Source organism: Mytilus galloprovincialis, chromosome 5 (genome assembly GCF_965363235.1).
Source record: "Mytilus galloprovincialis chromosome 5, xbMytGall1.hap1.1, whole genome shotgun sequence".
NCBI classification, from domain to species: domain Eukaryota; kingdom Metazoa; phylum Mollusca; class Bivalvia; order Mytilida; family Mytilidae; genus Mytilus; species Mytilus galloprovincialis.
Window position 1 is genome coordinate 57,918,779 of NC_134842.1, and position 487,587 is coordinate 58,406,365.

Sequence of the window (487,587 nt, forward strand, 5' to 3'; positions counted from 1 at the left end):
TCTTTTGAAAATTGCAAAAAAAATCTAAAATAGTAGAATTTGTGTAATGTTGTAAATTTAGATATATGTATCCTTAATTTGCATGCAATTGTGATATGTGCTTTGATATTTATGTGCTTGCTGTTGTTTTTTTTTATCTTTAAATATATGCATAAGTTTATTTGCCTTATTATTGCGGGATAAACCGTTTGTGCCAAAAAAAATGTCCTGTAGTGCCACATCTTATTTTCTCCAATAATACGTATACACAACTAGGTTTAAGAACACAAAGTATTATTTGAGCCAAAATAATAAGTATATACGGCAGCCATTTCAAAGTTAAAAGTCTGTTCTAAATTTTCATTGTATATTAAGTGAAAGCAGTTTTTGGAGAAAAATAGCAAAAATCGAAATGAAAGCAAGTGACGACACAAATTGATTGTTCTAACAGCTAATTCTAAAAAAAAGTTAAAATAAACAGTAATGATACCACTATATAAAACGAAGTGTTCAATACAACAGTTTTTTTTGTATTTTTCTGAAATTATTTTAAGTTTTTTTCATCAACTACTAGACATAGCTTTCTGACAAACAAAGCAGTGATGTACAGTGACTGTTCATTTGTATACGCTTGTAGTATAGTTTTTTTTATTGTATAAAATTGAGAATGGAAATGGGGAATATGCCAAAGAGACAACAACCCGACCATAGAAAAAAAAAACAACAGCAGAAGGTCACCAACAGGTCTTCAATGTAGCGAGAAATTCCCGCACCCGGAGGCGTCCTTCAGCTGGCCCCTAAAGAAATATATGCTAGTTCAGTGATAATGAACGCCATACTAATTTCCAAATTGTACACAAGAAACTAAAATTAAAAATAATACAAGACTAATAAAGGCCAGAGGCTCCTGACTTGGGACAGGCGCAAAAATGCGGCGGGGTTAAACATGTTTGTGAGATCTCAACCCTATACCTCTAGCCAATGTAGAAAAGTAAACGCATAACAATACGCACATTAAAAATCAGTTCAAGAGAAGTCCGAGTCTGATGTCAGAAGATGTAACCAAAGAAAATAAACAAAATGACAATAGTACATAAATAACAACAGACTACTAGCAGTTAACTGACATGCCAGCTCCAGACTTCAATTAAACTGACTGAAAGATTATGATTTCATCATATGATCATGAGGCACAATCCTTCCCGTTAGGGGTTTAGTATCATACCATCATAACATATATGAGAAGATCATAACCCGTGTCATGCCAACAACTTGTTTTTGAATAAATGTGTTTAGTTCCGATGCAAAGACCCTATAAGTGAATCAATATTAACGCCAAAATATGCAATCTTTAATGACCTGACAACAGTATCGTAACTATATGCCTTCTTAATAAGTCTATTCAAAGGTTTTGTTAGTTTTTGAGGTGAATACTGATACCTTTGCGCTTTATAAAGAATATTTCCATAAAAAATTGGATGTGAAATACCTGAACGTATAAGAAGTCTGTATGTTGAGCTATATTTACGAATGATGTCCTTATACCGATGATAAACATTTAGTAAATGTTTTGACTAGTTTGTGATATCGAAAACCCTGGTGTAATAATTTTTCAGTAATACATAAATTTCTTTCGTTAAAATCTAAAACATTGTTACATACACGAGCGAATCGTACAAGTTGAGATATATAAACACCGTAAGATGCTGACAAGGGAACGTCACCATCTAAAAATGGATAATTAACGATAGGAAATGAAAAATCATCTCTTTTATCATACATTTTAGTATTCAGCTTTCTGTAAACACCACTTTATAAATGTCCACTCTTTCTGTATGGTACAATACTCCCATTGTTTCCCAAGTATTAACTAACGATATCCAATAAAATTAACGGTACTAATTTTCTTGCACCAGATGCGCATTTCGACAATCCATGTCTATTCAGTGATGCTCGTAGCCAAAATATTTGAAATCCAAAGCTTATATAAAAGATGAAGAGCTATAATCCAAAAGGTCCAAAAAGTATAGCCAAATCCGTGAAAGGAATCAGAGCTTTGCATGAGGGAGATACATTCCTTAATTTACAATAATTTCTATCATTTTGTAACAGCAAATTTTAATAACACAAACAATCCGTATTTTCATGCCAGTACCGAAGTACTGGCTACTGGGCTGGTGATACCCTCGGGGACTAATAGTCCACCAGCAGAGGCATCGATCCAGTGGTAGTAATAAAATTAACGGTACCAATTTTCTTGCACCAGATGCGCATTTCGACAATCCATGTCTCTTCAGTGATGCTCGTAGCCAAAATATTTGAAATCCAAAGCTTATATAAAAGATGAAGAGCTATAATCCAAAAGGTCCAAAAAGTATAACCAAATCCGTGAAAGGAATCAGAGCTTTGCATGAGGGAGATACATTCCTTAATTTATAATAATTTCTATCATTTTGTAACAGCAAATTTTAATATCACAAACAATCCGTATTTTCATGCCAGTACCGAAGTACTGGCTACTGGGCTGGTGATACCCTCGGGGACTAATAGTCCACCATCAGAGGCATCGACCCAGTGGTAGTAATAAAATTAACGATACCAATTTTCTTGCACCAGATGCGCATTTCGACAATCCATGTCTCTTCAGTGATGCTCGTAGCCAAAATATTTGAAATCCAAAGCTTATATAAAAGATGAAGAGCTATAATCCAAAAGGTCCAAAAAGTATAGCCAAATCCGTGAAAGGAATCAGAGCTTTGCATGAGGGAGATACATTCCTTAATTTATGATAATTTCTATCATTTTGTAACAGCAAATTTTAATAACACAAACAATCCGTATTTTCATGCCAGTACCGAAGTACTGGCTACTGGGCTGGTGATACCCTCGGGGACTCATAGTCCACCAGCAGAGGCATCGACCCAGTGGTAGTAATAAAATTAACGGTACCAATTTTCTTGCACCAGATGCGCATTTCGACAATCCATGTCTCTTCAGTGATGCTCGTAGCCAAAATATTTGAAATCCAAAGCTTATATAAAAGATGAAGAGCTATAATCCAAAAGGTCCAAAAAGTATAGCCAAATCCGTGAAAGGAATCAGGGCTTTGCATGAGGGAGATACATTCCTTAATTTATAATAATTTCTATCATTTTGTAACAGCAAATTTTAATAACACAAACAATCCGTATTTTCATGCCAGTACCGAAGTACTGGCTACTGGGCTGATGATACCCTCGGGGACTAATAGTCCACTAGCAGAGGCATCGACCCAGCGGTAGTAATAAAATTAACGGTACCAATTTGCTTACACCAATTGCGCATTTCGACAATCCATGTCTCTTCAGTGATGCTCGTAGCCAAAATATTTGAAATCCAAAGCTCATATAAAAGATATATATTTCTCAGGGTTAAAATATATCATTTTGATAAATATGCATATCTGTAATTTGGCGCATATACACTCCGCATATTGGCGTAATTGATACCTTATACAAATAAGATATGCTGCAAATTAATTCTATTATATACAGATCTTAAAAATAACAATTGGCAAAAAAGGATCTACTTAATTTTATTTATTAAGTCGAAATGTTAATCCTTACTGTCAGTTAGCTGTCAAATGGAGTTAAACAGTTTTCATCCCATCCAATTTCTTCATTTTAATCAAACAGAAAAAAAAATCATTACAAACAGAAATATGGTAATATTGTTTTGCATTTAACATGTTTAAATCGAAAGACCTAGCTCACCTGCACATGTTAAAACTACTGTTTGTTTTGACTAATACTTGATTTTAATTAGATACTATTTCTGGAATATCAATATATTCTAACCTATTTTGTCTGCAGATGAAAGGATGTAAATGCATTCACGGAATAAACGCAGACAGGATGAGGAACTTTGTTTACCATTAATGCTATCCTTGAACGGAACATAGCAAAGCATTCAAAATCGGTGACTGTAAACAATATCCGTGTCCAATCTTTTGTTTGACTTTGAACATTTACATGAACTACAACAACTAAATAGAAACACAAAAGTAATTTCATAGTTTATTTTAGTCAAGCAATATCTTTTTATTTCTCTCACATTGGAATAGAATGAATTTCATAACAGTGTCGTCGACCGTAAAATGTTTGTTAGCTATACTACTCAGAATTTAACTACTAGTATAACTTGTTTGTCAAAAGCTATGATTTTATGATCACTCAGTCTATCAGAGGCCTTTCAGTAGGGATTGAAATAATCACTTGTTACACATTTCGATAGATGAAATGAATCCTTCTTTTCACAAAGCTTTAAATGAATTTGTTTTAAATATTGATGATATCATCACTTACAACCGTGTCATTTTTAAGAATAATAATGTTCAGAGCTGATATCATTAAATGATAATAAAAAAATAGGTTTATTCATTGTAAAAAAAACTTTTAAGTTGATGGGGTTAATTCACAAACTATCTTGTTGATTAAGAGAACAAATACTTCTACGTTGTGATCATTTAAGAGTGGCCTACTATTTATTCAATGCATATACACGTGGGTTTTGTTTGTGAGTTCCGGATAATAAAAAAAATGATTTAATTTGTTTGTTTAATGCCATAAATCGATTCATTTATTCAGATATTTGTTAGTTTGCATAAGCTTCAAGTCCAACACAATTTCTAGCGAATTTTGTATTTTTCTTACAAAACTTATATTCTTGTGAAGTATTCTTTTGTTGAAGAATGAATATTGCACCTTTTTTTTGGGGGTGTCTCATTAACGTATAAGACAACCTTACTATCCCTTTATTCATATTTAAAACATACGAGATGGTATCAATACAAACTCATGACAGAAAATAACAAAACAATTTCAAGTTTCCTATATACACCAAATTATACATTTTACCAATACAATAACGTAAATGCAAATTTCACAAGGTTAAATCCAAATATATGTGTTACTTTCCAATAACTTGCGAGTACGACAACGACAGGGCAGGAAGTATATTTTATCTATATTATGTATTTACAAAACATTTGAAAGTGGATTATGCATTCGTTCTTAAATAAAATTAAAGACCAGATAAAAGTTAAAAGATGACATAATTCGACAACCGCAATTGTTAAATCGCTTTAACGTCCGAAAAAAATGATATTCAACACATACATTGTAACTTTTAAAGCCAATTAAGTAATTTTTCTTCTGAAAGAACATGCGATATCATATTAGGAAAATTGATTGTCAAAACATAACAGTTACACAAGTAAAGAACGTTTAAGTATCCAATATAAATCAAATCACAAAGGCAATTCCTGATTAGTATTTCGAATTGTTTTATTTGGGCGTTGAGAACCTTTGGTAACCTCACAGTTTATAAGTCTATAATAAGAACGTCGTGAGCAGTGGGCATTACAGACGAATGTTCACCTAATTTGTCCCAGTCAATGAATGGCCGTAGCTACACTGCTATGAATTTAATTCTATATTACCCTTTCCCCCAGAACACACAGTTGATAGCTTTTGCATTTAACAAACCAGCTTTTATCAATTCGATTGTTTACATATAACTGTGACATGAACACATTAACTTTGCATTCTTCTTGTAATGGGTTTGGGGCAACGTGAACATGTACAACCTACGCTGATTGGCTCAATATACTGAATATATGTATACTCTCCATTCATACATCCGGTTCTTCTCAGAACTTTTTTGTACGTGTAAATTTTTTGGCAGAGTTTAGGCTTGTGGGAAATTGAACATCGGTTATGCTTGCATTGATTGTCTGGCTTTCCACAACATTTACATGCACATTCAGCCTCTGTGATAACTCGGGGAATTCTATTTGGATCAATATTACGGACAAAGTACCAAGGACATGTTGATCCTATAGAGACAGGTTCAAATCCGACATTATTAGCAGAATACACTACACTGTTCCTTTTGATGTAATCTCTACAGTTTTTCACTTCACCAATAGGTTCATAGGTGATATTTGTCCTTGCTGTGAAAGTATTGTCTGGTACAATATGAGGTTGTATCCAAGTAGTTTCTGTAGATACATCTTCTATTGTTTTCATAAGATCTGGCAGTATGCAAGGTTCTCGACATTCTGAATGAGAAGCAGTATGGTAGCTTTGCAGGTGTGAAATAAAAACAAAAATCTATAAAAAAAAATTAAGAAAATTTTACTGTATATGGAAACAGATGATAAGCAGACGTCAATGATTCTTGAACCTAACAACATAACGATTGGAAATTCATTGATAGGTTGTATACTAATCACAGATTGGCAGTATTGTCTTTAAAAGTTGCCCATATAGTTTGCCTGGCTATTTATATGTCACTTCAATGAAATTTAGGAACGCCGACAATGACATATTTACTCTTTCTTTTCAGTCATAAAAGGGAAAATTAAGTGGAGTTTCAAAAAAGTATTAAATCTGAATGAAACAATGCTAATCCGCAAAGAGGAGTTCATTTGTCAGTGCAATAATTTCATGCCAAAACGAATTGTTGACTAACACTTTATGAATAATGATATTGCCAATTGAGGGATTTTTAATGACTCACATCAATCTCCTGTTGTTATGGACTGTAGATAGCTTTCGGTGAGTGACTCTTCCATATTTGATAGCTATCACAATAACGAAAGAATTCTTCTTTAGGGTGAATTTTTAATGAAGTCATTATAAGAGGAATTATGAAATTATGGAATAAGGTAAATAACACATGTTGAATAAAATCAAAATAAATGTGTATGTATCAAAACAAATGAACCTGCAAGACATTTGATAGAAATGTTTTCATTGTACGGTAATGAAACTTGTGATTGTTTATTAACGGCTCACATCTAATTTGAACGATTCATCCATATTTCAGGAACAAATGATAAGCAAGGTTTCTTGCTTTAAATTAAAACAACATTGTTACATGCATTCAAAGTTAAAAAGGAGAAGCATATCGGATCACTGTGGATTTAATAACTGCCTTTCAATCTGCGCTTGCGAGTTGACATAACTGCATCTCTATTTTTTACTTTTTATTTACAAATTGATTTATCGTATGTGCAGTTAAAACGATCTGAGCATTGTATGCAATAAAAAAAAGTATCTATGTGAGAAAAAGTAAAAAATAAACAAATTTGGAGCGGATGCAAACCAAACAAAAGGTACCAACGGGATATTTAAACTCATAATTCGAAAATAAACTGACATCGACTTTCATATTCTTGACTTGGTACATGCATTTTCTTATTTAGAAAATGATGGTTTTAACCTGATTTTATAGTGCTAAACCTCTCACTAGTACACATTGGTAGGTCACAATCGGGTGCAATTGAAAGGCATTGTAGTGTATCTATGATGAATTTATTTACAAGCACTGGGTTGATGCCACTGCTGTTGGAGGGTTTTTTTTTTATCCCATAGGGTAATACCAGCCACGTAGTCAGTACTTCTGTGTTGACATGAAGTATCATTGATTTGATCATAATTATAAATTAACTGTTTACAAAACTTAAAACTTTTAAAATACCAAGGCTTTTCCGCCTTAGTAATAGATGACCTTAGCTGTATCTGGCAAAACTTTTAAGAACATTTGGTCCTCACTGCTCTTCAACTTCAACTTCGTACTTTATTTGGCCTTTTTAATTTTTTTTTATTCGAGCGTCACTGATAGTCTCCTAAGTAATTTATAGAAGAAACGCGCGTCTGGTGCAAATGCAAAGTTTGAATCCTTGTATCTAGGACGAGTTTATTTACTACATTTGGAACTTTTTCGTTTTAATTTGTGCGCCGGATATTCCTTAGCGGTCTACCAACTCGTGATGGCGTCCGTACAATTTCCGATGGGATGACACTTGGAACTCTTGGTTTAATAGTTTCCTTGTACAAGTTGGGAGCAGCAACCCTCAAGCGGTCAATTTCTCTAAAATAGCAGCGGAAAAATCCAAGGAACTAAGAATAAAATTTGTGTTGCATTATGCACAAATTGTTAGGTACACGTTAAAAAAAGAGGGGCGAAAGATACCATAGGGACATTCAAACACATGGACAAAAAGTAAGCTGACAACGCCATAGCTAAATTGAAAAAAAAACAAGACACAAAGTTAAAAATAATAAATACTAAGCAACATGAACCCCGCAAAAAACTTGATCTCAGGTGCACCAGAAGGATAAGAAGATCCTGCTCCACGTTTGGAACCCACGGTGTTGCACATGTTATTACAAACCAAGCAAATAGTCTAATTCGGTAGGTCACATTTGTGGAAAGGGAACGGGATTGTAGTTTAGACATTAAGAACATATCCGATATCAACCGTGAAACGGATATTTCGTCACGGTCAACCAACTAGTGATGGCGTCCGTAAAATTTACGAAGGAACGATTTCAACTACACCATTTTGAACACTTGATTTAATAGCTTCCTTTTGAGCAATCCTCTGTCGAGGAAATCATGATAGGAAATACAAGGCCGGGAATATTGTATCAATTGGGAGATATATTCTCCGTATGCAGGCGCTGCTGGAATGCTGCTACATTGAAATTCCAAAGGAACATAGAACAGACCTATGAATGTCCAGGATTGCCTCTTCAGTGTCGTGGGGGGATATGCTGATTTTCCAAGTGAATTGTTAATACCTAATTCATTTATCAAGCAGTTTATGTAATGTGATTTACACACAAAAAAGATATTGTTTGGGGCTTTAGCTGCGGGGACAACAATATATTTGTCATGGAAGTAGGACAAGTGTTTTTCAACGTTTGAGTCTTTAAAGATTGATGTACCATGGGTATTGATTTACCTATTCAGTTTCTTAATTCTGATTTGTATCAACGACCTCACAGCCTTATTCATTCGGATAGAGTATCTTCCTCTTCTTTCTCGAGTTTAACCCATTGCCTGGCACAATCCTTGACTAAATCTATCAGTACTTGAAGTTGTGTTTCCAATTGATGGATTTAGGGACACGATATTTCGGGCCTTTTTACCATGATAACACATTTTGCAGGGAAATGTTATTGAAAATGTTGATGTCACCGGTAATAACATGGCCCGCTGGATTATATATGAATGGGGAACTAGCACAGGTGCAATCAGCAGGTTTAGACTTGAGGTCGTGAATATTGAGATCCTGCAAAACATGTCTGTAATTGAAAATTTTAGTTGCAATTGGTTTGGTAAAGGTAAACATATAAGAAATGATGCTGTTAAATGCATCATAATGTATATCTAGATAAAAAAAAATTCAAAAGAATAGGAAACAAATTTGCAAACGAAAAGAAAGTAAGCGACCAGAAATAAATGAAGGAAACAATCAGTATACTAGTTAGGAGAAAGTTACAAAGACGAAAGTGAAAAAATGCGGTATAGATGAATATAATATTGACAACGTAGGAAACGAATATCATAGAATGCCGAAAATACACATAATGTTGGCCGTTATCACCTTCCGTTATTTAAATAAAAGGTATCAAACAAATTCTGATCATGATTAAAAATTGGCCATACCTATCTAATGGAGTAATATAGGATCAAATAATTTTTAATGTTAAAAATTGAGAATGGAAATGGGGAATGTGTCAAAGAGACAACAACCGGCCGACCACAGAGCAGACAACAGCTTATTTTCCTTATTTTGAAAGAATTTTTTGTTTTATTTCTTACCTTTAAAGCTAAAAACTGATGCATTTTTCTGCTGTTTATTAAGAAATAAAAACTAATACGGCATCAAACCTTTATATACTGTTTTATAAGACAAACGAGAAAAAAAAGGTTTATCCTTTATTTAATCTGATATAAATTTATTTTTGCTCCTTTTTTATACTATTGGTCAATATTAACCATATTTCATTAATTAATTGTATACAAAACTAGTTAACAATGGGATTAAATACAAGCATTTAGTAATTTCAAATTTTTAAAGATCGCACGATAAACACTCTTTCAATTATGAAATATACATACTTATAAGTATTGTTTAATAATAAGGTACATTCATATTTTAAAGGAAGATTAGTGATGCCGGAACAAATTTGACTTTATATTGTTTAATATATATATATAACCTTTACGTGGATAGTAAAATATACATAGGAAATAACCATGATTTATAATAGTTTATAATACAGTTATTTCCTGATAAAACTATGATATGAATATCGTTTTATTTTTTTCATAGCTCATTGTTTCGGGTATTATTTGTTGTTTTGCCTCTTCTTCATTGAATATACAATAAACAATTGAGCAGGCTGGTGGTTATTTGTTGTTGCATGCGTGACCTATTCGAATTAAAAATTCATTATACATTTGACCAACTGATATTCAGGGCTCTGAAGTGTGTTCGTGTATTTATTTTTTAAACTAATAATATCTTTGTTTTATATTTGCATTAAAGACTCCGATTGTCTTAGAAAAAAAAACACCAAGTGAACATTTCAAAATAGTCACAACAATATGTTTATCAGTTGTTTATCCAAAAACTTTTGCTACATGATGTCTTAATCAAATATTTTGATATGAGAAATATCGTTTCAAGGTAGGCTAGTTCTGCATATATCATATTGTTTCGAATAGATTGTATGTTAAACTCAGAAAGTGAAAAAAGGGGGCATACTTCAACCCTTTGGGATCGGGGTGAACACTGAGACATCAAGTACTCCACTTTTTTCATTAATTTTGATTATAACAAAATACACACCAATAACCTTTCCTATTTTTTATACAAACAATAGACCAATTATGGTATAATTAATGTATTAGATTTCAAAAATATCTGATTGTAGTTACATCTTTAACAAATACTGACATCTTCAATGTAATTCAGTTTCAAATATCTATGATAAATATTCAACAACCAACCTTACCATTTTATCAATATGAAATCTAATTTGCTCGTCCTTATTTGACATACGCATGTGTCAATGTGTCTTGGAAAAGTGCCTTATTCAACTCGGCGCATCTCTAGCACTCTGTATCTAAAAGCGGAAAGTTGTTTTGAGTATATTAAATGTGCATACCATACTGTACTGCATTCTTGTTTATTATTAGTTTCATGTAATGAACACTGGTTTCACATGAAGTTTGTATTCATCTGTGTTTAGTAACTACATGAGGATTGTTCGCCTCCAAATCTATTGAAATTGAAGGGCTGGTGGATTCAACATGGAGTTTAAAATTTGTCCCCGTATGTTATTGGTTATTGAAAAAAAAATGTTTGTTTTATTAAACTACATGTAATAAAAAAAATTATACCACGAAAACGGGCCTAGAGAAAAATCATTCTATTGATTTATAGAATTTTTAGATTCGACAGATGCTCAACAGCTGTGGCAAATATTGCATGCATGTTCAGGGTGAGAACAAATTCATTGCAAATATTATAATATTAATATAATAATACGTAATTCCTGTAATAAAGACCGTTCAGGATGAAGATCGGGGAAATTTGGAGTGCCATAATGGAATTGGAAATAAGAGCTTTTGAACAGGGACAAAACACTTCCCTTGAAACAGACCACCTACGAACCCCTGAAATAGTTGTTGAAAGGGTTCATAAAATGCAGAGAACGTGGCGCTCTCTCTATACGAGGCATCATATTTAATGTTCACATTCTGACGGGATGTGGCTGAGTACTTGTTCACCCCTCCCCAGCAAATGGACGCCACACTTTGGCAAGGTTTTACTACCGATCGGAAGAAGACAAAGTAACCATACCTCTCTTCACCAGTCATTTTGGAAATTAATATCAATGGCTGGTACTAACTGTAAAATATAGCCTTACCGTAGCTCTTAACAGTATAAAATTAAAAAAAAATTAATATAAAAACTTAAAAAGTATAAAAAAAAAAGAATATCTTTTTATTGCAGGACTTTGCCAGAAATAGTTATGTATCAAACGTGAAAATAATTTTCGCACTTAATAAATAAGCCATACCATGCTTTTCATTGAGCAACTTTTGAGTTGTTGACATATACAAATTTACTTTATTCATAATATTATTATTATCATTTGTTTTCTCAATGCTCTTCAACTTCGTACTTCATTTTGTCATTTTTAACTCTTTTTTTTTTATTTGAGCGCTGATGAGTCTTTTGTAGACGAAACGGGCGTATGGCGCATGTACTAAATTTCAATCCTGGGTTGCGTTCAATATCGTAGCAGCTACGCAGTGCTACGTAGATTTTGACTATTGAACGCGTAGCTATAGACTAGTTGTTACATGAATATTACTACGTAGCTGCTACGATATTGAACCCAACCCAGGTATCTATGATGAGTTTATTATCAATATCGATAATAAAATCCATGTTCCTAATATCTAGTGTCACTGACACATTCGATGCCTACATTAACTATCGACTGTATGTAGTCAAAACTGCATATACACATTGTGTTTTATCAATAAATAAATAGAGTGGAAAAAGAATTTACTAGTTTAATTATTGAGTACACTTACGTCACACCGAGTGCAACTTAATTAAAAACGGCATCAAGAAATAATACTCAAAATGCAATTCAAACGTTTACTCTACACTTACACTTGTGAAACACAGTTCATTTTATAAAACATGTAAAAGTATAGAGGATCAATTTCTCAAATTCCTGCAAACAAAATTAAATAAAACTTGACCATGACATTAGTAAACGCTGATTGATGCTGATCTCCCATTGAACCCGGAGTATCAAGTGTCGCACGACAGGTAGCTTATTATCCTGCACTATATGTGGCGTCGATTTATTTTATTGAGAAAATTAAATTGACTTTCATTTTGACTGTCTGCCTATATTTCTGTTGAGATTGAGTTATTTCTCTTTTGTCCTGTCGATGAATGACTTTCAATTTGATTGCTTACCACATGCAGTTTTTAGTTTGATTAAGGGGGTAGGCCTGGTATATGGGAGACAACTCTTACACATGTATTTAAAGTCATTAATGAGCTTTAACATAGCAGTAAATTAAACAGTGATCAAGCATTTATGTTGTTTACATTTGGCTATGAGAATGATGCAGACAGATCCAGTAAGCTTGACTTTGACAACAAAATATTAAACTAAAGAACATCTTCTTTTAGTGACATGAATTAAAAGGTAAAAATTAATCTGAAACATCATGGCCATAAAAATAGTCTGAATGTAAAAAAAAAACCACCAATGAACTGAGTCTGAGGAGTTCTGGAGCAACTTTACTGAATAAAACCTTGTGGCATCATTTAGAATAAAATCTTGGAAGTTTTGGGAAATTTGATTTGATGAATTAAATAATGAAGTAAAATGATTTAAGTGCTAAGTCACTGATACAGAGTATGTACTTACTGTTTGTGTTTGTTCCCCTCCCCCCCCCCCCCAAATAATATAAAAGGCACAATTCTGGAAGATATGATCTGAACATCAATCCTAGTACAAGCATATGCTAATAGATAATCTACATTAACACAAAGATAGTACTTAGATAGTGACAGACTGTCAAAAAACAATGATCTCTGATAGCGTCTGCTATTAATGACAGGGGCATTTTGTAGTCTGGGGAGAGAAACCAATAAATAGTTGTGATAAAAAATTATGTCAACTTGTCCCAAGGATACTCGTCCCATACTGAATATTTCTGTATTTCCTTATAAAATTAATTAGAATTATTATTGGAACAGTACTCCTTTCACTATTACACATTAAAAGAATGCAGACAGTCTGTAGGAGTTTTTGTAAGGGAAAATTTCTACTTTGTTCGTGTGCCTTGTTGGCCAACTTGTTGAAAGAATTGTTTAAAATTTCAAACGGTCAAAAACGATAAAAATTTGTGATTACAAAGATTAATAACCAATAAATGTATAAACAACTTTTTGCAGGAATTAAACGACAAATTTTTTTCTAGCTAAATTCGAAAAAAAAATGTGTTATCTGAGCTGGCCAGACTTTCCGCCGTATCATTTTTTTTACATTCAGACTATTTCTATGACCATGATATTTCAGATTTATTTTAGAATATGTTTCTTCTATGCAATTTAACAGTCAGGGGTATTTCTAATGACAACATGTGCAGAAACATTGAATGATTTTTACGTACTTTTAGGGTACCACAAGACTGGTCATATTCAATATACCCTACACATAAAATGGAACAGTGAATCTCCTTAAGACTTTGGCAAATGAGTCATTGACCCCTACATTTTCAATGATATAGATATAAGAAAAAATTAAACGAGAGGAAAATTTTGGTGTTGCCAAGGCCTAAAATCACTTGTGAACTCTTTTTCTATATAGCTACATTAAAATCAGTATCAAACTTAACCCTACTAAAAAATTATAACCAAGCCAAGAACTCTAAAGGTCAACTTACTGTTTTCAATAATAGACATGACTTTGTACTAGCAATAATGACTACTTACTGGACATTAACAATCATTGATTGAATCCGAAGTACGATAGTAATGTTAGTGTATTTTGATACTATATATATTTTCATTTCACATTTGGCATCTCTTTAATTTAACCTAATGGTTTAGTGTAAAAGTTAAGATAAAGAGTCAAAAGATACCAAAGAGTCAAAAGATACCAAAGAGACAATACAAACTCATAAGTCTAAGAAAAACAGATATAAAATAGTATTGCCACAAAGAAAGCGATGATTTGGCAAACACTACACTGAAAAATTTAGAATACGCAACACGAACTTACACAAAAACTGTGGTTGATCTCATATGATCCGAAAGGTAATCAGAATGATCCTGATCAACTAGCAGTTACCGTCGGGTTCGTTTCCCATTGAATTAACAATTATTACTCCTGTTATAATGACTTGGGGGACAATATTCGATGATGAGGTATATAATATGCTACATGTATTCTTGTTTTTGAAATGTAGCTATATAGAAATAGAGTTCACAAGTTGAAAATTCGAAATAATCTCTCTTTGTCATAAACGTTTTTATTGGTTCTTAACCTATTAGACAACATACACGAAACAGACTGATCTGTATATATGGTGTCCTTTATTTTCATGTTAAATGGAATGAATACGATCAACCAAGGAGGTTAATCACCAAAAATGAAACTATTGACAAGGCGCAAGAATTGGAAGATATCGGAACAGATATTAATTATCTAGTATGCTTTGCTCGCGTCAATTCTTGTCACTTTTTCTCATTTTGCAACACAACCCTCTAGAAAGCCCTGACAAACCAAAAGTTGCAATTATCCCTTCCATTAACAACACCGATGCTTCGATCTGAAAAATGCCGGGAAAAAAATCATAGGATCTTTTATTCTATCTATTTCAGTACGTTTCTATGTGTGTTTGTATTTGTTTTTGTTGCACTTCGGTGTTCCTGTTTTTTCCTCTTATAGTTGACGTGTTTACCTTGGTTTTGGTTTGTAACCCGGATTTGTTTTCTTTCAATCGATTTATAACTTTTGAACACCGGTATACTCTTGTTGCCTACATTTATTAATCGGCTGAAATCAACGACGATGTCATATTTATATAATGACGATATTTTTTTTAAAATTTTCATGATTTAAGGTAATAAAGGAAATAAGTTTCACCCAATTATTACAAAATGTTGTTGCCATTAACGAATAAAAGAAATATTTCGTTATTTTATATCATGAACTGAAGACATGCCTTCAACATTTAGAATTTTTATCGATATCAATCTTTCATCCAAAATGATTAGAAATATGTCATATAAACAAAGATGCATCTCTTACTGCTTGGAAAAAAGTGTAACAACTGACGTTACATGATACAAATATCCCTAAACACAGCTGCAATATGTATGTATACATAGGTTTGAAAGTGAAAATCCGCGAATAGTGTGTTGGTGTTTAAGAACATTTAAATAATTCAATTCTATTACAGTTATTCAAGAGCAAAACGTTTTGATGTATTGGTTTTACCTTTCAATTAGTTTGCAAATACCAATCGACCCTTGGTTACCGCGTACACCTTTGGTCCATTTATATGCCGTCTTGTCGATGACTTCTAAAGTAACACCCATCAGCAACTGGGTATCTTCACAAGTACAAGGGCAGCAGTTATGTACATTTCACTGGCGACAAAAAATTAATTTTGTTTTGTAAATAGTTATTTTGTCTTTTTTTCAATTTTAATCTTTTGTATCATTTTCTTGTGTCTTGATTATGGTAATTTTATTAATAAGCTATAAAAAAAATGGCGATTGCTTTGGATGTATGATGGGATCAAAACATCCAGAGGAAAATAATAAAATGTTGTGCATACTCAAGAAAACCTCGGTATTATAGGAAAACACTTTTCTTTGTGACACACTCATGTAAAATACTATGATAATCTCTTAAGTCATCACTTTACCGCAAGACATATGCTACCTTATTCAAACACATTATTTACATCATTCATAGTTTTACCCAATACAATTTTTTTGGAAATCAATTTTTTAGGACTTTTGTGTGTTCCTGTAGTATTTCGGATTCCCTTCTCCACTAGAAGAAAGTGTGTAATTTTAAGACTATGTCCGTCAGAATGATTTCCGTTTAAAATTTTTAATATTAGACGTGACTTTAATGTCCAAGTTTTGTCTGGGTTTTAATGTATTTAAGAAAATAATATCATGGTGTAATGGAAAACAATGGGCCGGTAAGAGACAGAATGTCTTTTCTAAAAATAACGCGAAAAGACGAAGTTCAAAGAAAACTCTACATTAAAAAAAGAGGAAGGAACCGTTGTGAAATTTGGTACTCCGGCGTCAGAGGAGAGTTCATCAACACTAAGGACAGCCGTCAGATTACCCATGTAAATGTTAAATTTGTGTTAATTGAAAATTAAAAACATCTTCAACTTTGTAAAATTAAAACGATTATTAAATTAATTTTGATCATTGTTCTTTCATTAAAAAAAAAGAATATGAAATTTGTCCAAACACTTTCTCGTTTACGTTCACTTTCTTTTTTTACATATTTGTCGAAAAGTTAAATCCATATGAAATCTTTCTCGTGCGTGCCTACTTGTTGTACTGCGTGACCGTATCATTAAAGGTTTCTAATACAATAGCATTACCAAACATGTTGTAAATATTTACAGGTGAGTACACAATACGGAAGTATCTTGTACAAAAGCCATACAAAGTCAGCCCTTAAACAGAACAAGTAGAGCATTATTTTCGGAGATTTAATATTTTCAAGGTTGTCCAAAAGTCGGATAAATGTCACAATCTGACCTATTTATCGGCTCTATTAATTAAAACAAGAATGTAAATGACATAGAATACAAAGAAGATTCAAGCAAGACGGTCTTCCGTTCATTGAGCTTACAGCAGTACGATTTTTTTAAGGAACACGGAAGAGGAAACGTAATTCGTTGAGCTAGGTAAATAAAAAAAACACGTCACAATGTTTCTTAATAAGAAGGATAGCCAGTATAGATAGACGTTTATTGTTGGTATACACCTTACAATTTAGTACCTTTTAATCCTTGTTCTTGTCCAGTATATTCTGATTTAAATGATAATCGGAAATCAGTACTTCCGACTTGTAACAAATTCCTTGTTTGGTTTATCTGCTGGAAAAGTTTTCCTATATAAGTAATTAATTTCGTGATGATAGGGAACAACATTTTTTTTTATCAAGTGTGCTATCTTAAAAAAACCAGAATAGTCAGAAAATCCAGGATTTTGATATGATTAAAAGTTATGATGCAAGGGAATGTTTGACCATAGGTTACTCTGTGAAATACACGATCTGTTTTAGAAATTAAGTATTTTAGGAACTATTTTTAAGAAACAGCAATATCTGGAAAACTCTGATGAATTAGCTCACAACTTGCCTGAAAGTAATTTCATATTTTAACTGAATAAGGAACTTATTTTATCACTGATGATGCTATTGGATCATTTGTATACTAACATATCTTTTTCACTTTTGTTCATTTCTGTTATTTTAATTAAATCCTTTCTTGACAATTAAAGTAATCTTCAAAGTATGAAAATAGAAGGAGATAAGAAAAAAAAATACCAACACAACAAATCAGTTAAAGTTATTTTCTGTGTGTCTATGATACATGTAATGCTTTTTCTTCAAAATTTAGTTTGTCGGTGATGGGTTTGTGTAAACTTTTATACATTCGTCCTTTTCACCAATGCAGTGTTACGTGTATTGTAGTTTTTTGAGAGTTTTGTTAATTTCTGGATTTTAACCAATTCAGAGATGGCGTAATATGTTGGTCTGTAATATTTATTTCGGAATTTGGAGTGTGTTGTTGTCAGAATGCTTAAAACCCCAAAACACATTTTGTCTTTCATGCATTGACTCTGTTTATACAACAGTTAATTATCAAATAATATTATCGTTTATTATCAAGAAGTCTTTAGTATCATTCGGACATATGTTTCTCTAACCTGGCGGATTTCTTGCAGACGATTTCCCAAACAAAACCCACTCGCGTTTCGAAAACTATAGTTATAAAAAAGTTGTCGGCAAGAATATACATCATTACATGTCTTATTTGATAGCTTAGGATGTTTCCATAGGAGCGTAAAAAAAATTCAGATTACAAATCATTTTAATCTAAAAACCAAATATATTCTCTTGATATGTATCATGCATTGTGAATGCTTAAGCAAATAAATTGGAAAAATACAAACTATGAGTATTTTAATTATAAAGAAAAATATGATAATTCTTTCCAAACCAAATCCTAATTTTTAAAGAGAAAAGTGTATGTTCTAAATGTATGGATCGTCATTCTGATAAAGTACACACGATTTAATTCCCGTTATTCTCTTCAATGCTGGAGCATAAGAAAACATATAACAGTGGCTATAATTTTAAATGTATATATGTAAAAAAAGATATATCTGACATATAATATTAACACTTTCTTTATAGCAAACTTCTCATTTTGTCAAATTTAAGTATAACCCAACAAATGAATATTGTCGAACTACAGATTTAGTTTCCGCAATTGTTGTTCCTCTTCTTTAAACGTAAGTCATATGCATCATTGAACTATTCAAATGTTGAAAAGATAGGTAAAACTATAATACCATTATGTTTTACAAAAGAAATTTTAATCCATAGATTGACGAATCGGGAATTCTGAAAGAAAAAAAATAATAGTGTAATTTCTTTTGAAATTTAAAGTGACAATATGCTAGATACACATCATATTTGTATCTTTAAAAACTTTAGTTTAAGTTTAATGGTCCAATACATGAGTTTGACTTCCCTAAACATAGAAAGAGACAATGTAGGAAGATTGCGTTGTTTACTACGTGTCGAATTACATATTCTGTGTAACGACTTCACGACATAAAATAAAAATATAATTTTCGGTTCTGAAATAGATCGTTAAAAAAACAGTATTCAATTTGATACTATATAACTTTATATGTTTTTGTTTTTCCAAATTCAGGATGTCTTTTCAGTATTTGTAATTTTTTTTTAGTATATGCAAAACATTAAATGAATACTTTGTTGATCCCTTAGATACAGTTTATATTTTCAAAATATTTGATTTCACCAAGCTTTCACAATAATGTCGTTAAAAAGTAACCACGTTTGATTAAGAGTGTTCTTCAATATCTTCGATATTTTTTTTAAAAGGAAAGAATTTTGAAATAAGCTAGAAATAAAGTTTCTTCTATTGGGTTAAAGTATTACTTTAGTTTTGAAGTGCCAAATATTTTGGTCTCGTTAATCACTGAAGACCACTAAAGAGACAATCTTGTCAAAACGCTCATCTGGTAATGTAAAATTGGTACCGTTAATGTCACACATGACCATAAAAGAGGGAGGTTTGGCATGCCATAAAACCAGGTTCAACCCACCATTTTTTCTTTTAAAAATGTCCTGTACCAAGTCAGGAATATGGCCATTGTTATATTATAGTTCGTTTCTGTGTGTTACATTTTAACGTTGTGTTTCCGTTGTGTCGTTTGTTTTCTCTTATTTTTTAGTGTGAATTCACATTACTAAAAGACGTGTCACGGTACTTATCTATCCCAAATTCATGTATTTGGTGTTGATGTTATATTTGTTATTCTCATAGGATTTTGTCTAATGCTTAGTCCGTTTCTGTGTGTGTGTGTGTGTGTGTGTGTGTGTGTGTTACATTTTAATGTTATGTCGGTTTTCTTCTCTAATATTTAATCCGTTTCCCTCAGTTTTAGTTTGTTTCCCCGATTTTGTTTTTTGTCCATGGATTTATGAGTTTTGAACAGCGGTATACAACTGTTGTCCCTATTTAATATTAATGATTTTATATATCATATAATTTGATTTGCGTTTGCAAAGTGTCTTCAGGATTTCTTTTTCTTTTTCGTATGAACGTTCGATCTTCCTTGGAACTATATGAAAGCGGAGTATCAAACTTTGTATTTGAGTATTATGTGAATAAGTACCTCTATCAGACTGCCTGGTACTAGTATTAGTGGTAGAACATGTTGTCAAGTTGTTGTCTCATCAATATTTACCCCAACATCTCACTAAGTTGACTTAATAGTATATCAATTGAAGAAATATAACCTTTAATTTATACAATTTGTGAAACTTTTCAGATTAATTTACCCCGATTGATTTGATCAAAGCATCTTTAGTACTACTTCTTTCTGTTAACTCTTAAACAATGATAAAGGTTGCAGTCTGATGAAAAACCGTATATAATACTATTCTATAAACGATCTTTCTCGTGTGTTGTCAAGTCTTTTTTTTTTACTTAACTTCAAGTTATTATCTAATACGTTTTAACAATGTTCAGATAGTATTAGAATAAATTATATTGATGCAAATGAAAAGACTATGATACGTTATATGAATAAACGGAGTTTTAGGATAAAGCAATATGTCAATAAAGCGCTGTGGCTTTGTTTTTGTGCATGTACTGATTGTGTGTAATAGATAGATATATACTCCATATCCTTTTTTCCCTATTAATCTCATTTTCCAGAGTTCAGCCGAAAAGGTCCTACATAACAGGCAGCCAGTGAAGGATGATAAACGTCATTATAAAGTTCCATAAATCACCACCTCCTGAAAAAAAACACACAACTAAAAACAACACATCACAAAAAAATAACAACAAGAAGAAAAACACAAAAAGAAAAACAACAATAGAACCCAAAACATTTAGCTTTAACAAATGGCAACCCTTGAAGTGGTTCATTACTGAAAACAAACAGATGAAATGTTATCCAGTTGCACATGGCATCGTGTTTCCATGAATTGGTGCTTTGGCATTTGTTTACCTTTCAATTCATTACTTGTAAAGCAATTTTACTGAAAATACTAGTTGAACATACAAAATATTGATTAAAAAAAAATATTCATATTTCATGAATTTTCGACGATTTTAATCATTTTGTAATCGATAAGAATTCGACGGACACTTTTTAAAATCCGGAAGTTTGGATATCTAAACATGAATGAAGTGGAGTGGAACATGACACTAATTACAATCTTAGAAGTTTAAATATATGTTTTCCATCAGGTTTGGAACTTCATATATAACACATATATAAAGACTTGGAAGTAAGTATTATTTCATTGACAGACCAGAAAAAATCCACATATCAAGATAAATAACCAAAATAACCTGCAATTACTATAAAATAACAGAACCTGTTCAGAATTAATTAAATGGAATATATATACCTCAATGAGACAGCTAGCCATCCAACAACACAAACCTTTAATGGTATTTAGAAGTGAGTACATGCATATCTTAGTTACTGCATAGCTCAGATAAACACTTCACCCTTGAAAAAAGTCGGATACAGACAAATATAATTATGTTCGCCCAATACGAAAATTGTTTGGGACTTCATTCATCAGTGAATAAATATTTGAAAATTTATTAAGATAAAAACTGGACAATTTATATCTGACTATTTGGTATGGACTTTGGTTTGGTAATTGTTGAAGGCCGTACGGTGACATATAGTTGTAAATTTCTGTGTCATTTGGTCTCTTGTGGAGAGTTTTCTCATTGGCAATCATACCACATCTTTTTTATATTCATGTGTTTTTTTTTCAATTCATCAAATCATCTACACATACAAAACAAGAACTCGTTTTATGACTATAATTAAACTAAGACACATTAAAAGCAGTACCACCTGTCTTAATCAAGCATCATGTCCATCAAATTGCTTCAAGTTGTATAAAATTGGATTTATAACCTGCTAAAACGTCTGTGAGAATTATAGAAATATCTACAAGGAACGCATCGCATAAGCATCGCATGACTTGATTAAGAATCTAGACAAAAAAAAAATAATGTGTCAGGGAAATCAGGGATCTTATTTGTAAAAATTCGAATCAGCAACATCGAGATAACAACAAACAAAAAACAAAAATAGAATTATTCCTTTCAACATACTCTGTCGAAAGTAAAGCTTAATAAAAAAAATGATTTTTTTTTGTGTGCTAAATTCACCTCATCAATGAATTTTTGTGTGCTAAATTTGGTGAATCAAATCGAGAGACCCTTTAAATAGCATTAACAAATGTCTTAAGACCATTAAGAAAATGTCTCATCTTTTCGCATATACTATGAACAAAGGCAACAGTAGTATACCAGTGTTCAAAAGAACATTCCTGACTCGACACAGGACACCTTCAGAAAAACGGGCGGAATGAACCTTTTCCAACGGCCAGACAAACCTCCCGCACCATGAAAAGGTAAAAAGTATCGCTAAAATGACAACATCATTTCTGATTTCTGTGTTATTTTTGGTCTTTTGTGGAGAGTTGTCTCATTGACAATCATACCACATCTTCTTTTTTTATGTATCACGTGACAGAAACATACCACAAACACATTTCATCACAGAGAAACGCTAAATCAAATAATACATCAGACACCACATAATGCGAATCACGAGCATATTCCATCATGATAAAGACCACAGGATATAAACTAAACAGTGAAATGCTAACGTAGTTAATTTATAAAACTATTTATATATATTTTTTTTATTTTTCAAACTTATATTGGATTAAAGCCGTCTAGAAGAAAGTTGAGTAACATGGCGCTTTTTGTTCATCCAGGCAAAGAAGTTTGTTCAGTGGATAAAAATTGTTTCTTTGTTTGATTTTATAGGTTTTTTCATTTTTGTTTTTAAACGGACCAAAATACTTTCTCCACATTATTGAGATATTGTTACTTATACAAAATTAATTCATTTTCGACATATCAAAATCAATTAAGACAGAAAAAACATTGGGATCGTATGTTGTCGACAATGGCATCCTAAAGTTCTAAAGTTTTGAAGAATTATATACAAACTTATCTTATTTTCTAATATGTGCTGGCTTTGGGGACTTAAATAGTATTACATTTCTTTGTAGATGGTTTTAAAAGCATTTTTACAAAAGATCGATTTAAAAGAGAGGATGGCATTTTTGATATTGTACAAGAAAAACATAAAAATTTTGATGCATAAAGACAATTATTAGTATGTAAAATCTGATGTAAATTGCATTTTAAGAAAAAAAGACACGAACGCAACAAAGAGATAAAATTGAATTAGTACACATACACCAATGTTTCTTGAATGAATCAAAATGAAAACACTTTTCGGAAGAACGCTTAACCTAAACATTTTAAAGGGATTTACAAAGTACATGACAACTTTCTGTAGGGATAATTTTTATAAATCCTTAGAAAATTCGTCGTAGGGATGTATAACTACGTACAAACGTTATGAGCTTTATGAACATGAAAACTCTTCGTACAGAGTTTTGCTGTTGTCATTAAAATCACGTATTCTACCAGTCAAAATTGTCCATTTTCTCGTTCTTTGGAATAATTATATGTTTTTATTTAAAAAAGATGAATTAAATTCGAATTCCATTTATAGATACAAGAAACAAAGGCATTACATTTAACTTTATGTTCTTCAATCGTTTCTCGTTAAACTGGGAGATTATTGCAACTAAATTCCATCTTCAGAAGGAACATCATTTTATTTTCCGCTTTCTGATTTAATATTGCAACATATTTAATCTTTCCTTTCAAGTTTCCCATTGTATAGCTTGTATAAGTTTAATTCCGTTTGACCATTTAACATACAAGAAAGGCCACACCACAAAGCTCTTTTAAAAGGAAGTTGTTAAGTAATTAGACGTTCAATGAAGAGCACTAGCTCCTACATGCTGTTTTTTTTTAAAGACGATAATTATAAATAATTAGCCAAAATATCATATAGAAAATCCACCATAGTAAAAATATTTTTCGCTTGTATATAAGGAGGGTTCTAAACTATATCATTTATCAAAACAAGTCGAAACATCGAGCTATTAATATCTAAAGAATGAGTAGAACAAACAAGGTAACTGTCCTAATGTACAAAACAACGTGGATATTAATTTAAGTTTTTCAAATAGAATATTCACTATTTTCGTTTCTCTTTTCTGAATTGTTGAACCTCCTCATAGAACACATATTAATATCCAAATGTCAAGAACCCAAGTTGTAAATATTTTATTTTTTGCGATTGCGAAAATATATTTATTGATACATGTTCACAAGTCACTACAATAAACTAATTACTTACTTATTAACTTGCATTATCGTTTCAAGTCAAATTTTGCTGAAGCCGTTAGAAATCTAATGTTTATTTAAAAACAGTAAGAATTACCAAACACAATTTGTTAAGATGTTACTAAACTATTCAGTAGCAGAATTTAGAAGTTACAAATGGTTGACACAGAATATTGTTTAGTCGCAATTTGTGCACCAAAAATAAGTAATTATAATTGTTAATTTAAAAAAAGATACAAATGATAATGAGATTGACTTCAATAAAACATACGACCAAAAACAAGCGCACCACTGCTACACATTCTTTTAGAGTTATTTTGATGAATATATTCAAATTTCGATGCTGTTTTTATTTTCCAAAACTGTATTTTATCTCTTAGTAAGTGAAATTATAAGTTAATATATATTTTATGATTACTTTATACATCTGTTTCTATTGTTATACAAAAAGTATACCATTCTATATACCATAAATATGCACCAAGGTGTGATTGGAAGTACACTGTACATATCTTTACCAAAGAATGACTAGTATTATATACACACATGAAAGCAAACGTTTACATGAAGAGATAACTCAAATAAGGGAATCTTTAATGGCAGTAGAGTAAAATATACTTATATTAGAAAAAAAGTAATCTAATGTTAAAAAACCCAGGAATGTGGACGAATAAGTTAATAACACCTAGATTTTAAGGCAATTACAAATTTTAACATTAAAACCATAAAACAGTATTCAACAACTGGTTTAATTTGGTGGTCGTTGCTTTAAATAGAAGTACTATTCACTGGGCTTTCAACAGCAGTGAGGTTCAAAAGTAAACTTTAAAAAGTATCAGAAAAAATACCAAAATAAGAACAGAATAAAGACACAGCTGTTCATGTTACTTAAAATCGTCTACACTATACAAAATACTTCCGTATTATATCTTTATATTTTCTAGACAATCACGAGACTTCATATCATCAATTCAAAATGACAATGATCATTTGGACGTTTGTCATTCAAAGTTATGTTTAATACAACAATTTGATGTGTTCAAATCGCATTTAAATGAAAAACGTTCACGTGATAATATTAGATTCTAATTTGAGTGGGATAGGATATCAGAAGATGATGAAAACAAAACCACAATGACCAAGACAGCGAAAAGATAATTCTAATATATGCAATGCTGCTTTTGCTTAGTAAACAACAACATTCCAAATTCTCGATATATCTCTACATAGCGCAGATTCAGAGTTGTACATAATAATGACTGGTACAATATACCTCCCAAGTAAATCTAACGTTCAGAACAAAATTCAAATATCATGACTCTGGCAATTTGTAAATTCCAAAAAAAAAACCGATGACTTACATGGATTATTTCCTATCGAACAGTCTACCAAAATCAACACACACAACTAGGAAAGAGCGACAGAACACCAAAAAGCAAAAGGTCGAAATGGCCATGATTGTAAGATAATATTATGGTTTTTTTTTTCATTTTTCTTCTTCAGATACTACACTTACTATGTTTGTTTCAACTATCGTTCAACGTCGATTCAACTGAAGACCTTTCTTGTGGAAACAGGTCATTACAATCACTCAAACTTGAGTCAAAGGCAATTTTACCAGGACAAGTTCTTAGCTATAAAAACGGTCAGTTACCCATTATACAGAAAAAGTACCGAACCATGACTAAACAGACTTTGGCTATGGATTGTTCAATCCCTGGAGCATACAACCACATTTCCCAGAGAACCGCTTGTCCTTGGAGATTTGTTCTGAATATTGACGAACACAGAATTCCAAGAGAAATATACGAAGCCCAGTGTAGTACTGCGAGCTGTCTTGGGTCTACAATTAACGGTTGCAGACGTCAAAAGTGCGAGGAAATCAAACATTTTACGTGGGTAAAGCGAAATACCGGAAGTGATCCAACGGTTTTTACGAATATTCTCGAACCAATATCTGTCGGATGTACATGCGCTTGTAAAAGACGAATTCAATCTCCAGTCAGAAGCGATAGGACTATCATGTGTAGCTGATGTAAATACATGTCAATAATTGATGATCTTAAGTAAAGTGCGATTGTATAGGTCTCTAAAATATTACTTATTCTAGTCACATGTCATAGCATTACGTACATTTTGTCAACCGCAGTATTATGTCATGTAATTTATTGTTCAATTTGTTTAATAAATATGTTGATTTACTGTAATCATTATTCATTCTGCCATAATTTATCTAGATGTTTTTTCTCCGGTTTTCTTTTACCAAAGGACAAGTTTGAAACAAATTGACAAAGAATAAAATAGCACACAATATTCATAATATTCTTGCGATGTTTATTAAAAGTGTATTTTTCATTATTTTATTCTTTCCTTTTTCCCTTTATTTCTTAGTTTTTAGGGGCGAATAAAAAAGAGAGTTAAAATATGTTTTTGTTGTACTAAACATTGCACAACCAAATATTTGTCAAAATCTGCAGCTTTTTATTGTGGTCGATGAACAATAATTAGAAAAATCAAACGTGAAAATGTCAGTGGTTCTGGCAAAAGATTGTCAGTAGCAATCTAAAATTAATATATAAATAAAAATAGGAAATATTTTCCCCGTTTTAGCATGAGTTGTATGGTCATGCGGAAAAAAGCTAACAACATGAGATGGCTGAACCGAGTTTGATTGACTAGTAGTTCAAAATAGCATTTTTGTAAGACAAATTATCATTCTGAACTGTCTGATTGAGCCTTCAGGGTTATACTGTGGGACTAATTTTAGATAATATAACCCAAAGTTATTGCTGTAATAGAAATAACCAGAATTGAATAGATATTCGTTGAGCTGTCAAATCAAGATGAAATAACTGGACTCACAATCTTTGTTTGCATTTTTTGGTTTGGGAATAATCTATTCAGAAATATGTACCATTGATTTTGTGCTCTTCAGTTCAACTGTATAACAGTTACTTAAGTCATGACGCCAATGTTCAGTGGGTGTGCTTCTCTTTTCGAGTATATCCCACACCCAAAAACTTATGTACATTTATCACTAATTCTAATTCTAACAAAACTCTCATCTACAATCTCTTTGTAAAGGCTATGATCGTTTTACAGTATTTTACAGTAACCATTTGATTCTTCTATAATGGCAAAATAAAAAACTCAAACACATGAAACTAATGAATAAAAACTGTCATGGCCACACCATCTGTATTTATTAAATACACTTCTACAATATTTGACTAGTTTTAAACTACATGTTCGACATTTATTCTGGTTTCATTTCAAATATAAAAAGACTATAGAATTGTATGCTTCTTTTTATGTCACATGAAAAATCCGACATAAAAAGGGACTTTTGCAATGACTTGTGATTCTGATTTTTTAACTTCCAATGCCGATTAGATAGAAATATTTCACTGGTTATTGGAAGCCAATGATTATATTTTCCCCGTAATTCCGATGTCAAGGTAAATATCAAAACCCTGAAATCTTGACACAGAGCCATCTTTTAGTATTGATTGCATACCTATTATCAATATCCTATCTTAAATTGTTAAAAACGAAATAAAATGCTCCAAAAGGGAAATATTTCTGTGGTTCGCATGATAAATCAGATAATCAAGTTTATATGTATACATGCATAAAGATTTGGTAATTGAGTTTGAGCATTTTGTTCATAGCACGTTTGTAGATACTGATTTACTATGTCACAGATTTGCCAGTTATTACGAAACCCGTTTCAACGGTAGTCCATTTTGACAAATATCTGTAATTATTGTGTAAGCATTGTGTACAGAAACCCTTTACTGATGAAGTTATATTTTGATATAATATTGGGATACGTTTCAATACTTTGCATTATTTTGTTGTTTAGATTGTTTCGGATATTCATGTATTTTCATTGAAACACATGTATTTACAGCGAACAGAAAAAAACATATCCCCGTCAGTTCGTTGTGAGACAGGATAATTTAAAAGTGAGAGGTTAAGCTTTCTACACAAACCAGGTTCAATTCAAAGTTTTCTAAATAAGGAAACGACTGTTCCAAGTCGAAAACATGTCTGTTATTTTCCATTCGTTTGATGTGTTTGCCATTTGACAAAGAACTTTCCGTTTAAAATTTTCATGGGAGTTCGGTAACTTTTGTTATTTAACTTTTATGTAATGGAATAATTATGATCCATGGAGTTATCTTCTTACTAAGACAATTTTGTTTTGCTGTGTTTATGCAATGTAGTTCATATTATACTATTGTCAATATATTGAAATTGTATATTACTGTCATTTAAGTAACTACATTTGTGTTGTAAAACCAGGTCTTATCCCCCATTTTTTTCAAATAAGAAAATGTCAGAACCAAGTCAAGAATATGACAATTGTTATCCATTCGTTTGATGTGTTTGAGTTTTTGATGTTGCCATTTGATTAGAGCTTTTCTCAAAATTCGGTATTTTTGTGATTCTACTTTTTACCAAAGTTTACGAACAAAAAGTGTGTATTGAAGTTAAATTAATTTACAATAAATTATCAATGTTCATATTTTAACGCCATATAATATTTATATGGGTGGCTTTTTAAAATATTTGTTGTTGTTGTTTTAGTCAGTTTTTGTATCGCCTGTTGATTTTTTACAAAAAAAAAAATTCAGATTGCTAGGAACAAATTAAAAAATATTAACAGGTAAACAATTAAAGCATGGTCAACAAAAAAGATGTCGGACAAAGAACAGTACACGTACTATGAGAAACTTAAGTTTGATCCTAACAAAAACGTTAAGGAAAAGGTACTGATACATCTTTAATGTGAATGTTATGGTAAATAAATATACCACATGCTGACCTTCACAAATTATATGAAGAGTAAAATCCTACAAGTTCTAGTGGTATCCTGTTGAAGTTATAAGACAACTAGATGTGTATCCACCGGCAGGACTCAGCTGATTTAAAGAAAACTTCGAGTCAACATACGATTTTCAATAATACAGAAATCCAATAGAGTATTGTAGGTTATAAAAGTCTGCGTGATTATAATACATAGAAAAATAAATAGAAATAAATGTAAGTATCAACAGCAGAAACCTACGCATTATTAATAGATTAGTTGCAATTATCATGGACATTGCTAACCATAGACAATTCAAATCCGTATCGACTACATCCAACATGAGGAAAAACGTTATTGTTTTAAGGTAGAATTCGCCAATAAAGGTTTAGATGCTGTAAATATTAGCAATATTTTCCATCAGAAATCTGAACAAAAAACTTTTTCTCATTACTTCAAAATAAAGCTACACCATGTTATTTTTTATACTTACACTTATTGCATTCTTATTTCCTTTACCCCTTTTTTTTTTAAACATTTCTCACACTTACTTATTTTTTATCTTATTTAATTTCCTTTACTCTTTATTTTTAGACAGAAAGCTATTAGTCCAATTTTTAAATTGAAGCACTTCTGTTGATTGTCTTTTAACATTTTTTTCAAAATTTGTTTTTTATTTTTAATGAATAATTTTTAATTTTCATATGTTGAGTTTTTTTTACGGTTTCTATTCTGATTCTATTTTTGAATTTGTTGATATGTACTTGTATCATTGTTTTTATGCATTGTAAAGCGCCTACAATGAATGTTTATTTATATAAGCGCTATATAAGCACTGTAAATAATACAAAAATAATATTGCATCCAAGATTTTCAACCTCAAGAGAGTTTTAGAGGCCTTTATCCTCAAAGATGTAAAAAGTAATCCTCGGGATTGCTCATGTGCATCGTCACAATACAATTATAGTCCAGCTGGTCATGTTATAACTGGTGACCTTGGCATCGTTACCAATGAACAACTAAGAGAGTTGTTATTCAAGGGACCAACATATAGAAGTCCCAAGCCTATCAACTGGAAAAAGAATGTCAAGTTACTTATGGATGCAGTTGAGGACTATGTAAGGAAATGGAGCGCGAACCAGACCAACCAGAACTTGGCACTTGTTCCAACAGATAAAGCCTCTAAAATTATTGTCTTCATATATAAAAACTATTATTCGCAATTTTTCACAATGGAGCTTGAAATAAAAGAACTACTGGTAACTCAACATATTCCTAAACATCCTTTACAAAATAATCACAAATCTGTCCTTCTTTCTTTTGGTATCAACGTATAAAAAAAACGAAGAAAATTTACCATCATTGTACTGGATACCAAAACTACACAAAACTCTACATACAGAACGATACATAGCTGGGTCAGCAAAATGTTCGACTAAACATCTTTCTAAAGTACTGAATACTATTCTTTCTACAGTTAAAGATGGGCTTCAAAAATATTGTGATGAGATATATTCTACCAGTGGTGTTAACCAGATGTGGATTCTCAAATATTTGAAAGATCTACTGCTTTATCTTCGATCACAATCTTTGCAATTTTGCAGCAACATAAAGACTTTTGATTTTTCTACGCTTTACACTACTATTCCCATGCACAGTTGAAAGATCGACTTTACCATCTCATTAAACAGAGCTTTTTCTATAAAAATGGGATTCGTAGATACAAATTTCTTGTTTTGGGTTACAATATTTCATATTTACCACACTTAATCTACCAGAAAATATACTGAAGATGATATTATCAAAAATGCTGGACCTTTTGATCGACAACATATTTGTTGAGTTTGGAGGATTTATATTTCAACAGACAGTCGGTATTCCAATGGGTACTAATTGTGCACCCCTACTGGCCGATTTGTTCTTGTACTTGTATCAAGCAAAATTCATTCAGAACCTTCTAAAAGACAAAAAGAAAAAGCACCTTGCGAAAGTCTTTAATTTTACTTTCCGATATATTGATGATGTTCTATCATTGAATAGCCCATATTTCAGCCAATACTAGTACTTACATCTCATATATCCCAGTGGACTTGAAATTAAGGATACCACTGATACTAGAAGGACTGCTTCATACCTTGATCTTTTCCTTAATATTTAGACAGATGGACGACTTTACGCGAAAATCTATGATAAACGGGACGATTTCAACTTCACAATTATCAATTTCTCATTTCTCAGCAGTAACATATATCCTCTGCCCCTTCGTATGATGTTTTTATATCTCGTTAATATGTTTTTTTTCGTGCTTGTTCACACTAAACGGACTTCATATGCAGGAGTGTGCTCCTTAAGCATAAACTGCTCCAAAAAAGTTATGAGGAGAATAAATGACACTCCGTAAATTTTACGGACACCTTCACGAATTGGTTGATCCATACGATGTTTCTTTGTCAAGACTAACTAAGAACATTTTTGCAACGTTTGTCATTACGTCGTGTAATATTTCAATTACCGAACGTGACTTATTCCCGATTGTGACTGTTTTGCTGAGTGTGAATTCGCATTGCTATAAGACATGTCACGGTACTTTTCTATCCCAAATTTATGTGTTTAGTTTTGATGTTATATTTGTTATTCTCATCGGATATTGTCAAATGTCTTAATGTCTTTTCTGTTAAATTCGTGTGTTATTGTAAAGATAATTAATCGCCCCCTTCATTTATTAGATTCTAGTTTGGTTCAACGAAATTTATACTATATATTTAGATTACAGTTTGATTCAGAAGAAACTCTGACATAGCTTGATAATACAATTAATTATCTAATTACTACCACAATTAGATATAAATAAGTATTGTAATTTTCATTGTTATTAATGAATGTAATATCACTGTTTCAAATCTAGTCTTGAATCAAATCCTAATTCTATCTTATTTTTGGGAAATATTTTTAGAAATTTAAATGTGAAGTCACTTTGTGTGTGTTTTAGAATTTAAATGTGACGTCACTTTGTGCGTTGAGGCTTCGGCTAACTCGGGTGTGTATTTGTATGTGCTGGGTTAGGTTGTTTTATGTAATGTATCCGTTTTTATTCTGTAGTTAGTCACCACTTCAGTTTTATCATGTATATCTATTATATAGTCATTTTATAAAATCAACTGTTTGCAAAAGTATGAATTATTCTAAATAATAAGAATGTTTTTATCACAGGCAGAAAATATTTCATTTCTTTGTGTTTTACATTTTAATGTTGTGTGTTCTGTTGTGTCGTTAACGTGTTCTCCTCTTACATGTGATGCGTTTCCCTCAGTTTTTGTTTCTAACCCGAATTTGTTTTATACTCAATCGATTGATGAGTTTCCAACAGCGGTGTACTACTGTTGCCTTTATTTAAGAGCATACAATCGTCTAATAACAAAGCAATGAATAAGGTTGTTAAATTTGAAATATGCCTTTTTGTGCTTCTTTGTTACATACTAGTTGTTTGTTTTTATAGTGGTTAAGATTATAACACAATGTTGACTACTGTATCCTTATTTTCTACATTTTTACATTTTTACCTATTATGTCTGTTTGTTTTGTTCACGCATTGTTGTCAATATGATGGAGCTTAATGCAACTGTCATACATGTGAGATGTTTAGCTAGCTATTAAACCAGGTTCAATCCACCATTTTCTACATAAGAAAATGCCTGTACCAAGTCAGGAATATGACAGTTGTTATCCATTCGTTTGATGTGTTTGAGCTTTTTATTTTGCCTTTTGATTAGGGACTTTTCTCTATGAATTTCTGCTGAGTTCAGTATTTTTTGTGATATTACTTTTTACTCAACTGTGCACGGCAATCGAGTGTTTTGCAAAGCATACACAAATTCGATGATATCTTGTAAGTTTTATATAAATAAAACGAAACGATAGTGGAAGTAGGATTCATTTCAATTATTGATATCTTATCTGAAGAAAAATTCGAAGCCGTTTTGGAATATGGTAAATAAAATAACAATATTATATTATTTATCAGTCTTCCCAACGTCTGTGCCACTCTGATAAACTCTGATAAAAAAAACTGCTCATCTGCATTCATAATCTTCCATTGGCAGGTTATTTAATTGTCACAACCCGGAAAGTATTAAAGCTTTCCAATATTTTAATGCAGTTCAGCATGGTTTATATTTAGTTGCTTGCAAATTTTCATCCGTGAAATAACCAACTTACGCGTGCTGCTAACTTTAGAATTTAATTTTGATTAAATGCACCATGTCAGTTTAAGTCTCTTTTGATAAGTTTTGTTGAGGTTCCTCCTGGATTTCTTTCTCTTGAAAATAAAGTCCCCGTTGGAACGTAATATATAAGTATAAATGCACAAAAGGGCAATATAGAAGTATGGAATAAGCAAAGGGATCACAAAGAAAGATTTGTTATAATCATATCCATATTATTTGTAAAACAATTCAACTTTAAGACGAACATCGACTTTGATCTAGAAATATCGTCAAACCTTGGTTTTCGTCCAGACAGTGCAAATTATAGGCTAACCAACGTGGGATATCCGTGTTATAATGCGGAATGTAGAAAATAGTAGCCACGTAAGTTCAGAATGTTGTCGTTTGATGAGATGCGTCGTGTAATGATAATGCAACGCTCTCTGCGAGTTGTCGACCATTAGAAAAACTCTTTGGCGTTCCGTAGCAAATGTTGTGTATTGGAAATACATATTGAATGCGCTACGATAAAAAAAAAATAACCTATTCCATCTTATATCTCCATACAAGCCGACGTTTACAAAAACGCTTTCAAACTATTAAAAAATTAAGGTATAAAATAAAAATGAAACTGTTCTTGTCCATGGAATGCTTTCCTGGTTTTATCTTCATTGAGAACGTCAATACTTTAAACATTTAAAAGCCATGTGTGTATAAATACGTAGAGACCTACGTAGATGCGTTTTATGACCATAAAGATCTTAATAAATATAGCAAAATTCAACTAAGGTCAACTTTGACTGACAGGAATCTGATGTTAAACCTTCATAAATGTATTTTTAGGTTGCAACAATTATACATGTCGTTTCTTGCAATTTTGAAAGATTTCATTAAATTTAAAATACTTGTAATAAAATAACAATAATAAAATTATTTCACCGAAGTTCTAATATCGCAAATTCATTATTCAGATAAACAGGAACTGCAAGATTCACACGAAGAAAAAAGAGCGAGTGATGGTGCATCGATATAGTTATTGTCTGTTGCTATGCATGCATCACGCATCACCCGCCAAACTAATTAACAATGAGTTAAATTGTCGCAACCGGGAATAGGTCAAGAATGTTTACAGATGAGTCTACTGTAATATTAATGGTATCCAGAATACGAAAACATGCCGGTAGTGAGTTTTGACACTGATACAACCTATAGGACAATTAATCATGATGGTGACCGTAAAACTTCTGTAGTCGATCTTCTTTATAATTCTGTTCCAACAATTACATTATATCATGTGAGGAGCACATCGCTGTTAAAGAAATGAATAGCGTAAACATGCAAGAACGTGTGCGCTGCAGCAGAGGGAATGTTACTGCTGAGAAATGTAACGTTGAAAACAAAAAGTAGTTCCATGTATGTTTATACCAAGGGACAATACAACATATGAGGAACACCTTCTATTTTTGTTGATTTTTTTAATTTCATGTTCACTGGATATAATAACATTAAATGCTGGCCGAAAAAATATTTTAACTGGATGTCTTTCGATGTAAAAAAAAATAGAATACTTGTAAAATTTGCAATGATGTTTAAAATTCTCCAAAAATAGCGCTAGCAATGTTAGCCCTTTATACTTTTGGTAGATAAATCATTACATACAAACTCATGTAAATGTCATTCCTGTTTTGAATATTTTTATTCCTGTATTTTTTTTTTCTAAAGTTTCCCAATGATATCTCCATAAAAACCGTCTATTAAAAATTGTATACGACAGATAGTAAAATTTTCTAACATTTGTCAATATGAAAATATAAAGTTGTTTCAAATGAATATTTTTAGAACGTAAGAGAAATATCGAAAAAATATAAATGAATGACGAAGAACAAAGACGTAAACTTGTCTCTTCCGCTGTAAACTCTATCTGGTCAGTTTTTGTTAAATGTGTCATCTCATTTGTCACTTTCCTAATTGTGTCGTCACCTCAAACAATGTGGTAGGTCAGTAAGTTAAATTTGATTAGGAAGTGTTTGTTTAAAAAGTTTTAAAGATTTATAATTAAATAATTATCAAGTTAGACGGAAAAACAAAATCCTATTTGAAAAGTCAATTGTTATTACTGTGAACAGTATATAAAGACAATACTTAGGATTTAATTTCATATGTCTACACTACTATAAGAAAAATAAGTTTAAAAGTGTCAAAAATGCAGTCATTTACAAAGGTAACATTAAAATGTAACTCAATTAGCGGAACAAAATATACGATATATTGTCATCTATCATTACATTGCATATACATTTTAAAAATAATTCTAATGAAGAAAAAAAACGTAAGGTTTGTATGTAAAACAGACAAAAAATAAAATACAAAAAAATATAATTTCTTCTCATGAAAGAAAGTTTGAATCTAAATATGGAATGTAAAAACATATATGTATTGATTGTTTTCATTATTGATGTCAGGGGTATCTTCATAATAGGATCCATCAATATTTGCGTACGACAAAAAGTCATTTCTTTAGATTTTTCAAATGCAAAAAATATTTCATATCAATGTTTAAAGAATGTAAACAAAAATTTAAAAAACATGTAAAAAGGTAACATTGTTTTGTTACCTCAGATAATGTGCTAGATCATTTAGTAAGTTGTTATTAGAAAGTGTTGTTCGACAAATTATAATTATATGATAAACAATAAGAATTAATGTAAATTATTGCGATACCAGTTGACCGATGTTCAAGTCTCTTTAATCGATTAAGAGACAAATCAAGGTAACACACACTCAGTGAATCGCATAGAACACCTCATAATTGAAATTGTGTGCCTTTACAGGATAAGGTTTTCTAGCTATGCATGAAGTATTCGTAATACGAATCTATTCTCAGTCAAAATGTGTGTCTTCAAGATATTCCAGCCTTTTGGAACTTTACTATTTTGCCTATTCCAATCAAAAGAATAATAGATGTTGTTATTGCAAAACAGGTTGTTCATGTTATAAGTGTCTTTTCAAATAACAAGTTAACATAGGGGAAATCATGATTAACTTGGAATTAAAGGACGAATAATAAATGCATTTATTTTTTAGGCAAAACACATTTACATTTATGCAAAAATGTTAATAACTTGAGACACATTTATTAAAAGAAACGAATCACGCACATACAAAACCTAAGGCTCTTTTAAGTCAATGATTTTCGGAGTATTCCAATCATTGATATGGTTATATTTATAAATTAACTGTTCACAAAATTTTGAATTTTTGAAATACTAAGGTTTTTCTTCCTCCGGCATAGATTACCTTGGCTGTATTTGGCAAAACTTTTAGAAATTTTGGTCCTCAATGCTCTTCAACACCGTACTTTATTTAACCTTTTTAACTTTTTTGGATTAGAGCGTCACTGATGAGTCTTTTGTAGACGAAACATGCGTCTGGCGTATATACAAAATTTAGTCCTGGTATCTATGATGAGTTTATTTACTACCACTAGGTCGATGCCACTGCTGGTGGAGATTATTTGGCCAAACTTTTAGCGTCAGGCGTATAAAATTATAATCCTGGTACCTTTGATAACGATTAGGAATTTTGGTCCTCAATGCTCTTCAACTTCAAACTGATGAGTCTTTTGTAGACGAAACGCGCGCCTGGCGAATATACAAAATTTAGTCCTGATATCTATGATGAGTTTATCCACATAGTTCATAGCATGTTTCAATTCTCCAAAATATACATATATTTCCACCGGTTCGCATGAACGTTCAATTTAGAAATATTTTCATTTTCGTGAATATAACGATTTAATAAGTTGTGTCCGTTTATGTTTAAAATTTAAAAAAAATATTCAACGTTACAATGGAGGTTATCCGTAAAAGATATTTACAATTTGTACAATTATTACAATAGGTCTCTAAATTTTTCTACATGATTTTGCTATCTACTCGATGTAATCTTTGCTGCATATCAATAAAATTAATTTGGTATATTTTCCAAACCTCTCTAATTTAGCTGCATACAAATACGGATAATTCCGTTTTGAATTTTCATTGGAGTTCGGAATTTTGTTATTTTACTTTAATTGGAATGTTTCGGGAAGATAAACAGCCAGTATCAAAATGAATTTATGATGGTACTAAACCAGTAATTTGTTCACATAACAAACTTTTAAACCAATATTATGTAAATCTCCTATAACCTGCTGTAATCGTCGTTTGCTCTCTTAGGAGGGAAATCATGATATTATATGGATTTATTTCCTATTTCGATTTATTCTTATTATTTCATATACCGATGACGTATTTCTTACTTAATGTGAAAACCTTATTATATTTTGGTACAAGTTTACCTAAACATTTGAAAGCTAGTGTATACGTCTACTTTTTGACGTTTTTCAATATTTAGATAGTGCAACAAATTTTTAAACATGGTGCGTCCTTTGCCATGCTTAGTCCAGGCTTTAGATATTACTCATAGTTTTTATAAAGAACGACTTAACAGATTAGCACACGTATTACTCTGACATATCTAAAGGTGATAGCGGTTATGTTTAACTTAACATTTCAACTATTAAATACATTTAATGATAAGAGTAGACTCTCAGTGTGATGCTGTTGAAAACATTCTGAAGACTTTTCTGTTTGAGTCTTCAAATATAAATTCTACATTACATTACGTTACATTTTATTTCAGATTTTTATTTCCATTTTGATTGGAGTGGTCTGTTACCAACCAATTACCGCAAGACATTCTTGTCTATACCGGTCCCTCGATTATCTCTCTGCGGAAACAAAAGCTATCCTACCAGGTGAAGTTTTAAATTATCAACAAGGTCAGCTTGCCTTAATACCACAAAGGTATATAAATATCACAAGGGTTGACGAGATAAGTTGTATACCTATGAGTTCGTATGCACCAATTGCTCAGAGGTCATCGTGTCCATGGAAATTTGTAAAAAATATTGACAATAACAGAGATCCTAAAGAGATATACGAGGCTGTTTGCCGAACACGACAATGCATAGGAAGTATGATGAGTAACTGTGAGAAACAGTCTTGTGAAGAAATAAAACATTTCACATCAGTAAAAAGAAAAGCTGGAGAGAACACATTTATAAAGATTCTTGAACCAATATCTGTTGGTTGTACATGTGCCTGTGAATCCATGACTACTACTTTTCCAATCGAAAGAATGACAATGTGCACATAAGTATGCCAAGAAACAATTAGTCTGCTATTTTGTTAGGTCTGTGCATAAGATAGGAGTTCCTTTTAGCTAATTTCTCATGTCAGGATTTGAAGGTATTTTTGCTGCTAACACATGATAATTATTACAAATCGTCAATAAACTTTTACAAAGTTGTTACAAAAAGCAGTTTCGTTTATCGATTGGGTTATCAATAAACGCAGTACAATCATAGGTTTTTTAACCTCCATATTTTGATATATTTGTTATAACTATTTTTTCAAGGGAAATATGCTAAGTCTATGTATGAATATAATTTCGTGATTTAAAATATTTAGTTTTTCAATATCATATACGTTGACAACTGGTTTGTTTTTTTTTACTCAAAAATAAATCCTATTTTATGTATTTATCCTATTTTGATAACTATGTTGAGACTAGTCAGGTATATTTTACTAGTGTAATCTATGAATATTGTTTTTAATATGTAATGTTTTTTTTATTTTTCTATTTTATGAAAATGTATTAATAAAGTTATATTTTTTATGTTGTGTTTGTTTCGAATGAGTTTCACTGTTCCGTTCCGTTACATTTACGGTTAACATGGAAGTTATAATATCTGGTTACAAATATATTATTCGTAAAAAAAGAAATCAAATTCGATCAAATAAGTTTGAAATTAACTGATTATTTTTCAGTTGGTTTGATTGTTTGAAAAATGACATGATCTTTGGATACAGAATCACTTACTACTGATTCGTTCAAGTCTGTATCTTTTATGGCTATATGACCCCAGTTAATATGGGTTAAATACTCAGTCTGGTTCTAGGATTCAACGTACGTGTTTTACCAATAAAAAGAATATGAAAAAGAGTTGAGTGCTCTCAAAACTAGGTCAATTCCGTAACATATTCAAGTGGTTACAAAAAGTCATAAGCCTCGCTAGGAGTTGTCTTCTGTTCATCTTAAGTGCTGTTGTTTAATTTAGACTTGAATGCCAAATGCAGATCATTGATAGTATCTATGCTGTTGCTGTCTCCATGGTACCCTACATTGTCATTTATTCGTATATTAAGTAACGAGTATTATTTTAATGAAATAGATATAAAAATAGTGTCAGATATGTTCAAACTCCCGATTTCCACCGTAGAGATTAAACAAACCATTGCATTTCTTTCATTATAGAAAATTTAGTTGAACTGCTTAGATGCTTTTCTTGGCACTTTTGTTGTCAAATATTAAAAACGCTGATGAAATGCAAGTACATTAAATGTAATAAAGGTGAAAAGTGGAGATTTCATTAAATCATGTCGCTACAATTGACTTACTCTTTGTTGTATCTAGGTTTAATCCGAAAGTTTCATAAAAAACTTTTAACCTCAAAGGAAATAACATAAATGGTACCAAATATACTACTCAGATGCGCATTTCGACAATCAATGTAATGCTTGAGGCCAAATGTATCAAATACAAAACTAATACAAACGTCCAAAAAATCAAACAGGACAAAATGTTAAGTCAAAACTGGTAAAAGATGTGCTCGAGCACGAATTATTCCTATATCTGAAGTGATTTTCAAAATTATATTTATCTTGACATTTGAATAAAATAATAACAGTTTTTTTAATAGATGTATCGTTAAATGCCTAATTAATATTTGCCAATCAATCGAAAGCATAATATCAAGCTCCATCGAACACAAGTCTAAATAAATAGTTATAGTTTGATATCTAACAGAAATGACATTAGGCTACCGATAGCTACGAATTTGTACTACTGAAGGCAAAACATACATAACTCTTTGTGCAGCGACAGTTTTTTTGTGAGGAACTGATTTTAATATTGGACGTTATAGTCCACGAGGGTATCACCAGTCCATGCCAGCAGCATGCTTTTTGGTTCTGACATGGACATACGTATATCGTGATATTGAAACTTACTTTTTTAAATTTTGGAAATTCTTTTGAATTAAGGATTATATCATCCTAATGCAAAGTTCTTTTTCTTACCCGGTTTTGGTTTAACTTTTTTGTTCTTTTTTGTTTATGGCTATTCATATTTTTAAAAAGCTTTTCATTTTCAAGTATTTTGGCCTCCAGCATCACTGGAGAGACATTAATTGCCAAAATGCGCATCTAGTGCAGTTTACTGATACCGTTTATGTCATAACATTTCCAGGTTTAGCTTTTACTGTTACAAATGGAAGTTTTTAACGACCTTGACTGGCTATACAGCCCTTGCACGGTCGGTCTTTTACTGTAACCAATTCGATACACTTTTATTCAGACTGCGGCTCATTGACTTGATAGATTGATGTTTTGAAGAACAAAGAATAATTAGATTTTATTGTTGAACATCTGAGGGGTCCAGCTAAGGAAAAACTAGGATACGCGTTCTGCTTGAAAGAAGAAAGCTCAGAAGTTGTATTTGGCATCTTAAGAGAGGTAATTGAAAAAAGATCAACGATAGCAAATTTGCTGTCAGACTTTAAGCATTACAATGTATACATTTGTAGGCAAACAAATGGAAGTATCTCCAACAAGAATCACATACTTTGATCTGAGACTCTAAAGCCATTCGAGAGCCGTGGCTGAAACGAGAAATTACAAATAAAAGATCATAATGGTCAACCTTTAACGACATCAGAAAAAGAAACCCTCCTTGTAACAGCTTGAGAGGTATACATTGCTGTAAAATCTAAGAACACTAAGGTTGACCGTGATATGCAAGATATTCATATATTTGCTGCACATATAAATCGAGTTAACAGGAGGTCTCAAATAACAAATTTGAAATAAACATCATTTAAAGCCCCAGGGCACTAAACCAATACGATGTCACGAGTTCAACAAAATTGGATTTGTCGATCAGACAGAGAGACGGATAATATTGAAAAAGAGCAGACTACTGTCAGGAACAAGGAGGTCAGTGTGTTTTCTAATAGTATCGTCTATATAAGACGCTCAGATCAAAATTATTATAAAGCCAAACAAGTATAAAGTCGAAGCGCATTGAAGACCCAAAAATAAATAACAGAAAAAAAAACGGCTAATGTAATCTATGTCTGGGATAAGAAAATCCTTAGTATTTCGAATAATTCCTTCTTTTTGAAACAGTAAACTTATAAAAATTACCTCATGTCAGCAGCGAAGTGCTCATTACTGGACTGGTAATACACATGTACCTTCATGGACGAAGCGTCAACCAACAGTGGCATCGACCCAGTGGTATAAATAGTTATCAAAGGTACCAGCTATCAGATAAACGATATAAACGATGGTACATGTACGTGTAGTGTATCAGTCAAACTTAGGATGAGTGCATTGTATGACTTTAATCAGAGATTACCCGATATCAATAAAAGAACTAAAGAAAAACGAGGCAATGTTGATTTGGTTGAGGGTATTTAGATATTCAATAACAATGACATTACTGGATTTGCCCATATATTATGAGATATGGAAGTCTATCCCCGTAGATTATATTCTCGTTGCTCATATCGGCCAACACTTAAACTACAAGCCGATTGACCAATTATTGTTGAACCGTTAACGAGCAATAATAATTTCATTGTAGTAAACTCATTGCCAGAGAGTAAAAGGCACATTTTTGTTCAAATATATATTCTACAAATCACACAGACAACGACATAAGAATAAATCTTCGCATTAATATTGAAATTACCAGAGAAGTGAATGTTTTATCAAAACAGGACTCATATACAATGTATTAATTTCAAAACACTTTAGCTGATGAGAAAAAGATTGTTTATAAACAAGCCATGAAGACGACCACAAAAAGTCCTGCAAAGTTTCAGAGATTAATGCAACATATTTTCAATTATACACATTTGGTATTTCAGGTCCTTCTTATCTATCCGAACGATATGACTATATACTTGTCAATATAAGAAGAAACGTTTGAATAAAAACTTCGATGTTTCGTACCAATAAATACTGCCGATGCAAGCAAACTGTCGTACAAATATGATATTTCGCTTACAAAATCAGCAGTTAAAACAAATCAAAAAGTGGGCAAAAGGGTTAAACTAGTATCGATTTTTTTAACTTGGCATTATCCTTTATGCTTGTAGATCGTTGTGGAAATATAAATAAACAAGAACAATCTTTAAAAAAAGATATCCGACGTATTTAAATTTGAGTATATGTTTAAAACTATCATTTCGATAACATTCAGAAGCACAAAGATACCATTTAAATAACGTTTTCTCTGTTTGTGTTCAGTATTCTCGGTCCTCGTATCTTTCTGTTTACATTCAACAAAACCCTGTGGAAATCTCACATGCGTAGGTGCGTTCTAAAAGTCATGTACGTTCGTACAACAAAGTTTACATTAAAAATTATATAATTGTCCCGAATAAACAGCTGTCACGGATGCAAAGAGCTATTGGAGAAACAATTATTTTAATAAAAATATAAATCTTTGTAAGATCTAGTTCAAATATTTATAGTATTTCACTTGCTTTCCATCACGATATAATTAACGAGACGTTTTTTCAAACACAACCAAATCGCCCACCATGACAGCATTTTGTCCAATCACAGAAACGATTTTCGAGCATGCGTATTCTGTTGCCATAGTTAAGCGTCCTTGGGTTCAAAGGGCACAAACCGAAACTATACCGACTACGTCGGAAAAATCTTTTCATAACACTTGCGAACACATCGAGGGTATTCAGACATTTAGCGGAGACGTTAGTGGTCGGATCGAAGGTAATGATAGTGTTCGCAAGGGATAATCTATATTCCGTAAGGGAAACAACATTAAGAAACACATTGTCAACGGAATACTATTATACTTAACATATAAGGGGTATATAAGTGGAAAAACATACCACTTGAGTGCTGTCAATGTTCTTGTAAAAAAGAAACCATTTGAATTCACAGATGTACGTTGATGTTGCATTAAAAGCCTAAAAGTAATGATATTGAAAAGACACCAGGTACCGGGTACAAAGTAAATGTACGGGTTGTATTGATATTAGCAGATTTGAGAAGCCAGTTTTTTCATTTGAGTTGTTTTACATTTACATTTCGTGGCCTTGAATAGCTGACTATGCAGTGTGGGTTTCGCTCATTGTTGAAGACCGTACAGTGACCTATAAAAGATATTAATTTGAATGTTATTTAGTCTCTGTGATATGAACAATGCTACCGTTCCCTTTATTGGATCTATAGTTAATTTATATATCCTGGATCTGAGAGAAATATTTGCCTTTAGTTTATAAGATAACAACAGCCAATTTCCAATAAAAATATCGCCTATATACTGTAACTTGACCCTTAAATTATATATATGTCCCAACAATAGTTTTCCTGTTCAAATCGTTGTTTAATTAGGTTTTAAAAGGGTAATTGTAGGTCAGATATTTAACACTTGCTTATATTTACTTCCTGTTTGAGGTGTTTGCTATTAGATGGGTGCCGTAGCGTGTAGTTTGAAACGGATCTATTCTTTAAAACTCCTGCGAAAAATAAATCAAGTTGAATTGGTTTGTAGTTGTAATGATAAACAATAATTATCAAAAAAAACTTTGCCAAGACAAACTTTGAATAATAGCAACAAAGAGGACTTGTTGTGGCAACATCTTTCATGAGCCCTATGAGGTAATGCAGTAAGTTGTAAACAAGTGCGTACATTTTTTTCCGTATTGCGGGTTTTCTTTTGGGAAATTAATATTGTCTATATTAACATGGGGAAAAGGGCGGAATAAATTTAATCTAAAAACAAATAAATAATGTGTCATTACATGTTGTTTCGTGCATAAAACTAAAATTTTATAGAACAAATAAGCATGGTTTGGCTTAAAAATTTACTTGATGTATCAATTACTTTTTTTAAAGGATAAATTGGTACAATCGTAAATTGAAAGGGATCATGCCTTTTTAACACCCATTCAAAAATTCAAAAATATCATAAACATAATCGATTGATTTGTCATCATGTTTTAATTGTTTTTTTTTATTAAATGATAGTACATGATTCATTGCACAATCTTTGTGAAAATGTGGGATTAAAGATGTCACAAAATTATGACAGTAACTTTCATAAGCCCATAAAGCTGCGTTTGTGTTTCATAAAGTAGTCAGAAAAAAATACATACCACTGAGATTTATATCTCCCATGTAGCGATTTCCTTTAACCGAAATATATTTATATACATAGAAAAGAAAATTGTTTTCAGGTTTCGAAAGCTAATTTTTGCTGAATTACTAACCAACCTTTCGTTGGCGTCGGCGGTTCTAATGGTGAGTTTAATCCTTACCGAATGCACCAAAGACGGAAAACAATTTACGGCAATTTTGCAGGGTATCAGAATAATTGTAGTGTAAATAAACTCATCATAGATACCAGGACTAAATTTAGTATATACGCAAAACGCGCGTTTCGTCTACAAAAGACCCATCAGTGACGCTCGAATCCAAACAAGTTAAAAAGGCCAAATAAAGTACGAAGTTGAAGAGCATTGAGAACCAAAATTCCGAAAAGTTTTGCCAAATACAGCAAAGGTAATCTATGCCTGAGGAAGAAAAGCCTTTGTATTTCAAAAAATTTAAAAATTTGTAAACAGTAAATTTATGAATATAACCATATCAATGACAATTCATGTCAGCTGGTTTGTGTGCTCCCTCTCTCTTTATTGGTGCTGAAATAAAAGATCCAAAAGCGGAAAACATATTAAATATATTCTAATGAGCAAACAATAAAAGCTTTGTAGACAAAATATGAACTATCTGCAATTTGGTTAATCACAACAAAACGATATATAAATTAATTGTCACGAAAAATGCACATACTCCAAGTGTTAATTTTCAACAACAAGAAATGGAATCTGATCAATAACTTTTTTTCTATCGTAAAAATAACCAACTATCAGTTGCACTATATCTAGCATATGTTTTAATTATTTTATTTTATTAATCAAAAGTATTTGATAGGCGTATGTCAAACTTATGTATCATTTAAACATTTAAAAGATGTGATGTGGTGCCAATGACAACGCTTTTCACCAGAGGGCAAATGCAGAGAAGCTTGCAACAATATGTCAATGTACGGCCTTCAACAATGACGACCAAAACCTATACTTTTTAATGACATGACATCCAAACGTCAAAAAAACTCATATCAGAAATCTAACGGCCTTATTTATGTACAAACATTAAAATATATATATAATATACAGAAACTAACGCCAACGACTGAACTACATGTTCCTGACTTAAGACAGAAACACAAAATGAGCTAGGATTAAACATGTTTGCTGGCACCCAAAACCTCTCCTAACCTGGGATAGCACATATTATAAACATGTACTATTAGAGTATATAAAGATTAAATGATTTGAGCTAGTAGGAATACAAAAAAAATATTTATAGCGAACAGGATATCACAGTTAGTCTGATGGGTTTTTTTTAATAATTTTTTAAAATCATTTTGTTTAAATTTAACCTTAATAAGTAATTATTTTCCTACACTTTGTGTTGACAACCATGGCTGCAAATACAAGTAAAAAATCCCATCTTCAAACATGCGTCTTTGGCAACTATAGGTACACGTTAATAATATATATATTTCCAAGTAAAACAGCTAACGACTCTAAATATATACAATTTGGATTCCACATTTTTTTATATATATATGAAGGCAAGAAAAGATATATTAATATAGATGCCTCTGCACTTCAAGATCTAAAGTAAAGGTCAATAGCAAAAAAATGCAGGTAATGAATTTGTTTCCTTGGAGACAAATAATGTGTTGTCTTTTAACAGTCCTTTGATTTCTCTCCAATATATGTCATAAAGCTATAAGCAAAACAGTCGGGACGGTTTCTTTCATTTCAAATAAAAAAAAAAATTCAAGAGATGGAACAGGAATTTTTCAGCACAACAATACGGGAAAGGTTGTGTTTTTTCAAAGCCTTTCGGAACCACTGAAGAGTCAGCAAACAAAGAAGGGGAATGTAAAGGAGATAACAACTATTTTTTTTCAATATTCACAGACATCCTCAGTCTTAGATTAGGTCCGTATTGCTGAAAAGTATCATGTAAGTTGGTGCGTGACTTTTCGTTTTCTTTTTTTTCTGATCATGGATTGGTCTTCTTTCATAGACTGTTGTTGTTCGACTGTCCCTTGGTATCTCGATAACTACCATTTAATGAAATCATGTGTTCGTTCTTCTGATCATTGATTGGTCTGTTTTCCATAAACGGTTGTTGTTTAATTGTCCCTTGGTATGAAAAAATCGACGAACCTTTTTAATTCTGACTTGTTCCAGTAGCAAATGCAATGAATCCAGAATTGTGTTTCACTGAGAGAAAAAAATCAGTATCAAGTCAATCTTTCATTATTGATTTAGTTCAAATCTATTTTATTTTCTCAAAAAATAAAAGGTATTGGACACAAGTAAGTCATACTCATGATTGGTTACATTGTATAACATATCTCGTCGATTTCTCTTCATCTGTCCTAAAATTATTTGGTATCGCCTAATCTTGAGCTCAATGACTTTGTGTGGCTTATCACCGACAGAGATGACGCGTCGAAAATAGCTATTTCGATGAGAGTCAGTCTAACAATACCATACTTTTTGCTTAAAACCCTTCAAAACTGTTTTCCCGGGCCTATGTCATTATGTATATCTTTCAAATTTCCCGTCGTGTGACGAATTGTAAATGCACTTTTATTTAAGATTATAAAAGATCTCACATTTCCAGGAAGAAAACAGGATACAATGTAATGTACATGATAATTTAAGATGAAATGCACATACATGTAAAGTACACGAGGCAATAGTACTAATATATATATATATATAGATCGTGTGGACTGAGGAAAACTGATTCCGTGGTTAACCAAAATTTGCGTAAAATAGATATAGGAAGATGTGGTGTGAGTGCCAATGAGACAACTCTCTATCCAAATCTTAATTTATAAAAGTAAACCATTATAGGTCAATGTACGGTCTTCAACACGGAGCATCGGCTTACACCGAACAACAAGCTATAAGGGGCCCCAAAAATTACTAGTGTAAAACCATTCAAACGGGAAAACCAACGGTCTAGTCTATATAAAAACGAGAAACGAACACGTATAAATAACATAAACAAACGACAACTACTGTACATTAGCCTGTAATATTTGTAACATTTAAAGTCTTGGTTTGCTTGTGTTCACGGTAACTGATTTCTGTGTTAGTATAAATTGATCAAAATGAGTTATTTGATACATGTATCGTATTATTTTTTTAGAAGAACTACTCCTGTAATTGTATATGTTACATTTATAATCGTGTATAACAAAAAAAAAAAAAAAAAAAATTTTGAAACGTCACTTGCACTTTATTTGGAGAGCGGAAGCTATTTTTATGATGACTGCAATTTTCCTAGAACAAGGCCGCATGATTCGCATGTCTTACACTATCAACAGAAACGTGCTTCGCGTATCGATATAGCAAACAATCAAATTTCATTCTAAAATGCCACCAAAATAATTAACCATCTTTTGATAAGCTGTTCCTACAACCCCTATTATTTAAAACAGAATCTTCGAAATTTCCTCCGCAAAACAAAATAAAATGTTAACAAACACTAACCAGTATATGTTTTCCTTTATGTTCTTATAGCTCTTGGTCATATGCTAAGTAATATCTAGTATATTTGAGGATTAAAACAACAAAGCTATGTGAAAAAAACGAATGTCCAACGTTACATTTTTGAACAACTGTTTTATCTCTTATGTATAGTGATCCTATTTCTTATTCTCTGATCTTCCCGAAACTTGGCAGAAGCAACGAAGTGTGTCAGTTCTTGGTTAAATTAAAGCCGTTCTTTTGTCGTATTTCGTTTGACTCGGTGGCTGCATATTAAGCTGGAATAAGAAAAATGTCCAATGACGTTTTTCGTTGACTTAACAGCTGAAAGGTAGTTTTATAAGTAGACATAGATAAAAATGTCTAAAAAATGTGAGATAATTATAACACCTACAGAAAGAACAAACATTTGCCTCATTGTTCGTGAGTTCAAAAATTGTAGATTCTATAAAACCACCTCTACACAGTCGTTTTTCAAGCGGTAGCCATTTTGTCCAAGTTGATATTTCATTTGTCCAAGCAATTAATGCGGGTTTTTTACCTGATATTTCAATAAGTAATTTATAATTTACCAAAACAAAAGTTAGATACACGAAAAGAACATAAAGTTTAGATTCTTTTTTTATTAACTGCATGTTTGGATCTTACAGGAATAAAATGCTACGAAACATTACAAAACGGTAGCCATTTTGTCCAAACGTCGAAAAATGTCGAAAAATCCAAACAAACGCTTTTTTTTCGACGTTACATGTGCAAAATATGTTCCATTGTATATTCCTGATACTTAAAACGAATCGCGTGGTGAAATTTAAAAAGAAATTGCTGGTTGTCGAAAAATAAACCCACGGTGTATGTTGTGTATGAAACGGAGGTAACTGAAAGACTTATCGGAAACAGCGACAAAACAGTTTCATTGAATTAATGCAACCCCGTAATATACGGACGATTCAGGAGAAGATTAGTACATTTTAAAAGCAAGCAACTTCAAATGACTGGGAAAATAATTTTCAAGATCGGGTTATAATAATTTTATTTAATGGTTGTATTTCGACAAGTTATGTGTCGAGCAAATTTTTAATACAATTCAATTCAAATTAATCAAGGGTAAATATGTTTTTATTTACTTGCAGAGTGTCGGATATATTTGTATTAGGATTGAATCAAGATATGAAAAATTTACAATGACAGATGATATGCAACATGCAATTTTAGCAGCCTGCGATTAAAGTTTTGTTATAATTCATTTATTGAAAACCGTATAATTCTGTCCCATTTTTCCTTCCTTCAAGTTCATTACTTACAACAATACAACATTTTAAGGTGAATTAAGGGTAAAAATTATTTAATCGATTTCCACAACTTGAGGTAAATAAATTCATGGTAAATAGACATCACAAAATTAATAGAGACAGATTTAGAATCAACCAACTACATAAAAAAAGCAAATGAAACTTGCAAATTGAATAAATGTACGTCAAAAGTTTCAGAAAACTCTCTTTGACGTCGTGGTGGTGTAACGTCGTGTTGTAGAACATCGTGCGCAACGTTTTTAACGTTTAAGGGCATACGATACAGTTTTGATCCTGTATTTACAAGTTCGTGGAAATTTGCATATAGGCTATTTTTTACCTGATTAAATCAAATATGTAATAAAAAATATACCTTCATGTGCTACTTTTTGAGTAAAATGAGGTCGAAATTTTGTATATTTGCTCAAAATTCAGATTTGTGGCCATAATTTCTTTTTCGAAAGAAAGACATAACTTTTTTGTTATAAAAGATAAACACAAATTGTTTTTTGTTAAATAATCGGTTATTTCTGTATTTTATAAGTATTCTAAAAAATTATGCATTTTTTGTTCAGAAATAACTCATATTTATCAAATGTTCATGAATTGAGGAAAATACGTCATTTTTTGCTGCATGTTTATCAAAATTAAAAAAAATCCTCTATTTACAGTTTTATAAAATTTGGGTCACATAATCTCCCTGTAAAATGAAACAAATTGCTGTTTTGAAAAATAGGGGTCCATGAACTCGTTTTCAAATTAAATCAGTTTGAATGATAAAAATCAGTCGAAAAATATAGTTGCGCGCAAAAACACATTATAACTAGAACATCATCAAAATACTTGAGGTGAGTATCATGCAAAAGGCAACAAGGTTGAAATTTGCAATAAACACGGATAGGATGCATTCCTATTCTTGCAAGCGCTGTGCAGAGTCGGATAAAAAAAAATACAATTAAAAACCTTTTTTTTCACAACAAAGCAAATCACCTTGGCGGGTTGGGAAAAAAATTTAAAAAAATCATATTTTCCCAATATTATTAGTTTTCCAATTCGGCAAAATTTAGGGTCGGAGAATTCGTAAAACTAAAATAACATAACTATGGCCTGACGAAATTCGAAACGTAGTATTACATCGAGTTAATATTTATGAAAATGGTAATGGTTCATTTAAAATCAAGATATACAATACAATCCCCCGTTTAAAGGGATTATGATTGACAAACTACTTGACAATGTGGGTCTTCCTCTTCCTATATTCCATTATGAAAAGCCTTACACTTCATAACGCCATGTTTCTTTTCGGAAGAATAGTGATTTTATTATCATATTGGATACCATTTTTCAATGAGTACAAGACACAATAGCCATTTCAGGATGAAACTTACAGATTGGTTCAGCATGTTAAAATGTATCTACATGTATGAATACGGTCAGTTTATAAAATTTATAAAACAAAATTGTTTGATATATCCGGGTATATGGAACAACGAAGTATCCTGCTCGCCTTTTGTTAATAAGAAAAGGGTTATCAAAAGACAATAAAAATGAGAAATAGTATTTTGTTACACATTAAAGTTATATATATGTAATAAGGATTTTCTTCTATTTCTACATTCCTTGTCTGGATATTTCCCTTACTTCTTTACGTTATAAGTTCCAAAAGATCAGTAGTCTGGGTCCAGTATTTTCCAACAGTTCTGAATTATCTTACAAGTGATGGTGGTATCAGACAAAATAGTGTCTTACGTTTTTAGTACAGTTATAAAGGTAGACATTCTGTGGATTTAGACATTACTGATTTAAAGTGTAAGATGTAACACCTTTAATTATGAATATCTATAAAAAAAATTCTACTGTTGTTTTACCACAACTGAGTTCATGTAAATGATGGTATTCTATTTAAATTACAAGGTTGTTTAAGTGCTTTGAATAGTTTCGATACACTTAATGGATAAAATATTTAATGGAAACTACACTGAAATTTTCACACCCCTTAAATTGTTAAAAAAAATGAAGTCAATGTGTAATTTATGAAAAAAGATAATATAGTTACTTTATTCTTCATTTGGTATAAATTCATCATATTTATGTAACACCATCAGCGGGAAAAGGCCATTATATTCAATATTTGTAACTATATTTTGCTACGTTACAGATAGTGCAAAAACAAATTTGAAAGCTCTTACATCAATCTAAACCGAAGTTTTACATGTAATGAAACAGCTTAGAGCTAAGACTGATATATGGAGATAGTGTTTAGGAATTTTGGTCCCCAAAGCTCTTCAACTTCGTACTTTATTTGGCCTTTTTAACTTTTTTTTTTAATTCGAGCGTCACTGGTGAGTCTTTTGAAGACGAAACGCCCGTCAGGCGTAAATACAAAATTTAATCCTGGTATCAATGATGACTTTATTTTGAAAGTAAACAGTATTTGTCGGTTTTTATTGTTAATGGGTTCACAACTTGGCTCGTATATTTGCATTGTTCCTTTGCTCTACATCATTTCTATAAAAATGCATCTGTTCATCGAAACTAGTATGCAGAAACTGTATAAATATGTAGCTATGTGACAAATTGAAAGATAACAGATCATGATAATGGCCAATTAATCTTTGTTCGATGTGATCAGTGCAACAAAGTCAATGCTGATGTACCCATAATTCGGTACAGCCAGCTTAAATTGTCGTCCTTTTTGTTTTAATCTTCTGTATAAGGTCAAAGTTTCACCCAAACTCAACTAATGCAAACTGGCTTCCAATAGTGTTCTATTATAAATGACCATTATAATGAACTACTGACCATTCCGGAGCACCTTAGTCGATTTTGGTTTGGTTTGTGTTACTCAATCTACGGGTTTTTTATGTTGTGTTTTAGTCTGTTTTTCATTTCAATTAGTCGTTTTCTTTAAACACATGGTGATTTCTGTAATTTTACTAAAAATATTTCAAACGGTTACTTAATTAATTTGAAAATATGCATAGGGTTGCATGCCTTTGTATATTATCTGTAAAGGCGCTAGCTAGCGAAAGGCCAATTTTAGTTCGGGAAAAAAATTACTGTTTTTAATGGCAATAGTTTGATATTCGTTTGTACAATTGCAGGGTGCATACGGTGCCTAAATCCAGACTATTTACAATTTGTTATATCTACAACGTAGAATTGATTAAAAAAAAAAGTGATTTGTTTAATTTTTATGATATGAATGTTTCTCTTTTTTACAGGTTGTAGCTTTGATAACTTTATTTGTGACTATTTGTTCTCCATATCCAACACATGTGAGATTGAATTCCAACATACGAACATTGAATTCACTTACAAATGAAACAAAGGCAATAATGGCGGAGAACATGGATTACAGACAGGGACAATTACCTTTCATTCCAGATTCCTATAAACACATTACAGAAACAAATTATCCAATCACGTGTGACCCTAGTTACGTCCATATGGCGGAGAGGTCAACCTGTCCTTGGCGATTTCAGAAAAACGTTGACAATAACAGGATTCCAGTAGAAATAACAGAAGCTGTGTGTCGTGTCAGAAATACGAATGTTTGTGGTTCAACCACTACGGGATTACAAAACATAAGAAACGGCTGTGAAAAACAAGAATGCAGAGAGGTCAAATATTACACAAAAGTACTACGTCGTTATTCGGCAGACATAGACGAGTACAGAGAAGTATTTGAACCTATATCAGCAGGGTGTACATGTATGTGCAGTGAACTCAAACATATACCTGATACCGGCCGTAATTCAATGTGCCATTGAAACTGTACAATATTCAGCAAATTGTTGTTTGTTATCTTATTTTATGTGTTACATGATTAATTTATTTTTGTTCATTATGTTATAAATTCTGTTCATATTAGAGAGAGCGCATGTGTGTTTGTGTGTTTATTTCAATTTGAATGAAAGACATTACTATTGTTGTAGTCTTGGGGACTTAATCATTCAAGATTATGTTTCTATCTTGTTTTATGGAGATTGCACTTTGTTTGTTACTAGCTGTTTTCATGCTTTTATGGCAATAAAGATTATCAATGAAAAATGTGTATAAAAAAGGTGTACAGTTGAAGAATGATACACTCCAAAACATCTTTGACCATTTACGTTGAATGTAATGTCTTTTCCTTTAAAATGTTTGGTGAAGCAAATACCATAAAAACATTAAGACAACATTCATGTTGTCAATTTTATCAACAGAAATTTTGTAAAAAAGCTCCACTTTTACTTTTTCTTGTAAATAAAGGCAACAGTAGTATACCGCTGTTCAAACTCATAAATCCATGGACAAAAAACAAATCGGGGTAACAAACTAAAACTGAGGGAAACGCATAAATATAAGTAAAGAATTCTTGTTTGGTTATATCAAGTTTTTATTGGTAAAAAAAAGTCGCAATACCATAAGAACCGGCACCAAATGCAACAGAGAAATGTTTTTGGACACATAAACAGGGGTACTTGAAATTATTTTGGAATATGATAAACAAATGCTTTTCCGTCTTTTTCATTAGCAACGAGTAGTAATGACCGTTGTTGATCAATATGAAGTGAAAATGGTTTATTCAAGCCGTCTGAATTTGATAAGAAGGTGCAGCTATTTTTATACATTGATGACAAAACAACGACCTTATCAGAATCTTGACAAGATAAATAAATGTTTCCACTCGAATCTTTTGTTATTCCTATGGGTTTTCGAATTGTATCATGGCTAAATTTCCAGAGAAGGTTCCCTTTCATGTCATAAAATAACACCTCACTTGTATTCCAGTTCGTACATATAATTTTATTCTTTATTATTGTAAATCGAGTAATACGTTCTCCTGGAATATGAATGCGATTTAAAGTGTTTCCATCCAAATCAAGAACAATGAAACTGTCTTGATTTGGAATTCTAACGAATATTTTTTCCCCGTCACTTTCAACACCAAATCCATAGCCATTGATATTTATTGTCTTTTTTATTCTATCCTTATCAGTATCAACCAAATGAATCAAACACGCGTCAGGAAATGTGATTGCAACTAGGTCGTCTTTTATGAAACACACATCAGAAGGGCTGTCTACAAAACTGATTACAGTTCTTTTAAATGTTCCATCTTGGGAAAATAACAGTATGCGTTTGTTGCTTCTGTCAACAAATAAGAAATTTTCTTCAGGTAAAATCAAACAGCCATGTATCTTGCATTGGCCCATGGCATCCAAAATGTTTATGGTTTTGATAAAATTTGGTTTGTTCGGAAGCAGTACATTTATCTCAAGTTCTTTCCACGATTTTAGTTGTAAATTGGATGGGACTGCTTTAACCAATATCTTCCCAAAACAAACTACATTTTTTTCAACCGACCGGAGAGCTTCCTCAATCTCTACTTTCAAATTCATGTCTTTTAATTTATATTTACATTCTAAATCCTCAAATATACTGAATTCTTCATGGGTGATCTTTGCAATTTGTCTCAAGCCATTGTATGTTTGTAGATCTGTAGCAAACTTCATCATCTTTGTAAAATCATTTTGCAAATTATTTATTTTTGTCTTTTTATTTTTTAGTTCGTTCAACATTTTTTCCAATTTTGATTTAATTTTTAGAAGTTCTGAATCTAAATCATCTAAAACTTTTTTTTCAATTTTATCGAGATGATTGTTTACTGACTTCCTTGTGCGATCAATTTCCTCCAAACATTGTACTTTCTGCTTTTCAAGAGTGACCAGTCTTGAATCTAAATGAGAAGCTATCCTTACAACATTATCATTTAGGTTTTGTAGTTCATTTTTAACTTTATTAACTTCAGCAGAAGATTTTATACCTTCCATGACATCGTCAAGAGGACTCAAATCTCTGCATTCTTTATGCTCATCTTTAATGCATGTAAAACAACCAGCAGTATCATGGAAATGACAGAAAAAATCAAAATTTTTGTCATGTACATCACACCAATTGCTCGATTCTAGAATGAGTGCAGGTAGTTGCTTGTATTCTACAATGGATATGATCGTATGACGCTTTGAAGCTCTGTTTCTCTTATGATCCTTTTCACATTGTACACAAAGAAAGGTTTGGCATTCTACACACCATGATTCAGCAGAAATGGACGAATCCTCTTCAAGATGTAGGGTACAAAATTCTTTTGACATTTCCAATAAATACCTAAGATAAAATATAAAATTACATTTTAGAATCAACGATACTAGTATAGTTAATATAAAAAAAGAAGATGTGATAAACAGATTGCATTGCCAATGAGACAACTCTCCACAAGAGACCAAAATGACACAGAAATTACAAACTAAAGGACACCGTACGGTCTTCGGGGAGTGTTGGGATCCCACTAACATGTTAAACTCCGCCACATTATTTATGTATGTGCCTTTCCCAAGTCAGGAGCCTGTAATTCAGTGGTTGTCGTTTGTTTATGTGTTAAATATTTGTTTTTCGTTCATTTTTATATATATAAATAAGGCCGTTAGTTTTCTCGATTAAATTGTTTTACATTGTCATATCGGGGCCTTTTATAGCTGACTATGCGGTATGGGCTTTACTCATTTTTGAAGGCCGTACGGTGACCTATAGTTGTTGATGTCTGTGTCATTTTGGTCTCTTGTGGACAGTTATCTCATTGGCAATCATACCACATCTTCTTTTTTATATTCAAAAATGAGCAAAGCCCATACCGCATAGTCAGCTATAAAAGGCCCCGAAATGTCAATGTAAAACAATTCAAACAAGAAAACTAAAGGCCTTATTTATATACAAAAAATGAACGAAAAAACAAATATGTAACACATAAACAAACGACAACCTCTGAATTACATGCTCCTGACTTGGGACATGTACAAACATACAGAATATGGTGGGGTTAAACATGTTAGCCGGATTCCAACCCCTAACCTGGGACAGTGGTATAACAGTACAACATAAGAACGAACTAAAAAAATCAGTTGAAAAGGGCTTAACTCATCAAATGGATAACAATACAAGTGGACGTGGCCGGGTACTTGTACATTCCAACAACAAAAAGACAATATAGGTACAGATCTGAGAGTACTCTGAGTTAACAAACAGCTAGTTCAAAATCAATAACAACTAATAAAAAATTATGCATCTAAGACTTTTAAAATTATCAATCTGTACACATCCAACATCCAATGGATATAGTGTAAAAGACGTCACAAACAGTCAGAGAAACACATAACCTTGTGCAATTCCAAGATACAGGTATCGACAGATTGTAGATCAATGAATGCGTATATGTATATAACATACTAGTAATATTTAATTTGCTTTTAATTTACTGGTAACAAAATCAATATTTATACCAATAAAAACAATATTCAATGATCTTATTACAGTGTTGAATTGGTAACTTTTTAGAATAAGTTTACTTTAAGGATTGACTAGTTTACCAGGATTGTTTCTAAATTTCCGGGCACGGTTAATAACATTTCCGTAAAAATGAGGATCTTCTGTCCCGTTTGAAATAAGTTTTCTACAGGTACAATCAAACTTCAAAACCAAATCTATATATCTAAGGAAACATTTAGTAAAGGTTTTAAGTAATTTATTGTAACGAAATCCCTGGCTTAATAATTTACCAGTAAGCCTCGGTCACACCTTACCGGATAGCTCGAACGGGCGCCTAACGGATAACTTTTTTTCAATCCGTTCGTGTCCGTTAGACGTCCGTTCATATCCGTCGACGTCCGTTCTGTCTGTGTGAAAATTTTGAGCGTGTTCAAAATTTTGAACGGACGTCCAACGGATAAAATGTCCGTTGAACGTCCGTTTGGCGTCCGTTTTGTACGGTACTCGTCCGTTTCGTTTCCGTTTCGTATCCGTTACTTGTCCATTATACATCCGTTGGAGGTCTGGTAGACAAATTCACGAACGGACGTCTACCGGACGTTTAACGGATAAAACGGATGTCGAACGAATATGAAACGGACTTCTACCGGACGTATAGCGGATAAAACGGACGATGAACGGATCTAAAACGGATAAATGCCTATTTAAAATTTCGCGTCAGAAATAACAATAATTGAAAAGTCAGATTTCTTGCGTGTCATGAATTCTTATTTTTCATAATTGATCTTAAAGTTAGTGCATGTCTTCACTATCAAGCAGCTCTTATTCAGGCCAGACACTACCCTTTGGTGGCATTTTGAAGAACAAACCAAAACCAGTTACACAGAAATTTTTTGAATATTTATGCGATTTACATGTTTTATTATTGTCGCCTTTAAATTTTCTGTATATCTTGTTCATCCGTTTTATCCGGAACGCTTCCGTTTGGTGTCCGTTTTATGCAGTACTCGTCTGTTGGATGTACGTTCGACATCCGTTCTGTCCGGTACGTTTCCTTTTCTCGTACGTTGCATATCCGGTGTGTGTCCGTTATGCATTCGTTACTCGTCTGTTTCATTCGGTCAGCACATCAACGGACTCCCAACGGATTACAATTTTGTCAACGGACAACTTTGATTTTCATCCGTCAGTCATCCGTTCGTGCTATCCGGTAAGGTGTGACCGAGGCTTTACGTTCATTAAAATCAAAAACGTCACAACAGACACGGGTATAGTGAACGAGTTGTGAAATATAAACACCGTAAGATGATGCCAAGGGAACATCACCATCTAAAAATGAAAAATTATCAATAGGAAACGAAAAATCGTTCCTTGTGTCGTAAATTTTAGGGTGGAGTTTCCCGTTTTAAACCGAAATATAAAGAATTACGAAATGTGCCTAGATACAAATGAAAAATAATTTGTCAAGGAGGCAACCACCAAACAGTAAATATTAACAAAACGTAGCTTCTAGTAAGCCCATCGGTTGTGAAATGTTAAGGATATTGCAATAACTACAGCTATTTTTATGAGACTGTCAACAAAGTGAGAGGTTTAGCGCTATAAAACCAGGTTTAATCCACCATTTTCTTCATTTGAAAATGCCTGTACCAAGTAAGGAATATGACATGTGGTTATGGACTTTCCGATTGGATTTTCCTCTGAGTTCAGTATTTTTGTGATTTTACATTTTGCTAAGCATACTAATAAAATATCTCCAATTCAACTATTTTAAATCAGGTGGATTTCTGTTATGCGTTTCTAAAAGCATACTCTATTGTGGTGTAATGAATACATATAAACTAAGAAACTAAGAAAGATTTCAAAGGGTTAAATATCATTGTGTATATGGGCATCCGTCAAAAATATGAGTCATAACTTTGCCAGATATTATATTAAAATTATCTTCCTATCTAAAAATACATTTACATTTGATAACCGTACATTGATTTGGGGGCAAGATGACCTACATTTCATATATAAATATGCTGTTTAGTATCTTACAATACATGCAATATAAGGTTACAAGAGCGCAATTATTCGTAATGCATTTTCCATAGGGTACCACTGGTGTTCCGTATTTTTTTCTCGAAGACTACACAAAGTAGGGAAAAGCGGGTAGCAGTTCCTGTTACTAGAAATGCCAGTGTTGCATTACAACCAAAAAAATATATAGGGTCATGCGGCTCAAATTGACTTAGAATGCAGTTGAAAAAGATTGTCTATTTTTTCGCTTCATGAAAAAGACATTCCATTCTCAATTTTATATTTTTAATGGCTTCGACGTGCAGAAATGGAAGATATTTTCTATACTTCGTAACATGTGAATATGATTTTCTGCAATTTTTAAACCTAATTGGATAAGCTTTCGATTAAATGTAATTCCAATCCTGTATCATCCAATCAGAAGCCGTATATGATTCTATTCTGAGTACCATCTTTCGGTAAAATGTAAACAAATAATCGCGCTCTTGTATCCATATATGGTCGATTATTATACTAGAAAACTAGGAGCGTCGATACTACTGTTGGCGCTCGTGTTGGATGGAAGATGAATACAATATGATTTGGGGGTCAATTGACCTTTGACCTATACACTTGAAAATAATCAAATAAAATTAAGCCGTTAGTTTTTTCAATTGAACTGTTTCATATTTTCAAAGCGTTGCTCATAATCGTTGACATTCACTTCATTTTAAATTTGGTGGATACAAAATCATACTTCATTTCCTTATAATTACATTAGATGTATGTTTCATTATAATATTTTATTCTGATTGGCTCACTGAACATCACGTGTTATTCCTCAAGCAATTGCATCACCCAATAAAACTTATCATTCATGATAACACGTGGTCCCACAATAAAGTGCACAGGTGAATTAAATAAAAAAAATATACAATTCGTGTTTTCATGATCATAGTTTAAAAATGTGAATGCTTCTTTTTGTAACTTCATAGGGTTGTAAAGCGTTGACCGTGCGAACATTTTTAGATTGAAGCGCTTCTGCGCTTCATACAAAATGTACTTCCGTCAACGCTTTTACACCCCAATAAAGTTACAAAAAGAAGCATTCAATTCTTAAATGGTTACAAATGTATAAAAGGTATATAAAAAGTTCTCAACAGAAGGAATATTTAAGAATTGAATGCTCTTTTTTGTAAATTTATTGGGGTGTAAAAGCGTTGACCGAAGTACATTTTGTATAAAGCGCGGAAGCGCTTCATACTAAAATGTGCGCACGGTCAACGCTTTTACAACCCTATAAAGTTAATAAAAAAAAGCATTCAATACTTATAATTACATTTTTACCTATAGGATCATGAAAACGCACCTTTTATCAAGTTTTTATTTCATTTACCTGTGCACTTTATTGTGGGACCTCGTGTCATCATGAATGAAAAGTTGCATTGTGTAATGCAATTGATTAAGGAATATCACGAGATTGCAATTGCTAGTTAGCCAATCAGAATAACGAATAATGAAAAATACATCTAATGTAATTATTTAAGATTAAAAGAAATAGCTTCACGTTATGAGATTTTTGTGTTGTTCACTACCAAAGCTAAGAAGGGTTTAAGATTCAAAGTTCCAATTCAAAACTAAATATTCAACATTCAGAATTCTAAATTTAGGAATCCTGCATTAAGATGTATAAATGACGCGTCCACGCGCTTCCGAAACCGATAAAGATGGCACATAGATATTTTACCAAAATCACTGTAAAAAGTTTGTTAAGGTCATGAACCCTTTTAAAACAAGGCGGAGGTCCGTAACTTTCGAAGGACTGCTATCCGACAGTACACGAACTTAACTCGACCATTCACGACTCATAAATGACTCCATCACGACTCCAACCCGACCACGAATTGAATACTTATTCGATAATTCCGACCAATTCACGGTCTATACACGATCTTATCTCGACTAGCCAGACCATATCAACTATACTCGATCTCAGCCCAATCTCGGCCAGACTAGATCGACTTGATCGTATAGGGGTCGTAGGGATAGTCGGGCATTGGTCGGGTATGTAAAATTTTAGTATAAAAACATCTAAAAAAAATTGTATCACCCGCTGCAGCGGAGGAGGCATTAATAGTTATCCATGTCCGTCCGTTTATTAGGTTAGATTCAGTAGTTAACATAAGGTCTGAGTAAAATTATACATTTAAAATATCTACATGGAAATAAAGCAGTTGGATTGTTTGGCAAGGTGGTTAGAGCTCAGATAGACAGATAAATAGCTGTGAGGGAGCTTGCAAATAGCGTGAAGATTTACACAAAGGGGTAGACAGTAAAGGATGCCGAGAAATTCAGGTGATGCAGAGGCTGACAAGGCGACCACTGTGTGGGCGGTATACATTCTTATCACAAAATTACCGAACTCCAAGGAAAATTCAAAACGAAAAGTACCTAATCAAATGGCAAAATCAAAAGTATGGGAGACTTTCAGGAGCTGAATAAATAGGACCCTTATGGTTGTAAAAACTTCCTGAAAGTAAGATAGGACGCTGATTTGTTATGGGAGTTTTAATGCACTTTTCTTTAATAAGAGATTTGTCTCTGGATTAGTACTGATGTTAGATAGCAATATACATAAATATTACCATCCCCTTTCCCTTGCTTTCTTACAAATTAAGCGTACTGTTTGTGATATATGTGCATATGTAAGTAATCAGTATTTTCCATATATATATATATCTGATTCCCAGTAGTTGAATATGTCAAGATATTCTTTTTGTTGTATACATGGCAACGACCTGCTTGTTTTTACTATTAATATTGCAAAAAAGGGGGTAAAGATCTCACATATTTCCAAAAAAATTGACAAAATATAGAAAAAAAGTAAAATCACAAAAATACTGAACTTAGAGGAAAATCAATTCGGAAAGTCCATAATCGCATGGCAAAATCAAATAACAAATTATTATATATCTTTATAAAACAACATATATTTTCCCTGTTCGTAGTTTTTAAACTTATCAAATATGAAATGTAATGCACAGACTCCTTGGGGAGGAAACGAAAAAAGCCAAACATTTTTACGGTATTTTCGTACGCTTCGAACTATATAAATACTGTATTTGTCCTATTAGAATCGAAATAATTCCTTCGTGTCATGATCTATGCTCATTTTAACATGGGTAGGCATTATATTTGACCACATTTTACACCTCGCTAACGCTCAGTGTAAAATATCGACAAATATAATGCCTACCCATGTTAAAATGAGCATAGAGCATGACATGAAGGAATTATTTCTTAAATTTACATCGTGTTAATATTAAACCCAGTACCGCATGCAGCTGTGGCCACCCTGTTGAGGATAGTATACACTTTTTTTTAGAGTGTGCTTTTCACAACGAAGCAAGAGAAATACAGTTTTCAAAATTAGAAATTATATGCTATATCCATTAAGCTTCTATTAGCTGGTGACGGTGACCATTCTTTTCAGCAAAACAAAGATATTTTTGAGTCCGTACAATCTTATATCAGAATAACACAAAGATTTAAAACAATCAATTAACATTCTAAATTTCTACTTTACAACCCTTCACTCTAGTCCAGTTTTTTCATTATTATTCCTTATTATATTGTTTTTTTTTTTTCTAATTTTCGTTTGTAGTATGTATTTCATGCATTCCTGCTATGTTTTTTTCGTCATTACCTAATGTACTTTGTGATTATATTTATATTGGGAGAGGACGTCTCTAATGTTGTTATAGCTTGTGTCCAATCCCTTTTGCTACTTTTGCAAATAAAATATGTTTAAACTAAAAAAAAAAGCCATCCTCTTTAAACGGTAGACAGTATTTTTGTTCCAAACATTCATTCCCGCCGAATTGTATTTTTCTCAATAAAACGAAAAAATGTTGCCCAATGAACGTACCACTGTCGTACGACAGACACTCAATGTTGTGCGAGCATCGTACGAAATTTGGTTTTCGTTAGACAATCGTGCGACTGTATCACGTGTGTCTTGCGACCGTCGTGAGATTGTCGAACGACAATCGTGCGACGATTGTTTGATTATAATGGTTTATGTTGATACTCACGACAATGTGTTTATCGCACGAAAGTTGCACGACGGTTGTAAGACACTTTCACGACAGCCACAAGATAGTGACACGACAAAAAATCGTAGAGCAAAATACGTGCATGTCAAATTTTCGTCCCCAGACACACACCAACGCCACGATGCTCAAAATATCGTGCGACTGTCGTGCGATTGTCGTACGACGACCACATATGACCCGCGATTTGACCAAATTTCATGTCGTTGCGCTGCATAGATTTTTCGTGGATTTGTTGTGACCAGGGCTTAACGCGACAACAGACACGAGAATAACAAACTATACTAGTATACCATTAGAAGGGCCAAAGGAATACAACCGTCCAAAATGTGAAACCGAAACATCTGAATTCAGAAAAGAATAAGTTTTGCTGTCTGTATTACAGTTATTTGCAGCAAGTTCCTGTTCGTAAACCTCCGCAGTAAAATAAGAAAATCCTTGATTATCTAAATCAAAAATATCATCAAGATCAATTATAACGTCCTGCGTACAAAATTGTAATCAGTGTACCTATGATGAGTTTATAAGACGAAGCTGTACTGAGCGAAACCATAAACTATGAATCATGACTGTTAAACACGGTATCAAGTCTGTTAACAAACTTTTGAAGGGGTGTAATTGGTGCAATTAGATCAATTTCTATCAAAAATAAGACTGAAAGAACTCTTTATATTAATTATATTAAAACAATAACAACGTACACACAAGTTGGCGTATGAATATACAACGTCAGAGTGGGCGTGTCGCCATAAAAATTGACAACATTGAAAATAAAACTAATAATTTTAACCAATCAGAAGACAGTAAATACACCAAATTTATTTATTAAAAGATCTTCGATCGTTTGCACCCGCCCACAAAAAGATAACCTAAGTCTTGTCATCATTAGATTTTGCTGTTATACAAAACTTAATCTTCCGAAAAGTATTATCTAATTAAAGCATACATGTAGGATCGTGCATGTATAGCTGAAACTAAGTACTAGATACAATTTACAGTGTATATGCAGTTTATGTTGCTGGAAATATTTTTTTATTTTTTTTATTTTCATACGTTTGCCTGCATATGCACAGAGTAGTACTTTTTTTGGTATAAGGGGACGACCATTTGATATTCTGGGGGAGGGGGGGGGGAGGATTTTGAAAATAAATAACTCGGCCTTGATAATCACAAAAATAAATGGTTTGTTCTGTGGTGGTTTGAATAAAATAATAAAAGTATAAATATTATCTATTTATACTTGAAATGTCTGAAAATTGGTTTTATTTAACTTGAGGTATATTTTCTCAGGAACACTTACCTCACTTTTATTACAGGTCTAACTACATTGAGGCAAATGCGGTCAAATGCCTCATGTAGGAAATTGCAAAACCATATCAAATTGTGTTCACAGCGAGTGCCTTGCAAGAAGCAAGTTCTGTTCTCCCTCAGACGTAGCCCCTGTTTTTTCGGGACCATTTTTTATTATTTATTTGTCTTTTGTTCATTAGTTTAAACAATTTTTTTTATAGTGGATTGGGAAACAAGTTTTGCAACTTATATTAATCCCTTTCAACTTTGCGGGTGCGAGTGCTACCTTGTAGCGACATTAGCCTACTCTTTTTCGAAATCTACAAGGATGTCTTTTACGTGCAAGAGATATGGCTCTCTCTTAACACGGGTCAGCCATTTAACATTTATCGTCCCCTTACAACGGACTATCGTCGTTTCCTGAAGACTATACTCGCAAATGTGTTGAGGGAGGGCCGAAAATTCATTCCCTGAAATTTTCATCCCAGAACGGGAATCGAACGAGGAACCTTTGTGTTAGCAGTCCGATGCACTAACCACTACACCAAGTCTCTCGTCATTGATTGCCTTTCTGTATTCTGTTAGTGTTGCATTCCTTTTGTAATTTAGTAATTTTGTTCTTAACTTTATCATGAGTTTAAAAGAAGAAAAAAAAAAAACCAGAAGCCTCAGACTTAACTATGTCAATTACATTTTTGCTTTATCATGTATATTGGTCATTTGATGTTGTCCCTAGAAACTTAAGTCTTACACTGAATCTATACGTTTTACTTTGAGACCAAAGTAACGTCAAAAAATTATTAAAACAGAACTTTCAAAAAGAAAGGGTCTAGGGAACGCCCAGAAAGCATGATTTTGCATCATTTGTTCTATAGCTTCTTGGGCCTTCAGTAGCTCCAAAACCCTTCAAAAAACAATTTTTCCTCGCTCCGCTCGGCGAAACGTGTTTGCCAATACTGTTCGAAAAGGCTAAATACAACCCAACTTTCATACTGTACTGTGTATGTATGCAATACATGAATATGCAGTTGGGAATAAAGAAGATTCATTTCTGCTGAGGATGATGATTACTTCTGATAAAATGGTACATAATGACTTCACTATACATTTATTATTTATAGTAAACAAATCATTTAAAAGTTGTATGTTTTCGAATATTATAAATATAGAGGTGAAAATAAATAATCAGTCGCTTGCTTTAATGAAATGAAAAATCTTACTTCAATAGTGCGGAAAATAGATTACCTGTCCTCTTTGTTTACAAACATAAATAACTGATCCAAAACAAATCAAACGCCCCCCCCCCCCCCCCCGCCCCCCAGAATATCAAACGGTCGTCCCCTAAACACGGTCATATCCTTATTCGAGAGAATATCTGTTAACTTCGGGAACTTACCTTGTTACAACAGTTCTAGCTTGCTTGTTATCTAATATTCGTATCATCTATATATCCTCCTTGATTACATGTAACTGGTGATTAACGACCCAGACTGTTTTAAATACATATACATGTATCAATGTCCAAAACCCACGTGACCTAATATTAACACTGCAGTACACTTTAATACTGGCAAAACAAGTTGATAAAAGAAAGAATCTCGTGAACCCGAGATAGCTGTTGCTATTTTTTTTTAAATCATATTGACTGTGAAAAGAATAAGGTATAAATGATAATGTTAAAACGAGAGTGTACATAATTTTTCTTCGTGTTTAATATACAACGTCCTATTCCTAGTCATATACAATTTCCAGTTTCTACAAACTAAATTAAAATAATTTGCTGTATTTATAACTCCAGCACTCTGGATTATAATCTGTATGCATTTCTTTTACTTTTTATTTCTTCAGATTTGTTTCCTTCAGTTATTAGATCTTTCCGTGGAAAGACCTTTTGATTTTGTTCTGATTATTAGGTCTTTCCACCTTTCCGTGGAAAAACCTTTTGATTTTGTTCTGATTATTATTAAGTCTTTCCACTTTTCTGTTGAAAGACCTATTGTTTTTCTTCTGATAATTTTATTTTTTTCTTCTTCCGCCTAAATTTGTTCTTGCGATATATTATATATTTGTTTCGCAATATGTCGCTTAGATATGTGGTATATGATATCGAACAGTTTATGCGCCTTTAAAATTTACCCTGTGTTACCGAATACTTTTCTTTGTAGGAGTTATCTCCCCAAACACTGTTTTCCTTGTGTCCACTTCTCCTTCACAACCGTAAAAGATTACGAAAAATTTATTTAATAGAATTGCTTGTTATATCTTTCGCATGATTTGTTGTATTTTGACTGAAGAGATATGAACACTCCATATGAGAGTTATTTCCCCTTATGCATTTGATATAAATAAACCAGGACTAAATTTTGTATATACGCCAGACGCGCGTTTCGTCTACAAAAAGACTCATCAGTGACGCTCGAATACAAAAAAATAAAAAAGGCCAAATAAAGTACAAAGTTGAAGAGCAATGAGGACCAAAATTCCTAAAAGTTTTGTCAAATCCAGCTAAGGTAATCTATGCCTGAGGTAGAAAAGCCTTAGTATTTCAAAAATTCAAAAAATTGTAAACAGTTTATTTATAAATATAACCATATCAATGATAATTCATGTCGGCACAAAAAGTGCTGACTACTGGGCTGGTGATACCCTCGAGGAAATAAATCTCCACCAGCATTGGCACCGACCCAGTGGTTGTAAATAAACTCATCATAGATACCAGGACTAAATTTTGTATATACGCCAGACGCGCGTATAAGTGAGATGCATTTCTATCTTGTAAACCATAAGTAAAAGAGACCTAGGATCTTTTGATTTGAGGTCCTTGGTCCAAAAAAAAAAAAAAAAAATTAGGTCAAGGTCAAAGGTCAAGTTCTAAATTTTGACTTTTGCTTATTTTTGCATTTTCTCAAATACTTTGAAAGGTATATATAAAAATGCATTTACATTTGATAACCGTACATTGATTTGGGGGCAAGATGACCTACATTTCATATATAAATATGCTGTTTAGTATCTTACAATACATGCAATATAAGGTTACAAGAGCGCAATTATTCGTAATGCATTTTCCATAGGGTACCACTGGTGTTCCGTATTTTTTTCTCGAAGACTACACAAAGTAGGGAAAAGCGGGTAGCAGTTCCTGTTACTAGAAATGCCAGTGTTGCATTACAACCAAAAAAATATATAGGGTCATGCGGCTCAAATTGACTTAGAATGCAGTTGAAAAAGATTGTCTATTTTTTCGCTTCATGAAAAAGACATTCCATTCTCAATTTTATATTTTTAATGGCTTCGACGTGCAGAAATGGAAGATATTTTCTATACTTCGTAACATGTGAATATGATTTTCTGCAATTTTTAAACCTAATTGGATAAGCTTTCGATTAAATGTAATTCCAATCCTGTATCATCCAATCAGAAGCCGTATATGATTCTATTCTGAGTACCATCTTTCGGTAAAATGTAAACAAATAATCGCGCTCTTGTATCCATATATGGTCGATTATTATACTAGAAAACTAGGAGCGTCGATACTACTGTTGGCGCTCGTGTTGGATGGAAGATGAATACAATATGATTTGGGGGTCAATTGACCTTTGACCTATACACTTGAAAATGATCAAATAAAATTAAGCCGTTAGTTTTTTCAATTGAACTGTTTCATATTTTCAAAGCGTTGCTCATAATCGTTGACATTCACTTCATTTTAAATTTGGTGGATACAAAATCATACTTCATTTCCTTATAATTACATTAGATGTATGTTTCATTATAATATTTTATTCTGATTGGCTCACTGAACATCACGTGTTATTCCTCAAGCAATTGCATCACCCAATAAAACTTATCATTCATGATAACACGTGGTCCCACAATAAAGTGCACAGGTGAATTAAATAAAAAAAATATACAATTCGTGTTTTCATGATCATAGTTTAAAAATGTGAATGCTTCTTTTTGTAACTTCATAGGGTTGTAAAGCGTTGACCGTGCGAACATTTTTAGATTGAAGCGCTTCTGCGCTTCATACAAAATGTACTTCCGTCAACGCTTTTACACCCCAATAAAGTTACAAAAAGAAGCATTCAATTCTTAAATGGTTACAAATGTATAAAAGGTATATAAAAAGTTCTCAACAGAAGGAATATTTAAGAATTGAATGCTCTTTTTTGTAAATTTATTGGGGTGTAAAAGCGTTGACCGAAGTACATTTTGTATAAAGCGCGGAAGCGCTTCATACTAAAATGTGCGCACGGTCAACGCTTTTACAACCCTATAAAGTTAATAAAAAAAAGCATTCAATACTTATAATTACATTTTTACCTATAGGATCATGAAAACGCACCTTTTATCAAGTTTTTATTTCATTTACCTGTGCACTTTATTGTGGGACCTCGTGTCATCATGAATGAAAAGTTGCATTGTGTAATGCAATTGATTAAGGAATATCACGAGATTGCAATTGCTAGTTAGCCAATCAGAATAACGAATAATGAAAAATACATCTAATGTAATTATTTAAGATTAAAAGAAATAGCTTCACGTTATGAGATTTTTGTGTTGTTCACTACCAAAGCTAAGAAGGGTTTAAGATTCAAAGTTCCAATTCAAAACTAAATATTCAACATTCAGAATTCTAAATTTAGGAATCCTGCATTAAGATGTATAAATGACGCGTCCACGCGCTTCCGAAACCGATAAAGATGGCACATAGATATTTTACCAAAATCACTGTAAAAAGTTTGTTAAGGTCATGAACCCTTTTAAAACAAGGCGGAGGTCCGTAACTTTCGAAGGACTGCTATCCGACAGTACACGAACTTAACTCGACCATTCACGACTCATAAATGACTCCATCACGACTCCAACCCGACCACGAATTGAATACTTATTCGATAATTCCGACCAATTCACGGTCTATACACGATCTTATCTCGACTAGCCAGACCATATCAACTATACTCGATCTCAGCCCAATCTCGGCCAGACTAGATCGACTTGATCGTATAGGGGTCGTAGGGATAGTCGGGCATTGGTCGGGTATGTAAAATTTTAGTATAAAAACATCTAAAAAAAATTGTATCACCCGCTGCAGCGGAGGAGGCATTAATAGTTATCCATGTCCGTCCGTTTATTAGGTTAGATTCAGTAGTTAACATAAGGTCTGAGTAAAATTATACATTTAAAATATCTACATGGAAATAAAGCAGTTGGATTGTTTGGCAAGGTGGTTAGAGCTCAGATAGACAGATAAATAGCTGTGAGGGAGCTTGCAAATAGCGTGAAGATTTACACAAAGGGGTAGACAGTAAAGGATGCCGAGAAATTCAGGTGATGCAGAGGCTGACAAGGCGACCACTGTGTGGGCGGTATACATTCTTATCACAAAATTACCGAACTCCAAGGAAAATTCAAAACGAAAAGTACCTAATCAAATGGCAAAATCAAAAGTATGGGAGACTTTCAGGAGCTGAACAAATAGGACCCTTATGGTTGTAAAAACTTCCTGAAAGTAAGATAGGACGCTGATTTGTTATGGGAGTTTTAATGCACTTTTCTTTAATAAGAGATTTGTCTCTGGATTAGTAATGATGTTAGATAGCAATATACATAAATATTACCATCCCCTTTCCCTTGCTTTCTTACAAATTAAGCGTACTGTTTGTGATATATGTGCATATGTAAGTAATCAGTATTTTCCATATATATATATATCTGATTCCCAGTAGTTGAATATGTCAAGATATTCTTTTTGTTGTATACATGGCAACGACCTGCTTGTTTTTACTATTAATATTGCAAAAAAGGGGGTAAAGATCTCACATATTTCCAAAAAAATTGACAAAATATAGAAAAAAAGTAAAATCACAAAAATACTGAACTTAGAGGAAAATCAATTCGGAAAGTCCATAATCGCATGGCAAAATCAAATAACAAATTATTATATATCTTTATAAAACAACATATATTTTCCCTGTTCGTAGTTTTTAAACTTATCAAATATGAAATGTAATGCACAGACTCCTTGGGGAGGAAACGAAAAAAGCCAAACATTTTTACGGTATTTTCGTACGCTTCGAACTATATAAATACTGTATTTGTCCTATTAGAATCGAAATAATTCCTTCGTGTCATGATCTATGCTCATTTTAACATGGGTAGGCATTATATTTGACCACATTTTACACCTCGCTAACGCTCAGTGTAAAATATCGACAAATATAATGCCTACCCATGTTAAAATGAGCATAGAGCATGACATGAAGGAATTATTTCTTAAATTTACATCGTGTTAATATTAAACCCAGTACCGCATGCAGCTGTGGCCACCCTGTTGAGGATAGTATACACTTTTTTTTAGAGTGTGCTTTTCACAACGAAGCAAGAGAAATACAGTTTTCAAAATTAGAAAGATATGCTATATCCATTGAGCTTCTATTAGCTGGTGACGGTGACCATTCTTTTCAGCAAAACAAAGATATTTTTGAGTCCGTACAATCTTATATCAGAATAACACAAAGATTTAAAACAATCAATTAACATTCTAAATTTCTACTTTACAACCCTTCACTCTAGTCCAGTTTTTTCATTATTATTCCTTATTATATTGTATTTTTTTTTTCTAATTTTCGTTTGTAGTATGTATTTCATGCATTCCTGCTATGTTTTTTTCGTCATTACCTAATGTACTTTGTGATTATATTTATATTGGGAGAGGACGTCTCTAATGTTGTTATAGCTTGTGTCCAATCCCTTTTGCTACTTTTGCAAATAAAATATGTTTAAACTAAAAAAAAAGCCATCCTCTTTAAACGGTAGACAGTATTTTTGTTCCAAACATTCATTCCCGCCGAATTGTATTTTTCTCAATAAAACGAAAAAATGTTGCCCAATGAACGTACCACTGTCGTACGACAGACACTCAATGTTGTGCGAGCATCGTACGAAATTTGGTTTTCGTTAGACAATCGTGCGACTGTATCACGTGTGTCTTGCGACCGTCGTGAGATTGTCGAACGACAATCGTGCGACGATTGTTTGATTATAATGGTTTATGTTGATACTCACGACAATGTGTTTATCGCACGAAAGTTGCACGACGGTTGTAAGACACTTTCACGACAGCCACAAGATAGTGACACGACAAAAAATCGTAGAGCAAAATACGTGCATGTCAAATTTTCGTCCCCAGACACACACCAACGCCACGATGCTCAAAATATCGTGCGACTGTCGTGCGATTGTCGTACGACGACCACATATGACCCGCGATTTGACCAAATTTCATGTCGTTGCGCTGCATAGATTTTTCGTGGATTTGTTGTGACCAGGGCTTAACGCGACAACAGACACGAGAATAACAAACTATACTAGTATACCATTAGAAGGGCCAAAGGAATACAACCGTCCAAAATGTGAAACCGAAACATCTGAATTCAGAAAAGAATAAGTTTTGCTGTCTGTATTACAGTTATTTGCAGCAAGTTCCTGTTCGTAAACCTCCGCAGTAAAATAAGAAAATCCTTGATTATCTAAATCAAAAATATCATCAAGATCAATTATAACGTCCTGCGTACAAAATTGTAATCAGTGTACCTATGATGAGTTTATAAGACGAAGCTGTACTGAGCGAAACCATAAACTATGAATCATGACTGTTAAACACGGTATCAAGTCTGTTAACAAACTTTTGAAGGGGTGTAATTGGTGCAATTAGGAATAGTACCTAGAACCTGCCAAATCGAACATAGATGTTGGCAAGAAGACAATTCAAAGTTTCAATCATCTCATCACAGTTCCATTGTCTATTCGTAATATAGAAGTATACACGCGACTCTCAATATATAATAAAGACAATTGCTGGTTTGTTCATTTACAAATAATTTAATTTTGGATGTAACGCGTCTTCTGATTGGCTGACGTTATTTTGTTATGAGCCCATAGACATAGTTTAGTCATGTGACCGTGACGTCATCAACGTTTTTTTCATGATTTTCTACGTTTTAAAATGGAATAACCTTGCAGATATGACATATTATGTGGAGTACAGCTTTTCATATCTTCAAGACTTTATTGATAACACTTAGACACATAAACGTGTCACATGAAGTCAAAATATATAACAAATAAATTTATTTAAGGAATGAATGTAATATTTTTTCTGTCTATTCGAAATAACATAAAAAAAATGTGGTGCACACTGTTAAATAACCCGCTACGCGCGTTATTCAGTGTGCACCAAATTTTTTATGTTATTTCTTCATAGACAGAAAAAATATTACATTCATTCCTTAAATAAATTTATTTGTTATATATTTTGACTTCATGTGACACGTTTATGTGTCTAAGTGTTATCAATAAAGTCTTGAAGATATGAAAAGCTGTACTCCACATAATATGTCATATCTGCAAGGTTATTCAAATAAGATAAACATATCTTGTAAAACATAACAATTAAAACAGCATATTAAAATCATGATTCATCATGCATGATGTGCATATATGCCAACAAAATGCATGCATTTAATGAATGGCTATTATTTATTTTGAATTTATTGAACCATAAAACTAATTTTTGACTCTTCACATTGAATAATCCGCGAAGCGGATTATGTAAAATGTGTAGAGTCAAAAATTAGTTTTATGGTTCATTAAAATCAAAATAAATTATTGCCATTCATTATAAATACATTTCTATCAAAAATAAGACTGAAAGAACTCTTTATATTAATTATATTAAAACAATAACAACGTACACACAAGTTGGCGTATGAATATACAACGTCAGAGTGGGCGTGTCGCCATAAAAATTGACAACATTGAAAATAAAACTAATAATTTTAACCAATCAGAAGACAGTAAATACACCAAATTTATTTATTAAAAGATCTTCGATCGTTTGCACCCGCCCACAAAAAGATAACCTAAGTCTTGTCATCATTAGATTTTGCTGTTATACAAAACTTAATCTTCCGAAAAGTATTATCTAATTAAAGCATACATGTAGGATCGTGCATGTATAGCTGAAACTAAGTACTAGATACAATTTACAGTGTATATGCAGTTTATGTTGCTGGAAATATTTTTTTATTTTTTTTATTTTCATACGTTTGCCTGCATATGCACAGAGTAGTACTTTTTTTGGTATAAGGGGACGACCATTTGATATTCTGGGGGAGGGGGGGGGGAGGATTTTGAATAACTCGGCCTTGATAATCACAAAAATAAATGGTTTGTTCTGTGGTGGTTTGAATAAAATAATAAAAGTATAAATATTATCTATTTATACTTGAAATGTCTGAAAATTGGTTTTATTTAACTTGAGGTATATTTTCTCAGGAACACTTACCTCACTTTTATTACAGGTCTAACTACATTGAGGCAAATGCGGTCAAATGCCTCATGTAGGAAATTGCAAAACCATATCAAATTGTGTTCACAGCGAGTGCCTTGCAAGAAGCAAGTTCTGTTCTCCCTCAGACGTAGCCCCTGTTTTTTCGGGACCATTTTTTATTATTTATTTGTCTTTTGTTCATTAGTTTAAACAATTTTTTTTATAGTGGATTGGGAAACAAGTTTTGCAACTTATATTAATCCCTTTCAACTTTGCGGGTGCGAGTGCTACCTTGTAGCGACATTAGCCTACTCTTTTTCGAAATCTACAAGGATGTCTTTTACGTGCAAGAGATATGGCTCTCTCTTAACACGGGTCAGCCATTTAACATTTATCGTCCCCTTACAACGGACTATCGTCGTTTCCTGAAGACTATACTCGCAAATGTGTTGAGGGAGGGCCGAAAATTCATTCCCTGAAATTTTCATCCCAGAACGGGAATCGAACGAGGAACCTTTGTGTTAGCAGTCCGATGCACTAACCACTACACCAAGTCTCTCGTCATTGATTGCCTTTCTGTATTCTGTTAGTGTTGCATTCCTTTTGTAATTTAGTAATTTTGTTCTTAACTTTATCATGAGTTTAAAAGAAGAAAAAAAAAAACCAGAAGCCTCAGACTTAACTATGTCAATTACATTTTTGCTTTATCATGTATATTGATCATTTGATGTTGTCCCTAGAAACTTAAGTCTTACACTGAATCTATACGTTTTACTTTGAGACCAAAGTAATGTCAAAAAATTATTAAAACAGAACTTTCAAAAAGAAAGGGTCTAGGGAACGCCCAGAAAGCATGATTTTGCATCATTTGTTCTATAGCTTCTTGGGCCTTCAGTAGCTCCAAAACCCTTCAAAAAACAATTTTTCCTCGCTCCGCTCGGCGAAACGTGTTTGCCAATACTGTTCGAAAAGGCTAAATACAACCCAACTTTCATACTGTACTGTGTATGTATGCAATACATGAATATGCAGTTGGGAATAAAGAAGATTCATTTCTGCTGAGGATGATGATTACTTCTGATAAAATGGTACATAATGACTTCACTATACATTTATTATTTATAGTAAACAAATCATTTAAAAGTTGTATGTTTTCGAATATTATAAATATAGAGGTGAAAATAAATAATCAGTCGCTTGCTTTAATAAAATGAAAAATCTTACTTCAATAGTGCGGAAAATAGATTACCTGTCCTCTTTGTTTACAAACATAAATAACTGATCCAAAACAAATCAAACGCCCCCCCCCCCCCCCCCCCCGCCCCCCAGAATATCAAACGGTCGTCCCCTAAACACGGTCATATCCTTATTCGAGAGAATATCTGTTAACTTCGGGAACTTACCTTGTTACAACAGTTCTAGCTTGCTTGTTATCTAATATTCGTATCATCTATATATCCTCCTTGATTACATGTAACTGGTGATTAACGACCCAGACTGTTTTAAATACATATACATGTATCAATGTCCAAAACCCACGTGACCTAATATTAACACTGCAGTACACTTTAATACTGGCAAAACAAGTTGATAAAAGAAAGAATCTCGTGAACCCGAGATAGCTGTTGCTATTTTTTTTTTAAATCATATTGACTGTGAAAAGAATAAGGTATAAATGATAATGCTAAAACGAGAGTGTACATAATTTTTCTTCGTGTTTAATATACAACGTCCTATTCCTAGTCATATACAATTTCCAGTTTCTACAAACTAAATTAAAATAATTTGCTGTATTTATAACTCCAGCACTCTGGATTATAATCTGTATGCATTTCTTTTACTTTTTATTTCTTCAGATTTGTTTCCTTCAGTTATTAGATCTTTCCGTGGAAAGACCTTTTGATTTTGTTCTGATTATTAGGTCTTTCCACCTTTCCGTGGAAAAACCTTTTGATTTTGTTCTGATTATTATTAAGTCTTTCCACTTTTCTGTTGAAAGACCTATTGTTTTTCTTCTGATAATTTTATTTTTTTCTTCTTCCGCCTAAATTTGTTCTTGCGATATATTATATATTTGTTTCGCAATATGTCGCTTAGATATGTGGTATATGATATCGAACAGTTTATGCGCCTTTAAAATTTACCCTGTGTTACCGAATACTTTTCTTTGTAGGAGTTATCTCCCCAAACACTGTTTTCCTTGTGTCCACTTCTCCTTTACAACCGTAAAAGATTACGAAAAATTTATTTAATAGAATTGCTTGTTATATCTTTCGCATGATTTGTTGTATTTTGACTGAAGAGATATGAACACTCCATATGAGAGTTATTTCCCCTTATGCATTTGATATAAATAAACCAGGACTAAATTTTGTATATACGCCAGACGCGCGTTTCGTCTACAAAAAGACTCATCAGTGACGCTCGAATACAAAAAAATAAAAAAGGCCAAATAAAGTACAAAGTTGAAGAGCAATGAGGACCAAAATTCCTAAAAGTTTTGTCAAATCCAGCTAAGGTAATCTATGCCTGAGGTAGAAAAGCCTTAGTATTTCAAAAATTCAAAAAATTGTAAACAGTTTATTTATAAATATAACCATATCAATGATAATTCATGTCGGCACAAAAAGTGCTGACTACTGGGCTGGTGATACCCTCGAGGAAATAAATCTCCACTAGCATTGGCACCGACCCAGTGGTTGTAAATAAACTCATCATAGATACCAGGACTAAATTTTGTATATACGCCAGACGCGCGTATAAGTGAGATGCATTTCTATCTTGTAAATCATAAGTAAAAGAGACCTAGGATCTTTTGATTTGAGGTCCTTGGTCCAAAAAAAAAAAAAAAATTAGGTCAAGGTCAAAGGTCAAGTTCTAAATTTTGACTTTTGCTTATTTTTGCATTTTCTCAAATACTTTGAAAGGTATATATAAAAGAACAAGTGCAAAATGTTTGCTTTATTGTAATAAAGATATGTTTCATTTGGTCTGAATTAAACAATTCAATGGCATCTTATAGGAGTTACTGTTCCTGAAATGTTCAATTATAAGGTTAATTGATTATTACTTCAACATGGTTCATTTTAAAGCCATATGACCTTTAACAAAAGGTTGGGTGACATATGACCTTGACAAATGACAACCGGAAGAGACCTTGAATAAACCGGAAGTAGCCATTTTTGAAAAAATTCTAGTTGTGTCTTGGTCTTTTTAGTAACTCAATAATCTCGTAAAGGTAATAATGCGGTTCGTTGTTAAAATCGAGCGATGTCTTTATTTTCTATATAATGCGACTGTTTTCAACATTTCTGTGCCTTCCGACAAATACAATGGGTAAAGTGGTAAGCAGCTTTTTCACTCTAGTCCAAATAATTATGACGTCTGGCAAGGCTATTTTAATTTTTTTTTCTGGGACGCCTTCCTACAACGTCATAACGCCGAAGCCATTTTTTACGTCTGGAGTTTGAGAGCAAATTTTGGGGGGAACTTTGAAACCTAATTTTGACAAGAAATTTTTATTGCCGGTTAGAAATTTTTACGTAGTTACAAAGTCCTACCTTTTTTGTGCTTATTGATGTAAAATATTTCCAGAAATATCCAAAAGAAAGGATAAAACAAGATAAGATTCCATTTGAAGTGGGGGAATATTTATTTTGTTTGGCAAAGATTCCCCACAATTACCAACGGCACGTGATTTCCGGTGAATATAAAATTTAAAATCCGTTAAAATTTGACAGACCCGAATTTCCGGATAATGTAAATCGAACGTTCCGGAAATTCGGAGCCATAAAAACTGACCGGATTTTAAATTTTATATTCACCGGAAATCACGTGTCATTGGTAATTGTGGGAAATCTTTGCTAAACAAAATAAATATTCCCCCACTTCAAATGGAATCTTATCTTGTTTTATCCTTTCTTTTGGATATTTCTGGAAATATTTTACATCAATAAGCACAAAAAAGGTAGGACTTTGTAACAACGTTAAAATTTCTAACCAGCAATAAATATTTCTTGTCAAAATTAGGTTTCAAAGTTCCCCCCAAAATTTGCTCTCAAACTCCAGACGTAAAAAATGGCTTCGGCGTTATGACGTCGTAGGAAGGCGTCCCAGAAAAAAAATAAAATAGCCGTCCCAGACGTTATAATTATTTGGACTATTTTCACTCCTACGTCGTTCGTGTTAATTAGAGTCACACGAGCCGTGCAGATTAAATCATTTATCCTGCAATTGGGTGTTCTACTATCGAATACATCCCTCTGTATACTATACAGATATCGCTTAAAAGCTCCGCCCACTGCCAAACTGAGTATTGTATGAACCTGCGTGACCTCAGAATGTGTATTCATTGCAGTCGCATTCCAATGACGTATCAATTGCGAATTAACGATAACTTTTATCGTTCTGTTTGTTTTCAACCATTTCTTCAGAGCAATAGGAATCACACCAAATTTCTGATAACATACACACATGAACAGCAGTCTTTTCTACGATGACAACTATATCGATTTCAAAACTTGAATGTGTATGATTGTGGGACAAAAACAGCCATGTCAATTTCACCATGCATGTTTAGTGAATGTTGAGTCTGAAGCGTAGGACAACTCGTACACTCCTGTTTCAAATTGGGCAATGTTTTGTTATTTGTTTTTACTGTTGAAATTAGTTGTTATGTTAAAATAGATAATTATTCACCTTGAGCGATGTATTATTGTTGACCATTCGATCGAGATTCATTTTTGCGAACCCGTCTTCAAATCTGAATGTGTGATTACTGTATCGTATTACTACACAAGGGATTTCAAATCGAAAATAAATACAAAACATGTGTTTTTGTGTCTTTCAAAACACAAATAATATAGAGAATTAATTGCAGGATAAAGACAATAACTGTTTAGTGTCTTTAAATATCAGCTGTAATTGTACTCGGTTCGAAACAGGTGTAATAGCTCGCTAAAAGCTCGCATACACCTTGTTTCCTAACCTCGTAAAAATACAGCTGATATTTAAAGACACTAAACAGTTATTGTCTATATATACCGACTTGCTTGGTCAATAACTATAACTTATCATTATAATTTGGTTATCAATGCAATAAATGTCTCCTGTATGAATCATGACAGTATTGAAAATTAAAATTAATGTTTAATGTTTGGTTCAGGTTGGCTGTCATAATGAAACACAGTTTAATATACACAATGTAGAACCGCATGGGGGAAAAACAGAGAACTCCTTTTGTCAGAAAACACTGTCAAACATCCGTATACTATCCACACTGATCTGAGTCTACACTTAATTGTTTGATTGAATAAATACAGTTTTAACCCATAATATCGTCAATTTCGTTTTTGGCTCTTTACGTTCGACAACATTTCTTCTACTTTGAACTTCGACCATTTGACTTTGAAAAATCTTGTATCCAAGTTTACCCTAAAGAAAAAAAAGCTAAATGCTGTCATGAAAAAAGAAGTTTTGTCTCTATGACTTTATGAAAATGAATATACTTGATAAATAAAATTAATTTATAATTACAAATACTGGTCTATTAAAACAGTTTACAAATCAAGAAATATATTTATATTATACAAGTGTGGACACAGATGAGTGTGGATAGTATGTTTGGATGTTTGACAGTGTTTTATGATTTTCCTATATGTGTTATTAACTGTGTTGCACGATGATAACCAACCTGAGCATTAGGAGTGTTGTTTATTTTATATTTAGTTTAGTTTTTATGTTCAAGACCGGCATGGAAGAGACACTAATTGCATTAGTTACCAAATGATTATGATAGAATATGTTCCACATCTTTGATATTGGATACATTTTATAGCTAGGAGAGCAACACATAATGGGTTCAATTTTTCATGATTTTTTTAAATTGGGAGATGATATCTGAGAACATGATAAAAGGAGCATGTAATTCAGTGGTTGTCGTTTGTTTATGTGTTACATATTCGTTTTTTCTTTATTTTTTGTACATAAATAAGCCTGTTATTTTTCGCCTATGAATTGTTTTACATTGTCATTTCGAGACCTTTTATAGCTGACTATGCTGTATTAGCTTTGCTCATTGTTGAAGGTTGTGCGGTGACCTGTAATTGTTAATTTCTATGTCATTTTGGTCTGTTGTGGATAAGTGTCTCATTGGCAATCATATCACATCTTTTGTTATATGTATTTGCTAACTATTTGTATGGTTCTATTTATATATCTTTGTGATGGCTTGTCAGTATCATTAGTAAAACACTTTAAAATGTTGAATTAATCCTCAGATAAGAAGACATTTATTGGTTTTTAGTAATGACAATGCCTAACATGATGCTTGGGCCTGATGAGCTAGAAAGTAAGCTTCTGTGCTGTTTTCTATCAATTCTTTGATAATATCTCCCTCAAAGCTGGTGAAAGCAAAACAAATTTGGTCAATGGACAAATAATGTTTGGTTCAAACAAAAAATAAAATGATTTTATTTCCCTGTTACTTACATTGTACATAGAAATGATAATACTTTGAGACATCTTTGTACATGAGAGTTGTCTGTAAAATCTTTATTTCACAAAGAATGAATTGCATAACAATAAAGCGAGCTCAAAGCAAAGCCCTTTAATAATACACTTAGACAGAGAGCTCAAATCAGTGATATACTTTGTACTACAGGTCCTTCATGAACATCCATCAACCAGAACCATATCTCAATAACATGCCATACTACATGGTTGGATCGGAAGTCCTGAAAAAGACATGATTTTTTTTTTATCGTATTTAAAGTATATATGCATAGGTTAAAACTTTCAAATATTTGTGGTATAATCATTCAGTGTCTGGCAACTATCAATTGCTTCATGCACAAATTGATATAGGTTGAGCATGAGCATGCTCTGTTGGAAATAAAAACATACCTCCACCTAATTCTAGTAAACTGATTAAGAAACATTCAAAACTATAAAATGTTAAGACTTGTCAGTGTCTATATATAGCTATTCACCATCGCCACTGAATCAGTGATATATGTACACATATATACATGTAAGACTAAAATTAAAGTACATATATAAGACTAAAACTGACATTCGGTCTTTACCTTCATTCCCCAAGTCGTGTTCAAATCTGATTCATGATAAAATAAAATTCCAAAACTACAACCAATGAAATCAAAGGCGAATTAAGAGGCCCCCCCCCCTTGTCTGGAAAAAATGGTTGATTATTTAGAGAACAACTGGAGCATGACCGGAGTGGGCCCTCTCTTAGGCAGTCAGTGGTCCCCCACTTATGAAAATTTCTGGATTCGCCACTGGAAATATCCCTCTAATAGACTAGCGTTTAAATCCCAGTTTTTTTCTAATATGGTAGCTACATGTAGGTGGAACCTGAAACTAAAAAATTTGAAAAAAATATTTTAAATATTTCAAATGCATGTACATGTGATAATGTAAATTCTCCAAATTTCACTGTATTTTCCCTTTTGATGTTTGATTGTTGTACATGTTATATATCGACATGAGATTTGTTTATATAAATAATACTTATTTCCCTAAATTCAAATAAAATAGATGTGAGAAATTAAAGGAAACCATATGCAAATATTAAAAAAATTATTCCCATTTGTTCTGTTGATTGATAGTGGTACACATATGAAGAAATGATGAAATCACTTATATATAGTTCTGATCAAAAGTTTCATGATAAACAGGCATGGTAATTATAAATAAGTAGTAGGTTGTTTGAAGTTTGCAGCATATTCAACTTTGAACATCTTTTGCAGGTCTACAATCCATATAAAAATCTGTAAATATGTGGTATAATTTCCAATGAGACAGCTTTCCAGAGGTTAAAATAACAAAGTAATTATAGGCAACCATACAGCCTTAAAAAGTGAGAAAATCAAAGAGCTGAAAGCTCTGAGGAAAAATGATGCCACTGTCTCTAATATTGGGATATTTTTCATGCAAGTCTTGATTTTCACATACCCTAATTAGTTTAACAATGCAACATGTCTCGTAAGCATATAATTGATATTCGTATATGTGTTGGTGTGTGTGAAGTGAAGATGACAACTGGCTGGTTTTTTTTTAAGACAAATGAATAGGTCAAGACTACCTGAATTGTACAAATAAATACCGTAGAAAGGCTTGTATATTTCTCACTGGTACATAGTCCGAACCCCCTTCTCCCACCAAATTTTAGGTAAATAATCTTTTTGTTGCTGTTATCAAAGGTCTTATGAAACTCAGGTAATTTCAAAGAATTCTAGTCAAACCGACACCTGGTTAAATTGGCACCTAGACAAATCGGCATCCAGTATAGTCAAATCAGCACCTGGTTAAATCGACTCCTGATATAGTCAATTGTCACCCATGTTAAATATACATTTTTACCAGTATTTTAAGCAAAAAGAGTAAAAATAAGAAAGGGGTTGCAAGAATTTTTTTCAGTATTTAAGCAAAAAGAGTTAAATACCTAAGGAAGGGATTGTCCAAAAATATTAACTTTCACATTTTTGGGGGTTCATGTACATTTTGTATATATTTATTTTTCTCAACTAAATGTGTATTTTTAATCATATATATGAGGTATTGGATATTTTTTATGCATTTTTTTAACCAGTTGAGCATTTTACAGGATTGTTGGTTTAATGCTGTTTAAACTTTCCTGAAAAAAAAACCCACCTTGCTAATTATTTGGCATGAAAGTTTGATTTATTGAAAGGGACTCGTAGTTTTCCATTTTATTTTTCTAATTGTCTCATTGTTAAAACAACAGCTTGGGTAAGGGCTTCGTTGTTTACCTTTATACACAACAACATATTTACTATGTACTTGGTAAAAGTTATTAATTAATTGAATAGAAAATATTATAACAAATATTGTTGGATGTCGAATTGACTTCAAATAGGTGCCGATTTGACTAGGTGCCGATTTGACCTGTACATTTCAAATCCTCTGCGATCGTTTGCGATATTTTCTTGAGAAAACCTGTTTTCCATCATCAAACAGAAGTAGAAACTGCTTGAAAATGATTCTAGAACGCTTCATGATTGTTAAAATTATTTAATAAGTTTAATTCACTTAAAATTGCTGCCTAAGTCGGTATGAAACACCAAAACGGAATGAACAAAAACCGATTACGTTTTGTAGTTTACAAATTCTAAGCTGGTTTACGCGGTTGTCTTTTTTACTATGTTTGGATCGTTTCAATCTAGCAGATACCAGTTTATTTCAAATGCATTGAAAAGAAATGAGAAATTGTAATGAAAGGTTTAGTTTTTATATTTATCAGTTTTAATTTGATATTAAATAGAAATAACTTATTAATATGGATGAGTTAAAATTATTAGTTTGAAAAATGATGAGAGCGCCCTCTACAATATCAATAACAAAGATGGCGGAACGTACACAAACCACCTCGCCGCGAAATTGAACTTGTTCTCTTATTTCTTGCTTATTGTACTCTATAGTCCGTACCCCCTCTGGAATGTCCAATTTTGGAGAATAAAACTGCGGACTATGCAAGCCTTTCTATGGACAGGTCAACATTTTTGTTGTAAATAAAATAAAGTATGTAAACTGGTTCGCGTCCGACTACAACACTTTGTTCGAGTGTAGCGAAATAAAAGCAGATACCAGTTAGTTTGTAAAATAGTAAATATGAAACCGAGTGCGGTAGGCAGAGGCAATAATATTAATCGACTTCCAGTTGTTCTGGTCAATGGTATCGGAACAATGCCGCTGACGCGTCATTTTCCAAAAACAGTCTAGTCTTTAGACATCTTAAGCAAAGCTCCAGATAAGAATTCACAAATTGGGGTTTTTACCCACCATTTTCTTATGTAATTGGGTGATTAAGTTTTTTAATGCATTATCAATTCAAATTCACCTCTCAAGTTAATATCAAATTGGGTTTTTCACCACCAAGCTCCTTAATGTATTGGGTTTTTACATCAACACAATATTGAATATTTAGGCAATATCAACCCCAGATGTTTTCCCATCTTAAATATGTTTCTTTCTTTGTATACGTGCTAGCTATTTTATTTGGTTTATTCACTGAAGAGCAACTGTAGGTTTAATTTGTGTCCAGTTTCAAACTTCTGCTAGTTTTGTATTTTTTCACAACTTATATAAACTGTAAATAATGGATATGTGTTTTCACAGGCACTCATCTCAGAATTTTTTATCACTCATTAACCGTAAAATGAAAAAAATAGTATATAAACTCTATAACTATTCTTGAATGTTTTTGTTTTATTCAATTTACATAAATCTGGGTTAAGTGATCCCTTATTAGAACTTTTGGTTTCCGATGCTTCCCAACTACATATCATGATTTGGCCTTTCACTTTTTCCAACTGAGTTTGTTTTTGACGAAACCCCGTGTTTATCAGCAATGTTCTCGTTAAGTTATGCAAACACGCCCGTGCGTTAGATGGACGCTTCCTAAAATCACTGGCTGAGTCTTGTTATCATCATAACTTTCCCTCAGCTATTCAAAAGAAGCTGAAAACATGCTTCTATTCAATATTTTTACCGGACATTCACTTTCGTTCTAATTCAAAGTATGTTATGATAAATCCCGAGCAATTTGAAAAAATATGTCAAAATGACACACGCTAATTGGATAAACGCCGAGAAGATCGAAATGTTTATATTATAATATGTTATATTTTTGTGTTGTATTGTTTCATATATGTTATTATTAAACTGTAGTTGCTATAAATTGTGAATTTATAAATGCAGTACCGTGGGCTGGAGGCCTGTTTTTGTAAACTAAACTTGATTTGATGTTTGATTTGAAGATAAGAGTCCATTTAATCTGTGCAGTACATCTGAGGTAGTTAATGTGTAAGAAATAAATTACTTCTTGTAAAATGTAAATTGAATGCTCTTTTTAGTAATAATTGCACTCTCTGGTCCCGCGAGCCATTTCATGTGTGTCATCTAAAAATTAAGAACGAGAGGAGCGTAGACCAGAGCACTAACTCCCTCATTAGAAGTAATGTAATTTGGTTTGTTGATAAATAAAGTTACATAGCAGTTATCATTTGACCGTCTAACTCCGCCTCCTTGTTTTTCCGGGTGACGATGGAACCAATGACCATTATATTAAACATGATGTCCTAATAAAGAAAAAAATAAATGACTTGGAAAAAGGGGGAATTTACTTTTACACGAGCCAGTTGTAAATCTAACCCTTGAATGAAAAAATGATCCATTAACTTTAATTTATAGAGTCAAAATAAATATTCCAAAAATGTGTCACTTGATTTTCAGTCGTTTTGAGTTCTCTCACTTTTCAATAGGTTATACATGACTAAACACATAATTTTGATTGTAAGCCGAGGTATTTAGGTCTGAGGCCCTTGCAGTTTGTTGGTAGGCAGTGGACGATCTTTACTATTATTAGAATTTAAGTTTATTGTAATTTCCGTCGTTTTTTTCGTAGGAAGGAAATACTAATGATTGATATAAACGAGAGTGGTAGATACGAAATTTACAAATAAGGTTAAAAAATTACCATGTATCGTGTTTTTGAGTCATAACTATAAAGTCGTTTCCCTGGTAAATTTTGAATATCACATTCTTTTAATAAACATTGATTTTTCATTCACATTATGATTGCCTTTATCATATATTTGAGATTTTGACAAGACTCGGGTTACAAATAGAAACTTAAAATAATCAGACGGATTTGGCGTTCCATAATTTATTGTCAATCACCTCTTGCAATGTTATTAACATTCGTTCGTACATTTTACTCCCATAAATACTTGTAGAAGAATCAATGCATTAACCTAGTTTTTATTTTCTGAAAGTAGACTACATATATAATCAGCACTTATGACACGTCAGCTTTACTTTGGGATTTGTGGATGTAAACAAAGGTAGACCAAGGTAAGCATGGCACGGAAGAGGTTTAGAATCATTTAAATAGATATGTATTGCATGCAATACACTTGAATGTACTGGGAAGATTAGAATGCGTATGTGTCAAACTATTTCCATTGTTTGCTCACCTGGCCAGTATATTTAGTGTGAGTTGTTGTTGTATCTTGGTGCCAAAATTACGGAGTAGTCCTATAATATAAGACTATTTAATAAAAGTATAAATATTATTTAAATATACTTGCGAGTGACATGTCTGAAAATTAATTTTATTTAACTTGAGGTATATTGTCTCAGGAAACCTTACCTCACTTTTATTTTAACAGGGCCGTAACTACATTGAGCAAAATCAATGTAGGAAATTTCAAAACCAAAGGCTTGTCTCCATATCAAATTGTGTTCACGGCGAGTGCCTTGCAAGAAGCAAGTTCTTCTTTCCCTCGGACGTAGCCCTGATTTTTCAGGATCAATGTTTCTTATTTATTTGTCTTTTGTTCATTGATTGCCCTTCTGTATTATGTTAGTGTTGCATTCATTTTGTAATCTAGTAATTTTGTTATGAACTTATTTATGAGTTTAAAAAAAGAACAGCAGCCACAGACTAAACTATGTGAATTCCATTTTTGCTTTATCATATGCAAATTGGTCTTTTGATGTTGTCCCTAGAAACTTAAACTTGTCTTACACTGAATTTATACATTTTGCTTTGAGACAAAATATATTGTCAAAAATTATTAAAACAAAACTTGCATTTTCAGATTAAGAAAGGGTCTCCGGAACACCCAGAAAACATGATTTTGCATCATTTGTTCTATAGCTTCTTGGGCCTTCAGTGGCTCCAAAACCTTTCAAAAAACATTTTGCCTCGCTCCGCTCGGCGAATTATGTTTGCCAATACTTTTAAAAGAGGTTAGTACTATCAAACTTTAATGCTATGGATTAATTCTGATTAAATGGTACATAATGACTTCACTATACATGTATTATTTATAATAAACGAATCATTTCAACATTGCATGTTTACGAATATCATAAATGTAGTTGTGAAAATGAATAATCAGTCCCTTGCTTAAATGAAAATGAAAAATCTTGCTTCAATAGTGCAGAAAATGAATAATCTGTCCTCGTAGTTTACAAAAATAAATAACCGATCAAAAACAAATCCTCCTGCCCCCCCCCCCCCCCCCCCTGAATATCAAATGGTCGTCCCCTTTAAAGCATTCATTTTATTTCTTTGTCAAATTAAACAGAAAAACATCGCTGACATATTATTAACTTGCAAGTCAATAATTAAAGTCAGCGAACCCGTATTCCTTTCATCTATCCCCTTAGCTGAAAACCATTTGGTTGACCGATTCAATTCACACAAAAAAAGCATGCTTATATTTTACAAATTTGTCATCTAAAATAAGATTTATAACAGAACCGCGCTGAAGTACGTCCATTGTTCATTTTTCATTATTCAAAATTCAATAATGAATAATGAAATAGTTCACTACTCATTATTCAATGTTAAAAAATGAATAATGAATAATGAAATAGTTTATGTTTCATTATTCAACTTGAAGCGGTAAATAGTGAAATATATATATATATTTTTTAATATGACACTATAGCTATATACCGTATTTCTAAATTCGTCATGTTAGTGTTATCTTAAAAATATTCAAATTAATACAGAAAATAGAATAAAAAACTCTTTAGATTTATAAATTTATTTATTTAGTTTCGCGGGATAAACTAGTTGGTTTTCCTAACTACTTTTAACAGAAATTCCTTGGTTCAATGTATGAACGACCTGAATACAAAAACATATATCAAAATTGAAATACTCTACGTGGTATTTTTTTTTAAATTTTCACTAGACCTTTACAAAACGTAAAGCGTGAACATTAAGAATTAACTATAACAGACCACAATTAACCCAATTGCTATATGTATCTTCAACAATGGAAATTCTCCAAAGGGGTGGACTAGAATAGAAGTGATGACAAAAATATCAGCTCACCATTTGTACTGTTTACCGTTTATCTCGATCTTCTGTATTTCTTGGCCAAAACACAGAAAAGGCCTTAAAAATTGTTATTAAGGATGTACTTAGATGAGGTTAGGCGAAAATTAATAAATCAAGAATTTAAAATTGATACTATAAGCTGGTAGGGCATTCTTTCAGGATAAAAATAAGCTAACAATATTGATAGGTCATGGACCTCCTTTTCGAGATATTTGAGTTTGAAAATATGGAGCGAAAAGGCTGACTCGGACTTTTACCTTATATTTGCATTGGTATAATTATATTTGGGTCTCAAAATAAAAGAAAGAAAATCAAGAATCTTCTAAAATTTTGGTCAATGACCTTTCATGAGCTATGCAGTCGTATATGAGGGCCTCAGGGAAGATTAGTGATTGTAACTAACTGTGTTTACCCTCTTTAAATAAAGAATTTATTATTATTATTATTATTATTATGAAAGAAAAAAAAGGGTGTTATGGGGCAAAATATTTTACCTTGTATTGTATGGAAAAACACCAAGGAGGCCGAACATTTGACACAAATTTTAAAACCTAAAAAAGTACATCATTAAATTGCAAAAAACTCTAATAGGGAGTCGATGACGATTTCGGCTATGTTGACTTATTTGTAGATCTAATCTTGCTGATCCTTTTAGCTATTTATTTACCATAGTTTTCAAAATAAGAAGCATAACAGTAAAAATGAGTCAAAATCATTAAAGAACAATATAACAGTAACAGTTTACTGTAACTCCTATAAGGAGTAAACTGGCGATTGCAACCAGTACATTTGTTTGTAGATCTTGTCTTGTTTTTGAGAGTTTATGTTTCTGTCTGTTTATCTAAATGATTTATTTTTGACATATTAAGGCAAAAACACACTCCAAAAATGATAAAATAAAAAAATGCAATTACAGGACAATAAATTTAAAAAAAAAGGGTCACACACGATTTCATGATGAAACTTGTTTGTAAATCTAGTCTTGCTGATAATTTTTGTATTAAAGTTTCTCTTTTTGTTATTATTCTTTATAGTTGTTCTGACTTCAGATATAAGGCCAAAAAAAAATGATGTTTCTTTTTTTCAAATAAAGGACAAGAAGTCCTCTGACAGTTTTTATATTTTCAGCCATGTCAATCATATTGGTAGGCTAACAAGTTTTGAAATATATGTGCTAAAACTTCACGCAATAAGACTGCATCGAATGCAATGTGTTTAAATTGTTCTTTCGAAGAATATGAAGGAAAACATGTCTTTTCACTACAATGAACAAGACATATCTAGAAGTGCCCGTAAACTTACATAAACTTTAAAAAGACGCAAGATACCACGGGTTATTATCTACATGTATATCTCTTATTAAGGTCAAATGATTATAAATAAGACGTAGTGTGAAATATTTTTATTTTATATACGCATCGTTAACTATAGGAAGTTGTATATAGTGAGGTTTGACGGCAGGAAATAAATCTATAACCTTAAATATAAACGAATATCAATTGTTAGTGTAGCTGAGAAGAATAACTATACATGTACAATAATCCGTAAGTGCAATTATAATAATTGTAATTTTGAAAATCATGAAAGGAGCTTCGGTGGCCGAGTGGTCGAAGTAGAACTACTGTATCACTAGTACATGTACTAGCCTTTCAATACTAAGGTTGTGAGTTCGAAAAATAGCACAGTGCTGAAAGTGGCGATAAACACAAATCACTCACTCTTCTAATGTAATTCGTTTGGAATGATAATTGTCATTGGATGTTGACAAAAAATATTAAAGTTTAAATTCCACGGTTTACCTGTCCGAAATCAAGGAAACTTGTGTCATTATTTTTTTAATTCCCAATTGTTTTGGTATGTAATTTCTAAAAGATGAAACAAAAAAGTTACAAATTGGGTTTCAAAATCTTTTATTGTCATTATTTAAACCATTCAGAAACGTACGAAAAGTTTAAATGCATGTACGTTTAAACGTTACGCACAGTGTTCGTTTTAGTAATGGTAAATAAAAGTGTTTATATTTCACATCGATTTGATTTTGATTTTTGGTGTTTTAACGCCACTTTTAAGCACCGTATTTAGGCTATTTCGTGGCGGCAAGTTTTTATTGGTGGTAGCTGGAGTGCACGGAGAAAATCACCGACCTTCGATACGAAAACTGACAATCCTTGTGAATTATGATTGGAGTCGAGTGCACCCGCACGAGCGGGGTTCGAACTTACAACCTCAGTGTTGACTGGCTAGTTAACAGTAGTAACTACTGACACCACTCGGCCAACGAGGCCCCTATTTCATATCGAGACGTCACATTGTTCACATGCCAACTATATTAGACGATGTAACAGTTTCTCGGACATTTTCATGTATAATATATTTAAGCCAAACTATTTCTTAATATGGAATTGTTTCTATTATGTGAAATTCGAATGGAGATACCTGTACTGTTTTAAGATTGGCCTTTACAAAACTTAATTAACTTACGCTAAATTATATATATACTTTTTCGTCTAGCTACGAGCTTCTCGCTACTATACGCGTAGCTCGGTACATACACTCAATTTGCGACTGTAAATTGTACTAGTTTTTATATCTTCTGTTTTACTATTACATCTTACTTTTGTATTTCATTGGTTTAGCAATTTGAAAGGTGAAAATGGCAGGTTATTTCCCTGGACTCTCATTGGGAGAGACATTGGAACAGTTCTTAGACAGGATGGTTAGACCAGATACAAGATATCTAGTTAGTTGTAAGGAGGTTATAGACACAGTTGTTCGTCTGATACACAAACACCCAAGTTATAACATCAAAGAAGTAATTAAGGTATACTATAAATCAACATTTTAATAGGTTTATTTGAAACTTTCCACTTGCAGATATTTTAGTACACTTATACAAAATTTTATTTAATTCAAAATTATGCCGAATTGGCTAAAAATGCTATAAACATTTATGTTAAAATGATGCTTTTTCGAATATATCAGTAGAATATTATTTACAATATATAGAATTCGAATCTTCATTCACAACAAGCCGAGTTTATTTTTTCAGGAAACATTTCAAATCAAATCAAATAGATTTTAATTAGGCTTCTTGTCGGCAAACCAAATCCTTATTGTTCATTGAATTAACTCCTTCTACACAGAAATGTACATGTTTTATTGTTTATAGGGTGGATCACTTGGAAAAGGCACGGGGGTAAAGGCTCATTCAGATGTGGATCTATTGGTAGTGCTCAACGATTTTCGAAATGTTGATGATTTACGAAATAATATGCCGAAAATACTCTCCAGTTTTCGAGATTATTTGCTTGCTGCAGTAAATACAAAAACCGGAATTAGAATTCAGATAACAAAATCGCCGACTCCTTTCACCCTCCAATTTAAAGTATGTTGTGCTGAGGACAGAGATTGGTTTGAGGTAGACTTACTTCCGGTCATTGACGTCTTAGGTAAGTCTTTACTTCAAAACACGACACAAATCAAATCAAATCAAATCAAATATTTTATTATAGTCTCACCTCTCTACATGTACAATACAAACATGAATACAATATATACAACATGTTTTAATTAAAAGTACAAAACAATCTTAAAAACATTCGAGAGCCACTCTCAAAAGAGTTATGAGAGACTTTTACATAAAAAAAAAAAGGACAGCTCGATAAAAATACAAAACATTTTTATCTATATAAAACATTCTTCCTTTGAATTAAAATATCATGGCAGATTTTGGCAGAATAAAAGCACAAATTTTGATTTGTAAATAAAAATATAAATTTTTCATTATCATTTAAGTCTACAAAATCAATATTAAAAGAAACTGCTCTAGTAAAAAACCTCTTGTCTTGCCTGTGAATATAAAGGGCATTTGAGTAAAACATGTTTCTCATCTTCAATGAGTTTCTGTTGCATACATGAATCATTAAAACAAAATCTATTTTCACTTAAAACCCCTTCATATCTGCCTGTTTCAATTCTAATCGGCGCCACACCACATCGAAATTTAGCAAAGGCGCTTTTATATTTTCCTGGCATATGAACACTTAAATATAACTAACAGAATTAATGAGTTCTGTAAATATTTTTTTATAAATGTATGATTTGTTATTCCTTATACTTATTCTTCTAGGAGTGCCCTTTATGTTGTTCTGTGTGAATAAATAAACTCATCATAGATACCAGGAATAAAATTTAATATTTACGCCAGACGCGCGTTTCGTCTACAAAAGATTCATCAGTGACGCTCGAATCAAAAATGTTATAAAAGGCCAAATAAAGTACGAAGTTGAAGAGCATTGAGGACCAAAAATTTCTAAAAGTTTTGCCAAATACAGCTAAGGTAATCTATTCCTGAGGAAGAAAAGCCTTAGTTTTTCAAAAACTCAAAGTTTTGTTAACAATAAATTATAATGAACATATGAGAAACCGTTTTAAAAACATTGATTTTTCTACAAAGAGCATGCATTAATTTTGATGAACGTTGGTTTGTTTAAGGTGGTACACAGAACTGACTAAAATTTATTTTGCCGGTTGGATTTTCCAAAATTTTGTCATTGAGAAGTTTACTATTTTCTTGCAAATACTCAATAGAACACGATTAAAACGAAGCTTAACATTTCCTTGACAATATAACATGATTAAAACGTGCAGCTGATTTTTACAGAGGTATATCCCTGTTGTGTATGTTACATTAACAAGATTACCACGAACTAGTACCTTTATTATGCGGGATTCACACATTGCCGATTATTGCTCTCGTTTCAGATCAGACAGCAATAAGACACGAAAAGTGAAAAAGTCGGATTATTATCCTCAATTATATGGAATGTCCTATCATTGTCTGAACGCAGTCGTTTAAGTTCGTAACAGATTCCTACGGGCCGTGAATGGTCCTGATAGTTCGGCGAAGCACCCCGACATTTAGGTGCGTTCCGTAAGATTCGCGGAAAGTCAGCCGATTTTGTATCGTCGGATTACAAGCGTGACTTTGCCATGACAGGTTCTGCTGTATCGGATCAAAAGCCTCACATTGTTCTGTGTTTTCTGGACGGTGTCCTGTGGAACGGGAATAATCTGGAGAAATTTTTCGTTCCTTTTTTTTCTGCCGATTGAGTCCAGATTGCATCCAATCTTGTCGATTGCGAACCGTCTTTGCCGAAACCGTTCCGGAACAGTCCCGTTATTAATACGAAATACGTCAATGAGTCCCGACAATTAAATAATACAATACGACTGAGACCAGACAAAGACGTTTGCAATGCGATAGAGCGGACCGTGATAGGATTACGTTCAGACAGTACCTGATCATCCCGAGTATGCCGACAGTTTACGAACGGATAACTTCCGTCAGAGTCGGTTTACTGTCTGGTCACTGTCTAATCTCTGTCGGATTACATTCGGTAGAATCGGGACGCAGTTGTGACAGACTCGGTAAAACTTTACCATTCGAATGATACAAATCGGATTAGAAGCGAATTGAGAACGGGATTATCGGGACAAATTTGGTTGAAAAGGGTTGAATATCGTCGCTTCCTGATCAATATTTGATTGTTGTCGTGATTAAAAAATTAAAGTTTGAATTTCCATCCACGATTCACAGGATCTTGATCAGACTGACAAATTTAAATCGGGAATGGTCCTGTCAAGGACGGCAGTAAAAGTCGTGAATGTGTGACCCCAGCTTAACAAACTCATGTTTATGATCCACCTACGATAGTAGAGAGGCATTATGTTTTTTGGTCTGTGTATCCGTTCGTTCGTCCGTCCGTCCGTTTGTTCGTTCGTTCGTCCGTCCGTTTAACCGTCTGTCCCACTTCAGGTTAAAGTTTTTGGTCAAGGTAGTTTTTGATGAAGTTGAAGCCCAATCAACTTGAAACTTAGTACACATGTTCCCTATGATATGATCTTTGTAAATTTAATGCCAAATTATAGTTTTGACCCCAATTTCACGGAAAATTGTACACAGCAAATGATAGTGCAAGTTTCAAGTTAAAGTTTTTGGTCAAGGTAGTTTTGGTGAAGTTGAAGTCCAATCAACTTGAAACGTAGTATACGTGTTCCCTATGATATGATATTCCTAATTTCTATGCCAAATTATAGTTTTTACCCCAATTTTACGGTCCACTAAACATAGAAAATGATAGTGCGAGTGGGGCATCTGTGTACTACGGACATATTCTTGTTAACCTTTGTCTCTCTTATGTATCTACTGTTGTGGCATCTTAAATATATCATGTCGTATATCCGTGAGCTCAAATTAGAATCTATACATAAGCCAGCGATAAAAGTATTCAGGTATAGGATAAAAATCATAAAACATGTAAAACAACTTAATAGTTATCAAAGGTACCAGGATTATAATTTAATACGTCAGACGCGCGTTTTGTCTACACAAGACTCATCAGTGACGCTCAGATCAAAATATTTATAAACCGAAACAAGTACAAAGTTGAAGACCATTGGTGACCCAAAATTCAAAAATTTTGTGCCAAATACGGCTAAAATCATATATTCCTGGGATAGGAAAATCCTAAGGGTTATGAAAAATTCAAAGTTTTGTTACAGAAAATTTATAAAAATGACCAAAAATAATTGAGATTCATGTCAACACCAAAGTGCTGACTACTGGGTCGGTGATACCCACAGCAGTTACATTGACCCAGTGGTGTAAATAGTAATCAAAGGTACCAGGATTAATCTTATCCTAGACTGAAAATTTATCGAAAGTTTAGGAATCCGAAAAGTGATATGAAATTACAAAATAAGGTACTAGTAATAACTTTTAAGCATACGAAATTATGTGATCTATGAGCTACTGCATTTTTATTAACAACTACATATCTAAGTAAATACATCTGGATTTAGACTTGCAGCTTACAAATATGCAGGGGCCAACTGAGGCCTACCTGGGTTGCGGGATTTTCTCCATGCATTGAAGACCCATTGATTGCCTTCGGCTATTATCTGCTCTTTGGTCGTTTTTGTTGTCTCTTTGACATATTCCCCATTTCCAGTCTCAGTGTTATATGCATAAAGATATATATAAAATCAGATAAAATCTTCTTAGAGAAAACAAAATTATTAAGATATAGATGCATTGAGTGTAACAGTTTTCTTCTGAATAATATAGAGCAAATTTCACATTACATTTCATTGCATATAAGAAAATAACCATCACTGGAAGTTATTCCATCACCCAACCCCCTTATTCATCCTGTGTACAAGCTTTAGTAATCATGACATCTCCACTTTCCAAAATATTCTTTAATAACCCCAAATAAAAAAATAATGATGGTGCTTTGAAAACCCAAAGATATATGTTTATGACCAAGAAATTATTTTATTGCAATAAAATGTAGGATTGATTACCTACAACTGCTAAATTCTAGGAAATGTTTACGATCTATTTTCGTATGCAACCGGATGTGACGTACTATGATTTGGTGGTATTACACCTTCACATTAAAATGCCAGATTTTTATTGGCTAATATGAGGGAGACAATTTACTCTGTCCAATGACTGAGCGGGATATATCTTTTGGAGTGTCACCCATGCAATCAAAAATCGATAATTTAAAGCACAATCGTTTTCATATCAAATACTAGTAATTAATTACTATGCTCAAGTTGTACGTTTTGGCTCAGAACTTTTTCGTAGAATGTGAAAATAAAAAACCCTTCTTGCTTCACTGCTGTTAATTTTTCTAATATCTGTAAAGTTTTTATGTACGTTACGTCATGGTGAAATATTTTATATTCAACAGTGAAAGACAATAATAATAGGACATTCAGTCTAGCATCTGGTGCAAGAAAATTGGTACCGTTAATTTTATTACTACCACTGGGTCGATGCCTCTGCTGGTGGACTATTAGTCCCCGAGGGTATCACCAGCCCAGTAGCCAGTACTTCGGTACTGGCATGAAAATACGGATTGTTTGTGTTATTTAAATTTGCTGTTACAAAATATTAGAAATTATTTTAAATTAAGGAATGTATCTCCCTCATGCAAAGCTCTGATTCCTTTCATTGATTTGGCTTTACTTTATGGACCTTTTGGATTATTGCTCTTCATCTTTTATATAAGCTTTGGATTTCAAATAATTTGGCCACGAGCATCACTGAAGAGACATGTATTGTCGAAATGCGCATCTGGTGCAAGAAAATTGGTACCGTTAATTTTATTAATAAATTTAATAACAAGTTACAGTATTGTCTCGGGGTAAACATCTGCTTGATCACCCTCTCAGATATGTGTTATTTGTATAATGTAACTAGTCACAAGTCACATGTTTGAATTATCAGGCCTATGTATAGGTTTGATTCAAGAGTTTTTTAAATATTCCATTTTTAGTGACATTTTTATAGATTCCTTTTGATGATTATTTGTTTCTAATGGCTTCAAAACTGATTACAAACTATATTTCTAAGATAGTGACGTCAGAAAAGGTTTTCTATAATAATCCAAAATATATTAATTAAGAGGAGAAACACGATGGTATGCCTTGCTTTGCCTACTTATATGACAGATAGTTAATGTAGAGCCTTATTTCAAGGCAGCTACTAGTATACTCAAATATATTTTAGACAAATCCACTAGTATTTGCAATGATTCAGTAAAATAACATGGAGTATAAAAACAGTTAATGAACAACCTGTACAATCTAATTTGTATATCTTTTTTTCAGTCACATGTTTTTCTTTATAAAATCTGTTTCTTTAGGGGTGAAACCACCAAATCACAAATACCCACAAAATTGCAGCTAATTTTTATGTCCCTCACTGGATCGCGGAGTAAATTTAAGTTTTAATTCCTCATTCATTTTAACAATTCTATCATTAGTTAGTAAAAGTTACCTCAAAAGTTTTATTTACTGGAAGACAAAGATGTCAAATAGTGGTATTTATCACACTAAATTCTTTTTTTTTTGTATCATATTCAACTGTGTGTAGGTAGATGAGTTTGATAGTTGATCATTTTTTGGTGACGGTTCACACTATATTCTATCATGATTTGGATTTTTTGAAGAAATTTTGGTCGAGTTGTTCATGTTGTTGTAGCTGTTTTATTTCATTATACTAGAATTTTTGGAATTTTTGGTCTCTAATGCTCTTACACTTTTTTACTTATTTTGGTTTAAAACTTGTTTTGATCTGAGCGTCACTGGTGAGCCTTATATAGACGAAACGCGCGTCTAGCGTATCAAATTACAATCCTGGTACCTTTGATAACCAATTTCTCAAACTATTGAACTGATTAAGACAAAACTTGACAGTGATACTTGAAATAAACAGTATTACCATGGAAACAAATAACATTCAGTTTATTCAACGGAAATATCTTCTTTAGGTGTAGTACTTAACATCAGGTTACATACGAAAAAGATTCGAAAAAAATATTCCCATGAATTTGACAGTTGCAGGAAATTAATCCTGTGTTTCATTGCAGTAAATCAATACTAGGTCTTATATCTTGGTTAATTCACAGCACCATTATTTCTTTTCATTAAATAAATAAATAAATAAATAAATAATCTTTATTTCAAGAGGATGATCCCATTAGTTAAAACTAATCTTCCTGAGAGTCCTCAAAATAATAATAACATATTTATAAGTACATAGAGTATTATAAAGTTATATTATACACAATATACAATTGTATTTAAATAATAATGAAAAAGCATATTAATTTGCACAATTGATGAAAAATTTGTAACATTTTGTTTTAAAAGATACAAGTGTATTACTCATTTTTATTTCATTTGGTAAACTGTTCCATATTTGAGAACCTGAATATGTAAATGTTTTCTTTAAAAAAATTGTTTTTGATTTTGGAAGATTTAATAGTTTTTCATCAGCTGAACGTAAGTTATAATTTTGATTATCAGTAAAATGAAAATTTTCTTGTAAATAGTTAGGAACCATACCATTTAATGATTTAAATACAAGTATTGCCTTTTGGTATTGAATGCGTTTTTCCATATTTAACCAGTGTAAACTATTAAACAATAAACTGGATGATGTCATTATGTCAGCTTCTACTATAACCCTAGCAGATTTCTTTAATAACTTATTAAGTTTATTTATTCCACTTTCACAACAGCTTCCCCATATATTGCAACAATAATCAAATAATGGCAGAATATAAGCATTAAAATAGATAATACGTATATGCATAGGTAAATATTTTCTTATGGTTTGTAATAAATTGATTCTGTTTGAGATAGTACATGACATTTTATCTATCTGCTGATTCCAATTTAAGTTTTTGTCAATATATAAACCAAGAAGTTTTTCACAATCTACATTTTCTATTTGTTCATTTGAAATATTGATATCTAAACTGTTTCCAGTTGAACAAAGCCTTTGTTTTGAACCAATAAAATCATTTTGGGTTTGTACAGAATATTTTGGAAACTTGAGTTTACAAGGTTACTAAGGCTTGAACACAGGTGAAAAAGAGGTGAACATTGTTTAACTTCCAGTGTTGTTTATTTTCTTGTATGAAATGCAGTGTTATGAGATTTTTTTTCTTTTCTACAGTACTGGAAAGGATAATACTGCCAACTATTTCTTTATTTGAAACAAAGATAAATTCTGAAAATAAAACAAAGACTAATACGGGAAGATCAATGGTGTATTTTACCTTTTGTAATAAGCACATTTCGAGAACTCTAGTATAACATTGCAAAGAAGCCGAAACTTGTAAATGACTGGTAATTTTTCAATAACACGAAATACACTACACATGTATATAGAAGTGCGAAATATGGAGACAGACTATACATTACGTTACAATCAGATACGTCTTTGCATGTTTATACTAACAATTTGTACAACAAATAAACTTATCCTGCTTCGTCAACCTATTTGAATTTATTATTTCTAGATCCGTCAAATGTTCGTAGAAGTTTACAAATAGTATACGACAGGATGGAAGAAGAGTGTTATAACAGGGATTATTATGCTAAATGTGTCGCAAGGCAGCAAGTTGAATTTGTGAAGTTTGTTCCCGCTCGAGTTAAAGATCTTATTCGCTTAATCAAGTACTGGAATTACAACGAAGAAGTGAGTAGTTCGTTTTAAATTGAAACAATTAAAACCTCGTCTTTGAAGAAATTTGTTTCAAACTATTGAATATAGATGACACCTAATAAGAGGTACGAGTGAAGCTATAGTAAATTCTAGTCTGTATAGAATACAGAGGATTAAACAGAGGCGGGTTAAGATTCCGAAATATGCCCTGAAATAAGAAATTCTTTTGTTTGAGTTGTTTTCCTTAGGAGGGACAATTAAATTAATTGCTTTGCCAATGCAGAGCAAGCGGAAAGCAAAATCTTTTAATAAACTTTTGTTATTTCTGATCGAAAATTGTTCAAAGTCTCTATTTCACTTCGCTCCAATTTATTTAAGGTTATCTGGTCTGTCTAGTAAATTATTAACGTCCTTGCAGTCCTTGTTAATCGTCTATCATGCAACTATATTTCCGCTGGTTGTGCAATTGAATAACACCTTGTCATCGGAGTTGTTAGGGAAAGGCCAGAAATATCGATTACCGAGCCCGTCAACTGGATAAAGAATGAAGAAGTACATGCTACTTATGGATGCACTTGATAAATTTCCTTGACACTGACACAAATAAACGCCTTCAAAGTAGACTCTGAAAAATCTGGTGATGTTTAAAACTTTCCAATTGTTATCTTCCCATTTCTTAACCGTAACAAACCCTTGGTCCCATTGTATGACGTTTTCATATATCAATTGATACGTAACATTCATGCATGTTCACACTATACAAACCCCTTTGACATGGGTCTGCTCCTTTAAAAAAAAACCTGCTCAAACATTGATCTCAGGTAAATCAAATCAAATCAACACTATATATATTTTACGTTCGCCGTCACGAATTGATTTACCAATACGATATGTATAGAGCGATAGTATGGGATCCCATTTTAATAATATTAATCCAAATACGTTTGTTCTTTATATTTTGGCAATTTATGGATATCAGTCTGATTCTAATATTTTAGGTTGGTCTTTCATCGTTTTGTATTGAATTATTGGTGATACATATCTGGAAACAGAAGGGCAGTCCAAACAACTTTAAATTGCCACCTATGATTCAGGACGTTTCCGAATTGATTGCTTTTTTCGATGAGACAACAATCACGTTTGACAATTACTATAATCCTGATAACTATGTTACAAAAAATGGATTGTAAGTATGTTTGTGCTTTTCAAATTCTATTTAAACAAGATGAATATAGATTTCCTTTTGCAATAGTAGACTTTTTGCATATGGTAAAAACAAACCAGTTGTGCAATGGATTGTCATTAAACATTTTATATCCTTTTTTGTATCATCATTACAGAAATCTGTAACTTCATAAACCAAAACTTCTTCTTAACACAATTAGGTCAGGCTGCTAACAATATATAGGGCAAAATAAGTAAAAATGAACCGTTGTTAATCACATTCGAGTAGCTGCTCCTCCTTACCTAACTCGCTTGTCAACGGTAGTGTCAGAGGACCGATGATTCCGCGTTTCAAAGAAATCAATTAACCGAAGTAAAGAATTTGTTACTGTATAAATGCACTGTCAATACCAATACTGGTCTAAATACAGCGATGCAGATAGCACCGTAGATTAACCGTACTTAAGAGCAGTTTTGAAGGAGAAATGCGCACTACAGGGGTTTTAAGTTGGTAAATTCGATAAATTCGATCACTATTTTCACAAAGAGTTAGTATGTTTTAGTGTTTTGCTAGTTTAAATGTCCCAAAAAATATAAAAGTAAAATCACAAAAATACTGAACTCCGAGGAAAATTCAAAACGGAAAGTCCCTAATCAAATGATAAAACACATCAAATGAATGGACAACAACTGTCACATTCCTGACTTTGTACAGGCATTGTCAAATGTAGAAAATGGTGGATTGGACCTGGTTTTATAGCGCTAAACCTCTCACTTGTACTACAGTCGCATCAAATTCCATTATATTTACAACGATGCATGAACAAAACAGACATAATAGGTAAAATAGTCAAAATATGGGTACAAGACATAATAGGTGAAATAGTCAAAATATGGGTACAACAGTCACCACTGTGTCACAATCTCAAAACAAACTAATATTAAACAAAAAAGCACAAAAGGCATCTATCAATTTTAAAAACCACATTAATTGCTTTGCGTGTTTGACGTTAGAAAATGTAAACGTCATACAGGAAGAAATATAAAATAATTTTGTCGTTGAAAGTATTTTCAAAAAAATTATAATTTCACATGGGGAATGGTGGTAAACAGGGTTAAAAAAAATCGAAAAAAACTAATTTTAGAATAACACTTTGTGTTGTCCTGTACCTCCTTTTACACAATATTTATTTTCAAGTCTTTGACAAATTTCTTTGCAGTAATTCTTTTTTTCTTTTTGGACGCATTGTCTTGTCATATTCATATGATTCTATGACAGCAATCTGCCACATAAACCAAAATGAAAAAAATATTTTGCCTGAAGCGTCTGTTATGATTTTCTTGAGGTTCCAGTTTGGTGAGTTATTTAGAGATTGTCATTGTATCCTTTCAATTTTGTTGACAATTTTTAGATGTGTCTGGGGTTCTATACTATCGCTCCATACTCCATATGTGACCTAACAAGCGAAATGTATACTGGTTTTGTTGTTTTTGTCTGTATAAGCTATCGAACTTCGAGCTTTTGCTTTTCGTCATTAAGATGTAGTATTGCTTTGCGTTGAACCTCATTACCAATTGGTTTGCATATACGTCTATGTTCTAGGAAAAATTGGTAAAAAATGTTGGAAAATGGGCAAATCATTATAATTTGGTATTTTCAAACAGTCGTAGCAAAACAAGAAGTGCATCACCATATGACTTTATCATCACCAATAACTTTTTTACAGGAATATATCAAAAATCAGGTTACGAAAAAAGTTAAATTCTATAAATTTCTGGCTCCTGAGGTGTACATCCTTAAGAATTTCTCTGATTAATGTCGTTTCTTTATGATTTTGTAAAGTAGACAGTCATCAGCGAATAGTCAAACTGAATATTTAACTGTGTCTGAGAGAGCATCTATTATGATAAAGGAAGAGTAACGGTTCTTATACTGTGCATTGTTACTTCTTTTGATGTTTCCTTTCTTCTACCACTTTCATTTTTAGCTCACCTGGCCCGAAGGGCCAAGTGAGTTTTTCCCATCACTTTGCGTCCGGCGTCCGTCATCCGTCGTCGTCCTGCGTCCGTCGTCCGTCGTCGTCCTGCGTCGTTAACTTTTACAAAAATCTTCTCCTCTGAAACTACTTGGCCAAATTAAACCAAACTTGGCCACAATCATCATTGGGGTATCTAGTTTAAAAAATGTATCCGGTGACCCGGCCAACTAACCAAGATGGCCGCCACGTCTAAAAATCCAAAGCATTTAGAGCAAATCTGACATGGGTAAAATTGTTTATCAGGTCAAGATCTATCTGCCCTGAAATTTTCAGATGAATCGGACAACCTGTTGTCGGGTTGCTGCCCCTGAATTTGTAATTTTAAGGAAATTTTGCTGTTTTTGGTTATTATCTTGAACATTATTATAGATAGAGATAAACTGTAAACAGCAATAATGTTCAGCAAAGTAAGATTTACAAATAAGTCAATATGACCTAAAAAGTCAGTTGACCCCTTTAGGAGTTATTGCCCTTTATAGTCAATTTTTAACCCATGTTTCGTAAATCTTAGTAATCTTTTACAAAAATCTTCTTCTCTGAAACTACTTGGCCAAATTAAACCAAACTTGGCCACAATCATCATTGGGGTATCTAGTTTTAAATTGTGTCCGGTGACACGACCAACTAACCAAGATGGCCGCCACGTCTAAAAATAGAACATAGGGGTAAAATGCAGTTTTTGGCTTATTACTCAAAAACCAAAGCATTTAGAGCAAATCTGACGTGGGTAAAATTGTTTATCAGGTCAAGACCTATCTGCCCTGAAATTTTCAGATGAATCGGACAACCTGTTGTTGGGTTGCTGCCCCTGAATTGGTAATTTTAAGGAAATTTTGCTGTTTTTGGTTATTATCTTGAACATTATTATAGATAGACATAAACTGTAAACAGCAATAATGTTCAGCAAAGTAAGATTTACAAATAAGTCAACAAGACCGAAACGGTCAGTTGACCCCTTTAGGAGTTATTGCCCTTTATAGTCAATTTTTAACCCATGTTTCGTAAATCTTAGTAATCTTTTACAAAAATCTTCTTCTCTGAAACTACTTGGCCAAATTAATCCAAACTTGGCTACAATCATCTTTGGGGTATCTAGTTTAAAAAATGTGTCCGGTGACTCGGCCTACCAACCAAGATGGCTGCCACGTCTAAAAATAGAACAAAGGGGTAAAATGCAGTTTTTGGGTTATAACTCAAAAACCAAAGCATTTAGAGCAAATCTGACATGGTGTTAATTTTTAATCAGGTCAAGATCTATCTGCCCTGAAATTTACAGACCAATCGGACAACCCCTGAATTGGTAATTTTAAGGACATTTTGCTGTTTTTGGTTATTATCTTGAATATTATTATCATTGATTATAGATAGAGATAAACTGTAAACAGCAATAATGTACAGCAAAGTAAGACCTAAAAATAAGTCAACATGACCAAAATGGTCAATTGACCCCCTAAGGAGTTATTGCCCTTTATATAGTCATTTTTTAACAATTTTCACAAAATTACTAACATTTTCCACTGTAACTACTGGGCCAAGTTCATTATAGATAGAGATAATTTTAAGCAGCAAGAATGTTCAGTAAAGTATAAATAAATAAATTTAATATAAAGTATTGGTATTGAATTAATATTTAAGAAATATTTTAACCATACCATTTACTTTACAAGAATGAAGACTATGATTTCAGTGTCATGAGTTTTAGTTTATTGGACTTTGTTGTTTAAAAGTTTCTTTGTGGTAATAAGATATATCAAAAAGAAACTCTTCAATGAAAAGATAGAATATGTCCTTTTCCAGTCTGTCCTGAGGTAATGAATGTTTATAATGTTCACTGCATTACTTTGATACTTTGTTATTTGTTATATTATGAATACTTATGTAGTATTTGTTATTATTCACATACCCCTGTTGGGGTCTTTGAGAAATAAAAAACTTGAAACTTGAGGTAGAGTATATGTATATGGAAGAGTTTGCATAAGTTTAAAAATATAATGGGGACTCACAAACTGCTTAGTATTTTTAGCTCACCTGGCCCAAAGGGCCAAGTGAGCTTTTCTCATCACTTTGCGTCCGTCGTCGTCCGGCGTTAGCTTTTACAAAAATCTTCTCCTCTGAAACTACTGGGCCAAATCAAACCAAACTTGGCCACAATCATCATTGGGGTATCTAGTTTAAAAAATGTGTGGCGTGACCCGGTGAACCAACCAAGATGGCCGCCACGGCTAAAAATAGAACATAGGGGTAAAATGCAGTTTTTGGCTTATAACTCAAAAACCAAAGCATTTAGAGCAAATCTGACAGGAGTAAAAATGTTTATCAGGTCAAGATCTATCTGCCCTGAAATTTTCAGATGAATCGGTCAATCGGTTGTTGGGTTGCTGTCCCTGAATTGGTAATTTTGAGGAAATTTTGCTGTTTTTGGTTATTATCTTGGATATTATTATAGATAGAGATAAACTGTAAACAGCAATAATGTTCAGCAAAGTAAGATCTACAAATAAGTCAACATGACCAAAATGGTCAGTTGACCCGTTTAGGAGTTATTGCCCTTTATAGTCAATTTTTAACCATTTTTCGTTAATTAAAGTAATCTTTTACAAAAATCTTCTCCTCTGAAACTACTGGGCCAAATTAATCCAAACTTGGCCACAATTATCTTTGGGGTATCTAGTTTAAAAAATGTGTGGCGTGATCTGGTCAACCAACCAAGATGGCCGCCACCGCTAAAAATATGAAATAGGGGTAAAATGCAGTTTTTGGCTTATAACTCAAAAACCAAAGCATTTTGAGGAAATCTGACAGGGATAAAAATGTTTATCAGGTCAAGATCTATCTGCCCTGAAATTTTCAGATGAATCGGTTAATCGGTTGTTGGGTTGCTGCCCCTGAATTGGTAATTTTGAGGAAATTTTGCTGTTTTTGGTTATTATCTTGAATATTATTATAGATAGAGATAAATTGTAAACAGCAATAATGTTCAGCAAAGTAAGATCTACAAATAAGTCAACATGACCAAAATGGTCAGTTGACCCCTTTAGGAATTATTGCCCTTTATAGTCAATCTTTAACCATTTTTCATAAATCTAAGTAATCTTTTACAAAATCTCCACTGAAACTACTAGGCCACAATCATCTTTGGGGTATCTAGTTTGAAAAATGTGTCCGATGACCTGGCCATTCAACCAAGATGGCCGCCACGGCTAAAAATAGAACATAGGGGTAAAATGCAGTTTTTGGCTTATAACTATGAAACCAAAGCATCTAGAGCAAATCTGACAAGAAGTTAAATTGTTAATCAAGTCAATATCTATCTGCCCTGAATTTTTCAGATGAATTGGACAACTGGTTGTTGGGTTGCTGCCCTTCAATTGGTAATTTTTAAAGAAATTTTGCTGTTTTTGGTTGTCTTGAATACTATTATAGATAGAGATAAACTGTAAACAGCAATAATGTTCAGCAAAGTAAGATCTACAAATAAGTCAACATGACCAAAATGGTCAGTTGACCCGTTTAGGAGTTATTGCCCTTTATAGTCAATTTTTAACCATTTTTCGTTAATTAAAGTAATCTTTTACAAAAATCTTCTCCTCTGAAACTACTGGGCCAAATTAATCCAAACTTGGCCACAATTATCTTTGGGATATCTAGTTTAAAAAATGTGTGGCGTGATCTGGTCAACCAACCAAGATGGCCGCCACCGCTAAAAATATGAAATAGGGGTAAAATGCAGTTTTTGGCTTATAACTCAAAAACCAAAGCATTTTGAGGAAATCTGACGGGATAAAAATGTTTATCAGGTCAAGATCTATCTGCCCTGAAATTTTCAGATGAATCGGTTAATCGGTTGTTGGGTTGCTGCCCCTGAATTGGTAATTTTGAGGAAATTTTGCTGTTTTTGGTTATTATCTTGAATATTATTATAGATAGAGATAAATTGTAAACAGCAATAATGTTCAGCAAAGTAAGATCTACAAATAAGTCAACATGACCAAAATGGTCAGTTGACCCCTTTAGGAGTTATTGCCCTTTATAGTCAATCTTTAACCATTTTTCATAAATCTAAGTAATCTTTTACAAAATCTCCACTGAAACTACTAGGCCACAATCATCTTTGGGGTATCTAGTTTGAAAAATGTGTCCGATGACCTGGCCATTCAACCAAGATGGCCGCCACGGCTAAAAATAGAACATAGGGGTAAAATGCAGTTTTTGGCTTATAACTATGAAACCAAAGCATCTAGAGCAAATCTGACAAGAAGTTAAATTGTTAATCAAGTCAATATCTATCTGCCCTGAATTTTTCAGATGAATTGGACAACTGGTTGTTGGGTTGCTGCCCTTCAATTGGTAATTTTTAAAGGAATTTTGCTGTTTTTGGTTATCTTGAATACTATTATAGATAGCGATAAACTGTAAACAGCAATAATGTTCAGCAAAGTAAGATCTACAAATAAGTCAACATGACCTAAATGGTCAATTGACCCCTTAAGGAGTAATTGCCCTTTATAGTCAATTTTTAACAATTTTCATTAATTTGGTAAATTTATGTAAATTTTTACCAAATATAGTTCTCTGTTACTAATGGGCAAAGTTCATTATAGATATAATTGTAAGAAGCAAAATCGTTCAGTAAAGTAAGAACTTCAAACACATCACCATCACCAAAATACAATTTTGTCATGAATCCATTTGTGTCCTTTGTTTAATATGCACATAGACCAAGGTGAGCGACACAGGCTCTTTAGAGCCTCTAGTTTTTGTTAGGAACGTGTTCAATCAATCTAATTAAAAACCGATCTCTCATCGCTCCCGTTTTCTGATATGTGGCGTGGGAGCGACATATCACAAAACGGGAGCGATGAGAGATCGGTTTTTAATTAGATTGATTTTCAATGAGTTGTTTTGGTGGATCTCTAATTCTACATTCTTTCATTTTCTACAGTAGTTTGCTAACGGGTACTGTGTCGAAGGCTTTAAAAAAATCTATGATGACAATTTCAGTTGAAGACCAGCGTTATATGGTTTCATGGAGTCGTTTAATTTGTCTAGTATTTGTATGTTGCATGAGTAACCAGACCATGGTTTAATGATGTTAGTAATCTGTTAGTTCATTGCGCAGTTGCTTTAACAGTATAGAATTTGCAAATGAAACAAGACAAACAATAAAATATTTCTAAAGTTATTATATTTTTACGATGCTACGAACTCAAGTATTCATAGTTAATTTTTGCTTACTCAGAACCAATTTTAAATAGTAATAAATAATTAAGGTATGTAAAGTAAATGCGTTTTGCAAAATTCTCCGAACTGCAGAATATTCTGGAATTATGTGACCTTACAAACATAACTTTATAGATTAAAGAAGTATTTAAACTTTATAGATGAAAGAAGTACCTAAACTTTATAGATGAAAGAATTATCTAAACTTTATAGATGAAAGAAGTATCCATGTTGATCATATAATGTTAAACTTCATATACAGTCTAAACTTTAATATATGAAAGAATTATCTAAACTTTATAGATGAAAGAAGTATCTTTGTTATTGATATAATGTTAAAACTCCATATTCAGTCTGTGAAATCATGATATTGTGCAATAGGAAAATAACAACATAGGGACGATGTAGGATCATGGAAGTATTTATTACTGGATAACAAAACATATTCAGTCATATTTTAACTTTTTTAAAATAAAATAATGTAGGTAAAAGACAATATTTAAAGATTTGTAAGACTTTACATATAAACAAAGATAACCAGATATAAAAAAAAGTATGTTATATACAGCACAAACGATTGGTTATCTTTTCACTTGAGGTTGTAAATAGATAATTTCGTGGTTTGTCGTTGTTAACATAGATATTTATATACGGATCTAAAAAAATTAAGGGCTCATTTACCCTGATACGTATTAATCGAACTTAGAGGAAGTTATGTTTTGCTCATCTTCATTGGTGCTGTCAAAGTACCTTTAACGAATGACTGTTTGTTTTCAAATTTCCAAATTAAGTATTTAGAAATATGACTTAATCAAAGTGTGTGTATACATACGTATGAAATGGCGCTCTCTATAACTGATAAGGTAAATGCCATTAGGCGAAATAACCCTTCCGAAAAATGCAGTCTGTGTGCACATGGAGGGGAGACCCTAAACCCCTATAGATAATTATTTATCATTGTCTGTAACTGGTAAATGGGAAAAAAACAGTAAAAATTTGTTATACCATGGAATAATAATATTTCCGTGTATACATGTCGTTCATTTTGTCGTCTCTGGTGGACCATGGCAGTATAAAATTAATTTTTTTAGTAGAAACATATGATCAATAATGTTTTAAAAAATAAACAATAAAAATTTCAAACATACATTTACGTTCCTTTTAAATAAGAAAACTAACACCAATTAGGTTTTTTTTCTCTTTGATCAGAATACTGTTATAATTCTAATGTGCATAAACAATTATCATTTTATAGAATAATACTTTCAGAGGTGAATTAATTGTACTTTTTCGTGGTCTTTTGGAGATAAATAGATTCGTATTTTCTATAGTATTCTACATTTTATTCGTTCACGAAGAGTTGATCAGAATGCAAATCTGTGAAAATTAATGTGAATGGAACAATTGCCTTCCACACAAAATGTTATTTTTGAATAATTTTTGGATACAGTACAAACATTTTCACATTTCAATTTCAGGAAACCTCCTTACATTTTGGATCCAGCCAATCCATTTCATGACGCAGCACCCCACAAGAGAGTAAAAGGAGACTATAGTCGAATCCACGAGAGAGGTCGTTCGCTACGGGAAAGTGTGGGAGCACAGGCTCAAATGGGGTACGAAATAAATATCAACTCCGTATTATTAAAGATGCAAGCAAACTTATTTTATGGCATTTGAAAAGTGAAAGTTAAATGTTTGTTTTCCCTACTAATTTTGATACCGACTGCAAGCTAATCGCAGAAGACGAGACTTATCTGGAATACAAAATACTGATTTGTTTTATACTCACTTGCATGTCACTTTAGTATACCAATTTATATGGAAATGTATTACCATGCAAACTTGTTAGTTCGAGTAGTCATTGGTCCAGACCTTGGAACCATTTTTATACTTCTGTGGCCAGGATAAGTTCATGGAATTTTTAAAAGTGATGATCTGTAAACACTGTTTTCGAAAAACATGTAATGTCCTTAGATAAAGGCAACATTGGGATATAGCTGTTCGATAGTCATGAAACGAATTAGTGAAAACAAATCAAGATCTCAAACCACACCAAGGTAAACACATCACTTATCAGAGGAAAACAACGGAACAACAAAAACGCTAAATGCTACAAAACAAACGACAAAATACACGTACATAATCTACTGCTATATTCATGACTTGGTATAAGACATTTGAAGAAAAATATAGATCGTAACCTAAGTCTTTTTAGGGTTATGTTGGTTTTGTGGTAGCTACATGTGATATGTCAATCATATTTGGACTACAGATTAGTTGCAATAAGTATACGTCCATCACATTACTGTGGATTCGTTTATATTCGTTGGATACCCTTTTCGTGGATTTTGTGATAACAGGTGAACCACAAATTTAAAAAATTCATATCCATTTAGTTTGAAATAGTTTTAATATTTCAGCATTACAAATGTTTAAAATAGACTCATCATAGATGCAAGGATTAAAATTTTAAATTTCCGCCAAACACCAAACGAGCGTTTATTCTACTAAATACTCACCATTGACGCTCGAATCAAAAAAAATAAAATTATTGTATATTTGAATGATGCATAAGCAATGGGACCTTGGTCTGATTTAACATTTATGTCGGTCATCAGATCAATTCAAAACTTTGATCAAACACTCAATTAAGTGAGCGTGTGACTGTACATTATGGTCATTCTGCATCATTTGCCAAAAAAAAATGACTTTCAAGTTTTGAAATATGCTTATATACATGTTCCTAGCAGATGAGTGATAACGATTCTAAAGAAGATTTTGTCTAACTTAAAGTGCGTCTTGCATTAGAAACACTGAGCTTGAGTTAGATAATATGATTTGACTAGTCATGATGGTTTTGAATATTGACTATAATTATATGATTCTAAATTAAATGACAGGAGAACTTTTTATTTATTTCAGATCTCGTTTGTTTGGTGATGTTCAATATTCCTCTGGTAGTGATGAGTATGACCATATAAAAAGTAAAAGTGGTAAATTACTACAGCTTGCAAGAGACATTAAAGAAAAAGAATATGTAGGTGCAGTGTCAAATGTGAATTGTCCAGACCTTTCGCCCAGTTCAGACGAAGACGACGATAACTACTCTAGATCTATCAAAACTGCTACAACAGAAAAAAGGTCAGGTTTATGGACTGCTCTAGGTGTCGGAGCTGTACTTACTGGAGGACTTTTAGCCGGGTATGCTGTTAAGAAACTAACAACAAAAGCAGAAATAAATCCGATTCCGACTAACCATTTCAAACATCGGCTTACTGAATACTTTATAAAAATAAAAAAATATTTCATTTGAAAAAAATATCTACAATCAAACCTGTTGTCAGAAATTATTTAAGGGAGAGCAAAAAATAGAGTCTCTTAAGACAGGTGGTCTTTTAATACAGGTTCCATTTATATGAAATGTACTACAGAGGGATTTAAAATTGATGGTCTTTAGCATAGGTTTCAGGTAGTCTCTTATTAAAGCAGATTTGACTGTATATGATTGTTCGAAAAGGCTTCAGATCGTTTATCTTGGAAGTTATTTATGTTTGTAACGTCGCTGATAATAGACCTGTGCTCGTGACTCCAAAGGCTTAATACAAGGATTACAGAGCGACTGAGCAGGGTGTTAACTGACTTTAAATAACGCTTTTACTAACAATGAACACTACCTTTTCCTGGATCTTGATATCTCTCATCTTAAACTGGGAGCTTAAAAACCATAATTTATGATAAAAAGAGATGATTTTTCATTTCCTATTGTTAATCAAATATTTTAAGATGATAACGTTCCCTTGTTGTTTATAAATATGTTTATAAATCTCAACTTGTTCGAATCACTCGTGTTTTCAACAACAGTTATTTTATTTTAACGAAAGAAATCTCTGTATTACTGAAAATTATTACATCAGGGTTTTCTATATCATAAACTATTCAAAACATTTACCAAATGTTATCATCGGTACAAGGACATCATTCATAATTACAAATCAACATGCTATATGACATATTTATACGTTCAGATGTTTCACATCGAATCTTCAATAGTAATATACTTTACAAATCCCCAAAAATGTCGGCATTTACCCTAAAAGCTTGCCCAAACATTTCAACAAACTAATTGAGATGGGATATAGTTACGATACTGTTTTCAGGTCATTGTAGATATTTTGGCATTAACATTGATTTACTCATAGGGTCTTTGCATCAGAAATAAACACATGTATTCTAAAACTAGTTGTTGGCATGATACGGGTTATGTTCTTCTCGTATATTTTATGGTGGTTTGATAACCTGTTTGTTTTTTTATATGACGAGGACATAATCTTGTAATCAGTTTAATTGAGGTCTGGAGCTAGAATATCTGTGTAACTGCTAGTGGTCCTGTGTTTATTTGTGTGTCATTGTTATTTTGCTAAGTTTCTTAGTTTAAACATATCTATTTATAGTGGATTGGGAAACAAGTTTTGCAACTTATGTCAATCCCTTTCCAGGGACTTTTTTAATACTAAGTTTTATTGTGCGTATTGCTGTGTGTTTGTTTAATCTACATTGGCTAGAGGTATAGGGAGAGGGTTGATATCTTACTATACATGTTTAATCCCGCCGAATTTTTGCGCCTCTCGTAAGTCAGGAGCATTAGGTCTTTTTAAGTCTTGTAAGTTTTTGTTTATTTTAGTTGATTTAAATGTTTGGGCGTTTAGTATAACGTTCATTTTCACTGAACGTGTATACATTTTTGTTTAAGGGACGGCTGAAGTCCGCCTACCGATGCGGGTTTACTCGCTGTGTTGAGGACCCATTGGTGTTCTTATGCTGTTTTTTTACTCTTAGGTCGGGTTGTTGCCGCTTGAACACATTCCCCATTTCCATTCTCAACATAGGCGAAAAGGGAAAAATGATATAGCAACACTCTTTATTCAAATATTGTATTTGTGGAACAAATGGGATTATCTTGGCTTAAAAAAAACCAATAGAAAACGTGGATCTAACAATCGGAGAACAGTTAAAAGCCGAAGGCCACCAATGAGTCTTAAACGCAGTGAGAAAATCCGGCATCCAGAAGTGGGACTCAGCTGACCCCTAAAAAAATGTGTACTACGTCAATGAAAATTGACGTCATACTAAACTCCAAAACATATAAATAACTAAAATTTAAAAAAAAAAGCATACAAGACTAACAAAGGCCAGAGGCTCCTGACTTTGGACTGGCACAAAAATGCGACGAGGTTAAACATGTTTTGTGAGATCTCAACACTCCCCGTATACCTCTAGCCAATGTAGAATAAAGAAACACACAGCAATACGTACAGTAAAACTCAGTTTAAGAGAAGTCCGAGTCCGATGTCAGTATAAAAAAGAAACTAAACAAAATGACAATGATACATAGATAAGCAAAAGGACTACTTTGTTTGTTTTTATAGTGATTAAGATTATAACACAAGGTTAACTACTGTACACACATTTTTGATATTTTTATATATTATGTCTGTTTGTTTTGTTCATACATTTTTATCATTAAAATAGAATTGTATGTGACTGTCATACAAATGAGAGGTTCAGATATCTATAAACCCAGGCTTAATCCAACATTTTCTACATAAGAAAAATGGCTGTTCAAAGTTAGGAATATGACAGTTGTTATCTATTCGATTGAGCTTTTAATTTTGCCATTCGAATAGGGAATTTTCGTCGGAGTTCGGTATTTTTCTTATTTTCTTTTAGATATAACCCGAACTTGAACAAACAGGACGACCGCTTATTTTTTCTAACACATCATTCATAAAATGGCATTAGCTACGACATCAAAATAAAATATAATTTAGTTTGGTTCAATCAATAATAAAATAATAAATCGCTTTGAGTAGTCAATTTGGTTAAATTTAGTTAAAATAAGCAAAGAAACATATCTGATGAATAATTCATTGCAAGTGATTTGAACTCTATATTCGTTGGACCTTTTTAACACATTAGCTAGAGATTGATTATGCATGTTTTAGTCGTGTTCAGCTATTAAAATGAAAAGAATGTCAACAATGAAAGTAAAACAAAGGTGAACCATTTCGTTGACTGATTTAATCTTTAAAATAAATCTTTCTCAAAGAGGTAAAAAGATAATAAACTTAATGTTTACCCTATAACATGAAATCAAACAAATATAGAAAAGTCTAATTGCATGAGGTCGCTATATATATATTTATATGTATGTTTATGTATATATCAGGTTATGTGACCGTCGGCAGTCTTTGAGGGTCATCTGGGTAGTTCCTAAGATGGCAGATAGACAAAACTCTTGAAATTCTGATAAAGAACATGCGTTGTTAAAAGTTTTATTCAGACTTATTGTAAATTTAATATGTATGTTATAAATCAAATATGAGAATTAGATTCGGCAAACATGATTTTTATAGCTAATGCCCATTTAAAACAGTTAAAACTAATAGCATTTAATACATAATTGTGTATAAAGTTCACTTGATTGAAATAGTAACATTTCTAGCAGAGGTAATAAAGGTGAAAATAGACTGGAGGCAGCAAAGATTTAAGCTTAATGTCGGTGCCAAAGCGACATATATGTCGTTTGGGGGTTGACTGCCGAAGCGACACATATGTCGTTTGGGGGTTGACTGCCGATGCGACATATATGTCGTTTAATTGGTTTTAATAAAACAATCATATTTTATTTCTTTTTGTCTTTTATGCTTTTGATATTCTTATATAATATATACATTGTTGTTTTGAATTCATTATGACGTAATACGTTAAGTATATATGACGTCATAAATGCCAAAAGATCGTCTGTAATTTCCCCGACATAGCTATGGAAGACAGTGACGGTGACATAACAGACATAGTAACTTCGGGCGACGAAGATTCTGACGATGCTGATGTTGAAATGCCAGACAATGCTGCAAGACAGCCTAACCCTTGGTTTTCTGTGGTAGACAAAGAAACGTTTGAGCTAGACGTTAATCGTGATTTCGAGGAACGGATTGGGCCGTGTGGATTTGAAGCCAATTTTTCACCGGTGGATTACTTTGATAAATTTTTGAAAACAGAAGATGATGACTTGATTGATCGCATTGTAGATGAAACAAATAGGTACATTGTTGGTTTTATATGGTTTTAAATTATAACGTTCTTAATTTTCTTTGAATGTATATTTATTTGTTTCCGTAATATAATTGCGGTCTACAAATTAATTTTCAAAGTATTCTAATAATTAGTAAACTGTATTTTCTATTGATGACTAACGTTACTGTTTTGGTGCTCAAAAGTAATTTAGATGTAAATAACGCTCCAATAGATAGCAGAGACATTTTTTTACAATATTAATTATGTCCATTTTGAGATAACAGATAACAGCTACCTAGTAAATACATTTTTAATAAAACAACAATTAACAGCAGCTTTAAAAGCACTTAACACGTTAACATAAAAGTTCTTGCTACCCCCACCCCCTCATCCAACAAAAACACCAGTAATCCTGTATATCCAATAACATATAACTGGTTTTGTCAACAGGTATGTCAACCAGTGCCAAACTACAGAAAATCCAACAAGACATGCCAGATCAAACGAATGGTCACCAGTTAGCTATGCTGAGATGAGAGCCTTTATTGGTCTTGTTCTCGCGATGGGTATCGTAAAGAAAACCTCCATTGAGAGCTATCGGGAAGCGTCTGGTATCTCTGAAACCCCAAATTTCAGAGATGTGATGTCCAGAAATAGATTTCAGGCAATACTGAGATATCTGCATTGCAGCGACAATACAACAGCAGTTCCAAGAGGTCAGCCAGGATACGACCCCCTCTACAAGATAAATCCAGTTGTTGAATTCTTCAATGAAGTGTTCGAACTTAATTATAGGTAAATGTCAACTCAAATATAGAAATATACACAAACCATTACACGGTCATGTTTCCATGTTAAAAATAAACATAAATTTATTGCTGGAACTGAGACGAATTTTGTCCTAATCATATTTTCCACTGCATACTAACTGTCATTGATTTAACACTGGTACCTCTTGTTTCGGGAAAGATAAGAATAAAAAAAATCAATGTAATCAAAATTGTACTATCTGGTTATGTCGTTCATTATGAAATTCTAAAATCTTACATATTATTTTTTAATGTATTTTTTTTTAATTGAAACAAGACTTGTAAATAGATTTTACGGATTTTCAGACTATCTCAAAACATAGTTGTGGATGAGAGAACAGTTGGTTTCAAAGGGCGTCATGTTTTGAAACAATACATTTCAAACAAGAAGGCACACAGATGGGGAGCAAAGTTGTTCGTCTTAGCTGAATCCAGAACAGGTTATACCCATCAGATAAATGTGTACAAAGGGAAACGAAATACAGAACGCCATCCCAATGGACAAGGGTAAGTGAAAAAAAGGGGGTGGCAACTCTGGATTTTCAGGTTTAGCGAAAATGCCAAAATAATATCGGCGAGATAATTTTTATGAAAATACCTTATCGGAAAAGAACACGAAAAATATTACTTTAATTGACTCAAATTAACATGATTGTTTTTGTAAATCGATGGCGACTGTATTGCGAATGAATATGACAATCCATGAAAGTAGACCAAAATTTACGCGCATCTCCAGGTTTATACAGGGTATAACTTAATGACGCTGTTAATTAAGAAATGGCTACTCCCTATAATCAAGTAAGGCCGCATATAAGACACGCATATTTAACATTTTGACTTGATAAAAAGTTCTAATTCTTACCTATTTCTATCTAATCGGTTCATTTTGTTATTGTCTGTTTTCCTTTTATTTTTTTTTCGTCCTGATTATACATGAAATATTTGTGACTGGACAAACACTCAATCAATCAATCAATTTTTTTATAGATATAAATCGGTAATGGATTTAGTACGTCCTCATTTTGGCAAAAACCATCATGTAACTATGGATAATTGGTTTTCATCACCTAAACTGATGAACGACCTAAGGAACCGGGTAACGTATGCAACAGGAACTGTAATAGCAAGACGGAAGGGCTTACCTGCAAGTTTTAAAACAGCTCGGCTCCCCAAAGGAAGTGTTGTTGTTAAATCACAGAGAGATCTTTTGGCTATTCTGTACGTAGATCGGAGAAATGTGACTTTCCTGACAACAAGTGAAAATGCACGGTATTAAAGTTTTTTGTTTTCCAACCCAGCTTTGTCCGATAGGACAATCCCTATTGACAATACTTGACTTTTAAAATAAAAAGTTATTAAAATACAACGTTGTCAAAAAAATACTTACATTGTGGAATATATGAAATACTTTCTTACACAATGTCAAAATTAACTATACAATAAAATACAAGCTTGAAGTAACAGTCATGGCTAATAAAATTATAATATCACCAAAGTAAACATACAATAAAACAAGTCTTACTTAATATACTTTTCAGAACTGTGCGAAAAGTTAATAGTAAAGGTAGAGTTGTGTCTGCTCCAAGTGTTGTCCACAAATACAACCAGACCATGGGCGGTGTCGATCTTGGGGATCAGCTTTTGCTTAAATTTGAGCCACAATTTAAAGGTGTGAAACTCTGGAGAAAAATTCTCTTCAACTTTCTTACTACAGCTACAGGTATGTCTCATCTTAAACATTTGCAAGCTTTTTTAGTTGACAATTCAAAGCCTAACTTAAAGACTATGTGCTTATGTTCAGTTGCAAATATTTCATGCATTGCCTAGAACAAGTTGATATAAGTACCACGTATGATTTTTTTTACTCGTTTCCGTTATCATTTCTAATCTAATTACAAGTATGTAGCTTACTGTTTGGTGTGAGCTAATGCTCTTTGTTGAAGGCCGTACTTTGACCTATAATTGTTAACTTTTTATACACTGTGAATTGGATGGGGAGTTGTCTCTTTGGCACTTATACCACATCTTCTTATTTATATATATGTATATAATAGATTTGCACGGACTTAAACAAATAAACTTGCACTTAATATTTTTTCAGTAAATGCATATATATGCTACAGAAACTGTAATATTTCAAAATTCAACTTTTTACTCTTCCTGTCCATATGAATGAAACTCTCTGAAACATCGACCAACACAAAGTCTCACGCCACATACAGAACACCATGTTGATATACGGGATTTCCTGTACTTGTTATAACCTGAACACTTAACACATTTTCGCCTCTTGTCATCAGGAATAACATCAAGAAAATGCATCCTTATTGCATTTGCAAGAGGAATGTTGTCTGGTCTTCTCCCCCTCCTTCTGTTGCCTCCTCTAAAATCCCCGATCAAACCACGAACTACTGCGTTTTGAAATTTCACATGGTCTAATTTCCTCTGGACAAGAAAACAGTTTCTGTAGCATATATATGCATTTACTGAAAAAATATTAAGTGCAAGTTTATTTGTTTAAGTCCGTGCAAATCTATTATATACATATATTTAAATAAGAAGATGTGGTATAAGTGCCAAAGAGACAACTCTCCATCCAAGTCACAGTGTATAAAAAGTTAACAATTATAGGTCAAAGTACGGCCTTCAACACGGAGCATTAGCTCACACCAAACAGTAAGCTATATATTTGTAATTAGATAAGAAATGATAACGGGAACGAGTGAAAAAAATCATACGTGGTACTTATATCAACTTATCCTTGTTCTAGGCAATGCATGAAATATTTGCAACTGAACATAAGCACATAGTCTTTTAGTTAGGCTTTGAATTGACAACTAAAAAAGCTTGCAAATGTTTAAGATGAGACATACCTGTAGCTGTAGTAAGAAGGTTGAAGTGAATTTTTCTCCAGAGTTTCACACCTTTAAATTGTGTCTCAAATTTAAGCAAAAGCTGATCCCCAAGATCGACACCGCCCATGGTCTGGTTGTATTTGTGGACAACACTTGGAGCAGACACAACTCTACCTTTACTATTAACTTTTCGCACAGTTCTGAAAAGTATATTAAGTAAGACTTGTTTTATTGTATGTTTACTTTGGTGATATTATGATTTTATTAGCCATGACTGTTACTTCAAGCTTGTACTTTATTGTATAGTTAATTTTGACATTGTGTAAGACAGTATTTCATATATTCCACGATGTAAGTATTTTTTTGACAACGTTGTATTTTAATAACTTTTTATTTTAAAAGTCAAGTATTGTCAATAGGGATTGGCCTATCGGACAAAGCTGGGTTGAAAAACAAGAAACTTACCGTGCATTTTCACTTGTTGTCAGGAAAGTCACATTTCTCCGATCTACGTACAAAATAGCCAAAAGATCTCTCTGTGATTTAACAACAACACTTCCTTTGGGGAGCCGAGCTGTTTTAAAACTTGCAGGTAAGCCCTTCCGTCTTGCTATTACAGTTCCTGTTGCATACGTTACCCGGTTCCTTAGGTCGTTCATCAGTTTAGGTGATGAAAACCAATTATCCATAGTTACATGATGGTTTTTGCCAAAATGAGGACGTACTAAATCCATTACCGATTTATATCTATACAAAAAATTGATTGATTGATTGAGTGTTTGTCCAGTCACAAATATTGCATGTATAATCAGGACGAAAAAAATAAAAGGAAAACAGACAATAACAAAATGAACCGATTAGATAGAAATAGGTAAGAATTAGAACTTTTTATCAAGTCAAAATGTTAAATATGCGTGTCTTATATGCGGCCTTACTTGATTATAACGAGTAGCCATTTCTTAATTAACAGCGTCATTAAGTTATACCCTGTATAAACCTGGAGATGTGCGTAAATTTTGGTCTACTTTCATGGATTGTCATATTTATTCGCAATACAGTCGCCATCGATTTACAGAAACAATCATGTTAATTTGAGTCAATTAAAGTAATATTTTTCGTGTTCTTTTCCGATAAGGTATTTTCATAAAAATTATCTCGCCGATATTATTTTGGCATTTTCGCTAAACCTGAAAATCCAGAGTTACCACCCCCTTTTTTTTCACTTACCCTTGTCCATTGGGATGGCGTTCTGTATTTCGTTTCCCTTTGTACACATTTATCTGATGGGTATAACCTGTTCTGGATTCAGCTAAGACGAACAACTTTGCTCCCCATCTGTGTGCCTTCTTGTTTGAAATGTATTGTTTCAAAACATGACGCCCTTTGAAACCAACTGTTCTCTCATCCACAACTATGTTTTGAGATAGTCTGAAAATCCGTAAAATCTATTTACAACAAGTCTTGTCTCAATTAAAAAAAATACATTAAAAAATAATATGTAAGATTTTAGAATTTCATAATGAACGACATAACCAGATTGTACAATTTTGATTACATTGATTTTTTTTTACTCTTATCCTTCTCGAAACAAGAGGTACCAGTGTTAAATCAATGACAGTTAGTATGCAGTGGAAAATATGATTAGGACAAAATTCGTCTCAGTTCCAGCAATAAATTTATGGTTTTTTTTAACATGGAAAAATGACCGCGTAATGGCATATTTCTATATTTGAGTTGACATTTACCTATAATTAAGTTCGAACACTTTATTGAAGAATTCAACAACTGGATTTATCTTGTGGAGGGGGTCGAATCCTGGCTGACCTCTTGGAACTGCTGTTGTATTGTCGCTGCAATGCAAGAACTTTTAAATTAATATTGTGAAAAAATATCTCTGCTATCTTTTGGAGCGTTATTTACATCTAAATTACTTTTGAGCACCAAAACAGTAACGTTAGTCATTAATAGAAAATACAGTTTACTAATTATTAGAATACTTTGAAAATTGATTTGTAGACCGCAATTATATTACGGAAACAAATAAATATACATTCAAAGAAAATTAAGAACGTTACAATTTAAAACATATAAAACCAATAATGTACCTATTTGTTTCATCTACAATGCGATCAATCAAGTCATCATCTTCTGTTTTCAAAAATTTATCAAAGTAATCCACCGGTGAAAAATTGGCTTCAAATCCACACGGCCCAATCCGTTCCTCGAAATCACGATTAACGTCTAGCTCAAACGTTTCTTTGTCTACCACAGAAAACCAAGGGTTAGGCTGTCTTGCAGCATTGTCTGGCATTTCAACATCAGCATCGTCAGAATCTTCGTCGCCCGAAGTTACTATGTCTGTTATGTCACCGTCACTGTCTTCCATAGCTATGTCGGGAAAAGTACAGACGATCTTTTGACATTGATGACGTCATATATACTTAACGTATTACGTCATAATGAATTCAAAACAACAATGTATATATTATATAAGAATATCAAAAGCATAAAAGACAAAAAGAAATAAAATGATTGTTTTATTTAAACCAATTAAACGACATATATGTCGCATCGGCAGTCAACCCCCAAACGACATATTTGTCGCTTCGGCAGTCAACCCCCAAACTAGTCCGAGATTACTCTGACGTCCAACGGCTGCTTTGCCAGACAAGCTGGGGCCGTGGGACGTCAGAGCTCGTCCCATATCAAAAAGTGGATATTTGCCCACCCAAAATAGATGCGCTGCTTCGTCGCTTCTGGTGCCGACTGACGGCCTTGGAATTATATAAATCGGGCATCAATCTGTTCATTTTTCATTTATCTTTTCATTTATGTAAGTTTCACCTACCTGCCAACTTTTATTTTTCCATATTTTAACAGTTTTCACAGAGACCCATCGATTTCTGCATTTTGACTTAGAATAGTCAGCAAAAAATTACTTTGCTTCTTCAAGCACCAATAAAATGCAAAATGGGTTTTATTCAAAGTTTTGATTCTCTAAATTATTATTTCCTGTCGCTGTCATTTTCTATTTTATGGATAGTTATTCTACATTGAAACAAAAGAGCATGCACTGGTACGTTATATATTTAGTTATATATTCAAATATGATTGCACTTTTTAATATCTTTATCTAGATTTAATGTAAGCCTGTATTATTAAGTCAATGTCTATTTATAACAATTCAATTCAAATCTGTATTGTCATTACACCATATATTTATAGCATGTGACACAACATAACAAAATAAACAATATAATTAAAATCCATAGCCAGTAATACTCATATAATTTCATTTGTCTTAATCAGTGTTAACAGATCTTAACACTTGATTTTACACCTACAATGAAATTTGATTTTCTAAAAATCGTGTTATTATTTATGATAGGCCGTAATAAATTATTGCAATATAACACGTGACATCAGTACTAGGTAGGTACATAAACAGACATTGTTTTGTTCTCTCTAATATTATGGTGGCTATATTATTGAGGTTCTCGAAGAATAAGATAAAATACATTAACAAGAAGTACATTTGGAATAGTGTGATTGCTTGTTATTGATTTTGGAAAATAGTTACGTTCTTTTTATTAAAACACTTTGCTCATTTACACTGCACTAAGCAACGGAATAAAAAAACAAGGTAAGATTGTTTTCTGGAAAAAGGGTGGCTAATCATATTTTGATTTTTGCAAAATAAACTTTTTTTTCAATTTTAAAGAAGATTTATATGATCCAAAATTATTTGGGAAAGTAATGTGTATGTGCGTTGACATACATACATTCACGTCCGCTTTAAAAAAAAAAAGAAAAAAAAAGACTACATATATTACAGAAGCGGTGCAAATTAAGCCTTTTGTAAAAGGGGGGTCCCTGACAAGCCAACAATTGGAGTGATACTTGTAAAAGGTTTATATATTTATCAAATATGTAGCTCTATAAGGGGCCGCCGCCAGACGCGCGTTTCGTTTCCAAAAGACTCACCAGTGACGCTAGAATTCATAAATGATAAAAAGAAAGTACAAAGATGTAAAGCGTATGTTGTTGTTAGATCTTTTATAATGCCAGTTACATTTATTCCTAACCTTTTCTAGACGATAGACGATATGCGATTTAAATCTTGAATCCTATAGGCATATGTCTGTTGTTTGAGGTCAATTTTAGTATCCATCTTTATTTAGGGAGCTACCATTTGATTTTTATGGGGGGGCTAGGATGACAAATTTTGTCCTGCATGTTTTTTTAGCTTTAATCTCTGTCCTGCCTTTTTATTTTTCACTCTGTTCGGTCCTGCCTTTTTTTTTTTTTAGTTTATCCTGACTTTTTTTTACCTAAATTGTCGTCCTTTTTTTTTTTTGCAAGTGTCTCATCCTGCCTTTTTTTTTACTCAAAACTCCTGTCCTGCCTATTTTTTTCAAATTTCATCCTTTTTTAGTTTAACTTCAATGAGCAAAATTTAAAGTTCTCAGTACATATAATTGATTATACTTTACTTAGATTTGAAATAGATATTCTCATATTAGTTTCAAATGCAACGATTTAGAAATAAAACGTTAAACAAAATTGTGCATCCAAGTTGTATTAACTAATTTAAAACGTTATTTTATTATGGTATCATCTTTTTACATTTTAAGATTGGCTTCTGCTTCTACCATGACGTTTTTCAAAGGCATGCTTCCTGGAGAAACATTAGAGAAATTTTTAGACAGAGAAGTTCGGCCAGATACAAAGTTCCTTAGTGACTGTAGCCAAGTCATAGACACGGTTGTGCGATTAATACATCACAATCCAACATACCAAGTCAATCAAGTTATCAAAGTAAGTATTTAGTTTTCATTATCGTCGTTTTGCGAATAAAAAAAAATATATATGTAGGTAGCAGCATCAATTGCTGAAATGCCGGTCATATTAGGTGAAACATTGAGGGTAACAAATAATAACCCCCTGGTTCTCCCAAAGAAAAATATGCTAAACATGTAAACAGTTTGTACTATCGACCCTGCGAAGATTACAGATCCAAAAATCTTGATAAGGAATAGCATGCTTTTATGTTACTTTTAGTTGGCGATTTACTTATTGACAGCTTTCTTCTTAATCAACCGAGAAAATGATGACGATACAATGTTTGCGGGGGTATATATTTAGCAATACGAAATACTTTTGAAAAATTACCATTGAATTTAGATATTTCACATTATAATTTGATTTGGTCACTGGAGATCATCAGTGTCTCCTATAAAGCTGCATATATACCGAAGCTTCCTCCAGAAGAAACAATACTTTTTTTTCAATTCCGCCAAGGCATTTTCTAGAAAAATTCTCTCATATGGTTTTGGAATCAAATTATTTTTCAAATCACTGTGGGAAGGGGGACTCTCGGTCAGGTGTAAAGCGTATTTTTCGTTGTTCGTTTTTTTGCATTAAAGAGTTAAAGACGGGTTTAGTCAAAACGTTCGTAGAAGATTTATAGTTTTACTATATGTAAATATTTAGTGCTTTAATTTATTACCATGTGACTATGATTTCAGGGTGGATCTTTAGGCAAAGGAACAGCTGTACGTGAACATTCAGATGTAGACCTTTTAGTGGTGTTGAATACTTTTAGGGATGTGCAACATTTAGCAGAAAACATGGAACAGGTTCTTAGTAACTTCCGAGAATATTTAACAACAGCTGTGGCAAAGACTAGTAATATTGCAATATCAATGAAAGGTCAGACGCCATTCACCCTACAGTTTGACCTATGTTGTGGTAATGAGTGGTTTGATGTGGATTTACTGCCTATAGTTGATGTATGGAGTACATGTAAATATATTCTTTAATGAATCGTATATGTAAGAAAAAAGAAGGAGTAATTTGATATCTTTTAATCACATTAAGTGCACTTGACTTGACACCTTGGTTATGCAAATCGCGTTTGGGTCGATACAAAAAGCTGTTCAAACTTGTTTGTACCAAAAACAAAGTTACAAATTGTTGTGAAAATTTCTTATTTCCACCCTGATATTTCTCATTTCCTAGTCGACATTTCTCATTTTCTCCTTGACCTTCCAGTTCCGTTTTAATCATTTCAGTCCTCAAACTTTACATTTCTTTCTTCAAACAAAATATTTGTATGCCCCACCTACGATAGTAGAGGGGCATTATGTTTTCTGGTCTGTGCCTCCGTTCGTCTGTGCGTCCGTCCGTTCGCTTCAGGTTAAAGTTTTTGGTCAAGGTAGTTTTTGAAGAAGTTGAAGTCCAATCAACTTGAAACTTAGTACACATGTTCCCCATGATATGATCTTTCTAATTTTAATGCCAAATTATAGTTTTGACCCCAATTTCATGGTCCACTGAACATAGAAAATGATAGTGCGACGTTCAGATTAAAGTTTTTGGTGAAGGTAGTTTTTGATGAAGTTAAAGTTACATCAACTTGAAACTTAGTACACATGTTCCCTATGATATGATTTTTCTAATTTTGATTCCAAATTAAAGTTTTGACCCCAATTTCACGGTCCACTGAACATAGAAAATGATAGTGCGAGTGGGGCATCCGTGTACTATGGACACATTCTTGTTTTATTTCTAAGATGACATTTCTCACTTCCAAGTTGATTTTTAAACTTCAAACTTATTAAGAAAGACAATTCTCACTTCAATGTTTATTTTTCAACTTCAAACTTATTGGAAAACAGAATGAGACTTACTCACTACCGGTCTTTCAAGTGTCTGAATAAATAGTTATCATTTTTAATTTTTAAATAATGTACGTTATACCGATCAATTTTTGTGTTCTACTGACATTAAAAAATATTTACATTAAGATCAATAAACACCATCTGTTACTTATAGAAAAAAATCTCCTAGAAATGCAAAACTAGAGAGTCAAATGTACTTTATCGATCACCTGAAAAATCAAACACAGACTACATAGATAGCTCTTAACTGTAGCGTTGTTTTAAGTCTGATGAAAAACAAAAAGAACTGCAGAGGATCGCACTCAAAGAACAATATTAGCAAAGTTTTGACCTATAATAAGGGTTTAAATCTTAAAAAATATTGGAAATGTTTAAATAATTTATTATTAAAAATGACCATGTAAAATCTATTTCATGGCAACAATCATAGTTCTCTCCTTGTTCAAGTTTGGTAAACGGAAGTACTTTTTGTGTATGACGTCTTAAACAATATTTCTTACCTTTAGGATGCAGGATATTTTTTGAATTTTTGTCAGATTTTCGGAATCCTCTGGTTTTATCCATGTTTTAACATCAAAAAATTTTGCCCTCTAACCCCCGCTTTTGTTTTTATAATTTTATTACATACAGTTTAAAAAGCCATATTTCAAGGTCTTATGAAATCCTTGTTATTTTTTCATGGTTTTTTTTTTTAACAAAAAAGGTGCCAATGTTAAATGCAAGAAAAATCTAGAGAGAATTATTTCCCGCTAAATTTTCAAAAACTTATATCTCGAAAACAAGCACACGGACCTACCATTTTTTTCTGCTTTTTTAGTTTCTTTATTTATATACTATCAATTTATAACAGTCTTTTAAAAAGCTTGTTATTTTTAAACAGAGTAGCGAACATCCTTAAAATAAATTATATAGTTACGTACCACTTTTTCAAAGATACTTTTAACAATTTGCACGTTTTGATAGGGTATGATGCAGAAACGCCGAATGCATTTTGAATCTTGATGATGCCAAAATAAAAGTGATAAACTTTAGATCGGCTTTTCAAAATTGGATGCTTTCTGAATATTATTTTCCTCCTTTATTCAACATTACGTGCAACATTAAAATTGTAAATGAATACTTAGGCAAATAAAATGTATTCAACACTCGTTAATGGTTGTTATCCATTTCACTTGTAACTCAGTGATATTTCCATCTTCAGTATTCATCTTTTTTATTTTTGTTTTTGTTTTATGTTATTTAGGGTTTCTATGTCTAGCTGGTGGGGTCGGATCTACATATTCTACAATGGAAAGTAAACCTCATCTAAGAAAATACTATGCCAAATCTTTAGCTAAACTGCAAGTGGAATTTGTGAAACCAATTCCGGCCCGAGTCAAAGATTTGATACGTCTGTTAAAATATTGGAAATACACTGAACGGGTAAAAAATGTCTCGGTATTGGTTTATATACTGAATATCGAAAAATACAAAGTTATAATTTAATGTTTTAACCCAGCCACAAATATTGAAGAAGTTTATATAAAAAAGAGCAGATGCAAGATGGTGTATCGAATGTTTTATTTTATTTTATACTTAAATTACAAACCCGCTTTGGTAACAATCCTAGTATGTCCATGTTCCTCGTGTATTTATGAATAGCACGTTTAAAATACTATGCTCCGAATATGTCTTCTAAGCATATGAGGTTTGTTTAATGGTGTATAATAAATATAAGAAGATGTAGTATGAGTGCCAATGAGACCACTCTTTATCCAACTGGCAAGTCACCATTTGTGAAAGTGAACCTTAAAGGTCGAGGTACGAACTTTAACACGGAGTCTTGGCTCACACTGAACAGCAAGCTATAAAGGGCCCTAAAATGACTAGTGTAGACAGATAATCAATCTAGTGAAACAGGAAAACCATCGGTATAATCTATATAAAAAAGCAACTAATAATAAAAAGTTATACAACAACCACGGGTTTTCCGCCTAACAAAGAATGTCGAAGTTTAAACATTTTTATATGATTCAAAATCAAATAAAAAATGAAACATGTATGATAAGCATTAAGTTGCAGTTTATATTTCGTTTCAGGTGGATTTAACTTCATACTGCATTGAATTAATGGTTATATATGTCTGGAGAGAAAATGGAAAGCAAAATAACTTCACTATGAAGCAGATGATGACTAAAGTTGTTGACCTTCTTGCATCTTTCAACAACGTTCGGATTACGTTTAACGATCATTTTACTCCATCGTACTACATAAATCAGCTCAATAAGTAATTGCTTTTAATCATCATTGCGCTTCCAGAGAGCGTTTTGTTTTCATAAAACTCGTCAGTGAAGCTCGAGTGACAACAGTTTGCATGTAAATCAAATATGAGTCGTAATAACTGCATTGTACCCCTAGCCTATCATAAGAAAAGAGATAGAGCTGAACATTACGTTTTCATGATGGAAGGTAGTCTATAGTTTTCCAAAAGAAAATGGAAAAGACTATCGTAGAAAATCGGGTCAGGAAACGGAAATATATATTCAAAAAACACAAATATTCTAATATAACGTGCTTCTTTCGCTTTGTGAATAAACCCATGCTCTTAATCCAATAAAATTTGTTTGCACATGCGTATATTGTTGTAATTGACTACTGCAGAATAATGAATTTTATTAAATTGCCATGCTTTTAATAGTTTTTATTAATTTAAAACACTTCCAAACTCTTAAATGATGCACATGTTGTTACTAATTTATTTATTTTATTATGACTGTAATGTGTTGCATTTCGAAATTGACATATTTGACCTAGACACGACAACCGTTCATGCTGGCTGTTCAAAACTCCTCCCTCTGAATAAATCACAGTGCCAGCCGTTTGTTTCTTTACAAACAAAAAAAGGGAGGTTCATGGAAGGGCTTACACAAACGCTCTACCCCTATACACATTGGACATAGAAATTAACTTAATTGTCCTAAGCAGAATCGAAATGATTGATGCAAGCTATACTTTATTGTAGTTTTAACATGGCAAATGCATGGGTAGGCATTGTATTCGTGTTATTTTAGCCCTCACTATCGCTCGGGCAAAAATAATTACGAATATAATGCCTACCCATGTCAAAACTACAATAAAGTATAGCTTGCAGCAATTATTTCGAAATTATGTCATGCGGAGCGGGTATTCCTCTCGATCCGTCTCTGTTGGAAATTCATTATGTACTTTCGTTCATAAGAAATCGGTATTTTTCAATCGACTATGAAAATTAAAACTCCTAATGTTGCTATTGGACGAAAGTGCAACCACGCAATGCTATCAGTTATCTTCAATAAATGCAGTATTTTCAATCAATAATTTTAGAACACATGTAAATTAAGAAAAGTACCTTAACTTAATTGAATATTCAAACGTATGTTGATTTCGTACTAGGTACGTATCATGGCATGATTTATCATTTCGGAGGAAAAAAACAATGTAAAAAAAACCTTGACATCCTTTGCACGAGACAGAATATTTGCCATGAAATGATCTTTACCGTAGCGTCCGATAGAAAGCGTTTCACACTGTAATCTAAAAATTGTCTGATTGTCTTAAAATGTTTCTTTTAATAATTTTAACGTTCAAAATGATTAAAATGTTAATGTTATTCTTTTTTTTTTTTTAAATATATAATGTTATATGATATAAAAAAATCTTTTAATGTTATATGATATAAAAAAATATTTTAATGTTATATGATATCAAAAAAACAATCTTTTTCAGGAAGCCACCGTATGTTATGGATCCAGCTAATCCTTATCATGATGTTGCCTCAGACCCAAAATGGAGTTTCTCTACAATGTCTCGAGACTTTCATAGATTAGAGTCAGAAGGGCGACAGTTGCAACGAAAACTACAAGGATTACCGGAAGAAAGCAGCTGCGTAATATCATGAGAAAAACGAATCGAATTATCTTTTTAGTTATATAATGTTTACAACTAGCCTTAAAAAATAGAAATTGAAAGAAGATATTTAACCTTTTGCTGAATGTACACGTGTCTCTTTGTTGTTCTTTTATTAGTAAGCATTCAAGAAAATTCATTAAATGTTTTTTTTTGTATCTCTTTAGACGTCGATCCTTAGTCATGTTAGTCAATATGAATCATTTAAATATGCAAAGATGAATAGATTATCCCAAGCCTGATGATTTGGAATTCATTTTATTACTTATTATTAATAAACACTTTTCCTAATTGTAAGCTGTGCTTGCTGGAACCACATAATGAGTTATAGCTCGTTTCGCAAAACATGCTATTTAGTAATGTAATCTTACAGATAACCTTTTACAAAAAGATGCGTCCAAAATGTTTTTTTTCTGAATTCAACTTCACCGGGAACGCTCAAAATCAAAACATTGAAAACCAAGGGTTACAATCCGATCCTCTCTTCATATTTGATAGCCAAGTGTCAGGCTCCGATCCTCTCTTCATCTTCGTTTGTCAATGGTTACGATCCAATCCTCTCGTCATCTTCGCTAGCTAAGATTAACAATCCGATCTTATCTTCATCTTCGATTTCAAAAGATTAACGATCCCACCCTCTCGTCATCTCCGAAAGCCAAGGGTTACGGTCCGATCCTTTCTGCATCTTCTCTAACCATGGGGGATTTAACGAGGATAGCATCGTGTATTAACTCTTGGCTAAGCTAACGATAATGATAGTTATATACTTGAGGAGCTAATTGACCAAAAAGGACCTTAAAGAACATGAAGAAATAGTAGTAGCTTGCTGTTCGTTGTTAGTCAAGGCATTGTGTTGAAGACCGGCACTTTGAATTATAAGCCTGGTACCTTTGATAACTATTTGACCTATAATAGATTACTTTTACAAATTGTGAATTGGATGGTGAATTGTAGTGTTGGTACTCGCACAACATCTACGTATACCTTTAAAAGCAACTAAAACAAACTTTGTTCAATGTTTGGAAACTTTCTTTTTGGATGGTTCTAAATTTATCAATTTAATGTCAGATCTTTGACATTTTATGTTTAATTTAGGAACAATTTCTATGAAATAATGATTTCTTTATGCTTGCCATATTAGACAACACTGTCCAGTTTAGTGGTGAATATTGTTTAAACTGTCTTCGTTATTGCTTTTATTTGTCACGTCATTAGACTATATCCAAAAGCTACTTTAATTAAGTAAAAGGGAACCACACCGACTCGTTATGTTTGAACCCTGTCTTGAGTTAATTTGTCAAGATTATTCAGAAATAACATGATCGCCAGTTCCATGGCTAGCTTTCACATGAATAAGTGTCTTTAAGACTTACAAACATTGCTTTTAATTAAAGGTGTCCCAATTCAAAATCCCAATCTATTCAACCATTTTTTTTTTCTTTCAAAAGTTTACCGGTGACCTTCATAGGAACTAGATATATCCTGAATTTTACATGTATTACCTTTCTAAATGCCATATTCAATCCATGTGTAAAGTCTTGTAATGAAATACTGCTGTTCGAAAGACAACTACCAAACATGACCCTAGGTTTTCTGGAAATCGTGAAAAAGTATACTGCGGAGCGCAATTATTCTCAATGTTTGATGAGTAAGGTACATATTACAAACCTTTTTTGTTTGTTTGGTTTTGTTTCATTCTATTGGGAATAGAGATATTCAGATATCTTATACTTTCACTGTTGTTTGAACCAAAATCACAAATTCTACTTGAAAAAGTCAAAACGATCGATAATCTAAGTCGCCAATGATAAAACTCCCATTACATTTCAATACTATAAATAGTTTATTATCAATATAACTTCTTACATGTACATGTTATCAATACTCATAATCGTTATTTACATGTATTGATGGGACCAAATTATTATTATTTTCCTGAAAGTCAATATACACAACTTTTTAAAAATGTGACTCGTCAGCCTACCAACTGATTGTTGAAAAGGTAAGACAATATTATATAATCACTGTTCTAAAACAGGAAGTTAATTTATGCACACAAAGGTGACAAAGTGACGATATTGGCAACAGTCTCAAGCCGTTTTAGTTTATATTTCATATAAAATTTAAGCTTTCCGTATAATATTCAAGGCTATTGCTCACATCCACTTCATTTGAACATGTTGAACTTTGGTGGATAGTTGTTTCATTGGTATTTATAGAAAATCTCCTTACGTGTATGCTATGATACACATGAAATATCAAAACAGTTATTAAAATGCCTGAGAAACTAAGTTTTTTTATATTGCCTACAGCATAATACATAAATATAAGAAGATTTGGTACGAGTAACAATTAGACAACTCTCCATTCAAGTAACAATTTATAAAAGTAAACCATTATAGGTCAAGGTACGGCCTTCAACACGGAAACATGGCCCACAAAGAACAGCAACCTATACTGGGCCCCCAAACAATTACTAGTGTAAAACCATTCAAACGGGAAAGCCAACGGTTTAATCTATATAAAAACGAGAAACACTTATGAACCACATTAGCAGACGATAACCCCTAACAATCAGTCCTAACTTAGACAAGTGCAAACAAGTTTATTTTTATCTTGAATATAGCCAGCTATTGTACAAATGAGAATAAAATTGAGAATGGAATTGGGAATATCTCAAAGAGACAACAACCCGACCAAAGAGCAGACAACAGCCGAAGTCTACAACGCAGCGAGAAAATCTCACACCGGAGGTGATCCTCAGCTGACCGCTAAATAAAATTGTGTACTAGTTTAGTGAAAATGGTCGTCACACTTAACTCTACATGTTGTTACTATATCCTTTCCGAATAAGTCTGTTTAAAACATATTGTTCTTAGTTCATTTTTTCAAATTCTCTGGTCATCCCGTTTAGTTTATTTATACACAATGATACTTTTCTTTATGCAATCACAGATGGGTTTTTTCGATGGCATGCTTCCGGACGAATCATTGGAAAAGTTTCTTGAGAGAGAAGTTCGGTCAGATACAGATTTTCTTAGTGATTGCAACCAGGTCATTGACACAGTGGTTAAACTAATACATCGACATCAAAAATACAGTGTCAACCAAGTAATTAAAGTAAGAAATAATGCTGCAAGTTGGAAACTTCTGTGTAACTGTATGTAGAATCACTGCTCTTAAATTCGTTCCTTTTGTAGAAAAGTGTCATAATTTTTTTCTAATAAAAGTGAACATTCCTGATTAACGTATAGTTGAAAATAAAAAAAAGGCCCGATATGAATATAAACCCTGCTGTGTACCACGTCGAACGCAACGATTGTTAACCTTATTCAAAATATGAAAGTTTTTCTCTTACTTCAAAATGTAGCGTGCTGAACGGTGATTCATATACAAGTTTTACTCTATGCATCCCCTCATCCGCCCCGCCACCCGGACTCGGGGCGAAAACTACATTGTGTTCATTTAAACCAGCAAGGCGGCTCGTCATCTAGAAATTAAAAAAGGGTAGTGAATATGTATAAATACTGTTACTGTATTTGATTTCAGGGTGGTTCTATAGGCAAAGGAACAGCCATACGAGGACATACAGATGTAGACCTCTTCGTAGTGTTAAATAATTTTAAGAGTGTTGAACATTTAAAAGAAAACATGGAAAATGTTCTTCCTCACTTTCGGGATTATCTCAAACCAGCAGTTGAGAGAGAAGGCAGTAATATAGAAATTCGGATAATGGGTCAAACACCATTTACTTTGCAGTTTGATTTACGTTCCAGTGATGATTCGCCATGGTTCGATGTAGATTTGATTCCTATTGTGGATGTATGGAGTTCATGTAAATATTTAATGCACCTAGACAAATTTAAACAAAATGGCTTTTCAACTTTCCAATTTTGTTTCATCTTTCTAATAACTTGATAAGAATGGCGAAAAGTACCAGAGAAACATTCAAAATAAAAAAAAGAATGTGTGGTATGATTGCCAATGAGACAGCTTTCCACAACTAGGTCACAAAACGAGAAAACAAACGGCCTAGTTTATGTACAAAAAAGAACGAAAAACAAATATGTAACACATATAAACAACCGACAGCCACTGAATTGCATGCTCCTACTTGGGACAGTTACAAACATACAGAATAAGGCGGATTACACATGTTAGCGGGATCCCAACCCTCCCCTAATCTGGGACAGTGGTGTTACAGTTCAACATAAGAACGAACTATAAAAATCAGTTGAAAAAGGTTTAACTCATCGGATTAATACCAGTACAAGTGGACGTGGTCGGGTACTTGTACATCCCAACAACAAAAAGACACTAAGTACAGATCTGAGAGTACTCGCAGTTACTGACAGACTCAGAATTCAAACTCATTTGTCGATGACTAAAAACAAAAGACCAACAGACACGCAATAGTACACGAAATACAACATAGAAAACTAAAGCCTTAGCAACATAATGTCCAGCGACACTGTTTCCTTTTATGTGTTGTTAAAATCCATAAAAAAAACAATAATTTATTGATTATTTTTGCTTCCTATGTAGGGCTTCTGGGTTTCGCTGGTGGAGTACAATCAACATATTCTACAATGGAATTGAAACCTCACCTAAGAAAATACTATGCTAAGTCATTAGCTAAACTACAAATTGAATTTGTTAAGTCCATGCCACCGAAGGTTAAGGATTTAATATGTCTGCTGAAATATTGGAAATATACCGAAGAAGTGAGTTTACCAATTATGCCAACAGTCGAGTACAAAAAATAGCTCTGTCTGCTAACGTAATCTGGTATATTTTGGGCCAACAGAAATGTTTGTATACTAATAAGCTTGTTAATTATATATGCTCTATTCAGAAAGAAAATTGTAAAGTTTTGGCCTAAATAGCAGAATAGAGTATTTTGTTTTTTGTATTGGATAATAAATTTGATGTTATACAGCAATTCTCGTTTGTATAACTTTCAAAATAATGGCATTTTGATAATCAATGATTATAACGTTGTCTTGTAGGTTGAGTTAACATCTTATTGCATTGAACTACTTGTTATTCATATCTGGAGAGAAAATGGCAACCCAAATAACTTCACAATGAAGCAACTAATGATTAAAGTCGTTGCTTCACTTGTAACTTTTGGAGAATCGACAATTTCCTTCAGCGACCATTATACTCCTTCAGTTTACATACAGGAACTTGGCAAATGAGTGTATTTGGTGTAAATATCACTGTGGACAGAAACATAAAAAACAAAATGTGAGCGATTTAATTTCTATGAATGCTTTCATTTCAAGTATAAATTCAACATTTTAAAGAAATTTGGACGAGGCCGTGATCAAAAGCCGGAATGCATACTAGTAATTGGCGTATTAATTCAAATATATATGCCATGATATGGACGCAAGGTGCGGAACTAGTACTACAAGGTATAAAATAAGATAAAGGTTCCAAAGAGTACCAAATGTTTGATTACTAAAAAATGTACAATATGAGAAATCAAGTCCAAAGTTTTAAAAAGTGATATAAAGTCATAGTATTTAATTTGATGACGTGATACATTAACTTACTGTGCATGGAATAAGTCGGTATTTCATTTTGCTGCTAATTTGAACGAGTAAACAGTCCACTCTAAAAGATGTGCTAACACAATAATAGCAATCTATACCTTTATACCTTTATACCTTTATCTTCGGGTCGTTACATAAGCCAAAGGCTTCTACTGACCCCTCATATTGGATTGTCGTATATATGATTTCTCATCTCATAATATATTTATATATAATATATTACACTTATCAAAAAATACTTATTTAGGTGTGCGCAGCTGAAACACTAACACGAACATATGAATTTATATGGGTTCCAATTTTCGCCATTTAATGCAGACTTAAAATTGTTCAGAGTCTTTGCCGTCACTGTTAAATCCAACAGGTTATTCCACTGATCCACTACTCTAATTGAAAAAGTATTTAGTCTATGTGTGGTCTTACACTGTTTTTTAAAAAGTTTTAATGAGTGACCTCTAGTATTATTAGATGGTGCTAAAGTAAATATGGTCATCCAGTCGATGTCATCTATACCATGCAAAGCTTTGTAGACTTGTATCATATCGTTCCTATCCCTACGATATTCCAAGGTTGGCAAACCCAATGAACGTAGCCTGTCTTCATAATTAAGATGACAAATATTTTTTACCAGTTTTGTGGCCCTTCTTTGTACAGATTCCAGTTTGCGGATGTCTTTTTTAAGATACGGTGACCAGACACAAGTCGCATATTCTAGCAGCGGACGTACAGTACTATTGATTTATAAATAGTAAGAAACATATCTTGATCCATGTAATCAAAAGAATGATGAATAAGAGACAACACTCTCTGTGCTTTGTTATAAATATCACTTATATGTTTTTCAAAGGAGTAGGTCCGGTAAGACCCCTTTTTGGCTTCAAAAAATAGCAGTTTTACAAAATTGTTAAAATGTAAACTTTTAGTTATTTATTGTACAGTCGAATGCTTCTGCTACATAAATATGGGCTGTTTTTGACAATACAATGCACATATATCGGATACTAGCACCATTAAGTCATGCTTAATTACTGAAATCTTCACAATTCTACCATTTTAGTTAAATTTTAGACGGTTTTCGTGTGAAACGAAAGTGGCCGCATTCGTGTTCATCCTTAATATTAAAATATAAGTTGTATTGTATTATAATACATAACATATATAAAGATTGAGGATGAACACGGATGCGGCCACTTTCATTTTTGACAAAAACCATCTGAAAAGTGACATTTTTGGGCATATTTGGTAGATTATTCATATTTGAGCTTGAATCGGGTCGTTTTTAATGACTAAATCAGTTAAAAATTTTCAGATAAACTAATTGATTCAAATGAAATAGACACTTAAGTGTTTAAAAAGTGGTTAAAATCTATCGTCAGATGAACCTGAAATTTGAGGCCAAAATCGGTCCTTACTCCTTTCAAATTAGACTCGAACGTTACTCCCAGATCCTTTTCTTCATTCACTGTTGATAATGCAATAAAATTTCCGGATTCATCCAACATGGTATAACGATATTGCAGGTCATTGTCAGGATTAATATGCAATACTTTACATTTAGCAGCATTAAATTTTAATTTCCACATATCTGACCATTCACATAATCTATCCAAATTTTCCTGTAACTTACATCGCTCATAATGTGACGAGACTTTAGAATAAACTTTACAATCATCAGCAAAAACTTTCACTATACCCTCTACTACATCAGGAAGATCATTTATAAATGTTAAGAAAAGAACTGGTCCTAAAACACTACCCTGAGGTACAACGCTCACCACGTCTGACCATGTTGATGTTGTTATTTATACGAACACATTGCTTACGCCCAGATAGAAAACTCTTTATCCAATTCAAAATGCAGCCCTATATACCAAGTTTTTCAAGTTTCAAAAAGAAACGCTGATGTGGCACGGTATCAAACGCCTTGGAAAAATCAAGGAAAATCGAGTCCAGTGAAAAACCACTATCAATTAATCCTGACCACTCATCTAGAACCTCTAGGAGTTGAGTAACACATGATCTACCGGGACGGAAACCATATTGACTACTAGTAAAAAGATTGTTCGTGAGAATAAACTTCATAATATTGTCTCTAATAATGGATTCACATATCTTACATACCACTGATGTTAAGCTTACAGGTCTATAATTACCAGGTTTCAGTTTTTTCCCTTTCTTAAATATCGGTGATACTATAGCATTTTTCCAATCGTCTGGAACTGCGTGTCTAACTTCAAATAAAACTTTCGGATGAAGACCATCAGGTCCTGCAGATTTATCTGTCTTTAAATTATTAAGTTTCTTTAATACATCTTCCTGGCAAATTTCAATATCATTTAAAAAATTGTTCGACACTGAATTAGTATCATAATCTTTCAAGTCCTCTGTTTGAGTAAAGACACTAGTAAAAAACTGATTTAAAACTTCAACTTTGTCAGCAGTACTGGATGCTAAAGTACCATCTGGTTTCTCAAGCGTGCCTATTCCTGATCTAGTCTTGAGTTTACCGTTAATATAATTCCAAAACGACTTAACATTAGTCTTTGATTCTAAGGCCATTTTTTGTTCAAAGCTAAGTTTAGCATTTTTAACAGCATTTGTACATTCATTGCGATCCTTCACATATTTAACATATGACAAATTATTTCTTGAATATTTATATTTTTTCTATGATTTACGTTTCTTGACAATTGCAGACTTAGTAGCTCTATCCATCCACAAAGGTGGGCTTATAAAATTACGGTCAGTATTTTTCTTCGGAATAAATCTATCAATGTTATCGGACATAATAGAAGAGAAACATTTCCAGACATAATATAATTGTTAACAACATTGTGTCTGTTTTAAATATATTCTCCTTCTAATATGATGGATGGGTGAACTTCCACCGGCAACTTTAATATGGCCTATCTGGATAATGTTTTTCTGCTTTGTTTCGATCTGATAAGTTTAGTAATTTTAATTCAACAGAAATTTTTGAAAAACTAAGGAATTTCTTATCCCAGGAATAGCTTACCTTAGCCGTATTTGGCACAACTTTTTGAAATTTAGGATCCTCACAATGCTCGTCAACTTTGTACTGTTGTGCCTTTATAAATATTTTGATATGAGCGTCACTGATGGGTCTTGTGTAGACGAAACGCGCGTCTGGCGTACTAAATTATAATCCTGGTACCTTTTATAACTATATACTTATAGCGGAGAGTTGTCTCGTTGACAATTAAACCTCATCTTCTTGTTTTATATTCAATGTTAATTAAGAATTGAATGCCTCTTTTTGTAAATTTATTGGGGTGTAAAAGCGTTGACCGAAGTATATTTTGTATGAAGCGCTTCATTCTAAAAATGTGCGCACGGTCAACGCTTTTACAACCCTATAAAGTTACAAAAAGAAGCATTCAATACTTATAATTACATTTTTTAGCTATGATCAGGAAAACACGAATTTTATATATTTTTTTAATTAATTCACCTGTGCACTTTATTAACGGAATAACACGTGATGAGCAGTAAGCCAATCAGAATAAAGTATTACAATGAAACATACATCTAATGTAATTATTGTGATATGAATAAGAACCCTGCTTTGCAATTAATAGACCAACACACTGACCCAGATTTTTTTTTTCTAAATTTGCGAGTATACAATATGCACACATTAAGATGTAAACCGCAACAGAAATTACAAGTTTCAACGGCTATTAGTATGCTTGCTACCTTGAGACCACAAATGGTGTCTTGTAACATGAAAACCCCGAACTGTTTTCGTCATTTATGTTTGTAAATAAAATTATCAAGTTTTATTTTACTAAATCTGTTCCTTCGTAAACATGATTGCAATACTGTTTAAAGGTTTTATATATCTCTGAATACTTTTATTTTAACTTCAGTTCACATTTATACTTATTAATTCACAGGACTCCCCCATATGTTTTGGACCCATCTAATCCATATCATGACGTAGCATCTGATCCGAATATGTCTACAGATTGTTCCCGTATAGAATCAAAAGGTAAACAACTGCAGCGAAAACTTGAAGGATTGTCTGAATTTTCAGAATTATCAGAAGAAAGTGGTTGCGTTGTATCATAAAAAAAACTTTTTTGGAACTATTCATTACCTAATGATCATATGATTATGTCTGTTACTTTAAGAAAAATAATGTTAATTAAAATTCTGTCATGTTATTGAATTACTCATACCACTCTGTCACCAAGGCCCCTAAAAGAAGAAGAAGCGGCAAATGAGACAACAATCCACCAGAAACCAAGTGGCGTAGATGGTATCAGCTATAGGTACTCGCACGGCCTTCAACGTTTAGAAAGACCACATACCGCATAGCAAGCTATACAGGCCTTTGCATATGGCACGCCGTTTTTATATTTATTCAAATTTGAAGATATCTTATTTATTTAACAAGATATCTTATTAAGTATTAAGATATCTTTAATTTTTATAAGATATCTTATTTAATTTGAAAGTAAATAAGATATCTCTATCAGTTTATAAGATATCTCTATAAGTTAATAAGCTATCTCTATTAATTAATCAGATATCTTATAAAGTAGAACCTATATAAGATATCTTACTTCTTTATAAAGATATCTTTTAAATACATACCTTATAAGATATCTTATTAATTAATAGAGATATCTTATAAACTAATAGAGATATCTTATTAATTAATAGAGATATCTTATAAACTAATAGAGATATCTTATTAACGTATGGATATATCTTATTAAGTAAATAAGATATCTCTATTATTAACTATATAAAAGATATCTTATATAGTTAATAAGATATCTTATAAATTAATAGAGATATCTTATATTTTAAATAAGATCTAATATATTTAATAAGATATCTTTATAAACATTTTAATAAGATATCTTTATAAACATTTTAATAAGATATCTTATTTAATATATAAGATATCTTATTTAATAAATCAGATATCTGAATTAATATATAAGATATCTCATTTTGTTATTAAGATATCTCAATTAGTTTATAAGATATCTTATTTAACTAAATAAGATATCTCGAAATTGAATAAATATAATAACGTCGTGCCATATTTGCATCACAAAATGTAAAACAATTCTAATGAAAAACCAACCGCCTGATTTCTACACAAAACAGTAAAAAAAGACATAGTTGATTTACAGAAAAGATTTAATGTAATATGATATGGGGATAATGCGATGTAATGAATCTCTTTTTAACCTAGAAAATATCGATTTTTATCTCCAATGATATTCTGTACATAACAAACTTCCCAATAATATTCACCACTTTATTTGTAATTGTACATATCGATCCTAACATTTTGACATCGTTATGCGTTTACGACTTGGTGGACGTTTCAATATACAGGCACATCCTGCCGAAATTGGTTCTAACATAGATTTATTTTGATACGCGCCATCATTATTTATGACAGTTCGTAAAACATAAGTGTAAAATTTGATTTCTGTACATTGACATGTCTTTCCGAGTCGAAATTTTTTCAGACATTTTGCTTCAGTTATTTCCCTTGGAATTCTGTTTTCGTCTATATTCCGCACAAAAGTCCAAGGACATAACGCCCTTTGTGAATATCCCTGATAATTGAGTTGCACTCTACATTTAGATGGATATAAAGGTCTGCGTTTGATATTGACAAATGATTGGTTAATTGATTTCAATTCGCCGTTTGCATAACTCATAACAGCACCTGGTAGCATATACCGTGTTTCTTGTGTCAGAGTTTGGAACGATCTGGTTTTATTGCATTGCCCTCTGATAGTACTGCATACTGTGTGTACAAAAGAAGTAAAACATATACACCAATAACAAAGCTGAAATATAAAAAAAACATATGTACATTCCTTCTCACAATTTACATACAATCGGAATTAGAAAACATAACAGTTTACAAATCTATATAGAGCAGCCGTAGTATAACTAGCACTTTTATTTTATCGTATATGCATCAAATATGAAAAGAATTCAAAATTGAATTAGAGTTTCAATGGGTTGACAGTAAAAAAAAAACATAATCTACGTTTACAATTTATGATCATAAGTAATGTCTAATGATATATATATAACTAAATGTATTTATTATAAAATTGTGTTAAGAATTGGTGTCTCAATAATACTTTATTCATCATAACATCTTTAATGTCTATAAAATCCTCGAAGATTGACCGATATGACCGACTCAGTGCTATTCGATGTTCAATTTTTCAATTTTTTTCTCTCTCTCTGTTTTTTTTCGAAAAAGGTTGCGGAAATTATAAATTAAATGTTAGTGGTTTTTAATTTACATACTAGTATTTGGGCGATTTAAAAATCCAATTTATACTTATACTCTAAGTATTAAAAAAATTCACTTATACCATGTAAAAACTATGTAGGAATGTTAATAAAACATTCTTTTTCACAACATGTAATTTAAATGACAATTCAGAGTTAAATTATTAAACTATCACGTATATCAATTTTCGATTCCATATACTGTAAAAGCATGCAGAATTTCATTCATATCCGTCAGGTTGTCTATTCTTCATTCTTTCCTTATAATTTGTTGTTTTTAGTTATCATTTAACCTTTTAAAAAGTTCTCTTATATTATTTTTAATATACAATATAAAAAAGAAGATGCGGTATGATTGCAAATGAAACAACTCTCCATGCACAAGAGACCAAATGACACAGAAATTTTAAACTCTAGTTATAAATGTTTTTTTTAATGTACGGCCTTCAACAATGAGAAAAGCCCATACCGCATAGCCAGCTATAAAAAGCTCCGAAATGACAATGTAAATCAATTCAAACGAGAAAACTAACGGCCTAATCTATGTAATTGTTTTAATCAGATAACATTGTGCTGTATTGTCTACAGTATATAATTGTCGTTACGCGGTATAGCTCTCTCTCTTTAAAAAGGGAAATATATATAGTGATAGTATTAGCTCTTCCGTATACATTCCACAATACAAATAGAACAAAGTTTAAAATTTGTCCGTTGTCGCTTAATCTATTAAAGATACACATTATTTTACATGTGGGAAATTTGCATGAAGAAAGGTTCAACAATAAGAATATAGCACTGCAGCACTGTAGAAATAACTGAGAACGTATATGTAGATTTTTCACGGTTTACATGTGTCATTTCTTATTTTCAGTTGATAGAAATGTAACACAAAATCAATAATAAAATTGAGAATGGAAATGGGGAATGTGTCAAAGAGACAACAACCCGACCAAAATAAAAAAACACAACAGCAGAAGGTCACCAACAGGTCTTCAATGTAGCGAGAAATTCCCGCACCCGGAGGCGTCCTTCAGCTGGCCCCTAAACAAATATATACTAGTTCAGTGATAATGAACGCATACTAATTTCCAAATTGTACACAAGAAACTAAAATTTAAATAATACAAGACTAACAAAGGCCAGAGGCTCCTGACTTGGGACAGGCGCAAAAAATGCGGCGGGGTTAAACATGTTTGTGAGATCTCAACCCTCCCCCTATACCTCTAACCAGTGTAGAAAAGTAAAAGCATAACAATACGCACATTAAAATTCAGTTCAAGAGAAGTCCGAGTCTGATGTCAGAAGATGTAACCAAAGAAAATAAACAAAATGACAATAATACATAAATAACAACAGACTACTAGCAGTTAACTGACATGCCAGCTCCAGACTTCAATTAAACTGACTGAAAGATTATGATTTCATCATATGAACATCAGGCACAATCCTTCCCGTAAGGGGTTTAGTATCATACCATCATAACATATATAGTATGAGAAGAACATAACCCGTGTCATGCCAACAACTGTTTTTAGAATAAATGTGTTTAGTTCCGACGCAAAGACCTTATCAGTGACTCAATATTAACGCCAAAATATGCAATCTTTAATGACTTGACAACAGTATCGTAATTATATCCCTTCTTAATAAGTCTATTCAAAGGTTTTGTAAGTTTATGAGGTGAATACTGACACCTTTGTGCTTTATAAAGAATATTTCCATAAAAAATTGGATGTGAAATACCTGAACGTATAAAAAGTCTGCATGTTGAGCTATATTTACGAATGATGTCTTTATACCGATGATAAAATTTAGTAAATGTTTTGACTAGTTTGTGATATCGAAAACCCTGGTGTAATAATTTTTCAGTAATACATAAATTTCTCTCGTTAAAATCTAAAACATTGTTACATACACGAGCCTTTAACTGTTACAAACCTTGTAAGTATCCATGATTAAAACTGTATGTCAAATCTTCTAGATTCCATGTGCTTGAGATTCCGTCAGTACGGTTTATATATGACATTTTCACCAGTAAAAAAAGACAATTATAAAGGGTTATGTGATATGAATGTCGTCAGGAGAAAAGACAAAAAGAGAAGAATGAACATCCTCATTGCTGATATGTATAGAAACAATGAACATTCACTCAACAATAAAATCTCATTTCCTTGAGCTTTGACCACTATAATTGCATGCTATTGTCACTGATTGATTTTAAAATGCTGGTCATCCGGGATTGTTTCAAATAACCAGGGACAAATGACGTTGCAAAGGGGAAATTACACAAAAATAAATTTTGCTAAAAAGGAAAATACTTTTCGAGTCATATGAATGGCACAGCATGCCAACTTAGAGCAAGCACGGTTAAAATTCAGTTATGTAACCATAGAAATCCCAAAACTTTCTCTCAACTATTTTTCAATAAATTAAATGTTCCGTTGAAGTACTAATAATAACGGTAGCGATTCAAAATGTACAACCACGTAATGGCATATTAACAATATTCACCAAAATCGCTAAACTTTAAACAATTCAGTGGGAGGACATCATCTATATAGCGACCAATAAAGTGATACTGCCATCTTTTTATCATTTTATAAGAAGCCAGAATATTTTAAATAAAGGAACAAGTTGATAAGAAGAGAGGCACCTTTGGTTCCCATTGCAATGTCGAAGTTTTGATTGAAACACGAACTTGGAACGTACAAAGTATGGTGTCAATTAAGAAATCAGGCATCTTGATAATATCAGTTTCAGGGAATGTCTTGTTTGAATTAGAATGGGTTTTATTTCAAGTACGATGTGTACCTCCCTAAATCAAGATATTCTATTTGGTGTCTGTACGTTGGCCATTTTTTTTTATGAAACGAAGCAGGACCTATAGTTCAATTTGTATTTTAGTTTGGAATGGTAAATAATGGTGTTTTTTTGGGTTGAAAAGTAAAATGTGTTAGTTATAGACAAAACGAAAGGATAGAGACTTCCATTGTATATACCTAAACGGATCTTTGAAATATTGGATCCTACAAAAGTTGAGTATAGATGGCACTTTTGAATGTTTATATATAGGCATCGCATAGTTTTAAGAACCTGACAGTGTTCAATAAAACTTCGTTCAACACGGCATCTATGTGTATGTGTCACGGTGTGTGTTGTCGATGATACACTGATAGAAAAGACAAATTAATAATGAGAAATAGAATATTTCAATTTAACATAGACTCTGGAGGGCCCATATTCGCCATGGACACATTTTCGCCGCTTTGCTATTTATTCTGTAAAATATGTGTGCCAGTACCCAGTACTTGACTAAAAAGACGGAAATTAATAATTAATTTTATAATATACCAGGATTATGACGATGGTCATATCATACATTGCGGCGAAAATATGTCCCCATGGTACATGAACAACTTGATTTCCTCTTGAGTTTGCGTTCATTTTTAAAACAATTAACCAATGTTTTGAAGTAAATTTCTTTATCAAATCTTTTTTTTCAAATACTAGTTAAATTTCTGAAACCTAGTATAAAAAATTCCAAACATCCCTATGTCCGATGTAAGTGGCAATGAACTAATAATGCGGCGAATATGGGTCACTCACTCTATGTTATTGGAAAGGACCGTGACACTAAATACAGATAATAACTAACAAACACAGGGCCCTTTATAGCTGACAATGCGCCGGGTATGGGTTTTGTTCATTAAATTATTTATGGAATGCCGTTATACCGGGGGACTTTACTGAATCGTAGTTTACTTCTACCATTTCAGTGATATCTGGTGTAAATTGTCTCATTGACAATTATATCACGTCTTCAAATTTTTATGGTACATTTTTTTCCTCAACATGGTGAAATTTCGTAAATGGGCGTTTTTCAATAAAAACGTACTTTCTTGTCCCAGCCACTTTAAAAAAAAATGTGTTTGATCTTTGCAAGTAATTTTTTGTGCAGTCAGTACATTGAATTAGATATAACATTTTTAAGCAAAGAAACAGTTTATTTTTTAGAGGGATTGATAAGATATTGATTCCTGAATGGTCCAAAACAACCAAAATGGCATGTCCCTAGACCGCCTGTTCAACATTCATACTCTCAAATATCGTAAAAAAATGTAGAAATAAATATTAATTTTACTTAATATAAGTTCTTTAATAATTCAAAAGTATGTTTAGAGCCAACATATTTTAATAAACAGCTTTTAACATAGGATTTTTTTATTTTAGAAGGTGTGTCCCGAACACAATGTCCACTACGAAACGAAGTCATTAAAACTTGCTTATAAACAGTTTTATAAAATCAATGTAATTTTTTGTTTGCAAGAGATATAAACATTAGGGTCTTACAAAAGAAGTGATGCTTTTATAACGGCAATTAAACTGTTGGTAAAAAAAAATTGAGCACATCAAATGGACCAGAGTGATACCGTATTTTTGTAAATGTCCACTACGAAACGGGTCAAATCTTCTTCAGTAACCAGTTTTAAAATTATGAAAACAATATTAGTGTACAGCTTAATAACGCTTTGATGAATACAGTCAGTCTTGTTACTATTGCAATATTGGGGTTGTGAGAAAAAAATAAAACATGTGAATACGTCCTCTACGAAACGGTCCCCTACGAAACAAGTTTGGGAGAAAAACGTTTCGTAGTGGACACTACCACTACCAAGCAGTCTTTTTTACTCTTTTTTTAATTATATTCGTGCAAAGCAAATAACAAAGGTTAGTTTCATGTAAGTTTTATTCAGTTTTTATTAACATAGAATAGGGTTGATGTCAACTACGAAACTTTTTGTCCACTACGAAACGGTTTTGTCAACTACGAAACGCATCAAAATGTCCACTACGTAACATGAGTTGTACCTTCATATGTGAAGTGCTGTCTAATCTTTATCGATAAAAAATGGTTCTCCAATTCAGAAAAAAATGAGATTTTTCTAGTATATAAAGTAAACAAACTGGAATATCTATAGGAAACATTTAAAATTGCAAAAATATGTGTGTTTAGAAGCAGTTTCGTAGGGGACAAAAGTCCCGTACGGAACAGTACACAAATTATGAAAATAATATCACTGATTTTAAAGAGTATTTAAGATTGCACTTTTTGTTTACAAACAGGTCTACAATAGAGGTATTCAAAATAACTCTTGAAAATAAATTTTAGACTAGTTGATTTTCCATTTTTTTAGGTCTGAAAGGAACGCTTTTATTGAAAAACGCCCAAATAAGCCTGAATATCATGATAAACATGATGATGAACATTCGAAAGATATTTTTAAGTTTCTAACGTTGTAGCCAATTCCTTCATTTATGTCATTATTTGATGCGGACGTCGACTATAAATTAAAATTTGATTTATAATATCAACAGAGACATATTGTATGCCCAGATACAAAATTCTTAATTTAGGTTAGAACTAATTGTAAAAAGTAGTGTCATTTCCGAAATAAATCGTATCATATCCGATACAAGCCGACATTTAGACATTCAATGTAAACTTCCGGGTTTGTGCTCGTTCTGATTTTGGATGATTATTTTGGACCCTACAAAAGCTTAGTTGTGTAGGTACACATTTTGGAAAAAACTGTTGATATTCATATTTGTTTTAAGATTTTTTAAAGAAATAAATTTCATTTTTTTGGTGCAATGTAGAGACAGAAAGCAGTGTCTATTTATATTGCACCAGAATTTTTTTTTTAATTAATAGGAAATAGCAAAATCAATAAATTTTAAAAGCAAATGTAAATTAGGAAATATATGCATTATAGGGACAGTCCGACAGAAATATAATAGTCCCATTTCAGATCAATTTCAGATCATATCAAATCAAAAAAATATAATAAGGCATAAGCATGATGAGAGTTGCAATCTGCGGCTAGTAAATAGGGATTTTTTTAACATAAGGTGTATGGGCAAAATGATGGGAGCAACATTCATAGACAATCTGACTATAACCATGATAACAGCGCTAAATGAAAAAATGACATAAAAGTCTTTAGGGTAGGCTGTTATCAGTTTATTAAGACTTAAAAGTAGGATAGGACCATAGGTACATGTACATTGAGGAAGTCCAAATTATTATAAAGTCTTGGAAGTCTTTTTTTTTTTGCTTTAACGCCTTACTAACATGACAATGGAGTCACAACAACAAAGTAAAATACAATGTAGTCTTTCAAGAAGTCATAATTTTTTGGACTACATGTATTTACATTTAGGTATATAATACAGGGTACATGTAACTGTAACCACACATATATTTTTATTTGGCCTAACTCTAATATACATGTATTATATATATATATATTAAAATAAAATCAGATAAAATGTATTTAAACTTTTGAAGTTGGTAAAAAAGCATACAACATACATTGTACATGTATGTACAATACAAAATCTACAGAGCTTTTAAAATTGATCATTGTTGATGTTCTAAAAGTATAAACATAACAAATAACGCTAGACAAACCATGTTACAACTTGCATGTACATGTACATGAAAAACATAGAATTTGTCCTGTACATGTACATGAAAAACATAGAATTTGTCCTGTACATTTTTGTACATTAACAAATGTATATGATTTATATTTTTGACAAAACATTATGCTACTTTTTTTTATCATATACATCATGTACATGTACATGTATGTACATATTGTAGGCTAAGGCAATGCCAATGAACTGTGCGAATATGAAAGACTAAACTGCTAGTGGCAGTGTTTACATGTACAAAAAATGTACATGTAGGTCAACCTTGAAATGAAAGAAAAGAAAAAACAAAAATGGACAGTTCTCTGTTTACCCCGAGTGGTCAGCTTCTACCCAAAAATCAAGGAGCCAGATGATATATAGTACATTGTAGCATCAACTGGGTGAGTTAATACAGTACCTGTATATACATGTATATATGAAGATGTGGTATGATTGGCAATGAGACAACTTCTCACCAGAGACCAAAAGAAGTAAACAATATTATTCTGCTACATGTAAGTACTACATTTAACCATAGGCATATTGAAATGGTTTTTAATACTTTTTATGCCCCACCTACGATAGTAGAGGGGCATTATGTTTTCTGGTCTGTGCGTCCGTCCGTCCGTTTGTTCGCCCGTCTGTCCTGCTTCAGGTTAAAGTTTTTGGTCAAGGTAGTTTTTATACGCCCGGGACGGGACGTATTATGGTATACCGTTGTCCGTCCGTCCGTCCGTCTGTCCGTCCGTCCGTCCGTCGTCCACACTTCGGACAATAACTCAAAAACACCTACGCCAATTTCCATGAAACTTAAGTGAATTGTTTATATCTATTGACGTAAGCTCCCTTTCGTTTTTTTTTAATTTCAGATTTTAAGTTTTGCATTTATGGGGCTTTATTCATAAAAAAGGGGGGATTTTCAACATTTCGGACAATAACTCAAAAAGGCTTTCACCAATGTCCATGAAACTTTGGTGAATTGTTTATATCTATTGATGTAAGCTCCCTTTTGTTTTTTTTTTAATTTCAGATTTTAAGTTTTGGATTTATGGGGCTTTATTCATAAAAAAGGGGGATTTTTAACACTTCGGACAATAACTCAAAAAGGCTTTCACCAATGTCCATGAAACTTTAGTGAATTGTTTATATCTATTGATGTAAGCTCCCTTTCAAATTTTATAAATTTCAGATTTTAAGTTTTGGATTTATGGGGCTTTATTCATAAAAAAAAGGGTGATTTTTAACACTTCGGACAATAACTCAAAAAGTCTTTCACCAATGTCCATGAAACTTTGGTGAATTGTTTATATCTATTGATGTAAGCTCCCTTTCAATTTTTATAAATTTCAGATTTTACATTTCCGTGTTATGAATTTTTATGCTTAAAAAAGGGGGGATTTTTCCAATTTTGGGACAATAATAACACTTTCACAAAATTTTATGTATGGATGAAAAATTAAAGACAACAAACTTAGTTAAATTTGAGGTAGCCTTAATAGTGCCAATTTTTTTGTGCATTTTTATTTATTATTTGGGGGGGGGGGGGATTTGACAGGGCTCACACTATTTCTAGTTGATCATATAAATTCATTTAAAGCATAAAAGACAAGTTAAAAGAGCAACGGGCGTATCATGCGCTAAAGCGCAGCCCTTTATTGATGAAGTTGAAGTCCAATCGACTTCAAACTTAGTATACATGTTCCCTATGATATGATCTTTTTAATTTTAATGCCAAATTAGAGGGTTTACCCCAATTTCACGGTCCACTGAACATGGAAAATGATAGTGCAAGTGGGGCATTCGTGTACTGGGGACACATTCTTGTTTTTATTCTTGTTTATTATGCTCCAATAATGAATAAATGGATAAGTTGGTTAAATATAATATTAATTGAAATTTTAAAATGTAGTTTACCAAAAGAGCAAAGACTGGTTATCGTTGGTGAACAGCAAGTATGAAAAAAATCGAGACAGTGTGATATTCTGACTGTTGCCTTGCAACTTGCAAATAAAATATTTAGCAAATGAAAATCAAAACGAAGAGTGAGGATTTAATACAAAGCAGGGTACAATGTATATTCAAATATAGTTAACATCTGACTGTCTCTAATATATATGATATATTAACCATGTTGACATGCAGACATTTGAGAAGCAATTGGTCAAACATTTTTTTTTAGTTTATGTACAGTGTACATATATTCTGAGATACAGTAGTATTCATTTGGTATAATCAGCTCTTTTTTTTTTTTTTTAACATGTTTAATACTAAAATTAATACAGTTATTTGAATTTTCAAATATTTTACGTCATGCATCACTTACAAATGTACAAGACATCAATTGTTGAAATGCACATCTAATGCTGCAAAACTGGTAATAATGTTGAATGTTATTTGTGTAGTCAGGGGTGGTACTTAAACAAGTGATTTCAAAATCACTTCTTTGAGTCATTTTGGCTGTGAAATATTTAAAATTTTTGCACAGACTTTTCAAAATCACTGAAACAAGTAATTTGAGAAGTTAAAATTTAATCACTTCAATAAGTGTTTATAACATTTTTGGGATATTTTTCCCACAAGCTTGATTTTTTTATTGGTAAAAAGACCAGAATTCCATTGAGAAAACAACTATGTACATGCAGAAATTGTCATTTCCTTGATAAGCCTGCCAGTGTTTACAATTTATTTGAATATGCAAAAACTGGAATAATTTGTAGATCAGGACATAACCTTAAAATAAATCATTCTAATTCTAAAGAAAACCAATCAGGTCACCTAATACTGTTGACCTTTGTCTGATAGTAAGAGTAGTTAATGAATATTTGATAACAGAACAATTCCCAAGGGTACTTTTATAAGCTTTAGCGCACTAACTTACTGCCCAAGCGCACTGGTGAAATTGATATCAAAAGATAAAGGGATAATTGATTTATGTAGGAAAATTATAGAAAAGTTTGTGAAAATATGGAAAATCAATGAAATTAGCATTTGAAGATCAAAGAAAACACCAAAATCACTTAAATAGGTGATAACTGAATATAAAAAATCACTGAAATAGGTGATAATGAAATCACTTGTTTAAGTAGCACCCCTGACTTCAGATCAAATCTTTTGAAATCTAGCTAAATACATGAAATAATTTCAATTTTCTTTAACAATGTTTAAAGTAAGTCATTTTTTGATGTGTTTATATTTCTTTACATGTTTGATCATTTTTATTTTATACTTTTCAGAGATGTAATGCACTGATGTTCAAATATGACCTTTTCCAAGCATACTGCACTGTGGATGGTGTCATTCTCCACTGTTATTATTCTATTGCTGTGTCTCTTTTGGAATGATCCAGTATTGAAGACTAAACAGTATATCGTGCTACCACCAAGACCTTATTATTTGCCAAAAAAATCTGAAAACCTGAATACAAAATTAGAATCATCTGGTTCTTATAAACCCACAGAAGAGAAAGAAGACATAGCTAAAATACTAGATGTTGTTAAAAGTATGAAACACAAAAAGCCCCTGTTAGTTACACTGATCAACAATGCTTACCTCCCCTTTACCTACAGCTGGCTATGTAACACTAAAGACATGAATATTCATAAGCAGGTAGTCATTATTTACATAATATTATCACACTTTATTAAAAACACATGTTGAATGGAATATTTATTAAAACATCTATGATGACTTTGTAGACTTAGTAATCATAGAAATGATAACTTGACAAAAATTCGCCATTTTGATTGAATTATTATGAAGCACAGCATGGAATTGGTTGTAGTAAAAGTGTGTCAACTGTTATATAATATCATGTCTATTTAGTTTGATACGACTGCAATCTTCGGCGTCGTCAGCGTGGTCCGAAGACGTGTGGTTTCCAGATAATAACTTTAGTATAAGTAAATAGAAATCTATAAAATTTTTACACAATGTTTATAACCACAAAGGGAAGCTTGGGATTGATTTTGGGGGTTATGGTCCCTAAGGTTTAGGAATTAGGGGCCCAAAGGTGCCCAAAACAAGCATTATCTAGTGTCAGGACAATAAGTTGTGTATAAGTATTTCAATTGTTCTGAAATTATAATGTTTAATACCATAAGTAGAAGGTTGGGATATATTTTAAGGGTCATGGGGCAAACAGTCTACATGTAGGAAAAAAAGGGCAAAAAAGGGGCCAAAAACGCATTTTTGTAGTTTCAAGACAATAAATTGGAGTTATCTTTCTTTGTCCAGAATGGTTGTTGAATTACCTAAAACCAATGCTTTATGAAATCTACTTTGAAAATTGGAGTTATCTTTCCTTGTCCAGAAAAGTATTTGAATCAACTTAACTCAATGCTATATACAATATACAATGCAATATTCACTTTTATACTACCAACTGATAAATTAAAGCAATCTTTACCATTCAGTGATTACAAGCACTTTGATTGCCATTCTAGGGTTATGCCCCTTTACAAGTGGAAAAATTGAAGATTTTTTTAGTTTCTGTTCTCTTAACTAAAGTTGGTCTTAACTCAATTTAATGAAATGTGTATATGTTACAGGAAATTTGTGAAATCAGTGATTTTGTAAAATCACTGAAATTTCAGGGAATTTGTAAAACCACTGAACTGATTAGTGATTTTATAAAATCCCTGATTTTGACTAGTGATTTTACAAAATCCCTGAATAATTAAGATCTTTTTCACAGATTCACTGATTAAATTCAGGGAATTTGTAAAATACATTCATTCATTTTTTTTAAGAATTTCTGTGAAAAAAGACTACAACAGTAACACTTGAGTGTTCAACTTCAATATGACATAAGTTTGAAGTTAATCTAGTCTTTATTTTAATATTAAGTGAGCGGTTTTCATGCACAAAACAAGTCACATACTGTAGAACAATGGCTCAGGCACAAATGTCTTGAAATCAAGAGCATTTTGGAATATTTTGTCAATGAGCCACAGAAAGAAGACAAAACAAGCTCTTATCACTACCGTGTTTGAAAGAAAGTTACTGTTTATTATAGTTTTTCTGTATAATTACTGTAGAAAATAAAACCAATTATATCATTTTTTTTAAATCAAATATAAAAACTGAACAGTAGGTTGATTGCTGTCATTAGAGAAGAAAAACACATATGTAAGGTATAAGAAATTGAGTGGGTTAGGGAATGTGGTCCAGTGGCAAATATTACATGCATATCAGATCAAGAGCATCCTATTGCTGCATGAAAATTGATATATAAAAAGCAAATAAATGTTGTATTATTAATTTGCTGCCTACAAAATAACATTTATATTCACAAAATAATAATAAAAAAAAGACAACAGAAAATATTGGTAATAATACTTTGTTTTGTACTTGCATGTTTATGAATAGGTTAATCTAACCAAGCAAAAATAAACAAAGTTTTACCTGCTTTGGTCATTTATAAGACACATGTATTCTATCACAAAGTGGTATAACTTTGAATAAGTTTCTAAAATTTCTCAACTCTTAGTCTTTTAATCCAAATAAAGTAAATATTTTGTTGATAAATGAAGGTATGAAGTTCTTCAATGTGAAGATTTGAAAAAATTGTTAAAAAAAGATATTCATCAGATGAAGATGTTTTAAAAATATTATGTACATCACCGTGTATCATCAGTACACCGGATATAGGTACTAACCGAGGGGACACGATCGATTTTGACCTTACACTGTAACAACAATCTTTGTTTAGCTTTATCAATATTCAATGTATATTTCTCAATATTTGAAATTCCTGCTCCCAAATAATTTTCGCATCGATTTTTTCCTATTCATAAAACAACTTTGATGTTCTAATAAGAACAATTAACTTGTACATGCGCAAATAGTTGTGAATGTCAACACCAACTTTCAATTTCGATACAGTTGTTGAGACATTTACATGTTTTATCTGAAAGAAACCTAATACAGGGCAAAAGTAATAGTTACCAATCACAAACCTACCTGTGATAACTCATTCTTTAACACTTTTTATACGACCGCAAAAATTTTAATTTTTTGGTCGTATATTGCTATCCCGTTGGCGTCGTCGTCGTCGTCCGAATACTTTTAGTTTTCGCACTCTAACTTTAGTAAAAGTTAATAGAAATCAATGAAATTTTAACACAAGGTTTATGACCACAAATGGAAGGTTGGGATTGATTTTGGGAGTTTTTGTCCCAATATTTTAGGAATTAGGGGCCAAAAAGGGCCCAAATAAGCATTTTCTTGGTTTTCGCACTATAACTTAAGTTTACATGTAAGTGAATAGAAATCTATGAAATTTTGACACAAGGTTTATGACCACAAAAGGATGGTTGGGATTGGTTTTGGGAGTTTTGGTTTCAACAGTTCAGGAATTAAGGGCCAAAAAAGGGCCCAAATAAGCATTATTCTTGGTTTTCGCACAATTACTTTAGTATAAGTAAATAGAAATCAATGAAATTTAAACACAAGGTTTATGACCACAAAAGGAAGGTTGGGTTTGATTTTGGGAGTTTTGGTCCCAACAGTTTAGGAATAAGGGGCCCAAAGGGTCTAAAATTGAACTTCGTGTGATTTCATCAAAAATTGAATAATTGGGGTTCTTTGATATGCCGAATCTAACTATGTATGTATATTCTTAATTTTTGGTCCTGTTTTCAAATTGGTCTACATTAAGGTCCAAAGGGTCCAAAATTAAACTTAGTTTGATTTTAACAAAAATTGAATCTTTGGGGTTCTTTGATATGCTGAATTTAAAAATGTACTTAGATTTTTAATTATTGGCCTAGTTTTCAAGTTGGTCCAAATGGGGGTCCAAAATTAAACTTTGTTTGATTTCATCAAAAATTGAATAAATGGGTTCTTTGATATGCCAAATCTAACTGTGTATGTAGATTCTTAATTTTTGGTCCAGTTTTCAAATTGGTCTAGATTAAGGTCCAAAGGGTCCAAAATTAAACTAAGTTTGATTTTAACATAAATTAAATTCTTGGGCTTATTTGATATGCTTTATCTAAACATGTACTTTGATTTTTGATTATGGGCCCAGTTTTCAAGTTGGTCCAAATCAGGATTCCATATCAAGTATTGTGCAATAGCAAGAAATTTTCAATTGCACAGTATTGCACAATAGCAAGAAATATCTAATTGCACAATATTGTGCAATAGCAATTAATTTTCAATTGGAGTTATCTTTCTTTGTATAGAATAGTAGTTGATAATATATGTTGGAAATTTGCCAGACATGAATATGATGTCATTTTCTATTTTTATTTGCCAATAACTTTATGTAAATAACTTCATTGGAAATTTGCCAATATAAAATGTTGCTGATGAAGCTTTTTTTCCTTATCTTATCTAAAATGTTTTTAGATAATGTATGTTGGACATTTGCCAGACATGACTATGATGTCATTTTCTATTTTTATTTGCCAATAACTTTATGTAAATAACTTTATTGGAAATTTGCCAATATAAAATGTTGCTGATGAAGCTTTTTTTCCTTATCTTATCTAAAATGTTTTTAGATAATGTATGTTGGACATTTGCCAGACATGACTATGATGTCATTTTCTATTTTTATTTGCCAATAACTTTATGTAAATAACTTTATTGGAAATTTGCCAATATTAAATGTTGCTGATGAAGTTTTTTTTATTGTTTTATACAATAAACAATGTATATTCACTTTTACTTCCAACCAATCTTTACCATTCAGTGATAACAAGCACTTTATTTTACATTTTAATATTTTATGATGTATTTAAAAGAGTAGTTATTGTTGCAAACTCCATTAGAAATTTGAATTGATATCAGTTTTGGAAAAAGGGAAACGGGGATGTGAAAAAAAAAATGGGGGGGGGGTTAAATTTTTCTCATTTCAGATTTCATAAATAAAAAGAAAATTTCTTCAAACATTTTTTTAAGGGAATTAATATTCAACAGCATAGTGAATTGCTCAAAGGCAAAAAAAAAATTTTTAAGTTCATTAGACCACATTCATTCTGTGTCAGAAACCTATGCTGTGTCAACTATTTAATTTTAGATTTAAATAAGTTTGAAGAAGAAATCTTTAATTGATTTGTAAAATCTTGACATTTGTTTTGTGTAAAAAAAACCATGTAATGTCAAAAATTTGATCACAATCCAAATTCAGAGCTGTATCACGCTTGAATGTTTTGTCCATACTTGCCCAAACTGTTCAGGGTTCGACCTCTGCGGTCGTATAAAGCTGCGCCCTGCAGAGCACCTGGTTGGGTAATAAACGAGTATGAAAATAAAGTTTTTGTGTACGGTGTACAACAACTTAACTATGCACCGTACATAAGGATTTATGTGGTCAGTTGAACACCGTACACAACGCTTCTTTAGGGATAAAATATCAAAAAATAACATTTGTATGAAAGATTTCAATGCCAATTATTGAAACAGCTATACTTATTACACACACACATGGACCTTTTATTAGAAAAAGAGTTGCAATGGATATAGAATTATATGGGATGAGACGAGGGCCACCTTATTTGACAAGTATTTGCACATGCTTTTACAATGTTTTAGTACACATGTAATCCCTCTTGTTTTGTGAAAATAATAAGACATCTCTAATCATCAACCTACGACCAAATCATGTCATAAAACAGCAATTATGTTTAGATTGAAGTACACATTGATATTATGTGAACAAAACAAATATTTTTGTTACCGTGTAAGATCAAAATTGCTCACGACCACTTGATTAGTACCTATATCCGCTGTACGATGATACACGGTGTACATTGTATGTCTTGAAGACATGTACAGCATAGTTAAGAAAATTCACCTATCAATAGCTTATAGTGGTAGGGATGTCACCCAAACTTGTCTTGCAAAAATAAGCAAATTCAGAGTGGTCTAAATACCCATTTATATGCCTTTTAGTCATTATCATTATACACAAGTTCTAGGTCATAGTGTTTATTTTAAAAACAAATATGTTTCTAAATCATTAGTGATCATTCATTTGGTTTATCTTTATATTAAGAAAAACACATTTCTAATAGCATGTTATACTCTATTGTAATCAGGGATTTTACAAAATCCCTAGCTCTATTTTCAGTGATTTTGTTTTTCAGTGATTTTGTAAAATCCCTAACAATTTCAGGGATTTTACAAAACCACTGAAACTGTTAGTGATTTTACACAACCACTGATTAGTCCAGTGATTTTACAAAATCCCTGATTTTACAAATTCCCTGTAACATATATATTGCTTATTACCTCTAAACTCAGTTTAAGTTCAATTTTTGCCAGCTTCACTTTTACAGTTCTTGAGTTATGTCCCTTTATAACGTTATATGCAAGCGGGGGCATCATCTGTGTCCCTTTGAACACATTCTCCATTTATTTTTTTAGAAGTTACTATCAATATATATTAATTTTAACCATGTGACTTTATGACATTTTATATTTTAATATTTTATGATGTATTTAAATGAGTAGTTATTGTTGCAAAATCCATTAGAAACTTGAATTGAGATCATTTTTGGAATAAGGGAAAAGGGGGAGGTGAAAAAAAATGGGGGAGGGGGGGGGGGGTTTCAATTTGTCTTATTTCAGATTTTAGAAATTAAAAGGAAAATTTCATCAAATATTTTTTTTTGAGAGGATTAATATTCAACAGCATACTAGTGAATTGCTCAAAAGCAAAAAAAATAATTTTAAGTTCATTAGACCACATTCATTCTGTGTCAGAAACCTATGCTGTGTCAACTATTTAATCACAATCCAAATTCAGAGCTGTCTCCAGCTTGAATGTTGTGTCAATACTTGCCCCAACCTTCAGGGTTCAACCTCTGCAGTCGTATAAAGCTGTGCCTTGCAGAGCATCTGGTTTTTCATAGTTTAAAAGAGCATATCTAGACTAAAGGGGCAATCTATGGAAATCTTTCAACAAAATTTTTTTTAATATTGCATATATTGTAATATAAACAGATTATAGATGAGCTGTATGTTACAAGCAAGCTGTGTATTTTATAATTGATTATTCAATGACATGTGCTTTACATTTTAAGGAATGCATTGGAAAACTCTTTGAAAAATCAGTTGTGAATTTTATGGAATATTTAGAATGGACTGTTGCAGTTGTTTGTAGATTCAAATTCAATATATATTCACAATTTTATTTCACCATAAAATACTGGTTGATGTCATATTGTAATAACTGGCCAAACGGGTGTCTTTTACTTTGCTGCCACCACCTGTGTTTACAGGTACACAGGGAACCTCAATAGACTAGAATAACTAGTCTAAAACAAAACAGAGAATGGTTTAAACGCGGGTGTACTTTATATTACTAGACCAACAGGGTTAAAATACTTCTGACACATTAACTTTACTTTATATTTAACAAGAAACTCAAATAGCGAGAACAATAGGGGTAAAGAATATTCAAATACGTAATAGTCTGTGTATCTAAACGCACTTTCTATCGTGTAGTTTATAGAACAGCATTACACTGTAAAATAGAGGCTGCACCTCTATAACCTGGAATCGCATATAAACTAACACTCAAGAAGTGGAAACTTCCAGGACAGTACCATCAGACTATTCCACAAATGAATATTACAAAATGTATCTATCTGACAATCGAATAGTCTCTTGTCTCAGTCTAACAAGAAGATCTATTCTCTCATGAGACAGTCTAAGGACAACAACCAGAGACCAGTTGGACAACAATGGTGTATTATGTGTTTTCAGCAAGGAAAAGTAAGATAAATGTGAGCATAAAGATGTTTTATCAGTAAATTCACAGATTGTTCAGTAAACAATATTACACAGTTTCTATCTAAATTATTTGCTACAGTGTTCAATAAACTATTAAATATGCTATAACATTAACATATATTATATCTATGCTATCTTCTAATAAATTATATATTACAAATAACCTTAACTTGTTATATTTAATACTATGACTTCAGCCTCCTGGAGAAAGCACAGGAAGACAACTTCAATCGCTAAGATTGAGATTATTTAAGAGAAATCTAATTATTCTAGCTTCTTACAATTCCTAACCTAACAAATATTCAAGATTTACAAATATTCTCTCTGAATGCTGGAAAACTCAGCAAACAGGATACTTAACAAAATGTCCTTAACACAATGGGAGTGGGAATGGGGAAGGCATGTAACTTTAATCCTTTTACCTTAAAGAAACAGGTTAGCAAATAAAATCTAGCCTGAATAAATAGACCAGCTATTTATATGTACATGTACGTGTACAATTATATTAAATCCATTTTTGATTCTGATCTAAGTCTTAGAATACAAAGACTTATAATGAACAGAAAACGTCCAAAATGTTCTAAACTGCAGTAAAACTGCTTAAACTACATGAAAATCATGATAGAAATATGATAAACTTCAGCTATCAACTGACCGAAAATCTGGCAACATATCCGTAGGTCTGACAAAGTAGGAAGAGCCCCTGACAAACAGGTGCAAGTTTTATATACCCGACGAAGCTATCGGGGTAACGAACGGTTCTTAACGGGGAAACGAACGGGGAACTGTGAACGGGCCTGACAAGAACGAAAATAATCCCCGATTGCTAGAATTAAGTACATAAAAACGTAAACAACATGTTTACGGAACAGAAAAATCATCTTAGTATCATTTACAATCACAAACAATATCGTTTTAATACAATAATCCTGGAATAATCAATCTACAGCCGCTATAGTATTCATACACTGTTTTACGCTAGTGGTACATAAAGTTCACTGAGGTTACACACAGATCACCTCATTTGCATAATCAATACACAAAAATCATTGTGCCGGAAATGGCGACTGAAGTGAAAGTGAAAGTTTACTGCAAAAGTTATCTCGTTTATACAACAATAAAAATGGTTTTACACTTGGAAAACGGATTACATAGAACACTGAAAACATAATGAATTGAATTAAAAAGGTGAGAACCGGTGTCAAACTTTAAAATAGCCAAAAATTGAATCCTAGCCGATAACAGGTGCTTGAATGAAAATACACATGTTTTCCAAGGAATTTCGCTTGGCCAAGTCATTACATTGGCTCCCCACTTTAGTTTTCAGTGTCCTCACGAAAACACAAAACTATCGTGAATTATTATGCTCATATTATAATAAAAATATAATTTCAACAATAACAAACTTTAAACTTTAAAACTTCAACCTTGACTAGAATTATTTAACAATAGACAAGTTACTTGTAAGCAACAGCACTTACACACAGATACATTTCATTTAATCTCTAGAAGAGTAATTCGGCAAATTACAATAAAAATTACAAGATACAACTTGTAAAAATATAGCAACACATTAATGTGGCTATCAACATTCATCTAACAATATCAATATTAATTCAAAAATCTACCCATCTGAGGATTTTTTTTCATTTTCAGAATGTCTAATCCTACAAAACATTTCAAAAATTAACCAACAAACATAAATTTACTGACTACCATACTGGATTTGAGGTATAAGGTCATGGATTCCTTATACCTCATAAAAACTTGAAACATAACTATTAGCAATAAACATATTGCTAATAACAAGCAACACTATCTGTCACTTACAGACTAAATACACCAATGTCTAAATATTTAAAATACAAGCTAATTAGTGTTAGATTTTTGCTAGCACTAAAAATGGCAACTATTAATACTGGACAATCTCAGTAACAGTACCAAAACAATTACTTAAGTAATTGAAATTTAAAATACCTAAATATATAAATAACAATCAATACAATTAAATAAATATAATCTATCTTCAGGTCTTCTTCTGTAGGGGTCTTCGTACGCTGGACTTCTCTTTCCTGGACAAGGATACAGTTCTCCTGGGGACGATATTCTTCTTCAGAGGGGAACAGGGACGTCTATAGGTATCCACTGGAAAAATGGGTCAGCTGGATGTTTACATGTGGAGATAGTATCTGACTAATTCCAAGTAATCGGAGTATTAAAACAAGTTCTCATCATCAGATAAAGGTTGCAGGATAAAATCTAGTAGTAAATAGAAGATACTGACAATTTCAGAGGTGAATGGACGTAAATAGGATATTAAGTGTAGAAATATGATGTCATGTTAAACATGTTAAAGCTGCCAGCAGAACTAAAAGGCTAATCTGCAATGGAGGAGGTTCAGGCTCAGGCCTTGCCCTAGTTACTGATTCACTAAATGCTGGAATCTTAGCAACAGACATGGTATCTTTATGCTGATCTAGTGAAGATAACCATCGAACACTCAAGTTTGTGGAAGTTTCATACCTAGAGTTATCTTTGACATTCACCAAATGTATAACTTCAAATTCCATTAAACGTGCAGTACCAATAAGCGTGTTTCGATGTATGGTCACCTCCTTCATAAAAGGGTTTACCAGTGTAATTTTACTCATCACACGACCAGCAAGATCAACTAAACAGGTAGTAATTATTAGGGATGACTTCTCCATAAAATCAGCAGAAGGTTCTATCAAAAATTCTTGATGAGACAACCAACCGTCTAAATCTGTTTTCTCTATATATGCTGACAAGATAAGCTCACTGTATCCTGGTACAACTGTACTGTCAGCTGCTACAACCTTTCTAACTCTACTTAATTCACCAGCAAATTTAAATGGAATATACTGTTCATTCCAATATAAAATTTGATCAGCCAACCTTATTTCAGCAGGACCCTTTTTGCCCATTACAAGGATATCTAATCCTAGCAAAACGCTGTCCGCAATATGCGCTACCACTAGCTCCATATTAAAACTAAAATTTCCAAGTCTCACTCCAAAATCAGCTGTTCCCAACTCCCTGAGTGGGTTTCCATCAGCTCCAAAAAGCGAGTGCGACTGCACCAAAGGTGGCCTGACTTCTTCAGGTATTCTTAGATATAACTCTTCAGATATAACGGTTCTGGCCGCTCCAGTATCCACAGTAAAAATAGTGGTTACATTATTTATCATCCCATCTATATAAATTCCATTCTGTCTGGACTTCTTTTCAATCTTAAAAACTGGTTTATCTCTAGGTTCTTCTGTTCTGAATAACCTCTGCATTTCAGAATCTTCAAAAATTTCAGGAATATCAATATCTTCAAGGACTTGAGGCAAAATTATCTCCTCTTGGATCTCAAAACTTGGTTCAGCTGTATCAACAATCTCAGCTGTACTTTCTAACTCTATTGGTGGACCTAACTCCACTAAAATAAACTGTTTCTCCTCCAAAAAATCATTGGATATGGTATTAGGGGTATGGTCCAATACTTCAATATGGTCCATTTCAGGCTGGGTCTCTGCCATACAATTCTGAACTTTAATACTACGGATAAGGTCCAATACTTCAATATGGTCCATTTCAGGCTGGGTCTCTGCCATACAATTCTCAACTTTAATACTAGGGATATGGTCCAATACTTCAATATGGGCCATTTCAGGCTGGGTCTCTGCCATACATCTCTCAACTTTAATACTAGGGATATGGTCCAATACTTCAATATGGGCCATTTCAGGCTGGGTCTCTGCCATACATTTCTCAACTTGATGCGTCAATACATTATGATCATCAAACATTTTAATTTGGGGTTTCTTGAGTCCTTCATCATGATCATGTTCATTAACAAAAGAAATCTCACTTGATTCATTAACATCAACTAAATAAATATTCTGGCCATTTTTATGTTCATCATGGGTCTCCTCTCGGCACATAGAATTGACCGTCTTCAGTTTAAAGGGTCTGGATCATTCACAAAATCAGGGGCATTCGGATTCAAACGGGTATCAGGTCCAAAATTATTATTTCTTGGCCTTGGCTGGAAAGGAGCAGGTAAATTCTGGTTAAAAGACACTGGTCTGTCGTTTCCATTTTGGTTAGGGGCATCCCTAAATCTCCTGGGCAGGGGACATTGCCTGGCAAAATGACCAACTTGATCACAATTATAACATCTCTTGTCTTTCAGAGGCCTGGAATCAAATTGCCTCTGTACAAAATCTTGCTGCTGGATCTGACGAATGGGCTTTCGGTTAACCTGGTTGAAACCTTTGGAGAAATTAAAGTCTTCGTTAGGGTAGCGACAAGTTTCTTGGTAGTGTACAGTAAAATACACGGCTTCTTCTATGGAGCTGGGCTCTTTATTCAGTTCCACATGTATCCTGGCACTCTCATCTAGAAGCCCTAAAAGGAAAGTCCTTAGTAAGTCTTCTTGTCTGGTCCTTTTGTCTCTGTGGGGGTAACCTTTGTCGTAAAGCATTTTCAATTCTGCAGCAAAATTCTGTACTGACTCATCATTATGCTGCCGTCTACCATAGAACCTAGAAATATAAATTTTGGTTGTATCTATCTCTCCAAATCTATTTTCTAATTCTTTAACTAGTCTTCTGTAAGATTGGGTAACTTTGCTAGACAACTGGTCATAGACAAAGTCACCGGCTGTCCCCTGCAATCTAGGTAATAATTCGGCCAACTTTTCTTTCTTGGACCAGCTGAACAGGTGGGCAACAGCTTCAAACCTGTTAAACCAAACTTTCCACTTTTCTTTTCCTGTAAAAATGGGTAGTCTATTACTATTCTGTTGTTTACTTTTGGAGACCCTCGGACTCCTATCTTCATCACCGCTGAACTCGGAATCACTGTCGCTAGAACTACTACTAGATGAGCTAATATGGCGGTTTCGATTACTTCTTCCTGGGGACTTTATAGCTGATGGGAAAGAGGACCTGCCTCTGTGGCTCTTCCTCATCAGTGTCTTTACAGGGGGGTCAAGGGGACTATGTATACTGGATATAATAGTTTCAGTCATGTTTCTCATGACCTGTACGACTTCCGACATCATACTTCTCATGACGGTTGTAATGCCTTCAAGAAGCCCCATATTGTTGTTCTGTATAGCCTTGTCTGGACTATCAGGTGCACCATGCAAGGTAGGAGAGGGTGGCATTGTTCCTCTGTGAACAGTTGATGGGGACCTTAAATTCCTGGAAACTCTCTTTTTCATTCTGGTACTAGTACTAAGTGCAGGTACACTCTGGCTCTTATTGGGTCTTTTTATAACTGTGGCTTCTGCCTCATCATATTCATCAGAGGACTCAAATTCTTCACTATATTCAGTTGTGATCTCGGTATCATACGTGTCTTCACCACTGTGGTCTCTGGTTGATCTTGTTTTCACCATTTCTGTTTATTCGTATTACTATTTCTAGGTATGGGTTCGTATCACTGGATACTCGGGTAACTGTTGAGTATCCCACCGCTGCCACCAATGTAATAACTGGCCAAACGGGTGTCTTTTACTTTGCTGCCACCACCTGTGTTTACAGGTACACAGGGAACCTCAATAGACTAGAATAACTAGTCTAAAACAAAACAGAGAATGGTTTAAACGCGGGTGTACTTTATATTACTAGACCAACAGGGTTAAAATACTTCTGACACATTAACTTTACTTTATATTTAACAAGAAACTCAAATAGCGAGAACAATAGGGGTAAAGAATATTCAAATACGTAATAGTCTGTGTATCTAAACGCACTTTCTATCGTGTAGTTTATAGAACAGCATTACACTGTAAAATAGAGGCTGCACCTCTATAACCTGGAATCGCATATAAACTAACACTCAAGAAGTGGAAACTTCCAGGACAGTACCATCAGACTATTCCACAAATGAATATTACAAAATGTATCTATCTGACAATCGAATAGTCTCTTGTCTCAGTCTAACAAGAAGATCTATTCTCTCATGAGACAGTCTAAGGACAACAACCAGAGACCAGTTGGACAACAATGGCGTATTATGTGTTTTCAGCAAGGAAAAGTAAGATAAATGTGAGCATAAAGATGTTTTATCAGTAAATTCACAGATTGTTCAGTAAACAATATTACACAGTTTCTATCTAAATTATTTGCTACAGTGTTCAATAAACTATTAAATATGCTATAACATTAACATATATTATATCTATGCTATCTTCTAATAAATTATATATTACAAATAACCTTAACTTGTTATATTTAATACTATGACTTCAGCCTCCTGGAGAAAGCACAGGAAGACAACTTCAATCGCTAAGATTGAGATTATTTAAGAGAAATCTAATTATTCTAGCTTCTTACAATTCCTAACCTAACAAATATTCAAGATTTACAAATATTCTCTCTGAATGCTGGAAAACTCAGCAAACAGGATACTTAACAAAATGTCCTTAACACAATGGGAGTGGGAATGGGGAAGGCATGTAACTTTAATCCTTTTACCTTAAAGAAACAGGTTAGCAAATAAAATCTAGCCTGAATAAATAGACCAGCTATTTATATGTACATGTACGTGTACAATTATATTAAATCCATTTTTGATTCTGATCTAAGTCTTAGAATACAAAGACGTGTAATGAACAGAAAACGTCCAAAATGTTCTAAACTGCAGTAAAACTGCTTAAACTACATGAAAATCATGATAGAAATATGATAAACTTCAGCTATCAACTGACCGAAAATCTGGCAACATATCCGTAGGTCTGACAAAGTAGGAAGAGCCCCTGACAAACAGGTGCAAGTTTTATATACCCGACGAAGCTATCGGGGTAACGAACGGTTCTTAACGGGGAAACGAACGGGGAACTGTGAACGGGCCTGACAAGAACGAAAATAATCCCCGATTGCTAGAATTAAGTACATAAAAACGTAAACAACATGTTTACGGAACAGAAAAATCATCTTAGTATCATTTACAATCACAAACAATATCGTTTTAATACAATAATCCTGGAATAATCAATCTACAGCCGCTATAGTATTCATACACTGTTTTACGCTAGTGGTACATAAAGTTCACTGAGGTTACACACAGATCACCTCATTTGCATAATCAATACACAAAAATCATTGTGCCGGAAATGGCGACTGAAGTGAAAGTGAAAGTTTACTGCAAAAGTTATCTCGTTTATACAACAATAAAAATGGTTTTACACTTGGAAAACGGATTACATAGAACACTGAAAACATAATGAATTGAATTAAAAAGGTGAGAACCGGTGTCAAACTTTAAAATAGCCAAAAATTGAATCCTAGCCGATAACAGGTGCTTGAATGAAAATACACATGTTTTCCAAGGAATTTCGCTTGGCCAAGTCATTACAATATGACTGCCAATGATACACATATCAACCATAGTCCAACAGACTACAGGACTTGTCACGGCTTTAAATTAGAGCAAAACTCAAACTGTAAGGTGAACTACAAAAGGCCCTGACATGAACAAAAGGTGAAATAATCTTTCATTGGTTTGGTTTCATATTGATATTAAATGATTAAAGAACGATTCATTACATGTATGTCTAAAATCATTATCATTTTTGTTTCTCATCACCTCTATTTGGTCTTTCTTATATTATAAATTCTATGTAGAGATTTACAACTATTTAATTATAAGCTCTAGGATGACTTATTGATAACAAAATTATGATGTATTGTGAGTGAATTGTCTCTATGGACTTGTACATAGTACATTTTGTACTTGCAAATAAAACTACTCTGAAAAAAAAATGTTTCCATTTGAAGCTTTTCCATCTGAGTAAGTACTTCGCACTAGTTTTATTGGGATTTAAATTTTTACCTAATTTTTCATTGTTTTAGTTGCATACAGTACATGTATGAACATTTATGTTTTTCTGCTTCAATGTTTTCATTAATACATTTCAAGATACACATTTTTGCTTTCATAGAACTTATATATACAGTGTAACCTGCCTCATCCAACACCTGAGTATTCTGACACCCTGCTTAATCTGACATTTTTGTCTGGTCCCCTAGTGTGTCAGATAACACAGGTTATATAAACACTGTATGTAGATTAAATCAAGGATTTGTATTGTAAGACTCTCTTACCATACAAATCCTGGTTTAAATATACATGTATCAGCTTTACTTTATATTAATGTACCTTCTAGTTATTTTAACTGCAAAGCAAGAACTTGAAGTCTCTAGTCTTAGGAGCAACTGATATGAATTATAGCAATGTATTAAAGGCTGACTGTGTAGTTTATGAACATTTGTTATTACTTGATATTCTTAATCTTATTATCTCATAATGCTTTGGCTGTTTACATGTTTCATTTAAAGTTTTATTTGTTTACACTTTGCAATGATGAATTTTGACTCAGTAGATTACATTTTAACAAATTAAATGTTTGTATCCATTTAGTTCCATGAGACTTGTTTTAGGTCTAGATTACTAGAATTTCTTTTGCAATACCCAATTTTGCGAGGGTGATATTTTTTTTAAATTTTGTAGTGTTCTTTTCAAGTATCAATCTTTATAACAATCATGCAATTTTCAAGATGAGTGATTCACATGAAGAAAGCTCAATGATTTTTTCATTTTGAAATTTGTCTACTTTGCTGGGTGCATATGGTGAATTATATAATTGTTTTTTTTTTCAAACTATCAATGAAAATTGATGCAAAGACATGAAAGAAATGCATTACTTATTATGGAATAGACAACTTTCGAGTTTGATGCAATTCCGTCAAAAACTCTGGTTTTAGTGAACATCATTCGTGCGTTTGCGGGCATTGTCACTTCTGTTCCAATGTTGAGCGAGTGGTTTGAAAACTATATAGTGCTAAAATTATTACACGAATTAATCGGCAAATTAAATTCTCATAATTAACAATCAGCACTGCTGTCATAAGGGGGTTGTGCTTAAGTACTTACAAAGCAAACTTTATTTCTAGTTTATCCTGCACAATGACGATCACTTAGAGGCTTGATGAACGCTAATAGTGCAGGGATATAGGCGATCCCCTCTATCTGGTAAATGACGTCATAAAGGCGTGCATAATTGACGAGTTTTTTCCAGTGACGGATGAACTTGAAAGTGGTCGATTGTCTCCCTTCTATGAAATTTCAAAATGCATTCCATATAATCTTTAGATCTCTTTTACAAATGTCAATAATATGAATTTGTAGGTAATTTTGCATTCTGAACATGATATAGAAAATAATTTCCCTATTCACATGCATGATTTTTAGGTTGATTGATCCTTAATTTGTTTTATTTATGTGGTGGATTATTTTTGATTCTGACTATAAGTTTGACAGAAAATAACATATTTGAATTTAAAACTCTGGACATAAATATATACAGTATCCAGAATATTGAATATATGTATAAAGGTTTTATTTAGTTAGCACATTTTCTATCTATGTTAGATTTATTTTTTAATCTTTATTGAACCGTTACATATATCTTTCATAATTTTATTGACATGTAATGTGAGGAAGAGTAAATTTGTCTTGTATATTCATAAACTAATGCATAAAAAATCAACTGTCAACTTTTTATTTTGGTGATCTTTTTTAACTTCTTAAATGTATTTCAGGTTTTATTAATTACAACTGATAGTGAGTCCAAAGACCATCTGAATACATTATGGCCAGACGTCAAAGTGGTCGCTATTTCAGGGATGTCATCAAAAGGAGATCAAACCTATAGCCATGCTGGCTATGTAAGACTTATGATCAGACGAACACAAATATTGTTGAAAATGTTGCAGAATAATATAGAGATATTCTTGTTTGAAGTTGATTGTTTGTGGATAAAAAATCCTGTCCCAATATTAGCGAGCAACACAGGTTTTGACATTTTGGTAAACCCTGTTTCTAATAGACCTGGTATAGTGGCAGGCGGTTTTATATACATGTTTCCTACTCGTGCAACAAAATATCTGTGGAATGAACTGAATAATAAACTAACAAAATTAGAACAGAGGATAAGGAATTTACCACCTGGAAGAGGTATTTCTGAAGGTGAAAATGACCAAATATATCTATCAGATTTAGTCAAACGAAGAGTGGATGGTTTGAAATGTAAAACTTTGCCACTTACAGAATTTTCAGATGGTAAATGGTATTCATTTCCCAATAAAACAAGGACAGCATCAGATCCTTATGTAGTCAACAATAACTGGGTGAATGGTAACCAGAACAAAATTTCAAGAGCAAAAGCTTGGGGACATTGGTTTATCAGGAAAGATAACTCTTGTGATACAGAAAAAGTGAAAGAAATTGTTAAGCTTTGATGCAACTTTGATTTAAGTAGAATATATAGAAGGAAGTGTAATAATAGTTCAAATGACTTTTTTTAAAGAAAATTAAAAGAAATATATCATAGTTTTATACATATATATTTGTTTTATAGGCAGAATTTTTCAAATACTTCAAAATTAAAGATGAAAAGAAGTATTTTTTACAATCAAGAAATTCATCTAGTCATTTACTTAATTATGTGTTCATCAAAATATGTTTATCATTTTTTTTTTTTATATATTCTCTGTTTTTACTTTTTCAACAAGAAAATTTTTATCAGTATTATATTATATGGAAAGAATCTCAACAATCAATTTAATTGATTGTTGAGATTCTTTTCATTCTGAAAATAACACTTAAGTTTGATAAACACTTTAAAACACAATAGATGTACAATTACTACAATGTATTTAATTATGACTGTGATATTGAGAAATCTTAACAAAAAGCATTTTTAAAGCTACTTGTATGTTTTTACAAATGTATATGCGATTTTGTGGTGGACTTTTAACAAGAACATGTAAAAGTGTTGATATATATTATACAGGACATGTATATTCAGTACAATTTAGTTAATTATATCACATTCTTCTGTTTTTAAATGATTTTATTTTGTATATATATCTAAGAATTGAATGCTTCTTTTGGTAAATTTATTGGGGTGAAAAAGCCTTGACCGAAGCACATTTTGTATGAAGCGTGGATTGCTTCATTCTAAAAATGTGCACATAGTCACCACTTTTACAAGTTAAATTACAACCCAATAAAATTACTATAAGAAGTATTCAATACTTTTTTTTTTTTTACTATTTTATTTAAGGATCATGAAAACAGGATTTCTATCAAGTTTTTCTTTCTTTACCAGTACACTTTATCAAGGGAGCTTGTGTCATAATAAATACATTTCATTTTGAAATGAAGGTTAGTTTCAGAATTACAAGAGATTGCTGTTGGCAAATCAAAATGACAAATCATAATGAAACATACATGTACATGTAATGTAAATTATACTGAAATGTTGAAAAAAAGTAAGCGTAGATTCCAGTTTTGGTATTAAAACAGTTCTAGATGGTATATATCATATGCATGATTCATGAATATTTGAAACATTCCTAAGTGAATTGAAAATAATTATTGCTAGATAAAATTGTTTTTTTTAAAGCAACTATTATAAAGAACTGAACATATCCTGCTCACTATTAAACATACATGTAGTTATTTCCATCCATGATCTTATGAGGCCATGTTCTGACAATATTATATTTCTGGACAAATTGTTTATTAACTGAACTATTGAACTACTGAAATGGCATATGTTACTGCTAGTGTCATTTTTTTTCTTTTTGCAACATCAAGCTATAACATATTGGTAAAAATGCATTTTGACTGATTTTATTCATTAACTATAAAACAAGTACATAGACCTATCTTTAAAAATCACATTTAACACTATGATGTATGAATTAAAAATAAGGAGACATGAAGATCATTTGTATAAAATTTTTACTAACAAATCACTTATAGATTATTTTCAAAAATTTTATATATACAGGACATATTAATAGTGCAAAATGTACAATAACTTCTTGTTATATGGTTTGTTTGAGTGCAATTTGTTTACATATTCAGTTGGAATATTCGTTTATTTTAATTCTTTGATTAGTCATTCATTTTATTACATTGCCTTTAAAGCATATAAAATAGACACTGCAAGGAAAGATATCTTTTATCTTTGTATTTTTACTTTCATATTGATGCAACATTATTGCCTCGCAGAAGTGAAGTTACAGGATTTTTTTTTAAAACATGTGAAATTGTCAGTTTTTATTTGATTGGAAAATCACAATATTCAATGCCAACCAATGTAAAAATTATTAATCATTATAAAATGAATAAATTTATATAATTATTATATGATTAATATAATACTAATCAGCATTAAATGTGTCACATGGGCAATTCAGGAAAATAATTTTTACATCTTGTATGATTAAAAGTAATCAAAACTATTTACTGGCATGGCGATTGTGGTCACTATGTATTAAACTGTCATTCTGTTGACTCTGAACTTTTCTGATGACAGTTAAACCAGGAAGATCACAACATATCTGATATGATTTAAGGGGGTAGACCTTGGTTCAGGGAGATAACTCTTTAAATCAGTTTAACGTTTGTAAAAGTCAAGTTCATCAATGTATATTTTAAGCATTTACACGAAACAGATTGAAAATAATCTATGTAACCTAGAAGCTTAGAATATATTTTTGAAAATGGTTGACACAAACGTACTGATGATTTTAAGAGTTATTTCCCTTAACCTAGGTCTACCTCCTTAATATGATAAATAAAAACAACAACAATTTTTTATATGGTGAAAGTTTACAGTATTTTATTTGATTATTTTTCTGTTTTGTATTTCTCAGGGATCAGTTTAAATGTAGTGTTAAAAATGAATTTTAGTAAAGTGTCTTTTTATATAAATGTATATGTTTATGTGTGTTTTTCTTTTCTTTTAAGGACATGATCACATTTACTATTTATATTTTATAGTAATCAATGTCTTCTCTGAAACTATTGAAACAACTGAACAAATTTCTTCCAAACTAGGTCTGAATGATCCTTATGATATCTATTATCATGATTATAAAGTGTTTTTCTGCCAATCAGACACTCAGCCAAGAATTTTAATAGTTAGAAAGATTTGAATCTCTTAGACAGTTTGCATATATTGTGTGTATTGAACAGTGTTGCATGGCAGAGTTCCATTATAAAGTCCCATTTTCATTTTTCCAGTCGTGCATCTCCTCCTTCCTTTAGCTGATAGTTATTGTTTTTACTAAGTTGAATATCATATTCAAAACATTTAATGCTGACAGTATAACGAAACTGATGGTTTATTGTCTCACCTTCAATGATAGCTGCACAATGTTAACCATGGGTATGCTTATCTGGTGACACTTAAACTATTTGCATTAAGCTGAAATATTTCAAAAGGTAGAAAATATAGATAATTCATACCTTTTGTATAGATGCCTTTTGTTAGGCAGTTCCCTTTGTAACATGTCGATTGTTCTTGACCTCATTTTCAGTGACTACTAAAAAAATGTATAGATTATATTTGTCATATAAATTCACAATTTTAATGAGTGAAGGATACTTATATTTGGTATATAGGATAGTTGCAAGGTCTACATGTTTGGACGTTTATTATACAGAGTTGACCTTTACTTCATTTCATGGATGAGTGATCAAGGTTAAAAAGTTACGTAATTAGGTCCGTTTTACAGGCCGACTGTGTGAAGGCTGTATAGCAAGTCAAGGTATCAGATACTTTTAATAAAGGTCAACAACATTTGGTGTATGAAATGATAGTATTGAATGCCTACATGTCTGACTGGCAGGTTTCATCTAACATTGACCTCGATTTCGAGGTTTATTGGTTAAATTGAATGTTTAAGTTTTTGTGTTTTTGTGTTTTGGTTTGTTTCTCTACTACCAGAAGGAATAAGTCAATTGCATTTTGTTGTATGGGATAATTATTTGATGTACATTTTTGCCTGGCAGGTATGATCTAAAAAAAAAGTAAAATCGCAAAACTACTGAACTCTGAGAAAACTCAAAACAAAAAGTCTCTAATCAAATGGCAAAATCAAAAGCTCAAACGATTGGACAACAACTGTCATATTCCTGACTTGGTACAAGCATTTCATATGTAGAAAATGGTGGATTAAACCTGCTTTTGTAGCTAGCTTAGCCTCTCATTTGTATGATAGGTGCATCAAATTATAATAACAACGATGTGTGAACAAAACAAACAGACATAATGAATAAACATGTCAAAAATAAGGATACAGTAGTCAACAAGTGTGTTATAATCTCAATGATTTTAAAAACAAACAAATATGTAACAAAGAACACTTTGACCTAATTTGCATGGTATATTGGCCATTTTTATTAGCTCACCTTGCCCGAAGGGCCATGTGAGCTTTTTTTAACATCACTTGGCGTCCGTCGTCGTCGTCCTGCGTCTGTTAACTTTTACAAAAATCTTCTCCTCTGAAACTACTTGGCCAAATTAAACCAAACTTGGCCACAATCATTATTTGGGTATTTAGTTTAAAAATGTGTCCGGTGACCCGGCCAACCAACCAAGATGGCCACCATGGCTAAAAATAGAACATAGGGGTAAAATGCAGTTTTTGGCTTAATAACTCAAAAACCAAAGCATTTAGAGCAAATCTGACATGGGTTAAATTTGACTATCAGGTTAAGATCTATCTGCCCTGAAATTTTCAGATGAATCGGACAACCTGTTGTTGGGTTTGCTGCCCCTGAATTGGTAATTTTAAGGAAATTTTGCTGTTTTTAGTTATTATCTTGAATATCATTATAGATAAAGATAAACTGTTAACTGCGATAATGTACAGCAAAGTAAGACCTAAAATTAAGTCAACATGACTGAAATGGTCAATTGGCCCCCTTAGGAGTTATTGTCCTTTATAGTCAATTTTTAACAATTTTCATAAAATTTGTAAATTTTTACTAACATTTTCCACTGAAACTACTGAGCCAAGTTCATTATAGATAGAGATAATTGTAAGCAGCTAGAATGTTCAGTAAAGTAAGATGTACAAACACATCACCATCACCAAAACACAATTTTGTCATGAATTCATCTGCTTCCTTTGTTTAATATTCACATAGACAAAGATGAGCGACACAGGCTCTTTAGAGCCTCTAGTTATAAATTTTATGTTTGGTTTAATTCTCATAATCTATAAGCAATTAGTCAACTGTGGTGTATGAATATTTTTCTGGCAGTTAAGATCTGACCTTGACCTCATTTACATTGTTTACTGGTAATTGTTAACGTTTTGTAGTTTGGTCCTGACTGTTTTCAGGTTCCATATACAATAGATCAACTATATTTGTTGAATGGAATGATTGTAAGGTATACATATCTTCCTGGCAGGGTGATATGACCTTGACCTCATTTTCATGGCTCATTGGTCAATGTTAACTTTACATGATTAAGCCGGCCACTGTAGGAAATAGGTTATAACTATGTGTGGTGTATGAAACGATTATAAGGTGTACATGTCTATATATGACCTTGATCTCGTTGCCATGAATAAAGTGCTTGTGATACTTGCAGTTAGAATCTTTATCATAAAGACTCAATATAAAGTTTACCATGAGGAGTAAAGTGAATTTAAAGCCAAACTCAGATAAATATGATTTTCTTATATTCTTTTAGTAATGAGAGATGATGATTACTTGTCAAAGCAACAGTCAATTGTCATCTAAAACTTGTGATAAATACGTTACAGGCAAACTGGACACGAAGCTGTATGATCGAATGCACGCATCATCTGTCTGTACAATAGTTTCAAACATCTCGAATAATTGAACAGTTAAACCTGCGTGTTTGCAGCAATGAAAGCTTACTAAGACTCATAACGTGATCTTGTAATAATCTAAATAACATCAAAAAAGATAATATTCTTTTATTGAAACAGTCTGTCGACAAATCTGATTACAAATATATATTATGTAATAGGCATGGTTTTAATCGTGATATAAAATCTCCTCTTGTTATAAGTATTCATTTGTAATTCATTTTTACTGTAATACAGTTAGTTTTTTTTTTGCATCGCTTTCCTGCTAAAGGCACTATTTTAGAATACATAAGGGAAAATGTTGAGTCACTAAAATGTGTATCCCCTTTATGAACCTAGCTAGGAGGTAAGGGAGGTTTTGGTGTTTCTGTATATTTTTTCTCTTGTTTTCTTTTGTTTATAGACCTTCGTGCGAGTGTTCCAATTTAGAATGCAGCTCGATATATTACAATTTATATACTAAGTAAACTTTGTTCATGAGATGTTATATGTATCAAAAATCAATTAAATAAATTAATTAAAAAGATTTGTATCGTCAAATTCATTTTTTTTTCGATTTGAAATGAATTAAGAATTAGATGTCTAATTTTATGTAATAAAGTAAAATCTCAAATTAATCAAACTTCAATATTGTATGGTTAAATCTATTACACAAGGTAAAGACACATATACCCTACGATTGGGAATAGTTATTTTCAAAGGACTTCCAATAAAATATATGAAAAAAGAATAGTTTAAAATTCTTTTTTGTTGTTTCAAATTTCAATAGAAAACTGAAACGCACGTTAAAGATTTAAATCAGTATAATTATTTTTGTAAGTTTTGTTATTTTTCTTAATTATCTTGCAAGTTTTTTAACCAATGTTTGACATGAAATTACAGTAACATAATTTGTTTATAAGATTGCTCCTTAACTGCAAGTATATTTTCGTGAGTATATGTTTTCTTCCTTTTTTTACGACACTATAGCTTGCTTAACTTTCTTCTCTTTTTGGTAGATGAGTTCGTGTACAGCCGGCATGCTATTTAGTTTAGTCATTATGATATACAAATCTATATAAAATATACATCATGAGTGATTAGTAAGTTAGAAACTTTTTCAACCAAATGTGTGGAGACTCAGATGGTCACTTGGATTTCGCTGATCCTGCAAAAGAAAAGTGTCAGTTTGTCTGTGTTGGATACACAAATAAGCAGCCATGACGTGTAAATAAGGACCTTATTTACTGTCCCAATTCATTATTTTCAAGTTCTTATGTTTTCAAAATGACCCACTTCGTAGTATTTACCTATCATATTAATTATGAATCTAATTATTTTCATCCTGAATATGCATATAAAATACAAGCCACTGGGTGTTAACAAAACAACAATAAATCAATTTAATATTCTCGTCATTCTTTTATTTAGTGAATTATTTTAAAGAACGAAGCTATATCATAATATATTTTACGTTCGAAGGGAAATTTATATTAAGGTTTTCAAAACTGTTCTTAATTTAGTATCTAATTGAAAATCAGCGAGACCCTGACGGGTATTAATTTCCGTTATTTCCTCCTCTTGAAAGATTGAACTTGTTTCAATCATTCGAAAATTATAACCATCGAGCTTGGTTTCGCGGGAACCTAATGTACAGTTTTAAATCATGCAGTTCCAGAGAACAGCCTTTTGTTTAGTCGTACTGTGAAAACGAGACGCACAGAGACTGATCTCTTTGTGTTTCTCAGTCTTATCAGATAATGAACTTTATAAAACAGTATATAATGACTTATACTTATAATAAAAGTATGCAATTGGTTGTTTGCTTTATTGGGGTCTATTGCGTATACTTGTTAGGCCTTGCTTTGCATTATATTTTTGGTGATTTATACGAGGGGTGCTACATGTGGAGTAAGATCTGCTTATACTACCGGCATATTAGATCTCCCCCAGTTTTTTGTGGGGTTGTGTTGCTCAGTCCTTGGTTTTCTATGTTGAGTTTTGTGTAACGTTGTCTGTTTATCTGTGTTTTTTTTTATTGCAATGGCGTTGCCAGTTTGCTTTCGACTTAAGGGTTTGAATGTCGTTATGGTATCCTTCGCCTCTTTTTTACAGTCACTGATGACCAAGAGATTATCACCATCCTGATATTCAATAGTTTTGACACAAATGTAATTGATGCTGGAGTTTAATGGTTGTGAATGTAAAGTTCATGCCAAATACTATATATTATAACGTTCTTTAACATCCTAGCAAAGACGACTTTAACCAAACTTTATTTTAATTTTATTTGTTTCGATGCTCTTCACCTTTGTCATTAATTTGACCTTCCAACTATGTTGATGTGAGCCCCACTGGTTTGTCTTGTGTAGTCGAAATACGCGTCTTGCGTACTAAAATAGAAGGGTGATATGTTTGATAAAATTACAGGCATCTTTGTATTTACTTAGGAGTATTTTATTCCCAATATTTTTATTAGTTTTTACTGATATAGAATGAATTTTGGATAGCGGAAGACATTTAAGCATTGCTCTAAGTGTTATTTTTTTTAGGGGGGATGAGCGTTGACGGAAGCCAATTTGAAATGGAAGCGCTTGTGCTAAAGATTAAAGTACACACGATTAAGGCTTCCGCACCTGTCTAAAAGTTACAATTCAATGAAATAACCATGTCACGTAAATTTGCCATCAAATTATGATGTTAATTAATTAAATTCAGGCTTTCGATTTTGCGTCTGTCCTAAGTCAGGAGCCTCTGGCTTTTGTAAGTCTTGTATGATTTTTTAATTTTAGTTTCTTGGGTATAATTCGGAGTTTAGTATGACGTCCATTATCACTGAATTAGTATACATATTTTATAATGGGCCAGCTGAAGGACGCCTTCGGGTGCGGAAGTTTCTCGCTAAATTGAAGACCCATTAGTGGCCTTCGACTGTTGTCTGCTCTATGGTCGGGTTGTTGTCGCTTTGACACGTTCCCCATTTCCTTTATATTTAGTGACATCGTATCAAACAGTGAATATAACATGTATAAACGAAGTATGTGAACCGAACCGATTAGCACCTTGGAGGTAGCAATAACTTCAAACTGACATGAAGTACGCATTTTAAACAATAATTTATTCGAAAATAGTCGTATGGACACTCTTAAGCTCTCAAGAACTACCTAGACAAGACATGCCTGAAATCTTTACTGGTTCACTATTATAATCTGTAAGACAACACTGTGACAGTTCAAAGAATTTTAAATCACTTAGAACTTTGAGATATAACCGATTCGACAGTGGATTTTTGTAAAATTCTAACTAAGCGAATAAAATCTCTTAAAAGCACCCTGTTAACACCTAAAATGTTTGCATTAGATAATAAATGTACTTCAAATATAGTTAGATACTAATAAGTTATCTTTTGTAACTACTTCGTAGCTGTTGTTATTGTGCACAATGATGAATAATTTCAAAATGTCTCCCTTAAGGTAAGTTGATTTGGGAAGTTTGTTACTTTTAAACCATTTTGCTACAATAAATTAATTCTCACTTTTTGTCATTATTTTTTATTTTCCATGTTTTTAGACATTACGTGTAACTGAAAGAAAGAATTCTGATGGGAAAATACCAAAAATTACCATATTTATTATCATAGTAAAAAACAATCCCAACATATTTTAAATAAAATATTAACTAACTTAGACTGGAAGTACTCATATACATTTATATATATAGTAGTGTTTACATTTCGAGGCTAACAGAATCATGCTATTGACTCTCTCAGAAATAACTTTGAGCAAGAACTCCATGTTAGGGGTTGTTATTACAACTTTATTCAGTCATTTGAAATAAGATCAAAATCTTACCCTAAATGACAACTTGTTTATATCAGAAAAAAATGTCAAAGTGATGTCAGTAGAGCTGTAGTTTAGGAATTTTCAATTTGGAGCTTTCTTTCAACCTCCAAAAGTTGGTTGTCAAATTAAAAGTTCATTTTTGGTTTCGTATTGTCAGTCCAGTCGACTTCTAAGTAACAACTGACAGTAATACTCTTTCTCCTATTTGATTTAATTTATTTAGCGACATTAACCAATCTGAGAAGTTTTTACAGAAACGTAATGACCCGTTCATTTGGTCATGCTTACTAGGGATATTAAGGCGAAAACCTTTAATTTCATTCAACCATCGCAGCAAAGACATCTACCAATTCTAGTAACACTAACTTCCACAGAGAGAATTTAGGGGGTAGGGGGCAGAGTACCAGGGCACCCACATTTGTTGTGGGAAAAAAATTTGGTTGATTATATAAGGACGACTGTAGCGTAAGCGGGTCCTTAAGGAATTCGGTGTTCCCACTAGCTTATGAAAATTTCTGAATCCGCCACGGGATATACACAAGGAATCATAAGAGTTATAGGACGAATGGACTGTCACTCCATAACTGTCAACTATCATGGTCGAGCAATATAAAAGAAGTATAAAAATCGGTCGAGAAATTTATTAGAAAATGTTGATTATTCGAAAATGAGTTAGCTCCAAAGCATTACAACCCGAAAGAGTATAAGAAGGTCATCGCTATTCACATATATTAGATATTTTAAGGATTTGATGTTTACTTACACAATATTAAGGCAATAATATATAAAACGCTTTGAAAAAAAAAGAATTTGAATAAGTGGTTCCAAGTTAGAGGACGACACTGCTCAAACACGAAAATCCTTGTGTCTTCTGTACTGTATTTCTTTTATTAAGATAGGAGGAAGCCTTCGACTGACTACCATTAACAGAAATTGTTGATCATTTTCATCTGTTTATGTTCGATACAAATTCTGTTTAACAGAAATGTTTGCCACTTTTCCTTGCTTCTATAAGATAACAAAATAATTTAAAATATTCGATTAAGTGTGTTCATTTGTTTGCATTATTCCGTTGTTTTAATCAAGTAACCTTTTTATTTCCTTTGTCATTTGAAAGGAAAATCTATTTGAAATTGTTCAAATAATACCTAAGATTAAAAGGGTAAAGGAGGTCCCGAATAACTACCTATATGTAATCTACTGATCTGATAATCATTTTAAATGATAATCTATGATCAATATTTTAATAAAGTGTCAATCCACCTCCCTTTCTGTGTAAATTATGTTATGTTTTATTTACATTCAAAATTTACTTGGTATTATTAGCCACTGTTTGGTAGTTTCTTGATAAAACAGCACAGTTTGTTTAAATCAGTCTTTCATACAGGTGCTGAAATCAGTGTATGACACAGATTGAAATAGTTTTGAAAAAAATAAAAATTCATAATAGAACGAAAGATGAACCAAAGTCTTGAGTGGTTAGGTTTCAACAAATTGCGACTATTGAATGGATGACAACCTCAAGCAAAAGTCTGAAAAATAGCAAAAAATCCACAAACATTGCCATGAAACAGTTGCAAAACTTAACGTAATTGCAATCTTCCATTGAAGTAACAGGGATCTATATTGAAAACTGAATGAGTTTCCTCTTTCAAAACATTTGATAAAAAATGACTAAGTTCCCAAGTCTTGGGAAAATAGTATGTGGAGTTTACTTCACAAATTAGTCACCCGCTTTTTTTCTAACCCACCACTAATACCACTTGATCTTCGAATACCATATAACATATATATTTCAAATACACCTAACATAATTATACTCATCAAGCCTTCTGAAATTTACAAATCGAAAAATAAGAATACCATTTTCTTCAACTTTTGGTGGCATGTTTTTGCAAAATTAGTGTTGTGGAATCAAGGTGATAAACACCAATATTGATCTTTAAGACATTGGACGATGGATTTGGGGTTTTCATCTTTTTTTTATTTGTTTGTCGGGGCTTTGTATAGCAGACACAAGATGTAGAGTTTTCTCATCATTGTCAAAGGCCGTACAGTTGCATATACATGCTACAATTGACTGCATTTCAAGTGAACTATGGTGGATAGTTGTCTCATTGGCAATGATACCACATCATCGGCGGATGAACAAGGCAAAATAATGGGTTACGTATATCATTATAAATGCACACTTTTGTATGCACTATACTGTGACATCTTTATACTTAGTGCAGTTTTACAGTATAAAATGATCAGAAGATGTGAAATGAATGCCAATGAGACAACTATCCACTTAAGTTCAAATGAAGTGGATGCAAACAGTTATAAACATTATGTCCGTTAAATATTCTTGCATTCGGCCTGTGTTTTTGTAATTAATCTTGAGAGAAAAAAAAAACTACCGTCGGAGATTCTATTTTCTCTTCCCGATTTTCAACCAATATTCAGTGTCTAAATAACACATAAAGATTTAATGTAATTGATGATAGTTTCAAAAATACGTTTGTTATTTATTTAAACAACCCTTTGTAACTGGGGTCGTCAAAATAAAACAAATACATTTAACTTTATTGTTAGTCTTAAGTTTAAAGTCGTCATTTTATCCATCAAAATATTGATACACCTGTTTAGAAATACTATAAGCATTAGTATCATATTATCCAAAAATACTTTATAACTTAAATCATCCTTAATTCAATATTTCGTTCAAAATAATTTGATAGACGCAAATTTTAATGGTTTACACTGTTATCTGCGGATGAAGTAGATTTTTAGCTTCAAGTTGTAAGTTTTTAATTATTATCATTTTCTGGAGAATGGGGGTGGACTTGAAAAACTTATTTGACTCTTCTATAATTTCAGTACTCTGTTCTTCATTTCAAATGTAAACTTTGTCAATAAAACACATCAAACGAATGAACAACAACTGACTTGGTACAGGCATTTTCTTATGTAGTAAAAGCCTTGATCTTACTTCTGTGTGTATATGATAATGGCACTTGTTAAATATTTTCTTCTTGTCCAGTTTTCATGTGGAAATTTTTAAATGTAAATGCACCTTTTTGCATATAAAGTTTATGGGACGACTGAGATAATTTTATATACAATTTCTCATCATAATCGAATCATGTTTTATATGCCTGCAGAAAATATATCATACCATTCACTTTTTAATGGGAACTGTACAAATGTCACCTATGATAGTACTACACAGCCAAACAGACATCTTTCCTTTTAATAAGCATTAGTTTTACCATACCGGACGCGAGATGTCCTGGTTACTAGTAACATATTTCTACAGTAAATCGATAGATATATCCAATAAAAGATACTCTTACTAAACAATATTAAATGGTCAACAAAAAGGTCTATTTTTCTTTTAAAATAAAGCAATCTTATAATTTCAGGGACCACGATGGAAAATGCAACACAAAAATTTACCAGTCGTGAATATAGTGTACCAGTTCAAGCAGCCAATGAAATGGCAGAAAGACTAAGATTCGGGGTTATATGTCGTTATGACGAACAATCAAGCAAATATCTAATGGAATACAATCGTGAAAAGACAAAAACATTTGAATCATTAAAAAGGATTTCAGAGAAAACGATAGATTTTGACCTAGACAATTTTAGAAAAGAGAGAAAACGCTTGCTCAAACCCCCGCCTCCACCAGATATATTAGTTCCAAAGAAGATACTTCAGGCTGTCCCAGCCAATTGTGTTCTTGATTTTGGACCTGGAAATTCAATTCTATACTATGGTGGTGAACATTTTAAAAAAGGAGTTATTGCCAGAAATTCCGTAATAACAAATCCACGAAAAAGAAATTTAAACAGACCAAGACCCTTCACTGCCATTCCATTATCAATCAGACAACCAAACTCAGCTTTAAACAGATCTGGCCGGAATACGTCACTTGGGATTGTGGGTAATTCGGGCAGACTTTCCTCCCTTGATTTCGCATCACCTTCTGGTCGAAATCAATCCCAAATATTTCCTGTAGGATTACAAAGAACTGAATCTTTAATCGACAATAAAAATGAAATTGACGAAGAATCCTCACACATTGAATACAATCATAAATCTAGTCATAAATGGCAAATGCCTAACAGATCTTTCAGACAACTTAAGAAACTATATACCTACACAGAAGAACAAAAGCCAGATTTAACAGCTGAACGATTCAAAATGATGAAAAATCGAGAAAATGTCTACTTCAAATATTTAGATGATAAAGTTAAGGAGTTTCATGTTTAATATAATAATAAGTGAAAAAAGTGCTAATCATTTGAGTTGATTAATTAATGATGTTCCGGTGAAAATATTTGTAATTGTGACAATTGTTTTATCTGCCATTGTTTTCTTTCTGAATAAAACATCTTTGATTTTGAATAACTGTTTTGAAAAATTCATAAAAAGTTTTTATCATCATCACAATTATGTTTTTGTGTTTGTGAAATACTTGTACACCATACCTATTTACGTAAATTCTCACAAGAAGTTGAAAGTTGGTTCAGGAATTTATTAAGATTGTCTTCATTTATACAATAGGAAAACTAGTAACAAACATTCCCGCTCTCCCAAAGTTGAGCAACTTAATGTTATTGTTGGATAGTCACACATTGTCGTTGTCTTAACATTGTTGGTCTGGCTACCCAACGGAGACAATAATATGTCGAGTTGTTTCGTACAAAGTTGTATGTGCTAAAAACAAAAGAATTGAGGGAGTTTATGACAGAAACAGTGTCATGGTTATAATATATTAAAAACGATAAACTGTATAGATCTACAAGCATATATATATGGTCTACTGTGTTACAACCTTTGATTAACCAGACGAAGGGAGGTATTTTAAAAAGGATTGTTTCCTGTTAGAAATGGTTTGAATAGAAAGGATCGAATATCTTTTTATTCAAATACCATCATACTAGTATGCATGTAGTACATGTAGGCAGACCGGAAATACAACAATACTTTAGGGTCTTAGTTATGGAAGCGCATATGGTACACCCCTTGTAAAGTTATTTTGTTGCTAATAAGTCGGAATTATTAGTCAAGTTGTGTGTTATAAGCTGGAATCTTATCATCAAGTTGAAGTCAAGTTGTCGGAATGATGTAGAAAAACTGTTTTACAATGTCGACTTGCTGATATAAATATAATGGCATAGTAATAAGAAGCCGGCATGTTGAATTCAACTTGTTAATTGATTAAGTCGACAACTTGTTTATTTGATATTAAATCATCATGTTGAAGTCAACTTGTCGGAATGCTACAGAAAAAGTTTTAATTACAATGTCGACTTGCTAATATAAATGTAAATGACATAAAATAAGAAGTCGACTTGTTTATTAATAAAGTCAACTTGCTTATTTGATGTTAACTTTATTCGTTCTCACGGTCAGATTCCCACGGTCCGTATTTTACTTCCTGTGCTGACACATTAAAGATGGAGATCGACAGCAACAACATCAGCGGGAGCAGTGGAAACGAGTCATAAGTAAGTTTATATTTGTTTTCTTTGGAGACTTAGCGTTATATTTTAATATGAAGCAATACTGAACACAAAATGAAAAAGATCATAGGGAGAAAAAACGTTATTGTTTGAATGAAAGGGCATTGAAAAGTTACAGTTTAACGTGACCTGTGATAAGATCTAGAGTAAGACGTCTGCTATTATTAAAGATATATTCTACTTAAAGGGTTTCACCCCTCTCCCCACCATCCCATCACAAGTACACTACCCGTTCTGTACGACTGTCAATGAAAAATGGAAAAAAAAACTGAATGGTCCCTCCCTTTCGCCTTTCAGAGTCCTTTGTAGATCAATCTCCATGACTCATTTAATTCATAACAGCTAAGCAAAAAAAAATTAGTAATCTAAACAAATAATTTGATTCACAACTAGCAGGGTGGATCTTGTCATTTATAAGGGTTGGGTATGGGGATCCTAGCCCACGATAAAGGGGAGTTCCAACTATATGTCCCCATTCAATTGCATTGATCTTCCAAATAAATGTAAAAAAGGGTTCCAACCCCGGACCCCCTGGATTCGCCACTAATGCCAGGTAGAAAAGCATGATGCGAAACGAAATATGTGTTCACTTTATTTTGATATTGACCGATTAGAAGATTTTGCTATTCATTAAACATTTCAATTGAAGAAATATCGTCTATTTCAGCTGCTTGGTCACCTGCCCGTCTAATAAATGGTCAAAGACTATGGAATCAAGCAATATTTTAAAGGTAATGTTGAAAGTAAAACAAAGAAATATGTTGCTGACATCGAACATCAAATCAACACACTTTGGCTTAAAAACAAACAAAATTTGTCAAAACTTTCTTGTATAGTTTTTATAATGTTTTTCTTCATTTAGACTAATCAGCTCCATCTTCGTGGAAAGTATGAAAAAGGTTTGATACTGTATTCTGATTTATTTTTTGTAAAAACTGCACCTTAAACGGCCAAAAATTACAAAAAATAAAGGATTACCAAAATAGGAAAAATGAGCACACATTTACACGGCTCTAGCGAAAAATATAGTGAACCATGATATAAAGTTTTCTTCATATTTTGTCTAGCATGCGCAGTAAAAGCGAGACATGTAGGTACGGTTTTACAGGCGACGGTGAATATATGGCGTTAACATTGCAACCAAGTTTGCTGTTCATGTCTTTATCTCGTGAAGCATAACGAGTAAGGTTCTTATATTTAGGATGCAGATTTCCTACATATTGTTCTTGCCAGTCAGTCATGTGCAGGGGCGGATGCAGGAATTTTCGAAAGGGGGGGTGCTAACCCAGGGCAAAGGGGGGGGGGTGCAGGGGGGTGCAAAACATATGTCCCGATACAAATGCATTGATCGGCAAAAATAAAGGGGGGGTGCGCACCCCCGGAACACCCCCCCTGGATCCGCCACTGATGTGCCATTTATCTTTGACCTATTTTAAATGCTTGAATGACCCTGAAGAACTCTAATAGTCAATTTTGCAACCGAGTTTACTGCTTAAGTCCATATCTCAAGAAATAGAAGTCTAAGGTTGATAATATTTGGCATTAACGTCTCCAACTACAAGGGGATGATAGTCTGAAGTGTAATTTTAGCTTTGACTTAGGTTGATGATATTAGACAAGGAGGTTCCCCACTACCAGGGGATGTCATTTTGATACCTGTAATTTGATCTTGGCCTTGTTTTTATGGTTGATTGACTTTGACAATATGCGACCAAATTTTATAAATTAGTCAATGATTGATAAAGAACTAGATATCATGTTTAAGGAGGCATGATGTTACAACAAATTTAGCAAAAATTGAATTTTTCATAACAAATTTTATTCATTAGGTACACTATTCGTTGTTTCTTTAAGATATGGTACAAAAATCAACCAAACAAAATAAATTCGTTTAGGCATCAGATGACTTTTAAAATGTTTATTCGATTGCAATATGCTTGAAGAAGATATGTCCTCTTGTTTGAAAATGAAAACATTTTCAAATGTAAAAATATCATATGCTTATACCTGATACCTATAACGGGTAAATTTAAAAATGAAATATGTTATAAATATCGCCATGAAGATTTATTTTGGATTGTCAAAACTTACTGTGTATTTTTCCATTTCGTATTCCATTAAATGTGAAGGCGCAGCGCATTTCCTAGTAGTTTTATAGTAAGCTGATGACGTCACAGTGAACACCCTATTTAGATATCAAGCCAATCGGATTTTTCATTTTATCATTACATCATACGTGTAATTTCTATCTTTATGTTTCAGTTACTCTGTTGTCTCCTTTGTGTTGCTGATCATGACGTTACAGGAATACCTTACCCAGGCGATGATGCTTCTGTGCCTGAACTAGTCCAATACTATCATCAATTATGCTACACGTCCCTTCAAATATGTGGATTTCTCTTGTTTGTTCACGGAACATTCATGAGTTGTTCCATGTTAAAAAGACTTAAGAGAAGATTAAATATCAGACGGCGTAACAACCAGTCGCCATTACCTACAGTTGTAAGGACAATCCTGGCTTTACACCGTAATGGCCTGTCTAATGTTGGATACAGGTATATGTGGAGGACTCTGAACATAGGCTTTGGACTTTGCGTCACACAATCAAGAGCAAGGATTTGCTTAAGAACAATAGACCAACAGGGTGTACTTAACAGATCGCGTCGAGTTCTTCGAAGGAGAGTGTACTACAATAGAGGACCAAACTATCTGATTCATGTCGATGGTTACGATAAATTAAAACCCTACGGCATAGCTATACATGGGGCAATCGATGGATACTCTCGTAAACTTTTATGGTTGATAGCAAGTCCCTCCAACAATAACCCCAGATATGTCGGTTACTGGTATCTTAATTGGATCAAATAAAGAAAGATGCTTCCAAGGGTTGTTCGATCGGATGCAGGAACAGAAAACGTCATAATGAGGGATTTACAAAGATCGGTGCGACATAATCAAAACGATGAAATGTCGGGACAAAATTCTTTTCTCGTCGGCAGATCTGTTGCAAATCAAAGAATAGAAAGGCTTTGGGGTACACTAAAAACGAGTTTCACCCAGTTTTGGAGAAACCGTTTCCAGGATTTCCAAGACACTGGACTTCTTGATGTATCGTGTCCAGTACATAAAGAATGTTCGATTTTGTTTCCTCTCCGTTATCCAACATCAATTGGACATGTTTGCTGAGAACTGGAACTCAATAGAATAAGAAGACAACGTGCTGAAGTTCTAACACCAAGTGGTATTCCAAATATGTTATACTATCAGCCAGAGATCTTTGGTGGAAGAGACTGTTCATTTCCTTTACCATGTAACTTACAAACAATTGACAATCTCATAGAGGAATATACAGAGAACTTTCCAGAGCATGGCTGTAGCAATGAATTTATTAACATTGTCGAGTTGCTTACTGGAAACAGACGAGATCAGTTTCCCATCATCACATCATACGATGACGCAGAGCTATTGTTTCGGACATTGATTGCTGCCTTACCGAATTGAACATTTGCTATACATTTTTTATACAATAATGATTTTGCATAAACATTTTTTTAGAAATTAATTATATATATAATATAAGTAGGTTTGATATTTGGTTTTACCATACAAGAATTAAATCAAACAAAATTACTAGGAGTTACTATATACTGTTTCTTGGTCTAGATTTTTTGTTGTTGATTATGGTAAATATAAAAGAAAATACTCTCTACGCCTAGTGCAGCATGATACGATCACATTTATCAAGGGAACAAACAGTAGGGCAAGTGTTGACACAAAGCTCATGCCTGATTTGTAACGCCTGGTCTCGGCACAAAAAAGTTTGCCAATGGGATATGATATTCCTATGTTGATCGCATTCGTTTGAATGGTTTTGTTTCTACTTTCTTGTACTCAAGGATCTAGTTTAATGACAAACTTTTTGCGCCAATACTTTAGGATATGAAACAAAAGACTATTAAGAGGCTGTATCGCTCACATCAACCGTGGCTACATAAGCCAGCCCAATTTAGACCCCGATATAATAGGTATGTTCCCCGTTATTGCCCATCAAGTATGGATATAGCACTGCTTGAAAAGTGTTCATACAAAAACAAATGTTATCAAGTTTGGTCTCAGTAGTTTTGTTTAAGATCTTTGATCCCCCTGGCCCTCAGCTCAGGGTCCAATGTTAAACTATGTTGTTAGTAATTCCTGCAATCTTGGGTTATAGTCTTGAACCTACCAGACATAGTTTGCCTGTGCATTTTAAAAGATCATTGTGACCAAGTTTCATTGTAATTTGCACTTTACTTTTAGAAAATATCTTTCAATAAATTTCGCCATATGGTATATATAATCTCAACTACGTTCGTCACTGGCAATCAAGTTGGATTGTACCCTGTCCTGCCGAACACAATTTTGCTAGAAGGCCATCCAATGATAAGTTTTGCTTCAATTTGCTTAGTAGTTTCTAAGTAGAAGATCTTTCTATGCATTTCCAAATAAGATGCACTTACACTACGTTTTCCGCGGGCGGCCATCTACGATTGGAGACATACCTGACAGATATATTTATTGTAAGGATTTACTAGTAGTTTGTTTGCAATTAGTTCTATAAATTCTGTGTAAAAATGTGCTCCGTAGAGCGTAGCAAGTAACGACCGTATAAAGGGTACATTCGGATAAGTGTTGACACAAAGTAAATGTAGACATATTAAATTGCTAGACTCCATCCAATTCAATCGCCCCGAAAGGGCCAATCACATCTCTAGACCCGATTTGGGCCTCTTGTTTGTTGGAAACGATAAACAAAAAACTTAAAAAATTAAGTAAAACACAATGTATGAAATCTACAAAATAAAAATATAAATCTATAAAGTATACACATGTCGAACAACATTTTTCGTTTCATCAAGTTGAAGCATTTTCAGTCTAGATCCTTTTTGGTACTCTTCTTTTTCAAAACCGCCAACAAATTACATAATCCATTAAAATACCTTCATATGATTTCTGTTCCAAACATCTTCATCAAAATCGGACAAAAAAAAATTGATTTCCAATTTGTTCTTGGTTCACCCCTTTTGGCCTTGTGTTTCTCAAAAACGGTAAATTCAACATCAAATATTTAAAACTATCTCCTACAGGGTCCAATGTGAAATCGTTGTTCCCCTCGGAGGCCTTGGATCAAACCAAAACCGGCCGGAAACAATTTGCAAAGGGAACTAGGTTTTGTTCCAATTGGTTGTTTTGAGCAACTGTTTAACTATATTCCCGCTATGCCAGATCGTTTAAAAAGAATCAATACAAGAACCAATGTAAACAAGTTTGGTTCCAATTGACCTATAATTGTTAATGTTTGTGTCATTTTGGTCTTTTGTGGATAGTTGTCTCATTGGCAATCATACCACATCTTCTTTTTTATAAGTAAGTTCAGAGAAGATATTTGAATGCATTTCATACAAGTGTGGCAGTTAGTAGATAGATATAGGAAGATGTGGTGTGAGTGCCAATGAGACAACTCTCCATCCAAATAACAATTTAAAAATTAAACCATTATAGGTTAAAGTACGGCCTTCAACACGGAGCCTTGGCTCACACCGAACAACAAGCTATAAAGGGCCCCAAAATTACTAGTGTAAAACCATTCAAACGGGAAAACCAACGGTCTAATCTATATAAACAAAATTTATTATGTCATCATTATTTCCCTTGTTTAAAACTATAGATTTCATATTTCTTTATTTGATGATTTAGATGAAGCTTATTCGCTATATATTTGTTAAATAGCATAGCTTTTGCTATTTGAATTCATTGGTAAAGGATATCTATTTATATTGTAAAGTTTAATATTTGCACCGTCGCAAAACCTTTGAGAAACTTATATATTTTATAGAACTCGTTAACCGGATTTTAGGGACAAAAATGTCGGTTATTGATTGGGGATGTACGGCGACCGGGCGGGCGGCAATCAAATGTTGTCCGTGCATTAACTCATGAACCGTTCAACCAAAGCTTTTAAAATACTAATAACTAAATGAAGGTCAAGTTCAATAATGGCGAATTTGACTTTTACCGTTCAGGAGTTATGGTTCTTAAATGATGGAAAAATGGAGTTTCCAGTCGTGTCCGTGCATTAACTCATGAACAGTTCAACCAAAGCTTTTAAAATTTTAATATGTTGTTACTGACAACTAAATGAAGGTCAAGTTCAATAATGGCGATTTTGACTTTTACTGTTCAGGAGTTATGGTTCTTGAAAGATAGAATATTGAAGTTTCCAGTCGTGTCCATGCATTTACACATGAACTGTTCTACCAAATCTTCCCAAATTTTAATATGTTATTATTGATGACAAAATGAAGGTCAAGTTCAATAATGACGATTTTGACTTTTACCGTTTAGGAGTTATGGTTCTTGAAAGAATGTGAAATGGCATTTCCATTCAAGTGGTTGCATCTAAGCTTTTCAAATTTTAATATGTTGATACTGATGACAAAGTGGAGGTCAAATTTGATACTGACAATTTTCACTTTCACCGTCCATCAGTTATGGTTCTTGTGATATTGGCAGGACAAAAATAAATGATAATAAATCCGGTTTGCTGTCGTTGTGACAGCCAGCCTCTTGTTTTAGATTATTATCTTGAATTCATTCTCTAAGGATTGATATTCAGTCCAACCAAGGAAAGCCAAGCTCTCAAAACAGAATTTAGGTTAGTGCATTTGCTACATGCCTCCATAGTACATTAGTGCATTTGCTACATGCTTTCTAAGTACGAGTTTGAAGATATTGAATGCTCCATTTCTGATTACCTTTGGCATGTGATAATAAAAGTTGTACTTTGTTAATTAAATTATATATTGTTTTCAGTTTTTGGTTTTCATTCACTTAGATATATTTTAGCGCATCACATTTGGCATCAGTCATTTCTATTACATCAGTTTACAAACTAGAACTAGTATCTCAATTGTTTGTAAAACAATTGAAAGGTCTTTCCTGTTAAAGTGATGTTTTCGTAATGTACTTTGTACGACCTTTCGTTTGATATACGACAAGCATACCTTCTAAAACTTTTCGCTTATAACACTTAATGGTCTCATCCGCCTAATTTTTTTTAGATCGGAAGTATGATATATGTAACATAGAGTATATGAGCTTTCATTTTATATGCGACAACTCCATGTTCTAGAAAGTTTGATTTTTGCACTTAATAACCCTATTCAACTTATTTTTGGAGGTCGGGAATTTGATATTTCATATGTTCATATCATGACCTTTCATTTGATATACAACAACCCTATCTTAAAAGAAAATGTATTGTTTGCACTCAATAACCCCATTGGCCAAGTAATTTCAGAGGAAAAGATTCTTCAATGTTAAGGTCCTGTTATGTTTTGATATATTACATGTATGTTGTCAACAATTTTTGTTTAGAAAAGAACTTACTGGACTAACATTTTAAAGCAAGTGATCCAATGACCATTGTGACTAAGTTTCAGAAAAGATCTTTGAAGTATTTTTCCTTATTAAAGGTCCATTGTTAAACTAAGTTCCATGATGTATGATATGTACTGGAACGGACCTTGACCTGTCCAACACAATTTTCAAAGGGTACCATTTAAGAGTCGTTGAGACCAAGTATGGTTCTAATTGACCATTTAGTTCCAGAGGGAAACAATTGTGAAAGTTTTACCATAGGTTTAAATGTTAAACTCTGTTAACAGCTGTTGGTCATCTTGGAAAATATCTTTGAATGTTTCCTATAGGGTCGAATGTTTTAATGTTTCCCTCTTGCGGTAATCTTGGATGGTACCATAAACTGCTGACATAATTTAATCAAAGCACCGTAAGCGCTGTAGGCAGTTAACCAAAAACCAAGCCAAACATAATTATAAAAACTGTGGCAATGTTGCTTCAATTTTTTTAAAGATTTTTTTAAAATGAACAAACATTAGACAGTCATATATTGTACATTTATGTTCATTTAATGAATTAATCATTAAGGCAAATAATTCATATTTTGTCAAAGTTTTAAAAGCATCGCATATATCAAGTATATTTTTTTCAAGGTAATGAGTCTGCAGTGGTACAAGTTTGCAATGATTGTAGTTCTTCTAGTTGATAGTTAACGTTGGTATAAGTTGACTGTTAGTAGTTCAAGTTGCCTTTAGTAAGAGCTTGTAAAAGTATGAATGGACTTGCTTCCCTGGAAAGAAAACTGAGTTTGTGTTCAACAGTACAAAAGTTATGAGACACAAATCAGACAAATGTTTACTACTACAAGGATCAAAGGTGAGGTCTGACTAACCTGTCCATAGTAAATGTTAATGTCCCCCACCTTCACCCCAAGTTTATGATGTCTGAGTTTGGAATAAAATGGCAGGTAATTATAAAAACAGTTGGTCAAACATTCTTGGGCTTGAAAGATATGTTTTCTTTATAATGAGCCATATGAAAATGCAAATTTTTATAGGACCAGTAATAATTCAAATTATAATTAAGGGAAATTCTTTAAACCTACTAATTATTTTCCATCAATAAAATTTTACAATTATCAAAAAAAAAATATTGTTACATAATGCTGTTATGAAGTCTTTCAAACAAAACTTCAATAATTATTCATTCCTATGGTCACCGAAAATTGGGCAAGATCTAGTACACGTTGGTTAGGTCTATCAAAGTGACATAGATATAGGACGATATGGTGTGACTGCTAATGAGACAACGCTCCATCCAAATAACAATTTCAAAAAAGTAAATCAGTATAGGTCAATGTACGGCCTTCAACACGGATCCTTGGCTCACACCAAACAACAAGCTATAAAGGGCCCCAAAATTACTAGTGTTAAACCATTCAAACGGGAAAACCAACGGTCTAACCTATAAAAAAAACGAGAAACGAGAAACACGTATAAATTACATAAACAAACGGCAACTACTGTACATCAGATTCCTGACTTAGGACAGGTGCAAACATTTGCAGCGGGATTAAACGTTTTAATGGATCCAAACCTTCTCCCTTTTACAGAAACAATAGCATAACATCACAACATAGAAAGACATGCATATGTGACGCCTATGAGATTGACATTGTATGTCATTCAATCTTTTTGAAATGACAAACAGGAATGAATATGATTTAGTTTAGGAGTTGGTTTTTCAATCTTTTACAAGTTCTCAAAACACACACAAGAGGGGATGGGGTGACCCTAGGGACTGCCCTAATATTTCATTTAATGTTTTTGTATCTTGTCCCATACATGCATATATATGGTTTGGGGTGGGGATCTCAATCGTTATCAAGTTTTCAAACAGGAGGGGTGGGATGATCCTAGTATATTTCATTTGATTTGTTATGTTGTCCAATACATGGATATATATGGTTGAGGAAGTATTATTTGAAACATCAGTGACTAGCAGACTTATAATCCAGATGAAATAAAGTGGAAAATTTTGGATATAAATTTCTGTTTCTAAGTTATCAAACAGGAGTTTGTAGGGTGACCCTAAGGACTCTCCCTATATTTCATTTGATTAGTTCTCAATCATGAATATATATGGTTTAATTTAAAGGTGGGGATCTCGACTGTTTCGACTCGGGGGATTATAAACAACATAAGGAATCCTAATGTGCTCTACTTCCTATGTGCAACTTCAAAACTTTAGGGAAAATCGATCATTTAAGGTTTTTCTGGTCATATCTTTTGTAATCCAGAACGAAAAGTATGAAAAAACTATCCTTTAAGTTATAAATAGCAAAGTTACCAGCTAGATAAGAACAATGGCAAGTATTTCAGCATTTATTGGGTAGAACACAAATCCAGGGTGCTTGCATAAAGCAGCTTAACTGCATAAAAAGGTTACATTCCAAGGACCACCATGATCAATTTTGATCCTTATTGGCCAAATACTTTCAGCTATCTTAGATTGTGTTTCCCTTTTAAGTTCAAATGTTCAATTAAGATCTGTGGCATGTTGTTAACCATCTTGGATCGGACCCGAACCTTCTGGATACCCATTTTGACCATGTTTGGTTACAATTTGGCAAGTAGTTTCAAAGACTTTCCTTATGGTCCAATGTTTAACTATGTTCCATGCTGGCAGTAATCTTATAGATTGAACCTACCAGACACAATTTTTAAAGGACGCCATCCGTGAATACTTGTGATAGAGTTTGGTTCTAATTGGCATAGGAAGGAACAGATCTCACAATTCATGCCATACCAATATGCAACCACAAAAACTGTTTGAGGCCATATAAAATGAAGTCCACGATAAAGAGGAAGTGAATGTTTAATTGCTCTCTGATTGCACCCAGGGTATGGCATTAATACATAATGAATTGTCCATCAGGATTCAAAGATGGGTAGTTGCTGAGAAAAATGTGATTAATATTCGGTGAAGTCATCACTTTATTAATTCCACCCAAACTATGAATTTACCAAGTCAAACTGAACTGCTATCGTTAGCTAATAGCTGTTATTTACCAGTTCTTCATATTTTTGGCATTATTTTAGCTGTTCTTAGCATTCCATATAATACCAGTTTGAAAAAACTGTCTAATTTGACCATTTCTTAGCAGTCATGGTACCTTTTAAAGTGTTGTCAATTGGACAACAGTTATGACAGCAGTTCCATAGCAGTTAGATAGCTGATTGGATTTTAATCTTTGTTATAAAAATGCTTGGACCTGACTTGTGTTTTCAGCTTGAAAGTAAACCTTCATTTGAATGATCAAATGTGCATTTTTGGCTCCAAACTGTGTGTAAATTCTTGCTAGTGAAAAACTATTTTTGTCAATTATAAATTATAATTTAGGCTAAATGGAATGCATTCACAAACCCACAGTACAGTAAGTTGAAGTTACAGTTAATGCATGTGTATATTCTGACATAAATTTGTAGGGGAAAACAGAAATCACACAGACAGCCCAAAAAGGGGGGATACTGGTTTATTCAAATAGAATAGTTGATGTTGGCAGGAATGTAATAAACTAATATCATATACTTGCAGTGCAAGATGTTATTTGAAAATGAAGATACGACTATTTTAATATGATTTTGTTAAAAAACAAAAATACATCATATTCATTATTCAAGACTTGAAAAACGGGGAGGGAGTATTAGGTAAACATAGGCTGCAAATAGCCGATTGGTTATGGTTAATATTGACCAAACAATCCATTTTATGAGTTTGACTGTCCCTCTGGTATCTTTCGTCCCTCTTTTAATGAAGTTGATGTATGTTACTGAAGTTTGTTTCCAAAATTGGAAACATAATTTTGGAAACATAATACAATGTTTTACATATTACATAACATTATTATTACGTGTATTATTTTTTTTTTGTTTAAATCCAAAAGAGAAAGAGAATTAATATAGTTTCACCACTACAACAAGTGTGTTGCAATATTTCTCCACTGGAGACAGTCAATTTTCAATATTTTAAGTGCTAGGCTTTCTTAGTTTTTTTAAATTTTACTGTGGAGAATGGAGAAATATTGTAATACACGAGTTATTAGTGGTGAAATCTGTTTCTCTGATGTACAGCTTAGAAAATCAACTTAGCACTTTGTATGAATATGCATTATTGATAGCTGTTAGTATACCAGTTCTCATGAATATTCAGTGCTGACATCAGTTTTTTGGGGTACATGTATCTCATTTAAAATTTTCGTCACAAAAACCTGCTAATAATTGTGAAGGCTAAATAAACTGCTATGAAATGCCTATTATGCAAACTAGCCATTGCCTTGAATTTGTCAACTGTGAATGCTAATGAACTGCTGTCATTAGTTAGAACTGTGAATGCTAATAAACTGCTGTCCACTTTGACTTGGGTTATCAAAACATTCAAGTATTCATTTTAAAAAGTTGAATATACTTGACTTTATACTTCATCTGGGCACTGATTGAGTCAAAATTAACAATGAAACAGATGTTATTAGTATCTGTTATTCTTGTATCTTTCTTTGTAAACACATTTTGTATGTTCAGTTATGTATTGGTTTATTAGGACCCAGCTACAAAATATGGCTGATGCCTTATAGTGATCAGGTCGTCCAGACATAACACAGTGTCCAGGCTGTGCCTCTTTATATAATTGGTATTACAGTACTGCAACTGATCTCAAAAGAGACGCTTAGTTAACAGTTTAATGTTCATTTTTTTTTTACATAAATAAGGCCGTTAGTTTTCTCGTTTGAATTGTTTTACCGGTCTTATCGTGGCCTTTTATAGCTGACTATGCGGTATGGGCTTTGCTCATTGTTGAAGGCCGTACGATGACCTATAGTTGTTAATGTTTGGGTCATTTTTGTGGATATTTATAGTTGCCTCATTGGCAATCATACCACATCTTCTTTTTTATAATATAACAGTTCCGGAATAAAACACGGCTGCAAATTGTTTTAAATGATAGACTAGTATATAGATTTAAATTTCTTTCTGTTCATAAAAAGTTTTGTGGTCACATTTTTGTATTTTAGCACTTTTAATTGGGTATACACATCAATTTACGGTGTTAGTAGTCGCCTTTAAATCCCAAAACCAAAATCATTTTGTTATTTATTGACTCTTTTTATTAAAATTTTCGATGCACATATAATCAAGGATCATTGGACTGATGAAGACATAAATTTAATACCATCCTCGAGTAAAACTCTCAAACTTAAAGTTGGCAGTTTCTAAGATGGAAATTTAACGCATTTGTTTTTGGAAAACAAGAAAATATATGATTCAAAAGTAATATTTGACGTTTCAGAGGACAAATCATTATTATTGTGATACTGCATGCAAAATTTGTTGGGCAAATTCCAAAGTTTTGTAAAAAAAAAATAAAAAAAAAAAAAAAAATTAAAACATCATTTAAAGGGAAACCGGTACTACAATATATTACATTTCCCCAACATTAGGTTGGCCTTTTGTGTACCCAAGGCAGATGAAGGAAGTCAACTTAGAAACGCCGTGATTGGATGCAAGAGTACAATATATTTTTTTTACTGATCTATGAATATTAAACTGCAGTGTGTATATTTACAATAAAAAATTAAAAACCCATTGAAGATTTTCTAGAGAATATTCGAAAAGACTTCCAAAATTTCATAAATTTGGTGTAAAATGACGGCGGGCATGGATAACACTCAGCAATGATGATCTAGTTTTAAAATTGTTTTCATCCTACTTTCCAGATATGCCAGACCTAAATCAGAAACTCGCTGCAAATGTTTGCACCTGTCCTAAGTCAGGAATCTGATGTACAGTAGTTGTCGTTTGTTTATGTAATATATACGTGTTTCTCGTTTTGTTTATATAGATTAGACCGTTGGTTTTCCCGTTTGAATGGTTTTACACTAGTAATTTTGGGGCCCTTTATAGCTTGTTGTTCGGTGTGAGCCAAGGCTCCGTGTTGAAGGCCGTACTTTAACCTATAATGGTTTAATTTTTAAATTGTTATTTGGATGGAGAGTTGTCTCATTGGCACTCACACCACATCTTCCTATATCTATCTACTAACTGCCACACTTGTATGAAATGCATTCAAATATCTTCTCTGAACTTACTTATAAAAAAGAAGATGTGGTATGATTGCCAATGAGACAACTATCCACAAAAGACCAAAATGACACAAACATTAACAATTATAGGTCAATTGGAACCAAACTTGTTTACATTGGTTCTTGTATTGATTCTTTTTAAACGATCTGGCATAGCGGGAACATAGTTAAACAGTTGCTCAAAACAACCAATTGGAACAAAACCTAGTTCCCTTTGCAAATTGTTTCCGGCCGGTTTTGGTTTGATCCAAGGCCTCCGAGGGGAACAACGATTTCACATTGGACCCTGTAGGAGATAGTTTTAAATATTTGATGTTGAGTTTACCGTTTTTGAGAAACACAAGGCCAAAAGGGGTGAACCAAGAACAAATTGGAAATCAATTTTTTTTTGTCCGATTTTGATGAAGATGTTTGGAACAGAAATCATATGAAGGTATTTTAATGGATTATGTAATTTGTTGGCGGTTTTGAAAAAGAAGAGTACCAAAAAGGATCTAGACTGAAAATGCTTCAACTTGATGAAACGAAAAATATTGTTCGACATGTGTATACTTTATAGATTTATATTTTTATTTTGTAGATTTCATACATTGTGTTTTACTTAATTTTTTAAGTTTTTTGTTTATCGTTTCCAACAAACAAGAGGCCCAAATCGGGTCTAGAGATGTGATTGGCCCTTTCGGGGCGATTGAATTGGATGGAGTCTAGCAATTTAATATGTCTACATTTACTTTGTGTCAACACTTACCCGAATGTACCCTTTATACGGTCGTTACTTGCTACGCTCTACGGAGCACATTTTTACACAGAATTTATAGAACTAATTGCAAACAAACTACTAGTAAATCCTTACAATAAATATATCTGTCAGGTATGTCTCCAATCGTAGATGGCCGCCCGCGGAAAACGTAGTGTAAGTGCATCTTATTTGGAAATGCATAGAAAGATCTTCTACTTAGAAACTACTAAGCAAATTGAAGCAAAACTTATCATTGGATGGCCTTCTAGCAAAATTGTGTTCGGCAGGACAGGGTACAATCCAACTTGATTGCCAGTGACGAACGTAGTTGAGATTATACCATATGGCGAAATTTATTGAAAGATATTTTCTAAAAGTACAGTGCAAATTACAATGAAACTTGGTCACAATGATCTTTTAAAATGCACAGGCAAACTATGTCTGGTAGGTTCAAGACTATAACCCAAGATTGCAGGAATTACTAACAACATAGTTTAACATTGGACCCTGAGCTGAGGGCCAGGGGGTTCAAAGATCTTAAACAAAACTACTGAGACCAAACTTGATAACATTTGTTTTTGTATGAACACTTTTCAAGCAGTGCTATATCCATCCTTGATGGGCAATAACGGGGAACATACCTATTATATCGGGGTCTAAATTGGGCTGGCTTATGTAGCCACGGTTGATGTGAGCGATACAGCCTCTTAATAGTCTTTTGTTTCATATCCTAAAGTATTGGCGCAAAAAGTTTGTCATTAAACTAGATCCTTGAGTACAAGAAAGTAGAAACAAAACCATTCAAACGAATGCGATCAACATAGGAATATCATATCCCATTGGCAAACTTTTTTGTGCCGAGACCAGGCGTTACAAATCAGGCATGAGCTTTGTATCAACACTTGCCCTACTGTTTGTTCCCTTGATAAATGTGATCGTATCATGCTGCACTAGGCGTAGAGAGTATTTTCTTTTATATTTACCATAATCAACAACAAAAAATCTAGACCAAGAAACAGTATATAGTAACTCCTAGTAATTTTGTTTGATTTAATTCTTGTATGGTAAAACCAAATATCAAACCTATATATTATATATATAATTAATTTCTAAAAAAATGTTTATACAAAATCATTATTGTATAAAAAATGTATAGCAAATGTTCAATTCGGTAAGGCAGCAATCAATGTCCGAAACAATAGCTCTGCGTCATCGTATGATGTGATGATGGGAAACTGATCTCGTCTGTTTCCAGTAAGCAACTCAACAATGTTAATAAATTCATTGCTACAGCCATGCTCTGGAAAGTTCTCTGTATATTCCTCTATGAGATTGTCAATTGTTTGTAAGTTACATGGTAAAGGAAATGAACAGTCTCTTCCACCAAAGATCTCTGGCTGATAGTATAACATATTTGGAATACCACTTGGTGTTAGAACTTCAGCACGTTGTCTTCTTATTCTATGTGAGTTCCAGTTCTCAGCAAACATGTCCAATTGATGTTGGATAACGGAGAGGAAACAAAATCGAACACATTCTTTATGTACTGGACACGATACATTAAGAAGTCCAGTGTCTTGGAAATCCTGGAAACGGTTTCTCCAAAACTGGGTGAAACTCGTTTTTAGTGTACCCCAAAGCCTTTCTATTCTTTGATTTGCAACAGATCTGCCGACGAGAAAAGAATTTTGTCCCGACATTTCATCGTTTTGATTATGTCGCAACGATCTTTGTAAATCCCTCATTATGACGTTTTCTGTTCCTGCATCCGATCGAACAACCCTTGGAAGCATCTTTCTTTGTTTGATCCAATTAAGATACCAGTAACCGACATATCTGGGGTTATTGTTGGAGGGACTTGCTATCAACCATAAAAGTTTACGAGAGTATCCATCGATTGCCCCATGTATAGCTATGCCGTAGGGTTTTAATTTATCGTAACCATCGACATGAATCAGATAGTTTGGTCCTCTATTGTAGTACACTCTCCTTCGAAGAACTCGACGCGATCTGTTAAGTACACCCTGTTGGTCTATTGTTCTTAAGCAAAGCCTTGCTCTTGATTGTGTGACGCAAAGTCCAAAGCCTATGTTCAGAGTCCTCCACATATACCTGTATCCAACATTAGACAGGCCATTACGGTGTAAAGCCAGGATTGTCCTTACAACTGTAGGTAATGGCGACTGGTTGTTACGCCGTCTGATATTTAATCTTCTCTTAAGTCTTTTTAACATGGAACAACTCATGAATGTTCCGTGAACAAACAAGAGAAATCCACATATTTGAAGGGACGTGTAGCATAATTGATGATAGTATTGGACTAGTTCAGGCACAGAAGCATCATCGCCTGGGTAAGGTATTCCTGTAACGTCATGATCAGCAACACAAAGGAGACAACAGAGTAACTGAAACATAAAGATAGAAATTACACGTATGATGTAATGATAAAATGAAAAATCCGATTGGCTTGATATCTAAATAGGGTGTTCACTGTGACGTCATCAGCTTACTATAAAACTACTAGGAAATGCGCTGCGCCTTCACATTTAATGGAATACGAAATGGAAAAATACACAGTAAGTTTTGACAATCCAAAATAAATCTTCATGGCGATATTTATAACATATTTCATTTATAAATTTACCCGTTATAGGTATCAGGTATAAGCATATGATATTTTTACATTTGAAAATGTTTTCATTTTCAAACAAGAGGACATATCTTCTTCAAGCATATTGCAATCGAATAAACATTTTAAAAGTCATCTGATGCCTAAACGAATTTATTTTGTTTGGTTGATTTTTGTACCATATCTTAAAGAAACAACGAATAGTGTACCTAATGAATAAAATTTGTTATGAAAAAAATATGTTTCAATTTTTGCTAAATTTGTTGTAACATCATGCCTCCTTAAACATGATATCTAGTTCTTTATCAATCATTGACTAATTTATAAAATTTGGTCGCATATTGTCAAAGTCAATCAACCATAAAAACAAGGCCAAGATCAAATTACAGGTATCAAAATGACATCCCCTGGTAGTGGGGAACCTCCTTGTCTAATATCATCAACCTAAGTCAAAGCTAAAATTACACTTCAGACTATCATCCCCTTGTAGTTGGAGACGTTAATGCCAAATATTATCAACCTTAGACTTCTATTTCTTGAGATATGGACTTAAGCAGTAAACTCGGTTGCAAAATTGACTATTAGAGTTCTTCAGGGTCATTCAAGCATTTAAAATAGGTCAAAGATAAATGGCACATGACTGACTGGCAAGAACAATATGTAGGAAATCTGCATCCTAAATATAAGAACCTTACTCGTTATGCTTCACGAGATAAAGACATGAACAGCAAACTTGGTTGCAATGTTAACGCCATATATTCACCGTCGCCTGTAAAACCGTACCTACATGTCTCGCTTTTACTGCGCATGCTAGACAAAATATGAAGAAAACTTTATATCATGGTTCACTATATTTTTCGCTAGAGCCGTGTAAATGTGTGCTCATTTTTCCTATTTTGGTAATCCTTTATTTTTTGTAATTTTTGGCCGTTTAAGGTGCAGTTTTTAAAAAAAATAAATCAGAATACAGTATTAAACCTTTTTCATACTTTCCACGAAGATGGAGCTGATTAGTCTAAATGAAGAAAAACATTATAAAAACTATACAAGAAAGTTTTGACAAATTTTGTTTGTTTTTAAGCCAAAGTGTGTTGATTTGATGTTCGATGTCAGCAACATATTTCTTTGTTTTACTTTTAACATTACCTTTAAAATATTGCTTGATTCCATAGTCTTTGACCATTTATTAGACGGGCAGGTGACCAAGCAGCTGAAATAGACGATATTTCTTCAATTGAAATGTTTAATGAATAGCAAAATCTTCTAATCGGTCAATATCAAAATAAAGTGAACACATATTTCGTTTCGCATCATGCTTTTCTACCTGGCATTAGTGGCGAATCCAGGGGGTCCGGGGTTGGAACCCTTTTTTACATTTATTTGGAAGATCAATGCAATTGAATGGGGACATATAGTTGGAACTCCCCTTTATCGTGGGCTAGGATCCCCATACCCAACCCTTATAAATGACAAGATCCACCCTGCTAGTTGTGAATCAAATTATTTGTTTAGATTACTAATTTTTTTTTGCTTAGCTGTTATGAATTAAATGAGTCATGGAGATTGATCTACAAAGGACTCTGAAAGGCGAAAGGGAGGGACCATTCAGTTTTTTTCCATTTTTCATTGACAGTCGTACAGAACGGGTAGTGTACTTGTGATGGGATGGTGGGGAGAGGGGTGAAACCCTTTAAGTAGAATATATCTTTAATAGTAGCAGACGTCTTACTCTAGATCTTATCACAGGTCACGTTAAACTGTAACTTTTCAATGCCCTTTCATTCAAACAATAACGTTTTTTCTCCCTATGATCTTTTTCATTTTGTGTTCAGTATTGCTTCATATTAAAATATAACGCTAAGTCTCCAAAGAAAACAAATATAAACTTACTTATGACTCGTTTCCACTGCTCCCGCTGCTGCTGTTGCTGTCGATCTCCATCATTAATGTGTCAGGACAGGAAGTAAAATACGGACCGTGGGAATCTGACCGTGAGAACGAATAAAGTTAACATCAAATAAGCAAGTTGACTTAATTAATCAACAAGTCGACTTCTTATTTTATGTCATTTACATTTATATTAGCAAGTCGACATTGTAATAAAAACTTTATCTACATCATTCCGACAAGTTGACTTCAACATGATGATTTAATATCAAATAAACAAGTTGTCGACTTAATCAATTAACAAGTTGAATTCAACATGCCGGCTTCTTATTACTATGCCATTATATTTATATCAGCAAGTCGACATTGTAAAACAATTTTTCTACATCATTCCGACAACTTGACTTCAACTTGATGATAAGATTCCAGCTTATAACACACAACTTGACTAATAATTCCGACTTATTAGCAACAAAATAACTTTACAAGGGGTGTACCATATGCGCTTCCATACTTAGTCTAACTGGAGGTATATATGTATAACTGTCGACTTGACTTTCCAATCGAGAATATATAATTATCTAAGTTGAAGAGTATTCGTATCTTTTAAAAGAGGTATTATATAAAAAATGAAGAAGTTTTCGTTGTATCTGGCATGTTGATATGTGTTCGCTGTCTTAATGGTCAAAATAACTAATTGACTCTTTAATTCAAAGGCTATGTGGAGACAAACATGTTTTATATGATGTAAAATCAATACTATGATATGCACTAGGTTTTTTGTTTGCAAATTTTAATAAAAAAAAATTGACAAATTGAAATCTAGTAGAAAACAGTTGCAAATTAGGAGAATAATCGAGCATGTTATGCCTGGGCAAATAGACCAATTGAAATAACGAAGATGGAGGCACCCTTATTATAATCCAAGTTGCTCAATGTAATCTCCCTAGTTAAAAGCATTTTGAATACATATCTCTTTTTGTCGATATGAAGCATGCTTTTTCTCCCGGATGTTAGCAACTATAGGTCATCATAAGGCATTGAAAAATCATCAAAACCCATACAATACGTAGTTAGCTATAAAATGTCTCGACAAAATGAAAAACCAACAGACTCATTTTATGTACAAAACCAATTATTGATAACCAGGCGTTATTTTCAAATTTACGTTATCAAATTTTTATTCTTCCCTCAGCGGAATTCAACAGGCCTATACCGTGCCCATCGCCTTATACCAATCGTCTACATAGGCTATTAAAAAATAGGTTAAATACTGTTCTAGTATTGCCTTTCCTCGTCGGTTTATCTAGGGTTGTAACACAGTTTATGATGTTTAGTCCAGGAAGGGGAAAGGCTCACTTCGGGAACGATTTTGAATAAGAAAACTGAAACCGTTGGCACTAAATGGATTCAATGAAAATACCATACTGTTCTATTGGCGCAGTGATGTTTAGGTGGGTTGTATGTCTACACAGTCTCTGTTATATAATTCTTTTACCTTTGTAAAATTAAAATTCTAGAACTAAACCAGTTTATATAGCACGATTCTTTATATTTTAGATGTATGAAAACGCAGCCACGGTGTTATAATTTTACAAAAAAATAATCAAAATTGAAAATATGGATTCCCTTTTTAACATTGGTGTTGTTTTTAGACTTTTTCATGCGTATATAAATTGATAAAAGAAACACAAACTTCATGCATGTAAATATGCAGAAAAAAGTAAATCTTTACTAACTTTACGAACTTTCTAACATTGAATATATATAACTAGATCACTGGTAAGTCCAGATATGTTATCAACTATAAAACTATATTCGACCAGAAAAAAAAACCTCATACTGAAAAAGAAACTAGTTTGAGGATGTCCAAAAAGAAGATATATGGGAAAGGTCAAGTTGAATGGACCATGTATAATACCATACATTAGAAACTCGATTAAATGGTAATTTATATAATGGTCAGTCATTATATTCCAAAACATATTTACGTATATACCGACATAATTCTTTTGTTCCAAAAAAATGATGACGATGATGACTACAAGGAGGAGGAGGTGGATAAGGAGGATTATGTCGAGGATCAAACTCAGGCAGATGAGGGTGATGATGATGATGAGGAGGAGGAGGAGGAGGAGGAGGAAGAAGATCCAACATATAAATGCTGAAGTACTAAAACTCCTTTTTAGATTTTTTTTTAAAACTAATGTGTGATTTTTCTGTCTGTGTGTTATTATGTTTGACTTTGTGCATGTTTTTGTTTATTCGAAAAGTGTGATCTTTTCTGGTACGGTGTTATCTTTCAACTTTATTTCTTTTGTTCTCTATTGTCTAGGATTAAATTCAGTCAAACAATTTTCACTGTTTGATTCATTGAAGCATCAATGAATTTTATTACTTTTTAAAATTTAAGTCAAAAACATAACAATATAATATTCTCAACAATATGACAATCACGCGCACCAACTAACAATACATGTACGATATACATTTTGTTTATACTTATATAATCGTTCGATTATGACAATACCAATGTATAAAGTCTAGATCAGAGATACAGTAACAAGAAATGTAATAACAAATCAAATTGATATGACATTTTCTCCTCAAATAGCACAATTTGTAGAATTACACTTTTATATATATTACTGGAATACTATAGATAAAATACTAACGAACCTCAAAACATTGTGCTTACCTTTCGAAAAATCCTTGTAAGCATTTTGATTAGTAAGTGATAAAGTTGTTTTTTTGATTAGTAAGGGAATAATTATTTTTTTTCTTTGTTTATAAATTAATCTGTAATTCAAAAGCAAACAACATATCTTCACACTTCGGAAAACTAATGTTACGTTTTTTTTAAACACAATACAAGAATCATATAAAGAGATAATGAATATACTTGAGGACAATATCCATCAAACCAATGGCTTTTTATAGTCTTAGGCAAGTCTGGAAGGAAACAAACCATGCTTTCGATAAATTTCTATTCAAATAAGTAAAGAAAACAACACTGAGAACATGTATGCATCCGAAGCGTTTTTCTGGTTTTACCTTCATCATGGGCTCTTAAAGCCAAAAATTTGAAAGCCAAGAATGGACAAGTAACGAAACATGTGAAGATTTATTTGATTAAAATGGACAGAAAATCCTAGTCTTATCCATACAAGAACAACTTTAAAGTTGGGATCTTAGATTCTTAATAACTAGTATTATGAGTAACATACTTTGATATAACGGACAAACTGTTAGTGTGGTTCAAAACGAACTTGGTTTAAAGGGAGGTTACCCTGACAAGGAATTTCATAATAGTTCTGTTGACATTTTCACTCGTTTTGCTACCTGTAGTATGAAAAAAGGCATCTGATTTCTGTAAATTTGATTACAATTTTCCTCCTCAAAAATTATTTCAAAATGTGGTAAGTTCATAGCTATATATTTTTTTAAGAAAACAATGATGATGACATATACCTTAGAAAGCAATCACTTAACTTCAAAAGGGAGAGGGTATCGTTTTTTTTTACTCAGAATTTTTTTTTCGCGAACTTTTTTGGTCATTTGTAAAGCGACCAGAATATTATTTCATCAAATTGGGGATCAGAATATCTAAAAAGAAAAAAAAAAACAACAAAAAAAAAAAACATACCCCCTCCCCCTGAAAGTTAAATGGTCGTTCCCTTATATATCGATTCAAATAATATAGATATAAATAGCATTCGGGTGACACTTGAAAAAGCTCTATGGACTTTAGTTTAGAGCCAATAATTGCCATACGTAATCACAACAAAAAGTGATCATGTTCCTCTTGTCGGTAATTACTACTGTGGCACCGTTAAAGTCCACAATTCCTCTAAAGTCCACAACACCGCTTAAGTCCACAACAATTTTCCGCTAAAGTCCACAACGCCGCTAAAGTCCACAAAATTTCCGCTAAAGTCCACAAACTGACCTCCGCTAAAGTCCACAAGAAAACACCGTTAAAGTCCACAACAACAAGTTCCGCTAAAGTCCACAAAAAAGCACCGTTAAAGTCCAAACATTTTTTTTTTCATTATCAAAAGACAATTTTCTGTTTTTTACACCCGATATTATAGATCTAATTAAAGCACGGACTTTTGTTCTTAGAAAGTATTTCTTGTCAGCATAAATTATATTTTTGATGAATGAAAAAATTATAGTATTTGTTTTATCGATTTTTATGCGATTTTCTATCAATCAAACAGACAACATTTCTGAAAAGTTATCTAACTATTATACTCTTTTCATTTTTTAGTAAATATTTGTTCATCCACAAGAAACTCCAACATAGCGTTCTCTTTATGTATATGCTGGAGACATACTTTGGAGCCTATATTTGATATTTAAATTTCCTTTGCAATATCTATAAAACATAAGTAAGATTTCCATTCAGTGTCTGTTAGGTTCCACAGCAGCCAAAACGGTCCGTAAATCTCAAAAATAGACTTGGATCCATCATGTTCTTTTTTGAAATCAAAATAATGATAAAGAATACCACACATTCATGCATTTTGTGGTGCTCAGCAGATTTCCATCACTCTTTGGTTTGCATATAAAAAAAGAAGATATGGTATGATTGACAATGAGACAACTGTCCACAAGAGACCAAAATGACACAGACATTATAAACAACTGTTTGTTTTGTTTTCAAAAAGGAAAATGAATTTGTTTCAGAATGAAAGATGAATTGAATAAATTATACGCGGATGTGGTTCTGTATTGTGTATTATCCATGATGAGTTTTTTTTCAACAATGCTACATGTATATATATGTTCCAGACACTAAGAGTATATCTGATTTGAACCCTTACGCGTACAATGTGGACCATATAAGTATACCTGAACGTATACTCGTACCGTATGCGTATACTCGTATGGTTTAGTATGAGGTCGACCATACATGTGCATTTGTCAAATTTATCAAGAGTCAGAAAATGAAATAAAAACTTTAACCAAATAAACTAGAGTCTCTAAAGAGCCTGTGTCGCTCACCTGTTTTTACTGATCCTTTGGAAATCATTTAAAATAAGGTTAAAATCATAATTTATAGTACAAGATATCATTAGATACTATAATAATATCTAAGATAATAGCAAAGAACTCAGGGGCAGCAACCCAACAACTGGTTGTCTGAAAATTTCAGGGCAGATATATCTAAATATGATGAACATTTTTGCCACCGTCAGATTTGCTCTAAATGCTTCAGTTTCAGAGATATAAACCAAAAACTGATTTTACCCTATGTACTATTTTTAGCCATGTATGCCATCTTCGTTCGCGGGCAGGGTCATCGGACACATTTTTTTAACTATATACTCTTATGATGATTGTGGATAAGTTTAGTTACATGCACTTTGTTTAAGTAATTTCAGAGGGGAAGATTTTTGTAAAAGTTAACGATGACGACGACGACGCCGGACGACGCCGAACGCAAAGTGATGAGAAAAGCTCACTTGGCCCTTCGGGCTAGGTGAGCTAAAAAGTGACGCTACATTTTTTAGTATGAAATTAAGTTCAAATGCTCAAATTGCAATTGAAGTTATGGAAGTACATACATGTATATTTTGGAAGATAAGTTTTTAGAACATTTAGGAACGTTGTACTTCAAAAACCGATAAGCCAGTAAAGTAAAATGGTCAGAAGTATTTGTCACCTATAATTAGTTGTTATACATATATCATGAAATCTACGGGTATTTTTCATAACAAATATTAGGAACTATTTCATGTAAGATTTTAATCAAAATTAGTACCAATAGAAGCAGACCTCTCATAGGTTTATTTGTTTATTTGGTAATTTATTTATTTTGAAGCGTTAATTCTCAATTTCTGATGATATAACACAAAGTTTATATCTTATCCAAAAAATTTGATTTACACCAAAAATGAAAAACAAAACTAACCGAAGAAAAGTATGACCAAATAAAAAAAAACTTGCCGACGTATTTGTGTGTTGAGAAATCCAGAACTAATAAAAATAAGTGTCTATGAGCATTGGAGGGTGTGGAAATAGGATAAAGACAGGATGTGGATATAGAATAAAGGCGATAGGAACGTTCATCTTGCAATCTCATTAAAATCCGATGTTCTGATACGCTACCCTGACTGTTTTTCTAGCAATGGCAAACTTTAACTTTGCCAAAATCATCCATGCACAGACAAATAATTAAAATTTCATCAAAGATACCACGTTTAGTACTCGGGTTTTCGATGCTGTAATCAATCAACTGAAAATTAATCGGTCTACAGTGACATCCATTTAGCCTAATAAAGGGGATTACGCGCGAGGATAGATTAGTGGAGGGTAGCGTATTTTAATGAGTGGAGGGTAGCGTATCAGAACATCGGATTTTAATGAGATTGGTTTATCTTGCATTGAACCCGAACACCAACAATTGTTGAACTATCCTATAGTCATATTGATTGATAAAATGTACGTCACATCAAAGTTCACGGTATCGCTTTCAGAGTTAATTTCGTTTCTTTAGTCTCTTTTAAAGATACTTTTTTTAGTATTTTGAAAAGGCTAAATGGAAGACTAGTATGAAGTTTTAAGCTGAAACTTTTACGAATTATATAATATCAAAGAATGTTTCTGTTCTTTTCAATACAATTTTATTGGTTTAATACTGTAGAACAGATTTAGCGTTTTGTGAGTTTATAGAAATTAATCTTGTGAGTAATTTTACATGTGATTAAAACACTTTACCAAGATAAACAACTAGTGTATGTATATTTTCTTAAGCCCCATTTATGGACATTGGTTTTTCCTTTTGAATGGTTTTACACTTGTAATTGTTGAGGACTTTTATAGCTGGCTGTTCCGTGTGAGCCAAGGTTCCGTGTTGAAGGCCGTACCTTGACCTATAATGGTCTTTTATAAATTTTAACTTGGATAGAGAGTTGTCTTATTGGCACTGTGACTCATACCACATCTTCCTATATCGATCAAATCAGGTTTTGATGTGACATTTTGGTAGAAACCCATTCAACGCATCGATATCTGATACTAATCGATAAAAATATAACTTAAAGCATACAATATTTTCTTTTTTATTTGGAATTTATCATACTGGCTTCATTTTTCCGTTCTGAAAATCATAACAGAAATTAATAACGTTAAACGTTGGTTAAAAGTTTTGCGACAGGAGACCTTTGGGAATTCATAAACTTAGTATTTTTTTGTTTAATGATATAATCAAGATTGTTGCATGCCGTTCAAATGTTATAGATTAGGAGGCACATTTGCTTTGTACATTAATTATGTCAAAAAGTGATTATATGCAAAGAATAAGAGAAAAAAATTACTTGTTGAATGCGGTAATAATAAATAACGAATTTACAAACTTTTTAGAAATGATGTCCAAATTGGCCATCAAGATCAAAATTGATAGAACAAAATCATATACCGATACTGTACTTTTTTCATGTATCAAACTGATAAAAAAAAAAAAACTACCGAGAAGAAAGGCCAATGCTTTGTATTGTATTAACGGGATAAAAATAACGAATAATATGTTTTTAACAATAAAAAAATTGGTGTGGACTTTAACGGTTCTTTTTTGTGGACTTTAGCGGAACTTGTTATTGTGGACTTTAACGGCGTTTTCTTGTGGACTTTAGCGGAGGTAATTTTTTGGACTTTAGCGGAAAGTTTGTGGACTTTAGCGGCGTTGTGGACTTTAGCGGAAATTTGTTGTGGACTTTAGCGGTGTTGTGGACTTTAGAGGAATTGTGGACTTTAACGGTGCCACAACTACATATTAATCTTCACAACAACAAATTTAATACTAGATCGATTTCAGTTTAGAGCTTCCAACGATTTTATCTAGTCATGGATTAAAGTAACCAACATGATTTACTTCGCTATTTAACTAACGCAACTAACCACGTTACCAGACTTATTTAAAATGTTTCTATACACTTCTATTTAAATGCTGTTTAAACTATACACCCTTTTATATATCGATCTCAATGATTTCACATTTGGTATGATGTTTTTTTTCGGCTTCAATCTATAAGCCAAACGTCTAACGTCTACCAAATATACAAGGAAAACTACCCTCTAATAATTTAAACAAACATTTACGCACTCTTTTGCTGAAAAATAAATACCACGTAGATGAAACAAATGCATTTGCATAAAATAAAAACTTTAAAAATAAAAATATATAAACTCTTGTCGCTATAGATTCCGATCTGGCGGTAGCATACGGCACACTACATATTATTAAAGGGAGTGAACTCAATAAATATCCTGTAAACATGATAAAGCTATTCTTTGTGGCACTGCGGACACTTATTCTGTCTCGTCTTAGTGTTTGATTTCTCAAAGCTGAATTGTTTTTCATCATTTGAAATCTCTGTAGGTCAGCGTTTGGTGAAATATCTGTAAAATCGATTCTAGAAGTCCTCGATTGTGTTGAAGCATTGCTAAGAGTGGCCTGTAGCGGTCGTTTGGAGTTGGCCATCGATTGAGCCAGGATTGGATTTTGTAAAGCGAATACCTCTTCAAATGTCACCATATTTTCATTTTTCTGGTAATGGACAACGGTTTCCTCACTGTCAGCGCATTGTATAGTATATACCTGGAGGGAGCCATTTTGACTTGGTATGTTTGGCTCTATCTGATAATGGTTTTGGGGATCACATGTGTCTTCTGAAGATAAACTCATAGCCCTTGATATGGGCAAAATTTTATTTGATGTCTTTGGTTTGATGATATTAAGTTCTTTTGATATCGTATAATAAGATGATAACGTTGAAATTAAAGCAACCACATAAAAAAAGCAGATGATGACAGCCATGCAAATTTTTCCTGGTTCTGGAAGATAATCCGATTCTTGGCATATGACAAATGATTTCTGAAAAGGCGTCAGCGTGATACACAACAATGAATCTTTATCCATGAAAGTAATAGTGAAGATTAAACTAAGTAAACACGTCAGAAACCAACTTATTGAAATAGATCTACGCACTATTCTTTTTCGTATGCGCAAAGATAAAGTTGGTTTGCTAAGTGTTATATTTCTGTATATACCAATAGAAGCAAAAGTTGCAAAGTATTGCGTGGTACAATGCTGAGTAATGAAAAGTTGAATCGCAACAAAAAAATTGTCATCATGATCTTGTACTCCAAATACTGAAAGTGTTGAAAATATCATACAGATACTCAGTAGTAAATTATTAAAGCTTATATTTACCAGATGGTAATTGGGCGGAGTTCTTAATGTTGGTGAAAGGCAGATGACAAGAATAAGAAGAGTGTTGGTAATCAAACCGATGAACATCCCTGTGGAGAGGTACACTGCGCTTATAATCTGTGCTTCATATGATATTTCCCATTCTAATAACTTTGTTGAGTTTGTTTCTTCCATTAATATATTTCCTTCAGTTATGTTTTCGGAATCCATTTTCTGATCAAATCCATCTTCAATCACACCGCCGTTTGAGGTGGATAATTCTGTAAAAGAAACGTATGTATCTTTAATAAAAGTAAATTGAAAAAGAATAAATAATTGACATATTTTATAGCGGTATGAACTATCCATTTTAGTCGTACCAAATGAGTTGATTGCTTTTTGCTGGGAATATTTCCATAAAAGAGGGACGAAAGATACCAAAGGGACAGTCAAACTCATAAATCTAAAACAAACTGACAACGCCATGGCTAAAAATAAAAAAGACAAACAGAAAAACAACAGCACACACGACACAACATAGAAAACTAAAGAATAAACAACACGAACCCCACCAAAAACTAGGGGTGATCTCAGGTGCTCCGGTAGGGTAAGCAGATCCTGCTCCACATGTGGCACCCGTCGTGTTGCTTAAGTGATTACAAATCCGGTAAATAGTCTAATTTGGTAGGTCATATTCATGAAAGGGAAGGGGATTGTAGTTACGACGTAAGGAACATATCCGATATCATTTGTGAAACGGTTATTCCATAACGGTCAACCAACTCGTGATGGCGTCCGTAAAATTTACGAAGGGATGATTTCAACTTCACCATTTGGAACTCTTGGTTTAATAGCTTCCTTGTGAGCAGCAAACTTTTATCAAGAAAATCATGATAGGAAATGCAAGCACGGGAATATCGTAAAATGACATAAATGACGATTGTTGCATTGAATAATTTCAATTTATACATATCATCGTGAAAACAATGATAGAAAGGTAGATATTGTAAATATTAATCAAAGTACTGAGGTTCTGAACATAGGATGACCGCAAGTTCTGGTGGATGCCCACAGGCACTTGTTTCGGTCGTGTCTGTATACCTAAAATTTTAGGTATATATTACTAGTATCTGAGACAAGTTCCTGTGTGGATAATTAATAAATGTCAGGGAATTTAACCTATTTTACTATTTTGTAGTGATATAATCATTTGTTATCAATATAATAAAGCTGGTTAACTGTTATACATTATTTCAATATTTGTATAACGGTTATAATAATACATATAGCAGCTCATCTTAATAACTCTACAGGCAAATTTTCATCCTTGTCGTCGTGAGTGTCCTCGAGATATGTTTCAGCATGTGGTGACACACTTTTTCACTATTCTTGATTTGATACTTATAAATATATTTCTCATGACAAAACATTTTCACATCATTTAAAAAATGTTCATGAGTATTCATTGAAGGCATGAATTTATAACGAGCGATAACGCATGTAATTTTGCACTCGATAAAATCCGCGTATTTATATGAAATACATTCGAATTAATTAGTCAAAAGCGCAAGATATTTCTGCGGCGACACAACACCAGTTAACATAGCAAGGTCACATCCGAAGTAAAAACAATAATAGATAGCATAGGTAGACATTGTAAATGTGTATGATAGAAGAGTAGATAAATATAAAAAGTAATATAAAGCACAAGATTTACAAAAATGCTATTGGGTTAAAACATCAATGAGTTCTTGCCTTGAAATAACATTTTTTTCTTCTTATTATTTATCGTTTTTCTCGTATGTAATTTTAGATATCTTTGAGGAAATATCTATAGATTGAAACTGCTGACATAAAATAATCAACAATGTATGATCTGTTGAGAGATTTGTTAATAACTCAGCTCGTAAATTAACTCCGTAAAAGAGTTTTTGCCCGAAACTAGCGATTTGTTTTTTAATTTCACAGTTTTTTCCTTTTGTCTCTTAAACTATATAATTGCCTATTCTTTTATATCCCTCTTTATGCTATATAGCTCCTCATATACGTCCTTGATTTTTACAATGTTTTGGTTAAGGCGTTCTTGAAAATTGGTCAATTTAGAAAAGTGATTCGGACGCACAGAATTAAATATTATCTGAATACCTTACTAATATCAGTATTTCATGCATAACTTCATTTACGTTAGTTAGATGTTCGCCTCACAATTCCGATATTTCATGCCTGGACAATAAACACTTAACTGTTCTAAGCGGTCGTTTGATTTTAGATTGGATTATTTTGTTAGTGATTTCCGTATAGCCAGATATTAGTAGCTGTGTAATACGTCAACATTTTCTTAGAAAACATTTTTTCCAGAAATACTGACAGTATCATTATTACAGTTTTCTTCAAAAATAAAACATCAATAATTGTGGTATCCATGGTATCATACTTTGTTTGTATGAAGTCTGCTTGTTATAATTGCGTGAGTTAAATCTTATGTTTATAGATTCTATATAATCAATTACGGACACTTCATTACAAAAATATATCAGTTAAAACATGTTGCTTCATTACGGAGATATATCAGTTAAAACATGTTGCTTTATTACGGAGATATATCAGTTTTAGTTTAAACATATTTATTTATAGAGGATTGGGAAACAAGTTTTGCAACTTATAGTAATCCCTTTCCACTTTGTGTTTTAAACATGTTGCTTCATTACGAAGATATATCAGTTCAAAACATGTTGCTTAATTACGGAGATATATCAGTTAAAACATGTTGCTTCATTGCGGAGATATATCAGTTAAAACATGTTGCTTCATTTCGGAGATATATCAGTTAAAACAGGTTTCTTCATTACGGAGATATATCGGTTAAAACATGTTGCTTCATTTCAGAGATATATCAGTTAAAACAGGTTGCTTTATTACGGAGATATATCAGTTAAACAGGTTGCCTCATTACGGAGATATATAGCCTCGGTCATAAAAATTTTTGATTTGAGCGTCACTGATGAGTCTTATGTAGACGAAACGCGCGTCTGGCGTACTAAATTATAATCCTGGTACCTTTGATAACTATTCACACCTTACCGGATAGCTCGAACGGACGCCTAACGGATAAAAAAAAGTTATCCGTTGACAAAAGTTTTATCCGTTGGGAGTCCGTTGGTGTACTAACGGACATGTAACGAATGCCTAACAGAAACACAACGGACATTGAACGTACGTGATACGTACCGGACAGAACGGACGTCGAACGTACATCCAACGGACGAGTACCGGATAAAACGGACACCTAACGGAAGCGTAACGGATAAAACGGATGAACAAAATAATCTGAAAATTAAAGGCAATAAACTTCTAAAAAATTAAGGCAATAAACCATCTGAAAATTAAAAGCAATAAACCATCTGAAAATTAAAGGCAATTAACCATCTGAAAATTAAAGGCAATAAACCACATACACGTGACCTTAAAATGATTGTATCTAGTACATGTATATATGTTATAATATTTGCTTCTGGGAAAGTGTGGTCAGTAGGACAATTATCAAGGTTACACGTACCAAACAAATAGAACAATTTATCCGATTTTTTTTTACGTTTTTACACACGAGGGTCACTTTAGTTAACTGGTTTAGTTGATTTTATTTTGTATTGCGTCTTGTTTAGCATGATATGTGTGCAAATATAGAGCTACTCTGATTTAAAAAAATCAAGGTAGAAGCAATGTGGTAATTCAGTCTTATAGAGTTTAATTTGATTTTCTGAATTTGTTTATATTATGTACCTCTGGTATGAAAACGGATATGGTGTTATGCGGAACTCTCCATCCGTACTGCATGCTACGATATTTTGCTCCAGAAGCAAAGTGTCTAAGTCTAATTGCTAACTTGAGTCCTGGTTCCAGTGGATTTCTTTAAAAGGTATTCTGCTTGGCTATGCGAGGTCCAACCTGCAATATCTCGTCGAACATCCCTGTGGGCATTCGAATGAAGTCAGTGTACAAAGGACTGTCGATCCTCCCGCCTAAGTTCGGTCATGAGTTGGTCATATAGACCAAAACTGCGTCGTCTTTCAGGACTAAGCCATGGTTGTGTCTACCATCTCCTTTGTCTTCTCCTTCTCCTTTCGACAGCTATAAGGTTTATATTTGCGTTTATATTTACATTTGAGTCGAGTCTGGCCTGAATAAGAGCTGCTTGGTAGCGAAGACGTGCTCTTACTCCAGGATCCATCACGAATAATAAATATTCATGACACTCAAGAAAATCTGACATATCAATTATTGGCATTTCTGACGCAAAATTTCAATTGGCATTTGTCCGTTTTACATCCGGTAGGCATCCGTTTTATCCGTTATCCTTCCGTTAATGTCCGTTTCACATCCGTTTTATCCGTTAGGCGTCCGGTAGACGTCCGTTGGTGAATTGGTCTACCGGATCTCCAACGGATGCATAACGGACACGTAACGGATACAAAACGTACCGTACAAAACGGACGCCTAACGGACGTTCAACGGGCATTTTATCCGTTGGACGTCCGTTCAAAGTTTTGAACATGCTCAAAATTTTCCACCGGACAGAACGGACGTCAACGGATAAAACGGACACTTAACGGACATGCAACGGATATGGACGGACGCCTAACGGATAAGAACGGACGTCTAACGGACATGAACGGATTGAAAAAAAGTTATCCGTTAGGCGTCCGTTCGAGCTATCCGGTAAGGTGTGACCGAGGTTTATCAGTTGAAACATGTTGCTTCGTTACGGTGATATGTCAGTTAAAACATGTTGCTTCATTACGGAGATATATCAGTTAAAACAGGTTGCTTCATTACGGAGATATATCAGTTAAAACATGTTGCTTCATTACGGAGATATATCAGTTGAAACATGTTGCTTTATTTCGATCTAATACAGGATGCAACCATCTACAGAATCCTAATGGGATTCTGTCTTCTTCTATTTTCTTCCATTTTTTCTCTTTTCTTCTGTGCTTATGCATACCCGCCTACTTTACCAGATGCATGCCGTATTTGTCAGTCTGTGCGTCATTTCGTCCTTCCTTCCGTCCGCTCCGTATCAGGTATTTGTTAAATGTAGTTTATCATGAAATTATAGTCAGATAAAATTGAAAGTGAGTACAGATGTGCATTATGATGTGTATTTTTATAATTTTGTCACATTAGGATTGGGATTAACGATCAAGCTATAAAAATAAGATGTGGCAGTTTGCCAATGAGACAACTCTCAACCAAAGACCAAATGACGTACGGCCTAAAGAATTCTGTATAAAAAGTCGGAAAATGATCCAAAATGACAAATACTAATCTATTCAATCGAGAAAACTAACAGCCAAATTCATGTACACAACAGTTTGATAGTTATCAAAAGTACCAGGATTATAATTTAGTACGCCAGACGCGCGTTTCGTCTACATAAGACTCATCAGTGACGCTTATATCAAAATATTATAATACAGCAACAAATCACTGAATAGCAACATCTCTGTATTCTTTGATGTTTTTACTACGGGCCACATTTCTTTTTTCTTTAATTATTTTGCCCATTGTTTCTTTATGAGATTCTTTTGTATTTAACTTTATATATCAGGAATGATCTACAAAGTCGAATATTTGAAATCCAAGGATGTATAGCAACCGAGACAGTTGAAGAGCTATATATTATGACAAAAAAAAGAACATAAAAACAGTCAAATCCATGCATCAACGGACAACATTTGTTATGGATTATGCCAGTACCGAATTGCTGGCTACTGGGCGGGTATTGATAGTCCATCGACAGCGATATCGATGCAGTGCTATTAAAATGAAAACAACACTATATAAATGGCGTCCGTATCGCTATTCTAAATTTACCGTCATCAGGAACATCAAAGCCGAATATTTGAGTCCAAGGATTTATAAGAACTATTTGTTTATTCTTCAATAATTTTGCTCAATATTTTGTAGTCTTAATCCTATTGGCCGAGCCTCTTTAAAAAAACATTGTTTTTATCATATAATACATGTAACAAAATGTATTCATAAAAAGATGTATGATAAAACTTTAAGTGTAAAATGAAGACCGAAATCTGAAGACAAATTACAACTACAATTGGTTTCCACAAACAAGAGAATGTTGATGATTTCTTGAGATCTAGAATTGCTATACCTATCTTTATAAACAATAAATGTTACATGAAGTCCATTACTGCTACCGGAATTCAGTTATGGACTTCTAGTGTTACTTAATAAAATTTCACGTTGTGACATAATACATGCATGACACAACCGGTAAGGTGAGGCAACTATAATAGCTTCGTCCATTATAGATGTTTACATCTATACTTCATCCAATCGAATTGCTAAAGGTTCAATGACCATTCCATGTCAAAATAAAAGTTAGCGGTATTTTTGGTCGAGAGAAAAGAGAGAAAATGATCGATTGTTTTGTAAAATTTAATTTCATGTTAATGCTACAAAACACCGAACATTTTTATTAGAATTTCAAAACTCATGTGTCTGCTTTAACATAGTTTTACTACCTCTCATGAGGCAACACTATTATTTGACTTTATACAGAAAATTCTAAATTTTAAAAGGATTCATCTATTAACACATTATACAGGAATATATAGCAGTTAATCTGGTCTCGTAGATATATGTGTACAATTATTCCGATTGATTCAGTGGTATTGGCATACAGGGCGTATAAGTGCACCGAAGCATAGCAAACAACCGATTCCTAGCAAAATCTCATACTCTGTAGTGGCCTTTCATGGAGGCTTGAAATAGATAATTATTTAAAACTGCAACAGACTTATTATATGATAAAGTTCATGAACTCATTATAATACTTATTAAATCGAGAGAATCCCTCGTAAAAGATGTATTTAAGGCGAATATATCTTTACAGTTACTATTTATGATTCCTTCAACGTATCTTTAGGGACTAACTTAATTTAATTTTTACATTGAAATCTCACAATAACACAGATTAAATGTGCTCCGGGGGCGTTAAACTAAGAGATCATTCAGTTTGGACTGTTCACTATTAGACTTGACTCGTCGAACGTTAGCTTGTGGACTATTTTTATTTGACCAGGTGGTGATAAATGTTTACAGTGCTTGTGTTAACGCTTTTTATATGAAAAAATACATATGTTTAACCATAGACCTATTACTAAACATATTGATATGAACAAATGGAGTTCTGATTTGGAGACAGCAACCCAACGACATAAAACAACAAGGATATTTTGAAGTTGAAATAAGTTTTCAAACAATAACGATATGCAAGGGTCGAGATCTCTATTGAATTAAATTGAATTGCAAGGAATATTTTCCAAGTCGTATTCGTTTGCCTCTCTTAATTAAAATTTAGCTTTAAATTGGGATTCACAATAGCAAAGAAAATATCTACAAACTGAATAGGTTTCTTGAAATTTTGAAAATCGGAGATATGGCCTTACGACAGCAACCCATCAAAAATATATTTCTCAGTTGAGCATGATGTAAGTCATGTTTGCAGTAAAGTATCAATTTTACTTTTGATTGTAAAAAATAGGTTATATATGATATAACAGTTCACCACGTACAGCCTTCAACAATGTAAGAAACGCATACGTAAACTCAGCTATAAACGCCCCGCCATGACAAAAAGTGAAACATTTGAGACAAAAAACCCATCGTTTTTTATCACTTTGGGAACGACAACTCAAATGCCAACACTAGCCCGCGAAAAACAAGCTGGTTTGACTGAAGGTATAAAACGATTTATTTTAAATTATTAATAAGTTCTGTCCTTAATTATTAAAAGGGTGAAGTGAATAAAGTTTCATCTGGTCTTCATAGGTATCGCTATCCCATACCAATGTAGAATAGACCTACATTAAAATGCGTGTGGATTGTTGTGATCAAATGTATCATGGTGATTCTTAATGCACTATGTTTAGCAGTTTTATACATTCCAGTTTAAGTATTTAGTTTACAAGATTGTTATAAATTATGATGAACTGATTTCTCTATTTACATCTTATGACAATGTTGTTATCGATTCTCTTTACTTGGCAGAAAATCTTATCTCAATCACAAATCTATAAAAATAAAAATTTACCTGACTAGTTAACTTCTTGCGTTTGTCACCAATTGTTAGACATTTTCGAATTTTTTTTTCAATCATCCCATTTTTCAGTCTTCGTTTCTATAAATTTAATCCACTCCTACATATACATTGCCGTATAAATATATTTCTACAATGTCTGTGGAAGCGACATAGAGAGTTTTACCTGGAATGAATTAATCAACAGGTGACATAGACGAAGTGTAATAGATGCCATGCGCTGATAATTAAACGTCACAGCGGTCGCCTTACATATGTACAGATAAACAACCATTGGTTTTAGTAATAATTAGATAAGTAAAATATGCTTGATTATTGATTATAGTTAATCAATCAATGAAAAGATAATAGATGTGTTATTGGTTGTAAATCCAAAATTACAGGATTGTTGACAAATTTGAAAATAATCATAAGCTAAACATAAACATACAGACACATATCTCTCCAACATTTATATATGTATATACAACTCGTCTAAACATCAACTTAACAATGTTAGATCTGTAAATTTGCTTTCGCAAAGTTTTGGTTCTTCCCTCGCCGGGATTCGAACCCATGCTACTGAGATATCGTGACACCAAATCGCCTGCACTGTAACCGGTGCGCTAGACCACACACATATATATATATATATTACTCCTTCAAAGGAAACTATTATTATCAAAAAATATTATTATTATTATTATTATTATTATTATTATATATTGTCACATTGATTTATATGTTATTGTATATATAGTGTGTTTATGTGTATTTATATATCATCTGATCTCCGCTGAGTATCAATAGAAAACTGTGATTGGTTTCACATTTCTGTTACCCGTTGTTTATATTTGGATGAACACTGGTGTAAAATCTGTAGGTCGACAATGCTAGCTAGAAATTGACAAAAGAATAAGATTCTTATAACAATAATTTCTCTATTTGGTCTTATTATTTTGTTTATATGGAAACAATGTAAAGGCTTTATATAACCGAATGCAATTCAAATTCAAAATGCATCAATTTAAGTATGATGTTGCCTGACATAACTTTAAGTAAAATTCAATACTTTTTTTTATACATACCTTTGTATACTTTATTGCAAAAAGTAAAACCCTAACGGGTTAAAATACAAACATAATATACACAAGAAACATACAATACATAAAAACAGTCCTAAACAAGTCAAGTTATTATTAAGATATGACAGTATATATATATATATATATAAAATAAAATCCACATGGATCATTTATCTATCTATATATATATGGTGTGAGTTCGAATCCCGCTGAGGGACGGACAACTTATATATATATATATATATATATATAGCAGTCAGCAGGGTTAAAGAACATCAGTTGTTCGACCTATTAGTCAAATGCGTTTTGTTTAAGTATACTTCTTCACTTTTTTTTGGTCTTTTTACCAGATCCGGATTTCGACATTAAATGTCTCTTCAGTGATGTTAGGGATCGAAACGGTATTTGGAAGGCCATATAAAATGTACTCTCATTTTTAGATAGACTCTTGAATTTTAAGATTCAATATAGGATGAACGGATCATATAAACCGAAGCGAAAATATGATACAAGCCCAAACGAAAAAATATAAACGAGTCTAAATTGAAAACTACGTTCAAACCTATGATTGCGTTGGATAAAAACCGCAATTTTTATACGTGTGCATGTAAAACAAATTTCGTTGTAGAAGGGTCTAAATACTGCACAAACAACATTTTCCAAAAGACGAAAAAAGTGAAGAAGTATATTTAAACAAAACGCATTTGACTAACAGGTCGAACAACTGATGTTCTTTAACCCTGCTGACTGCCATTGGCGATTGCCAAATAAAATTGATCACAAGATGTAACAAAATGGATCTTAATATAAATTTAATACTAAACAGAAAACAATTAACTTGTGCCCACGATGCTATGCCACAAACATAAGGTGTTAATATTTTTTTGTATGTACCAGATCCGGATTTCGACAATAAATTTATCTTCAGTGATGTTATTTATATCGACCTATTCAGTAAATATATATATAGATAAATGATCCATGTGGATTTTATTTTCGGAATAATTTCTAGATAGCCTACAATACTAGACAAAATATCTTTATTGGGATCTAAATCATCTAAAACAGTTTTAAGTTTAGAGTGCGAGTCAAGCCGGTTATAATTAGGATACTGGGTTTTCATTGCATTTATAAGGATATTTCTTATATTACTGTTGATTTGGCACTGACGGAAATAGTGTACCTCATCACCTAAAATTTACAAACTTTACACACTCTCTTTGAATTTAAATTTATATCGACCTATTTAAATAAACTGATCACAGTTACCTGCAGGGGCCTGATTTTCGAAAGTATCATAAGATATGCCATAAAATATATCTTAGGACATATTTTATAATAATCTTATGACCGTTATATAATATGTCATAGAATGTAAATCAAAGCTGTCTTAAAGAGTCATAGCTGCTCTTATGACAGTCATAAGTGAACATTATTTTCTATTACTAGTATTTTAAATAATGATAAAAGGTGATAAATATAAAATGAAAATGAAAAGTTTGAATATATCAATCATTACCATTCTTAATATTTACGAATATTTTACAATCTAATTAAAATCAAATCTCTCACTCGCTCATTTTTAATGCTTGGTCGCTGCGTGAGAGCGTGAGGACCAAAATTCTTTAAAGTTTTGTCAAGTTACGGTCACTTAGAAGGAATTTTGTTAAAAGTTGACATGGGAATAACATTTTATCCCTGTGCTAAAGCTCCTTCGTCGATAATTGATATTTGGATGTTTTTTTTTCAAATTATTTTCGCCATTAATTTTTAATTCACACGTATTGACACCAATTCAAGTCTATGAATCATGTCTCTTCGAGGAACTTTAAATCACATAAAAAATGTGTGAGTAGCATTCCTTGGGAAAAGACTCTTTCGTGTAAGACAAACTATGAAAAAAAAAAAGATTACACGTATATTAGGAGTGAATAATGATTAATTTTGCTCAACCTATAGCTAGTATATAGTATATAAGCGAAATTTGAAAATAAAAGTTCTGATTATAAATTCACCCAAGTGTAGCAGTGTGAAAGTTAAAATTCCGTCATTGTATATTACAATCAGTTTATCATCTTAAAAATGAGGAAAATACAAAATTAAAAAAAATCGTTTATTATATATATTTACTAACATCTGTTGAATGTGCGTTTTTGTTTAATATTGGGTTGTTTAGAATTTGTCAAATGGTGTACGTTATTCCATTTTACGACAGTATAATTAGCTCTCTATGTGTCTGATTTGATCGTCTGGTTGTGTACTTGCCTTATTTAAGGTTTTAGTTACATCTTATTGTATTCAAATTAGTTAATTCAAATCCGTTTTCTGTTGATATTCTTTAGTAATGCATTTTGTGTTTCTGTGAATAATTAGCACAAAACAATTATGTTAGAAGGACAAAAAGTCAAAATCAGGCCATCTAACTTTTCCTTCTAACGTAGTAAACATTGGGAAAAAACAAATCTTAAGACTGCTATTAAATGTGTACATCTTTACATGGAGTGCAAAACAATATTTAAGGAATGACTGTAATATTTGTTCTGTTTATCAAGAAATTAAATTAAAAAATTGGTACATACGAAAATCACGCGTAGCACATGTTTATGTTATTTCTAATGAACTGAAAAAATGTTATAGTCATTACCTATAATTTAATTCGAAATTCCATTTGAAGCTGGAAGAAATCACAAAAAACGTTGATGACGTAACGGTCACTTGACAAAGTTATAGCTATGAGCTGATAGACACAACATAGAAGACGCATAACATTCAAAATTAATTTATTCAATTATAATAAGTCCTATTATAATGCAAAATAATCAAACGTTAACGTAAGTTTCACACACCCGAAGGCTGGAATAATTCATTACCGTTATATAAGTTTTCTTTGTGCTAGCGATAAAACCATTTCTTTTACACCAGTAATCGGTATAGCATTATTACAACATTGATTTCTCTTTTAATCAGAAATGAAATGCTTACCGAATGGTTTTATTAGTTTGATGGTGTAAAACGTAAATACATGAAGTCCGGGTTGAACTGGCCATAAAAGAGGGAGGTTTGGCATGCCACAAAACCAGGTTCAACCCACCATTTTTCCTTTAAAAATGTCCTGTACCAAGTCAGGAATATGGCCATTGTTATATTATAGTTCGTTTCTGTGTGTGTTACATTTTAACGTTGTGTTTCCGTTGTGTCGTTTGTTTTCTCTTATTTTTGAGTGTGAATTCACATTACTATAAGACGTGTCACGGTACTTATCTATCCCAAATTCATGTATTTGGTTTTGATGTTATATTTGTTATTCTCATAGGATTTTGTCTAATGCTTAGTTTGTGTTTTCAATTCAAAAGTGTTATTGTCACCGTGATGACTAACTTGATAATTTCTCAGAGGATTTAGATTCTTGTTTATATGTAAGATGTGAGTCAACTCTTAAACAATAATTAAATTAAATTCTAGATGTATAGCATTTTTGTCTTAACCCAACTACTGTCAGACTTGCATGAAATAATTCATAATCATTCATTTACATTAAATGTATGTTTTCTTACATATGCAAAACGGTTAACTACACCGCTGATTGTACACACATATATTAGTTTAACTTTAGAACAGAAGTTATATGCATACAGGATAAGAATTCAGGTGATTATAACAGTTGAAAACAGAGTCTTAATAAGAGTTCACAATAACACAACAATAAAAATTGAAAAGAAAATCCTTAAAGAAAGCTGAAAGTTACATAAGCTGCTTTGCAATATTGAATTAGATTCTTTGTTTTCGAAAATAATTAATGAGTAAAAACTAAAATCAAAAGTCATCAAACAAATGTAGCATGCTTTATACCTAGGGCAAACAGATGACATGAATTTATTGCGTCTGAAGAATTCCTTCGTGTTCTCAATTCTCTCGTTATCACTTCATTTGTTTTCTCTTTTGATATTTCATTTAAATTCAATTCCGAACCATATTAAGACAACGCTGTTTATAACATGAAAAAAATGTTCTATCAGATATGTCATCGATATCTTAAATAACATGAGCCATTGGCCAAGATAAAAAGTCATCCTTCTTTATCTTGCATCAATAACTTTAAAAACCATTTACTCCCAACCCAAATTTATTGTGACTTTTGTTTTATCAAATAATTGTGACTGGTATACACGCAAGCTATGCCAGGTAAGCTGCTATAGTTATGTATTGTTTGTTGCCTAGAACTTTGTCGACGCATACACAGTTCACTGTTGAAATGATGGATTCCGTGGTGATATGAAATCCGATACAGTAAACACGATGTCAATCTAGTGTTTGAACTGAATTATGAAATTTTGTAATTTTCATATAAGTATCTCAGAGCTTAAATAAGTATTGTGCTTCAATTACCAGCGATTATATAAAAGTAAGGAGATGTGGTATGATTGCCAATGGTGCAGTTTTCCAGCAGAAATCAAATGACATGGATATAAGCAATTAATGATCACCGTACGGTCTTTTACATTGTCGACCATCTTAGTTACAGAAGTAAGGAACATTAAACTAACTTGACAGAACAGATGAATAAATGAAAAAGCATAAGAATAAACTTATCATAGATACCAGGAATAAAATTTAATATCTACGCCAGACGCACGTTTCGTCTACAAAAGACTCATCAGTGACACTTGAATCAAAAATGTTACAAAAGATCAAATAAAGTACGAAGATTTAAGGACCAAAATTCCTAAAAGTTTTGCCAAATAAGGTAATCTATTCCTGAGGTAGAATAGCATTAGTTTTTCCAAAATGCAAAGTTTTGTTAACAGTTAATTTATAATTATAAACATATCAATGATAACTCAAGTCAACACAGAAGTGCTAACTAGTGGGCTGGTGATACCATAAAGTGCTTTACATTTATGTCATTTACAAATAAGGGAAACATAGACAAAAGAATAAAGAAAGATCTAGGAATGTCCTCAAACTTTTTAATAAGTAAATCAGCAAAACTCTATCCCGAATATCTTGTTTAAGTCTGCAATATAACTGTCCAAACTTTTCCGATATCCAAACGTGTACTGCCCTTCTTTGTTAGTACTTTCAGGTCCTTTGTTATACCTTTTCTGTAAAAGATAAAATACGTGTTCATAAAAAGAATATCTGCAGTTCGTGTATTACTCGCAAGTTATAGGTCATTGTATGAAAAAAAGAGAAAATAACAAAAAAATCGAATTCCAAGTTTCATAACGAAAAGTCTGTAATCAAACGAATGGAAATCAACTGTCACATTCCTGACTGTTATTTCAGTCCTCTGTAATGTTTTAATAATATCTACCGTGTTTATTTGAAACCAAACGTTTTTAACCTAGAAAAAATGAACATGTACTTGTTAAAAGGGTGATTTCCTTTTTTCAATAACATAGATAAATCAACACTACTGTTCGCCTTTGATTTAAATTATAAGGAACATATTTGTTTTCTTATCAACACTAATTACCATGAACCTATACAACCTTGTGTGAAAACATTAGTTTCTTACCTGCTGCGGAACTAGTTGGACTATTGTAATACACTAGAGGAACCAATGCGCTACATAAAATTCTTTGGCAACAACAGAAGCCATCTTTAATACAGGAAGTTAGATTGTGACTTAGTTTTATCAAGATCAAATCGGTGAACCTTCTAATGAAAATGTTCTCGATGCTTAAGAATAATAAATCATAATTGAAGATTTTTATTTTATTTAGTAAATGTTGTATTGCTCATCATTTTGGCTGTGTACATTATCTATTTCTATCTGTTATATAATTTTCGAATGACATTGATTACAAAAAGAACCCGTTTAAAATTGATAAATAATTATTTTGAGGACAATAACTTCTATAGGAAGTCAAGTTTGGTCTCCTAATTGTATACTTATTATAATCATTGCTGATTGTTTTTGTTGTTCACCGTTCCTTTTTTTAATTATAGTTTTCAGGATGATAGTCAACTTCGCAAAACTTGTGCTGTGTTCACACCAAACGCCATGTACAGTAAACATGTTTACAATTAGTTTAATGTAATGTACACTGATTTCACATTAAATTTGTTCACATCTATACACCTTCTTTAATTACCTGTACATACGATTTGTTCACACTTTTAAACTATATGTCATTTAAATGTTTATTACGTAGAACTGATGCAATTTTTTCAGACAACTTTTTTAGCAGTTAAGGAACGACCATTTGACTTCAAAAAAGAGGGGTAATGGATTTTTCCTTAAAAAATATTCTAACCCCCAATATGATTAAAAAAAATATTCTCGTCATACAGATGGGAAAAAAATATTCTGAATCCAGAGTTTCTCCATTCACTATAGTGTTAAATATTCAAAAAAAAATTGATTGCTAACATAAATCAAAGAGCTGACAGCTCTGAGGTGGAAGAAGGTGAATAAAAGGTAAATTGATTTACCATAAAAGCAGCCCCACTAACTCAGCCTGCTTTGTTCCATTATTGTTATGACGTATTTTTTTTCTTCAAACAAGAATTTGTCATAAGTACATGGATTTCCCATCCGTACAATCATTTTCTATGTTCAGTGGACTTTGGAAATTAAGTAAAATCTTTAATTTGGCGGAAAATTAGAAAGATCATATCATAAGGAACACATGTGTACTTAGTTTCAAGTTGATTGGATTTCAACTTCATCAAAAACTACCTCGACCATAAACTTTAACCTGAAGCAGGATGGACGGACAGACCAGAAAACATAATGCCCATAAATGGGGCATAAAAATAGTAAGACTTGTAACATACCCCCAACTTTTGAAAGTTCCCATGGTTTTTTTTTTTTTTTTGGTGTGCGACAACAATTTTAAAGGTTACAAAGTGTCATATATGTATGATGAACTTACATGCCTTTTTCTTAAGTCTGTTTGCATGATTTTAGTTATTAAATCGGTAGAAAAGATGAACATATAACTAGCAGACGAGGGTTTATTTTCTTGTGTAAGAATATTAGATGCTTGTTGAAATTCCAATAGTGAATTATGCACAAAGATGAACCTTTAACAGGTTGGGAACAACACTCCAAATGAGGGGTAACCTTCATTGGAAGAACATTACAACCCACTGTTAAAAAAATAGCACCCTTCTATTCATATTATTTGATGAAACTTTCCCCAAGAACTATGCATCTATCAAGTATTAAATGGTCAAAACATGTCAAAAGATTGTTGTGATGTTTCTAGACTTATGTCTTCTTTATTAATTTGACCCCTCATTTAGAAAATTTGTACCAAATATAATGAATTTTACCACTTTTGAGTGAAAAATCTTTAAAATTTTCTATCTTTTTTTATCAACAGTAAAATGACACCTTGTTTTAGGGACAGTCCCTTATTTAAGGGACAGCATTCATAATGGGGGAGGGGTGTCCAAACCTGTTTGTTGGACTTTTTGAAAAAAGTAGTACATTGTCCTTTAAATGATTTAATTGAATACAAAAATAAAATATGTTACAACAAGTATTATGTCAATAAATTAGTGAAAAAAAAACTTTTTATTTTTATTATCATTGAATTTTGTCAATCAGCCATGCTTTTATCCTTAAGCTGTGTAAGAACCTGCTTGCAGATGAAAATTCACATGCCATGTTCACCATTTTCGCTGACTAGATGAAAACAACACAAGTTTAAAAACTAGCATGTAAGAATAATCTTCAGTGAAAACGTTTTTGATTGGCCTATTAATTAATCATGAGAAACACAGAATTTGATTGGCTGAACACATTGGGAACAAAATAAGGAACAGATGACTTTCACTAAATAGGATTTCGTATTATTATTTTTTTAATAAATGCAAGGACGTATTATAAAACGTTATTGTTTAGAGCAAAGAGAATGAACACAGGGCGAACGTACTGTACGGGCGAAAGAACTCAGGACGAACAGAACCAAGGGCGAACATTAAAACAGGGCGAGTTGTCCAGATACCAAATTAACGCATGCGTACTACAAATATCTACATTAAAACATCCTGTTACAAGTAAACAAATAACGTTTATGAAGATGAGATGAAATCTAATAATTTACATAAATAAAAGGGTACATATTAACGATAGTGATTGTTTTTCAACCCTAATTTACAAATTAAATGATGCAGATGCTTAATCATGTGTACAAATCGGTGTCAGGAATCAGAAGTTGTTATGAAATTGTCATACACAGAAACGAATGCGGCATACGGAGGCTCAATGATTTTAAAGTCGGCACCATAGGCCTTCAGAAGACTTGAAGTCTTCTTCCACCAAAACCTGAATAAAACGGCGTTAGCGAAAAAAAATTCTGACTTAGAAAAAAATATATATACCCTGCACCTTTTTTTTTTAACTTAAGTGGTTGCTCCTTAATGGAAGCAATTGTGATGATTTTCAGTAGTTTAAAGATACTAAAGATGTCTCGATTACGCATTAGAAAAAGTAGTCTGAAGCAGCGTGCTTACAGACGAAGAAAAAGGATTGAGATGTTAAGGATCACTACATTTCTATCTTTTCTGTTTGGTTCGAATGGTATTTCTTCTCTAAGGAGTATTTAGCAAAGGGAGGGGGTAATGTTTTATTTTTTTATTTCTATTGTATTTAATGGATATGAGATACTAGACAAACACTACAATTTACTTCACACTTTTTTTAGTAATGCATTTATGAGTAAATCGATGTTTGAGTAAAGACCAGTGGCAAATATTTCCGTGTACGTCCAGTTGATTCGGAAAGACCTTTTCAAATGAATTATGTGTACCGAAATGATGATGCTCTAAGTCTTGATAGGAGTTAATAAAGCTACCCGAAGTTTTTTTTATAACAAATTAATATATCAAGTTTAGACAAAAATTTCTGTAAAGAACTTTATTAATAATTGTTGTCAATATCAATTTTATTCAGAAATCGTTTCTTCCTTTAATTTACATGGTAAAATTAATGTTCTAAATGCCTAGTTTTGTGTACACTTAACCTACACAAGGCCTACATTGACTATCGATTGCATGTAGACTAAACATGATTTACACTACATGTAAACATTAAGTTTTATTAATGGGAACGTAATTGTGTTTAGTTTACGTGTGAGTTACACTAACACAACACCGAGTTTAGGTCAATGGGGACACGGCCATAGGCACTGTAAAAATGATCATAATAGGACAATAACGGCTTCGATAAGTTACCAATCAAGTATATTTATTTATAGATCTTGCTTTACTAATATTTCAGTTGTAAAATAGTTGCGATAAGATACCAAAATTGGTGAAAATTATTGCCTTTTAAGATAAATTAAGAGATAACTGTATTGTATTTGAAGCTTTAAGGACGTCCATCGGTAGTTTTACTGTCGCAAATTTAGTTTACCTGGCGACGCGTAGCGGAGACAGGTAAACGAGTATTTGCAACAGTAAAACTACCGATGGACGTCCGCAAAGCTTCAAATACAATACAGTTATCTCTATTCTAATGCAAAACAAATTCACAATTAAATTTCAATCATTATTTCAGTGTAAAATCTTCATTAAAGAAAATTCCGCGAAAAGCTGTTATCTTCTTTGGTCCCTACACTAGGTGACGTCATAGATTTGCTTCCGGCGTCAAACATAAACACCGGGCGTTTTCTGGTTTCTGTGCCGCTTCAGAATGTAATAAAATTTGATAAAAAGAAGATTTTTAGGTGCAACATGTGAGTTTTTTGGCTTATTATTGTAGAAATTACATGTCAATACATTCAGCAATTCAAAATGTCGGCTTCCTTAGTTACAGACAAGGAGATAGAGAATTTTACGCTAACTGTCATCCAATCAGAACCATTGATACAAAATAATCGCATTAGAATTACTCTTTACGCAGTCATTTCTTAATTTCGGTCACGTTTGCTTGTTTGCAAATCTTATTTTGATAAACATATTTCCTGCTTAAATTTTCTCTTTATTTTCCATAGTTTTCTATCTGCACGCCAGGCATGGGGCGAATTACATTGCAATGCATTATATTACAATTGCCTTTGCAAAGTAATGCATTGAATTACTCATTAAATTTGTAAATTCAAAAAATTCAAACATTTTGAAAAACAACATGAAGTCATAAAAGATTCTAGCATATGCAATAACTGTTCTGTATTCATATCAAATATAAATATCAAGTAAAACCTTTATTCAATACACCTTTTACATTTAAACATAATTAGGGTTTCAATGTTCTGTGTTTTCACTTAAAAGTAAGTACAGAGATGAAGTTTAATATTTATTTTAACTGATGTTAACTTCACTTTTATAAATATGGCGTATACATATACATTTGTTGTATTAATTTCAATCAAAAATATTTACTGAGTATTCCTTTTCTGGTTGAATAATAAACAAAGAGCTCAATTTATCAATTGATGAACAAGTGTAAAAATGGTGAAAAGATTGACTGTAAAACAAAATAATTAGTGTTTTATGACACTGGTCAGTTTTCTGTTATTAGATCATGACAAGCTATTCATTGATGTTTTGACAACAATAAAACACTTTTACAGTAATGTTTTTCAAATCAAAATATCAATATCTAAGTGATTATGTTCTTTTAAAATTAATCCAGAAACCTTAAATTCTACTTGAGCTAAATCTTCAACAATCTGTGAAGGATATATAGTATGTCAATGAGTAATACCATGTAATTCAATGTAATGCATGCAATTACACAACTTTTTCCTCAGGTAATGCCTTAAATTACAAATTCATGAAATGCAAAAATTGATGCAATACACATTACATGCAATTGATTGGGAAAATGTAATGCATTACCAAGCATTACAATTACAAATTTGCAATACCCCACACACATTTTTTTAAATAAAAGAAATAAAAACGTTATATTAAGCATCCCAATAAATTGAACATGTCTAATTTGTAAGGACCGCGCACCTGGCGTACACAAATTTAATCCTTGTATCTATGATGAGTTGAATTATAATGATACATTTACATCTTATGTTTCAATATTATCTAACATAACAAATTAAGACGACAAATTAATAAGACCAGATAACTTACGAATAAACTAAAATACTAGTAGGCCAGTGTTTTACAATATGTCAAACTCGTAAAATCATCGTTTTTATTCTTGTAGACATTGAAAGCGCTAAAGCTTACACTAAGTTCCCTTTGATAGCATCAGCTCAGTAGTAAGTACTTCGGTACCGACCTAAATTGACTAAATTTTATTAATTTTGAAATTATCAAAAAGATAGTTTCTAATCCTTTATTCAAAGTTGACATTGGATTTTACTATTTTTCAGGTCCTCTTTTGTGACATCGCTCCTCAACTGCTTGTGTTCTTTTATTGAACATGTAGATCCTTGGTTTTTAAATAATCAGCTTTAAGCGTTGCTGATGAAGGTAAATCCAGATAAACTCTTCAGAAGCATGCATTTATAAAGTGATGTTTCCATTTTTTATACCAATGAAATAATAAGGATATTATCCAGCACCGCTCGAATATAGCTATCTTATGGTTTAAATCAAGAACAATCAACCTCTTATTTAAACATTTTTATCAATTTAAGACTTAATTTTGTTAATATTTTTTGTTCTGAAAAACAATGCGTAATATAGAGTTAAACATACAACACGATTAAATATGCTCTTAAAGATATACTTTACCTTAGAAAATTTTACAATCTGTTTAACATCTACAGCATTCATTTGTAGAACACTCCTCCATGCAACGACAGCAATTGGCTAAAGAAATAGAAAAATAACAAAATATGGTTAAGAGGTGCCATTGGTTTATTAAGATTTTTATAATTTTTAGCTGGTATTTCTTTTTGCATCCCAAAAGCAATACATTTGATATGTGTGAAACCTGATTCAAATTAACTGTTATCATGTAGCGATTGGGATCATCAATTTTAAACTTGCAAATGTGACAATGTTTTTAAGAATTTGTGGTCATCAATACTGTTCAACTTTATTTGGCCTTTTTATCTTTTTTTATTAGAGCGTAAATGATGAGTCTTTTGTAGACGAAACGCGCGTCTGGCGCAAATACAAAATCCAATCCTGGTATCTATAACGAGTTTATCTATCACAGTTTGCTATACAAATTGAAAATAACGAGTTTAACTTCTAATCAAATTTTATTGGAATATGTTTTCAAAATATGTAAAACTTTACACTTACCATGTCTCTAGGTAAGGAATAAGGCGTCATTACATACTTCTTGACTTTGGCTTTCTTCACTGCTTTTCTCAGTTGTTTAATTTGACTACTCTCCAGGCATGGATTATACAAGAAAATTATACCACCGTGCTGAAATAAATCAAACATATATAACATATATTATTTAAACATTGAGGTCAAATATAAGCATAAGGAAATCAGTTACATATACATTGATATACAAATAGCAGAATGAACTAATATTAAGTTCTATATATATATATCTTTTTAAAGGAAAAACAAATCCATGAATACCAAAGGAACAAAGCCGTTAGCGCTACATTTCATCTTGATAGTATCTGAAACTACAGATTAGTGTATGGTCTTCAACAATAAAAATAAACTGCATTATAAGTTATACAAGTATTGGAAAAACACAATGAAACAAAAACGACATAATTTAATGTTGTAATACTGACTAGTGACTAGAAATAGCATGTGTCACACATCAATGTCTTTATGCATCTTCAACAATGGATAATCTCCAACAGTATGAAAAGGAGAAGACTTCATGACAAAATCTCTTTTGTCGATTTTATTTTGCTGAATATGTTTACTGGTTAAGAGTTTTCTCTTCATTCTGAAGTTTTTCCCAAAGAAATCGTCATTTAGAAAGTAAAAGAACTTCAAGGAAACATTTAAATGGGAAAGTCCCTTACCAATGGCAAAATCACAACAAACGAATGGAAACAACTTTCATATTTCAGACTTTGTACAGGCATTTCCTCATGTAGAAAATGATGGGACAAATTTGGTTTTATAGCTCGCTAAACCTCTTACTTGTATGAGCGTCGCATACAATTCCGTTATATTGACAACAATGTGTGAACATAACAAACACTCCTTAAATGAATCTACTACTTATAACAATTAGGCAAAATTTGATTTATTTGTAGATCTTGACATATTAATCACTTTTGCAATTTAGGATGTCTTTATATATTTTAAAGTTTTCAAGATAATTGGTAAAAACGCAAAATTGTATAAAAATCGTTATTAAAGAGCAAGAAAGAATCGGCAATTTTGTCTTATTTTTTTAGATTTGCCGTGTTAATCATTTTTGCACTTTAATAAAATTAACGGTACCAATTTTCTTGCACCAGATGCTCATTTCAACAATACATGTCTCTTCAGTGATGTTCGTGGCCAAAATATTTGAAATCCAAAGCTTATATAAAAAAATGAAGTGCTATAATCCAAAAGGTCCAAAACGTATAGCCAAATCCGTGAAAGGAATCAGAGCTTTGCATGAGGGAGATACATTCCTTAATTTATAATAGTTTCTATCATTTTGTAACAGCAAATTTTAATAACACAAAAAAGCCGTATTTTCATGCCAGTACTCGCTACTGGGCTGGTGATACCATCGGGGACTAATAGTCACCAGAAAAGGAATCGACCCAGTTGTAGTAATAAAATTAACGGTACCAATTTTCTTGCACCAGATGCGCATTTCGACAATACTTGTCTCTTCAGTGATGCTCGTGGCCAAAATATTTGAAATCCAAATCTTATATAAAAGATGAAGAGCTATAATCCAAAAGGTCCAAAAAGTATAGCCAAATCCGTGAAAGGAATCAGAGCTTTGCTTGCAGTTTCGCATGTCTGGATTGGTTTTAAGATATTTTACAAGTCTTAGAGCGCCAAAAAATTGGTAAACATCGTCTTTAAAAGACAATAACATCTATCAGAATACGTCTGACAGTTTGATGTAATAAACAGTAGGTATATCTCAACTTTCTGAACATTTCTGCCATGCCTTTCTATTTATTGCGGTTTTCTGGTTTTTCTCGTTTTCTAGACAAAAATTGTATTTTTACCCCTATGTTCTAAATGTCATGTCTACAAATGTAAGTTAGTAATCGGGGTAATGAGACACATTTATTAATTTAGATACTCCAATGATGATGATGATTAAGTTTGGTTAATTTTGTCTCTGTAGTTTCAGATGAGAGGATTTTTGTAACATTGAACAGACGTTGACAGATGAATACGGACCTGCTAATGAAACATAACCACTTGAGCACTTGACCGACAGTGTTTTCGAGCTAAACATGTTTGTTCCTGCTTAATCATATTCAATGGTGTAACAAAATAACATTAATATGAAATATGAAAATCATTAATAACGGACTTAACTTTTACCGTTAGAAAAAAAGAGAGACAAATGCCCTATACTGATCTTCGATTCCTGAGTTACTGAAAGAGGGACGAAAGATACCAAAGGAACAGTCAAACTCATAAATTTAAAACAAACTGACAACGCCATGGCTAAAAATGAAAAAGACAAACAAACAACAGCACACACGACACAACATAGAAAACTAAAGAATAAACAACACGAACCCCACCAAAAAACTAGGGGTGATCTCAGGTGCTCCAGAAGGGTAAGCAGATCCTGCTCCACATGCGGCAAGTCCTATTTTTAAAGATTAGTTATCAATGTTTTTCAATTTATGTATCAATCAGTAGAATTCCCATAAATTAATTAGAAAGAAATCATACAAACTCGAGGAAAAAATGACCTTGCGCTTCGTCTATCAGGAAAAATATCAAGTATACATGTCATAGATATTCTTCGGAAAGTATGACCTTGTGTATTGGTAAATAAGTATTTCAAGTGTATATGGCGAGGGCGGTGTTTTGTTAAAGGCAGTTCATCCGAAATGTAATTCAAACTCGTTCTGTAACTCATAAGTATACACAAAGAAATACACTATTAGCTCAATATGCATAAGCAACACATCGATATCTTTACAAATGTTGGATATACGAAGGAGGAGTTTGTTAGGTAGGTACATGTAAGTAATAAATCGGACTTGCTGTTGTTAATGCAAGTACTAGAAACTGGTATAGCTTCTTCCATCTGTCGTCAGTTATGTCATATGAAACGAGCTTTTTGTGATTTTAATATTAAGAAAATCATTGAACCAAGGGATGCATGTTTACTAAACAAATTCATATGTTCGAATTTATTTCACATTCATCCCTAATCCATTATGTATAAAAGCAATGGTAGTATACCGGTATTCAAACGTCATAAATCGATTTAGAAAAAAAACCAAATTCGGGTTATAAGCTTAGACCGAGGGAAACACATCAATTATATGAGGAAAACGAAGGAACACTGAAGTGCAACTACAAATCAACATACATTAAAACGAACTACTTGATTACAATTGCCATATTCATGACTAGGTACAGGACAGTATAATCGACAAAAAAGTTAAATCGTGGATAGTTGGTCGAAAACCTTGACTGTTAGTTAACGTTCGGGTTTTCATGGAGCAAAGTTCTTTTGAGGCTAATTCTATATTTTCCATACGTTCCCATTTGTTATTTCAACCTTTTATTCGCAGTTGTTAAATGATTTGGTGTGTCAAAATTTCTTTCACAATCGGTTTTTATTATCTTCAGTAATCATTTAACTTTTTCCATTACGGTTTTCTTTTAGGTGGACAAGACTTATAAGAAAGCAATATGAGTACGTGAAGACAAGAGAGGTTAATTTGTTATTTTTGAACGATCATATGACTTTCAGTAAGTAAAGTTGATTAAAAAGGTAGATCCAATTTTCGGATATTTTTTTTTTTTTATCTCAGATGATCCTTTTCTATAAATAGTTTACTGTTGTCTAGAATTCCCTATATCACTTATATGCGTGTCTACTTTCAAGTAACAACAATTTTAAGTAATATATAGCATCACGTATTAGATTGATAACAGACAATATCCAAAATAAATTGCAAAATGTCTATTAAAAGTAAATCCTTTTTATATGTGATATTATTAAATGATATGAGCAAATAAGCCATAATAAGGATAAATCAACATGTGCAATACTGAAAACGTTCCACTGTCGATATCAATCAAGATCTAATATTGCTCTTCGGACAGGACCAATACGGAAAAAACCAGGGCCAATACAGAGAAGAGCGGGATGAAAGCCGTAATTGCCCTAGGGCTAATACAGGACGTTTACTTCAGGTTTTCAATTTTCTTACGCCATTACTTAACTTTGGAAGTATCGTTATGCATCGTTATGCATAAAAACATTTGAATAATATTTTTAAAATGAAAATAATAAAATAAACAGGTTAAATGATGTGTTTTGTAATGTCTTCAAAGTTTTGAAACGGAAAAAGCAGGACCAATACAGAAAAAAGCGGGGGGAAAGCCGTATTGGCCCATGGGCAAATACGGGACGTTCAATTTTCTTATAATCATTAGTTTAGTTTAGTTTAAACATATTTATTTATAGTGGATTGGGAAACAAGTTTTGCAACTTATATTAATCCCTTTCCATTTTGCGGGTGCGAGTGCTGCCTTGTAGCGGCATTAGCCTGCTCTTTTTCGAAATCTACAAGGGTGTCTTTAACGTGCAAGAGATGTGTCTCTCTCTTAACACGGGTCAGCCATTTATCGGCCCCTTCCGACGGACTACCATCGTTTCCTCGAGACCATACTCGCAAATGGTGTGTCAAGGGAGAGCCGAAAATTCAGTTCCTGAAATTTTCATCCCAGACGGGAATCGAACCAGGAACCTTTGTGTTAGTAGTCCGATGCACTAACCACTACACCACGGCTCTCTTATAATCATTTAATAAAAGTGTAATGAACTTGCTGTTTCTGTATTGGCACTGGTATAGATTCTCGGTCTCGATACAGCAAACCTTGAATATATTTCAGTGCCAATACAGAAACAGCCAGTTAATAATATTAACTCACCTTGGATTAAGATTTTAAGTACATGTAGAATTTACAATATGTACCTCAAATTGTCTTTATTAGTGATATTTTGGAAACTTTAACTATTTGTTGAATGAATAAATGCAACATGGTTTTCTACATATCGTTATCACTCTGAGGGGAAAAAATAGGGGAGATGATTATACGCAGATATCTTTCTCAAGTCGTTTTGAAAAGAGGTACAAATCATCGAGGTTCGAAAATTAAGACAAAATATATTCAACTTAAGGCTCTCCTGAGGTAGGCTGCAAACTCGATCTCTTATATCTTGAATTGTTCAGAGAAGAAAGTCGGAAGATAACAAACGGATGTTCAAACTCATAAGTCGAAACACAATGACAGTACCATGGCGAAAAACAACTATTTACAAAACGCAGAGATATCGAAAGACTAAGCAACACGAATCATTAGAAATAAAAAACGATAGGATACGCAGATATGGATCAATTGTATCTTAAATTCGGTGATAAATTCAAAATGCTGATGTCAAACTTAGTATTCAAGGTAATGATAATTCGAACATGTGTTTTATTATTTTAAAAAAGATATTCCATAACGGCCAACCAACGAATCTATAAAGGGATTTCTTCAACAGAGATGCTATATGAACATTTTGTTTGTTGATTTTTTTAAATGAGCGTCCATATGTTACACATTTTGATTATTTATCCAACCATTGTATGATTCTGTAGATTTACACTCACCTCAGCGTTATGTAGCCATCTTTGAGGCGGACAATATGCATATTCACCATACTTTGCCCAAAGTGGACGGTGATCGCCACTGAAACAACGAAAGGCACATAAATCGAATGAAAACAAGTATTACGAATTGTGTATATTTTTATCAACACGATTGCCCTCCATTAGTTATATATAAAGTTGATTTCTTTGATTGGTCGTTTTTACGTCATGCCGGTTTAGTCATTTCACCTCGTTTTTACGTAATATGAATAATATTGAAATATTTTGAAATAAAGGAATGTACCCCTATTGTAAATAACTTTGAATTTGTCGGTTTGAACCTTGATATATAAAAAAGAAGATGTGGTATGATGGCAATGAGACAACTGTCCACAAGAGACCAAAATGACACAGACATTAACAACTATAGGTCACCGTACGGCCTTCAACAATGAGCAAAGCCCATGCCGCATAGTCAGCTATAAAAGGTTCCGATAAGACAATGTAAAACAATTCAAACGAGAAAACTAACGGTCTTATTTATATAAAAATAAATGAACGAAAAACAAATTTGTAACACATCAACAAACGACAACCACTGAATTACAGTCTCATGACTTGGGACAGGCACATACTCAAATAATGTGGCGGGGTTTAAGTCGTTTTCGAGGATATCAGTATCGAGTTTTCAACATTTTTCTAAAATTTGTGTCCTAGTATCTATGTGGAGTTTATTTACAACTACTGGGTCGATGCCACTGCGGGTATAGGTTTTCATCCCACCCCACATCCACCTCCAAGGTATCACCAGCAAAGTAGTCAACACTTATATGTTAACATAGATTATTATTGATATTGATAATTATAATCAATTGTTTACAAAATTTTGATTTTATACCCTATGAGTATTTGGCAAAACGTTTCGGAATTTTGGGTCAGAAATGCACTTCAACTTCCTAATTTATTTGACCTTGTTAATTTTTTTCATTCAAGTGTCGCCCATTAATCATTTATAGACGAAACTCGCGTCAGACGTATACAGTTTTAGTTATATGGTCATTTCTATAAATTCCCTGTTTAAAAGCGTATCAATTATTCGAAATAATTAGGATTTTCTTATCCCGAGCATAGATTACCTTAGTCATACTTCGAACACCTTTTTGGAATTTTGGGTCCTCAATACTCTTCAACTTCATACATGTTTTGCTTTCTAACCATTTTGATCTGAGCGTCACTGACGAAATGCGGGTCTAGCATATCAAATTATAAGCCTGGATTTTTAGAAGCGAGTAAAGTCGTATGTTAGTAATCTGTAAGTTGCCGATTGTGTCCTTTTATCGATTACTTAGAAGTAAAATTGAGAATGGAAATGGGGAATGTGCCAAAGAGACAACAACCCGACCATAGAGCAGACAACAGCAGAAGGTCACCAACAGGTCTTCAGTGCAACGAGAAATTCTAGCACCCGGAGGCGTCCTTCAGCTGGCCCCTAAACAAATACATACTGGTTCAGTGATAATGAACACCATACTAAACACCAAATTGTACACAAGAAACTAAAAGTTAAAATAATACAAAACTTACAAAGGCCAGAGGCTCCTGACTTGGGACAGGCGCAAAAATGCGGCAGGGTTAAACATGTTTGTGAGATTTCAACCCTCCCCCTATACCTCTAGCCAATGTAGAAAAGTAAACGCATAACAATACGCACATTAAAATTCAGTTCAAGAGAAGTCGGAGTCTGATGTCAGAAGATGTAACCAAAGAAAATAAACAAAATGACAATAATACATAAATAACATCAGACTACTAGCAGTTAACTGACATGCCAGCTCCGGACTTCAATTAAACTGATTGAAAAATTATGTCTTCATCATATGAATATCAGGCACAATCCTCCCCGTGAGGGGTTTAGTATCATACCATCATAACATATATGATAAGAACATAACCCGTGTCATGCCAACAACTGGTTTATTAATAATAAATGTGTTTAGTTCCGATGCAAAGACCCTATAAGTGAATCAATATTAACGCCAAAATATGCAATCTTTAATGACCTGACAACAGTATCGTAACTATTTCCCTTCTTAATAAGTCTATTTAAAGGTTTTGTTAGCTTCTGAGGTGAATACTGACATTTTTGTGCTTTATAAAGAATATTTCCATAAAATATTGGATGTGAAATACCTGAACGTATAAGAAGTCTGCATGTTGAGCTATATTTACGAATGATGTCCTTATACCGATGATAGAATGAAATTCAAAACAGTGTGGCTCTGGCCATTGATTAACACATTAAATTCATCCATTGACTGGGACAATTTACGTGAACGTTTGTCTGTAACGACCACTGTTCACGACGTACCTACGATAGACATTTAAACTGTGGGGTCACCAAAGGTTTTTTTAACGCCTTTAATTATAAAATAATTCGAAAAATTAATCAGGAATAACCTTTATGTTTTGATTTATATAATTGATATAAATCAAAACATCGCGTTATTTCTGATTAATTTTTCGAATTACTTTATTAAGGTGTTGAGAACCTTTGGTGACCCAATAGTTTAAGTGTCTTTAAAAAGTACATAGTGAGCAGTGGTCGTTACATACAAACGTTCACCTAAATTGTCCCAGTCAATGGATGAATTTAATGTGTCAATCAATGGCCACAGCCACACTGTTTTGAATTTCATTCTAAAATTTAGTAAATGTTTTGACTAGTTTGTGATATCGAAAACCCTGGTGTAATAATTTTTCAGGAATACATAAATTTCTCTCGTTAAAATCTAAAACATTGTTACATACACGAGCGAATCGTACAAGTTGAGATATATAAACACCGTAAGATGGTGACAAGGGAACGTCACCATCTAAAAATGGAGTACATATTGTATGAGTGTAGATTTAGAACACATATGATGCGTGCATAGCAAGCGTGCTCAAACTGTCAACGTTCTCCCTGAACTTTTGGGAGTTCTTGTGATTTCTACATTTTTCGTTTTTTTTTTTAAATCGGTTTGGATATTGAACATTGGTAAACTCAAAAAAGAGATGATTTTTCATATCCTATCGTTAATTATCCATTTTTAGATGGTAACGTTCCCTTGTCCATATCTTACAGTGTTTATATATCTAAACTTGTACGATTCGCTCGTGTATGTAACAATGTTTTAGATTTTAACGAGAGAAATTTATGTATTACTGAAAAATTATTACACCAGGGTTTTCGATATCACAAACTAGTCAAAACATTTACTAAATTGTATCATCGGTATAATTAACTATCAAAGGTACAAGGATTATAATTTAGTACGCCAGACGCGCGTTTCGTCTTCATAAGACTCATCAGTGACGCTCATATCAAAATATTACTAAAGCCAAACAAGTACAAAGTTGAAGAGCATTGAGGATCCAAAATTCCAAAAAGTTGTGCCAAATACGGCTAAGGTAATCTATGCATGGGATAAGAAAATCCTTCGTTTTTCTAAAAATTCAAAGTTTTGTAAACAGGAAATTTATTAGAATGACGACATTATTGATATTCATGTCAACACCGAAGTGTTGACTACTGGACTGGTGATACTCTCGGGGACGAAACGTCCACCAGCAGTGGCATCGACCCAGTGGTGTAAATAACTATCAAAGGTACCAAGATTATAATTTAGTACGCCAGACGCGTGTTTCGTCTTCATAAGACTCATCAGTGACGCTCATATCAAAATATTAATAAAGCCAAACAAGTACAAAGTTGAAGAGCATTGAGGATCCAAAATTCCAAAACGTTGTGCCAAATACGGCTAAGGTAATCTATGCCTGGGATAAGAAAATTCTTAGTTTTTCGAAAAATTCAAAGTTTTGTAACAGGAAATTTATTAAAATGACCACATTATTGATATTCATGTCAACACCGAAGTGTTGACTACTGGGCTGGTGATTATTCGTAAATATAGTTCAACATGCAGACTTCTTATACGTACAGGTATTTCACTTCCAATTTTTTATGGAAATATTCTTTATAAAGCACAAAAATGTCAGTATTCACCTCAAAAACTAACAAAAACTTTAAATAGACTTATTAAGAAGGGATATAGTTAAGATACTGTTGTCAGGTCATTAAAGATTGCATATTTTGGCGTTAATATTGATTCACTTATAGGGTCTTTGCATCGGAACTAAACACATTTATTCAAAAACCAGTTGTTGGCATGACACGGGTTATGTTCTTATCATATATGTTATGATAGTATGATACTAAACCCCTAACAAGAATGACTGTGTCCGATATTCATATGATGAAATCATAATCTTTCAATCAGTTTAATTGAAGTCTGGAGCTGGCATGTCATTTAACTGCTAGTAGTCTGTTGTTATTTTGTTTATTTTCTTTGGTTACATCTTCTGACATGAGTAAAATTTTACAATGTTTACATTGATGAGATGTTGGATAAATATTAAAAAAGTGAATATTTTAATTTGTTTACGTAATGGAAATATCAGATGGTTTTCGATATTGGTTCTTTTTAAACATGCAAAACCAATAGGAGTATGAATTTCATAATTTGAAAAACATGACATTGATGCACAAAAAGCGGTTTGTTTAATGCGCTCTGTGGAAAAGGTTATGAAAAAATAAACAATGTATATAAACGAACCAATTATATTTTTGATACGATTGTCACTTTTCTATTCCTTGAAAAATGTATCCTTCCTTAATTAAAAACAGTATGCGTTTCATTATCAAAATATCTTGTGACAATCATGTATATAAAATTACGGGCTATTGTGAGAACATGTTTATCGTCATAAATAGTATCGAATTGCAATGTATATTGGAAGCGTAAACAAAATATCTGTATTTTAATTAGATTGCTATAAAAGTTTATCTTTGCATTTAATCAGCAAGTCAACAAGGTATCATCTAATGATGAAACAACCAAGCATCTTGTGGATGAAAAAACGTTCTTGAAAATATCAGGAAACAGTGGAATACAAGTAATTGCAATCAGCAAGCCTTGATGATATCAAGACTAGTCAAGGTTTTGAAGCCTTAAATATACCCTATTCAGACTAACGTCGTGCCATTGATATCAATCACGGTTATGAAGGCTTTATAAAAAAAACCCTAATCTATATTAGGTGACGTCACATGAAATTTACTAAATTTTATCATCGGTACAAGGACATCATTCGTAAATATAACTCAACATGCAGACATCTTTTATGTTCAGGTGTTTCACATCCCATCTTTTATGGTAATTTATTTCACAAACATGTCAGTATTCACCTCAAAAGATAACAAAACTTTTAAACAGACTTATTAAGAAGGGATATAGTTTCGATACTGTTGTCAGGTCATTAAAGATTGCATATTTTGGCTTTAATATTGATTCACTTATAGGGTCTTTGCATTGGAATTAAACCCATTTAATTTAAAACTAGTTGTTGACATGAAACAGGTTATGTTCTTCTCCTATATTTTATGATGATATAATACTTAACCCCTAAGGTCAAATAAAAATATATGTGTGGTTCCAGTGACCCTACCTTCCCTACTTTTTCGTCTTGAAATTAGCTTACCCTAAAGATTTTATTGTCATTTTTCATTAAGTACTGTTAAAGTCAGAATGATGCTCCCATAGACTCAATGTAAAAAACAAATCCCTCCCTACCTACCCTAACTTTTTTTCAGATGTAACTGGACTCGCACATACTATTTTATTTGGCCTAACGGGAGGAATTGTGCCTGATATTCATATGATGAAGACATAATCTTTCAATCAATTTAATTGAGGTCTGGAGCTAGCATGTCAGTAACTGATAGTAGTCATTATTATTGTTGTTATTTATGTATGATTGTCAGTTTGTATATGTTCGATTGTAACATCTTCTAACATCGGACTCGGACTTCTCTTCAACTGAGTTTTACTGTGTATAATGATGTGCATTTGTTTTTCCACATTGGCTATAGGTATAGATGGAGGGTTGAGATCTCAAAAAACATGTTTAACCCCGCCGCATGTTTGAGCCTGTCCCAAGTCAGGAGTGTCTGGCCTTTGTTAGGGTGATTTTTAATTTTAGTTTCTTTCTTGTGTATAATTCAATATAATATTTTAGTATGACGTCCATTATCACTGAACTAGTATACTTATTTGTTTAGGGTGAAAGCTGAAGGACGCCTCAGGGTGCGGGAGTTTCTCGCTGCATTGAAGACCCATTTGTGGTCTTCGGTTGTTGTCTGCTCTATGGTTGGGTTCTTGTCTCTTTGACATATTCCCCATTTCCATTCTCAATTTTATCTACTTAAGATTCATTTTAAAGTGTACTGTATATAATACGCCTTTTTTTCTATATAAAAAAATGTATAAACCCTTAACCAATATAATTCCTCGAGGAGAGCTGTTTGGATTAAATTGGTGTCTCGGATATTGAAAAAATCTTATGATATTATCTATCGTGTTGTATCTTGTTCAGGTGTAAACTTCATTGAGGGTAAATAAAGATTTATATTATGACAATAACACGACACTGATTCACAAAAAAATAACTAAAAGTTTCTAATTAATGATGGAATGAATTATAAAAAAGAAAATTTCTTTGTCGTAGAAGTCGTAATAAAACAGAAAACCATGTTCTTATAACGATGAAAGTGAATACGTAAAAAGAAATAAAACCAATAAATAATGTATTAAGATTACATTCAATGAAATTGCAAAAGATTCTATTACTCAGTCATGTAAATCAATGCAAAATAGACGATTAACCAACCTATGAAACCATACATCACAATATGAAACAACGTACCTGGATGGTATAGTTCGGTTGTAAACAATTCTTTTGTTCATGCACATATGCATCGCCTGCAAGATAAAACTGTTACAATGATTACAGGAGAAGCCATATACTTTACTCAAGACGTTGAAACTTTGTAATGACGCAAAGTCAATTTGATTAAGCAATGCTATGATTTATTTCCATTTCATTTCATACATTTTTTTATTATTTTGTCCGTACATTTGCGTGCCGTTTTTAATTTTCCTTGTTACTTACTAATTATTTCGCTTTTAACACCAATCGATATTAGATCCTGTATCAGTGAGCAAAATTTCGAACAAATATGGGCATTATTGGATATCAAAATAAGTGTGTATGGCACTACTTTTTTTTTTATCTTTTAGCTGCAATGTTCTTCATCCTTGTGTTTTTTATGTCTTTCAACTTTGACTAAAGTATGGCCGTGTTCATATTAAACGCTATCTACAGTAAACATGTTTACAATTAGTTTAATGTAATGTACACTGGTTTCACATTAAATTTGTTCACATCTATACACCTTGTTTAATTACCTGTACATGAGATATGTTCACACTTTTAAACTATATGTCATTTAAATGTTCATTACGTAGAACTGAATGCAAGTTTTTCGGACAACTTTTCTACCAGTCAGGGAACGACCATTTGACTTAAAAAAGGGGGGATGGATTTTTCCTTGAAAATATTCTGACCCCCCATTTGATAAAAAAAATATATATTCTGGTCATACAGATGGGAAAAAAAATCTGAATCCAGAGTTTCCCCCATTTATTATAGTGTTTTATGAGGTCCTTCAATTTTATGTTGAAAATTAAAAATCCGTAACCATGCATTATCAGCTAATTTTGGTCATAAGAAGTAATTCTATTAATTGCTTTTAAATATTGAAAAAAAAAATTAATTGCTAGCATCGAAAAAAACTGAATAAAAGCGTTCGCGCGAAAATAATTCTGACTCAGAAAAAAAATATAACCCCCCCCCCCTTTTTTTAACTGAAGTGGTTGCTCCTTTATGATAGCAATTTTGATGATTTGCAATAGTTTAAAGATACTAAAGATGTCTCGATTACGGATTAGAAAACGTAGGCTTCAGCAGCGTGCTTACAGACGAAGAAAAAAGGATTGAGATGTTAAGGATCACTACATTTCTATCTTTTCTGTTTGATTCGAATGGTATTTCTTCTCTAAGGAGTATTTAACAAAGGGAGGGGGTAATGTTTTTATTTTATTTCTAAGTGTATTTTAATGGATCCGAGATACTAGACAAACAATACAATTTACCTCACACTTTTTTAGTAAATGTTTATGAGTGAATCGTTGTTTAAGTAAAGACCAGTGGAAAATATTTCCGTGTACGTCCAGTCAATTCGGTAAGACCTTTTCAAATGAATTATGTGTTCGGGAATGATGATACTTTGAGTCTTGGTAAGGGGTTAATAAATCCAAACCTAAAGTTTTTTTTTATAACAAATTAATATAATATCAAGTTTAGACAAATATTTCTTTAAAGAACTTTAATTGTTATAAATATCAATTTTATTAAAAAAAATCGTTTCTTCCTTAAATATACATGGTAAAAATAATGTTCTAAGGGTGATCTCAGGTACTAGGGGTGATCTCAGGTGCTTACCCTTCCGGAGCACCTGAGATCACCTCTAGTTTTTTGGTAGGGTTCGTGTTGTTTATTCTATGTTTTCTATGTTGTGTCGTGTGTGCTGTTTGTCCTTTTCATTTTTAGCCATGGCGTTGTCAGTTTGTTTTAGATTTATGAGTTTGACTGACCCTTTGGTATCTTTCGTCCCTCTTTTCTAAATGTCTAGTTTTGTGTACACTTAACCTACATAAGGCCTACATTGACTATCGATTGCATGTAGACAAAACATGATTTACACTCCATGTAAACATTGAGTTTTATCAATGGGAACGTAATTGTGTTTTGTTTACGTGTGAGTTACACTAACACAACACCGAGTTTAGGTCAATGTGAATACGGCCTATGTTAGGCATCCTACACCTGGTATATTTGAAGAGCTTTTTACGCATTGAATTTCATTAAATTTGAAATTTCGTAATGTTTTGAAATACCGGTATTGAACTCCTACAAACATAACTATATATATTAAAGTTATAAGAAACGAGTGACCGGTGAAAAATAATGTTCTTCCAATTCTTGAAACAATGCAAACAAACATCATAAACTTAGTCTTCTGTTCAAGAATTTTTCATTTTTTTCGCATAAATTTCGTCTAATCGTCAATTTTTTTTCAAACAGTCAGTGTTGTTGTAAAAAATATGGCAGGTAATTAAAGTTCGTGTTTTGGAGCCGAAGTTTAACGATTGTCACCTGTTTGTCAACAATCAACAAAAAAGCATGGAAATTTAGCACGTGTTTAACATGTAAATTCAGATAAAAGTTTATTTTAAGGACATCCATGCGTATTGCGATCACCGGATTTTTACGAGATGGGTCACACTGAGGTCACTTTGCATACCGAAAATATGTCGGGGGAATTAAAATAAAGTAAACTTCTTCTAAATATGAATAAATTAAAGAATTTTCTTCAGAAAAAAAGTATATGTACATAATATGTACGGAAAATATGTCGGGGGAATTGCTTCCTGGAGGGAAGCAATTAAAATAACGTAAACTTCTAAATATGAATAAATTAAAGAATTTTCTTCAGAAAAAAGTATATGTACATAAGTTTTATAATGTAAACTATCCATTGAGTTATAAAAAAGCATATGCATTATTTTTTTTTAATTTGAGGTTTCTTATGACTTTAAGTTCATAAGTTAACAATTAAATGTTGGAAATTTTGGTTACGAACTTATTAATCTCGTAATCTATTCAGAAAAATAACATGGTTCCTTTACAAAATTTATTGCCGTGTATATATTAGATTGGACCTTGATCATATTCACCTATATTCAAGACCTTTTTTTAAAACAGTAGATTTATATATATATATATAAAAATCACGACAGTATTGTTCTGCGTTATACAATATCTACAATATCGCTCAATGTTGTAATTACTCTGCTCATATATTAATTTGTAATACGGCAATACCAGCTATGATATATAATGTGTTCAATACAGTAAACATCCTCAAATCGAAAACACATTTATGTGCAAAAACCGTTCGGAAACTTATTCGGAATGTTTGGAATACAGAAGTGCATTAACTGATTAATTGTCTGATAGATTGAAACTCATTTACTCCGAAAACGGTTCATGCGCCTTGACAAACAGCGCTTATATGAATTATGAAAATAAGAAGACGACAATTTGCCTCTTTTTCTTACAAAATACTAAAATTTACTTAGAAATTACTATTATGAAAATATACACCTGTCTATATATATAAGTTTTTATCAATGTTACACGTGCTTTATTGTTCATTTACTTTTACTTTTTCATCAAACACATGTTAATCTTTTATTGAATTGTGGAACTAGGCGCATATAAAACTGTTAACTTACTCCATAGTCAGGTTGGGATAAATCCAATGTAACTGTAGGTTTCTAAAATAAATAGAATGCTTTTATTTTCAAAAGGATAAATAAACTATACTAGAAATACTAGTAACATGTAACACATGTTAAATATACGTACGCTATTCCAATCAGGTTTCATAAATTCTCCCTCCTAGTTTTCACCAATTAAAGATTATAACTATTGGATCGGCTCAGAACCTTAATGTGCTTTAATGAGTTACAATTCAAGAGTTAGTTGCATAGGTCGCTATGCGACGTTGTTTTTTAAACCGTTAATAAATAAAACATGTTCGCAAAAACTGTATAGGATGTTTTCAATGTAGATTCTTTTTTCTGTTTTTATTAAATTAGTTTTACTGCATTTTTACTGAATCCACAGCTTCAATTAAGTACCCCTTAAATTATTTATTGGATATCTAGGGGGACATATTCAATAAAGCATATCTATAAAGTTAGTTTAATGTAAATTCTGAGTATAATTTGAACCATTACTTTTTGTTAAACATCAGAATTTGATGAGGTCCCTTCCTAGCATTAAATGTCATTTACCAAATCTACAAAACAACTGTAAGATTTCGTCGTACAATTAAAATTCATGATATTTTTATGAGAAGTTCGGTCGGATTATTTTCTGAAATTAGATAAGTTTAAATGGAAAAAAAGCCGTAATCTTTAATCCATATATAGTTATTGTTTACTACTGCTTCATATTAAACATGGACAAAAACGTATATACGAGCTACTCAAATCGGCAGTTGTTTGTCAGAAGTCCAAGATATTTTTGTCAAATATAAAACCCTGCATCATATAAGTAGTGAGATCTTTTGAAGTGTCAATTATAAAAATTTAACACTTTGACAGGTCTAAATAAAATGAACATATGGTAATAACATGTATATTGTTGAGGACTACATAAGTTTGACTAAAATATCTGTTGTTTTGTATGATGCGCTGTTTGATCCTCGTCTCATATCCATTTCCCCATTGTACGCACATAAATCTACCTACTCTAGCTCCTTTTACCGTTGGTCCAGAACAAATGAAATCATTACAGCCTATGTCTATGTAATTATTAGGCCACTGAAAAATACAAGCAAAATCAATGTATTTTCATTATCAAGACGTCTTCGGTGCATTAAAATACAAGAACAAGCTACGAATTATGATTATTTATTAATATTATCAAAAGACAAAGAATAATGTTGATACACTTCCTGTTATTTTAATTTGATTATTCCATATGTCCTATTTTATGTTGACTTCATAATATAAACGAACGAAAAATGTTTTTTCAGACTTTCGGTCGTTTTATTTCTTCCTTTTTTTGTTACAATACATGTATACAAGTATGTGTATGTATCATAATTTTGTACTTCATGACTCCATACATTTGCGTCAATTATCAAATATATGTAACACACTGTTATGACATTTGTATTTTCAGTGCTTGACATGATATACTGAAACTTGTCTATCATTTATGATTATATTGTTTATTTTTCGAGCTTACTATATCATTGATATATACCACCGTTTCATGTTGGATCATTATATTGAATGCATGCTAAAGTAAAACACATTAAACTTCATTTAGTCAAACATTTTCCGTTTGTAAATCAACTGTTCTATTCTCTCTTGAGAGTTAATTATGGCACCCTAAACGGAGTTTGGGTGACATATTGTTATTCTACGTTTCTTTTTTTCTTATTATTTTTCTTCCACTTTTTTTGTCCAGCTTATATCTTGGAATTGGATGAACCAAATGTTATGGAATTATACCATAATGTTAACCAGCATGTGCAGATTTGCAATCGGGGTATGGCATTTTCAAGATGGCCACCGTTACCATGGAAACAGAATAAATGTGAAAAATAAAACTTTTGTTTTTGGTGAATAATTTGAGTGTGCATGAACATAGAATCATCTAATTTTTATATATTATTAGTGTCCACTATATACAAGTTTTAGGGGATTTTGAGAAGCTTTGGAACTACTATATTGCCATGGAAACTAAATACATTTAGCATTAAACCCTATGGGAAAACCTTAAAGTAGCATATACTCCGTTAACAAGGAAGGTCAAACTCAATGAAACTACATGGATATGTAACATGGCATGTTTCAAAGTAGCACCTGTCTTTGGAATTTTGGAATTGGTAACCGTTACCATGGAAACAGCAAAAATTTTCAAAAGTTTCAAAAGTTTCAAATTGCTCCAAACTTTATGAAATTTTACAACAATGTTCATAAACGTTGTAGATACGCTCTTTGACTTTGGAATTTTCAAAATGGCTGCCGCTCACTTGGCAATAGGGGGAGGGTGCCATCCGTTATTGCTAGCAATTACAAATCTAGTTATCTTTGATTTTATATAACAATGATTCGTGTCTATTAATTGCATTATATATCTCTTCAGAACTAACACCTGATGTTCATTCTTAAATGTCATACGCATATCTCATTGGGTGTGTCACTTGAAAGAAATAATATTATATTTCAATTAAGGTTGACATTAGTACAAGATATGGTCACCTATTCTTCTCCTATCTGAACAAAAATGTATGTTGAAAATGGGTTTCATTGATTAGGAGTGTGGGATGTGAAAGCAAGCAGTCGCATTCAATACAAATAAGGATGTTAAATTCGATGCATCGTGTAGGGAGAATGACCATCTATCTACATGGTGTACTCTTAGGTAGTTTATTAAGTGGTCTGTTGCATGAAAGCTTTTGTCCTATACAATATTTTTTTTATAAACAATTGGTATTCTTCATTGCCCGCCTTTCGTCATGAATGACTGATTGTGCATATCCTACTGACATGATTTATTTTCCAATTATCAACGTGTTATCATGTATATAATGAGTATGTATAGCATCACACATTTATGTTAGTAGTCTTATATAATATATACCTCAGCGTCATCACAATTATGGTTGGATTCGCCCATCTTTATCCTTCCTTTGCTGTCACGGTTTATACCCATACTTAAAGATGAAGTTAATGTCATCCATACCAAAAACTTGAACATTGCGACCAAGAAGAAGGTTAACAAATCTGAAAATACTAGAAATTCAAGATGTAAAATAAGCGGATGTTTATTTGATATACTGGAGGGTACAACAGGGTCATCGAAATAGTCTGACCTGGTAATGACTGCAAGAAACGTTCAACAAAACAGGATGAAAAAATCAGGACTGTAGAGGAAACAGCTGTACAGACATGTAAAAATGTTAGTCTGAAATAATAACAGGTGAAAATAAATGTCCCGTCCGAACGAAAATATTCTGTCCCTCTCCGACTGTAAATTAACAATCCTCACAAAAATCTCTTCACTACTTCAGTTGTGACCAGTCTTATGCCAGTGAAGATGTCAGAGTGTTTTTTGCTATATTAAAGTTTATTTGTAATATTATCTCTATTAAATCACACTGAAAACACAGTTGAAAACACTAGTTTTTGGTGGTGTTTGTGTTGTTTATTCTTTAGTTTTCTATGTTGTGTCATGCCTACTATTGTTTGTCTGTTTGTCCATATCACTTTTAGCCATGACGGTGTCAGTTTATTTTCGATTTATGAGTTTGACTGTCCCTCTGGTATCTTTCGTCCCTCTTTTTGAAACATGATGATTCAATAGGATTGATTCCTTACCAATATGTTATCTATAGTACCCCATAAAATAACTCCTAGGCAATAAACTTGCATTTTTTGTTTTGAAATAGCAAAGCATTATGTCTATTCTATTTATATTGGGTATTGAAATGTATAATACCAATCATACAAAAAGCATGACAAATAAACAGCAATTTTATTTACAAAAACAAATACAATCTCTTCATTTCATTGAATTCCTATACAGGAATGATACTCGTTGACATTTACAGAACACAAATGCAATTACAAAAATAATCAATAGAAAACAGACATATGTTCTCCATTATAAGTGACATATATTTGCTCCAACTCAATGTTTTACATCATACATACGGTCTACTCAGCTAAACCTATATTACAAATTACTCTTCAAAATGAAACAACATTTTTCTTCTTGTTGAAATAATGGCTTTACATAACTTAAATTACACCAGAGTATATTTAAACTAAATTCAAAAGTTATAATAATTGCGATATGAATTCATTTTCAAATCCATCCATGCAAAGAGGACGTATTATTTGCTGTGAAGGGGTGCTAGTCAATCTGAAATTTCTATGAGTAATTTGCTATAACTTATTCTAAACTTCATCATTGTATAAATGATACTTTTGTTAAAGTTTAGTATATGATATTTTTCAATTTCAAAATTATTTATTACCTCATTACACGTTCTTATTGTATAACCACCTTTACATAAGAAAATTTCTGTACCAAGTTGGAAATATGACAATTGTTATCCATTCGTTTAATGTGCTGAGGCTTTTGATTTTGTCATTTGATTAGGGACTTTTCGTTTTGAAGTTTTTCCAGGGGTTCAGTATTTTTGTGATTTTACTTTTGACCATCATGACTATCATAACATACCTATAGTCACAGAAAGAGCTTGTTTCCAGGATTTCAAGATTCATCCTCTATTGTGAATATAATTGAAACAAATAATATTGATAATACTAATTTGCTTTTCCCAAACATTTTAAAACCCAAATTTACTTAATAACATTTTTATTTCACTAGAAAAATCGTTAGCTAGGATAAACTTTTCAATAAATGCTTTCTTTACCATAATTCCACTAGTCAGAGTAAAAATGTGAAGCCAAAAATGTATTGTCTTTTTGGAGCTTACATTGATAGCATTAATTCACTTAGGGTTATTATTACCAGCCAATACAAAATTCTTCATTCTACGTTTAGTTTTTTTTATAGTGAATGTCACTTTGTCGTGACTTCATCATTGAGTGAAAGGGAAGTAATCGTTTCCAATAGGGTATCGACAATATAGTTTTACTTCGAAAGAGAATATTGGACATAATATTTTTGCCAATATATCAGTATCTTCAAAAAGATTTCTTTTAAGAGTCTCTATTGACAGATTTGTTTTTAAAGAATTTATATCAATGGCATAAAAAAACACCATCTGGACACCGATCGAATGCAACCTCTGGGCTTGCACCACAGATTATCAAATTGTTAAATAGTAACATGAATTTGAAAGAAAAGACAAGACGTAATGAATTTATATAAATTGCACAATAAAAAATGGCCAATGTCAAAACTTTTGTAGTGCAATAGAATGAAGGTCAACATATTATAGACAATATATGGTAACACACATATTCAAAGCAAGGGGAAGGTACACAATTGATTTGAAATAGACTGAACAGAATTCATCGCATATTAATAACGGATCAAGCCAAGATGTTTAATCAAACATAAAAAAAGGGACTTTTGCATAAATCGTTAACTTAGGCATACGACAGAATGAAACATACATAAACATGGTGAACGAAGGTAAGGACATTACAGCCTATAGTCAATACCGAGTGGTGATACTAATGGTATAAGCACATGTTCACACAGTAAAAAATGTCAAACATCAAAACACGAGGTGTGAAAAGTGGAGGCAATCTAATTAAGGTAAAAAACTCGGATTTCGTTATATAACATAGGAGTCGAAGTTCTCTATTGTCATTTGATTGAAGTTAAGGCATACATAACTAAAAACTAGAAAACTACTAAGAAAAGACTACACAAAACAAACTATGTCAATGGAATATAGATCATGTTAGATTAAAACCCTCAAGAAATAATCATAAAGCACAGTTTCATGATAAAAAAAAATGCAATATGAAATTCTAAAAAGAAGACACAGATACTTTCTACAATTCATCAGGCAAAACAAATACCTAAAATACATTTTAAGACACAACTGTACAACTAGAGGCATTCGTCATAATTGACGTGCAATTACCAAAATAAAGATGTTTATCGTGGAAACCAAGATACAGCACCTGAAAAGGACACATATTTTTAACTGTTTTAATCTTAAAATCAGAAAAACTGAGAATTGTTATTAGAGGTAAGCTGCAATATATAAACAGCAACCCAACTTTGGGACAATTCAAACGGCTTACTGATCTACATTAAAAACATATTAACTATAAAAAAACAAAATATGAATCTGTAAATTAATAATGAAATCAGAGAAGTACCGATTTCATCAAATTCTCAAGATGCAGATAAGACAAATGAATTGAAAAGGATACAAACAAGGTTAAAATTTGACCAAAACAGTTTAAAAAACATTTGAAAAAAATACAAAACTGTAAACAGTGTGACAAGAAAACTCAAGCAATACATCTACCAAAAATAGAAAAATAGATATAACAACCTCTGTAAACACATAGGATAAAGCAGGTTAAAAATAAAAAGCAATTACTTTTGAAACATTAAAAGACCAGAAAAATCAGAATAAACAAGGACTCTCCAATAAACATAACTGTTTGTAAGCAGAACAGTTGTGAAGTCAAAATTCAAGCGACTACTAGAATTAACATGATTAATGCATTTATTTGTATTGCATTTTCAAAGATAAAGATTGGGATCGGTTTGTTACACGACTAGAGAAATTAATACATGTCATGCCTATATTCGACGCACACTTCGGATTGCTAAAAATAAAACAAGATATATGTGCATGCGATAACACTTACATTATAAACATACAAAATTTCCATTCAACCTTTGTAATATACATATAATGTGATACAAAGGATTATATACTTTTTTGCAATTATTTCGCTATGCGAACCATAAAATGATATTAACCTTACACGGTTTACAATTGAAATCAATAATTGTATAGACATATGTTAAAGTAACAGGTGGTTTGTTCCCTTCATTAATGCTCTAAAGCTTTTTATTTGTAAAACTTATTTACAATAATTTTACTTCGTTATTATTTGTGTGGGCTCACGCATACGTGTAATCCCTTTTCCGATTATAAGCAAATAACACAAAACTGTATTGATTATACATAATGTCCATGTAAATGTAACAGTGTTACATGATTTTACTTACAAAGTAGAACAAGTGAGCTTATACTGTTTAACTAAACATATAAATATGAACTAAATCATGCATACATCTAGCATGTCTAAAACAGTGATCAGTAATAGTATTCACACATGTATGACTGTAGGAAGTTATAATGCACATTTTGAATTAAATGGTTCATTAAATATTCAAGCACTTAATATTAATTTACAGAAAAATCAGCTATCACATTTTCTTTTCTATCTCAACTTCAAATCTGTGTTGAAAATATAGTTTTGACCATCATTATTACTTTTTCAAAACTCTATGACATATACTGTGGATTCATTACTATTTATTGGATACCAATTTTCATTTTTTTTTTCATGGATACAGGTGAATCACAAAGAAGTCTTAGAATAATCCAAGTTATTATTTATATGTTTATAAAACTTAAAAACTATACACATTATTTATCTCTATTCTTTATGTTTAATATAGGCTTCATTTCTATGCCACCCATTATAATCTATTTAATACACCCAGGCCAGCATAAATACTTGAACTAAATAATGAAAGACAGTGAAATTTGTGCAACAGTTAATCATGTTAATAATAGGCCGTAGATAATATGTTTAAAGGGAGATAAAACAAATCGAAATTCTTATAAGAACAACGCATCTGCAGTAGAGTCGCGACGCGAACAATCTGTAGCATAAGCTTACTATGAATATGTATTTGAGATGCGTTGCTACAGCTAAAAGCAAACTTCGCAATTTGGAAACTATATAAACCTAACAATTATCATAAACTTGTCTTGTCTAGTGTCCGTTGTTGTCTACTAGGATGACATTCCAACACTGAAGAAGATATGTACGTTTTAACTTTTGTTATTCCTAAATAAGAACGATAATTAATTAAATTGTAAATGTATTCAGAAGACACAAAACTTTAGTTCATATTTACATGTAAACTGATACCAGACTGCATTTTTTACAGACTTTGTCATATTCTTAGTAAGTAAGGGATAAAAATATATTTTGGTTCATGTGTTTTCAATAAAAATTGTCATTATTGATGTCACAAATATTTCAAATGCACAATATAAAATAAGATTTAAAATATTTTACCTGCATGTATCTAGTTAAATATCCTTGTATGTTTATCATCAGACGTTTTCTACTTGGACTACATGTCACATTCGAATAAATTAGAATAAATATGTTGTCCTGTCATTAATTAAATTATATTGTAATATTCAACAAGTTTAAATAAAGATACTAATTATAAAAACAAATTTTAATCTGGTTTAACTACATTAAAAATGAACAAATGCATCACTGAAATAAGAGACTGCATGGAGATTACAGATTTTAGAGAATAGTAGACAAAAAAGCGCAGAATCAAATGCAATTAAACCAATGAAGACAAGAAAAAAGGTATAGCATAGAGAAAATTGGGTATAAAAACATACTGAGAAAAAAATATGTAAAGAATTGAGATAAACTACTTAAAACTGAAAGAATGCAGAAATCAAGATCCCGAATCGAAATACTCAAATAAAGACAACAAGAATTAGGAGCAATATCTTAACAGTTCAATCTAGTAAATACCTATCTTAATTTGGACATGTTTACTGATACAGTTGAACTCTTCAAAAATATCAGACTAAAACATTTGTACGCACGGTAAATGGACAGATACTTGAACTGTTTCACTAAAATGGTGAATAAAGGATACTCCGGAAGTAAGGAACATCAGTCCAAAAATAACAAAAGACCTTTTCAAAATAAAGATCTACATATAAATGAAGGTTTGTGAGATGCATACGATCCAACAGATCCTTATTATTGAAGTGTGTATGAATCTAGGTAAAACCTTACCGAACAGACACATTTAATATTTGAATTGAATACAATCATAATCAAAATTTACACTTTATAATTGTGGTATGACCAAAGCATTTTCCTGATTATACTTCTTTATGACTACTAAAACCAAAAAATTATTGAAAGCAAATGATGTTTAACTCTGTGATACCTTCACAGATAGTGACAAATTGGACCTCACAGCAATAATCAAAATAATTTGAGTTTGAATTTGCCATAGGGAGTCGGAACATTAGTTTAAAAAAATAAGAATTTATCAACGTGGAATTTAAGATTTGTTTCTTATAAATCATAAATAATATCGAAGCACCGGTTATTGAGCTGATGATACCCTCAGAGATAAGCAGTACAACGATAATAGGATCGACATACAACTTACGAGTCTAGATAACTAAAACAGTAAAGTTCGGACAGTACAGCGAATTTGACGAGCACTGCAAATCGAGTTAGAATGCGAATCACGTGTGAACGCAGCATTATATAACATAAATAATGACATGTCCTCATCATCAATCACACAGAAAACACGGTGACCATGTTTCAAATATAAATTCATTGCCACACAATCGACTGAATCAACTGCTTTTCGCTTATCGTCACCCAGTGGTACATATTACCCTCCCGGAGCACCTGAGATCACCCCTAGTTTTTGATGGGGTTCGTGTTGCTTATCCTTTAGTTTTCTATGTTGTGTCATGTGTACTATTTTTGTCAATTTATCTTTTTTATTTTTAGACATGGCATTGTCAGTTTATTTTCGATTTATGAGTTTGGCTGTTCCTCTGGTATCTTTCGTCCCTCTTTTACATGATTATCGCTACCTATTTTATGAAATTTTCCATTGATCTTACTAACTGATGATTTCCTTTCTCAGCACAGTAGAGTGCTATGAAAACTTATCGTTATAGAAACTAAGGAAGCACGTACCTTTGTCAATGAAATTAACAACGGTGTTATAGCTAGGTAAAATAGCAATAAACAGATTATTTTTGGTCATCTCAAAGATAATCTATACAAATAGTATGAATATTGAGGACGATATCAGAACAAACTCATTGGCTTCCGAATTAAAGAAAGGAATGTATTTATAATCAAATGGTACCAGTCCAATAAAGAATAACCAAACCAAATTCAGGTTATACCAACTGAGCCTGAGAGAGATGAAACCTTTATTTTAAAAGTTGTTTCTTTTAATTCATCAAAGGTGAATTCTAAACAAAAATATGTTACAAATCATTTCTGTACCAAAGCAATGACTACGGAGTTGATTATACTGTAGTGGATTACAGGCATTTTGGGGGCTTTGACTGTGGTATATGTTTATGAAGGTTAGGATAGCGCTTAGAACCATTTGGATCTTTGAAAATAGATACCACTTAGGGTTCGTAACCCATTGACTTTTTCTCGATTTTTATCACTGACTTTGAAGCCTCAATCGACTTATAAAGCTTAAGACTCAGCATTTCTTACACGACCAAAAACTTAGGTTGATCTTGTACAGACAGATTGCATAAATTAACGGTAGCGACATGTCAGCTTTCAAAAGAAGCTTTTAAAAAGGATTGTTTCTCATTTTCATTGTTTCCAGCTAGTGACAATCAGTCTGAATTGTGTGTTATGTGCAACATCCGACATGGTATCTGTAAGTTTGTCCTGGTGTGAAAGGATGTTTGTGGTTACCTAAAACAACTGCTACAGGGAATGAAATTTTGAAAGTTTAGTGTGAACTGTTTTTGTAGTCAACACTTCGGTGTTGACATGAATATCAATAATGTGGTCATTTTTATAAATTTCCTGTTTACAAAACTTTGAATTTTTGGAAAAAACTAAGGATTTTCTTATCCCAGGCATAGATTACCTTAGCATAATTTGGCACAACTTTTTGGAATTTTGGATCCCAATGCTCTTCAACTTTGTACTTGTTTGGCTTTATAAATATTTTGATATGACCGTCACTGATGAGTCTTATGTAGACAAAACGAGCGTCTGGCGTACTAAATTATAATCCTTGTACCTTTGATATCTATTTGTATAAATGCTAGAGAGACATAATGATCAATAAGTGAAGTATAATGATGATGACCATGAGTCTTTCTACGCCGAGGGGCAGAGGTAATAATATTCTTCATATTCAACGTACTACAGGTTGGACTAAATAAATCATCAAAGAGCATCCAATGAAAGATGTATGTAACCTGGACTGACCGGGGTGAAAGTCGGAGAAATTTGGTCTACTATTATATGCAAATAAATTTACCATGCTAATTGACGGATGAAAATCCGTTTGTCCGAACTCCTTTAAAACCAAAACGCAAAAGTAGATTATTAAGATTTAGAAATGTTCAAATACGTTCCCGTCCCTTTTGATACGAAAACAAAAAAGCCATAGATTATCCCGACTATAGATTTTTTCTAGTAAATAACATTAAAGGATAGAAAAGAAGAAAGTTAACTTACAGATATCACCTGTCCTACATTAATCCATTTCAAACTCAGTGACACAGAATGTAATTAATGAGTTTCATATCAAACATTAACGATGGAATATTTTGTTATATCGACTTATTAACCATATGTCTGCAACATACGACAAATTTCAACATTTATCCAATCATCCGATATACTGATTTGTGTTGAGATTATGTCCCCTTGAGAATTTTCTACTAAAAATTGCTTATTTGATGACCATTAATGATTCCTATTACCTTTTAAGTATTAGATTTCAAAGTCGATATTTGTTTGAAATTTCATTGTATTGAAATCGTTATAAAAACAATCTGTTTTGTACTAGTGTACATATATTTCAGCGTTTTATAGATTAATGATGGTAAATTATACTTAACAAGCCATGTGATCGTCAACATTCAGCCATATTTTCTGAGTGAGGGTTGCAATAACTAGAATTCAAAAAGGTTCAGTCAGGAATTTGGCGGAAATTTCTTTCGCTGCTTTTTGGCAAAACGCACATTCTTATTATTTAGTATAAAATCTAGACCGACAATATTTGTCATACCACATCTTCTTATATCTATCGACAATGTTAGATCTGCAAGAATGAGATAGATTTTTTTTTCTTTTTTCTTCACTCAGCAGGATTTTAAGTTTATATTAAAAAGAAGATGTGAGTCAACTCTTTAAAAGAGCCCAAATGACACAGAAATTAACAACTATAGGTCACCGTACGGACTTCAACAATAAGCAAAGCCCATATCGCATAGGCTATATATGAAAGGCCCCGAAATGACTAAAGTAAAACAATTCAACGAGAAAACTAACGGCCTAATTTATGTACAAAAATGAACGAAAAACAAATATGTAACACATCAACAAACGACAACCACTGAATTACAGGCTCCTGACTTGGGACAGGCACATACATACAGAATGTGGCGGGATAAAACTTGTAAGGGGATCCCTAACCTCCCCTAACCTGTTTTTTACATAAATAAGGCCGTTAGTTTTCTCGTTTGAATTGTTTTACATTGTCTTATCGGGCCCTTTATAGCTCACTATGCGGTATGGGCTTTGCTCATTGTTGAAGGCCGTACGGTGACCTATAGTTGTTAATGTCTGTGTTATTTTGGTCTTTTGTGGATAGTTGTCTCATTGGCAATCATACCCGGCATCTTCTTTTTTTATACTATGTGACAGTCAGTACAAATAGCAGAATGAACGAAGCTTTAGCTGGTAAATTTCTTTAAAGTGGTCGTACATATTTTTAATAAAGGTGTCCGTAACGCTTATTGCTTAGGTTTTTCTCCGTCAATAAGGACAATGCATTGAACATGTTGAAAGTGTCAAATATGTGGTTTTATTTTGCTAGTCTTCCAGATATATGGATAATAAGTCATATAGAATTTTGACGGTCCAAATGAAATTCAGCAACATCTTTATCTTTACATACTTTAATAGAGCAAAAAATATATTACATAGTCTGAGATAATTCATTTATATGTACTTGTCAGTTTGTTTTGATTTTCGTTATAAATTAACGAAATTTAAAGTTTGAATAATATACAATCATAGTGATACATGTATATAAGCAAAATTCAGTCTCTATCTCAGTATCTTATTTGAGATTGTGGTAAAGAAAATGGTTAATTTGTTTTGAATATAAGTTTGAGGATATATAATGATAAGAATTATTTTAAGTACAGCATGCAAAGATTTGTATAGTGAAAATCCTTGCATCGTGAAAATATTTGAGAGAATTGCAATCCGGATTAATTTATCATACGTATACCGTTATTGTTACCCAGGTCACGTGTGTAAACAAGAAAAAAGATCGAACACGACTGAGTTGCGTGGCAGTTTAAATCAAGATGGCAGGAACTTCATCAAGTTATAGACTATTTAAGTTTTGCAGAATGTTGAATATACCTATGAAACATGGTAAGAATAAGTTATGTTTTCTTTAATATTTAAACAAAATGTTTAGATTCATGTTGGCACGCACCGGCAATGTGCGTGAACTGGTTCTTTCCGTATGTAATACCGGTATTGTAAGTAGGCGACAGGTAACATTCAGAAGTAAACCAGTTCGAAAAAGTTTGACTCGAGTACCGAAAAGTTGAACAATGTCAGCAATTTGGATTGTACTGGTGTTTCTAAATGATATTTTTAATAATGAAAAAAAACTGATAATTAAAATTTACCCTGATTATTGCCAAGTTTCGAAATAAGTGACCTGCAGATTTTTTCAGCTGTAACAAAGCAAATATATTAAAAAAAGTTCTTATCTGTAAACAAGGATAATTTGTATAGTCTAAAAAGTCACTATAGTAAGACTAACGTAAGGGTACCAAAATTGCACTGAGTACCCAAATTGCACCTATTTAGAAAAAATTGCAACGGAAATCTTACAAGATTTCCTAGAGACTAAACAATTTGTATTTTTATGATTTGATACTATGCACATCTTTCAACATAGGTAAACATATTTAGATATACACAAAACGATCACAGTCTTTATCAACAGATGGACTGTTTACTGAAAAAGCAAAATGTACGAAAACGTCACCATGCGACGTCATCAAAACGTCATCTTTTTAAAATTAGCAAATACAATATATTATAAGTATCCATTTCGTAAAATATGAGGAGTAAGCATGGACTAATATCCAATTGTTCAAAATATTTGAAGAAATTAAACAAAAGCTCGGTTATTAGACTTTTGACGATGTGAATTTAAGCATGGATGCAATTTGGGTACTCCTCATTACAGAATCATGGATAGTTTGGAGGTTGATTCAAACCCATTTTTGTATGAGTCAATATGGATTAAAAATCAAATTGGTGTACCTATACAATGAAGAAGGATAGGGCTACAAAATAAACCCAGTATGGACATTTTTTTCTTGATCATAAAACAACGTAGGTGAAAAAACTGTCAAAATAGGTGCAATTTGGGTACCGTCACGTTATATAAATCCTTGCTGTAAATAACCATACATGTTGATGTATAATAAAGGAGGGTACCTTCATTATACATGTACAATATAGGAGGGTACCTTCATGACGAATAACGGTAAAAATTCTTGCCAAATGATGTAACAGTAAATTTTGGGTCATGATAATAAAAAAATCGATTGAGTTTAATGAAACGTTAAATTTTTCCAAAAAATGACGGTAACGATAAATATTTGAGACCTCTGACGAATAATGATAAGGATTTTGACGAATCACAGTAAAATAATAACCAATTTGACGCTAATGGTAGCTAAAAATGACCGTTTGACGCCAAACGGTAAAGGGAATTTTAACCCTCATAAAGGTGAGCAATGTTAATTAAATACTTATCAGGTTATGTTAAGTTAGAAAAACAATACTAAAAGACTTCTAAAATTTGATGATATATGTATAAATGACACTAACCTGCTATAATTAATACTTATAAATACTTGTTCATATGCATGATATGTAAAAAGACTATAATTAACTCTGGTTGTAGTAGCAGATGTAAATTCAAAGGAATAATGGAATTACATCTTTTTTATGATAAAAACATCAGGAATCTATTGTATGGTCTGCATAGTTAAATTATCAAATTAATTCATTTTCTCTAAATTAACTAAAAATATTACCAATGATGATAATATATGAGTGTTATTTGCTTAGGCCAGGATTTTTTAATTTATTGGTTTACGGATCTGCCAACCCGATTTTGTCGATTTCCACAATAAAAATAAAATTGACTTTTCATGCTTTTTTATTTTCGCCGACCATAACAAATGCATTATCCCTGAAAAATAATTAAAATATTCTTCTTTTTATGAAATGACAGGTGGAAGACATCAAGTTAAAGTACTGAATATTAAATAATCATTTGGAGTTTTTTTGTTTCATACATGTAGATAAAAAAAATATCGTCCATTTGGATAAAAAACGGGAATGCATGACAACAGATTAACCCGAGTCTTGTTTTTCCAGTGGACAAGTCTATTACGTTTTTGACACATGTGTTGAAACTATTTTTCGTACGACGTTTTTACAATTTTTTTCTTCATCAGTTTTCTTGCTTGAAGATCATAATTCACCAAATTTTCTTGAACCGATTAAGAGCTACGCAAATCTGTTTTTCTTGTTTGTGAAATGACGATTTAATTTCGTCTTTATCCATGCACCCTCTTTTTTACGGAAAATTATTAGAATGTCATGCGATGTTTATGACAGCTAAGCAATGGAATTTCATCGAACTAAAATCTAAGAAATGATGACAAAATAGCATAACAAACATATTGTTAGAAAGGTGAAATATATATTCATTTTGCATATTTTTCTGTCTTGAAAGATTTTTTTTTATCCTTTTTCTCCCGACTGCCCTACCTGACTTTTTAGCTCACCTGGCCCGAAGGGCCAAGTGAGCTTTTCCCATCACTTGGCGTCCGTCGTCCGTCGTCGTTAACTTTTACAAAAATCTTCTCCTCTGAAACTACTGGACCAAATTAAACCAAACTTGGCCACAATCATCATTGGGGTATCTAGTTTAAAAAATGTGTGGCGTGACCCCGCCAACCAACCAAGATGGCCGCCATGGCTAAAAATAGAACATAGGGGTAAAATGCAGTTTTTGGCTTATAACTCAAAAACCAAAGCATTTAGAGCAAATCTGACATGGGGTAAAATTGTTTATCAGGTCAAGATCTATCTGCCCTCAAATTTTCAGATGAATCCGACAACCCCTTGTTGGGTTGCTGCCCCTGAATTGGTAATTTTAGGGAATTTTTGCTGTTTTTGGTTATTATCTTGAATATTAGTATAGATAGAGATAAACTGTAAACAGCAATAATGTTCAGCAAAGTAAGATTTACAAATAAGTCAACATGACCGAAATGGTCAGTTGACCCCTTTAGGAGTTATTGCCCTTTATAGTCAATTTTTAACCATTTTTCGTAAATCTTAGTAATCTTTTACAAAAATCTTCTCCTCTGAAACTACTGGTCCAAATTAAACCAAACTTGGCCACAATCATCATTGGGATAGATAGTTTAAAAAATGTGTGGCGTGACCCTGCTAACCAACCAAGATGGCCGCCACAGCTAAAAATAGAACATAGGGGTAAAATTCAGTTTTTGGCTTATAACTCAAAAACCAAAGCATTTAGAGCAAATCTGACATGGTGTAAAATTGTTTATCAGGTCAAGATCTATCTGCCCTGAAATTTTCAGATGAATCGAACAACCTGTTGTTGGGTTGCTGCCCCTGAATTGGTAATTTAAAGGAAATTTTTGCTGTTTTTGGTTATTATCTTGAATATTATTATAGATAGAGATAAACTGTAAACAGCAATAATGTTCAGCAAAGTAAGATTTACAAATAAGTTAACATGACTGAAATGGTCAGTTGACCCCTTTAGGAGTTATTGCCCTTTATAGTCAATTTTTAACCATTTTTCGTAAATCTTAGTAATCTTTTACAAAAATCTTCTCCTCTGAAACTACTGGGTCAAATTAAACCAATCTTGGCCACAATCATCATTGGGATAGATAGTTTAAAAAATGTGTGGCGTGACCCTGCCAACCAACCAAGATGGCCGCCACAGCTAAAAATAGAACATAGGGGTAAAATGCAGTTTTTGGCTTATAACTCAAAAACCAAAGCATTTAAAGCAAATCTGACATGGGGTAAAATTGTTTATCAGGTCAAGATCTATCTGCCCTGAAATTTTCAGATGAATCGAACAACCTGTTGTTGGGTTGCTGCCCCTGAATCGGTAATTTTAAGGAAATTTTGCTGTTTTTGGTTATCTTGAATATTAGTATAGATAGAGATAAACTGTAAACAGCAATAATGTTCAGCAAAGTAAGATTTACAAATAAGTTAACATGACTGAAATGGTCAGTTGACCCCTTTAGGAGTTATTGCCCTTTATAGTCAATTTTTAACCATTTTTCGTAAATCTTAGTAATCTTTTACAAAAATCTTCTCCTCTGAAACTACTGGGCCAAGTTCATTATAGATAGAGATAATTGTTAGCAGCAAGAATGTTCAGTAAAGTAAGATGTACAAACAGATCACCATCACCAAAACACAATTTTGTCATGAATCCATCTGCTTCCTTTGTTTAATATTCACATAGACCAAGGTGAGCGACACAGGCTCTTTAGAGCCTCTAGTTTTTGGAGAAAATCTGTAAACCAACAAATAAAAAACCCTGGCCTTAATGTGATATTAATGTTTCTACAATAACGAATGCACTTATTTAAAAAAATGAGAAGTTTATAATATTTAGCATGTTTAGATCAAGGTTTGTATTATTATATATACAGATACATGTATTTTCTCAGAATTTGATATATTATTACAGAAATTGGAAATGGACAAGTTATCAAGAGAGCTATGTCAACTAAAGTCAAGGTAATTTGTGTTTCAGAACATACATGTAGAAGGGACGTACAGAATATTATTAATATGTTGATTATAAAATTTTGGGTGCAAATGTAGCAAAGATTTTAGAAAGGAAAGATTTCAATATCCTTGTATTTATTTTTGAAAATGTTGAAATAAGGTCTGAAACTTGATAGTACTGCAACAGAAATCCTAGGGAGTGAAATTTCTCTATAAAGTGCTTTGTTGTTTGGTGTGGAGAGCCCTATTTGAAACTTTCAAACTGAGGACATTCAGGCCAAGAAATTAAGTAAGTAAATTTTACATGTAGTTATATATTGTAGAGTCCGGCAAGACTGGTATATATTAACATAGAGTCATGAGCTCTGTAGAGCTATTAAACTGACATGCTGTTTGTTGTAACAGCAATTAAACACCTTGAATGTTTTCCACTTCAGCAGAAGTGTTCAACCTTTTGATTTCACATGCAGTGTTCTCCATAAATATTCTATAAATGGACAGATGTCCTAATTTGTATTATTAAACATGAATAACTTGCACATGTACCAGCTTTAACAATTATCTAACCTTTCATTTATAAAACAGATTTCAACTGAAAGTTTAGTCAGCAATAAAAGGCCCCGAAATGACAAAGTAAAGCAATTCAAACGAGAAAACTAACAGCCTTATTTAAGTACAAAAAATGAACGAAAAACAAATTTACCTGTGCATCCCAACAACAAAAAGACACTAGGTACATATCTGAGAGTACTCACAGTTAAGTCACACCTAGTTCTAAGCCACCAACAACTAATAAAAAAAAATCATGTATCTAGGACTAAACTATCAATCTGTACACATCCAACATCTAATGGATTTAGTTTAAAGACAAGGCCGACATACATGTATGTACATTTATCCTTCATGCAGAGCACAGGTTTAAGGCTGGGCTTAAATTAAAATATTGTTTGTTTGCCCTTTACCGACCGACCCTATAAATTTGTTCCGCCTGAAAATCTTTTATTTGTATTTACCAGCAAGATTTTATTTTATTTTATTTTTTCGTTCCTACAAAAAATCTTGTATTTGTATTTCCCGCTCAAAACTTTTTTTACCGGAATCCTCGGGTTTTATCTTTATCGTATAACATGTATAAGGTCTAGTCCGTTTGGTATCACGTGAGCGTTTGACACGATTGCATTTAGAGGTTCAAAGCATTTGGTTGAAATCGATGTTGAACGCTTTGAAATCATGATATGACGTACGTTAACTCTGTATCGTTATACTTGAAGAGCAGGGTTCATTTACAAAAAAGTTCGTTTAATACAAAATTATCAACGTGTATACAAACTATTTTGTGTAAACGGACGTTGTATTCTATATAGTTATGGCCTTTTGTGATCCGTAGATCAGGATGATTATGTTAACAATGCCTTCGACCAGCATTGCTATATTATTTATATTTGACATGAACCAAAGGTTACAAAAGCCTGTAAAGTGGAGAATATTTGGCAGTAAAATCGCCCAAGTTTTCCATACAGATCATTTATAAATGCGATGTAAAATACGTGACAATTGAGTTTAAGTCTTGTAGCATTTTTATTGGAAACATAGGCACACACGGAAATTTGAACACTAGGAACCTTTTCTACTAGTAATGTATGTCTGCCCAGACATATTTTACCAGGACAAAGTTATCTCTTACAGAAAACCTTTAGGTAGAGGTACAAGGTACGTAGTACAGAATATTAGTGCAAGTTAAAACTCTTCAAAGTTCCAGGCATATATAAACATTGAAAATATGCGGCACAGCTCTATATTTTGATATTTGAAAACAAAATAGTAGTGCATATGAATTAACTTCACATTCTACATGATATTTTTTTTCAAAACGTTGTCCCAGAAACTTATTAGCAAAAGCAAAACAGACAAAAATGACATGCAGATTTTTTATCTATAAAATGAAATATTATACCTACCTGCCTACCCATGAAAAAAAATATACCGAGCCAAGTTATTTTTTTGGGGAAAAAAATAAAATATTTTACCTACCTACCTACCCTGTTTCAAAACATAGGGTCGGAAAAGGGCAAACAAACTATATTTTAATTTAGGCCCTGTCATATATTAATCCCCAGGATTGACTTAGCTACATGTGTAGCCCACTTTAATATAATAGACACTTGATGTCAATTTGGAGAGGGGTAACATTGACAAGATTATAATCAAAGTTTAGGACTTGCTATATTATCTGACTTTGAATGTTTCCCATGTATATCATCAGTTTCCTCAGTTAAATTGTACCTTTTTGGGTAATCATACAGTAATATTGGCAGAATGATTAAAAAATTGTCCCTGGAGTATTTTATGTAAGGAGAGATTTGTTTTTTATTAGCTTCAAGAAGGGTTAAATGCAGTAAAACTACTTGTTTGTTTTTCAGCAATTCTAATCATGGAATTGCCACCTGCTCCAAAACCTGACACTTAATTATAGATTTGTTACAATGATGTTGTTTCTTACAGTTTTAAATTCAGATTAAAAAGCTTCTCCTATATGTCCTTTGAGACAGTATATCAATTGAAACCAAACATAAGCTTGATATATATATAACTGATAAACATTTATATCAAAATTGTAAATTTTTTAAATGGATGATTTGGTCAATGAACTACAGAATTGCACATGCATGTACCTCTTTTATCCATTATTTATCATCCCACTCAAATTTGAAATATTAACCTGAAATATCGTAGTTTAACATGTCCTGCATGTTTCCAAATTTATTAAACATGTTACACACTAACAATGACTAAATGGTGATTGTTAATAAGCATCATTAAAGAGATGATCAGATAAATGAATTCTACACCCAACAGTGTAGTTATTGATTGTGGAAACCTTTTGTATAAAATTTGATCTTAAATTGATAACATAGAATCAATAGATAAATCTGTACACATATGTAACTAAGTGACAGATGAGAATGTACTTCACCTCAACATATCAACACAGACATTTCTATACAAAAATCTGTCAGTGGAAAAACATTTGGTTGTATGGATTTATCTATTAAAACTTTCATATCAGTCTTCATTTTAAGCATTTAAGAAAATACACTGAGTAAAAGAAGTACAATGTATAGCATCTTATTTTGTAATAAAAAAATTGAACTAATATTTCTAAAGTTTAAATTTAAATATCAATCAAATTGTTGGATAAAAGTTTCACCTTACAAAAATGTATTAATTTTTATTTTCATGAATCCAACTTTTAAATTGAATAGTTTGGAGAGTGTGTCCAAGACTTGCTGGAGTAGGTTTGGTTGTGGAAATACACTGTAGAACTATTTCACTTTACCAATTGTAGCATGGCTTTGAAGTTAGGCAGATTGATGATCTCCCTAAACAAATTTAACACCAACACATTTTTTTGCCTGTCCCAAGTCGGAGACTCTGGCCTTCATTAATCTTGTATGATTTTTTAATTTAGTTCATTTATATAATTTTTGAGTTTAGTATGACCATGATCATCATGATGATGTCCATTTTCACTGAACTAGTACACATTTTTGTTATGGGGCTAGCTGAAGTCTGCCTCCTGGTGCTAGATTTTCTAGCTGTGTTGAAGACCCATTGGTGGCCATCATATGTTTTCTGCTCTTTTGTTGGGTTGTTGTCTCTTTGACACATTTGCCATTTCCATCCACAATTTTATTATAAAATCAAAAGTTGTAAGTTGAAATATTTTTTCCAGAAAACTACTCAGTTGAAACAGATGCTGAATTCCAAAGATTTAGAATTTATAATGGAGGCTCATAATGGTCTTAGTGCCAGAATAGTTCAGGAAGCAGGTAACTAAAGTACTGTTTATTAGTTTTTAAATGTTTTGCTGTTTAAAAAGGAAAATGTTAATATTTAAAAATGTGTGAAACCTAGTTCATGATAAACATGATAAATGTGTATACATTGTTTATTTTAAAAAATCCATTTTCTTAAAAATTCTATGTACCTATACATGTATCATGAATATGGAAAATGATGGTATGGTATGATTGCCAAGGAGACAATTTATTTTTATTACTAGAGATCAAAGGTTGTAGATGTTAGCAACTATTTAAGTCCCTTTACAGCATTATGATTCAATAATGAGCAAGACCCACACTGTATAGCAAATATTAGTAAATTATGTTCTTTTTGTACAGTCTTTGATCAACAAAAGTTTTCGGTTATACTTTCAAGGCTTTGATTAAGGGCAGCTACTAACTGAAGAATCAATTATTTTTGTTTTTACCAATTTTTCGGGGATTGAAGAAAATTTGCATTTTTATGGATATTTGATTTTGTGGTCTAAATTGACAACTAACAGTGTTTGGCAAAATGTGCTTTATTATAATAATGCATTGAAATATATTTATACCAAGCATGGTATCAATAAGCTACAATGACCAAAGTGTCAATATGAATTCGAAGCACCTGAACCCAAATGTGGGTAATTAAAGAAGTAATTAGAAAAAATTAACAACAACAACAAAAGAAAAAAACACTCAATTACATAATAAAAAGTGGCTGGAACATGCTCTCTTGCTTAAAACCACATGTTAATTAAAACTTGTGATGAAGTATCACAGGGAGTCAATCTTGTACAAGTTGCTATCAATTATGTACAATGAGAGTTACCTCCCATTGTGTATAGTACCATAATATATATAGTCATGACAATAGCAACATGAGACAGGATAAAAAGTGTTATTAGATTTAAATATAATGCAATGTTTAAGGTTTAGCTTGTAATAATTTTAAATTGTATTCTATGTAGTATTAGCAGGAAGGACATATAATTCCCTCGTTTTGTGTACATATTTAATATTATATAATTGATTGGTCTTCTGTCTATTGGAATCAGATCAAGGACATGAAATTTAAACACTTAATTAGAGTAACCATGTAGTTCTTTTGATCAGCTGTTGTTTGTGTATTAATTTCACTAAATTGATCTTTTATAGGATTTAAGGGTATATGGGGGAGTGGATTGTCAGTATCTGCCCAGCTAGGTGTGAGAGACAGTAATGAAGCATCATGGACACAAGTTGTAGAAGTGTTAGAGTTTATGAGTGATGCTTCAGATGTACCAATCCTACTGGATGCGGATACAGGATATGGGAATTTCAATAATGCTAGACGACTAGTCAGAAAACTGGAGGATAGAGGAGTAGCAGGTATAATGATGTGTACTTTACAAACATGGTTATAATTTACAAGTAACCAGTTTAGGATAAAAAAAAAGATAACACATAAATTTGGTTGAAATCACCTTTAATAATTTGGCTTATTCATGAAATGAATGAAAGTAATCTAAAACATGTTTGCCTTCATAGGAAAGAATAGGCTGGGATTGATTAAATTGTACAAATTAGGTCTGCTGAAACAACTTGTTAAAACTAATTACAAATAGAAGACCTTGTATACATTTATTGTCAGATATCTTTTATTGTGTGTGTAGGTGTGCTAGATTATATATACATGTACTTGAAAATCAAAATTTTAGGGGCATATAACTTAACTTATATATGAAAAACTAAAAAAAAAAGGTGAAAAGCATGTGCTACAAATTTAGCTCTCCAATCTCCATTAGCATGAACTAATTTGTAATGAATATCTGTTTAAGGTGCCTGTTTAGAAGACAAACTGTTCCCTAAAACAAACTCTCTACATGATGGAAGAGCACAGCCATTGGCTGATATAGAGGAATTTGCTTTGAAAATCAAGGTAATAAAAATAGATATAAATTTTTTTCATAAGGTTTCAATTTAGAAGTGTTTTCATCAATTGAATTAAAACTTGAATTGTAACTTTTCTGATTAAAGAAATTCCACTGTCAAAAGATTTTGATTCTGTTTATTTGCATATAAAAAAATGATGAAGAATAAGATGTTACATAAAATTTCAATAATTACCATTACAAAACTCCAGTATGATCAATTTAAGACTGACACTTACACAATATGTATATTTAGTACCACACTTAATTTCAGGCTTGTAAGGACTCACAGACAGATCCTGATTTCTGTATTGTGGCTAGAGTGGAAGCCTTTATAGCAGGCTGGGGTTTAGATGAAGCTTTGAAAAGAGCAGAAGCATACAGAAATGCTGGTAAACAAACTAGCTGGTGTATTTATTACATGAGCATAATTATTTAATAACTATGTATGTTATTTTCAGTGCATTTGTCTAAGGAACTACAAATCAGGAGTCGCTTTCAACAAAAATATTTAAGACTAAGATTGATCGTAAGTCATGAACAATTCAGTATACTTACGATCAATCTTAGTCGTAAGTTTTTTGTGAAATCGACTCCAGAACCTTTTTGAAAGTTGGTATCAAAGAGGGACGAAAGATACTAAAGGGACAGTCAAACTCATAAATCTAAAACAAACTGACAATGCCATGGCTAAAAATGAAAAAGACAAACAAACAACAGCACACACGACACAACATAGAAAACTAAAGAATAAACAACACGAACCCCACCAAAAAACTAAGGGTGGTCTCAGGTGCTCCAGAAGGGTAAGCAGATCCTGCTCCACATGTGCAGGGGTGTGGAAATGCTATGCCCGACTCCCCCGACTCGTACATTTTAACACCCGGACAAGTAATTATTTTTGTCTTGGTTGCCCGTGGACAAGTAAAATAATATACAAGACAAAGTTCAAATTCAGCAAAAATATAGGATTGATTTCAAAACGTATAAAGATGTTTAATTTATATAAAAGAAACCAATAATCAGCTAGTAAAAACATATATTTAAGTAAAAACATCAATGTTCATGACGGTAAATATTACATAACTCTGGAAATAAATCGATTACCAAAATGAGTAAAAATAAGTATGCAATCCCGAGTCACATAATATTGCATTGGCTTTGTCCATTGACCCGGGATCGTCGATTATGTTTTTTCCGCTATTCACCGGATGTGTCATTTCTTAAGATTTTGAATCAAGATTCAGATTGATGAATACTTTTAAAATAAAACATCGGGCAAGCAAGACAAAAATAATGACGAGTCAAGTCGAAAGGCATGAAACGCAAACGGAGATGGTCAAGGTGTATATGAAAAAAAATACGGAAGCGAGAATATCAGACATCGTGAATATCAGATTACCCCTTGGAAAGAAATTCAGATAATAAGTTTTGTTTTTGTCTTATTTATAGATCAAAGGCAACCTTATGTGTTGTCTAAGTGGTAAATAGAAGTGTTCAACTACCAAGAAAAAACCAAGTGTCAGTTGATAGAAATAATTAGTTAATCTATTATTTAGTTTCCATTTCTTCACTGGCACTGTCTTCTAAATTTAGTATATATGTAGTGTACCTACTGGCTACAATGTTTATTAAAAACCAATGCTGCAAACTTGTCTTTTACATGTCATTTCATTTAGTTGGTTTGCTTTTAAGTTTCTGTCCCATTGATGTTATATAAACCCATTTCCAACATTCCTAAATTTTTACACATATAAACCAATTGATTTCACTGATTTGTTTGGGATGCAAAACAATGCTAAGAATCATATATTAGCTAACAGTAAAATACTACAATATTTATTGGGACCATCAGGGCAAGTAACTTTTTTTCCGGACAAGTAAAATTTACAGTTTTACTTGCTCCGGGACAAGTGCTCAGGCCAAATAAAAATATATGTGTGGTTCCAGTAACCCTACCGTCCCTACTTTTTCGGCTTAAAAATAGCCTACCCTAAAGATTTTATTGTCATTTTTCATTAAGCACTGTTAAAAGTCAGAATGTTGCTCCCATAGACTCAATGTAAAAAAAAAACATAAAAGGAACATATCCGATATCATTTGTGAAACGGTTATTCCATAATGTTCAACCAACTCGTGATATCAAGCTTTACTGGACAATATTATACAGTGTGATATATTTTAAAGTTCATCAACTTTTTATGACCAAATTATACATCATTTTCAAATTTATTGCTCATCAACCATCTGTTTACAAAATACTTATAAATTCCTGAAATATTTCTATCACACTTATCTCTGCAACATTAAATTGTTAATACCTTTTTATTTAGAATCATGCTGAACAGCTTCTTGTCTACCAAATACAGCATTAGATCACCATGCTTATTGTTCAACTACTGTGAAAGTACTTTTATTCATTGGGTACTAATTTTTGTAGTTTTCTTGGTTGACTATAGTACTAGTTTATTCACAAATGTAAGTGTCCAAAGAAATATAAGAACTGTTATCCAAATCAAGATGTGAAAAGATGATCATATAGATGTAACTACATGGATACAGACATATAATCTAGAGAATGTATAGAATATCTAAAATCCACAAAGTTTAGCACCACAAATATGCTCAAACACAAAAATTGATACCCACAAATAAAAGTTCTTTCACAGCAGTTGTTCCTATTTTACTTCTATTAGTAATGTTTTGTTTGGCATAGTGTGCATACATTGATGGGCTTATAATTTATAAATGTAAATTTATATTCTTGATTTTAATCTTTTTAATAGGTGCAGATGCTATTTTAATGCACAGTAAAAAGGCTGATCCTTCGGACATAGAGGCTTTTATGAAGGCTTGGAACAATCAGGTTTGTATTGTGATCTGTAAGATTTGCTGCTTTATAAATATGTTACTGATTTTAGAGGGCTAGATAAATCATTAAATGTTTGGAGTGAGGTTATTTGGAAATTATCTTAACCTTTCCAATTTTGTAAGGGGTGGTAATTATTTCTACTATATATTCAGAGTATTTGTATCGTGGGTGCTGTTCTTATTTTTCAATACCCAAAAGCTTCCTTTATTCATCTAAATAATGAAATCATTATTTGGAACCAAATCAAGAGAAGAATCATAGGAGACATCAAATTTTACTTCTGAAATTTTATTACCAAAGTTTGATCAGGGATCTGGAAACAGTGAGATTTTTTAGACATGACATTATTTGAAACCTGTTTGACCAAATTTTTAGATTGTGATTTAGGTCAAGAAATGTATTTGTTCCAGAAATAATTTTGGTCTTTTCATTGCAATTGGTGTTTTTGGAGGGTTTTAATTTACACCTGATTTTGTTTTGTAATACTTTTCTGATAAGGAAAAAACAGGATTATGGTTTAAAGGTTCGGGTGAATATTAGTGACATCTGTGAGGAAAGGGATTGAGAAGTTATGAGAACTGACCAGTTGTTACTATAGACTATGAATCTTACAAATAAATGTTCAGTTCATTGCTTTACTATCGAACTATCTTTTTGTTTCAGGGACCTGTAGTGATTGTTCCAACAAAATACTATAAAACACCAACAGACCATTTCCGTGATATGGGTGTTTCTATGGTTATATGGGCCAATCATAACCTTAGAGCTTCTGTCAGTGCTATCCAACAAACAACCAAACAGATCTATGATGATCAATCGTTAGTTAATGTAGAAGATAAGGTAACTATAGCTCATCCGTGTAGTACACGTATATCACCTAAATTTTTGACAGACCCATTGAATAAATTTTTCAACTTGCTAGTAAACAAGCATAGACAGTAAGATATGTCACTAAAAGTACATACTCAAATTATAATATCTCAATATTATGTCTTTGTGCTGAAACTTTTAATACTCATGTACTTAAGATATGATCTTACTAGTTCTCATGCCAAATTAGAGTTTTGACCCCAATTTCACGGTTCAGTGAACATTGAAAATGGTAGTGTGAGTGGGGCACCCATGTACTATGGACACATTCTTGTTTTAATTTACAAGCAACAAGATATTGTCATTTTATAAAGACATATTTCTATCATTAAAGACTATCTTGACATATGTTTTTGTGGTGTAGGATTTTTTGTCTTCTTGACATTCAGTACTTGTCTTATTTTGTCTAAGCTAAGCCAATGGGAAGGAAACGATTTACATCCTGTCTGTTAGAGAATTTTTTTTTCTGCAATCCTTTAATCTATTGCTTTAGTATTTGAATATGCAATTAGAAGTTTGAAAACTGTCAATTGCAGTAATTATCAGTAACACAAAAATAAGTATGTGCAATTAACAATACTCGTTATAATAGCAGACTGAGGTTTTTAAAGCAGGTAAAACTTTTGATCTTTGGTCTTTTTGGATACTAGTTTCATTGAATTGGCAATCATACACCAGGGTTTTCGATATCACAAACTAGTCAAAACATTTATTAAATTTTATCATCGGTATAAAGACATAATTCGTAAATATAGCTCAACATGCAGACTTCTAATACATTCAGGTATTTCACATCCAATTTTTTATGGTAATATTCTTTATAAAGCACAAAGGTGTCAGTATTCACCTCAGAAACTTACAAAACCTTTGAATAGACTTATTAAGAAGGGATATAATTACGATACTGTTGTCAAGTCATTAAAGATTGCATATTTTGGCGTTAATATTGAGTCACTGATAAGGTCTTTGCATCGGAACTAAACACATTTATTCTAAAAACAGTTGTTGGCATGACACGGGTTATGTTCTTCTCATATATGTTATGATGGTATGATACTAAACCCTTAACGGGAAGGATTGTGCCTGATGTTCATATGATGAAATCATAATCTTTCAGTCAGTTTAATTGAAGTCTGGAGCTGGCATGTCAGTTAACTGCTAGTAGTCTGTTGTTATTTATGTATTATTGTCATTTTGTTTATTTTCTTTGGTTACATCTTCTGACATCAGACTCGGATTTCTCTTGAACTGAATTTTAATGTGCGTATTGTTATGCGTTTACTTTACTACATTGGTTAGAGGTATAGGGGGAGGGTTGAGATCTCACAAACATGTTTAACCCCGCCGCATTTTTGCGCCTGTCCCAAGTCAGGAGCCTCTGGCCTTTGTTAGTCTTGTATTATTTTAATTTTAGTTTCTTGTGTACAATTTGGAAATTAGTATGGCGTTCATTATCACTGGACTAGTATATATTTGTTTAGGGGCCAGCTGAAGGACGCCTCCGGGTGCGGGAATTTCTCGCTACATTGAAGACCTGTTGGTGACCCTCTGCTGTTGTTTTTTATTTGGTCGGGTTGTTGTCTCTTTGACACATTCCCCATTTCCATTCTCAATTTTATACATCACTTGAATTTTGTAATGATTATTCAAGATAAAATGTTACTTGCTGTTTTTTTTTTATCCCCCCATTGAAGAGGCCGGAGCATTAAGTGTGACTTTTGAATGTCTCTAAGTATGTTCCAAAATTTGTGTGCCTCAATCAAATGTTATGAAACTTTAAAACAATACTTATTACCATAAAACACATATCAACTTTGAATTTGGGTTGTGTCACAATTTTGTTCATGATTTATGCCCCTTTAAAAGTTATATTGCATCATCTGTATCCCATGGAACCCCATTCACATGTTTTAAAGTTGATGAATTTTGAATTGCAATCATAACTTTAGAATTCTGGTCCAAGGACACAGTTATTGTCCTTTGGTTTTCGTTGTCCACGAATATAGTCCCTAGTGTAAAAAGTGTATTACTTGCATGTTTTATTTGATACACTTTCCCAATTTATTTCTTGATATTAAATGCATGAAATATTAAGTATGGGGATGTAATTACATGTTAAAAAAATTTGGGTGCTGAATCTTTATGTTAAGTAGTGATTTGGTCCAGTTCAAAAAGGTCAAATTTTATCACGTCTGAAGCTGTCAAACTGAATTTTACACCCCCTTAACACAGAATTGTCAATATTTTGAGTTAGAGCTGGTAGACGTTTCTATAATTTTGATATTATTTGTCTCACTGGTAGTATAATTTGAATTTATTGTCTTAAAGAAATGCACTACGAAATAACTGTGTTCTCGGGCCTTCTGTGTAATTAGGGCCCCGCCAACGGCGGGTCGCCCTATAGTGATCAGTCCGTCCGTCCGTCCGTCTGTCTGTCCGTCCGTCCGTCCGTAACACTTTCGTGTCTGCTCCATATCTAGAGAACCGTTATGATTTCATACTTAATACTTAACATGATTATTAACCAACACCAGAGGGTGTGTCATGTTGTATGTACAACTTCCTAGGTCAAAGGTCAAGGTCAAAAACTTTGGTTTCAGTTGACAACCCCGTGTCCTGTGGTGAAGATCGTGTCCGCTCCATATCTAGATAACCATTATGATTTCAAAGTTTATACTTGACATCCATTTTAACAACCACCAGAGGGTGTGTCATGATGTATGTACAACTTCCTAGGTCAAAGGTCAAGGTCAAAAACTTTGGTTTCGAGTTGACAATCCTGTGTCCTGTGGTGAAGATCGTGTCCGCTCCATATCTAGATAATCGTTATGATTTCAAAGTATATACTTGTCATACATTTTAACCACCACCAGAGGGCGTGTCATGATGTATGTACAACTTCCTAGGTCAAAGGTCAACGTCAAAAAAACTTTGGTTTCAGTTGACAACCCTGTGTCCTGTGGTGAAGATTGTGTCCGCTCTATATCTTGAGAACCGTTATGATTTCAAATATTATACTTGACATCCATTTTAACCAACACCAGAGGGTGTGTCATGATGTATGTACCACTTCCTAGGTCAAAGGTCTGTCTGTCTGTTGGTCTGTCCATCGCTAACAAATTTGATCCACATTATATTTTGAGAGGACAGCTGTTATTATTTCATACTTTATACCTGACAAACATTTTCAACTTAACATATATATTAACCAACACAAGAGAATGTGTCATAATGTATGCATCCTAGGTCTAAGATCAGTCTGTCGGTCTGTCCATCCGTTCGTTGTTCTTAACAAATTGTGTCCGCTCTACCTCTCGAGAACCATTAATATTTCATACTTTATACTTGGTGGGTCATAATATATTGAAGGCATAATTCTAAAAATATGTGACAAATATCAATTGGGCAGCACCTTTAAACATATTGTTCAAACATCAATCCATATATCCAGAAGTCACCTTAGAGTAGTAAACAATGAGTTCACATCATGCAGTCATATCACTATTATACTATGAAAGTAAGATGAGAATATTTATCAGTTTTAACTTAAAATCTTAGATCAAAATCACACATGAGACTATGTAATAACTTCAAATAATGCTTCATATCAGATTATCCATACAACTTATTTACCCCACGTTATTGACAGCGGGGCCCACAGAGATGGCTCCCATCTCAATGATATCTAGTTTATATTATAAATATATGATCAACTTTTTATTTTAGATTGTTAGTGTGAAAGAAATATTCAGGTTACAAAGAGATGATGAATTAGTCCAAGCTGAAGACAAATATCTACCAAAAAATTAAACTAGAAATCATTGTACTAAAAAAATGTGTTCTTTAAATATTTCACTTGCAAATTAATTAGCCTTAAAGGTATTACTAAGCAGCAAAGTATCTGCACCGGTGACTTTTTTTCTGGTATTAATTGTTATTAACCAATAGTGCATACATGTATTAAATTTGCTGTTTTAAACTTTCGTATTTGTATGGTCTAAAATATACATTTTTTTATATACTTATACTTGAAGCAATATATAAGATAGTATTTATTTCATATAAGGACTTTATATTTATTTAATGGCTATATATGAATAATTTTATACAACTAGTTAGGGTTTTGACCCAGATGTCACAAGTCCCTGAACATTCTAATCATACATATCATGTATAACTTTATAAAGTTGAGTAGTTTACCATGAAGTTCTCTGAACATTGAGATATGTTATTACGAGCAGGACTTGGTGTCTTATGGACATGCATTCTTATTCTTTATTATATAGCATGTTTGAGAAAATAATTTGACATTTAGAATTTTAAAACTTTAAATGACTTGAAATTGTCGCCATGCATAGATGGTGAAAATCAAACCTTATCAAACGATTAATCCACAATTGTTAAAGTTGAAAGGTCAACATTTTTTTATTAACAAGAATTAAAATACAGTTGTTAAAATTATACTAAACATATAACTCTGTGTTGAAGACCGTACTTTGACCTATTATGGTTTACTTATATAAATTGTGACTTGGATGGAGTTGTCTCATTGGCACTCATACCACATCTTTTTATATCTATATACTATATTAATTATAAATAACAAACACATAATTTTATTTTTTGAAAGTGCGATTTTGGTAGACTATATCTCTAAGTTTAGTGGGACACTATGTTTATAGTATTCAAATGATTATATCTTATTAATGATACATGCCATATTTTTTGTTAAAATATTTGTCAACAAACCAATCTTTAATTTTACGTGCTGTTTATTGTGCCATTTTTAGTGAAAGAGGTGTTAAAAGGTATTTGAATTGTTGGAAATATGTTGTTAGGTAATAATTGGTAAAAACAAAATTTTGTTGTTTTGAAATTGGATGTTTGATTATTAAATGTAAATTTTACATTAGGGAACATTAGCTGTGAATTTTGTTTTTTATTGACACAAATGGGATGTTGGTATTATGATATAAGTATAACTATGCGGTTGTAATGTGTAAATTCCAATTTAACATTCAGTTTTTCATAGCTTTCATTTTTTTTTAATTGAAATGTAACATAAATCTAATCGTTGTCTGAATATATTATAAACTGACTGACCAAAATTTCATTATGACAACAATGTCCAAGTGGTCTAAGGAGTTCAACTACTGTATCACAAGCCTGTCAACACTGAGGTTGAGAGTTTAAACCCTACATGTGTTCAATTCCAATCTATCTTAATTGACAAGGATTATCAGTTTTCCTGCCATAGGTTGTAGTTCCTCTCCAAGCACTCTGGCTTCCCCCACCAATAAAAACGGACTGCCATGAAAAGCCAATAGTACTAAAAATGGTGTGAAACATCAATCAATCATTACAATCAAAAATAATTATTATGAAGTCAAAGAAGGCAATTGTTTAATATTCTTTTTATTTAAAAATATTGGAAATTATATGTTTTGATTTCAATCCTAAAGGTCAGGAATTTATCTGATAAGAATATTACAAATGTTACCTATTTATCAGAACATTTTTTTATAATCAAAAACAATATTTTCTTGCATAACAAGTTATTTAAAATAAATGTCAACGTGTAGAGTGGGGTGCTCATTTTCGCCATATCTTTCCATGTTTTCTTCAGTTTAAGTTCAGGTCTTTATGTTTTTGAAGTATACTGATATTTCTTTATGAAGATAATTTCAAACGCAAAATACTCTCATAGATGCCAACCATTACGATTTTTCCGTAGTTTTTCCGATTTTGCGATACAAATACGCTATTACGGTCAAAGTCGAATAGTTACGGATTCCCAATCATCGCCGTTCAATTTTGTAAATCGCGGATTTTTATCATTACTTTTCCGTCCTGGTCCGGTATTTAGAAAACGACAATGTAATGTTTCCGGTTTCTCGGGAGTTATCAACCTATTGATGGGAACTAACTGACTTCCGAAGAGGAAAACTTGCATTTTATGAAGTAGCTTTCCCCCTTTCTCTACTTCTCCTTGACAAAACGAAAATGTACGATTCGAGAACATCTGAACAATTAATGAATGGAATTCATACTACAGACAACATGTTGAACGACAAATTTTAGTGCACATCATTTTGCAACCACTCGTCAGTAATTTTTATTGGTAAATGCAAGTTTTTGAATGATTACTGAAAACTTTTCAAAAATACGGAAAATTTGATAGTTTGTTACTGATTGTCTCAAAAGGGGTTGGCATCTATGTACTCTTAGCTATAAAAATTGTTTATTTTGAGAAAAATCATTTGAAATGTTGGATTAAAGGGTGTTTGACATTTGTCAACGGGGGACACATATTCGCCGTTGTTACACATCTATTTAAAACCAAATAACTTCAGCTTTAAATAATATTTATCAAATAAATTTCATTATAGATGAATAGCAGACATTTGAAAGGTGTAAAAAACGAAATTTAGGGCAATCAGTCAAAGAATTACTAAAGAAATACTTCTTTGAAATCGTTTTTTGCATTCAGGAAATTGGCTGAAAATCGTTGTCCGTTTTTCGGTCCTTTGCGGTAAGTGCCGAAATTTGATCTCATTTTCAAAAATAATCATATTTGTTATAAAAATATAATTTACCGCCATATTTCTTCAATTTAAACCATCCTTTAAGTTTTTACACCTCAAAATCATAAAACGGAGAAATTGTGTCCACAGCGAATATGTGCATCCCACTCTATGGTGTATGAGGGAGTTTTGACCAAGATGAAGGCAGCTTAGAATGTTTATTGTTGATCCCTGAGTATTTAATTATTTTCCTGTTTTATTGACGACTTCTTTTCAAATGATGATCACTTTCCTTTTTGATGTATTATAAGTTTAGTATTAATTTTGTTCATATGTGTCTCTTTTGAATAACATGTATGTGTATGAAAGCATTCCTTATTTATCTTCTTTGATAGACATTTACTGATGCATATTTATTATAAATTAAACATGTATTTGGATACTAATTTTTTTCAGTGGCATACATACAAAAATATGTAATATATAAGTATTAGTCTTAGTCTTAGGAGTTCTAACGTCTCTCAGAATATTTGATAACATTTTTATTGGTTAATGGTTTTATTAAACAAAAACTGAAGTTTACAGTTAATTGTCCAACCATGTATCTGTTAAACCTGTATTTTCTCATAATCTTTTGAAAGCTGTATTGGACTTTTTTAAACTGTTATTAGTTTTTAATATAGTGCTACTGTTATAATGATTTCATTAGTTTATATTATTAATATTTTTTTATTAAAAGATCTGCACTTACTTTAGGTCTGTAATGTCTACGAATCTCTGTTTTACAATGTCTGTTTTAAAAATAAGAGCAAAATATAATCTCATAGATTTATATTATACAGTGAGTGTATTTTTATGATAATTAATAGGTTAGTAGCTTAGTAAGTTTTGTGTGTGAATCTTTTTTTATTATCAAGAACATTTTCATCAATTATGCTTAAAACATAAAAGATATGGTTATATGTTTGTTTAAACTTTCTGGTACCTTTGATAACTGTTTACTAACTATTAACAGGTTTATCCATGCAGAATTACCAAATATTGGGATTGCAATTTCTTATTAAGACCAAACATTAATTTTCCACATCAGACACCTATGTAAAGCAAATTTCATTTATACAGTGCAAAGTATCAAAGTCTAGTGAATTTCAATTTGCTGTTAAAAAATGGAGACACACACAATTTTAATTTAGCTTAATTAAATGTAATTGATTCTTTCCTTTTCTTTGATGAATTTCAGATCATTTTAATTCCACATACTAAAAATTCTGCAGTCATGTTTTGTTTTACAATCCTGTTCTTAAGAAGAAGAATTGTAACACATAAATGATTTAATTTTGATAGAGATTTTAAGCAGGGAATATGTCCAAAAAAGCAACAATGGGTTTTCAATGCAGCAAGAAAATCCCTCAACTTGAGGTTGGCTTCAGCTGGCCCCTAAACAATAAATGTAAACTAGAGGGAAATAGAAGCCTCGCTAAACTCACAACCAAACAAATGAACCAGTATTTAAAAAAAAAGACTCAGGACTCAGAAACTTTGTTGTTTTTCTGTGGTTTTTTTTTTAATTTTGGTTCATCAATATGTTGCATGTTAAGTATCCCCCCATTTTGCTTAACTAATATACATTATAGTTTAGGGTCCAGCTGAAGCCCACCTCTGGGTGCAGAATTTTCTTGCTGTATTTAAGTCCCGTTTGTGGCCTTTCGGCTCTGTTCTTCTCTTTGGTCTGGCTTTTTAACACATTCCATGTTTCCATTCTCTATTTTGATTCTTCAATATCGTTTAATTCGAAAACAACTTATTAGTGCATATTATCAGAATTCTTATTGTTATTTTAAATTTAATTGGGAAATGATAGGTAGTTGAAATTATTCATTCTTTTATCAATTTAGAATAATTTGAAAATGTAATTGTGATTAAATATTTTATGAAATCCAAATAAATTGAGGGATAAATAAACAGCTAGTTTTATTGCTTTATCATTTAAACAGGGTTTTTTTTTTTTTACTTTTGTCTCAAAAAGCTTGACATAGGGATAGTGATCTGGCGGCTACATAATTAGTTAGCTAGGTAGCTTCTTATAAGCGTTAAATTTAGAAGATGGAAGACCTGGATGCTTGATACTTTGTGTAAAGATGCCTTATGTAATGAAGGATTTTGTGTTATGGCATTTTTTTCTAATACAATTGGAATAACTGCAATAGGTCAAATATATTCAGTGTATGGAAATATTTCATGATTTACATGTCAATCTCACAGGTTTTATTTGACCTTGACTTCATTTTCACGGTTCATTGCTCAGTGTTAAGTTATTTGTTTTGGTCAGGGTTTTTTTCAAACTATAAGCAATAGTTCAACTATATTTGTTGTATGGAAGGGTTGTATTAGGTGTATAGGTCTGTCTGGCAGGTATCATCTGATCTTGACCTCATTTTTATTAACCGGATTTTTGTGACAAAAATGTCGGGCGGGTGGCAATCAAATGTTGTCCGTGCATTAACTCATGAATCGTTCAACCAAAGCTTTTAAAATTTTAATATGTTGTTACTGACAACTAAATGAAGGTCAAGTTCAATAATGGCGATTTTGACTTTTACCGTTCAGGAGTTATTGTTCTTGAAAGATTGAAAAATGGAGTTTCCAGTCGTGTCCGTGCATTTACGCATGAACTGTTCTACCTAAGCTTCCCAAATTTTAATATGTTGTTACTGATGACAAAATGGAGGTCAAGTTCAATAATGGCGATTTTGACTTTTACCGTTCAGGAGTTATGGTTCTTGAAAGATTGAAAAATGGAGTTTCCAGTCGTGTCCGTGCATTTTCTCATGAACCATTCAACCAAAGCTTTTGAAATTTTTATACGACCGCAAAAATTTTAATTTTTCGTCGTATATTGCTATCACGTTGGCGTCGTCTTCGTTGTCCGAATACTTTTAGTTTTCGCACTCTTACTTTAGTAAAAGTGAATAGAAATCTATGAAATTTCAACACAAGGTTTATGACCACAAAAGGAAGGTTGGGATTGATTTTGGGAGTTTTGATCCCAACATTTTAGGAATTAGAGGCCAAAAAGGGCCCAAATAAGCATTTTCTTGGTTTTCGCACAATAACTTTAGTTTAAGTAAATAGAAATCTATGAAATTTTGACACAAGGTTTATGACCACAAAAGGAAGGTTGGGATTGATTTTGGGAGTTTTGGTTCTAACAGTTTAGGAATTAGGGGCCAAAAAAGGGCCCAAATAAGCATTATTCCTGGTTTTCGCACAATAACTTTAGTTTAAGTAAATAGAAATCATTGAAATTTAAACACAAGGTTTATGACCACTAAAGGAAGGTTGGGTTTGATTTTGGGAGTTTTGGTCTCAACAGTTTAGGAATAAAGGGCCCAAAGGGTCCAAAATTGAACTTAGTTTGATTTCATCAAAAATTGAATAATTGGGGTTCTTTGATATGCAGAATCTAACTGTGTATGTAGATTCTTAATTTTTGGTCCCCTTTTCAAATTGGTCTACATTAAGGTCCAAAGGGTCCAAAATTAAACTTAGTTTGATTTTGACAAAAATTGAATCCTTGGGGTTCTTTGATATGCTGAATCTAAAAATGTACTTAGATTTTTTATTATTGGCCCAGTTTTCAAGTTGGTCCAAATCGGGTCCAAATTAAACTTTGTTTGATTTCATCAAAAATTGAATAATTGGGGTTCTTTGATATGCCAAATCTTACTGTGTATGTAGATTCTTAATTTTTAGTCCCGTTTTATAATTGGTCTACATTAAAGTCCAAAGGGTCCAAAATTAAACTAAGTTTGATTTTAACAAAATTGAATTCTTGAGTTTTTTTGATATGCTGAATCTAAACATGTACTTAAGATTTTTGATTATGGGCCCAGTTTTCAAGTTGGTTCAAATCAGGATCCAAAATTATTATATTAAGTATTGTGCAATAGCAAGAAATTTTCAATTGCACAGTATTCAGCAATAGCAAGAAATCTTCAATTGCACAGTATTGTGCAATAGCAAGAAATTTTCAATTGCACAGTATTGCACAATAGGAAGAAATCTTCAATTGCACAGTATTGTGCAATAGCAAATATTTTCAATTGCACAGTATTGTGCAATAGCAAGAAATATCTAATTGCACAATATTGTGCAATAGCAAGAAATTTTCAATTGATTGGAGTTATCTTTCTTTGTCCAGAATAGTAGTTGAATCAACTTAAATCATTGTTTTATACAATATACAATGTATATTCACTTTTACTACCAACTGATAAATTAAAACAATCTTTACCATTCAGTGATAACAAGCACCTTTTGTTACATTTTAATATTTTATGATGTATTTAAATGAGTAGTTATTGTTGCAAACTCCATTAGAAATTTGAATTGAGATCAGTTTTGGAAAAAGGGAAAGGGGGATGTGAAAAAAAATGGGGGGGGGGGGGGGTTAAATTTTTCTCATTTCAGATTTCATAAATAAAAAGAAAATTTCTTCAAACATTTTTTTGAGAGGATTAATATTCAACAGCATAGTGAATTGCTCAAAGGAAAAAAAAGTATTTTAAGTTCATTAGATCACATTAATTCTGTGTCAGAAACCTATGCTGTGTCAACTATTTAATCACAATCCAAATTTAGAGCTGAATCCAGCTGGAATGTTGTGTCCATACTTGCCCCAACCGTTCAGGGTTCAACCTCTGCGGTCGTATAAAGCTGCGCCCTGCGGAGCATCTGGTTATATGTTGTTACTGATGGCAAATTAGAGGTCAAGTTCAATAATGACCATTTTGACTTTTACCGTTCAGGAGTTATGGTTCTTGAAAGATTGTGAAAGGGCGTTTCCATTCACGTTGTTGCATTTACTCATGAATTATTCAATCTAAGCTTTTCAAATTTTAAGATGTTGATACTGATGACAAAATGCAGGTCAAATTTGATATTGAGAATTTTCACTTTCACCATTCATCAGTAATGGTTCTTGCGGTATTGCCAGGACACAAATAAATATTAATAAATCCGGTTTGCTGTCGTTGTGACAGCCTCTTGTTATTCATTGATCTATTTTTTTTTGAAGTTTAAATGGTCAAGTTTGTTTCTCATATACTATTTAGGCAATAGTCAACTACATTTGGTGTATTAAATGATTGTAGGGTGTGCATGTATTTCTCTTGGTTTATCTGACTTTGACCTCATTTTCGTGGATCATGTTAATTTTATGTGATTCTTGTAATAAAGCTTTATATTAAGGACTATTAACATAAAGTCAATGGTTAGTAAAGAAGGTGAGACATTTTAGTGTGTCCACTCTTGAGTCACTGTTACAGTTGTTTCTTTAAGTATTAGTCAATATAAAGGTAAGAAATTTATACTTTGCTTGTAATTTGTGGGAAAGGTCTTCCACATAAGTTATTTACAGAAAGAGAGATATTGGTATTACTTTTCAAATGGTGTAGTAATGGTTAAAGAATTCAAAATAACTTCAAGCTGGTTTGCACTAAAGTCAGTTGTATGCTTAACATCATGCAAAATTAATTGACTGCTATTTCCGTCACACATAGATTTGTTAAGGATGTATGCTTCTCTATTTTGTGAATTGGTCGTTAGGATTATAAACTACTAGAACACACCCGCGAAATCGTGGGCGGTTACAGCTTGTGAGATTTTTTGTCTAGAGAATTTCTGTAAAAGATTTCATATCTGGAGAATTTCAGAAAAGGTATGAAAATTCATAGGTACGTGAAAACAGTTAAAGCCCTCTCCCTCTTCAAAGCCTTGTTTTATTCTGTTAAATTCCATTATTTTCGCGTTTCTGTATACTATAAGTAAAGTGTATTTGCTATTAGCTCTCAATTTCTTCTCCTAGACGATCGCTGCTACACTATTTGGAGAGTTTCTATCAACGCAATAATCATTGTCCTGTCCCTGAGTACTCCTATGAAATTTGTGTGCTAGTTTAAAGCCGGAAGTCCTGTTTGACTTAAAAGCGAAATCGTGGGCATTTTAAGCTTACTTGAAAGTATGTTACTATTTTAGAATGAATTTTGTAAAAGATTGTATGTCTTGAGAATTTAAGAAATGATATCAAAAGTCATATAGGTACATGGAGACAGGATAATAGTCCGTTATTATTTTGTTTTCGTTATATTCCATCATTTTCGTGTTTCTGTATACTTTGAACATACGTATCTGTATTATAAATATTTTAAAAAGTGTATTTAATTTTCTATTAACTATCCGTTCAAAGATTCTTCTCCAGGGCGATCACTGCTATATCATATAGAGAGTCTCTATATATTATAGTAGTATATTATTCATAGAATACATGCAGATAAACGCGAAAATAATTGTCCTGTCCCCGTCCAAGTACCTATGAAAAATATGTGTTAGTTAAAACCGAGGTATAATAGTAGTGGTTCTTACGATCTGAAAAAAAGCACGATATGGACAACGCTCTGATTGGCTTATTTATTTATCATTTTTGTTATCTATCATACGATTGGTTCTCAATGTTAAAACCGGTAGTCATGTCGGACTTAAAAGTCGATTTGATGACAAAAACTCAATGCTACATTATATAGAGAGTCTCTATATATTATAGTAGTATATTAATGATAATCTAAGTATACATGCAGATAAACGCGAAAATAATAGTCCTTTCCCCGTCCGAGTACTTATGAAAATTATGTATAAGTTAAAACTGAGGTATATTAGTAATTCTAACATGACGTCCTTCAAACGCTTTGAGTACACACCCGTGGTAAAATATGAATATATTGGTTGGGCTGTTCTGATTGTACTCCCACGTCATATGATTGTTTATGGATGGAGTACACGACGTCATAGAATGATAACGTAATAGTTTAAGCATTTTTCGGGAAAATACACGCTTCTGATACCGAAAATCATCACCAGAATGAAACGTAAACAAACAATACTAAAATGTGGTATAAGCCCTTTTTTATATACATAGAAGATATATAAGTAAATTATCATTAAAATTCATCCAAATCTATCTAAATATATTATTGTAAATAGTTTGAGCATGTCACTAAATCTGTTTGCTCCGTTCTTTACCGCCAATCTTAAAGTGGGTTAATTTATGGGAACGGCAAATATTTGCCTCCATCTAGTGCGCTTTGAACCAAAACAATTGCTATATTTGTCTTATCAGAATCGAAATAATTCATGGGGGCTTGAATATATCTAAATTTTACCACGGGTTGTCCCTTTATGCCGATATTTTACCCCTCGCTATCGCTCAGGGTAAAATATTTGTCATAAAGGGCCAACCCGTGGTAAAATAACGATAATGAATTATTTCTTAATGATTGTTACGATATAATAACCACGATATGGCCAACGCTCTGATTGGCTTATTTATTTTTCATTTTTGTTATATATCATACGATTGGTTCTCAATGTTAAATAAAACCGGATGTCATGTCTGACATAAAACTCGGTTTGATAACGGGAACAATATTCGGACACCTTTATTTTCGTTTTTCTCCCAGAATAACCCAAACTGAATGGTCATAAGAATGGATGACAAATGCGGCTATGCAAGGTACCTATAGGACACAAAGGCATGATGATAAAGTAATTGTGGGAGGAAGAGAAGCGACACACAAAATGAGGTCTTCTCGTTTAATAGTATAGATAAGTTAAAACTGACGTATATTAGTAATGATTGTTACGATATAATAACCAGGATATGGCCAACGCTCTGATTGGCTTATTTATTTTTCATTTTTGTTATATATCATACGATTGGTTCTCAATGTTAAAACCGGATGTCATGTCTGACATAAAACTCGGTTTGATAACGGGAACAATATTCGGACACCTTTATTTTGGTTTTTTTCCCAGAATAACCCAAACTGAATGGTCATAAGAATGGATGACAAATGCGACTATGCAAGGTACCTATAGGACACAAAGGCATGATGGTAAAGTAATTGTGGGAGGAAGAGAAGCGACACACAAAATGAGGTCTTCTCGTTTAATAGTATAGATGTCATCTATCATTGAGTTCAATTGTGTAACTCAAGTTTTCTGTAAATATGCATTATATAGGTAGAATAAAATTGTCATTTGGATTGGATTGAAATTACGATATAATGAGTCAATTATAAAAGAGAGGCAGGTGATATCGGAATTTCAAGCTCATATGACGCACACAAACTAACAATGCCTTGGAAAAAACGAAAAACACAACATGGGAATCCAAAGACCGAGCTAGACGAATACTGACAAAACCAGTGGTAATCTTGATACTCCGGAAGAGTAGCATAATCTTGCTCCACTTCTGGCACTCATTGTGCAAGTACAAAACCTGTCATACATGTAATACTAAGTACTACTTCGTTAATGTCATATTCGAGGAAAAGTTGATAGGAGTGTGGTATCGTCTGGTTAGGAAAATCATGCATTCTGCTTTAATACTAGGCATTCCGTCGATTTTATTGTATATGTAAGTTTTCTTAGATACCGATCTTGTATTTTCACTTCTTAATATCTGGATTATTAAAATTTAATCAAGAACAAATTTCTCGAAACTTTGCGAAAAATAAATTTATGTCAGGTAAAACAAAGATCATATACCCAAAGGAAAAATACAATGATCATTTGGCAAATATAAATTTTTCAAAAATAAAAAAGGGCAGTTTTAGACTTCTTAGTATTAAATTTAAATGGTATGACATGTTTTACCTTCGAGGTTTGAAAGACTGGTAAGTAACTAAAGTATAAGAGAAGACGGAAGTTTGTGTTTTTTTTTTGTTTTGGTATTTTGATAAAAAAAAATATATACATATATATATATATAAATAAGTCAATTCAATTCAATTCAATTCTTTATTACTTTGAGCAAATGATGCTCATCAGTACAAATATAATATATATGCAAATACAATATATCATAAATAAATACATAAAACATACATAACTGATAAATGAATACATCCGAGAAGAATATTAATCTATATTAAGTATTGGTTATAACATGTCTGTTCTACGTTTAAATGCATGGAAAAGAAATTTACAAAGGTTACATGTCTTTTACATTTTCTGTGCTCAACAACTGTAAAAGCTTAAATGACGATGGACGCTTATAATAATATGGCTTAATATACTGTCTCCTAATTGCATTATAACAATCACACTGTAAAATGAAATGAAACTCGTCTTCTATTGTATTTAAAGTACAGAGAGTGCAATTTCTTTCGAATGAATGAATGATTTTATTCTCATAAACTAGTACATAGCTACAGAGATAATAACAGTTCATATATAATACATATCTTTGTTTCGCATGTGTGAAAATAAATAACATTATAATAATATTACAGTTCCTCTAACCAGGAGGACAGACTTTCAATGATATATATCGTATAAATCTACACAATTTTTCTAGTTCTACAACATTTTCAGATGAGAATACATTTTTAAATTTAATAATGTTTGCATTTTTGTTACAATAGTGTGGTAAATATTTTTCTCTTTCTATGTTTAAACAATTGCATGACATAATGTAGTGAAATTCATCGCCAATATCTTTAGAGCTACAGAGATTACAAGACCTTTCCGATCTCGGAATAGTTTGCCACCTTCCTGTCTCCACTGGCAAACGATGATTTCCGCATCTAAATTTACACAAAGTATATAAAAAATTAAAAGGCAAAGTCGACAAATACTTTTCAAATTTAAATTCAGTCTTGAAAATTCTATAACATAAACCTTTTGAAGATTGGTGTAAATCTGCACACCACTCTTGTCGAAATTGGTCTTTAAGCTTTTGCTCAATACTTAATTATATCCATTTTTTGTTAAAATAATCTTGGCAATGCCATACATTTGACATGCCACATTCATCAAAAATTTTCTTAATACATAAAATCCATTTATTTCCAATACCATAATTGTTATAATTAATGTATAGTATCAGATTATTACATGGCATTTTTCATATCGCATGTATTATCAGCCCTAGGTTCAATATCAGCCCAAGAGCCGCACGGCTCGAGGGCTGATATTGACCGAGGGCTGATAATACATGCGATATGAAAAATGACATGTTATGATCTTTTTATCATATGCTTCAACGGTAGAGAAAAATAACAGATTCACATATTGATCCTTTTATGTGGTTCCCGAAGTTTAAAGAGTAAAAAAGTTCACGGCCGTCGGGCCCAAATTTGATACATGCAATATGAAATCTTTCTATCATATGACTCAACAGAGAGAGAGAAAACAAACATTTTTAATATGGACGAATCGGCAAAAAATAATTCAACAATATACCTAATGATCATTGTTTGGAAAAGTCAACCTTTTAAGGAAACTTTCTAAATTATGTTTAAGAAAAACTTAAAAAATGCATTTATTAAATATTTTTTTTTTTTTTATTTTTTTTTTTATTATTTTAAACAATATACTTTCCAGTATTCAAATAATTGTTTTGTACACTACTTTGTAATGTTTTTCACTGAAAACGTAGCATTGAGGTGTATTTTCCGGAATTGGCCGAGTATTACCGGAATGCCATGTGATAACGTTACGGAAAGGCATGTGATAACAATCGAAGCATGTGATAAACTTTTCATATCAGCCCGCTAAGCACCAATACGAAAAATATGGAATTTACGTCAATTTAATGCTATTATCATACGGTAAAATTTATATGTTATTTAGTCTAAGTATATGATAATAATTTATATAGTATACAGGATAATTTATTTTCATTTGTATTATCAAGAAGGCGACACCAAAAATTGATCATTCGTAATTTTGCATATAAAGAATATCTATTAACACCGTGATATCGTCCTGTTTCAACAAATAAGTTATGTGAAGACAATCTTATTCTCGTTAGATACACTCTAAAATTCACATGTTTAGTAAGGTAAAATTGTAAACGAACATCATTTATACAGTATTTATATAAAAAACACTTTGGCGAGCCATCCAATAATTGATTCAAATGTTGATTAGCTTGATCAAATATTCTAGTTTTGACAAAATACTTAAGAGTGTCATTTACAACTAAATTATCTTGGTTATACCAGAAGTCATTCAGACCCAAATTAAACAATAAATACTTCAGTTGATAAATCCAACTATTTCTGCTATTACATTGATTCCGTACCTGCTCTTTGTAACAATTTTCAAGAATACAATTATTCGTTGATAAAAGTTTAAACCAGTATCTTATAATATTATACAATCTAGAATATATCAAAGGATATCTTCCAAGCTCATAATACACCATTACATTTGTTGTACATTGTTTGACACCTAAAATATTTTTGCAAAAATCTAACTGAACTTTTTCAATATTAGGAGCTTTATGAAAGCCCCATATCTCACTGCCATAGCATAAAATACTACTTATATATGTATCAATCAAATTAATGTATGTGAAAACATTCAAATATAAGGATGACACTTTTGATTTCAAGGCAAATACAGCTTTCCTGCCTTGCTCAGCTAATTGTTTTTGAGTTTTTAAAAATTTTCCGTTATAATTCAACAGAATACCTAAATAACAAAATTCATCAACAATGTCAATAACACTACCATCAAAATACCACTTTTCTTCAACCTTCACATTACCACCATTTCTAAATACCATTATTTTTGTTTTAGCATTGTTCACAGTTAAACCCCATTTTTGAGTATACAATACAAGTGTGTCTAACATATCTTGTAAACCTTTTACAGAATCAGAAAATAGTATCATATCATCGGCGTACATAAGCAAAAATAGAGACAATTCCTGTACTTCATACGGTACATTAACGTTATTTAAAAATTCCATATCAAAATCGTTTACGTACAATGAAAAAAGGATTGGAGAGAGTACTTCCCCTTGCATTAAGCCAACTGTACTCGTGAACTGCTCTGAATAAAAACCATCAATTCGTACACATGATTTCACATTTGAATACATTGATTTTAGTATTGATAAAAGTTTCCCTGTTATACCAACTTTTGACAATTTCAACCATAAATTCAGTCCACATATTGTATCAAACGCCTGTTTGTAGTCTACAAAACAGCAATACAAACGATTCTTACTGGAGAGTGTTTTTTGAATGACAGTTAATAAACTAAACATCGCATCAACTGTACTGCTGCCCGGCCGAAATCCAAACTGTGCATCAGTTATAATGTCATAGGTATCGGACCAAAGTAATAATCTCATATTAATAATGGACGTGAACAATTTGGCTAAATTACTAACCAAACTTATGCCGCGATAGTTTACAGGATCAGACGGATCGCCTTTTTTAAAAACTGGAACAAGTATCGCAACTGTCCATGTTGTCGGAAAGTAACCAGAAGACAATACCCTGTTGAACATTTCCTCTAAGAACGGAATCAGCACATCCTTATATTCAATTAACATTTCGTTCAGAATCCCGTCAATTCCATGACTTTTCCCACGTTTCAATTTGGAAATACATTTCAAAATTTCGTCCTGCGTGATAACACGGTCAAGTTCTTCGTATGTAGTGTCTTGTATACTCTGTGTGTCATTGACTATTGGAGTGTTACTTGATAACTCTTTAAAATGTTCAAAAAATGACGAAAGTGGGACTTCTGTATTATTAGCGCGCTTCTTTTGGAACATTCTATAAAACTTTTTAGGGTCGCTTTTACGTAGATGCTCCAGCATGTCACCTTCTTGACGTTTATACTGCCGTTTTAACTTATTTTCGAACACTTTGTATTGTCTCTTCGTAGAGATTAGTCTCTGATGATTTTCTGCTATTTTGTTCTTATTAAACATATTTAACGCACTTAAATAAACATGGCGAAGCCTTCTACACTCACAATTGAACCATGGCTTATCAGTAGTTTTACATACACATTTTCGGCTACTACGTTGAGCTCGAGAGTCAATTGATTTATTACTGGAAATTCTAAAAAATGGAGCAACAATATCCGTTAACTGAGTAGTAAAAGTTTCAATATAATTGTCAATACCATCTTGTGATTTTTTAGCATCACAAAAAACTATTTGGCTGAGTAACCCACTATTCAAAATTAAGGATTCGTAACACTGTTCTTTTAAGTCATCGTTCCACCGAAAACTGTCAAATGTACTTGAAGATACATTACGGTTTTGTTGTTCATGTGTATAAGACAGCGTTTTGCATTGTAGACGTATGTGAAGAGGCGCATGATCACTGAACGAAGTAAAGTTACTAACTATAAACTGTTCAACAATGTGAAAATAGTCAAACGGTACTATCAGGTAATCAACGACACTCATACCACGCGAACCACAAAAGTAAAATCGTTTGCCGTTCCATCTTTGTGTCGACCATTCACAATTCGAAGTCCAGTACTTCTACACAAATTTAACAGTTTTGTTCCGTACTCATTAGTACCTTGATCAGGGTTCCTTCGGACAGGTAGATTATTGTCACTCATATAGTTAAAAATGTGATTGAAATCGTCAAAAATTGATCCATACAAACTATCATGTTTAATAAAATCATTGCCTATTGCAGTTCTAGCGTTCATATCACCTAATAAAAATACCTTAGAAGACTCAGTTGAATATTTTTCAACACAATTAATCAGTTCATAAAATATATCACATTCATACATTTTATAATAATTTGAGCTAACTGGTGGTAAATAGACACAACCAACATAACAATCTTGACCACAGATTGTCACATCTTTTGATACTTGTAACCATATAATTGTATCATGGAGAACTTTAACAACTTTAATAAAGTTAGAAAAACAGTTTTTAATCATGAGGAAAATACCTCCTCCCTGTTTATATTTACTTTTTAATAAAGGAACGGCTTTACATGAATAACCATCTATAACATTATCATATGCATTATCAATCCAACACTCAGATAAAATAATTACATCATAAGAACAAATATAATTCAAAAAGTTAGGCTCAGACAGTTTGTCATGTAGACCCCCATTAATGTTCCAATACAAAAATGACAACGATGAAATACTTCTCGATGTTTCCTAATCAGATTCAGTATGCATTTCGGCTAATATTTCAAACCGGGACCCATTTAGAGAACTAGAACTAGCTTTCGGACTACTACTCTTGGAAGGAATTCTGGACTTGGTTGCCTTCTTCTTGGTCCCTGAATATCCTGGAGCTGACTGAGCACCTGTTGTCGAATTATCTGACTTGTGAGTGTTTTTTGTAGACCTACTCGATTTTATATGACTGTTTATGCGTATGGTTTGGTTTATTTGTTCATCTGTATTCACAATTAAATTCCCTTCTATATACAATTTATCCCTTGTAAGAAATGCTGATTTTCCTTCAAGTTTTGCTTTTTTATACATTGGAATCAAAGTTTTACGTTTTTCATGCACAGACTTTGGAAAATGTTCTGAGATTGAAATGTTTGTATCCTTTAGCTTAGGAGAATTTTTTCGCACTTTGTCCCTCTGTTGACGTATCATAAATTTAGCAACAATCGGTCGTGACTTGGTAGTTTGAGTGTTATCAGAATTTTTTTTACCAACACCTTTTTTCCCCATCCTATAAGCAGCAGAAATTTCCACTGGTTCAGAAATAGACAAACTTGTTGAACAAATATTTTTAATAATATCAACACATTCTTCACCTTCCCCCTCCTCAACACCAAAAAACAGTAAATTGTCCCTTAAATTTTCACAACGAAGGGTTTCAAGTTGGTCTGAAATTTCCTTGTTTATGGATCTAAGCTCCACCATTTCAGTAGCAATACTTTCAACATCGGATTTATTTTCTCAAAACTCTGAGAAATAAATTGCTGACTTCCCTCCATGTCACCCACACGCCGAACGAGACAGTCGAGATCAGATTTCATTTGCGACAATTTGGAGTCAATGCTATTCACAGAAGATTTTATATCATCTACCGAGTTCATTTTTGTGCCTAGGTCGTCTACCTTTTTTATAAGTTCGGCCATCCACGGTGGCGGGCTTGAATATGAATATGACGACGGAGGAGGGGGGAACATGTTTATACCAGGTGATGTAGACTGCCAGGGCCGTAACTACATTGAGGCAAATGAGGCAAATGCCTCATGTTGGAAATTTCAAAAAAAAAAGAAAAGAAAAAAGATTGTCTTCATATCAAATTGTTTTCACGGAAAGTGTCTTGCAAAGTTCTCTTTACTCTCAGATGTCGCCCTTGCATGTTTTTCGTGATGCATTTTTCTATTTTGTTTTAGTTTTCATAGTTGATGGTCTGTTGTTTGTACTTCTGTGTCCCGCCGGGTTTGTCTTTTGTTCATTTATTGTCCTACTTTATGACTATATATATATATATAGTCTGAGTGTTGATTTTCATTTGTAAACGTGTGGTTTTGCAATGTTGCATGTCAACCGATGTCTAGACATTGTACGAGAAAATATTTTAAGGATGTTTACGATGCTACTGGACACAGAAAAATGGAGAATTGTACTTGATATCAAAGAATACAAACTGGTTCTTTTTTTGCAGATAAACTAGAAAGCTGACATAGTTTAAATTAAAGTAAGACCACCAATTTCCCGGTATCAAATCATCTATGAAAAAACACCCAATGTATTGCCATATGCATGATCTTTTACATTAAAGGGTTAAACTTGCATTAAGTCGTGTTCAGAGCCTTTAACAGAAAAAAAAAGAAGATGGAGTAAACGTGCATGGGACCTAATCTTACCACAAAAATTAATCATAGAAAAATACAAATGATCAATGGTCAAAGTTTTTATTCTTGTTCTTCATCTTGATAGTTGCTGGAGGGTCTTCAACAATAAAAGAATTAATAAATACCGTAAAAAAAGGTCAAGATGATCCTTAGTGTCGACTTAAAGTATATTACTGCACTGTCACTATATATAAATCTAGCCATAAAAAAATCACCAAAGTCTAAGCACAATACAAGACAGATCTGGTTTTAATGATTGTGAGAATTACGATTTCTGCTTTATTCTACATATCGGTCTACTATTAATATTGTCCCCGTAAAACCCGTAATTTATTTAAGTCTTATAAATTACAATGAATCTATGTTTTTGGTTTGAGACCAGAATATTGTCAATTGTGCGATTCAATGTAAGAAAGAGTCCCGGAAACGCTTAGAATGCCCGATTTTGCGTTATTTTTCCTCAGAGCTTCTGGGGGCATTTGTTTTGCCTCACTATTAAAAGAGGCTAGTTACGGCCCTGACTGCTGAAATTGATAATGGTGAGGTTGCTGTGATACCACACTGAATGGGTTAGGGATTTGCGAAGGTAATGTTGCTGAAAAATTACATGACCCAGAACTTGAACTTGTTGTTTGGGACATACTCAAAATGGCGGACGAATCCAACGCACCTTTGGAACTTTTACTTTGTACTCGTTTCCTTTTTGCTGGTGGTTTAGTTGGTCTAGTTTTTTGTTCCATCCGTACTCAGAATAACAAAACACTAAAAAGTTCATAAGTGATACTCATATTTCCATCACTTGTAAGTCAACATAACCCAAAATACTCGGGCAGACCAACAAATGATCATTTGGCAAATATAAATTTTTCAAAAATAAAAAAGGGCAGTTTTAGACTTCTTAGTATTAGATTTAAATGGTATGACATGTTTTACCTTCGAGGTTTGAAAGACTGGTAAGTAACTAAAGTATAAGAGAAGACGGAAGTTTGTGTTTTTTGTTTTTGTTTTGGTATTTTGATAAAAAAAAAATATATACATATATATATATAAATAAGTCAAAGCATGCATGTTTCCGTCTCATGCGTTTAAGATCGCATAGCTTGATTCAAAATACCCCGTGTTTAATTAACATAATTAATCAACCAACCAACAGACCAACCAATCATTCAATAAATAAATCAATCAATCAAGTAATATAAAAATCATTTTATTAATATCAATCATATTTCGGAGGGGAAATCCATTTGTCATTTGTATTTGTTATTTTTTAATCGTTTTTTGTCAATTTGTTATCTTTCTAACTATCTACATGTTAATTCGTTTGGCTTATTAAATGGTTTCTATTGCCAACTATATGGTAAAATTCCATTTTAACTCGTTAAATACTCACGGAATGTCATTAACAGTTTCGTAACAAATACCAGTTAGTAGATGCTTTACATAGTTTCGTAAAAAATACTAGTGGTATTTCCCAAAGTAAAAATAGAAAATTCTGGGATTTCTATCGGATCACCCCAGTTAAGGTGAGAGGAACGTAAATGAACGCCTCTACCGAAAAACGGGAAAATTGACATAGGTTCTCTGTATAAAAATTCCGTGTCGCAAACAGTTTCTATTTTCAATACCAAACCTTAATTTTGTTTGTTTCTATAAACTTTTAAAATGTTTGTCACTATAGTAAACTACAGTACAAATTTATCGCCTTCTCTAACAAAGAGCTTCGATTCTTTTGATCTATTTCAACCGGGTTTCCGACTGTATCTTCTTCTAGCTCATTCACCTGTCCTCTTTTTTTCATTTTCCCCTTCATTTTATTTTGTCCCTGCATGTTCATATTTACCTTGATAAAACTGCTACAATAACGGCATTTTTTTCAACGGATCTTTGCGAAAAAGTGCATTTAGGCAGAATATGTTGTAAGGCTAGTAAAAATTGTCTACCTCCGACGGGACTCGAACCCGCAATCCCCGGCTTAGGAGGCCGGTGCCTTATCCATTGGGCCACGGAGGCGTATGTAGTTGTGCATTTTAATACCCATGTAATTCGTGGACGTCGTTTCTGTAAATTCGCACATATCCTTGAAATCAACTTTCTAGTGAACTTGAAAATTAATAATAAGGAGGACAGAAACTACAAATGGCAAACTGTATTTCATCGATTGATCTCATATCTGTATAAATTTCATCAGTTTCATAAGTTTTCTGTATAAAAATCTCATGTCGAAAACAGTTTCTAAATATTTTCAATATCAAAGTGATGATTCCATGCATTCCGGCGTTTCTTAGCTTTATATGCCTTTATTTTAGTCACCTTAGTGTCTACGACCATATCACGCTGAAAACACCGGTTCTCGTCCGATCACCGCAGTTAAGCAGCGTCGAGCTCGGTTAGTACTTGGATGGGTGACCGCCTGGGAATACCGGGTGTTGTAGACATTCCTTTTTATAATTTTCTCTGTCTGTTCCTGTCTTCTTCTCAGTAGCTCCTTCACCTGTCCTCTTTTTTTTCTTCATTTTATTTTGTCCCTGCATGTTCATATTTACCTTGATAAAACTGTTACAAAAAGGTCGACAGACGAGTTCCTAAGTCACTACAACATGTACAAGTCGTAACGAATATAACTTTACCGGTAAATTTGTCAAATTAGGAAAAACACGAAATATTCAGTTTACAATCGTTAATTTGCGCTTTGACTGAAATATGACTTCACAAGGAAGTACGTCTATCCTCTCCATTGTCGAATATTGTCATAGCGACGCTAGGGTGAATTCGAAGACGCTGAAATGTTATGGCTGCATGTTTGGTAAGTCTTTCGAAGCACAAAATTAATTTCAAACGCCGTTATGTAGCTACAATAACGGCATTTTTTTCAACGGATCTTTGCGAAAAAGTGCATTTAGGCAGAATATGTTGTAAGGCTAGTAAAAATTATCTACCTCCGACGGGACTCGAACCCGCAATCCCCGGCTTAGGAGGCCGGTGCCTTATCCATTGGGCCACGGAGGCGTATGTAGTTGTGCATTTTAATACCCATGTAATTCGTGGACGTCGTTTCTGTAAATTCGCACATATCCTTGAAATCAACTTTCTAGTGAACTTGAAAATTAATAATAAGGAGGACAGAAACTACAAATGGCAAACTGTATTTCATCGATTGATCTCATATCTGTATAAATTTCATCAGTTTCATAAGTTTTCTGTATAAAAATCTCATGTCGAAAACAGTTTCTAAATATTTTCAATATCAAAGTGATGATTCCATGCATTCCGGCGTTTCTCAGCTTTATATGCCTTTATTTTAGTCACCTTAGTGTCTACGACCATATCACGCTGAAAACACCGGTTCTCGTCCGATCACCGCAGTTAAGCAGCGTCGAGCTCGGTTAGTACTTGGATGGGTGACCGCCTGGGAATACCGGGTGTTGTAGACATTCCTTTTTATAATTTTCTCTGTCTGTTCCTGTCTTCTTCTCAGTAGCTCCTTCACCTGTCCTCTTTTTTTTCTTCATTTTATTTTGTCCCTGCATGTTCATATTTACCTTGATAAAACTGTTACAAAAAGGTCGACAGACGAGTTCCTAAGTCACTACAACATGTACAAGTCGTAACGAATATAACTTTACCGGTAAATTTGTCAAATTAGGAAAAACACGAAATATTCAGTTTACAATCGTTAATTTGCGCTTTGACTGAAATATGACTTCACAAGGAAGTACGTCTATCCTCTCCATTGTCGAATATTGTCATAGCGACGCTAGGGTGAATTCGAAGACGCTGAAATGTTATGGCTGCATGTTTGGTAAGTCTTTCGAAGCACAAAATTAATTTCAAACGCCGTTATGTAGCTACAATAACGGCATTTTTTTCAACGGATCTTTGCGAAAAAGTGCATTTAGGCAGAATATGTTGTAAGGCTAGTAAAAATTGTCTACCTCCGACGGGACTCGAACCCGCAATCCCCGGCTTAGGAGGCCGGTGCCTTATCCATTGGGCCACGGAGGCGTATGTAGTTGTGCATTTTAATACCCATGTAATTCGTGGACGTCGTTTCTGTAAATTCGCACATATCCTTGAAATCAACTTTCTAGTGAACTTGAAAATTAATAATAAGGAGGACAGAAACTACAAATGGCAAACTGTATTTCATCGATTGATCTCATATCTGTATAAATTTCATCAGTTTCATAAGTTTTCTGTATAAAAATCTCATGTCGAAAACAGTTTCTAAATATTTTCAATATCAAAGTGATGATTCCATGCATTCCGGCGTTTCTTAGCTTTATATGCCTTTATTTTAGTCACCTTAGTGTCTACGACCATATCACGCTGAAAACACCGGTTCTCGTCCGATCACCGCAGTTAAGCAGCGTCGAGCTCGGTTAGTACTTGGATGGGTGACCGCCTGGGAATACCGGGTGTTGTAGACATTCCTTTTTATAATTTTCTCTGTCTGTTCCTGTCTTCTTCTCAGTAGCTCCTTCACCTGTCCTCTTTTTTTTCTTCATTTTATTTTGTCCCTGCATGTTCATATTTACCTTGATAAAACTGTTACAAAAAGGTCGACAGACGAGTTCCTAAGTCACTACAACATGTACAAGTCGTAACGAATATAACTTTACCGGTAAATTTGTCAAATTAGGAAAAACACGAAATATTCAGTTTACAATCGTTAATTTGCGCTTTGACTGAAATATGACTTCACAAGGAAGTACGTCTATCCTCTCCATTGTCGAATATTGTCATAGCGACGCTAGGGTGAATTCGAAGACGCTGAAATGTTATGGCTGCATGTTTGGTAAGTCTTTCGAAGCACAAAATTAATTTCAAACGCCGTTATGTAGCTACAATAACGGCATTTTTTTCAACGGATCTTTGCGAAAAAGTGCATTTAGGCAGAATATGTTGTAAGGCTAGTAAAAATTATCTACCTCCGACGGGACTCGAACCCGCAATCCCCGGCTTAGGAGGCCGGTGCCTTATCCATTGGGCCACGGAGGCGTATGTAGTTGTGCATTTTAATACCCATGTAATTCGTGGACGTCGTTTCTGTAAATTCGCACATATCCTTGAAATCAACTTTCTAGTGAACTTGAAAATTAATAATAAGGAGGACAGAAACTACAAATGGCAAACTGTATTTCATCGATTGATCTCATATCTGTATAAATTTCATCAGTTTCATAAGTTTTCTGTATAAAAATCTCATGTCGAAAACAGTTTCTAAATATTTTCAATATCAAAGTGATGATTCCATGCATTCCGGCGTTTCTCAGCTTTATATGCCTTTATTTTAGTCACCTTAGTGTCTACGACCATATCACGCTGAAAACACCGGTTCTCGTCCGATCACCGCAGTTAAGCAGCGTCGAGCTCGGTTAGTACTTGGATGGGTGACCGCCTGGGAATACCGGGTGTTGTAGACATTCCTTTTTATAATTTTCTCTGTCTGTTCCTGTCTTCTTCTCAGTAGCTCCTTCACCTGTCCTCTTTTTTTTCTTCATTTTATTTTGTCCCTGCATGTTCATATTTACCTTGATAAAACTGTTACAAAAAGGTCGACAGACGAGTTCCTAAGTCACTACAACATGTACAAGTCGTAACGAATATAACTTTACCGGTAAATTTGTCAAATTAGGAAAAACACGAAATATTCAGTTTACAATCGTTAATTTGCGCTTTGACTGAAATATGACTTCACAAGGAAGTACGTCTATCCTCTCCATTGTCGAATATTGTCATAGCGACGCTAGGGTGAATTCGAAGACGCTGAAATGTTATGGCTGCATGTTTGGTAAGTCTTTCGAAGCACAAAATTAATTTCAAACGCCGTTATGTAGCTACAATAACGGCATTTTTTTCAACGGATCTTTGCGAAAAAGTGCATTTAGGCAGAATATGTTGTAAGGCTAGTAAAAATTGTCTACCTCCGACGGGACTCGAACCCGCAATCCCCGGCTTAGGAGGCCGGTGCCTTATCCATTGGGCCACGGAGGCGTATGTAGTTGTGCATTTTAATACCCATGTAATTCGTGGACGTCGTTTCTGTAAATTCGCACATATCCTTGAAATCAACTTTCTAGTGAACTTGAAAATTAATAATAAGGAGGACAGAAACTACAAATGGCAAACTGTATTTCATCGATTGATCTCATATCTGTATAAATTTCATCAGTTTCATAAGTTTTCTGTATAAAAATCTCATGTCGAAAACAGTTTCTAAATATTTTCAATATCAAAGTGATGATTCCATGCATTCCGGCGTTTCTTAGCTTTATATGCCTTTATTTTAGTCACCTTAGTGTCTACGACCATATCACGCTGAAAACACCGGTTCTCGTCCGATCACCGCAGTTAAGCAGCGTCGAGCTCGGTTAGTACTTGGATGGGTGACCGCCTGGGAATACCGGGTGTTGTAGACATTCCTTTTTATAATTTTCTCTGTCTGTTCCTGTCTTCTTCTCAGTAGCTCCTTCACCTGTCCTCTTTTTTTTCTTCATTTTATTTTGTCCCTGCATGTTCATATTTACCTTGATAAAACTGTTACAAAAAGGTCGACAGACGAGTTCCTAAGTCACTACAACATGTACAAGTCGTAACGAATATAACTTTACCGGTAAATTTGTCAAATTAGGAAAAACACGAAATATTCAGTTTACAATCGTTAATTTGCGCTTTGACTGAAATATGACTTCACAAGGAAGTACGTCTATCCTCTCCATTGTCGAATATTGTCATAGCGACGCTAGGGTGAATTCGAAGACGCTGAAATGTTATGGCTGCATGTTTGGTAAGTCTTTCGAAGCACAAAATTAATTTCAAACGCCGTTATGTAGCTACAATAACGGCATTTTTTTCAACGGATCTTTGCGAAAAAGTGCATTTAGGCAGAATATGTTGTAAGGCTAGTAAAAATTATCTACCTCCGACGGGACTCGAACCCGCAATCCCCGGCTTAGGAGGCCGGTGCCTTATCCATTGGGCCACGGAGGCGTATGTAGTTGTGCATTTTAATACCCATGTAATTCGTGGACGTCGTTTCTGTAAATTCGCACATATCCTTGAAATCAACTTTCTAGTGAACTTGAAAATTAATAATAAGGAGGACAGAAACTACAAATGGCAAACTGTATTTCATCGATTGATCTCATATCTGTATAAATTTCATCAGTTTCATAAGTTTTCTGTATAAAAATCTCATGTCGAAAACAGTTTCTAAATATTTTCAATATCAAAGTGATGATTCCATGCATTCCGGCGTTTCTCAGCTTTATATGCCTTTATTTTAGTCACCTTAGTGTCTACGACCATATCACGCTGAAAACACCGGTTCTCGTCCGATCACCGCAGTTAAGCAGCGTCGAGCTCGGTTAGTACTTGGATGGGTGACCGCCTGGGAATACCGGGTGTTGTAGACATTCCTTTTTATAATTTTCTCTGTCTGTTCCTGTCTTCTTCTCAGTAGCTCCTTCACCTGTCCTCTTTTTTTTCTTCATTTTATTTTGTCCCTGCATGTTCATATTTACCTTGATAAAACTGTTACAAAAAGGTCGACAGACGAGTTCCTAAGTCACTACAACATGTACAAGTCGTAACGAATATAACTTTACCGGTAAATTTGTCAAATTAGGAAAAACACGAAATATTCAGTTTACAATCGTTAATTTGCGCTTTGACTGAAATATGACTTCACAAGGAAGTACGTCTATCCTCTCCATTGTCGAATATTGTCATAGCGACGCTAGGGTGAATTCGAAGACGCTGAAATGTTATGGCTGCATGTTTGGTAAGTCTTTCGAAGCACAAAATTAATTTCAAACGCCGTTATGTAGCTACAATAACGGCATTTTTTTCAACGGATCTTTGCGAAAAAGTGCATTTAGGCAGAATATGTTGTAAGGCTAGTAAAAATTGTCTACCTCCGACGGGACTCGAACCCGCAATCCCCGGCTTAGGAGGCCGGTGCCTTATCCATTGGGCCACGGAGGCGTATGTAGTTGTGCATTTTAATACCCATGTAATTCGTGGACGTCGTTTCTGTAAATTCGCACATATCCTTGAAATCAACTTTCTAGTGAACTTGAAAATTAATAATAAGGAGGACAGAAACTACAAATGGCAAACTGTATTTCATCGATTGATCTCATATCTGTATAAATTTCATCAGTTTCATAAGTTTTCTGTATAAAAATCTCATGTCGAAAACAGTTTCTAAATATTTTCAATATCAAAGTGATGATTCCATGCATTCCGGCGTTTCTTAGCTTTATATGCCTTTATTTTAGTCACCTTAGTGTCTACGACCATATCACGCTGAAAACACCGGTTCTCGTCCGATCACCGCAGTTAAGCAGCGTCGAGCTCGGTTAGTACTTGGATGGGTGACCGCCTGGGAATACCGGGTGTTGTAGACATTCCTTTTTATAATTTTCTCTGTCTGTTCCTGTCTTCTTCTCAGTAGCTCCTTCACCTGTCCTCTTTTTTTTCTTCATTTTATTTTGTCCCTGCATGTTCATATTTACCTTGATAAAACTGTTACAAAAAGGTCGACAGACGAGTTCCTAAGTCACTACAACATGTACAAGTCGTAACGAATATAACTTTACCGGTAAATTTGTCAAATTAGGAAAAACACGAAATATTCAGTTTACAATCGTTAATTTGCGCTTTGACTGAAATATGACTTCACAAGGAAGTACGTCTATCCTCTCCATTGTCGAATATTGTCATAGCGACGCTAGGGTGAATTCGAAGACGCTGAAATGTTATGGCTGCATGTTTGGTAAGTCTTTCGAAGCACAAAATTAATTTCAAACGCCGTTATGTAGCTACAATAACGGCATTTTTTTCAACGGATCTTTGCGAAAAAGTGCATTTAGGCAGAATATGTTGTAAGGCTAGTAAAAATTATCTACCTCCGACGGGACTCGAACCCGCAATCCCCGGCTTAGGAGGCCGGTGCCTTATCCATTGGGCCACGGAGGCGTATGTAGTTGTGCATTTTAATACCCATGTAATTCGTGGACGTCGTTTCTGTAAATTCGCACATATCCTTGAAATCAACTTTCTAGTGAACTTGAAAATTAATAATAAGGAGGACAGAAACTACAAATGGCAAACTGTATTTCATCGATTGATCTCATATCTGTATAAATTTCATCAGTTTCATAAGTTTTCTGTATAAAAATCTCATGTCGAAAACAGTTTCTAAATATTTTCAATATCAAAGTGATGATTCCATGCATTCCGGCGTTTCTTAGCTTTATATGCCTTTATTTTAGTCACCTTAGTGTCTACGACCATATCACGCTGAAAACACCGGTTCTCGTCCGATCACCGCAGTTAAGCAGCGTCGAGCTCGGTTAGTACTTGGATGGGTGACCGCCTGGGAATACCGGGTGTTGTAGACATTCCTTTTTATAATTTTCTCTGTCTGTTCCTGTCTTCTTCTCAGTAGCTCCTTCACCTGTCCTCTTTTTTTTCTTCATTTTATTTTGTCCCTGCATGTTCATATTTACCTTGATAAAACTGTTACAAAAAGGTCGACAGACGAGTTCCTAAGTCACTACAACATGTACAAGTCGTAACGAATATAACTTTACCGGTAAATTTGTCAAATTAGGAAAAACACGAAATATTCAGTTTACAATCGTTAATTTGCGCTTTGACTGAAATATGACTTCACAAGGAAGTACGTCTATCCTCTCCATTGTCGAATATTGTCATAGCGACGCTAGGGTGAATTCGAAGACGCTGAAATGTTATGGCTGCATGTTTGGTAAGTCTTTCGAAGCACAAAATTAATTTCAAACGCCGTTATGTAGCTACAATAACGGCATTTTTTTCAACGGATCTTTGCGAAAAAGTGCATTTAGGCAGAATATGTTGTAAGGCTAGTAAAAATTATCTACCTCCGACGGGACTCGAACCCGCAATCCCCGGCTTAGGAGGCCGGTGCCTTATCCATTGGGCCACGGAGGCGTATGTAGTTGTGCATTTTAATACCCATGTAATTCGTGGACGTCGTTTCTGTAAATTCGCACATATCCTTGAAATCAACTTTCTAGTGAACTTGAAAATTAATAATAAGGAGGACAGAAACTACAAATGGCAAACTGTATTTCATCGATTGATCTCATATCTGTATAAATTTCATCAGTTTCATAAGTTTTCTGTATAAAAATCTCATGTCGAAAACAGTTTCTAAATATTTTCAATATCAAAGTGATGATTCCATGCATTCCGGCGTTTCTCAGCTTTATATGCCTTTATTTTAGTCACCTTAGTGTCTACGACCATATCACGCTGAAAACACCGGTTCTCGTCCGATCACCGCAGTTAAGCAGCGTCGAGCTCGGTTAGTACTTGGATGGGTGACCGCCTGGGAATACCGGGTGTTGTAGACATTCCTTTTTATAATTTTCTCTGTCTGTTCCTGTCTTCTTCTCAGTAGCTCCTTCACCTGTCCTCTTTTTTTTCTTCATTTTATTTTGTCCCTGCATGTTCATATTTACCTTGATAAAACTGTTACAAAAAGGTCGACAGACGAGTTCCTAAGTCACTACAACATGTACAAGTCGTAACGAATATAACTTTACCGGTAAATTTGTCAAATTAGGAAAAACACGAAATATTCAGTTTACAATCGTTAATTTGCGCTTTGACTGAAATATGACTTCACAAGGAAGTACGTCTATCCTCTCCATTGTCGAATATTGTCATAGCGACGCTAGGGTGAATTCGAAGACGCTGAAATGTTATGGCTGCATGTTTGGTAAGTCTTTCGAAGCACAAAATTAATTTCAAACGCCGTTATGTAGCTACAATAACGGCATTTTTTTCAACGGATCTTTGCGAAAAAGTGCATTTAGGCAGAATATGTTGTAAGGCTAGTAAAAATTGTCTACCTCCGACGGGACTCGAACCCGCAATCCCCGGCTTAGGAGGCCGGTGCCTTATCCATTGGGCCACGGAGGCGTATGTAGTTGTGCATTTTAATACCCATGTAATTCGTGGACGTCGTTTCTGTAAATTCGCACATATCCTTGAAATCAACTTTCTAGTGAACTTGAAAATTAATAATAAGGAGGACAGAAACTACAAATGGCAAACTGTATTTCATCGATTGATCTCATATCTGTATAAATTTCATCAGTTTCATAAGTTTTCTGTATAAAAATCTCATGTCGAAAACAGTTTCTAAATATTTTCAATATCAAAGTGATGATTCCATGCATTCCGGCGTTTCTTAGCTTTATATGCCTTTATTTTAGTCACCTTAGTGTCTACGACCATATCACGCTGAAAACACCGGTTCTCGTCCGATCACCGCAGTTAAGCAGCGTCGAGCTCGGTTAGTACTTGGATGGGTGACCGCCTGGGAATACCGGGTGTTGTAGACATTCCTTTTTATAATTTTCTCTGTCTGTTCCTGTCTTCTTCTCAGTAGCTCCTTCACCTGTCCTCTTTTTTTTCTTCATTTTATTTTGTCCCTGCATGTTCATATTTACCTTGATAAAACTGTTACAAAAAGGTCGACAGACGAGTTCCTAAGTCACTACAACATGTACAAGTCGTAACGAATATAACTTTACCGGTAAATTTGTCAAATTAGGAAAAACACGAAATATTCAGTTTACAATCGTTAATTTGCGCTTTGACTGAAATATGACTTCACAAGGAAGTACGTCTATCCTCTCCATTGTCGAATATTGTCATAGCGACGCTAGGGTGAATTCGAAGACGCTGAAATGTTATGGCTGCATGTTTGGTAAGTCTTTCGAAGCACAAAATTAATTTCAAACGCCGTTATGTAGCTACAATAACGGCATTTTTTTCAACGGATCTTTGCGAAAAAGTGCATTTAGGCAGAATATGTTGTAAGGCTAGTAAAAATTGTCTACCTCCGACGGGACTCGAACCCGCAATCCCCGGCTTAGGAGGCCGGTGCCTTATCCATTGGGCCACGGAGGCGTATGTAGTTGTGCATTTTAATACCCATGTAATTCGTGGACGTCGTTTCTGTAAATTCGCACATATCCTTGAAATCAACTTTCTAGTGAACTTGAAAATTAATAATAAGGAGGACAGAAACTACAAATGGCAAACTGTATTTCATCGATTGATCTCATATCTGTATAAATTTCATCAGTTTCATAAGTTTTCTGTATAAAAATCTCATGTCGAAAACAGTTTCTAAATATTTTCAATATCAAAGTGATGATTCCATGCATTCCGGCGTTTCTTAGCTTTATATGCCTTTATTTTAGTCACCTTAGTGTCTACGACCATATCACGCTGAAAACACCGGTTCTCGTCCGATCACCGCAGTTAAGCAGCGTCGAGCTCGGTTAGTACTTGGATGGGTGACCGCCTGGGAATACCGGGTGTTGTAGACATTCCTTTTTATAATTTTCTCTGTCTGTTCCTGTCTTCTTCTCAGTAGCTCCTTCACCTGTCCTCTTTTTTTTCTTCATTTTATTTTGTCCCTGCATGTTCATATTTACCTTGATAAAACTGTTACAAAAAGGTCGACAGACGAGTTCCTAAGTCACTACAACATGTACAAGTCGTAACGAATATAACTTTACCGGTAAATTTGTCAAATTAGGAAAAACACGAAATATTCAGTTTACAATCGTTAATTTGCGCTTTGACTGAAATATGACTTCACAAGGAAGTACGTCTATCCTCTCCATTGTCGAATATTGTCATAGCGACGCTAGGGTGAATTCGAAGACGCTGAAATGTTATGGCTGCATGTTTGGTAAGTCTTTCGAAGCACAAAATTAATTTCAAACGCCGTTATGTAGCTACAATAACGGCATTTTTTTCAACGGATCTTTGCGAAAAAGTGCATTTAGGCAGAATATGTTGTAAGGCTAGTAAAAATTATCTACCTCCGACGGGACTCGAACCCGCAATCCCCGGCTTAGGAGGCCGGTGCCTTATCCATTGGGCCACGGAGGCGTATGTAGTTGTGCATTTTAATACCCATGTAATTCGTGGACGTCGTTTCTGTAAATTCGCACATATCCTTGAAATCAACTTTCTAGTGAACTTGAAAATTAATAATAAGGAGGACAGAAACTACAAATGGCAAACTGTATTTCATCGATTGATCTCATATCTGTATAAATTTCATCAGTTTCATAAGTTTTCTGTATAAAAATCTCATGTCGAAAACAGTTTCTAAATATTTTCAATATCAAAGTGATGATTCCATGCATTCCGGCGTTTCTCAGCTTTATATGCCTTTATTTTAGTCACCTTAGTGTCTACGACCATATCACGCTGAAAACACCGGTTCTCGTCCGATCACCGCAGTTAAGCAGCGTCGAGCTCGGTTAGTACTTGGATGGGTGACCGCCTGGGAATACCGGGTGTTGTAGACATTCCTTTTTATAATTTTCTCTGTCTGTTCCTGTCTTCTTCTCAGTAGCTCCTTCACCTGTCCTCTTTTTTTTCTTCATTTTATTTTGTCCCTGCATGTTCATATTTACCTTGATAAAACTGTTACAAAAAGGTCGACAGACGAGTTCCTAAGTCACTACAACATGTACAAGTCGTAACGAATATAACTTTACCGGTAAATTTGTCAAATTAGGAAAAACACGAAATATTCAGTTTACAATCGTTAATTTGCGCTTTGACTGAAATATGACTTCACAAGGAAGTACGTCTATCCTCTCCATTGTCGAATATTGTCATAGCGACGCTAGGGTGAATTCGAAGACGCTGAAATGTTATGGCTGCATGTTTGGTAAGTCTTTCGAAGCACAAAATTAATTTCAAACGCCGTTATGTAGCTACAATAACGGCATTTTTTTCAACGGATCTTTGCGAAAAAGTGCATTTAGGCAGAATATGTTGTAAGGCTAGTAAAAATTGTCTACCTCCGACGGGACTCGAACCCGCAATCCCCGGCTTAGGAGGCCGGTGCCTTATCCATTGGGCCACGGAGGCGTATGTAGTTGTGCATTTTAATACCCATGTAATTCGTGGACGTCGTTTCTGTAAATTCGCACATATCCTTGAAATCAACTTTCTAGTGAACTTGAAAATTAATAATAAGGAGGACAGAAACTACAAATGGCAAACTGTATTTCATCGATTGATCTCATATCTGTATAAATTTCATCAGTTTCATAAGTTTTCTGTATAAAAATCTCATGTCGAAAACAGTTTCTAAATATTTTCAATATCAAAGTGATGATTCCATGCATTCCGGCGTTTCTTAGCTTTATATGCCTTTATTTTAGTCACCTTAGTGTCTACGACCATATCACGCTGAAAACACCGGTTCTCGTCCGATCACCGCAGTTAAGCAGCGTCGAGCTCGGTTAGTACTTGGATGGGTGACCGCCTGGGAATACCGGGTGTTGTAGACATTCCTTTTTATAATTTTCTCTGTCTGTTCCTGTCTTCTTCTCAGTAGCTCCTTCACCTGTCCTCTTTTTTTTCTTCATTTTATTTTGTCCCTGCATGTTCATATTTACCTTGATAAAACTGTTACAAAAAGGTCGACAGACGAGTTCCTAAGTCACTACAACATGTACAAGTCGTAACGAATATAACTTTACCGGTAAATTTGTCAAATTAGGAAAAACACGAAATATTCAGTTTACAATCGTTAATTTGCGCTTTGACTGAAATATGACTTCACAAGGAAGTACGTCTATCCTCTCCATTGTCGAATATTGTCATAGCGACGCTAGGGTGAATTCGAAGACGCTGAAATGTTATGGCTGCATGTTTGGTAAGTCTTTCGAAGCACAAAATTAATTTCAAACGCCGTTATGTAGCTACAATAACGGCATTTTTTTCAACGGATCTTTGCGAAAAAGTGCATTTAGGCAGAATATGTTGTAAGGCTAGTAAAAATTATCTACCTCCGACGGGACTCGAACCCGCAATCCCCGGCTTAGGAGGCCGGTGCCTTATCCATTGGGCCACGGAGGCGTATGTAGTTGTGCATTTTAATACCCATGTAATTCGTGGACGTCGTTTCTGTAAATTCGCACATATCCTTGAAATCAACTTTCTAGTGAACTTGAAAATTAATAATAAGGAGGACAGAAACTACAAATGGCAAACTGTATTTCATCGATTGATCTCATATCTGTATAAATTTCATCAGTTTCATAAGTTTTCTGTATAAAAATCTCATGTCGAAAACAGTTTCTAAATATTTTCAATATCAAAGTGATGATTCCATGCATTCCGGCGTTTCTTAGCTTTATATGCCTTTATTTTAGTCACCTTAGTGTCTACGACCATATCACGCTGAAAACACCGGTTCTCGTCCGATCACCGCAGTTAAGCAGCGTCGAGCTCGGTTAGTACTTGGATGGGTGACCGCCTGGGAATACCGGGTGTTGTAGACATTCCTTTTTATAATTTTCTCTGTCTGTTCCTGTCTTCTTCTCAGTAGCTCCTTCACCTGTCCTCTTTTTTTTCTTCATTTTATTTTGTCCCTGCATGTTCATATTTACCTTGATAAAACTGTTACAAAAAGGTCGACAGACGAGTTCCTAAGTCACTACAACATGTACAAGTCGTAACGAATATAACTTTACCGGTAAATTTGTCAAATTAGGAAAAACACGAAATATTCAGTTTACAATCGTTAATTTGCGCTTTGACTGAAATATGACTTCACAAGGAAGTACGTCTATCCTCTCCATTGTCGAATATTGTCATAGCGACGCTAGGGTGAATTCGAAGACGCTGAAATGTTATGGCTGCATGTTTGGTAAGTCTTTCGAAGCACAAAATTAATTTCAAACGCCGTTATGTAGCTACAATAACGGCATTTTTTTCAACGGATCTTTGCGAAAAAGTGCATTTAGGCAGAATATGTTGTAAGGCTAGTAAAAATTGTCTACCTCCGACGGGACTCGAACCCGCAATCCCCGGCTTAGGAGGCCGGTGCCTTATCCATTGGGCCACGGAGGCGTATGTAGTTGTGCATTTTAATACCCATGTAATTCGTGGACGTCGTTTCTGTAAATTCGCACATATCCTTGAAATCAACTTTCTAGTGAACTTGAAAATTAATAATAAGGAGGACAGAAACTACAAATGGCAAACTGTATTTCATCGATTGATCTCATATCTGTATAAATTTCATCAGTTTCATAAGTTTTCTGTATAAAAATCTCATGTCGAAAACAGTTTCTAAATATTTTCAATATCAAAGTGATGATTCCATGCATTCCGGCGTTTCTTAGCTTTATATGCCTTTATTTTAGTCACCTTAGTGTCTACGACCATATCACGCTGAAAACACCGGTTCTCGTCCGATCACCGCAGTTAAGCAGCGTCGAGCTCGGTTAGTACTTGGATGGGTGACCGCCTGGGAATACCGGGTGTTGTAGACATTCCTTTTTATAATTTTCTCTGTCTGTTCCTGTCTTCTTCTCAGTAGCTCCTTCACCTGTCCTCTTTTTTTTCTTCATTTTATTTTGTCCCTGCATGTTCATATTTACCTTGATAAAACTGTTACAAAAAGGTCGACAGACGAGTTCCTAAGTCACTACAACATGTACAAGTCGTAACGAATATAACTTTACCGGTAAATTTGTCAAATTAGGAAAAACACGAAATATTCAGTTTACAATCGTTAATTTGCGCTTTGACTGAAATATGACTTCACAAGGAAGTACGTCTATCCTCTCCATTGTCGAATATTGTCATAGCGACGCTAGGGTGAATTCGAAGACGCTGAAATGTTATGGCTGCATGTTTGGTAAGTCTTTCGAAGCACAAAATTAATTTCAAACGCCGTTATGTAGCTACAATAACGGCATTTTTTTCAACGGATCTTTGCGAAAAAGTGCATTTAGGCAGAATATGTTGTAAGGCTAGTAAAAATTATCTACCTCCGACGGGACTCGAACCCGCAATCCCCGGCTTAGGAGGCCGGTGCCTTATCCATTGGGCCACGGAGGCGTATGTAGTTGTGCATTTTAATACCCATGTAATTCGTGGACGTCGTTTCTGTAAATTCGCACATATCCTTGAAATCAACTTTCTAGTGAACTTGAAAATTAATAATAAGGAGGACAGAAACTACAAATGGCAAACTGTATTTCATCGATTGATCTCATATCTGTATAAATTTCATCAGTTTCATAAGTTTTCTGTATAAAAATCTCATGTCGAAAACAGTTTCTAAATATTTTCAATATCAAAGTGATGATTCCATGCATTCCGGCGTTTCTTAGCTTTATATGCCTTTATTTTAGTCACCTTAGTGTCTACGACCATATCACGCTGAAAACACCGGTTCTCGTCCGATCACCGCAGTTAAGCAGCGTCGAGCTCGGTTAGTACTTGGATGGGTGACCGCCTGGGAATACCGGGTGTTGTAGACATTCCTTTTTATAATTTTCTCTGTCTGTTCCTGTCTTCTTCTCAGTAGCTCCTTCACCTGTCCTCTTTTTTTTCTTCATTTTATTTTGTCCCTGCATGTTCATATTTACCTTGATAAAACTGTTACAAAAAGGTCGACAGACGAGTTCCTAAGTCACTACAACATGTACAAGTCGTAACGAATATAACTTTACCGGTAAATTTGTCAAATTAGGAAAAACACGAAATATTCAGTTTACAATCGTTAATTTGCGCTTTGACTGAAATATGACTTCACAAGGAAGTACGTCTATCCTCTCCATTGTCGAATATTGTCATAGCGACGCTAGGGTGAATTCGAAGACGCTGAAATGTTATGGCTGCATGTTTGGTAAGTCTTTCGAAGCACAAAATTAATTTCAAACGCCGTTATGTAGCTACAATAACGGCATTTTTTTCAACGGATCTTTGCGAAAAAGTGCATTTAGGCAGAATATGTTGTAAGGCTAGTAAAAATTATCTACCTCCGACGGGACTCGAACCCGCAATCCCCGGCTTAGGAGGCCGGTGCCTTATCCATTGGGCCACGGAGGCGTATGTAGTTGTGCATTTTAATACCCATGTAATTCGTGGACGTCGTTTCTGTAAATTCGCACATATCCTTGAAATCAACTTTCTAGTGAACTTGAAAATTAATAATAAGGAGGACAGAAACTACAAATGGCAAACTGTATTTCATCGATTGATCTCATATCTGTATAAATTTCATCAGTTTCATAAGTTTTCTGTATAAAAATCTCATGTCGAAAACAGTTTCTAAATATTTTCAATATCAAAGTGATGATTCCATGCATTCCGGCGTTTCTTAGCTTTATATGCCTTTATTTTAGTCACCTTAGTGTCTACGACCATATCACGCTGAAAACACCGGTTCTCGTCCGATCACCGCAGTTAAGCAGCGTCGAGCTCGGTTAGTACTTGGATGGGTGACCGCCTGGGAATACCGGGTGTTGTAGACATTCCTTTTTATAATTTTCTCTGTCTGTTCCTGTCTTCTTCTCAGTAGCTCCTTCACCTGTCCTCTTTTTTTTCTTCATTTTATTTTGTCCCTGCATGTTCATATTTACCTTGATAAAACTGTTACAAAAAGGTCGACAGACGAGTTCCTAAGTCACTACAACATGTACAAGTCGTAACGAATATAACTTTACCGGTAAATTTGTCAAATTAGGAAAAACACGAAATATTCAGTTTACAATCGTTAATTTGCGCTTTGACTGAAATATGACTTCACAAGGAAGTACGTCTATCCTCTCCATTGTCGAATATTGTCATAGCGACGCTAGGGTGAATTCGAAGACGCTGAAATGTTATGGCTGCATGTTTGGTAAGTCTTTCGAAGCACAAAATTAATTTCAAACGCCGTTATGTAGCTACAATAACGGCATTTTTTTCAACGGATCTTTGCGAAAAAGTGCATTTAGGCAGAATATGTTGTAAGGCTAGTAAAAATTATCTACCTCCGACGGGACTCGAACCCGCAATCCCCGGCTTAGGAGGCCGGTGCCTTATCCATTGGGCCACGGAGGCGTATGTAGTTGTGCATTTTAATACCCATGTAATTCGTGGACGTCGTTTCTGTAAATTCGCACATATCCTTGAAATCAACTTTCTAGTGAACTTGAAAATTAATAATAAGGAGGACAGAAACTACAAATGGCAAACTGTATTTCATCGATTGATCTCATATCTGTATAAATTTCATCAGTTTCATAAGTTTTCTGTATAAAAATCTCATGTCGAAAACAGTTTCTAAATATTTTCAATATCAAAGTGATGATTCCATGCATTCCGGCGTTTCTTAGCTTTATATGCCTTTATTTTAGTCACCTTAGTGTCTACGACCATATCACGCTGAAAACACCGGTTCTCGTCCGATCACCGCAGTTAAGCAGCGTCGAGCTCGGTTAGTACTTGGATGGGTGACCGCCTGGGAATACCGGGTGTTGTAGACATTCCTTTTTATAATTTTCTCTGTCTGTTCCTGTCTTCTTCTCAGTAGCTCCTTCACCTGTCCTCTTTTTTTTCTTCATTTTATTTTGTCCCTGCATGTTCATATTTACCTTGATAAAACTGTTACAAAAAGGTCGACAGACGAGTTCCTAAGTCACTACAACATGTACAAGTCGTAACGAATATAACTTTACCGGTAAATTTGTCAAATTAGGAAAAACACGAAATATTCAGTTTACAATCGTTAATTTGCGCTTTGACTGAAATATGACTTCACAAGGAAGTACGTCTATCCTCTCCATTGTCGAATATTGTCATAGCGACGCTAGGGTGAATTCGAAGACGCTGAAATGTTATGGCTGCATGTTTGGTAAGTCTTTCGAAGCACAAAATTAATTTCAAACGCCGTTATGTAGCTACAATAACGGCATTTTTTTCAACGGATCTTTGCGAAAAAGTGCATTTAGGCAGAATATGTTGTAAGGCTAGTAAAAATTGTCTACCTCCGACGGGACTCGAACCCGCAATCCCCGGCTTAGGAGGCCGGTGCCTTATCCATTGGGCCACGGAGGCGTATGTAGTTGTGCATTTTAATACCCATGTAATTCGTGGACGTCGTTTCTGTAAATTCGCACATATCCTTGAAATCAACTTTCTAGTGAACTTGAAAATTAATAATAAGGAGGACAGAAACTACAAATGGCAAACTGTATTTCATCGATTGATCTCATATCTGTATAAATTTCATCAGTTTCATAAGTTTTCTGTATAAAAATCTCATGTCGAAAACAGTTTCTAAATATTTTCAATATCAAAGTGATGATTCCATGCATTCCGGCGTTTCTCAGCTTTATATGCCTTTATTTTAGTCACCTTAGTGTCTACGACCATATCACGCTGAAAACACCGGTTCTCGTCCGATCACCGCAGTTAAGCAGCGTCGAGCTCGGTTAGTACTTGGATGGGTGACCGCCTGGGAATACCGGGTGTTGTAGACATTCCTTTTTATAATTTTCTCTGTCTGTTCCTGTCTTCTTCTCAGTAGCTCCTTCACCTGTCCTCTTTTTTTTCTTCATTTTATTTTGTCCCTGCATGTTCATATTTACCTTGATAAAACTGTTACAAAAAGGTCGACAGACGAGTTCCTAAGTCACTACAACATGTACAAGTCGTAACGAATATAACTTTACCGGTAAATTTGTCAAATTAGGAAAAACACGAAATATTCAGTTTACAATCGTTAATTTGCGCTTTGACTGAAATATGACTTCACAAGGAAGTACGTCTATCCTCTCCATTGTCGAATATTGTCATAGCGACGCTAGGGTGAATTCGAAGACGCTGAAATGTTATGGCTGCATGTTTGGTAAGTCTTTCGAAGCACAAAATTAATTTCAAACGCCGTTATGTAGCTACAATAACGGCATTTTTTTCAACGGATCTTTGCGAAAAAGTGCATTTAGGCAGAATATGTTGTAAGGCTAGTAAAAATTGTCTACCTCCGACGGGACTCGAACCCGCAATCCCCGGCTTAGGAGGCCGGTGCCTTATCCATTGGGCCACGGAGGCGTATGTAGTTGTGCATTTTAATACCCATGTAATTCGTGGACGTCGTTTCTGTAAATTCGCACATATCCTTGAAATCAACTTTCTAGTGAACTTGAAAATTAATAATAAGGAGGACAGAAACTACAAATGGCAAACTGTATTTCATCGATTGATCTCATATCTGTATAAATTTCATCAGTTTCATAAGTTTTCTGTATAAAAATCTCATGTCGAAAACAGTTTCTAAATATTTTCAATATCAAAGTGATGATTCCATGCATTCCGGCGTTTCTTAGCTTTATATGCCTTTATTTTAGTCACCTTAGTGTCTACGACCATATCACGCTGAAAACACCGGTTCTCGTCCGATCACCGCAGTTAAGCAGCGTCGAGCTCGGTTAGTACTTGGATGGGTGACCGCCTGGGAATACCGGGTGTTGTAGACATTCCTTTTTATAATTTTCTCTGTCTGTTCCTGTCTTCTTCTCAGTAGCTCCTTCACCTGTCCTCTTTTTTTTCTTCATTTTATTTTGTCCCTGCATGTTCATATTTACCTTGATAAAACTGTTACAAAAAGGTCGACAGACGAGTTCCTAAGTCACTACAACATGTACAAGTCGTAACGAATATAACTTTACCGGTAAATTTGTCAAATTAGGAAAAACACGAAATATTCAGTTTACAATCGTTAATTTGCGCTTTGACTGAAATATGACTTCACAAGGAAGTACGTCTATCCTCTCCATTGTCGAATATTGTCATAGCGACGCTAGGGTGAATTCGAAGACGCTGAAATGTTATGGCTGCATGTTTGGTAAGTCTTTCGAAGCACAAAATTAATTTCAAACGCCGTTATGTAGCTACAATAACGGCATTTTTTTCAACGGATCTTTGCGAAAAAGTGCATTTAGGCAGAATATGTTGTAAGGCTAGTAAAAATTATCTACCTCCGACGGGACTCGAACCCGCAATCCCCGGCTTAGGAGGCCGGTGCCTTATCCATTGGGCCACGGAGGCGTATGTAGTTGTGCATTTTAATACCCATGTAATTCGTGGACGTCGTTTCTGTAAATTCGCACATATCCTTGAAATCAACTTTCTAGTGAACTTGAAAATTAATAATAAGGAGGACAGAAACTACAAATGGCAAACTGTATTTCATCGATTGATCTCATATCTGTATAAATTTCATCAGTTTCATAAGTTTTCTGTATAAAAATCTCATGTCGAAAACAGTTTCTAAATATTTTCAATATCAAAGTGATGATTCCATGCATTCCGGCGTTTCTTAGCTTTATATGCCTTTATTTTAGTCACCTTAGTGTCTACGACCATATCACGCTGAAAACACCGGTTCTCGTCCGATCACCGCAGTTAAGCAGCGTCGAGCTCGGTTAGTACTTGGATGGGTGACCGCCTGGGAATACCGGGTGTTGTAGACATTCCTTTTTATAATTTTCTCTGTCTGTTCCTGTCTTCTTCTCAGTAGCTCCTTCACCTGTCCTCTTTTTTTTCTTCATTTTATTTTGTCCCTGCATGTTCATATTTACCTTGATAAAACTGTTACAAAAAGGTCGACAGACGAGTTCCTAAGTCACTACAACATGTACAAGTCGTAACGAATATAACTTTACCGGTAAATTTGTCAAATTAGGAAAAACACGAAATATTCAGTTTACAATCGTTAATTTGCGCTTTGACTGAAATATGACTTCACAAGGAAGTACGTCTATCCTCTCCATTGTCGAATATTGTCATAGCGACGCTAGGGTGAATTCGAAGACGCTGAAATGTTATGGCTGCATGTTTGGTAAGTCTTTCGAAGCACAAAATTAATTTCAAACGCCGTTATGTAGCTACAATAACGGCATTTTTTTCAACGGATCTTTGCGAAAAAGTGCATTTAGGCAGAATATGTTGTAAGGCTAGTAAAAATTGTCTACCTCCGACGGGACTCGAACCCGCAATCCCCGGCTTAGGAGGCCGGTGCCTTATCCATTGGGCCACGGAGGCGTATGTAGTTGTGCATTTTAATACCCATGTAATTCGTGGACGTCGTTTCTGTAAATTCGCACATATCCTTGAAATCAACTTTCTAGTGAACTTGAAAATTAATAATAAGGAGGACAGAAACTACAAATGGCAAACTGTATTTCATCGATTGATCTCATATCTGTATAAATTTCATCAGTTTCATAAGTTTTCTGTATAAAAATCTCATGTCGAAAACAGTTTCTAAATATTTTCAATATCAAAGTGATGATTCCATGCATTCCGGCGTTTCTCAGCTTTATATGCCTTTATTTTAGTCACCTTAGTGTCTACGACCATATCACGCTGAAAACACCGGTTCTCGTCCGATCACCGCAGTTAAGCAGCGTCGAGCTCGGTTAGTACTTGGATGGGTGACCGCCTGGGAATACCGGGTGTTGTAGACATTCCTTTTTATAATTTTCTCTGTCTGTTCCTGTCTTCTTCTCAGTAGCTCCTTCACCTGTCCTCTTTTTTTTCTTCATTTTATTTTGTCCCTGCATGTTCATATTTACCTTGATAAAACTGTTACAAAAAGGTCGACAGACGAGTTCCTAAGTCACTACAACATGTACAAGTCGTAACGAATATAACTTTACCGGTAAATTTGTCAAATTAGGAAAAACACGAAATATTCAGTTTACAATCGTTAATTTGCGCTTTGACTGAAATATGACTTCACAAGGAAGTACGTCTATCCTCTCCATTGTCGAATATTGTCATAGCGACGCTAGGGTGAATTCGAAGACGCTGAAATGTTATGGCTGCATGTTTGGTAAGTCTTTCGAAGCACAAAATTAATTTCAAACGCCGTTATGTAGCTACAATAACGGCATTTTTTTCAACGGATCTTTGCGAAAAAGTGCATTTAGGCAGAATATGTTGTAAGGCTAGTAAAAATTGTCTACCTCCGACGGGACTCGAACCCGCAATCCCCGGCTTAGGAGGCCGGTGCCTTATCCATTGGGCCACGGAGGCGTATGTAGTTGTGCATTTTAATACCCATGTAATTCGTGGACGTCGTTTCTGTAAATTCGCACATATCCTTGAAATCAACTTTCTAGTGAACTTGAAAATTAATAATAAGGAGGACAGAAACTACAAATGGCAAACTGTATTTCATCGATTGATCTCATATCTGTATAAATTTCATCAGTTTCATAAGTTTTCTGTATAAAAATCTCATGTCGAAAACAGTTTCTAAATATTTTCAATATCAAAGTGATGATTCCATGCATTCCGGCGTTTCTCAGCTTTATATGCCTTTATTTTAGTCACCTTAGTGTCTACGACCATATCACGCTGAAAACACCGGTTCTCGTCCGATCACCGCAGTTAAGCAGCGTCGAGCTCGGTTAGTACTTGGATGGGTGACCGCCTGGGAATACCGGGTGTTGTAGACATTCCTTTTTATAATTTTCTCTGTCTGTTCCTGTCTTCTTCTCAGTAGCTCCTTCACCTGTCCTCTTTTTTTTCTTCATTTTATTTTGTCCCTGCATGTTCATATTTACCTTGATAAAACTGTTACAAAAAGGTCGACAGACGAGTTCCTAAGTCACTACAACATGTACAAGTCGTAACGAATATAACTTTACCGGTAAATTTGTCAAATTAGGAAAAACACGAAATATTCAGTTTACAATCGTTAATTTGCGCTTTGACTGAAATATGACTTCACAAGGAAGTACGTCTATCCTCTCCATTGTCGAATATTGTCATAGCGACGCTAGGGTGAATTCGAAGACGCTGAAATGTTATGGCTGCATGTTTGGTAAGTCTTTCGAAGCACAAAATTAATTTCAAACGCCGTTATGTAGCTACAATAACGGCATTTTTTTCAACGGATCTTTGCGAAAAAGTGCATTTAGGCAGAATATGTTGTAAGGCTAGTAAAAATTGTCTACCTCCGACGGGACTCGAACCCGCAATCCCCGGCTTAGGAGGCCGGTGCCTTATCCATTGGGCCACGGAGGCGTATGTAGTTGTGCATTTTAATACCCATGTAATTCGTGGACGTCGTTTCTGTAAATTCGCACATATCCTTGAAATCAACTTTCTAGTGAACTTGAAAATTAATAATAAGGAGGACAGAAACTACAAATGGCAAACTGTATTTCATCGATTGATCTCATATCTGTATAAATTTCATCAGTTTCATAAGTTTTCTGTATAAAAATCTCATGTCGAAAACAGTTTCTAAATATTTTCAATATCAAAGTGATGATTCCATGCATTCCGGCGTTTCTCAGCTTTATATGCCTTTATTTTAGTCACCTTAGTGTCTACGACCATATCACGCTGAAAACACCGGTTCTCGTCCGATCACCGCAGTTAAGCAGCGTCGAGCTCGGTTAGTACTTGGATGGGTGACCGCCTGGGAATACCGGGTGTTGTAGACATTCCTTTTTATAATTTTCTCTGTCTGTTCCTGTCTTCTTCTCAGTAGCTCCTTCACCTGTCCTCTTTTTTTTCTTCATTTTATTTTGTCCCTGCATGTTCATATTTACCTTGATAAAACTGTTACAAAAAGGTCGACAGACGAGTTCCTAAGTCACTACAACATGTACAAGTCGTAACGAATATAACTTTACCGGTAAATTTGTCAAATTAGGAAAAACACGAAATATTCAGTTTACAATCGTTAATTTGCGCTTTGACTGAAATATGACTTCACAAGGAAGTACGTCTATCCTCTCCATTGTCGAATATTGTCATAGCGACGCTAGGGTGAATTCGAAGACGCTGAAATGTTATGGCTGCATGTTTGGTAAGTCTTTCGAAGCACAAAATTAATTTCAAACGCCGTTATGTAGCTACAATAACGGCATTTTTTTCAACGGATCTTTGCGAAAAAGTGCATTTAGGCAGAATATGTTGTAAGGCTAGTAAAAATTGTCTACCTCCGACGGGACTCGAACCCGCAATCCCCGGCTTAGGAGGCCGGTGCCTTATCCATTGGGCCACGGAGGCGTATGTAGTTGTGCATTTTAATACCCATGTAATTCGTGGACGTCGTTTCTGTAAATTCGCACATATCCTTGAAATCAACTTTCTAGTGAACTTGAAAATTAATAATAAGGAGGACAGAAACTACAAATGGCAAACTGTATTTCATCGATTGATCTCATATCTGTATAAATTTCATCAGTTTCATAAGTTTTCTGTATAAAAATCTCATGTCGAAAACAGTTTCTAAATATTTTCAATATCAAAGTGATGATTCCATGCATTCCGGCGTTTCTTAGCTTTATATGCCTTTATTTTAGTCACCTTAGTGTCTACGACCATATCACGCTGAAAACACCGGTTCTCGTCCGATCACCGCAGTTAAGCAGCGTCGAGCTCGGTTAGTACTTGGATGGGAGACCGCCTGGGAATACCGGGTGTTGTAGACATTCCTTTTTATAATTTTCTCTGTCTGTTCCTGTCTTCTTCTCAGTAGCTCCTTCACCTGTCCTCTTTTTTTTCTTCATTTTATTTTGTCCCTGCATGTTCATATTTACCTTGATAAAACTGTTACAAAAAGGTCGACAGACGAGTTCCTAAGTCACTACAACATGTACAAGTCGTAACGAATATAACTTTACCGGTAAATTTGTCAAATTAGGAAAAACACGAAATATTCAGTTTACAATCGTTAATTTGCGCTTTGACTGAAATATGACTTCACAAGGAAGTACGTCTATCCTCTCCATTGTCGAATATTGTCATAGCGACGCTAGGGTGAATTCGAAGACGCTGAAATGTTATGGCTGCATGTTTGGTAAGTCTTTCGAAGCACAAAATTAATTTCAAACGCCGTTATGTAGCTACAATAACGGCATTTTTTTCAACGGATCTTTGCGAAAAAGTGCATTTAGGCAGAATATGTTGTAAGGCTAGTAAAAATTGTCTACCTCCGACGGGACTCGAACCCGCAATCCCCGGCTTAGGAGGCCGGTGCCTTATCCATTGGGCCACGGAGGCGTATGTAGTTGTGCATTTTAATACCCATGTAATTCGTGGACGTCGTTTCTGTAAATTCGCACATATCCTTGAAATCAACTTTCTAGTGAACTTGAAAATTAATAATAAGGAGGACAGAAACTACAAATGGCAAACTGTATTTCATCGATTGATCTCATATCTGTATAAATTTCATCAGTTTCATAAGTTTTCTGTATAAAAATCTCATGTCGAAAACAGTTTCTAAATATTTTCAATATCAAAGTGATGATTCCATGCATTCCGGCGTTTCTCAGCTTTATATGCCTTTATTTTAGTCACCTTAGTGTCTACGACCATATCACGCTGAAAACACCGGTTCTCGTCCGATCACCGCAGTTAAGCAGCGTCGAGCTCGGTTAGTACTTGGATGGGTGACCGCCTGGGAATACCGGGTGTTGTAGACATTCCTTTTTATAATTTTCTCTGTCTGTTCCTGTCTTCTTCTCAGTAGCTCCTTCACCTGTCCTCTTTTTTTTCTTCATTTTATTTTGTCCCTGCATGTTCATATTTACCTTGATAAAACTGTTACAAAAAGGTCGACAGACGAGTTCCTAAGTCACTACAACATGTACAAGTCGTAACGAATATAACTTTACCGGTAAATTTGTCAAATTAGGAAAAACACGAAATATTCAGTTTACAATCGTTAATTTGCGCTTTGACTGAAATATGACTTCACAAGGAAGTACGTCTATCCTCTCCATTGTCGAATATTGTCATAGCGACGCTAGGGTGAATTCGAAGACGCTGAAATGTTATGGCTGCATGTTTGGTAAGTCTTTCGAAGCACAAAATTAATTTCAAACGCCGTTATGTAGCTACAATAACGGCATTTTTTTCAACGGATCTTTGCGAAAAAGTGCATTTAGGCAGAATATGTTGTAAGGCTAGTAAAAATTATCTACCTCCGACGGGACTCGAACCCGCAATCCCCGGCTTAGGAGGCCGGTGCCTTATCCATTGGGCCACGGAGGCGTATGTAGTTGTGCATTTTAATACCCATGTAATTCGTGGACGTCGTTTCTGTAAATTCGCACATATCCTTGAAATCAACTTTCTAGTGAACTTGAAAATTAATAATAAGGAGGACAGAAACTACAAATGGCAAACTGTATTTCATCGATTGATCTCATATCTGTATAAATTTCATCAGTTTCATAAGTTTTCTGTATAAAAATCTCATGTCGAAAACAGTTTCTAAATATTTTCAATATCAAAGTGATGATTCCATGCATTCCGGCGTTTCTTAGCTTTATATGCCTTTATTTTAGTCACCTTAGTGTCTACGACCATATCACGCTGAAAACACCGGTTCTCGTCCGATCACCGCAGTTAAGCAGCGTCGAGCTCGGTTAGTACTTGGATGGGTGACCGCCTGGGAATACCGGGTGTTGTAGACATTCCTTTTTATAATTTTCTCTGTCTGTTCCTGTCTTCTTCTCAGTAGCTCCTTCACCTGTCCTCTTTTTTTTCTTCATTTTATTTTGTCCCTGCATGTTCATATTTACCTTGATAAAACTGTTACAAAAAGGTCGACAGACGAGTTCCTAAGTCACTACAACATGTACAAGTCGTAACGAATATAACTTTACCGGTAAATTTGTCAAATTAGGAAAAACACGAAATATTCAGTTTACAATCGTTAATTTGCGCTTTGACTGAAATATGACTTCACAAGGAAGTACGTCTATCCTCTCCATTGTCGAATATTGTCATAGCGACGCTAGGGTGAATTCGAAGACGCTGAAATGTTATGGCTGCATGTTTGGTAAGTCTTTCGAAGCACAAAATTAATTTCAAACGCCGTTATGTAGCTACAATAACGGCATTTTTTTCAACGGATCTTTGCGAAAAAGTGCATTTAGGCAGAATATGTTGTAAGGCTAGTAAAAATTGTCTACCTCCGACGGGACTCGAACCCGCAATCCCCGGCTTAGGAGGCCGGTGCCTTATCCATTGGGCCACGGAGGCGTATGTAGTTGTGCATTTTAATACCCATGTAATTCGTGGACGTCGTTTCTGTAAATTCGCACATATCCTTGAAATCAACTTTCTAGTGAACTTGAAAATTAATAATAAGGAGGACAGAAACTACAAATGGCAAACTGTATTTCATCGATTGATCTCATATCTGTATAAATTTCATCAGTTTCATAAGTTTTCTGTATAAAAATCTCATGTCGAAAACAGTTTCTAAATATTTTCAATATCAAAGTGATGATTCCATGCATTCCGGCGTTTCTTAGCTTTATATGCCTTTATTTTAGTCACCTTAGTGTCTACGACCATATCACGCTGAAAACACCGGTTCTCGTCCGATCACCGCAGTTAAGCAGCGTCGAGCTCGGTTAGTACTTGGATGGGTGACCGCCTGGGAATACCGGGTGTTGTAGACATTCCTTTTTATAATTTTCTCTGTCTGTTCCTGTCTTCTTCTCAGTAGCTCCTTCACCTGTCCTCTTTTTTTTCTTCATTTTATTTTGTCCCTGCATGTTCATATTTACCTTGATAAAACTGTTACAAAAAGGTCGACAGACGAGTTCCTAAGTCACTACAACATGTACAAGTCGTAACGAATATAACTTTACCGGTAAATTTGTCAAATTAGGAAAAACACGAAATATTCAGTTTACAATCGTTAATTTGCGCTTTGACTGAAATATGACTTCACAAGGAAGTACGTCTATCCTCTCCATTGTCGAATATTGTCATAGCGACGCTAGGGTGAATTCGAAGACGCTGAAATGTTATGGCTGCATGTTTGGTAAGTCTTTCGAAGCACAAAATTAATTTCAAACGCCGTTATGTAGCTACAATAACGGCATTTTTTTCAACGGATCTTTGCGAAAAAGTGCATTTAGGCAGAATATGTTGTAAGGCTAGTAAAAATTATCTACCTCCGACGGGACTCGAACCCGCAATCCCCGGCTTAGGAGGCCGGTGCCTTATCCATTGGGCCACGGAGGCGTATGTAGTTGTGCATTTTAATACCCATGTAATTCGTGGACGTCGTTTCTGTAAATTCGCACATATCCTTGAAATCAACTTTCTAGTGAACTTGAAAATTAATAATAAGGAGGACAGAAACTACAAATGGCAAACTGTATTTCATCGATTGATCTCATATCTGTATAAATTTCATCAGTTTCATAAGTTTTCTGTATAAAAATCTCATGTCGAAAACAGTTTCTAAATATTTTCAATATCAAAGTGATGATTCCATGCATTCCGGCGTTTCTTAGCTTTATATGCCTTTATTTTAGTCACCTTAGTGTCTACGACCATATCACGCTGAAAACACCGGTTCTCGTCCGATCACCGCAGTTAAGCAGCGTCGAGCTCGGTTAGTACTTGGATGGGTGACCGCCTGGGAATACCGGGTGTTGTAGACATTCCTTTTTATAATTTTCTCTGTCTGTTCCTGTCTTCTTCTCAGTAGCTCCTTCACCTGTCCTCTTTTTTTTCTTCATTTTATTTTGTCCCTGCATGTTCATATTTACCTTGATAAAACTGTTACAAAAAGGTCGACAGACGAGTTCCTAAGTCACTACAACATGTACAAGTCGTAACGAATATAACTTTACCGGTAAATTTGTCAAATTAGGAAAAACACGAAATATTCAGTTTACAATCGTTAATTTGCGCTTTGACTGAAATATGACTTCACAAGGAAGTACGTCTATCCTCTCCATTGTCGAATATTGTCATAGCGACGCTAGGGTGAATTCGAAGACGCTGAAATGTTATGGCTGCATGTTTGGTAAGTCTTTCGAAGCACAAAATTAATTTCAAACGCCGTTATGTAGCTACAATAACGGCATTTTTTTCAACGGATCTTTGCGAAAAAGTGCATTTAGGCAGAATATGTTGTAAGGCTAGTAAAAATTATCTACCTCCGACGGGACTCGAACCCGCAATCCCCGGCTTAGGAGGCCGGTGCCTTATCCATTGGGCCACGGAGGCGTATGTAGTTGTGCATTTTAATACCCATGTAATTCGTGGACGTCGTTTCTGTAAATTCGCACATATCCTTGAAATCAACTTTCTAGTGAACTTGAAAATTAATAATAAGGAGGACAGAAACTACAAATGGCAAACTGTATTTCATCGATTGATCTCATATCTGTATAAATTTCATCAGTTTCATAAGTTTTCTGTATAAAAATCTCATGTCGAAAACAGTTTCTAAATATTTTCAATATCAAAGTGATGATTCCATGCATTCCGGCGTTTCTTAGCTTTATATGCCTTTATTTTAGTCACCTTAGTGTCTACGACCATATCACGCTGAAAACACCGGTTCTCGTCCGATCACCGCAGTTAAGCAGCGTCGAGCTCGGTTAGTACTTGGATGGGTGACCGCCTGGGAATACCGGGTGTTGTAGACATTCCTTTTTATAATTTTCTCTGTCTGTTCCTGTCTTCTTCTCAGTAGCTCCTTCACCTGTCCTCTTTTTTTTCTTCATTTTATTTTGTCCCTGCATGTTCATATTTACCTTGATAAAACTGTTACAAAAAGGTCGACAGACGAGTTCCTAAGTCACTACAACATGTACAAGTCGTAACGAATATAACTTTACCGGTAAATTTGTCAAATTAGGAAAAACACGAAATATTCAGTTTACAATCGTTAATTTGCGCTTTGACTGAAATATGACTTCACAAGGAAGTACGTCTATCCTCTCCATTGTCGAATATTGTCATAGCGACGCTAGGGTGAATTCGAAGACGCTGAAATGTTATGGCTGCATGTTTGGTAAGTCTTTCGAAGCACAAAATTAATTTCAAACGCCGTTATGTAGCTACAATAACGGCATTTTTTTCAACGGATCTTTGCGAAAAAGTGCATTTAGGCAGAATATGTTGTAAGGCTAGTAAAAATTATCTACCTCCGACGGGACTCGAACCCGCAATCCCCGGCTTAGGAGGCCGGTGCCTTATCCATTGGGCCACGGAGGCGTATGTAGTTGTGCATTTTAATACCCATGTAATTCGTGGACGTCGTTTCTGTAAATTCGCACATATCCTTGAAATCAACTTTCTAGTGAACTTGAAAATTAATAATAAGGAGGACAGAAACTACAAATGGCAAACTGTATTTCATCGATTGATCTCATATCTGTATAAATTTCATCAGTTTCATAAGTTTTCTGTATAAAAATCTCATGTCGAAAACAGTTTCTAAATATTTTCAATATCAAAGTGATGATTCCATGCATTCCGGCGTTTCTTAGCTTTATATGCCTTTATTTTAGTCACCTTAGTGTCTACGACCATATCACGCTGAAAACACCGGTTCTCGTCCGATCACCGCAGTTAAGCAGCGTCGAGCTCGGTTAGTACTTGGATGGGTGACCGCCTGGGAATACCGGGTGTTGTAGACATTCCTTTTTATAATTTTCTCTGTCTGTTCCTGTCTTCTTCTCAGTAGCTCCTTCACCTGTCCTCTTTTTTTTCTTCATTTTATTTTGTCCCTGCATGTTCATATTTACCTTGATAAAACTGTTACAAAAAGGTCGACAGACGAGTTCCTAAGTCACTACAACATGTACAAGTCGTAACGAATATAACTTTACCGGTAAATTTGTCAAATTAGGAAAAACACGAAATATTCAGTTTACAATCGTTAATTTGCGCTTTGACTGAAATATGACTTCACAAGGAAGTACGTCTATCCTCTCCATTGTCGAATATTGTCATAGCGACGCTAGGGTGAATTCGAAGACGCTGAAATGTTATGGCTGCATGTTTGGTAAGTCTTTCGAAGCACAAAATTAATTTCAAACGCCGTTATGTAGCTACAATAACGGCATTTTTTTCAACGGATCTTTGCGAAAAAGTGCATTTAGGCAGAATATGTTGTAAGGCTAGTAAAAATTGTCTACCTCCGACGGGACTCGAACCCGCAATCCCCGGCTTAGGAGGCCGGTGCCTTATCCATTGGGCCACGGAGGCGTATGTAGTTGTGCATTTTAATACCCATGTAATTCGTGGACGTCGTTTCTGTAAATTCGCACATATCCTTGAAATCAACTTTCTAGTGAACTTGAAAATTAATAATAAGGAGGACAGAAACTACAAATGGCAAACTGTATTTCATCGATTGATCTCATATCTGTATAAATTTCATCAGTTTCATAAGTTTTCTGTATAAAAATCTCATGTCGAAAACAGTTTCTAAATATTTTCAATATCAAAGTGATGATTCCATGCATTCCGGCGTTTCTCAGCTTTATATGCCTTTATTTTAGTCACCTTAGTGTCTACGACCATATCACGCTGAAAACACCGGTTCTCGTCCGATCACCGCAGTTAAGCAGCGTCGAGCTCGGTTAGTACTTGGATGGGTGACCGCCTGGGAATACCGGGTGTTGTAGACATTCCTTTTTATAATTTTCTCTGTCTGTTCCTGTCTTCTTCTCAGTAGCTCCTTCACCTGTCCTCTTTTTTTTCTTCATTTTATTTTGTCCCTGCATGTTCATATTTACCTTGATAAAACTGTTACAAAAAGGTCGACAGACGAGTTCCTAAGTCACTACAACATGTACAAGTCGTAACGAATATAACTTTACCGGTAAATTTGTCAAATTAGGAAAAACACGAAATATTCAGTTTACAATCGTTAATTTGCGCTTTGACTGAAATATGACTTCACAAGGAAGTACGTCTATCCTCTCCATTGTCGAATATTGTCATAGCGACGCTAGGGTGAATTCGAAGACGCTGAAATGTTATGGCTGCATGTTTGGTAAGTCTTTCGAAGCACAAAATTAATTTCAAACGCCGTTATGTAGCTACAATAACGGCATTTTTTTCAACGGATCTTTGCGAAAAAGTGCATTTAGGCAGAATATGTTGTAAGGCTAGTAAAAATTGTCTACCTCCGACGGGACTCGAACCCGCAATCCCCGGCTTAGGAGGCCGGTGCCTTATCCATTGGGCCACGGAGGCGTATGTAGTTGTGCATTTTAATACCCATGTAATTCGTGGACGTCGTTTCTGTAAATTCGCACATATCCTTGAAATCAACTTTCTAGTGAACTTGAAAATTAATAATAAGGAGGACAGAAACTACAAATGGCAAACTGTATTTCATCGATTGATCTCATATCTGTATAAATTTCATCAGTTTCATAAGTTTTCTGTATAAAAATCTCATGTCGAAAACAGTTTCTAAATATTTTCAATATCAAAGTGATGATTCCATGCATTCCGGCGTTTCTTAGCTTTATATGCCTTTATTTTAGTCACCTTAGTGTCTACGACCATATCACGCTGAAAACACCGGTTCTCGTCCGATCACCGCAGTTAAGCAGCGTCGAGCTCGGTTAGTACTTGGATGGGTGACCGCCTGGGAATACCGGGTGTTGTAGACATTCCTTTTTATAATTTTCTCTGTCTGTTCCTGTCTTCTTCTCAGTAGCTCCTTCACCTGTCCTCTTTTTTTTCTTCATTTTATTTTGTCCCTGCATGTTCATATTTACCTTGATAAAACTGTTACAAAAAGGTCGACAGACGAGTTCCTAAGTCACTACAACATGTACAAGTCGTAACGAATATAACTTTACCGGTAAATTTGTCAAATTAGGAAAAACACGAAATATTCAGTTTACAATCGTTAATTTGCGCTTTGACTGAAATATGACTTCACAAGGAAGTACGTCTATCCTCTCCATTGTCGAATATTGTCATAGCGACGCTAGGGTGAATTCGAAGACGCTGAAATGTTATGGCTGCATGTTTGGTAAGTCTTTCGAAGCACAAAATTAATTTCAAACGCCGTTATGTAGCTACAATAACGGCATTTTTTTCAACGGATCTTTGCGAAAAAGTGCATTTAGGCAGAATATGTTGTAAGGCTAGTAAAAATTATCTACCTCCGACGGGACTCGAACCCGCAATCCCCGGCTTAGGAGGCCGGTGCCTTATCCATTGGGCCACGGAGGCGTATGTAGTTGTGCATTTTAATACCCATGTAATTCGTGGACGTCGTTTCTGTAAATTCGCACATATCCTTGAAATCAACTTTCTAGTGAACTTGAAAATTAATAATAAGGAGGACAGAAACTACAAATGGCAAACTGTATTTCATCGATTGATCTCATATCTGTATAAATTTCATCAGTTTCATAAGTTTTCTGTATAAAAATCTCATGTCGAAAACAGTTTCTAAATATTTTCAATATCAAAGTGATGATTCCATGCATTCCGGCGTTTCTTAGCTTTATATGCCTTTATTTTAGTCACCTTAGTGTCTACGACCATATCACGCTGAAAACACCGGTTCTCGTCCGATCACCGCAGTTAAGCAGCGTCGAGCTCGGTTAGTACTTGGATGGGTGACCGCCTGGGAATACCGGGTGTTGTAGACATTCCTTTTTATAATTTTCTCTGTCTGTTCCTGTCTTCTTCTCAGTAGCTCCTTCACCTGTCCTCTTTTTTTTCTTCATTTTATTTTGTCCCTGCATGTTCATATTTACCTTGATAAAACTGTTACAAAAAGGTCGACAGACGAGTTCCTAAGTCACTACAACATGTACAAGTCGTAACGAATATAACTTTACCGGTAAATTTGTCAAATTAGGAAAAACACGAAATATTCAGTTTACAATCGTTAATTTGCGCTTTGACTGAAATATGACTTCACAAGGAAGTACGTCTATCCTCTCCATTGTCGAATATTGTCATAGCGACGCTAGGGTGAATTCGAAGACGCTGAAATGTTATGGCTGCATGTTTGGTAAGTCTTTCGAAGCACAAAATTAATTTCAAACGCCGTTATGTAGCTACAATAACGGCATTTTTTTCAACGGATCTTTGCGAAAAAGTGCATTTAGGCAGAATATGTTGTAAGGCTAGTAAAAATTGTCTACCTCCGACGGGACTCGAACCCGCAATCCCCGGCTTAGGAGGCCGGTGCCTTATCCATTGGGCCACGGAGGCGTATGTAGTTGTGCATTTTAATACCCATGTAATTCGTGGACGTCGTTTCTGTAAATTCGCACATATCCTTGAAATCAACTTTCTAGTGAACTTGAAAATTAATAATAAGGAGGACAGAAACTACAAATGGCAAACTGTATTTCATCGATTGATCTCATATCTGTATAAATTTCATCAGTTTCATAAGTTTTCTGTATAAAAATCTCATGTCGAAAACAGTTTCTAAATATTTTCAATATCAAAGTGATGATTCCATGCATTCCGGCGTTTCTCAGCTTTATATGCCTTTATTTTAGTCACCTTAGTGTCTACGACCATATCACGCTGAAAACACCGGTTCTCGTCCGATCACCGCAGTTAAGCAGCGTCGAGCTCGGTTAGTACTTGGATGGGTGACCGCCTGGGAATACCGGGTGTTGTAGACATTCCTTTTTATAATTTTCTCTGTCTGTTCCTGTCTTCTTCTCAGTAGCTCCTTCACCTGTCCTCTTTTTTTTCTTCATTTTATTTTGTCCCTGCATGTTCATATTTACCTTGATAAAACTGTTACAAAAAGGTCGACAGACGAGTTCCTAAGTCACTACAACATGTACAAGTCGTAACGAATATAACTTTACCGGTAAATTTGTCAAATTAGGAAAAACACGAAATATTCAGTTTACAATCGTTAATTTGCGCTTTGACTGAAATATGACTTCACAAGGAAGTACGTCTATCCTCTCCATTGTCGAATATTGTCATAGCGACGCTAGGGTGAATTCGAAGACGCTGAAATGTTATGGCTGCATGTTTGGTAAGTCTTTCGAAGCACAAAATTAATTTCAAACGCCGTTATGTAGCTACAATAACGGCATTTTTTTCAACGGATCTTTGCGAAAAAGTGCATTTAGGCAGAATATGTTGTAAGGCTAGTAAAAATTGTCTACCTCCGACGGGACTCGAACCCGCAATCCCCGGCTTAGGAGGCCGGTGCCTTATCCATTGGGCCACGGAGGCGTATGTAGTTGTGCATTTTAATACCCATGTAATTCGTGGACGTCGTTTCTGTAAATTCGCACATATCCTTGAAATCAACTTTCTAGTGAACTTGAAAATTAATAATAAGGAGGACAGAAACTACAAATGGCAAACTGTATTTCATCGATTGATCTCATATCTGTATAAATTTCATCAGTTTCATAAGTTTTCTGTATAAAAATCTCATGTCGAAAACAGTTTCTAAATATTTTCAATATCAAAGTGATGATTCCATGCATTCCGGCGTTTCTCAGCTTTATATGCCTTTATTTTAGTCACCTTAGTGTCTACGACCATATCACGCTGAAAACACCGGTTCTCGTCCGATCACCGCAGTTAAGCAGCGTCGAGCTCGGTTAGTACTTGGATGGGTGACCGCCTGGGAATACCGGGTGTTGTAGACATTCCTTTTTATAATTTTCTCTGTCTGTTCCTGTCTTCTTCTCAGTAGCTCCTTCACCTGTCCTCTTTTTTTTCTTCATTTTATTTTGTCCCTGCATGTTCATATTTACCTTGATAAAACTGTTACAAAAAGGTCGACAGACGAGTTCCTAAGTCACTACAACATGTACAAGTCGTAACGAATATAACTTTACCGGTAAATTTGTCAAATTAGGAAAAACACGAAATATTCAGTTTACAATCGTTAATTTGCGCTTTGACTGAAATATGACTTCACAAGGAAGTACGTCTATCCTCTCCATTGTCGAATATTGTCATAGCGACGCTAGGGTGAATTCGAAGACGCTGAAATGTTATGGCTGCATGTTTGGTAAGTCTTTCGAAGCACAAAATTAATTTCAAACGCCGTTATGTAGCTACAATAACGGCATTTTTTTCAACGGATCTTTGCGAAAAAGTGCATTTAGGCAGAATATGTTGTAAGGCTAGTAAAAATTGTCTACCTCCGACGGGACTCGAACCCGCAATCCCCGGCTTAGGAGGCCGGTGCCTTATCCATTGGGCCACGGAGGCGTATGTAGTTGTGCATTTTAATACCCATGTAATTCGTGGACGTCGTTTCTGTAAATTCGCACATATCCTTGAAATCAACTTTCTAGTGAACTTGAAAATTAATAATAAGGAGGACAGAAACTACAAATGGCAAACTGTATTTCATCGATTGATCTCATATCTGTATAAATTTCATCAGTTTCATAAGTTTTCTGTATAAAAATCTCATGTCGAAAACAGTTTCTAAATATTTTCAATATCAAAGTGATGATTCCATGCATTCCGGCGTTTCTCAGCTTTATATGCCTTTATTTTAGTCACCTTAGTGTCTACGACCATATCACGCTGAAAACACCGGTTCTCGTCCGATCACCGCAGTTAAGCAGCGTCGAGCTCGGTTAGTACTTGGATGGGTGACCGCCTGGGAATACCGGGTGTTGTAGACATTCCTTTTTATAATTTTCTCTGTCTGTTCCTGTCTTCTTCTCAGTAGCTCCTTCACCTGTCCTCTTTTTTTTCTTCATTTTATTTTGTCCCTGCATGTTCATATTTACCTTGATAAAACTGTTACAAAAAGGTCGACAGACGAGTTCCTAAGTCACTACAACATGTACAAGTCGTAACGAATATAACTTTACCGGTAAATTTGTCAAATTAGGAAAAACACGAAATATTCAGTTTACAATCGTTAATTTGCGCTTTGACTGAAATATGACTTCACAAGGAAGTACGTCTATCCTCTCCATTGTCGAATATTGTCATAGCGACGCTAGGGTGAATTCGAAGACGCTGAAATGTTATGGCTGCATGTTTGGTAAGTCTTTCGAAGCACAAAATTAATTTCAAACGCCGTTATGTAGCTACAATAACGGCATTTTTTTCAACGGATCTTTGCGAAAAAGTGCATTTAGGCAGAATATGTTGTAAGGCTAGTAAAAATTGTCTACCTCCGACGGGACTCGAACCCGCAATCCCCGGCTTAGGAGGCCGGTGCCTTATCCATTGGGCCACGGAGGCGTATGTAGTTGTGCATTTTAATACCCATGTAATTCGTGGACGTCGTTTCTGTAAATTCGCACATATCCTTGAAATCAACTTTCTAGTGAACTTGAAAATTAATAATAAGGAGGACAGAAACTACAAATGGCAAACTGTATTTCATCGATTGATCTCATATCTGTATAAATTTCATCAGTTTCATAAGTTTTCTGTATAAAAATCTCATGTCGAAAACAGTTTCTAAATATTTTCAATATCAAAGTGATGATTCCATGCATTCCGGCGTTTCTTAGCTTTATATGCCTTTATTTTAGTCACCTTAGTGTCTACGACCATATCACGCTGAAAACACCGGTTCTCGTCCGATCACCGCAGTTAAGCAGCGTCGAGCTCGGTTAGTACTTGGATGGGAGACCGCCTGGGAATACCGGGTGTTGTAGACATTCCTTTTTATAATTTTCTCTGTCTGTTCCTGTCTTCTTCTCAGTAGCTCCTTCACCTGTCCTCTTTTTTTTCTTCATTTTATTTTGTCCCTGCATGTTCATATTTACCTTGATAAAACTGTTACAAAAAGGTCGACAGACGAGTTCCTAAGTCACTACAACATGTACAAGTCGTAACGAATATAACTTTACCGGTAAATTTGTCAAATTAGGAAAAACACGAAATATTCAGTTTACAATCGTTAATTTGCGCTTTGACTGAAATATGACTTCACAAGGAAGTACGTCTATCCTCTCCATTGTCGAATATTGTCATAGCGACGCTAGGGTGAATTCGAAGACGCTGAAATGTTATGGCTGCATGTTTGGTAAGTCTTTCGAAGCACAAAATTAATTTCAAACGCCGTTATGTAGCTACAATAACGGCATTTTTTTCAACGGATCTTTGCGAAAAAGTGCATTTAGGCAGAATATGTTGTAAGGCTAGTAAAAATTGTCTACCTCCGACGGGACTCGAACCCGCAATCCCCGGCTTAGGAGGCCGGTGCCTTATCCATTGGGCCACGGAGGCGTATGTAGTTGTGCATTTTAATACCCATGTAATTCGTGGACGTCGTTTCTGTAAATTCGCACATATCCTTGAAATCAACTTTCTAGTGAACTTGAAAATTAATAATAAGGAGGACAGAAACTACAAATGGCAAACTGTATTTCATCGATTGATCTCATATCTGTATAAATTTCATCAGTTTCATAAGTTTTCTGTATAAAAATCTCATGTCGAAAACAGTTTCTAAATATTTTCAATATCAAAGTGATGATTCCATGCATTCCGGCGTTTCTCAGCTTTATATGCCTTTATTTTAGTCACCTTAGTGTCTACGACCATATCACGCTGAAAACACCGGTTCTCGTCCGATCACCGCAGTTAAGCAGCGTCGAGCTCGGTTAGTACTTGGATGGGTGACCGCCTGGGAATACCGGGTGTTGTAGACATTCCTTTTTATAATTTTCTCTGTCTGTTCCTGTCTTCTTCTCAGTAGCTCCTTCACCTGTCCTCTTTTTTTTCTTCATTTTATTTTGTCCCTGCATGTTCATATTTACCTTGATAAAACTGTTACAAAAAGGTCGACAGACGAGTTCCTAAGTCACTACAACATGTACAAGTCGTAACGAATATAACTTTACCGGTAAATTTGTCAAATTAGGAAAAACACGAAATATTCAGTTTACAATCGTTAATTTGCGCTTTGACTGAAATATGACTTCACAAGGAAGTACGTCTATCCTCTCCATTGTCGAATATTGTCATAGCGACGCTAGGGTGAATTCGAAGACGCTGAAATGTTATGGCTGCATGTTTGGTAAGTCTTTCGAAGCACAAAATTAATTTCAAACGCCGTTATGTAGCTACAATAACGGCATTTTTTTCAACGGATCTTTGCGAAAAAGTGCATTTAGGCAGAATATGTTGTAAGGCTAGTAAAAATTGTCTACCTCCGACGGGACTCGAACCCGCAATCCCCGGCTTAGGAGGCCGGTGCCTTATCCATTGGGCCACGGAGGCGTATGTAGTTGTGCATTTTAATACCCATGTAATTCGTGGACGTCGTTTCTGTAAATTCGCACTTATCCTTGAAATCAACTTTCTAGTGAACTTGAAAATTAATAATAAGGAGGACAGAAACTACAAATGGCAAACTGTATTTCATCGATTGATCTCATATCTGTATAAATTTCATCAGTTTCATAAGTTTTCTGTATAAAAATCTCATGTCGAAAACAGTTTCTAAATATTTTCAATATCAAAGTGATGATTCCATGCATTCCGGCGTTTCTTAGCTTTATATGCCTTTATTTTAGTCACCTTAGTGTCTACGACCATATCACGCTGAAAACACCGGTTCTCGTCCGATCACCGCAGTTAAGCAGCGTCGAGCTCGGTTAGTACTTGGATGGGTGACCGCCTGGGAATACCGGGTGTTGTAGACATTCCTTTTTATAATTTTCTCTGTCTGTTCCTGTCTTCTTCTCAGTAGCTCCTTCACCTGTCCTCTTTTTTTTCTTCATTTTATTTTGTCCCTGCATGTTCATATTTACCTTGATAAAACTGTTACAAAAAGGTCGACAGACGAGTTCCTAAGTCACTACAACATGTACAAGTCGTAACGAATATAACTTTACCGGTAAATTTGTCAAATTAGGAAAAACACGAAATATTCAGTTTACAATCGTTAATTTGCGCTTTGACTGAAATATGACTTCACAAGGAAGTACGTCTATCCTCTCCATTGTCGAATATTGTCATAGCGACGCTAGGGTGAATTCGAAGACGCTGAAATGTTATGGCTGCATGTTTGGTAAGTCTTTCGAAGCACAAAATTAATTTCAAACGCCGTTATGTAGCTACAATAACGGCATTTTTTTCAACGGATCTTTGCGAAAAAGTGCATTTAGGCAGAATATGTTGTAAGGCTAGTAAAAATTGTCTACCTCCGACGGGACTCGAACCCGCAATCCCCGGCTTAGGAGGCCGGTGCCTTATCCATTGGGCCACGGAGGCGTATGTAGTTGTGCATTTTAATACCCATGTAATTCGTGGACGTCGTTTCTGTAAATTCGCACATATCCTTGAAATCAACTTTCTAGTGAACTTGAAAATTAATAATAAGGAGGACAGAAACTACAAATGGCAAACTGTATTTCATCGATTGATCTCATATCTGTATAAATTTCATCAGTTTCATAAGTTTTCTGTATAAAAATCTCATGTCGAAAACAGTTTCTAAATATTTTCAATATCAAAGTGATGATTCCATGCATTCCGGCGTTTCTTAGCTTTATACGCCTTTATTTTAGTCACCTTAGTGTCTACGACCATATCACGCTGAAAACACCGGTTCTCGTCCGATCACCGCAGTTAAGCAGCGTCGAGCTCGGTTAGTACTTGGATGGGTGACCGCCTGGGAATACCGGGTGTTGTAGACATTCCTTTTTATAATTTTCTCTGTCTGTTCCTGTCTTCTTCTCAGTAGCTCCTTCACCTGTCCTCTTTTTTTTCTTCATTTTATTTTGTCCCTGCATGTTCATATTTACCTTGATAAAACTGTTACAAAAAGGTCGACAGACGAGTTCCTAAGTCACTACAACATGTACAAGTCGTAACGAATATAACTTTACCGGTAAATTTGTCAAATTAGGAAAAACACGAAATATTCAGTTTACAATCGTTAATTTGCGCTTTGACTGAAATATGACTTCACAAGGAAGTACGTCTATCCTCTCCATTGTCGAATATTGTCATAGCGACGCTAGGGTGAATTCGAAGACGCTGAAATGTTATGGCTGCATGTTTGGTAAGTCTTTCGAAGCACAAAATTAATTTCAAACGCCGTTATGTAGCTACAATAACGGCATTTTTTTCAACGGATCTTTGCGAAAAAGTGCATTTAGGCAGAATATGTTGTAAGGCTAGTAAAAATTGTCTACCTCCGACGGGACTCGAACCCGCAATCCCCGGCTTAGGAGGCCGGTGCCTTATCCATTGGGCCACGGAGGCGTATGTAGTTGTGCATTTTAATACCCATGTAATTCGTGGACGTCGTTTCTGTAAATTCGCACATATCCTTGAAATCAACTTTCTAGTGAACTTGAAAATTAATAATAAGGAGGACAGAAACTACAAATGGCAAACTGTATTTCATCGATTGATCTCATATCTGTATAAATTTCATCAGTTTCATAAGTTTTCTGTATAAAAATCTCATGTCGAAAACAGTTTCTAAATATTTTCAATATCAAAGTGATGATTCCATGCATTCCGGCGTTTCTTAGCTTTATACGCCTTTATTTTAGTCACCTTAGTGTCTACGACCATATCACGCTGAAAACACCGGTTCTCGTCCGATCACCGCAGTTAAGCAGCGTCGAGCTCGGTTAGTACTTGGATGGGTGACCGCCTGGGAATACCGGGTGTTGTAGACATTCCTTTTTATAATTTTCTCTGTCTGTTCCTGTCTTCTTCTCAGTAGCTCCTTCACCTGTCCTCTTTTTTTTCTTCATTTTATTTTGTCCCTGCATGTTCATATTTACCTTGATAAAACTGTTACAAAAAGGTCGACAGACGAGTTCCTAAGTCACTACAACATGTACAAGTCGTAACGAATATAACTTTACCGGTAAATTTGTCAAATTAGGAAAACACGAAATATTCAGTTTACAATCGTTAATTTGCGCTTTGACTGAAATATGACTTCACAAGGAAGTACGTCTATCCTCTCCATTGTCGAATATTGTCATAGCGACGCTAGGGTGAATTCGAAGACGCTGAAATGTTATGGCTGCATGTTTGGTAAGTCTTTCGAAGCACAAAATTAATTTCAAACGCCGTTATGTAGCTACAATAACGGCATTTTTTTCAACGGATCTTTGCGAAAAAGTGCATTTAGGCAGAATATGTTGTAAGGCTAGTAAAAATTGTCTACCTCCGACGGGACACGAACCCGCAATCCCCGGCTTAGGAGGCCGGTGCCTTATCCATTGGGCCACGGAGGCGTATGTAGTTGTGCATTTTAATACCCATGTAATTCGTGGACGTCGTTTCTGTAAATTCGCACATATCCTTGAAATCAACTTTCTAGTGAACTTGAAAATTAATAATAAGGAGGACAGAAACTACAAATGGCAAACTGTATTTCATCGATTGATCTCATATCTGTATAAATTTCATCAGTTTCATAAGTTTTCTGTATAAAAATCTCATGTCGAAAACAGTTTCTAAATATTTTCAATATCAAAGTGATGATTCCATGCATTCCGGCGTTTCTTAGCTTTATATGCCTTTATTTTAGTCACCTTAGTGTCTACGACCATATCACGCTGAAAACACCGGTTCTCGTCCGATCACCGCAGTTAAGCAGCGTCGAGCTCGGTTAGTACTTGGATGGGTGACCGCCTGGGAATACCGGGTGTTGTAGACATTCCTTTTTATAATTTTCTCTGTCTGTTCCTGTCTTCTTCTCAGTAGCTCCTTCACCTGTCCTCTTTTTTTTCTTCATTTTATTTTGTCCCTGCATGTTCATATTTACCTTGATAAAACTGTTACAAAAAGGTCGACAGACGAGTTCCTAAGTCACTACAACATGTACAAGTCGTAACGAATATAACTTTACCGGTAAATTTGTCAAATTAGGAAAAACACGAAATATTCAGTTTACAATCGTTAATTTGCGCTTTGACTGAAATATGACTTCACAAGGAAGTACGTCTATCCTCTCCATTGTCGAATATTGTCATAGCGACGCTAGGGTGAATTCGAAGACGCTGAAATGTTATGGCTGCATGTTTGGTAAGTCTTTCGAAGCACAAAATTAATTTCAAACGCCGTTATGTAGCTACAATAACGGCATTTTTTTCAACGGATCTTTGCGAAAAAGTGCATTTAGGCAGAATATGTTGTAAGGCTAGTAAAAATTGTCTACCTCCGACGGGACTCGAACCCGCAATCCCCGGCTTAGGAGGCCGGTGCCTTATCCATTGGGCCACGGAGGCGTATGTAGTTGTGCATTTTAATACCCATGTAATTCGTGGACGTCGTTTCTGTAAATTCGCACATATCCTTGAAATCAACTTTCTAGTGAACTTGAAAATTAATAATAAGGAGGACAGAAACTACAAATGGCAAACTGTATTTCATCGATTGATCTCATATCTGTATAAATTTCATCAGTTTCATAAGTTTTCTGTATAAAAATCTCGTGTCGAAAACAGTTTCTAAATATTTTCAATATCAAAGTGATGATTCCATGCATTCCGGCGTTTCTTAGCTTTATATGCCTTTATTTTAGTCACCTTAGTGTCTACGACCATATCACGCTGAAAACACCGGTTCTCGTCCGATCACCGCAGTTAAGCAGCGTCGAGCTCGGTTAGTACTTGGATGGGTGACCGCCTGGGAATACCGGGTGTTGTAGACATTCCTTTTTATAATTTTCTCTGTCTGTTCCTGTCTTCTTCTCAGTAGCTCCTTCACCTGTCCTCTTTTTTTTCTTCATTTTATTTTGTCCCTGCATGTTCATATTTACCTTGATAAAACTGTTACAAAAAGGTCGACAGACGAGTTCCTAAGTCACTACAACATGTACAAGTCGTAACGAATATAACTTTACCGGTAAATTTGTCAAATTAGGAAAAACACGAAATATTCAGTTTACAATCGTTAATTTGCGCTTTGACTGAAATATGACTTCACAAGGAAGTACGTCTATCCTCTCCATTGTCGAATATTGTCATAGCGACGCTAGGGTGAATTCGAAGACGCTGAAATGTTATGGCTGCATGTTTGGTAAGTCTTTCGAAGCACAAAATTAATTTCAAACGCCGTTATGTAGCTACAATAACGGCATTTTTTTCAACGGATCTTTGCGAAAAAGTGCATTTAGGCAGAATATGTTGTAAGGCTAGTAAAAATTGTCTACCTCCGACGGGACTCGAACCCGCAATCCCCGGCTTAGGAGGCCGGTGCCTTATCCATTGGGCCACGGAGGCGTATGTAGTTGTGCATTTTAATACCCATGTAATTCGTGGACGTCGTTTCTGTAAATTCGCACATATCCTTGAAATCAACTTTCTAGTGAACTTGAAAATTAATAATAAGGAGGACAGAAACTACAAATGGCAAACTGTATTTCATCGATTGATCTCATATCTGTATAAATTTCATCAGTTTCATAAGTTTTCTGTATAAAAATCTCATGTCGAAAACAGTTTCTAAATATTTTCAATATCAAAGTGATGATTCCATGCATTCCGGCGTTTCTTAGCTTTATATGCCTTTATTTTAGTCACCTTAGTGTCTACGACCATATCACGCTGAAAACACCGGTTCTCGTCCGATCACCGCAGTTAAGCAGCGTCGAGCTCGGTTAGTACTTGGATGGGTGACCGCCTGGGAATACCGGGTGTTGTAGACATTCCTTTTTATAATTTTCTCTGTCTGTTCCTGTCTTCTTCTCAGTAGCTCCTTCACCTGTCCTCTTTTTTTTCTTCATTTTATTTTGTCCCTGCATGTTCATATTTACCTTGATAAAACTGTTACAAAAAGGTCGACAGACGAGTTCCTAAGTCACTACAACATGTACAAGTCGTAACGAATATAACTTTACCGGTAAATTTGTCAAATTAGGAAAAACACGAAATATTCAGTTTACAATCGTTAATTTGCGCTTTGACTGAAATATGACTTCACAAGGAAGTACGTCTATCCTCTCCATTGTCGAATATTGTCATAGCGACGCTAGGGTGAATTCGAAGACGCTGAAATGTTATGGCTGCATGTTTGGTAAGTCTTTCGAAGCACAAAATTAATTTCAAACGCCGTTATGTAGCTACAATAACGGCATTTTTTTCAACGGATCTTTGCGAAAAAGTGCATTTAGGCAGAATATGTTGTAAGGCTAGTAAAAATTGTCTACCTCCGACGGGACTCGAACCCGCAATCCCCGGCTTAGGAGGCCGGTGCCTTATCCATTGGGCCACGGAGGCGTATGTAGTTGTGCATTTTAATACCCATGTAATTCGTGGACGTCGTTTCTGTAAATTCGCACATATCCTTGAAATCAACTTTCTAGTGAACTTGAAAATTAATAATAAGGAGGACAGAAACTACAAATGGCAAACTGTATTTCATCGATTGATCTCATATCTGTATAAATTTCATCAGTTTCATAAGTTTTCTGTATAAAAATCTCATGTCGAAAACAGTTTCTAAATATTTTCAATATCAAAGTGATGATTCCATGCATTCCGGCGTTTCTTAGCTTTATATGCCTTTATTTTAGTCACCTTAGTGTCTACGACCATATCACGCTGAAAACACCGGTTCTCGTCCGATCACCGCAGTTAAGCAGCGTCGAGCTCGGTTAGTACTTGGATGGGTGACCGCCTGGGAATACCGGGTGTTGTAGACATTCCTTTTTATAATTTTCTCTGTCTGTTCCTGTCTTCTTCTCAGTAGCTCCTTCACCTGTCCTCTTTTTTTTCTTCATTTTATTTTGTCCCTGCATGTTCATATTTACCTTGATAAAACTGTTACAAAAAGGTCGACAGACGAGTTCCTAAGTCACTACAACATGTACAAGTCGTAACGAATATAACTTTACCGGTAAATTTGTCAAATTAGGAAAAACACGAAATATTCAGTTTACAATCGTTAATTTGCGCTTTGACTGAAATATGACTTCACAAGGAAGTACGTCTATCCTCTCCATTGTCGAATATTGTCATAGCGACGCTAGGGTGAATTCGAAGACGCTGAAATGTTATGGCTGCATGTTTGGTAAGTCTTTCGAAGCACAAAATTAATTTCAAACGCCGTTATGTAGCTACAATAACGGCATTTTTTTCAACGGATCTTTGCGAAAAAGTGCATTTAGGCAGAATATGTTGTAAGGCTAGTAAAAATTGTCTACCTCCGACGGGACTCGAACCCGCAATCCCCGGCTTAGGAGGCCGGTGCCTTATCCATTGGGCCACGGAGGCGTATGTAGTTGTGCATTTTAATACCCATGTAATTCGTGGACGTCGTTTCTGTAAATTCGCACATATCCTTGAAATCAACTTTCTAGTGAACTTGAAAATTAATAATAAGGAGGACAGAAACTACAAATGGCAAACTGTATTTCATCGATTGATCTCATATCTGTATAAATTTCATCAGTTTCATAAGTTTTCTGTATAAAAATCTCGTGTCGAAAACAGTTTCTAAATATTTTCAATATCAAAGTGATGATTCCATGCATTCCGGCGTTTCTTAGCTTTATATGCCTTTATTTTAGTCACCTTAGTGTCTACGACCATATCACGCTGAAAACACCGGTTCTCGTCCGATCACCGCAGTTAAGCAGCGTCGAGCTCGGTTAGTACTTGGATGGGTGACCGCCTGGGAATACCGGGTGTTGTAGACATTCCTTTTTATAATTTTCTCTGTCTGTTCCTGTCTTCTTCTCAGTAGCTCCTTCACCTGTCCTCTTTTTTTTCTTCATTTTATTTTGTCCCTGCATGTTCATATTTACCTTGATAAAACTGTTACAAAAAGGTCGACAGACGAGTTCCTAAGTCACTACAACATGTACAAGTCGTAACGAATATAACTTTACCGGTAAATTTGTCAAATTAGGAAAAACACGAAATATTCAGTTTACAATCGTTAATTTGCGCTTTGACTGAAATATGACTTCACAAGGAAGTACGTCTATCCTCTCCATTGTCGAATATTGTCATAGCGACGCTAGGGTGAATTCGAAGACGCTGAAATGTTATGGCTGCATGTTTGGTAAGTCTTTCGAAGCACAAAATTAATTTCAAACGCCGTTATGTAGCTACAATAACGGCATTTTTTTCAACGGATCTTTGCGAAAAAGTGCATTTAGGCAGAATATGTTGTAAGGCTAGTAAAAATTGTCTACCTCCGACGGGACTCGAACCCGCAATCCCCGGCTTAGGAGGCCGGTGCCTTATCCATTGGGCCACGGAGGCGTATGTAGTTGTGCATTTTAATACCCATGTAATTCGTGGACGTCGTTTCTGTAAATTCGCACATATCCTTGAAATCAACTTTCTAGTGAACTTGAAAATTAATAATAAGGAGGACAGAAACTACAAATGGCAAACTGTATTTCATCGATTGATCTCATATCTGTATAAATTTCATCAGTTTCATAAGTTTTCTGTATAAAAATCTCATGTCGAAAACAGTTTCTAAATATTTTCAATATCAAAGTGATGATTCCATGCATTCCGGCGTTTCTTAGCTTTATATGCCTTTATTTTAGTCACCTTAGTGTCTACGACCATATCACGCTGAAAACACCGGTTCTCGTCCGATCACCGCAGTTAAGCAGCGTCGAGCTCGGTTAGTACTTGGATGGGTGACCGCCTGGGAATACCGGGTGTTGTAGACATTCCTTTTTATAATTTTCTCTGTCTGTTCCTGTCTTCTTCTCAGTAGCTCCTTCACCTGTCCTCTTTTTTTTCTTCATTTTATTTTGTCCCTGCATGTTCATATTTACCTTGATAAAACTGTTACAAAAAGGTCGACAGACGAGTTCCTAAGTCACTACAACATGTACAAGTCGTAACGAATATAACTTTACCGGTAAATTTGTCAAATTAGGAAAAACACGAAATATTCAGTTTACAATCGTTAATTTGCGCTTTGACTGAAATATGACTTCACAAGGAAGTACGTCTATCCTCTCCATTGTCGAATATTGTCATAGCGACGCTAGGGTGAATTCGAAGACGCTGAAATGTTATGGCTGCATGTTTGGTAAGTCTTTCGAAGCACAAAATTAATTTCAAACGCCGTTATGTAGCTACAATAACGGCATTTTTTTCAACGGATCTTTGCGAAAAAGTGCATTTAGGCAGAATATGTTGTAAGGCTAGTAAAAATTGTCTACCTCCGACGGGACTCGAACCCGCAATCCCCGGCTTAGGAGGCCGGTGCCTTATCCATTGGGCCACGGAGGCGTATGTAGTTGTGCATTTTAATACCCATGTAATTCGTGGACGTCGTTTCTGTAAATTCGCACATATCCTTGAAATCAACTTTCTAGTGAACTTGAAAATTAATAATAAGGAGGACAGAAACTACAAATGGCAAACTGTATTTCATCGATTGATCTCATATCTGTATAAATTTCATCAGTTTCATAAGTTTTCTGTATAAAAATCTCATGTCGAAAACAGTTTCTAAATATTTTCAATATCAAAGTGATGATTCCATGCATTCCGGCGTTTCTTAGCTTTATATGCCTTTATTTTAGTCACCTTAGTGTCTACGACCATATCACGCTGAAAACACCGGTTCTCGTCCGATCACCGCAGTTAAGCAGCGTCGAGCTCGGTTAGTACTTGGATGGGTGACCGCCTGGGAATACCGGGTGTTGTAGACATTCCTTTTTATAATTTTCTCTGTCTGTTCCTGTCTTCTTCTCAGTAGCTCCTTCACCTGTCCTCTTTTTTTTCTTCATTTTATTTTGTCCCTGCATGTTCATATTTACCTTGATAAAACTGTTACAAAAAGGTCGACAGACGAGTTCCTAAGTCACTACAACATGTACAAGTCGTAACGAATATAACTTTACCGGTAAATTTGTCAAATTAGGAAAAACACGAAATATTCAGTTTACAATCGTTAATTTGCGCTTTGACTGAAATATGACTTCACAAGGAAGTACGTCTATCCTCTCCATTGTCGAATATTGTCATAGCGACGCTAGGGTGAATTCGAAGACGCTGAAATGTTATGGCTGCATGTTTGGTAAGTCTTTCGAAGCACAAAATTAATTTCAAACGCCGTTATGTAGCTACAATAACGGCATTTTTTTCAACGGATCTTTGCGAAAAAGTGCATTTAGGCAGAATATGTTGTAAGGCTAGTAAAAATTGTCTACCTCCGACGGGACTCGAACCCGCAATCCCCGGCTTAGGAGGCCGGTGCCTTATCCATTGGGCCACGGAGGCGTATGTAGTTGTGCATTTTAATACCCATGTAATTCGTGGACGTCGTTTCTGTAAATTCGCACATATCCTTGAAATCAACTTTCTAGTGAACTTGAAAATTAATAATAAGGAGGACAGAAACTACAAATGGCAAACTGTATTTCATCGATTGATCTCATATCTGTATAAATTTCATCAGTTTCATAAGTTTTCTGTATAAAAATCTCATGTCGAAAACAGTTTCTAAATATTTTCAATATCAAAGTGATGATTCCATGCATTCCGGCGTTTCTTAGCTTTATATGCCTTTATTTTAGTCACCTTAGTGTCTACGACCATATCACGCTGAAAACACCGGTTCTCGTCCGATCACCGCAGTTAAGCAGCGTCGAGCTCGGTTATAGTACTTGGATGGGTGACCGCCTGGGAATACCGGGTGTTGTAGACATTCCTTTTTATAATTTTCTCTGTCTGTTCCTGTCTTCTTCTCAGTAGCTCCTTCACCTGTCCTCTTTTTTTTCTTCATTTTATTTTGTCCCTGCATGTTCATATTTACCTTGATAAAACTGTTACAAAAAGGTCGACAGACGAGTTCCTAAGTCACTACAACATGTACAAGTCGTAACGAATATAACTTTACCGGTAAATTTGTCAAATTAGGAAAAACACGAAATATTCAGTTTACAATCGTTAATTTGCGCTTTGACTGAAATATGACTTCACAAGGAAGTACGTCTATCCTCTCCATTGTCGAATATTGTCATAGCGACGCTAGGGTGAATTCGAAGACGCTGAAATGTTATGGCTGCATGTTTGGTAAGTCTTTCGAAGCACAAAATTAATTTCAAACGCCGTTATGTAGCTACAATAACGGCATTTTTTTCAACGGATCTTTGCGAAAAAGTGCATTTAGGCAGAATATGTTGTAAGGCTAGTAAAAATTGTCTACCTCCGACGGGACTCGAACCCGCAATCCCCGGCTTAGGAGGCCGGTGCCTTATCCATTGGGCCACGGAGGCGTATGTAGTTGTGCATTTTAATACCCATGTAATTCGTGGACGTCGTTTCTGTAAATTCGCACATATCCTTGAAATCAACTTTCTAGTGAACTTGAAAATTAATAATAAGGAGGACAGAAACTACAAATGGCAAACTGTATTTCATCGATTGATCTCATATCTGTATAAATTTCATCAGTTTCATAAGTTTTCTGTATAAAAATCTCATGTCGAAAACAGTTTCTAAATATTTTCAATATCAAAGTGATGATTCCATGCATTCCGGCGTTTCTTAGCTTTATATGCCTTTATTTTAGTCACCTTAGTGTCTACGACCATATCACGCTGAAAACACCGGTTCTCGTCCGATCACCGCAGTTAAGCAGCGTCGAGCTCGGTTAGTACTTGGATGGGTGACCGCCTGGGAATACCGGGTGTTGTAGACATTCCTTTTTATAATTTTCTCTGTCTGTTCCTGTCTTCTTCTCAGTAGCTCCTTCACCTGTCCTCTTTTTTTTCTTCATTTTATTTTGTCCCTGCATGTTCATATTTACCTTGATAAAACTGTTACAAAAAGGTCGACAGACGAGTTCCTAAGTCACTACAACATGTACAAGTCGTAACGAATATAACTTTACCGGTAAATTTGTCAAATTAGGAAAAACACGAAATATTCAGTTTACAATCGTTAATTTGCGCTTTGACTGAAATATGACTTCACAAGGAAGTACGTCTATCCTCTCCATTGTCGAATATTGTCATAGCGACGCTAGGGTGAATTCGAAGACGCTGAAATGTTATGGCTGCATGTTTGGTAAGTCTTTCGAAGCACAAAATTAATTTCAAACGCCGTTATGTAGCTACAATAACGGCATTTTTTTCAACGGATCTTTGCGAAAAAGTGCATTTAGGCAGAATATGTTGTAAGGCTAGTAAAAATTGTCTACCTCCGACGGGACTCGAACCCGCAATCCCCGGCTTAGGAGGCCGGTGCCTTATCCATTGGGCCACGGAGGCGTATGTAGTTGTGCATTTTAATACCCATGTAATTCGTGGACGTCGTTTCTGTAAATTCGCACATATCCTTGAAATCAACTTTCTAGTGAACTTGAAAATTAATAATAAGGAGGACAGAAACTACAAATGGCAAACTGTATTTCATCGATTGATCTCATATCTGTATAAATTTCATCAGTTTCATAAGTTTTCTGTATAAAAATCTCATGTCGAAAACAGTTTCTAAATATTTTCAATATCAAAGTGATGATTCCATGCATTCCGGCGTTTCTTAGCTTTATATGCCTTTATTTTAGTCACCTTAGTGTCTACGACCATATCACGCTGAAAACACCGGTTCTCGTCCGATCACCGCAGTTAAGCAGCGTCGAGCTCGGTTAGTACTTGGATGGGTGACCGCCTGGGAATACCGGGTGTTGTAGACATTCCTTTTTATAATTTTCTCTGTCTGTTCCTGTCTTCTTCTCAGTAGCTCCTTCACCTGTCCTCTTTTTTTTCTTCATTTTATTTTGTCCCTGCATGTTCATATTTACCTTGATAAAACTGTTACAAAAAGGTCGACAGACGAGTTCCTAAGTCACTACAACATGTACAAGTCGTAACGAATATAACTTTACCGGTAAATTTGTCAAATTAGGAAAAACACGAAATATTCAGTTTACAATCGTTAATTTGCGCTTTGACTGAAATATGACTTCACAAGGAAGTACGTCTATCCTCTCCATTGTCGAATATTGTCATAGCGACGCTAGGGTGAATTCGAAGACGCTGAAATGTTATGGCTGCATGTTTGGTAAGTCTTTCGAAGCACAAAATTAATTTCAAACGCCGTTATGTAGCTACAATAACGGCATTTTTTTCAACGGATCTTTGCGAAAAAGTGCATTTAGGCAGAATATGTTGTAAGGCTAGTAAAAATTGTCTACCTCCGACGGGACTCGAACCCGCAATCCCCGGCTTAGGAGGCCGGTGCCTTATCCATTGGGCCACGGAGGCGTATGTAGTTGTGCATTTTAATACCCATGTAATTCGTGGACGTCGTTTCTGTAAATTCGCACATATCCTTGAAATCAACTTTCTAGTGAACTTGAAAATTAATAATAAGGAGGACAGAAACTACAAATGGCAAACTGTATTTCATCGATTGATCTCATATCTGTATAAATTTCATCAGTTTCATAAGTTTTCTGTATAAAAATCTCATGTCGAAAACAGTTTCTAAATATTTTCAATATCAAAGTGATGATTCCATGCATTCCGGCGTTTCTTAGCTTTATATGCCTTTATTTTAGTCACCTTAGTGTCTACGACCATATCACGCTGAAAACACCGGTTCTCGTCCGATCACCGCAGTTAAGCAGCGTCGAGCTCGGTTAGTACTTGGATGGGTGACCGCCTGGGAATACCGGGTGTTGTAGACATTCCTTTTTATAATTTTCTCTGTCTGTTCCTGTCTTCTTCTCAGTAGCTCCTTCACCTGTCCTCTTTTTTTTCTTCATTTTATTTTGTCCCTGCATGTTCATATTTACCTTGATAAAACTGTTACAAAAAGGTCGACAGACGAGTTCCTAAGTCACTACAACATGTACAAGTCGTAACGAATATAACTTTACCGGTAAATTTGTCAAATTAGGAAAAACACGAAATATTCAGTTTACAATCGTTAATTTGCGCTTTGACTGAAATATGACTTCACAAGGAAGTACGTCTATCCTCTCCATTGTCGAATATTGTCATAGCGACGCTAGGGTGAATTCGAAGACGCTGAAATGTTATGGCTGCATGTTTGGTAAGTCTTTCGAAGCACAAAATTAATTTCAAACGCCGTTATGTAGCTACAATAACGGCATTTTTTTCAACGGATCTTTGCGAAAAAGTGCATTTAGGCAGAATATGTTGTAAGGCTAGTAAAAATTGTCTACCTCCGACGGGACTCGAACCCGCAATCCCCGGCTTAGGAGGCCGGTGCCTTATCCATTGGGCCACGGAGGCGTATGTAGTTGTGCATTTTAATACCCATGTAATTCGTGGACGTCGTTTCTGTAAATTCGCACATATCCTTGAAATCAACTTTCTAGTGAACTTGAAAATTAATAATAAGGAGGACAGAAACTACAAATGGCAAACTGTATTTCATCGATTGATCTCATATCTGTATAAATTTCATCAGTTTCATAAGTTTTCTGTATAAAAATCTCATGTCGAAAACAGTTTCTAAATATTTTCAATATCAAAGTGATGATTCCATGCATTCCGGCGTTTCTTAGCTTTATATGCCTTTATTTTAGTCACCTTAGTGTCTACGACCATATCACGCTGAAAACACCGGTTCTCGTCCGATCACCGCAGTTAAGCAGCGTCGAGCTCGGTTAGTACTTGGATGGGTGACCGCCTGGGAATACCGGGTGTTGTAGACATTCCTTTTTATAATTTTCTCTGTCTGTTCCTGTCTTCTTCTCAGTAGCTCCTTCACCTGTCCTCTTTTTTTTCTTCATTTTATTTTGTCCCTGCATGTTCATATTTACCTTGATAAAACTGTTACAAAAAGGTCGACAGACGAGTTCCTAAGTCACTACAACATGTACAAGTCGTAACGAATATAACTTTACCGGTAAATTTGTCAAATTAGGAAAAACACGAAATATTCAGTTTACAATCGTTAATTTGCGCTTTGACTGAAATATGACTTCACAAGGAAGTACGTCTATCCTCTCCATTGTCGAATATTGTCATAGCGACGCTAGGGTGAATTCGAAGACGCTGAAATGTTATGGCTGCATGTTTGGTAAGTCTTTCGAAGCACAAAATTAATTTCAAACGCCGTTATGTAGCTACAATAACGGCATTTTTTTCAACGGATCTTTGCGAAAAAGTGCATTTAGGCAGAATATGTTGTAAGGCTAGTAAAAATTGTCTACCTCCGACGGGACTCGAACCCGCAATCCCCGGCTTAGGAGGCCGGTGCCTTATCCATTGGGCCACGGAGGCGTATGTAGTTGTGCATTTTAATACCCATGTAATTCGTGGACGTCGTTTCTGTAAATTCGCACATATCCTTGAAATCAACTTTCTAGTGAACTTGAAAATTAATAATAAGGAGGACAGAAACTACAAATGGCAAACTGTATTTCATCGATTGATCTCATATCTGTATAAATTTCATCAGTTTCATAAGTTTTCTGTATAAAAATCTCATGTCGAAAACAGTTTCTAAATATTTTCAATATCAAAGTGATGATTCCATGCATTCCGGCGTTTCTTAGCTTTATATGCCTTTATTTTAGTCACCTTAGTGTCTACGACCATATCACGCTGAAAACACCGGTTCTCGTCCGATCACCGCAGTTAAGCAGCGTCGAGCTCGGTTAGTACTTGGATGGGTGACCGCCTGGGAATACCGGGTGTTGTAGACATTCCTTTTTATAATTTTCTCTGTCTGTTCCTGTCTTCTTCTCAGTAGCTCCTTCACCTGTCCTCTTTTTTTTCTTCATTTTATTTTGTCCCTGCATGTTCATATTTACCTTGATAAAACTGTTACAAAAAGGTCGACAGACGAGTTCCTAAGTCACTACAACATGTACAAGTCGTAACGAATATAACTTTACCGGTAAATTTGTCAAATTAGGAAAAACACGAAATATTCAGTTTACAATCGTTAATTTGCGCTTTGACTGAAATATGACTTCACAAGGAAGTACGTCTATCCTCTCCATTGTCGAATATTGTCATAGCGACGCTAGGGTGAATTCGAAGACGCTGAAATGTTATGGCTGCATGTTTGGTAAGTCTTTCGAAGCACAAAATTAATTTCAAACGCCGTTATGTAGCTACAATAACGGCATTTTTTTCAACGGATCTTTGCGAAAAAGTGCATTTAGGCAGAATATGTTGTAAGGCTAGTAAAAATTGTCTACCTCCGACGGGACTCGAACCCGCAATCCCCGGCTTAGGAGGCCGGTGCCTTATCCATTGGGCCACGGAGGCGTATGTAGTTGTGCATTTTAATACCCATGTAATTCGTGGACGTCGTTTCTGTAAATTCGCACATATCCTTGAAATCAACTTTCTAGTGAACTTGAAAATTAATAATAAGGAGGACAGAAACTACAAATGGCAAACTGTATTTCATCGATTGATCTCATATCTGTATAAATTTCATCAGTTTCATAAGTTTTCTGTATAAAAATCTCATGTCGAAAACAGTTTCTAAATATTTTCAATATCAAAGTGATGATTCCATGCATTCCGGCGTTTCTTAGCTTTATATGCCTTTATTTTAGTCACCTTAGTGTCTACGACCATATCACGCTGAAAACACCGGTTCTCGTCCGATCACCGCAGTTAAGCAGCGTCGAGCTCGGTTAGTACTTGGATGGGTGACCGCCTGGGAATACCGGGTGTTGTAGACATTCCTTTTTATAATTTTCTCTGTCTGTTCCTGTCTTCTTCTCAGTAGCTCCTTCACCTGTCCTCTTTTTTTTCTTCATTTTATTTTGTCCCTGCATGTTCATATTTACCTTGATAAAACTGTTACAAAAAGGTCGACAGACGAGTTCCTAAGTCACTGCAACATGTACAAGTCGTAACGAATATAACTTTACCGGTAAATTTGTCAAATTAGGAAAAACACGAAATATTCAGTTTACAATCGTTAATTTGCGCTTTGACTGAAATATGACTTCACAAGGAAGTACGTCTATCCTCTCCATTGTCGAATATTGTCATAGCGACGCTAGGGTGAATTCGAAGACGCTGAAATGTTATGGCTGCATGTTTGGTAAGTCTTTCGAAGCACAAAATTAATTTCAAACGCCGTTATGTAGCTACAATAACGGCATTTTTTTCAACGGATCTTTGCGAAAAAGTGCATTTAGGCAGAATATGTTGTAAGGCTAGTAAAAATTGTCTACCTCCGACGGGACTCGAACCCGCAATCCCCGGCTTAGGAGGCCGGTGCCTTATCCATTGGGCCACGGAGGCGTATGTAGTTGTGCATTTTAATACCCATGTAATTCGTGGACGTCGTTTCTGTAAATTCGCACATATCCTTGAAATCAACTTTCTAGTGAACTTGAAAATTAATAATAAGGAGGACAGAAACTACAAATGGCAAACTGTATTTCATCGATTGATCTCATATCTGTATAAATTTCATCAGTTTCATAAGTTTTCTGTATAAAAATCTCATGTCGAAAACAGTTTCTAAATATTTTCAATATCAAAGTGATGATTCCATGCATTCCGGCGTTTCTTAGCTTTATATGCCTTTATTTTAGTCACCTTAGTGTCTACGACCATATCACGCTGAAAACACCGGTTCTCGTCCGATCACCGCAGTTAAGCAGCGTCGAGCTCGGTTAGTACTTGGATGGGTGACCGCCTGGGAATACCGGGTGTTGTAGACATTCCTTTTTATAATTTTCTCTGTCTGTTCCTGTCTTCTTCTCAGTAGCTCCTTCACCTGTCCTCTTTTTTTTCTTCATTTTATTTTGTCCCTGCATGTTCATATTTACCTTGATAAAACTGTTACAAAAAGGTCGACAGACGAGTTCCTAAGTCACTGAAACATGTACAAGTCGTAACGAATATAACTTTACCGGTAAATTTGTCAAATTAGGAAAAACACGAAATATTCAGTTTACAATCGTTAATTTGCGCTTTGACTGAAATATGACTTCACAAGGAAGTACGTCTATCCTCTCCATTGTCGAATATTGTCATAGCGACGCTAGGGTGAATTCGAAGACGCTGAAATGTTATGGCTGCATGTTTGGTAAGTCTTTCGAAGCACAAAATTAATTTCAAACGCCGTTATGTAGCTACAATAACGGCATTTTTTTCAACGGATCTTTGCGAAAAAGTGCATTTAGGCAGAATATGTTGTAAGGCTAGTAAAAATTGTCTACCTCCGACGGGACTCGAACCCGCAATCCCCGGCTTAGGAGGCCGGTGCCTTATCCATTGGGCCACGGAGGCGTATGTAGTTGTGCATTTTAATACCCATGTAATTCGTGGACGTCGTTTCTGTAAATTCGCACATATCCTTGAAATCAACTTTCTAGTGAACTTGAAAATTAATAATAAGGAGGACAGAAACTACAAATGGCAAACTGTATTTCATCGATTGATCTCATATCTGTATAAATTTCATCAGTTTCATAAGTTTTCTGTATAAAAATCTCATGTCGAAAACAGTTTCTAAATATTTTCAATATCAAAGTGATGATTCCATGCATTCCGGCGTTTCTTAGCTTTATATGCCTTTATTTTAGTCACCTTAGTGTCTACGACCATATCACGCTGAAAACACCGGTTCTCGTCCGATCACCGCAGTTAAGCAGCGTCGAGCTCGGTTAGTACTTGGATGGGTGACCGCCTGGGAATACCGGGTGTTGTAGACATTCCTTTTTATAATTTTCTCTGTCTGTTCCTGTCTTCTTCTCAGTAGCTCCTTCACCTGTCCTCTTTTTTTTCTTCATTTTATTTTGTCCCTGCATGTTCATATTTACCTTGATAAAACTGTTACAAAAAGGTCGACAGACGAGTTCCTAAGTCACTACAACATGTACAAGTCGTAACGAATATAACTTTACCGGTAAATTTGTCAAATTAGGAAAAACACGAAATATTCAGTTTACAATCGTTAATTTGCGCTTTGACTGAAATATGACTTCACAAGGAAGTACGTCTATCCTCTCCATTGTCGAATATTGTCATAGCGACGCTAGGGTGAATTCGAAGACGCTGAAATGTTATGGCTGCATGTTTGGTAAGTCTTTCGAAGCACAAAATTAATTTCAAACGCCGTTATGTAGCTACAATAACGGCATTTTTTTCAACGGATCTTTGCGAAAAAGTGCATTTAGGCAGAATATGTTGTAAGGCTAGTAAAAATTGTCTACCTCCGACGGGACTCGAACCCGCAATCCCCGGCTTAGGAGGCCGGTGCCTTATCCATTGGGCCACGGAGGCGTATGTAGTTGTGCATTTTAATACCCATGTAATTCGTGGACGTCGTTTCTGTAAATTCGCACATATCCTTGAAATCAACTTTCTAGTGAACTTGAAAATTAATAATAAGGAGGACAGAAACTACAAATGGCAAACTGTATTTCATCGATTGATCTCATATCTGTATAAATTTCATCAGTTTCATAAGTTTTCTGTATAAAAATCTCATGTCGAAAACAGTTTCTAAATATTTTCAATATCAAAGTGATGATTCCATGCATTCCGGCGTTTCTTAGCTTTATATGCCTTTATTTTAGTCACCTTAGTGTCTACGACCATATCACGCTGAAAACACCGGTTCTCGTCCGATCACCGCAGTTAAGCAGCGTCGAGCTCGGTTAGTACTTGGATGGGTGACCGCCTGGGAATACCGGGTGTTGTAGACATTCCTTTTTATAATTTTCTCTGTCTGTTCCTGTCTTCTTCTCAGTAGCTCCTTCACCTGTCCTCTTTTTTTTCTTCATTTTATTTTGTCCCTGCATGTTCATATTTACCTTGATAAAACTGTTACAAAAAGGTCGACAGACGAGTTCCTAAGTCACTACAACATGTACAAGTCGTAACGAATATAACTTTACCGGTAAATTTGTCAAATTAGGAAAAACACGAAATATTCAGTTTACAATCGTTAATTTGCGCTTTGACTGAAATATGACTTCACAAGGAAGTACGTCTATCCTCTCCATTGTCGAATATTGTCATAGCGACGCTAGGGTGAATTCGAAGACGCTGAAATGTTATGGCTGCATGTTTGGTAAGTCTTTCGAAGCACAAAATTAATTTCAAACGCCGTTATGTAGCTACAATAACGGCATTTTTTTCAACGGATCTTTGCGAAAAAGTGCATTTAGGCAGAATATGTTGTAAGGCTAGTAAAAATTGTCTACCTCCGACGGGACTCGAACCCGCAATCCCCGGCTTAGGAGGCCGGTGCCTTATCCATTGGGCCACGGAGGCGTATGTAGTTGTGCATTTTAATACCCATGTAATTCGTGGACGTCGTTTCTGTAAATTCGCACATATCCTTGAAATCAACTTTCTAGTGAACTTGAAAATTAATAATAAGGAGGACAGAAACTACAAATGGCAAACTGTATTTCATCGATTGATCTCATATCTGTATAAATTTCATCAGTTTCATAAGTTTTCTGTATAAAAATCTCATGTCGAAAACAGTTTCTAAATATTTTCAATATCAAAGTGATGATTCCATGCATTCCGGCGTTTCTTAGCTTTATATGCCTTTATTTTAGTCACCTTAGTGTCTACGACCATATCACGCTGAAAACACCGGTTCTCGTCCGATCACCGCAGTTAAGCAGCGTCGAGCTCGGTTATAGTACTTGGATGGGTGACCGCCTGGGAATACCGGGTGTTGTAGACATTCCTTTTTATAATTTTCTCTGTCTGTTCCTGTCTTCTTCTCAGTAGCTCCTTCACCTGTCCTCTTTTTTTTCTTCATTTTATTTTGTCCCTGCATGTTCATATTTACCTTGATAAAACTGTTACAAAAAGGTCGACAGACGAGTTCCTAAGTCACTACAACATGTACAAGTCGTAACGAATATAACTTTACCGGTAAATTTGTCAAATTAGGAAAAACACGAAATATTCAGTTTACAATCGTTAATTTGCGCTTTGACTGAAATATGACTTCACAAGGAAGTACGTCTATCCTCTCCATTGTCGAATATTGTCATAGCGACGCTAGGGTGAATTCGAAGACGCTGAAATGTTATGGCTGCATGTTTGGTAAGTCTTTCGAAGCACAAAATTAATTTCAAACGCCGTTATGTAGCTACAATAACGGCATTTTTTTCAACGGATCTTTGCGAAAAAGTGCATTTAGGCAGAATATGTTGTAAGGCTAGTAAAAATTGTCTACCTCCGACGGGACTCGAACCCGCAATCCCCGGCTTAGGAGGCCGGTGCCTTATCCATTGGGCCACGGAGGCGTATGTAGTTGTGCATTTTAATACCCATGTAATTCGTGGACGTCGTTTCTGTAAATTCGCACATATCCTTGAAATCAACTTTCTAGTGAACTTGAAAATTAATAATAAGGAGGACAGAAACTACAAATGGCAAACTGTATTTCATCGATTGATCTCATATCTGTATAAATTTCATCAGTTTCATAAGTTTTCTGTATAAAAATCTCATGTCGAAAACAGTTTCTAAATATTTTCAATATCAAAGTGATGATTCCATGCATTCCGGCGTTTCTTAGCTTTATATGCCTTTATTTTAGTCACCTTAGTGTCTACGACCATATCACGCTGAAAACACCGGTTCTCGTCCGATCACCGCAGTTAAGCAGCGTCGAGCTCGGTTATAGTACTTGGATGGGTGACCGCCTGGGAATACCGGGTGTTGTAGACATTCCTTTTTATAATTTTCTCTGTCTGTTCCTGTCTTCTTCTCAGTAGCTCCTTCACCTGTCCTCTTTTTTTTCTTCATTTTATTTTGTCCCTGCATGTTCATATTTACCTTGATAAAACTGTTACAAAAAGGTCGACAGACGAGTTCCTAAGTCACTACAACATGTACAAGTCGTAACGAATATAACTTTACCGGTAAATTTGTCAAATTAGGAAAAACACGAAATATTCAGTTTACAATCGTTAATTTGCGCTTTGACTGAAATATGACTTCACAAGGAAGTACGTCTATCCTCTCCATTGTCGAATATTGTCATAGCGACGCTAGGGTGAATTCGAAGACGCTGAAATGTTATGGCTGCATGTTTGGTAAGTCTTTCGAAGCACAAAATTAATTTCAAACGCCGTTATGTAGCTACAATAACGGCATTTTTTTCAACGGATCTTTGCGAAAAAGTGCATTTAGGCAGAATATGTTGTAAGGCTAGTAAAAATTGTCTACCTCCGACGGGACTCGAACCCGCAATCCCCGGCTTAGGAGGCCGGTGCCTTATCCATTGGGCCACGGAGGCGTATGTAGTTGTGCATTTTAATACCCATGTAATTCGTGGACGTCGTTTCTGTAAATTCGCACATATCCTTGAAATCAACTTTCTAGTGAACTTGAAAATTAATAATAAGGAGGACAGAAACTACAAATGGCAAACTGTATTTCATCGATTGATCTCATATCTGTATAAATTTCATCAGTTTCATAAGTTTTCTGTATAAAAATCTCATGTCGAAAACAGTTTCTAAATATTTTCAATATCAAAGTGATGATTCCATGCATTCCGGCGTTTCTTAGCTTTATATGCCTTTATTTTAGTCACCTTAGTGTCTACGACCATATCACGCTGAAAACACCGGTTCTCGTCCGATCACCGCAGTTAAGCAGCGTCGAGCTCGGTTAGTACTTGGATGGGTGACCGCCTGGGAATACCGGGTGTTGTAGACATTCCTTTTTATAATTTTCTCTGTCTGTTCCTGTCTTCTTCTCAGTAGCTCCTTCACCTGTCCTCTTTTTTTTCTTCATTTTATTTTGTCCCTGCATGTTCATATTTACCTTGATAAAACTGTTACAAAAAGGTCGACAGACGAGTTCCTAAGTCACTACAACATGTACAAGTCGTAACGAATATAACTTTACCGGTAAATTTGTCAAATTAGGAAAAACACGAAATATTCAGTTTACAATCGTTAATTTGCGCTTTGACTGAAATATGACTTCACAAGGAAGTACGTCTATCCTCTCCATTGTCGAATATTGTCATAGCGACGCTAGGGTGAATTCGAAGACGCTGAAATGTTATGGCTGCATGTTTGGTAAGTCTTTCGAAGCACAAAATTAATTTCAAACGCCGTTATGTAGCTACAATAACGGCATTTTTTTCAACGGATCTTTGCGAAAAAGTGCATTTAGGCAGAATATGTTGTAAGGCTAGTAAAAATTGTCTACCTCCGACGGGACTCGAACCCGCAATCCCCGGCTTAGGAGGCCGGTGCCTTATCCATTGGGCCACGGAGGCGTATGTAGTTGTGCATTTTAATACCCATGTAATTCGTGGACGTCGTTTCTGTAAATTCGCACATATCCTTGAAATCAACTTTCTAGTGAACTTGAAAATTAATAATAAGGAGGACAGAAACTACAAATGGCAAACTGTATTTCATCGATTGATCTCATATCTGTATAAATTTCATCAGTTTCATAAGTTTTCTGTATAAAAATCTCATGTCGAAAACAGTTTCTAAATATTTTCAATATCAAAGTGATGATTCCATGCATTCCGGCGTTTCTTAGCTTTATATGCCTTTATTTTAGTCACCTTAGTGTCTACGACCATATCACGCTGAAAACACCGGTTCTCGTCCGATCACCGCAGTTAAGCAGCGTCGAGCTCGGTTAGTACTTGGATGGGTGACCGCCTGGGAATACCGGGTGTTGTAGACATTCCTTTTTATAATTTTCTCTGTCTGTTCCTGTCTTCTTCTCAGTAGCTCCTTCACCTGTCCTCTTTTTTTTCTTCATTTTATTTTGTCCCTGCATGTTCATATTTACCTTGATAAAACTGTTACAAAAAGGTCGACAGACGAGTTCCTAAGTCACTACAACATGTACAAGTCGTAACGAATATAACTTTACCGGTAAATTTGTCAAATTAGGAAAAACACGAAATATTCAGTTTACAATCGTTAATTTGCGCTTTGACTGAAATATGACTTCACAAGGAAGTACGTCTATCCTCTCCATTGTCGAATATTGTCATAGCGACGCTAGGGTGAATTCGAAGACGCTGAAATGTTATGGCTGCATGTTTGGTAAGTCTTTCGAAGCACAAAATTAATTTCAAACGCCGTTATGCAGCTACAATAACGGCATTTTTTTCAACGGATCTTTGCGAAAAAGTGCATTTAGGCAGAATATGTTGTAAGGCTAGTAAAAATTGTCTACCTCCGACGGGACTCGAACCCGCAATCCCCGGCTTAGGAGGCCGGTGCCTTATCCATTGGGCCACGGAGGCGTATGTAGTTGTGCATTTTAATACCCATGTAATTCGTGGACGTCGTTTCTGTAAATTCGCACATATCCTTGAAATCAACTTTCTAGTGAACTTGAAAATTAATAATAAGGAGGACAGAAACTACAAATGGCAAACTGTATTTCATCGATTGATCTCATATCTGTATAAATTTCATCAGTTTCATAAGTTTTCTGTATAAAAATCTCATGTCGAAAACAGTTTCTAAATATTTTCAATATCAAAGTGATGATTCCATGCATTCCGGCGTTTCTTAGCTTTATATGCCTTTATTTTAGTCACCTTAGTGTCTACGACCATATCACGCTGAAAACACCGGTTCTCGTCCGATCACCGCAGTTAAGCAGCGTCGAGCTCGGTTAGTACTTGGATGGGTGACCGCCTGGGAATACCGGGTGTTGTAGACATTCCTTTTTATAATTTTCTCTGTCTGTTCCTGTCTTCTTCTCAGTAGCTCCTTCACCTGTCCTCTTTTTTTTCTTCATTTTATTTTGTCCCTGCATGTTCATATTTACCTTGATAAAACTGTTACAAAAAGGTCGACAGACGAGTTCCTAAGTCACTACAACATGTACAAGTCGTAACGAATATAACTTTACCGGTAAATTTGTCAAATTAGGAAAAACACGAAATATTCAGTTTACAATCGTTAATTTGCGCTTTGACTGAAATATGACTTCACAAGGAAGTACGTCTATCCTCTCCATTGTCGAATATTGTCATAGCGACGCTAGGGTGAATTCGAAGACGCTGAAATGTTATGGCTGCATGTTTGGTAAGTCTTTCGAAGCACAAAATTAATTTCAAACGCCGTTATGTAGCTACAATAACGGCATTTTTTTCAACGGATCTTTGCGAAAAAGTGCATTTAGGCAGAATATGTTGTAAGGCTAGTAAAAATTGTCTACCTCCGACGGGACTCGAACCCGCAATCCCCGGCTTAGGAGGCCGGTGCCTTATCCATTGGGCCACGGAGGCGTATGTAGTTGTGCATTTTAATACCCATGTAATTCGTGGACGTCGTTTCTGTAAATTCGCACATATCCTTGAAATCAACTTTCTAGTGAACTTGAAAATTAATAATAAGGAGGACAGAAACTACAAATGGCAAACTGTATTTCATCGATTGATCCATATCTGTATAAATTTCATCAGTTTCATAAGTTTTCTGTATAAAAATCTCATGTCGAAAACAGTTTCTAAATATTTTCAATATCAAAGTGATGATTCCATGCATTCCGGCGTTTCTTAGCTTTATATGCCTTTATTTTAGTCACCTTAGTGTCTACGACCATATCACGCTGAAAACACCGGTTCTCGTCCGATCACCGCAGTTAAGCAGCGTCGAGCTCGGTTAGTACTTGGATGGGTGACCGCCTGGGAATACCGGGTGTTGTAGACATTCCTTTTTATAATTTTCTCTGTCTGTTCCTGTCTTCTTCTCAGTAGCTCCTTCACCTGTCCTCTTTTTTTTCTTCATTTTATTTTGTCCCTGCATGTTCATATTTACCTTGATAAAACTGTTACAAAAAGGTCGACAGACGAGTTCCTAAGTCACTACAACATGTACAAGTCGTAACGAATATAACTTTACCGGTAAATTTGTCAAATTAGGAAAAACACGAAATATTCAGTTTACAATCGTTAATTTGCGCTTTGACTGAAATATGACTTCACAAGGAAGTACGTCTATCCTCTCCATTGTCGAATATTGTCATAGCGACGCTAGGGTGAATTCGAAGACGCTGAAATGTTATGGCTGCATGTTTGGTAAGTCTTTCGAAGCACAAAATTAATTTCAAACGCCGTTATGTAGCTACAATAACGGCATTTTTTTCAACGGATCTTTGCGAAAAAGTGCATTTAGGCAGAATATGTTGTAAGGCTAGTAAAAATTGTCTACCTCCGACGGGACTCGAACCCGCAATCCCCGGCTTAGGAGGCCGGTGCCTTATCCATTGGGCCACGGAGGCGTATGTAGTTGTGCATTTTAATACCCATGTAATTCGTGGACGTCGTTTCTGTAAATTCGCACATATCCTTGAAATCAACTTTCTAGTGAACTTGAAAATTAATAATAAGGAGGACAGAAACTACAAATGGCAAACTGTATTTCATCGATTGATCTCATATCTGTATAAATTTCATCAGTTTCATAAGTTTTCTGTATAAAAATCTCATGTCGAAAACAGTTTCTAAATATTTTCAATATCAAAGTGATGATTCCATGCATTCCGGCGTTTCTTAGCTTTATATGCCTTTATTTTAGTCACCTTAGTGTCTACGACCATATCACGCTGAAAACACCGGTTCTCGTCCGATCACCGCAGTTAAGCAGCGTCGAGCTCGGTTAGTACTTGGATGGGTGACCGCCTGGGAATACCGGGTGTTGTAGACATTCCTTTTTATAATTTTCTCTGTCTGTTCCTGTCTTCTTCTCAGTAGCTCCTTCACCTGTCCTCTTTTTTTTCTTCATTTTATTTTGTCCCTGCATGTTCATATTTACCTTGATAAAACTGTTACAAAAAGGTCGACAGACGAGTTCCTAAGTCACTACAACATGTACAAGTCGTAACGAATATAACTTTACCGGTAAATTTGTCAAATTAGGAAAAACACGAAATATTCAGTTTACAATCGTTAATTTGCGCTTTGACTGAAATATGACTTCACAAGGAAGTACGTCTATCCTCTCCATTGTCGAATATTGTCATAGCGACGCTAGGGTGAATTCGAAGACGCTGAAATGTTATGGCTGCATGTTTGGTAAGTCTTTCGAAGCACAAAATTAATTTCAAACGCCGTTATGCAGCTACAATAACGGCATTTTTTTCAACGGATCTTTGCGAAAAAGTGCATTTAGGCAGAATATGTTGTAAGGCTAGTAAAAATTGTCTACCTCCGACGGGACTCGAACCCGCAATCCCCGGCTTAGGAGGCCGGTGCCTTATCCATTGGGCCACGGAGGCGTATGTAGTTGTGCATTTTAATACCCATGTAATTCGTGGACGTCGTTTCTGTAAATTCGCACATATCCTTGAAATCAACTTTCTAGTGAACTTGAAAATTAATAATAAGGAGGACAGAAACTACAAATGGCAAACTGTATTTCATCGATTGATCTCATATCTGTATAAATTTCATCAGTTTCATAAGTTTTCTGTATAAAAATCTCATGTCGAAAACAGTTTCTAAATATTTTCAATATCAAAGTGATGATTCCATGCATTCCGGCGTTTCTTAGCTTTATATGCCTTTATTTTAGTCACCTTAGTGTCTACGACCATATCACGCTGAAAACACCGGTTCTCGTCCGATCACCGCAGTTAAGCAGCGTCGAGCTCGGTTAGTACTTGGATGGGTGACCGCCTGGGAATACCGGGTGTTGTAGACATTCCTTTTTATAATTTTCTCTGTCTGTTCCTGTCTTCTTCTCAGTAGCTCCTTCACCTGTCCTCTTTTTTTTCTTCATTTTATTTTGTCCCTGCATGTTCATATTTACCTTGATAAAACTGTTACAAAAAGGTCGACAGACGAGTTCCTAAGTCACTACAACATGTACAAGTCGTAACGAATATAACTTTACCGGTAAATTTGTCAAATTAGGAAAAACACGAAATATTCAGTTTACAATCGTTAATTTGCGCTTTGACTGAAATATGACTTCACAAGGAAGTACGTCTATCCTCTCCATTGTCGAATATTGTCATAGCGACGCTAGGGTGAATTCGAAGACGCTGAAATGTTATGGCTGCATGTTTGGTAAGTCTTTCGAAGCACAAAATTAATTTCAAACGCCGTTATGTAGCTACAATAACGGCATTTTTTTCAACGGATCTTTGCGAAAAAGTGCATTTAGGCAGAATATGTTGTAAGGCTAGTAAAAATTGTCTACCTCCGACGGGACTCGAACCCGCAATCCCCGGCTTAGGAGGCCGGTGCCTTATCCATTGGGCCACGGAGGCGTATGTAGTTGTGCATTTTAATACCCATGTAATTCGTGGACGTCGTTTCTGTAAATTCGCACATATCCTTGAAATCAACTTTCTAGTGAACTTGAAAATTAATAATAAGGAGGACAGAAACTACAAATGGCAAACTGTATTTCATCGATTGATCCATATCTGTATAAATTTCATCAGTTTCATAAGTTTTCTGTATAAAAATCTCATGTCGAAAACAGTTTCTAAATATTTTCAATATCAAAGTGATGATTCCATGCATTCCGGCGTTTCTTAGCTTTATATGCCTTTATTTTAGTCACCTTAGTGTCTACGACCATATCACGCTGAAAACACCGGTTCTCGTCCGATCACCGCAGTTAAGCAGCGTCGAGCTCGGTTAGTACTTGGATGGGTGACCGCCTGGGAATACCGGGTGTTGTAGACATTCCTTTTTATAATTTTCTCTGTCTGTTCCTGTCTTCTTCTCAGTAGCTCCTTCACCTGTCCTCTTTTTTTTCTTCATTTTATTTTGTCCCTGCATGTTCATATTTACCTTGATAAAACTGTTACAAAAAGGTCGACAGACGAGTTCCTAAGTCACTACAACATGTACAAGTCGTAACGAATATAACTTTACCGGTAAATTTGTCAAATTAGGAAAAACACGAAATATTCAGTTTAGAATCGTTAATTTGCGCTTTGACTGAAATATGACTTCACAAGGAAGTACGTCTATCCTCTCCATTGTCGAATATTGTCATAGCGACGCTAGGGTGAATTCGAAGACGCTGAAATGTTATGGCTGCATGTTTGGTAAGTCTTTCGAAGCACAAAATTAATTTCAAACGCCGTTATGTAGCTACAATAACGGCATTTTTTTCAACGGATCTTTGCGAAAAAGTGCATTTAGGCAGAATATGTTGTAAGGCTAGTAAAAATTGTCTACCTCCGACGGGACTCGAACCCGCAATCCCCGGCTTAGGAGGCCGGTGCCTTATCCATTGGGCCACGGAGGCGTATGTAGTTGTGCATTTTAATACCCATGTAATTCGTGGACGTCGTTTCTGTAAATTCGCACATATCCTTGAAATCAACTTTCTAGTGAACTTGAAAATTAATAATAAGGAGGACAGAAACTACAAATGGCAAACTGTATTTCATCGATTGATCTCATATCTGTATAAATTTCATCAGTTTCATAAGTTTTCTGTATAAAAATCTCATGTCGAAAACAGTTTCTAAATATTTTCAATATCAAAGTGATGATTCCATGCATTCCGGCGTTTCTTAGCTTTATATGCCTTTATTTTAGTCACCTTAGTGTCTACGACCATATCACGCTGAAAACACCGGTTCTCGTCCGATCACCGCAGTTAAGCAGCGTCGAGCTCGGTTAGTACTTGGATGGGTGACCGCCTGGGAATACCGGGTGTTGTAGACATTCCTTTTTATAATTTTCTCTGTCTGTTCCTGTCTTCTTCTCAGTAGCTCCTTCACCTGTCCTCTTTTTTTTCTTCATTTTATTTTGTCCCTGCATGTTCATATTTACCTTGATAAAACTGTTACAAAAAGGTCGACAGACGAGTTCCTAAGTCACTACAACATGTACAAGTCGTAACGAATATAACTTTACCGGTAAATTTGTCAAATTAGGAAAAACACGAAATATTCAGTTTACAATCGTTAATTTGCGCTTTGACTGAAATATGACTTCACAAGGAAGTACGTCTATCCTCTCCATTGTCGAATATTGTCATAGCGACGCTAGGGTGAATTCGAAGACGCTGAAATGTTATGGCTGCATGTTTGGTAAGTCTTTCGAAGCACAAAATTAATTTCAAACGCCGTTATGTAGCTACAATAACGGCATTTTTTTCAACGGATCTTTGCGAAAAAGTGCATTTAGGCAGAATATGTTGTAAGGCTAGTAAAAATTGTCTACCTCCGACGGGACTCGAACCCGCAATCCCCGGCTTAGGAGGCCGGTGCCTTATCCATTGGGCCACGGAGGCGTATGTAGTTGTGCATTTTAATACCCATGTAATTCGTGGACGTCGTTTCTGTAAATTCGCACATATCCTTGAAATCAACTTTCTAGTGAACTTGAAAATTAATAATAAGGAGGACAGAAACTACAAATGGCAAACTGTATTTCATCGATTGATCTCATATGTGTATAAATTTCATCAGTTTCATAAGTTTTCTGTATAAAAATCTCATGTCGAAAACAGTTTCTAAATATTTTCAATATCAAAGTGATGATTCCATGCATTCCGGCGTTTCTTAGCTTTATATGCCTTTATTTTAGTCACCTTAGTGTCTACGACCATATCACGCTGAAAACACCGGTTCTCGTCCGATCACCGCAGTTAAGCAGCGTCGAGCTCGGTTAGTACTTGGATGGGTGACCGCCTGGGAATACCGGGTGTTGTAGACATTCCTTTTTATAATTTTCTCTGTCTGTTCCTGTCTTCTTCTCAGTAGCTCCTTCACCTGTCCTCTTTTTTTTCTTCATTTTATTTTGTCCCTGCATGTTCATATTTACCTTGATAAAACTGTTACAAAAAGGTCGACAGACGAGTTCCTAAGTCACTGAAACATGTACAAGTCGTAACGAATATAACTTTACCGGTAAATTTGTCAAATTAGGAAAAACACGAAATATTCAGTTTACAATCGTTAATTTGCGCTTTGACTGAAATATGACTTCACAAGGAAGTACGTCTATCCTCTCCATTGTCGAATATTGTCATAGCGACGCTAGGGTGAATTCGAAGACGCTGAAATGTTATGGCTGCATGTTTGGTAAGTCTTTCGAAGCACAAAATTAATTTCAAACGCCGTTATGTAGCTACAATAACGGCATTTTTTTCAACGGATCTTTGCGAAAAAGTGCATTTAGGCAGAATATGTTGTAAGGCTAGTAAAAATTGTCTACCTCCGACGGGACTCGAACCCGCAATCCCCGGCTTAGGAGGCCGGTGCCTTATCCATTGGGCCACGGAGGCGTATGTAGTTGTGCATTTTAATACCCATGTAATTCGTGGACGTCGTTTCTGTAAATTCGCACATATCCTTGAAATCAACTTTCTAGTGAACTTGAAAATTAATAATAAGGAGGACAGAAACTACAAATGGCAAACTGTATTTCATCGATTGATCTCATATGTGTATAAATTTCATCAGTTTCATAAGTTTTCTGTATAAAAATCTCATGTCGAAAACAGTTTCTAAATATTTTCAATATCAAAGTGATGATTCCATGCATTCCGGCGTTTCTTAGCTTTATATGCCTTTATTTTAGTCACCTTAGTGTCTACGACCATATCACGCTGAAAACACCGGTTCTCGTCCGATCACCGCAGTTAAGCAGCGTCGAGCTCGGTTAGTACTTGGATGGGTGACCGCCTGGGAATACCGGGTGTTGTAGACATTCCTTTTTATAATTTTCTCTGTCTGTTCCTGTCTTCTTCTCAGTAGCTCCTTCACCTGTCCTCTTTTTTTTCTTCATTTTATTTTGTCCCTGCATGTTCATATTTACCTTGATAAAACTGTTACAAAAAGGTCGACAGACGAGTTCCTAAGTCACTGAAACATGTACAAGTCGTAACGAATATAACTTTACCGGTAAATTTGTCAAATTAGGAAAAACACGAAATATTCAGTTTACAATCGTTAATTTGCGCTTTGACTGAAATATGACTTCACAAGGAAGTACGTCTATCCTCTCCATTGTCGAATATTGTCATAGCGACGCTAGGGTGAATTCGAAGACGCTGAAATGTTATGGCTGCATGTTTGGTAAGTCTTTCGAAGCACAAAATTAATTTCAAACGCCGTTATGTAGCTACAATAACGGCATTTTTTTCAACGGATCTTTGCGAAAAAGTGCATTTAGGCAGAATATGTTGTAAGGCTAGTAAAAATTGTCTACCTCCGACGGGACTCGAACCCGCAATCCCCGGCTTAGGAGGCCGGTGCCTTTTTTTTTTATCTTTATTAAAATCAAACATCATATAATACAAATAAAACAAAATATAAAATCAATTGTCCTTGATTGTTCTCATTATAGCTATATGCTATACTTTGTATTCACAATACTGTTATTTCTCATTTCAGGTACACAATAATTATTACAATTTAAAGACTAGAACATTGTCTGTTTCTTCTAACAAAGGGTTATCCATTACAAACTTTTTTTGAAATATATGACTCATATTATGACATCGACAGAGATAGACATACATATATGTTACATAATGTTTTAATGTATATTTAAATAATTTTATCAAATTTACACTAGAATAACCACTATTCAACAAGTTTCTCCTTCTGAAGATACAAAATCTGGCAACAGACATAAAAAAATTAAGAAAAGAATCATTCACACCTTTCATATGCCATCTCAATCCCAAAATCAATAGTTCCTCACTTCTTACTAAACTAATCTTATCTGAATCACAGTTTTCAAATATTCTAACTAATAAGGATGACAAATAATTATGAAAATCTTCAAGTTTATCACAATTCATAAATATATGCAGGATGTCTTCCTTTTCACTGCAACACACTTTACAGATATTATCATCAACTAAACCTATCTTTTGAAGTTTTACATTAGTAAAAATACAGTTATGTAACACCTTAAAGTCTAAATCAACCAAATTAGAAGGTTTCCAATACATATTGACATGTTCCCATATTTTACTGAATGCTTCAGAACTCACATCAAATTCTGATTTCCATAACTCAATACCAACAGGTTCTTCAACAATATTTTCCAACATAATAGTATATAATGTTTTAGTACTACATAATTTCAAATCATAATGCACATTTTTACAAATAATTGAAATGTCTATTGTTCTTGGTATAGATATTCTGTGAATATCAGTGTTCACTGTGTTTTTCCATTCTACAGGTATAACATTCAACAAGTTTCTATATCTATCAACTACATATTGTACATTAACATCTTCATATACAACTTGAATCATTTCAACTATAGCATGATCAGGCAAGAAACCAGTTTTTACTTCAAAACATATATCTTTGAGACAAACAATACCAGCACCTATAAAATCGTGCCATACAATTGTTCTGTTATTAAAAACAATATTTGGATTAACAAACAAAGGCTGGTCATAAATATTTTCTACAGACAATGGAAACTCTATTTGTTTCCTTATACAATTCAGTGCTTGAAAAAATTCTTGATAAACAACAGGCAGTTTTTTCAATTCACAATTAGGTATCACAGTATAAAAAACATTATGACAAAGTTTCATCTCATAAATTGAAGATACAAAATACTTAAATGTGTATTTCCATAACACTTCATATTCATCATCTAACAATCTACCTAGAAATTTTAGCCTAAAAGCATAAATTTTACATTTGATATCAGCAACATTTAAACCACCTCTACTTTTATCATCTACTATACAGTTGTATTTTACTAAGTGACATCTATTTTTCCATATAAAATTCACACAAAGTCTTTTTATCTCTATATAAGCCCATTCAGGTAATGCAGTTACAAATAAGGCATACCAAAGTCTAGATAACATCAGTGAATTAATTACACTAACCCTGCCATGTATAGTTAATCTTCTCAACAACCATATGTTGAGAAGGGATTTTATCTTAACTATCTTATTTTTCCAATTCATTTCATCACACATTTTTCTATTTTTTCCAATAAAAACTCCTAACAGTTGAAAATAATCTTCACAAACCTTAAGACCAATATAGTCTTTTTCTACTGCAGATAAAGTACCAGTACCTAAACATAATATCTCTGATTTTTGTCTATTTATTTTAGCACCTGTTGCTTTGCTATACAAATCAAATTCCTTAAACACTTCAGGAATTGATTCCTTATTACATAAAGACAAAGTTGTATCATCAGCATGTTGATAAATCAAACCAATCTTATTACTATTTGGGATATTAATTCCCTTTATATTTACATTTTGTACAATTTTACAATGCAGAGGTTCTGCAACAAATACATACAATAAAGCACTTATAGGACAACCTTGCCTAATACCATTCTTTATAACAAAATACTTTGTTAAAAAACCATTACATTTCACTGCACTATTTATACCATTATAAAATATGCTAATCCATTTCACAAATCTATCACCAAAACCAAATTTCTTCAGTACTTCTAACAGATAAGTATGACTAACTCTATCAAAAGCATTTGCTTGATCTAATTTTAAAAAATATCCCTCAAGATCATCTCTTTCAACAAGTTCCATAATATCTCTTACATTTGAAATATTATTTGAGATATCTCTTCCAATAACACAACAAGTTTGATCTTCAGAAATTATCTTTGGTAATACATACTTTAATCTGTTTGACATTATTCTTGCTAAAATTTTGTAATCTACTTGTAATAAAGATATTGGCCTATAATTTTTCAAAAAATTCCTTTCTCCTTTTTTCTTATAAACTAGACTTATAATTCCACATTTCATTGATCTACTTAAAATACCTTCTTCTTCAATAGCATCAAACAATTTCAGTAACACATATTTTAATTCAGAATAAAATTTACAATAAAACTCTACAGTTAGTCCATCTGAGCCTGGACTTTTATTTTTAGACAACTGATTAATAGCTTTACATAGTTCATCTTCTGTTACATCATCATTACACATAGTGTTATCATCCTCATTTACTGTTTTTGTAACATAATTTAACAATTCTGACATCTTATTTTCATCAGTAGTTACACATGAATATAAGTCACTAAAAAAACTATGTTGTAATTCTAAAATACCTTCAGTATCTGACACAGTATCACCATTTTCATTTAACAATTCTTTTATAGCATTACTCTCTTGTTTATACTTTTCTAAATTTAGAAAGTATTTTGTGTTTTTATCAGACTCCACAGCCCATATAGCTTTAGCTCTTAAGACAGCTCCTTTACACTTTTCTATTTCAAAATTTGACAGTTCTAATTTCAGACTTTCTAATTTGGCAATATCAATTACCATACCACTAGCTGCCTTTGAACAAATATTATTGATTTGCCTTTCTAATTTATAATACTCTCTCTTATTTTGTTTAGCTAAATCAGATGACAATATCTGAGAATATCTTTTAATTCTATATTTTAAATTATCCCACCAAACTAAAAAATCTCTATGAAATAATTCACTTTCTTTTTCTTGTGATATAATATCTTTGACTCTTTGAACATATTCTTCATTAAACAACAATGTATTATTCAAAACCCAGAGTCCAGGACCTCTTTCGATACATGTACAATTTAAATTCATGATAACAAAAGAATGGTCACTCATACTAGTAACATTATAATACAAACTTTGTACAAAAGATGACATATTCCTACTTATAAGAAAATAATCTATTCTACTTTGTTGTAGTTTACCCTCTGAAATTCTTTTCCAGGAAAATATTTGACAATCTGGGTTTCTAGCCCTCCATATATCATATAAATTATTATCATTCATCAATTTAGAAAGTTTTCTATAGGGTTCATCATTCATATGACATGTTTTACTCCCTCTATCTAACACAGACAAAGAAGTATTAAAATCACCTCCAATAATCAAATTATCTAAATCTTTAGTATAATCTATCACAAAATCAAAGAAGTTACATCTATCAGAAACGACATTAGGTGCATACAAAGAAACCAAATTCACCAATGTATCATTCTCATGATAAGTCACATGAATAAATCTACCTTGTTTATCTTTATAAATACATTTTATTTTATCTTTATAATATTTGCTAACTAGAACAGCTACACCCTGTCTGCCATCCGTACCATTACTATAATAAATATCACCTTCATACATATGTTTCATACTTTGAATGAAACCATCATCCCAAAATGTTTCTTGTAGTAATACAATACCAAATTTTCTGTCTTGTACAATACTTAGAAATCTTTGTAAATTTACAACATTTCTCATACCATTACAATTCAAACTACATATAACAACCATTACAAAAAATATTAAACAATGACATATATTTCTATCCATTTTTACTTCTTGTTTTTTTTTTTGGACAAATTTCTAACAGTTTGACTATTCAGATTTGGAGCAACATTAAGTTTTCTCCTCCTATCTTTCATTTCTTTTTTTCTAATTTTTTTCAACATTTTAACACTAATACATTTTTCCTTTCCACTATTAGTAATTTTACTCTCTGTATCTAACTCCACATCAGAACAGACAAGTGATTCCGTATAACTACTTGCACCTTCAACAATGACTTCTTCGTCATCATCTAAGGTGCTATACTCATCATCTATATTTATCGACTGCTCCTCTGTTGACATCTCTTCATTACACTCCTCTGTTACAACAACGTCAACAGAAGAGCATTCTTCATTTTTTTTCTTTTTCACAACATCATCAGAATCACTGTCTGCTCTCTTGTTTTTCTCTTGAACCTGTTCAATAGCATTACTATCATCATCACAATCATAACCATCATCAAAAATTTCTTCATCTCTGTCCAATTTCCTCTTCCTACTGTCTTCCTGTATTCCACCACTATTGACATGTACCTCTGCTACAATAGTTTTAACATTTTTGTGAGAATCATCTACTATTTTCAACTCTGTTTGTTCATCCTCATTTATGTTTTCACTACTTTCTGCATCATCATCCTTAACTACCTCATTTTCATCATTGTTATCCTTATCACCATCAATGTTTTGATCCATACAGGTACAATCTTTCAACAAATTCGAGCAATTTGCACAATTACATTCACATGGTTGTCTTTCACAATCCTGACATGGACACACGCATGATTCTTCATGGCAGTACATACAGCTACAAACACACGGGTAAAGTTCACATTTTGAACAAACACAGCTGCATACCTTATTGCCACAGACTCTACATTTGCAATTACAAAAGAATTTGCCACATTCTTTACAATTTTTTGACGCATGAGGTGTTCTGTCCTCCATTCCAGGAGCAACCCGAGCACAAACACACAATAGTGGTAAATTACTGCACGACTTGCATTTTGTTGCTTTACAATACCTCTTTGAATGTCCAACCGCACCACAGCCATAACATTCAAAATGAGGACAACTATTTTTCATATGATCCGGCGACGAGCATTCCGAACATACTTTTGTTTGATTGTTGTGTTTTAGTCTGAAATATTTTGTATCAGATCCTATTTTGAACGGTATTGTCCAGGGTAACGCTACTAAACCTGGAGGGAACTTACATCTCATGAACCTAGTACCATCCGCAACTTGTGTACCAGGGACAGTTCTTCTATAAATCGGAGATACGACATTGACTCCTTTTATGGCTAATTTAATACGAATATCTTCATCTGGAACATAAGACGGCAGTTTCATAATAGACACAACAGTAATATCTGAATGCATCAAGCTTACTGAATATTCCCGACTTCCGATAGATACACCACCCATCATCTTTAAAGCATTCTGTTTACTATCCATAGTGACATCGTACGACGATGCATCATGCTGAACCACAGCTAAAACAGTATTAAGACCTGTGATAGTCTCAACTTCTTCAATAATTAATCTCTCTTTAACCACATTTGTATTTACCCGTTCAATCCTTATAGTACAATCCCTTGAGTACGCTTTATCTCCAACAACATAGTTCTGTTTCTGTCGATTCGGAGATCGAAAACGTTTATTAGTCACCTTATCCATTTTTCCGAACGCAAAACACAAATTCAGAAAAACGAAGTAAGACACGTTACTGTCCCCTTCAAACTAAATCCCCTCCCCCTTATCCTGTTTGCCGATAAACAGGAATAAGGGTACTCAAATAAGTCAAAATACAGTCAAAAACGTTCTTTTTGCATTAATAAATACTATGTACAACAATTCAAGTGGAAAACATTCATCCAAACTCACCAATTTCGGAATTTTTATAGAGTCCTATAACCACTACATCTTGACCTTTCGGTGCGTTCGAACCATCCGTAAGTCTTTCGAAGCACAAAATTAATTTCAAACGCCGTTATGTAGCTACAATAACGGCATTTTTTTCAACGGATCTTTGCGAAAAAGTGCATTTAGGCAGAATATGTTGTAAGGCTAGTAAAAATTGTCTACCTCCGACGGGACTCGAACCCGCAATCCCCGGCTTAGGAGGCCGGTGCCTTATCCATTGGGCCACGGAGGCGTATGTAGTTGTGCATTTTAATACCCATGTAATTCGTGGACGTCGTTTCTGTAAATTCGCACATATCCTTGAAATCAACTTTCTAGTGAACTTGAAAATTAATAATAAGGAGGACAGAAACTACAAATGGCAAACTGTATTTCATCGATTGATCTCATATCTGTATAAATTTCATCAGTTTCATAAGTTTTCTGTATAAAAATCTCATGTCGAAAACAGTTTCTAAATATTTTCAATATCAAAGTGATGATTCCATGCATTCCGGCGTTTCTTAGCTTTATATGCCTTTATTTTAGTCACCTTAGTGTCTACGACCATATCACGCTGAAAACATCGGTTCTCGTCCGATCACCGCAGTTAAGCAGCGTCGAGCTCGGTTAGTACTTGGATGGGTGACCGCCTGGGAATACCGGGTGTTGTAGACATTCCTTTTTATAATTTTCTCTGTCTGTTCCTGTCTTCTTCTCAGTAGCTCCTTCACCTGTCCTCTTTTTTTTCTTCATTTTATTTTGTCCCTGCATGTTCATATTTACCTTGATAAAACTGTTACAAAAAGGTCGACAGACGAGTTCCTAAGTCACTACAACATGTACAAGTCGTAACGAATATAACTTTACCGGTAAATTTGTCAAATTAGGAAAAACACGAAATATTCAGTTTACAATCGTTAATTTGCGCTTTGACTGAAATATGACTTCACAAGGAAGTACGTCTATCCTCTCCATTGTCGAATATTGTCATAGCGACGCTAGGGTGAATTCGAAGACGCTGAAATGTTATGGCTGCATGTTTGGTAAGTCTTTCGAAGCACAAAATTAATTTCAAACGCCGTTATGTAGCTACAATAACGGCATTTTTTTCAACGGATCTTTGCGAAAAAGTGCATTTAGGCAGAATATGTTGTAAGGCTAGTAAAAATTGTCTACCTCCGACGGGACTCGAACCCGCAATCCCCGGCTTAGGAGGCCGGTGCCTTATCCATTGGGCCACGGAGGCGTATGTAGTTGTGCATTTTAATACCCATGTAATTCGTGGACGTCGTTTCTGTAAATTCGCACATATCCTTGAAATCAACTTTCTAGTGAACTTGAAAATTAATAATAAGGAGGACAGAAACTACAAATGGCAAACTGTATTTCATCGATTGATCTCATATCTGTATAAATTTCATCAGTTTCATAAGTTTTCTGTATAAAAATCTCATGTCGAAAACAGTTTCTAAATATTTTCAATATCAAAGTGATGATTCCATGCATTCCGGCGTTTCTTAGCTTTATATGCCTTTATTTTAGTCACCTTAGTGTCTACGACCATATCACGCTGAAAACACCGGTTCTCGTCCGATCACCGCAGTTAAGCAGCGTCGAGCTCGGTTAGTACTTGGATGGGTGACCGCCTGGGAATACCGGGTGTTGTAGACATTCCTTTTTATAATTTTCTCTGTCTGTTCCTGTCTTCTTCTCAGTAGCTCCTTCACCTGTCCTCTTTTTTTTCTTCATTTTATTTTGTCCCTGCATGTTCATATTTACCTTGATAAAACTGTTACAAAAAGGTCGACAGACGAGTTCCTAAGTCACTACAACATGTACAAGTCGTAACGAATATAACTTTACCGGTAAATTTGTCAAATTAGGAAAAACACGAAATATTCAGTTTACAATCGTTAATTTGCGCTTTGACTGAAATATGACTTCACAAGGAAGTACGTCTATCCTCTCCATTGTCGAATATTGTCATAGCGACGCTAGGGTGAATTCGAAGACGCTGAAATGTTATGGCTGCATGTTTGGTAAGTCTTTCGAAGCACAAAATTAATTTCAAACGCCGTTATGTAGCTACAATAACGGCATTTTTTTCAACGGATCTTTGCGAAAAAGTGCATTTAGGCAGAATATGTTGTAAGGCTAGTAAAAATTGTCTACCTCCGACGGGACTCGAACCCGCAATCCCCGGCTTAGGAGGCCGGTGCCTTATCCATTGGGCCACGGAGGCGTATGTAGTTGTGCATTTTAATACCCATGTAATTCGTGGACGTCGTTTCTGTAAATTCGCACATATCCTTGAAATCAACTTTCTAGTGAACTTGAAAATTAATAATAAGGAGGACAGAAACTACAAATGGCAAACTGTATTTCATCGATTGATCTCATATCTGTATAAATTTCATCAGTTTCATAAGTTTTCTGTATAAAAATCTCATGTCGAAAACAGTTTCTAAATATTTTCAATATCAAAGTGATGATTCCATGCATTCCGGCGTTTCTTAGCTTTATATGCCTTTATTTTAGTCACCTTAGTGTCTACGACCATATCACGCTGAAAACACCGGTTCTCGTCCGATCACCGCAGTTAAGCAGCGTCGAGCTCGGTTAGTACTTGGATGGGTGACCGCCTGGGAATACCGGGTGTTGTAGACATTCCTTTTTATAATTTTCTCTGTCTGTTCCTGTCTTCTTCTCAGTAGCTCCTTCACCTGTCCTCTTTTTTTTCTTCATTTTATTTTGTCCCTGCATGTTCATATTTACCTTGATAAAACTGTTACAAAAAGGTCGACAGACGAGTTCCTAAGTCACTACAACATGTACAAGTCGTAACGAATATAACTTTACCGGTAAATTTGTCAAATTAGGAAAAACACGAAATATTCAGTTTACAATCGTTAATTTGCGCTTTGACTGAAATATGACTTCACAAGGAAGTACGTCTATCCTCTCCATTGTCGAATATTGTCATAGCGACGCTAGGGTGAATTCGAAGACGCTGAAATGTTATGGCTGCATGTTTGGTAAGTCTTTCGAAGCACAAAATTAATTTCAAACGCCGTTATGTAGCTACAATAACGGCATTTTTTTCAACGGATCTTTGCGAAAAAGTGCATTTAGGCAGAATATGTTGTAAGGCTAGTAAAAATTGTCTACCTCCGACGGGACTCGAACCCGCAATCCCCGGCTTAGGAGGCCGGTGCCTTATCCATTGGGCCACGGAGGCGTATGTAGTTGTGCATTTTAATACCCATGTAATTCGTGGACGTCGTTTCTGTAAATTCGCACATATCCTTGAAATCAACTTTCTAGTGAACTTGAAAATTAATAATAAGGAGGACAGAAACTACAAATGGCAAACTGTATTTCATCGATTGATCTCATATCTGTATAAATTTCATCAGTTTCATAAGTTTTCTGTATAAAAATCTCATGTCGAAAACAGTTTCTAAATATTTTCAATATCAAAGTGATGATTCCATGCATTCCGGCGTTTCTTAGCTTTATATGCCTTTATTTTAGTCACCTTAGTGTCTACGACCATATCACGCTGAAAACACCGGTTCTCGTCCGATCACCGCAGTTAAGCAGCGTCGAGCTCGGTTAGTACTTGGATGGGTGACCGCCTGGGAATACCGGGTGTTGTAGACATTCCTTTTTATAATTTTCTCTGTCTGTTCCTGTCTTCTTCTCAGTAGCTCCTTCACCTGTCCTCTTTTTTTTCTTCATTTTATTTTGTCCCTGCATGTTCATATTTACCTTGATAAAACTGTTACAAAAAGGTCGACAGACGAGTTCCTAAGTCACTACAACATGTACAAGTCGTAACGAATATAACTTTACCGGTAAATTTGTCAAATTAGGAAAAACACGAAATATTCAGTTTACAATCGTTAATTTGCGCTTTGACTGAAATATGACTTCACAAGGAAGTACGTCTATCCTCTCCATTGTCGAATATTGTCATAGCGACGCTAGGGTGAATTCGAAGACGCTGAAATGTTATGGCTGCATGTTTGGTAAGTCTTTCGAAGCACAAAATTAATTTCAAACGCCGTTATGTAGCTACAATAACGGCATTTTTTTCAACGGATCTTTGCGAAAAAGTGCATTTAGGCAGAATATGTTGTAAGGCTAGTAAAAATTGTCTACCTCCGACGGGACTCGAACCCGCAATCCCCGGCTTAGGAGGCCGGTGCCTTATCCATTGGGCCACGGAGGCGTATGTAGTTGTGCATTTTAATACCCATGTAATTCGTGGACGTCGTTTCTGTAAATTCGCACATATCCTTGAAATCAACTTTCTAGTGAACTTGAAAATTAATAATAAGGAGGACAGAAACTACAAATGGCAAACTGTATTTCATCGATTGATCTCATATCTGTATAAATTTCATCAGTTTCATAAGTTTTCTGTATAAAAATCTCATGTCGAAAACAGTTTCTAAATATTTTCAATATCAAAGTGATGATTCCATGCATTCCGGCGTTTCTTAGCTTTATATGCCTTTATTTTAGTCACCTTAGTGTCTACGACCATATCACGCTGAAAACACCGGTTCTCGTCCGATCACCGCAGTTAAGCAGCGTCGAGCTCGGTTAGTACTTGGATGGGTGACCGCCTGGGAATACCGGGTGTTGTAGACATTCCTTTTTATAATTTTCTCTGTCTGTTCCTGTCTTCTTCTCAGTAGCTCCTTCACCTGTCCTCTTTTTTTTCTTCATTTTATTTTGTCCCTGCATGTTCATATTTACCTTGATAAAACTGTTACAAAAAGGTCGACAGACGAGTTCCTAAGTCACTACAACATGTACAAGTCGTAACGAATATAACTTTACCGGTAAATTTGTCAAATTAGGAAAAACACGAAATATTCAGTTTACAATCGTTAATTTGCGCTTTGACTGAAATATGACTTCACAAGGAAGTACGTCTATCCTCTCCATTGTCGAATATTGTCATAGCGACGCTAGGGTGAATTCGAAGACGCTGAAATGTTATGGCTGCATGTTTGGTAAGTCTTTCGAAGCACAAAATTAATTTCAAACGCCGTTATGTAGCTACAATAACGGCATTTTTTTCAACGGATCTTTGCGAAAAAGTGCATTTAGGCAGAATATGTTGTAAGGCTAGTAAAAATTGTCTACCTCCGACGGGACTCGAACCCGCAATCCCCGGCTTAGGAGGCCGGTGCCTTATCCATTGGGCCACGGAGGCGTATGTAGTTGTGCATTTTAATACCCATGTAATTCGTGGACGTCGTTTCTGTAAATTCGCACATATCCTTGAAATCAACTTTCTAGTGAACTTGAAAATTAATAATAAGGAGGACAGAAACTACAAATGGCAAACTGTATTTCATCGATTGATCTCATATCTGTATAAATTTCATCAGTTTCATAAGTTTTCTGTATAAAAATCTCATGTCGAAAACAGTTTCTAAATATTTTCAATATCAAAGTGATGATTCCATGCATTCCGGCGTTTCTTAGCTTTATATGCCTTTATTTTAGTCACCTTAGTGTCTACGACCATATCACGCTGAAAACACCGGTTCTCGTCCGATCACCGCAGTTAAGCAGCGTCGAGCTCGGTTAGTACTTGGATGGGTGACCGCCTGGGAATACCGGGTGTTGTAGACATTCCTTTTTATAATTTTCTCTGTCTGTTCCTGTCTTCTTCTCAGTAGCTCCTTCACCTGTCCTCTTTTTTTTCTTCATTTTATTTTGTCCCTGCATGTTCATATTTACCTTGATAAAACTGTTACAAAAAGGTCGACAGACGAGTTCCTAAGTCACTACAACATGTACAAGTCGTAACGAATATAACTTTACCGGTAAATTTGTCAAATTAGGAAAAACACGAAATATTCAGTTTACAATCGTTAATTTGCGCTTTGACTGAAATATGACTTCACAAGGAAGTACGTCTATCCTCTCCATTGTCGAATATTGTCATAGCGACGCTAGGGTGAATTCGAAGACGCTGAAATGTTATGGCTGCATGTTTGGTAAGTCTTTCGAAGCACAAAATTAATTTCAAACGCCGTTATGTAGCTACAATAACGGCATTTTTTTCAACGGATCTTTGCGAAAAAGTGCATTTAGGCAGAATATGTTGTAAGGCTAGTAAAAATTGTCTACCTCCGACGGGACTCGAACCCGCAATCCCCGGCTTAGGAGGCCGGTGCCTTTTTTTTTTTTATCTTGTATATATTTATTCAACTTCATCTCATCATCTCATTTTTACAATATTTACATATGTAATAGAAAACATCAAGTCCTTATACTCTTTGGCTTCCTCATTCTTACTCTATCATTCATTTTTTTTTTCTCCTTTTTCCCTTTTTTTTATATATAATCTTACACACGGTTAAAATATTATCTCAAAGAATTGTCAGACAGATATATAGTTATTAAACATATTAAATCTAATATCTAAAGCAAATATTTTCCATAATTGTAAAAATGTCTCTTAAAAGTCAAAGATTCACATTACGCATATACGGCTGGCAATATCCATTCCAGTAACGCAAAATTATGAATGCTATGTATTTTTATAAATATGACACGTTCCTTGGAAATATATTGCATTGTCTATATCTTATTTTTAAATCAATTAAAAGCACAACAATAAAAAAAACAACAAAAAAAACCTCTGTCATACTAGGTTCACTCATCCCTATCTCACATTAGACTTATCAAATAAAAAATAAAATAATACATTATAAATTATGTTTTTTTACATAGTTAATCATTTTCTCAATTCCATAATTGGCCGTATCATTCCAAAAAATGGTTTCGGTCACATCCTCGAATTCTTTTAAAACCAACTGTTCATAATGTTCATAGTTGTAATCGTCGTCATTCATCGTTCTTATCTGCATTCTGTCCGTTTCATATACTACCAACAATTCCCTGTTTTGAACCTTTCCTATTAATAAATCTCGGCCAGCTCGACTTTTTTTAAATACAATTTTGCCAAAACGTTCGTGTAATATTTGTGGCGGAGTAACACTATTTTTATCACTCTTTTCCTTATTAATAATCGTTCCGTTATCTTTATCTATAACTGTTCTATTGTGTTTTATTTTTGGAACTATTGTCTTTTCTTCATGTGTATCTATTATTGGATCTACCTGGTTTATAGGTAAGTCAATAAACCGGTTAGGCAAGTCACTATTTATATCTATAGTCGATCGTTCTATATTGTCACCACACTGTTTTGAAATATATTCAGAGGCACAAACGGGTTCATTTTCAAAATCCATGCTTGGTTCATCATTACTAATACTAGTTATTTCATTTTCGTTTTCTGCAGTTATATTGTCTAATGTATCTAAATGTGTAACTTGTATTTTACTATTGTTTTCGCTATATTCCCGTAAACGCTTATTGTCTCTTCTCAATGCTGCGCCCGATTTGCGTTTAATCTGTTTATTATTGTCAGATTTTGCAAACATGATAGATATTCTTGCTTTTTCATTGTCACCATGTACACTGTATGTTATTGTACTAAATTCATCACACGCACTTGCTATAGCACTCAATAAAAACTTCGGTAACTTATCCATATTCATTTACTTATTGTCAGAATTTTATTAATGATAAAATAACCTTATGGAGCCTCCAGCTTTGAAAGGTACACGATACATTTCATTTATAACTCGACTTTACAAATGTTTATTTTGCTAAATAGTTCAAAATCACTTACTGTCAACAAAGTTCGAAAATTTATTCCACTTTCCCTGCTGGGATATCCAAGCAAAACCTTAATAACAGAAGTTTTTTTCGCTACATAGAATATACGTGTAACCACTTCAAAACACTAACCCTACAAAGGAGGCCGGTGCCTTATCCATTGGGCCACGGAGGCGTATGTAGTTGTGCATTTTAATACCCATGTAATTCGTGGACGTCGTTTCTGTAAATTCGCACATATCCTTGAAATCAACTTTCTAGTGAACTTGAAAATTAATAATAAGGAGGACAGAAACTACAAATGGCAAACTGTATTTCATCGATTGATCTCATATCTGTATAAATTTCATCAGTTTCATAAGTTTTCTGTATAAAAATCTCATGTCGAAAACAGTTTCTAAATATTTTCAATATCAAAGTGATGATTCCATGCATTCCGGCGTTTCTTAGCTTTATATGCCTTTATTTTAGTCACCTTAGTGTCTACGACCATATCACGCTGAAAACACCGGTTCTCGTCCGATCACCGCAGTTAAGCAGCGTCGAGCTCGGTTAGTACTTGGATGGGTGACCGCCTGGGAATACCGGGTGTTGTAGACATTCCTTTTTATAATTTTCTCTGTCTGTTCCTGTCTTCTTCTCAGTAGCTCCTTCACCTGTCCTCTTTTTTTTCTTCATTTTATTTTGTCCCTGCATGTTCATATTTACCTTGATAAAACTGTTACAAAAAGGTCGACAGACGAGTTCCTAAGTCACTACAACATGTACAAGTCGTAACGAATATAACTTTACCGGTAAATTTGTCAAATTAGGAAAAACACGAAATATTCAGTTTACAATCGTTAATTTGCGCTTTGACTGAAATATGACTTCACAAGGAAGTACGTCTATCCTCTCCATTGTCGAATATTGTCATAGCGACGCTAGGGTGAATTCGAAGACGCTGAAATGTTATGGCTGCATGTTTGGTAAGTCTTTCGAAGCACAAAATTAATTTCAAACGCCGTTATGTAGCTACAATAACGGCATTTTTTTCAACGGATCTTTGCGAAAAAGTGCATTTAGGCAGAATATGTTGTAAGGCTAGTAAAAATTGTCTACCTCCGACGGGACTCGAACCCGCAATCCCCGGCTTAGGAGGCCGGTGCCTTATCCATTGGGCCACGGAGGCGTATGTAGTTGTGCATTTTAATACCCATGTAATTCGTGGACGTCGTTTCTGTAAATTCGCACATATCCTTGAAATCAACTTTCTAGTGAACTTGAAAATTAATAATAAGGAGGACAGAAACTACAAATGGCAAACTGTATTTCATCGATTGATCTCATATCTGTATAAATTTCATCAGTTTCATAAGTTTTCTGTATAAAAATCTCATGTCGAAAACAGTTTCTAAATATTTTCAATATCAAAGTGATGATTCCATGCATTCCGGCGTTTCTTAGCTTTATATGCCTTTATTTTAGTCACCTTAGTGTCTACAACCATATCACGCTGAAAACACCGGTTCTCGTCCGATCACCGCAGTTAAGCAGCGTCGAGCTCGGTTAGTACTTGGATGGGTGACCGCCTGGGAATACCGGGTGTTGTAGACATTCCTTTTTATAATTTTCTCTGTCTGTTCCTGTCTTCTTCTCAGTAGCTCCTTCACCTGTCCTCTTTTTTTTTCTTCATTTTATTTTGTCCCTGCATGTTCATATTTACCTTGATAAAACTGTTACAAAAAGGTCGACAGACGAGTTCCTAAGTCACTACAACATGTACAAGTCGTAACGAATATAACTTTACCGGTAAATTTGTCAAATTAGGAAAAACACGAAATATTCAGTTTACAATCGTTAATTTGCGCTTTGACTGAAATATGACTTCACAAGGAAGTACGTCTATCCTCTCCATTGTCGAATATTGTCATAGCGACGCTAGGGTGAATTCGAAGACGCTGAAATGTTATGGCTGCATGTTTGGTAAGTCTTTCGAAGCACAAAATTAATTTCAAACGCCGTTATGTAGCTACAATAACGGCATTTTTTTCAACGGATCTTTGCGAAAAAGTGCATTTAGGCAGAATATGTTGTAAGGCTAGTAAAAATTGTCTACCTCCGACGGGACTCGAACCCGCAATCCCCGGCTTAGGAGGCCGGTGCCTTATCCATTGGGCATTTTAATACCCATGTAATTCGTGGACGTCGTTTCTGTAAATTCGCACATATCCTTGAAATCAACTTTCTAGTGAACTTGAAAATTAATAATAAGGAGGACAGAAACTACAAATGGCAAACTGTATTTCATCGATTGATCTCATATCTGTATAAATTTCATCAGTTTCATAAGTTTTCTGTATAAAAATCTCATGTCGAAAACAGTTTCTAAATATTTTCAATATCAAAGTGATGATTCCATGCATTCCGGCGTTTCTTAGCTTTATATGCCTTTATTTTAGTCACCTTAGTGTCTACGACCATATCACGCTGAAAACACCGGTTCTCGTCCGATCACCGCAGTTAAGCAGCGTCGAGCTCGGTTAGTACTTGGATGGGTGACCGCCTGGGAATACCGGGTGTTGTAGACATTCCTTTTTATAATTTTCTCTGTCTGTTCCTGTCTTCTTCTCAGTAGCTCCTTCACCTGTCCTCTTTTTTTTCTTCATTTTATTTTGTCCCTGCATGTTCATATTTACCTTGATAAAACTGTTACAAAAAGGTCGACAGACGAGTTCCTAAGTCACTACAACATGTACAAGTCGTAACGAATATAACTTTACCGGTAAATTTGTCAAATTAGGAAAAACACGAAATATTCAGTTTACAATCGTTAATTTGCGCTTTGACTGAAATATGACTTCACAAGGAAGTACGTCTATCCTCTCCATTGTCGAATATTGTCATAGCGACGCTAGGGTGAATTCGAAGACGCTGAAATGTTATGGCTGCATGTTTGGTAAGTCTTTCGAAGCACAAAATTAATTTCAAACGCCGTTATGTAGCTACAATAACGGCATTTTTTTCAACGGATCTTTGCGAAAAAGTGCATTTAGGCAGAATATGTTGTAAGGCTAGTAAAAATTGTCTACCTCCGACGGGACTCGAACCCGCAATCCCCGGCTTAGGAGGCCGGTGCCTTATCCATTGGGCCACGGAGGCGTATGTAGTTGTGCATTTTAATACCCATGTAATTCGTGGACGTCGTTTCTGTAAATTCGCACATATCCTTGAAATCAACTTTCTAGTGAACTTGAAAATTAATAATAAGGAGGACAGAAACTACAAATGGCAAACTGTATTTCATCGATTGATCTCATATCTGTATAAATTTCATCAGTTTCATAAGTTTTCTGTATAAAAATCTCATGTCGAAAACAGTTTCTAAATATTTTCAATATCAAAGTGATGATTCCATGCATTCCGGCGTTTCTTAGCTTTATATGCCTTTATTTTAGTCACCTTAGTGTCTACGACCATATCACGCTGAAAACACCGGTTCTCGTCCGATCACCGCAGTTAAGCAGCGTCGAGCTCGGTTAGTACTTGGATGGGTGACCGCCTGGGAATACCGGGTGTTGTAGACATTCCTTTTTATAATTTTCTCTGTCTGTTCCTGTCTTCTTCTCAGTAGCTCCTTCACCTGTCCTCTTTTTTTTCTTCATTTTATTTTGTCCCTGCATGTTCATATTTACCTTGATAAAACTGTTACAAAAAGGTCGACAGACGAGTTCCTAAGTCACTACAACATGTACAAGTCGTAACGAATATAACTTTACCGGTAAATTTGTCAAATTAGGAAAAACACGAAATATTCAGTTTACAATCGTTAATTTGCGCTTTGACTGAAATATGACTTCACAAGGAAGTACGTCTATCCTCTCCATTGTCGAATATTGTCATAGCGACGCTAGGGTGAATTCGAAGACGCTGAAATGTTATGGCTGCATGTTTGGTAAGTCTTTCGAAGCACAAAATTAATTTCAAACGCCGTTATGTAGCTACAATAACGGCATTTTTTTCAACGGATCTTTGCGAAAAAGTGCATTTAGGCAGAATATGTTGTAAGGCTAGTAAAAATTGTCTACCTCCGACGGGACTCGAACCCGCAATCCCCGGCTTAGGAGGCCGGTGCCTTATCCATTGGGCCACGGAGGCGTATGTAGTTGTGCATTTTAATACCCATGTAATTCGTGGACGTCGTTTCTGTAAATTCGCACATATCCTTGAAATCAACTTTCTAGTGAACTTGAAAATTAATAATAAGGAGGACAGAAACTACAAATGGCAAACTGTATTTCATCGATTGATCTCATATCTGTATAAATTTCATCAGTTTCATAAGTTTTCTGTATAAAAATCTCATGTCGAAAACAGTTTCTAAATATTTTCAATATCAAAGTGATGATTCCATGCATTCCGGCGTTTCTTAGCTTTATATGCCTTTATTTTAGTCACCTTAGTGTCTACGACCATATCACGCTGAAAACACCGGTTCTCGTCCGATCACCGCAGTTAAGCAGCGTCGAGCTCGGTTAGTACTTGGATGGGTGACCGCCTGGGAATACCGGGTGTTGTAGACATTCCTTTTTATAATTTTCTCTGTCTGTTCCTGTCTTCTTCTCAGTAGCTCCTTCACCTGTCCTCTTTTTTTTCTTCATTTTATTTTGTCCCTGCATGTTCATATTTACCTTGATAAAACTGTTACAAAAAGGTCGACAGACGAGTTCCTAAGTCACTACAACATGTACAAGTCGTAACGAATATAACTTTACCGGTAAATTTGTCAAATTAGGAAAAACACGAAATATTCAGTTTACAATCGTTAATTTGCGCTTTGACTGAAATATGACTTCACAAGGAAGTACGTCTATCCTCTCCATTGTCGAATATTGTCATAGCGACGCTAGGGTGAATTCGAAGACGCTGAAATGTTATGGCTGCATGTTTGGTAAGTCTTTCGAAGCACAAAATTAATTTCAAACGCCGTTATGTAGCTACAATAACGGCATTTTTTTCAACGGATCTTTGCGAAAAAGTGCATTTAGGCAGAATATGTTGTAAGGCTAGTAAAAATTGTCTACCTCCGACGGGACTCGAACCCGCAATCCCCGGCTTAGGAGGCCGGTGCCTTATCCATTGGGCCACGGAGGCGTATGTAGTTGTGCATTTTAATACCCATGTAATTCGTGGACGTCGTTTCTGTAAATTCGCACATATCCTTGAAATCAACTTTCTAGTGAACTTGAAAATTAATAATAAGGAGGACAGAAACTACAAATGGCAAACTGTATTTCATCGATTGATCTCATATCTGTATAAATTTCATCAGTTTCATAAGTTTTCTGTATAAAAATCTCATGTCGAAAACAGTTTCTAAATATTTTCAATATCAAAGTGATGATTCCATGCATTCCGGCGTTTCTTAGCTTTATATGCCTTTATTTTAGTCACCTTAGTGTCTACGACCATATCACGCTGAAAACACCGGTTCTCGTCCGATCACCGCAGTTAAGCAGCGTCGAGCTCGGTTAGTACTTGGATGGGTGACCGCCTGGGAATACCGGGTGTTGTAGACATTCCTTTTTATAATTTTCTCTGTCTGTTCCTGTCTTCTTCTCAGTAGCTCCTTCACCTGTCCTCTTTTTTTTCTTCATTTTATTTTGTCCCTGCATGTTCATATTTACCTTGATAAAACTGTTACAAAAAGGTCGACAGACGAGTTCCTAAGTCACTACAACATGTACAAGTCGTAACGAATATAACTTTACCGGTAAATTTGTCAAATTAGGAAAAACACGAAATATTCAGTTTACAATCGTTAATTTGCGCTTTGACTGAAATATGACTTCACAAGGAAGTACGTCTATCCTCTCCATTGTCGAATATTGTCATAGCGACGCTAGGGTGAATTCGAAGACGCTGAAATGTTATGGCTGCATGTTTGGTAAGTCTTTCGAAGCACAAAATTAATTTCAAACGCCGTTATGTAGCTACAATAACGGCATTTTTTTCAACGGATCTTTGCGAAAAAGTGCATTTAGGCAGAATATGTTGTAAGGCTAGTAAAAATTGTCTACCTCCGACGGGACTCGAACCCGCAATCCCCGGCTTAGGAGGCCGGTGCCTTATCCATTGGGCCACGGAGGCGTATGTAGTTGTGCATTTTAATACCCATGTAATTCGTGGACGTCGTTTCTGTAAATTCGCACATATCCTTGAAATCAACTTTCTAGTGAACTTGAAAATTAATAATAAGGAGGACAGAAACTACAAATGGCAAACTGTATTTCATCGATTGATCTCATATCTGTATAAATTTCATCAGTTTCATAAGTTTTCTGTATAAAAATCTCATGTCGAAAACAGTTTCTAAATATTTTCAATATCAAAGTGATGATTCCATGCATTCCGGCGTTTCTTAGCTTTATATGCCTTTATTTTAGTCACCTTAGTGTCTACGACCATATCACGCTGAAAACACCGGTTCTCGTCCGATCACCGCAGTTAAGCAGCGTCGAGCTCGGTTAGTACTTGGATGGGTGACCGCCTGGGAATACCGGGTGTTGTAGACATTCCTTTTTATAATTTTCTCTGTCTGTTCCTGTCTTCTTCTCAGTAGCTCCTTCACCTGTCCTCTTTTTTTTCTTCATTTTATTTTGTCCCTGCATGTTCATATTTACCTTGATAAAACTGTTACAAAAAGGTCGACAGACGAGTTCCTAAGTCACTACAACATGTACAAGTCGTAACGAATATAACTTTACCGGTAAATTTGTCAAATTAGGAAAAACACGAAATATTCAGTTTACAATCGTTAATTTGCGCTTTGACTGAAATATGACTTCACAAGGAAGTACGTCTATCCTCTCCATTGTCGAATATTGTCATAGCGACGCTAGGGTGAATTCGAAGACGCTGAAATGTTATGGCTGCATGTTTGGTAAGTCTTTCGAAGCACAAAATTAATTTCAAACGCCGTTATGTAGCTACAATAACGGCATTTTTTTCAACGGATCTTTGCGAAAAAGTGCATTTAGGCAGAATATGTTGTAAGGCTAGTAAAAATTGTCTACCTCCGACGGGACTCGAACCCGCAATCCCCGGCTTAGGAGGCCGGTGCCTTATCCATTGGGCCACGGAGGCGTATGTAGTTGTGCATTTTAATACCCATGTAATTCGTGGACGTCGTTTCTGTAAATTCGCACATATCCTTGAAATCAACTTTCTAGTGAACTTGAAAATTAATAATAAGGAGGACAGAAACTACAAATGGCAAACTGTATTTCATCGATTGATCTCATATCTGTATAAATTTCATCAGTTTCATAAGTTTTCTGTATAAAAATCTCATGTCGAAAACAGTTTCTAAATATTTTCAATATCAAAGTGATGATTCCATGCATTCCGGCGTTTCTTAGCTTTATATGCCTTTATTTTAGTCACCTTAGTGTCTACGACCATATCACGCTGAAAACACCGGTTCTCGTCCGATCACCGCAGTTAAGCAGCGTCGAGCTCGGTTAGTACTTGGATGGGTGACCGCCTGGGAATACCGGGTGTTGTAGACATTCCTTTTTATAATTTTCTCTGTCTGTTCCTGTCTTCTTCTCAGTAGCTCCTTCACCTGTCCTCTTTTTTTTCTTCATTTTATTTTGTCCCTGCATGTTCATATTTACCTTGATAAAACTGTTACAAAAAGGTCGACAGACGAGTTCCTAAGTCACTACAACATGTACAAGTCGTAACGAATATAACTTTACCGGTAAATTTGTCAAATTAGGAAAAACACGAAATATTCAGTTTACAATCGTTAATTTGCGCTTTGACTGAAATATGACTTCACAAGGAAGTACGTCTATCCTCTCCATTGTCGAATATTGTCATAGCGACGCTAGGGTGAATTCGAAGACGCTGAAATGTTATGGCTGCATGTTTGGTAAGTCTTTCGAAGCACAAAATTAATTTCAAACGCCGTTATGTAGCTACAATAACGGCATTTTTTTCAACGGATCTTTGCGAAAAAGTGCATTTAGGCAGAATATGTTGTAAGGCTAGTAAAAATTGTCTACCTCCGACGGGACTCGAACCCGCAATCCCCGGCTTAGGAGGCCGGTGCCTTATCCATTGGGCCACGGAGGCGTATGTAGTTGTGCATTTTAATACCCATGTAATTCGTGGACGTCGTTTCTGTAAATTCGCACATATCCTTGAAATCAACTTTCTAGTGAACTTGAAAATTAATAATAAGGAGGACAGAAACTACAAATGGCAAACTGTATTTCATCGATTGATCTCATATCTGTATAAATTTCATCAGTTTCATAAGTTTTCTGTATAAAAATCTCATGTCGAAAACAGTTTCTAAATATTTTCAATATCAAAGTGATGATTCCATGCATTCCGGCGTTTCTTAGCTTTATATGCCTTTATTTTAGTCACCTTAGTGTCTACGACCATATCACGCTGAAAACACCGGTTCTCGTCCGATCACCGCAGTTAAGCAGCGTCGAGCTCGGTTAGTACTTGGATGGGTGACCGCCTGGGAATACCGGGTGTTGTAGACATTCCTTTTTATAATTTTCTCTGTCTGTTCCTGTCTTCTTCTCAGTAGCTCCTTCACCTGTCCTCTTTTTTTTCTTCATTTTATTTTGTCCCTGCATGTTCATATTTACCTTGATAAAACTGTTACAAAAAGGTCGACAGACGAGTTCCTAAGTCACTACAACATGTACAAGTCGTAACGAATATAACTTTACCGGTAAATTTGTCAAATTAGGAAAAACACGAAATATTCAGTTTACAATCGTTAATTTGCGCTTTGACTGAAATATGACTTCACAAGGAAGTACGTCTATCCTCTCCATTGTCGAATATTGTCATAGCGACGCTAGGGTGAATTCGAAGACGCTGAAATGTTATGGCTGCATGTTTGGTAAGTCTTTCGAAGCACAAAATTAATTTCAAACGCCGTTATGTAGCTACAATAACGGCATTTTTTTCAACGGATCTTTGCGAAAAAGTGCATTTAGGCAGAATATGTTGTAAGGCTAGTAAAAATTGTCTACCTCCGACGGGACTCGAACCCGCAATCCCCGGCTTAGGAGGCCGGTGCCTTATCCATTGTTTTACATTCAATCATTTCTAAAGCAGAGTGTTCAGTCTTTTGGTCAGGTATCAATTTCAGTACAAAGAACCAGGTGCGACCATTGTAATCGGATAGCACCTTATAACCCTAGTGCTCCACTCACACCTCTGATGTCACCAGACTATGCGTCTGTTCTAACTTCTCCCTATCGAAGGGATTTGTTACCTTGTCGTTCCAAATAACAGAGATTAGTGTAAATATTATCTTAGTAAAAAACAGTGAACAAGTTTTTGCCACCTTTAATGGAACACAGCAGCCAAAAACTTGGGGGGAGATAGAGGGTTATAATTATCTATGTACATTTTTTACATCTAACTATAGACTCAACTGTGCTTATAAATGCTAACAAGGGTTCATGTTTCATTGCAGGTGGCAGTGGTTACTGTTCAAGATTAATGAATAAATAGACATTGTTCTTTTTTAACAGAAAGCAAGACGACCAAACGATAAACTAATGTCAGAGATTAAAGATCAGAGTAAAACTTAAGTACACAGGTTATACTTTACTATTGGCTACCAAATATAACACTCGCATCACCGGAGCGACGTTATGTAATAATGTAATGTCTCGAAGGTTTATATATGTTACAGTGAATAGGTGAAATTAGGAATTACATGTAATCACTAAAATGTAGAGATTACATGTAATTCCTGATGTACAAATTGTGGCTTTGAGGGAGAGTTCTGGCATTGGCACTCATACCACATCTCCTTGTATCTATAAACATTCTTGAATAAAAAAAATACCCATTATCATTTCAGTACATTATAACTTTCATGTAGTTTTTAGTAGTGTTAATTATTAATTTTGTTTGAGAGATGTTATTTCTTTTGGCAGTTTCAGTTTGGAGCCTCTCTTAAAAGTAATTAAAAGAATAAAAATACCGAACTTAATGGATATTTAGTGTCCATGCCAAGAAATTGCTTCCGTTGAAATTCTGCAAATATCCCATAGAGCAAATTACATGGATGATTAATATTGACCATTTGGTATATGGTCGTGTTCTTAGCGAGACGTACCTAAAGGTCATAAATTAATTTGTTGAATGAAATTAAATCTGTATCTACTAATGGGTGCCGTAGGAGGTCCACCGGAATTTTTAGCTAGGATTTATTGGCATGGTATCGTAAAGTACTCTAACTTTTACCGTTAACTGGTAAATTCAAAAGCTGAAACACATCAAATGAATAGAAAACAAACCGCAATATTCCTGACTTGGAACATTTATTAAATTTCCCTGTGTAGACAATGGTGGCGTTAATAATTCCTAGGTAGTAGGATCTGCTAACCCACCAGCAGCACCTAGGGTCAACCACATACTGTTGTGTCGTTCATTTTCATAAGTCTTTAGTTATATGTATCTTTGATATTGATATTTTATAGCGTGTCTTTCTCTGTTGTGATTGTGTCGAATAAAATAGAAAATGGAAATGTGAAATCTGAGAGACAACAACCCTACCAAAGAGTAAAAAACAGGTGCTGGTCACTAATGGGTCGGCGTTTTTATACTAGTAACTTTTACAGAATTCGAGAACAATGATATCATCGGCATACATGAATAAAGACAATTCCTGCACTGCAAAGGGGGATTTACCATTGCTTAAAACTTCCATTTCAAAATCATTCACATACAATGAAAATCCTATTTTGTATTTTTTGTCTCTCTTTAAGAAATATTTAAGTGGTCAAGAATTCCTAATAAAGTTAATCCAGAAAAGCGCTTCGGACGTTTGAAATTTATAAATTGAAAAAAAAATATAAGGGTTTTTTTAATTATGTCAAAAATATAAAAACTAAAATATCAAGTTAGTAAATAGCTGTAAAAATGACAAGAAAAATCAGTGATTACCTGTAATCACTGAACCAATCAGTAAATACATGTAATTACTAAATTGACTTGTAATTACAGGTATTTACTGAATTGTTTAGTAATTACATGTAATTCCTAATTTCATCTATTTACTGTAACATATATATAGAACGTTCTTGTAATAATCAAATATATAACAGTCATCCTCAACTTTGAATTAAAAAGGAATATAAATTTAAACTGAAAAGTGAGAAATAAAATGTGTATAAAGAATTATATCTTTGTAATGTTCACTAATGCTTTTGTTTATATTGAAATAAAGTTCATCACATAACATAATCTTCAAAATGTGGAGGTGCGCGTCCTTCTGTTTTTGGTCTAGCAACTTATTCTTCTTGTTAATTTTTGGAACCCTAAACCACTAATTTGACATTGTTTGTTTTCTCTCTGCTTTTCTAAAGATGTCTTCCGAGGTAGTTAATTACCTTTATCATCCGCCCCTTCTGGCACCTTTCTTTTGGGGACCATTGTATTCATCCTTTTAACCTCTTTATTTATATCTTCATTTTTGTTTTAATTCTTGTCAGATTTTTTCGGTATATCCCATAATTTTGTCCTAATGGGTCTGTTTGTTTAGGCCTTTATACTGTAATATATTCTTGTATCTTGGTGAGGTGTTGAACGGTTACCCATAAGTATCTCTAGTTTAGTTGTTGCACTGTTGATCGTTTGTAAATTTGCTATTTAGTCTGTTTAATTGATGATTTTCTTAACCTTCATCTCTTAGGTGTCCTGTTGTAAATTGATTGTGTTTTAAAAAATACTAAGTTCATAGGCAGTACATTGTTTGTTATTTTTAAATGTTTTGCTTTTGCAAAGAATCATCAGCTCTGATCTCCAACATCCATAGCCCCATACGTGTTGATTTGCTTATCAATGGTAGAGATTAGATTTCTCCCTCAACAACAACAAATGTTTCTGTGCCAGGTGTCTCATTTCTTATACCAGTTTTACATTCACTCATTACTAATATTGGAAGTCATTTTGCGATTTTAATTAGTTACTTTTTGTTTTGAATTTTCCGCGGAGTTCAGTATTTTTGTGATTTTACTTTCTGCAGTTTACACAATTTGATTTTGATTGTTTTCTACACTGGCCTCCCCTATATAGTTTTTAAAACTTTAATAAATTAACTCATTATAGATACAATGATTGAAACTTTGTATTTGCACCAAACACGCTTTTCGTCTACCAAAAGACTCAGCAGTGACGCTCGAGTAAAAAAGAAGTTAAAAAAGCCAAATAAAGTACGAAGTTGAAGAGCATTGAGACCAACAATTCCTAAAAGTTTTGCCAAATACAGCTATGGTTATCTATCCTCGAGGTAGAAAAGCCTTAATATTTCAAAAATTCTAAGTTTTGAAAACATTTAATTTATGAATTTGACCATACCAATGCTAAGGTACTCTCAGGGAATAAAAACTCCACCAGCAGTGGCATCGACCCACTTGTTTCTCATCATTTACTTTCATATCTGTTCTACAATAGATTTCCACCTTAATAGCATCAACATCATTCCATGTATGGTCTCCACTTTGTGTATATTCATTATGTGCTTGGTAGTTTCTCAAAAATAATCTTCGTCTCCTCGTTATGTGATTTATTTGCATTTGTATCTTCTGTTTTTTTCTTCCAATTTCTCCTCCTGTTTCTATTTCTGTTCTGTTTATGATTATTATATTTTTCTTTACTTTACTTTTCTATCCAGCATCCTTATGAAAATGGCTATTTCTTTCACATTGTTTTCCATATTCTTGACATCGCCATGATCAGCCCCACAATAACTAATTTCAGCCAGTGTCGTCATATCAATATCACTTTGTAGATCCTAATACGTTTAGATACCTGATCTCTGTTATAAAACATGTTGCTTTGTATTTTATTTGCTGAACTCATGATGTGATTTCTTTTTTCCGTGTCCGTCATCTGTAAGGAAGTTCCTTCCGTGTGTCCTGCTTCCTCGATAAATGTATCCAGAGTACAACCTTTGCTTACCACTCTCTTTATTAATTCCTGGTTGATTATAAAATTGAGAATGGAAATGGGGAATGTATCGAAGAGACAACAACCCGACCAAAGAGGAGAAAACAGCCACCGACCGCCAATGGGTCTTCAACACAGCGATAATATCCCACACCCGGAGGCGTGCTTCAGCTGGCCCCTAAACCAAAATTGGTACTATACATCAAACCAATGTAGAAAAACAAACACACAGCAATGTGCACAGTAAAACTAAGTTTAAAAGAAGTCAGAGTCCGATGTTAGAATAGGTAACAAAAGAAACTACTAGTATATAATAAGCGAAATGACAATGATACATAAATTAACAAAGGACTACTAGCAGTTACTGACATGCCAGCTCCAACCCTCAATTAAATTTATTGAAAGATTATGTCTTCATCATATGAAAATCAAGCACAATCCCACCCGTTAGGGGTTTAGTATTATACAATCATAACATATATGAGAAGAACATAACCCGTATCATGCCAACAACTGGTTTTAGAATAAAAGTTCCGATGCAAAGACCAAGTATAAGTGAATCAATATTAAGCCAAAACATGCCATCTGTAATGATCGGACAACAGTATCTTAACTATATCCCTTCTTAATAAATCTGTTGAAAGGTTTGGTTAGCTTTAGAGGTGAATGAATACATTTTTGTGCTCTGCAAAGAACATTACCATAAAAGATTGGATATGAAATACCTAAACGTATAAGATATCTGCATGTTGATTTATATTCACGAATGATGTCCTTGTACAGTCTGAATATTGATCCTGGAGGTCGGTATTTTTTTCTTATTTTACCTTTTCTTCACATGCTGCTTCAAACTAACATTCATGTGCCTATTCTTTGGGCCTTGCCACATATGTCACTGTATTGTCATCTCTTATTGGCGTCATTTTCAAAAAAAAAAATACCTGGCGTGATAATTGTTCCTTTTTGTCATAGTTTGATATAACCTAGCATTTATTCAAGTTGTTCTTCAATATGTTATATTCATCGCCTCCTTCTTCGTCCTTAATCAAAAGAGGGGCGAAACATACCAGAGGGACATTCAAACTCATAGATCGAAAACAAACTGACAACACCATGGCTATAAAAGAAAAAGACAAACAGACAAATAATAAGTACACAAGACACAACAAAGAAAACTGAAGACTAAGCAACACGAAACGCACCAAAAACTGGGTGTGATCTCATGTGATAAGGAAGGGTAAGCAGATCATGCTCCACATGTGGCAACCGTCGTGTTATTACAAACCCGATAATTAAATAGTCTAATTCGGTAGGTCATATTCGTGAAAGAGACTGTAGATACGACATAAGGAACATCTCCGATATGATCTGTGAAACGGATATTCCGTAACGGACAACCATCTAGTGATGACAAACTTGATTGTATCTGTTGTATCCTACTCTAGCTCGATGGGATAGATGCGTTCAAAATAGTCACCAATTTTTTAATAATTTAGCGAGAAAACATCATCTATATAGAGAGTAAAATTAGAGGATATTGCTAACTTTTTTCTTTCTTCCTAAGAAGTTCCTGTGTGACGCATTTAGCCTTATAAGAATAAAAGAACTAGTCGGCAAGAAGAGGTGCACTATAAATATGTTGGCAATCAAGAAATCAAGCATTTTGATAATGTCAGTAATCAAGTATTGCTCCCATCTCGTCGTAATTGAACAATCGGTTATTGGCTAACAAATATAAAATATGTTAAGCTGTAGCAACGTAACGGAATGCATTTATGACCAATTTATTGTTTGCTTGTTACCTTATTTGAATCAGCAGATGCACCCAATGATCCACAAATCACTACACAACAACAAAATGGTCAAAATATAAAATACGCAGAAACAAACAACAAGCCACAAAACATGTTGTAGACTTATTCTGAAATTAGTGAAGGAGCTCAGTGTTGTGGCTACGACAAAAGGAAAATGTATGTGATACAAAAATTCGATGACAATCAATCAAGTCAATGTGGCGTCATGCAAATGTTTGAAGATATGACATCAATCATTAGGGATCCAAGGTATTTCGTCAGCAGCAAACCCTAATTTAGTAGTTGTTAAGTTCTTAAAATGGTGTCAAAATACGCTGATACAATTTTAACTTACACCTAACAAAGCAAGAACAAAATATCGGAATAATTGGAGTAAAATGTAGTTTTACAGCCAGTATAAGAAATATCCATAATTGAAATAACGTGTCAGAAAACAAAATTACTGCTGATTCAATATGCCAGATTCAGCAGATTTGTAGCCAACTTTTCAATATATCTGCAAAAACGTAAATGGAATATTGAATATTGTACTTGTACAATTTGAGTCAATAAAATGCAATGAAATTACAAAGGACCAATATTAAGACAAAAATAAGGACAGTGCAACACTATACATATGTTATATATTCATGTATCAATTTATCAATCAATTGAAAATAGATTTAAGGATGCACGAAGGAAAAGCTGTAAATGAAAGAGGGAGCGCTATTTTTTGTGTAGTTGTTTCATTTACATGGACCAAATTTATCCTTCCTTATGTTAGTATAGTTGCCTGTTGTTTAAAAAATGTAAGTAAATCAAAGTGGGGAAAAAATTGAAAACAACACTTCTAAAAATTTCTTGCGTCCGAAGCGCTTTTCTGGATTTACTTTCATCAGGAATTCGAACGCTTAAAGCCAAACATTTGAAATCCTAAGATGTATAAGTACCGAAATCGTTGAAGAGCTGTATGTCAAAAATACCTAAAATAAATAGCCAAATTCTTCTAAAGCCAACTTTGCCTGAGGGAGTTGAAACCTTAGTTTCTTGATAATTTCAAAATTTATAAACGGGCAAATTTAGTAAAGTTTGTTAAATCATGTCAGTACCAAAGTCCACCAGCAGGGGTATCGACCCAGTGATGTAACAAATTGAAAACAACACGTTTAATAATTTCTTGCTTTGGGAAAATAGCTGTGTAGGCTTATATCCAGTGGGAAACCCTGTTGAAATAGAACAAAAGAATCGATGCTCTTTGTTAGAGAAGGCGATAAATGCTTACTGTAATGTTTACTATAGTGACAAAAATTTCAAAAGTTAATCGAAACAAACAAAATTACAATTTTTTTCTCAATTACGAAGTGTTTTACTTTAAAAACACCATTTGCATAAGTTTTCAATTTATCTAGTACATAGTTAAGCAGAACAATTAGATATCAAGTCGACGTCATGGGTATCTTTCAAGTTGGATGTATAAAATGCATAACCTCCGATTTGAAAAAAAAAAAAATTACAACGGACGGAAAACATATCAATCTATTAGTTCAGTAATTTTCGTGTCTGCCCTTTCATTATGTTACTCAAGAAAAATTCTAAAAAAATGGGTAACAATTGTATCTAAAAGAGAAATCGAGTGCACCTTTTTATGTTAGGGCGTGTTTGAATATTTTGTCTTGATATCGTACAAAGCAAGAATATTTCATACATCGTTTCGCTTCAGATTCTATCATTTTTATTTATCAAAGCTACGGGGTGACTTTATAACATAAAAAAATCACAGTACTAAAAGATGAAATGTATGGGTCAAGTAAAATACCTATCTAATGAATCACAAAAACATAGTAGGTGTGTTCGAATAGCTATTTTTTTTTACTGAATGTACTTGACGACAGTCTTTCAAGTTGGATGATGAAAATGCATATCTTCGAAAAATTTTAATTTTTTGTGTGTGTTAACTAGGGTTTGTAGTCTTTAACCACTAAAAAAATCTAGTCTGCCCTTCCACGATATAATTAATTAGAATTTTTTTAAATGTTTATGAATTTTCGAAAATCCCACCTGACAACCGATCAGACAATAGTTTTAAGTTGAATCAATGCAGACAAGATCATTAACTGATGCTCATAAGCTAGTTGATACATTTGTCTTTTAAAATACAACTGACATATAAGGATAGTAATGGTGCAATGTGGATAAATTTATCGGTTTCCGACAGCAAAATTGGCAGCGCGTCATCTCGACAATGGCTTCCATTTCTACGATTGTAAAAATGAACTGGCGTAATGGCGAGATAATTTTGACGCAGTAAAATCCTGACTGATATCGATTTGTTGCAAATGAATAGTTCGATTTTTATCATTTCAACAAGAGAACCAAATATTTTTTTTTTTCAGTTGAATCATTGCACCAAATTGATTTATTTTCATAATTTACCCATTTCTACAGTATTTTAATAGAAACTAGACGATATACAGAAATACAAAGAAATGAAGACAAAATATAAGATATGTAATAATTAAGATGATGAATTCCATTTTTTCTTCAACTGTAAAATTAATAACAAAAATAATAATAAAGAAATTATTTTAAAAGTATATATTACATCGACAAATATATCAACTTTAATACACTTAACTCAACTGATAAATTCGTGATTATACTAAATCCTCAGCACCAAATGATATAAAAGCAGTTGTTTCTTTTATTAAAGAGTAATTAGAACTGAGGAAAAGGAGACCAATAACTGTTTAATCATGTAAAATTATAATGCTTAGTTTTTTCTTATGATTGTTTTGTATCTGTATTGCTATTACCAAATTGTATCACTATAACCAAACTTGGTTTTGTGTTTGTTTGATATAGAGAATTATACTAGGTCTTTAGTTGTCTTTGTGACTTTTTTTTTTGTTTTTTTTTTTTTGGCAATTTTCAAAATGTGTTTGACCTTTAAATTACTGATATATACAGTATGCTAGCTTCGTTTGTGTCTTTTGTATAAACGATTAAAGATTGAATTTTTGGCAAAATTTCAGCATAGTTTTTAGTTTACAAAATCATTTTTATTTTTATCTAACTGATTACATTTCATCGACACAAATACTCTTTCAAGATGAACTTCAAAAATTGAACGCCTCCTCTTGAAAACGAATTCCAACCAAAGTAGTGGACGGATTTTACTTGTTTCAAATTTTGTCATGCTTAGGACTTTGAAAGCTTATTATTTCATTTTGCTTGCTCGCTGTTCAAGGCTGTTCTGTAGTCTATTGATCACTGTTTGCTCATGGGTATTTCTTGTCTCATTTAGCAATCATACCACATCTCCTTATTTTTACATTTTATTTTTTATTTTGAATACTAGCACCTTATTTCTTCACATTTCGAAAACAGTATAAACGCGATATGGCGTAAAAACACTAGGATAACCAGGACGAATAAAATTGAGAATAGAAATGAGGAATGGGTCCTTCAACATAGCCGGAAAATCCATCACCCGCGTAAGCGGGTTTCAGCTGGTCCCTACGCAAAAATGTATATATGTTCAATGAAAATGGACGTCACACTATACTCCAAAACAAATAAATGAAATAATATTTTTAAAAAATACAAGACTTACAAAGGCCATAGGCTCCTAAATTAGGACAGCAACAAAATGACAGCAGTTTAATGATGTTGTGTGAGATCTTAACCCTCCGTCCCTGTATATATTTAGCCAATGTAGAATAAACAAACACACAGCAATACTGACGCACAGTAAAACTCAGTCTAAAAGAAGTCCGAGTCCGGTCTCAGAATAGGTAACAAAAGAAACTAAGCAAAATGACAATGATACATTTATTGACAAAGGACTATAAGCAGTTACGGACATGCCAGCTCCAGACCTTAAAATTAAACTGATTGAAAGATTATGTCTTCATCATATGAAAATCAAGCACAATCCCTCCCGTTAGGGGTTTAGTTTCATACCATCATAAAATATACGAGAAGAACATTACCCATATCATGTCAACAACTGGTTTTAGAATAAATGTGTTTATTTCCGATGAAAAGACCCTATGAGCAAATCAATATTGATACCAAAATTTGCCATCTTGAATTACCTGACGACAGTATCGTAACTGAATAAGTCTGTTTAAAGGCCTGGTTAGCTTTAGAGGTGAATGTCGACATGTTTGTGCTTTTGTATAGAATGTTATTATAAAAGATTTGATGTGAAATCGATAAATGAACGTAGAAGATTTCTGCACATGGATTTATATTTACCGAATCATTTCCTTGTGTGAATGATAGAATTTAGTAAATAAACACCATGAAACTTTAAAAAAAAAAGGAACGTCCCCATCTAAAAATTGATAACTTACAATAGAGAATGAAAATTCGTCAACTTCATCATACATTTTGGTATAAAGCTTCCTGTAAGAGATAAAGATGTCAAGATCCGGGAAAGGGCAGGGTTCATTGCTAGTATAAGCTTTACTTAAAGTCAGTTCAGCGGATAAATCTCTTTAGTGTACATACTGAAGTCGCCATTATTGACAGCCAATATATATCATCCAATTATATAACAGTTTTATTCATTTTTTGTACCGGACCTTTGTTGATTTTAGTCATAAATTATGACTCATAACAATACAAAAACAGGTCTGCAATTAGTGGTTCAAAGTTAGCTGCCATTGGAATTCCGATAACTTGACGATATACCGTATATGGTATATGGCGAAATCTCCATTGCAAACAAGAATGTTATCTAGTAAAATGCAATTCCAGTGGTCGTATCAAAGCAGGTATAATTGACAGTTCTTTTGTTTGTTGTTACTAAAAAAATTACCTAAATGAGTTTGAACATATTTATTCGCTTTCTGACTTTTAAAATCCCCATTTGATAAGGAGAGTGATTTTTTTCTTCATAAAAGTATGAGGCAAAGTGGTATATAGGGTCAGGGTATAGTATAGAAAGTCCCTGTAAGGGTAGAAAAATCAAAACTTCGTTTCGAAATCACCATAATAAGGAAGCAATTTATCAAGTACAGTCAAACCTGTTTAAAGAGATAGCGCAAAAAAGTGGTCTCATAAATACTCTTTAAATACAGGTTCAATTTACATGAAATGTACTCCAGAGTTACCTTTAAAAAATGTACTTCCAACGACTTTTCTACACTCAAGCACTATTTTCAAAGCCTAAATTGAACAATGTATACATATCTTTTTTTATTATACCTACATTTATTCATTTCATCATACAAGATACATATTATTTGTCTCTGATCAGACCATCGACGATAACTATGATTATGTTTTGGCAAATGATAAGAAAAGACACGTAAGCTTTACATATTTCTGTTAAAAGTAGTAAGAGTTATTGTTCTTATGTTAACGCAATACGTTGCATGTGTCATTTTCTCTGGTTAACCAACGATAAACTTTTGTCACAAACTTAACCAATTCAAAAATCAATATTTTAAAACAATGTATATTCAAATGTATATGTTTATATCTTAACACATTTCTTAGTTTCGTGGGGAAATGTATTAGAGGTCTTATCGGAAAAACGACGAAATATATATCGTTGTGTACCTATTTAAAAGCCAAATACTAATAACTGCATGATTTTCAAAATTTCGACCATTTTATTCCGTGTTGAACCTGCGACTACTATAACCCAAGACAAACACTTGAATACCATATCTTTTTTTTATGTATCTGAGGTTAAACCAATGATTTTCAAAGTGTCTCTCTATACAAATCCTTGGTTGAACTAGTTCCAGAATGAAACTGTATATAGCCTGGACAATGATTTAGTATTGAAATGCAAGCATTATTTTAATTGCCATATATTTAAGGTCTTTCCTCTTCCCGAGGAAACCCCTTATTGTTTTTCTCATGTTTTTTTTTTTTTTCTCATTTTTTTTTTTTTTTTTTTTTTTTTCATCCAGCATTTGGTTGACATGACCTCCCCTCATTCTATTGGAGTTATCAAGACCAAATATGGACCATCGGTAGATCTCATCATGAAGTATTACCAGATGAGGCTGTGTAGAATTTCATCATCCCCTTTAGAAGTTATCTCCCTTTTATTGATTTTTTTTTTGTTTTAATGTTTACTTGTAGATGTGTTTTGAACTAACAAAGTATCTCAATTGTCTGCATGACGAGAGAGAACCACCACGAACAAAGCTCAAGAAACGAGACTCGATCCATCCATTCATTTCAACGATTTTTATAAAATTGAGAGACACAAATAATTTTGTAAATCATATATAGATGTATAATCGCCTTATTGTAAGCCTCAGTCGGACCAAACTGAAAGCCATAAGCATAAAAAAGAATAACATGAAACCCCCGATTATATAAAATTATATAATTCTTTCAAAATAAAACAGAAGGTTCACAACAACTTTATGGGTTAAATTGTAAGAAAGTTTCAGTAAGTTGTAATGTGTACTAAGATAAGAGTTATTTTATTATTAAGTATCACCATTCATTACAGTATCTATATATGTAATACGCATAAAGTCATAAGAACCCTAACATTTAGTAAAAGGATGCCAGCCGAAAACGACTTATTACGAACAATAGCATTTAAACAAAACATCTCATACATACATAAAAGGCCAACTATTTTGCATTTAAAAAGTATTTCGTAAATAAAACAAAATAAAAAAAACATATATATAATTTCTAGATGACATTTTTTCGTCGGTAAAACATAGAATAAAGGGAACTAGCTAAAAGAATAACCACATTCTCATTACACATAAGATAACGAAGCTTTTCAATATCGCATAAATACTCATAATCAACATTTAAAAGACAGGCATATGGCATATAATTCATGGTGATATCAGAGTAAAAACAACAATTAAAAAGAAAGTGTTTTTCATCTTCAATTTGGCCACTCATCACAAAAAAAAAAAAAAAAACATAAACTGTGTCTTGTAGAGGTTCTGGTGGTCTAGCATATCGACATGTTTTCACTTTAATTTGTAACGAACCAGCTCTGAAACGCGAAAAATACGTCGGTGGCATCTTTTATCAACAACATTTGCTTAAGGCTTCGTGCAACTACAAGTTTTGAAAAATCTTTAAAATCTTTCTTTAATACCATAATCTCATCCCAATGTAAACCCCATACATTAGGCTATGACTCAGCATACATACATCAGTGAAGAATGAAAAAGACTGAAATACAAACTGCTAGTCACATCATTAATATTCTTTGAAAGCTTTGCAAATTCTGTCGACAATATAAGTCAGGATTCTACTTCGTCAAAATTATCTCCCTATTACGCCAGTTCATTTTCACAATCGTAGAAATGGAAGCCATCGTAGGGGGATGACGTGCTGCCAATTTTGCTCTCGGAAACGATAAATTTATCCACATTGCACCATTACGATCCTTATATGTCAGTTGTATTTTAAAAGACAAATGTATCAACTAGCTAATGAGCATCAGTTAATGATCTTGTCTGCATTGTGTCTGATCGGTTGTCAGGTGGAATTTTCGAAAATTCATAAACGTTTAAAAGAAAATCTAATTAAATATTTCGTGGAAGGGCGGACTAGATTTTTTTAGTGGTTGAAGACTATAAACCCTGGTTGTCACACACACAAAATTATAATTTTTCGAAGATATGCATTTTCATCATCCAACTTGAAAGACTGTCGTCAAGTACTTTCAGTAAAAAAAAAGCTATTCGAACACACCTTCTCTGTTTTTGTGATTCATTATATAGGTATTTCACTTGACCCATATATTTCATATTTTAGTACTGTGATTTTTTTTTATGTTATAAAGTCAACCTGCAGCTTTGATATATAAAAATGATAGAATCTGAAGCGAAACGATGTATGAAATATTCTTGCTTTGTACGATATCAAGACAAAATATTCAACTCAAACACGCCCTAACATAAAAAGGTGCACTCGATTCTCTCTTTTCGATACAATTGTTACCCATTTTTGGGAATTTTTTCTTGAGTCACATAATGAAAGGGCAGACACAAAAATTACTGAACTATTAGATTGATATGTTTTCCGTCCGTGGTAAATTTTAAAAAGAAAATCGGAGGTTATGCATTTTCTACATCCAACTTTAAAGATACCAATGTCGTCGACTTGATATATAATTGTTTTGCTTAATGTACTAGATAAATTGAAAACTTATGCAAATGGTGTTTTTATAATAAAACACTTCGTAATTGCGAAGAAAATTGTAATTTTGTTTGTTTCTATTAACTTTTAAATTTTTTGTCACTATAGTAAACATTACAGTAAGCATTTATCGCCTTCTCTACCAAAGATCTTCGATTCTTTTGTTCTATTTCAACCGGGTTTCCGACTGATATAGTGGCTCGTGAGTTCGAATCCCGGCCAGGAAGAACAAATTATACTGTATTATATATAAACTGAAAGAATTTTCTGCTTATATTCTAATCTGCAAGTTGTGTATATATATATAGCCCCCCCCCCCTTTTTATATATATATATATATATCATTCTATATTCGACAAAAGGCCCCAAAGAGCTTATGTTTGTATTGTTAAATGTAAACCGAACTAAAATAACACTTTCGTATAGGTACAAAAAGCTAGATATATATATATATAGAGAATAATACATGGCAAAATCCGTATCATATGTCGTATCATCCCGAGACATCAATATCAGCCCAAGGGCCTTTAGGCCCGAGGGATGATATTGGTCGAGGGTGATACGGCATGTGATACGGATTTTGCCATGTATTATACGCTTTATCATATATTTCAACAGAAGAGTATTATATTATATGAACTGTTTTCTGATCCCGATAGATTATCACTGGGTTACCTTCAGTTCTGCTTTTGTCTTGGTTCAAAGCCTTAAAATAACTGCTTATACAAAGCACCTGGGTTACCTTACCATTTGCCTGCTGCTGTTTTAAAAATATTTTGTTTATTATTGTATTTATTTGAGTGTTTTGTATTTTTTATAGTTGCATTTAGTGTGCCAAAAAATATGCAAACTTCGTGACGTCACATACAATATGAAAACTTGACGTTCGTGACGTTACATACCAAACAATGACGTCATTAAAAAAAATGACCTATTTTGAGGAAATTTTTTCTTAAGCAAAAAAAACAACAAAAAACTTTATGAAAAAAAAAAAAAAAAAAAAAAAGGTATGCGATACGGGTTTTACCATGCGATACGGGGTATGCGATACGGGTTTAGCTATGCGATACGGAGTATGCGATACAGGGTAGGTGATACAGACTGGAAAAAACAACCTTTATTAGATATACAAAATAGCTGTATTTTGTACTAAATATATGATAAATATATATCCCACTTTAGATTTACCGTTCGCATTAAAAAGGGGTATATATATTTTTTTCCATAGATGTAATTTTGTTTAGTTCTCGTTTAGTTTTTTTTCTGTATCAAAGATTATTCCACTTATTAATCAAGAATTAAGTTCACATTAAACCTGTGTCGAGTATAAATGTGCTCGTCACTATAGTCGGGAAGCCACTTATAAGATCTTATAGAGATAAGATGTCCCCATAATTGGGAGTCATGATTTATAAAATAGGCCTACCACCACCCGAGACATGTATTATTTTGGTATTTTAAAAAAGAAGTTATTTTCAATCTTTGTCATCACCAGTCAGCTTAATGTGTGCACTGTCATCGCTTACCAAAAAAATACTTAAAAGAAATAAATATAAACAAGTTTAATAACTTGGGGGAAATTTGAGATATAAATAGTACTACACAAACTGAGTGCGACCTTTGACACATTTGCCGTCATAAATATCAGCCAATCAAACATCACCACATCTGGTTTCGGTCGTTTGTAAACATTGGAATATTCCATTACAGTCATACTTTTTTAAACATTATTTTTATAAAAGAGCCAACGCAAAAATTTAAGGATCAAATTAATAAATTCGTATTGGCTTAGATATTGAAAAATATACAAAAAAATACATAATTACTCCCAAAAAAATGTTCACGCAGTTAACTCCCCCTTTTTGATGACGTAGATTCTTCCTTTACCTAACACGGCAGCGATTCTGCGATACCAGTGTACGGTGCTCCACTGTTCTACATCGAAAACTCAAGCCAGAAATTATAAAATTTCTTGCTTGAATTTTCAATAAGCTTCCATTACACCAAGACTGTAGGAACGGGTCCACCAAAGTGACAAATTCTATGAATTGAAAGGATTTTCGTGAATGTTCTGACTTGTCTTTCGTAAAAACTGATTTACATTTCACCAAAGTATGGAAGCTTCACATACAAAATCCGTGGAGGAAGTGTTGGATTTTTTTAATGTTGGGGAAGAATCTGGATACACAGATGATCAAGTTAAAGCTGGAATAGAAAAATATGGCCCAAACGGTAAGAATTTATTGAATCGTCAGTCACATGTGTTTGTCAAAATTCTCCATTACTCGAGTACAAAGTAAATACACAAGTTTTTTATGACACGTTGTCGTGATACCATATACCATGTGTATGTTTTTATTAGGTTAGATTTTCATGTTTAACAAAATGAATTTTAATTTCTTTTTTAGAATTACCAGCAGAGGAAGGTATGTACTGTCAAATGTTATCTTTTAGTTTGTGTTAAATAAATCGACTTCCTATTTATAAAAAATATGACAACATTTCAGTGCACATGTTCACAATTATATATGTATGTCCTGTAGCTTGGGAGTAAAGAGTTGTTTATTTGATATTAGTGTATGTATCCCTATTGTAAACTATCAAAATTGGCATGAACTGATGAAATACAAATTAAGATGTAATAGAATGTGTGTACATGTAACTATCTACAGTTTTCTTGTAGACTTATAAGGGGCTCTCTTTTAAATGCACATATAGGACAGTACTGGAATGACATAGAGGATACACAGATTTTGTGTATTCAGAAAGAAAACAGTATTTTGATGATTTTTTGATTTTAACAAATTATGCATACAAGTTTAAAGGAAATGTGTGGTCTCAAACATGTCTAAGGGATTTACCCATGAAATCTGTCAAAATGAGGCAATAATTAATGCACATATATATATGAATCCACAGTTTTTAATTGTAGAAATGCATCAAATAATACACTGTAGCATGTTTAGTAGAAACGCATTGAATTTTTCTAAATAAAATGAGAAGGTATATTTGATTTTATAACATTCATTTCAATTTTCACTGGCATACATTGTATATAGTTTACCTAATAGAAGTTGGATACATGCACACAAACTCAGCTGCTTCGTTACATCTTTAAACTGGAATGAACATCAATAAGATATTTAGAATAATTACCTTGCTTTAGAGTATCTTGAAATGGCTCATTCATCAAGATAAATTTATGTAATGTCTTTTGCAGGTAAACCTCTATGGGAATTAATTCTAGAACAGTTTGATGATTTATTAGTCAAAATTCTTTTATTAGCAGCTGTAATATCTTTTGTAAGTATATCTTGTTAATTAAGCTAGAACAGGAATCAGCATTTCCATAACTAAGTCTGATTATGCCAAACTCAAAACAAAATGCTTGTCTGGTGATACAATCCTTGTATCTGAATATGTCTACATAGAAATATGGTCACTTTGGTGTTTTCTGACAGACAGTAAACAGTTTGAACTAAGTAAGGTCTCTGTTTTGCTGTGAGGGATGTAAAAGTGCACTGCCTCATCTCGCAGAACAGGGCACTTAATATGATGCCTTGTGTAATGAGAGTGCAACACTATCACATATTATTATTGGCCACTTTATAAACAGTAATTTGTAATTCAGTTTACTCTCATATTAGGATTTCTTAAAATGATCTTGTTTTGCCATGGTATGTGTGACAGAAATCATACTAACTAAAAATCAATGGCTTAATGAAGAAATAGAGTAGTCATTAATGACAGCTGATCCCAAAGGTCATAATTATTATTATTTTATTCTAATTATTAATGAAGCTAATAAAGACTTAATTTTGATGTAGACCTTTGTCAATAAACATGAGAAATAAGCTTAAGAAAATGCTGCTCTATGATTTTAAGTTGCTTAAATCTAAATTTCAAGGCAAAAGTTACAGGGTTGGATGAAGAAAAAACACTACATTGTGTAATATATCTGAAACTGCCTTGGGCAATGGGATGATTATGTCTATTGGTCAAGGCAGAGCAAGGCTGTAGTACATGTATCATAATAGGTAATCTTTTGGGTAATCTTATTATAGATAAAATTTGAATGTCAATTGTATACACAAAAAAATAGAAAAAGAATGCTTAGATTCAGATTGAGGTAATATTTTGAATATTTCAGGTATTAGCTTGGTTTGAGGAAAGTGAGGAACAAGTAACAGCATTCGTAGAACCATTTGTAATATTGACAATTTTAATTTGTAATGCTGTAGTAGGAGTTTGGCAGGTAAATATAAGTGATATGTAAGCATATATACATAAACAAATGTATACATGTATATATGTATATGCTTGCATATGCCCATTTTGCATTTGTTCACTCCCTGTTGATTTATTTAACAACTCTGGAAAAATCCTTAACAAATAAAAAGGAATAGATTTAACATGTATGATACATGCCATCATTGTCAAGTCATTCTGATGAAGGACTGTGACGATAAATTCATTCTTTTCAAGAAAGTTCTCAAGTACCCTGTATTATATAATGGATAAAAGATATAACATAAATAAATGAAAGGTACATGTGATATTATGATTTGGTTACAACAATCCTTCCATGATTCCCTCTGTCAGAGACACTTGTATAAAACATCTGCTGAAAGTATACATGTAGGCAGAGTTACATTCTTAATAATGAAGGTTTCCTTTGTGGAAAGCTTTAAAGTGTATTTATATCATATGAAATGTTTATTTCAAGTTCTTAAAGTCATCAGAATGGGTACAGATTTTATTTTATTTCTTTTAATTTGGTGAAAAATTCAAATTAGGTACTTGGTCAAATAAATTATAAGATGTTAATAAACTTGATTAACTTTATAAATGACATTAGCATGTAAAAGAAATCTAGTGCAAAAAACTTTTTTCATTGGTGTTTCTTTAAGAATATCCCAGAAAAATTATGCCAATAGATTTGATTATCTCTTATTGTTAAATGTTAATTTAAAGTTCAACGCATGTACATTTTTATGTTGATTGGAGATTTATATCTACTAGTAACATTTAATGTATTAAAGGGTTTAACAAATAATAAACACTTTGAAAACAGTTTAAATTATTGTCAAAATAACATAGTTTTAAAATAGTATTCAAAAGCTTTGATAATGTTATTGTTATACATACTGAAAAAAAGTATTATTTATATTTACGGTTTATGATTAATAATAAAAAGATTGATTACAAAAAATGACAAAGGAACAAGTACATTTTTTTGTACATATATATATATATATATATATATAATAATAAATCATCTTAAACATTAATGTTACATAAATGCAAAAGATACGATAAATATATGTTAGTAAAATGTATGTTAGACAGATTGAAAACGAAATAATTGAAATTTAAAGAGACGATAAATTCCATCATTAAATTTTGCATCAGTCATGATCAATGCAAGTATGGTCAGGACACATTGTACATACATGTATACATGGATTGTCTTGAAGGTCTTCATGAGTTTTGAATGATGTCAAGATAAATAAGTCATGTACATGCATGTACAAACTGTAACAACATTTTGTGTTATTTATTTTGGGATTGAATAAAGGATAAAACTTAAGTTAACGTTACACATAAATACAGCCTGTATGTCTTTTTAACCTAATTCCTTAGGCTACACAAGTTGTACAAAAATATTAATTAAAACTGAATGAACTAAAAAATTTATATGTACATATGTAAAAGATTTGTTCTTAGGAATTTGTTTAGATATTTTTGTTTTAAATAATGAAATCAGAAAAAGTGCTGAGCAATTGCAGTTATTAATTTGCTTCTAAGGTTTGTGCTTCTTTCCTTATCTTTACCAAGAAGATGGAAAGTTCATTAGAGGGACAAATATATGTGCTTACACATGACCAGGATGGTATCTTAGCAACCTAAATATAAACAACATTTTTACACCTAACCAATTTGCAAAGTTAATTTGCTCATCACTTACTATTACAAACAATGTACCAGTAAGAACATGCGAGAGAGGATCAGAGAATAACAAACTACAAGTGTCTGGAAAAGTCATTTGATTACACAAGATGGAATCAATGACGTAATTATTGTACGTTACATACATGTATGTGACAAATTTTGAGCAAAAAAGTCTAAATGGAATTTTCCTATTTTCGTTTATTTTCAAGTTTCCTACCACCAGGTCTTTGTGAAGTTTAATTTGTAAAAGGTACAACTTTCCTGTGATTAGGCTAAAAAGTTTACCAATAGTTTTTGAAATCGTTATGAGATGACATAAATGTTAAACCAAATGCTAATAGACCCTTTAATTGCTTGTTAGTGTTTAACTTTAATTTTTATGTAGAGCTACATGTAACATTGAAAAATAGTAGATTATACTCGTCCTGAACATGCATGAAATATTTGCCACTGGATGTTAAGCAATTAACAATACATCAATCTTTGAAAGTTACATGTACAAAATAAAAGAAGAAATGAATATTCACCACATCGAAATGTAAACAAATTTGTTCAATTAAAAATTAATTTGTAAGCTCCATACTGCAAAATATTATCATAATTTTTTCTTGTTCATATATTTGGTTAGTGTTAACTACCTTTTACTGGCCCACCTCAAATTTCAATGGCCTTGTGCCAGTGCTTACATCCACCCCTGATCAACTACTAATAGTTAAGAATGCAAAATTTGCAAACATAAGGGAAACATCCTATCTAAATGTATTACATCATAACTGATATTTGGAAGCTAATACAGTCTTTTGAAGATGTGCAGACTTCAGAAATTGAACTTTACATGTGTTACTTGTTACATAAATAAACATTTTCTGACAGATAGTATCAGACAGTATAACAGATGTTCATTATGACTTCATATTAATGAGTTTGATAAGAAGAAAAAAATGGATAACAATATAGATATATTCAACATATTGGGAATTGGATTTAGTTCTTCTCAAGTACATGAAGCTTATGTGGTCAAAGTTTAGGCCCCAATTTACATGTTTCCATTATTGTGTTCCTTTTTCTTTTAACTTGATACATTGTGAGACCTTCAATAAAGCTAGGTTTGAGAATTAAAACCCTTAATAAAACGATACCATGGCCAGTGCTTATTCAATGCTCTTTTTGTATGCATTTCAAAATCTTTTAAACATCATTTTCATCAGTGGGCTTTAAAACCAACATAAATAAAGTACAAGAACAACTGAAAAACAATTAACCGAAAAATGTAAGATTTGCTAGAACCAGCTTAGGATCATTGAATAAAAACATTACTGATCAAATTCTCAATTATTATAATGAATTTATTAAGATTATGTATCTGTAAGTCTAAATCTTTTGTTTAACAACTATTATTTGGTACCCTTCTGAGACCTAACACTCCATTAGAAGTGGTATATAGTCTTATAGACCCAGTGTTTCTAGGCTTTGATTGGATGCCCCTTATGCATCAATGGCTGGAACAGCATTCATTTTTGGTGCATCACAAGATTAAATGTTTAATCAATGGACAGAAATGTTTGAAGCCAATTATCTTTGATAATATCAATATGATCTGTTATCCAGCTGAGAGGAACTTCTGTAGATAATTTAATTACTAGATATAAATGTATTATCAGATTATTGGCCTTTTATTGATGAGGGTCATCAAAGAAGTTCTGTAAGATGTATAAGACAATTGTTCACCAACAAGTTTGAAAAAATGTATCCAAGAGAATGAATGCACAGTTTACACTTTACTAAATTTACTGTGTCCGAAGCCATTAAGGTTGGGTTGGACAAAGTCCAAAAGCATTGTCTGGAATTGTGATTGGCAGCCAGGAAAGTGTGTACCCAGTACCACGTATTAATAATTTGTGTACAACTAGTTTTCAAACCAGATCCCTGAAACTCACAGGAAGAATGCACATAATTTTGAAGTTGCATTGTGCACTGGCTATGTATGAATTTTTTTCTCATTTTTTTCCAGACTTGAGAACTTAATTTTTTCAACATTGATTAGTCTTTCTCAAATATTGCGACTCAGCCATTTGAGGCTGTCCCATTTTCTGGATTTTTCATCATCAGGTACACTTGGTGAATTTGGTTAGATTTGGTAATTTTTTAGGAGAGAAATGTTATCGGCTAAATCAATGTATGAAATTTGAGTCTCTAGCTAATGATAAAAAGGTAGATTTTAGGTTGTTCAAATTCACTGTTATTTATCCTACAGGTACTGTTGAGTTGAGACTCATCACAGATGTATCAGAATACATTTCTTTGATAGTTGATGATACTGCTCTGTATGTCTGATTGACTTTGAAATGAACCATCAAGGTTGTAGAAATTATAGCTGATTGCATGTGCTTTCTCCGTATGTTTTCATGCTTTTGTATGATGCATTTTCTGACATTTCAAGGTGATCAGAATACATTAATATACACACAAGCCACTGTTACAGAAATAGTACACCTGATAAGATTACTGTCTTAATTTGTTGCATTCTTTACCATGCAATTTGACGTCATTGTTCTTAGTGTAATGATAAAGATATGAGAAATTATGACCCAGGCAGGCAAATTTTTACAATTTTGACGTCAACTCTGTTAAGTATAGTCATAAATATTCATGAATTGTATTTGTTTAAAACCTATATACATGATATAGTTAAGATTATCCTGTGCAGAGATTTAATTTTATACTCTGATGTTTATTTTCATGGAAAGTTTTTATTTATTAGTCTATTCATCTTTATTTATAGTACCTAATTACATGCTCTACATGTACCCTGCAGTCATCCTAAACTTTAAGCCAGGTCTACCATTAGTCAGGGTGTGGTCATTGGAATATTCAATTACTGCTGATCTGTTGAACCATTGATTTATTTGGGGTAAATTTCTGATAAATTCATCAAAGTGGAGAGTTCATGAATAACCTAGATTTATCTTTAAAATAATAAAAAAAAAAATATTTAACTCATGGGGGACTATAAATGTACAGGTTGTACATGTACAAACAAGTACAATGCATTTTGATAAATGCAATTTAAATAAATAAATCTTGTTTTCTCAATTTTGCTGGCTTTAATTTTAAAAATCTTAGAGGGAATCGGGGTTAAATGGCATTGCAGCAAGCATGATTCAGGGAATTCTACACAATAATTACAAAACCTTCTATTGCAATTAGAAGTGAAAAGCAAAAATGTAATTGTTCCAGTATTAGCTTAATAGTTTAATCATTAAAGAACAATACCATTTCAATATTAAGATTTCAAGCATGAAAGTTAAACAGCTCTTATTTCAAGCATGTAAACACACTTGTATTTTGTTAAAGAGCTCTAGATGGAATATAGAATTAGAAACGGGTAATATTTTTATTTTGTCTAGTTATGCCACGGGTCTAAGAGTATTGGAAACCTATTTGTTTAATTTAAAAGAAGCTCAATATTTTAAAGCTAATATCTTCCTTCCTTCAAAGTCAATAAATTATTTCAGAAATAATGAAACAAAATGAAAAGAGTTAAACTTTTTTGTCTGCCCAGATATTCACATGTATTACTAATACAGTGGCGGATCCAGGAGGGGGTTCTGGGGGTTGGAACCCCCTTTTTTTTGGACGATCAATGCATTTGAATGGAAGCATATAGTTGGAACCCCCCCCCCCCCCCTTTTACTCTGGGTTGGGAACCCCCCCCCCCCCCCCCCCCCCCCCCTTTTTAAAATGGCTGGATCCGCCACTGCTAATATTCTAATGAACATGTGTTTTAATGATGATTAGAAGGAACAGTTTATATTCTCATCAGATATATAATTGTTGGCAGAGGTTTATATTGGCCAGGTTATTACTGTCCAGTAAAATGTTGTCTAAACACACAACAGTCCAGTTTATTTATCCAGTACATTGTAATTTGTTCAAGCACATTGTAGGTAAGCACATTGACCTACAATGTAAATTCAGTGGTAAAGATTTGACTTGCATTTACAATATTATTTGTTTAGTCAGTCATGTTTTATCTTGTCAGGGCAAATTTCTAATTTTATAGACCAATATTTTGATTTTTTTCATATGAAATTTCTACCTCAAAATTCAACAATGACAGAAGATTATCGTTGAATACAGACATATTTCTACTTTCTTTTAATATGTCAACTCAAAATATTGATTATTAAATTCAATACTGAATAGTCACTGTAAAGAAGATGTGTTGCCTGTTAGAACTCCTGAAAATCATTACTTTTATCCACCTTGTTTCATTTTGAGTATCTCTTATCAAAAGTCAAATGAATGCCTTTAATTAAAATATTCTTTATACTATTTACGATGTATACTAAAATTATAGTCTTATCGCATTGTTTGCCAAGGTAAAACAGTTCTAGTGTTTCAAACTGAATAGATGTAGAAAATGTATAGCTTGCTACTTTCCCAATGAAAATGACTTGACTGCAGGGAAAGAAAATAAAATAAAACCATTTTTTGATGCAGCAACTTCTTGATTTTTTTCAGTTGGCAATAAATATATGTATTTTGATATATAAGTTAAGGCCTTGTATTCAGCTCTTTTTATATGACAAGGGAAACAGTCTCTTTAATAAGGTGAGAAAAAAGAGAGAAAGTTGTATTGTAGAGGTTGGAATCTAATTTATTACAAGAAAAAATTGGTTTTTTAAAGTATCAAGGTGTTTCTGAAAGTTTTGGAAGACAACTACAAAGGTGTTAAATGTATTTCTGTGGAAAAATTATCACAATCTCTTCACTATCTCTGATTGGTAATAATTTTAGTGACACTTTATCTTTTCTTTTTGTCCCTGATTCTCACAAGTTTTTCTTGATATTTATATCTTTTGTAAACATAAAAATGTAGACAAAGACAGAAAGATTGTTAATAAAGAAAGTTAGTGTAAATTTACACCTGGTTTGTCTTTGAAAACTGTTTTTTTTGTTAGTTCATGCCTGTAAACCAGCACTTATTATTTTAATATTGATTTTAATCATCTTTGGTTTTATGTTTTGATGATATGCTCCATGGTGATCCCTCACTGGCACATGCTCCACGGTGATCGCTCACTGGGACATGCTCCATGGTGATCCCTCACTGGCACATGCTCCATTGGTGATCCCTCACTGGGACATACTCCATGGTGATCCCTCACTGGCACATGCTCCATTGGTGATCCCTCACTGGGACATACTCCCTGGTGATCACTCACTGGCACATGCTCCATGGTGATCCCTCACTGGCACATGATTGTGAGCTACACATTTGGTAGAAAAAGACAAATATAAGGACTATTTCAGTGTTTCTTATATTTGCTTCTTAGTAGCTGAAAGCAATATTTTAAGTTATCATGAACAAGTCAATATATTGTTCCACTTGGTTTTCATGTTGATTTACATGGTTGAGTTTTGGGATAATTTTGAGACAAGCTGAATGTGTACACTGAACTAATGCAATAATTTTAGTATTTGTAGTAGGTGGTGTAATTGTTGTACTTATCTACCCAACATATCATTCTTGTACATGTTTGTTCATAGATTTTCAAGGTCCTAAATATAAATAAATTGTAATATAACTTTGTAAATTGTCTTGTTCTGAATGAAAAATTTCTATCTCAAGTATTATTGAACATTTGAGTACACATATATGATAAATACTAATTTTCAATTGACGAAGTTGTTTGGATAGATTTCTAAATATGAACCTATGAAATAAATTAGGTTCCCGCCCAACCAGTTTTGCTGCTGAATTATTTATGAATTATTTTCAAGCCTTAGGTCTATGTCAACTGATTTTCATCAAACTATAGCTATTATAAGGACACTTAATAAAATTAACAGCAATATATATAGAAAAATATTGTGTTGGTTGGGGAAGTTATATTTATTTCTAACAAGTCATTGTCAGCAATAAGCCTCATATAGTGAACTACACCTCGCAAACATTTTGGATTAAGCATTGTTTATATAATTATGAGTCTTGGAATAATAAATATCCACCCTTTCCCTGGGATCTTTTAGTATTGTACAAATGCAATGTATAAATTTTTTGCATCTAAAGTACAGAAACTCATATGTTAAAACCAGTATTAGTATTCACTATGAATTGTAAGACTTTGACCTTTCATACAAATCTATAGACAGGTGTGACAACAATCTTTACAAAACAAATAGGTGACATTGATTTTCAGTTCCAAGAAATCAGATCTAATATCAGTAGGGGTATCATTATTAACAACATATATATCAATGTTAGAACTTATATGGCAGAAATTTAGCCAAATGAAGTGGAAATTAATATTGTTCTGACACATGATTAAATTTGCACTGATATATACATATATTGAACAGCCACAAAATGTTTGCAAGTGCATGTGTTTTGTTCAAATCTAAATTTAAAAGTTTACAATAGATGTTTAAGAGTTTACCTGTATTATTTAAAGACTTGAACAGTGTTCTCCCCAGGATTTTTTGATAGCGCTGTGGTAAGCGCGCGATGATCGATTCATTCACCATTTTTACATAATGTTACATTTATATATAACTACCATGTTGTTTATACTATATTTAATATTCAAAATCCTGCATTTTGTATACATATGCTTTCACTAAAATGGAAAAAAGTTACATTTTAAATATTATGTTTTAAAAATTAAAATGACTAGATAATTTATATGATTTCATTTCATTACCATCCTTCCAATTGTTTTGTGTGAGAGTAAGTATGCACTTTTAGTTGTTTGACTTATAAACTAGTTATACATCCTTTACAACTTCATAAATTTACTGAAGTTTTCAATGACCATGATGACAAGTACAAGACTATTATTTTTTCATTAACTTTTATTAACATTTCTAGTAAATTACAACTTTTCAATAAAAATGAGTATAGTATTTAAAAGGTAGAAATGACATTGCCCTTTCAATAATATTCAAATGTTATCAAAAACTTGCTTAAAAAAGGCTAACATATTCCAAAATGAATATGAAAGAAATCCTATATAATATTTTTTTAAAGATTTTTATCTTATTTTAACATTGAATTACCAATCAAATAAATTATGTTTGCCAATTGAAACAACTACCACATTTAGAGGTTGTGTTTGAGATCATTTTATAAACATTTGAAGACTTGCCATCAGATAAGTTTGTCAAGATTTGACAATACTTCTTTTAGGACTTTCCCTCCCAAATTATCTTCCTTACTGGCTAACATAACTTCCTGTTTACATATATGTAGCATGAAATGCCATTCCTTATCCAAGCCATCCTATGTTTATATTAAATTTAAAACATTATCTAAATGATATATATTGATGATTGGTTGACAAATATCGATATTTTCTATATATTTACACAAATATTTTGTTTCGTTTTTTTCTCTAATTCATTTGGAAAAGAGTGATGGATGGACAACTTATCGTAAAATACGGCCTTGTGATGAATCCCTTGATAACATGAATGCTTCCTTGAAGCAATACAGGTTCAACAGCGGTTGTAAACGTAAAAAAATAATGAAATAATCGTAGATGGTTCACAAAAAAAGGTCGAGACCACGTTATCGGAGAAGGAGTAATGCTTCCCTCATATAATTTAGAAATGAACTTTTCAGCACCAGAGACATGTTTTATATGTCTCTGTTAGCACTGTTCATTACTTTTATGAAGTTTCTGCATCTTTTAAAAGGTAAAACTCGAGGAAGGAAATGTTTATTTGGCAGTAAAAGTTTTGCAAATGGCGCCATTTTGTTCATTTAATATTGAACTGGCCCCTCCGATATTTGACTACGTTGGGTGAATTAACGATCTCTCGGTTATTTCAACCAGTCGATCACGTGATCGGAATGTGTACTAAATAATACCGGAAGTTTGAAAATTCAAAAACTATAGCGCTGATTTTTGATTGGATAGCGCTGCGGTCTGCCCAAATACCACAGCGGTAAATTAGGATAGCGCTGAACATCGCGGTGCTAAAACAGCCTGGGGAGAACACTGCTTGAAAGTAGTCATTTTATTTGCTTTATGATCTACAACTGGTATTTTAAAATTGCTACCTATCAGATGTCTTTTTCATGTAAAACCTGTAATTTGTGTTGTAAAATATGTTTTTGATATCCAGTTCTTTATTAGATAGTTCATATCCAGTTTGATACAGAATATATTTTGTAAACTAGTTTAATGACAAAAAGATAAAGTTGTTGATGTACGCCAAATTTGCTGTGTTCAAAGTGTTTTCAATGTAGAGTTGCATTGCTCAGAATAAATGTTGGACAAGCCAAAGTTGTATAAACACATACATTTTTATACGACCGCAAAATTTGAAAAATTTTTCGTCGTATATTGCTATCACGTCGGCGTCGGCGTCGTCGTCGTCCGAATACTTTTAGTTTTCGCACTCTAACTTTAGTAAAAGTGAATAGCAATCTATGAAATTTTAACACAAGGTTTATGACCACAAAAGGAAGGTTGGGATTGATTTTGGGAGTTTTGGTCCCAACATTTTAGGAATTAGGGGCCAAAAAGGGCCCAAATAAGCATTTTCTTGGTTTTCGCACTATAACTTTAGTTTAAGTAAATAGAAATCTATGAAATTTTGACATAAGGTTTATCACCACAAAAGAAAGGTTGGGATTGATTTTGGGAGTTTTGGTTCCAACAGTTTAGGAATTAGGGGCCAAAAAAGGGCCCAAATAAGCATTATTCTTGGTTTTCGCACAATAACTTTAGTTTAAGTAAATAGAAATCAATGAAATTTAAACACAATGTTTATGACCACAAAAGGAAGGTTGGTATTGATTTTGGGAGTTTAGGTCCCAACAGTTTAGGAATTAGGGGCCAAAAAGGGACCCAAATAAGCATTTTTTTTGGTTTTCGCACCATAACTTTAGTATAAGTAAATAGAAATCTATGAAATTAAAACACAAGGTTTATGACCATAAAAGGAAGGTTGGTATTGATTTTGGGAGTTTTGGTCCCAACAGTTTAGGAATAAAGGGCCCAAAGGGTCCAGATTTAAACTTTGTTTGATTTTATCAAAAATTGAATAATTGGGGTTCTTTGATATGCCGAATCTAACTATGTATGTAGATTCTTAATTTTTGGTCCCGTTTTCAAATTGGTCTACATTAAGGTCCAAAGGGTCCAAAATTAAACTTAGTTTGATTTTAACAAAAATTGAATCCTTGGGGTTCTTTGATATGCTGAATCTAAAAATGTACTTAGATTTTTTATTATTGGCCCAGTTTTCAAGTTGGTCCAAATCGGGGTCCAAAATTAAACTTTGTTTGATTTCATCAAAAATTGAATAATTGGGGTTCTTTGATATGCCAAATCTAACTGTGTATGTAGATTCTTAATTTTTGGTCCCGTTTTCAAATTGGTTTACATTAACGTCCAAAGGGTCCAAAATTAAACTAAGTTTGATTTTAACAAAAATTAAATTCTTGGGCTTATTTGATATGCTTTATCTAAATATGTACTTTGATTTTTGATTATGGGCCCAGTTTTCAAGTTGGTCCAAATCAGGATTCCATATCAAGTATTGTGCAATAGCAAGAAATTTTCAATTGCACAGTATTGCACAATAGCAAGAAATATCTAATTGCACAATATTGTGCAATAGCAATTAATTTTCAATTGGAGTTATCTTTCTTTGTATAGAATAGTAGTTGATAATATATGTTGGAAATTTACCAGACATGACTATGATGTCATTTTCTATTTTTATTTGCCAATAACTTTATGTAAATAACTTCATTGGAAATTTGCCAATATAAAATGTTGCTGATGAAGCTTTTTTTCCTTATCTTATCTAAAATGTTTTTAGATAATGTATGTTGGACATTTGCCAGACATGACTATGATGTCATTTTCTATTTTTATATGCCAATAACTTTATGTAAATAACTTCATTGGAAATTTGCCAATATAAAATGTTGCTGATGAAGTTTTTTTTATTGTTTTATACAATAAACAATGTATATTCACTTTTACTACCAACCAATCTTTACCATTCAGTGATAACAAGCACTTTATTTTACATTTTAATATCTTATGATGTATTTAAAAGAGTAGTTATTGTTGCAAACTCCATTAGAAATTTGAATTGATATCAGTTTTGGAAAAAGGGAAACGGGGATGTGAAAAAAAGGGGAGGGGGGGTTTAAATTTTTCTCATTTCAGATTTCATAAATAAAAAGAAAATTTCTTCAAACATTTTTTTGAGAGGATTAATATTCAACAGCATAGTGAATTGCTCAAAGGCAAAAAAAAAACTTTTAAGTTCATTAGACCACATTCATTCTGTGTCAGAAACCTATGCTGTGTCAACTATTTAATTTTAGATTTAAAAAGTTTGAAGAAATCTTTAATTGATTTGTAAAATCTTGACATTTGTTTTGTGTAAAAAAAACCCATATAATATCAAAAATTTGATCACAATCCAAATTCAGAGCTGTATCACGCTTGAATGTTTTGTCCAAACTTGCCCCAACTGTTCAGGGTTCGACCTCTGCGGTCGTATAAAGCTGCGCCCTGCGGAGCACCTGGTTTGTACATGTATGGGTATAAATACATGTCTCATAATTAGATAAGGATGCTTTAAAAGATTCTTATACTGTGGAATATGTGTATAAGTTAACGATGACTGATTTCAATGGACTAATATATGGGTACATGGGTGGAGAAATCATTGCTATATTGTACATGTACATGCATATTCTTGACAGATAACTATATTTCTATATGCTATCAAACACTAATTAGCTATAGTTTGATTAGCATGTATTTGTACATGTTTTATAAATAAATGATCTTGTGGCAATACACAGTTATTGCCACATTCAATGTAATACTGTTTAATGCCACATGTCAAGATGTACCTGATCAAGTCATATTATTATTTTTATATAACCATATTTATGGTTATATGAATAATAATACCTAATTTTAAAATTTCTGTTGCAGTGACTTGACTGTTAGTGTTGCTATCCACCAATTGCAACTCATTCAAAATTTTGACCAAATTGCAATTTGTTTTATAAAATCAAATTGTTCAACTGGTCAGAATATTGAACAAGTTGTTCAGTCAAAATGTGAAAGTGCAAGGTGATAAAATAAAACATACTTACAATCCTATAAGACTTTAACTCCACTTTATTGATGGTATTACTAAATCAGTCTATCAATCTGTATAGTTATATTATAGCCATTACCAAATCAAATCAAATCAAATATTTTATTGTCATGTAAACTTTACAGTTTGTGACCAACATATATTATTACAATAAACACAATAAACATATATACATACATATTAAACATACAAAATATCAACAGCATTAAAATGTATAACAACAAACAAGTTGTTAAGAGTCCCCTGCCCTCAGTTCTAATGACTTTTTCAAGAAGGATCCTAACTTATTTGTTTGTAAAGGCGATGATGGATTTAGTAAATAATGAATTTTTTCTTCTTCATTTAAATTATTAAAGTTATTATTTTCTGTACATATGTGATGAAAAAATTCATTTGTTAGAGTTTTATTATACTCACAATATAGTAAAAAATGTTTCTCATCCTCTAGTATTTTACATTTATGGCAAAGACGTTCCTCTCTTGGGATTTTAAAATATCTCCCCTTTTCAATCAAGAGGGAGTGATCACTTATTCTAAATTTAGTGATTAATCTCCTTATCTGAAAATTAGATGTATTTAGATAATATTCTAGTTTGTAATCTTTTTTAAGTTTTTTATAGAGAAAAAATTTACTTTTATCATCGATGTTTTGAAATTTATTTTGAATTAAATCTTCATATCTATTTTTCATTTTTAACTTTATATCGTTTTTTATTTTATTTACATCTTTTATGTCCTTACAAGTAGAAAGAATATTAAGGTCAACGTTAGTCTCTTTGACAATATTTTTAGCATATGTATACCATGAGTAAGTTCCTGTCAAATCTAGAGACTGTGCTAGAGAAAAAGCTTCCTTTAACAATGGATTAATATTATTATTATATAGTCTAGCTAAATATAAAAGGGTTTGTGTTTTAATAAAACATTCTATAGGCAATCTTCCTAATTCAACTCTTGCTCCTAAATTGGATGCATTTTTTCTTATCCCTAGAGTAGATTTACAAAATTTAAGATGCATATTTTCTATGGGGGTTTTGTCTATAAAATCAAGTTGATTAATTTCTTTTCCTGAAGTTAAGGCTCTGCTTTTGGCTCGATGAAAAGAAATATATGTATCCAAATATGTTACTTCTGAATTATAGGTCATAATTGGTTTTACTAAAGAATCAAAAAGATTATTTGCTACTTTTATAGGTAGATTATTCAATGATTTAGTATATGATTTTATTGCAAAAAATACTTTTTTTGCTTTTTTTGTCAGCTCTAAAGTACTTTGTGATAAATTTCCATTACATTTTATCAACATTCCCAAAAATGAATATTCTGTTACACTCTCTATGGCTTTATTCTCATAGTAAATATGTGATGTTTCACTTTTATGTTTTGACTGACTAAAAATCATGGATTTAGTTTTGTTTGTATTCAAAGAGAGTTGCCATTTGTAACAATATAATTTAACGTTATTTAAACTGTTTTGTAGACCCTCTTTTGATTCTGACAGGATTAAAAGATCATCCGCAAAAAGAAGGCATCCTACCTTACTATTTATAAGTTTAAGGGGACTTGAATCATTTCCCTCAAAATTTTTTACAATATCATTTATAAAGACATTAAATAAAGTGGGACTTAGTGTGTCTCCCTGTTTAACCCCTCTAGCAATATTAAAATATTCTGATACATAATCTTTATATTTTAAAGATGATTTAGTATTTAAGTATTGTTGTTTTATAACTCTATAAAAAGACTTGCCAACTCCCATTTTACATAATTTATAAAGTAAAGCAGTTCTCCATACTGAATCAAAAGCCTTTTTCAGATCTATGAAGCAGGCATAAATCTTTTTTTTCTCTTTATGTAAATATTTATTAATCAAGGACTTTAATAAAAAGATGCTATCAGCTGTTCTGTGATTTTCTCTGAAACCAAACTGACAATCACTTAATTGTTTGTCAACAATCTTGATTAGCCTATTATTTAATATGGCATTAAAAATTTTGGTAGATTACTTATAAGAGAAATGCCTCTATAATTATTAGGGTCTAACTTGTCACCTTTTTTATGTAAAGGGATCATGAAAGATAATTTCCAAGAATCTGGATAATTACCTGTCTTTAAAATCAAATTAAAAACTTTTACAATAGAATTAATTATCACAGGTTGTGAGTGTTTGAGTATTTCATTCACAATTCTATCTGGACCTGCTGATTTGTTTACTTTAAGGTTTGAAATGACCAGTTTTACTTCAGCAAATGTAATTGGTGCATCAGTTTCCATATTCAATTCAATATTATCTTCTATAATGTTTAGTTCACGTTCCAGTTTATTTACAAAGGATTTATCATATGAGGCTGGTGTACCCTGATCCTGAAAATGTTTTATGATTTTATTTTCATTCATTAAAATTTCAGGAATATCTTCTTCAATATTTGGTTTCTTTTTTATTGCCTTTAGAACATTCCAGTATTCTTTTGGATTATTTTTTAAATTATCTGAAAGTGATTTATAAAGTTTTTGGTGATATTCAAATTTTTTCTGTTTAATCATTTTTTTTAGTTTTTTACATAATTCAAAATATTTAGATTTTAAACTTTTGTCATTTAAGTTATTCTTGATTTTATTTCCTAAATAGTTTATTTGTCTTTTTGTTTCATATACTACATTATCTGACCATACTTGTTTAATTTTTTTCTTTTTCTTTTTTGTTGGTTTAGATATGACTTTACATGTATTTTCTGCAATAGTTTGTAAAATTTTGTTTAGTTTTTCAGTTGCACCATCAACGCCTAGTTTATTGCTATCAAAATGTTCCATCTCTAAATCTAAAATTTCCTTTTTAACATTTTCTGTTGATAGAACATCAATTAATTTTGAAGATGACAATTCTGTCCATTTGTATGATTTTATCAAATGCCATCTCTTCTCATCTAAACATTTCTTCATACATGTATCTGATATAATAGAACAATTCACATATAAGTTTATTTGAACATGATCTGATAAATATGTAAAGTCATTTGTTTTAAGGATGTACACCTCTGAGGAGCCAAAAATTTCTAGAATTAAACTTTTTTTCTTAACCTGATTTTTGGGTTTATAAGACTGTAACAAAATAATTGGTGAAGAAAAAATCATATGGTGGTGCACTTCTTTTCTTGCTATGGCCCTTTGAAAATGCCCAATTTTGATGATTTTCCCATTTTTCATCGATTTTGACCTATTTTTGGGCTATTATCGTGAAAAAAATCACAGTTTCACAATTAAACTTTTTTTCATACTTTCTATAAAGATGAAGTGGACCAATCTGAATAAATTTTACTTGAAAAAACTATAGGTAGGTGTTAATATAAGAAAGTTTTATCATATTTTGACGCTTTTTTGTGTAAAATATACCATGCTGTCAATTTTCTATTTTTGTGATTTTTCTCAGTTTTAAGAACATGATGCATATTATTTCAACTTTTTTGCTATAAATAATTGAAAAAATACATATCTAAGAAATTTGAAAAGACCAAAATGATATGGGATGTACATGATTCTTGTAAAATCACTTTTTGTATCCCTCATCCATTTTCTCAAAATTTTGGCTAAAAATACTGACTTGATTGGTCGTAAAATTTGAAAACTGAATTACTCAAAAACCGTTCGTTGTAAATACACAATTTTTTCACAGAGTTATGTTTGATTATAATATTTTTAAAATTCATTGATATTTTTCACTTGTATCACATGATTTGGAAATAATTCAAGAACGAGATTTCAACGAGACTGAACGAGACTGAAAAGTCAGAAGAATACATCCTTAAAGTATTTTACCTCAGGCAGGAGACTCTCACTTGCAATAGCATAATCAACTGTACTGAACCCAGTATTACACATATAAGTAAAATATCCCAGGGAATCTCCCAAAAAACGACCATTAAGTATACGAAGCCTTGAGGACGAACATAATTCAAGTAATTTATTCCCCAATGTATTCAAAGTGCCCCAATGTATTCAAAGTGCTATCTTGGTTTACTCTTCTGATATCAATATCAGTTATATAGCTCTCTGGAAGAAGGTCAATACCATCAAAATTATTTATTTCATCTGAGTCATTTTCTATGTAATCTGCTTTCATTGCAGTCCTAGAATTAAAATCCCCTATTAAAATAATTTGTCCTTCAATAGAAAATGAACTAATTTCATTTTCAAGATTTTCCAAGTCACTATCATAATGTGCTGATGAAAAAGGGGGAATATAAACAGCACAAAGATATAAATCTTGTTTAAGTCCAAAGAAATACTTGTCAAGCTTTAACCATAATCTATTCTGGGATGACGTAGCATCTTTAAGATAAGAAATCCCCTTGTAAAATTGTTTTTTAATCATGACTATAATGCCTCCACTTTGTCTTTTGGCTTTTTTTGTTTTCTTGCGTACTTTAGAGATAATGTTATAGCCTTCAATTTTAAAATCTTCTGACCCCCCCTTCCAGGTTTCTAACAATATATTTATATCTTTATTTAAAAAATCCAGAAACATTGGGTCTTTCATTTTATCCCCAAGGCCATGTACATTCCATGAGGAAATTGACAATTTTTTATGAATTCTGTTCATTTTTTAATATTTGCTATTGTCAATTGTATAATAAACCTTTTTGTTAGCCTGAAAACCTTCTATTATAATTACACAGTTTGGTTAATGTTTCTATAAACATGATAGATTAAACAATAATCATAGTTCCAAAATACATTAATTTTTTTTTACTATTATCTATGACTGCTAAAAATACAACAGTCTAAGGGAAATAACTCTTTTCATTGTTAAAATGAATATTACAAGTGTTCTGTATAACTAAAAATTAACTGAATCTTACAAGTATTCTGTAAAACTAACTTTAACATAATAAATCACCTCAAAAAATATACATACAGATATTTCTACCTTTCATCATGACACTAATATGTTTTTTCTGAAACACCCATCACTTACATGCATTTACAATGTATTCAAAATAAGCATTTTTTATCTCATTACATGCAAAAGAAAATATTGGTTTTTTTTTTATCATCTTATTGTTGTGATAATACTAGTTGATCCATTTTATTGTTTTGACTAAAATTTTCTTATCAAAACTTGAATATTTACATTCTAAAATGCAAATTCTAAAGTGTACCTACATGTACATTTGATATTACTTATTTTTTTGTGCTTTTTACCTCATATTTCTCATTTCTTGGAGCATATATTCCATCATTTCAAGCATTCTATCTCTGTTTCCATTACCCTCAACTTGATCTTTCCTATAGTTATTAGAATGATTACTTTGTGAAAACATGTTTTGATTTTGACCATAGTAATTATTAAATTGATCTTTTTTCATATAATTACCAGTGTTTGACTGATAATTTTTTTGCATATATTGTACACCTTTCTGACCATAATTTGTTACTTTTCTATAATCAGATGCATGTGTATTCTGATCTCTTCTATCTCCTGATTTTACACCTATTAAAGGATTAATTACCCTTTTCATACAACTAACAAGTATTGCAATACCATAACCTTTAAGATGTATGCCATCTCTAAAATGATCTGGACTAATATAATCATATTTTATGAAATTACCATACTAAAGGTGAACTGTTTTTTTGTTAATTGCTATAAAAATGTCCAAACTAAGCTTTTATATAGTTTTTCTTTCGAAAAGTATTCTATATTCATAAGAATCACACATTATGTGAATAAAAACATTTCATATTCAGTAAAATATTTGTGAAATTGCAATATGTTTGTAGGAAGGGGAGATAATCTTTTTTGGTTTCAAAAAATCTTTATTCAAAAGAATAGTATTTTAGGTTATCTCCACAAGGAAACTTATCAATAGCATATTGTTATTTCACACATATTTTACTGAATATATGATGTATTATTTTAAATGATATATAATTCTTATAAATATAAAATCCTTTTTATTTTTAATTGCTATAAAAATGTCCAAACTAAGCTTTTATATAGTTTTTCTTTTGAAAAGGATTTTATATTTATAAGAATCATATATCATTTAAAATAATACATCATATATTCAGTGAAATAACAATATGCTATTGATAAGTTTCCTTGTGGAGATAACCTAAAATACTATTCTTTTGAATAAAGATTTTTTGAAACCAAAAAAGATTATCTCCCCTTCCTACAAACATATTGCAATTTCACAAATATTTTACTGAATATGAAATGTTTTTATTCACATAATGTGTGATTCTTATGAATATAGAATACTTTTCGAAAGAAAAACTATATAAAAGCTTAGTTTGGACATTTTTATAGCAATTAAAAATAAAACAGTTCACCTTTAGTATGGTAATGGCTATAATATAACTATACAGATTGATAGACTGAATTAAAAATACCATCAATAAAGTGGAGTTAAAGTCTTATAGGATTGTAAGTATGTTTTATTTTATCACCTTGCACTTTCAGTCTTGACTGTGGTTTTCTACAGCAGTTGGTTCAAATTTCTGACCAGTTGAACAATTTGGTTTAATAAAACAAATTGCAATTTGGTCAAAATTTTGAATGAATTGCAATTGGTGGATAGCAACACTTACAGTCAAGTCACTGTAAAGAAAATGTAAGCAACACTGTAAATTTCATGTGTTGGAAGGTTTTTTCTAGTTACTTGGTTTTGTTGTTCTGCCAAAGTCAGCATAAAAGCCTATAAGAAATGTGTCCTGCATTGAACATTAAATTTGAGGCTCACAAAATAAAGAAACCACTTGCATACAGTATTGCATTCTTCCCAATGTTTTATAATTTTTCATTTCAAAGTCCAGATATCAAGTGTTTGGTCCGGACAGGAATATCTTAAACCATAACAACCACATATAAATTACATAAATATAGGCTTAGAAATTACATGTATAAGGTTACTGGGTAAATTTATTTCTAGGATCATCTACAATAGTTAGTGATTTTACATGTGCATACTGCACCAATTGTGAGTGCAATGTAATAATAACTATCATCTTGTTTATTTTTGTCTACAAAATCTTTACATTTTATTGACAGAGATCACCATCTACAATATTATGTTTGTAAGATGATGGTGAGAAAAGATTCTTCTTTGAGGAGCAAATTAACAAATGACGTCAGGAGTGTCTTAAATTTCTGCTTACAATATTATGTTGTTAGATATTTAAATAAAGATAATAATGAAGTAGCCAAGAGTACCATTAAACAACACATAAAGAAAAATATATACAGTTCCTTTGTCTATTTTCAGGAAAAAAATGCAGAAAGTGCCATTGAAGCATTAAAAGAATATGAACCAGAAATAGCTAAAGTAGTTAGAAAAAGTCATAGAGGAATCCAAAGAATACGAGCTAGTAACTTAGTCCCTGGAGATATTGTAGAAGTCTCGGGTAGGTGTTTAGGAAAATCATGTTTACAGAGTTTTAAAATATATAATATACTAACAACAAATTGCCATTATTTTCAATAAAAAAAATTGTCACATGTTTTAGACATTTGATGTATGGCTTCATGTCAACATGCATGAAATACTGTGTTATTTGATTTCGAAATAATTTCTCTTCAACTTCTTAATATAAAGAGAACTATGAAGCAGGTGTCACCATGTATCAATATTGAGCCAAAGTTCACATTTCTACTTATTCATTCTGTAAATCAAGAATATAATGGACACAAAAATAATAAAGTGTTTTTGTTGTCAAATTCTTACAGCACATCCAGAACAAAGTTTGAATATATTTTGGTTTCATTAATCGTAATTTTTAAAACTATCCTGAATAAATATATCTTTTTAATCTAAATCTATGTACATTTAGATAGCCCCAAACTCATAGCAGAAGAAAGGGATCATATATGTATGGAAATGAAAAACAAGAATATGTATTTTTAAAATGCAATGCACAAAAAAAAATATCACAATACACATAATTTATCTATGCTAGTATATACTTGCACTTCAGATTTTCAAAATAACCCTCTCCACATTTCATACTTCATATGGTTGAACAAATAACCTCATACTTATTTACATATATATGATATAGAACCCAGTTCTTTTAGATGAGTTCTATGATTCTAAAATTTGTACAATGCTGCGTCTACAGTAAGTTTTATTCTGTTTTGTATAACGGTAAAAACGAAAAGGCTCATTAGTCTCAATTTGATTATCTTTTTAGAACAGATAGTTTACTATAAAGCTATGACTGTATATTGCAGAAAAGATTATACATAAAATTCAAATAACATTTTAAATTTCTATTTATTTTCATGTTTGAATCAAAGTTATCTTGTTTTTTTCAGTGGGAGATAAAGTACCAGCAGATATCAGAATTAGCACAATTCATTCCACTACTCTTAGAATAGATCAGTCCATTCTCACAGGTAAGATATCAAAATTAGCACAATTCATTCCACTACTCTTAGAACAGATCAGTCCATTCTCACAGCTAAGATATCAGAAGTAGCACATTTCATTCCACCACTCTTAGAATAGATCAGTCCATTCTCATAGTAAGATATCAGAATTAGTACAATTCATTCCACTACTCTTAGAATAGATCAGTCCATTCTCACAGGTAAGATATCAGAATTAGCACAATTCAATCCACTACTCGTAGAATAGATCAGTCCATTCTCACAGGTAAGATATCAGAATTAGCACAATTCATTCCACTACTCTTTGAATAGATCAGTCCATTCTCACAGGTAAGACTCCTCATGAAAAGGTAGAGAAGTCCATATCTATACTGATCCTAATGGTAATGGCGTGGAGGATTATTATAAATCAGGACAAATCAGTTCTTAAATATAAAACAATATTTTTAGAACATTACTACTGCTTAGATACTTCAATACATAGAAACAAGAAAGCATTGTACAAAATTTTATTTCACATAGCACTAAAATTATTACCAAAATTGAGAGTAGGCTTCCTTTCTGGAATTACATCTTTATCTTTTTATTAAACATCCAATTCTTTTTAATCTTTAAAAAGTAAACATTCTAAAGACAAGACGTAAAAAAATTCTATGTTGTCTGATTTCTGACCTAGACTTTAAAATTTGTTATTCTGGTTCTGGTTATATCCCCAATATAGATTTTAATGGAGTCAAGTTTTTACACTTGCATATCCATTTTTTTAATCTCAGTGTACTTTACTACAATCTTTATAATCATTGAAATCTTCTGGATTCTATTGCATCATTACAGACTTATCAATTTGTAGTTAGATCTTTGAAATAAACTTTCTTTTACAAGATTTTAAAGTGTTTTTGATATTTTCTAATGGCAAGCCTTATTAAAATATTACTATCTCAGCTAAAAAATATTTTACCTATTTTTTTGTTGTATGTAATTTAGACAAGTGTTTAAATATAAGTTCTCAAGTCTGATAAATCTTGGTTTTTTACTATTAAAGTATCATGTAAATATTTAATGATGCTATTTTTCTTGCTACTAATAGATTGAGAATTGATTGTGAAGTAACGGGCCAAGTGAGCTTTTCTCATCTGTTGGAGTCTGCCATCAGTAATTCTCGTCCAATAACTTTTACAAAAATCTTCTCCTTTGAAACAACTGGGTCAAATGAAATTCTGTAAATAAAAAAATTGTGTTCTGTATTTTACTTATACTAGACTTAGTTTTCTGCCAGGAAACATTACATTCACTCTGTGGTTAAGATTTTAATAATTTTCTTTAACTATTCTGGATTTCTACCAAACTTGGACAGAGAGCATCTGTGTACTTAGGACACATTCTTGTTACAACATTTATTAGATTTATAAACTATCCTGGATTTTTACCAAACTTGGACAAAAGCTTCTTACAATCAAAATATAGTATTGAGAGGAATATTTTTATTAATTCTTTCCTCAATTTTTTGTTGAGCCTGTGATTAACAGCAAAAGTATGTGAGACACCCTTACGAATTTTTAAAAATATGATCGATAGAAACTTTTAAAAAAATGAACTGCAAATCAGTCAGAATGATGAAATATCAATATAGGTGGTATTGCTCTTCCAGAAATGATATAAGTAAAAGAATATTAGCATAAAAAGAGGATTTGTTTTAAAACATTTAATCCACTGTTCTTTATTCACAGGAGAAAGTGTAAGTGTAATCAAGCACACAGATCCCATACCAGATCCAAGAGCCGTCAATCAAGACAAGAAAAATATTCTCTTTTCTGTAAGTTTAATTGTCCAAATATTTCTGCTTCAAAAAGAAAATTACTTAAAAGTACATAATGTATATATACAACTAAGCATGGACAGGTCAAATATTTTTTATAAGAAAGTTTGAGAAAAATTCAACTGGAAAAATAAAAATGTGACTTTTCCGTCACAGATATTTATGGTTTTCTTTGAAATTAACATTGCAATAAATTGTTTAACTCAATAGACATATCATTCAAGGCATGATTTGATTATATTTCTGTAGAAAAAAATCTGTTTTATTGATGGAGTGTTATGCATTAGTGTTAGCCTTTACTTCAATTAGTCAAATATTCATGATTTTATTTCAATGAAAAATAGATTTGTCTAGACGTTTCGATGACACCTTAATTGTATTTGGTAATGTTTTAATCATTGCAGGGAACAAATATTGCAGCGGGAAAATGCAGAGGAATTGTAATTGGTACCGGACTCAATACAGAAATCGGTAGGTCGTCTAGTGCAATATCAAATGAATGTTAAGAATTGAGCATGGTTACAAGTGATTTTTTTTTTACCAGTCATATCCAAACATAATTACCACACATATTTGTTGAACTATAGTACAAGAACTAATAGTTGACACCAGAAATTATTTGAAAGAGATTTCCAGAAAACATTGGATAAGTTTTGGTTTATTCTTGCAAACTTGAAAGTTGTTATAAAATAGCAGTAAGGACCAATATTTTAAAACCAGACGGATGGATTATTTGATTACATAACTGGATAATTTACATCCTACATGTATGTAAACTCTATAGGAGATCTGTTTATCATATGTTAAAAATTTGCAAAATCATAGCCCTAAATGGACTTTGCAATAAAGTGCACACTTTATTGCTGTAGCATTTAACTTGGAGATTATACAATGGTTAATATGTTTGTAGACTATTTATTTGCTATTGTCAGTAAGAGCTTTATTGGCAAGTAGTTATTGCTTGTGTGATTAAGGGTCCATAATGTAACTACTCGTGTAGTCTGGTAAGACTTCAGTAAGCACTGCCATATTGATAATAGTTTAAAGTAAGAACTTATTACTTGTGTCAGTTGAAAATGAAAGGATAGGATTTATTTTTGGCCTAAATTAATTGATGAGGATTTATGTATCACCTTGATTAATTGATAAATACCATGATTTAAGCTGGTATTTGATTGATTTTTTACTTAAATTTAAGCACTCAAAACTGGCTTTAATTTTACCAATAACTCATGTTTCAAATTAATTCTAAGAGATTAATAAATAGTTACATCATATTTTATACTTTTAAAAGTACCCACAGAAAGAGAAATATTTTCTTTTATGCCCTGATTATGGTTAGATAATATTGAACAATTGATTGTTATTTTTTGTAAAACACATGGCTACAATTATATACCAGGTGGTCTGCTTGCGTCATTGTTACAAAAATGATTGCCATAGGTGCCCTGGGTGTAGTCAAGATGTCTAAATATTACAAGGAGCTTTCTTCCCTGTGTGCATTTGGTTACAAGGCAAATTTATTGAAAGATTGAAGATGTCTTCTGCATGTTTTATTTGATGTTTATGTTAGCTTCCTTTGAAGTAGCTGATAAGTGTAAAGGATAAAGAAGATTAAAACATGCTTGTTCAGAAAGTGCAGATAGCTTTGTAGTCTTTTGGTTGGTAGTTGCAGCAGAATTACTGTCAATGAAACATTCATCCATTTAGTGAAGGCAGGCCATGGGTAGTCCAGAGTACTTGACAAGAATAAGGAGGCCCTATGTCAACTTTGGTTGTTTATCTTATTATACCTACTTTACCTTACTTCAATATATTTATTTGAATAGTCAACATGCAAAAGGACAGGCCTGTTCCAAAGAAAATGTTTAAGGGGGTTGTGGGTCTATTTTTATTCTCATTTGATCAACCATAATTTTAAATGTTCATATATTTAATGTAAGCTATAAAATTTCTTATTGAAAATACAACACCAACTCTTCTTTATTTCCATTGACCTGTTTCAATGTTTCTGGGAATATCGCTTGTAGTTAACTGTCATTTATTTCAATGTATGGAACAATATTTGAAGATTTTACAATCAAATATAAAGTAAATTCATTTCCTCTTTGTGATGAGGTGATTTTTTTTGGTATCAAATGTTCATTTCATTACAACTTGTCATATTGATAATGAAAGACATAATGGCTTCTATCTTAAATGGTTTGTTGGCTTTAATGAAGGCTTAACAAGATTTATTCACAGATTTTTATAGCAAGAAATTAATGACATTTGAATAATTTGCAAAGCAAGTAAGAAAATGCCAATGCTTCTATTACATAACAAAATACCTCTTTATATCTCCTGGAATGTTTAAATGTTTTCAGGATATTTATATACATTGATTCTTATAATGCATAACATATTTAAAAGTCCTATAAGAAATGTTTACTGAAATTCTCCTTAAGCACACTCCTGGTCTGATGTCCAGAAAGCTGGAAAATTGAAGAGTACCAGTGTTCTCCCCAGGCCGTTTTAGCGTCGCGGTACCGCGACGCTATATTTTCTTCCTGTGACGCTATAATAATTTCCGCGACGCTATAATTATTTTCAGGATGTTATTTTTCTCGTTTCTGTATGGCAAAGCCATGTCCTAAATTGTGAACTTTCATCTAATTACCGCTTATGATCATAAAGAAATATATCACCGTTAATTGTAATCCCTTCAAGTCAGACAATAGAGGCAATTTTAAGAGATTACATAGGTGTTAATTGCCCTTTGGGTGATAAGTGGTTGGATACGAATACCCCAAGCTGTCACTTGTGACATGATTAAAGGGAAAATTCACGATTTTTTACTTATTGTTTAAATATGTTCATTATGACATAATATATATATTCACAAAGTTTTATCGCTATATGTGCAGTAATAAAGGAGAAATTCAATAATTAATGAAAAAATATCAACTACTTCCTGTAGGTCGTGACGTTTTCTCCTGATTTTTGCATGCTGGGATTTAAAATACAATCATTAAAAGTCTTGGTTTTTAATCATATTTTAACGTAATCGTAAGCGCGCCGATGACTTATGCTTTATCTAATAACCATCCGATAATAAGAAGATAAAATGCACAGACGTTCAATTGTACTCATTCGTGAGATAAATTATCTATGTTAAACGTATATATTCGAATTATTTTTGTAGACAACACAAAAAGTTATAAATTTATTTTTAATAAATGCATTTTCGGACTGATAAGGTGAACAAATTAAAGTACAATAATCTGTAAAGACAATATGTTGGTGTACTCTTATTGACCTTTTACTATCTCTGCTATGACTAGGTTTATACGATGTGTGCATTCACGGTTCTGTGGCAATACTCGTAGATGGCTTGTTGAAAGGTAAATTGTTATTTGCACTTCGGTATTTAACCACGCCTCTAGGGCACACCTTGCCAGGTGTGACTGTCTATTCGGATCAGTGGGAGCATTTAATACACACATTAAATATACATATTCAAGTTGGTGACAAATAAAAATTGGTCCCCGTGGAATTATTTAATTATATTTGGTGCTATTATTTATTTGAATTCAAATAAGTTAATTTACTAAGAAATACACAATTTTCGGTTAAAGACGGGAAACTTAATTCATATGTCAGAATGAAATGATATACAAGTCTTGTCCTTGATTAATGTCTCATAAAAAAGGGGGACTTAGAAATTAGATATAGCTTTACTAAATCATTTTTATTTGTCTTTATTAGGCGAAAAATGTACGAGAACACTTACATTTAGACTTTTGAAAGCCATGTTAATTAATTAATATCTGAAACTATCTGAAGATAACTCTACCGAAGCGGAATATAATATGTACGAATAAAGAAAAAATACTTTTGTACTTAAGAGGTATAAAAAGTTGACAGGAAATTTAAGGATCTTCATGGAATGGAATCGAAAAATTACGAATAGATATTCTTTTCAAGTGTGAATAACGTCAACCAAATTTATTCATAATCGGGAACGTCCTTAAAATCTGAGACTACTATAATAATCGTCGTCTCCCAACGTATATATATACTTAAATAACTATTTGACCAAAGATGTTTCAAATTAAAAGACAACGAATTTAATGTTATCTTTCCCTATTTTTGAATGTTATTATAAGTCTGTTCAACTTGCAAGAATACCCCTAAAGCGGACAAATATCCGACAAGCAGTTTATTCTTTAAATTGCTGTCATTGAATATCAAGAGAGAAAATAAATCCCAAAATTGATACTCAATAGTTTTCCTAGGAAATATTCACATCCCTTGGGGATTATTAGTGTACGTCCAGTTGCATATATTTTACATGAATGTTGGAACAATTGTGATGATGACGAATTTCGTCCTTTATTCGAGAACAATCTAATTGATATATAAATCTGTGAGTTTACTATGTTCTTAACTGCGATGAACCAAAGCAAGTTATAAATTGACCTGTATTTAAATCAAATTGTTTCTTTTTTTTCTTTTTCTTCTTTTGGTATACAATAGTCTATCGAATTCGTTGATTACATACTGTTGGCATACGTGGACTAGTCTATTTACAAAACTTTTACCACAATTTACACAAAATGTATGTTTCTTTCTTATGTTCAATGTATACATGTATACATATTTTAAATTGCGCTACTGACTATAGTTCCGTAACTTTCTACCCAGGCGTATGTATACACGAATCGTCGACAAGTGCGCACATTTTTTTAAATCAATAATTCTGGTATGTTCCAATCTGTCCTAAACTATTGACAACGAGTATATATTACATTTTCCCAAATTAATCCTAGGAAAAATATGTAAATAGATTTGTATTTCTTCAAATTTTTTTTTTTGTATTTTTTTTTTTTTTTATAAATAATATTCTTTACACCAGAAATGTTATTTATAAACAAGCGTATGAGTTCAGTAATGACTAGTATATTATATCACTTTCGGACACGCAAGACAAAAATGTATATTATACATGCACCTGATAGTTCAAAATGGAAAGTTATAAGTTACGGTCGTGTACACTGATCAATACCTACAGAAGTGAGACGATGCATGAACTTGCAAGCCCGCCGGACAGGAAATCGATTGAATACCTGCACGTGTCACCTTACACCCCTTCCAATACCTTTGGGAGTAATACCTTTAGCCATGCTGGTGATCAGATGAGGGAAGATCCGAATTTATTTAAATAAAGTTTATTACTTTAAAGAATTATGAACGAATTAGATTTTCGAAAACAATTTCCACGGAACACTTATTTATGATTTGAACTTTGACTTTTTAACTAATTACAATATTATCAGTTTAAAAATAACAGACTATATGGTTATTTAAAAAAAATAAGACCATTTTCCGTATCAAGTTAGTCAGTCAGATAAAACAACCGTACGATTGACAAGATATCGACACGCAATTACGACTACATCGTTTACTGTAGTTTTGTTCCTTTGTGGTTTATAGACATATCGGGATTTTTCATCGGAGAAGGTGACAAGATGGCGGAGCGCAGAGAACTGATACTCAAAATTTAAAATCGATGGTGATCTCTTATTTAGCGGAATAAAACTTTTATATCTATAAATTTGAGCATTTTTATACAGAATGGACATAATATCAATTTTTGATTTTTTTGCGAAGTTTCCCTTTAATACCACGTGGTATGCAATCGCTAAGTTCGACAAGAAGAAAATGAAATCAGAAAATCATAAAATAAATCAAAATATATGTTTGCAAAATGAAAATTCATAGAAACAAACATTTTTTCTCTTTTAAAAAAAGATTAAGTCTTATCTTTTTATGACTTTCAAAATATTAGTATTACTTTCTTTCTTCCTGTTACTAGTAGAAAATCGAGAGTGAACATTTTGATTTTGAGCTATATAAGTTTTGAACTTTCTTTAGAAAGTGATCATAATTGGCTTAAGTTTCTGTTTCATCCATTTAATGCATTAAAAACGCCATATTCATTCCCAATCTCTTGTCAATCATTGTTTTATTTTCGTATTTTTCATTGCTTTCGGCGGCCATTTAATATTTTAGTGTAAACTACTGATCGGAATCGGACCAGATATGACAAAAATCCGCATTTTACAATAATAACTACATATCCACAAATGGCACAGTAGACAGAAAACTAAGTATTAACAGACTATTTATAAGATAACTTTGTTAAACATATATATATCATTTTGATATAAAAAAGTTTTTTAATTTAAATTTTATTGCTAAATGATACTTTCTCTTCCCTTTTTTTTATTATAAGAACCAGTGTTTTTTCCTACATGTTTAGTGCAATTGTATCTATACACATATATTTTTATTTGGCCCAAGAGGAAAAAAATAATTCTGGAACTATAAATGAATATAGAAAACATAAACTGAAAATACTGTTATCATGGTTTTATTGTCGAGCCTGCAACTTTTGTTGCAGTAAGCTCGACATAGGGATAGTGATCCGGCGGCGGCGGCGGCTACGGCGGCGGCGTTAGCTAACTTCTTAAAAGCTTTATATTTTAGAAGATGGAAGACCTGGATGCTTCATACTTTGTATATAGATGCCTCATGTTACGAAGTTTCCGTCAGTCACATGTCCAATGTCCTTGACCTTATTTTCATGGTTCAGTGACCACTTGAAAAAAAAGTTCAAATTTATTGTAATGTTGAATTCTCTCTTATTATAAGTAATAGGATAACTATATTTGATATGTGCGTACCTTGCAAGGTCCTCATGTCTGTCAGACAGTTTTCACTTGACCTCGACCTCATTTCATGGATCAGTGAACAAGGTTAAGTTTTGGTGGTCAAGTCCATATCTCAGATACTATAAGCAATAGGGCTAGTATATTCGGTGTATGGAAGGACTGTAAGGTGTACATGTCTAACTGGCAGGTGTCATCTGACCTTGACCTCATTTTCATGGTTCAGTGGTTATAGTTCAATTTTTGTGTTTTGGTCTGTTGTTCTCATACTATATGCAATAGGTCTACTATATTTGTTGTATGGAATGATTGTAAGGTGTACATGTCTAGCGGGCAGATGTCATGTGACCTTGACCTCATTTTCATGGTTCAGTGGTCAAAGTTAAGTTTTTGAGTTTTGGTCTTTTTATCTAATACTATATGCCATAGGTCAACTATATTTGGTGTATGGAAATATTTAATGATCTTTATGTCAGTCGCGCAGGTTTTATTTGACCATGACCTCATTTTCACGGTTCATTGCACAGTGTTAAGTTTTTGTGTTTTGGTCTATTTTTCCAAACTATAAGTAATAGGTCAACTATATATGTTGTATAGAAGCATTGTTAGCTGTACATGTCTGCCTGGCATGGTTCATCTGACCTTGACCTCATTTTCAAGGTTCATTGGTCTTTGTTTAGTTATCTTGGTTAATGTTAAGTTTATGGTTACAGTTGTTATAAAGCTTAGCTTTTTACTTAGGACTATCAACATAATATCAATGATTAGTATAGAAGGCGAGACATTTCAGCGTGTGCACTCTTGTTTTAATTGTATTCTCAGTTATGAATTCAACAATATAGACACAAAGAATAGGGTGGAATAGAATATTTTATTCACCAAATAAGGGCCTATAGCATACAAACAATATAATACATTTTGTAATAAACAATAACGTATATAACATAAAGAAAATTGAGCATTACCACGACGCGAAAAATTGCATTGAAAAAAATACAATTTATTTTTTACGCCAAATGTGATGCTATCCAAAATTTCTGGGGAGAACACTGAGTATAATATTTTTCTATATCATTATTGTTGGGTGCATGAAATGTGAAAAAAGAAAGCATGTGCAAAATATAAATGAATTGTTAGATGTGGACCTGAACCACACTATGACACATATTGTAATGAACCCATGGTTATGTTTATAGGATTGTACAATGACAAACTTGGAGAAAAGAAAAAAAAAAAAAGACTTACTCGTTTCTGAACAAAACAATAACCAAAAACAAATATAACAGACATCATCTTATATAAATAAGCATCATTAACTAATCCCCCCCCCCCTTTTCCAAGATTGAATGGATATGTTTTCAAAAGAAGAAGTAAAAGCAAGTTTATTTTGGCAGATTATGTTGTTTTGTTAAAAAAAGATTCTGTTGTTTTTCTTGAATAATTGAAATGCTTATACATTGTACCTCATCTAACAGATTGTAATCCCTTGAAGGTTTCAAATCTAAATGTATTCTAGAATTATGCTGACTTACACCAGATCACAGGAGATCTCATTAAGATTTCTGATGATGTAAAGACGTGTTGCTTGTGTTGACAGACTTAGTTCAGTCAGGTAACAGATACATCCTTCAGAGAGGTGATAGATTGTTAGGTGAAGAATCCAAGCAAATCTTCTGTAGTAATCATTGCTGTAATTTCTCTATTTTTTATTTTTGAATGGATATGGGGCCTTAGTAGGATATTTGGAAAAACATTTCAAGTCAGCAGATATTACTACAGAATCCACACAATTGATCTTGAACTTATTTCAAATTTTCTTGCTTTTTCATCTCTGTAATTTGTAACTTGCTAAGCCATGTTGATATTAAAGCCCTGCCTAGAAAAATAGCCTCGTGTTTAAAGATGTGTTCGTTTGGTCTTCGAAGTCATATCATTGTCTGGGTAGATGTAAACAGAAAAATAATCATGTCTGGTGCAGATAGATCATTTTTCACATGAACAGATGTCACAGATTTTTGATTGAATTGTTAAGTGAAATTTCAGGGTATTTTCTAACAACACTTAATGATGTTCCTGTTGATTCTTTCATTGCCACAGTGGAGTACCAACTTCTTCTAACCTCAATTTGACTGTAGATTTATCTAGAAACATTGAATTCATATGAATTTATATATCTGATTATTCAATTATCAAAATGAAGGAAAAGAAATGACATGTGCAATTAAGGGTCAGAACAGGGTAGTTTCTAAAAGTTTTGCCCACTTCCACTTTTAAACGGGACCTTCTTAATGTTTTGCCCACTTCCACCGTTGTAGTTATTTTCTAGAAGGTTTGCCCACTCCTAACATTGTACGTATGTTGAAATGATCAAATTCACTTGCCCTGTAGATCAAAACTTGATGTTCTAAAATTTTGTCAGAAATACAATGTGAAAATCAAAAAAAGCTTCTGAAAAAAATTTAATGCATTCTACCAGATTTTCTGTTGTCAGATATTAAATCATCATCAATTAAGTTGCAAAATTGTTTGACCTTGAAAGAAATCAATAGACATATATATGTAGTATGTGTCTTGAAAAGTAATTCATATTGATTGTAGGTAACTATGGAATCTCACAGAATATTTCTTGCTTTATTTTAGCTCTAAGAATGCTAACAAAGCTCAACAGAGTTGTTCATGTGTTTTGATTTTTGTAATCAAATCCTTGCTCTTTGAAGACCTCACTGTCTCATCCTAAGCATTTCTAGTAAATTTTATTATTTATTATTATTTTTAGAAGTTTTTCTGTAGGTGTTTTTATTAATCTTGCATGATTTCTTATTGTGAATATCAGTCTTATAATATAAATCCACATACATCAAAAGAAATCTAAAGAATCAAATTAAGATCAATGATGGATTAGTTAATAAAGTACCTAGTCTTATCTTTACATATACAAATATTTATTAATATTTATGGGGAAGACTATTTTAAGGATTTTTTATCCCAAGTAAAAAGCTTTTCAAAACATGAAATTGCAAATGAACAGATGTAGTGTTTTGCTTAAATATTAATACTTTAGGTCATAGTACGACTTTCAACAATGAGCATAGCCAATACCACATATTTTTTGCAGTAACTGTTCATCTTGTGTATGCCTTTTATTTACTTTTGTACTATTTTAGGTTTGTTATTTTAGTAAAATTAGGGGTAGAATTTATGATTTCAAGCAGAAATTAAAAACACTACCGCATTATTATTGTTAGAGGTTTTAGCAGATTAATGAAAATAACAAATTATCTAGATTTATGTTGGATTGCTGAAGGCTTGAAAAATTTCTGATTAAAAAAAATTGGATTGTAATTGTGGTCCTTGCCAATTTCAAGCTGATATATAAATTCATGAAATAAAAATGATTGCTTTAAATTTATTGATATTAAAGGCTATGATTTGGTTATTTATAAAGACATAAAACGATAAATGATTACAATTTGTGAGAATTCCTATAGAGAAAGTAGATGTTTTATTACATATGGTTATTTGAATTTTCATTAGTTAATTTTAATCTAGGAGACAGTTGCACAGTGTTGGTTGTCTTTTGAGTGGGAAGAGTAGTTTGTACATTTGAAATAAGATTAAATAGCAAACACAGTAGCAATGAGAAACTGTTGAATTTAATTTGTCAAGCTATTACAGCTAAAACTGTTGCTACTACATTATTAGACATAAAGCTTAAAGTAAAATGGAATGTAGAATTGGTTGTTTTATTTAAATAGAATTGAAAAAGTAAATTCAATGATAAGACCAGGACAATTGTGACTTAGAAATAAACTAGACTTTCCATTGTAGAACAAACATGTTCAGCAAATAAGTTCCATAAATTTTATGGCATCAAAATTGTATTTAAGACTTGTCCAAATGCTTTGGAGACAATTATTGAAGGGACAATTGTCTTCATAACTCTACAGAGACATGTCAGACTTGATTTTACACATAAGAAGTCTGAACCTAACATGAATATTTTTTCATTATTTATAAGATTAGGAAACAAATTATGTTTGCAAATCATTCAGGCATTTAATAGCAAGATATTTTCAGGGATTCAAACACATTTGAATCATTGTCATAAAAGGCTGACTACATTCATGTATCTGGGATGACATGAAATATTATCCCAGGGTAGCCTAGATATTTATCTGTCTTGCACTCTTGTCATTTAATTCTTTTTGACACCCAATCAACTCAAATTAAAATGTAGGAAAAAGCATGAGTGTTATTTGCACTTATCTGTTATGAGTTTGACAACCAGGTTTATATTTTATATTTTTTTAAATAAGGGAGGACATTTTATATCGAGTTGCAAATAGGTTTATATGATATACATCCTATTTGTATTTTAAGAGACATTTGTTGAGAAGATTCAAGTATTTGCAGAAATAGAAAACAATATGGGTTATTGAGACAGCAATAAGAAAGTAGTATATAAAAATCTTGATAGCAAGGTTCTTCAGTGCCAAACAAGTGTCCATATCCAGTTGTCAAAACTTTACTTTACATTGTCCCCTCCCCCTTGAATCTAGAGCAAGCTTTGACTGAAATCAAGGCTTTTAACCTATAAAAACATGGAAACAAACTTGGAGTGCTCTATCTCAGGCATTCTTGTATACTAATAATTGGCAGGCATACTTCTATAGAATGCAGAAGCACATGTCATTGTGCAATGTCCAGGTACATTCATCTTCTTCTTCAGATAGTACCATTCTGCTAACCCAGAATAATGGTGGCAATAAAATCTAAACATAAAAACAAGAGTAGTTAACAAAAAACCATTTATGTTTTGAGTTGAACATCAAGGTGATTTCAGCTTCAGTGGAGAGATGGTAAAATTAGATACTGTTAATGATTTGCAATTAGTAAAAGGTGGAATAGTACTCAACAGAACTGTTGAAAGTGTAAAACACATCACTGTAGAGACATTGACTACCTGGAACCAGTAGTGATGAAATTGGCAAGTGTTTTGGTTTAATGAAGGAAGAGCTAAAGTATAACATGTTACTGAAAGAGAGCAATATCTATCTAATTTGATGAAGATTTAATTAAAATAATCTTGTAATCTTCTCTCTGCAGGGAGGAAATATGTGTGTTTTCTAATGTTTATGGCACAATCTGTTACAAAAATAACAAGGTGAAAATTTGGGTACGTCTGAAGTTTGTTGTTGTTATAATGGGGTACTGATAGAATTAATAATATATTAGATAATTGTAACAATTGCATGGAAAAAATGAAATGTCAAAAGTTATTCCTGATTTTTCTGTTTAACGAAGATTCTTCTCTTTACCACATATATTTGTTTTCAAACAGATAAACTCTCAACTGGGAACTTTGTCTTTTTAATTGATTTACTCTTTGAGTGAGAAACTGTTAGCAGGCATGGGCTAAACATTTTGGATAGGTGGACATGTTACTTCAATTTGAATGATAAGGAGGATTTTATATATCCAATTTTTTGGTTTGTTTGATGAAAAAATTCAGTGCTCTCAATTTTGCTTTAAACAGGTGTTCTTTCCTGAATATATATATATATCTGACATCTTTGATGTATATCTGGTCAATGGTCAATAAAATGATTCATGGTCTACAGTAGATTTGTAAAGGCTATTATTTATATATTTCTAAAAGACCAATTGTAAATCATTTCGGAGGGTCATAGATAGCACACTGAACTTCAGTATTAAATTCAGTTAGATCTGGAAACTGCAATGTATAAGTAATTAAATTTTGTCAAATATTTGACCCTCATTTCATGCATTTATATTTAAAAACAAGTAAAATCTGAATCTCTATTAAAAGTAACCAGCATTGTTACTTGGATACAAACTATTGATAAATGTAATAATAAAAAATAGTCTGTATAAAATATGAACAGATATATCTTGTAAAAAAAGTCTTGGTGTGTAATAGGAGTGGGAGGGATAATGAATGTCACAGATGTCTATATCTATGTGTATACACATACATGTACATCTAAATGACACATTGATATAGACAGTTTCAGTGATATATGCCAGTACAGTCTTGGTTTTGTTCTTGTGTTGTACTGTTACACCACTGTCCCAGATTAGGTGAGGGTTGGCACCTTCTAACAAGTTTAACCCCTCCATATTTTGTAAGTGCCTGTCCCATGTCAGGAGCAGCTTACTTGGTGTTTGTTAGTTGTTGCTATGTAGCATATTTGTTTTTATTCATTATTTTGTACATTAATTAGGCTGATAGTTTTCCCATTTAAATTGTTTGACATTTGTCATTTTGGGGGCTTTTGTAGCTGACTTTGCATTATGGACTTTTCTCATTAGTGAAGGCCATACGGTGTCCTATTATTGTTTATTTCTGTGTCATTTGGGTTGGTCTCTTGTGTGAGATTAGTCACATTATGTTCATGTTAGGTCTTTTTTCTTGAAAATGAAGCATTCCAAGAGAGCCTGGAAATATGTTATCATATTTTTAAATGTTAGTTCAAAATACTTGTGTAATGTTATTTTGTGTTGCTCATTGGCATTTCATAGAGAAGACCTGATTTATTAAAACTATGATTGGCCAAAGGTTTAAAGTGGATTCATAAGACATAATAAATAAATAAATCAAAGTTCAAGATCACATGACTTGTCTAAAAAGAAATGTTTACATGATAGCAGGTTATATTGAGTAGTTTGTTAATAACAGCATCCTCTAATAGATTTTTGATTTATCAGAATTTAAATGTCAGCACACTGATCTTCCTTATCACATATTTGTCAGTGAGATTTGTAGGCAGACATCTGGGCAACATGTGGTCAATATAATCTGTAGTAATTGAACCTTTTATATTTCATGCTTAAAACCTGCAATTTCATCAAGCAGTAAACATCTGAGTTGACAGCATACATTTTTGGGCAAGAGACCACTCAAGTAGAGACTCATTTCACACAAATGATATCGGATATGTTCTTTATGTCTTAATTACAATCCCATTCCCTTTCCACGAATGCATATATGTGACCTACCAAATTAGACCAGGTTTGTAATAACATGAGCAACATGACAGGTGCCACATGTAGAGAAGGATCTGCTGAGATTACCCCCAGTTTTTGGTGAGGTTCATGTTGCTGTCTTAAGTTTTCTATGTTGTGTCTTCTGGACTTTTATCTGTTTGTCTGTCTTTCTTTTTCAGCCATGGCATTGTACGTTTATTTTCAATCTATGAGTTTGGAAGTCCCTCTGATATCTTTTGCCCCTCTTTTTGAATATTTATGCCCCACCTACGATAGTAGAGGGGCATTATGTTTTCTGGTCTGTGGCTCCGTTCGTCCGTCCGTCTGTTCGTCCGTCCGTCTGTGCTTCCGTTCGTTCGTCCATCTGTGCGTCCGTTTAGGTTAAAGTTTTTGGTCAAGGTAGTTTTCGATGAAGCTGAAGTCCAATCAACTTGAAACTTAGTACACTTGTTGCTTATGATATGATCTTTCTAATTTTAAAGCCAAATTAGACTTTTGACCCCATTTCACGGTCCACTGAACATAGAAACTGAAAGTGGGAGTTTCAGGTTAAAGTTTTTGGTCAAGGTAGTTTTTGATGAAGCTGAAGTCAAATCAACTTGACACTTAGTACACTTGTTGCTTATGATATGATCTTTCTAATTTTAAAGCCAAATTAGACTTTTGACCCCGATTTCACCGTCCACTGAACATAGAAAATGAAAGTGGGAGTTTCAGGTTAAAGTTTTTGGTCAAGGTAGTTTTTGATGAAGCTGAAGTCCAATCAACTTGACACTTAGTACACTTGTTGCTTATGATATGATCTTTCTAATTTTAAGCCAAATTAGACTTTTGACCCCGATTTCACCGTCCACTGAACATAGAAAATGAAAGTGGGAGTTTCAGGTTAAAGTTTTTGGTCAAGGTAGTTTTTGATGAAGCTGAAGTCCAATCAACTTGAAACTTAGTAAACTTGTTGCTTATGATATGATCTTTTTAATTTTAAAGCCAAATTAGACTTTTGACCCCAATTTCACAGTCCACTAAACAGAAAATGAAAGTGGGAGTTTCAGGTTAAAGTTTTTGGTCAAGGTAGTTTTTGATAAAATTGAAGTCGAATCAACTTGAAACTTAGTACATATGTTCCCTATAGTAAAATCTTTCTAATTTTAATGCCAAATTAGATTATTACCCAATTTCACGGTCCATGAAACATGGTAAAGGATAGTGCAAGTGGGGCATCCGTGTACTTTGGACACATTCTTGTTTTATCATTATTTTTCTGTTGGAAAAAATATTCCATTGCTAAATTTCTCTTACATCAAGATTTAAGAAATCAGTATATACTTAATCTAAGTACGAATATACCTTTGATCAGAGCTACCTTTCTTTAATGTGAAAAGACTGTTAATAACACTGCCTTAGGAAAAAAGAGTTTAAAAGAACTTTCGAAAGAAAGGAATTTGGCAAGGGGAACATGTACAAATTGCTGATTCAGGAAAACATTCAAACTTCAGTGACCTGATGCAACCTTTGATGGAAGCAGGGTTAAAACATATTTTTGTCAGAAAGGCCACTTTTCATTGGGAAATCAAGATAAATCTATCAATCTAAAAATAGCATTATGCTACATAACTTTGATGTTTAGTTAACTTTGAGTATAAATGAAAGTGTGCAATGAGCTATTAACTGATAAATTGTTTCAGATGTCATTTTTCAGACATTGTTGCATTGTTATCATGCCAGAAACTCAAAGATAGACTCTCTGAACCTGCTATGCATATCAATATGTACTAACTGCATGTTCAGTTCTTTACAAGGTCGCTGTTATAATGAAGAAACCTTGCAATATTACAATAAGCTTCAGTCAGTCATGGGTATTAGAGTTTAAATTGCATATCATTTGTAGGTGAAACAAATATTCAGATTATTCTATAGAGGGTACAAAATATGAAAAAGAGAACCTTCAGATGGGTAAATTTTGGCTTGAAAGATAAGTGATTGCGATTGAAAGCTGTTTAAATTTGAAAGAGAAATTTAAACAGTAACTTTTCTAAATGCAATGTTAATGAATAACCCTGTTTATTAGGTAAAGCAACCCGTAGATCTTTTATGTATTTTTTTCATAGAACAGGTTAAAATCACATTTGGCAAACCAAATTTATTACATATCTTACTTTAAATCAAATGCATTATTGTGATGATGATATATTTTGAAAAATAGTTCTTGATTATGCAGCTGTAATCAACTTACATATACATTATCATGATGAAGTATTCATATCACATTATGTGTTTATAAGTGCCAAGATCATTTACTCTGATTAGATATTTTTAATCACTTGGCTCAGCAAAGATGATTTTTCTTTTCTTTGTACCTGTTTCAACAAGAATAGTCGATAAAGTTTTAGATGCATTTTATCAATATTAAAGATTTTATAGATGTATTATGAAAACTAGTGAAATTGAAATTTCAATGTTTTGAAAAGGGTCATTATATAAATTGAAACAAAATGTCATTTAGGGGTGTGAGAGAATCAATAGATGAAAATAATAATTCTATCTACTATTGTAAATGTAACATTGGTGGTTTGGATGGCATTTGAATAAACTCATTCATTATGAGAATTGTTAAAATATCCAACTGAAAGGCTATCATTTATGAATTATGTCCTTTTATCTTGCTAAGATTTCAATAAGAAAAACATGACTAAGATTCATTATTTCTTTAAAGTAATTGTCTTCCAACGAACCATTTCAAAAAATTATGACTTGTGTACATGTGTAACCGTAAGTTTTTCATAAATTTGCAGTCCTTGATTTATTTAATATTTCACAGAGGATGTTAAAACATCCAGCATGTAGATGTCTGTACAGTGCAGCTCACATAAATCTCTTTTATTCTGATAATAAATAAATTTGTGTATAAACTTGCAAGTGTAAACTCTCTATGACCCAAACAGAAATGATGCTGTTGCTGTCTGATTTATCAGTCAAATTATTATCTTAATGTTTAATGTAATATATATATTTAAATTTAGGAAAGAAGATTAGTCAGACTTTTTATATTTTTCAAGAATCAGGACTTGTTTTATTAGTAGATTTAGTTACACATATATATCAAAATTTGTTTCATCAAAGAAACCAAATAATCTTGTTAACCTATTTTTTACCTTAACCCCTGTATATTTTGGACTGACAATCTTGGTTATAATGGGGATTAAAAACACTGTGAATCACTTCAATGATTTACAAAGTATTATTCTTGGTTTAGCAGGTTGCTGAGAGTGTTTGTATCAGCAGTTATGACCATACAACCTTGTGACTGACAGGTGTTACTGTCAGTTAATTACCAATTATCTGGACATCTTATCTATAAGCCTAATATCTTTTTTCTATAATAATATTTTATGATCCAAATTATTACTTTCAGAATGTTAGGAATTATTGCATGGTCTTCATAAATAGTGAGTAGGAAATGACCTTCCTTTGACCTCAGTGCATGTTTATGCATTTCCTGTCATGCTAATTGCAACAATGCTCTATTCCATATTTCCAGAGTCACATTAAATAAAAACTGCTATTCTGAAAGCATTCTACTTATATCAAAATTTGAAGCTGAAGGACGCCTTCAGGTGCAGGAGTTTCTCGCTACATTGAAGACCAATTGGTGGCCTTCAGATGTTGTCTGCTTATGGTTGGGTTGTTGTCGCTTTGACACATTCCCCATTTCCATTCTCAATTTTACATGTTTCTGTCTGAAAAGAAACAAAGAATAGATAAATGTAGATTTTGGCTTTTATCTTTGAAACCAAAGCATTTAAAGCAAATCTGACATGTTGTAAAATTGTTTGTAAGGTCAAGATCTATCTGCCCTGAAATTGTCAGACAAATTGGACAACCTGTTGTTGGGTTGCTGCCCCTGAATAAGTAATTTTAAGGAAGTTTTGCAGTTTATGGTAATTATCTTGAATATTATTATAGATAGAGATAAACTGTAAACAGCAATAATGTTCAGCAAAGTAAGATCTACAAATAAATCGACATGACCAAAATTGACAATTGATCCCTTCGGGAGTTATTGCCCTTTACAGTCAATTTTTAACAATTTCATAAATTTTTGTAAATTTTTACAAAATATTTTCAACTGTAATTACTTTGCCAAGTTCATTATAGATGAGATAATTGTAGCAGCAAGAATGTTCAGTAAAGTAAGATCACAATCACCAAAACACAAGTTGTCATGAATTTATCTGTATCCATTGGTTAATATGTACATAGACCAAGGTGAGCGACACAGGCTCTTGAGAGCTTATAGTTTTTTTATGGTTAAGGGATCTTGCAAATTTTCCATTTCTGTGAATCTTTCTTGCTGAAATGATATATTTATATGTTATAGAACAATGTAACAAGTATACAAGTATGCCATGAACTCAAAATTTGTCTTACCTCTTGGTGTTTAGGAAAAGTTGTAGTGAAATATAAAGTAAAGAAGGATTTATTTTGATATTGTAACCTTTTTTCAAAACCATGTTTTATTACAGTAATCCTTCCAATTACTACACACATAGGCAAACAAATAGTTGCTGTTCGTAGCTGCAATTAGTAGCTACTGTTCCTATTAAACTGTGATTAAAAGATTTGTGAAGGCATTACTTCCAGTAATTACAAAGCTGTTAAGTTTATAGAGAAAACAGAATCTGAGGATTAAGAAGTACAACATGACTTAGTGCCTTGTAAATTCTGTTCCATAGTCATAGAATCTTGAACCATATATATGGATGATAAAATTTTCAAAGCAACTGAACCTACCAGAGGTGTTTGAAACCTCTAGATAGGTATAACAAATTGTGTTATTGCTGCATTGATTCTGAATTTCAAAAGTGAATCAGTTAGTCTATCTCTTTATGTTTTCTAAGATAAAATGATGGTTATGTACAATTCTCTCATTTTGACCACTCAAATTCTTTGCTAATCCTTTATTATGTTCAAATTGTTATCACTAAAAAATGAAAATATGAATGGAAAGTTGATGACAAAAAGTATAATAGATTTATGTAAAAAGTGGGTTTTTCATATGAGATATAAACATGCTTTAAGGACAGTTGGGGAAAATATTTCGTAAAAAAACATTTATTTAATAAAATTGAGAATGGAACACACTTTAAGCACACTTCATATTTATTTTATTGATAGTTTTAATAAAAGATTAAGCTCAGGGAATTGCTATTCAAGTTCTGCTATTCTGTTAGGAAATTATAGTTTTATTTTGTGATTTATTTCATGATTTTATAGTGTCGGTTGTTTGCCCTCTATGGAAATAAAGTCAGTTTTGGAGAACTGAAGTCAAAAAGGTCATTGACATGCCTGTGTCCTTGATTTAGCACATATTTGATACATCAGCCTTTCTATTCAGATCCCTATATAACAGATTGTTATGAAAAACTGCCAACAGTTCTCAATGATAGGAGTTAAATTGCCAATTAGACTTCTAGAATTCAAGCACATAGTAATTCTCCCCTGTTGAATACCCCAAATTGTGATGGCATCAAATTTTCTTTTTGCAGAAAGGTAATAAGCTGTGAAATAGGTAGAGGTAACCTAAGGATAACATTCCAGAAAAGATTATTTTAGTTTATATAATCATGTTGATTTAATTAGCAAACCTTGCAGCATGCATTGGGCATCTTTCTCTCACAACATTGCCACCTCTGGCTAGGAAAACATATGTTTTATATATCCTATTCTAATTTGTTGTGTCAGAAACTGTTGGTTTTTCTTCGACAGATGTATTATATATCTGTGTACATCATTTCTCCATATTTAGGTGTGACGTAGCTGATTCTTGTGGTTTATTGGGTACTCTACTTTTTTTCTTTCACATAATTGTTTTGATAAACTGTCCAGATTCAATAGCTTATTTTAGAAACACCATCTGACATTGTTTGTAGTATCTACATTCAGATCATTTTAAAGCTTTTTTTATGTCAAGGGGTCTCATACACTTTCGAGATGTAATGCTTTAACCTCTTTAATAATAAATTCTTCTCCAAGGTTAAAGAAAACTATGCTTACAGAAAAATTTCTTGGAGTGCAGAAATAAAAAAAAAAAAAACTGATAGAATGAGATTGATAAACTTGATAACTTAAGATAATACAGATAAAAGTGAAATGAACATCATACCTCAATTGTATACAGTTGTATTTGAAATGGAACATAGCATCAATTTCTCATTTATTCTACATTACCTATACAGTAATAATGGAGAAATCAAGGTCATGTTAAGTGTTGATCATGTATAATTGATTTGAATCTCTGCATCAGTAAGGGATTACAGATGAGAAGTAGATACTTAAAAAAAAAAAAAAAACAGTAACTTTACTGGTTGATTGTGTTATATCACAATATTGGACCAATGGTATAAGCTATATGGGTCTGTTAGACAGAATTAGGAATTTCTTTAATTTTTTAGAAGGAATTAAAAAGAAATTGTGCTGATTTAAAATATAAATCTGTTTTGTCATTTGTTGTCACAATCTACATGTATATATGTATTTGGAGTTATGATGTTAAGTTCTATTTTATTTCATAGTTCCACCAAAAAAGTAGAAAAAATAAATATGAATCTATGTCTTTACATTGCAAATATCATCATAGTTTTCTTGATAAACTAGGTTGAATCAATTACCTTCTTATAGGTTGTATTGTGTTTTTCAATCAAACCCCATCATCTTATAAGTTTTCTTGATAAACTAGGTTGAATCAATTACCTTCTTATCGGTTGTATTGTGTTTTTCAATCAAACCCCATCATCTTATATTTATACATTTCAAGTGACAATCCTGGAATTAAACTGTAATTGGCATAAATTGGCAGAGAAAAAAAATCGATGAGATTGTTGAAGTTTGATCTTGGTCTTATTTATTTGAGAACATAACCTATGGCAAACATCCCTGATTGGTTGTAAATAGTTATAAAGCATTGCTTGATAGGTCCCATCTGGTTACAGGTGAGATTCAATGATACCCACCTGTAATCACCTTTATCTTTCCTGTACAGATTATTACTGAGATATGATTGCTTTTTTATTGGGAATTAAGCAATGAGAATACCTGTATTCAGATTGATTTAGAAAAGTGCTAAATCTGTCTTTTGAGAAAAAAAAAGTCATTATAAAAATGTAATCAAGTTTATTAGTTTTTCATAGACTATTGACATTTCAGTTCTAGTTAGGATTTTTCTGAATTTTTACACTTCTCAGTTTAGATGTTATCATCAGTCACTTTAAAATGTTTTGTTTTGCTTTGATTCAGTCCATATTGGAGGAAACTGCTTCTTGTTTTCATAAAAAGGTTGAAAGATTTAGGTGACATTAAAATACTTTGGCAAGCAGTTGGGACAGATTATACTGTTTCAGCTGTTAAAATATACAGACATCAACAAAAGCTTGTTAAGAACAGGCCTAGAGAAATTAAGTTGGAAAACTTGTGTTATTATTTTATCAAGATAATCTTTACCAGAACATCCCCTAGTTAATGTGTGGTAAAAATGTCAAAGTTGATTATAGACAATTAGCAATTTAAACTTAAGTAATCAGTAAGGCATTTAGCAGGAGATACCTGTGGTGTTTAGATGGGAAATTACATCACTGATTATTTACACATTTACATGTAATTTTTAAGCTAAATGGAAGTCTTTGATATCCAAAAAATCATTTCATGGTCTGAAGTTTGCATCTATAATTTCTACTGTCTTTCCTAGTGAATCCAATTATTTTGTCAAATGATTTTCGTGTGGTCAAAGAGAGATAACCTCAGTTTTTCAAATACAAAAATACAATTTTTTAGTTGAGTGGTCAAGATCCAACAATTGGCATACATTAAAGCCAGAAAACACATTGCTAATTTACAAATATGATTTATAGTAGATATTCAAAAGAAATTTTGGTTCTTTTTAGGAAAAATCAGAGACGAAATGATGGATACAGAAACAGAGAAGACGCCACTGCAACAGAAATTAGATGAATTTGGACAACAATTGTCTAAGGTATTTCTCACAAAAAATATGTCATATTTAAGACTAGACGAACTAATTGTGGCATACAATAAATGATCACACCTTGATTAACAGTTGAGAATCAAGACTGCTTGTTTCCTGATGGGATAATGCTTATCTGCTGTTCTGATTCGCTGATTGACGAGGGTGATATAAAAATACATAATCCAGGTGTGAAAAAACAATCTGTATCTCATGTGGTGTAATTAGTTCAGTAAATAATTGTCTGGTCTGTTTCATAGCTGATGTTCCCAACAGTTTGATCTGCAAGCTAAATAGTATCATATTAGAAGCTACAAGGTTATGTCCTTCAATGTGAGGATTCAGCATATATATCTACCATGCAGTTCAATGCCTTCAGCCTTATAATAACATCTTATCATTTTGTGATTCAGCTGCAATTGATTTATTTGATTCATATTTGAAATTACAGAATTGATTTTAATACATTGTTATGACAAAATAAAGATCTGATTGTTTTCCCCTTAATTGCCAATATACTTTGGAAGTTTGCCCTACCTGTACAAAATATTTGCCTCCCCAAGAGATTTTTTTCTTCATCATTTAAATTCTGATTATCAAAAATAGAATGTGAATTGTTTCTCCCTAATTATCTATCTGCAGTGCACCTCAGCATTATTTGCCTTTCAAGAGATTTTTGTCATCATAATCATTTAAATTCTGATCTGAATGAACAATAGAATGTAAATTGTTTCCCCCTAATTTACTGTCTGCAATGCACCCTAGTAGTACATTGATCTACATCTATGTCCACCTTTCATGAATTATTTGCCTATTTAAGATATATTTTTTTTCAAAATCATTTAAGTTTTAAAAAATGCACTGAAATTCTGATTATAGTACAAATGTAGTATATATTGGTTGAAAAAATACTTCCATACCTGTGCAAAATTATTTTGAAAATGAAAGCAAATGATACTTTTTAATATCATCTTAGTAGCGGTCTTATGCACATAGGTTTACTTTTCTTTTAAATATTTTCTTTCTAATGTATATTTAATTATCAGTACTTCTTTGACCCCAAATCTGACTTAGCAGATGATTTTTTTTGTAAGATCTCAATAAGAATCATTTGTACTACTGTACACAGTTCAAACCGTGTTTCTGTTCACTGATAAAAAAAATGGTCTGTAAGCATACTGTGTTGGTTTTGCATGGTCACTGAAAAAGTTCTTATGACCAGGAACACCAGTAGGTCAACAGAAATGAGGAGGTTGTCTTGGTTAACCAGCTTAAGATAAGGTGGAAACTGCTTTCTTTTGTTGAATCACCTATAAATGAACTTTTCAAATATCGGAAAATTACATGAGTTATATTAAATATAAGGAGACAAATAAACAATTCAATTTGAAAGAAACTGGTTTGAATAATGTTTTGGAAATTGTTTTAAGATTTTTACTCCACTGAATATAAACAAATTCTAATCAAACTGAATCTCAGGAGCAGAAGTTCAAATCAAGTATTGATAGGATTGGTATTGTTTTCTGGTCAGTTAACGTTGTCAGTGTCGACAAATAAAGGCTATGATCTTCATGAGCTGAACTTGAATGTTATTGATGTAAAAGTTATTGTTCGCTAGCCATGTAATAGTTATTTAGTTTAATGAACTTCATCCTTGGAGAAGTTGTTGATTGAATATCTCCATTGTCTCAGTCTTCTAATGACTCTCTCAAAAGTACCTGAAATTCTGTCTTATGTAAAATGAATTTTGACAATGTCTCTGATGTCTGGATGAAAAGAGGGACTATGTTAAATTCATTTATATCAACTCTTTCATATGTCTGTAGAGTTTTAGATTAATTGATATTCAAAATTGATAAGACATAACACAGTGTTAATGAATGAAAAGAGAAGTGTGTAACAATTGCCTAAGAAACAAATAGTCAAGCAAGTCTATACATTCATCAGTGTGTCCTTTCTTGGTATATAGATTTTAGGACATCTCACAAGAAACAATTATATCAATCACAGCCAATGGTGTTGGTAAATATTATATTTTGGGATTAATAAATCTTATATGGCTTCAAAGTTATGCCTTTAAAACAGTATGGTATGTTACATAAAAGACATACATTTGATAAACTTCTTGTTCTATACAGGTGTCTCATTCAGTTAAAACCTATTTCGTGCTTGTTATCACTATTGACCAATCCAATGTAGATGATATAAATTGCAAAATTTCAATACAAAAGGGAAAACAGAATTTCAGAACTCAATTTATTTATAAACAGTTTGATTAGATTTGAAGTTTTAAGACATAGACTCTGTTATATATTGATCTGAAATAAATATACAGAAGTGTATAATCTTCATATTGTTGGATTTAGCAGAATATCGTTCCTCAAGTTTATGAATTTTTATTTTTTCTGTTTGCATTTCATTTCATGTTAGGTTTTTTATGATGAATGTTTTAGTCTATTTTGGTCAGTGGTCAATATTTATTTCTACAGTCATGAAAAGGCATGAACATGTTTGCTGCTAGCTTATAGATGTTAAAAAGCATTAGAAAATCAATTAATTTCTGTAAGCAGATCAATGTAAACCACAATGCCTTAGTTAGAAAGGTTAACTTCCACATTTAACTACAGTACTCCTGTTCAACTGGTAAACACTAGTATATATTATCTAAGAATTGCACATAATTCCTTTGCTCATCTGTTGTTTGAGGGTTTTGTATCTTATGCAAACACCTCACATGAATTGTTAATGCATTTATTCTTTATTTCTGGGAAGAGTACTTTGAAGAGGATTAAAACATAATAAAAAAAAATACATGTTACTTAGTTTCTTCATTTTATTAAACCTTTTAGCAAATATTCATCAATTTGATACGAAACCTTCTTTGATCTTGTCAATATTCATAAAAATTTTATTTATTAGAAGTCATAATTTCATCTACATCAAATATGATGATCTTGAATAACCCAAATTTTCTTTGAAATTATGCACATGGATTATAGGAGAACGTCATTGAGATTGGTTTGTTTCTTTTGAAATAAAGAGTAAGAGTTTTTTGCCATGTTATGAGGAAAATTTAATGAGATATGAAGAGATATCTTGTCTGAACATTTATTACCAAGATTGTATGACTGAAGTAATGATAACTCTTGGCTGTTGTCTATACCATTTATTAGTTTCTATGGTAAATAATTGCAGCAGAAGTTTTGTAATGACAATTATGTTTTGCATCTGCATTCCTCTTGTATATCTTCATGTATATATTTAAGTCTTTGATAAGGTACATCTATATTCAGAAGCTTTGTCAGTGCTTTTCCTTGTAAAGAATATGCTTCTAGTATTGGCTACTTTAAAATAATCTTAACAATATGTTAAGTCCTCTAGTCAACACCCATTTACTTTTGACAACAGGATATGTAGTCACACATTTCATCCTCTATACACTGAGATAGGGAAAAACTTGTCTATCTTTATAGTCAGATAAGAAAACCCTTTGTCATTCTACCATAGGGCAGTTAGATAGTCTACCTTTGAACATTAGGATAGGGAAACGCTTGTCTATCTTTGAACATTAGGATAGGGAAATGCTTGTCTATCTTTGAAAATTAGGATAGGGAAACGCTTGTCTATCTTTGAACATAAGGATAGGGAAACGCTTGTCTACCTTTAAACATTAGGATAGGGAAACGCTTGTCTATCTTTGAACATTAGGATAGGGAAATGCTTGTCTATCTTTAAACATTAGGATAGGGAAACGCTTGTCTATCTTTGAACATTAGCATAGGGAAACGCTTGTCTATCTTTGAACATTAGGATAGGGAAACGCTTGTCTATCTTTGAACATTAGGATAGGGAAACGCTTGTCTATCTTTGAACATTAGGATAGGGAAACGCTTGTCTCACTTTGAACATTAGGATAGGGAAACGCTTGTCTCTCTTTGAACATTAGGATAGGGAAACGCTTGTCTACCTTTGAACATTAGGATAGGGAAACACTTGTCTACCTCTGGCAAGTTGAACATTTCAACATTAGTATTGATGGTCAAAAAGATAGCTTAACAAGTGTATACAACTGTTTCTGAATCAATTAAACTCATATAGTATAGTGTGTTATGTTAATAGTTAGTACTGTGATTTTATTTCTTACAGCAGTCTAGTTTTGCCTGAGGCTTTTATTTCTTAAGACAACATTTTTTATAAGAATGGACATTAAATGTGTTTGTTTTATATGTTACAAGCTGTGCTTCATTACTAAATGTTTATGTTTACCATTTGATTTGTTTTAGGTGATCACCATTATTTGTATTGCTGTATGGGCCATCAACATCGGACATTTCAATGATCCAGCTCATGGTGGATCATGGGTCAAGGTGAGCTATTTAATGATATCCTGTTGGATTAATTGTAAAAAATGGCACACAAATAGACATAATAAGATCACTGTTATAATATGGACACAATATCCTGCCTTTTACTCAAACACAGGCAAAGAACATAACTACAGATAAAAAGCTCCCCAAATGGTAATAATATATGAAGATTTTGTTCTAATATTGAAAATTCATCATTAACAAAGAATATACATGTAATATAGAATGCTAAATTAGGCTTTATATACCAGAATGCATGTAACAATTAGTTGTGTCTAAAAGACACTATTTTCTGAAGGTCTTAAAATGATTTGATTTAATAGATCAGAAAGAGAATATTGATTTAGCGGCGACAGTTTACAGAATATTGACATAATTGTTTTAAATCACCTATATTTCTGAAGGACGTCAGTGTTACTTAGTTTTAAATGGTCAATAAAACTCTAAAAGGGAAAATGTAAAGATAAATTGCCTTGTAGCAGACTAAACAAATAAATGTTGTGACAGTAGATATTGTCCATGTTAAGTGGTCAGTCATATATATTGATATATCTGCAAAGTTTCATTTTCATCCAAGCAAAAAGATGACATAAATGGTAAAGTGATAAGTTCCAGAATCTGACTTGAAGTCATAATTGTGTTTAAACAGGAAGTTAATGTATGTAGGTTACACTCTCAGGGGAACAGTGTTGCATTAAAGGGTCAATATTCCAATATATACTGACCATAAACAGATAGATTTAGTAGATTTTTGCATGTTATATGTAAAAGATGTTATTGGTTAGGATATTTGTGAAACTTAAGACTCATTATTATATCCATATAAAATTAACTTTTAAGGGGTAGAATGAATAATTAATCAGGAAGCTAGATATAAGAAGATGTGGTATGAATGCCAATGAGACAACTCTCCAAGTTACAATTTGTAAAGTAAACCATTATAGTCATAGATTTACTTGAAGGTTAATTTATTTCAATATTTATTTATTTGTAGGGAGCTATCTATTATTTCAAAATTGCTGTTGCTTTGGCTGTGGCTGCTATCCCAGAAGGTTTACCCGCTGTCATTACAACTTGTCTTGCCTTAGGTTTGTATGTGAACACCAGTGGTCATTCCCTTTCTTAGAACTGTCATATATATATATTCTTCTTAATATCATTACAATTTTAGCTAGTCTCTGGTTGGCTAGAATACACATCATACTCCCCTGTAGCCCACACAAATATCATTTTAATTTTTACTGCTTTCTTAGTCTCCTTAATCCATGCAATATCATTTTTCACAACTTTTGTTAAAAGAATATCCATGATGTTGGATAGTTTTTAGGGTACATGAGTGAAAGAAACTCTTACGAAAGTAAGCTAAAATTCAATCAAGTGTTAATTCAAATCGAACAGCAGATTTGCAAAATCAAAATATGATGTGAGAATAGCTTGTGGCCAAGGAGCAGTAAGGCTATACATGTATCACAGATGTTGGTTAAAAATTGCATTTATTTTTGGCTTGTTGGTTGTATGGGAAAATGTTTACCAAAATTTGTGACATAGCCAGCTTACTGTAACTTGAACTTAACACAAAAATACAAAGACTGATAGAATAGCAATTACATGTGATAGACAAAACATTCTAAATAAATACAACAGACATGAGAATAAGTACATAGCAAAATGAAAAAAAAAAATGATGTTTTCTTTCTATTACAATAATCAGTAAGACATATAACAATTGGTGTTTCTCTTACAAGTCTAGGCCTCACAAAAGGTCATACGACTTATAACCAACCAGTGGAAAACTTTTCATATTGTGTACAAAATACAAGTATTTCTGAAGTAGTGGTCAATCCTAGCAAGTTTATTAAAATGTATTTAACTTTAGAATATTTCAAAAACAACAGTGTTTTTAAAGGTCATTGTGAACCCATTACCTTGATAAAAACTTTTAAAAATATATACTGTGGATTCATTTATAATCGTGGATACCAGTTTTGTTGATTGAGGAAAAATTGTACTTTCATATAAACTTGATTTTGTGGCTTTGCCAAAGTTTGCATACACACTGAAATTATATTTTCCAATGAACACTTAAACATGTAAATTCCACAAGTGATAATGATTCCACAGCTCATGTTTACCTTGTTGTATTGTACATATCTTGCCTGACTCTAAATAAAATTTACTTACTTTACTTACTAGCAATAGAAAGACAATCTAAAATTTTCTGAAACATACTGTATTTTATATTTCAGGTACACGAAGAATGGCAAAGAAAAATGCAATTGTGAGAAGTTTACCCTCAGTAGAGACTCTTGGTTGTACTTCAGTAATCTGTTCTGATAAAACTGGTACCCTGACAACCAATCAGATGTCTGTTTGTAGGGTATGTAGATTGTACCAGTCATCTAGCAAAATACACAATTTTTTTTCCCTATTTAAGAAAAGCCTTAATCACTCAAGGAATAGGTGACTGGAAATAACAAGAAGGTTAAAAGATAAACAATTACACAAACAAACAAAAACATCTGAAAATTGAATATGTTTTGTCAAAGTAAAAAGTATTTCTAATTTCTGCATTTGGTTACTGGTTGGTTGAGGTTTGGGTGCTTTGGTTCTTGATCAAACTGATTAATGAGATTACATAAGATGGTACAAGTCATTAGTACATATGTACATTAGTGCCAGGAATGCTGTAATGTTGGGTTATTTAATGTTTCCTCTGTTCATCACTACACATGGTACCAATTAGGTTACAGTAGATAATGAGAAGTAATAAATTAGTGTTTATCTTATTGTCAAAACATCACTCGTTTAATTTTTTGTATCACTTAAGTTACAAATGACATTCTATTTTTGTCTCAAGATGATGGCAAATATTTGCATCTATTCTTAATATAAACTTACTGAAGTACTAGATGTGAAATGTAAAACACATTATCAGATTACACTATAATTGTTTTGTTCAATGAGGACAAAAGGGCATGTGTTGAATGATTTGAGTTAATGAAACTGAATAACATCCATTTCAGAATGAAACATTCAAATCTACTCAGCTTTGTTTGAAGTCCTTTCTGCCTCCCCTCCTAAATTTTGACACTAGGAGTTAGGCAACAGGTTATGTCACACATTTATCTTGACACATCTGAATTCAAAGCTATAAATGTTTTTGTTGATCATGAAAAATTAGTACAAATTTTGTATATGTTTATTTTAGATGCTCACATTTGCCAAAATCGAAGGAAATGATGTTAAAACAGATCAGTTTGAAATCACAGGATCAACTTATGCCCCTGAAGGTGACATGTAAGTACTCACAACAAAACATTTTCTGTTTAGACACAATATAAAAAATACCTGAAGTTGCAATATCAAAACATCAGTCTACTCATTTCCAATTTAGACAACATAAAGCATACCATTGTTTAAGAAATAATTGATGCAAACTATACTTTATTGTAGTTTTAACATGGGTAGGCATTATATTCATGATTATTTTTGCCTGAGCAATAGTGAGGGCTAAAATAACACGAATATAATGCCTACCTATTTTAAAACTACAATAAGGTATAGCTTGCATCAATTATTTCGAATCAGAATAAGACAATTAAGGTAATTTCTATGTCAGATAAGTGTAAAAGCATTTGTGTAGGCTCTTCCAAGAACCTCCCATTTTTGTTTGCAAAGAAGCAAACGACTGGCACTGTGATTTTTCAGAGGGAGGAGTTTGAACATCCAGCATGAACGGTTGTCGTATCTAGGTTAAATATGTCAATTTTGGAATGCAACACATTACAGTCATAATAAATGAATTAGTAACATCATGTGCACCATTTAAGAGTTTGAAAGTGTTTTTTTTTTTAAAGTTAAGGAAATATATTAAGTGCATGATAATTTGATAAAATTCATTATTCTGAAGAAGTATAATATATTGGCTGAAAATATGGGGACATGCAAATTTTTCAAATCTGTCCTCCTTTACAACATCATTACCCTTCAAAGAAAGTTTATGGAAACATATTGTATGAAATTATATTTTGGGATCGTATGATGGCATCATCTGAGTCGTCGTCGTCCGAAGACACATTGGTTTCCAGACAATTACTTGAGTTTAAATGAATGGATCTGTATGAGATTTAAGAAGAAGGTTCTATACCCCAAAAGGAAGGTTGGGATTGATTTTGGGGTTGATGGTTCCAACCGTTTAGGAATTAGGGGCCCAAAACAAGCATTTTACTAGTTATAGGATAGGTGTATGGATCTCTCTGAAATATGTACCACAATGTTCCATATAACAAATACAAGACTGGGATTGAGTTTGGGGTTAATTGCTTAAAACATGTAGGAATTAGGGGCCAAAAAGAACAATTTTTTTGAGTTTCCAGACAATAACTTGTGTTTAAATGTATGGATCTCTCTGAAATTGTACTACAAGATTTCATACTACAAAGGAAAGGCTAGGATTGAGATTTGGGGTTATTGCCCCAAAAAGGGGGGGGGATTTTTGTTTACAGTTTTTTTTTAAGGGATTCGTATTTTTTTTAGTTCAAAATTTTTCAAATTTTTGAGAAATTTCAAGAAGAAATCTTCAATTGCACAGTATTGTGCAATAGATTTGTAAGATCTTTGACCACATTTATATTGTGTCAGAAGCCTATACTTTGTCAAACATTTGATCACAATCCAAATTCAGACAGTCTCAAGCTTGAATATTGTGTCCAAATTCCCCAACTGTTCAGGGTTATACCTGTGTTCATATCAGGCTGCGCTCAGCGAAGCATTTTATTTTATTTATTCAGCAATCAAAACCATTATTCAGGTTTATAAATTTAAAAAAAACCCAAAGTGATAGGGATTGACAGTTTAAAGTTTGCACAGTAATAAAAGATTGGCGTTTTTATATACTACAGTGTGTAATTTGAAAACCATGCACAACAAACATGCAGATTTCTTTAATTCAGCCATCTTTTCATTGATCATGTTGATCTAATACTAAGACTCCAAAATTTAAAAAAATCAAATCCATTTGAGATGCCTCATGTATATCTACCATTTTCCTGCCATGAACTTGCTACCACAACCATTAGCTTATATTAGACTTTTGTTATTGCAGTTACAGAGAAGGAAAAAAAGTAAAGACTGGTGATTATCCTGGATTAGAAGAATTAGCTACAGTGTGTGTAATGTGTAATGATTCTAGTGTTGATTACAATGATGTAAGTGTGTATAGAGTGTGTAATGTGTAATGATTCTAGTGTTGTTCATTTTGTATTTAAATTTATTGAATGAAAACCTCAGGGTCGAGCAGTACATCAACAGTGGTATTGATGATAGAAAATCTAATTGAAAAATAACAGATATGCTGGCTTTTAAAATATTTCTGAATAAGTCATCAGTAAGTCAATACATGGAGGGCAGTATAAACAAAATTTGCTTGGGAAAAATTACCCTAATCATCTGAGGTCAGGTTTGTCTGAGGTATTGGGATTTAAAGATTTTATAATGATTACAAAAATTGTAAGTAACTAGATGGGAGGATACATTTTTATAAATATCCAAGTCAAAAGTTGTAATTACATTTCTTAGATTTATTATTTAGTCAAATCTTATTCAAGGGGACATAACAAGTAGTTAGTACTGATGAACATAGATTATCCCCCTTTACCCATTCTATGATAAATGATAATGGTTATTTCTTGCATTCTGATAGTCCGACAGAATTTTTCTCTATTACTATGCTAATTAAGTAAAGTCCACAAAGTTAGTCAACCATAAATGTAAGTAAAAATTAAAACAGACAATATAGGCAGCATGACTTAGTGCAGACAAGAGAAATGAACATGTTTATTTATTTCTTAGGAACATTGAAAATAAGAATTCACTTTTTAAGCATAAGTCAACTCTTATTTTCTTTTAAAGACAAAGGGAGTGTATGAAAAGGTTGGTGAAGCAACAGAAACTGCTTTAACTGTGTTAGTAGAGAAGATGGATTATTATAATACAGACAAATCAGGACTGAACAAACGTGAAAAGGGTACAGCTTGTAATCATGTCATTTCTCAAATGTGGAAAAAGGAATTTACATTGGAGTTTTCCCGTGACAGGAAATCTATGAGTGTGTATTGTTCACCTAACAAACCCACCAGGACTGCTCAAGGATGTAAAATGTTTGCAAAGGTAGGTTTGTCATATACCAGAAAAGAATTGATACATTTGTGAATATAGAAATGCAGTTAAACATCATCATGTCAATAATTAAGATAAATCCCAAAGGGGAGTTATTTAAGCTACAATAGATATTTCATAATGACAATGATCATTATTTAAAAAATAAATAGGGAAAAAAAGGTATTCAAGATCAAATGCATTAAACTGATGCATATTAACATATATGATCTGTACATAATCTGTTGAAAAAAAAGTTCTTGAAGAAAAACTGGCTTAAACCAATTGATGACATGAAAAAGGTTGCAATGAGATATTTTATACATTATTAAACTAATGATTGTTACAGTTGTTAAAGAGTAACAATCAGTTTGGAAATTTATTTCTTAACCTAACCTTACTCCTCGAAACCAGCCAATGACCACATGTCAATTTAGAGAGTAACATGTTACCAGTACATTTCATAAGAATAAGCAGTAAAGGAATATCATGCTAGTACAAAATAAGATGTCATTGTAAAATGTAGAACTGAGCAAAATCTATGTTTGTAGGGAGCACCAGAAGGAGTATTGGACAGATGTACCCATGTCAGAGTTGGTAGTACTAAAGTACCCATGTCTCCTGCCATCAAAAATGATATCATGAAACATGTAGCAGCATATGGAACAGGTATGTTAACTGTAAATCTTGAATCCATATAGATTATCGGGTTGGCTGAAAACAAAACTTTACTACAAAAGAGATGATTTCAGCTTCCCAATTGTGAACTTTCCATTTCTATGTAGTAACATTCCAGCAGTGCCTGCATATGGAGTATATATCTCCCAATTAATATGATATTCCCAGGCTTGTATTTTCTATCATGACTTCCTCAATAGAGGGTTGCTGCTCACAAAGAACCTATTAAACCAAGAGTTCCAAATGGTGAAGTTGAAATCATCCCTTCATAAATGTTACGGTCACCATCACAAGTTGGTTGAACTTTATGGAATAACAGTTTAACAGATGATATCCGATATGTTCCTATGTCGTATCTACAATCAACTTTTCTTTTTACCATGAATGTGACCTACTGAATTAGACTACTTTCTGGGTTTGTTATAACATGAGCAACACGATGACAGGTGCAACATGTGAAGCAGGATCTGGTTACCCTTATTTGTCTGTTTGTCTTTATTTTTTAGCCGTGGCGTTGTCAGTATATTTTCGATTTATGAGTTTGACTGTCTCTCTGGTATCTTTCGTCCCTCTTTTGTCAGGTTTACTACACATTTATATTGTAAAATATCAGTTGCAAGCCACTATGTGAACTTTTTTGGTGAGTGAGCGCAGTGAATGAGCGGCTGATATTTTATAATACATACACGTAGAAAACCTGATCATTTGTTTATCCTTCTATTACTGGTCTTTATCCCCTCCCTTAGACAGTGACTGTGTTCAGTGGAATTATTTTTATTTTCAATATGAAAAAAAATTGAGAATGGAAATGGGGAATGTGTCAAAGAGAACAGAAGTTGACTTTAGTAGTGTAGGTTCAATTAAATTTTAAGTCACAAATTAGAATAACAAACTTGTGTTAATGTTTTAGGACGTGACACCCTACGATGCTTGGCATTAGCCACCATTGATAACCCACCACGTAGAGAAGATATGGACTTGGAAGATTCTAGGAAGTTTATTGAGTATGAGGTATGTTTCTTTAGATCTAAAAAAGGGACAACATGAAGCATATTTATAGTCTTTCTAAAATTATGTTTTAGAAAAAAAATATTTAGAATATATACATAAAGCAGCCTTAGTAAATAATTTTTTTTTTTAAAGTTCGGAATTCTGAAACTTCTTTAAAGGAAATAAGTAACTTTCAGATATGAGTCAGAATTTCACTTTGTTGAAAGATTTATGTGAAAAAAATAAGCTTTAAAATAGTTACAAAGTATTTTGGTAATCAATTATTAAAACAACTTCTTGAACAGTGTTAACATTGGTCTGTCATGAAGTGAAGACCTACCCTTCACCCTGTATTAGCTCTTAGATGGATTATAATAGAAAAAGATTATGTCTAGATTTACAGTAAATGCTTTGCTTCATGAACAAAATTTAGACAGTCCTGCTAAAAAATTTCTGCAATTTCATTCACAAGTTATATTAAATTCAAAGACCAATACATAGCATGTTTACCTATTGTCATAAAAATTCATGATATCTATGATATATAATAAAGTTATTATATTTACCTGACAAAGTCCTTATATGTGAATAAAGTAACATTATTTTTTAGTGGAAAATTGTTTTAAACGTTAATTAGGCTTCAATTAAAAATTGTTTGCTAGTCCCTGTCAGTGATTAATGTAAAATAACTCCGGTCAATTTTCCTAACATTCTATCATTATGGGGAGACAATATATTTCTGTTTTCAATTATAGGCTTTTTCAGAAAAGTTAAACATGTTTTGTGTAGGTTCCAATTATAATTTTTCGCTATAGTATTCGGCTTAAGTTAGAAGTTTCTGGGATAAAGTGGTGGCTATGGTGTTCTGTTTTTGTGTTTGTGCGTATGTGTGTTTGTTTTAGGCAGTATTACACTTCTCTCATGTATTTGTCTTTAGGGATAGAGTAATGCAGATAAATTAAAGCAGCGTGTCTGCTTCATTTGAGTTCTGACATAATTGTATACAACATATCAAAGAAACAAATGCCTTTACAAGTATTAGGATAAATGCTGTTGCAGATTATATGATACATACCACAACTTGAAACAGTGTATTCATAACAGCAGAATTAAACATATGTTATTAACCGGCATATTGTACCTCAAATTAAAAGTAGAAAGACATTTTTTTTTTTCAATTATTTCCATAATACGACTTTAAAAGAGAGCAATTTCATGATTACTTGGAAGATGTTCTATCTGTGACACTGGCACTTGTCTCAGAAAATTTCCCATATACCTTAATGTTATATTAAGGTATATAGGAAATTTTTATTCTGAGACAAGTGCCTGTGATCTGTGATTTCAGAGTAATTTATTTGTCTCATCGCACTAAGAACTTATTGATGATGAGGGTAGATTTGACCTTGCACATCTTTGACCTTCTAGCACGGTTAGATTTTTTAAATGTAACAAAAATGTATTTATTAAATAATCAAATAACTCTATATTAATTTTAAACATTTCAAAACAAATAAATGAAATTATAGATATACATCAATGTCTTTAATAAACCAATGAAAAATACTAATATCTAGTAAATTTACAGATTTTAATTTCAATAAAACAAACTGTATGTAAAAGATTTAAATTATAACCCTGTTAAGGTAGACAATCAAAACATTGACTTTTTGAAATTGAACATAGTTTAAAGGAATATAACTCTTGCATACAAATGACACATCAATCAAATTAATTAACTGTGCAGTTGTGCTCCACCTTCAAGGAAGATTCTAAATTATAAATATAACCACAAGTTGTTAATTTATGGGATAGTGACAACTAATGAATTCTAACCCACAGTTAAAAATATTAGTTTGAAATTTTTTTAAACTTTTTAAAACATTCTTGAACTACTTGACTTTCAAAGCTCATAATTAATGTGTTTAAACATTGATATAATATGGTTGTTAAACATTATAAACCTCTAACAGTATAAGACACTATACAACTAGTTTGCTTGCATTAACTTACCCAAAAAGATATTTATTAAAAGACTAAATATTTCGACCTATTGTTTACATTTAATAAATTTTGGAATTCTAATTGTATCACAAATTCCGGTTAAGATTTGGCTAAATACAAATATCCTATTATTGTCAGGTAAATGTGCTACAATATATTTTCATAGTTTGAAGGTGACTAAAAGTTAAAACTGTTATTTAAAATCTTTGTTCATGAATATATTTGCACAGGTTTCATACAATAAAAAAATGTAAAAGTAATAATTGTTTGATCTTGTTTTACAGACAAATATGACCTTTGTTGGTATTGTTGGAATGTTGGACCCTCCACGTACTGAAGTAAAGGAAGCCATTGAACGTTGCCGCGATGCTGGAATCAGAGTCATTGTCATCACTGGAGATAACAAGGTACTTTATCCTATATAAATCTATAACAACAAAAAGTTCTCTTCTCTAACTTTAGTTTGCCTCAACCAAATATTATGAAATAATACACAATGCTTATCATCATAAAACACAGATCAAGTTTGAATTTTGGTGGTGTCACATAAATTGTACAAGAGCTATGTTCCTTTATAATGGAAAAATAGCCAATGTTTTAATTTTTAGAAGTGTCACTTTAACCATTTTAGAGTTATGCCCCTTTATAAATGAAAAATGCTGATGTTTTAGTTTCCGTTTACTTACTTTAGATTGCCTCAAAAAATGTTTTGAAACTTAAACACATTGCTTTTTATCACAAAACACGGATTAAGATTGAATTTCAGTGGCGTCACTTTATCTGTTCTAGAGTTATGCCACTTTAAAAATGAAAAATTACTGTTATTTTTATATGACCCCAAAAAAAATTTGGGATCGTATAATGGTATGATGTCGTCTGCGTCGTCGTCGTCCGAAGACACATTGGTTTCCGAATAATAACTTTAGTTTAAGTTAATAGATCTTTATGAAATTTTTTCAGAAGGTTCAATACCACAAAATGAAGGTTGGGATTAATTTTGGGGATGATGGTCCCAATCGTTTAGGAATAAGGGGCCCAAAAGGGGCCCAAAACAAGCATTTTTCTAGTTTCAGGATAATAACTTGTGTACAAGTATTTCAATTGCTCTGAAATCATATCACTATGTTTAAAACCACAAGTAGAAGGTTTGGATTTATTTTCAGGGTTATGGGGCCAAAGTTTAGGAATTAAGGGCCAAAAAGGGGCCAAAACAAGCATTTTTCTAGTTTATAGACAATAACCTGTGTGTAATTGTATGGATCTCTCTGAAATTGTACCACAACATACCATATATATAACAAAGGGGAGGCTGGGATTAAGTCTTGGGTTAATTGCCCAAAATATGTAGGATTTAGGGGCCTAAAAAGGGCCAAAAAGAAGCATGTTTCTAGTTTCCAAACAATCATGACGATAACTTGTGTTTAAGTGTATTGATATCTCTGAAATTGTACTACAAGGTTCAATACTACAAAAGAAAGCATGGGATTGAGTTTAAGGGTTATTGCTCCAATGGGAGTTTCAAAAAGTGAGGGGGTGGCGATTTTTTGTTTACCATTTTTAAAAGGATTCCTTTTTTTCAAAATTTTTCAAATTTCAAATTTTGAAAAGTTTCAAGAAATATTCAATTGCACAGTATTGTGTAAAAAATTTGATCACAATCCAAATTCAGACAGTATCAAGCTTGAATATTGTGACCAAATTTGCCCCCACTGTTCAGGGTTCGACCACTGGGGTCGTATATAGCTGGGCCCTGCGGAGCACCTGGTTAACTTAAGTATGCCTCAACCAAATGTTTTGAAACTTGTACACAATACTTATTACCAAAAAAAAAAAACTCAGATCAAGTACACATTTAGGTAGCTTTTACAGTTCTTCATATGTTCCATTATAACTTTATATTATGATATGCAAGCAGGGGCATCTGACACATTCCCCATTTATTTTGTAGATGAATAAACCAATGTTTATTATTTATTTATTGACTTCATTCTTTTGATTTAAACATAGGCTACTGCTGAGGCAATCTGCAGAAGAATTGGTGTATTTGGTGAGAATGAAGCAACAGAAGGTTCATCATTTACTGGACGAGAGTTTGATGACCTGTCTATAGAAGAACAAAGAAGGGCTGTTATGAAGGCTCGTCTATTTGCTCGTGTAGAACCATCTCACAAGAGTAAAATTGTTGAGTTTCTGCAGGGAGAAGGAGAAGTCTCAGCTATGGTATGTATCATGTTGTAAAATATATGTTACAAACAAGAAAACATTGCATTATGGTTGACTGAAATGTTGACCTACTTTGAATAAGACGAAAATTTATCAGATATATATGAATTTTTTTAGGATTTTGAAGTATAAAGCTGAAATAATTGAAAACTCTTAGAAATTGATGAGCATTCAATTAAGTCACCTACTTCTTGAATATTTCAGCTGTAAAATCCAAAAAAAATATGGATATCATAAAAGAGAAAACATAAAAAAAATCACTTTTGACTTGTATGTTAATCAAAGATTACAAATGTATTTATAAAAGTTTAGATATTAAAGGGAAACAAACACAATAAGCCAAGAATGTCAATAAAAAAAATATGAGATAATACAATTTCTTTTTGTTTGTTTATTTGTTAATCAGATATCAATTAAACACATTATTTCCATTAAATATAATTGTAGAATATGATTTATCTCTTTAGACAGGTGATGGTGTAAACGATGCCCCTGCTCTGAAGAAAGCTGAAATTGGAATTGCTATGGGTTCTGGTACTGCTGTGGCAAAGTCAGCTTCTGATATCCTTTAATACTTGTTCAAAGTTTATTTTGTGAACATATTTGTTACAATGATACAATATTGCAAACATTAGCTAGAAGTAGTATTGATTTGAAAGAAAATACATGTGAAAAAAACTGTTGATAAAGGTAAATTTTTCAGAATTAGATAACACCATGACAGTTAAAAAAATAGTTGATAGCTATATATGTAGTCTATATAGCTAGTCAAAAATATCTTAAGTCATAACTTAAGGGTAAATGAATGAATGTACCTTCAAGCTTGAAACAAGATGTTCACAACACCAGCAAATTTTTAGTTATTGATAAAATCTTTTACCTGCTTTTGAAGCCTTTTCTCTTGAAATGTTTATAAGTTTCTGTTTTCTTTTTCTTGTATCGATTTAAGGGTTTTGTTGACCTCTGATACCTGTAAGGATTAGAAATAAGCAGTGATCCAATATTTTTTAATTCTGAAGCTAATGACCATTGGGGAATTGTAAGCCTTGATCTAAATGGCCCTGTTGACCATGCATTTTGAATTCTTTATTTCAAATCCTTCATCCAGGAGCTATGTCCTCCTGATTCTTAGAATAACATTTGAGTATAAGTCCTTGACAGATGTTTACAGATGGTATTGGCAGACGACAACTTTTCTTCAATTGTAGCTGCAGTAGAAGAAGGCAGAGCCATCTACAACAACATGAAACAATTTATTCGTTATCTGATCTCATCCAACATTGGAGAAGTTGTATGGTATGTTATACTTTTAATTTTACCTGTTGTGGACAATTTTGACAAGTTCATCGATATTTTTACTGATTCTGGCATACGCCATGCATGTGTTGACCAATTTTCTTGCCATTTATCCAATTCTGTTTAGATTAATACTCTGACAAGGTTTTTAGCCAACCTGACCTAAAAGATTATTTTAGTTTGCCTATTTCCATTGACAGTATTTTCCTGACAGCTGCCCTTGGTATCCCAGAAGCCTTGATTCCAGTACAGTTGTTATGGGTAAACTTGGTAACTGATGGTTTACCAGCCACAGCTTTAGGATTTAATCCTCCAGATCTTGACATCATGAAGAAACAACCAAGAAGTGCCAAAGACAGTCTCATCTCAGGATGGTTGTTCTTCAGATATATGGCTATTGGAAGTAAGTTCAAATCTAATATTGTTGGAATTTTATCTTTTCCTGCAGAATATTTAAAAAAAAAACACAAAAAACAGAAGTGTAAGATGTTCAAAATGATTTTGAAATTATGTCTACAGTTGGTCATCATTAAAACGAACTAAATAAAACTTTGTCAAGGATAAGTTGATTAATAAACTCATAAAAATGCATGAGTCATGAAAATGAAAACCCAGAAAAAGAACCATTTGATGGTGGTTTTATTAGAAATAATGGCATTTCAGAATAAAATTCCACAAGTATTTCATTTGGCTATGTAAAATGATTTCTAATCTGTCACAAAATGTGGGTGACACATTGACCAAGAGGAAGAACAGAGACCAAAAAGTTATATACTGATACTCATGAAGGCTATTATGGAGTTCTCTGAATTTTGTGTGATGACATTAATTCTAGCAAGATTATTTAGTCAAAAACCTGCTATAAATGTGTTTTGTCTTTTCAGTCTATGTTGGTTGTGCTACAGTAGGAGCAGCAGCTTGGTGGTTTATGGTATATGATCATGGACCTCAACTCAACTATTACCAACTTGTAAGTATCAGTGCTACAGAGAAGCTTTCTTACACATAACTTGTACTAGACTTTAAATAACAATTAATCAATCAAACACACTGAATTAAAGGAGATATTAGGTAGCCACCAATAAGACAGCAACTCCACAACACAAAAAAGACATTCTAACAGGTTAACATATGTTATGTTCTTATTCGCCAAGCTTAACGGAACATACATTATTTAGTCAATAAAACTCAACACATGTATACTATAGGAATGAGCTCTCCTTGTGAGTAGCACACTTTAATACTTTATTTTTTCTTCAAACATCAAAACCATTTCATAGATTCATATTTCAATATTCATTGAAACGTCCATCTGTGTCTAATAACTCATCCAAGAAAATCACACAAGTTTCCTCAATACAACAAAGTCCGTATCGGAACTCCATCCCACTAAAAATCAAAATCAACAACAATCTACAAAACACAATAAATACATTATTATTACAATTTATCTTGTCACATCATTAAACTGTCTAACTAAAATCTATCAAATGGGTGGGGGATATGTGTATAACGAAACGGAAGGTATGCTACTCGGTAAAGGCAGAACGTTGAATAACTGGTTATAAAAATATCTATTATTTATAATAAGATTCTGCACGAGAATCACGATCCTACCATTGTACAAACGGGTAGGATACCTGCATTGCAACATACAATAGCCAATCAAATCATACAATAAAAAACCAGGTATGCGACCATGTGCTCATCAACACGTGTTGAACATAAAAAAACACAGACATGTGCTTCCGATACTATTAATAAATATATGTCTTCAACTTAAAGAAATTGTCTATACATCCTTACAACACTATGGATTTCATCTATTTTTCCTGGTTATGGTTATTTTTATGGATATTTAATTTTATGGTGTTACAAAAGTCTACCAGTACTACTGATGAGGTTCCTTACTGGTTGATATACATCTGGCTGCTTGCTTCTTGTACAAATATTCATGAAAGAAATTTATATTCTTAAGTTTCTGTTTTTTTCATGGAGTGATTGTAATTTGGAAAAAAAATATACATTTCAATTATCTAAAAACAAGACAGCTTTTTAAAGATATATTTCTGAACATAGAATGAATACTGTATAAATTTCACTTAGCTGAGAGGGTGATAGAGCAAATTGTTACCCCGGGAAAACATTGTCAACCGCGGCGAAGCCTGTATTTTATTACTTGATGTACTTTCAATTCATTGTCCATTAAATCGATTTGATTAGTCTAGATGAAAGGGTAACATTCAGAAAATTTGTCACCCTCTCAGCCATGTGATAGAGTAAATTAACACCCTGGTATCAGCCAATCAAAATATGGCATTTTTACATGAAGTATAATAAATATAATTAATGCATACTGAGTACCAATAATAGAAACAAAAAACTACCTGAACAATACACTTTTTTGTATCAGATTTATTAACTGAATTGATAAAAAGCAAGATTAAACAATTTTCTTGATCTTCATAGCATTTACAGAACAAAGGATTTCATCTAAGTTAAATTTAGAAGCTTAACTTTTCTGTTAAAATAAGTCTATCTATCTATATATTGGAAATGTAAGTCGCTTTCTTTTAAGAATAGTATTATAAGTTAAACTTGCAAAATAGTTGAGTCACTCAGTTTATGATAAAACAGATAAATAAGCATCCGCTTGACTGAGCTATGTAAAAAGATTTGACTATTTACTGACTATATTACAGACCCACCATATGCAATGCCCAGCTGAGCCAGGAATGTTCAAAGATGTTAGTTGTCATATATTTAATGATCCTCATCCAATGACAATGGCCCTGTCTGTACTGGTCACTATTGAAATGCTCAATGCATTAAACAGGTAACCAGGGCACAATTTTCAAGTACAAGGTGTTGGTTTATATCTGTTCTATATATAGACACTTATGATAGATACATGTTTGAAGTCATTGCTTTAAATTGGCTCATAAAATTCAAACAATTTGAAAAGAAATTTTCAGACACAAATCTTAAGATATTTCTTCAAAGCAAATAAAGTCTAATATTTTTATAAATATTATAATGACAATGGATAAACAGTGGTATATTTCATAAGTGTCTGTATTATCCTAATATCAATGTATCAAGAAACTATGGCATTACTATTCAAATAGAAATTGTAAACCAAAATTTTAATGAGAATGATTAAAAAAATCTGTAAATTCTTTTAGGTGATTCCATAGTTTCTTGGTTGCATTTTATTTTCTCTCCTTACAGGCTATCCAGACATCTGGTGGTGGTCCTACCAGTATACAACTGATTGTTCTATTTCATAGCAGAATATTTACATAGATGTTTTAATTACCAAAATCAATGAAAAGCACACAATATATCAGCCTCTATAAATTTAAGTCACATATACTGTAACTTGTAACAGTCTTTAGGACACTTTTACTTTTAATATTGAATAAAGTCAGAAATTGCTTAAGAGGCTTTGAATTATGTTCTGTTTCTTTTGTTCTTGAAATGAGAACAGCTTGAATTATTTGGTGCAATATTACTTCAAACAAGAACAGTTAGTTTTGATATCTGATATCAGGAGACTGCTATGTTTATATTCTGCTATAAAAAGTCTTGTTTTACTCTCATCCTTTTATTTTAAATCATTACTATGTTATTCCTTACACTTTCTCCTTAGACCCACCATTCCCAGTGTTTGGCCCAGGACGAAATGTTTAAAGGCATCAACTGTAATATCTTTGACAGTCCCCATCCAATGACCATGGCTTTGTCCGTGCTGGTTGTCATTGAAATGTTGAATGCTTTGAACAGGTAAGGAGCTGCAGGCATAGCAACAGGAATGTACACTGAATCACAAAGGGCAGCATATTAGTTCCCACTCCTGTCAAATGTTGCATGACTGATGCAGATAAGCCTGTACTACATACGGGATTCTGGACTCTTCTCAAGCAAAATATTTCTCTGTTTTAAAAAAAATGCTTTTATGAATATCCATCTTCATGACATATTTTTACATTTTATTTATTTATCAAATCATAAATTTGTGAGGCTAAAAACTTTCTATCAAAATCAATACCAATTATAAAGAAATTCCTTCTTAACAATTTTGAATAAAAAATGAAGTATTCTTTGCATGTAAATCTGCATCTGGGTGCATTTAAGTCCAGGGTATATATCCCTTTGTGGTACAGGGTTACAGCAAACTCAGGATAAGTGTAGACCATTCTTCTGACTGGCTTTAAATAAACTGAAAGCTGTTGAAATTAAGATGGACAGGTGACATCATGTTGGTTAACTTATTTAGTGCTTTGCATTTTGTGTGATTTCAACAGCTGTCAGTTATTTAAAACACCTTTTGTGTTAAAGGCTAAATTCCTTTGACCAGTTTCATGGTACACATTTCTCAGATGTTTGCTGTACTTGTTATTCCAGACAATCTGGAGTAATAAGTTAATATTCCTGCATGCTATATATCTGTATGCTTCTTATCTTGTTTAAGAACCAGAATAGTTCGCTAAAATGTGGTATCATGATTTATTTCAGTTTAAATATTATTTTGCTATTTAATTTAATTTAAATTGAGTTTACTACTTAATGGATTACATTTTCATTTGATTTAACAATTTTGAAGTGGGTATTTGGTTTTATGATAAATAAAATATCAGCTTGGATTCCCAGCACTCAGTGACTGCTATTATTGACCTTAGCTTGTTGCCTTCCAGAGCAGAAAGTATGTTTACTTTATAACAGTTTTAAACATTGATTACAGTTCACATAATTTAGCTGAGGACTTGATATTCTAATGCAATTATTTTGTATCAATGGTTCTGATTGGATGACAGTTAGTGTAAAATTCTCTATCTCTTTGTCTGTAACTAAGGAAGCCGACATTTTGAATTGCTGAAATTATTGACTTATGAAAAAAAAATCACATGTTGCACCTAAAAATCTTCTTTTTATCAAATTTCATTACATTCTGAAGCGGCACATAAGCCAGAAAACGCCCAGTGTTCATGTTTGACGTCGCCTAGTGTAGGGACCATAGAAGATAACATCTTTTCGCGGAATTTTCTTTAATGAAGATTTTACACTGAAATAATGATTGAAACTTAATTATGAATTTGTTTTGCATTAGAATAGCGATAACTATTTTGTATTTGAAGCTTTGCAGACGTCCATTGATAGTTTTTCTGTCACCTGTTAACCTGTCTGGACTACATGTCGCCAGGTAAACTAAATTTGTGACAGTGAAACTACCGATGGACGTCCTTAAAGCTTCAAATACAATACAGTTATCTCTTAATTGAACGACAATTTTGTCAAGTTAGGGAATCACACTCGTGTCTCATTGGCCATTTGCTGAGGACAAGTTGTGATCTGTGTTTCTTTTAATTTGAAGTGATGCTAACTGAAAAGTAACGTATCTTATTCCTATAATGTTCCTTGATTTCATGTTCGTTGACAATTCATACTCCGCATTAGATTTTTATGAAGTCCAAAAGGACTAGAAATTTGTTGATTTATCCACCTCTCAATCAGATTCAAATAAATAACTGGAAATATATTTTAAGGCATGTTATATTGCAGAAATTTTTAGCAAAGAAACTTGCTCAAACTCCACTGAATGATTGATATACCAGAAATATGTAATTTACGTGATAGTTTTAGATACAATTGTACTTAATGATTATGATTGATATTAACTTGAAAGTTTTAGTAGTCAGTCTAGTGTAGATAGTAATTATCATTGATCATAGTTGTAGTGCTAATATGTACTAAATATAGTTGTTATTGTGTGCTTTTAGAAATAATAACAAACTTATATTTTACAATGTGTGGATGATATTTGTAAGTCAATGTTATTTCATAAACAAAGGCTTTTATCATATCTAAGGCAATTCCAGCACATTTGTCAGTGTTGGATAACAACTATGGAATAAAATTGAGAATGGAAAGGGGGAATGTGTCAAAGAGACAACAATCCAACCAAAGAGCAGCAAACAGGTGAAAGCCACCAATGGGTCTCTTCTACACTAAAAATTGTGGACTAGTTCAGTGATAATGGATGTCAGACTAAACTCCGAAATATTTAAATGAACTACAATTAGAAATCATACAAGATTAACAAAGAAAAGAGGCTCCTGACTTGGGACAGGTGAAAAAAAAATGGAAGTCTTACCTTAATTGCTATGGATCATTTATTATTGTTTATACAAAATTTCCTTCATTGAGAAAAAAAAGTATATAAATTTGTTATTTGGGCTGTTTTGCACAAATTTCAGATTTACATTTCTCCAATTAATGATGAATAAGTATATGTAAACATTTCATTCATCATTTTATGTGATAACTTTGTATAGAAATATCAACTAATGTTCATGACTCCAATTTGCAAAAGTAGTGAAAAATTACATATACATGTATGTGCTTTACAGAGGATTCCATTGAGTGTGTAGCCAAAGGTAATATCTTTGGTTAGCTTGCTTGTTAGATGAACCGTGAAGTCATTATCAGGTCAGGTATACTACCCTCCTTTGAATTAGCATCGTCCAACAGACAGATAGATTGGTTTTCTGTCGGACTAGTTTATTCTTAAAGTAGGGTAGTTTACCTAACCTAACAATGACTTCACAGTTCAGCTAACAAGCAAGCTAACGAAAGATATTACCTTTGGCTGCACACTCAATGGAATCTGCTGTAAGGCCAAAATAAGAAAACCCTTTCTTGTACCTGCACTGCTGTGTATTGCTGCCATCTTTCTTTGGCAATCTGCTGATTGAGTGTTTTAAAGACACTTGCTTGTCACTAGAATTTACCTTCCCTGTATAATTTAGGTATTGATATTTTCTTTGTAGTTTTAGCCCTATTTTTACTGGAACAGTCATACATTTAACTTCTGTAGTTATTAAGTGATATGTTTGTCATTTTATAATTATTTTTGTATGAATTTTTAGCAGAAGATAATTTATTACTTGTATTAGCCTTTAAATATGGAAAGAAATAAATAACTGAAATGAGAAGAAAAAAACCTGCTTATATATATATAAAAAGTCTTTACATAAACCATGCTATAACTTTTTTGAAGTCAAAGAAAGACAATTCTAGCTGTGTTTTGATTTTGTGCATGTTATAATATGTAATGTTTATTTTATTTTCAGTTTGAGTGAGAACCAGTCATTGATAGTTATGCCTCCATGGTCCAACCCTTGGTTGTTGGGTGCCATTGCTCTCTCCATGTCTCTTCATTTCCTTATTTTGTACACAGAAGTAATGTCTGTAAGTATAAAGATGATATTTCTTGTAATTCAGTTAAAATGTTTAATTTTATATACTGTTAAGGCTACCACACCTCACTGTTTTTACTTTGGGTGTTTCATATTGAAACTATTAAGGGCATACAATGGTTGATTGTTACTGAAATAAATCATTTAAAGTTACCAGAAGCTTCATGATTTACAATCACATTCTTTTTTTCATATTTATTAGATCCTATTGTGTTCTTGAGGTTTAATTTCCACATATATATATATTTCAAACGAGAAAGAAAATGTGTCCACAAATATTGTCATAAGATTGTTGATTTCAAGGTTAAAAAGATCTATATAATAAATACATATTTATTGGCAGTCATACCACATCTCCTTGTTTTGATATGGTATGATTTTGTTACATATCTGTACTCATATTATTTGATTCTTTTGTAGACAATTTTCCAGATCACCCCATTGAATTTCGCAGAATGGTCAGCAGTGTTAAAGATATCTATCCCAGTCATCATACTGGACGAAACATTGAAGTTCGTCGCCAGAAAGTTTACTGATGGTAAAAAAAATATTTTCCTTGGTTCAGTAACAATGCTCTTTGTCTGGGTTGTGTACATTGGACTGGCATACTTATCTCCTATATGATGATTGTTCCCATTAGATTTTAAACATGTTCCTACCTTGTCATGCATCTCCCAAACAACCATTGTTTTCCTGCCCCAAAATAACCTGATTACCACAGAAATAGCATTGACTTAATCTCATTAATATCAGGAAATTATTGATTCCAATTGTTTATTGTTGTCATATTAATAGAAACATTTTTGAAAAAAAAGGAATTGTTTTATTTATCAAAGTTCTTAATATAGAATATTATTGATTTTTCAGTTGGTTTTACTTCTTTAAAAGAAACATCAATTTCAATCGTATTATTAAAACATTCTTGTTTTAAATTACCCAAGTTTTAATTTTTCAATATTAATAATGGATGGCCTTAAAGTTAGAAAGTAACTTTCACCAAATTACTGTGGTACTATAAAATCAAATTGGTGATAATACTCTATAGCTATAATCCAAAAATCTGAACTATTTTATTTATTTTAAGTTGCCATGCTATGATTTGTTTCCCCATTTCTTACTTTATGTGATAAAGTATTTCCAAGAATTTCATCATAATGTGTGAGTGTGTGTTGTTATATTTCATTTTGTCATAAACATTGTATCTGTAAATTCATTGTCCGAAATAGTATATTGTATTTATTTAGAGAGGGCCACTACTAAAACCAAGCAGAGATCAAGTAATTTACAATTTCTGTCATACAAATCCATTTAAATTCATTAAAGTTTGGTGATTTCATACAATGAAACTTATTATCTAAGTTATTTATTCTGACTATAATGCAGAGCTTTGAGCTCCATTTTTAAAGTGAATTTTAGTTAGAACTTTTTTGTGAATGTTGTAAAAATGACAATAAGATATAAGGTGTTCAACATATATAGTCCATACTTTGAATGCCATCTTTGTTTTTGTTTTTGTTTTCATGCATGTCTTTGTCATTTTTTTCTTGGTGATGTGTGATTGTATGGTGAGGTTTTGCTTTTAAAAGACTAGTTCATATGAACATATGCTGTAATCCCTCTTTGGTTGCACTTTGTTGCAGGTCAAAAATATATCTTTAAATAGTAAAATGGTTTAAAAAAATATTAATGTTTGGACATATAGCATGATTAATGCATATAAGATTACATGCAAAAAAATAATTAAATATTTGGAGAGGAACAAAATGGGGGAGGGGATTAAAATTATAGAAATTATAGTATATGTTCATAAGCAAACTCCTGAAACTGTACCTTAGAATCCTGCTTGGTATTAGTAGTGACAAAGTTATTTCAACAGTTAGGACAAAGTTTTTATTAGTGTTTTTATTTATTTAAACATAGATTGTCTATTACAGATTTTAACTTGTGACTACATTAACATTGAATACTGAATCTTTTCACTGTCCATTCTAACTACACTACACATGTGTCTTGTGACTTGGCACCTTATTTCTACAACAAATACTAACAGAAAACCAAAAGTTAGAGACCCATTAATTCCTTAAGCATAATATTATTGGTGTAAAAAGGGCATTGTTTGGAATGCATTAATGGTAAAGACCATTTAAATAAATAGCACAAAACCAAGAACGTTAATATTGGAATACAATATTTAAATCTACAAACATGAGTAATTAACGTTTTTGGATGGACAGTGAAACTATATAATAAACCATGTGAATATATAAGGTTGCTTATTTCACATTCAATCTTGTGCAGCAGTAATGCTTATCAAAGACAAAGTAAAGGTGACTGTAACCACATGCTTACAACTTGTACATGTAACTTGAATAAAGTTAACATTATTTTTATGATACCTCTATGATAAGTGCTTTCTGCATTGCTGAACCAAGTTCATAATGTCAATACTGTCATTTTATGATATATATAGTTTTTCATTCCTTTTTTCATGATTTGAAGGCTTAGATAGGTTGTTATCTTTTCAATTGAAATTCAATTGTTATGAAAATTTCAGCATTGCACAGGCATATATAATTTTAGTTTGGAATTTATAAAGCAATATTCTATAATTGTAAGACAAATTTTTCAGTGGACTAAAACTTAACTGGTTTACACAGCAAATTGACAACAAAAATGGTAACAATAATAATTGTATATATGCCTTTCTAGTGATCTCTACATTTTTCTACTTTAAGAAATCCAATCAAAACTAATTTTTACCTGAAGTTTGTCAGGTTTTCAAAATAGTTTGTCAATATGAAATTTAACTGTAGTGATCACAGGTTATCTTGCATGATCAAAGTTATAAGCTTCTCTTGCTATATTCAACTTTCTTATGTAGTTAATCTGTGTGCAGCTGTATAAAACGTATCTGCAAAACTTCAGCATACCTTCTGATATATAATAATTTCAGTAATGCAGAATTTTCTTTAGAAATGTAGTCCAGTAAGAAAATTTCCACCAAAATTTGTTGCCTAAAAAACAATATGAAAGCTGCAAAACACTTGAAAATGTGACATTATTTGTCATGTCTATATTTTGATATTTTACTCTTTTTAATTAGAAAACATACTACAGTAAATTGCTCATAATTTCATTTTTTTGTTTGAATTTACCATTATTATATGTTACTGTTGCTGGACAACTTCCACAATATTTCATTTGATATTTTCTTGGATTGAAATATTCTCATTTTTGTTTTCATTATCTTTTTATCCATTGATTATGTCACCAATGAAGGACATTTAAATATTGGCAGTATAAAAATGAAAGGTTGTGGTAGGTGTCCAAACCATTCACAAAGTGTGTGCTGTCCAAGTTACATTCCATAATATCTATATGATGAAATTGTATTGAGGGTACTTTTTGCAATAATTAAATGATAGAATATATTATTGTGAAAAAATCTTTTATAAATTAAAGTATACAAAAATTGCATGGTGTGTTTTGCCTTCTCCTTTTCTGCCAGGTAGACTACATGTTAGCAGTAATATAAACATATCTTGTTGATGTGTGGCTTACCACTGTATATAGTCATTACTAATATGTAATCCCATCAATAACTCTTTAAGTAGGAGTTAAATCAAATACACATCTTCCATAACAGTTTACAAACCAGACTAATTTAATTATTTGGGGCTTTATTCATGTATTGCATGGATTTAATTTTAATGTGCATGCTTGTGTATTTGTTTTAAAATTATTCTATATATGTTGAACATTTATATATGTATAAAGGAATATATAGATATGCTTTCCTACAGCCTTCTCTGTATTTCATGTTTGAAACTAAATTATGTAACATGATAGACAGATTAAAATAAGAAGATTAGTATTGTCAATTTAAATAGTCCACATTACAAGATTTTATACATACAGAAGTAAGGAAGATACAGTAAATAAACATACTTTTAAGCCGAAGAAATGTTTCATTTTGGCTCTTTATGTCCATGATTTGAACTTTTGATCATGAGGAAATTGTGACAAACTTGATATAAGAGTAAAGGTATCGAAGCGACAGGTCTACCATGAAAATGCATACACATGAAGGAAAAAAAAAGAATTTCTTTTCTTTTTCTTTATATTCTAAAATAAAGGATTTAAATCTCTAAGTTCAATACATTTCTTTTTACAACTAGAGATTATATATATTATGATTCATATTTTGATTTTAAATCATGCATGAGATTGAAGTCAATGCTATTATAAAGTATATGTGGTGAATTAGGTTTAGTCAAATGAAAAAAAAATGAGTATGGGAAAGAAGAACATCTGTATACAACTTGCAAGTTTAACTTACTGAGCATAAACACTTATTCATTTAATAAAACACATTGAAAACACTCTAAAGCTTTTATAAAGGAAGCAAAACCTAGATGAAAAATCAGTAAAAAGTTGATGTATTGGAATAAAATAGAAGCTATTGCATGCATTTCACACTTATTTTGAAATACAAAAACAAACAAAAGAAAGAAGTAGTCATTTGATATTATCAAGACTTCAAGGGCATAATCAAATGTATGTTGCAAGTGAGATACATTTCAGATTACAGTACAAATGTATGACTAAGTTAACACAAAAATACAATAATTAGTTATGCTGTTTAAAATATATACAAAAAATAAAGTACCATTGTGCTTTCTTCATTTACAAGATTGGGTTAACTTTTGTGTTCTTGTTTTATTTGCATGTTACACCATGAATATAATATCTCTTTGTTGCATTTGATTTTGCATGGAATGTTAATGAATGAGCTTAAAATTTAATTTTTGCACCTATATTCATGCATTTTAATGACCCTGTACTTTCCTTCTAGCCTTGGTACTTTACTAATAAATGCTCATGAGCAAAACTATATTTTTTCAACCAGTGTGTCAAGCTTTTCCTCATCTAACTATCTACAAATTTGGAAAGATTGTCTTTTCATTCCTTACCAGTAATTTCCATTTTATGAAATGCTGGCCCATTTACCTGTTATCTTTTCCCAATACCTTGCACTTTGGAAGAACTAGCCTTTTTTGTCTATCATTCCTTTCTGGTACTTTTTGGAAATGATTATCTGTATATGTCTGCTTTCCCTCCCAGTCTCTGAAATACTACCCTTACCTGCTTTTCACTTTAAAGTTAATTCCATTCTTGTAAGTGTTCTATTTGTTGAATAGATTTGACACAAGACAAAGTATACGTCAGTTATGATGCAGCTACAAAAGTACTCACGAGAATAGTAACTAGAACATATTGTCAAATACAAACAATAAATATATTTTCGTTGAAGGTATTTTGTGTTTAAGAATCGTATGAAAGCTATGCACAAAGGGTGTTGATGCTCAAAATCAAACTTGTGAAGTCCTGTTCCTATAATGAGGTTCTTCTAGAAACATGTTTCGTTGGCCTTAACATTGGTATCATTTGTTTAAAGGAACATGTAAAGGGGAGAGTTATTGGATGGGGACTCTTTTTAAAGATTTGAAAATGTCTATAGACCACAGGAAATTTTTGTTATTTGATGCATTTATGGTTTTAATGATACCAAAATGTAGACGAAGGTTGACGATTTACATTTCTGGTAGATTAAAATAAGATTGTAGCAAATAAATCGTCATAGATACCAGGCATACTTGGAAGGATTGAGATGATAGATAAATATCTGAAGTTTATGGCCCAAACTTTCCTTTCAAAAATCCACAACTTGCTAAAAAGAGCCATAAAATGATAAGTTACAATTTAATTTCGATATAATTTCTGATTTCAAAATTCCATATGTAACAACAGTTTCCAACATTCCATCATTGAAGATGTGCTTGCCGAAAAAAATGTTTAGGGGAACTTAATGCACAGTAAAGATATGAAATGGCATGATCAATGTCAGAATAGCAGCTTCATAGATTGCTATTAAAAGGAAAATGAGCTTTCATAAATGTATTTTCATAAACTAAAGAATAATTGATTAGGTTTCTGTTACTTTCGATGCTTATTTATGTGCAGGTGCAGAGATAGTGTCATGTCTAGGAAGCATGTACTGTCAACACACCTAGCTAACTTAACTAACAAATTACTCAACGAATGCTTAATGTGTTCGTCATATTTTCAGACTATCCAAACTTCTTCTGAAAAGATTGGACGAAAAAGATGAATCCAAGATGTTACCTGCGAAGGACATGTATAAAAGCTCCGTCCAATTTTGTCATCCCTAAATATGAGTCCTTTGGAATGGATTAAAATGGCGATTACCTATATTTCTTGGAATTTGGAATTTAAATGCTCTTTATTTATGCAAAGCTCATGTTGCTGTATCTACTTGGAAGAGCTCATGTTTATTTTAACATTTTTTGTTTATTTTCGTATAATATATATGTATTTGTGTGTGCTTGCTATAGATTGTGGTTATTGTAGTACATAGAAGATTGCATAAATTATATATTATACGTTGATGATTAGCTGCTAAAAATTTCATGAATGCTTCTTTTCATGCGGACTTGACTTATTTGCATGTGATGTACAGAACATGCAGAACGTTGATCGCTTCCTTCAACGTCTAGCTGATCTACTGTTAAATAACTCGTCATATTATTTACAGTTCCGCCAAACTCAGGATACGACCCATATAGATAAGGAATATAGGTAAACAGTTCCATCGCCATTTAGTAGCTATATAATTGACTCTGTTGTATAATACAAGGACTACCGGAAGTGTGCAACTACCCATTACCGTTCTGGCAGAATATTCGCATTATCCAATTTTTTCGAAAAAAAGTGCGGACTATCTGTTCCTGTTGTCGATTTGAATCACTGAGTAGTTGTTCGATAGAAATTGTGTGTCAGTCTTCAAGAAATCCTGTTTGTTACGCGCTATGTGCTATCTATTTTATGTGTGATTTATTAGAATAGTCTTCGGATGTCGATTATGCAAATTACATGCATCACGAGAAATTAATGTCAGGTCATTTTGTACTTTGTTCATTCGTTCAAGTGTGTATATAGATGAAATGTTTGTGTTTTGTGAGTCCTACCTATTGAAACGATCATTTGATCTAATGAGGCCCAGCTCATATGACCGTTTCATCCATTATACTGTGGCATTGAGACATTGCTTCATTGACCCCTAGGGGAGTTATTTTGTATATAAATCGCCATTTACGTAGTAATTGTAGATATTTATTGAGGTGTTAGCATTCATTATTACTATTTAAGAATTTATTAAGTATATTTATAAATATTGATAAACAAAGAAAACATTGATGAATCTC

General features: G+C 33.2%; 6 protein-coding genes, 4 long non-coding RNA genes and 170 other non-coding genes across 189 annotated transcripts; 93 read left to right on the plus strand and 87 right to left on the minus strand.

The window, feature by feature from the left end:
- The first annotated feature begins 85,494 nt into the window (after positions 1–85,494).
- On the plus strand, positions 85,495–128,485 carry LOC143076119 (2'-5'-oligoadenylate synthase 3-like). Its single transcript, XM_076251774.1, has 12 exons — positions 85,495–85,518; positions 90,160–90,344; positions 90,693–90,972; positions 98,410–98,588; positions 99,554–99,741; positions 108,457–108,594; positions 109,904–110,182; positions 122,357–122,540; positions 123,251–123,527; positions 125,649–125,827; positions 126,484–126,671; positions 128,150–128,485. The coding sequence occupies exons 2-12, from the start codon at positions 90,177–90,179 to the stop codon at positions 128,319–128,321; spliced, it is 2,232 nt and encodes a 743-aa protein (XP_076107889.1). The 5' UTR covers positions 85,495–85,518; positions 90,160–90,176; the 3' UTR covers positions 128,322–128,485.
- A 1,714-nt stretch (positions 128,486–130,199) lies between these two features.
- On the plus strand, positions 130,200–133,535 carry LOC143076121 (uncharacterized). Of its 2 annotated transcripts, XR_012978535.1 has the most exons (5): positions 130,200–130,331; positions 131,285–131,449; positions 131,879–132,164; positions 132,875–133,053; positions 133,339–133,535. It is a non-coding gene; the product is annotated as an uncharacterized LOC143076121 (long non-coding RNA). The 2 variants fall into 2 exon arrangements; XR_012978536.1 differs by lacking the exon at positions 131,285–131,449.
- A 12,138-nt stretch (positions 133,536–145,673) lies between these two features.
- On the plus strand, positions 145,674–170,235 carry LOC143076122 (uncharacterized). 3 transcript variants are annotated; one of them, XM_076251776.1, is made up of 5 exons: positions 145,674–145,760; positions 146,861–147,071; positions 149,904–150,276; positions 165,213–165,225; positions 167,037–170,235. In XM_076251776.1, exon 5 carries the CDS (start codon positions 167,121–167,123, stop codon positions 167,733–167,735), a length of 615 nt encoding a protein of 204 aa, XP_076107891.1. In that variant the 5' UTR covers positions 145,674–145,760; positions 146,861–147,071; positions 149,904–150,276; positions 165,213–165,225; positions 167,037–167,120; the 3' UTR covers positions 167,736–170,235. The 3 variants fall into 3 exon arrangements, with proteins under 3 accessions (XP_076107891.1, XP_076107890.1, XP_076107892.1); XM_076251775.1 differs by lacking the exon at positions 165,213–165,225; XM_076251777.1 differs by lacking the exons at positions 145,674–145,760; positions 146,861–147,071; positions 149,904–150,276; positions 165,213–165,225 and adding an exon at positions 164,551–164,676.
- Positions 170,236–176,472: 6,237 nt separating this feature from the next.
- LOC143076123 (uncharacterized) lies at positions 176,473–181,358 on the plus strand. Its single transcript, XR_012978538.1, has 2 exons — positions 176,473–176,593; positions 180,370–181,358. It is a non-coding gene; the product is annotated as an uncharacterized LOC143076123 (long non-coding RNA).
- An 808-nt stretch (positions 181,359–182,166) lies between these two features.
- LOC143076124 (uncharacterized) lies at positions 182,167–186,106 on the plus strand. Its single transcript, XR_012978539.1, has 3 exons — positions 182,167–182,461; positions 183,144–183,207; positions 184,739–186,106. It is a non-coding gene; the product is annotated as an uncharacterized LOC143076124 (long non-coding RNA).
- An 11,788-nt stretch (positions 186,107–197,894) lies between these two features.
- Positions 197,895–201,761, minus strand: LOC143076125 (uncharacterized). Its single transcript, XR_012978540.1, has 3 exons — positions 201,269–201,761; positions 200,525–200,588; positions 197,895–199,154 (listed from the first exon to the last, which is right to left on the minus strand). It is a non-coding gene; the product is annotated as an uncharacterized LOC143076125 (long non-coding RNA).
- Positions 201,762–209,043: 7,282 nt separating this feature from the next.
- LOC143076126 (uncharacterized) lies at positions 209,044–218,790 on the minus strand. The gene is made up of 2 exons (XM_076251778.1): positions 218,578–218,790; positions 209,044–210,745 (listed from the first exon to the last, which is right to left on the minus strand). The coding sequence occupies exon 2, from the start codon at positions 210,693–210,695 to the stop codon at positions 209,313–209,315; it is 1,383 nt and encodes a 460-aa protein (XP_076107893.1). The 5' UTR covers positions 210,696–210,745; positions 218,578–218,790; the 3' UTR covers positions 209,044–209,312.
- A 5,807-nt stretch (positions 218,791–224,597) lies between these two features.
- On the minus strand, positions 224,598–259,258 carry LOC143076128 (uncharacterized). 4 transcript variants are annotated; one of them, XM_076251781.1, is made up of 9 exons: positions 259,167–259,258; positions 250,520–250,671; positions 248,614–248,685; positions 247,591–247,632; positions 244,097–244,152; positions 237,314–237,392; positions 231,822–231,950; positions 231,303–231,380; positions 224,598–224,749 (listed from the first exon to the last, which is right to left on the minus strand). In XM_076251781.1, the coding sequence occupies exons 2-9, from the start codon at positions 250,634–250,636 to the stop codon at positions 224,627–224,629; spliced, it is 696 nt and encodes a 231-aa protein (XP_076107896.1). In that variant the 5' UTR covers positions 250,637–250,671; positions 259,167–259,258; the 3' UTR covers positions 224,598–224,626. The 4 variants fall into 4 exon arrangements, with proteins under 4 accessions (XP_076107896.1, XP_076107894.1, XP_076107895.1 ...); XM_076251779.1 differs by lacking the exon at positions 259,167–259,258 and adding an exon at positions 258,919–259,099; XM_076251780.1 differs by lacking the exon at positions 259,167–259,258 and adding an exon at positions 255,703–255,777.
- Positions 259,259–260,715: 1,457 nt separating this feature from the next.
- On the plus strand, positions 260,716–278,774 carry LOC143076129 (phosphoenolpyruvate phosphomutase). Its single transcript, XM_076251784.1, has 9 exons — positions 260,716–260,853; positions 265,268–265,317; positions 269,042–269,138; positions 270,291–270,503; positions 270,953–271,053; positions 271,320–271,437; positions 273,832–273,911; positions 274,581–274,757; positions 278,514–278,774. Exons 1-9 carry the CDS (start codon positions 260,784–260,786, stop codon positions 278,595–278,597), a joined length of 990 nt encoding a protein of 329 aa, XP_076107899.1. The 5' UTR covers positions 260,716–260,783; the 3' UTR covers positions 278,598–278,774.
- Positions 278,775–298,925: 20,151 nt separating this feature from the next.
- Trnar-ccu (transfer RNA arginine (anticodon CCU)) lies at positions 298,926–298,998 on the minus strand. The gene has a single exon. It is a non-coding gene; the product is annotated as a tRNA-Arg (tRNA).
- A 306-nt stretch (positions 298,999–299,304) lies between these two features.
- Positions 299,305–299,423, plus strand: LOC143077069 (5S ribosomal RNA). The gene has a single exon (XR_012978841.1). It is a non-coding gene; the product is annotated as a 5S ribosomal RNA (ribosomal RNA).
- A 498-nt stretch (positions 299,424–299,921) lies between these two features.
- Positions 299,922–299,994, minus strand: Trnar-ccu (transfer RNA arginine (anticodon CCU)). Its single transcript has one exon. It is a non-coding gene; the product is annotated as a tRNA-Arg (tRNA).
- A 306-nt stretch (positions 299,995–300,300) lies between these two features.
- On the plus strand, positions 300,301–300,419 carry LOC143077127 (5S ribosomal RNA). The gene has a single exon (XR_012978894.1). It is a non-coding gene; the product is annotated as a 5S ribosomal RNA (ribosomal RNA).
- Positions 300,420–300,917: 498 nt separating this feature from the next.
- On the minus strand, positions 300,918–300,990 carry Trnar-ccu (transfer RNA arginine (anticodon CCU)). Its single transcript has one exon. It is a non-coding gene; the product is annotated as a tRNA-Arg (tRNA).
- A 306-nt stretch (positions 300,991–301,296) lies between these two features.
- On the plus strand, positions 301,297–301,415 carry LOC143077138 (5S ribosomal RNA). The gene has a single exon (XR_012978906.1). It is a non-coding gene; the product is annotated as a 5S ribosomal RNA (ribosomal RNA).
- Positions 301,416–301,913: 498 nt separating this feature from the next.
- Trnar-ccu (transfer RNA arginine (anticodon CCU)) lies at positions 301,914–301,986 on the minus strand. The gene has a single exon. It is a non-coding gene; the product is annotated as a tRNA-Arg (tRNA).
- Positions 301,987–302,292: 306 nt separating this feature from the next.
- Positions 302,293–302,411, plus strand: LOC143077150 (5S ribosomal RNA). The gene has a single exon (XR_012978918.1). It is a non-coding gene; the product is annotated as a 5S ribosomal RNA (ribosomal RNA).
- Positions 302,412–302,909: 498 nt separating this feature from the next.
- Positions 302,910–302,982, minus strand: Trnar-ccu (transfer RNA arginine (anticodon CCU)). The gene has a single exon. It is a non-coding gene; the product is annotated as a tRNA-Arg (tRNA).
- Positions 302,983–303,288: 306 nt separating this feature from the next.
- On the plus strand, positions 303,289–303,407 carry LOC143077162 (5S ribosomal RNA). The gene has a single exon (XR_012978929.1). It is a non-coding gene; the product is annotated as a 5S ribosomal RNA (ribosomal RNA).
- A 498-nt stretch (positions 303,408–303,905) lies between these two features.
- On the minus strand, positions 303,906–303,978 carry Trnar-ccu (transfer RNA arginine (anticodon CCU)). The gene has a single exon. It is a non-coding gene; the product is annotated as a tRNA-Arg (tRNA).
- A 306-nt stretch (positions 303,979–304,284) lies between these two features.
- On the plus strand, positions 304,285–304,403 carry LOC143077077 (5S ribosomal RNA). Its single transcript, XR_012978847.1, has one exon. It is a non-coding gene; the product is annotated as a 5S ribosomal RNA (ribosomal RNA).
- A 498-nt stretch (positions 304,404–304,901) lies between these two features.
- On the minus strand, positions 304,902–304,974 carry Trnar-ccu (transfer RNA arginine (anticodon CCU)). The gene has a single exon. It is a non-coding gene; the product is annotated as a tRNA-Arg (tRNA).
- A 306-nt stretch (positions 304,975–305,280) lies between these two features.
- On the plus strand, positions 305,281–305,399 carry LOC143077088 (5S ribosomal RNA). The gene has a single exon (XR_012978858.1). It is a non-coding gene; the product is annotated as a 5S ribosomal RNA (ribosomal RNA).
- A 498-nt stretch (positions 305,400–305,897) lies between these two features.
- Trnar-ccu (transfer RNA arginine (anticodon CCU)) lies at positions 305,898–305,970 on the minus strand. Its single transcript has one exon. It is a non-coding gene; the product is annotated as a tRNA-Arg (tRNA).
- Positions 305,971–306,276: 306 nt separating this feature from the next.
- Positions 306,277–306,395, plus strand: LOC143077100 (5S ribosomal RNA). Its single transcript, XR_012978869.1, has one exon. It is a non-coding gene; the product is annotated as a 5S ribosomal RNA (ribosomal RNA).
- Positions 306,396–306,893: 498 nt separating this feature from the next.
- Trnar-ccu (transfer RNA arginine (anticodon CCU)) lies at positions 306,894–306,966 on the minus strand. The gene has a single exon. It is a non-coding gene; the product is annotated as a tRNA-Arg (tRNA).
- A 306-nt stretch (positions 306,967–307,272) lies between these two features.
- LOC143077112 (5S ribosomal RNA) lies at positions 307,273–307,391 on the plus strand. The gene has a single exon (XR_012978880.1). It is a non-coding gene; the product is annotated as a 5S ribosomal RNA (ribosomal RNA).
- Positions 307,392–307,889: 498 nt separating this feature from the next.
- On the minus strand, positions 307,890–307,962 carry Trnar-ccu (transfer RNA arginine (anticodon CCU)). Its single transcript has one exon. It is a non-coding gene; the product is annotated as a tRNA-Arg (tRNA).
- Positions 307,963–308,268: 306 nt separating this feature from the next.
- LOC143077120 (5S ribosomal RNA) lies at positions 308,269–308,387 on the plus strand. The gene has a single exon (XR_012978888.1). It is a non-coding gene; the product is annotated as a 5S ribosomal RNA (ribosomal RNA).
- Positions 308,388–308,885: 498 nt separating this feature from the next.
- Positions 308,886–308,958, minus strand: Trnar-ccu (transfer RNA arginine (anticodon CCU)). Its single transcript has one exon. It is a non-coding gene; the product is annotated as a tRNA-Arg (tRNA).
- Positions 308,959–309,264: 306 nt separating this feature from the next.
- On the plus strand, positions 309,265–309,383 carry LOC143077121 (5S ribosomal RNA). The gene has a single exon (XR_012978889.1). It is a non-coding gene; the product is annotated as a 5S ribosomal RNA (ribosomal RNA).
- A 498-nt stretch (positions 309,384–309,881) lies between these two features.
- Positions 309,882–309,954, minus strand: Trnar-ccu (transfer RNA arginine (anticodon CCU)). The gene has a single exon. It is a non-coding gene; the product is annotated as a tRNA-Arg (tRNA).
- Positions 309,955–310,260: 306 nt separating this feature from the next.
- Positions 310,261–310,379, plus strand: LOC143077122 (5S ribosomal RNA). Its single transcript, XR_012978890.1, has one exon. It is a non-coding gene; the product is annotated as a 5S ribosomal RNA (ribosomal RNA).
- A 498-nt stretch (positions 310,380–310,877) lies between these two features.
- Trnar-ccu (transfer RNA arginine (anticodon CCU)) lies at positions 310,878–310,950 on the minus strand. The gene has a single exon. It is a non-coding gene; the product is annotated as a tRNA-Arg (tRNA).
- Positions 310,951–311,256: 306 nt separating this feature from the next.
- On the plus strand, positions 311,257–311,375 carry LOC143077123 (5S ribosomal RNA). The gene has a single exon (XR_012978891.1). It is a non-coding gene; the product is annotated as a 5S ribosomal RNA (ribosomal RNA).
- Positions 311,376–311,873: 498 nt separating this feature from the next.
- Trnar-ccu (transfer RNA arginine (anticodon CCU)) lies at positions 311,874–311,946 on the minus strand. Its single transcript has one exon. It is a non-coding gene; the product is annotated as a tRNA-Arg (tRNA).
- Positions 311,947–312,252: 306 nt separating this feature from the next.
- Positions 312,253–312,371, plus strand: LOC143077125 (5S ribosomal RNA). Its single transcript, XR_012978892.1, has one exon. It is a non-coding gene; the product is annotated as a 5S ribosomal RNA (ribosomal RNA).
- A 498-nt stretch (positions 312,372–312,869) lies between these two features.
- Trnar-ccu (transfer RNA arginine (anticodon CCU)) lies at positions 312,870–312,942 on the minus strand. The gene has a single exon. It is a non-coding gene; the product is annotated as a tRNA-Arg (tRNA).
- Positions 312,943–313,248: 306 nt separating this feature from the next.
- On the plus strand, positions 313,249–313,367 carry LOC143077126 (5S ribosomal RNA). The gene has a single exon (XR_012978893.1). It is a non-coding gene; the product is annotated as a 5S ribosomal RNA (ribosomal RNA).
- A 498-nt stretch (positions 313,368–313,865) lies between these two features.
- Positions 313,866–313,938, minus strand: Trnar-ccu (transfer RNA arginine (anticodon CCU)). Its single transcript has one exon. It is a non-coding gene; the product is annotated as a tRNA-Arg (tRNA).
- Positions 313,939–314,244: 306 nt separating this feature from the next.
- Positions 314,245–314,363, plus strand: LOC143077128 (5S ribosomal RNA). The gene has a single exon (XR_012978895.1). It is a non-coding gene; the product is annotated as a 5S ribosomal RNA (ribosomal RNA).
- Positions 314,364–314,861: 498 nt separating this feature from the next.
- On the minus strand, positions 314,862–314,934 carry Trnar-ccu (transfer RNA arginine (anticodon CCU)). The gene has a single exon. It is a non-coding gene; the product is annotated as a tRNA-Arg (tRNA).
- Positions 314,935–315,240: 306 nt separating this feature from the next.
- On the plus strand, positions 315,241–315,359 carry LOC143077129 (5S ribosomal RNA). The gene has a single exon (XR_012978896.1). It is a non-coding gene; the product is annotated as a 5S ribosomal RNA (ribosomal RNA).
- A 498-nt stretch (positions 315,360–315,857) lies between these two features.
- Positions 315,858–315,930, minus strand: Trnar-ccu (transfer RNA arginine (anticodon CCU)). The gene has a single exon. It is a non-coding gene; the product is annotated as a tRNA-Arg (tRNA).
- A 306-nt stretch (positions 315,931–316,236) lies between these two features.
- On the plus strand, positions 316,237–316,355 carry LOC143077130 (5S ribosomal RNA). Its single transcript, XR_012978898.1, has one exon. It is a non-coding gene; the product is annotated as a 5S ribosomal RNA (ribosomal RNA).
- Positions 316,356–316,853: 498 nt separating this feature from the next.
- Trnar-ccu (transfer RNA arginine (anticodon CCU)) lies at positions 316,854–316,926 on the minus strand. Its single transcript has one exon. It is a non-coding gene; the product is annotated as a tRNA-Arg (tRNA).
- Positions 316,927–317,232: 306 nt separating this feature from the next.
- On the plus strand, positions 317,233–317,351 carry LOC143077131 (5S ribosomal RNA). The gene has a single exon (XR_012978899.1). It is a non-coding gene; the product is annotated as a 5S ribosomal RNA (ribosomal RNA).
- Positions 317,352–317,849: 498 nt separating this feature from the next.
- Trnar-ccu (transfer RNA arginine (anticodon CCU)) lies at positions 317,850–317,922 on the minus strand. Its single transcript has one exon. It is a non-coding gene; the product is annotated as a tRNA-Arg (tRNA).
- Positions 317,923–318,228: 306 nt separating this feature from the next.
- Positions 318,229–318,347, plus strand: LOC143077132 (5S ribosomal RNA). The gene has a single exon (XR_012978900.1). It is a non-coding gene; the product is annotated as a 5S ribosomal RNA (ribosomal RNA).
- A 498-nt stretch (positions 318,348–318,845) lies between these two features.
- Trnar-ccu (transfer RNA arginine (anticodon CCU)) lies at positions 318,846–318,918 on the minus strand. Its single transcript has one exon. It is a non-coding gene; the product is annotated as a tRNA-Arg (tRNA).
- Positions 318,919–319,224: 306 nt separating this feature from the next.
- LOC143077133 (5S ribosomal RNA) lies at positions 319,225–319,343 on the plus strand. Its single transcript, XR_012978901.1, has one exon. It is a non-coding gene; the product is annotated as a 5S ribosomal RNA (ribosomal RNA).
- A 498-nt stretch (positions 319,344–319,841) lies between these two features.
- Trnar-ccu (transfer RNA arginine (anticodon CCU)) lies at positions 319,842–319,914 on the minus strand. Its single transcript has one exon. It is a non-coding gene; the product is annotated as a tRNA-Arg (tRNA).
- Positions 319,915–320,220: 306 nt separating this feature from the next.
- On the plus strand, positions 320,221–320,339 carry LOC143077134 (5S ribosomal RNA). The gene has a single exon (XR_012978902.1). It is a non-coding gene; the product is annotated as a 5S ribosomal RNA (ribosomal RNA).
- A 498-nt stretch (positions 320,340–320,837) lies between these two features.
- Trnar-ccu (transfer RNA arginine (anticodon CCU)) lies at positions 320,838–320,910 on the minus strand. Its single transcript has one exon. It is a non-coding gene; the product is annotated as a tRNA-Arg (tRNA).
- Positions 320,911–321,216: 306 nt separating this feature from the next.
- LOC143077135 (5S ribosomal RNA) lies at positions 321,217–321,335 on the plus strand. The gene has a single exon (XR_012978903.1). It is a non-coding gene; the product is annotated as a 5S ribosomal RNA (ribosomal RNA).
- Positions 321,336–321,833: 498 nt separating this feature from the next.
- On the minus strand, positions 321,834–321,906 carry Trnar-ccu (transfer RNA arginine (anticodon CCU)). Its single transcript has one exon. It is a non-coding gene; the product is annotated as a tRNA-Arg (tRNA).
- Positions 321,907–322,212: 306 nt separating this feature from the next.
- Positions 322,213–322,331, plus strand: LOC143077136 (5S ribosomal RNA). The gene has a single exon (XR_012978904.1). It is a non-coding gene; the product is annotated as a 5S ribosomal RNA (ribosomal RNA).
- Positions 322,332–322,829: 498 nt separating this feature from the next.
- Positions 322,830–322,902, minus strand: Trnar-ccu (transfer RNA arginine (anticodon CCU)). The gene has a single exon. It is a non-coding gene; the product is annotated as a tRNA-Arg (tRNA).
- Positions 322,903–323,208: 306 nt separating this feature from the next.
- Positions 323,209–323,327, plus strand: LOC143077106 (5S ribosomal RNA). The gene has a single exon (XR_012978875.1). It is a non-coding gene; the product is annotated as a 5S ribosomal RNA (ribosomal RNA).
- Positions 323,328–323,825: 498 nt separating this feature from the next.
- On the minus strand, positions 323,826–323,898 carry Trnar-ccu (transfer RNA arginine (anticodon CCU)). The gene has a single exon. It is a non-coding gene; the product is annotated as a tRNA-Arg (tRNA).
- Positions 323,899–324,204: 306 nt separating this feature from the next.
- LOC143077137 (5S ribosomal RNA) lies at positions 324,205–324,323 on the plus strand. The gene has a single exon (XR_012978905.1). It is a non-coding gene; the product is annotated as a 5S ribosomal RNA (ribosomal RNA).
- Positions 324,324–324,821: 498 nt separating this feature from the next.
- Trnar-ccu (transfer RNA arginine (anticodon CCU)) lies at positions 324,822–324,894 on the minus strand. Its single transcript has one exon. It is a non-coding gene; the product is annotated as a tRNA-Arg (tRNA).
- A 306-nt stretch (positions 324,895–325,200) lies between these two features.
- LOC143077139 (5S ribosomal RNA) lies at positions 325,201–325,319 on the plus strand. The gene has a single exon (XR_012978907.1). It is a non-coding gene; the product is annotated as a 5S ribosomal RNA (ribosomal RNA).
- A 498-nt stretch (positions 325,320–325,817) lies between these two features.
- On the minus strand, positions 325,818–325,890 carry Trnar-ccu (transfer RNA arginine (anticodon CCU)). The gene has a single exon. It is a non-coding gene; the product is annotated as a tRNA-Arg (tRNA).
- A 306-nt stretch (positions 325,891–326,196) lies between these two features.
- On the plus strand, positions 326,197–326,315 carry LOC143077141 (5S ribosomal RNA). Its single transcript, XR_012978908.1, has one exon. It is a non-coding gene; the product is annotated as a 5S ribosomal RNA (ribosomal RNA).
- A 498-nt stretch (positions 326,316–326,813) lies between these two features.
- On the minus strand, positions 326,814–326,886 carry Trnar-ccu (transfer RNA arginine (anticodon CCU)). The gene has a single exon. It is a non-coding gene; the product is annotated as a tRNA-Arg (tRNA).
- Positions 326,887–327,192: 306 nt separating this feature from the next.
- LOC143077142 (5S ribosomal RNA) lies at positions 327,193–327,311 on the plus strand. Its single transcript, XR_012978909.1, has one exon. It is a non-coding gene; the product is annotated as a 5S ribosomal RNA (ribosomal RNA).
- A 498-nt stretch (positions 327,312–327,809) lies between these two features.
- Positions 327,810–327,882, minus strand: Trnar-ccu (transfer RNA arginine (anticodon CCU)). Its single transcript has one exon. It is a non-coding gene; the product is annotated as a tRNA-Arg (tRNA).
- A 306-nt stretch (positions 327,883–328,188) lies between these two features.
- LOC143077143 (5S ribosomal RNA) lies at positions 328,189–328,307 on the plus strand. Its single transcript, XR_012978910.1, has one exon. It is a non-coding gene; the product is annotated as a 5S ribosomal RNA (ribosomal RNA).
- A 498-nt stretch (positions 328,308–328,805) lies between these two features.
- On the minus strand, positions 328,806–328,878 carry Trnar-ccu (transfer RNA arginine (anticodon CCU)). The gene has a single exon. It is a non-coding gene; the product is annotated as a tRNA-Arg (tRNA).
- Positions 328,879–329,184: 306 nt separating this feature from the next.
- LOC143077144 (5S ribosomal RNA) lies at positions 329,185–329,303 on the plus strand. Its single transcript, XR_012978911.1, has one exon. It is a non-coding gene; the product is annotated as a 5S ribosomal RNA (ribosomal RNA).
- Positions 329,304–329,801: 498 nt separating this feature from the next.
- On the minus strand, positions 329,802–329,874 carry Trnar-ccu (transfer RNA arginine (anticodon CCU)). The gene has a single exon. It is a non-coding gene; the product is annotated as a tRNA-Arg (tRNA).
- A 306-nt stretch (positions 329,875–330,180) lies between these two features.
- LOC143077145 (5S ribosomal RNA) lies at positions 330,181–330,299 on the plus strand. Its single transcript, XR_012978912.1, has one exon. It is a non-coding gene; the product is annotated as a 5S ribosomal RNA (ribosomal RNA).
- A 498-nt stretch (positions 330,300–330,797) lies between these two features.
- Positions 330,798–330,870, minus strand: Trnar-ccu (transfer RNA arginine (anticodon CCU)). Its single transcript has one exon. It is a non-coding gene; the product is annotated as a tRNA-Arg (tRNA).
- Positions 330,871–331,176: 306 nt separating this feature from the next.
- On the plus strand, positions 331,177–331,295 carry LOC143077146 (5S ribosomal RNA). Its single transcript, XR_012978914.1, has one exon. It is a non-coding gene; the product is annotated as a 5S ribosomal RNA (ribosomal RNA).
- A 498-nt stretch (positions 331,296–331,793) lies between these two features.
- On the minus strand, positions 331,794–331,866 carry Trnar-ccu (transfer RNA arginine (anticodon CCU)). The gene has a single exon. It is a non-coding gene; the product is annotated as a tRNA-Arg (tRNA).
- Positions 331,867–332,172: 306 nt separating this feature from the next.
- Positions 332,173–332,291, plus strand: LOC143077147 (5S ribosomal RNA). The gene has a single exon (XR_012978915.1). It is a non-coding gene; the product is annotated as a 5S ribosomal RNA (ribosomal RNA).
- Positions 332,292–332,789: 498 nt separating this feature from the next.
- Trnar-ccu (transfer RNA arginine (anticodon CCU)) lies at positions 332,790–332,862 on the minus strand. The gene has a single exon. It is a non-coding gene; the product is annotated as a tRNA-Arg (tRNA).
- Positions 332,863–333,168: 306 nt separating this feature from the next.
- Positions 333,169–333,287, plus strand: LOC143077148 (5S ribosomal RNA). Its single transcript, XR_012978916.1, has one exon. It is a non-coding gene; the product is annotated as a 5S ribosomal RNA (ribosomal RNA).
- A 498-nt stretch (positions 333,288–333,785) lies between these two features.
- Trnar-ccu (transfer RNA arginine (anticodon CCU)) lies at positions 333,786–333,858 on the minus strand. Its single transcript has one exon. It is a non-coding gene; the product is annotated as a tRNA-Arg (tRNA).
- A 306-nt stretch (positions 333,859–334,164) lies between these two features.
- Positions 334,165–334,283, plus strand: LOC143077149 (5S ribosomal RNA). Its single transcript, XR_012978917.1, has one exon. It is a non-coding gene; the product is annotated as a 5S ribosomal RNA (ribosomal RNA).
- A 498-nt stretch (positions 334,284–334,781) lies between these two features.
- On the minus strand, positions 334,782–334,854 carry Trnar-ccu (transfer RNA arginine (anticodon CCU)). Its single transcript has one exon. It is a non-coding gene; the product is annotated as a tRNA-Arg (tRNA).
- A 306-nt stretch (positions 334,855–335,160) lies between these two features.
- LOC143077152 (5S ribosomal RNA) lies at positions 335,161–335,279 on the plus strand. The gene has a single exon (XR_012978919.1). It is a non-coding gene; the product is annotated as a 5S ribosomal RNA (ribosomal RNA).
- A 498-nt stretch (positions 335,280–335,777) lies between these two features.
- On the minus strand, positions 335,778–335,850 carry Trnar-ccu (transfer RNA arginine (anticodon CCU)). Its single transcript has one exon. It is a non-coding gene; the product is annotated as a tRNA-Arg (tRNA).
- Positions 335,851–336,156: 306 nt separating this feature from the next.
- LOC143077107 (5S ribosomal RNA) lies at positions 336,157–336,275 on the plus strand. The gene has a single exon (XR_012978876.1). It is a non-coding gene; the product is annotated as a 5S ribosomal RNA (ribosomal RNA).
- A 498-nt stretch (positions 336,276–336,773) lies between these two features.
- On the minus strand, positions 336,774–336,846 carry Trnar-ccu (transfer RNA arginine (anticodon CCU)). Its single transcript has one exon. It is a non-coding gene; the product is annotated as a tRNA-Arg (tRNA).
- Positions 336,847–337,152: 306 nt separating this feature from the next.
- Positions 337,153–337,271, plus strand: LOC143077153 (5S ribosomal RNA). The gene has a single exon (XR_012978920.1). It is a non-coding gene; the product is annotated as a 5S ribosomal RNA (ribosomal RNA).
- A 498-nt stretch (positions 337,272–337,769) lies between these two features.
- Positions 337,770–337,842, minus strand: Trnar-ccu (transfer RNA arginine (anticodon CCU)). The gene has a single exon. It is a non-coding gene; the product is annotated as a tRNA-Arg (tRNA).
- Positions 337,843–338,148: 306 nt separating this feature from the next.
- Positions 338,149–338,267, plus strand: LOC143077154 (5S ribosomal RNA). The gene has a single exon (XR_012978921.1). It is a non-coding gene; the product is annotated as a 5S ribosomal RNA (ribosomal RNA).
- A 498-nt stretch (positions 338,268–338,765) lies between these two features.
- On the minus strand, positions 338,766–338,838 carry Trnar-ccu (transfer RNA arginine (anticodon CCU)). Its single transcript has one exon. It is a non-coding gene; the product is annotated as a tRNA-Arg (tRNA).
- Positions 338,839–339,144: 306 nt separating this feature from the next.
- LOC143077155 (5S ribosomal RNA) lies at positions 339,145–339,263 on the plus strand. Its single transcript, XR_012978922.1, has one exon. It is a non-coding gene; the product is annotated as a 5S ribosomal RNA (ribosomal RNA).
- Positions 339,264–339,761: 498 nt separating this feature from the next.
- Positions 339,762–339,834, minus strand: Trnar-ccu (transfer RNA arginine (anticodon CCU)). The gene has a single exon. It is a non-coding gene; the product is annotated as a tRNA-Arg (tRNA).
- A 306-nt stretch (positions 339,835–340,140) lies between these two features.
- LOC143077156 (5S ribosomal RNA) lies at positions 340,141–340,259 on the plus strand. The gene has a single exon (XR_012978923.1). It is a non-coding gene; the product is annotated as a 5S ribosomal RNA (ribosomal RNA).
- A 497-nt stretch (positions 340,260–340,756) lies between these two features.
- Trnar-ccu (transfer RNA arginine (anticodon CCU)) lies at positions 340,757–340,829 on the minus strand. Its single transcript has one exon. It is a non-coding gene; the product is annotated as a tRNA-Arg (tRNA).
- Positions 340,830–341,135: 306 nt separating this feature from the next.
- LOC143077157 (5S ribosomal RNA) lies at positions 341,136–341,254 on the plus strand. Its single transcript, XR_012978924.1, has one exon. It is a non-coding gene; the product is annotated as a 5S ribosomal RNA (ribosomal RNA).
- Positions 341,255–341,752: 498 nt separating this feature from the next.
- Trnar-ccu (transfer RNA arginine (anticodon CCU)) lies at positions 341,753–341,825 on the minus strand. Its single transcript has one exon. It is a non-coding gene; the product is annotated as a tRNA-Arg (tRNA).
- A 306-nt stretch (positions 341,826–342,131) lies between these two features.
- On the plus strand, positions 342,132–342,250 carry LOC143077158 (5S ribosomal RNA). Its single transcript, XR_012978925.1, has one exon. It is a non-coding gene; the product is annotated as a 5S ribosomal RNA (ribosomal RNA).
- A 498-nt stretch (positions 342,251–342,748) lies between these two features.
- Positions 342,749–342,821, minus strand: Trnar-ccu (transfer RNA arginine (anticodon CCU)). Its single transcript has one exon. It is a non-coding gene; the product is annotated as a tRNA-Arg (tRNA).
- Positions 342,822–343,127: 306 nt separating this feature from the next.
- LOC143077159 (5S ribosomal RNA) lies at positions 343,128–343,246 on the plus strand. Its single transcript, XR_012978926.1, has one exon. It is a non-coding gene; the product is annotated as a 5S ribosomal RNA (ribosomal RNA).
- Positions 343,247–343,744: 498 nt separating this feature from the next.
- Positions 343,745–343,817, minus strand: Trnar-ccu (transfer RNA arginine (anticodon CCU)). Its single transcript has one exon. It is a non-coding gene; the product is annotated as a tRNA-Arg (tRNA).
- A 306-nt stretch (positions 343,818–344,123) lies between these two features.
- Positions 344,124–344,242, plus strand: LOC143077160 (5S ribosomal RNA). Its single transcript, XR_012978927.1, has one exon. It is a non-coding gene; the product is annotated as a 5S ribosomal RNA (ribosomal RNA).
- Positions 344,243–344,740: 498 nt separating this feature from the next.
- Trnar-ccu (transfer RNA arginine (anticodon CCU)) lies at positions 344,741–344,813 on the minus strand. The gene has a single exon. It is a non-coding gene; the product is annotated as a tRNA-Arg (tRNA).
- Positions 344,814–345,119: 306 nt separating this feature from the next.
- On the plus strand, positions 345,120–345,238 carry LOC143077161 (5S ribosomal RNA). Its single transcript, XR_012978928.1, has one exon. It is a non-coding gene; the product is annotated as a 5S ribosomal RNA (ribosomal RNA).
- A 498-nt stretch (positions 345,239–345,736) lies between these two features.
- On the minus strand, positions 345,737–345,809 carry Trnar-ccu (transfer RNA arginine (anticodon CCU)). Its single transcript has one exon. It is a non-coding gene; the product is annotated as a tRNA-Arg (tRNA).
- Positions 345,810–346,115: 306 nt separating this feature from the next.
- On the plus strand, positions 346,116–346,234 carry LOC143077163 (5S ribosomal RNA). The gene has a single exon (XR_012978930.1). It is a non-coding gene; the product is annotated as a 5S ribosomal RNA (ribosomal RNA).
- A 498-nt stretch (positions 346,235–346,732) lies between these two features.
- Positions 346,733–346,805, minus strand: Trnar-ccu (transfer RNA arginine (anticodon CCU)). Its single transcript has one exon. It is a non-coding gene; the product is annotated as a tRNA-Arg (tRNA).
- A 306-nt stretch (positions 346,806–347,111) lies between these two features.
- On the plus strand, positions 347,112–347,230 carry LOC143077164 (5S ribosomal RNA). The gene has a single exon (XR_012978931.1). It is a non-coding gene; the product is annotated as a 5S ribosomal RNA (ribosomal RNA).
- Positions 347,231–347,728: 498 nt separating this feature from the next.
- On the minus strand, positions 347,729–347,801 carry Trnar-ccu (transfer RNA arginine (anticodon CCU)). Its single transcript has one exon. It is a non-coding gene; the product is annotated as a tRNA-Arg (tRNA).
- Positions 347,802–348,107: 306 nt separating this feature from the next.
- LOC143077110 (5S ribosomal RNA) lies at positions 348,108–348,228 on the plus strand. The gene has a single exon (XR_012978878.1). It is a non-coding gene; the product is annotated as a 5S ribosomal RNA (ribosomal RNA).
- Positions 348,229–348,726: 498 nt separating this feature from the next.
- On the minus strand, positions 348,727–348,799 carry Trnar-ccu (transfer RNA arginine (anticodon CCU)). The gene has a single exon. It is a non-coding gene; the product is annotated as a tRNA-Arg (tRNA).
- A 306-nt stretch (positions 348,800–349,105) lies between these two features.
- On the plus strand, positions 349,106–349,224 carry LOC143077165 (5S ribosomal RNA). The gene has a single exon (XR_012978932.1). It is a non-coding gene; the product is annotated as a 5S ribosomal RNA (ribosomal RNA).
- A 498-nt stretch (positions 349,225–349,722) lies between these two features.
- On the minus strand, positions 349,723–349,795 carry Trnar-ccu (transfer RNA arginine (anticodon CCU)). Its single transcript has one exon. It is a non-coding gene; the product is annotated as a tRNA-Arg (tRNA).
- Positions 349,796–350,101: 306 nt separating this feature from the next.
- On the plus strand, positions 350,102–350,220 carry LOC143077166 (5S ribosomal RNA). Its single transcript, XR_012978933.1, has one exon. It is a non-coding gene; the product is annotated as a 5S ribosomal RNA (ribosomal RNA).
- Positions 350,221–350,718: 498 nt separating this feature from the next.
- Positions 350,719–350,791, minus strand: Trnar-ccu (transfer RNA arginine (anticodon CCU)). The gene has a single exon. It is a non-coding gene; the product is annotated as a tRNA-Arg (tRNA).
- A 306-nt stretch (positions 350,792–351,097) lies between these two features.
- Positions 351,098–351,216, plus strand: LOC143077168 (5S ribosomal RNA). Its single transcript, XR_012978934.1, has one exon. It is a non-coding gene; the product is annotated as a 5S ribosomal RNA (ribosomal RNA).
- A 498-nt stretch (positions 351,217–351,714) lies between these two features.
- Trnar-ccu (transfer RNA arginine (anticodon CCU)) lies at positions 351,715–351,787 on the minus strand. The gene has a single exon. It is a non-coding gene; the product is annotated as a tRNA-Arg (tRNA).
- Positions 351,788–352,093: 306 nt separating this feature from the next.
- Positions 352,094–352,212, plus strand: LOC143077070 (5S ribosomal RNA). Its single transcript, XR_012978842.1, has one exon. It is a non-coding gene; the product is annotated as a 5S ribosomal RNA (ribosomal RNA).
- Positions 352,213–352,710: 498 nt separating this feature from the next.
- On the minus strand, positions 352,711–352,783 carry Trnar-ccu (transfer RNA arginine (anticodon CCU)). The gene has a single exon. It is a non-coding gene; the product is annotated as a tRNA-Arg (tRNA).
- A 306-nt stretch (positions 352,784–353,089) lies between these two features.
- Positions 353,090–353,208, plus strand: LOC143077071 (5S ribosomal RNA). Its single transcript, XR_012978843.1, has one exon. It is a non-coding gene; the product is annotated as a 5S ribosomal RNA (ribosomal RNA).
- A 498-nt stretch (positions 353,209–353,706) lies between these two features.
- Trnar-ccu (transfer RNA arginine (anticodon CCU)) lies at positions 353,707–353,779 on the minus strand. The gene has a single exon. It is a non-coding gene; the product is annotated as a tRNA-Arg (tRNA).
- A 306-nt stretch (positions 353,780–354,085) lies between these two features.
- Positions 354,086–354,204, plus strand: LOC143077072 (5S ribosomal RNA). The gene has a single exon (XR_012978844.1). It is a non-coding gene; the product is annotated as a 5S ribosomal RNA (ribosomal RNA).
- A 498-nt stretch (positions 354,205–354,702) lies between these two features.
- Positions 354,703–354,775, minus strand: Trnar-ccu (transfer RNA arginine (anticodon CCU)). Its single transcript has one exon. It is a non-coding gene; the product is annotated as a tRNA-Arg (tRNA).
- Positions 354,776–355,081: 306 nt separating this feature from the next.
- LOC143077073 (5S ribosomal RNA) lies at positions 355,082–355,200 on the plus strand. Its single transcript, XR_012978845.1, has one exon. It is a non-coding gene; the product is annotated as a 5S ribosomal RNA (ribosomal RNA).
- A 498-nt stretch (positions 355,201–355,698) lies between these two features.
- On the minus strand, positions 355,699–355,771 carry Trnar-ccu (transfer RNA arginine (anticodon CCU)). The gene has a single exon. It is a non-coding gene; the product is annotated as a tRNA-Arg (tRNA).
- Positions 355,772–356,077: 306 nt separating this feature from the next.
- Positions 356,078–356,196, plus strand: LOC143077074 (5S ribosomal RNA). Its single transcript, XR_012978846.1, has one exon. It is a non-coding gene; the product is annotated as a 5S ribosomal RNA (ribosomal RNA).
- Positions 356,197–356,694: 498 nt separating this feature from the next.
- On the minus strand, positions 356,695–356,767 carry Trnar-ccu (transfer RNA arginine (anticodon CCU)). Its single transcript has one exon. It is a non-coding gene; the product is annotated as a tRNA-Arg (tRNA).
- A 306-nt stretch (positions 356,768–357,073) lies between these two features.
- LOC143077078 (5S ribosomal RNA) lies at positions 357,074–357,192 on the plus strand. The gene has a single exon (XR_012978848.1). It is a non-coding gene; the product is annotated as a 5S ribosomal RNA (ribosomal RNA).
- Positions 357,193–357,690: 498 nt separating this feature from the next.
- Positions 357,691–357,763, minus strand: Trnar-ccu (transfer RNA arginine (anticodon CCU)). The gene has a single exon. It is a non-coding gene; the product is annotated as a tRNA-Arg (tRNA).
- A 306-nt stretch (positions 357,764–358,069) lies between these two features.
- LOC143077111 (5S ribosomal RNA) lies at positions 358,070–358,190 on the plus strand. The gene has a single exon (XR_012978879.1). It is a non-coding gene; the product is annotated as a 5S ribosomal RNA (ribosomal RNA).
- A 498-nt stretch (positions 358,191–358,688) lies between these two features.
- Trnar-ccu (transfer RNA arginine (anticodon CCU)) lies at positions 358,689–358,761 on the minus strand. Its single transcript has one exon. It is a non-coding gene; the product is annotated as a tRNA-Arg (tRNA).
- Positions 358,762–359,067: 306 nt separating this feature from the next.
- LOC143077113 (5S ribosomal RNA) lies at positions 359,068–359,188 on the plus strand. The gene has a single exon (XR_012978881.1). It is a non-coding gene; the product is annotated as a 5S ribosomal RNA (ribosomal RNA).
- A 498-nt stretch (positions 359,189–359,686) lies between these two features.
- Positions 359,687–359,759, minus strand: Trnar-ccu (transfer RNA arginine (anticodon CCU)). Its single transcript has one exon. It is a non-coding gene; the product is annotated as a tRNA-Arg (tRNA).
- Positions 359,760–360,065: 306 nt separating this feature from the next.
- Positions 360,066–360,184, plus strand: LOC143077079 (5S ribosomal RNA). The gene has a single exon (XR_012978849.1). It is a non-coding gene; the product is annotated as a 5S ribosomal RNA (ribosomal RNA).
- A 498-nt stretch (positions 360,185–360,682) lies between these two features.
- Trnar-ccu (transfer RNA arginine (anticodon CCU)) lies at positions 360,683–360,755 on the minus strand. The gene has a single exon. It is a non-coding gene; the product is annotated as a tRNA-Arg (tRNA).
- A 306-nt stretch (positions 360,756–361,061) lies between these two features.
- Positions 361,062–361,180, plus strand: LOC143077080 (5S ribosomal RNA). The gene has a single exon (XR_012978850.1). It is a non-coding gene; the product is annotated as a 5S ribosomal RNA (ribosomal RNA).
- A 498-nt stretch (positions 361,181–361,678) lies between these two features.
- Trnar-ccu (transfer RNA arginine (anticodon CCU)) lies at positions 361,679–361,751 on the minus strand. The gene has a single exon. It is a non-coding gene; the product is annotated as a tRNA-Arg (tRNA).
- A 306-nt stretch (positions 361,752–362,057) lies between these two features.
- Positions 362,058–362,176, plus strand: LOC143077081 (5S ribosomal RNA). The gene has a single exon (XR_012978851.1). It is a non-coding gene; the product is annotated as a 5S ribosomal RNA (ribosomal RNA).
- Positions 362,177–362,674: 498 nt separating this feature from the next.
- Positions 362,675–362,747, minus strand: Trnar-ccu (transfer RNA arginine (anticodon CCU)). Its single transcript has one exon. It is a non-coding gene; the product is annotated as a tRNA-Arg (tRNA).
- A 305-nt stretch (positions 362,748–363,052) lies between these two features.
- LOC143077082 (5S ribosomal RNA) lies at positions 363,053–363,171 on the plus strand. Its single transcript, XR_012978852.1, has one exon. It is a non-coding gene; the product is annotated as a 5S ribosomal RNA (ribosomal RNA).
- A 498-nt stretch (positions 363,172–363,669) lies between these two features.
- Trnar-ccu (transfer RNA arginine (anticodon CCU)) lies at positions 363,670–363,742 on the minus strand. The gene has a single exon. It is a non-coding gene; the product is annotated as a tRNA-Arg (tRNA).
- A 306-nt stretch (positions 363,743–364,048) lies between these two features.
- Positions 364,049–364,167, plus strand: LOC143077083 (5S ribosomal RNA). The gene has a single exon (XR_012978853.1). It is a non-coding gene; the product is annotated as a 5S ribosomal RNA (ribosomal RNA).
- Positions 364,168–364,665: 498 nt separating this feature from the next.
- On the minus strand, positions 364,666–364,738 carry Trnar-ccu (transfer RNA arginine (anticodon CCU)). Its single transcript has one exon. It is a non-coding gene; the product is annotated as a tRNA-Arg (tRNA).
- A 306-nt stretch (positions 364,739–365,044) lies between these two features.
- On the plus strand, positions 365,045–365,163 carry LOC143077084 (5S ribosomal RNA). The gene has a single exon (XR_012978854.1). It is a non-coding gene; the product is annotated as a 5S ribosomal RNA (ribosomal RNA).
- Positions 365,164–365,661: 498 nt separating this feature from the next.
- Positions 365,662–365,734, minus strand: Trnar-ccu (transfer RNA arginine (anticodon CCU)). Its single transcript has one exon. It is a non-coding gene; the product is annotated as a tRNA-Arg (tRNA).
- Positions 365,735–366,039: 305 nt separating this feature from the next.
- LOC143077085 (5S ribosomal RNA) lies at positions 366,040–366,158 on the plus strand. The gene has a single exon (XR_012978855.1). It is a non-coding gene; the product is annotated as a 5S ribosomal RNA (ribosomal RNA).
- Positions 366,159–366,656: 498 nt separating this feature from the next.
- Positions 366,657–366,729, minus strand: Trnar-ccu (transfer RNA arginine (anticodon CCU)). The gene has a single exon. It is a non-coding gene; the product is annotated as a tRNA-Arg (tRNA).
- Positions 366,730–367,035: 306 nt separating this feature from the next.
- Positions 367,036–367,154, plus strand: LOC143077086 (5S ribosomal RNA). Its single transcript, XR_012978856.1, has one exon. It is a non-coding gene; the product is annotated as a 5S ribosomal RNA (ribosomal RNA).
- A 498-nt stretch (positions 367,155–367,652) lies between these two features.
- Positions 367,653–367,725, minus strand: Trnar-ccu (transfer RNA arginine (anticodon CCU)). The gene has a single exon. It is a non-coding gene; the product is annotated as a tRNA-Arg (tRNA).
- A 306-nt stretch (positions 367,726–368,031) lies between these two features.
- On the plus strand, positions 368,032–368,150 carry LOC143077087 (5S ribosomal RNA). The gene has a single exon (XR_012978857.1). It is a non-coding gene; the product is annotated as a 5S ribosomal RNA (ribosomal RNA).
- Positions 368,151–368,648: 498 nt separating this feature from the next.
- Trnar-ccu (transfer RNA arginine (anticodon CCU)) lies at positions 368,649–368,721 on the minus strand. The gene has a single exon. It is a non-coding gene; the product is annotated as a tRNA-Arg (tRNA).
- Positions 368,722–369,027: 306 nt separating this feature from the next.
- On the plus strand, positions 369,028–369,146 carry LOC143077089 (5S ribosomal RNA). The gene has a single exon (XR_012978859.1). It is a non-coding gene; the product is annotated as a 5S ribosomal RNA (ribosomal RNA).
- A 6,681-nt stretch (positions 369,147–375,827) lies between these two features.
- Positions 375,828–375,900, minus strand: Trnar-ccu (transfer RNA arginine (anticodon CCU)). The gene has a single exon. It is a non-coding gene; the product is annotated as a tRNA-Arg (tRNA).
- A 306-nt stretch (positions 375,901–376,206) lies between these two features.
- Positions 376,207–376,325, plus strand: LOC143077109 (5S ribosomal RNA). The gene has a single exon (XR_012978877.1). It is a non-coding gene; the product is annotated as a 5S ribosomal RNA (ribosomal RNA).
- Positions 376,326–376,823: 498 nt separating this feature from the next.
- Positions 376,824–376,896, minus strand: Trnar-ccu (transfer RNA arginine (anticodon CCU)). Its single transcript has one exon. It is a non-coding gene; the product is annotated as a tRNA-Arg (tRNA).
- Positions 376,897–377,202: 306 nt separating this feature from the next.
- LOC143077090 (5S ribosomal RNA) lies at positions 377,203–377,321 on the plus strand. Its single transcript, XR_012978860.1, has one exon. It is a non-coding gene; the product is annotated as a 5S ribosomal RNA (ribosomal RNA).
- Positions 377,322–377,819: 498 nt separating this feature from the next.
- Positions 377,820–377,892, minus strand: Trnar-ccu (transfer RNA arginine (anticodon CCU)). The gene has a single exon. It is a non-coding gene; the product is annotated as a tRNA-Arg (tRNA).
- A 306-nt stretch (positions 377,893–378,198) lies between these two features.
- LOC143077091 (5S ribosomal RNA) lies at positions 378,199–378,317 on the plus strand. The gene has a single exon (XR_012978861.1). It is a non-coding gene; the product is annotated as a 5S ribosomal RNA (ribosomal RNA).
- A 498-nt stretch (positions 378,318–378,815) lies between these two features.
- On the minus strand, positions 378,816–378,888 carry Trnar-ccu (transfer RNA arginine (anticodon CCU)). Its single transcript has one exon. It is a non-coding gene; the product is annotated as a tRNA-Arg (tRNA).
- A 306-nt stretch (positions 378,889–379,194) lies between these two features.
- On the plus strand, positions 379,195–379,313 carry LOC143077093 (5S ribosomal RNA). The gene has a single exon (XR_012978862.1). It is a non-coding gene; the product is annotated as a 5S ribosomal RNA (ribosomal RNA).
- A 498-nt stretch (positions 379,314–379,811) lies between these two features.
- On the minus strand, positions 379,812–379,884 carry Trnar-ccu (transfer RNA arginine (anticodon CCU)). The gene has a single exon. It is a non-coding gene; the product is annotated as a tRNA-Arg (tRNA).
- A 306-nt stretch (positions 379,885–380,190) lies between these two features.
- On the plus strand, positions 380,191–380,309 carry LOC143077094 (5S ribosomal RNA). The gene has a single exon (XR_012978863.1). It is a non-coding gene; the product is annotated as a 5S ribosomal RNA (ribosomal RNA).
- A 498-nt stretch (positions 380,310–380,807) lies between these two features.
- Positions 380,808–380,880, minus strand: Trnar-ccu (transfer RNA arginine (anticodon CCU)). Its single transcript has one exon. It is a non-coding gene; the product is annotated as a tRNA-Arg (tRNA).
- Positions 380,881–381,186: 306 nt separating this feature from the next.
- Positions 381,187–381,305, plus strand: LOC143077095 (5S ribosomal RNA). Its single transcript, XR_012978864.1, has one exon. It is a non-coding gene; the product is annotated as a 5S ribosomal RNA (ribosomal RNA).
- Positions 381,306–383,844: 2,539 nt separating this feature from the next.
- On the plus strand, positions 383,845–383,963 carry LOC143077096 (5S ribosomal RNA). The gene has a single exon (XR_012978865.1). It is a non-coding gene; the product is annotated as a 5S ribosomal RNA (ribosomal RNA).
- Positions 383,964–384,461: 498 nt separating this feature from the next.
- Trnar-ccu (transfer RNA arginine (anticodon CCU)) lies at positions 384,462–384,534 on the minus strand. Its single transcript has one exon. It is a non-coding gene; the product is annotated as a tRNA-Arg (tRNA).
- Positions 384,535–384,840: 306 nt separating this feature from the next.
- Positions 384,841–384,959, plus strand: LOC143077105 (5S ribosomal RNA). Its single transcript, XR_012978874.1, has one exon. It is a non-coding gene; the product is annotated as a 5S ribosomal RNA (ribosomal RNA).
- Positions 384,960–385,814: 855 nt separating this feature from the next.
- Positions 385,815–385,933, plus strand: LOC143077097 (5S ribosomal RNA). The gene has a single exon (XR_012978866.1). It is a non-coding gene; the product is annotated as a 5S ribosomal RNA (ribosomal RNA).
- Positions 385,934–386,431: 498 nt separating this feature from the next.
- Positions 386,432–386,504, minus strand: Trnar-ccu (transfer RNA arginine (anticodon CCU)). Its single transcript has one exon. It is a non-coding gene; the product is annotated as a tRNA-Arg (tRNA).
- A 306-nt stretch (positions 386,505–386,810) lies between these two features.
- Positions 386,811–386,929, plus strand: LOC143077098 (5S ribosomal RNA). Its single transcript, XR_012978867.1, has one exon. It is a non-coding gene; the product is annotated as a 5S ribosomal RNA (ribosomal RNA).
- A 498-nt stretch (positions 386,930–387,427) lies between these two features.
- Trnar-ccu (transfer RNA arginine (anticodon CCU)) lies at positions 387,428–387,500 on the minus strand. The gene has a single exon. It is a non-coding gene; the product is annotated as a tRNA-Arg (tRNA).
- A 306-nt stretch (positions 387,501–387,806) lies between these two features.
- Positions 387,807–387,925, plus strand: LOC143077099 (5S ribosomal RNA). The gene has a single exon (XR_012978868.1). It is a non-coding gene; the product is annotated as a 5S ribosomal RNA (ribosomal RNA).
- Positions 387,926–388,423: 498 nt separating this feature from the next.
- Trnar-ccu (transfer RNA arginine (anticodon CCU)) lies at positions 388,424–388,496 on the minus strand. Its single transcript has one exon. It is a non-coding gene; the product is annotated as a tRNA-Arg (tRNA).
- Positions 388,497–388,802: 306 nt separating this feature from the next.
- Positions 388,803–388,921, plus strand: LOC143077101 (5S ribosomal RNA). The gene has a single exon (XR_012978870.1). It is a non-coding gene; the product is annotated as a 5S ribosomal RNA (ribosomal RNA).
- Positions 388,922–389,419: 498 nt separating this feature from the next.
- Positions 389,420–389,492, minus strand: Trnar-ccu (transfer RNA arginine (anticodon CCU)). The gene has a single exon. It is a non-coding gene; the product is annotated as a tRNA-Arg (tRNA).
- Positions 389,493–389,798: 306 nt separating this feature from the next.
- LOC143077102 (5S ribosomal RNA) lies at positions 389,799–389,917 on the plus strand. The gene has a single exon (XR_012978871.1). It is a non-coding gene; the product is annotated as a 5S ribosomal RNA (ribosomal RNA).
- A 498-nt stretch (positions 389,918–390,415) lies between these two features.
- Trnar-ccu (transfer RNA arginine (anticodon CCU)) lies at positions 390,416–390,488 on the minus strand. The gene has a single exon. It is a non-coding gene; the product is annotated as a tRNA-Arg (tRNA).
- A 306-nt stretch (positions 390,489–390,794) lies between these two features.
- LOC143077103 (5S ribosomal RNA) lies at positions 390,795–390,913 on the plus strand. The gene has a single exon (XR_012978872.1). It is a non-coding gene; the product is annotated as a 5S ribosomal RNA (ribosomal RNA).
- A 498-nt stretch (positions 390,914–391,411) lies between these two features.
- On the minus strand, positions 391,412–391,484 carry Trnar-ccu (transfer RNA arginine (anticodon CCU)). Its single transcript has one exon. It is a non-coding gene; the product is annotated as a tRNA-Arg (tRNA).
- A 306-nt stretch (positions 391,485–391,790) lies between these two features.
- LOC143077104 (5S ribosomal RNA) lies at positions 391,791–391,909 on the plus strand. The gene has a single exon (XR_012978873.1). It is a non-coding gene; the product is annotated as a 5S ribosomal RNA (ribosomal RNA).
- A 16,142-nt stretch (positions 391,910–408,051) lies between these two features.
- Positions 408,052–486,769, plus strand: LOC143076130 (calcium-transporting ATPase sarcoplasmic/endoplasmic reticulum type-like). 4 transcript variants are annotated; one of them, XM_076251788.1, is made up of 28 exons: positions 408,052–408,517; positions 408,694–408,711; positions 409,506–409,588; positions 410,436–410,540; positions 430,651–430,789; positions 431,700–431,780; positions 433,502–433,587; positions 433,995–434,061; positions 455,249–455,337; positions 459,612–459,695; positions 460,690–460,783; positions 461,942–462,072; positions 462,904–462,992; positions 464,800–464,902; positions 465,606–465,863; positions 466,403–466,520; positions 467,440–467,540; positions 469,808–469,930; positions 471,531–471,743; positions 472,214–472,307; positions 472,916–473,042; positions 473,243–473,445; positions 473,927–474,012; positions 475,745–475,878; positions 480,176–480,293; positions 480,722–480,839; positions 482,931–482,977; positions 486,432–486,769. In XM_076251788.1, the coding sequence occupies exons 1-27, from the start codon at positions 408,400–408,402 to the stop codon at positions 482,936–482,938; spliced, it is 2,988 nt and encodes a 995-aa protein (XP_076107903.1). In that variant the 5' UTR covers positions 408,052–408,399; the 3' UTR covers positions 482,939–482,977; positions 486,432–486,769. The 4 variants fall into 4 exon arrangements, with proteins under 4 accessions (XP_076107903.1, XP_076107902.1, XP_076107900.1 ...); XM_076251787.1 differs by lacking the exon at positions 482,931–482,977; XM_076251785.1 differs by lacking the exons at positions 482,931–482,977; positions 486,432–486,769 and having other exon boundaries at positions 480,722–481,308.
- Positions 486,770–487,587: the final 818 nt, after the last annotated feature.

Excerpts from the sequence above, each read along its gene's own strand:
- LOC143076119 (XM_076251774.1), top strand. The coding sequence starts at position 90,177 with ATGGCAGGTTATTTCCCTGGACTCTCATTGGGAGAGACATTGGAACAG. Across the intron at positions 99,742-108,456 it reads TATGTTACAAAAAATGGATT|GAAACCTCCTTACATTTTGG; the intron begins GTAAGTATGTTT and ends TTTCAATTTCAG. Across the intron at positions 108,595-109,903 it reads GGAGCACAGGCTCAAATGGG|ATCTCGTTTGTTTGGTGATG; the intron begins GTACGAAATAAA and ends TATTTATTTCAG.
- LOC143076122 (XM_076251775.1), top strand. The coding sequence starts at position 149,929 with ATGACCTTTTCCAAGCATACTGCACTGTGGATGGTGTCATTCTCCACT. Across the intron at positions 150,277-167,036 it reads ACATGAATATTCATAAGCAG|GTTTTATTAATTACAACTGA; the intron begins GTAGTCATTATT and ends AATGTATTTCAG.
- LOC143076126 (XM_076251778.1), bottom strand. The coding sequence starts at position 210,695 with ATGGATTCCGAAAACATAACTGAAGGAAATATATTAATGGAAGAAACA.
- LOC143076128 (XM_076251781.1), bottom strand. The coding sequence starts at position 250,636 with ATGTTCAAGTTTTTGGTATGGATGACATTAACTTCATCTTTAAGTATG. Across the intron at positions 247,633-248,613 it reads CAACGGTAAAAGGAGCTAGA|AAACCTACAGTTACATTGGA; the intron begins GTAGGTAGATTT and ends TATTTATTTTAG. Across the intron at positions 237,393-244,096 it reads AACCGAACTATACCATCCAG|TGGCGATCACCGTCCACTTT; the intron begins GTACGTTGTTTC and ends TCGTTGTTTCAG.
- LOC143076129 (XM_076251784.1), top strand. The coding sequence starts at position 260,784 with ATGGCAGGAACTTCATCAAGTTATAGACTATTTAAGTTTTGCAGAATG. Across the intron at positions 270,504-270,952 it reads GGAGGATAGAGGAGTAGCAG|GTGCCTGTTTAGAAGACAAA; the intron begins GTATAATGATGT and ends TATCTGTTTAAG. Across the intron at positions 271,438-273,831 it reads AGAAGCATACAGAAATGCTG|GTGCAGATGCTATTTTAATG; the intron begins GTAAACAAACTA and ends TCTTTTTAATAG.
- LOC143076130 (XM_076251785.1), top strand. The coding sequence starts at position 408,400 with ATGGAAGCTTCACATACAAAATCCGTGGAGGAAGTGTTGGATTTTTTT. Across the intron at positions 460,784-461,941 it reads TACAACTTGTCTTGCCTTAG|GTACACGAAGAATGGCAAAG; the intron begins GTTTGTATGTGA and ends TTTATATTTCAG. Across the intron at positions 462,993-464,799 it reads TATGCCCCTGAAGGTGACAT|TTACAGAGAAGGAAAAAAAG; the intron begins GTAAGTACTCAC and ends TTGTTATTGCAG.